The sequence below is a fragment of the Bos indicus x Bos taurus genome, chromosome 4, assembly GCF_003369695.1.
Source record: "Bos indicus x Bos taurus breed Angus x Brahman F1 hybrid chromosome 4, Bos_hybrid_MaternalHap_v2.0, whole genome shotgun sequence".
Classification (NCBI taxonomy): Eukaryota; Metazoa; Chordata; class Mammalia; order Artiodactyla; family Bovidae; genus Bos; species Bos indicus x Bos taurus.
In genome coordinates this window covers 17,308,725-17,885,440 of record NC_040079.1, presented here as the reverse complement: position 1 = coordinate 17,885,440, position 576,716 = coordinate 17,308,725, and the positions used below count along the sequence as shown (strand labels likewise).

At 40.7% G+C, this 576,716-nt stretch overlaps 5 protein-coding genes and 1 long non-coding RNA gene across 13 annotated transcripts; 3 read left to right on the top strand and 3 right to left on the bottom strand.

The window, feature by feature from the left end:
- The first annotated feature begins 264,653 nt into the window (after window positions 1–264,653).
- TRIM24 (tripartite motif containing 24) lies at window positions 264,654–380,863 on the top strand. 2 transcript variants are annotated; one of them, XM_027538885.1, is made up of 19 exons: window positions 264,654–265,343; window positions 314,661–314,779; window positions 318,839–318,986; window positions 325,637–325,769; window positions 330,175–330,291; window positions 333,193–333,307; window positions 337,373–337,519; window positions 347,203–347,320; window positions 349,883–350,151; window positions 356,074–356,247; window positions 359,742–359,915; window positions 362,587–362,722; window positions 364,776–364,848; window positions 366,612–366,780; window positions 369,839–370,167; window positions 370,930–371,062; window positions 372,064–372,138; window positions 376,140–376,289; window positions 377,017–380,863. In XM_027538885.1, the coding sequence occupies exons 1-19, from the start codon at window positions 264,980–264,982 to the stop codon at window positions 377,224–377,226; spliced, it is 3,153 nt and encodes a 1,050-aa protein (XP_027394686.1). In that variant the 5' UTR covers window positions 264,654–264,979; the 3' UTR covers window positions 377,227–380,863. The 2 variants fall into 2 exon arrangements, with proteins under 2 accessions (XP_027394686.1, XP_027394687.1); XM_027538886.1 differs by having other exon boundaries at window positions 264,786–265,343; window positions 349,883–350,049; window positions 377,017–377,751.
- Window positions 350,333–485,188, bottom strand: SVOPL (SVOP like). Of its 3 annotated transcripts, none has more exons than XM_027538888.1 (16): window positions 484,160–485,171; window positions 475,330–475,445; window positions 475,061–475,152; window positions 473,233–473,331; window positions 471,239–471,310; window positions 469,339–469,463; window positions 454,244–454,307; window positions 449,511–449,636; window positions 448,324–448,452; window positions 439,904–439,977; window positions 434,293–434,498; window positions 433,391–433,502; window positions 432,519–432,600; window positions 430,278–430,367; window positions 390,828–390,941; window positions 350,333–350,550 (listed from the first exon to the last, which is right to left on the bottom strand). In XM_027538888.1, exons 2-16 carry the CDS (start codon window positions 475,409–475,411, stop codon window positions 350,494–350,496), a joined length of 1,524 nt encoding a protein of 507 aa, XP_027394689.1. In that variant the 5' UTR covers window positions 475,412–475,445; window positions 484,160–485,171; the 3' UTR covers window positions 350,333–350,493. The 3 variants fall into 3 exon arrangements, with proteins under 3 accessions (XP_027394689.1, XP_027394690.1, XP_027394691.1); XM_027538889.1 differs by lacking the exon at window positions 350,333–350,550 and adding an exon at window positions 387,792–388,386 and having other exon boundaries at window positions 484,160–485,137; XM_027538890.1 differs by lacking the exons at window positions 350,333–350,550; window positions 432,519–432,600 and having other exon boundaries at window positions 390,849–390,941; window positions 484,160–485,188.
- LOC113891160 (NADH dehydrogenase [ubiquinone] flavoprotein 3, mitochondrial) lies at window positions 421,791–422,588 on the bottom strand. The gene has a single exon (XM_027538891.1). It carries the CDS (start codon window positions 422,535–422,537, stop codon window positions 422,208–422,210), a length of 330 nt encoding a protein of 109 aa, XP_027394692.1. The 5' UTR covers window positions 422,538–422,588; the 3' UTR covers window positions 421,791–422,207.
- LOC113891161 lies at window positions 435,587–437,214 on the top strand. Its single transcript, XR_003510680.1, has 2 exons — window positions 435,587–435,842; window positions 436,454–437,214. It is a non-coding gene; the product is annotated as an uncharacterized LOC113891161 (long non-coding RNA).
- Window positions 485,189–485,728: 540 nt separating the features above from the next.
- On the bottom strand, window positions 485,729–557,190 carry ATP6V0A4 (ATPase H+ transporting V0 subunit a4). 4 transcript variants are annotated; one of them, XM_027538879.1, is made up of 22 exons: window positions 557,101–557,190; window positions 543,841–543,918; window positions 532,303–532,436; window positions 530,404–530,482; window positions 530,023–530,117; window positions 525,440–525,565; window positions 524,450–524,544; window positions 523,155–523,281; window positions 520,430–520,512; window positions 519,450–519,543; window positions 516,670–516,882; window positions 515,722–515,872; window positions 514,068–514,207; window positions 512,617–512,774; window positions 509,371–509,464; window positions 505,454–505,572; window positions 502,765–502,981; window positions 500,435–500,536; window positions 492,192–492,302; window positions 489,679–489,796; window positions 487,702–487,873; window positions 485,729–486,468 (listed from the first exon to the last, which is right to left on the bottom strand). In XM_027538879.1, exons 3-22 carry the CDS (start codon window positions 532,417–532,419, stop codon window positions 486,375–486,377), a joined length of 2,505 nt encoding a protein of 834 aa, XP_027394680.1. In that variant the 5' UTR covers window positions 532,420–532,436; window positions 543,841–543,918; window positions 557,101–557,190; the 3' UTR covers window positions 485,729–486,374. The 4 variants fall into 4 exon arrangements, with proteins under 4 accessions (XP_027394680.1, XP_027394683.1, XP_027394682.1 ...); XM_027538881.1 differs by lacking the exons at window positions 543,841–543,918; window positions 557,101–557,190 and adding an exon at window positions 536,055–536,125 and having other exon boundaries at window positions 485,739–486,468; XM_027538880.1 differs by lacking the exons at window positions 543,841–543,918; window positions 557,101–557,190 and adding an exon at window positions 534,051–534,250 and having other exon boundaries at window positions 485,739–486,468.
- TMEM213 (transmembrane protein 213) lies at window positions 557,001–563,346 on the top strand. Of its 2 annotated transcripts, none has more exons than XM_027538883.1 (3): window positions 557,001–557,297; window positions 561,102–561,176; window positions 562,045–563,346. In XM_027538883.1, exons 1-3 carry the CDS (start codon window positions 557,153–557,155, stop codon window positions 562,212–562,214), a joined length of 390 nt encoding a protein of 129 aa, XP_027394684.1. In that variant the 5' UTR covers window positions 557,001–557,152; the 3' UTR covers window positions 562,215–563,346. The 2 variants fall into 2 exon arrangements, with proteins under 2 accessions (XP_027394684.1, XP_027394685.1); XM_027538884.1 differs by having other exon boundaries at window positions 557,128–557,297; window positions 561,105–561,176; window positions 562,045–563,345.
- The last annotated feature ends 13,370 nt before the right edge of the window (window positions 563,347–576,716 follow it).

Sequence of the window (576,716 nt, the reverse complement as noted above, 5' to 3'; positions counted from 1 at the left end):
CTCAGATCCTGGAAAGGGCAGTAATTAACTTCTGTTCCATATGCTAGAGGGAAAAACAACTAGTAATCATTAATCTTTATTTCATACATCTGGTCCATTGTAAAATGGCCAGGGGGCATGAAAAAGGGTGGTGACTTAATCTGAGGATCAAGTTCAGTTCAGTGCAGTTCAGTCACTCAGTTGTGTCTGACTCTTTGCGACCCCATGAATCGCAGCACACCAGGCCTCCCTGTCCATCACCAACTCCAGGAGTTCACTCAGACTCACGTCCATCGAGTCAGTGATGCCATCCAGCCATCTCATCCTCTGTCGTCCCCTTCTCCTCCTGCCCCCAATCCCTCCCAGCATCAGGGTATTTTGCAATGAGTCAACTCTTCGCATGAGGTGGCCAAAGTACTGGAGTTTCAGCTTTAGCATCATTCCTTCCAAAGAAATCCCAGGGCTGATCTCCTTCAGAATGGACTGGTTGGATCTCCTTGCAGTCCAAGGGACTCTCAAGAGTCTTCTCCAACACCACAGTTCAAAAGCATCAATTCTTCGGTGCTCAGCTTTCTTCACAGTCCAACTCTCACATCCATACATGACCACAGGAAAAACCATAGCCTTGATTAGATGGACCTTTGTTGGCAAAGTAATGTCTCTGCTTTTGAATAGGCTATCTAGGTTGGTCATAACTTTTCTTCCAAGGAGTAAGCGTCTTTTAATTTCATGGCTGCAGTCACCATCTGCAGTGATTTTGGGGCCCCCCAAAATAAAGTGTGACACTGTTTCCACTGTTTCCCCATCTATTTCCCATGAAGTGATGGGACCAGATGCCATGATCTTACTTTTCTGAATGTTAAGCTTTAAGTCAACTTTTTCACTCTCCTCTTTCACCTTCATCAAGAAGCTTTTTAGTTCCTCTTCACTTACTGCCATAAGGGTGGTGTCATCTACATAGCTGAGGTTATTGATATTTCTCCTGGCAATCTTGATTCCGGCTTGTGATTCTTCCAGCCCAGCATTTCTCATGATGTACTCTGCATAGAAGTTAAATAAGCAGGGTGACAATATACAGCCTTGACGTACTCCTTTTCCTATTTGGAACCAGTCTGTTGGTCCATGTCCAGTTCTAACTGTTGCTTCCTGACCTGCATACAGATTTCTCAAGAGGCAGATCAGGTGGTCTGATATTCCCATCTCTTTCAGAATTTTCCACAGTTCATTGTGATCCACACAGTCAAAGGCTTTGGCATAGTCAATAAAGCAGAAATAGATGTTTTTCTGGAACTCTCTTGCTTTTTCCATGACCCAGCAGATGTTGGCAATTTGATGTCTGGTTCCTCTGCCTTTTCTAAAACCAGCTTGAACATCAGGAAGTTCACGGTTCACATATTGCTGAAGCCTGGCTTGGAGAACTTTGAGCATTACTTTACTAGCATGTGAGATGAGTGCAATTGTGCAGTAGTTTGAGCATTCTTTGGCATTGCCTTTCTTTGGGACTGGAATGAAAACTGACCTTTTCCAGTCCTGTGGCCATGGCTGAGTTTTCCAAATTTGCTGGCGTATTGAGTGCAGCACTTTCACAGCATCATCTTTCAGGATTTGAAATAGCTCAACTGGAATTCCCTCACCTCCAGTAGCTTTGTTCGTAGTGATGCTTTCTAAAGCCCACTTGACTTCACATTCCAGGATATCTGGCTCAGGGTGAGTGATCACACCATCGTGATTATCTGGGTCATGAAGATCTTTTTTGTTCTTATGTGTATTCTTGCCACCTCTTCTTAATATCTTCTGCTTCTATTAGGTCCATCCCATTTCTGTCCTTTATCAAGCCCATCTTTGCATGAAATGTTCCCTTAGTATCTCTAATTTTCTTGAAGAGATCTCTAGTCTTTCCCATTCTGTTGTTTTCCTCTATTTCTTTGCATTGGTCGCTGAGGAAGGCTTTCTTATCTCTTCTTGCTATTCTTTGGAACTCTGCATTCAGATGCTTATATCTTTCCTTTTCTCCTTTGCTTTTCGCCTCTCTTCTTTTCACAGCTATTTGTAAGGCCTCCCCAGACAGCCATCAAGAGGAGCCATAAAGATGTTAAATTAAACATTGTGACCTTTAAACTGATTGGTTAGAAATGACGTATTTTAAGGACAGAAGCCTACCAAAAATGTACGGATCAATACTAGTAAGGATAAAAACTGCTAAAGTCCTGCCTTCTGGGAGACACTTTACACCCTTTCAGTGTCTATGCTAAGAGCCTGTGTACTTTTCTCTCAAATCCTATTCACTTCTATTGTGACTGTTTGTGCATTCACGAAGCTCATTCTTTGGCTCCAAGAATATGAACTTGGATTCCCATTTTACTGTATCTGTACTAATTCCAGGTTATTAGTATCTGGACTGAAATGAATTGTAGAACACCCATCTGGTATCGCAAAATTCATCTTGGAAAATGATACACAGCGTTATCTGATCTGTCCTCATGATAAATTCAGGTTAAGATTTTTGTTAAGAAAACCACAGAAGTTGATCTCATGGGGCCTACAGAGTGCCGCAACTTGAAAAGGATCTTAGTTCCCTGACCTGGAATTGAACCCAGGTTGCAGTGATAACAGCATCAAAACCCAGCCACTAGAACACGAGGCCCAGAAGACTTGAATCAGGATCTCAAACCTTGCCTTCTTTGAGGAAAGAATTCAGCAAAGAAATGGAGATAGTGAAGTGCATAAAGCACTTATCAGAAGCAAAGTAGCCATGGAAGAAGACATGAGCAGGCTTGGAGTGAGCCATATGCTTTTGGATTGACTTAAATTGTTTATACGGAGCCAGTTTTTTGGGTTCTTATTCATCTTGCTGGTTGCCCACATTTTGCCTGACCTAGGGTCCTTCCTGATGTGCACACACATCTTTTAGCCAAGATGGATTTCAGTATAAGGTTTTCTGGGAGGCTGGCAGGACCTATTATAGGCTGGTTCTCCCTTCCTTCCTTGACCCCTAAGGAATATTTCTTTGCATGTGTGGTTTGGGAGGCCTCCTGGATTCCCTCCCCCCCACCCCCCCACCCCCAAAAAATGTGTTCTTCTTATCTTTTACTCAAGCAGAGTTCTGCTCCTGCCATTATCTTTATTTCAAGATAAAACAGGAGACAAGTTCCAGCTGCTCACCCTGGGGCCAAGATATCTCCTGTCTCCAAGTGATACTGACTCCTTCTCAGTTCATGATGTCAGCAGGCACATGATGATGTCATGTCTCATCTCAGGGAGGAAGAAATTTACTATTCTAGGTTCTTCTGGCTGATCTAAGAATTAAATTGACAGGAGGTAGACTAACAGGAGAAAATCAAACAAGAGTTTAACAACCTGTATACATGGGAGAGGAACCAGAGATCAAATTACCAATATCTGTTCGATCATCCAAAAATCAAGAGAGTTCCAGAAAAATATCTACTTCTGCTTTATTGACTATGCCAAAGCCTTTGACTGTGTGGATCACAACAAACTGTAGAAAATTCTTCAAGGGATACGAATACCAGACCACCTGACCTGCCTCCTGATAAATCTGTATGCAGGTCAAGAAGAAACAGTTAGAACTGGACATGGAACAATAGACTAGTTCTAAATAGGGAAAGGAGTATGTCAAGGTGGTATATTGTCACCCTGCTTATTTAACTTATATGCAGAGTACGTCATGAGAAATTCTGGACTGGATGAAGCATAAGCTGGAATCAAGATTGCCAGGAGAAATATCAATAACCTCAGATATGCAGATGACACCACCCTTATGGCAGAAAGGGAAGAAGAACTAAAGAGCCACTTGATGAAAGTGAAAGTGGAGAGTGAAAAAGCTGGCTTAAAACTCAACATTCAGAAAAGTAAGATCATGGCATCTGGTCCCATCACTTCATGGCAAATGGATGGGAAAACAATGGAAACAGTGACAGACTTTATTTTTCTGGGCTCCAAAATCACTGCAGATGGTGACTGCAGCCATGAAATTAAAAGATGCTTACTCCTTGGAGGAAAAGTTATGACCAACCTAGATAACATATTGAAAAGCAGAGACATTACTTTGCCAACAAACATCCATCTAGTCAAAGCTATGGTTTTTCCAGTACTCATGTATGGATGTGAGAGTTGGACTATAAAGAAAGTTGAGTGCCGAAGAATTGCTGCTTTTGAACTGTGGTGTTGGAGAAGACTCTTGAGAGTCCCTTGGACAGAAAGGAGTTCCAACCAGTTCATCCTAAAGGAAATCAGTCCTGAATATTCATTGGAAGGACTGATGCTGAAGGTGGCCAGTACTTTGGCCACCTGATGCAAAGAACTGACTCATTTGAAAAGCCCCTGACGCTAGGAAATATTGAAGGCGGGAGAAGGGGACAACAGAGGATGAGACAGTTGGATGGCATCACTGTCTCAGTGGACATGAGTTTGAGTAAATTCTGGGAGTTTGTAATGGACAGGGAGGCCTGGTGTGCTACAGTCCCTGGGGTCTTAAAGAGTTGCACACAACTGAGCGACTGAACTGAACTGAACTGATAAGTGGGAGAGACCCAGGAGAACTGAATAATTTACCAGTATGGCAGAAGCCCTCACCTTAAATACCACTTTCAGCTAAAGACAAAAATGGATGTTGTGGGTAGAGGTTTGGGGCTTCAAATAGGAGGAAGGCAACTCACAGGGATATGGTAAAGCAAACATTGGGTCAACAGAGACAATAAAACATGGAGAGGAATTTTGATAGACTTTGCAAGGTTCCTCCCTGTCTACCATACTTAGTTTGTACTGTCATTATCTATGGTGATAGTTCCTTTCATAGAATAAGTTTTCTATCTACATTCTTTTAGACAGTTAGGGAGAAGGTCAAAGTTTCTTCTGGAGTCTTTTGGTTTTTGATCATTTATATCTCTAAATAATCCAAATGCCAAACAGGCAATTTGGGATAGGTGAATTTTGTTCCTTTACACTCATTGCTGGAATGTTAACTTTGATCACTTAGTTAAGGTATTATCTGCCAGGTTTCTATACTGTATAGCTATGTTTTTCCCAAACCTATTATTTTTAAATGTTTCAAATTATAAGATATTAAGTTATTTATAACTTCTTTCCAGATGTCAAAAGAGAATTTTTAAAAAGTTATCAGTATAAGAAAATAGAGCTCCATTAGAGAAAATGAAAGAAATATTTTTGTATAATTGCACAAATTTTTGGAGGAAGTAAGTGAAATGCAGGAGGAAAAAGGAGGAGAACTTAAAGTTACCAGTTTCAAAACAAGGTATTTCTGAGATGTCACTGATTAGACACCATATGCATTTTCTGTCTTTCTCTATATCAATAACAACTGATAAATTTTCATTTAAATTGGAAGAGAAAAAACCCAAAGACTCTATTAAACCCAATGTGAATGCAGGTACATACAAATCCATATAACATGAATATCCAAAGGAAGCTCCGGTTGATAATTATCCACCTCAAGTTACAAATAATAAATTTTAGGGACCATTACAAAAAAATTCTTCCAAATAACACACACACACAAAATTACTAGAACTTTCAGCTTCCAAGATGTCTGTGTTTTATCTCTATATCATATCAAAGTCATTGAGAATGGGGAAAAACTGACAAGATTGATAACAGTACAAAGTTCGTGTGCTTAGTCATTCAGTCATGTCCGACTCTTTGCCATTCCACCAGGCTCCTCTGTCCATGGGACTTTCCAGGCAAGAATACTGGAGTGGGTTGACATTTCCTTCTCCAGGAATCTTCCTGATTCAGGGATGGAACCCACGTCTTCTGCATTGGCAGATGAATTCTTCACCACTGCACCACATCAGAAGCCCCAACACAATTGAATTTTTGCATATTGATTTTGTACCATGCAACCCTGCTGTGTTCGTTTCTTAGTTTTAACAGTTTGTGTATGCATGGGTATATATGGATTCCTTGTGTGCATGCTTCAGTTGTGTCCAGCTGTTTGTGACCCTATGAACTGAAGCCCGTCAGACTCCTCTGTCCATGTCATTCTCCAGGTAAGGATACTGGAATGGGTTGCTATTCTCTTCTCCAGGGGACCTTCCCAACCAGGGATCAAGCCCACGTCTCTTACATCTCCTGCATTGGCAGGCAAGTTCTTTACCACTAGGGCCACCTGGAAAGTTTGACAGCATTTATTACATGCTGTAAATAAACATGAACAAAATTAAATGCATATGAACAACAGAGTTATACCTTTGAAACTGAACTGTGATTTTAAAATATAGATATAATTATTAATGCTATAAAATAGAAACTATGTAGAAATAAGATAAAATATCTCACAAAATTGTTAAAAACATATAGATGATACAGTTTTAGTTGACAGTACTAATATTCAGGTTATCCAAGAACTTAATAAGCATAATTTAAGTCTGAACTTGGCAATAAGGAGTTCATGATCTGAGCCACAATCAGCTTCCAGTCTTGACTTTGCTGACTGTATAGAGCTTCTCCATCTTTGGCTGCAAAGAATATAATCAATCTGATTTTGGTGTTGACTATCTGGTGATGTCCATGTATAGAGTCTTCTCTTGTGTTGTTGGAAGAGGGTGTTTGCTATGACCAGTGCATTCTCTTGGCAAAACTCTATTAGCCTTTGCCCTGCTTCATTCCATACTCCAAGGCCAAATTTGCCTGTTATTCCAGGTGTTTCTTGACTTCCTACTTTTGCATTCCAATCCGCTATAATGAAAAGGACATCTTTTTTGGGTGTTAGTTCTAAAAGGTCTTGTAGGTCTTCATAGAACCGTTCAACTTCAGCTTCTTCAGTGTTACTGGTTGGGGCATAGGCTTGGATTACCATGATATTGAATGGTTTGCCTTGGAAATGAACAGAGATCATTCTGTCATTTTTGAGACTGCATCCAAGTACTGCATTTCGGAGTCTTTTGTTGACCATGATGGCTACTCCATTTCTTCAGAGGGATTCCTGCCCAAAGTAGTAGATATAATGGTCATCTGAGTTAAATTCACCCATTCCAGTCCATTAGAGTTCGCTGATTCCTAGAATGTCAATGTTCACTTTTGCCATCTCTTGTTTGACCACTTCCAATTTGCCTTGATTCACGGACCTGACATTCCAGGTTCCTATGCAATATTGCTCTTTACACATCGGACCTTGCTTCTATCACCAGTCACACCCACAACTGGGTATTGTTTTTGCTTTGACTCCATCCCTTCATTCTTTCTGGAGTTATTTCTCCACTGATCTCCAGTAGCATATTGGGCACTTACCGACCTGGGGAGTTCCTCTTTCAGTATCCTGTCATTTTGCCTTTTCATACTGTTCATGGGGTTCTCAAGGCAAGAATACTGAAGTGATTTGTCATTCCCTTCTCCAGTGGACCACATTCTGTCAGCTGACTGTGGCTGACTGGAGTCACATTCTCGAGCTGACTGTGGCTCAGATCATGAACTCCTTATTGCCAAATTCAGACTTAAATTGAAGAAAGTAGGGAAAACCACTAGACCATTCATGTATGACCTAAATCAAATCCCTTATGATTATACAGTGGAGGTGAGAAATAGATTTAAAGGACTAGATCTGATAGATAGAGTGCCTGATGAACTATGGACTGAGGTTCGTGACATTGTACAGGAGACAGGGATCAAGACCATCCCCATGGAAAAGAAATGCAAAAAAGCAAAACGGCTGTCTGGGGAGGCCTTCCAAACAGCTGTGAAAAGAAGAGAAGTGAAAAGCAGAGGAGAAAAGGAAAGATATAAGTATCTGAATGCAGAGTTCCAAAGAATAGCAAGAAGAGATAAGAAAGCCTTCTTCAGTGATCAATGAAAGAAATAGAGGAAAACAACAAAATGGGAAAGACTAGAGATCTCTTCAAGAAAATTAGAGATACTAAGGGAACATTTCATGCAAAGATGGGCTCGATAAAGGACAGAAATGGTATGGACCTAATAGAAGCAGAATATATTAAGAAGAGGTGGTAAGAATACACAGAACTGTACAAAATCAGGATATATCACAAAACCAGATAATCATGATGGTGTGATCACTCATCTAGAGCCAGACATCCTGAAATGCGAAGTCAAGTGGGCCTTAGAAAGCATCACTATGAACAAAGCTAGTGGAGATGAGGGAATTCCAGTTGAGCTATTTCAAATCCTAAAAGATGATGCTGTTAAAGTGCTGTACTCAATATGCCAGCAAATTTGGAAAACTCAGCCATGGCCGCAGGACTGGAAAAGGTCAGTCTTCATCCCAATCCCAAAGAAAGGCATTGCCAAAGAATGCTCAAACTACCGCACAATTGCACTCATCTCACATGCTAGTAAAGTAATGCTCAAAATTCTCCAAGCCAGGCTTCAGCAATATGTGAACCATGAACTTCCAGATGTTCAAGCTGGTTTTAGAAAATGCAGAGGAACCAGAGATCAAATTGCCAACATCTGCTGGATCATGGAAAAAGCAAGAGAGTTCCAGAAAAACATCTATTTCTGCTTTATTGACTATGCCAAAGCCTTTGACTGTGTGGATCACAATAAACTGTGGAAAATTCTGAAAGAGGTGGGAATACCAGATCACCTGACCTGCCTCTTGAGAAACCTGTATGCAGGTCAGGAAGAAATAGTTAGAACTGGACATGGACCAACAGACTGGTTCCAAATAGGAAAAGGACTTTGTCAAGGCTGTATACTGTCACCCTGCTTATTTAACTTCTATGCAGAGTACATCATGAGAAACGCTGGGTTGGAAGAAGCACAAGCTGGAATCAAGATTGCAGGGAGAAATATCGGTAACCTCACATATGCAGATGACACCACCCTTATGGCAGAAAGTGAAGAGAAACTAAAAAGCCTCTTGATGAAAGTGAAAGAGGAGAGTGAAAAAGTTGACTTAAAGCTCAACACTCAGAAAAGTAAGATCATGGCATCTGGTCCCATCACTTCATGGGAAATAGATGCGGAAACAGTGAAAACAGTGGCAGACTATTTTTGGGGGCTCCAAAATCACTGCAGATGGGGATTGCAGCCATGAAATTAAAAGACACTTACTCCTTGGAAGGAAAGTTAGGACCAATCTAGATAGCATATTAAAAGGCAGAGTCATTACTTTGCCAACAAATGTCCGTCTGGTCAAGTCTGTGGTTTTTCCAGTGGTCATGTATAGATATGAGAGTTGGACTGTGAAGAAAGCTGAGCGCCGAAGAATTGATGCTTTTGAACTGTGGTGTTGGAGAAGACTCTTGAGAGTCCCTTGGACTGCAAAGAGATCCAACCAGTCTATCCTAAAGGAGATCAGTCCTGGATGTTCATTGGAAGGACTGATGTTGAAGCTGAAACTCCAATACTTTGGCCACCTCATGTGAAGAGTTGACTCATTGGAAAAAACTCTGATGCTGGGAGGGATTGGGGGCAGGAGGAGAAGGGGACGACAGAGGATGAGATGGCTGGATGGCATCACCAACTCAATGGACATGAGTTTGGGTGAACTCCTGGAGTTGATGATGGACAGGGAGGCCTGGCGTGCTGTGATTCTTGGGGTCACAGAGTCGGACACAACTGACCAACTGAACTGAACTGAATAAGCACGATAAATGAGAATTTTCTTCAACTGTAAGAAACCACAAGAAGTGATAACATTAAATGTAGAACTTTTTCTTAAAATACAAACATCAGAGCAAATCAAACATTTGAGTAAAGTAAAAGTAAAGCAATTGGCAAAGTGAAAGTTGCTCAGTCGTGTCTGACTCTTTGTGAACTATACAGTCTATGGAATTCTCCAGGCCAGAATACTGGAGTGGGTAGCCTTTCTCTGCTCCACAGGATCTTCCCAATCCTGGGACTGAACCCAGGTCTCCCACATTGCAGGTGGATTCTTTACCAGCTGAACCACAAGGGAAGCACTTGAGTAAAATGACTAAAGTGAGAAGTGCTAAATATCACTTATTTTATTTATTTGGCTGTATCGGCTCTTAGTTGTTGCACTCAAGATCTTCACCAGTTCATGTGGATCCTTTGTTGCAGCACACACTGTCTAGTTGTGGCGCATGGGCTCAGTAGTTGTGGTACACAGGCTTGCTCCATGCATGTAGGATCTTAGTTCCCCACCCAGGGATCAAACTTACATCCCCTGCATTGCAAGGCAGATTCTTAACCACTAGACCACCAGGGAAGTCCCTCACCTATTTTAGATACAACCCCTGATACACACTATGTAGAATAGATTATATAAATTTTTTTCTATTTCAAAAAGGCACACACGTATGTAAAATTTTATAGGAATGTGTTCAGCACATTATATGACTAAAAAAAGAGTATATGTATTTTTAATAATGTTGACTGTTTGTCAGGACCAGTCCAACAACAAACCGACCTGAGGGAGTGGTGCCACAAAGAATAAGGAAAAATAAGACTCAGAAATAAAGTGGGCATCAGGGGGCTGATGCCATTTGCAGGCAAAAGCCCAGATCCTAATCCTTGTATGCCTTTTATTGTTAACTTCTACTTCCTTATTCGTGCTCTAGAGATATCTGTTCTTTACAATCTCAGATCAGGGATATAGATATACAATGCACAGTCCTCAGTGTCAAACCTTCAGGCCTTTCATGACTTTGTTTAACACTTTGGCTAGTGACACCCTTTCTCAGCAACTCCCTCAAGGCCCTGGTTTTCCAGGAACAGTCACTAATGGTTTCCCATCAGTCATATCAGTACTTCAACATCTTGTTTTCAAGATGTCTTTCCAGGATGTACTTTTTACTGCTCCCAGCCCTTCACCTGGATGTGATGAGAAAGTCATTCTTATTTTTCAAAGAAGTCCCATTAATTATTGTACAGGCCTGTGCATAGCATATTCCCTACACTGTTGACTCCTTCCATAAGAATTATCAGAAAAACCTGTTGGTCAGGGGAAACCAAGTGTATTGGACTTACAACATCAAGTGAGAGCACCATCTTGACAGAATGTTAGTGTCTCAACAGTCTGTGTTCAGGTAACTTAAGGCAAGCTCTTCCAAATAGGGAATTGGTAAGAATTAGACAAAGTTTGTGATTTCCCTTGTGGCTCAGATGGTAAAGCGTCTGCCTACAATGCAGGAGACCTGGGTTCGATCCCTGGGTCAGGAAGGTCCTCTGGAGAAGGAAATGGTAATCCACTCCAGTACTCTTGCCTGGAAAATCCCATGGATGGAGGAGCGTGGTAGGCTACAGTCCATGGGGTCGCAAAGAGTCGGACATGACTGAGTGACTTCGCTCGATCACTTGGTCTAGACAAAGTTTGTAACCTAATAGTTTAGGATTAGTGGGCAAATTAAGTCTTGAATCAAGTCTGTAAACCAAACTCTTGTTCTGATAAGCAAGCTGTTTGCCCAGGTGAGCTCACTGTTCTTTTCACTATGAAAAGAACTATAGTTACCACTATGAGGTAACTGTTTGCCTTGATAAACTGGTGTGCAGAAATTTCCTGAAGCAAATGATGAAGTTAGTTATTTACTGTTTAGCAGTCTTGTCTCCTTGGGCTAGAAATTCCTGGGGAAAAACAGTTAAGCTCTATTGACACAGACACCATCAATTCTCAGTAGAATGCCTACAAAAATAATCTAGACAAATCTATAAGTAATAAACAAAATAATCTAGACAAAATAATTTGAATGGCAAGGAGTATGACAGTGTCATAACTACACATGGAAAACATAAGGGATCATAGCAACAAATCTCTGAAAAAAAAGAGAAAACATCCTATATTGTTTGTTTTGTTTAAAATTGATAGAAAACATACAACTTGCTTGACATCAATATTGGAGTTTATTGAAAACAATTTTAGAAAAGAAATTTGAAGCCATTTTTTGGGGGAAAAAAGAACACACGAGAAAGTGAAGTTGTCATGACACTAGAAACTTACTTAAAGGAAAAATGCAATGTTCTGTCAAAAACCATTGTGGTGGTGCATTTTCTGCAACACAAGTCAAAGGTATGCTTTTGAAAATAATTATTTTAACATTTATTTGGTTACTACTAACTTGTAATAGCTTTGGTAAAGCCAACATTAAATTAAAAATGATGCCAGAACAAAAATTCCAAGTACACAATGCACTTAGAAGCATCAAGGGAATTAATACTTTTTTGAAAGACAAATGAAGCAATAATGTTTATGAAAAATATGTTGATACTACACAAATTGCAGAATCTCTTGACATTGATAACTTTCCCAATATCAGCAGTACCAAAAAGGAGTGTTGTGCTTAGTCACTCAGTTGTGTCCAACTCTGCGACCACATGGACTGAAGTCTGCCAAACTCCTCTGTCCTTGGGGATTCTCCAGGCAAGAATACTGGAGTGGGTAGCCTTTCCCTTCTCCAGGACCAAAAAGAGTAAGAAGTTTCAATTCAACTGAGAATCCCATTTATGATTCAAAACTAAAACTCAAATTCAAACTTCTTTTCTGTATATTACATACAACAACATTATTTTTAAAGAAGAGTTTTAAATTACTGAAAGAATATACCTTTCAGTGTCATAGATGGCAAATGTAACATAAAGAATAAACTGCTGCAACTATGTAAATTCTAATAGTTGAAATTGGTGAACAAAGTAAGGACAATGATACTGATGGAAATTTAATGTATAAGGAGTAGAATCTTAAACTGATTTCTAAAATCTATACTTATACTACTCCAGTTTAAGAACTGCAGTATATTTGCAGTAATAATTTGCAGGACACATTTCCAATAACTTTTTGTAGCTCTTGGGATAAATGTTACCTTACAGTTATAATTGCCAATGAAGTTTTATAGCTTCACAAAAATAAAACTTATTAAAGTATACAGTCACCAAAAAAAAAAAAGAAAAAAAAACAACTGCATTTCTATAGGATATAAAACAAAGGGAAGTATGCATTGAAATTGCTATAAAACAAATTTTGTCTCTGTGAAAGCAAAATGTATAAATATTTCGTAGCAAGTTATTAAGTCATAATACCTTGAGTATTTTAGAAATAATTATGATTAAAAATTGTGCTTTATTGTATGTTCAGGAATTTAATTTGTAGATTTTCAGAATTATTATGTAAGTTTCAGATGTAGTGTTATAAGTCAACAACTGTATACACTGCAGAGTGATTACCACAAGTCTAATTATCATCCATCACCATACAGTTGACCCCCTTCACACATTTCACCCACCCCCAAAATCCCCCTTCCCCTCTGTTAGCCTCTGATCTGTTCTCCATATCTATAAGTTCACTTTTCTTTTGTTTGGTTTGTTTTACAGATTCCACATATGAATGAAATCACACAGTATTTGTCTTTCTCTGTCTGACTTATGTTACTTGGCATGACATGTTCAAGGCCTACCCATGTTGTCACAAGTGGCAGAATTTCATTCCTTTTTACGACTTAGTGGTATCAAATATATATGATATATATGTTTATATCTATATATATCTCACATCTTTTTCCATTCATTCATCAATGGACATTTGGAATGTTCCATATCTTGGCTATTATAAATGATGCCACAATGAATATAAGGGTGCTAATTTGTAGAATTTATATAGGATGACCTCAGGCTTACTATAATTTTGTTATTAAAAATAAATAATATACTACCTTCTATAAATTGTACTTGAAGAAAATAGGTTTTTCCATTAGCCATGTATAGATATGAGAGTTGGACCATAAAGAAAGCTGAGTGCCAAAGAATTGATGCTTTTGAACTGTGGTGTTGGAGAAGACTCTTGAGAGACCCTTGGACTACAAGGAGATCCAACCAGTCCCTCCTAAAGGAAATAAGTCCTGAATATTCATTGCAAGGACTGATGTGAAGCTGAAACTCCAATGCTTTGGCCATCTCATGTGAAGAACTGCCCCCTTGGAACACACCCTGATGCTGGGAAAGATTGAACGCAGGAGGAAAAGGGGACGACAGAGGATGAAATGGTTGGATGGCATCACTTACTTGATGGACAAAAGTTTGAGCAACTTCGGGAGTCGGTGATAGACAGGAGGCCTGGCATGTTCCAGTCCATGAGATCACAAAGAGTTGGACATGACTGAGTGACTGAACTGAACTGAAGGAAGGGACAAATTTCCTAACACACGAAGTCAGTATGTGGGTGCCAAAGTATAGTCTCAAAATGTTAAAAAGCATAACTCTTAATCCGCACATGTCAGATATTTATCAAACTTATAAAGGAACTAGCAGAATAAAACCAAAGGAGAATTTAAGAAACTGAGACTTTTACAATAAATGGGAAGTTAATGCTGAAATAAAATTGCTAAGTTAGATAAAATCTTTGATTGTGTGGATCACAATAAACTGTGGAAAATTCTTAAAGAGATGGGAATACCAGACCACCTTACCTGCCTGCTGAGAAACCTGCATGCAGGTAAAGAAGCAACAGTTAAAACCAGACATGGAACAACAGACTGGTTCCAAATTGGGAAAGGATTACATCAAGGCTGTATATTGTCACCCTGCTTATTTAACTTATATGCAGAGTACATCATGCAAAATGTCGGGCCGGATGAAGCTTAAGCTGGAATCAAGATTGCAGGGAGAAATATCAGTAACCTCAGATATGTAGATGACGCCACCCTAATGGCAGAAAGCAAAGAGAAACTAAAGAGCCTCTTGATGAAGGTTAAAGAGGAGAGAGGAAAAAAACTGGCTTAAACCTCAACATTCAGAAAAGTAAGATCATGGCATCTAGTTCCATCATTTCATGGCAAATAGATGGGAAAACATGGAAATAGTGACAGGCTTTATTTTCCTGGGGTCTGAAATCACTGCAGATGGTGACTGCAGCCATGAAATTAAAAGACACTTGCTGCTTGGAAGGAAAGCTATGACAAACCTAGGCAGAGTATTAAGAAGCAGAGACATCACTTTGCTGACAAAGGTTTGTATAGTCAAAGCTATGGGTTTTCCAATAGTCCTGCATGGATGTGAGAGTTGGACAATAAGAAACGCTGAGCGCTAAAGAATTGATGCTTTCAAACTGTGGAGCTGGAGAAGACTTGAGAGTCCCTTGGACTGCAAGGAGATCAAAGCAGTCAATCCTAAAGGAACTCAATCCTGGATATTCATTTGAGGGAGTGATGCTGGAGTGGAAGCTCCAATCATTTGGCCACCTGATGGGAAGAGCAGACTCACTGGAAAGGACACTGATGCTGGGAAAGATTGAGGGCAGGAGAAGGGGGCGACAGAGGATGAGATGGTTGGATGGCATCATCCACTCAATGGACATGAGTTTGAACAAACTCCAGGAGATAGTGAAGGACAGGGAAGCCTGGCGTGCTACAGTCCATGGGGTTGTAAAGAGTTGAACACCACTGAGGGACTGAACAACAACAACAAATTTAGATAAAGATATGCAATGGTTAAAATCCTATAGGGTAATAAAGCCATCACCTTCAGGTTTGTCTTTCCTATAAAGCAAAAAAGAAAATAATTGCCAGAGATTAGCTTTAAGAATTATAAATTATTAAATCTCTGGGCTCTAATTAATTGTACCAACAAGCTTATGTTCTCAGTGTAAGATTCATTACCACTGAGCCACCAGGGTAGCCCATGACATTAATTACTTTTTGATTTATATCCAAGTTTGGGATAATTTTTTTTTTTTTTTTTTAACGTGGACTAGTGTCAGTCCTTTGTATTCACTCTGGAGCAGGATGCTGCACTTCATTGTATCAAAAACAAAACAAAAAGAATTAATACCCACAATTCACAGAGGAGTGAGTAACATTTTACTAAAGGTTGTTCAGTGTTATAAAAGAGAGGGTTACCTTGCCCGCATGGATGCTTGCGTGCTAAGTCGCTTCAGTCGTGTCCGACTCTTGTGACTCAATGGACCGTAGCCCTCCAGGCTCCTCTCTACATTGCCTGTCTCACAGCAAAACCTTGTTTTTGAAATTCCATCAGATACCTGCATGCCATACTTCCTATCCATCTTTCCTAAGGTACACTCCTCCACATTGCCTCTCCCCTAACACCTTTCCTAGCTCTTCTTTTTTCTAAAGTAAAGTGTTAGATAGAGGGAATATTGAGGAACATCCTCCAAACTGAGAAGGAAATTTGAGGCAGAAAAACAAAGCAGGCAACTCCATGAAGTGCAATTATGACGTTTATTGTGGGTAACTCATATGCAGGCAGAATCAGGCTGACGAAGATCCAGAGGCATTTGAAGCTGCACTCTGTGCGGGAAGAGTTATGAAGGATTTAAGGGGCCTAACCTAAAAACTTAATCTGACTACTAAGGGAGGAACACGTCCATAGGACCTGGGGTTTTTTCCTCCCCTTCCCCCTAGGGAGGGTCTCATGACCATCATGCCCTGCAGGGCATTAACTACCTACATCAGCAGAAGCCATTCCTGCACTTTTCATATCAGATGAAGGCAAAGCTAAATGTTGATAGAGAACTGATCTGGCTCCTTTTTGCCTTCCTAGTGAGTAGGCTAGAGCTCAGTCATGCAGAAAGAGGAGGGGCTGGACTGTGGGCCTGAGATTGAGCTGACAAAATGGAGTCATTGTGTTGTAGCCTCTGACTACAAGCCTTCTGCTGTGTTGTAGCCTCACATCCAGCAGGCTTTAAGCAAAAAAACACTTCTTACTAATGTTCAGTTGCTTGTGTCTGATGCTTCACAACCCCACGGACTGCAGCACACCAGGCTTCCCTGTCCTTCACTATCTCCCTGAGATGGCTCAAACTCATGTCCACTGAGTCAGTGATGCCATCCAGCCATCTCATTCTCTGTCATACTAGTGGGATTCAAGATATGGGACCCCATGGGACTTCCCTGATGGTCCAGTGGGTAAGACTCCATGCTCCCACTGCAATGAGAGCAGCTTTGATCCCTAGTGGGGGAATTAAGATCCCACATATCACCTACATAGCCAGAAAAAAAGAAAAGACATGTGACCCCAAAATATGGCACTTTGGTGTATTGAATATCTTAAACAGGAGTATGAGGGAAAAAAAAACAGCAGAAAGAGGAAAGTCATTCTGACCTCCTGTGTCTTACTCTTCTCTGAAATAGGTCAGCAATCCCCCACATGAATGTACCCTCCCTGTACCAGGAGGAAGAAAGGCACCCTTATTACCATAGATAGGGAAATGGAGGCTGAGAAATATGTATAAATAAGCCTTGTAAACTAACTCTTACCTTCCTAATTTCTCCTTTATCATTGACTACTCATAGTGCAAGTATCTCTGTCTTCTCAATTCATCACAAATTTATTGTTTCTTTATCTACAAAGTATAGAAGCTCCTACTCTAGTCCTTTTCTTTTGGTCTTCATTCTCTACAGGAGGAGCCCATGTATTTGTAACAATTCAGTAGAATGTGTATGTGTTTTTCCTGTTAATCTGTCTTAGATGATTTTAATTTTCAGATCTAGCCAGGGACCCTAAGAGGGTTGAAGAAAACTTTCCTCCTCTGTAGTATGTCAAGAGCCAAAATGAATAATCAATTTTCAGCATTTTTTTTTCTTTTTATTGTCACTGTTGGCCAAAACTGACCAGCCTTGCCTAAAAAAAAAAAAAAAAAAAAAAACATAAAAGATAAGCTGGCTGGTCTGTTTCCAATCATTATTTCCTAGGTACTAACACTGTGTTCCATCTTTTTGTATCTGTTATCTCTCTCAATCCTTGCTATAATTACTGATATTACTATCAACATTTAACAAATTAAACAACTAGGTTCAAAGAGGCTTGACAAGTCATAGGTAAAAATAAATAGCAAGGCTCCAGTTGAGATTCAGGTCTTCAGATTCCAAGCTCAGAGCTGATTCCTATTGCCTAGTTTAGAATTTATGTACATCCATGATTTTGTGCTTACTCTAAGGTGCTGCTTAGAATCTATTAACTATTTCTTCTTCTGCAGGATTTCTCAACCTCAGCACTGTCAACATTTTTCTTTTCCTCAAGAGGCTGTCCTGTGCACTGTAGGATGTTTAGCAGCATCCCTGGCTTCTACCCACCAGAATTCAGTAGCACCCACTCCCAGCCTTCCCTAACCCTAATCATGCAAAATCAACCTGAATGGAGAATCACTTTTCTACTTTGTGCTGAGTTCCTTTGGGATTTGCATGTTCTGTTCCCTTCAGTCTGTGAGAACTTGGAGTCTCAAATATGGTATGTTGATGTGGAAAACCTCTCTCCCTGTACCCTGTACTGGTACAGGGGTACAGGGTACCTCACCTGCAGTAACTGACATCCTCACTGTGAACTTCTATCTTTTCTTGGAGAGCATCCAAAACCTACTTACATTGTCTTGATTCTGTGCAAGCTTATCCAATCTACTTGATGCAGTGACTATTCAAGACCAGGCTTAAAATTGAATTGGCTGCCCCAAAATGATTTACTGGAGGCTTCTGGAAAGATCCCCCACAACTGGATTAACTATTTTGATTAATTTGGCTTGTCAGTTTGTTGGGAAGGAAGGGGAATAGCCATTTAATTTATTTATTCACTTAATTTATTCAACTTAACAATTTATTTAGATTCATTGCTTTATTTAACTGATACTAGGACTGAGAAGGCTTTTTAAATTTTTTTTACTGAACTTAAAAGCTAAATTTATCAGATCAGTTGTGCATTTAGACTCAATCTGGATGCAGCATCTATCTCAGCACAAATTATTTCATATCCTTTATTTCCCAGAGAATGTAGTTCAGTTAATAAATAATCAATTTTCAGAGGCTATTTCTAACCACTCTTTTCTTTTCACAGCAGAGAGGATAGGATGATTTTTTCCTTAAATTTCAGAAACTATTTTAAAAAATAAATGTTTGAAGAGCACTTGTGCTTGTTTGATCATGCGTTTCAGGCAAGAGAGAGTATTGTTAGTGTGTACATAGAACTCAGAACAATCAATGTGTGTCATTGTAGTCCATGGTGGATTTCCTGTGCGATGGAGGGAAGAATAAGAGGAGACAGACCAGAGGGTGCACGTCACACTAGATTTCTTAGGAAGCTCGTAAAAAGGATTTACTGTATTTTGATTAATCCATCCTTCATCCACCTTGAGTGTCTCCATGGCAACCAGATATTTGTTTCCCAAAGATGGTCTTTCAGACTGTGGAAGGTTCATTCAGCTCCATACAAAACCCCCTGTATTCCTGAAGCCCACATCTTTGAAATTCTGCGTGCATAGACAACCACTCCCAAGCCCTTGTCTGTGTTACTGATCCCAATGCTAGTATCATTTTATCAATGCCAAGGCATGATCAGTTGTTTAAAGCATTTTCTCAGAGCCAACAGAAACATCTGTTTCATCTCTATTCCACAAAAACAAAATTTAAGTGTTTTAATCTCAGCCTAAAGGAAGCTAGCTAAATGGTCATTATGGGGCTTGAAAACATATATACAGTGTCACATATTGGCTGGAGTATTTCAGAGCATCCACCAGTTAAATGGTCCCATAAATTTAAAAATTACCTTTTATTAAAAGTTAATGATCCCTTTTTCAAAACAAAGTTATAAAGCAGAATCTAATTCAAAGTATACTAACATGCAAAGAACATATATTTTATAAATGAGGATGGGATGATTTGCCCATTGACTCTCATTAGTCAGAAACTGACCTGAAATGAGGGCATGGAGACCCAAACTCCCAGCACTTAGCTCTCCCTACCCTACAGCAGGTCTGCCTGCCTTTGTCCTCAGGGGAGCCTGAACAGTGCCCTGGTGATATGTTTTGTGAGTCTTCTACTTCCTAGGAACAGGAAACTCCTCTGTCCTGCCTCAACTCTACCTCTCTACTTCTCAATATGAAAAGATGGCATGGATGGATGGATGGACAGATAGAAGGAAGGAAAGAAAGCTCTGTATTAGAAGTCTGAAAAAATACATAATTTTTTTTTAACACATATCCCCAAAAGGTGTTATATGAGGGAAATTCTCTTTAAATGTCTTATATTTTTTTTCATGACCATGAATGACTTAAAGTCAACAAAAACAAAAGAAAAGCATTTCCATTTTGGAAAAAAAAAAGTTATTTTTCAGGTTTCAAATAATATCCAAAATAAATTTATCTCTAATGTAAAAACAAACCAAAAAACTGACCATTTGTGAAACTGTAATGCAGTAATTTGGATTTGCACAATTTCTCTCATTATTTCATTAAAAAAAAAAATCATCACCTGATTTGTAATGCTGTTATTAATGATTAGGGTAATAAAATCATGTTCTTTTACCCATATTATGGGGCCAATAATTTCAACCTTTATTTATTTATTTAGCCTAAAAGTAATATTGAATTAGTCTGACACACAGTTTAGGAATCATAACTTGAATTATTGGAATTCATTCAGGAAGCCCAGCCTCACTTAAAATTGCTGCTGTCTGCAGTATAATAAATGTGATCGATGGCCTTCTGCAGCGACATAGCTCAGCTGCTCCTCCATTGCTGAGAGAGGTCTCTTTATGTGTGTGCCTGTACAGATTTCTTCAACATTCTGCAACTGCTTCCAACAGGAGCTAGTTTTGAACCTCCTGTTCACAGTTATTTAAGAATAGACTATTATTTTCCATTCACCATGGATCAATTTAGATTGCCTATAACAAAAAGAAGCTTACTGAAGATCAATGACTTGTAAAAAAGTAAAAATATACTCAGAGAGAGCCTTTATCAGTTCTGCTTTCCTTGGTTCTTTTTCAAGCTAGAGGAAGAAAATTGGTCTCTACTAGTAACTATAAATTTCCCATGATCATCAAATTAGGCAGATTAACAAAAGAAGACTTAAGTTAGTCTATTGTTGCTTTTTAAGAAATAAATGTATAAATAAACTTCCAAAGTAAAAACAGATTGTATCAATGCACCCCCAACATTTTTCCAACAATTCTGATCTTCCTCTTCTGGATTTCCTCCTTCCTTCCATTGTATTTACCACTCAAATTAGTCATTTTAGAACTAAATTATTTGATACACCTCTTGTAATTGGTTATGACATAACTGTGTTCGAGGATAAGGCAGATTACTTAAGAAATGCCCTATGGTAACTTGTGAAATATTTAACTCATAAATCAATTCTTTCATTTTGTAAGTTTATAAATCTAATTAAATATTTGCAAAGAAAAACAACTGCCCAGAAGCCTTATCAGGCTTTTATCCTAAATATAGTTGCAGAATCTTAAATCATAAACTTTTTTATTTGAAAGAAATCTTAAAGACTATTTCATACACAGTTAGACTAAGGTACACTGAGGCTGAGTTATTTACCAGTTTTGGAGCATGAGTTACTTAAGGAATCCAAATGCTCCCTGAAATCTCTCCATCCTACTATTGTTTTCCATGGGGGGAGAGGAAAGAAAGTCACATACATAACCTTCCTCATTCAACCCAACAGTCTTGTGAGATACATATTATTCTAATGGAAAAGATGAAGCAGAGTCTTCTGAGACTCTGCGAAGTTACATAATTTGTCCAAGGTCACACAGATACTATGAAAAGAGAAATTTGAATCTCAAATTGTAACCTAAGTGGATTCCATGAGCAGCCTCAATCCTTAGCCATATCCAAGTTCAGACTACTGATGAAAGGCATTGATAAGAAGAGAATGTTTTGGCCCTTCTCTGGCAGTCCAGCAGTTAGGAGCTCTTGCTTCTAATGCAGAGAGTGCAGGTTCAATCCCTGGTCAGATACTAAGATCCTACATGCCAAGCAACCAAAAAGAGAGCAAAACAAAACATAACATTTTACTGACGATTGAAAGTATACATTGAGGAAAATCCATATCACATATAACATTAGGCAAAACCTTAGTAAAATTCTTCTTTAAGTATTTGTTATCTCCCTGCAAAAGTTTCCTATCCTCAGAGATTTCTATTCTATGATGTTACAAGTAGCAATGGAAATAATCAATGTGCACTCCATGATAAAGGAGAGAAGAGAATTTTATTCAAGCTGAGGGCTATAGCCTGGGAGAGACAAATTCATGAAACACTTGAATTGTGTTTTGATTGTTTACAAAATGAAGGAGGCTTAATAGGCAAAAACTGCCAAATTACATATGTTGTTCATCAAGAATTAGTATTGGAAAGAATCCCCAAGAGGGCCAGTGGTTAAGACTCCAAGTTCCCACAACAAGAGGCACAACTTCAACCCCTGGTTGGGGAATTAAAACCCTGTATGCCATGCGGTGTGGGGGGAAAAACATTAGAAGTATAGGTGATAAGAAGTAAGGGTACTTGTTTAGTAAGGATTCCTTGGGGTCTGAAATTGTTGCATAGTTACAAGGGGAGAACTTGAGTCCATAAGACTGTAACTGGCTAGCAGCTATTGTTTTGAAAAATGGCTTGTGGTATCCTTGAGATTGATACAGTTCAGAAAATTCAGGAATTGATGCAGGAAAGTGTTAGAAACCACACCCACAAGGGCCACTCAGCTGCATTTTGGATGCCTGAAACATAGTCCTTCCATTGCTATTATCAAATGATCTTAAACATGTCATCACAAGGGAAAGGAATTATAACTGCTTGGTTAATACAGAAGACAAGGTTAGTAAAAAGATGGCCTATTGCCAAGGCTGCATACTAGAAATGTTGCAAACGTTTTACTTTAAAAATGAGGGGTGGATCACCCTAATACCAAAACCTGACAAAGATGCCACAAAAAAAGAAAACTACAGGCCAATATCACTGATGAACATAGATGCAGAAATCCTTAACAAAATTCTAGCAATCAGAATCCAACAACACATTAAAAAGATCATACACCATGACCAAGTGGGCTTTATCCCAGGGATGCAAGGATTCTTCAATATCCGCAAATCAATCAATGTAATACACCACATTAATAAATTGAAAAATAAAAACCATATGATTATCTCAACAGATGCAGAGAAAGCCTTTGACAAAATTCAACATCCATTTATGATAAAAAAAAAACTCTCCAGAAAGCAGGAATAGAAGGAACATACCTCAACATAATAAAAGCTATATATGACAAACCCACAGCAAACATTATCCTCAATGGTGAAAAATTGAAAGCATTTCCTCTAAAGTCAGGAACAAGACAAGGGTGCCCACTTTCACCATTACTATTCAACATAGTTTTGGAAGTTTTGGCCACAGCAATCAGAGCAGAAAAAGAAATAAAAGGAATCCAAATTGGAAAAGAAGAAGTAAAACTCTCACTGTTTGCAGACAACATGAGCCTCTACATAGAAAACCCTAGAGACTCCACCAGAAAATTACTAGAACTAATCAATGATTATAGTAAAGTTGCAGGATATAAAATCAACACACAGAAATCCCTTGCATTCCTATACACTAATAATGAGAAAATAGAAAGAGAAATTAAGGAAACAATTCCATTCACCATTGCAATGAAAAGAATAAAATACTTAGGAATATGTCTACCTAAAAAAACTAAAGACCTATATATAGAAAACTATAAAACACTGGTGAAAGAAATCAAAGAGGACACTAATAGATGGAGAAATACACCATGTTCATGGATTGGAAGAATCAATATAGTGAAAATGAGTATACTACCCAAAGCAATTTATAGATTCAATGTAATCCTTATCAAGCTACCAACAGTATTCTTCACAGAGCTAGAACAAATAATTTCACAATTTGTATGGAAATACAAAAAACCTCGATTAGCCAAAGCAATCTTGAGAAAGAAGAATGGAACTGGAGGAATCAGCCTGCCTGACTTCAGGCTCTACTACAAAGCCACAGTCATCAAGACAGTATGGTACTGGCACAATGACAGAAATATAGATCAATAGAACAAAATAGAAAGCCCAGAGATAAATCCATGCACCTATGGACACCTTATCTTTGACAAAGGAGGCAAGAATATACAATGGAGAAAAGATAATCTCTTTAACAAGTGGTGCTGGGAAAACTGGTCAACCACTTGTAAAAGAATGAAACTAGAACACTTTCTAACACCATACACAAAAATAAACTCAAAATGGATTAAAGATCTAAACGTAAGACCAGAAACTATAAAACTCCTAGAGGAGAACATAGGCAAAACACTCTCTGACATACATCACAGCAGGATCCTCTATGATCCACCTCCCAGAATATTGGAAATAAAAGCAAAAATAAACAAATGGGATCTAATTAAACTTAAAAGCTTCTGCCAAACAAAGGAAACTATAAGCAAGGTGAAAAGACAGCCTTCAGAATGGGAGAAAATAATAGCAAATGAAGCAACTGACAAACAACTAATCTCAAAAATATACAAGCAACTCCTACAGCTCAATTCCAGAAAAATAAACAACCCAGTCAAAAAATGGGCCAAAGAAGACATACAGATGGCTAACAAACACATGAAAAGATGCTCAACATCACTCATTATCAGAGAAATGCAAATCAAAACCACTATGAGGTACCATTTCACACCAGTCAGAATGGCTGCGATCCAAAAGTCTATAAGCAATAAATGCTGGAGAGGGTGTGGAGAAAAGGGAACCCTCTTACACTGTTGGTGGGAATGCAAACTAGTACAGCCACTATGGAGAACACTGTGGAGATTCCTTTAAAAACTGGAAATAGAACTGCCTTATGATCCAACAATCCCACTGCTGGGCATACACACTGAGGAAACCAGAATTGAAAGAGACACGTGTACCCCAATGTTCATCGCAGAACTGTTTATAATAGCCAGGACATGGAAACAACCTAGATGTCCATCAGCAGATGAATGGATAAGAAAGCTATGGTACATATACACAATGGAGTATTACTCAGCCATTAAAAAGAATTCATTTGAATCAGTTCTAATGAGGTGGATGAAACTGGAGCCTATTATAGAGAGTGAAGTAAGCCGGAAAGAAAAACACCAATAGAGTAAAGTAACGCATATATATGGAATTTAGAAAGATGGTAACAATAAACCCTGTATACGAGACAGCAAAAGAGACACTGATGTATAGAACAGTCTTTTGGACTCTGTGGGAGAGGGAGAGGGTGGGTGGATTTGGGAGAATGGCATTGAAATATATGTAATATCATATATGAAACGAGTCGCCAGTCCAGGTTCAATGCACAATACTGGATGCTTGGGGCTGGTGCAATAGGATGACCCAGAGGGATGGTATGGGGAAGGAGGAGGGAGGAGGGTTCAGGATGGGGAACACATGTATTCCTGTGGCGGATTCATTTCTACTATATGGCAAAACCAATACAATATTGTAAAGTTTAAAAATAAAATAAAATTTTAAAAATATATAAAAATTAAAAAAATAAAAATCAGGGGTGGGGGTGGGGTACACAGTCAAGCTATAAACAAAACCCAAGATGCCAAAAAGAGAGTGAACAGAAAGTCTAAGCAGCATGAGGAAGCTGAAGTCAAAATGGCTCACAGAGTTCTTGGAGTTGGATGGCTCCCTAAACGTTGTGGGCTAGTCCAGTTCAGTTCACTCACTCAGTCCTGTCCGACTCTGTGACCCCATGGACTACAGCATGCCAGGCTTCCCCATCAATCACCAACTCCTTGAGCTTACTCAAACTCATGTCCATTGAGTCGGTGATGCCATCCAACCATCTTATCCTCTGTCATCCCCTTCTCCTCCCACCTTCAATCTTTCCCAGCATCAGAGTCTTTTCAAATGAGTCAGTTCTTCTCATCAGGTGGCCAAAGTGTTGGAGTTTCAGCTTCAACATCAGTCCTTCCAATGAATATTCAGGACTGATTTCCTTTAGGATGGACTGGTGGGATCTCCTTGCTGTCCAAGAGACTCTCAAGAGTCTTCTCCAACACCACAGTTCAAAAGCATCAATCCTTTGGCACTCAGCTTTCTTCACAGCCCAACTCTCACATCCATACATGACTACTGGAAAAACCATAACTTTGACTAGATGGTCCTTTGTTGGCAAAGTAATGTCTCTGCTTTTTAATATGCTGTCTAGTTTGCTCATAACTTTTTTTCCAAGGAGCAATCATCTTTTGATTTCATGGCTGCAGTCACCATATGTAGTGAATTTGGAGCCCCCAAAAATAAAGTCTGACACTGTTTCCACTGTTTCCCCATCTATTTGCCATGAAGTTATGGGACCAGATGCCATAATCTTCATTTTCTGAATGTTGAGTTTTAAGTGAGGACAAAATCTCAGGAAAGATCCTTCAGCCTATGCCCTATGCACAGAGAATTGGACCAGGGACATGTGCATGAAGCTAAGAGTTTTGGAGGGTTGTCCCAGCTCTGATATTATTTAGAAAACACTACCCAATGAACAAAGCTAGTGGAAGTGATGGAATTCCAGTTGAGCTATTCCAAATCCTAAAAGATGATGCTGTAAAAGTGCTGCATTCAATATGCCAGCAAATTTGGAAAACTCAGCAGTGGCCACAGGACTGGAAAAGGTCAGTTTTCATCCCAATCCCAAAGAAAGGCAATACCAAAGAATGTTCAAACTACTGCACAATTGCACTCATCTCACATGCTAGTAAAGTAGTGCTCAAAATTCTCCAATTAAGGCTTCAACAGTACGTGAACCATGAACTTCCAGATGTTCAAGCTGGTTTCAGAAAAGGCAGAGGATACAGAGATCAAATTGCCAGCATCCATTGGATCATCGAAAAAGCAAGAGAGTTCCAGAAAAACATCTATTTCTGCTTTATTGACTATGCCAAAGCCTTTGACTGTGTGGATCACAATAAACTGTGGAAAATTCTGAAAGAAATGGGAATACTAGACCACCTGACCTGCCTCTTGAGAAACCTATATGCAGGTCAGGAAGCAATAGTTAGAACTGGACAAAGAACAACAGACTGGTTCCAAACAGGAAAAGGAGTATGTCAAGGCTGTATATTTTCACCTTGCTTATTTAACTTATATGCAGAGTACATCATGCAAAATGCCAGGCTGGATGAAGCTCAAGCTGGAATCAAGGTTACTGGGAGAAATATCAATAACCTCAGATATGCAGATAATACCACCCTTATGGAAGAAAGTGAAGAAGAACTAAAGAACCTCTTGATGAAAGTGAAAGAGGAGAGTGAAAATGTTGGTTTAAAGCTCAACATTCAGAAAACTAAGATCATCACTTCATGTCAAATAGATGGGGAAACAGTGGAAACAGTAGCTGACTTTATTTTTTTAGGCCCCCAAATCACTGCAGATGGTGATTGCAGCTATGAAATTAAAAGACACTTACTCCTTGGAAGGAAAGTTATGACCAACTTAGACAGCATATTAAAAAGCAGAGACATTACTTTGTCAACCAAGGTCCGTCTAGTCAAGGCTATGGTTTTTCCAGTGGTCATATATGGATGTGAGAGTTGGACTATAAAGAAAGCTGAGTGCCAAAGAATTGATGCTTTTGAACTGTGGTGTTCGAGAAGATTCTTGAGAGTCCCTTGGAGTGCAAGGAGATCCAACCAGTCCATCCTAAAGGAAATCAGTCAGGAATATTCATTGTAAGTACTGATGTTGAAGCTGAAACTCCAATACTTTGGCCACCTGATTTGAAGAGCTGACTCATTGGAAAAGACCCTGATTCTGGGAAAGATTGAGGGCAGGAGGAGAAGGGGACGACAGAGGGTGAGATGGTTGGATGGCATCACCAACTCAATGGACATGTGTTTGAGTAAACTCTGGGAGTCGGCGATGGACAGGGAAGCCTGGCATTGCTGCAGTTCATGGGGTCACAAAGAGTCAGACACAACTGAGGGACTTAACTGAACTGAACCGAACCCAATATAGTTCCTAGAAGGAGATAAAGCAGAATATCTTTGTGACCTGAGGTCGGAAGCAATTTCATAAACATAATTTTCAAAAGTAGAAACTTCAAAACAAATTATTGATAAACACTCTTATATCTAGACCAAGAATTTCTATTTAATGAAGAACACCAGGGTGAAAACTGAATAGAAGAGAATACATGAATATATTTGTGATGTCTGTGAAGGAAGGGCTTCCCAGGCGGCACTAGTGGTTAAGAACCTGCCTGCCATTGCAGGAGATGTAAGAGACGTGGGTTCTATCCCGGGATTGGAAAAATCCCCTGGAGAAGGAAATGGTATTCTTGAGTAGAGAATCCCATGGACAGAGGAGCCTGGCAGGCTACGACTGAACCTACTTAGCACAAATGGGAAAGAAAGGGTTAAGTGATAAGCCTGCAGTCTCTCCTCTTTTCTGATTGAGGGGAAAGAGGGTGAGGGCAGAAATCAGGCAGATGACTAGACCACATATCCTTGTAAACATGCTAATGATTACCTCCTAACAAAAGAGCTGAAGGAAAAAAAAAAAAAAGAGCTAAAGGGGTTTGCTAGCAAGACAGTCCTTATCTATGGAATGCTTCTAACAGGAAGAAGCTGGTTGGTTCAGATTGCTTCTGATAAACAAGCCAGGAATCCATGGCTCAAGGGAAAATGTTATGTAATGGATAAAACCATCTGATTATAAATTGCAGATGTTCATGACCTAGTTGACAAAATATTGATTTATCCCATTTTTCTTTCTTCCTTTCTTTCTTTCTTTCCTTTTTTTTTTTTTTTTTGTCTCACTCTGCCACACATGGAACCTTAGTTCCCCAACTAGGGACTGAACCCATGCCCCTGCACAGAAAGGATCGAATTTTAACCACTGAACCACCAGGGAAGTTCCTCCCTCCCCACCCCTACCTGCCCTGTACCATTTCTAATGAACTTAACTTGATCACTTGGTTAAGATAGTCTGTGTATGTGCTCAGTCGTGTCTGACTCTGTGACCTCATAGACTGTAGCCCACTGGGCTCTTCTGTCCATGGGATTTCCCTGGCAAGAATATTGGAGTGGGTTGCCATTGCTTCCTCCATGGGCTCTTCCATGGTTAAGACAGTATCTGCCAAATTTCTCCACTTGTTATTGTTTTCCCTTTTTTAACTGTAAACAAAGAACAAAAGAGCATTTTTTGCTTACTACCTAATTCTACATAGATTCATCCACTGCAGTCTCTAATGAACAGTGTACATTGGGCTTCTGAAGGAAAATTAAGGTGAAACAAGATGAAGATTTTCACTCCAGAAGATGGTAAATACAGGATGCTATGTGCTTTGGATAAGCAGTTCCCCTAGATAGTTAGATATATAATCTCAGAAGGAATTTTATTGAGCCTAGATTCTTGCATATTTTCATTCATAGAAAAGCATTAAAATGATTAAGTTGAGATATTTGTTCTTTGAGACTAGTAGAAATCTTTTACCAAAATGGATCCTTGACTGCTGGGGAAGGAAATGGCAACCCACTCCAGTACTCTTGCCTGGAAAATTCCATGGACAGAGGAACCTGGTAGGCTACAGTCCATGGGGTTACAAAGAGTTGGACAAGACTGAGCAACTTCACTATATATATCCTTGACTGCTTGTATTCCCCAGCCAAAAATCACAGTTAGATTGGCTTCTTTCTCTATCTCTTCAGAGCAGTTTTCCCTGAGGTACTGAACAGCTGTCTCCCAGGCTATATTCCTCAGTAAAACCCTTAAAAAACTTAAACCAACAGCTTTTATGCTGTGTGTTTTTCTTTCAGTTGACACAATGTATACCTTTTAGAGACATATTTTGGACTTCCCAGGTGGCGCTAGTGGTAAAGAACCTGCCTGCCAATGCAGGAGATATAAGAGATGTGGGTTTGATCCCTGGGTCAGGAAGATCCCCTGGAGGAGAACATGGCAACCCACTCCAGTACCCTTGACAGAGAAATCCCATGGACAGAGGAGTCTGGTGGACTAGGACTACAGTCCATGGGGTCCCAAAGAGCCAGACACTACTGAAGTGATTTAGCACTCCCAGAGAGAGATTTTGACACTATGTGAGAATCCTGTTTGTCATCACATTTCACCCATTCATTTTAGGCTCCCTTGATGACTCTCCTCTAAGGTAATTATTCTATGTTCATTGTCAAATGGCAATTTTCTAACTGAATCAGTTGTTCTGCATTTATTAGCTGGAATTTTGGTGTAAAGAAGACCTTTCCCTATCCCACCCCACCCCCCATTTCTTTTTAAATTTTTATTGAAGTATAGTTGATTTACAATGTTGTGTTAACTTCTCCTGTACATGAAAGTGAATTAGTTATACATATACATATGTATATATTTTTTAGATTCTTTTTTGGATTATTTCCCCATATAGAACATTACAGAGCATTAATAAGAGTTCCCTGTGCTATTCATTAGATCTTTATTAGTTAACTATTTTATATATAGTAGTAAGCATATGTCAATCCCTATCTCCCAATTTACAACCCCCCATCTTTCCCTTCTGGTAACTATAAGTTTTATTTTCATATCTATGTGTCTATTTCTATTTTGTAAGTAAGTTCATGCCGGAGTCCAGCTCTGGCAGCCAAGGAATCAGCCTGAAGGGGTGAGCGGTGTCGGTGGATGATGATGTAGCCTCCGACTCGTAGTACGGAAAGTGAAAGTGAAGTCGCTCAGTCGTGTCTGACTCTTTGCGACTCATGGACTGTAGCCTACCAGGCTCCTCTGTCCATGGGATTTTCCAGGCAAGAGTACTGGAGTGGATTGCCATTTCCTTCTCCAGCGGATCTTCCTGACCCAGGGGTGGAACCCAGGTCTCCCGCATTGTAGACAGAAGCTTTACTGTCTGAGCCATCAGGGAAGTCCAGAACTACATGTTTATTTCAAGCTTCAGGTTTTCTTTTATATTTGACAAAAGCATTAGGTCAGAGGTTTGACATTTTTAGTTTCCCCCACCCAGATTTACTGTCTCCAGAAATCATTGTTGTCCTTCAAACAGAGTTCCTGCTTCAGTGATTTTCTCAGAATCAGCTTCACTATATATTATCTACATTCTCTTATGTGTCCTATACTTAACTTGTGATTCATTGTAACTCATGCTACATTCCTCAGTTTATTTCTTATCTTTATAAATCCTGTTTGCCCCTAGCATCTTAAGATCACTATCCTAAAAGCCTTCTAGCTATCCTTAACTATTCCTAAACCCTAAACTCAACAAACTTCTTTTGCTATAAATATTTCCCTCACAAATAGGTCTCAGACAACAATCCTTCCCATGGCCTCAAGCTGCAGCCTATGTGCTCATCCTGGGACATTCTTTGTAAAGATCCTTGAATAAATGTCAATGGTTATTTTATAGATTATTTTCTTGGCACAACTGCAGAAGGCTTTGTGCTTTCTCATGCTTCTCTCAAGCACCTTAACATGCTTTGCAGCCAACTCAACTGAAGAAAGGAAAGAACAAGTCAGAATCACAAGGCCTAACTCCTTCATCCCAGGGCCATGCCTGCAAGATGAGGAGAGGGGGTTGGGGGCCGTGCAATGCAGTACTTGGATGCAGTCTCAAAAATGACAGTTAAGCTCTGTTCGTTTCCAAGGCAAACCATTCAATATCACAGTAATCCAAGTCTATGCCCCAACCAGTAATGCTGAAGAAGCTGAAGTTGAACGGTTCTATGAAGACCTACAAGACCTTTTAGAACTAACACCCAAAAAAGATGTCCTTTTCATTATAGGGGACTGGAATGCAAAGTAGAAAGTCAAGAAACACCTGGAGTAACAGGCAAATTTGGCCTTGGAATACAGAATGAAGCAGGGCAAAGACTAATAGAGTTTTGCCAAGAAAATGCACTGGTCATAACGAACACCCTTTTCCAACAACACAAGAGAAGACTCTACACATGAACACCACCAGATGGTCAACACCGAAATCAGATTGATTATATTCTTTGCAGCCAAAGATGGAGAAGCTCTATACAGTCAGCAAAAACAAGACCAGGAGCTGACTGTGGCTCAGACCATGAACTCCTTATTGCCAAATTCAGACTTAAATTGAAGAAAGTAGGGAAAACCACTGGACCATTCAGGTATGACCTAAATCAAATCCCTTATGATTATACAGTGGAAGTGAGAAATAGATTTAAGGGCCTAGAACTGATAGATTGTCTGATGAACTATGGACAGAGGTTCATGACACTGTACAGGAGACAGGGATCAAGACCATCCCCATGGAAAAGAAATGCAAAAAAGCAAAATGGCTGTCTGGGGAGGCCTTACAAATAGCTGTGAAAAGAAGAGAAGCGAAAAGCAAAGGAGAAAAGGAAAGATATACCCATTTGAAAGCACAGTTCCAAAGAATAGCAAGGAGGGATAAGAAAGCCTTCTTCAGTGATCAATGCAAAGAAATAGAGGAAAACAACAGAATGGGAAAGACTAGGGATCTCTTCAAGAAAAGCAGAGATACCAAAGGAATATTTCATGCAAAGATGGGCTTGATAAAGGACAGAAATGGGATGGACCTAACAGAAGCAGAAGATATTAAGCAGAGATGGCAAAAATACACAGAAGAACTGTACAAAAAAGATCTTCGAGACCCAGATAATCACAATGGTGTGATCACTCACCTAGAGCCAGATATCTTGGAATGTGAAGTCAAGTGGGCCTTAGGAAGCATCACTATGAACAAAGCTAGTGGAGGTGAGGGAATTCCAGTTGAGCTATTTCAAATCCTGAAAGATGATGCTGTGAAAGTGCTTCACACAATATGCCGGCAAATTTGGAAAACTCAGCAGTGGCCACAGGACTGGAAAAGGTCAATGTTCATTCCAATCCCTAAGAACGGCAATGCCAAAGAATGCTCAAACTACCACACAATTGCACTCATCTCACACGCTAGTAAAGTAATGCTCAAAATTCTCCAAGCCACGCTTCAGCAATATGGAACCATGAACTTCCTGATGTTCAAGCTGGTTTTAGAAAAGGCAGATGAACCAGACATCAAATTGCCAACATCTGCTGGATCATGGAAAAAGCAAGAGAGTTCCAGAAAAACATCTATTTCTTCTCTATAGACTATGCCAAAGCCTTTGACTGTGTGGATCACAATAAACTGGAAAATTCTGAAAGAGATGGGAATACCAGAACACCTGATCTGCCTCTTGAGAAATTTGTATGCAGGTCAGGAAGCAATAGTTAGAACTGGACATGGAACAACAGACTGGTTCCAAATTGGAAAAGGAGTTCATCAAGGCTGTATATTGTCACCCTGTTTATTTAACTTATATGCAGAGTACATCATGAGAAACGCTGGACTGGAAGAAACACAAGCTGGAATCAAGATTGCCGGGAGAAATATCAATAACCTTAGATATGCAGATGACACCACCCTAAGGCAGAAGGTGAAGAGGAACTAAAAAGCCTCTTGATGAAAGTGAAAGTGGAGAGTGAAAAAATTGGCTTAAAGCTCAACATTCAGAAAACGAAGATCATGGCATCCAGTCTCACCACTTCATGAGAAATAGATAGGGAAACAGTGGAAACATTGGCTGACTTTATTTTTCTGGGCTCCAAAATCACTACAGATGGTGACTGCAGCCGTGAAATTAAAAGACGCTTACTCCTTGGAAGGAAAGTTATGACCAACCTAGATAGCATATTCAAAAGCAGAGACATTACTTTGCCAACAAAGGTTCGTCTAGTCAAGGCTATGGTTTTTCCAGTGGTCATGTATGGATGTGAGAATTGGACTGTGAAGAAAGCTGAGCACCGAAGAACTGATGCTTTTGAACTGTGGTGTTGGAGAAGATTCTTGAGAGTCCCTTGGACTGCAAGGAGATCCAACCAGTCCATTCTAAAGGAGATCAGTCCTGGGTGTTCATTGGAAGGAATGATGCTAAAGCTGAAACTCCAGTACTTTGGCCACCTCATGCGAAGAGTTGACTCACTGGAAAAGACTCTGATGCTGGGAGGTATTGGGGGCAGGAGGAGAAGGGGACAACAGAGGATGAGATGGCTGGATGGCATCACTAACTCGATATAGGTGATTTTGAGTGAACTCTGGGAGTTGGTGATGGACAAGGAATCCTGGTGTGCTGCAGTTCATGGGGTTGCAAAGAGTCAGACATGACTGAGTGACTGAACTGAACTGAATTAGTGATGTTGAGCATCTTTTCATATGTTTGTTAACCATCTATATGTCTTCTTTGGATAAATGCCTATTTACATCTTCTGCCCATTTTTTGATTTGGCTCTTTGTGGTTTTCTTTTTTAAACAATATTGAGCTGCATGAGCTGTTTGTATATTTTAAAGATTAATCCCTTGTCAGTTGCTTCATTTGCAAATATGTTCTCCCATTCTGATGGTTGTCTTTTCATCTTGTTTGTGGTTTCCTTTGCTGTGCCAAAGCTTTTAAGTTTAATTAGATCCCATTTGTTTATTTTTGTTTTTATTTTCATTACTCTAGGGAATGGGTCAAACAAGATATTGATGTAATTTATGTCAAAGAGTGTTCTGCCTATGTTTTTCGCTAAAAATTTTATAGTGTGTGGTCTCGCATTTAGGTTTTAATCTATTTTGAGTTATTTTGGTGTATGTGTTAGGGAGAGTTCCAATTTAAAAAGAGATAATTGCATATATTTTTTGGGAAAAAACATGATTTGGAAAGAAAACCAAAGTGACAGTATTTAATACTGAAAAAAAAAAAAAAAACTGAAAAACCTACATTTCAAATTTGTGAAATATGCCATGATTACTGCTCTGAGGAATATCTGTAGCCTTGAATGCTCTAATTTGAAGACATAAATTAAGATTTCCACTCAATATAGTAAGAATAACAATAAGGAAGCAAACTAAAATAAAATGTGGAAAGTGACAGAATAAAAACATGCAAGAAAACTAATGAAATAGATAACAATAAAGGAGAGCTAGTCAATATAACCCAAAAGGATATGTAGTATAATATGGTGTGTGTGACCACAAAACAATATATCATGATCAAGCAAACTTTCTCTTGTCAGTTCAAGGATGGTTAACACAAAACTATCAATATATATATATTTAAAAACCACCAATATAATTTACCATGTTAGATTTAACAAAGAGAAGTTCAGTTCAGTTCAGTCGCTCAGTCGTGTCTGACTCTTTGCAACCCCATAAATCGCAGCACGCCAGGCCTCCCTGTCCATCACCAACTCCGGGAGTTCACTCAGACTCATGTCCATCGAGTCAGCGATGCCATCCAGCCATCTCATCCTCTGTCGTCCCCTTCTCCTCCTGTCCCCAATCCCTCCCAGCATCAGAGTCTTTTCCAATGAGTCAGCTCTTCGCATGAGGTGGCCAAAGTACTGGAGTTTCAGCTTTAGCATCATTCCTTCCAAAGAAATCCCAGGGCTGATCTCCTTCAGAATGGACTGGTTGGATCTCCTTGCAGTCCAAGGGACTCTCAAGAGTCTTCTCCAACACCACAGCTCAAAAACATCAGTTCTTCAGCACTCAGCCTTCTTCACAGTCCAACTCTCACATCCATACATGACCACAAGAAAAACCATAGTCTTGACTAGACAGATCTTTGTTGGCAAAGTAATGTCTCTGCTTTTGAATATGCTATCTAGGTTGGTCATAACTTTCCTTCCAAGGAGGAAGCGTCTTTTAATTTCATGGCTGCAGTCACCACCTGCAGTGATTTTGGAGCCCCAAAAAATAAAGTCTGACACTGTTTCCCCATCTATTTCCCATGAAGTGATGGGACCGGATGCCATGATCTTCGTTTTCTGAATGTTGAGCTTTAAGCCAATTTTTTCACCCTCCTCTTTCACTTTCATCAAGAGGTTCTTTAGTTCCTCTTCACTTTCTGCCATAAGGGTGGTGTCATCTGCGTATCTGAGGTTATTGATATTTCTCCCGGCCATCTTCATTCCAGCTTGTGCTTCTGCCAGCCCAGCATTTCTCATGAGCTAATCTGCATATAAGTTAAATAAACAGGGTGACAATATACAGCCTTGACATACTCCTTTTCCTATTTGGAACCAGTCTGTTGTTCCATGTCCAGTTCTAACTATTGCTTTCTGACCTGCATACAGATTTCTCAAGAGGCAGGTCAGGTGGTCTGGTATTCCCATCTCTTTCAGAACTTTCCAGAGTTTGTTGTGATCCACACAAAGGCTTTGGCATAGTCAGTAAAGCAGAAATAGATGTTTTTCTGGAACTCTCTTGCTTTTTCCATGATCCAGCAGATGTTGGCAATTTGATCTCTGGTTCCTCTGCCTTTTCTAAAATCAGCTTGAACATCAGGAAGTTCATGGTTCACATATTGCTGAAGCATGGCTTGGAGAATTTTGAGCATTACTTTACTAGCATGTGAGATGAGTGCAATTGTGCAGTAGTTTGAGCATTCTTTGGCATTGCCTTTCTAGTCTTTGTTAAATATTTTCAATAGATTTAGATGAAAACACATAAAGAAAATTCAATATTCATTTATGATAAAAGCTCTTAGCAAAGTAGGAATAGAAGACAACATCTTTAAACTCCTCAATGGTTTTGTAAAACATTAATCAACAGAAAGCTGAATTACATAGAATTAGAAGACCAGAAGGGGAGCTCTCATGCCCTATGATGGTAACAGAGGCCTACAGGAAAAAGAGACTCCTTTTCTGGCAAGGACTCAGCCAATCGAAAGCCATGGGTTCTTTGGTTACTATAGCCCTCCCATCTTCCTTTTCCTGCTTATAAAAAGCATGCTCCTATCTTTATCCTTCACGAACTTGCATGTGACTCACCATAATTACAGAGCCTGAATTGCAATTCTCTGCTATCCAGGATAAACAAATATTTACTGGAGAAATATTTGGTTGTCTATTTGTTTCAGGTCAACAGTTTGGTAAACTCATGTAAAAGAATAAAAGTCTAAAATAATACTGCAAAGTAAAAGAGGGGATACTTAAATTTACTATAAAACCATATAAATGAAGACAGTATTATATAGGGACTGATTCACTCAGTCGTGTTCAACTCTTTATAATCCCATGGACTGAAGCCCACCAAGTTCCTCTCTCTGTGGACTTCTCCAGGCAAGAATACTGGAGTGGGTTGCCATTTCCTTCTCCAGGGGATCTTCCCGGCTTAGGGATCAAATCCAGGTCTCCTATATTGTAGGCAGATTCTTTACCACTCAGCCACCAGGGAAGCCCAGCAAATATATAAAAGGCCCCAGAAACACAATCAATCATATGAGGCTCTAATGTGTTAGATGTTAAAGCAAATTGCTAGGAAAATAATGGATAACTCAGTAAATGACCCTGAGTCAACTGGATTACCATATGGGAAAAAAGTTAGATTTCATTTCATGAGAAAACTCCAAAAGTATATCAAACTTAATTGTAAAAATAATTATTTAAAAATTTCAGGGAGGGCTAAATTAGAAGTTTGAGATTAATATATACATAAACATTACTATATATAAAACAGATAACCAACAGGACCTACTGTGTAACACAGGAAACTCTGGTCAATATTTTATAATAACTTGTAAAGTTATTTTATAATAACTTATTGTATTTTATAATAACTTGTATATATATATATCTGAATCACTTCTCTGTACACCTAAAACCAACACAACACTATAAATCAACTACACTTTCATAAAAACAATAGAAATTAAAATTCAGTAGAAAATGTAGAATATTTTTATAACTTTGGAGCAATGATGGATTTCTTAAAAACAAAATCAAAAAATTTTAAGACAGAAATCATAAAGAAAAAAATGTAAATTTTGGTACTTCAATATTAAAACTTCCAAACAAAATCATTGTCATAAGCTTTTATTCAAAGACAAACCACAAAAGATTATGTCAACAAAGAAATTAGTTGATCTGAAAAAATGGAAAATTTTACTCGAGCCAAATTGAGAATTATAACCTCAGAATTATAATCTCAGAAAGTTCTGAGAACTGTTCTGCCCAATAGAAGTCAAGGCACAGTTATTGTATAAGTTTTTGAGACAAGGGGCTATGTAATAAATGATGTATTATTTACAATTTATGCAATCCAGACCTGGCCCTTTACAAGATTAAGGAGGAATGTTATCTTTTAAGGAGTTGTCTTGTTAATGCCAGAAAAATGTTGCTGTTTATGTTTGAGCAGGTATTTCTGCTGATGGGAGAGGTCTGGTCAATATATAATGCAGATACACAATGCACAGCAGAGGGGAAAGAGAAGGCAAAAGGGCAGAGAAAATTTTTTATGTTTAAATCTTCGTTTTGCCATAAAATATAAATTTTCTTTCACAGTTAGTATTCAGAATATAAAGAGAACAAATCAATGAAAAGAGGCAAAGAGAACATCGAAGTTACATTAAAAAAAATAACATTTGCTTTATTTTGGCTGTGCTGGGTCTTAGCTGTGGCCTGCAGGATCTTTGATCTTTGTTCTGGCATGTAGAATTTTCAGCTGTGGTATGTGGAATCTATTTCCGTGACCAAGGATGGAACCTAGGCCCTCTGCATTGGGAGTGCAGAGTCTAAGCCACTGGACCACCAAGAAAGTCCTGGTTTGTGTTTCTTTTTAAGATAAAGAATTGAGTTTGCAATTCACAAATCAAGAATAACCAAAGAACATGTAGAAAAGTTTTCAATGTTTTCAGTATTCAGGAAAGTACACAAAATGTAATTAGATATCTTATAATTATCAGACTGACAAAAATTTAAAAGTCATATAATATCAAGTATTCACAAGGATGTGAGCAAACAGAAACATATAAGTTGCTAGAACTTGTCTGAAAAATTATTGGAGTAATAGCTATTACCTTGAAATTAGCATACCTTACAACACAGAAATTTTTTCACTCTTTATTATCTCTAACATATGTATACAAGGAGACTTAAACAAATATGCTAAATTGCAACAAGAAAATTTCTTTTTAAAACAGCTCATCAGCCACTTGGGAGATGGATAAACAAACGCTGGCATGTTCACAGGGTAGAATGAGCTTCCCTGGTGGCTCAGTGGTAAAGAATTCACCTGCCTAGCAGAAAACTCGGATTTCAATTCCTGGGTTGGGAAGATCCCCTGGAGAAGGAAACAGCAACCCACTCCAGTATTCTTGCCTGGGAAATCCCATGGGCAGAGGAGCCTGGTCGGGGTACAGTCTATGGGGTTGCAGAAGAGTCCCAACATGACTTAGCATCTAAACAACAACAGAATGGAATATGGATTACCATTTCTATGGAAAGAATCAATCTCTATGGATCAAAAGATCTCAAAAGACAATGCTGACAATAGATACAAGTTGCAGAATCATATGCATTTATTCCATTATGTAGTTTTTAAAATGCATAAAATATAATCTCTGTCTACAGAAAGTAAAAAAATAAATAAAATCGACTCCACTCATAAGGTTTGTAATGCAGAAATGCAGGGAGATATAAAGCAGAATTCAGCTACATCGGTAATGCCCCAATTATTTATTAAAATTTTCAGAGAAAAATGATGAAACATTAGAATTAGTTAATTCTGAGTTATGAATACAAAGATATTGGTTCTGTTATTCTCTATACTATTCTATTTTTTAAAAAAATTAATAAAAGGGTGAAAATTAAAGTCATAAATGTTTAATTGAAGTTAGATGTAATAAATGTGTACCATCATCAAACTCTAAAGCCCTTAACAGTTGCACAGAAATTCCCCTTATGTTAAAATATCTAAAGTAGGCCCAGGATGGAGTCACTCACGATAAACTAAAATTTAACTTTCTATGCTCTGCTCCCAGAGAAGGACGGTCCAGACTGACGAATCAGTGCTTGCCTCCTCAGCACAGTTTATCCAACCTGCTCTGAAACTTACCTTGGCTACAAATAAGGAAGTAACCCTACTCTAACCAATCAGCACATGCCCAGGATACAGTGCTTGTTCCTGCTCACATTAGACTATTAAATTCTCTTGTGTTGTACAGCTCTTTGGAGCCCCTTCCTATCTGCCCAGCTATGAATCACTGAGTAAAAGCTAGCAGATCAGTAAATTGTCTATAGAGATTTTTCTTTTCACACCTTATAACTTGATTTTTTTTAAAAATGAGACATCTATATGATAAATTATGTCAGTACTCAAAAACACTTTGATGGAATTATTAGTAATGAAATTTGCCAATGATTTGTGAAACAGTATTCACTGAAATAATGCAAAAATTAAAAATGTATATTTAGCAAGTTCTAATTTAGTGAAAATGCATGGGTACAGATAAGAGATTGGAAGAAAATACAATTCAACCAAGAGTTATTTGTCTCATCTCTGGGAGATGTGATTCTTAAACAGATTTTTTCCATTGTAGTTTCTTTTCCAGTTTTTCTAAAGAGAAGACATTTTAGAATCAGAAAATATTATCTTTGAAATGAAATGAAATGAAAAAATGGCTTTTCATTAAAAAAAAAAACTTTCAAGATATTTTTATTAACAAGTTTTTTTTTTTTTTTTTTCTATTTCTCTCATGACTAGCACTGAAATAGCATTTTTCCTGTTACATGTAAGTGATTTAAGAATTTAAACCAACTGCTACATAATGCATAATATTTTGGATCAGCCCTCACTTGTGGTGTGGGAACATTTAAAGTTTTCAAAATAGGAATTCATTCCAGAGGCAATGACAGAACATCAGCCATGGCAAATATCTGTCTGGTCTTGGGACCTTGAACCTGTGTACTGGTTTATAGAGTGGTGGGCAGAACCAGAGCCCAGCAATAATCCTGCCATTCACTTGCTATGAGTAATGACCATCTGCTGGGGACTGGGGAGGACCCAGCTCAGCCAATTTGACTGCCTTGGTTTGCATGATAAAGGAAGGTCACAGAAAGTCAATACAATTGAAAGAAACTCCCCAGGTGGCAGAAAAGATCTGCAAGCAACTGGCAGAAATGGCTTGCATTTGAGGACTGCAACTCTGAAAAGAATTTTCTTTCTTTGGAGATTGCATTTCTCCAAAAGAATGCGACTTACAAAATAAAAGTGAAATTCAAAAACTACATTTCTTTAGAAGGGCTTAGATCTTTTGTTTGTCTCCTCTATTACTGCATGGAAAGAAATATATACTGTAGAATATTTTTTTCTTTTTGAATCTCAGGTGCAAAATAATTTATCATATTCTTCAATTCATGGTTCACTATCACCATAAATCCATGTGTGGCTTTCTTCTATTTAATTATAAAAATATTTCATCCTTTAGGCCCAAACTCAATTTCCATTATCCCTCTTCCTTCCTGTTTTAATGTGCTAGATAAATGTTACTAAATATGCGTTTTGTGAATGAACAGTGAACCAAGTCCTCCACTTTCTCATGTGTTATTTTCCTCTAACATTATTTTGAGAATGTTTATAAATTAAAGATCTCCTACACTTGGATAAATTAAATTATCAATTGAAAATTTGTCCAAATAACAATAGCATTACTGAGACACCTGGAAGTAAGTAGGTGTGGGAAAACTCTGCTTACTCTAAGAAATAGCTGGCTTTTTGTCAAGCCTGTCAACAGAATGGCCAATCAGACAAGAACAAACACAAGAACATCATTCACTCATTTAACAAATATTTATTGAGTGCTTTCTTTGTTGGGCTGAGATGGGGCCTAGAAATGAATCACTAATCATGGTTGCAGTGCCTGCTCTGCCACTTATTAGTGCCATGAATTTGTGCCGTCATCTAAATTCTCTATACCTTAAGTTTTCTCATTTGTAAAGTGGGAAAAATAAACCCCACCTCTATCTCTTTTGTAAGATTGTCTTGAGGAGAAAATAAATGGGTACTGAAGGGTAACAGAGTATGCAATCCCAAAATATGCCTTTGGGCATATGGATTATTTTCAGCTGATTATTTTTGAGGGAAAGCAGACACAGGAGAACCTATAAAAACTTTTTTTAAATTTTGGCCATGCCGTGAGGCTTGCAGGATCTAAGTTCTCCCCTATCAGGACTGAACCCAGGCCACAGCAGAGAATGCTCTAAATCCTAAACACTAGACCACCAGGAAACTTCCTAAAAGCATGTTCTTTATATGGAAATTTATATTTATAAAGGAAATCTCTATTTGTGTCTCCTTCACTGTTCTAGAGAAGGAAATGGCAACACATTTCAGTACTCTTGCCTGGAAAATCCCATGGACAGAGGAGCCTGGTAGGCTATGAGGTGGCAAAGATTCGGACACGACTGAGCAACTTCACTTTCTTTCTTTCTTTCTTTTCTTTCTCTGTCCCAGGGGGAAAGGTTGGCTCTAAATAGCAGGAGAACCTTGTCAATGGAGAAGGCACCCAGTTAAATCTGCATAGCAAATCTTACCTTTCTTTCCTGCTAACCTCCCACATCTAGACTGCCACCCTCCCCTACATCTTTCTTTTCTCTTTAGCTGAAAATGTTGTTCAAGTTTGTGTCTTGGACCATTTCAGGGAGTCTTACTCAGTTTTCCTAGATATCTCGCATGTATACATGAAGTGTACTTGTTTGTTAAACTTTTGTTTTTCTCTCATTAATCTGTCCTTTATAATCTGAAGTGGTGTTTGAGCCAAGAATTTGTGTAGCTTCCCCTGCTGTTGCTGCTGCTAAGTCACTTCAGTTGTGTCCAACTCTGTGCGACACCATAGATGGCAGCCCACCAGGCTCCCCCATCCCTGAGAGTCTCCAGGCAAGAACACTGGAGTGGGTTGCCATTTCCTTCTCCAATGCATGAAAGTGAAAAGTGAAAGTGAAGTCTCTCAGTCGTGTCAGACTCTTAGCGACCCCATGGACTGCAGCCTACCAGGCTCCTCCATCCATGGGATTTTCCAGGCAAGAGTACTGGAGTGGGGTGCCATTGCCTTCTCCAGTAGTTTCCCCTATACAACTATAAAACTGTTAGGGTTCAGAACCAGTCTCCACCAAATGTGCCACTTTTGTATGAGGATTATTTTTTTAGCTAAAGGTAATCAAGACCCTGAGGATTCAAGAGAAACAGCTACCCCTCCCTTAACTGCCCAAAAGAATTTAAATTCCCCCCCCCCACCCCCCAGGGAAGAATTATTATCAGAGATAACTATTATCTAAGTGGCCCCATCAGTATGGCAGGGCACATAGCTAATCACCAAATATCTGGTGATCTTCTTTATCATCCTGTGAGTGATCTTGGAATGTCCCTGGAAGCCTCAGGCTCCTGTCCTATTGCTTAATTTTCAGAATGACATATATGCCTCATTTTATCTTTCTGCCTTTAAACCTCTCAAGTATATGGTTCTCTGATCTGCTCATGTATGTGGAGCTTCAGTCTGTATGAAATTCGATTTGATTTTTTCCTGGCATTTTAATTCTTAGACCAGCCAAAAGAACCTAGAAGAGTATCGTTTTCTTTCACCTCAACAATACTATTATTTTGTTGATGTTCCCAAAAGAGATAAAGGGAGCAGAGGCCAGGGTAAGCCAGCTGAGAAGGAGCCATGGAGGAACCTTAGCCATTGCTGGGCCATGCTTATGAAAAGTTATAGAAAACATTTTTAAAAAACCGAGGAACTTGAAGTGAAAGTCACCCAGTCATGTCCAACTCTTTGTGACACCATAGACTATACAGTTTGTGGAATTCTCCAGGACAGAATAGCTTATTCTGTCCTATTCCTTCTCCAGCAGATAGCCTATTCCTTCTCCAGTAGCTTCCCCTATATAACTATAAAACTGTTAGGGTTCAGAACCAGTCTCCACCAAATGTGCCACTTTTGTATGAGGATTATTTTTTTAGCTAAATGTAATCAAGACCCTGAGGATTCAAGAGAAGTAGGTATGGGTAGCCTATTCCTTCTCCAGCAGATCTTCCCAATCCAGGAATCAAACTGGAGTCTCCCGCATTGCAGGTGGATTCTTTACCAACTGAGCTATCAGGGAACTTGAAGGAATAGTCACAATCTTGCCTATGACCACTGAGAGAAAAATGATGACTGAATGTGAAATAAAACTAGAAGGAAGTGAACAGCAGGCAATCCAAAATATTTTCTTACCCCAGTGTTGAGGTCCTTTAATGGACCAGAACCTGGTGGTCCGGAGTCGACCGATAAGAAAGTAAAGGAGAGAGAAAGAGGCTGATATTCCTTGGTTTATGCAGAAAGCCAATAATTCCCCTGTACAGGGTTTGCTCTGTTCACGAAGGCCTCAGGCGCCCTCTCGATGGGGTGAAGGCGCAGAGTGCCTTCATGAGAGGGTCTTAGAAGCCCGGGCAGGAAAGTGAACTCAGAGAGCCCCTGGGCTCCAGGGGATCAGCCTGAAAAAGAGAGAGAGAGGGAGAGAGAGAGAGAGAAAGAAAGACACAGGGACCAGACCTCTGATGGAGCAAAGGTGTTTTATTCAACATTGTGTAGGTATTTATACTGTCTTACAAGATAGCTATTTTCAGCAGAGATAAAATCAAAACTTATAAGGAAACATGAGGTCATCCATATGAAAGAGAGAGAGTTGTAAATAATCACTTTTACCATATGGTTCATAAAAAGGAAGAGGGTACTTATCACCATATAGAAAAACTAATGAAGGAAATGCCTGGATTCCTCAGCCCCCAGGAGAGGCCTGCCTCTCCTCTTAATTCCTGAATATTCAGGAATTAATAAAGAACAGAGAATTCCTGACAGATCCAAAACAGCACACAGGAAGCCTCCTGTTAAATGCTTCCTGACAATTCCCCCTATTTTATTATATTTGTAAAACAAAGGATCCTGACCAAATGAGTTTGGTTAGTATTAACTAACCTTATAGAAAGGCAATGGTATACAATAAATATAATCATCAAGAAAATGACCAAAGTTACAGTTTTAGACCCCATGCTGTGGGTAATACTTTGAAACCATCTTCATGGGTCTAGCCCTGATAATTTGTTCAGCTAAAGTTTCTAAATTAGTGGAAGAGGGCAGACATTTAGAAAAAGTCTTCAGGATTTCCTTTTGCAGTAATTGTACATTCAGAGAGGCATTATCATGTATATTTTATAAATGAAATTTGATTTGTTCCCAGTTGTAAGCACTATGATTGAATTGAACAGGAGTAACACAAAATTGAGTAGCTTAACGAAATAGAGGAGTTAAGACAAGTATATAGTGTGTAATTAATACAAGTTACAGAACAAGTACAATACAAGTCTTATTAAATTGTAAATTTTCTATGGCTATAACAAAAGGAAGTGGGACACAGGCCTGTATAAAATATGACCGATTATAGCGAAAAAAATAGTTACCATGACCATGACAAGTCTCTGTGAAATGTCCGGTCCAAGTTCCAAATTTTTCAGTGTTTGCAGCAAGTTTCCAAATGTCCCATTTTTCAGGCCCAATTTGTTTATCCAGGACGATTCCAGGAGGAGGAGGGGCTAATCCACCGTCAAGCCACCCAAGAAGTCCTTTGTCATAGTAATGTTCCTTCGTAGTGTTGGTGCCCTTCCATATCACACATAGTGTTAATATCACCTGAGCAGTCAGATAACCACATACCATGGGGTCCCCAATCAACAATTGCATGATTAGCCACAAACATTAATTTTCTTAATTTGGTTTGACATTTGTCCCAACGAACAGGAGTATAAGTAAAGTTTTTATAAGTAAACCCTTTGCATAATGTTCTTTGTTCTTTCCCTAACTCTTTCCCTAACTCTTTCCCTAAAGTCTCAGTAGTCTAGACATGGTTTACAGACAAAGAAAGGGCAGTAAACAGTCTAAAAAACGTCCAAAAATCCTTTTTGGGAGGCAGGGCGAAAGCCCAAGTTTGTCGGCTGATGTTTATGCACAATTTTGCTGGGCCCATGTACAAGGGAAGGACTTCATGACCTAAAGAAAGGTTAATTAGTTTTCTTTCCTCCCCAGGGTGTGAGGGCCCTTTCACATTCCAGGGAGGGGGTATATGGGTGGAGTCACTGGTTGATACCATTGGTCTTTTCTCTGTCCATTCTATGACCTGTAATAGAGGGGGGTTGTGTAAGTCAGAACTCGACCAGGGGGAGGTGACACGCGGTGGCTGGGCATTGCCAGGAAAATGTATTCAGGACTCCAAGGCATTTCCTGTTGAAAGACCAAATTTTCAGCTCAGTTAGTAAGGGTTTTTATTTGTCCGCAAGTGGGGAGATCATAGAGGTGATGCCGCTGAGGGCAGTGCTTTCTGGAGATCTTTAGAGCGGACATAGCCCGTATTGGAATTTCTTCTTCCTGGGGTTCTAGTTGTTTCATCTCCATTTTGAATGCCAGGGGCCCCCTTGGGTCAAATCTTAGGAAGAGGTTTAAAAATTTAAAACAAATAAAGCTGTATAACTCCAATACTTTGGCCACCTCGTGCGAAGAGTTGACTCATTGGAAAAGACTCTGATGCTGGGAGGGATTGGGGGCAAGAGGAGAAGGGGACGACAGAGGATGAGATGGCTGGATGGCATCACTGACTCGATGGACGTGAGTCTGAGTGAATTCTGGGAGTTGGTGATGGACAGGGGGGCCTGGTGTGCTGCAATTCATGGGGTCACAAAGAGTTGGACACGACTGAGCGACTGAACTGAACTGAACAGTAGTTATAGGTTTAGAAAATATCTTATGTTGGAATCTAGTAAAGTCTGCTTTAGCTAAGGAAGACAGTAGTGTACCTATGTATTCCCCCTTTTTAAATTTTTTTATTTGTAACTTTAGTCTGTGATGTGTTCTTTTGACTATGTCTTGGGCCTGTGGGTTATAAGGAATACCTGTAATATGTTTAGTAGAAAAATATTTTAAAAATTGTTTAAAGTGTCTAGAAATATAGGCAGGGCCATTGTCTGTTTTTATAGAACTAGGAGTTCCCATTACTGTAAAACAAGCTAATAAGTGAGCTATAACGTTTTGTGTAGCCTCACCTCGAAGAGGTGTGGCCCAAATAAAAGTATTGGGTTGTAAACCACAAGGCTTAATACCTTGTGTGATGGGTAGAGGTCTGTTAGGAGACACCATTTGTTAGATTTTTTTTTTTTTAATAACAAAAATAGGAGAGTTCCAAGGAGAACAAGATTCCTCAATATGCTTTAATTCTAGTTGTGTATCTATAAGTTCCTTGAAGTGAAGTGAAGTGAAGTTGCTCAGTTGTGTCCGACTCTTTGCGACCCCATGGGCTGTAGCCTACCAGGCTCCTCCATCCCTGGGATTCTCCAGGCAAGAGTACTGGAGTGGGTTGCCATTTTCTTCTCCAGGAGATCGTCCCAACCCAGGGATCGAACCCAGATCTCCCACATTGCAGGCAGATGCTTTACCATCTGAGTCACCAGGGAAGCTCCTTAGCCACCTGTAATTTCTCTTTCATGAGGGGCCACTGTTCTGTCCAAATAGGCTCGTCATTCTTCCAAGTTATTTTAATAATTGTATTGTTTGTTAAATGAGCAGTGGCCCCCAGGAAAAATGTGGAATGTATATCTGAGTTTGTCATATCTTATATCCTTTTATTAAAAGCATATATCTTACCTTTTTTGGCAACTATGAAGTGTCTTGTATATTAGCATTTTATAGATTGGTGAATATATTTATTATATCATATTGTAATATATATTCATTATATATAAATATATTCTCTATTATATAATATATTTATTACTAGTTTAAAATCTCTTTAGTTTTTCTGTAAGAAAAACTTTTTGTAAGAGGAAGTTAATGTTTAATAATAAATGTTTTAAAATCTTATTTTATTTAGAAATGACCTAGTTATTTAATAAACTTTTATTATTTAGTTTAGTACAACTCTAGAAATTTAAGTTATCCCAATCCTAAGAGATTATTTTAGATTATAATAATAGATTATAATAATAGATCATTCTATTAAAAATATAATTATATTTAATAGAGTGTATCTAAAAGTTTTTATTTCATTTGTATATATATATATATATATAGTTACCTTTTTGTTGACAAATTTAGTTTACCTTAAACCTAGGCATAATAAAAGTATTATATAATGTTGATGACTTAAGACATGCCTTAATTAGATTAGCAAACAATTATATTTAAATCATATTTATATTTAATAAACATTATATTTAATATTGAAAAAATATATATTATTTTTAGTTCACGTGAATTTGATAGAGCTCATTAACTTCATATTATCTAAAAACAAAGCTGGTATATCAATGGCAGCACTGCCAGATGTTGAGGGTTTCAGGTAAAAGATGGAATTTACCCCAGGTTTTTGTTGAAGGGGATCTGGGAGATGCTCTGCTTGGAGTTTCTCGGAATAGGTTTCCCTTCAATGTCAAATTTAGGTTTACAATCTTTGGCCCAATGCATTCCTCTATGGCAGAGACGGCAGATTTTTGGAGGATACACACACACACACACACATATATATATGTATAAGCTTTCTTAGGGGAGTCCCTTTTTAAATGGTTCTTATTTCCACATGTAAAGTATCTTTCATTTCCCTTTCTTAAGGCAGCAGCCATTGTTTTAGCTAGCATTTGTATCTTTTAAGTGTCTGATCCTAGATTGTGACAAGCCTTCAAATAATCAATAATAGTCCCTGTCTCACGAATTGGAGCTATAGCTTTTTGACATTTCTGATTTGTATTTTCATAAGCAAGTAATTTCTCTAGTTGCCTTTTGGCTTTTTCTCCAATTACAGTATGGGAAATAGCAGTTTCTAATCTAGCTAAAAAATCAGCATACATTTCATTAGGTCCCTGAATTTTAAATGAGTGATGAAGTAAAGTAGAAAAGTGATGGGGTTTTCCAGTCGTTTTACCCATGTCTTAATACTTACCAGCCTCAATAGGCTCTGGGGTCGCTCCGTCCGACTGCCTATGTGTATCAAGCTCCTGTTCTGGGCGCCACTTGTTGAGGTTCTTTTATGGACCAGAACCTGGTGGTCTGGAGTCGACCGATAAGAAAGTAAAGGAGACAGAAAGAGGCTGATATTCCTTGGTTTATGTAGAAAGCAAATAAAGCCCTTATACAGGGCTTGTTCTGTTCATGAAGGTCTCAGGTGCCCTCTCAATGGGGTGAAGGTGCAGATAGCCTTCTTGAGAGGGTCTTAGAAGCCTGGGCAGGAAAGTGAACACAGAGAGCCCCTGCGCTCCAGGGGATCAGCCTGAAAAAGAGAGAGGGAGAGAGAGAGAGAGAAAGAAAGAAAGACACGGGGACCAATCTCTGATGGAGCAAAGGTGTTTTATTCAACATTGTGTAGGTATTTATACTGTCTTACAAGATAGCTATTTTCAGCAGAGATAAAATCAAAACTTACAAGGAAACATGAGGTCATCCATATGAAAGAGAGAGGGTTATAAATAATCACTTTTACCATATGGTTCATAAAAAGGAAGAGGGTACTTATCACCATATAGAAAAACTAATGAAGGAAATGCCTGGATTCCTCAGCCCCCAGGAGAGGCCTGCCTCTCCTCTTAATTCCTGAATATTCAGGAATTAATAAAGAACAGAGAATTCCTGACAGATCCAAAACAGCACACAGGAAGCTTCCTGTTAAATGCTTCCTGACACCCCAGCTTCAAGATATTCCCATTCCAGATTTGGGGAGAAAGAACAGGATATCCAAGGACTAATGTCATCTGCTTCACCAGATGCAAGGTCAAGAGCTTTTCTTACTCTGGTAAGTATATGCAAACATCTCAGAGGCAGGGGAAACTGCAGGGTGGTATGGAAGATAGAATAAAGTGCCTGTAGAAACTGCATGAGCCAAAACCAAAGGAAGGAGAAAACACAAATAGGATTTTTAAGCATTTACTCCATGTTATAAAAGATGCTCCAAGCAAAAACAAAAATAAAAAACATCATCGCACTGATTTATTTCTAAGTGGGTAGTAGACCAAACATTTCCCCTCATATTAAAAAAAAAATCAAAAAAGAAATAAACATGAAAATAAAAAGACTCATTGTAACCTTGAAAACATGTCAACTGAAATAAACCAGATATCCAAGGATAAATACTGTCTGATTCCACAAGTGAAATATGTACAATAGACAAATTCATAGAGACAGAAAGTAGATCAGAAGTTGCATGTGCGTGTGCTCAGTCATGTTCAATTCCTTGTGACCATATGGACTGTAGCCCACCAGGCTCCTCTGCCTATAGATTCTCCAGGCAAGGATACTGGCATGGGCTGCTATTTCCTCCTCCAGGGATCTTCCTGACCTAGGGATCTAACCCATGTCTCTAGTGTCTCCTGCATTGACAAGTGCATTCTTTACCGCTGAGCCACCTAGGAAGCTCAGATTTTACCAGGGGCTAAAAAGAGGGGTTTGGGGGTGCTACTGCTTAATGGGCACAGTTTCTGTTTGGGGTGATGAAAAAGTTCTGGAAATTGATAGTGATGATGATTGCACAATATGGTAAATATAATTAATCCCACTGAATTGTACACTTAAAATGGCTAAATGGTTAATTTTATCTTGTATATATCAGATCAGATCAGTCGCTCAGTTGTGTCTGACTCTTTGCGACTCTATGAACCGCAGCACGCCAGGCCTCCCTGTCCATCACCAACTCCCGGAGTTCATTCAGACTCATGTCTATCGAGTCAGTGATGCCATCCAGCCATCTCATCCTCTGTCGTCCCCTTCTCCTCCTGCCCCCAATCCCTCCCAGCATCAGAGTCTTTTCCAATGAGTCAGCTCTTCGCATGAAGTGGCCAAAGTACTGGAGTTTCAGCTTTAGCATCATTCCTTCCAAAGAAATCCCAGGGCTGATCTCCTTCAGAATGGACTGGTTGGATCTCCTTGCAGTCCAAGGGACTCTCAAGAGTCTTCTCCAACACCAGAGTTTAAAAGCATCAGTTCTTTGGCGCTCAGCCTTCTTCACAGTCCAACTCTCACATCCATACATGACCACAAGGAAAACCATAGCCTTGACTAGATGAACCTTTGTTGGCAAAGTAATGTCTTTGCTTTTGAATATGGTATCTAGGTTGGTCATAACTTTCCTTCCAAGGAGTGAGCATCTTTTAATTTCATGGCTGCAGTCACCATCTGCAGTGATTTTGGAGCCCAGAAAAATAAAGTTTGACACTGTTTCCACTGTTTCCGCATCTATTTCCCATGAAGTGATGGGACCGGATGCCATGATCTTCGTTTTCTGAATGTTGAGCTTTAAGCCAACTTTTTCACTCTCCACTGTCACCTTCATCAAAAGGCTTTTTAGTTCCTCTTCACTTACTGCCATAAGGTGTCATCTGCATATCTGAGGTTATTGATATTTCTCCCAGCAATCTTGATTCCAGTTTGTGTTTCTTCCAGTCCAGTATTTCTCATGATGTACTCTGCATATAAGTTAAATAAACAGGGTGACAATATACAGCCTTGATGTACTCCTTTTCCTATTTGGAACCAGTCTGTTGTTCCATGTCCAGTTCAAACTGTTGCTTCCTGACCTGCATACAAATTTCTCAAGAGGCAGATCAGGTGGTCTGGTATTCCCATCTCTTTCAGAATTTTCCACAGCTTATTGTGATCCACACAGTCAAAGGCTTTGGCCTAGTCAATAAAGCAGAAATAGATGTTTTTCTGGAACTCTCTTGCTTTTTCCATGATCCAGCAGATGTTGGCAATTTGATCTCTGGTTCCTCTGCCTTTTCTAAAACCAGCTTGAACATCAGGAAGTTCACGGTTCACATATTGCTGAAACCTGGCTTGGAGAATTTTGAGCATTACTTTACTAGCGTGTGAGATGAGTGCATTGTGCAGTAGTTTGAGCATTCTTTGGCATTGCCTTTCTTTGGGATTGGAATGAAAACTGACCTTTTCCAGTCCTGTGGCCACTGCTGAGTTTTCCAAATTTGCTGGCATATTGAGTGCAGCACTTTCACAGCATCATCTTTCAGGATTTGGAATAGCTCAACTGGAATTCTATCACCTCCACTAGCTTTGTTCGTAGTGATGCTTTCTAAGGCCCATTTGACTTCACATTCCAGGATGTCTGGCCCTAGGTCAGTGATCACACCATCGTGATTATCTGGGTCATGAAGATCTTTTTTGTACAGTTCTTCTGTGTATTCTTGCCATCTCTTCTTAATATCTTCTGCTTCTGTTAGGTCCATCCCATTTCTGTCCTTTTTTGAGCCCATCTTTGCATGAAATGTTCCTTTGGTATCTCTAATTTTCTTGAAGAGATCTCTAGTCTTTCCCATTCTGTTGTTTTCCTCTATTTCTTTGCATTGATCGCTGAGGAAGGCTTTCTTCTCTCTTCTTGCTATTCTTTGGAACTCTGCATTCAAATGCATATATCTTTCCTTTTCTCCTTTGCTTTTCACTTGGCTTCTTTTCACAGCTATTTGTAAGGCCTCCTCAGATAGCCATTTTGCACTTTTGCGTTTCTTTTGCTTGGTGATCGTCTTGATCCCTGTCTCCTGTACAATGTCACGAACCTCATTCCATAGTTCATCAGGCACTCTATCTATCAGATCTAGGCCCTTAAATCTATTTCTCACTTCCACTGTATAATTATAAGGGATTTGATTTAGGTCCTACCTGAATGGTCTAGTGGTTTTCCCTACTTTCTTCAATTTAAGTCTGAATTTGGCAATAAGAAGTTCACAGTCTGAGCCACAGTCAGCTCCTGGTCTTGTATATATATTTTACCATAATTTTTTAAATGGAAGGGGAAATCGTCATCATGTTGCAGGAAAGAACCAATTCTGACTCCATGTTGGAACTCTTTCTTTGACTTGCTTTTTGTTGCTGTTGTTATATAATCATACATACTGGCCTGCCTCAAAGGACTCTGCCCCTCTGCCTGACTGTTAAACTAAAATGCCTCTGTCTAGTACATAGGGAGATAATCCGACCCTGCCCACCTGTGGTTGTTCAGACACAGTTGTGTCTGACTCTTTGCAACCCCATGGACTGCAGCATTCCAGGCTTTCCTGCCCTTCAATATCTCTTGATTCCAGCTTGTGCTTAATCCAACCAGGCATTTCACATGATGTACTCTGCGTATAAGTTAAATAAGCAGGATGATAATATACAGCCTTGAAGGACTCCTTTCCCAATTTTGAACCAGTCCACAGCTCAACGTCCAGTTCTAACTGTTGCTTCTTGACTTGCATAGGGGTTCTCAGGCAGGTAAGGTGGTATGATATTCCCATCTCTTGAAGAATTTTCCACGGTTTGTTCTGATCCACAAAGTCAAAGGCTTTAGCATAATCAATGAAGCAGAAGTAGATGCTTTTCTGGAATTCCCTTGCTTTTTCTATGATACAACAGATGTTGGCAATTTGATCTCTGGTTCCTCTGCCTTTCCTAAATCCAGCTTGTATATCTGGAAGTTCTTGTTTTATGTTCTGTTGAAGCCTACTTAGAAGCAATTTTGAGCATTACCTTGCTACCATGTGAAATGAGTGCATTTGTATGGTAGTTTGAACATTCTTTGGCATTGCCCTTCTTTGGCATTGGAATGAAAACTGACCTTTTCCAATACTGTGGCCACTGCTGAAAAGAGATCTCTAGTCTTTCCTACTCTATTGTTTTCCTCTGTTTCTTTGTATTGTTCACTTGAAAAAGCTTTCTTATTTCTCCTTAATATTCTCTGGAACTCTGCATTCAGATGAGTATATCTTTCCCTTCTCCTTTGTCCTTTGCTTCTCTTCTTTTCTCAGCCCACATATGAAAGGCTACAAAAATTTTAAAAAAGTTTTTTTTTTTTTAAAAGAGTGAGAGAAAGAGATTAACAAACCCTTCTAAAGGCTTAGCCCTTCCCAGAGATGTTTTGCAAGACTGATGGCCCTTTACTTCCTCACAGCCTCTCCCTCTCTTTTCTGCCTTTTGACTTTACTTCTTAATTGCTTCTCTCTCTCTGGCTCTGTAAAAGAACCTGGCATTCATACACTGACAAGATGGTTACTTTGAGACATTAGTCTGCTATCTTCTTGGTCAGCCAGTTTTCTGAATAAGTTGTTTTCCTTGCCTCAACACCTCATCTCCTGGATTCATTGGCCTGTTTTGTGCTGAGGAGAGCAACCTGTGTCAGCAAAGTGCTTTTTAATACATTGTCTAGGTTTGTCATTGGAGAAGGCAATGGTACCCCACTCCAGTACTCTTGCCTGGAAAATCCCATGGACGGAGGAGCCTGGTGGGCTGCAGTCCATGGGGTCGCTAAGAGGCGGACACGACTGAGCGACTTCACTTTACTTTTCACTTTCCTGCATTGGAGAAGGAAATGGCAACCCATTCCAGTGTTCTTGCCTGGAGAATCCCAGGGACGGGGGAGCCTGGTGGGCTGCCGTCTATGGGGTCATACAGAATCGGACACGACTGAAGTGACTTAGCAGCAGGTTTGTCATATCTTTCTTTCAAGGAGCAAGAATCTTTTAATTTCATGGCTAAGTCACCATCCACAGTGATTCTGGAGCCCAAGAAAATAAAGTCTGTCACAGTTTCCATTCTGCTCCCCACCCCCCCACCCCCCCATTATACAGTGGAAGTGGGAAATAGATTTAAGGGCCTAGATCTGATACACAGAGTGCCTGATGAACTATGGACTGAGATTCATGACATTGTACAGGAAACAGGGATCAAGACGATCACCAAGTAAAAGAAATGCAAAAGCACAAAATGGCTATCTGAGGAGGCCTTACAAATAGCTGTGAAAAGAAGCAAAGTGAAAAGCAAAGGAGAAAAGGAAAGATATATGCATTTGAATGCAGAGTTCCAAAGAATAGCAAGGAGAGATAAGAAAGCCTTCCTCAGTGACCACTGCAAAGAAATAGAGGAAAACAACAAAATGGGAAAGACTAGAGATCTCTTCAAGAGAATACCAAGGGAGATACCAAGGGAACTTTTTATGCAAAAATGGGCACAATAAAGACAGAAATGGTATGGAACTAACTGAAGCAGAACATACTAAGAAGAGGTGGCAAGAATACAAAGAACTATATAAAAAGATCTTCACGACTTAGATAATCATGATGGTGTGATCACTCACCTAGAGCCAGACATCCTGGAATGTGAAGTCAAGTGGGCCCTAGGAAGTATCACTATGAACAAAGCTAGTGGAGGTGATGGAATTCCAGTTGAACTATTTCATACCCTAAAAGATGATGCTGTGAAAGTATTGCACTCAATATGCCAGCAAATTTGGAAGACTCAGCAGTGGCCACAGGACTGGAAAAGGTCAGTTTTCATTCCAATCCGTAAGAAAGGCAATGCCAAAGAATGCTCAAACTACTGCACAATTGCACTCATCTCACACACTAGTAAGGTAATGCTCAAAATTCTCCAATCAAGGCTTCAACAATACATGAATGGTGAACTTCCAGATGTTCAAGCTCGTTTTAGAAAAGGCAGAGGAACCAGAGATCAAATTGCCAACATCTGCTGGATCATTGAAAAAGCAAGAGAGTTCCAAAAAAACATTTATTTCTGCTTTATTGACTATGCCAAAGCCTTTGACCATGTGGATCACAATAAATTGCGGACAATTCTGAAAGAGATGGAAATATCAGATCACTTGACCTGCATCTTGAGAAATCTGTATGCAAGTCAGGAAGCAACAGTTTGAACTGGACATGGAACAACAGACTGGTTCCAAATAGGAAAAGGAGTACGTCAAGGCTGTATACTGTCACCCTGCTTATTTAACTTATATGCAGAGTACATCATGAGAAACGCTGGGCTGGAGGAAGCACAAGCTGGAACCAAGACTGCAGGGAGAAATATCAATAACCTCAGATATGCAGATGACATCACCCTTATGGCAGAAAGTGAAGAAGAACTAAAGAGCCTGTTGATGAAAGTGAAAGTAGAAAGTGAAAAAGTTGGCTTAAAGCTCAACATTCAGAAAACAAAGATCATGGCATCTGGTCCCATCACATCATGGCAAATAGATGGAGAAACAGTGGAAACAGTAGCTGACTTAATTTTGGGGGGCTCCAAAATCACTGCAGATAGTGATTGCAGTCATGAAATTAAAAGATGCTTACTCCTTGGGATTAAAGTTATGACCAACCTATATTAAATAGACAACATATTAAAAAGCTGAGACATTATTTTGTCCACAAAGGTCCATCTAGTCAAGGCTATGGTTTTTCCAGTAGTCATGTATGGATATGAGAGTTGGGCTATAAAGAAAGCTGAGTGCCAAAGAATTGATGCTTTTGAGCTGTGGTGTTGGAGAAGACTCTTGAGAGTCCCTTGGACTGCAAGGAGATCCAACCAGTCCATCCTAAAGGAAATCAGTACTGAATATTCATTGAAAGGACTAATGTTGAAGCTGAAACTCCAAGACTTTGGCCACCTGATGCGAAGAACTGACTTATTTGAAAAGACCCTGATGTTGGGATAGATTGAAGGCGGGAGGAGAAGGGGATGACAGAGGGTGAGATGGTTCGATGGCATCACTGACTCAATGGACAGGAGTTTGGGTAAACTCCAGGAGTTGGTGAGGGACAGGGAGGCCTGGTGTGCTGCATAGAGTCGCAAAGAGTCAGACATGACTGAGCGACTGAACTGAAACTGATTTACCGTGAAGTGATGGGACCAGATGCCATGATCTTAGTTTTGTGAATGTTGAGTTTTAACCCAGCTTTTTAGTTCTCCTCTTTTACATTCATCGAGAGGACTCTTTATTTCCTCTTCACTTAGGGTTAGACTGGTTGTAAATATCTAACCTGGAGCCCACCTAACTCCTGTATCAGGAAATGAAAACAGGAGGTTAGTTTTAAGTGTCCAGCCTGGAGCCCATCTATCTCTTGCCTCACATCCAAGGCTAGAATGGAGTCTTCCTTGGGGAGGAAAGGAAGAAGAAAGGACGTCTTACCCTCAACGTCTATACCTGAGAACTAGTTCACCAACAGAAACCACTCCACCTAGACACAGAGGCTTTGCCCCACTTCCCTCTGCAGTCTTGTGACTCTATGGTTCCCATAAGCCTAGGGGATTCCTGACCTGTGCCAACTAAAAATTGTCACTCTCCCTCTGTTTCTATAAGAATGTAGTCACTAGCCACTGCAGTGGCTGATCTCCAACACATCTTGAAAGGAGTTCAGGGCAGAAACCAGGTATGAGTCACTCTGTGCTCCAGGAAGCACTGGCAGAACAGGCCTTGAGATACCGTAGTTATTATTTTCAGGAGAAGGTTTTATAAACCTAATTTCTTGCATCTTCTCCTATCTAGAAAAACACTAAAATCATTAATGAAAACATCTGCTCCATGTGACTAGCAGCAACCTTCTTATGACTAGTGGCAACTTTCTGCCACAACGTGTGTTTAATTATATGTATCCTTTCCTTGACTAAAATTATGCATATACTTGACCCCACTGCCTCTTTTGTGCAATCTCTCAGAACTATCTGAGAGGCTGTTTCCTGGGCTATAGTCCTCATTTGGCCTCTAATAAATCACAAGTCTCACATTGTGAATTTTGTTTTCAGTTAACAATGATAATGAAACAAAAAAAAATTTTGAGAAACAACAAAAAAAGACAATTTCATATTTTTCTGCAAAGCAATAATAAAATGCTTTATATAACCAAAGAAAAGATTTTATAGCTGAAGCTGTGTTTGCTTCTTAGTTGCTCAGTCATGTCCGACTCTTTGCAACCCTTTGGACTATAGCTCACCAGGCTCCTCTGTCCGTGAGATTTTCCAAGCAAGAGTTCTGGAGTGGGTTGCCTTTCCCTTCTCCAGGGGATCCTCACAAACTAGGGATCAGACCTGGGTCTCCTGCATTGCAGGCAGATTCTTTACCAACTGAGCCACCAGATGAAGCTGTATTATACCTTATTACTGATAAATTTGAATAAGAGTTAAACCTTTCATGTGAAGCAAGAAAATGCAAGCATCCAAACTTGCTGAATTGGAATATTCAGGAGACAACTGAATTCAGGAGCACAGTTCTAATGAATGTTACATCACCACTGCCTGTGGAAAAACACAGACATTTACACTGCATTGGAAAGTTTAGTAGATCTAACGTTTGACTATAAAGAGGATTCAGAAATTCCTTAACCAATTGCTTTCACTTATATTTCCCTTTTGTGTCTGATCCAGAGGGATATAAAATAAAAAAAACTACGCCTAAATAAGTCTAAGAAAAGCCTTTGACTTCTAACAGAAATCTAACAAAAAATAAAAATTATGTGATTAGAAAAAATGTTATAAACACACTTCTTATATAAATGAAGTGAAGTTGCTCAGTCATGTCCAACTCTTTGCGACCTCATGGACTGTAGCCTACCAGGCTTCTCAGACCATGGGATTTTCCAGGCAAGAGTACTGGAGTGGGTTGCCATTTCCTGCTCCAAGGGATCTTCCCGGCCCAGGGACTGAACCCAGGTCTCTCACATTGTAGGCAGACGCTTTACCCTCTGAGCCCTAAATAGCCCACATAAAACTTTTAATCAGTTCTTTAACGACAGAACCAGCTGGGTGGCAATGTCAGTTCTCAGGGAACAGGAGAAAATGGATTAAGTGAAAGAAGGAATGCTAAAAATAATATTGTTATATAAGATATAAAACTGATTAATGAGCTACAAAGAAATGAACCCAAACCTTTGAAGAACCTCACCTTATTTGGCGTTTTCTATAAATTAATCTGCAATTTGACAGAATTGTAAAAGACTGGTTCTAAATCAACATGCATTGTAATCCCAGAGCCTAAAGATCCTTCAGTGGGATTTTTGGACACTGAAAAAAATCATGCAAGTGGCTTTCTGCCTGATTTCTAAGTTTTAAAGTTTTCCTGATCATTGATGAGGCATTGCAACAGAAATATTTTGTCCAGTTTTCTTCTTGAAAGATTTTGACAGAGGGTTGTGTAATAGGGTACTTGGTAAGAAAATTTTTTTCCTCTGGCTAGATTATTTTTCCTTTTTTGACTAGCTTCTTTCCTTTAGTATAATGTCTTCAGAGTTCATTCATGTTGCAGCACATGTTAGAATTTCCTTCCTTTTTAAGGTTGCATACTGTTCTATTACATGTGTATCACATATTTTGTTTATCCATACATCTGTTGATGAATACTTGGCTACTTCTACCTCTTCACTTTTGTGAATAATCCTACTATGAACATGGGAGTACAGATATTTGTTTGGATCTCTGCCTTCAATTCTTTGGCATATACACCCAAAAGTGGAATTTCTGAGTCAGTGAGTACTTAGTCATGTCCGGTTCTTTGTGACACCATGGACTGCAGCCTGCCAGGCTCCTCTGTCCCTGGGACTTTCCAGGCAAGAATACTGGAGTAGGATACAGTTTCCTTCTCCAAGGGATCTTCCTGATTCAGGGATCAGTTGAGCCCATATCTTTGGTGCCTCCTGCATTGGCAGGCAGATTCTTTACCATTAAGCCACCTGGCTAGCCCTTTCTAAATCAGAGGAATGGTATGTTTTAAGTATTTATTTTAATTAATTAATTTGGCTGTACATGTTCTTGTTTGCAACAGTGGGATCTTTCAGTTATGGCTTGTGAACTCCTAGTTGTGAGATCTAGTTCCCTGACTATGGGTTGAACCCAGGCCCTCTGCATTGGGAGCATGGAGTCTTAGTCACTGGATCACTAGGAATATCCCCTGAGGAATGGTACTTTAAAAATTAGATTTTATGGTGAATTCCCTGGTGGTCCAGTGGTTAGGACTTCACACTTTTACAGTGAAGGCTCCAGGTTCAATCTTTGGTCAGAGAATTAAGGTCCTACAGAATGCACACAGCCAAAAATTTTTTTAAAAAATTAGATTTTATTAAGTGTGAAGGAATGCCATGAAAGAGTTTTTAGCAAGGCAGTGACAGGATCTGGATGTGTTTTCAAAGAACCACTCTGACTTTGTGGGGCTTGATTTACTTCTGAGGTGGAAACAAATAGATTTTGCTGATGTACTTTCTGTACTTACACAAGTATTAGGCAAATATCCCTCCTTTGTTCTTTGGTCGCAGATATTAAATGCTGTTTCCTTGGAGTATTCATGTCCCTGAAGCTTGGAGACAAGAGGGTCAAGATTCCAATGGAGGAAGGTCCAGCACAATTTGCAGTCTAAGGGACCATCCAGCCTATAGGTGACAACCTCCAATAGACCTGACCAACTGAATCTTAACTTCCTACTTCGCTGCTAATTCTTAGCTTCTGGATGGTCCTTCCTTTTATTAACTGGTTCTCAGTTGTCATAGGCTCTACTTTCCTGACCAACTTCCCATCCAGGCAGTAATCATACAACAGTTGGGTCTCCATAAGCTCCCAATCCAGACACCAGGAGTCCATATCTCTTTCTATTTACTGGTGCTGGACATTGGAAGACAGTAGCCATATCACATTACCAGGAGCCTAAATCATCTAAAATGTTACATGCTGCTGCTGCTGCAGCTGCTGTTAAGTCGCTTCAGTCATGTCTGACTCTGTGCGACCCCACAGATGGCAGCCCACCAGGCTCCACCTTCCCTGGGGTTCTCCAGGCAAGAACACTGGAGTGGGTTGCCATTTCCTTCTCCAATGCATGAAAGTTAAAAGTGAAAGTGAAGTCGCATAGTAAGTGTCAGACTCTTCATGACCCCATGGACTACAGCCTACCAGGCTCCTCCGTCCATGGGATTTTCCAGGCAAGAGTACTGGAGTGGGGTGCCATTGCCTTCTCCGTCATACAAGCAACTTAAACTGTGTGACTTGGTAGCAAATATTATACAACATTACCATGTCACTCAAATTTAATGTTACTGTAATAGCTGGAGGAGATTCTATACATGTTCAAGAGTGAATGTCAGTCAAAGTGCCAGGACATCTATTCCTACAGACTGACCTCAATACTAGCTGCCATTCCAGCCATGTTTTTTCAGTTACTTCCAGCTATAAGACCATTTCAATAATTACGTTCACTTTCAGATCTTAAAAAATCTAGTGCAGTCTAAAGTACATATTTAGGGACTTCCCTGGTTATCCAGTGGCTAAGACTCTGAGCTCCCAATGCAGGCGGCCTGGGTTCAATCCCTGGCCTGGGAACTAAGATTCCAACATGCCAAAACTACGACCCAGCACAGAATAAATAAATATTAAAAAAAATAAATTACACATTTAGTCACATGTCCTGTTCAAAGCCTTTCTCCTCTTCCACGTTTAGCTTTGTAGTAACTATACCTCCCTTCAGTAATTCTCACCTCCTGGTGTTCAATAAACTTGTGCAATCCCCTCCCACATAAATTTCAAGGATGATATTTTGGCTTCTGACTGGTTCTTTTTTGAAGTGGCAACCCACTCCAGTATTCTTGCCTGGAGAATCCCATAGGCAGAGAAGCCTGGTAGGCTACAGTCTGTGGGGTTGCAAGAGTCGGACATGACTTAGCAACCAAACTACTACTGCTACTAGCTCTGGGAATACCAGCAACCCTGTCTTGAATACACTCAAGCAACCTTATGAAGAGTTCCATGTGGCAAAGAACCGAGGTCTCCTGCTATCAACCAGCCTCAGCTCACCAGACACATGAGTGAGACACCTTGGAAGTAGATTCTCCAGACCCAATCAAGCCTTCAGATAACTGCAGCCTCTGCCAACATCTAGACTATAATATCTTAAGAGACCCTGAGCCAGTAACACACAAATAAGCCACTCTCTGAGAACTGGACCATAAAGAATATTGAGCACTGAAAAACTGATGCTTTCAAACTGTGGTGCTAGAGAAGACTCTTGAGAGTCCTTTAGACAGCAAGGAGATCAAACCAGTAAATCTTAAGGGAAATCAACCCTGAATATTCATTGGAAAGACATGCTGAATCTAAAGCTCCAGTACTTTGGCCACCTGATACAAAGAGATGACTCATTTAAAAAGACCCTGATGCTGGGAAAGATTGAGGGCAAGAGGAGAAGGGGATGACAGACGATGAGATGGTTGAATGGCATCACTGACTCAATAGACATGCGTTTGAGCAAGGGAAGTCTGGTATGCTGCAATACATGGGGTTGCAAAGAGTCAGCTTAGCAACTGAGCAACAACAAAGCCGCTCTCAGATCCCTGATCCACAGAAACTTGTGAGGTAAGACATTTATTTTTTGCTTGGGCTTCCTTGGTGGCTCAGATGGTAAAGAATCTGCCTACAGTGCAGGAGGCCCAGGTTTGATCCCTGGATTAGGTAGATTCCCCTGGGGAAGAGAATGGCAACCCAATCCAGTATTCTTGCCTGGAGAATTCCATGGCCAGAGGAGCCTGGTGAGCTACAGTCCACAGGGTCACAAAGAGTCAGACATGACTGAGTGAATAACACACACACACATTTTTGATTTAGGCTGCAAGTTTTAGAATAATTTGTTAGGCAGTGATAGATAACTAATACATCTATTTATTCCTTTTGCAGCCTCTGGCTTCTTCTTCCTTCTCCAAGGAGGGAGAATTAGAAAATAGGGGACTAATAACTTACCTAATTGGTGCTGTGTAATCTGGTGCAACCCAAACACTGGCTTTCTTGCTAGGATTCAGGCTATGAACTGCACCTTAAAGATAAAAGACTCTGCTTGGATCCTAACACCAGCCACATACTGTCTGCCTGTGGTCTTGTAAAGCCCCTACCCCTAAGCAAGTGCCTGTGGTGGTGGAAATCACAGTCTCCTATTGCTATGGTCCCTTCACTCTGGCAGGCTTCCCGCTGGGACAGAATAATTAGATGGTCACCCAGAATTCTGTCACCATTCTTTGAGGTCAATTTAACCTAAGGGAAACACATGCAAACTTGCAGTGCAAGATGGTGGATATGTAGTTCACCACCCTCTTACCTTCTGTCTGTTCTCCAGTGGAGGAGGCGCAAGTTTCTAGGCTCATGGATGCTCCCAGATTTCAGGGCACACATATCAAGCTCTCCAAGGAAACTTCTCACCATTTTATACACCAATGACTTCACCGGGATGAGTTCATGAGCTTTTGGCAGCATGGCATCTGGTCCCATCACTTCATGGGAAATAGACGGGGAAACAGTGGAAACAGTGTCAGACTTTATTTTTTTGAGCTCCAAAATCACTGCAGATGGTGATTGCAGCCATGAAATTAAAAGACACTTACTCCTTGGAAGGAAAGTTATGACCAACCTAGATAGCATATTCAAAAGCAGAGACATTACTTTGCCAACAAATCTAGTCAAGGCTATGGTTTTTCCAATAGTCATGTATGGATGTGAGAGTTGGACTGTGAAGAAGGCTGAGCGCCAAAGAGTTGACGGTTTTGAACTGTGGTGTTGGAGAAGACTCTTGAGAGTCCCTTGGTCTGCAAGGAGATCCAACCAGTCCATTCTAAAGGAGATCAGTCCTGGGTGTTCTTTGGAAGGAATGATGCTAAAGCTGAAACTCCAGTGCTTTGGCCACCTCATGCGAAGAGTTGACCCATTGGCAAAGACTCTGATGCTGGGAGGGATTGGGGGCAGGAGGAGAAGGGGACGACAGAGGATGAGATGGGTGGATGGCATCACCAACTCGATGGGCGTGAGTTTGGGTGAACTCCGGGAGTTGGTGATAGACAGGGAACCCTGGCGTGCTGCAATTCATGGGGTCGCAAAGAGTCAGACATGACTGAGCGACTGAACTGAACTGAAGCACTGAGCAGAAGAGGGAAATGTCCTTTCCCCCTTCTTGTAGGTACCTCTAATCTTTCCCAGCAATCTTGTTGAAGTCTTGTTCTGTTAGCCTAATGTGGGGTAAGTAATCCTCCCCTCTTCTGGCTTGATGTAGAGACAAAATTCTCAAAGGCTGTCTGTGGTGAAGTTCACGTGGCAAAACTTAGAACTATAGTCTGCTTTGTCTTCAGAAGAGGTTTTGTACTTCTACAATAATACTCTTAGTTCGTTGCCCTTGGTTGGTACCTAAATGCAAATATAAATGGAGCGGAGGAAAGTACACTCTGAACTTGGCATTTTTCAAGTAATGCACGGATATCACTCAGTGTTTTGTATCAGGATCCAGAGTGCCTATTGGGTACATTTTAGAGAAATTATTAAATCAGTTTCAAAATATAATAAAATATATTAAAATGCAAGTTACTCTTATAGTCATGCTACTTTTATGTGAAAACTAGATTCTTAATGTTTGTGGTTTATTTTGTTTGTTTGTTTGCTTTCCTTTCCAAGGTTGGAATGGCAGTTTTGGAGAAAGGAAAATGCATAGGATTTTAAGTCAGATAAATCCAAATTAAACAATATGTTCTTCTACTCATTTATTAAATTAACCTTGGCTCTCTGAGCCTCTCATTTGTTATTCGGAGACAATCATGTTTATTTTGAAAGATTTTTATGGGAATGAAAGATTAGATGAGGTGATTAGCATAGCTTCAGGGAAGAGACAGTCAACAAACTGTAGTTCAGTTCTGTTCAGTTCAGTCGCTCAGTTGTGTCCAACTCTTTGCAACCCCATGAATCACAGCACCCAGGCATCCTATCCATTACCAACTCCAGGAGTTCACCCAAACTCATGTCCATCAAGTCAGTGATGCCATCCAGCCATTTCATCCTCTGTTGTCCCCTTCTCCTCCTGTCCCCAATCCCTCCCAGCATCAGGGTCTTTTCCAATGAGTCAATTCTTCGCATGAGGAGCCCAAAGTACTGGAGTTTCAGCTTCAACATCAGTCCTTCCAATAAACACCCAGGACTAATCTCCTTTAGGATGGACTGGTTGATCTCCTTGCAGTCCAAGGGACTCTCAAGGGTCTTCTCCAACACCACAGTTCAAAAGTATCAATTCTTTGGTGTTCAGCTTTCTTCAGAGTCCAACTCTCACATCCATACATGACCACTGGAAAAACCATAGCCTTGACTAGACGGACCTTTGTTGGCAAAGTAACGTCTCTGCTTTTGAATATGCTATCTAGGTTGAACATAACTTTCCTTCCAAGGAGCAAGTGTCTTTTAATTTCATGGCTGCAGTCACCATCTGCAGTGATTTTGGAGCCCAAAAAATAAAACCTGACACTGTTTCCACTGTTTCCCCATCTACTTCCCATGAAGTGATGGGACCAGATGCCATAATCTTCGTTTTCTAATGTTGAGCTTTAAGCCAACTTTTTCTCTCTCCTTTTTCACTTTCATCAAGAGGCTTTTTAGTTCCTCTTCACTTTCTGTCATAAGGGTGGTGTCGTCTGCATATCTGAGGTTATTGATAATTCTCCTGGCAATCTTGATTCCAGCTTGTTCTTCCTCCAGCCCGGCGTTTCTCATGATGTACTCTGCATAGAAGTTAAATAAGCATGGTGACAACATACAGCCTTGATGTACTCCTTTTCCTATTTGGAACCATTTCTAACTATTGCTTCCTGACCTGCATATAGGTTTCTCAAGAAGCAGGTCAGGTGGTCTGGTGTTCCCATCTCTTTAAGAATTTTCCACAGTTTATTGTGATCCACACAGTCAAAGGCTTTAGCATAGTCAATAAAGCAGAAATAGATGCTTTTCTGGAACTCTCTTGCTTTTTCCATGATCCAGCGGATTTTGGCAATTTGATCTCTGTTTCCTCTGCCTTTTCTAAAAGCAGCTTGAACATCTGGAAGTTCACGGTTCACGTATTGCTGAAGCCTGGCTTGGAGAATTTTGAGCATTACTTTACTAGTGTGTGAGATGAATGCAATTTTGTGGTAATTTGAGCATTCTTTGGCATTGCCTTTCTTTGGGATTGGAGTGAAAACTGACCTTTTCCAGTCCTGTGGCCACTGCTGAGTTTTCCAAATTTGCTGGCAGATTGAGTGCAGCACTTTCACAGCATCATCTTTCAGGATTTGAAATAGCTCAACTGGAATTCCCTCACCTCCACTAGCTTTGTTCATAGTGATGCTTTCTAAGGCCCACTTGACTTCACATTCCAGGATGTCTGGCTGTAGCTGAGTAATCACACCATCGTGATTATCTTGGTCGTGAAGCTCTTCTTTGTACAGTTCTTCTGTGTATTCTTGCCATCTCTTCTTAATATCTTCTGCTTCTGTTAGGTCCATCCCATTTCTGTCCTTTATCAAGCCCATCTTTGCATCAAATGTTCCCTTGGTATCTCTAACTTTCTTGAAGAGATCTCTAGCCTTTCCCATTCTGTTGTTTTCCTCTATTTCTTTGCATTGATCACTGAGGAACACTTTCTTATCTCTTCTTGCTATTCTTTGGAACTCTGCATTCAGATGCTTATATCTTTCCTTTTCTCCTTTGCTTTTCACTTGGCTTCTTTTCACAGCTATTTGTAAGCCTCCTCAGACAGCCATTTTCCTTTTTGCATTTCTTTTCCATGGGAATGGTCTTGATCCCTGTCTCCTATACAATGTCATGAACCTCTGTCCATAGTTCATCAGGCACTCTATCAGATCTAGTCCCTTAAATCTATTTCTCACTGCCACTGTATAATCATAAGGGATTTGATTTAGGTCATACCTGAATGGTCTAGTGGTTTTCCCCACTTTCTTCAATTTAAGTCTGAATTTGGCAATAAGGAGTTCTTGATCTGAGCCACAGTCAGCTCCTGGTCTTGTTTTTGTTGACTGTATAGAGCTTTTCCATCTTTGGCTGCAAAGAATATAGTCAATCTGATTTCATTGTTGACCATCTGGTGATGTCCATGTGTAGAGTCTTCTCTTGTGTTGTTGGAAGAGGGTGTTTGCTATGACCAGTGCGTTCTCTTGACAAAACTCTATTAGTCTTTGCCCTGCTTCATTCTGTATTCCAAGGCCAAATTTCCCTGTTACTCCAGGTGTTTCTTGACTTCCTACTTTTGCATTGCAGTCCCTTATAATGAAAAAGGACATTTGGTGGGGGGTGGGGGGGGATGTTAGTTCTAAAAGGAGAAGGCAATGGCACCCCACTCCAGTACTCTTGCCTGGAAAATCCCATTGATGGAGGACCCTGGTAGGCTGAAGTCCATGGGGTCACTAAGAGTCGGACACGACTGAGCGATTTCACTTTCACTTTTCACTTTCATGCATTGGAGAAGGAAATGGCAACCCACTCCAGTGTTCTTGCCTGGAGAATCCCAGGGACGGGGGAGCCTGGTGGGCTGCCATCTATGGGGTCGCACAGAGTCAGACACGACTGAAGCGACTTAGCAGCAGTAGCAGCAGCAGTTCTAAAAGGTCTTGTAGGTCTTCACAGAAGCATTCAACTTCAGCTTCTTCAGTGTTACTGGTTGGGGCATAGACTTCGTGATATTAAATGGTTTGCCTTGGAAACGAACAGAAATCATTCTGTCGTTTTTGAGATTGCATCCAAGTACTACATTTCGGACCCTTTGTTGACCATGATGGCCACTCTATTTCTTCTAAGGGATTCCTGCCCACAGTAGTAGATATAATGGTCATCTGAGTTCAATTCACCCATTCCAGTCCATCTTAGTTCGCTGATTTCCAGAATGTCGATGTTCACTCTTGCCATCTCCTGTTTGACCACTTCCAATTTGCCTTGATTCATGGACCTGACATTCCAGGTTCCTATGCAATATTGCTCTTTACAGCATCGGACCTTGCTTCTATCACCAGTCACATCCACAACTGGGTATTGTTTTTGGTTTGGCTCCATCTTTTCATTCTTTCTGGAGTTATTTCTCCACTGATCTTCAGTAGTATATTGGGCACCTACCGACCCTGGGAGTTCCCCTTTCAGTATCCTATCATTTTGCCTTTTCCTACTGTTCATGGGGTTCTCAAGGCAAGAATACTGAAGTGGTTTGCCATTCCCTTCTCCAGTGGACCACATTCTCTCAGACCTCTCCACCATGACCCAGCCATCTTGAGTGGCCCCACACAGAATGGCTTAGTTTCATTGAGTTAGACAAGGCTGTGGTCCGTGTGATCAGATTGGCTACTTTTCTGTGATTATGGTTTGTGTGTCTGTCCTCTGATGCCCTCTCACAACACCTACCGTCTTACTTGGGTTTCTCTTACTTTGGATGTTGGGTATCTCTTCACAGCTGCTCCAGCAAAGCGCAGCCACTGCTCCTTACCTTGGATGAAGGGTATCTCCTCATGGCCACCCCTCCTGACCCTGAATGTGGAGTAGCACCTTTGGCCCTCCTGCGCCCGTGCAGCCGCTGCTCCTTGGACATGTGGTTGCTGCTCTCGGCCGCTGCCAAAGTGCAGCTAGTACCAATTATCACTATGAAAGTATACAGAGTTTTTACTTAGTTGAAATATAATGTAAGCTATGCTTTCATTTCTAATTTTATTATTTATCTAGATTTGTTTCAAAAATGTTTTCATGTGTTGTACAATATTCATACTTTTTATTTCAGTGACTCTAAAATGTTCCAACGTATTGGTACTTTATCATTTATAAGCATTCTCTTCCCTGGTGACTCAAACAGTAAAGAATCTGCCTACAACTCAGGAAACCCAATTTCACTTCCTGATTCAGGAAGGTCCCCTGGAGAAAGAAGTGGCTACCTACTCCAGTACTCTTTCCTGGAGAATTCCAGGGACAGAGGAGCCTGGCAGGCTACATACAGTTCTTGGGGTTGCAAAGAGTCAGACACAACTGAGCAACTAACACTTGAAGGGAATATGCTATGCACAGGCCTGTACTATAATTCATGGAGCTTCTTTGAAAAATAAGAATGACTTTCTCATCACCACCAGGCAAAGGGCTGGGAGCAGTAAAAAGTACATGTTGGAAAGACATCTTGAAAACAAGATGTTGAAGTACTCATGTGACTGATGGGAAACCATTAGTGACTGTTCCATAACCAGAGCCTTGAGGGAGTTGCTGAGAAAGGACGTCACTAGCCACGACCCAAATAATCACGATGGTGTGATCACTCATCTAGTGCCAGACATCCTGGAATGTGAAGTCAAGTGGGCCTTAGAAAGCATCACTATGAACAAAGCTAGTGGAGGTGATAGAATTCCAGTTGAGCTATTTCAAATCCTGAAAGATGATGCTGTGGAAGCACTGCACTCAATCTGCCAGCAAATTTGGAAAACTCAGCAGTGGCCACGGGACTGCAAAAGGTCAGTTTTCATTCCAATCCCTAACAAAAGCAATAGTGAAAGCAAAGTCACTCATTTCTGTCCAACTCTTTGCCACCCCATGGACTGTAGCCTACCAGGCTCCTCTGTCCATGAGATTTTCCAAGCAAGAGTACTGGAGTGGGTTTCCATAAGAAAGGCAAAGCCAAAGAATGATCAAACTACCACACAATTGCACTCATCTCACAGGCTAGTAAAATAATGCTCAAAATTCTCCACTCCAGGCTTCAACAATACATGAAAGGTAAACTTCCAGATGTTCAAGCTGGTTTTAGAAAAGGCAGAGGAACCAGAACTCAAATTGCCAACATCTGCTGGATCATTGAAAAGGCAAGAGAGTTTCAGAAAAGCATATATTTCTGCTTTATTGACTATGCCAAAGCCTTTGACTGTGTGGATCCCAATAAACTGTGGAAAATTCTGAAAGAGATAAGAATACCAGACCACCTAACTTGCCTCTTAAGTAATCTGTATGCAGGTCAGGAAGCAACAGTTAGAACTGGACATGGAACAACAGATAGTTCCAAATAGGAAAAGGAGTACGTCAAGGCTGTATATTGTCACCCTGCTTATTTAACTTCTATGCATATTATATCATGAGAAACGCTGGGCTGGAAGAAGCACAAGCTGGAATCAAGATTGCTGGGAGAAATATCAATAACCTCAGATATGCAGATGACACCACCCTTATGGCAGAAAGTGAAGAAGAACTAAAGAAACTCTTGATGAAAGTGAAAGAGGAGAGTGAAAAAGTTGGCTTAAAGCTCAACATTCAGAAAACAAAGATCATGGCATCTGGTCCCATCACTTCATGGCAAATAGATAGGGAAACAGTGGAAACAGTGGCTGACTTTATTTTGGGGGGCTCCAAAATCACTGCAGATGGTGAGTGCAGCCATGAAATTAAAAGACACTTACACCTTGGAAGAAAAGTTATGACCAACCTAAATAGCATATTAAAAGCAGAAACATTACTTTGCCAACAAAGATTGGCCTAGTCAAAGCTATGGTTTTTCCAGTAGTCATGTATGGATGTAAGAGTTGGACTATAAAGAAAACTGAGCATGAAAGAACTGATGCTTTCGAACTATGGTATTGGAGAAGACTCTTGAGAGTCCCTTGGAGTGCAAGGAGATCCAACCAGTCCATCCTAAAGGAAATCAGTCAGGAATATTCATTGTAAGGACTGATGTTGAAGCTGAAACTCCAATACTTTGGCCACCCAATGTGAAGAGCTGACTCATTTGAAAAGATTCTGATGCTGGGAAAGATTGAAGGCAAGAGGAAAAGGGGCTGACAGAGGATGAGATTGTTGGATGGCATCACAGAGTCAATGGACATGTGTTTGAGTAAACTCTGGGAGTTGGTGATGGACAGGGTGGCCTGTTGTGCTGCAGTCTATAGGATCACAAAGAGTTGGACATGACTGAGCGATTGAACAACAACAAGCCTCTTTGAAGTAACATTGGGTGAGAGTTACTAGAGACCTGGAGATGCAAAAAAGAACTAGGTCATATAAGGCTTCCAGGTTTCTGGGCTTGGTTTTTTTTTTTTTCTGCTAGTGCTATGGACTGGTTTCTGCCCACCAACCTCTCCCTACCCACCACCACTCATGTGTTAAAACCCTCTCATGTGCCTATATTTGGAGATTGGGTCACTAGGAGGCAAGAAAAGCTAAATTTGGTCATAAGGTACGTGTGCTATATCACTTTTCATTCATGTCCAAATCTTTAGCCACCCTATGGGCTGTAGCCCGCCAGTCTCCTCTGTCCTTGGGATTCTCTGGGCAGGAATAATGGAGTGGATTGTCATTTTCTCCTCCAGAGGACCTTCCTGACCCGGGAATTGAACCCAAGTCTCCAGCATCTACTGCACTGGCAGGCAGGTTCTTTACCACTAGCGCCACCCTAATTCTCTAGGACTGGGGTCTTATAAGAAGAGGAAAGACCTCACTGTCTGTGTGTGTGCACTACACAGGAAAACCCATGTGATGACTTACTTGGCAAAAAAGGCAGATGCTGCAAGCCAGGAAGAGAGCTCTTATCAGGAATCAGGTTAGTCAGCACTTTGATTTGGGAATTCTAGCCTCCAGAACTGTGAAAATATTAACTCCTATTGTGTATACTAGCTAGTCTATGGTATATTGTTATGGCAGCCCAAGCTGACTAACACAGCATGTCATACAAGTCACCACTGAAAGCTGCATGTGAGGAAATGACGGGATCTGAGATCAGCCGGCAAGTTGCTATAACAGAAGCAAAGGAGTCAAAATGGAGAGCCCAGAAGATACAACAGAAAGGTAAGGGAGTTGCAAATTTATCCAAGACCAAGGGAACCATTATAAGGAGGGGTTGGGGCCGAGAAATAACAAGACTTAATTCAATGGTTGAAAAAAATTACTCTAGCTGGGCTGAGGGTGGAGGATGGAGGGAGGAGTGGGTGGAGTGACAAGAGGGGAAGGAGAGGAAATAGTAAAAAAAAGGCAAGAAATGATAGGATTTGGACCAGAGTAGTAGCAGTGGGTCATGAAAAGTAATCAGACTTTAGATACACTGCAAAGGAAAAATAAGCAGGATTTATGAATGAGTTATATGTGAAGTCTGATAGAATGTAAGAACAGGAGAATAACTCCAAGTGTTTGGTTTGAGCAACTGAAACAATGACATAGGAAATGGAGAATATGAAGAAGGCTAAAGAGAAATGGGGGACTTTTTTCAGGGAGGTTGGGGAGAGTAGTAGTTGAGTCTTGGACATGTTGGATTAGGATGTCTATTACATCCACGTGAGATGTTGAAGTTGAATATGAGTCTGGAGTTTGAAAGAGAGATCAGAGCCTTAGTTATAAACATGGAAACTGTCAGTCCACTGATGATATTTAATACCATTTAGAGGCATGAGCATCACCAAGAGAGTTACTATAAAAGAGATCTGTGAACTGAGCTTGAGATACTATTACCTTCTTTTCCCATTCTCCTCCCCGCCCCCACCCTCTCCAAGCTCCACTGAGAGCAGTAGATTCCTGGCAGTCATTTGGTTCAATATAAATCATCCTAGTCCTGCCTACTGCCTGCCAGTTGGGGCAATGGTAAGCATCTTATCTAAAGTGGATAGATTCCCTATGACAGGACATTTTAAATGGTACTGAAAAAAAAAGTCTTTCCTATTGCTTAACTACAACACTTAACTTTGAAGTTTAGTCAACAGTTTATACTCTCCTTATGCACTGGAGGAGAAAAAGGAAAAAAAAAGAGATATGTATAAAGTACTGAAACCAGACTTCCCTGGTGGTCCAGTGGTTAAGATTCTGCACTTCCAATGCAGGGGGCATAGATTCAATCCTTGGTTGGGTAACTAAGATTTCATACGGTGTGTGGTGTGGGAAAAAAGTACCCAAACCTTTTTCTCTGTATCCTTGTATCCCCTTTTTGTAGCTAGCTTAACTAAACTGTATTCAGAGTAAAAACAACTTCCTTAATTCTCAAGAGTTATCTTCAGTACTCCCTGAGGTGCCCAAGATCCCCTCTGCTAGCCCTACAAAACAAGATCCTATCTTATAGGATCTCCCAATTAAGCTGACACTTCTGAAGAAGAAAGGCAGTTCCAGAGATCTCAGGTATTAGAGTCATAGGTACTATGATTAGGTTCTACCCACTGTTAAATTATTGACCAAATGCATACACAACAGGTTTATTATTTTTTTTTAATGCTATCATCACTGTTTTCAAAATAACCACATTCACTGATGGAAGTTGATTCATCAACATTTTAGATTTGGCACACCTATTCCATCCTGTGTGTGTGTTAGTCACTCAGTCATGTTCGACTATGTGGCCCCATGGACTGTACCCCACCAGTCTTCTCTGTCTTCCCCAGGCTTCTCTGTCCCTGGGGTTCTCCAGGCAAGCATACTGGAGTGGATTGCCATACCCTCCTCCAGGGGATCTTCCCAACCCAGGGATTGAATTAGGGTCTCCTACATTGCAGGTGGACCCTTTACCATCTAAGCCACAAGGGAAGCCTCTATTCCATCCTCATAGGGTTCAAATCCAGCATGGCCCTTTTTGCTGAGTGTTAACTCCCACAGTTGCACAAAATGAAAAGCAAGGCCCAAGAATAGATACTTGATGCTTCAGTCACTACAGTATATCCAGTTGTTTTTCAGTCCCTAAGTCATGTCCAGCTCTTTGTGACCCCATGGACTGTATATCCAGTGCCTGGTGCCTAACATGGGCTTCCCTCATAGCTCAGTTGGTAAAGAATCCACCTGCAATGCAGGAGACCCCGCTTTGATTCCTGGGTGGGGAAGATCCACTGGAGAAGGAATAGGCTACCAATCCCAGTATTCTCAGGCTTCCTTGTGGCTCATTTGGTAAAGAATCCACCTGCAATGCAGGAGACCTGGGTTTGATCCCTGGGTTGGAAAGATCCCCTGGAGAAGGGAAAGGCTACCCACTCCAGTATTCTGGCCTGGAGAATTCCATGGACTATAGAGTCCATGGGGTCGCAAAAAGTCGGACACGACTGAGCAACTTTCACTTTCACTTCAGTGTCTAATATACAGAACACATTCAACAAATATTTGTTGGATGAGTAAGCCAGGGAAAACTAAAGGGAGCTATGTAAATAGCTAGAATACCATCGCTGAAGAAAAGGCTTTGTGTCTAAGTTGTCATATGACCCCTGATATTTTTAAAAATTCTTCTGGCTACATGTCTGATATTGACTTCAGATTCATGTTAATGCCTCTAGCTTCTCCTTCTAACCAGTATTCTCTTGTGCCTAGAGCTTTGGCATTGCAACCTTGATTTTGATCCTAATTTCTTCCCTGCATTCTCCTCCAGCTTCTTAGTGCCAGCTAGCCAGCAGAATTAAACAGATCCCCAAATGGACCATGCTCTTCTTACCTCATTGACTTGTCACAAGTTCTTCCTTTGCCTGAAATACTTTCTTTCCTACTTAGTCTTCTTAGTTAACCCACATGTATGTGAATGCTCAGTCGCTCAGCTGTATCCTATTCTTTGGAACTCCATGGACTATTGCCCACCAGGCTACTCTGTCCATGGAATTTTCCAGACAAGAATACTAGAGCGTGTTGCCATCTCCTATTTCAGGGGATCTCCCCGACCCAGGGATTGAAATCGAGTCTCTTGTGTCTTCTGCATTGGCAGGTGGATTCTTTACTACTGAGCCCACCGGGTCAGGCCCACACTGACTCTTTAATTCCATTTGTCACCTATAGGAAGCCTGCCTTAATCTCTCAGGTAACATTAGATTCTCTTTCCTCTGTGTTCCTGTAGAGTCTTACTCAAAGGGAAACTTTCACATGACCATTTATCCATTCTTAAATCTTTTTCTATGACTCAAGAGTTCCCATGAGGAAAAGACTATGGTCTATTTGTCTCTGTATCCAAGAGTCGAGCAGGATCCCTGGAACAGAGAGGATACTAAAAGGAAGAATGAATGAACCTTAACTACTCAAGCCAACCATTCTGCAAACTAAGCAGTTAGCAAAATGGAGTCTGTTTAAATAGAAAAAAGGCTGCAATCACAAGGGCCAGTGAAAACACTATTCAAAGATGTAGGAGTAGGACCATTCCAGGCTACATTCAGCTAGATGGTGGCATCAACCCTATATGTGCTAAAATGTTGGCCAGAGGGTTTACAGCATAAGAACCACTGAGCAGTCAGTGGATAGCTGAATAGCCTACTTGGATAAACTGATGGCCTTTACTCTTCTTTAGCACTTCTAGGAGCATAAGAGTAATAATGCCTGGGCTTTCCAAAGCTCTGCTAGGAAGCATTCTCAAGATTTTTAGCATCTAAGATCATCTTTTCTTTTTGTTTTTTAAAAAAGAACTTTATCTCTAACCTGTGAAAGTAGAAAACTTTTCTCCCCTTTAATTGTGATATATAACCCATAAGCACAAAAGACCACACAATATAAGTGTATAAAGTACACAATGTAATTAGAAAACAAAGTTCCAAGTAACTACAACCCAGATGAGGAAAGACAAGACCCTGCCAACACCCACCACCCTTACAAGGACCGTTTCCTGTTCACACTGCCTTTTCAACCCCTTCTCAGTGGTGATCTCCATTGTGACTTATGGCAATCACTTCCTTACTTTTATTTATAATTTTATTTTATTATTTTTTGTGTGTGTGTGTCCTTTTATTTTTAGCCAGAACTTCATACACTGCAATCCCACTGTATTGCTGCTGTAGCAAATGACCACATACTTGGAGGTTTAAAACAGTACAAATTTATCATTTTAGAGTTCTGTAAGTTACAAGTCCAATGCAAATCTTGCTGAGTAAAGTCAAGGTATCAGCAGGGCTGTGTTGTTTCCCAGAAGCTCTCAGGGAAAATCTCCTTGACTCCCCAGCTTCTAGCAGCTGTCCAAATTCTTTGACTGCAGCTCCCTTCCTCCTTCTTCAAATGATCAGTGTACCATCTCTCTGTCCTCCTTCCAAAGAGATTCCATATATCTCTTTCTCTGGCTCTCAATTCTCACTTCAAAAGACTTTTGATTACATCCAGTCTACCTAGATAACCCAGGATAATCTGCCTCATCTCAAGACAGCTACCTCTGAGAATGACTGGAAGGTCCCTTTTGACACATAAAGTAACATATTTACAAATTCTGGGAAAACAGGTGGACATCTCCGGGACTGGGGAAGAATTATTATGCCTACCACAGAAACCATCCCCAAATCCATGGTTTAGTGTTACCTGTTTTTTACTTTACAAAAATGGAAACAGTCTCTTTGTATTCAGTCATATCTAAATATTTTTCTCAACATTACAGTTGTAAGATTCATCCACATTCCCTGTACCTGTAGTTCATTTTCATTGTATGAATATACAATTAATAGGCATCTGTGTTATTTCTAGTCTGAAAGCCATTATAAAAGATACAACAAGCATCTTCAACTTGACAAGGTAATGAAAAATGGTTTCCCAAAGTAGTTATTTGTCACGGTCTTCATAGACCGGGACCTGGAGACTGGAGTCAATGAGAAGGATGCAGGGGACCCAAGTCTCAAGTGAAACAAGGGTACCTTATTTGCAGAAATGCATGCTTATATATCCTCAATAAAATGATTACTCAGCCATTAAAAAGAATTAAATTCCACTAGTTGCAACAAAATGGATAGTCCTAAAAGGTCACTGAAGGGAGTCCAAGCAGGTGCCCTTTCCCATGATCTCAGTCCTGAGAACTGTGTGCAGCTCTGCTCATTCCTGTTTTCCAGAACTGATAAGAGAGAGTCCTTGAGAAACGGCACACAAAGAAAGAAAAAACATATTGGATCCCTTAAAGCTGAACATCCACTGACAGTTATTCAAATTTATATTCTAGTCAATAGTGTACAAAAGTTCTCACTGCTCTATACTCCTCTCTCAACATGTTATTGTCAGATTTTCAATCTTCGTCAATTGAGTGGGTACACAATAGTATGTCTTTGTGGTTTTCATTTGCATTTTTGTGATTAATAGTGACAGAGCGTGTTTTCATATGTCCCTTGGTCATTTGAGTTTCTCCTTCAGGAAGAAACTGTCTGCACATTTAGTCCCCTCCTCCCGCCCCCCGCCCCACCTTTTTTTTTTTTTTTTCCAGTTAAGAACCTCTCTTCTGGATCTTCTGGAGCCTTTTTTTTTTTTTTTTTAATTTCTTGGCTGCATTGGGTCTTTATTCCTGTGCAAGGGGTTTCTCTAGTTGCAATGAGTGGGGCTACTTTTCATTGCAGTGTGTGGGCATCTCATTGTGGTGGCTTCTCCTGTTGAGGAGCACAGGCTCTAGGGTATGCAGGTTTCAGGCGTTCTGGTGCACAGGCTTAGCTGCCCCATGGCATCTGGGATCTTCCTGGACCAGGGATTGAACTGGTATTCCATGGATTGCAAAGTGGATTCTTAACCACTGGATCACCAGAAGCCCTAACCCACTTTTTCTTAACTGGGTTTTCTTTCCTTATTAATTTACAGAAAGCCATGTCTTTTAGATACACCTGTTTGTCATTTTTAAGTCTTTAAATATTTTATCAAATTTTGTGTCTTTTCAAATCAAATTTAACATTTATGGTGACTGTTTTCCGTTGCTTTTTTTTTTTTTAAGAAAACTTTCTCAATGCGGAGGTCATAAAGATTTACTTTTATATCACTTCTAAAAGCTTTCCAGTTTTGCTTGTCATGGTTGGGTCAATACTCCACCTAGAATTGAGTTTTGGTATGATGCCATGTAGGGGTTCAATTTTATTTCATTTTTTTATGGCTATGCAATTGACCCAGTACTATTTATTAAAAAGACCAATTCTGCAGTGCCAACTATCTCACAAATCAAGTGCCCATATATATAGGAGTCTATGCCTAAATTTTCTATTCTATATCATTGTTCCCATTCTCTACATAGCAGTAACACCACACTATTATAATAACCATAGTTTTATAATAAATAATGATACCTAATGACAGAAGAAAAAAATGCAAAAATGCAAAATGGTTCTCTGATGAGGCCTTACAAATACCTAAGAAAAGAAGAGAAGCTAAAGGCAAAGAACAAAAGGAAAGATATACCCATTTGAATGCACAGTTCCAAAGAATAGCAAGGAGAGATAAGAAAGCTTTCCTTAGCAGTCAATGAAAAGAAATAGAGGAAAACAATAGAACGGGAAAGACTAGAGATCTCAAGACAATTAGAGTTACCAAGGGAATATTTCCTGCAAAGATGGGCACAATAAAGGACAGAAATATTATGGACCTAACAGAAGCAGAAGATATTAAGAAGAGGTGGCAACAATTCACAGAACTATACAAAAAAGATCTTTATGACCCAGATAACTGCAAAGGTGTGATCACTCACTTAGAAGCCAGACATTTTGAAATGTGAAGTCAAGAGGGTCTTAGGAAGCATCACTATGAACAAAGCTAGTGGAGGTGATGGAATTCCAGTTGAGCTATTTCAAATCCTAAAAGATAATGGTGTGAAAGTCCTGCACTCAATATGCCAGCAAATTTGGAAAACTCAGCAGTGGCCACAGGGCTGGAAAAGGTCAGTTTTCATTCCAATCCCAAAGAAAGGCAATGCCAAAGAATTGAAGAACTGAAATCACAGAACTGCATAATTGCATTCATCTCACACACTAGCAAAGTAATGCTCAAAATTCTCCAAGTCAGACTTCAACAGTATGTGAACCGTGAACTTCCAGATGTTCAAGCTGGATTTAGAAAAGGCAAAGGCATGGAGATCAAATTGCCAACATCTGCTGGATCATCAAAAAAGTTTCAGAAAAACATCTACTTTTGCTTTATTGACTATGCCAAAGCCTGTGTGTGAATCACAACAAACTGGAAAATTCTTAAAGAGCTGGGAATATCAGACCACCTGACCTGCCTCCTGAGAAATCTGTATGCAGGTCAAGAAGCAACAGTTAGAACTGGACATGGAACAACAGACTGGTCCCAAATTAGGAAAGGAGTACGTCAAGGCTGTATATTGTTACCCTGCTTATTTAACTTATATGAAGAGGACATCATGCAAAATGCTAGGCTGGATGATGCATAAGCTGGAATCAAGGTTGCCAGGAGAAATAGCAATAATCTCAGATACTCAGATACTGCCACCCTTATGGCAGAAAAAGTGAAAAAGTTGGCTTAAAACTCAACATTCAGAAAAGGAAGATCATGGCTTCTGATCCCATCACCTCATGGCAAATAGATGGGGAAACAATGGAAACAGTGAGAGGTTTTATTTGGGGGGCGGCTCCAAAATCAATGCAGATGGTGACTGCAGCCATGAAATTAAAAGACGCTTGCTCCTTGGAAGAAAAGCTATGACCAACCTAGATAGCATATTAAAAAGCAGAGATATCACTTTGTCAACAAAAGTCAGTCTAGTCAAGACTATGGTTTTTCCAGTGGCCATGTACGGTAGTGAGAGTAGGACTATGAAGAAAACTGAGTGCTGAAGAATTGATGCTTTTGACTGTGATGTTGGAGAAGACTCTTAAGAATCCCTTGGACTGCAAGGAGATCCAACCAATCCATCCTAAAGGAGATCAGTCCTGGGTGTTCATTGGAAGGATTGATGTTGAAGCAGAAACTCCAGTACTCTGGACACTTGGTTCAAAATAGGAAAAGGAGTACATCAAGGCTGTACATTGTCACCCTGCTTATTTAACTTATATGCAGAGTACATCATGAGAAATGCTGGGCTGGAAGAAGCACAAGCTGGAATCAAGATTGCCAGGAGAAATATCAATAACCTCAGATATGCAGACGACACCACCCTTATGGCAGAAAGTGAAGAGGAACTAAAAAGCCTCTTGATGAAAGTGAAAGAGGAAAGTGAAAACACTGGCTTAAAGCTCAACATTCAAAAAACTAAGATCACGACATCTGGTCCCATCACTTCATGGGAAGTAGATGGGGAAACAGTGGAAACAGTATCAGGCTTTATTTTGGGGGGCTCCAAAATCACTGCAGATGGTGATTGCAGCCATGAAATTAAAAGACGCTTACTCCTTGGAAGGAAAGTTATGATCAACCTATATAGCATATTGAAAAGCAGAGACATTACTTTGCCAACAAAGTTCCATCTAGTCAAGGCTATGGTTTTTCCAGTAGTCATGTATGGATGTGAGTTGGACTGTAAAGAAAGCTGAGAGCCGAAGAATTGATGCTTTTGAACTGTGGTGTTGGAGAAGACTCTTGAGAGTCCCTTGGACTGCAAGGAGATCAACCAGTCCATCCTAAAGGAGATCAGTCCTGGGTGTTCATTGGAAGGACTGATGCTGAAGCTGAAACTCCAATACTTTGGCCACCTCATGCAAAGAGTTGACTCATTGGAAAAGACCCTGATGCCGGGAGGGATTGGGTGCAGGAGGAGAAGGGGACGACCGAGGATGAGATGGCTGGATGGCATCACCGACTCTATGGACATGAGTTTGGGTGAACTCCGGGAAATGGTGATGGACAGGGAGGCCTGGCGTGCTGCAATTCTTGGGGTAGCAAAGAGTCAGACACGACTTAGCAACTGAACTGAACTGAACTGAACTGGACACCTGATGTGAAGAGCTGGCTCATTTGCAAAGACCCTGATGCTGGGAAAGATTGAGGGCTGGAGGAGAAGGAGATGACAGAGGATGAAATGGTTGGATGGCGTCATCAACTCAATGAACATGAGTTTGGGTAAACTCCGGGAGTTGGTGATGGACAGGGAGGCCTGGCATGCTGCGGTTCATGGGATTGCAAAGAGTCAGACGCAACTGAGTGACTGAACTGAACTGAACTAGACTGGTCATACTTTTCTTTCAAGGAGCAAGCGTCTTTTAATTTCATGGCTGCAGTCACTATCTGCAGTGTTTTTGAAACCCAAGAAAATAAAGTCTGTCGCTGTTTCCATTGTTTCCCCATCCATTTGCCATGAAGTGATCGAACCGGATGCCATGATCTTAGTTTTTTGAATGTTGAGTTTTAAGCCAGCTTTTTCACTCCCCTCCTTCACCTTCATCAAGAGACTGTTTGATTCCTCTTTGCTTTCTTCCATAAGGGTGGTGTCATCTGCATATCTGAGGTTATTGATATTTCCTCCCTCAATCTTGATTCATGTCACACATGTGACATGTAATACATTTTACATGATGTATTCTGCATATAAATTAAATAAGCAGGGTGACAACATCAAGGATGACAGACTTAATGTACTCCTTTCCCAATTTGGGACCAGTCCATTGTTCCATGTCCAGTTCTAATTGTTGCCTCTTGACCTGCATACAGATTTCTCAGGAGGCAGGTCAGGTGGTCTGGTATTCCCATCTCTTGAAGAATTTTCCACAGTTTGTTCTGTGGAAAACAGAACAAGTCCAAGGCTTTAGTGTAATCCATGAAGCAGAAGTAGATGTTCTCTGGAATTTTCTGGCTTTTTCTATGATCGAACAGATGTTGGCAATTTGATCTCTGGTTCCTCTGCCTTTTCTAAATCCAGCTTGTACATATGGAAATTCTCGGTTCACATACTGCAAACAAGAAATGGTGACTAGGAAAAGGTTTGTACCTGGGAGGGCCCCACAATGACCTGGTCTGTTTCACTATGTCAGCTAGTTTCCTTCTGTGTGTTAGTCACTCAATCGAGTCTGACTCTTTGGGACCCCATGGTCTGTAGCCCTCCAGGCTCCTCTGTCCACGGGATTCTCCAGGCAAGATTACTGGAGTGGGTTGTCATTTCCTTCTCCTGGAGATTTTCCTGATTCAGGGTTTGTACCTGGGTTTCCCACATTGCAGGCAGACTCTTTACAGGCTGAGCCACCATGGAAGCCTAGTTTCCTTCTGGATTCAGCCAATGGGAATTACTGGCAGGTGATGGGAAGTCTGGAAACAGAGGAGCAAAGGAGAAGTCTGAGTAGTTCTTTCACCCTCTGTGACACACCAGGATGTGCTGCTGCAAAATATGCCTCTTCAGTATGTGGATTATGTTGTGCTAAAGGCCATTGAAAACCAGCAGACACAAGGAAAGCTCTAAAAACAAGGCACAGATTTTTCTTTTGTAAAGGAAATTTACATTTATAGAGTAAATTTCCATTTGTAAGGAACTCTCTCTCTCCCTTAGCAGGAAAAGGACTCATAACAAGTTTTATCAATGGAGAAGGCACTGACTTAAATCTGCATAACAAATCTTACTAAACAATTCTTGCTTACCATACTTTCCTTGGTCACCTTCATATAACTTGCTTCCCCTGCCCAGAAACCCAAATCTCTCCCACTTTTTATTAGTATTTATATCCAAATTCTAAAGTAATTCTTTGAATTACTCACCTCTGGGCACTTCCCTATGTAAGGGAAACCTTTCCAGGGTGTTATCCAACATTCTCACATTGAGAAATGAATTGTCCAAGGAGACACATGTACTGACAAAGGAAGAGACTTTACTGGAGAGGGCCACCCAGACAGAGAGCAGCAGTATAAGGGAACCCAGAAGAGCTACTCTGCCATGTGGTTGTCAGATAATGGGGTTAGTTTCCAGGCTGTGTCTGGCTAATTGTTCTGATTCAGGGTCCTTCCTGGTGGCACGCACATGGCTCAGCCAGGATAGAGTGCAGTGAGAAGGATTCTGGCGGGGGGTAGGCAGTGAAAATGTGCAACTCAAAATGGGACTTGAACCATGTGCCAGGACTCAAATCCGACCAAAACCCAGACTGGGACTTGAACCCATGACCTTTAAATTGAGATCACACACCTGGTCTCAAGACTTAATGAAATTCAGGTTTTTGATGTCTTATTGCAGAATGAATTCCGTGAGAAACAGTGGTATGTGAGAAGTGGATTTATTTAGAAAGACATACACTCCACAGAGTCGGGGCCATGTCAGAGGCAAGAGGCCCTGGAATATGGGGTGGTTACCTTTCATGCGGTGGGTAATTTCATAGCCTAATTAGTGGGAGTATTTTGGGAAAGGGGTGGAGATTTCCAGAAATTGAGCCACTGTTCACTTTTTGATCTTTGTTGGTCCATCTCTGAACTGTCTGGGCACTGATGGGTATGTCACTTAGCTTATGCTAATGTATTACAATGAGTGTATAATGAGGAGCAAAGTCCACTGAAAGTCAAATCTTCCACTATCTTGGAGCTAGCTGGTTCTATCCAATCTTTGTCATGTCCTGTGGCTATGTCTTTTAAAGGTTGTGCCATGCCCCCTTCCCTCCCATTTCAGGAGGACATGTAGAGTGGCATCTCTTCTCTCCTTTTGATCTTTCCCAAATTCTTCCAGTTGGTGGTAGCTTGTTAGTTCCCTGTTTCTTACCAAGACCTCCTTTTGTAAGATAACTCTTGCAAGTGGTTACTATCTTGTCTGCCCAGGGTGGGCAGTTTCAGTAAGTGGTTGCCCTAACGTAAGAACCATGCACATTCTCATAAACTTACGTTTGTTTTTCTTTATTGATCTGTTTTTGGCCAGTCTGATTTACAGGGTCACTGCTAGAGAATCTAAGAGAGTTAGAAGAAAAATACTTTTTTTCCTCTCTCCCACCTGCAGTAGCTCTGGCTTTGGCTTCATTTCCTCTGGGTCTCCAAATCTGGCTGCTATAGTTTCAGCTTCTGCAGCCTGACCCTAGTACATAGGAAAATTAGAAAAGATGTCCACCAGATGCTTGTTAAAAATGGTAAGGCAGATTTTATTCAAACTACTGCAGTAGGAATAGAGAGACCTTGATATAGAACTGAGTTCAACTCTAAATACAGCAAAGACAACTAAGGATTTATAACCAAAAAGCAGAATGAAAGAATAGAGAATGGAAAAGTACTAAAAGGATAAGGATGGGGGAATTCTTACTCAACTGGCAGGGGGAATTCTTGCTTAACTGGCCTCATAGAATTTTTGTTAAAGGCAGACCAAGGACTTAGCTAACAAGATGAGGACTGGAGAATTTGATCAGCTGTGAAGGATTATCACTAGACTAATTTAACAGGATTCTTGCTAAAACTGGGCTTAGCAGGCCAAAGACATAGAAGACCAAGTGGAGAACTAGTCAAAAATAAGTTCAAAGGAAATCATAACTAGACTCTAGTAACACTGCCTTTGTTCCTCCAGCTGTGGAGGTGTTGTTGCTTCATGCTGCTGCTAGTCTCTGAGTTACCTCACCAGTAACCCATTGAGAAACCATTCTATCACGTGTGTGATCAAATTCCTGCATTACATTCCTTGTATTTTGTTGTTATACTTGTTTATAAAGTTTAACATACCTACAGAAAAGTACAAAATCCTAGGCTTGATGAATTTTCACCAAGTGCAAACACCTCCATGTAACCATCATCCAGATCAAGAATCACAAACATGATCAACATCACGGAAAACCCTCACCGGTCCTTTTGCAGTCACAGTTCTGCTAAGGTTATCCTTCTAAGGCCATAAATTAACATCACCCATCTTTTTATTTGATTTAAATTGAAGATTACATTATGTACTTTTCTTGTGTCTGACTTCCTGGCCCAGAAAAATACCTGTAAGATTTATCATTGTGTCTATTTGTAGTTTGTTCAGTCCAGTTGCTATATAGTATAGAATTGTGTGAATACATCAATTATCCATCCTCTGGGTCATGAATATTTGAGTAGTTTCCAGGTTTGGGCTTGAATAGTGCTGCTATAAACATTCTTGTGCATTTATTTTGGTGACCATACTGTGCATTTCTCTTGAGAATGTATATCTAGGAGTGCAGCTGCTGAAATCATAGATATGCTTATGTGCAATTTAGCGTATTCTGCTGGTTTTACTAAAGTGGCTATACCAATTTACATTTCCATCAGCAGTGATGAAAGTTCCAATTGCTCCACATCCTCACCAATACTTGGTATTGCCTCCCTTTTTCATTTTAACCATTTTTATGTGTATGTAGTAGCACTGCATCGTGATTTAAATTTGCATTTGTCTCATAACTAGTGAAGTTGACCACCTACTTAAATGATCTCATTTCAAATTCTTATCTCATTTCTTCAGTTTTAAATATACATTAAAAAATACATAGAAAAAGTTCCTCTTTTTTACTTGATTCATACACCTAAGATGTGGGATAATAAATTTGTTGTTGTGTTTTCCTTCTTTTCTCCCATTCCATTTCTACTGCTGATATTAGTCAATTTTACCTTTCCTAGCATATCTGCTATTTTAATGCTTACAATTTTCTTACTTGATTTGTCATCTTTATATTGTGTGCATGACTGCTAGTGAACATGGATACGGTGGTCACTCAGCTTACACTACCTCAGAATTTCTATCCCCTCTTCCCCTCCAGTATTCTCGGGGTTCCCTTGTGGCTCAGCTGGTAAAGAATCGCCACGCAGGAGACCTGAGTTCTATCCTTGGGTTGGGAAGAGTCTCTGGAGAAGGGAAAGGCTATCCACTCCAGGATTCTGGCCTGGAGAATTCCGTGCACGATCCGTGGGGTCGCAAAGAGTCAGACACAACTGAGCGAATTTCACTTTCATTTTTCACTTCCCCTCCTAAGTTTAGGTAGTTATATTATTTTCAGAATTTTAGAGTATCTTAGGGTATGCCCAATTATATATGTCTCATGAAGTGAAAGTGTTAGTAGTTCAGTTGTGTCCGACTCTTTGCAACCCCACGGTCTGTAGCCCACCAGGCTTCTCTGTCCGTGGGATTCTCCAGGCAAGAACACTGGAGTGGGTTGCCATTCCCTCCTCCAGGGGATCTTTCTGACCCAGAGACAGAACCCACGTCTCTTAAGTCTCCTGCATTGGCAGGCGGGTTGTTTACTGTCTGAGCCATAGTTTCACTGAAAATGGAATTTATAGGGCTTGTTTTATTTTCCTGTTGTGTTTCTTATTATTCTCAGAAATAGAAGGGCAAGTATGTGACTTACATAGCCATGTTTATATTGAAAGTCCAGAAATAGAGATTTTGAAGGAAACTGAAGGTCAAGTTTCAAAATAAAGGAATGAGGGAAAAGGAAATTTTAAGTTTTATCTTTCTGACAATATGTTAGGCCTGACAATGTATTCTATGAAAAGATGAGATTAATATCTCCAATAAAGTCAATGTGAGTTTTCTGGTGCCCTTGAGGGTAGCTTTTGTGAAAAGATTACTTCAGAGGTCACTTCTGTTTTCAAATTCAATATTTATTTTTTAAAGCTAAAAATTCAAAAAATGAGTTGTTTCTTAGACCTAAATTTGTAAATCTTATCATGCTATTTACCTGTGGTGGATTCATGTTGATATATGGCAAAACGAATATAATATTGTAAAGTTAAAAAATAAAATTAAAAAAAAGAAAGAAAAAAAAACATAAATTTTCAGCTAATTAAAAAATAACTCAAAATAAAATTTATTTTTATCTTGAAAAAAAAAATCCACAAATTTAAGCAATTACTGAAGGATTTTTTTAAAACAATATTGTAATCATTTTAACTGCCCTTTTACAATCAGTATATTTCACTTTTTAAAAAAGGATTTCAACTGTCTGATAAAAACAAACTTTCTAAGCACCCCTATAATTTATAAATCTAATATTGTAAATTTTTACATATTTGGAATGTACTCTTAAATCCTATCAAATATACTAAGAAAGTACTCAATCACATATTTTAAATTGTAATCCCAAAGCTGATATGCCAAATTACTCTCTAAAATGCCAAATAAGTTATTAAAACACTGCATATGCATATATAATTTCCAAACTTAAGACAAAAATATTCACCGTACTGGATTTGGTCTACTTCATCCTCTCTATATTTAACTCTGTGTCTTCATGGAGTAAGTTAGTACACACTGAGGAGACACATTTGGTGTTATCTTCAAGGCTGGCTGAGATTTTATATCAACAAGATGTTTAACTGGAACATGAGATCAGTTCAGTTCAGTTGCTCAGTCGTCTCTTAGTCTTTGCGACCTCATGGACTGCAGCATGCCAGGCCTTCCTGTCCATCACCAACTCCCAGAGCTTACTCAAACTCAAATCCATTGAGTTGGTGAAGCCATCCAACCATCTCATCCTCTGTCGTCCACTTCTCCTCCTGCCCTCAATCTTTCCCAGCATCAGGGTCTTTTCAAATGAGTCAGTTCTTCACATCAGGTGGCCAAAGTATTGGAGTTTCAGTTTCAGCATCAGCCCTTCCAATGAATATTCAGGACTGATCTCCTTTAGGATGGACTGGTTGGATCTCCTTGCAGTCCAAGGGACTCTCAAGAGTCTTCTCCAACACCACAGTTCAAAAGCATCAATTCTTCGGCACTCGGCCTTATTTATAGTCCAACTCTCACATCCACACATGACTACTGAAAAAACCATAGCTTTGACTAGACAGACGTTTGTTGGCAAAGTAATGTCTCTGCTTTTTAATAAGCTGTCTAGGTTGGTCATAACTTTTCTTCCAAGGAGCAAGTATTTTTTTATTTCACGGCCACAGTCACCATCTGCAGTGATTTTGGAGCCCCCAAAAATAAAGTCTGTCACTGTTTCCACTGTTTTCCCATCCATTTGCCATGAAGTGATGGGACCAGATGCCATGGTCTTAGTTTTCTGAATGTTGAGCTTTAAGCCAACTTTTTCACTCTCCTCTTCCACGTTCATGGAGAGGCTCTTGAGTTCTACTTTGCTTTCTACCATAAGATGCATGAGATGCAGAGTTTCAAATACCTGGGAGAAAGTTTTCCCACTTTTTGCACTGCCATTTTGAGTCTTTCTCTGTTGTCTCTAAGTCAATAGGGACCCTTAAAAGTATGCCATTTGGATGGGTAAACTTACAGCCCTGGCTCCCAGTCTCACTTACTTACATTACCTAATTACCAGGTCAGATTTGTCTATAGTTTCCACCAAAATTGATAATTTAAGCTTGTTTGGATTCAGCTAACCTAGTTTACTATTTTATTCTACTCTGAATGATTTCCATGTCCTTTCTGGTAAGACAACATTTTTAGATTCATAATACATTGAAATGAATGATGTGAATTTCTTATGTCTATGCCTGACTTTGTTTTCACAAACCTAATGATTTCACAAATTCTAATGACATGGATTAAAAGCAATGATAAGACTGTTCTTAGGGGCTTCCCTGGTGGGCTCAGTGATAAAGAATCTGCCTGCCAATGCAGAAGATACAGGTTCAATCCCTGGTCCCAGAAGGTCCCACATGCCACGGAGCAAGTGAGACTGTGTGTCACAACTACTGAGCCTGTGCTCTAGAGCCCGGGAGCCACAACTACTGAGCCCACGTGCTGAAACTACTGAAGCCCATGTGCCCTAGCACCTGTCCTCTGCAACAGGAGAAGCCACTGCAATGAGAAGCCCATGGACTGCAACTAGACAGTAGCTCCCTTTTGCCACAACTAGAGAAAAACCCACACAGCAATGAAGACCCAGGACAGTCAAAAATAAATAAATAATATTGCCTTAAAAAACAAAAAAGACTGTGCTTGGTCATCGATTATAATTGTATGAGGGAGAGGAAAATAGTTGAAGTTAAAGGGCAAATTTCATTTTTCTTTATTATTATTAACTTGAAAATACTCAAGTTAAAGAACAAATCTGTAGCATAAGCTCTTGCTGTCCATGCTATGATTCCTAAGAGGTCCTTCTGGGAAACTTCAAGAGAGGAGACAAGTTATCATTGGCCATTTCTGAGACCAATAATATGATATGAGAACAGAAAGTTGGGAGTTTTATTTCTCAGGATATGATGACCTATGTACCTAATAATAGAAGAAATATAAGAAAGCTGTCATCTTACTGACAGAAAATGAGGATCTTCCAAATAAGTCAGTGAAAATGGATCCTCAACGTGGTTTGCTGCAGTTAGGACCTGAACTTCTACTCTGTCTCCAAGATTAGCCCTCTCCCTGGCAATCTCTCATTACTTAGAGCTGCCAACCTCATGCAGCTGCAGCTCTAACACTCTGATCCATTTGGAACTGCCCTTAATAGCCCACAACACTATTAAAAGGAGATGGAAGACTTTATGCAACACTAAAGGCTATAACCAAATGGAATTTCAGATGGAGTCACATATACCTGATTATACTTAATTTCTGGGAGTTGCAGGACCCTGCCTCACCTCCAGTCTATGGACCTGACTTCCTTGGATAATTGCAGAGGAAATTCTACCCAGGCAGGGGAGGAAAATGTTGCCCACAATACAGTCTATCTTATAAGCCATTTCAGGATATCAGCTGTATAATACAATAACCCTGATACTTAATCTAGAAATACATATCTATAGTATATGATGATGAGGGTGGAGATTTGAAAATTTCCTAAAGAAAATCAGTCCTGAATATTCACTGGAAGGACTGATGCTGAAGCTGAAGCTCCAATACTTTGGCCACCTGATGCAAAGAACTGACTCCTTGGAAAAGACCCTGATGCTGGGAAAGATTGAAGGTGGAGAAGGGGATGACAGAGGATGAGATGGTGGGATGGCATCACCGACTCAATGGACATGAGTTTGAGTAACTTCCATGAGTTGGTGAAGACAGGGAAGCCTGGAGTGCTGCAGTCCATGGGGTCACAAAGAGTCGGACACGACTGAGCTGCTGAACTGAATTGAACTGACTGCCTCCAAAATACTGGTATATAGGTGGGGTGGGGGTGGGCGGAGAAATACAGAGGTGGGGGGACTTCCCTGGTGGTTCAGTGGCTAAGACTTTGCACTCCTGATGCCGGGAGTTGGATCCCTATTCAGGGACTTAGATCCCACAAGCCACAACTAAGACTGGGTGCAGCCAAACGAATGATAAATAAATAAAAGATTTTTTAAAGGAGGGGGAAAGTGAAAGTGTTAGTTGTTCAGTCTTGTCTGATTCTTTGCAACCCCATGGACTGTAGCCCGCCAGGCTCCTGTGTCCATGGCATTCTCCAGGCAAGAATACTGGAGTGGGTAGCCATTTCCTTCTCCAGGGAATTTTCCTGACCCAGGGACTGAACCCAGGTCGCTTGCATTGCAGGCAGTTTCTTATCATCTGAACACCAATGAAGCACAAGTAGGGGGAAGTCCTCTGAAAAAGTAGTTGAAACTGGGGTATTTTTCCTGAAGAAAAAAGTGTCAGAACAGACAAAACCTCTCTCAATATATTGTATTTATTTTTTTTTTTTTAAGTGGGAGGAATACAGGCTTTTAGGTAGATAAATGAAGCCTAGAATACTCTTCTAATTCCTACCCATTATATCCTTAAATAAGGGAATTAAGCATGTAAGCCTCAGTTTTCTCACAGATGAAACAAGATACACATTTCATAGGGTTTCTGTGAAAATTAAACAAGATGACAAAGCATCTAGAAGAGTCTGACACATAAAAATTATTCAACACGTGTTGGTCAATTTTATGTGTTAATTTGCAGAGTGTTTGGAATGAGGTTAAATCAGTGAATTCTGAGTAAGCAGCTTGCCTTCCATAATATAAATGGGCCTCATCCAATCAGATGAAGGCCTAAATAGAGTAAAAAGACCAGCCTCCCCAAGGAAGAGGAAACTCTTCGGTAGACTGCCTCCAGACTGGAACAGCAGCATCAGCTCTCCTGGGTGATGAGACTGCAGGCCCGCGCTGCAGACCTGGACATGTCAGCCTCTGCAACCACATGAGCAATTCCTTCTTTCACTGTGTACACACATCCTGTTGATTCTGTTTTTCTGAAAGATGCTGACTAACACACAACAGTTACTAGTTTCCTCTTAGTCTTCAGATTTTAAAAGAATTATTTTGTGGTGCCAACTGCATAGGAAGACTTGAAAAGATCGAGCAATGTGGTAGTGACAGACTTTTAAACAGGTGTGTCCAATGGTAGCCAGTGACTGAGAATTAACCGCAGTTACTCTGCCAAGCACAGCAAACTATTCCAGCTCCCCAAGCAAGAGCGTGACCACACAATGTCCAGATGCACAGGTTGGCAAGGGGCAGGGGAAACGGGCCACCACCTCTGCAAACTCTTCACTGCCTCTTTCCACCTCACAGAGTCATCTGCCTGGACCCTGAGCTTCACTCTGGGGATTAGTCAGCTCTTAGATGTGCCTGTAGGCCAGGCTGCCCCAGCTGCTGCAGACAACCTGAAGACTATTCCATGGCTGATTTTGTAACAGAGATTATAGCTCATGTGTGGATAAACCTGCCTTTCATGCTTCAGCAGTTCAGCTAATGAACAGCCTTGGCATATGCACAATGCAGCTTTTGTATATGCTTTCCTGATATATCCTTGCTAAGTAATAGGCTGTGTAACCTGAGCTACATGTGCAGTTTTCTTCCACAGACTCCATAAATAACCTCCGCCTAGCCTCCGTTGTTACCTCCTGGGCTGCACTGCAAAGCACCTCTCAGAAAAATAGAGGTAAAAAAGACATCATCCTTGCCCTCAAGAAGCTCCTATTTAGTCACTGGTTGAGAACAGAACTGAGCAGCTAAAACCAGGTGGTATGTGCTATAATAGTGTTACCAAACTGAACTTGGTCCCAATTGCCAGCACACAATAAAGCCTGTCTGCTGCTGACACTGGGTGTGGTGAAAGAAAGTAGAATATTTATTTAAGGCACCACACAAGGAGTCTAGGTCAGCTCATGCTCAAAGAGCCCAAACTCCTCAATGGGTTTCAGGGAGGCAGGATCCAAGGCAGACAACTGTGTGAGGTGGAAAGAGGTCGTCAAGAGTTTGCAGAGGTGGTGGCCCGTACCCCTGCCCCTCGCCAAACTATGCATCTGGGAGATTGCGAGTGTGGTCACTCCCTTGCTGGGTAATCTTTAGTTGTGGCATGTGGGATTAGTTCCCTGACTAGGGATTGAACCTGGGCCCCCTGCATTGAGATCCTGAAGTCTTAACCACTGTACCACCAGGGAAGTCCCCAGTACTTTTATTTTGGCAAAAGTATTCAGGTAGTAACAGATTCAATTTCGCTTATGCTGTACAACTTCATTCAACAGAAAGTTCCTGTTACTAAAATGAAAGCGTATAAAGAGATCTAAGAAGAAAAAAAGAGAGAGATCTAAGAATGTTATGAGACAAACATGTTAATCATTTTTTCAGTGAGATAGAGTGTAGCAAGAATTTGCAATGATACATTACTATTGTCTACCAGATATCTAATAAATGCTTCCAATATATCAGGTACTTTATATGTTAAATATTCATTTAACCCTCAAAAGTAACTCATGTTGTATGTATGATCAGCTACATATTTACGATTGATGAAACTGAGATTCAGAGAGCTGACATCACTTGCTCACATTCACATAACTATAATAGTTAGTGGTGGAAGTGGTATTTGAATGACACATATCAGTCTCTCAGAGCACTTGCTCTTACCCACTATTACAGACTGCTTTCTTGGTTTCATCCTAAATGTTTAATTTAGAAGCCAAATTTTATAATTTCTTGGCAGGATTAACATGCTATTTCAAGATATTTCAACAGTTTAATGAGGCCAGTAATTTGGAGGCAAATGAATAATTTCTCATCTTAAAAATGACATAAGCAATTAGAGTATAAGGTATAATATTAATCAAGTATTTTTTAAGTGGAAAGAGTTCAGCTTCTCTGAAATGATGCTATAATTAATTTTATTATGAAAAATGTATGTGTGTTAAAGTGAATGAAACAATTGGATTTTAGGAAAGAAACACTATTAATAGGAAACACATTCAGCAAATTGATGGGTTATTTGTCTATGAAGAAACCACCTAGGTGAAGCTGTGGATATTTTTTTCTATCAGTGAACGTTGTACAAAAATATACAATGAAAGGAGGTGATAGTTCATAGAACTTCATGTGATGCTATCTGTCTTAAGAATGGCAACTCATATGCCTCCCTTTTAGAAGAAACATCAACCTAATAACTAGGCAGACCTGTTGTAGTCCCACTAAACATATGCAGCTGCCTCACTCCAGAGCTAGTCTTTAGAGGAGGATATATGCTGTTGAGGATACAATAAGCTTCTCTGAAGCTCTTCTGAATCTTCAGTTTCCATAGGTACTACTTCCTACACGGATTCATGATGAGAAAGTACCCACAGACAAGGTGATTCTGCTTTCGTTTTCACAACCTTCCTTCTCCAGCTTTAGAAAGGAGAGGCATACCTGAATCTTACCCTGCCGTGTGAAACCCATGGGACATCTAAGAAAGGCACAAGTTATAATGTTGGCCTTGGTGAAACCTCCTTAAACAAAAGTACGATGAACCCATAGTAGGGCATCATGTCTTTTCTTGACTTATATTAGGCAAGAAAGAAAAATGGTGTGAGAAATGGGGTATGCTGGACAGCATGGGCATTGAATTTATGCTCCACACTGAGAAGGAACTTTGAGACTGAAAAACAAAACAGGCAACTCCATGAAGTGTACTTTATTTGGGGTAATTTACATATAGGCAGGATCAGGAGAAGGATAATCTAGAGGCATTCGCAGCTGCACTCTGCAACCCTAAAAGCCACACAAAGTGGGTACAGGGGAATTTAAAGGGGTCAAAGCTAAAGATAGAATCTGACTACTGGGGAGAGCATGTTCACACCCATGGGAACTGAGCTTTCTTCTTCCCCCTCAGGGATCTCATGACCATCATGCCTCCATTAGCCATCAGCATCAGCAGAGGGCATTCTCCTAGTTTTCGCATCAAGTGAAGGCGAGGGTAGAGGTTGATAAGGGGCTTATCAGGCTTGGGTGCATTCCTTTTGAGTAGGCTAAAGCTCAGTCATGCAGAAAGCGGAGAGGGTAGGACTATGGGCCTGAAACAAAGCTGACAAAATGGTCCCAGAGTGGTTCAGCCACACAGGGTATTTTGGCCCATTCTGGGATGCTCTTGAAGGAAACCAGAATGTCACCTGTCAACTGAAAGAAGAATTCACAACATAAGAAGAGTGAGTTTAAGTCTTTCCAAGCGTCTTACTGAGAACTATAGCCCAGGAGATGGCTTGTTTAGGAGCTCTGAGGAAGCTGTTCTGAAGAGGTAGGAGACAGACCAGTTTACACATGATTTCTGGCTAGGGAATCATGTAGTCAGGTATGCATCTTTGTATGGGAATTACCTGGCAGCCCAGTGATTAAGACTCTGCGCTTCCACTGTAGGGGGTTTGATGTTTGATCTCTGATCAGGAAATCAAGATCCCGCATACCAGGTGGCATGACCAAAATAATAATAACAATAAAGTATATTATTCCTTTAATTAAGTATATTAATAGCCGAGAGGAGCTACCACACGCCCGAGGTCAGGTGAGGCGGCCCAGAGGAGTAACCCCATATCAAAGGAGTGGTGGCTGCGTGGGCGCAGGAGGGCCAAGAGGAGCTACTCCATGTTCAAGGTCAGGAGGGGCGGCCGTGAGGAGATGCCCCTTGTCCAAGGTAAGGAACAGTGGCTGCGTTTCACTGGAGCAGCCATGAAGAGATATCCCACGTCCAAGGTAAGAGAAACCCAAGTAAGATGGTAGGTGTTGTGAGAGGGCATCAGAGGGCAGACACACTGAAACCATAATCACAGAAAACTAGCCAAACTGATCACACGGACCACAGCCTTGTCTAACTCAATGAAACTAAGCCATGCCATGTGGGGCCACCCAAGATGGGAGGGTCATGGTAGAAAGGTCTGACAGAATGTGATCCACTGGAGAAGGGAATGGCAAATCACTCAGTATTCTTGCCTTGAGAACCCCATGAACAGTAGGAAAAGGCAAAATGATAGGATAATGAAAGGGGAACACCCTGGGTCAGTAGATGCCCAATATGCTACTGGAGATCAGTGGAGAAATAACTCCAGAAAGAACTAAGGGATGGAGCCAAAGCAAAAACAATACCCAGCTGTGGATGTGACTGCTGATAGAAGCAAGGTCCGATGCTGTAAAGAGCAATATTGCATAGGAACCTGGAATGTCAGGTCCATGAATCAAGGCAAATTGGAAGTGGTCAAACAGGAGATGGCAAGAGTGAACATCGACATTCTAGAAATCAGCGAACTAAGATGGACTGGAATGGGTGAATTGAACTCAGATGACCATTATATCTACTACTTTGGGCAGGAATCCCTTAGAAGAAATGGAGTAGCCATCATGATAAACAAAAGAGTCCTAAATGTAATACCTGGATGCAATCTCAAAATTTGATTACCATTCAATATCATGGTAATCCAAGCCTATGCTCCAACCAGTAATGCTGAAGAAGCTGAAGTTGTACAGTTCTATGAGGACCTACAAGACCCTTTAGAACTAACACCCAAAAAAGATGTCTTTTTCATTATAGGGGACTGGAATGCAAAAGTAGGAAGTCAAGAAACACCTGGAGTAACAGGGAAATTTGTCCTTGGAGTACAGAATGAAGCAGGGCAAAGGCTAATAGCGTTTTGTCAAGAGAACGCACTGGTCATAGCAAACACCCTCTTCCAACAGCACAAGAGAAGACTCTACACATGGACATCACCAGATGGTCAACACCGAAATCAGATTGATTATATTCTTTGCAGCCAAAGATGGAGAAGCTCTATACAGTCAGCAAAAACAAGACCAGGAGCTGACTGTGGCTCAGACCATGAACTCCTTATTGCCAAATTCAGACTTAAATTGAAGAAAGTGGGGAAAACCACTAGACCATTCAGGTATGACCTAAATCAAATCCCTTATGATTATACAGTGGAAGTGAGAAATAGATTTAAGGGCCTAGATCTGATAGAGTGCCTGATGAACTATGGATGGAGGTTTGTGACACTGTATAGGAGACAGGGATCAAGACCATCCCCATGGAAAAGAAATGCAAAAAAGCAAAAGGGCTGTCTGAGGAGGCCTTACAAATAGCTGTGAAAAGAAGAGAAGTGAAAAGCAAAGGAGAAAAGGAAAGATATAAGCATCTGAATGCAGAGTTCCAAAGAATAGCAAGGAGAGAGAAGAAAGCCTTCCTCAGCGATCAATGCAAAGAAATAGAGGAAAACAACAGAATGGGAAAGACTAGAGATCTCTTCAAGAAAATTAGAGATACCAAGGGAACATTTCATGCAAAGATGGGCTCGATAAAGGACAGAAATGGTATGGACCTAACAGAAGCAGAAGATATTAAGAAGAAGTGGCAAGACTACACAGAAGAACTCTACAAAAAAGATCTTCATGACCCAGATAATCATGTTGGTGTGATCACTCAGCTAGAGCCACACACCCCGGAATGTGAAGTCAAGTGGGCCTTAGAAAGCATCACTACAAACAATGTTAGTGGAGGTGATGGAATTCCAGTTGAGCTATTTCAAATCCTGAAAGATGATGCTGTGAAAAGTGCTGCACTGAATATGCCAGCAAATTTGGAACACTCAGCAGTGGCCACAGGACTGGAAAAGGTCAGTTTTCATTTCAGTCCCAAAGAAAGGCAATGCCAAAGAATGCTCAATCTATCGCACAATTGCACTCATCTAATACACTAGTAAAGTAATGCTTAAAATTCTCCAAGCCAGGCTTCAGCAATATGTGAACCATGAACCTCCAGATGTTCAAGCTGGTTTTAGAAAAGGCAAAGAAACCAGAGATCAAATTGCCAACATCCACTGGATCATCAAAAAAGCAAGAGAGTTCCAGAAAAACATCTATTTCTGCTTTATTGACTATGCCAAAGCCTTTGACTGAGTGTATCACAATAAACTGTTGAAAATTCTTAAAGAGATGGGCGTACCAGACCATCTGACCTGCCTCTTGATAAACCTATATGCAGGTCAGGAAGCAACAGTTAGAACTGGACATGGAGCAACAGACTGGTTCCAAATAGGAAAAGGAGTTCGTCAAGGCTGTATATTGTCACCCTGCTTATTTAACTTATACTCAGAGTACATCATGAGAAACACTGGGCTGGAAGAAGCACAAGCTGGAATCAAGATTGCCAGGAGAAATATCAATAACCTCAGATATGCAGATGACACCACCCTTATGGCAGAAAGTGCAGAGGAACTAAAAAGCCTCTTGATGAAAGTGAAGGAGGAGAGTGAAAAAGTTGGCTTAAAGTTCAACATTCAGAACATGAAGATCATGGCATCTGGTCCCATCACTTCATGGGAAATAGATGGGGAAACAGTGTCAGATTTTATTTTGGGGGGCTCCAAAATCACTGCAGATGGTGATTGCCGCCATGAAATTAAAAGACACTTACTCCTTGGAAGTAAAGTTATGACCAACCTAGATAGTATATCCGTTTGACTAACCAAGTGTCAAATGCTCAATAGCCTGTTGTGACTAGTGGCCCTGCTATTCCAGTGGACAGCGCATTTCTAGCCAGTCCCTGCCACACTTGGTCTCCAATCAGGAACTAGGAAAGTTCATGTAAGTTTTATCAGTCTAGTGTACACATCTGAGATCCTACTGAGGAGGAAGACAGACTGGGGTACATTAGACAGCATTATTGGATTAGGGTTTTTTGTTTTGTTTTGTTTTTCATTACTGCCCTAACTGCAGTGTGGAGGATACTTATGGAGGATGTCACTTTGGCATCTTATTCCTCTGCAGCAGGAAGAAAGGAAATCCTTAGAAATGCACGTTGCCTTTCTCTAAACAGATTGCTTTATTGCTTTTAGTTAGCCGCCATCGTGGTCACAAATTTGAACTTGATTGAGTGCTTGTAACTCCGCTGGCAAAGAAGGTATTAAGGAACCTTAGGCAACAAAACCCTAGGGGCTTGGTTTTGTTCTAAATTCTCTTCAGGGAAGTATCCTGCTGAGCGGCCATTTCAGTGTGTGAATGTACCATTAAAACAACTGGAGAGATGCAGGGGGCTCAAGCATTGGAGAAGGAAATGGCAACCCACTCCAGTATTCTTGCCTGGAGAATCCCAGGGACAGAGGAGCCTGTTGGGCTGCCATATATGGGGTCGCACAGAGTCGGACACGACTGCCGTGACTTAGCAGCAGCAGTAGCAGATAGCATATTAAAAAGCAGAGACATTACTTTGTCAACAAGGTCTGCCTAGTCAAGGCTATGGTTTTTCCAGTGGTCATGTATGGATGTGAGAGTTGGACTGTGAAGAAGGCTGAGCGCTGAAGAATTGATGCTTTTTAACTGTGGTGTTGGAGAAGACTCTTTGAGAGTCTCTTGGACTGCAAGGAGATCCAACCAATGCATCCTAAAGGAGATCAGTCCTAGGTGTTCATTGGAAGGACTGATGCTAAAGCTGAAACTCCAATACTTTGGCTACCTCGTGCGAAGAGCTGACTCATTGGAAAAGACCCTGATGCTGGGAGGGATTGGGGGCAGGAGGAGAAGAGGACAACCGAGGATGAGATGGCTGGATGGCATCACCAACTAGATGAACGTGAGTTTGAGTGAACTCTGGGACTTGGTGATGGACAGAGAGGCCTGGCATGCCACGATTCATGGGGTCGCAAAGAGTCAGACACAACTGAGCAACTGAACTGAACTGAATAATAAAGTATATATCTTGGTAAAGATTACTGCTAGTTACAAAGCACAGATATCTCTAGTTGATGATTTCAGTGTTTTTCTATGCATGGGATAATGCAGGTATCTGGGTTCATTAAAAATTCTTCCTGAGGAACTTCCCTAGTGGCCCAGTGGTTAAGAGTCTACCTTGCAATGCAGGGGTCAAGGGTTCAATCCCTGGTTGGGGAACTAAGATTCACACATGCCGTAGAGTAACTAGGCCTGCACACCACAACTACTGAGCCTGCATGCTCTGAAACCCATGTCCTACAACTAGAGAGGCCACGTGCTATGATGAAGGATCCCAACGACTCAACCAAGACCCAGTGCAGCCAAATAAATAAAGCAGTATTAAAAAAAAAAAAAAAAAAAAAACAGAAAACACCTTTTCCTGAAATACACATCTAACTATCTAGGGGGCCTGCTTGTCCAAAGGACAAAGCACCCTGTTCTCACCACTTCCTCTGTCTGAGGCACAGACTACTGTTGTTGGTCAGAGACTGTAACAGGTTAATCCTTGTAGAACTGGGCAAAAAGCAAAAACGTTCTTTTTTTATCTAGCTTTATGCACCCTTAAATATTCCTCTCTTTTTTTTTCTTTTAATGTATTTTTGGCTGTGCTGGGTCTGCATCGCTTCAAGCAGTCTTCCTCTAGTTGTGGTGCCAGGCTTCTCACTGTGGTGGCTTCTCTTGCTGCAGAGTACCTGCTCTAGGGGCATGGACTCAGTAGCTGTGGCACATTGGCTTTCTTGCTCTGCAGCATGTGGGGTCTTCTTGGACCAGGAATTGAACCCATGTCCCCTGCATTGAAAGGTGGATTCTTAACCACTGGACAACCATGGAAGTCTAATATTCCTCTGTGATGTAAGAATTATTTTAGATAAACTCATTTAAGAAGCAGCAAATACAGGAAAAATTCTCTGCCTTCCTCTTATTTGTGTTAGAGGAAGACATAAATTTATAAAGGTATCCCTCCTCCACTTCTACCAGGAAGGACAAAATTTGTCACCGGATACAACTTAGAACTTTGTCAGCTGGAGATGGCACCAGAGGAGTTTACTTAATCTATTAACTAGCCTTGATCTAACCTTAGTCTCCCACATATTTGCCTTCATAATCTTCCCTTAGAAACTCAAGGTCCTTTTCCTTTGTCTTGCCACTTCTCTAAGAATTTATTGTCCCTTTGCTAAGAAGCTAAGAAGCTGAATAAGTTCAACTTCAAATTTTTTGAGTTACTGATCTCTGAAAACTCCCATGTGTTACATGTATGACACATGTTTATAAACTTGTTTGTTTTTCTCTCGTTCATCTATCATGTGTCAGTTCAATGTATAGTGTCCTGGCACTGGATGGAGACAGGAAGAGATTTTTTTCTCATTTATGCTCTGAAATCATGTATATTTTATTTGTTTATTTATTTTTGGCTGTGCTGGGTCTTCGTTGCTCTGCGGGCTTTTCTCTGTTACAGCAATTGGGGGCTACTCTTGTTGCAGAGCACAGGCCGTAGGGCATACAGGTTTCAGTAGCTGTGGCACGTAGGCTCAGTCATGGCTCCCAGGTTCTAGAGCACAGTCTCAATAGTCGTGTTTTAGTTGCTTTGCAGCCTATGGCATATGGGATCTTCCTGGATCAGGGATCAACTCCTGCATTGGCAGGTGGTCTCTTCACCACTGAGTGACCATGGAAGCCCTGAAATTAGGTGTATTTTAAAAGAAGATGCTAGAAATAGCTCTGATCTTTGTATAATGACCATGCCTTTTCCTTTTACCAAAGAATGTGTCACTTCCCAGGGAGAAAACTTTTGCGAACAAAGACAGTGCAGTAAGAGATAGTGAAGGCAATGCATTATTGAGGCATCAAAGGTTGGCCTGATTCCATACACTATCTGTCCATCTATCTTTTTATCTTAGAATTACAATAGCTAACATTTATGAATTTTAAAATATAAAGGGAAATAATAATATGCTACCGGCACATCTTTATATTTTCAGTGACAAGAAAGACCTTGGTGAATATCCTCATACATTTCCTGCTATCTGTTTTGCATGATACAGACAACGTCTTTGGTGCTGGGAAAGCTGGAAAGCTCCATGTAGAAGAACATCCTCAAAATGGATTAAAGACCTAATGTAAGACCAGAAGCTATGAAACTCTTAGAGGAAAACATAGGCAGAACACTCAATGACATAAATCAAAACAAGATCTTCTATGACCCACCTCCTAGAATAACGGAAATAAAAACAAAAGTAAACAAATGGGACCTGAGTAAACTTAAAAGCTTTTGCACAGCAAAGGAAACTATAAGCAAGGTGAAAAGACAACCCTCAGAATGGGAGAAAATAATAGCAAATGAAACAACTGACAAAGGATTAATTTCCAAAATATACAAGCAGCTCATACAACTCAATATCAGAAAAACAAATAACCAAATCAAAAAGTGGGGAAAAGACTTAAACAGACATTTCTCCAAAGAAGACATACAGATAGCTAACAAACACATGAAAAGATGCTCAACATCCCTCATTATTAGAGAAATGCAAATCAAAACTACAATGAGGTCACCTCACATTAGTCAGAATGGCTAGTCAAAAAGTCTACAAACAATAAATGCTGGAGAGGGTGTGGAGAAAAGGGCTCTTGCACTGTTGGTAGGAATGTAAATTGATACAGCCACTATGGAAGACAGTATGGCGATTCCTTAGAAAACTAGGAATAAAACCACCATATGACCCAGCAATCTCACTCCTAGGCATATACCCTGAGGAAACCAAAATTGAAAAAGACGCATGTATCCCATTGTTCATTGCAGCACTATTTACAATAGCTAGAACATGGAAGCAACCTAGATGTCCATTGACAGATGAATGGATGAAGAAGTTGTGGTATATATACACAGTGGAATATTACTCAGCCATAGAAAGGAATTTGAGTCAGTTCTAATGAGGTGGAAGAACCTAGAACCTATTATGCAGAGTGAAGTAAGTCAGAAAGAGAAAGATAAATATCGATTCTAATGCATCTATACGGAATCTAGAAAAATAGTACTAAAGAATTTATTTACAGGGCAGCAACAGAGAAACAGACATAGAGAATAGACTTATGGACATGGGGAGAGGGGAGGAGAGGGTGAGATGTATGGAAAGAGTAACATGGAAACTTACATTACCGTATATAAAATAGATAGCCAACAGGAATTTGCTGTATGGCTCAGGAAACTCAAACGGGGGTTCTGTATCAACCTAGAGGGGTGGGATGGGGAGGAAGATGGGCGGGAGGTTCAAAAGGGAGGGGATATATGTGTACCTATGGTTGACTCATGTTGAGGTTTGACAGAAAACAACAAAAATCTATAAAGCAATTATTCTTCAATTAAAAATAAATAAAAAAATTTTTAAAGAGCATGAATCAGAATATTCTCTAACACCATACACAGAAATAAACTCAAAATGGATTAAAAACCTAAATGCAAGTCCAGAATCCATAAAATTCCTAGAGGAAGACATAGGCAGAACACTCTTTGACATAAATCGCAGCAAGATCCTCTTTTACCCACCTCCTAGAGTCATAGAAATAAAAACAAAAATAAACAAATGGGACCTAAATAAATGTAAAAGCTTTTGCGCAGGCAAGGAACCTATAAATAAAATGAAAAGACAATGCTCAGAATGAGAGAAAATAATTGCAAATGAAGCAACTGACAAAGGATTAAGCTCCAAAATATACAAGCAATTCATGCAGCTCAATATCAGAAAAACAAACACCCAATCAAAAAGTTGGTGTAAGACCTAAACAAGCATTTCTCCAAAGAAGACTTACAGATGACCAATAAACAAAGATGCTCAACATCCCTCATTGTTAGAGAAACACAAATTAAAACTACCATGAGGTATCACTGCACTCTAGTCAGAAAGGCCATCATCAAAAAATCTACAGATTATAAATTCTGGCAAGGATATGGAGAAAAAGGAACTCTCTCAACTACTGGTGGGAATACAAATTGATATAGCCACTAAGGAGAACAGTATGAGATTCTTTAAAAACTAGGACTAAAACTACCATATGATCCAGCAATCCCACTACTGTGCTTGCTGTTGTCCAGTAGGTAAGTCATCTGACTCTTTGAGACCCCATGGACTGTAGTATGCCAGGCCCCTCTGTGCTTCCCTATCTCCCAGAGTTTGCTCAGATTCACGTCCATTGAGTCAGTGATGCCATCTCACCATCTCATCCTCTTCCACTCCCTTCTCCTTTTTGCCATCAATCTTTCCCAGCATCAGAGTCTTTTCCAGTGAGTCAGGTCTTCACATCAGGTGGCCAAGGTATTGCAGCTTCAGCTTCAGTCCTTCCAATAAATATTCAGGGCTGATTTCCTTTAGGATTGACTGGTTTCATATGCTTGCTGTCCAAGGGATTCTTCCGAGTCTTTTCAAGCACCATAGTTCAAAAACATCAATTTTTTTAGTGGTCAGCCATCTTTATGGTCTGACTCTCACATCTGTACATGACTACTGGATGCAGATGAATTTGGGTGATCTCCAGGAGTTGGTGATGGACAGGGAGGCCTGGCGTGCTGCAATTCATGGGGTCGCAAAGAGTCGGACACGACTGAGAGACTGAACTGAACTGAACTGAACTGGAAAAAGCATAGCTTTGACTATGTGCCTTTGTTGGAAAAGTGATGTCTCCGTTTTTAAATATGCTGTCTAGGTATGTCTAGCTTTAATTTCATGGCTGAAGTCACTGTCTGCAGTGATTTTGGAGCCCTAGAAAATAAAATATGTCACTGTTTCCATTTCTTCCCCTTCTATTTGCCATGGAATGATAGAAAAATCAAGAGAATTCCAGAAAAACATCTACTTCTGCTTCATTAACTATGCCAAAGCCTTTGACTGTGTATGTCACAACAAACTGGAAAATTCTTAAAGAGATGGGAATACCAGACCATCTTACCTGCCTCCTGAGAAATCTGTGGGCAGGTCAAGGAGCAACAGTTAGAACCAGATATGGAACAATGGACTGGTTCCAAATTGGGAAAGGAGTACCTCAAGGTTATATATTGTTATCCTGCTTTTTAACTTATATGCAGAGTACATCATGTGAAATGCCAGACTGGATGATGCACAAGCTGGAATCAGATTGCCAGGAGAAATATATCTATAACCTCAGACATGCAGATAACACCACCCTTATGGTAGAAAGCAAAGATGAACTAAAGAGCCTCTTGATGAAAGTGAAAGAGGAGAGTGAAAAAGCTGGCTTAAAACTCAACATTCAAAAAAACAAAAATCATGGCATCTGGTCCCACCACTTCATGGCAAATAGGGGAAAAATGGAAACAGTGTAGATTTTATTTTCTTGGGCTCCAAAATCACTGCAGATGGTGGCTGCAGCCATGAAATTAAAAAGATGCTTGCTACTTGGAAGAAAAGTTATGACAAACCTAGACAGTGTATTAAAAAGCAGAGATATTACTTTGCTGACAAAGGTCCATCTAGTCAAAGCTATAGTTTTTCCAGTAGTCACGTATGGATGTGAGAGTTGGACCATAAAGAAAGCTGAGCACTGAGGAATTGCTGCTTTTGAAATGTGGTGTTGGAGAAGACTCTTGAAAGCCTCTTGGGCAGCAAGGAGATCAAGCCAGTCAAACCTGAAGGAAATTAGTCCTAAATATTCATTGGAAGGACTGATGCTGAAGCTGAAGCTCCAATACTTTGACCACCTGATGTGAAGAGCTGACTCATTGGAAAAGACTCTGATGCTGAGAAAGATTGAAGGTAGGAGGAGAAGGGGATGACAGGATGAGATGGTTGGATGCCATCACAGACTCGATGGACATGAATTTGAGCAAGTTCTGGGAGTTGATGATGGACAGGGAAGCTGGTATGCTGCAGTCCATGGGGTTGCAGAGTCAGACATGACTGAGTGACTGAACTGAACTGATCATATCAGTGGCATGATCTTGGTTTTTTGAATGTTGCATTTCAAGCCAGATTTTTCACTCCCCTCTTTCACCTTCATCAAGAAGCTCTTTAGTTCCTTTTCACTTTCTACCATTAGAATGGATGTTGTTGTTAAGTTGCTCAGTCATGTCCGACTCTTTCATGACCCCATGGACTGTAACCCGCCAGGCTCCTCTGTCCATGGGATTTTCCAGGCAAGAATACTGGAGTGGGTCGCCATTTCCTTCTCCAGGATATCCTCCTGACCCAGAGATCAAATTGTAGTCTCCTGGTTGGCAAGCAGATTCTTTACCACCGAGCCACCTGGGAAGCCCCATTAGAGTGATATTATCAGCATATCTGCAGTTGTTGATGTTTCTCTTGACAATCTCAATTATAGCTGTAATTTATCCAACCTCAGCATTTCTCATAATATATTCTGCATAGAATTTAAATAAGCAGAGTGACAATATACAGCCTTGTTGTATCCTTTTCCCAATTTTGAACCACTCAGTTGTTCCATGGCTGATTCTAACTGTTGCTTCTTGACTCGAATACATATGTCTCAGGTTACAGGTAAGGTGATCGGGTATTCCCATCTCTGAAGAATTTTCCACAGTTTGTTGTGATCCACACAGTGAAAGGCTTTAGCATAGTCAATGAAGCAGAAATGGATGCATTTCTGGATTCCCTTGTTTTCTCTATGTTCCAATGGATGTTGCCAATTTGATCTCTGATTCCTCTCTTTCTTTGAAATCCAGCTTGTACATCTGGAATTTTTTGGTTCACATACTGCTAAAGCCACGTCCAAGGAGCAGTGGCTGCACAGGCACAGGAGGGCCGAGAGGAGCTACTCTACGTTCAAGGTCAGGAGGGGTGGTGGTGAGAAGATACCACTCATCAAAGGTAAGGAGCAGTGGCTGCGCTTTGCTGGAGCAGCCGTGAAGAGATATGCCACGTCCAAGGTAAGACAAACCCAAGTAAGATGGTAGGTGTTGTGAGAGGGCATAAGAGGGCAGACACGCTGAAACCATAATCACAGAAAACTAGCCAATCTGATCACACGGACCACAGCCTTGTCTAACTAATTGAAACTAAGCCACGTCGTGTGGGGGTACCCAGGATGGCCGGGTCATGGTGAAGAGGTCTGAGAGAATGTGGTCCACTGGAGAAGTGAATGGCAAACCACTTCAGTATTCTTGCCTTGAGAACCCCATGAACAGTATGAAAAGGCAAAAAGATAGGATACTGTAGGTGCCCAATATCCTACTGGAGATCAGTGGAGAAATAACTCCAGAAAGAATGAAGGGATGGAGCCAAAACAAAAACAATACCCAGTTGTGGATGTGACTGGTGACAGAAGCAAGGTCCAATGCTGTAAAGAGCAATATTGCATAGGAACCTGGAATGTTAGGTCCATGAATCAAGGCAAATTGAAAGTGATCAAACAGGAGATGGCAAGAGTGAACATCGACATTCTAGAAATCAGCGAACTAAGATGGACTGGAATGGGTGAATTTAACTCAGATGACCATTATATATACTACTGTGGGCAGGAATCCCTTAGAAGAAATGGAGTGGCCATCATGGTCAACAAAAGACTCCAAAATGCAGTACTTGGATGCAGTCTCAAAATGACAGAATGATCTCTGTTCGTTTCCAAGGCAAACCATTCAATATCATGGTAATCCAAGCCTATGCCCCAACCAGTAATGCTGAAGAAGCTGAAGTTGAATGGTTTAATGAAGACCTACAAGACCTTTTAGAACTAACATCCAAAAAAAGATACCCTTTTCATTATAGGGGACTGGAATGAAAAGTAGGTAGTCAAGAAACACCTGGAGTAACAGGGAAATTTGTCCTTGGAGTACAGAATGAAGCAGGGCAAAGACTAATAGAGTTTTGTCAAGAGAACGCACTGGTCATAGCAAACACCCTCTTCCAACAACACAAGAGAAGACTCTACACATGGACATCACCAGATGGTCAACACTGAAATCAGATTGATTATATTTTTGCAGCCAAAGATGGAGAAGCTCTGCAGTCAGCAAAAACAAGACTGGGGGCTGACTGTGGCTCAGATCATGAACTCCTTATTGCCAAATTCAGACTTAAATTGAAGAAAGTAGGGAAAACCACTAGACCATTCAGGTATGACCTAAATCAAATCCCTTATGATTATACAGTGGAAGTGAGAAATAGATTTAAGGGCCAAGATATGATAGAGTGCCTGATGAACTATGGACAGAGGTTTGTGACACTGTACAGGAGACAGGGATCAAGAACATCCCCATGGAAAAGAAATGCAAAAAAGCAAAATGGCTGTCTGAGGAGTCCTTACAAATAGCTGTGAAAAGAAGAGAAGTGAAAAGCAAAGGAGAAAAGGAAAGATATAAGCATCTGAATGCAGAGTTCCAAAGAATAGCAAGGAGAGAGAAGAAAGCCTTCCCCAGTGACCACTGCAAAAAAATAGAGGAAAACAACAGAATGGGAAAGACTAGAGATCTCTTCAAGAAAATTAGAGATACCAAGGGAACATTTCATGCAAAGATGGGCTCGATAAAGGACAGAAATGGTATGGACCTAACAGAAGCAGAAGATATTAAGAAGAGGTGGCAAGACTACACAGAAGAACTCTACAAAAAAGATCTTCATGACCCAGATAATCACAAAGGTGTGATCACTCAGCTAGGGCCAGACATCCTGGAATGTGAAGTCAGGTGGGCCTTATCACTACGAACAAAGCTAGTGGAGGTGATGGAATTCCAGTTGAGCTGTTTCAAATCCTGGAAGATGATGCTGTGAAAGTGCTGCACTCAATATGCCAGCAAATTTGGAACACTCAGCAGTGGCCACAGGACTGGAAAAGGTCAATTTTCATTCCAATCCCAAAGAAAGGCAATGCCAAAGAATGCTCATACTACTGCACAATTGCACTCATCTCACATGCTAATAAAGTAATGCTCAAAATTCTCCAAGCCAGACTTCAGCAATATGTGAACCATGAACTTCTAGATGTTCAAGCTGGTTTTAAAAAGGCAGAGGAACCAGAGATCAAATTGCCAACATCTGCTGGATCATGGAAAAAGCAAGAGAGTTCCAGAAAAACAACTACTTCTGCTTTATTGACTATGCCAAAGCCTTTGACTATTTGGATCACAATAAACTGTGGAAAATTCTTCAAGAGATGGGACTACCAAGCTACCTGACCTGCCTCTTGAGAAACCTATATGCAGGTCAGGAAGCAACAGTTAGAACTGAACATGGAACAACAGACTGGTTCCAAATAGGAAAAGAAGTACGTCAAGGCTGTATATTGTCACTCTGTTTATTTAACTTATATGCAGAGTACATCATGAGAAACGCTGGGTTGGAGGAAGCACAAGCTAGAATCAAGATTGCCGGGAAAAATATCAATAACCTCAGCTATGCAGATGACACCACCCTTATGGCAGAAAGTGAAGAGGAACTCAAAAGCCTCTTGATGAAAGTGAAAGAGGAGAGTTAAAAAGTTGGCTTAGAGCTCATCATTCAGAAAACGAAGATCATGGCATCTGGTCCCATCACTTCATGGGAAATAGATGGGAAAACAGTGGAAACAGTGTCAGACTTTATTTTGGGGGGGCTCCAAAATCACTGCAGATGGTGAGTGCAGCCATGAAATTAAAAAACGCTTAGTTTGGAAAGAAAGCTATGACCAACCTAGATAGCATATTGAAAAGCAGACAGTACTTTGCCAACAAAGGTCCGTCTAGTTAAGGCTATGATTTTTCCAGTGGTCATGTATGGATGTGAGAGTTGGACTGTGAATAAAGCTGAGTGCCAAAGAATTGATGCTTTTGAACTGTGGTGTTGGAGAAGACTCTTGAGAGTCCCTTGGACTGCAAGGAGATCAACCAGTCCATTCTAAAGGAGATCAGTCCTGGGTGTTTTTTGGAAGGACTGATGTTGAAGCTGAAAATCCAGTACTTTGGCCACCTCATGCGAAGAGTTGACTCATTGGAAAAGACCCTGATGCTGGGAGGAATTGGGGGCAGGAGGAGAAGGGGACAACAGAGTATAAGATGTTGGATGGCATCACCGACTCGATGGACATAAGTTTCAGTGAACTCCGGGAGTTGGTGATGGACAGGGAGGCCTGGTGTGCTGCAATTCATGGGGTCACAAAGAATCAGACATGACTGAGTTACTGAACTCAGATCAGATCAGTTGCTCAGTCGTGTCCGACTCTTTTTGACCTCTATTTCTTTGCATTGATCGCTGAAGAAGGCTTTCTTATCTCTTCTTGCTATTCTTTGGAACTCTGCATTCAGATGTTTATATCTTTCCTTTTCTCCTTTGCTTTTCGCTTCTCTTCTTTTCACAGCTATTTGTAAGGCCTCCCCAGACAGCCATTTTGCTTTTTTGCATTTCTTTTCCATAGGGATGGTCTTGATCCCTGTCTCCTGTACAATGTCACAAACCTCATTCCATTGTTCATCAGGCAATCTATCAGATCTAGTCCCTTAAATCTATTTCTCACTTCCACTGTATAATCATAAGGGATTTGATTTAGGTCATACCTGAATGGTCTAGTGGTTTTCCCTACTTTTTTCAATGTAAGTCTGAATTTGGCAAAAAGGAGTTCATGGTCTGAGCCACAGTCAGCTCCTGATCTTGTTTTTGTTGACTGTATAGAGCTTCTCCATCTTTGGCTGCAAAGAATATAATCAATCTGATTTCAGTGTTGACCATCTGGTGATGTCCATGTGTAGAGTCTTCTCTTGTGTTGTTGGAAGAGGGTGTTTGTTATGACCAGTGCATTTTCTTGGCAAAACTCTATTAATCTTTGCCCTGCTTCATTCTGTATTCCAAGGCCAAATTTCCCTGTTACTCCAGGTGTTTCTTGACTTCCTACTTTTGCATTCCAGTCCCCAATAATGAAAAGGACATCTTTTTTGGGTGTTAGTTCTAAAAGGTCTTGTGGGTCTTCATTGAACCATTCAACTTCAGCTTCTTCAGCGTTACTGGTGGGGGCATAGACTTGGATTACTGTGATATTGAATGGTTTGCCTTGGAAACGAACAGAAATCATTATGTTGTTTTTGAGATTGCATCCAAGTACTGCATTTCCAACTCTTTTGTTGACCATGATGGCCACTCCATTTCTTCTACGGGATTCCTGCCCACAGTAGTAGATATAATGGTCATCTGAGTTAAATTCACCCATTCCAGTCCATTTCAGTTTGCTGATTCCTAGAATGTCGACATTCACACTTGCCATCTCTTGTTTGACCACTTCCAATTTGCCTTGATTCACGGACATGACATTCCAGGTTCCTATGCAATATTGCTCTTTACAGCATTGGATCTTGCTTCTATCACCAGTCACATCCACAGCTGGGTATTCTTTTTGCTTTGGTTCACCAACCCCACGTCCAAGGAGTCCTGGCTGCACAAGCACAGGAGGGCCTAGAGGAGCTATCCCATGTTGAAGGTCAGGAAGGGCGGTGGTGAGGAGATACCCCTTGTCCAAGGTAAGGAGCAATGGCTGCGCTTTGCTGGAGCAGCCGTGAAGAGATACCCCACACCCAAGGTAAGAGAAACCCAAGTAAGACGGTAGGTGTTGCAAGAGGGCATCAGAGGGCAAACACACTGAAACATACTCACAGAAAACTAATCAATCTAATCACACTAGGACCACAGCCTTGTCTAACTCAATGAAACTAAGCCATGCCCGTGGGTCAACCCATGATGGGCGGGTCATGGTGGAGAGATCTGACAGAATGTGGTCCACTGGAGAAGGGAATGGCAAGCCACTTCAGTATTCTTGCCTTGAGAACCCCATGAACAGTATGAAAAGGCAAAATGATAGGATACTGAAAGAGAAACTCCCCAGGTCAGTAGGTGCCCAATATGCTACTGGAAATCAGCGGAGAAATAACTCCAGATTGAACTCAACTGAACTGCTAAAGCCTAGCTTGAAGCATTTTGAGCATTACTTTGCTAACATGAGAAATGAGTACAAGTGTATGGTAGTTTGAACATTCTTTGGCATTGTTCTTCTTTAGGATTGAATAAAAACTGATCATTTCTAGTCCTGTGGCCACTGGTGAGTTTTTCAAATTTGTTAACATATTGAGTGTAGCACTTGAACAGCATCATCTTTTAGGGTTTGAAATAGCTCAGCTGGAAATCCGTCACTTCCACTAGCTTTGTTTGTAGTGTTTGTGTTAGTTACGCGGTCATGTCCAACTCTTTGTGACTCCATGGACTGTTGCCTGCCAGGATCCTCCGTGGAATTCTCCAGGCAAGAATATTGCAGTGGGTTGCCATTTCCTTCTCTGGGAAATCTTCCTGACCCAGGGATCAAAACCACGTCTCCTGCATTATAGACAGATTCTTTACTGTCTGAGCCACCAGGGAAGCCCCAGTAATGCTTCCTAATCCCTACTTGACTTCACACTCCAAGATGTCCGGCTCTATATGAGTGACCACACCAGCATTATCCGGGTCATTAAGACTTTTTTTGTACAGTTCTTCTGTGCATTCTTGCCACTTCTTAATCTCTTCTGCTTCTGTTAGGTCCCCACCATTTCTATCCTTTTCGTGCCCACCCTTGCATGAAATGTTCCCCTGATATCTCCAATTTTCTTGAAGAGATATCCTGACATATTCTTATTGGATTTAATGGCTCTTAAGAGGAATAGGTTGACTATTTTGTGGTAAATAATGCACTTTACAGTTATGGTGTTCAAAACACACTATCTCCAAACATGGCACCTTGGCATATTGAATATAAATAGCTGAGGAATTTTGAGAAAATAGCAGAAGCAGGAAGGTCACACTGGCCTCTACTACCCAGCTAGCCCTTCTTTCCTGAAACAAGTCATAAATCTCCCATGTGAGAGGCACCTTCTTTCTACCAGGAGGCAGAAAGACATTCTTATCATAAGAGACAGGGAATTTGAGGCCAAGGAACAAATCGTGTTAAACCATTATCTTCCTAGTTACTTCTTCACCATTGACTGCCTCTAGCCTAAACCTTTGTGTCTTGTCAAATCATCACAAATGAGTTTCTTCTTTGTATAGAACATATAAAAGCTCATACTCTGGTCATTCCTTTGGGTCATCATTCTCTTGGGAAGACTCCCATGTATGTATAAAAATTTCATAGAATTTTTATGCTATTCTCTGTTAATTTATTTTATCAGTTTAATTTTTAGACCCACGCAGGGTATCTAAGAGGGTCAAGGAAAAAACTTTTTCTTCCCCTATGTCAGCAATAATTAACACACTTTTCTTCACGACCCAGATAATCACAATGGTGTGATCACTGACCTAGAGCCAGACATCCTGGAATGTGAAGTCAAATGGGCCTTAGAAAGCATCACTACAAACAAAGCTAGTGGAGGTGATAGAATTCCAGTTGAGCTATTCCAAATCCTGAAAGATGATGCTGTGAAAAGTGTTGCACTCAATATGCCAGCAAATTTGGAAAACTCAGCAGTGGCCACAGGACTGGAAAAGGTCAGTTTTCATTCCAGTCCCAAAGAAAGGCAATGCCAAAGAATGCTCAAACTACTGCACAATTGCACTCATCTCACAGGCTAGTAAAGTAATGCTCAAAATTCTCCAAGCCAGGTTTCAGCAATATATGAACCGTGAACTTCCTGATGCTCAAGCTGGTTTTAGAACAGGCAGAGGAACCAGAGATCAAATTGCCAACATCTGCTGGATCATGGAAAAAGCAAGAGAGTTCCAGAAAAACATCTATTTCTGCTTTATTGACTATGCCAAAGCCTTTGACTGTGTGGATCACAATAAACTGTGGAAAATTCTTCAAGAGATGGGAATACCAGACCACCTGATCTGCCTCTTGAGAAATTTGTATGAAGGTCAGGAAGCAACAGTTAGAACTGGACATGGAACAACAGACTGGTTCCAAATAGGAAAAGGAGTACATCAAGGCTGTATATTGTCACCCTGTTTATTTAACTTATATGCAGAGTACATCATGAGAAATGCTGGGCTGGAAGAAGCACAAGCTGGAATCAAGATTGCCGGGAGAAATATCAATAACTTCAGATATGCAGATGACACCACCCTTATGGCAGAAAGTGAAGAGGAACTAAAAAGCCTCTTGATGAAAGTGAAAGAGTAGAGTGAAAAAGTTGGCTTAAAGCTCATTCAGAAAACTAACATCATGGCATCTGATCCCATCACTTCATGGGAAATAGATGGGAAAACAGTGAAAACAGTGTCAGACTTTATTTTCTGGGCTCCAAAATCACTGCAGATGGTGACTGCAACCATGAAATTAAAAGACGCTTACTCCTTGGAAGGAAAGTTATGACCAAACTAGAGAGCATATTCAAAAGCAGAGACATTACTTTGCCAACAAAGGTTCGTCTAGTCAAGGCTATGATTTTTCCAGTAGTCATGTATGGATGTGAGAGTTGGACTGTGAAGAAGGCTGAGCGCCGAAGAATTGATGCTTTTGAACTGTGGTGTTGGAGAAGACTCTTGAGAGTCCCTTGGACTGCAGGGAGATCCAAGCAGTCCATTCTGAAGGAGATCAGCCCTGGGATTTCTTTGGAAAGAATGATGCTAAAGCTGAAACTCCAGTACTTTGGCCACCTCATGTGAAGAGTTGACTCACTGGAAAAGACTCTGATGCTGGGAGGGATTGGGGGCAAGAGGAGAAAGGGACCACAGAGGATGAGATGGCTGGATGGCATCACTGACTCGATGGACGTGAGTCTCAGTGAACTCCGGGAGTTGGTGATGGACAGGGAGGCCTGGCGTGCTGCGATTCATGGGGTCAAAAAGAGTCGGACACGACTGAGCGACTGATCTGATCTTATCTGACACTTTTCCACTACTTACTAATGATCCAATAATTTTATTTTTGCTGGTAAGTGCTATGAAGTAATTTAAAGTTTTCTCTTAAAAGCATACTTAAGTATGGGGATAAGCTATAAAGTTCCCCAAGTACATTCTAGGAGGCTCTGTTCTGACTTTCTGTAAACTACCTTTATGAAGAGGATCACTATGTACAATGGAGAATAAAAAGCCCTAGGATATAGTGAATGAAAAAAGCAAGGGCTGCAAACTTGCTGTATCATCTGACTTTTTTATTTTAAAAGGAGAAGAAGTCAAGATATGCAAATACATTTGGTAGTATTTGTGAAAAGAATCATAACAAAGATAAATCAGAAACTGATCTTAAAAATGTTTGTGGTGGAGGGATAGGGTGAAGAAGATAGCAATGATGTGGTCAGTGGTCTCTAAACATGGTCACCTACAATTCCTCTTTTCTCTGTACAGTGAGGTTGTTACTCCCAGCAAGAGGTGGGATGGCCTCTGACCTACTTTGACAAGTGGAATGTGACAGAAGTGACACTGTGTCAGTTCCAGGTCCAGAACTTAAAAGATTTGACAAGATTCTGCTTTCCTGGAATTCTTTTGCCATGTTATAAAGAAATCCAGACTATACTGAAGAGAGCCACGTGGGAAAACTTGTGAGAGGTGACATCATCTTAGGGAGAAAGTAGCTACTTGGAGAAAAATTTGAAGTACTTAAGCCTCCATTTATTTCCAAGGCCACAGAATGTGGAAAATTCTTAAACTGATGGGAATACCAGACCACCTTACCTGCCTCCTGAGGAATCTGTATGCAGGTCAAGAAGCAACAGTTAGAACCAGACATGGAACAATGGACTAGGTTCAAATTGGGAAAGGAGAAAATCAAGGTTGTATATTGTCACCCTGCTTATTTAACTTATATGCAGAGTACATCATCCAAAATGCCTAGCTGGATGAAGCACAAGCTGGAATCAAGACTGCCAGGAGAAATATCAATAACCTCAGATATGCAGATGACACCATCCTTATGGCAGAAAGTGAAGAGGAACTAAAGAGCCTCTTGATGAAAGTGAAAGAGGAGAGTGAGAAAGCTGGCTTAAAACTCAACATTCAAAAAACAAAGATCATGGCATCCAGTACCATCACTTCATGACAAATAGATGGGGAAACGATGGAAACAGTGACAGACTTTATTTTGTTGGACTCCAAAATCACTGCAAATGGTGATTGCACTCATGAAATTAAAAGATGCTTGCTCCTTGGAAGAAAAGCTATGACCAACCTAGACAGCATATTAAAAAGCAGAGACATTACTTTGCCAACAAAGGTCTGTCTAGTCAAAGCTAAGATTTTTCCTGTAGTCATGTATGGATGTGAGAATTGAACTGTGAAGAAAGCTGAGTGCCAAAGAATGGATGCTTTTGAACTGTGGTTTTGGAGAAGACTCTTGAGAGTCCCTTGGACTGCAAGGAGATCCAACCTGTCCATCCTAAAGGAAATCAATCTTGAATATTCATTGGTAGGACTGATTTCAGTTTTAGCTGAAGCTGAAACTCCAATACTTTGGCCACCTGATGTGAAGAGCCAACTCATTGGAAAAGACTCTGATGCTAGGAAAGACTGAAGGCAGGAAGAGAAGAGGACAACAGAGGATGAGATGGTTGGATGGCATCACTGACTGGATGAACATGAATTTAAGCAAGATCTGGGAGCTGATGATGGACAGGGAAGCCTGGCATGCTGCAGTCCATGAGGTCGCAAAGGGTCAGACACGACTGAGCGACTGATCAGAGACATGTAAGAGAGAACTTCTTATAGATTCCAGCCCAACTCAGTGCTAGCTTAGTGCTATCATATGAGTGACCCAAACCCAAACCAAGTACAATAGAACTGTCAAAGAAACACAAAATGGCAAGAAGCAATATAATTGCTGTCTTAAACCTCAGGTACTCAATTATGCAGCAAAAGATAGCTAATACATATGAAAATAAGTCTTCTTTGACTAAATCTTTTTTATATTATCTTAACCTTTGGAACGCTTAAATGCTTCAAAAATCCAAAAATAGGGAATTCCCTGATGTTCCAGTGGTTAGGGCTCTGGGCTCTCACTGCCAAGGGCCTGGGTTCAATCCCTGATTGAGGAACTAAAATCCCACAAGCCACAAAGTATGGCCAAAAAAAAAAAAAAAAATCCAAAATCAAATTAAACCAGGAACACAAAAGGCAATTCTTAAAACTGAAAACAAATTAAAATAAATTGTCCTAACTCCCAATCAAATGCTAATATAACTCTGATGTGAAAATGATTATGATTATCTTAAAATATCTTAACACTCAGTGCTTTGAATGTATATTCAGAGTAGGCAGATAAAAAGGATTGCAAAGAAATTTTAAATTTTACTTGGTAGTTTAATTTCCAGTAGGTGTCCTCCTACTACTATTACTATTATTATTATTCATATTATTATGTATAATAATATAAATATGCATAAAATAGTTTTATGCATATTATAAGAAAAAGCAAATGTTAATTTTATTCAGAAGCAAGTAAAATAAAACCAAATTTTATTTTCAGTGTAAGAGGTAAAAGATATATTCATTGGTTCATTTTCATTGCACTACTATACATTTATAATATATTTTTTTTTTTTCCTGATTTGTCCAATTAAAAGTCCAAGAAACAATAATACTCTTGTAGCACTGGGCATTTCCAGGATCCAGAGTTTGTTGTCTAAATACAGGTTTACATTAAAGGGAACCAGTATTCCTTAGGGAAATGACTGATTCTAGGAAATATTACTAACTGATGCCAAAGACCTTTTGTTGATATAAAAAACAAGGAAGAGTTCAAGGACTGGGCTTCCCTGGTGGCTCAGACAGTAAAGAATCTGCTTACAATGTGGGAGACCCAGGTTCTATCCCTGGGTCGGAAAGATCCCCCGGAGAAGGGAACTACCCACTCCAGTACCCTTGTATGGAGAATTCCACGGACAGAGGAGCCTGGCAAGCTACAGTCCATGAGGTCATAAAAAGTCAGACACGATTGAGAGACTAACACTTTCACTTCAGGACTGAGGTGATACCAAAAGTTTACGAAAACCTGATTAATAGCTACCTCTGGTTAAGATTGGGACAATTTTTCCCTGATTCTTTTAAGGGCTTTCCAGGTGGCACTAGTTATAAACACCTGTGTGTCAATTCAGAAGACATAAGAGAAGCAGGTTTCATCCCTGGGTCAGGAAGGTCCCCTGGAGGAGGGCATGGCAACTTTCTCTAGTATTCTTGCCTGGAGAATCCCATGGACAGAGGTGCCTGGTGGACTCTAGTCCATAGGGTCACACAGAGTCAGACACAGCAGAAGCAATTTAGCACACATGCATACTTGATTTAAATGTTTTTGAATATGTGAAAATCTACTGAATTGATCAAAATACTCAAAAGGAAAAAACCAAAAGGCAAATTTAAAAACAAAACAAAGCTAAAGGCACATTAAAACCTTGTCACCATTGGAGAGAGCTGTTGTATCATCTCCTTATCCTAATGAAAGGAAACATGGCAAGCATTTTTCTTCTATTTTTATTAGGATTTTATTTTTAAGAATAAGCAAAGAGGCCCAGAAAAGGAAGCAATTGACTCAAGAAGGAATCATCAATGATGTTCAATAGAATGAAAGGATAATTCCATAATTCCAAAGCAACATTCCACCATTTACTAGCTAGTTTCAAGGAAAAGACAGCTCACAATGAAGGACTGAGAAGTCATCACCTTAATCCATGATTAACACTGGCATAATAGAGTGTGACCACCTAACATTATGGGCCTCTTGATGTGATGCAATGTGAAAGGCATGGCATCTCTCATGAACTATTCTCACCAAGTATATTTCACCTAAAAACAGTCAACTTCACAACTTTCAGATCTAAATGGAGGTCAGGGTAACAACAGTTTAAATGACATGAGGAAGCAGTCAGATAAATCAAATAGATGGAATAGTCTACAGGACAGTAGTTTAGATGCACTCAACAAATACAAATAGATAAATCTTTTAGCAAGTCGGATGATTTCCAATTACTTGCCTAACAAAATTAGAACGCTTAATTGAGTTGCCAACTGGTAACTCATCAAAAACAATTTTGAACAAAGAGACCTGTATGACTTTTTCAAAAATAACTCAGAAAGCATCCAAAGAATTGATTGGCATCGCTGTAAAAAAAAAAAAAAAAAAACCTTCCATTTTCATCTACATATTCATGCAATCACATTTTCTCAATGCTTATTTCTATAAAGATAAAAAATAGGCATAGGATTGATGCTGAGCCCTCACTCATTTTAGCAATAAGTAGCAATTTAGACACAGATAAATGAAGTAATTGGGGAAGGAGCACCATCCATCTTATTAAGAGATTCCTTCCCATTAATTTTTTACTTTTTATATTTGATAATTATTCATCAAAATGTAAAATATTTATGTTGCTCTGATTAATTGTGAATTTATAGATGTTGTAATGATAACCCAATCAAGAAGAGTTTTTTCACATTAAGAGCTAAATCATCAGAATCTTTAAAAATTATTTATATATATGCATATACAGTCAATCCTTTGTTCCTGCAGGTTCTGCATCCATGGATTCAGCCAACCACAAATTAAAAACATTGAGAAAAAAAATTCCAGAAAGTTTCCAAAAGCAAAACTTGAATTTATCATTCCAAAACTATTTACATAGCATTTACATTGTATTTACAACTATTTACATAGATTTACATTGTATTATGTATTATAAGTAATCTAGAAATGAGTTAAAGTGTATGGAAAGATGTGTGTAGGTTATATGCAAATACTATACCATTTTATTTAAGGGGCTTGAGCATCCTCAGATTTTGGTAGCTATGGAGGTGTTGGGGGGTAGTCCTGGTACCAATCCCCTTTCAATACCAAGGGATGGCTGTGCATACATATACAGATATACATATGTATTATAATCAATAAAAGGCCTTTAAACATAAAATATATTACAATAGTATAAATTCTGTGTATATTCTTTCTATTCTGACATAGAATGACAATGAGTCAATGGGGAAAAAAGGAACGGTTTAAAAGATCTGCCAAAGAATTGTTTGGTCCCATATTTCAAAAGTGATTGATATTGTGTATCAATTGTTAGATATCATTGGATATGCAATTTTTTAAGGTAATATAAGTATTTCCTCTCAAAATACCAACATATACAACATGTTGGAATTGTATCTTTGTCACAGGAAAGCCAGCACAGGAGAGCTCTGGTTTCTGCCATGAATCAACTGCTGACCACAATACAAGGAAATCAAGAGAGAAGAGAGAGCATCATACACCCAGTTAGATACACTGCCCTTCCTCCTTTTCTCTAAATCTTTTTCCTGACCCCAGTAATGGAGAAGAAAGAACTGAAACAGGAGAGGCAAAAGAGTGAAAGAGAGAACCCCTCTTCCTGTACTCTACAAATTCTCAAGTCAAAGCCAGACAGAAAAAGATATTGCCTTAGAAGAAAAATGAAATGGAAGTTGATGTAATAACTGAAGTTGAAAAGAAAACTGCAGCGTCTTTCAAGGTCTTATTAAGTCAGGGATGGGAAAAAAATAACGTAGCATGGGCAGGATTTGACTCTCCCAGATTCACACTGTTCAATAAATAGTAATAAGATAAAAATATTTATGTACACAATAAAAATAAAAGAATACAGGACTTACCTGGTGCTCCAGAGGTTGAGAATCTGCCTGCCAATGCAGAGGGACACAGTTCATTCCTGGTCCGGGAGGATTCCATGTGCCACGGGACAACTAGGCCGGTGCGCCACGACTACGGAAGCCTGAGCCCTAGAGCCCTCAAGCCGCAACAGAAGAAACCGCCGCAATGAGAAGCGCAAGCACCGCGACTACAGAGTAGCTCCCACTCATCACAACTAGCAAAAGCCTGAGCCTCGTGACGAAGATCCAGCACAGCCAGATAATTTTAAAAAGTAAAAGAAAACTAGGAAATATTCTGTAAAAACACTCTGTATGGTGATGATTATTTTCTGCAGTGGGCAGTTTCATAGTTTTCATTTTGAAGCAACAAACATACTACTTTTATCTATTTATTTACTCATTTACGTATTATTCGTATATTAAACTGGTCTCAGTTGTGGCACGCGGGATCTTCATCACTGTTTCAACATGTGGGATCTTTTTTTAGTTATCGTGATCTCGGGTGTCCTCAGCCTCCAGCGACTTGAAGTGGGGCTTCGGTTCCCCAGCCAGTGATTAGAGGCCAGGTCACGATGATGAGAGCACCAAGTGATGGGTGACACGGGCCCAGGCCCTTCAGCTTTGCAGGAAAGGATCCCCACAAAGTGGAGAGTCGTAAAACAAGAAAAGTGTTTACTAGGAGGAAACAGGGTACAGTACGTGTGGATAGACACACAGGCAGCCTCAGAGAGAGTGGCCCTGAGTCAAGCCTCCGTGACAGTTCGAAAAGTGAAAGTCCCTTAATCACGTCCTCTTTGCGACCCCATGGACTATAGCCCACAAGATTCCTTTGTCCATGGAATTCTCCAAGCCAGAATACTGGAGTGGATAGACGGTCCCTTCTCCAGGGGATCTTCCCAACCCAGGGATTGAACCCAGGACTCCGACATTGCAAGCAGATTTTTTACCATTTGAGCCACCAGGGAAGCCCATGGCAGTTTAAATCACTTACATGGGACATTTCTTCTGGGTTTCCTTTAACCAATCATTTTGATTTGCCAGGTTCACAGTCCATATTTGGTATATCTCAGGATATGTCCATGTGTGTGCACACATCTCTTAGCCAAGACGGGTTCTACCGCAAAGACGTATGGGTAATGAGCATATCTTGGCATCACTCCCCTTTGACCTGCATGGAGCTTTTCTGCACAAGTGTAGTCCGGGAGGTCTCCTGACTTCAAGAATGACATATATGTGGTCTGGGCAGAGCCCAGCCACCTCTCTCTCTCTTTTTGTTTTTAACACCAAAAACATTTTGTGTTGGGGTGCAGCTGGTTAACAATGTTGTGATGGTTTCAGGTGAACAGTGAAGGGAATCAGCCATCCATGTACATGCTGCCATTCTCTGCCCCCCACCCCCACCCCCAGTCTCCTCTCTTAATTGTCCTGCAGTTCTCCTCTTGGAGCTTTGGTCCACAGGGAATCAATCTCCTATCACTTTACCCTGGGGGGCGGGCCATCTGCCTTCTGCCTCAGCTACATGTGGGACTTGATTTTTTTTACTTGTGACCTGGATCATCTTTTAGCTGTGGCATGTGAACTCTTAGTTGAAGTGTGCAAAATCCAGTTCCCTGACCAGGGTTGAACCTGGGCCCACTGGATTGGGAGCTTAGAGTCTTACACACTGGACCACCAAGGAAGTCCCCTTACTACCTTTAGAAAGAGAAAGATAATTAAGTATTTATATATTTCATTCCTAAGAAACTCCAATTTTATTTTTAATATCAAAGGAGTACATCAAGGCTGTATATTGTCACCTTGCTTATTTAACTTCTATGCAGAGTACATCATGAGAAACGCTGGGCTGGAAGAAGCACAAGCTGGAATCAAGATTGCCGGGAGAAATATCAATAACCTCAGATATGCAGATGACACCACCCTTATGGCAGAAAGTGAAGAGGAACTTAAAAACCTCTTGATGAAGGTGAAAGCGGAGAGTGAAAAAGTTGGCTTAAAGCTCATTCAGAAAACTAACATCATGGCATCTGGTCCCATCACTTCATGGGAAATAGATGTGGAAACAGTGTCAGACTTTATTTTTTTGTGCTTCAAAATCATTGCAGATGGTGATTGCAGCCATGACATTAAAAGATGCTTACTCCTTGGAAGAAAAGTTATGACCAACCTAGACAGCATATTCAAAGGCAGAGACATTACTTTGCCAACAAAGGTCTGTCTAGTCAAGGCTATGGTTTTTCCAGTGGTCATGTATGGATGTGAGAGTTGGACTGTGAAGAAAGCTGAGAGCTGAAGAATTGATGCTTTTGAACTGTGGTGTTGGAGAAGACTCTTGAGAGTCCCTTGGACTGCAAGGAGATCCAACCAGTCCATTCTGAAGGAGATCAGCCCTGGGATTTCTTTGGAGGGAATGATGCTAAAGCTGAAACTCCAGTACTTTGGCCACCTCATGCGAAGAGCTGACTCATTAGAAAAGACTCTGATGCTGGGAGGGATTGGGGGCAGGAGGAGAAGGGGACGACAGAGGATGAGATGGCTGGATGGCATCACCGACTCGATGGACGTGAGTTTGAGTGAACTCTGGGAGTTGGTGATGGACAGGGAGGCCTGGCGTGCTATGATTCATGGGGTTGCAAAGAGTCGGACACAACTGAGTGACTGAACTGAACTGAACAAGGGCCCAAGCTAAAGACTTTTTACATTTATAAAAGTATCACATGAGTGATTTTAAAATTCATATAGTACCAAAAAGCTTATAGGACTCAGCATTTCTTTTTTCTCCTCTGCCTTTCTCCCTCATTCCCTTCTACAGAACAAACTATTTTCAACTTAACTGTTTCTTCTAGTATTTAAGTCCCTATTTCTAAATAAAACACATATAGCCTCTTGAGTCATGTATTTTTTTTCTAAATGTTATTTTTTTTTTTTTTTTTTGGCTGTACTGGGTCTTCATTGCTGTGAGGGCTTTTCTCTAGTTGCAATGAGGCGGGGGGCTAATCTTTGGTTTCAGTACATGGACTTCTCATTGTGATGGCTTCTCTTGTTGCGGAGCACTGGCTCAGTAGTTGCGGCTCCGGAAACTAGAGCACAGGCTCAATAGTTGTGCACAGGCTTAGTTGCTCCAAGGCATGTGGCTTCTTCCTGGATCAGGGATCAAGCCTGTGTCTCCTGCATTGGCAAGTGGATTCTCTAACACTGAGCCACCAGGGAAATCCTGAGTCATCTATTTTAAACAATATCCACAACTCTATTATAATAGACAAAGATTTAACTGATTTCCAATTTTTGCTTTCTTTCCCCACCTCCACTCTTTATGATTTTTGTCCCCATTTTTACTTTTTTCCCTCTTATGACTGTGACAATGTAAATATTGTTCCCTGGTGAGTCAGAGGGTATATTAAGACTACACTTTTTTCTTATATAATTTTTTTCTTTTATCTGGTGTGAATTTGCTAATTCTCTTTGAGTGACTGACTAATTCTTCCTATAGTTTCCAATAGTTCTGTAAGATACCTCCAATACATTTTTTAATGTGGTTAAACCACCTCCCTCCCCAATACAGACATGTTTTTTTTTTTAAACCTGAACTGGAGGAGGAGAAGGGGACATCAGAGGATGAGACGGTCGGATAGCATCACCGACTCAATGGACATGAGTTTGAGTAAACTCTGGGAGTTGGCGATGGACAGAGAGGCCTGGAATGCTGCAGTCCACGGGGTTGCAAAGGGTCGGACATGACGGATTGACAACTGAACTGAACTGAACTGTAACTTAGATCTAGACTGTTTCTCTTAGAAGCCGCACAGCTAGCATCTTAAGACTTTCCTTTACCTCTTCTCCTTTGAATCTCTCATTTTTTGCACCCTATCTTTTTCTTTGTTTTTATAGAGTATCTTTCAGTACTTTCTTGAAAAAATTTGCATCACAATTTTTTTCTGATTCTTCTATTTTGAAACTTTTTATTCTACTTTTGTACTTGACCGATAGTGAAACTGAGCAGGACCCTCCAGGGCCCTCCAGAGTCCAAAAGCCTTTCCCTGTCCCTGTCTCTTATTTGCAGGATAAAGACTTGAGCCTCTTCAGTTCAGTTCACTCCTTGCAAACCCATGGACTGCAGCATGCCAGGCTTCCCTGTATATCACCAACTCTTGGAGCTTGCTCAAGCTCATGTCTACTGAGTTGGTGATGCCATCCAACCATCTCATCCTCTGTCATCCCCTTCTCTTCCTGCCTTCAATCTTTCCCAGCATCAGAGTCTTTTCCAATGAGTCAGTTCTTTTCATCAGGTGGCCAAAGTATTGAAGCTTCAGCTTCAGCATCAGTCCTTCAAATGAATGTTCAGGATTGACTTCCTTTAGGATTGACTGATTTGCTGTCCTTGCAGTCCAAGAGTCTTCTCCAACATCACAGTTCTAAAGCATCCATTCTTTGGCACTCAGCTTTCTTTATAGTCCAACTCTCACATCCATACGTGACTACTAGAAAAACCATAGCCTTGACTAGATGGACCTTTGTTGGCAAAGTAATGTCTCTGCTTTTTAATACGCTGTCTAGGTTGGTCAAAACTTTTTTCCAAGGAGCAAGTGTCTTTTAATTTCATGGCTGCGGTCACCATCTGCAGTGACTTTGGAGCCCAGGAAAAAAAGTCTGTCACTGTTTCCATTTTTTCCCCATCTATTTGCCATGAAGTGATGGGACAGGATGCCATGATATTTGTTTGTTGAATGTTGAGTTTTAAGCCAGCTTTTTCACTCTCCTCTTTCACTTTCATCAAAAGGCTCTTTAGTTCCTCTTCACTTTCTTCCATAAGGGTGGTATCATCTGCATATCTGAGGTTATTGATATTTCTCCCAGCAATCTTGATTCCAGCTTGTGCTTCATCCAGCCCAGCATTTCACTTGATGTACTCTGCATATATAAATAAGCAAGGTGACAATATACAACCTTGATGTACTCCTTTCCCTATTTGGAACCAGTCCGTTGTTCCAAGTCTGGTTCTAACTGTTGCTTCCTGACCTGCATACAGATTTCTCAGGAGGCAGGTAAGATGGTCTGGTATTCCCATCTCTCGAAAATTTTCCCCAGTTTGTTGTGATCCACACAGTCAAAGCCTTTAGCATAGTCAGTGAAGCGAAAGTAGATGTCCTTCTGGAATTCTCTTGCTTTTTTCTATGATTTAATGGATATTGGCAATTTGATCTCTGGTTCCTCTGCCTTTTCTAAATCCAGCTTGAACTTCTGTACATTCTCAGTTCATGTACTGTTGAAGCCTGGCTTGGAGAATTTTGAGCATTACTTTGCTAGTTTGTGAGATGAGTGCAATTATGTGGTAGTTTAAACATTCATTGGTATTGCCTTTCTTTGGGACTGGAATGAAAACTGTGGCCACTGCTGTGTTTTCCAATCCTGTGGCCACTGCTGAGTTTTCCAAATGTGCTGGCATATTGAATGCAACACTTTAATAGAAATAGCTCGGCTGGAATGCCTTCACCCCCTACTAGCTTTGCTCCTTGTGGTGCTTCCTAAGACCCATTTGAGTCCTAAGCCTCTTAGACCTCCCTTAGTTGCAAGGAACAGATTCAAAAAGTTGCTAATTGGGGAAGTAAGGGAATGCATAAACAAAGGAGGAACAATCAGGAAACTATAGTGCAGGGATTAAAGTAGGATCCTGGTTCTTCCTCAAGGGATATACAGAACAATATTTTTGAGTTCTTCTGCAGGAACTAAGGCCCCCACCCAAGTGAAGGAAATTCTAAGTTGAGAACTATTTTCACTCAGCATTTTATGGGCATTGTTCTATTACCTTCAAGCTTACGGCAATATTGTTGAAAAGTCTGGTGACATTCTAATTCCCATTTCTTCATGACTTGTTTTTTACTCTCTAGAATTTGTGTTTCTGATTCTCCTTGTTTTGGAGGGTAATTTTCTAGTTGAACAATTTTGAATAAAACCGGATGTGTGCCACTCATATCTTCTGTAACCAGTTTCTCTCGGCCCCCAGCCCAGGGACCCGTGCCAGAGGTCAGAGGACAGCTGTTTCCCTTAAAACCTCTGAAGAGCAATGAGAGTGCAGGGAGCCAGCTCCTAGCCTGGTTAACATCAGACAGCATGAGTGGAGGTAAGAGAACGTTCTCCCTGATCAGTCATCTTTTGCTGTGTAGCTGCTGTACAGTGAACGTTTGTGTCCCCCTAAGATTCACATGTTGAAGTCCTACCCCCAAGATGATGGTATTAGGTAGCGGGAGCTTTAGGGGAGTGCTTAAATCCTGAGCACTTAGTGCCCTCATGAGTGGGATTGATCTCGGGTGGACTTAGGCCCGCAGAGGCTTTAAGCAGGCTTTTGGTTCCCAACCAGAAATTGAGGTCAGGTCGTGGCAGTGAGAGAGCTGAATCCTAGCCACTAGATCAGTGGTCAGTGACAAGTCCCTGACACTGTTTTGCAGAAAAGAATGCCCACAAAGGCAGAAAATAATTAAACAAGGGTTTATTAGGAGGAAAAAGAGTACAGTATTTATGGATAGACACACAAGTGGACTCAGAGAGAGAAATTCGCACCCTCGTGGTAGTTTAAATCACTTATATTGGGGCATTTCCTCTGGGTTTCCTTTAGCCAATCATTTTGATTGGCCTGATTCTGAGTCTGTATTTGGTATATCTCAGGATCACCCCATGTGCATGCGCATCTCTCAGCCAACATGAATTCCAGCAAAGAGCTTTGACATCACTCCTCTTTTGACCTCCAATGAGCTTTCTAGTCAAGAAGGAGTTTTCTTGTCATCCTTAACTACAAGAATGAGAAATATGTGGTCTCTTCTCTTTCATCTGGGCAGGGCCCAGCCTCCTCCTCCGATTGTCCTGCTATCCATATTTTGGAGTTTCTGTCCACAGGAAATGAACTCCAGCTGCTTACCCTTGGATGGCTTGTCTGTCGCCTGCCTCAAGATTAGTCCCTTTGTAAAAGAGGCCTAATAGAGGTCTCTTGCCCCTTTCTACTATGTAAGGTTACAGGGGAAAATGCCAGGCAGCTGGCTCTTACCAGACACCAAAGGTGTTAGTGCCATGATCTTGAACTTCCAAGCTTTCAAAATTGTGAGAAAGAAATTTCTAATTTTCATAAATCCATCCATCCACCCATCCTTTGGCATTTTGTGAGAACAGTCTGAATGGACTAAGACACAAGTAAACCACTCCAAAACTTAGAGGTGTAAATTAACAATCTTTTCTTTTTTTCTTTTTTAATCTTTATGCTTATGATTTTTTAGATCAGGAATTTGACCAGATCAAGTGGGAATATCTCACTTCTGTTGCATAATGACTGGGACTTTAGATTGCTAAAATGCCCAGGGAGAATTGGGGTGGGGTCATATTTCTGGGCTTCCAGTTTTGACTGTCAGGTAGTTCCTCAGTTTTTCTCCATGTTGAGCCTGATAGAGCTGAATGGCCAGCATAGCTTCTTCATGCCTGTCTGGTGACTGGGCTGGGTTGGAAACAGTAGAGGTATAGAAATACCTCTCTTCACACAGCATTGCCACATGACTGCCTTGGGTAATCACACAGCACAGTGGTTATATGTAGGATAGACTTTTGTGGTAGCTGGCTTACCTCAGAGCAATCATTCCAAGATGCCCACTTGGAAGATGCAAGGCTTCTTATGATCCAGTCTCAGAAATCCTGTTGCTGAGTCCAAGCACGTTCTGCTCCCCCTATGACAGGCCAGTTAACTGAGAGATGAGCTGTTGAGGCGAGGAATACAACTTTATTCAGAAAGCCAGCTCACTGAGTAGATGGCAGGCTAATGTCTCGAAATAATCATCTCCCTCTAGGTCTGGATGCCAGGTTCTTTTATAGAACAGAGAAGGACTGAAGTTGAGGAAGTAAAGTAAAAAGGCCATTATCATGCAGATATATCCTGGAATGGCCAGCTGTTGCAGAGAAGAAGCCAATTTTGACTTTACTCCAGAGAAGAAGCCAATTCTGACTCCATGCTGGAAACTTTCTTTGACTTGTTTTTGCGGCTTTTGTTATTATAATCACACATAATAGCCTGCCTCAGAGGATCCTGCCCCTCTGCCTGACTATAAACGGAAGTACTTTTGTTCAGCTCATAGAAAATCTGACCATGCCCATGTCTGGATAGAAGAGATTCACACACCCCTTCCAAATGCTGACCCTTCCCAAAGATGGTTTGCAAGATTTAAGACCCTTTTTACTTTACTTCCTCACTGCCTCTCCCTCTCTGTTGCTTGGTTGCTCATGCTCTTTGTGACCCCATGGACTGCAGGGTGCCAGGATTCCCTGTCCTTCACTATCTCTCAGAGTTTGCCCAAACTCATGTCCTTTGAGTTGATGATGCCATCCTAACATCTCATCCTCTGTCGCTCGCTTCTCCTCCTGCCCTCAATCTTACCCAGCATCAGGGTCTTTTCCAATGAGTTGACTAGATATCATCCATCTTTGCTTCAGTACACCTCAATGAAGAGGCTGGGTGGGTGGCTTTTTTGACTAAAAAAGATACACAAGTTGAGAGTTGCAAGTTAAGTTTTATTTGGAGTGAAACGAGGACTGCAGCCCAGGAGGTAACACTTCAGATAGCTCTGAGAGACTGTTCCAAAGAGGCAGTGGGGGAAAGTCAGTATATAAGGTTTTGGTGAAGGGGGAGTTCAATACAATTAAGCAACCATTTTACAAAAGTTTTTTGCTAGTCAGGAGGATCTGATATCATCATGAAGGAATTTGCTGTTGTTCAGTCAGTCATATCTGACTCTGCAAACCCATGGACTGCAGCACACCAGGCCTCCCTATCCTTCATCATCTCCCAGAATTTGCTCAAACTCATATCCATTGAGTCAGTGATACCATCCAAATATTTTGTCCTCTGTCATCCCCTTCTTTCCCTGCCTTCAATCTTTCCCAGCATCAGGGTCTTCTCCAATGAGTTAGCTCTTCACATCAGGTGGCCAAAGTATTGGAGCTTTAGCTTCAAATCAGCTCTTCCAATGAATACTCAGGGTTGATTTCAATTAGGATTGATTGGTTTGATCTCCCTGTAGTCCATGGGACTCTCAAGACTCTTCACCAACACCATGGTTAGAAAGCATCAATTCTTCAGTTCAGCCTTCCGTATGGTCCAACTCTCACATTCTCACATGACTACTGGAAAAACAATAGCTTTGACTATGTGGACCTTTGTCAGCAAAGTAATGTCTTTGCTGTTTAATACTCTATCTAGGTTTGTCACAGGTTTCCTTCCAAGGAGCAAATGTCTTTTAATTTCATGGCTGCAGTCACCATCTGCAGTGATTTTGGAGCCCAAGAAAATAAAGGCTGCTACTGTTTCCGTTTTCCCCCATCTATTTGCTATGAAGTGATGGGACCAGATGCCATGATCTTCATTTTTTAAATGTTGAGTTTTAAGCCAGCTTTTTTACTCTCCTCTTTCACTTTCATCAAGAGGCTCTTCAGTTCCTCTTCACTTTCTGCCATAAGGGTGGTATCATCTGCATATCTGAGGTTATTTATATTTCTCTCAGCAACCTTGATTCCAGCCTGTGCTTCTTCCAGCCCAGCATTTCACATGATGTACTCTGCATATAAGTTACATAAGCAGAGTGACAATATACAGCCTTGACATACTCCTTTCTCAACTTGGAACCAGTCCGTTGTTCCAAGTCCAGTTCTACCGTTGCTTCTTGACCTTCATGCAGATTTCTCAGGAGGCAGGTAAGGTGGTCTGGTATTCCCATTTCTTGAAGAATTTTCCACAGTTTGCTGTGATCCACACAGTGAACATCTTTAGCATGGTTAATGAAGCACAAGTAGATGTTTTCTGGAACTCTCTTGCTTTGTCTATGATCCAGCAGATGTTGGCAACTTGGTCTCCGGTTCCTCTACATTTTCTAAATCTAGCTTGTTCATCTGGAAGTTCTCTGTTCACACACTGTTGAAGCCTAGTTTTAAGGATTTTGACCATTGCCTTGGTAGCGTATGAAATGAGTGCAATTACGGGGTAGTGAGTTAGAAATTGTTAGGCAGTTAGTGTAGGAACTCTGAGACTTTGTCCTGTTTCGATAAACATCCCACTCCACTAACCTGAAATTATACACTTTGTCCTGATTGCCTGGCTCTCAGAGGAATGTGTCCTTGGTGTGATAAATTATCAGCATTCAGAGCCAGGAAAGGGTAGTAATTAACTTTTGCTCCATATGCCTGAGGGAAACGCAACTGGTGATCATTAATTTTTAGCCTGTATATCTGGTCCATTGTAAAATGGCCCAGGGTCATGAGAAATGGTTGCGGGATAGTGACTTAATGCCTAAGAAAACTGAGAATATGAGGATCAAAAGAAGACATAAAGATGTCAAGTTAAACATTGTGTTTGCACTTGCTCCTTGGAAGAAAAGCTAGAACAAACCTAAACAGTATGTTGAAAAGTAGAGACATTATTTTGCTGACAATGGTCTGTATAATCAAAAGTATGGTTTTCATGTATGGATGTGAGAGTTGGACCATAAAGAAGGCTGAGTGCCAAATAATTGATGCTTTTGAGCTGTGGTGTTGGAGAAGACTCTTGAGAGTCCCTTGGACTGCAAGGAGATCAAACCAGTCAATCCTAAAGGAAATAAGTCCTGAATATTCATTGGAAGGACTGATGCTAAAGCTGAAAATCCAATACTTCGGCCACCTGAAGCAAAGAACTGATTTATTGGAAAAGGCCCTGATTCTGGGAAAGATGGAAGGCTGGAAAAGAAGGGGATGACAGAGGACAAGATGGTTGGATGGCATCACCAACTCGGTGGACATGAGTTTGAGCAAATTCTGGGAGATAGTGAAGGACAAGGAGGCCTGGTGTGCCACAGTCCGTGGGTTTGCAAAGAGTCGGACACGACTGAGCCACTGAACAACAATGGAAATTTTGAAGAAGGCACAAACTAAGCCTTTAAACTACTTAGTTTCCCAAAATAAATCAGGAAGAAAAGGAAAGTCCTTAAACTTTTCTGGAAAAGGCTCAGGGAGACATTGAAGAAACATACTCCAATGGACCCGAAATCTATGTAGGGCCAAATTATTTTCAAGGATAAACTTATTACTCAATCAGCCCCATTCATTAAGATGAAGTTCCAAAACTTTCCAAACAAGATCTAGAGAGCCTCCTAAAGACTGCCACACCTGTGTTCTATAAAAGAGATCAGGAGGAATGTAAGGAGAAAGAGAGGAGAGATAAGAAAAAGGCTGAAACTCTCATTATGTCACTACAGGGAGTTAACTTTAGAGCTCCCAAAACAGGAGCTAAAACAGACAAAAAGCTAAAGCCTGGAGCCTGTTTCCTCTGTGGCAAGGATGGAAAATGCCCCCAGGCTAAGATACTGCCACCTAAGTCATGCCCCCTTTGTTGAGGTGATCATTGGAAGAGGAATTGCCCTCAGAGACGTAGGTCTCTGAAATCAGTTCCTCAGACCCAAAATCAAGACTGATGGGGTCCAGGGCTTCCCACTTTGGCTCCCGTCCTCATCACAGCACGAAGCTTCAGGTTATTCTGACCGTAGGAGACTGCGCTGTTAACTTTCCTCTTGATATAAGAGCCACTTTTTCAGCCCCCCTTTCTAATCCAGGACCTCCCTCAACTAAATCACCCACTATATGTGGCATTTCTGGGAAGTCAATTACAAAATTCTTTACACAACCATTGAGTCGTAACTGAGAGTCCATTCTCTTTTCCCATGCCTTCCTGATAATACCACAAAGCCCAACTCCAAACCTGGGAAGAGATATACTATCTAATATGCAAGCTTCAAGCCATATGAAATGAAACCCACAGAAAACTTATGTCTACCCCTAACAGAAACAAATATTAACCCTGAGCTTTGGGCAATTGGAGGAAAGATAGGAAGAGCAGTCTCTGCTCAGTCAACACAGATCCTAATCAATTTCCCCATCAAAAACAATATCCCCTAAAACTGGAGGCATGACAGGGATTCATTCCCCTAATTAAAAATCTCAAAGAACAAGACTTTTTCTTAATTGAATGCAACAGCCCTTGTAACACATCTGTTCTAGGAGTACAAAAACAAAATGGAGAATGGAGCATAGTACAAGACCTTTGTCTCATTAATGAAGCTGTAATTCCATTACATCCTGTGGTGCCTAAGCCCTATGCTTTACTTTCCCAGATCCCAGAAATGGCAGACTGGTTTACTGTGCTAGACTTAAAGGATGCCTTCTTTTGTATTCCTCTAGCCCAAAGTTCACAATTTTTGTTTGCTTTTGAGGATCCATCTGATTCTGCTACCCAATTAACTTGGACAGTGTTGCCTCAAGGATTTAGAGATACTCCTCACTTGTTTGGGCAGGCTTTGGCTAAAGACCTAACTGCCTTTTGGCACCAGAGCTTATAAAAATTATCCAAAATGTAGATGGCATTCTCCTTTGGTGACTCAAAAGAACAGTGTGACCAAGCTACCTGTGATTTTCTTATTATGTAGCCCAGTGTGGTTACAAAATATCAAAATCTAAAGCTCAGATATGTAGCAGGAAGTGAAATGTCAAGGACTCAAATTTTCACATGGAACTCAAGCCTTAGGGAAGGAAAGAATAAAGCCCATTTTATAACATCCTCTCCCTAGTGCTATTAGACAACTCCATGGTTTCCTTGGTATAACTGACTACTGCTGAATTTGCATTCCTGGATATGGAGAGCTAGTTCAACCTCTACATAAGTTATTAAAAGAGACTAAACAATTAGGACAAAAGGTATTACAATGGGAACCTGGAGAAATACATGCATTTAAGCCTTTACAACAGGCTCTTTTCAGGCCTGCTCTCAACCTGCCTACAGGAAACCAATTTAACATTTTTATAACAGTTAGATCAGGAATAGCACTGGGAGTCCTAACACAACCCAAAAGAAACTCACAACAACCTATTGCTTATCTGAGGAAAGAACTCGATTCTGTAGCTCAAGGATGGCCTCATTGTCTGCAAATAGTGGCCTCAGTAGCTCTATTCTTTCCTGAAACTACTAAATTATTTATAGACTGAGATCTGGTGGTCTTTACTTCACATGATATCTCTGGAATTTTAAACTCTAAGGGAGGATTGTGGTTATCAGACAATCAGCTTCTCAGATACCAATCCCTGCTCTTAGAAGGACCCATAACTCAGCTAAAAACTTGCTCAACTTTAAACCCAGCTACATTCCTTCCTGAGTCATTAGATAAAAAATCAGAGCATGACTGTCATCAAGTCCTAGCTTTAAGTTACTCAGCAAGGGAGGACTTCAAAGACACGCCATTAGAAAATCCAGATGTAAGTGTGTTTACCGATGGCAGTTCCTTTATAGAGAAAGGAGAACGTAAAGTAGGCTATGACGTGATAACTTTATTTGGAACCTTAGAAAGTTGCTCCCTACCTCCTGGGACTAGTGCTCAATTGGCTGAATTAATTGCTTTAACCACAGCTTTAGAACTGGGGACTAATAAAAGAGTAAACATATATACTGACTCCAAATATGCTTACCTATTTCTTCATGCTCATGCTGCCGTTTGGAAAAAGAGGACCTTTAAAACTTCAGATGGCAGTCCCATCAAATACTATCAAGAAATTCTGTGCCTCCTAGATGCAAGGTTATCCAAGGAGGTGGCAGTAATACGTTGTCAAGGTCATCAGAAGGATGATTCTGGAAAACAGCAGAGGGAAATAGGATGATAGACCAACAAGCATAAATGGAAACATAGACTTTTAATTCTCAGGCTCCCCACCTCTGGAACAGAATTCCCACTGACATGCTGCTGCTGCTGCTAAGTCTCTTCAGTCATGTCCGACTCTGTGCAACCCCACAGACGGCAGCCCACCAGGCTCCCCCGTCCCTGGGATTCTCCAGGCAAGAACACTGGAGTGGGTTCCCACTGACATAAAACCCCACTATTCTCCTGAGGAACTTCAACATTCCCTTTCTCAAGGAGATATTTTACTCCCATCAGGTTGGCTTCAAACAGAAGATCAAAAGCTTTTATTACTCTCCAATGGCCAATGGAAGGTTCTTAAAACATTACATCAAACATTCTGTCTGGGAATTGAAAATACTTACCAACTTGCTAAAAGTCTCTTTAAAGGAAAGGGATTGATAAAAACTGTAGTTCAAATTGTTAAGGGATGTGAGATATGTCAGGAAAATAATCCCCATAACAGCTAATCAGTTCCTCCAGGTTTACAATGTATAGGAAAATATGCTGGAGAAGACTGGCAGATAGATTTGACCCATATATTTTAGGCAAAGGAACATTGATACAGCGTTAAAAAATAAATATTTGCATTTCTCCTAATTGTATATAAATTATTCCTTTTTTCTTTTTTTATATCAACATCCTATCTACTATCTGCTATCCAGGCCTGTTCTCACCTTCTCTTTCAGACAAAACCACTTTGGAGGAATTAGGTTGTTCCATAGCCATCCCATCTTCCCCTCACAATTTCATTCCTAAAGAAGATTGTAGAAACTGCTGATATCCTACAGACTGTTTAACTCTGATGAACCAGAACCATTTAATTATGTTGATATTACCCAAGTAGCATATGATCACTTGATCAGTAGAGTAACATTTTTCCAGTTTGAAATTCCCCTTCTGGAAACCTGACAGGATGGGTTTCTAAATAAAAAGATCTCATCCTCATGAGCCATAATAATATCTGCCTTTATGCCTTTATGGATCTATATTTTTAGAATATCAATTCACTCATTCTAAATCTCTCATCCTTTTATTTTCCAACAGCATGGAGAAAAACTATTGTTTGAAAGCAAGAATCAGACATGTTTATCTTTCTTAATTCAGGGGACTCTTTTTAAAATTTTCCATGATTCATCTGTAAGACCTGGTTTCTTTTCATCCTTATTTGGTTCCTTGGGAAAGAATTTGGTATATCTTATTGAATAAACACTTCCTGCCAAGCAGTGCACTATTTATTATGATCTTTTTCTTTATTTATAGGTGTTCTAAGCTCTGATGACTAATATTTCTGGAGATCTCAACCCTTAGATAAGTAATGACATTACTTAGTCTCTATTCTTAATAATTTTAGAAGGTATACTGCTTGTCCAAGGGCCATTCTTCTACAGAATTAATTCTTAAATTGTATTCAGAAGAATATTGTTGAGTGTGACTTGAAGAAAAAGATATCCATGGTCAAATAAGTTTAGGAAACACTAAGTGAAGCAGTTAAAAGGTACATCAGGACTTCTTAAAACTTTAATATGGAAAATTAGAGAAGATTTGTGAATCTTAAAATGACGAGTGTCCTATATAGCCTTTCCATAATTTACTGATTTTTATTGCAAGCAGCATAAATGCTTTATATTTGCATTATTCTGAATACATTTTGAGAAATGCTACTTTAGAAATAGCTAGGACTTCCCTGAAGGTCCAGGGGTTAGGAAGCCCAGCTTCCAATGCAGAGGATGAGGTTTTATCCCGGGTCAAGAAACTGGGGTCCCATGTGCCAAAAGAAAAAAATAAAAGAAAGAAAGAAGGAAAAAAAGAAATAGCTAAATAAGTCAAAATGGAAACTTTTTAAAAATCCACTTATCCACAAACATAACTTACTGGAAATACTGTTGAACAATGACTTCAGAACAAGTTTACTGAAAGCCTTATATTTTCTAGCTAAAGACCAGCATTGTTTAATGGCTATTTTTTTCTCACTCTCATAATTTAAGTGGGTATCTGAGATCCTAACAGAGAATGACCGCTTAAAACTTCATTGTTACTCTGAATTTAATTTAAACCACTAAACAGACTGAGTTGACAGAAGGGACTCTCTAAATTTACGAATAACCTTTTCAATCTCCTAAAGAACTTCTGATGCTTTGTTTTAAGGAAGTTAAAAGAAACTTTCCCCATGACTCTTGCCAGCAGAGTATTGACAGGCCATTTCTGACTATTTTATGTTACAGCAAATAAGATAAACTTCTAGGTCTTAATTTTAAAAACAAACACCCAGAAACAAAAGAAAGAAGGAGGGCAAGGGAGACGAGAAAAGAAGGAAAAGGAAAAGGAGGAAAATAGCTAGGCAGATTGTTTACAAAATGGCAATATTTGCACAATGCTTTACAAAATAGCCAAAGGTTACCAGATCTCTGTTTTTACTCTCTTTGTAATGACTTTGAGCTTCCTCCCATCAAAAAGTAGAGTCTGTTTCTCCATCCTTTGAACCTAGGCTTGACCTTGCCATTTGCTTTGGGCAATAGGCCATTGTGAATGTGATGCTGGCGAACACCGCCCTGGGGCTTGCCCCTTCCTGCAACTCTTTGGAACCCCAGGTACATCATGTGAAGAAGCCCATGTGGACTAGATTTTTGGAAGATGAAGCCCATGTGGAGCAGAGAAGAGTCAATTTTCTAACTTTATTTTTAATTGTAACATTTATTTCCTGCAATAATAGATGATTAGCTTAGTCATACCACCCTCATCCTAGTCATCTTCCTCATCAAACTTGAAAACACCAGAGGAAGGTGAAACTGAGATTTCAAAGAAGGGATGTGAGTATTCAACATAGAGGGAGCAGAGATGTAGGAGCACCATGATGCAGGAAAGAGGTGGTCCCTTGGAAAATTAAAAGATGTCAGTGGAGGAACTTCCCTGATGGTCCAAACATTTAGACTTCAAACTTCCACTGCAAAGGTGCAGGTTTGATACTTTGTGGGAGAACTCCAATCCTACATGCCTTGTGGTGCAGCCAAAATCCAAATAAACTAAAAAGCAGAAACAAAAACATAAAAGAAGTCAGTGTAGCTGGAACAAGAGTGAGTAGGGTAGCAAAGAGTATAAGATGAAATAGAAGAGATAAACAGAGACAGGCAGAACTTGGACCTTGGGTGATATAGAACATGCAAGACTATATAACTTTACAAGAACTGGATTTTATTTTCAGTGATTATTTTTTTGCATCAAATTAAAAGAAAGTTTTTTTAACTGTAATATGTGGCACCATTGACACGTGGAGGTATCAATGGGGGAGGGCAAATGATGAAACCAAGTTGGATGGCCATTTAGCTATACAAATTAAAGGCCTTAAATATTTCTCTTTGATCCCCAAATGCAACATTATTCTAAGAAACTATCATGACTGTGCAAAAATGTTCCTTTTCAAATAAGTTCATCTCATTATTTTTGATAATAGTGAAAACTGGAGGTAATCAAAAAAGTCTGATAATAGTTTATTAGTGAAATAAATTGACATATATCATAACAGATTATTATTAAGCCACTGAAATTATCAAAGTGTATATGTATATATAAGACATAGAAAAGGGCAGGCTACAAAATAGTATACTCAGTATAATCTCAATTATGTTAAAAAGAAAATTGCAGAGAAAAAAAATGAGTGGAAAAATATAGAACCAAATGTTAACATGTTTCTATTTGTAGCTGGAGTTAGGAGTATTTTAATAGAAAAATATTTAGGGAAAACCCTGAAGGCACCAAATTTCCTACCTCCAATATTCTTCAATGACTGCATCTCTGGGTCAGAAATACCAGTGTACAAAGACTGTTTATATAGGTTGTTATATGTAAAAATGTTACTGATATATTGTGACAGTCAAAATATAGAGATTATATATAATACAAATTTAGCCCTGTAACAGACTGTACTAAAATGATGATTAAAAAAATATGCTTGCCAAATAATTTAAGTCTGAGTTTGCAATACTGGAGAGGGAATAGCAATCCACTCCAGGACTATTGCCTGGAAAATCCTATGGACAGAGGAGCCTGGTAGGCTACAGTCCATTGGGTCTCAAAGAATCGGACACAACTGAACAACTTCACTTTCACTTCAGTTTACAATACTAACAGAAATCAGTCCTGAATGTTCATTGGAAGGACTGATGCTGAAGCTGAAACTCCAATACTTTGGCCACCTGAAGAAAAGATCTGACTCCTTGGGAAAGACCCTGATGCTGGGGAAGATTGAAAGTAGGAGGAGAAGGGGACGACAGAGGATGAGATGGTTGGATGGCATCACTGACTCGATGGATGTGAGTCTCAGTGAACTCCGGGAGTTGGTGATGGACAGGGAGGCCTGGTGCGCTAGTTTGGCAATGCCAAAGAATGTTCAAACTAGCGCACAATTGCACTCATCTCACATGCTAGTAAAGAAATGCTTAAAATTCTCCAAGCCAGGTTTCAGCAATACTCGAACCATGAACTTCCAGATGTTCAAGCTGGTTTTAGAAAAGGCAGAGGAACCAGAGATCAAATTGCCAACATTCGCTGGATCATCAAAAAAGCAAGAGAGTTCCAGAAAAATATCAACTTCTGCTTTATTGACTATGCCAAAGCCTTTGACTGTGTGGACCACAACAAACTCTGGAAAATTCTTCAAGAGATGAGAATATCAGACCACCTAACCTGCCTCTTGAGAAACCTGTATGCAGGTCAGGAAGCAATAGTTAGAACTGGACATGGAACAACAGACTGGTTCCAAATAGGAAAAGGAATATGTCAAGGCTGTATATTGTCACCCTGCTTATTTAACTTATTTGCAGAGTACATCATGAGAAACGCTGGGCTGGAGGAAGCACAAGCTGGAATCAAGATTGCCGGGAGAAATATCAATAACCTCAGATATGCAGATGACACCACCCTATGGCAGAAAGTGAAGAAGAACTAAAGAACCTCTTGATGAAAGTGAAAGTGGAGAGTGAAAAAGTTGGCCTAAAGCTCAACATTCAGAAAACTAAGATCATGGCATCCAGTCCCATCACTTCATGGCAAATAGATGGGGAAACAGTGGAAACAGTGTCAGAGTTTATTTTTGTGGGCTCCAAAATCACTGTAGATGTTTTTTGCAGCCATGAAATTAAAAGAAGCCTCCTCCTTGGAAGGAAAGTTATGACCAATCTAGATGGCATATTAAAAAGTCCATCTAGTCAAGGCTATGGTTTTTCCAGTAGTTATATATGGATGTGAGATTTGGACTATAAAGAAAGCTGAACACCGAAGAATTGATGCTTTTGAACTGTGGTGTTGGAGAAGACTCTTGAGAGTCCCTTGGCCTGCAAGGAGATCCAACCAGTCCATCCTAAAGGAGATCAGTCCTGGGTGTTCATTGAAGGACTGATGCTGAGGCTGAAACTGCAATACTTTGGCCACTTGATGTGAAGGGCTGACTCATTGGAAAAGATTCTGATGCTGGGAAAGATTGAGGGCAGGAGGAGAAGGGGATGACAGAGGATGAGATGGTTGGATACATCACCGACTCAATGGACATGGATTTGGGTGGACTCTTGGAGCTGGTGATGGACAGGGAGGCCCGCCCTGCTGCAGTTCATGGGGTCGCAGAGTTTCACATGACTGAGCCACTGAACTGAAGTGAATTGAACTGACTCTAGATTGAAGCAGTCCAGGAGGAGGAAACTAACTCTAGTGCCAAGTTAACACTCTGATACAGGGAGCACAGAGTATGACACAGACAGATGGAGATAGGGAAGGCTCAGATCTCCATCCCACATGAGGGTCCAACAGCTGCACCTCAGAGCCCAGGCTTCTGTCCATCATATCACATGTAGTGTGCTCAGTCATGTCCAAGTCTTTGTGGTCCTGTGGACTGTAGCCTGCCAGGCTCCTCTGTCCATGGAATTTTCCAGGCAAGCATATTGGACTGGGGTGTCATTTCCTACTACAGGGGATCTTCCTAACCCTGGGATCCACCCATGTCTCTTGGGTCCTCCTACACTGGCAGGCAGATGCTTTATCACTAGTGCCACCTGGGAAGCCCATCATATGTAGATTACATCCAACTAAGCAGGAAGCTGTTTAAGCATCTCATCATCCTGATCCCTGTAAAATGAACTGGCTTCACAGCTACTTTTCCCTCAAGATCCATGAGAACACTCTTCCAGGTAAGCTCATCTGCTTAGGAGTCTCCCAAAGTTGCTCAGACTTGGACCTAGGGTTTTATCTGTGTGGAGGTGACTATCTTTATCTGCTTTTGTTGGCACTTCCTGAATAATTAAAGATAGGAGTAAGTATGAATTTTGAAAATCTTTGGAGGACTTCCCTGATGGCCCAAGGGTTAAGAATCCTTGGTACATGGGATAAATACTACAAGGTACATGGGATAGATCCCTGATCAGGGAACTCCCACGTGCAGCAGTGTGGCCAAAAATAATAATAATAAATAAAAATCATCAGGGGGCAAAAAAAGCACTTTTTGCTTATTATTGTATTTTCCTAGATAGCTTAACAGGAGAAAATCAAACAAAATCCCAAAACCCTGCCTCTTATCAGCGATTGTTGAGATTAGAGTTTTTTTTGAAGTTCAAACTCCACATGGCTGGTTTTATTTTCTCCATTTTTACTTATCTTTATTTTTCCACTTTGTTCGGTGAGCATGTAATTACTTTCAAGGATAGAAAGATCAGTGTTATTAATTTTTATATCTCACTACCAATTTTTATTGTTTTGTTTTTAAAGTGAAAGTGAAGTGAAGTCGCTCAGTCGTGTCCGACTCTTTACGACCCCATGGACTGTGTAGCCTACCAGGCTCCTCTGTCCATGGGATTTTCTAGGCAATAGTACTGGAGTGGATTGCCATTTCCTTCTCCAGCGGATCTTCCCGATCCAGGGATAGAACCCAGGTCTCCCGCATTGTAGACAGACACTCTACCATCTGAGCCACCAGGGAAGTTTTGTTTTTAAATGGCAACCCAAAAAAATAATCATAAGAGATTGAAATCCCTGAGTTTGAATGCCAGCACTAATAATGAAGGTGGTTTGGCAGTCACAGTTGCCCAGAGCATGAATTGGGTAAGAAAAGTCTCCAAAGCACAGATTTCTAACAGTGTTTATAAGGCCTATTTCTCCTAGTTGAGAGGCCTTGTATGAATGTCTACAATTTTGCAACTCTCATAAATCCAGAAGAAAATCTAAAGTTCCAATAGAAAATAAAGGGACAAAATTATTTTTCTATTTATGGACATAGAAGACTATAGCATATTCAATCTGAATGCTTTAAATGTAGATAATTGTGGAAAACTGTTTTTCCCCAAAATGGCCCCATTCCTTGGCTTTATCTGCAATGTGACTTTGACCCTCTTTTCATGAAATGGGGTCTGCTTTTTAACTTTTCCTCCCCCTTACCCCATGCGATTTGACTCCCATGGAACATTTGTAACATTCTATTAACATTTAGAATGCCTGGAATAGATGCTGAATTTCAAGACTAGATCAGAAAAAGCATGGTATCTTCTGCCTCTACTCACTGGAATAGTAGCCCCTGAATGTCTGTAGCTGGCATGTAAGTCAACCAGCTGTCCTGAGGCCCAGATCAGTCCATGCAGAGAGCTCATTCAGCCAGACCCAGAGACCACAGAAAGTGAGTGAGTTGCCCAGCTAGCCCCAGCCCCCAGCTGCTCTTTGTTGTTCAGTTGCTCATTTATGTCTGCTTCTGTGCAACCCCATGGACTGCAGCACACCAGGCTTCCCTGTCCTTCACTATCTCCTGGAATTTGCTCAAACTCCTGTCCATTGAGTCGATGATGCCATCCAAACATCTGATCCAGCTGCTCTAGCCCCGAGCTGTTCCAGTTTTAGCCTCTGTCTGCCAGCATTTCATGAGAGACTCCAGCCAGACCCAACCAGCAAGCCCTCCAGGATTCTTCAGCCCTGCGCCCCAGCCCCCAAAACATGTGGTGTGCTAAAGGAGGCATGCTAAAGATTTTAAGGAATGTGATTAGACCATCCCTGTCTGCTAAGACCCTAACCTTCTGGATTATTACACTGCAAAAGAAGTCCTCCAGAAAGACAGTCCTGGATTGTAGAAGAGACATATACATCTCAAAGGAACAAAGAAAGGACTTAAAATTGCAAAGTGCAAGTTTTCTAAAACAAACGATTTAAGAAAAATGAAGAAGGTTTTGACTGGAAGAAAAAACCTATTCTTCTGGCAGCCTTGAGCTTTTCAAGGCTGGAACTTAAGGCGTGTAGAGTTGTCCCAAAGACGTGGCTTTACGCTGCTGGAAGCCAGGTAGAGTTTGGTCAGATCTCTGAGTCTGGAGGTGGGAGTGGAGTGGGGAGGGAGTAGGCATGGAGTTGCTTTTGCAGTCTGCAGTTCTCAGTTGTTACACAGCATTGGATAAACAGAGCAAACTTTTTACCTAAAAGTTAAGTGCTCCTGTAACAAAACCCAAAAACACACTGCATTGACTTAAAGACTGGGCAGCAGGAGGAAGGTAGAAGGACCTTGTTGTTGTTCTTCAGTTGCTAAGTTATGTCTAACTCTTTGCGACCCCATGGACTGCAGCATGTTAGGCTTCCTTGTCCGTCACCATTTCCCTGAGTTTGCCCAAACTCATGTCCGTTGAGCCACTGATGCCATCCAACCATCCAACCAGCAACAGGGTCTTTTTCAATGAGTCGGCCCTTTGAATTAGGTGGCCAAAGTTTTGGAGCTTCAGTTTTAGCATCAGTCCTTCCTGAATATTCAGGGTTGATTGCCTTTGGGATTGACTGGTTTGATCTCCTTGAAGGACATTGAGTAGACTATAACGTGAGAGATGAGAGCCTGGAGGAAGCTGTCAGTGCCTGCCTATGACAGGTAGAAAGAGGGCAATTTAAAAGGGAACTCTCCAGTTTTTAAGAAAACTGAGATGAAATATAAAAAATTCAGGACTTGGTAGATTCAAAATTAAAATGATTTCTCAGTCCCAGATTTTCCAGACAGCAGCATATCCTCAAAATACATGGCTATATATGTTTCGATTGCCTCTTCATATTTTATAATATTTTTATAAAGAGAAGAGGTAAACAATTTGATCTTTTCTGCATAATTGATCAAAAATTGTTTTTTTAATTATTCGTAGCTTTGGCTAGGTATTAATGAGAACTATCTCAGTTCAGTTCTGTCGCTCAGTCATGTCCAACTCTTTATGATGCCATGAATCACAGCATGCCAGGCCTCCCTGTCCATCTCCAACTCCTGGAATTTACTCAAACTCATCCCCATTGAGTTGGTGATGCCATCCAACCATCTCATCCTCTGTCATCCCCTTCTCCTCCTGCCTTCAATCTTTCCCAGCATCAGGGTCTTTTCCAATGAGTCAGCTCTTCGCATCACGTGGCCAAAGTATTGGAGTTTCCGCTTCAACATCAGTCCTTCCAATGAATACTCAGGACTGATCTCCTTTAGGATGAACTAGTTGGATCTCCTTGCAGTCCAAGAGACTCTCAAGAGTCTTCTCCAACACCCCATTTCGAAAGCATCAATTCTTCGGCGCTAAGCTTTCTTTATAGTCCAACTCTCACATCCATACATGACTACTGGAAAAACCATAGCTTTGACTAGACTGACCTTTGTTGGCAAAGTACTGTCTCTGCTTTTTAATATGCTGTCTAGGTTGATCATAGCTTTTCTTCCAAGGAGTAAGCATCTTTTAATTTCATTGCTGCAGTCACCATCTGCAGTGATTTTGGAGCCCCAAAAAATAAAATCTGATACTGTTTCCACATCTATTTTCCATGAAGTGATGGGACTGGATGCCATGATCCTAGTTTTCTGAATGTTGAGCTTTAAGCCAAATTTTTCACTCTCCTCTTTCACTTTCATCAAGAGGCTCTTTAGTTCTTCTTCACTTTTTGCCATAAGGGTGGCATCATCTGCATATCTGAGGTTATTGATATTTCTCCCTGCAGTCTTGGTTCCAGCTTGTGCTTCTTCCAGCCCAGCATTTCTCATGATGTACTCTGCATATAAAGTTAAATAAGCAGGGTGACAATATACAGCCTTGACGGCCTCCTTTTCCTATTTGGAACCAGTCTGTTGTTCCATGTCCAGTTCTAACTGTTGCTTCCTGACCTGCATACAGATTTCTCAGGAGGCAGGTTAGGTGGTCTGATATTCCCATCTCTTGAAGAATTTTCCAGAGTTTGTTGTGGTTCACACAGTCAAAGGCTTTGGCATAGTCAATAAAGCAGAAGTAGACATTTTTCTGGAACTTTCTTGCTTTTTCGATGATCCAGCGGATGTTGGCAATTTGATCTCTGGTTCCTCTACCTTTTCTAAAACCAGCTTGAACATCTGGAAGTTCACGGTTCACGTATTCTTGAAGCCTGGCTTGGAGAATTTGGGGCATTACTTTACTAGTGTGTGAGATGAGTGCAATTGTGCGGTAGTTTCAGCATTCTTTCGCATTGTCTTTCTTTGGGATTGGAATGAAAACTGACCTTTTCCAGTCCTGTGGCCACTGCTGAGTTTTCCAAATTTGCTGGCATATTGAGTGCAGCACTTTCACAGCATCATCTTTTAGGATTTGAAATAGTTCAACTGGGATTCCATCACCTCCATTAGCTTTGTCATGCACCTAATTTTACATGTTGACTATTTGGAGTAATTCCCAGAGACTCATTTTTGCCTCCATTTGTCAGGAAGGAAAATTTTCCCTTTTCTGGACTGGTCTAAAAGTTAAATTGCTGTGAGACAGATTAACAGGAGAAAACAATATATATATATGGGAGAGACCCAGGAAAACTGAGTAACTTACCAAAATAGTTGAAACCTTCACATAAACTCCACCTTTAACTGAAGACAAAAGAGGTTGTTGGAGGTAGTAGTTTGGGACTTCCCAAGGGGAGGAAGGCAGTTCATAGAGAGATGTGAAAGCAAAGGTTGGATCAACAAATGTTTCCTGAGCCTTCCAGAAACAGAGGGACTCTGCTAGGATCCTTCCTGTCTCCACACTTAGCTCATGCTGTTTGAGTATGGTGATGCTCCCTTCCTGCAACACATCCTGTCTACATTCTGTTAGGCAGTTAAGGGGAAAGTCAAAGGTTCTTCCTAAGTCCCTGGGACCTTAAAAATAACCAGTCTAAATTAACCTGGATGGCAGATTTTTTTCCCTCTACACACATTTCTCTGCTCCTCTCCTCTATGTGTGCATGTGTTCTCAGTCACTTTGGTTGTTTCTGACTCTTTGTGACCCCATGAATCCTAGCCAACCAGGCTCCTCTGTCCAAGATTCCTCAGGCAAGAATACTGGAGTGAGTTGCCATGCCCTCCTCCAGGGGATCTTCCCAGCCTAGGAATGAAACCTAAGTCTCCCCCACCTCCTACTTTGCAGGTGGGTTCTTGACTGCTGAGCTACTGGGGAAGCTCTTCTCGTCTCCTCTAAACACAACCATAAAAATAAACCGTAATAGGACTCTGATGGAAAAGAGAAGGCAAACTGGCTAAGGACCTCAGGAATTGAGGAACAACAAGCCATGAGTTCCCTGGGTTCAACTTTTTTTCTCCCTAGTATCTTAAACTGGATGTGGGAAAGCGGGACAGACCAAAATGAAATCCTGAGAAAAGCTGCCTCTGACCCAAGGACCAGGAAGGGGAAGCCCAGCAGACACCTAACAGAGAGCCCCACCCATGACTCCAAACTCACTGGCAACAGGTGGGTTGTCAGGGGAGACAGGACAGAGGAGGCCTGGCATTTCCCAGCCCCTACTTTCCCAGCCCCCACTTCCTGCATAAGGCAATCCAGTCCTGGTGTTTCCCAACTTTTTCCACCTGAAAGAAACCAGAAAAAAAAAAAATGAAAGAAACCAGAATGTCACCCCCAAATATGCCTCATTGTCATAAATATTGTTTGAAGTTGTGAAAGAAAAACCACAGGTCCAAAATGGCATCACTTGTGCTAAAGCCAATGATACCAAACCTACATTTAGGACCTGACCTAATTGCAGTTTCGACCTTCATTAGAAATGGCATCTTAATCAACCAGTATGAAATTTTCTTGTCAGCCCCAGCAAGGTCAACTGTCACGTGGCCCTCTCCATCTTGGAAGGAGAAGAAGAAGCAGTCTGCATCCCACCAAAAGAAGACATCTCGGGCAAAAATAATCTTCTCTTCCTTGCTAATAGCTCCCCACCCCACCCTTCTGCCTATCAAAGCCTCCAATTTTGTACCTTTCTAGTTGCTGCACGGCATGCTGCCCAGTTCATGAACTGCTTAATACAACCAACTGGAGCTTCAAATTTACTCAGCTGAATTTTGTTTTTTAAAATGAAGGCAACTAAGAATCAAGAAAGGCAGAAAACGTTTCCCCTTGTCTGACTAAATGCAAAATTTAAATTTTCCTCTTCTTAAAGACAGACTCTAATCAGCCCAGAGATGGCAACAGAGGAATCCTCAAACAACCTTTGCTCCATTAGTTCCTGCCCATATATTTACTTTCCCAGTCTGTAGCCCTTGGAAGCCTGAACTGCTTTCCTTTGTCCTGTCATTTCCCTTTAAATCTGCTATTATTTAAGTACTATTTATTCATTGATTTTGGCAGTACTGGGTCTTCGTTGCTGTGAGCCAGTTTTCTCTACCTAGTTGCTGTGAGCGGAGGTTACTCTCTATTTGTGGTCCAAGGGCTTCTCATTGCAGTGGCGTCTCTTGCTGCAGATCACAGCCTCTAGGCACTCGGGCTTCAATAGTTGTGGCTCGCAGGCTCCAGAATGTGGGCTCATTAGTTGTGGCACACGGGCTCAGTTGCCCCATGGCATGTGGTATCTTTCTGGACCAGGATCTAAGCAGTGTCCTTTGCATTGAAAGCTGAATTCTTACCCACTGGACCACCAGGGAAGCCCTGTTATTATTTTTTATTGTTGTTGTTCCTTGTTGAGGATACTGTATAAACTGAAATTCTAAACTTCTACTTTCAGTTACTTTTTTCTCTTGATGTATATATTTTATTGAAGTATAGTCTACTTACAGTGTTTCAGGTACGTAGTAAAGTGATTCAGTTATACATATACATATATATTATTTCTCAGATTATTTTTCATTATGGGTTATTATAAAATATTGACTACAGTTCCCTGTGCTATACAGTAAACCTTTGTTGCTTGTTGCATATCTATTTTTTTAATTAGAAATCTAGCATTCTATTCATACTAAGTCAAACAAATGGAATCAAGGATCCTGCCAATGTTGGGCAGCCCAGGGACTGCCTGAGGTTCTGTTGTGCCTCCCCCACCCACCTGGTAATACCAGGACCAGAGAAGGGTAAGGTGGCCCCAAGTGAACTTAGGAGAATATAACAGCACTTCAAGAGCTAGAAAAAATTAAATTGTTCTTGGAACCACAGACCATGAAAATAAGCCAAGAGCTACATCTTAATTGCCTACTAAAATATGATTAAATAGGGTTCAGAGTCTCCTAACAATATCCAAAATGCCTAGGATACAATAGAAAATCATCCATCATACTAAGAATCAGGAAAAATCACAAATTGGATGAGAAAAGACGTTCAACAGCCAATTCTGAGATGAAACAGATACTGGAATTATCTGACAAAGATTTTAAAGCAGCTATCACCAAAAATTGCTTTTATGTGCAATTATAAAGTTTCCTGGGACAAATAAAAATTAGAGCCTGTGGACTTGTGGGAAAGTAACAAAAGATCTAATCACTGGATTCTCGAAAGAAGAGAAAGAATGGGGGTGGGGTGGGTGGGGGGAATGGTTGAAAAATTCAAAGAAATAATAGTGGCTGAAAACTTCAGAAATTGAGAAAAGATATACATCTACAGATGAAAGAAACTGAAAGAATTCCCAAAAAAGGAAATCCACACCAAGATATATGTGAACTTCCGAAAGCTAAAGACAACGGTAGAGTGGCTAAGATGGTTTTATTGTTGTTTAGTCACTAAATCATGACCAACTCTTTTGCAAACCCATGGACCGAAGCTTGCCAGGCGCTTCTGTCCCTGGGATTTCCCAGGCAAGAATACTGGAGTGGGTTGCCATTTCCTTCTCCAGGGGATCTTCCTGACCCAGGGATCAAATCCACATCCCCTGCATTGCCAGACAGATTCTTTACCATTGCGCTACCTGGGAAGCCCAAGATGATATTATAGAAGCCTGAAAATATATAATTATATTGTGGCAATGTAATTGCAGACTCATACATATGAGTGTATATACTGAGTGTATAAATGAATATATACATATACATGCATATACAACTTATGTGTGTATACATATAAGTGAGTATGTACATGTACTCATGTATGTAATTAAGGGTAAAAATGATCATAGACATATAAATATACTTTATATATATACACATGTATATGTTTTATTGTATTTCTAAGATACTGTGCTTTTTATAAATTGAAGGTTTGTGGCAACTCTGCCTTGGAGCAAGTCTATAAGCACCATTCTCCCAATAGTATTATTTTTAAATTAGGATATGTACATTGATTAGACATAATGCTGTTGACTATTGCACACGTAAGAGAGTATAGGAATCTGCACGCCAAAGCAGGGGACACGGGTTCAAGCCCTGGTCTGGGAAGATTCCACACGCTGCGGAGCAACAAAGCCCATGTGCCACAATTACTGAGCCTGAGCGCCCAGAGCCAGCGCTCCACGACGAGAGAAACAACCGCAAAGAGAAGCCAGTGCACCACAGTGAAGAGAAAGCCCCGCTTTCTGCAGCTAGAGAAAGCCCTCACAAAGCAGCAAAGACCCAGCACAGCCGACAAATACATAAATTAGTAACAATAATAATAAAACAGACAAATGTCTGTTAGAGTTTGGGGATGTTTTAAGCTTTAGTTTTAAAAAAAAGAAAGAAATTTTATTTCATTCTCCATCGGACAGAAAATGAGTGGCAAGAACAGAGTGTTTCTTGAAATGTTTTTTAGCTCTGATGCTGAAAGCTCAGCTTCTCTGTACACCAGTACTGAATCAAGTCTCAGAGACAGAGTTATAGGTGAAGTAAAAAAAGATAACTTTATTACTTTGCCAGGCAATGGGGGCCACAGTGGGCTAATGCCCTCAAAACCAGGTGTGCCAACTTGGAGAAGATAGTGGGAAGTTTTAAAGTAATTGTTCAAAGAGGGCATAATCAACTTGTGGACACTCTTCTGAAGGGTTGATGATGAGGTAAGTAGGAGTCAACATCATCAGCCCTCTGGTCCAACTGGTCTGGGGTCTACATGCTTGTGGGCAGAATACCCTCGTTAACTTCTCCCACCTGGAAGGGGTTTCAGTATCTGCAAAATAGCTCAAAGATATTGCTGTGTGTATCCTTTGATGAGGAAATCGGATCATGCCCCAAGGCTGCTCTTGACTGTTTTCCCTTGGTCTTGCATCCTCTCTCATCCCGAATTAACAACTGCTTGAACCTGCCTGCTGGAACTCAGGGAAGGTCATGGATGCTGAGTGAAGGCTGTTTACTATAATCAAAGAAATGAGGTGCACAGAAAGGCTTTGTGCCCAGGAGCCCCAAGGCATCCTGCTCAGCATCAGCTCTGTGAATTCTCTTAATGTTTACCTTCAATAATTCAAAGAGAATATTATCACCTACAGCCTGTGAGTAGGGTTTCATATTTAAATCTTCAAATAAAATATAGTGACACTTTGTTTTTATTCTCATAGGACCTCATCTCCTGTGAATATCAGTTAAAAAAATCTTTTTTGAAAAAGGTCATTGAATTATGTAGAGAAGAAGCCAATTTGTTACCAAGTCCAAGCTTGCTCTGCTTTCTGCATGACAGGCCAATGAACCTGAGAGATGAAGTGGTGAGGCAAGGAATACAACTTTATTTGGAAAGCTGGCTGATTGAGAAGATGGCAGACTAATGTCTCAAAATAACCATCTTGTCAGGGTCTGGATGCCAGGTTCTTTTATAGAGTCAGAGAAAGAGAAGCAATGAGGAACTAAAGTCAAAAGGGAGAGGCAGTGAGGAAGTAAAAGAGTCTTCAGTCTCGCAAAACATCTCTAGGAATGGCCAGCCTTTGGAAAGGTTATACTAATCTCCTTTTTTTTTCCCTAAAGCCATTCATCTGTGGACAGTGAGCTTCCCAGGTGGCGTGAGTGGTAAAGAACCAATGCAAGGGACATAGAGACATGGGCTTGATCCTTAGGTCAGGAAGATCCCATTGAGAAAGAAATGAGAACTCACTCCAGTATTCTTAATATTCTTGCCTGGAGAATCCAATGGACAGAAGAGCCTGGCTGGCTACAGTTCATAGGGTTGCACAGTCAGACATGACTGAAGTGATTTAGCACACAGGCAGGGTCAGATTATCTCTTTATGAGCTAAACAAAGGCTCTTTAGTTTAACAGTCAGGCAGAGGGGCAGGGTCCTCTGAGGCAGGCCATTAAGTATGATTGTAAAAAAACAAAACAAAACAAAACAAAACAAAAAAAAGCCATGAAAAGCAACTCAAAGAAATAGTTTCCAACAGGGAGTCAGAATTGGCTTCTCCCTACAACAAGTTTACTACTGGACTGTATTCTTTAAATTATTGCTTCATTTCATATGTTATTAGACTTTATCATCTACCATTCTTGGTTGCACATTTTTTGTTCTTATTGTTGTTGTTCAGTGGCTAAGTTGTGTCAGACTCTTTGCGATGATGTGCCCTGCAGCCCATCAGGCTCCTCTGTCCTCCACTATCTTCTGGAATTTTCTCAAATTCATGTCCTTGAATCAGCGATGCTATCTAACCATCTCATCCTCTGCTGCCCCCTTCTCTTTTTGCCTTCAGTCCTTCCAAGCATCAGGATCTTTTCCAATAAGCTGCCTCTTTGCAACAGGTGGCCAAAGTATTGGAGCTTCAGCTTCAGCATTGGTCCTTCCAATGAGTATTCAAGGTTGATTTCCTTTAGGATTGGCTGGTTTGATCTCCTTGCAGTTGGCAGCACATTATAGAACAGTGAACTGGGCTTCTCAAATGGCTCAGTGGTAAGGAATCCAGCTGCCAATGCAGGAAACAGGGTTTCAATCCCTAGGTCAGAAAGAACTCCTAGAGATGGAAATGGCAACCCATTTCAGTATTCTTGCCTGGGAAATCCCATGGACAGGGGATCCTGGCAGGCTACAGTCTATGCAGTTGCAAAAGAGTCAGGTACGAGTTATCGACTTAAAAACAGCATGGACTCACAAAAGGGTTTTTGTTTCATCACAGCAAGAAATCTGGAGATAAGGAGTACTGGCATCTAAGTTCAGGGGTAAGGCTCTGAGACTTTCTTGTAATATAACTCATGGTTAAAATATAGTTTTCAGATCTCTGGACATCAAGGCAGCTTTCAAGAGAAAAAGAGGGGAGAAAAGATGGTGTCAACCACATCTGTTCTCTCTTAGTCTGCTCAGCCTGATGTAATAAAAATACCATACATTGAGTGACTTTAACCACAGATATTTATTTCTCACTGTTCTAGAGACTGGGAAGTCCAAGGTTATGGCACTGGCAGATTCAGTGTCTGAGTACCCACTTGCTGGTTCATATATGACTGTCTGTTCACTGTATCCTCACAAGATAGAAGGGACAAGGGTACTCTTTGGGTCCTTTTTATAAGGGCACTAATGCCATTCATGAGGGCTCCATCCTCATGACCTAATCACCTCACAAAAGCCCCATCTTCTCATATCACCACATTGGGGATTAGATTTAAGCATATAAATGCTGGGAAAGATTGCTTCTTGGAAGAAAAGCTATGACCAACCTAGACAGTGTATTAAAAAGTAAAGACATTACTTTTCCAACAAACATCTATCTAGTCAAAGCTATGGCTTTTCTAGTAGTCATGCATTGATGTGAGAGTTGGACCATAAAGAAGGCCGAGTGAGAAAGAACTGATGCTTTTGAACTGTGGTGTTGGAGAAGACTCTTGAGAGTCCCTTGGGCAGCAAGGAGATCCAACCAGTCAATCCTAAAGGAAATCAGTTCTGAATATTCACTGGAAGGACCGATGCTGAAGCTGAAGCTCCAATACTTTGGCACCTGATGTGAAGAGACGACTTATTGGAAAAGACCCTGATGCTGGGGAAGATTAAAAGCAGGAGGAGAAGGGGACAACAGAGGATGAGATGGTTGGATGGCATCACAGACTCAATGGACATGAGTTTGAGCAAGCTCTGGGAGATAGTGAAGGACAGGAAAGCCTGGTGTGCTGCAGTCCATGGGGTCACAAAGAGTCGGACACAACAGAGCAACTGAACAGCAACAATATGAAAGTTGGTAGGCACAAACTTTGGATCTGTAGCTGTCTCTTCCATAGAAAAAAAAAATTTCCAGTATTCACCAACAGTCAATGTGTCACATCAACAACAGCTGGCTACAAGTAAGATTAAGGAAGGCAGTATTTGGTTTTTCAAGTCTCTGTGGTAGAAGCTGTCATGAACTGTGTCTGCCACAAAATTGTAGCTAAAATCCACCCTAAATCGTTATGTTCCTTGTGAAATTAAGCTCTATTTCTGGGAGATACATACAGGAGGAGGTGACCTAGTGTCATTTTCTTTTGTAGTTTTGCTTTTAAACTCCATCAGTGTTTAAAACTTCTGTATTATTTAGAGATGTGGCTCACTTTGTATTTCACCAAAAGGAAGCGAATGCTTATAATTATAGGCAAGTCTAATCTATTGCAGGAAAATGCTGGGCTCTGCTCCAGACATTTGTCACATCATGGTACTGCTCCTCTCTGGAGTCCTGTGGCAAAATTCAAACATATTATTTTGTATTTAAATCTTTAAAAAAGAATGGTAAAAACAGGAAAGAAAAAAGTATAAAGGGAGAAGGGTAGGGAAGTGTAATAACAGAATAGGGCCTTCCATAATTTATTCAGATAGCAAAATTTAATGATTTCAAAGAACTACAGGGACAGAAAATAATGATCAAAAGGGTCATATATTAACAACATTTATCTATTATACTTTAATAATATTAAATATAATAACATATTTTTAGTAATAAAATGATAAAAGTACCATAGTTGTAAGCTATCCTTTCTTTTTCCACATTTCATGAAATAATTATCCATAAAGCTATGAGAGACCTTATACCTACCATCTCCGTTTTCTTCAATTTCTGTTTTCTGTCTATAGAGCAACTTTATTTGACATTTACATTCTCATATAACATCATATACCAAAATCAATTGCACATGGAATAAAAATTAATGTATAGAATATCATATAAAGTATAGTAATTTAAGAGATTTGGCCCTGATGCATGAATAAACAAACAGATCATTAGAACAAAGTATAAACTATAGAACTAAATTTAAAAGTAAATGGGAATTTAATATAAGATAAAGATAGCATACCAAAATAGTAAAGAAAAAAACTGATTTGTAATAAATGATGTTGGGCCACTGAGAAGCTATCTGGAAAAAAATTAACTTGGCTCCCTAGCTCATTCTTTTTGCCAAATTCAACTTCATATAAATTAAAATTTTTAATATAAAATTAAACCTTAAAAGTAGTAAAAAAGAAACACAATTAACCTTGGTATATGTCTAAACAAAATACAGAAACCATAAAGGGAAAGGTTGACAAATTGGGCAACATAAACATTTACATTTTCTGTATGGTCTCAACAAAAACTTAAATCACAAACTGAGAAAAAATAGTTACAAAATATTTGACAAAATACTAATTTTCTTAATATATAGAAACTTCTTAATAAACAATTACCTTGACCCAACAATTCAAATTCTGAAAACTTAACCATTGAAACTTTTGCATATATGCACAGAAACATATTGTTCATTGCAACATTATATGTAACACAGTAAATAGGAGGTGGAGTTTTTTATCCTAAGATCCTCAGTGGAAAATTCTGTAGCTGTTTTTTTAAATGGGCTACAAATACACACACTAATCTGAAAGTTCTGATATATATCTTTAAGGAAAAGGAAGAAGGGACAGTTTGTAAAGTTACAAGTTACAAGAAGACAGTTTGTAAAGGCTATATGTGGGTATGTGAGTAAAAAATTCTGAAAGAACGTAGATCCATGGATTGTGGAGGTTTGTTTTGGAGAGATCTACTTTTCATTCTATATTCTTTTGCACTATTGACATTTTTTTCATGGGCATGTAACACATGTGCATGTATTTCTTTAAAAAAAATTATATGCAAAAATAAAGTCACCAAATTTCTGACAGGGAAGAATTCTAAAAGTAAAACTAACAACAAAAAAAATCAGAATGAAAAAGAGTGAGATGAGATGGTTGAATGGCATCACCAACTCAATGGACATGAGTTTGAGCAAACTCCAAGAGATAGTGAAGAACAGAGAGGCCTGGCATGCTATAGTCCATGGGGTCAAAAAGAGTCAGACACGACTGAGTGACTGAACAACAACAGTTATAATATTATCATGTGACTATTTGTTTAATGTCTGTCTCTCTCAAAAAACTGTAAGCTTGGTGAGGGCGGAGTAATTCTGTTTTGTTCACTCTGGTGGCCTCACCAACTGACATACTGCTTTACTCTTTGCAGGCATATATTTATCTAATTTCTTTAATCACCGACCTCCTCTTCTGGTTGGTGAAGAAGGGATTCCTGCCTTAGGATTAACAGGTTGGCTGAAGACACCACACTCGACACTGGACAGATGAGATCAACAACAGTTTACTAGTATGTATAATCACAGCCTGGGAAGGAGGACATCCCAGGCAAGGCCACACAAGGCTGGTACTTGGGAACAGGTTGAACAACCAGTGCTCTGCAAAGCAGGCTTGTAGGATCATGAGGGTGGAGTGCCCACAATTCCCGTGGAAGGATGCAACTGGTTTGTTTGAATAATTCCAATTATATGCAGGGAACTAAAGCCCCACTACTCAGGGATAAGCAGCAACTGTCCCCAGTCCTTTTGAAAAGGAAGGTTGTTTGGCAAAGACACCTAGTTCTGAGAACAGAGCCAGGTGGGGAACTTGTAGATAGGCCATTGAAAGCCCTCTCAATTTCACTAGATTTCAAAGCAGTACATTATACTGTGCCTTAATTTTAGGGCTTACTCGACATATGTTGGGCTTCCCTGGTGGCTCAGCAGTAAAGAATCTGCCTGCCAATGCAGGAGACAGGGGTTCAGTCCCTGGGTCAGGAATATCTCCTGGAGAAGGAAATGGTAATCCATTCCAGTATACTTGCCTGGAAAATCCCATGGATGGAGGAGACTGGCAGGCTACAGTTTGTGGGGTCTCAAAGAGTCAGACACAACTTAATGGCTAAAACAACAAGTACAACCACATGCATTACTTAATAGAAGGAATACTTAAAACTTGAAATACGTTCAAACTTAGGAGTAATCTAAGTTCAAAATGAAAACAATACTACTCCCTTCACCCCCACCTCAAATAAGCAAAGATTTCCTAACTCGATATTAATTATTGCTAGCAATGATAAAGGGCTATTATCACCCTTGTGCATGTACATGAAGCTTCACATTTAAGAAAGCAATGTTCAGAGTTGAGTCTTTTAAAAAGACCTCCTGACAAAATGTGGTCCACTGGAGAAGGGAATGGCAAACCACTTCAATATTCTAGCCTTGAGAACCCCATGAACAGTATGAAAAGGCAGAAAGATAAGACACTGAAAGATGAGCCTTCCAGGTCAGTAGGTGCCCAATATTGTACTGGAGAACAGCAGAGAAGTAGCTCAGGAAAGAATGAAGAGGCTGAGCCAAAGCAAAAACAGCACCCAGTTGTGGATGTGACTGGTGATGGAAGCAAAGTCTGATGCTGTAAAGAACAATATTGCATAGGAATCTGGAATGTTAGGTCCATGAATCAAGATAAACTCAGTCAGTTCAGTGGCTCAGTTGTGTCTTTGTGACCCCATGGACTGCACCACGCCGGGCTTCCCTGTCCATCATTATATCCAGGAGCATGTTCAAACTCATGTTCATAAAGGTGGTTATGCCATCCAACCATCTCATCCTCTGTCATATCCTTCTCCTCCTGTCTTCAATCTTTCCTGGCATCAGGGTCTTTTCCAGTGACTCAGTTCTTTGCATCAGGTGGCCAAAGTATTGGAGCTTCAGCTTCAGCATCAGTCCTTCTAATGAACATTCAGGACTGATTTCCTTTAGGATTGACTGGTTGGATCTCCATACAGTCCAAGGGACTCTCAAGAGTCTTCTCCAACACCACAAGCCAAAAGCATCAGTTCTTCGGAGCTCAGCTTTCTTTATGATCCAACTCTCACATCCATACATGACTACTGGAAAAACCATAGCTTTGGCTAGATGGACCTTTGTCAGCAAAGTAATGTCTCTGCTTTTTAATATGCTGTCTAGGTTTGTCATAGCTTTTCTTCCAAGGAGCAAGCGTCTTCTAATTTCATGGCTGCAGTCACCATCTGCAGTGATTTTGGAGCCCAAGAAAATTAAGTCTGTAACCGTTTCCATTGTTTCCCCATGTATTTGGCAGACTGGTAAATTGGAAGTGGTCAAACAGGATATCACAAGAGTGAACATCGACATTTTAGGAATCAGTGAATGAAAATGGACCGGAACGGGCAAATTAAATGCAGATGACTATTACATTTACTACTGAGGGAAAGAATCCCCTAGAAGAAACGGAGTAGCCCTCATAGTCAAAAAGAGTCGAAAATTCAGTACTTGTGTGCAATCTCAAAAGTGACAGAATTATCTCTGTTCATTTCCAAGGTAAACCATTCAATATCACAGTAATCCAAATCTATGCCGCAACCACTAATGCCAAAAAACCTGAAGTTAAATGATTCTATGATGACTTACAAGACCTTCTAGAACTAACACCCAAAAAAAGATGTTCTTTTCATCATAGGGGACTGGAATGCAAAAGTAAGTAGTCAAGAGATTCCAGGAATAACAGGCAAGTTTGAACTTGGAGTACAAAATGAAGCAGGGCAAAGCTTAACAGGTTAACAAGAGAACACACTGGTCAAGGCAAACACCCTATTCCAACAACACAAGAGATGACTCTACACATGGACATCACCAGATAGTCAGCACCAATTTCAGATTAATTATATTCTTTGCAGCTGAAGGTGGAGAAACTCTAGACAGTCAGCAAAAAATAAGACTAGGAGCTGACCATGGCTCAGATCATGAACTCCTTATTGCAAAATTCAGACTTAAGTCAAAGAAAATAGGGAAAATCACTAGGCCATTCAGATATGACCTAAATCAAATCCCTTACGATTATACAGTGGAAGTGAGAAATAGATTCAAGGGACTAGATCTGATGGAGTGCCTGAAGAACTATGGATGGAGATTTGTAACATTGTACAGGAGGCAGTGATCAAAACCATCTCCAAGAAAAAGAAATGCAAAAAAGCAAAAATGGTTGTCTGAGGAGACCTTACAAATATCTGAGAAAAGAAGAGACATGAAAGGCAAAGGAGAAAAGGAAAGATATAGCCATCCGAATGCAGAGTTCCAAAGAATATCAAGGAGAGATAAGAAAGCCTTCTTCAGTGACCAATGCAAAGAAATAGAGGAAAACAATAGAATGGGAAAGACTAGAGATCTCTTCAAGAAGATTAGAGATACCAAGGGAATATTTCATGGAAAGATGGGCACAATAAAAGACAGTAATGGTACGGACCTAACAGAAGCAGAAGATATTAAGAGGTGGCAAGAATACACAGAAAAACTAAACAAAAAAATTTTAATGATGCAGATAACCAGGTTGGTGTGATCACTCACCTAGAGCCAGACATCCTGGAATGTGAAGTCAAGTGGGCCTTAGGAAGCATCACTACGAACAAAGCTAGTGGAGGTGGTGGAATTCCAGTTGAGCTATTTGAAATCCTAAAAGACAATGCTGTGAAAGTGCTGCACTCAATATGCCAGCAAATTTGGAAAACTCAGCAGTAGCCACAGGACTGGAAAAGCTCAGTTTTCATTACAATCTCAAAGAAAGCCAAAGCCAAAGAATGTTCAGATTACCACACAATTGCACTCATCTCACACGCTAGCAAAGTAATGCTCAAAATTCTCCAAGCTAGGTTTCAACAGTACGTGAATCAAGAACTTCCAGATGTTTAAGCTGGTTTTAGAAAAGGCAGAGGAAGTAGAGATCAAATTGCCAACGTGTGTTGGATCATCGAAAAAGCAAGAGAGTTCCAGAAACACATCTATTTCTGCTTTACTGACTATACCAAAACCTTTGACTATGTGGATCACAACAAACTGTGGAAAATTCTGAAAGAGATGGGAATACCAGACCACCTTACCTGCCTCCTGAGAAATCTGTATGCAGGTCAGGAAGTAACAGTTAGAACTGGACATGAAACAATGGTCTGGTTTCAAATTGGGAAAGGAGGATGTCAAGACTGTATATTTTCACATTATTTATTTAACTTACATGCAGAGTACATGATGCAAAATGCCACGCTGGATTAAGCACAAGCTGGAATCAAGATTGCCAGGAGAAATATCCATAGCTTCAGATATGAAGATGACACCACCCTTATGGCAGAAAGGGAAGATGACACCACCCTTATGGCAGAAAGGGAAGAAGAACTAAAGAGCCTCTTGATGAAAGAGAAGACTGAAAAAGTTGGCTTAAAACTCAGCATTCAAAAAACCAAGATCATGGCATCTGGTCCCATCACTTCATGGCAAACAGATGGGGAAACAATGGAAACAGTGATTGACTCTATTTTGGGGGTCTACAAAATCACTACAGATGGCTGCAAAATCACTTGCAGCCATGAAATTAAAAGATGCTTGCTCCTTGGAAGAAAAGCTATGGTCAACCTAGACAGCATATTAAAAAGCAGAGACATTACTTTGCCAACAAAGATCTGTCTAGTCAAAGCTATGGTTTTTCCGGTGGTCATGTATGGATGTGAGATTTGGACCATAAAGAAAGCCTTCTGCTGCTACTGCTAAGTCGCTTCAGTCGTGTCCGACTCTGTGCGACCCCATAAATGGCAACCCACCAGGCTCCGCCGTCCCTGGGATTCTCCAGGCAAGAACACTGGAGTGGGTTGCCATTTCCTTCTCCAATGCATGAAAGTGAAGTCACTCAGTCGTGTCTGACTCCTAGCGACCCCATGGACTGAAGCCCACCAGGCCCCTCTGTCCATGGGATTTTCCAGGCAAGAGTACTGGAGTGGGGTGCCATCGCCTTCTCCGAAAGAAATGCTAGCACCAAAGAACTGATGCTTTTGCACTGTGGTGTTGGAGAAGACTCTTGAGAGTCCCTTGGAATGCATGGAGATCAAATCAGTTAATCCTAAAGGAAATCAACCCTGAATATTCATTGGAAGGACTGATGCTGAAGTTGAAGCTCTAATATTTTGGCCACCTGAAGTGAAGAGCTGACTCATTTCCCAGCACTGATGTTGGAAAAGATTGAAGGCAGGTGGAGAAGGGGATGACACAGGATGAGATGGTTAGATGGCATCACTGACTAGATGGACATGAGTTTGAGCAGCTCAGGGAGTTGGCGGTGGACACTGACGCCTAGTATGCTGCAGTCCATGGGGTGGCAAAGAGTCGGACATGACTGACTGACTGAACTGAACTGATTTTTATTTTATTTTTTTTATTTTTGGGGGGGGGGGTTCTTTATTTATTTGAATAAATATTTTTTATTTATTTATTATATATAGAAATTATTCTATATTTATTTATTTGCTTATTTATTTTATTTTTATTTTTAAACTTTACAATATTGTATTAGTTTTGCCAAATATCGAAATGAATCCACCATACGTATACCCGCGTTCCCCATCCTGAACCCTCCTCCCTCCTCCCTCCCCTACCCTCCCTCTGGGTCGTCCCAGTGCACCAGCCGCAAGCATCCCGTACCGTGCATCGAACCTGGACTGGCGACTCATTTCATACATGATATTATACATGTTTCAATGCTATTCTCCCAAATCTCCCCACCCTCTCCCTCTCCCAGAGTCCATAAGACTGATCTATACATCGGTGTCTCTTTTGCTGTCTCATACACAAGGTTATTGTTACCATCTTTCTAAATTCCATATATATGCGTTAATATACTGTACTGGTGTTTTTCTTTCTGGCTTACTTCACTCTGTATAATAGGTTCCAGTTTCATCCATCTCATTAGAACTGATTCAAGTGTATTCTTTTTAATGGCTGAGTAATACTCCATTGTGTATATGTACCACAGCTTTCTTATCCATTCATCTGCTGATGGACATCTAGGTTGCTTCCATGTCCTGGCTATTATAAACAGTGCTGCAATGAACATTGGGGTACACGTGTCTCTTTCCCTTCTTGTTTCCTCAGTGTGTATGCCCAGCAGTGGGATTGCTGGATCATAAGGCAGTTCTATTTCCAGTTTTTTAAGGAATCTCCACACTGTTCTCCATAGTGGCTGTACTAGTTTGCATTCCCACCAACAGTGTAAGAGAGTTCCCTTTTCTCCACATCCTCTCCAGCATTTATTGCTTGTAGACTTATGGATTGCAGCCATTCTGACTGGCATGAAATGGTACCTCATAGTGGTTTTGATTTGCATTTCTCTGATAATGAGTGATGTTGAGCATCTTTTCATGTGTTTGTTAGCCATCTGTATGTCTTCTTTAGAGAAATGTCTATTTAGTTCTTTGGCCCATTTTTTGATTGGGTCATTTATTTTTCTGGAGTTGAGCTGTAGGAGTTGCTTGTATATTTTTGAGATTAGTTGTTTGTCCGTTGCTTCATTTGCTATTATTTTCTCCAATTCTGAAGGCTGCCTTTTCACCTTGCTAGTAGTTTCCTTTGTTGTGCAGAAGCTTTTAAGTTTAATTAGGTCCCATTTGTTTATTTTTGCTTTTATTTCCAATATTCTGGGAGGTGGGTCATAGAGGGTCCTGCTGTGATGTATGTCGGAGAGTGTTTTGCCTATGTTCTCCTCTAGGAGTTTTATAGTTTCTGGTCTTACGTTTAGATCTTTAATCCATTTTGAGTTTATTTTTGTGTATGGTGTTAGAAAGTGTTCTAGTTTCATTCTTTTACAAGTGGTTGACCAGTTTTCCCAGCACCACTTGTTAAAGAGATTGTCTTTAATCCATTGTATATTCTTGCCTCCTTTGTCAAAGATAAGGTGTCCATATGTGCGTGGATTTATCTCTGGGCTTTCTATTTTGTTCCATTGATCAGTATTTCTGTCTTTGTGCCAGTACCATACTGTCTTGATAACTGTGGCTTTGTAATAGAGCCTGAAGTCAGGTAGGTTGATTCCTCCAGTTCCATTCTTCTTTCTCAAGATCGCTTTGGCTATTCGAGGTTTTTTGTATTTCCATACAAATTGTGAAATCATTTGTTCTAGCTCTGTGAAGAATACCGTTGGTAGCTTGATAGGGATTGCATTGAATCTATAAATTGCTTTGGGTAGTATACTCATTTTCACTATATTGATTCTTCCAATCCATGAACATGGTATATTTCTCCATCTATTAGTGTCCTCTTTGATTTCTTTCACCAGTGTTTTATAGTTTTCTATATATAGGTCTTTAGTTTCTTTAGGTAGATATATTCCTAGGTATCTTATTCTTTCCGTTGCAATGGTGAATGGAATTGTTTCCTTAATTTCTCTTTCAGTTTTCTCATTATTAGTGTATAGGAATGCAAGGGATTTCTGTGTGTTGATTTTATATCCTGCAACTTTACTATAATCATTGATTAGTTCTAGTAATTTTCTGGTGGAGTCTTTAGGGTTTTCTATGTAAAGGATCATGTCATCTGCAAACAGTGAGAGTTTTACTTCTTCTTTTCCAATTTGGATTCCTTTTATTTCTTTTTCTGCTCTGATTGCTGTGGCTAAAACTTCCAAAACTATGTTGAATAGTAATGGTGAAAGTGGGCACCCTTGTCTTGTTCCTGACTTTAGAGGAAATGCTTTCAGTTTTTCACCATTGAGGATAATTTTTGCTGTGGGTTTGTCATATATACCTTTTATTATGTTGAGGTATGTTCCTTCTATTCCTGCTTTCTGGAGAGTTCTTATCATAAATGGATGTTGAATTTTGTCAAAGGCTTTCTCTGCATCTATTGAGATAATCATATGGTTTTTGTTTTTCAATTTGTTAATGTGGTGTATAACATTGATTGATTTGCGGATATTGAAGAATCCTTGCATCCCTGGGATAAAGCCCACTTGGTCATGGTGTATGATCTTTTTAATGTGTTGTTGGATTCTGATTGCTAGAATTTTGTTAAGGATTTTTGCATCTATGTTCATCAGTGATATTGGCCTGTAGTTTTCTTTTTTTGTGGGATCTTTGTCAGGTTTTGGTATTAGGGTTATGGTGGCCTCATAGAATGAGTTTGGAAGTTTACCTTCCTCTGCAATGTTCTGGAAGAGTTTGAGCAGGATAGGTGTTAGCTCTTCTCTAAATTTTTGGTAGAATTCAGCTGTGAAGCCGTCTGGACCTGGGCTTTTGTTTGCTGGAAGATTTTTGATTACAGTTTCAATTTCCGTGCTTGTGATGGGTCTGTTAAGATTTTCTATTTCTTCCTGGTCCAGTTTTGGAAAGTTGTACTTTTCTAAGAATTTGTCCATTTCTTCCACGTTGTCCATTTTATTGGCATATAATTGCTGATAGTAGTCTCTTATGATCCTTTGTATTTCTGTGTTGTCTGTTGTGATCTCTCCATTTTCATTTCTAATTTTATTGATTTGATTTTTCTCCCTTTGTTTCTTGAGGACTCTGGCTAATGGTTTGTCAATTTTATTTATCCTTTCAAAGAACCAGCTTTTGGCTTTGTTGATTTTTGCTATGGTCTCTTTTGTTTCTTTTGCATTTATTTCTGCCCTAATTTTTAAGATTTCCTTCCGTCTACTAACCTTGGGGTTCTTCATTTCTTCCTTTTCTAGTTGCTTTAGGTGTAGGGTTAGGTTATTTATTTGACTTTTTTCTTGTTTCTTGAGATATGCCTGTATTGCTATGAACTTTCCCCTTAGGACTGCTTTTAAAGTGTCCCACAGGTTTTGGGTTGTTGTGTTTTCATTTTCATTAGTTTATATGCAAATTTTGATTTCTTTTTTGATTTCTTCTGTGATTTGTTGGTTATTCAGCAGCGTGTTGTTCAGCCTCCATATGTTGGAATTTTTAATAGTTTTTCTCCTGTAATTGAGATCTAATCTTACTGCATTGTGGTCAGAAAAGATGCTTGGAATGATTTCTATTTTTTTTTAATTTACCAAGGCTAGCTTTATGGCCCAGGATGTAATCTATCCTGGAGAAGGTTCCATGTGCGCTTGAGAAAAAGGTGAAATTCATTGTTTTGGGATGAAATGTCCTATAGATATCAATTAGGTCTAACTGGTCTATTGTATCATTTAACGTTTGTGTTTCCTTGTTAATTTTCTGTTTAGTTGATCTATCTATAGGTGTGAGTGGGGTATTGAAGTCTCCCACTATTATTGTGTTATTGTTAATTTCTCCTTTCATACTTGTTAGCATTTGTCTTACATATTGCGGCGCTCCCATGTTGGGTGCATATATATTTATAATTGTTATATCTTCTTCTTGGATTGATACTTTGATCATTATGTAGTGACCATCTTTGTCTCTTTTCACAGCCTTTGTTTTAAAGTCTATTTTATCTGATATAAGTATTGCTACTCCTGCTTTCTTTTGGTCCCTATTTGCATGGAAAATCTTTTTCCAGCCCTTCACTTTCAGTCTGTATGTGTCCCCTGTTTTGAGGTGGGTCTCTTGTAGACAACATGTGTAGGGGTCTTGTTTTTGTATCCATTCAGCCAGTCTTTGTCTTTTGGTTGGGGCATTCAACCCATTTACATTTAAGGTAATTACTGATAAGTATGATCCCGTTGCCATTTACTTTATTGTTTTGGGTTCGAGTTTATACACTGTTTTTGTGTTTCCTGTCTAGAGAATATCCTTTAGTATTTGTTGGAGAGCTGGTTTGGTGATCCTGAATTCTCTCAGCTTTTGCTTGTCTGAGAAGCTTTTGATTTCTCCTTCATATTTGAATGAGATCCTTGCTGGGTACAATAATCTGGGCTGTAGGTTATTTTCTTTCATCACTTTAAGTATGTCTTGCCATTCCCTCCTGGCTTGAAGAGTTTCTATTGAAAGATCAGCTGTTATCCTTATGGGAATTCCCTTGTGTGTTATTTGTTGTTTTTCCCTTGCTGCTTTTTATATTTGTTCTTTGTGTTTGATCTTTGTTAATTTGATTAATATGTGTCTTGGGGTGTTTCACCTTGGGTTTATCCTGTTTGGGACTCTCTGGGTTTCTTGGACTTGGGTGATTATTTCCTTCCCCATTTTAAGGAAGTTTTCAACTATTATCTCCTTAAGTATTTTCTCATGATCTTTCTTTTGTCTTCTTCTTCTGGGACCCCTATGATTCGAATGTTGTAGCGTTTAATATTGTCCTGGAGGTCTCTGAGATTGTCCTCATTTCTTTTAATTCGTTTTTCTTTTATCCTCTCTGATTCATTTATTTCTACCATTCTATCTTCTAATTCACTAATCCTATCTTCTGCCTCTGTTATTCTACTATTTGTTGCCTCAAGAGTGTTTTTAATTTCATTTATTGCATTATTCATTTTATATTGACTCTCTTTTATTTCTTCTAGGTCCTTGTTAAACCTTTCTTGCATCTTCTCAATCTTTGTCTCCAAGCTATTTATCTGTGATTCCATTTTGATTTCAAGATTTTGGATCAATTTCACTATCATTATTTGGAATTCTTTATCAGGTAGATTCCCTATCTCTTCCTCTTTTGTTTGGTTTGGTGGGCATTTATCCTGTTCCTTTATCTGCTGGGTATTCCTCTGTCTCTTCATCTTGTTTAAATTGCTGAGTTTGGGGTGTCCTTTCTGTATTCTGGCAGTTTGTGGAGTTCTCTTTATTGTGGCATTTCCTTGCTCTGTGTGGGTTTGTACAGGTGGCTTGTCAAGGTTTCTTGGTTAGGGAAGCTTGTGTCGGTGTTCTTGTGGGTGGAGCTGTATTTCTTCTCTCTGGAGTGCAATGAAATGTCCAGTAATGAGTTATGGGATGTCTATGGTTTTGGGGTGACTTTGGGTTGCCTGTATCTTGGAGCTCAGGGCTGTGTTCCTTGCTGCTGGAGAATTTTCTTGGTATGTCTTGCCCTGAAACTTGTTTCGCCCAGAGAGGTTTACAGCGTTATATGGAGAAGAGAAGAGTGAGGAGGGAGTTAGAGGTGACCCAAATGAGATGAGGTAGAATCAATAGAGGAGAGAGTGGGCTATTCAGTAATCTCTTCCTTATGTGCACTCCACAACTGGACCGCTCAGAGTTGTTCACAGAGTTATACAGAGAAGAGAAGAAGGAAGAAGGTGGCAGAGGTGGCCAGGAGGATAAATGGGGGGAATGAAAAGGAGGGAGACAGATCCAGCCAGTAATCAGTTCCCTAAGTGTTCTCCACTGTCTGGAACACACAGAAATTCACAGAGTTGGGTAGAGCAGAGAGGGGTTAGGGAGGAGACACAGGCGACCTAGTGGAGAAAAAGGAGAGTCCAAAGGGAGAGAGAGCAGTTAAGCCAGTAATCTCGCTCCCTAGTGAAAAATGGGTACTGAAGATTGGGTTCTTAAAGGTACAAAATTGGTAACAAACACATAAAAGCAAAAATTTTAAATCTAGAGTAGAGTTTGGAATTTCAAAAATACGATGTTAAAGAAAAGAAGAAGGAAAAGAAAGAGAGAAAAAATGAACAAACAAAAACAAACAAGATCACAAAAATTATAAAGAAAATATAGGTACAAAATTGATAACTAATACCAAAAAGCAAAAGTTAAAAATCTAGAGTAGAGTTTGGAATTTCAAAAATACAATGTTAAAAAAAGAAGAAAAAGAAAGAGAGAGAAAAAACAAACAAACAAGAACAAACAAGGTCGCATAAACTATAAAAAAAAAAAAATACAGGTACAAAATTGATAACATATACCAAAAAGCATAAATTAAAAATCTAGAATAGAGTTTGGAATTTCAGATATACAATGTTATTTAAAAGAAGAATAGAAAGAAACAGAGAAAAAGGAAAAGAAAAAAGAAAAAAGGGTCACAGAAATTATATAAAAACAAAAACAAAAAAAAAACTATAGGTACAAAATTGATAACAAATGCTAAAAAGCTAAAATTAAAAATCTAGAGTAGAGTTTGGAATTTCAAAAATACAGTATTAAAGAAAAGAAGGAAAAAGGAAAAAAAAGGTCAAAAAATTATTTTAAAAATATATACATATGAAGTTTGCTTTAAAAAAATAGGGTCTTTTTTTTTTTTTTTTTTGCAAAGTAATCGGTTATAAAAGTGGAAATTAAAGGAATAATAGAGGACTTAATTTTTTTTTTTTTTTTTTTAATAGGCTCACTTGTTCAGTCGCACTGAGGGGAGGTAGGGAGGGATGCTGCAAACAAATAACACTGGCGTATGCTCGCAGTGCCTCAGCCACACTGGATCTGCCCCTGGTTCACGGTGCGTGTAGCCTCTCTGCCCACGCTGCTCAGGCTCTAGGTTGCTCCGCCGCGAACCATCCGCGGCCGGCCCTGGGCTGCCTGTACTTCGCAGGTCCAAGCCGCTCAGGTTCAGGCACTCAGAGGCGCAGACTCTCGGTTGGGCCTGCGTTTTGTGCACTTCCCAGATCCGAGCGGCTCAGGTGATGAGGTGTTTTGCGCGCGCGATTGCTGCGACTTATCGCCTCCCCGCCGCTCGGTTATCTAGTTGTGCACCGGCGCACCTTCTCAAGTAGATGTTGACCGTCCAGACCCCCAAGAAGTTTTAGTTAGCAAAGAAGCCTGCTTACAGTTTTATAGATAATGTCTCTCTGGGGCTGCGATTGTCCCCTTCCGGCTCTGGCTGCCTATCACCGGAGGGGGATGGTCTGCCGCCGGCTATCTCTGTTCAGTTCTTTGTTCCGTGCACGGGCCTGGCGGTGTCATAGGTTAGGGCTGGCTTTTCGCATGGTAGATATCCCACAGTCTGGTTTGCTAGCCCAAATTATTTCGCTCAGATAGTGCTCGGGGTATTCAGGCCAGATTCTTGTGATGTAGCCCGCGCCGCGCCTCCCTGCCCAGCCCCCGCTTGCTAATGGCGTATGCAGGCGTCTGCGCTGCTTCTCCGCTGGGGGAGTTACCGCTGGGCTCGCAATGTGCGGATTTTAATTATTTATTTTTCCTCCCTGTTATGTTGCCCTCTGTGTTTCCAAGGCTCAGCACAGATTCGGCAGTGAGAAGGTTTCCTGGTGTTTGGAAACTTCTCTTTTTTTAAGACTCCCTTCCGGGGACGGAACTCCATCCCTCCCGCTTTTGTCCCTTTTTTTGTCTTTTATATTTTTTCCTACCTCCTTTCAAAGACTTGGGTTGCTTTTCTGGGTGCCTGATGTCCTCTGCCGGCATTCAGAAGTTGTTTTGTGGAATTTACTCGGCGTTTAAATGTTCTTTTGATGAATTTGTGGGGGAGAAAGTGTTCTCCCCGTCCTACTCCTCCGCCATCTTAGCTCCTCTGAACTGTTTTTTAGAGTTTTAGTCTCGGAGACTTTTAAAGCAGATCTTACAAGGTGAGGAATTGTTGAGGACTGGGCATCGTTTGTCACAAAGTAACTGTGGATTGGTGGGCACAGTGAGGCAAGTGAGTCTTGACTTGTATACTTTAGTCTTAATAAATGAACATGAGTTGACTCATAAGGCATTTCCTGGTTCAGGCAAATATTTACCTTACTTAGTACCATGACAGGAGCTTCCCTGGTGGCTCAATGGTAAAGAATCTGCCTGCAATGCAGGAGCTGCAGGAGGTGCTGGTACGATCCCTGGGTTGGGAAGATCCCCTGGAGAAGGAAATGGCAACCCATTCTAGTATTCTTGCCTGGGAAATCCTATGGACAGAGGAGCCTGGTGGGCTGTAGTCCATAGTGTCGCAAAGAGTAAGACACAACTGAAGCGATCTGGCATGCTTGCACAGTACAATGATAATGTAAGATAATATGCTTTCTTTGGGGAGTCTATACCAGTGATGTAATCTAAGAATTAAAATTTTTATGAATAAATAAATATTCTCCATAATCAAAATGTTTATTGCAACATTATACTATGCATTTTCCATTATTTTTGGCCAGCCAAGGGGATGGTATTCAATTTTTTTTTTTTTTTTTTTTTTTGGCCATGCAGTGCAGCTTGCAGGATCTTAATTCCCAAGCAGGGATTGAACCCCAGGCTACTTCAGTGAAAGCACTGAGTCTTAACCTCTGAACCATTAGGGAATTCTCTCAAATTGTTTAATAACTAGCAGAACAAGGGCATTGAACAAGTCGAATGTGAATGGGCAGTACAAAAATTCACTATGAATGCTAAGAAAATATCAGTCCAGCTATTCCACATCCAGACAGCAAATCCAAATCCAAAAATAGATGGGAAAGATCTTACCTCCCACTACAGCACCCTTGTGAGCTTAACACAGCAAAGACTAATATTTCTTACTAACGCTACACTTATGTTGAGTGTTTTTGGGGCTCTGGTTTACGTCATCTATGTTCTTAGGCCCCGGGCTGACAGAGCATCCATAATCTAGAATACCAATCACTGTGCAAAGATGAAAAGAAAGCCTGAAAGCCCTGGAGGTTTTCATATTAGCAAATGCATGTCACTCTGGTCACAACTCATTTATCAGAACTAGTTATTTGATCCTTCAAAATCACAAGGGGTCAGGAAATACAATTCTACTATGTGCCTGCAAGTGGGGGCAGGGGGTCCAGACAACTGCTATACACCTTATGGTCATTAACTATTTAATTCACTCTTCTTCCTAAACCCCAAGTGCATTCACAACCTCCCCAAGTTAACAGTCTGAAAGTCTCCACTAGTTAGAGTATCAAGCTCAAGTCAGGATAGACTCTACATATGGCATGATATGTGGTCTCTCAACATCATTGTTGTTCAGTCGCTAAGTTGTGTCCAACTTTTTGCAACCCCATGGACTGCAGCACGTCAGGCCTTCTTGTCCCTCACCATCTCCCAGAATTCCCCCAAGATAATATTCACTGAATCAGCGATGCCATTCAACCATCTCGTCCCCTGCCACCTCCTTCTCCTGTCCTCAATCTTTCCCAGAATCAAGATCTTTTCCAATGAGTCAGCTCTTCACACCAGGTGCCAAAGTATTGGCGCTTCAACTTCAACATCAGTTTTTCCAATGAATATTTAGGGTTGATTTCCTTTAGGATTGACTGGTTGGATCTCCTTGCAGTCCAAGGGACTCTCAAGAGTCCTCTCCAACATCACAGTGCAAAAGCATCAGTTCTTTGGCACTCAGCTTTCTTTACACCCAACTCGCACATCCATACATGACTACTGGAAAAACCATAGCTTTGACTAGACAGACCTTTGTTTTCTAAGTAATGTCTGCTTTTCAATACACTGTCTAGATTTATCATAGCTTTTCTTCCAAGAGCAACCGTCTTTTAATTTCATGGCTGCAGTCACCATCTGCTGTGATTTTGGAGCCCAAGAAAAGAAAACCTGTCACTGCTTCCACTTTTCCCCCATTTATTTGCCAGGAAGCGATGGGACTGGATGCCATGATCTTAGTTTTTTAATGCTGAGTTTTAAGCCAGCTTTTTCACTGTCCTCTTTCACCCTTATCAAGAGGCTCTTTAGTTCCTCTTTGCTGTCTGCCATTAGAATGGTATCATCTGCATATCTGAGATTGTCACTATTTCTTTACTTCATATCCAGATATAGCTTCTCTTCATTCAAAGAATGAATGTGTTAGTCAACTCTTAATACAATAGTGATGTGTAATACACCACTCCTAAATTCAATAGTTTAAAATAAACATTTCTGGCTTTGCTTGGATTTGGTTCACTTCTTCTCCAGGTGTCTTCATGTATTCTTCATTGAAGGAATATGCTCAATTAGTGGCAGTTTTTAAGCACAGGAGAGCACAAACCAAATAAACACTCAATATTTGAAGCCTTTATATACATTTGCATTCCATTAGCCAAAGCAAGTTAGAGGTTTACAAGTCGCAAAGTAGGGTCATGTTTAAAGTGTTAAGAATGGAAATACACTGCCACACAAAGAAGAGTGGAGAGGAGTGAATATTTGATGAACAAAAATCTGAGACATCATGCCTATGAATTAAAAGTACAAAATATTTATCCCTTATACAACCAAGCGACCATTAGGAAACAGATGCAGTATACACACAAAATACTCTCATTTGAAAAGGGAATGAATAGGAGATACACTGCAGAGACAGGTCCATATTAGCTCCTGTTTACTCCTTGGTAAGGTTCCACCGTCCATGACTTTCTGCAGTTCCACCCACTGGAATTTCCTTCCTTTTCTATTTTGCTCCTCAGCTATATTTGAAAAGAGAGTTGGAGAATATGTCCTCCTTGGGGACTGAGTAACTTTTTTAACCTGCTTCCTGCTGATAGAAGGTTGGGGGCTAAGTATGATTTTATATCTTCAACAATTGTATCTTTTTAGTCCATGATGGCAGTTCTTCTGGCACCTACTCCAGTCAGCTTCTTTTCTGATTACAGTTAACTGAAAACACCAATAATGCCAAACACAGTTTACTTCTAGCTATACTTTTTTGGAGGGGTGGGACTCTATATTTTTTGGTTTTCTCACCACATATTTCTGTCTGGCTTAACTATCAAGCTCCAGTGAGAGAACCATACCTTTAATATCCCTACTTCACCCACTACCATCCCCAAGCCATTTGGTCTAACTAAAAAGATTTGCTTGGCTTCACCTTAATATGGTAAAGAGTTTTGTTAATGGTGTGATGGTCACATCTCTGATTTAATCCTTGCAAAGAGGATCGCTATCAGCCTTTATATCTAAATTTTATGTCATCAGGCTGAAAAGCAATCTGTTTTCCAAACCTATAAATCCCAAAATTTCTAGATTTTCTAGTCCCTTTCATTTTGGCAGAAACATTTGAATACCGCAAATGGGTATCACTGTCAAAAATTTAGGCCTGGGAAATCCCTGGTTGTCCAGTGGTTAAAACTCCATGCTTCCTCTGTAGGGGGCATGGGTTTGATCCCTGGTTGAGGAACTAAGATCCCTGCATGTTGTGTGGCACAGTCAAAAACAAAACAAAATTTTAAATAGGAGAAAAAAAATTAGATCAGAAAAGGAAGTTAGAGTATTCAATTCCTTGGTTGTATAATTTGACTATGGAGGACTCTCGAGCTCCCTCTCCTTAGATGGGAGAAGGAGAACTTGGGGTGGAGGAGAGGCGAAGAGGGTTGTCCTCACTATTAGAACTTTCAAATTAAAAAAGCCACCATCACCAAGAAGGGTTGAGGAGAAGTACAGATAACTTCTGATGATGGCTTACTATTAGGTTAGAAGATATTCCTTTGAAAAATCCTCTGACTCATGTCTACCTCCTTGAATTTTGAATCTTTTCTGCTTTATCCTAAAAAAATGGGCAAATTAATTTCACATTCGACAAAGGGAGTGGAATTTATCTGTTCTTCACCCAATTATTCCTCTACAGAAAACAAGGAAGATACATGAGGCTGGAGAAATCAGTATTCAGTACCAAAGTGGCAATAAATGGAATTGAAATAATAACCACACTGATCTGATTATAGAACCCTATAGAAAATAAAAGAGAGAAGAGTAGTTGAGACCAGTCACTAAAGATCATCACCAGCACCTTCCTTTCTCTGTGTACAAATACTTCCCACACAACATGTGGGATCTTAGTTCCCTGAGCAGGGATTGGATCTGCACCCCTTGTAGGGAAAGGCCGGAGTCTTAAACACTGGACTTCAAGGCAAGTCCCCTAAATGCCTTTTTATACTCCGGGCTCTGTCCATCTCCTGCTGGGATTATGATAAATTACTTGTAGTACTGTGTTTGCCTCCAGTCTCTGCTTATTTCAATTTCTCCTAATATCATTAGGGCAACGTATTTCTCAAATACTTCTCAAATACATCTTACCCCACGTCCAAGGAAAGAAACCCAAGTAAGACAGTAGGAACTAAGAGAGGGCATCAGAGGGCAGACAGACTGAAACCACATGGCAAAAAACTAGCCAATCTGATCACACGGACCACAGGCTTGTCTAACTCAATGAAACAGCCATGCTGTGTGGGGCCACCTGAGATGGACAGTCATGGCATAGAGGTCTGACACAATGTGATCCACTGGACAAGAAATGGCAAACCACTTCAATATTCTTGCCTTGAGAACCCCATGAACAATATGAACAGGCCAAAAGATAGGACACTGAAAGATGAACCCCCAGGTCAGTAGGTGCCCAATATGCTACTGGAGATCAGTGGAGAAATAACTCCAGAAAGAATGAAGGGATGCAGCCAAAGCAAAAACAACACCGAGTTGTGGATGTGACTGGTGATAGAAGCAAGGTCTGACGCTGTAAACAGCAATATTGCATAGGAACCTGGAATGTCAGGTCCATGAATCAAGGCAAATTGGAAGTGGTCAAACAGGAGATGGCAAGAGTGAACGTCAACATTCTAGGAATCAGCAGACTAAAATGGACTGGAATGGGTGAATTGAACTCAGATGACCATTATATCTACTATTGTGGGCAGGAATCCCTTAGAAGAAATGGAGTAGCCATCATAGTCAACAAAAGAGTCCGAAATGCAGTACTTGGATGCAATCTCAAAAACGACAGAATGATCTCTGTTCGTTTCCAAGGCAAACCATTCAATATCATGGTAATCCAAGCATATGCCCTGACCAGTAACACTGAAGAAGCTGAGGCTGAACGGTTCTATGAAGACCTACAAGACCTTTTAGAACTAACACCCAAAAAAAGATGTCCTTTTTCATTATAGGGGACTGCAATGCAAAAGTAGAAAGTCAAGAAACACCTGGAGTAACAGGCAAATTTGACCTTGGAGTACAGAATGAAGCAGGGCAAATGTTCATAGAGTTTTCCCAAGAAATCACACTAGTCATAGCAAACACCTTCAAATAACACAAAAGAAGACTCTGCACACGGACATCACCAGATGGTCAACACCAAAATCAGATTGATTATATTCCTTGCAGCCAAAGATGGAGAAGCTCTATACAATCAGCAAAAACAAGACTGGGAGCTGACTGTGGCTCAGATCATGAACTCCTTATTGCCAAATTCAGACTTACATTGAAGAAAGTGGGGAAAACCACTAGACCATTCATGTATGATCTAAATCAAATCCCTTATGACTACACAGTGGAAGTGAGAAATAGATTTAAGGGACTAGATCTGATAGACAGAGTGCCTGATGAACTATGAATGGAGGTTCGTGACATTGTACAGGAGACAGGAATTACGACCATCCCTAAGAAAAAGAAATGCAAAAACGCAAAATCGCTGTCAGAGGAGGCCTTACAAATAGCTGTGAAAAGAAGAGAAGCAAAAAGCAAAGGAGAAAAGGAAAGATACACCCATTTGAATACAGAGTTCCAAAGAATATCAAGGAGAGATAAGAAAGCCTTCCTCAGTGATCAATGCAAAGAAATAGATGAAAACAACAGAATGGGAAAGACTAGAGATCTCTTCAGGGAAATTAGAGATACCAAGGGAATATCTCATGCAAAGATGGGCTCAATAAAGGACAGAAATGGTATGGACCTAACAGAAGCAGAAGATATTAAGAAGAAGTGGCAAGAATACACAGAACAACTGTAGGAAAAAGATCTTCATGATCCAGATAATCAAGATGGTGTGATCACTCAGCTAGAGCCACACATCCTGGAATGTGAAGTCAAGTGGGGCTTAGAAAGCATCACTACGAACAAAGCAAGTGGAGGTGATGGAATTCCAGTTGAGCTATTTCAAATCCTGAAAGATGATGCTGTGAAAGTGCTGCACTCAATATGCCAGCAAATTTGGAAAACTCAGCAGTGGCCACAGGACTGGAAAAGGTCAGTTTTCATTCCAATCCCAAAGAAAGGCAATACCAAAGAATGCTCAAACTACCGCACAATTGCACTCATCTCACACGCTAGTAAAGTAATGCTCAAAATTTTCCAAGCCAGGCTTCAGCAGTATGTGAACCGTGAACTTCCAGATGTTTAAGCTGGTTTTAGAAAAGGCAGAGAAACCAGAGATCAAATTGCCAACATCTGCTGGATCATGGAAAAAGCAGGAGAGTTCCAGAAAAACATCTATTTCTGCTTTATTGACTATGCCAAAGCCTTTGACTGTGTGGATCACAATAAACTGTGGAAAATTCTTCAAGAGATGGGAATACCAGACCACCTGATCTACCTCTTGAGAAATTTGTATGCAGGTCAGGAAGCAACAGTTAGAACTGGACATGGAACAACAGACTGGTTCCAAATAGGAAAAGGAGTCTGTCAAGGCTGTATATTGTCACCTTGCTCATTTAACTTATACTCAGAGTACATCATGAGACATGCTGGGCTGGAAGAAGCACAAGCTGGAATCACGATTGCCATGAGAAATATCAATAACCTCAGGTATGCAGATGACACCACCCTTATGGCAGAAAGTGAAGAAGAACTAAAGAGCCTCTTGATGAAAGTGAAAGTGGAGAGTGAAAAAGTTGGCTTAAAGCTCAGCATTCAGGAAACTAAGATCATGGCATCTGGTCCCATCACTTCATGGCAAATAGATGCAGAAACAGTGGAAACAGTGGGTGACTTTATTTTGGGGGCTCCAAAATCACTGCAGATGGTGATTTCAGCCATGAAATTAAAAGACACTTATTCCTTGGAAGGAAAGTTATGACCAACCTAGACAGCATATTCAAAAGCCAAGACATTACTTTGTCAACAAAGGTCCATCTAGTCAAGGCTATGGTTTTTCCAGCAGTCATGTATGGATGTTAGAGTTGGAGTATAAAGAAAGCTGAGCACCAAAGAATTGATGCTTTTGACTTGTGGTGTTGGAGAAGACTCTTGAGAGTCCCTTGGACTGCAAGGAGATCCAACCAATGCATCCTAAAGGAGATCAGTCCTAGGTGTTCATTGGAAGGATTGATTTTGAAGCTGAAACTCCAAATCTTTGGCCACCTGATGCAAGAGCTGACTCATTTGAAAAGACCCTGATGCTGGGAAAGATTGAGGGCAGGAGGAGAAGGGGACGACAGAGGATGAGATGGTTGGATGGCATCACCTACTCAATGGGCATGGGTTTGGGTGGACTCCGGGAGTTGGTGATGGACAGGGAGGCCTGGTGTGCTGTGGTTCATGGAGCCGCAAAGAGTCGGACACAACTGAGCTACTGAACTGAACTGATTTCTCAAATGTCACTTTCACTATATAAATATACGGTTGTAGCCTATTGTTAATATCAGATCCTGTAAGGCCCTACGAATTTACCATCATGGTACAAATTTGAATTTTACAGCTTAGTTAAGGTTATTATGAGAAATAATACAAGTATCTCCTAAAGTGGAAAGCACAATATAAAAATTATCCCTAGTTCTATTGTTCCTATAGAAACAGTTCTTAGACAAATCACTTAATCTCTCTTAATTTCAATTTTTTTTTAAAAAATCAGTAAATTGTAGATAAAAAAGAAAACATTTTTTCTGGAAATTAATAAATGGAAAGCCTTCAGCTGAATACCAGGCATATAATAATTGCCCAACAAAAGTTCACTATTTAGAATTTATTTAAAAACTTAAATATTAATTATCAGCTAATACCTTTATAAATGTCAATGATAAATTGAGAATAAGACTTAAGAAAATAAAATCACTTTAGTTCCCAATAATTATTTTTTTAATAATTTTAAACTGCTTGATCTAATGATATTCTAAAGTGAAAATGTTAGTTCTTCAGTCAGTTGGAGACCCCATGGATGGTAGCCCACCAGGCTCCTCTGTCAATGGGATTCTCCAGGCAAGAATACTGTAGTGGGTAGCCATTCACTTCTCCAGGGCAGCTTCCCTAACCAGGGATCAAACCCAGATCTCTTGCATTGCAAGCAGATTCTTTACCTTCTGTGCCACTAGAGAAGCCCCAGGAAAAACTGACCTTGTTCCCTATCCTTGATTCCCATAAATGGAGTGTCCCAGCAACTGGGAGATGTTCTTCTTGAACTGCATATTCCAGTAATTTAATAGGAACCCTTGTGATTATGCTTCACTTCAGGTGGCCCTTTTCCAATCAACTTTCGGTCCTTTCTCCTTCTCTTTGCACTTAAAACCTTTTAGTGCCACACAGCCCTGTGGCTCCAAATTGCACTTTTAAATAGCCATTTTAAAACTGTTCTTCCTTCGAGCCAGGCAAAAGGAGAGTATAGTACAAAAGGAGAGATCACAGCCATACCAACCCCAGTCTACAGTGTCCGAGTCTCCTCTTTCAATCCTAAGAAGGTTGTCCTAGCAACAGTCTTCGCTAACTGGCTCTATTTCTCCTCTTAAAGCCTTTAAAATGAGTTCCTCCTCCCTCATGCCTTTGAAGTTACTCTTAATAGAATTCTAAATACCACCTATTAACTGTCCTAGCAGATTTCTGAACATCCCAGAAATTTCTGTGCCTCCCCCACAAAAAAACCCTGGGGCTCTTTCCCTGCCACAATAACAGCCATTGGCACATAGTTTCATGTGATTATAGCTCAGACTGTTACTGTGACTAACCAACCAACCGACCAATATTTTTTGAACATTTTCTGTATTCTAGGCACTTTGCTAAGCTCTACAAATATAAGAATGAAATGTAGTTTCTGACCTCCATAGTTTCAATCTAGTGCTGTCTAATCCTTGAAAACTGCCCTGTCCAGTGTAAAAGCCATTGCCTCACATGGTGGTGGCGCATTTGAAAGGTGGCAGGTCCCAATGAGGTGTATCCTAAGTATAAAATACACAGGCCAGGTATTGAGGACTTAGTAGAAAAAAATGTAAAATATTTCATTAATAATTTTTTAGGTGGATTACATGTCTACATGATAATGTTTTAGATATATTGTGTTACATAAGATATTGGAGAAGGAAATGGCAACCCACTTCAGTATTCTTGCCTGGAGAAACCCCATGGGCAGAGGAGCCTGGCAGGCTACAGTCCATGGGGTCACAAGAGTCGACACGATTTAGCAACTAAACCGCCACATAAGATATATCATTCAAATTAATTTAGCAATTTCTCCTTTTTTTTTAAAAGTGATTACTAGGAAATTTAAAATGACATATGGCTCACAATATATTTCTGATAGTGCTCCTCTAGGTATATGTGTTAAAATTATCTGAAAAACTTGTTTAAATGTAGATTGCAAGTCCTACCCCATATCTGACATTGCATCAGAATATCTGGGTAATGGGGTCCATTACTAAGAATTTTCAACAAATATACTAGGTAATTCTTATATACCTGTAAATATAAGACTCACTGGTCTCTTGACTACTAAACTAGGAGCCAAGAGTTATTTCTAGTCCAAGTAAAATTATTTACATTTTTTAAGACAGATGATGAAAAAGAGTGTCCGAACCATTAAGAGAGGTTCCATCAATGAGTCCAAAGTCATTTCTGGCACCATCTCAATAAAGAAGAGTAAAAAAACCAATACACTTGGTCTTTAACTGGGCAGTCCACTGCACAATCACTCTCATGTCCATTATCTGGTATTATTACTACACCAGAGACAGGTACTTTAACAAGAGAAGAAATTTCAGACTTGGTCTTGCACTATCTTGCCACCTGGTTTTCCAACTTTATGGGTCAAACTGAAAATGGAACTTGAGGACATAACTCCAACCTAACTTCAACTTTCTCATTTTCTTTTCTCATTTATTCACCTAATAAAAACCATTGACATTTCTCCCACAAAGAAGAAATGTTGACTGTGTTTCAGGAAGTGTGTGCAGGGCTGGCTGTGGCTGAGACTAACTGCTGGTTGCTTCTCAATATCTTCTTTCACCGTTTTTCTTAGTCATAGATTTTCAGCCAGCCAGAACGTGAAAAAGAATTCTATATTTTATGTGATGTAGACATGGAAATATGAACGTTCTAGACCCAGGAATATAAGCAAAAGTATTGTAGGGCAACTCCCAAGAGCTTCCCTTCCCTTCTGCTTTATCCGTTCGTCCCCTCTTCCTCCTCTTTGCTGACCACAGTATGAACAAGTCCATGGCTCTATCTTTAACCATGAGCTAAAAGCCACCTTTTATACACAGTGAGGCAGAAATGTGAAAGTAGCTTGCGTTCCTGAGGATTTTGTGTAGAGCCACCATACCAACCTTAGACTGCCTTCCTCTGGTCATTGAACTATATCCTGTTTAAGTCTATGTGATTTGGGGACTTCCTGCTAATCTCAGCTGAATTGAATCCTAATTGATAAACATCTCTTTTTAAAGCTGTAATACTACAAATTCTCTAGACCAGTGCTTGGATCTTAGCTTGTAACTCTGGCCACATCTTTGTTGCATCTATTCTATAGAGATCTCCAGCTCCTGTTCTATGGTATGTCTTCCAGTTTTGCAGTCTAATCATAGCTAGAAAAGTATCTTGGGTTTTTTTATTAATATTGTATAATGCCTCTCACTGCTGAAAAAAAAAAATTAGCCACTGGTCAATCTAGGGAAGAAATAGAAAATTTTATTCAAGGTAACATTAGGATTATAACCCAAGAGACAGTCTTCCCAAAAAGCTCTGAGGACTGTTCCACCCATCAGAGGTTAAAGCACAGTTAAACCCCTTTTTGAAACAAAGGATTATATGCCAAAGGACATGTTGACGGCTTATACACACACCAAAAAAAGTTATAGGAGGTTACCAGGAAAAGCACAGTTGTAAAGTGAGTAGTGGGTCATTGTGACCCCACACAAGCTTGAGAAAGAAGTTATCTTCTAAGGAAGTCTGATTAATGCAGATGCACAATACACACTAGAGAGGAGGAAAAGGCCCAATGGGCAGAGAAAAAATTTTGTTTAAAGTTTCCTTGTCTTGCAAAAAATGTGTCTGAACATCACTATATTCCATCTGTTGATTTCTCCGTAGATTTCTTACAGCTAAGTTTTTTTCATATTTTTGTAGGTATGCTATTAGGTGCAAAAAAAAAAAAAAAAAGAAAAGTGTCCATGAAGGTGGTGTGGGGCTTTTTGTTGAGTTACTTTATTTTATTTGTTACTTTTTTCCTTGTATTCAACTTTGATATGAATATAATGACCCCTCTCTTCCTTGTGTTATTTTGATACTCTTTTACTTGGCATACAGTTAGCCACTTGTGATGGAGATACTTTGCTCACTCCTCTCATTTTACTCTCCCCATTTCTACACCCACTCCAGGAAGCTGATCAACATTTGCTGGCCAGAGGGGAAAACCAATAACACGTCAGTACATAGAGGGATTCCCTGATGGCTCAGACAGTAAAAGAGTCTGCCTGCAATGCGGGAGACTGGGTTCAATCCCTTGGTCAGGAAGATCCCCTGGAGAAGGAAATGGCAACCCACTCCAGTATTCTTGCCTGGAAAATCCCACAGATGGAGGAGCCTGGCAGGCTATAGTCCCTGGGGTCCCAAGGAGTCCGACATGACTGAGCAACTTTACTTTCATTTTCACATAGAGGGAGAGGTCTGGGCATTCACTCCCTTGGCTCCCTCCCTGCAAGGTCACTAAGAAATTGATCAGAGCTTAAGAACTTGTCAGGTACCCTCTGGGCTCTTGTTCTCTGTCTCTGGTAACCTCTCTGTCCCTCCCTTTACCCATTTAGATCTCCATGCTAATAGGTCCATGCAGTCATTGTTCTGAAGGTAGTGGTTTCTCTAAACTTTGCCCTCACATTTGCAAATAGTCCTTCTCAAGTCATTCTAATTCTAGTTTAACATCTGTTCCCTCCTAGGACTCTGGCTAATAGTGAAATCGGGCAACCCAGATTGAGACTTGAGCCCATGTTCTTTTAATTGAGATCGCACACCTGGTCTCAGGACTTATTGAAGTTCAGGTTCTTAATGTCTCATCACAGAAATAATTCAGTGAGAGACAAAATGATAGATTAGAAGTGAATTTATTTAAACAGTGGGTCATTTCATAGGCTAATGAGTGGGAAGAGTATTCCAATTATTTGGGGGAAGGAGTGGGAATTTCCAGAAAATGGGCCGCCATCCAGTTTTTGATCTTTATGGTCAGCCTTAAAACTTCCATAGTGCCTGTGGGTGTGTCATTTAGCTTGATGATATGTTACAATGTATGTATCAGTTCAGTTCAGTTCAGTCACTCAGTCGTGTCCGACTCTTTGCGACACCATGAATTGCAGCACGCCAGGCCTCCCTGTCCATCACCAACTCCCAGAGTTTACTCAAACTCATGTCCATCAAGTCGGTGATGCCATCCAGGCATCTCATCCCCTTCTCCTCCTGCCCCCAATCCCTCCCAGCATCAGAGTCTTTTCCAATGAGTCAACTCTTTGCATCAGGTGGCCAAAGTATTGGAGTTTCAGCTTTAGCATCAGTCCTTCCAATGAACACCCAGGACTGATCTCCTTTAGGATGCACTGGTTGGATCTCCTTGCAGTCCAAGGGACTCTCAAGAGTCTTCTCCAACATCACAGTTCAAAAGCATAAATTCTTCAGTGCTCAGCTTTCTTCACAGTCCAACTCTTACATCCATACATGACCACAAGAAAAACCACAGCCTTGACAAGATGGACCTTTGTTGGCAAAGTAATGTCTCTGCTTTTTAATATGCTATCTAGGTTGGTCATAACTTTCCTTCCAAGGAGTAAGCATCTTTTAATTTCATGGCTGCAATCACCATCTGATTGGGGCCAAAAAAATAAAGTCTGACAGTTTCCCCATCTATTTCCCATGAAGTGATGGGACCAGATGCCATGATCTTAGTATTCTGAACGTTGAGCTTTAAGGCAACTTTTTTACTCTCCTCTTTCACTTTCATCAAGAGGCTTTTTAGTTCCTCTTCACTTTCTGCCATAAGGGTGGTGTCATCTGCATATCTGAGGTTATTGATATTTCTCCCGGCAATCTTGATTCCAGCCTGTGCTTCCTCCAGCCCAGCGTGTCTCATGATGTACTCCGCATATAAGTTAAATAAGCAGGGTGACCATATACAGCCTTGACATACTCCTTTTCCTATTTGGAACCAGTCTGTTGGTCCATGTCCAGTTCTAACTGTTGCTTCCTGACCTGCATACAGATTTCTCAAGAGGCAGGTCAGGTGGTCTGGTATTCCCATCTCTTCCAGAATTTTCCACAGTTAATGTGATCCACACAGTCAAAGGCTTTGGCATAGTCAATAAAGCAGAAATAGATGTTTTTCTGGAACTCGCTTGTTTTTTCCATTATCCAGCAGATGTTGGCAATTTGATCTCTGGTTCCTCTGCCTTTTCTAAAGCCAGCTTGAATATCAGGAAGTTCACGGTTCACATATTGCTGAAGCCTGGCTTGGAGAATTTTGAGCATTACTTTACTAGCGTGTGAGATGAGTGCAATTGTGCGGTAGTTTGAGCATTCTTTGGCATGTATAGGAAAGAAAGGAAAGTGAAGTCGTTCAGTCATGTCCAACTCTTTGCGACCCCATGGACTGTAGTCTACCGGGCTCCTCCGTCAATGGGATTTTCCGGGCAAAGGTTCTGGAGTGGGTTGCCATTTCCTTCTCCAGAGGATCTTCCTGACCCAGGTATCAAACCCAGGTCAACCTGCATTGCAGGCAGATGCTTTACCCTCTGAGCCACTAGGGAAGCTTTGGCATGTATACTGAGGCTCAAATTCTAGTAGAAGCCAACTCATGAACCATCTTGAAACTGTTTTTTTTCTAATCAGTTTATGTCATGTCCTTGGACTATGTCATTCTTTGAAAGGTTGTGCCTTGCCCACTTCCTCCTGTTTCAGTGGAATTAATTGGTGCCAGGAGTGACCTCAGAAAATACACCCTCAAAATAGACATCTAGATTAGGTTGCTCATATATTTGAGGAACGTCAGAATAACTTTCTTCACTCTCAGGGTCAGACCAACAGTAAATGCACCCAGTCTGATCCCTGATGTGGAGAAGAGTGGCAGATGAAGGCATGGAACCTTAGTAATTCATTGCATGGTACCGTATAAAAGTGACTCAAGTTATCATCAGCATTAGCTTAGGGTTGTGAAATTCACTAAACAAGGAAGCAATTAGATTGAGGTGGTTTTAATGCCATGATAGCTACTGGAAAATTTTTTTCCTTTGTTCATGAAATATTAATCAGTCAATCTAAGAAAGAAATGGAAAATTTTATTCAAGCCAAATTGAGTATTATAATTTGGAAAGAGCATCTCAGAAAGCTTTAAGAACTGCCTGTTAGAAGTCAAGGCACGGTTATGTAAGTTTTTTGAGACAAAGGGCTCTATATTAAATAACATATTATTGAAACTAGTGGACTGAGAGCTCCTGGGGACAAGCCTTTTTTGACACCTTGTTCCTTGTAGGCAAGACTTCAACCTCCATGACAATCCCTGAGTCCCAAAGGGCAGATTCCAAAGGTTTGACTTATCAAGGGAGGAGCAACCAAGAAACCACCTGAGGCAAGATTCAAGGAACTAGGGAAACTCATCAAAATTTGGAAACTAACCATCCCCAAGAAAAAGAAATGCAAGAAGGCAAAATGGTTGTCTGAGGAGGCCTTACAAATACCTGAGAAAAGAAGACAAGCAAAAGGCAAAGGAGAAAAGGAAAAATATATCCATCTGAATGCAGAGTTCCAAAGAACAGCAAGGAGGGATAAGAAAGCCTTCCTAAGTGATCAAAACAAAGAAATAGAGGAAAACAATAGAATTGAAAAGATTAGAGATTTCTTCAAGAAAATTAGAGATACCAAGGGAACGTTTCATGCAAAGATGGGCACAATAAAAGACAGAAACAGTAGGGACCTAACAGAAGCAGAAGATATTAAGAAGAGGTGGCAAGAATACGCAGAAAAGATCTTAACGACCCAGATAACCACGATAGTGTCATCACTCACCTAGAGCCAGACATCCTGGAATACGAGGTCAAATGGCCCTTAGGAATTAGAAGCATCACTGATAAACAAAGCTGGTGGACATGATGGAATTCCAGCTGAGCTATTTCAAATCCTAAAAGACGATACTGTGAAAGTGCTACACTCAATATCCTCAATAAATTTGGAAGGCTCAGCGCTGGCACAGGACTGGGAAAGGTCAGTTTTCATTCCAATCCCAAGGAAAGGCAATACCAAAGAATGTTCAAACTACTGCACAGTTGCACTCATTTCACATGGTAGCAAAGTAATGCTCAAAATTCTTCAAGCTAGGCTTCAATAATACATGAACCAAGAATGTCCAGATGTTCAAGATGGATTTAGAAAAGGCAGAAGAACCAAAGATCAAATTACCAACATCCATTGGATCATAGAAAAAGCAAGAGAACTAAAAAAAAAAAAAAACAACTACTTATGCTTCATTGACTGGACTAAGGCCTTTGACTCTGTGGATCACAATAAACTGTGGAAAATTCTTAAACAGATGTGAATACCAAACCACCTTACCTGCCTCCTAAGAAATCTATATGCAGGTCAACAAGCAAAAGTTAGAACCAGACATGGAACAATGGTTCCAAATTCAGAAAGGAGTACATCAAGGCTGCATATTGTCACCTTGCTTATCTAACTTATAAGCAGAGTATGTCATGCAAAATGCTGGGCTGGTTGAAGCACAAGCTGGAATCAAGATTGCTGGGAGAAAAATCAATAACCTCAGATATGCTGATGACACCACCCTTATGGCAGAAAGCAAAGAGGAGCTAAAGAGTCTCTTCATGAAAGTTAGTGAGGAGAGTGAAAAAGCTGGCTTAAAACTAAACATTCAAAACACAAAGATCTTGGTATCCTGTCCCATCACTCCATGGCAAATAGATGGGGAAACAATAGTAACAGTGAGAGACTATTTTCTTGGGCTTCAAAAATCACTGCAGATGGTGGCTGTAGCCATGAAATTAAAAAATGCTTGCTCCTTGGAAGAAAAGCTATTGACAAACCTAGACAGCATAGACATTGCTAGGCAGCAGAGACATTACTTTGCCAACAAAGGTACATATAGTCCAAGCTAAGGTTTTTCCAGTAGTCATGTATGGATGTGAGAGTTGGACCATAAAAAGAACTGAGTGCCAAAGAACTGATGCTTTTGCACTGTGGTGTTGGAGAAGACTCTTGAGAGTCCATTTAAGTGAAAGGAGATCAAACCTAAAGGAAATCAACCATGGACATTCTTTAGAAGGACTGATGCTAAAGCTGAAGCTCCAATACTTTGGCCACCTGATGCGAAGAGCTGGCTCATTAGAAAAGACCCTGACTGGGAAAGATTGAAGGCAGGTGGAGAAGGGATCGACAGAGGATGAGACAGTTGGATGGCATCACTGACCCAATGGGCATGATTTTGAGTAAGCTCCAGGAGATAGTGCTAGACAGGGAAGCCTGGTATGCTACAGTCCAGGGGTTCTCAAACAGTCAGACAGGACTGAGAAACTGACCTGAACTGAAACCACCTGAGACACTGCACACACCCTAATCTTTTCAGCAACCCCACCCTTGAAGTATTATTATGAAAAGTGAATGAAGTGACTTTGTGACCCCATGGACTGTAGCCTAATATGCTCCTCCATCCATGGGATTTTCCAGGCAAGAGTGCTGGAGTGGATTGCCATTTCCTTCTCCAGGGGATCTTCCCAACCCAGGAATCAAACCCAGGTCTCCTGCATTGCAGGCAGACACTTTACCATCTGAGCCACCAGGGAAGCTCCTCATCAAATCCTTCTGAGTTGAGATACATAGTTTTTCTGAGGCAGGAGTCTGCTGTGGCCCCCTTTACCTGGCAAGCAATAAAGCTATCCTTTTCTACTTCACCCAAGTTCTGTCTCAAAGATTCAATTCAGCACCAGTGCAGAGAAGCCAAGCTTTCAACATCATTATTGACACCTTGTACAATCCAGATCTGCAAGTACAGAGTAGTGCATCATCGTGACTCCTTACAAGATGAAAAGGAATGTTATCTTTTAAGGCGTTGTCTTGTTGACGCTAAAAGAATGTTTCTCTATATGGTTGAGCAGGTGTTTCTGCCCATGGGGAGGTTTGATCAATGTGTGATACAGATACACATTGCACAGTAGAAGAGAAAAAGGGGGCCAAAGGGCAGAAAAAATTTTTATGTTTAAGTGTGTCTCATCTTGCCATGAAATCTGAATTTTATATCACACCTACTACTCTTCCAGGTTCTTTGGTTGACCTAATAAAAAATCAAATTTCTATGAGACAGATTAACAGGAGAAAAACAACAAAGTTTAATAATGTATATACCTCCTATGTACATGGGAGAGATTCAGGAAAACTAACTCCCCCAAATGCGGAAAACCACTGAAACCATTCACCTCAGATTGGGACTCCAAACCCAGACAAAATCCAGTGTGGGACTCTAACCCACATGATCAAGACTCAAACTCTGCCAAAACCCATAGTCTTCCAACTGAGATCACACACCTGGTTTCAGAACCTAATGAAGCTCAGATTCTTAATGTCTTAATGTTTTGCTGAAAGAATTCAGTGAAAGACAAAATGATAGGTAGGAAGTGGATTTATTTAGAGAGAAACACACTCCATAGACAGGGTGTGGGCCATCACAGAGGGCTGAGTGTGGCCTTGAAAAGTGGTATGGTTAGCTTCTATGGACTGGATAATTTCATAGGTTAATGAGTGATAGGATTATTCCAACTATTTTGGAAAAAGAGCAGAGATTTCCAGGAATTGGCCACCACCCACTTTTTGGTCTTTGATGTTTGGCCTTGGAACTTGTCTGCAATGTAGGAGACCTGGGTTTGATTCCTGGGTTGGAAAGATCCGCTGGAAAAGGAAATGGCAACTCACTCCAGTATTCTTGCCTGGAGAATCCCATGGACAGAGGAGCCTGACAGGCTACAGTCCATGGGGTCACAAAAGTCGGACTCGATTTAGTGACTAAACCACTTAGAAATTGTCATGGCGTCTCTTGGTGCTGATATGTTCCTATGAGTGTTACTGATTATCAAGGTCTAGTCAAGTAGACTTGGCTGCCATCTTGGATCCATTTGATTCTACTCAGTATATTTTGTGTCCTCAGGCTGTGTCAGTCTTTCAAAGGTTGTGCCCAGCTCCCTTCCTTCCTGTTCCACAATCACTTTAATCACTTTTTTGCTGTCTAACATACAGGGTTATCATTACCATCTTTCTAAATTCCATATATATGTGTTTGTATACTGTATTGGTGTTTTTCTTTCTGGCTTACTTCAGCGAGACAGCAAAAGAGACACAGATATATAGAACAGTCTTTTGGACTCTGTGGGAGAGGGAGAGGGTGGGATGATTTGGGGGAATGGCATGGAAACATGTATAATACCATATAAGAAACAAATCGCCAGTCCAGGTTCAATACAGGATCCTTGGGGCTGGTGCACTGGGATGACCCAGAGGGATGGTAAAGGGAGGGAGGTGGGAGGGGGTTCGGGATGGGGAACACGTGTACGCCCATGGCAGATTCATGTTGATGTGTGGCAGAACCAACGCAATATTGTAAAGTAATTAGCCTCCAATTAAAATAAATAAATTTAAATTTAAAAAAACAAAACACTTTTTTGCTAAAAACAAGAAAGGATATTAGGGGTGGGTGGAGTCAGTTATGGGAGGCTGCCAGGAAAAGTGCAGTAAACTTAATTCTTTGTCTTCTGCATTGAAAAGAGTTTCTAGAAATACTGTCATCTTCTTTCTCTTAAAGCAAGAGACACACTTTTAGAAATGGATATTGCCCTTACAGGTGTAAATGTATCTAACAAAAGAGAAACTTCTACTACTCAGCTTTCAGTTTTTCCTGTATCTGTAGTTTCTTAAAAATAACCAGCTTTAAAATAATCCTCATGGCAGAGACATATTTTGGGGTGGCAAGCCCAAAACCTAAAAAGATGATGCTGTGAAAGTGCTGCACTCAATGTGCTCAACAAATTTGGTAAGCTCAGCAGTGGTCACAGGACTGGAAAAGGTCAGGTTTCATTCCAATCACAAAGAAAGGCAATGCCAAAGAATGTTCAACCTACTGCACAGTTGCATCCATTTCACACGTTAGCAAAGTAATGCTCAAAATTCTGCAAGCTAGACTTCAATTGGAGAAGGAAATGGCAACCCACTCCAGTGTTCTTGCCTGGAGAATCCCAGGGACAGGGAAGCCTCGTGGGCTGCCGTCTATGGGGTCACACAGAGTCGGATATGACTAAAGCAACTTAGCAGCAGCATCAGACTTCAATAGTACGTGAACCAAGAATGTCCAAATGTTCAAGCTAGATTTAGAAGAGGCAGAGGAACGAGAGATCAAATTGCTAATATCCGTTAGATCATCGAAAAAGCAAGAGAGTTTCAGAAAAATATGTACTTCTGCTTTATTGACTATGCCAAAGCCTTTGACCATGTGGATCACAACAAACTGTGGAAAATTCTTCAAGATATAGGAATACCAGACCACTTTCCTTCTGAGAAATCGGTATGCAGGTCAAGAAGAAACAGTTAGAACCAGACATGGAAGAATGGGGGGGCGGGGGGGGGGGCGGGGCGGCGGGGGTCCAAATTGGGAAAGGAGTATGTCAAGGCTACATATTGTCACCCTACTTATTTAACTTATATGAGAATGCATCATGTGAAATGCTAGGCTGGATGAAACACAAGCTGGAATCAACATTGCCAGGAAAAATATCAATAACTTCAGATATGCTGATGACACCACCCTTATGGCAGAAAGCAAAGAGGAACTACAGAGCCTCATGAGGAAAGTGAAAGAGGAGAATGAAAAGCCGACTTAAAACTCAACATTCAAAAAACAGAGATCATGGCATCCAGTCCCATCATTTCATGGAAAATAGATGGGGAAACAATGGAAACAGTGAGAGACTTTATTGGGCTCCAAAATCACTGCAGATGGTGGCTGTAGCCATGAAATTAAAAGATGCTTGCTCCTTTGAAGAAAAGCTATGACAATCCTAGACAGCATATGAAAAAGCAGAGATATTACTTTGCCAAAAAAGGTCCATATTGTCCAAGCTATGGTTTTTCCAGTAGTCATGTATGGATGTGAGATATGGACCATAAAGAAAGCCGAGTGCCAAAGAATTGATGCTTTAGAACTGTGGTGTGGGGGAGAAGACTCCTGAGAGTCCTTTGGACTGCAAGAAGATGAAGCCAGTCAATCCTAAATGAAATCAACCCTGAATATTCAATGGAAAAACTGATGCTGAAGCTGAAGCTCCAATATTTTGGCCACCTGATGCAAAGAACTGACTCATTGGAAAAGACCCTGATGCTGAGAAAGATTGAAGCCAGGAAGAGAAGGGGACGACAGAGGATGAGACGGTTGGATGGCATCACTGACTCAATGGACATGAGTTTGAGCAAGCTCCGGGAGATAGTGCCGGACAGGGAATCCTGGTGTGCTGCAGTCCATGGGGTCGCAGAGAGTCAGACAGGACTGAACAACTGAACTGAACTGACTGACACAGCCTACAAAATCTAGGCCTAAAGATGCCTCAAGTTTTCTAAATCAAAGCACTAATTTCAACCAGTCACAAACAGACAACCATTCAGCTAATTGCCCCATTTCCTTCTTTTTGTTGTTGTTCAATTGCTAAGTCATGTCCCACTCCTTGCAACCTCTGAAGCACAGCAGGCCTCCTGGTCCCTCACCATCTCCTGGAGTTTTCCCAAGTTCATGTCAATTGAGTCAATGATGCCATCCAACCATCTCATCCTCTGTCACCTCCTTTTCCTCCTGCCCTCAATCTTTCCCAATATCAGTCTTTTCTTAATGAGTCAGTTCTTCACGTCAGGTAGCCAAAGTATTGGAGCTTCAGCTTCAGCATCAGTCCTTCTATTGAATAATCAAGATTGATTTCCCTTAGGATTGACTGGTTTGATCTCCTTGCTGTCCAAGGAAATCTCAACAGTCTTCTCCAGCACCACAATTCAAAAGCATCAATTCTGCAGCACTGTCTTCTTTATGGTCCAATTCTTACATCCTTAGGGCTTCCCTGTAGCTCAGAGGTTAAAGCATATGCCTCCAATGCAGGAGACCCGGCTTCTATCCCTGGGTCAGGAAGATGTCCTGGAGAAGGAAATGGTAACCCACTCCAGTATTCTTGCCTGGAGAATCCCATGGATGGAGAAGCCTGGTAGGCTACAGTCCACGGAGTCGCAAAGAGTCGGACAGGACTGAGCGACTTCACTTTCACTTTCTCACATCCTTACATGACTACTAGAAAAACCATAGATTTGACTGTACAGATCTTTGCTGGCAAAGTGATGTCTCTGCTTTTTAACATGCAACCTAGGCCTTCTTTCCAAAAAGCAAGTATCTTCTAATTTCATGGCTGCAGTCACCATCTGCAGAGATTTTGCAGCCCAAGAAAATAAAGTCTGTTACCACTTCCAGTTTTTCCCCTTCTATTTGCCATGAAGTGATGGGACTGGATGCCATGATCTTAGTTTTTTGAGTGCTGATTTCTAAGTCATCTTTTTCACTCTCCTCCTTCACCCTCATCAAGAGGCTCTTTGCTTTCTGCCATTAGAGTGGTATCATCTGCATATCTGAGGTTGTTGATACTTCTCCCAGAAAACTTAATTCCAGTGTGTAACTCATCCAGCCTGGTATGTTGTGTGATGTACTCTTCCTATAAGTTAAATAAGCAGGATAACAATATACAGCCTTGATGTACTCCTTTCTCAATTTTGAAAAATCCATTGTTCATGTCTTACTATTTTCCCAACTTTGAACAGTTAGTTGTTCTATGTAAGGTTCTAACCATTGCTTCTTGACGACAAAGAAGAAAGAGGTGAGATGAAGAAAGAGGTGTCTGAAGAAAGAGGTGAGATGGTCTGGTATTCTCATCTCTTTAAGAATTTTCCACAGTTTGTTGTGATCCACAGTGTCAAACAGAGAAGGCAATGGCAACCCACTCTAGTGTTCTTGCCTGGAAAATCCCATGGACGCAGGAGCCTGGTAGGCTACAGTCTATGGGGTCATGAAGAGTCGGACACGACTGAGCAACTTCACTTTCACTTTTCACTTTCATGCATTGGAGAAGGAAATGGCAACCCACTCCAGTGTTCTTGCCTGGAGAATTCCAGGGAAGGCAGAGCCTAATGGGCTGCCGTCTATGCGGTCACACAGAGTCGGACACAACTGAAGCGGCTTAGCAGCAGCAGCAGCAACAATGTCAAAGGCTTTTGCTTAGTCAGTGAATCAGAGGCAGATATTTTTTCTGGAATTCCCTTGCTTTCTCCATGATCCAAAGAATGCTGGCAATTTGATGTCTGGTTCCTCTGTCTTTTCTAAACCCATCTTGTTCATCTGGCAGTTCTCAATTCAAATACTGCTGAAGCCTAGCTTGAAGGATTTTGAGCATAACCTTAGAATTTCACTGACAGAAGAGCCTGGCTGACTACAGTCCATGGGGTCACAAAGAGTCAGACAGGACTGAGCGACTTTCACTTCACTTTACTAGCATGGGAAGTGAGCACAATTGTCTGGTAGTCTGAATATTCTTTATCCCTGCCCTTCTTTGGAATTGGGGGAAAAAACTGATCTTTTCTAGTCCTATGGCCACTGGATTTTCCAAATATGCTGACATATGGAGTGCAGCACTTTAACACCATCATCTTTTAGTATTTTAAATAGCTCAGCTGGAATTTAAATCATTACTTACACTAGCTTTATTGGTGATAAGGCTTTTTTGACCCACTTGACTTCACACTCCAGGATGTCTGGCTCTAGGTGAGTGACCACACCATGGTGGTATCCGGGTCGTTAAAACCCTTTTTGTATAGTTCTTCTGGGTATTCTTGCCACCTCTTCTTAATCTCTTTTGCCTCTCGTAAGTCTTTACTATTTCTGTCCTTTAACATCCCCATCCTTGCATGAAATATTCCCTTGATGTCTTCAATTTTCTTGAAGAGATCTCTAGTTTTCCCATTCTATTTTTTCCCTCTCTTTCTTTGCATTTTTCATTGAAGAAGCTCTTTTTAGCTCTCCTTGCTATTCTCTGGAGCTCTGCATTCAGCTGGATACATTTTTCCCTTGCTCCCTTGTTTTTGCTTTTCTTCTTTCCTCAGCTATTTGTAATGCCTCCTCAGACAGCCACTTTGTTTTCTTGCCTTTCTTTTTCTTTGCGATTATTTTCATCACTGCCTCTCCATTAATAGTTCTTCAGGCACTACGTCTACCAGACCTAATCCTTTGAGTCTATTCATCATGTCCACTGCATAATCATAAGGAATTTGATTTAGGGTATATCCGAATTGCCTAGTGGTTTCCCCCATTTACTTTAGTTTAAGCCTGAATTTTGCTATAAGCAGCTGATGATCTGAGCCATAGTCAGCTCCAGGTCTTATTTTTTCTGACTGTATAGAGCTTCTCCATCTTCTGCTGCAAAGAATATAATCAATCTGATTTCGGTATTGACCATCTGGTGATGTCCATTTCATCACAATAGTCATCTCTTGTGTTGTAGGAAAAGGGTGTTTGTTATGACCAGTGCATTCTCTTGGCAAAATTCTGTTAGCCTTTTCCCTGCTTCATTTTGTACTCCAATGCCAAACTTGCCTATTACTCCAGGTATCTATTGATACCCTACTTTTGCATTCCAATCTCCTATAATGAAAAAAGGACTTTTTTATTTTTTTGATGTTATTTCTAGAAGGTCTTGTAAGTCTTCATGGTGGTGGTGGTGGTTTAGCTGCTAAGTCGTGTCCGACCCTTGCGACCCCATGGACTGTAGCCCCCCAGATTCCTCTATCCATGGGATTCTCCAGACAAGTATACTGGAGTGGGTTGCCATTTCCTTCTCCAGGGGATCTTTCCAACCCAGGAATCGAACCTGGGTCTCCTGCACTGCAGGCAGATTCCTTACCAACTGAGCTAGGAGGTAAGTCTTCATAAAACTAGTCAAATTCAGCTTCTTTGGCACCAGTGGTTGGGGTATAGACTTGGATTACTGTGATGTTGAATGGTTTGCCTCGGAAGCAAACTGAGATCATTCTGTCATTTTTAAGATTGTACCCACATACTGCATTTTGGATTCTTTTGTTGATTATAAGGGCTACTCCATTTCTCCTGTGGGATTCTTACCCACATAGTAGATACAATGGTCATCTGAATTAAATTTTCCTATTCCAGTCCATTTTAGTTTGTGATTCATAAAATGTCGATGTTCATTCTTGCCATTTCCTGCTTGACCACGTCCAGCTTACCTTGATTCATGGACCTAACATTCCAGGTTCCTACTTGGTAACTTGGTATTATTCTTTACAGTATCGGATTTTACTTTCATCACCAGACACATCCATGATGAGTGTTGTTTCTGTTTTGGCCCAGCAGATTCTTTCTTTCTGGGGCTATTAGTAATTGTCCTCTGCTCTTTCGCAGTGTCATATTGGACCCCTTCCACCCCTGGAGCTCTTCTGGTGTCATATCTTTTTGCCTTTTTATACTGTTTCTGAGGTTCTCAGGGCAAGAATACTGAGTGGTTTGCCATTTCCTCTTCCAATGAACTTCCTTTCTTTGCTTCCCCATTTTCTCTGTATAAGTCTCTTTTCCTGGTTCCTGTGGGCAGAGGACTTGTAACCCCCTCTGGTTTGGTGCTGTCTGATTTCAACTGATTTTAAACTCTTAAAAACTTAGTGTATCTTACTTTATGTTTTAGATGTTTGAATTCAAGTGAAAGGGAAGGCACTGGGTAGTCAGTCATTATGACAATAATAATGATGTTAAAGAGTAAAGTCACTTGGCATCTTTTGATGCCAGAGGATAAAGATATATTGAAAGCCATGCATATGCAACTAAGAACACAAAGAGAACTAGAGAGCTTCCAAGACTGCTGTGAGGAGTCCCTCACATCCTTCACTGGTCACTGTCAAGGACTAATGCCATGACCAGACTGTAAGGGTTGCAGAGTTGCAGTGCTGGACATTTCCATTAAAGCAAGGGCATTGATGGGGAAGGGAAAGTATCCTGAGATATTGAAATAGAGAAGGGCCCTATGGTCCTTCCCTCTCATGTCTTCCACCTGCTTTTTGTCTATAGAAAAGTTTAAGCCAAAGAACAAGCTTAATCAGAAAAGTGAGAAAATGTTGAAGCAAAATAAAGCAGTCAAACAAGATGAAATAGTAATAGTTTATTCATTAAACAAAGTCAAGGACCTTTACTTCATCCACAAGGGCTATAATATTTTGAGCCATATCCCTTGAGCTGTCTTATGGATACTTAAACCCCTACCAAGAGGAAGAAGTTAACTGCATAATAATCAGACTGTAGCTATGACATAAGCTGCCACAATTCTGAGAGCTGGCCTTAAAGAAATGGGAACAAACCAACTTTGGAACTGAAGACCAACTGTACTTAAAACAATCAAGATGACTCTGATCAGTGCACCATCAATTCAAGATGACTGTCAGAGCTGACTGTGCTGTTTCTGCATATAGCCCTTCCCTCTGCCTGCACCCCTGAAACTCCCTTTTAAAGGAATTTGCCCATTGATTGTTTTACCATGTTTTTAAGACACAGCAGTAAACAAAATCTATAATAACCCCTGCTCTCATTCATCTTTCATTTCTTTCAAAAATCATAACATACACATTTCCTTTTAGTCTAAATATCCATTTAAACTAAGTTCAATGGATAAGTGCATCAATTACACACAACCCCTTTTTTCTCATAATTTTCTCCCATTCTTGTCTTTTCTATGTTCTTTGCATCTTCTCCTTGTTGGGTTATGTCATTTAGTTGGTTGTGCTGAAGAGTGGAAGAATGTGCTACCTCCAAAATGTACCTCTTTGGCATAAGGATTATTTTGAGAAACTGCAGACACAGGACAAGCTCTGAAAAAAAGAGCTGAAGTTACCCTTTTGTGAGAGAAATGTGCATTTATAAAGGAAATCTCCATTTGTAAGTGTCTCCCTCTCTCCCACTGAGGTAGAAATTACTAGACAATCAGTGTAGAGTTCCCACCCTCAGTCTTATTTTCAGTAAACATCCTACTCCATTGTCCTGAATTCTTGGAATGCTCTTTATTCTGATAAATTATCAGCCCTCAGATTTAGGGAAGGGCAGTAATTAAATTCTATTCCATATACTTGAGGGAAAAACAACTGGTGATCCTTAATCTTAAGACCATACATCTGGTCCCTGGTAAAATGGCCAGGCATGAAAAAGGCTGGTGACTTAATCCAAGGATCAAGAGAAGCCATAAAGATGTTAAGTATCTTGACCTTTAAATTGATTGGTTAGAAATAATAATGTGATTTAAGAAAGGATGTAAAAACTGCTCTAAGTCCCACCTTGAAGGACTCTTTACCTCTCTGAGTGTCTATGCTGAGAGCTTTGTACTTTGTTCCTGTAATAAATCCTATTTGCTTGCTACCATGAGTGTTTGGGTGTTTGTGGATTCCATTCTTTGGCTCCACAGACAAGAACTCCAATTCCTGTCTCACTAGGAAGAGAAGGTTGACTCTAAACCATAAGAGAATTTGGTCAATAGAGAGGACACCTACTTAAATCTGCAGAACAAATCTTACCCTCCTCTACAGAACTTTTCCTCATAACTTCCCAGAACTATTTCCCTACACACACCCTACCCCACCAATATTTTCTTTTGTCTTTTGCTGAGGGTGGTATTTAAGATGGTGACTTGGGCCATCTCAGGGAGTTAGTTTTCCTGGCTACGAACTATGTGTGCAGTAGGTGTACATGTTAATAAACTTGCATTTCTTTTTCATTTGTTAATGTCTTTTATTACAAAGATTCTAGCCAAGAACTCAGAATAGCAGAGGGAAAATTATTTTAAATAATTTATCATGTAAATTTTTTAAATGTATTTCCCTACAGTGTGGTTGGGTTTTTGTTGTTTGTTTCCTTAGGAAAAGTCCTGAGGGCATTTTTAGAGGATTTGCACATAAAAGAACATCTTTCTCTTGCTTTTAACTACTGAGCAGGAAAACTCCTTTTTGGAATTTGTAATGTGTTCAAATATTATTTAAGAAATTTAGTCCAGGCTGATGGATTCCCTATCAGATGACCTCTTCTGTCTGGCTGTATGTAGAATTGTTTGTTTGTTCTGAGTAAGTTTGGGGAGATAGGAATAACAACAATAGATTTTTTAAAAAAGAAATCCCAAAGCAAGTCTAGAGCAAAATTTCTACTCCTTCATAGTCTTCTCCTAGGAAGAAATTAGCAGTCCTGATAAAAGGTTTGGGTAATTCTAATAAACCGTAATGAAATTAAAGACCTCTGAGAAAGTATGTATTCATCCAATCAATGAATATTCTAATGATCTTTATCTAGGCATTCTTTTTTCTCTTTTCTAAAGATGATTCAGAAAACTAAAATCATGGCATCTGGTCCCATCACTTCATGGCAAATAGATGCAGAAACAGTGGAAACAGTAACAGACTTTATTTTGGGGGGCTCCAAAATCACTGCAGATGATGATTACACCCATGAAATTAAAAGACGCTTACTTCTTGGAAGAAAAGTTATGAATAACCTAGACAGCATTTTAAAAAGCAGAGACATTACTTTGCCAACAAAGGTCCATCTAGTCAAGGCTATGGTTTTTCCAGTAGTCATGTATGGATGTGAAAGTTGGACTATAAAGAAAGCTGAGCACTGAAGAATTGATCCTTTTGAACTGTAGTGTTGACTCTTGAGAAGACTCTTGAGAGTCCCTTGGACTGCAAGAAGATCCAACCAGTCCATCCTAAAGGAGATCAGTCCTGAATATTCATTGGAAGGACTAATGCTGAAACTGAAACTCCAATACTTTGGCCACCTTATGCAAAGAACTGGCTCATTAGAAAAGACCCTGATGCTGGGAAAGATTGATAGTGGGAGGAAAAGGGGATGACAGAGGATGAGATGGTTGGATGGCATCACCGACTTGATGGACATGAGTTTGAGTAAACTCCAAGAGTCGGTGATAGACAGGGAAACCTGGCTTTCTACAGTCCATGGGGTTGCAAAGAGTCGGACACAACTGAGCAACTGAAATGAACTGATAAAACTTTTACTTACATTTGTCACAAAGAAAGTGAGCTAAATATATGGTGGGTTAATTGTGGTAATGAGATTCTAGAAGAAAAGAGAAAGATTAAACAATTACCTAATCATCTTTCAGTTCAGTTCAGTCACTCAGTCGTGTCCAACTCTTTGCCACCCCATGGACGGCAGCACGCCAGGCCTCCCCATCCATCACCAACTCCCAGAGCTTACTCAAACTCATGTCCATCGAGTTGGTGACGCCATCCAACCATCTCATCCTCTGTCATCCCCTTCTCCTCCCGCTGTCAATCTTTCCCAGCATCAGGGTCTTTTCCAATGAGCCAGTTCTTCACATCAGGTGGCCAAAGTATTGGAGCTTCGGCATCAGTCCTTCCAATGAATATTCAGGGTTGATTTCATTTAGGATTGAGTGGTTGGATCTCCTTGCACTCCAAGGCACTCTCAAGAGTCTTCTCCAGCACCATAGTTCAAAAGCATCAATTCTTGTGTGCTCAGCTTTCTTGATAGTCCAACTCTCACATCCATCCATGACTACTGGGAAAACCATAGCCTTGACTAGATGGACCTTTGTTGGCAAAGTTGTGTCTCTGCTTTTTAATATGCTGTCTAGGTTGATCATAACTTTTCTTCCAAGGAGCAAGCTTCTTTTAATTTCATGGCTGCAGTCACCATATGCAGTGATTTTGGAGCCCAAAAAAATAAAGTCTCACTGTTTCCACTGTTTCCCCATCTATTTGCCATGAAGTGATGGGACCAGATGCCATGATCTTGATTTTCTTAATGAGTTTTAAGCCAATTTTTTCACTCTCCTCTTTCACTTTCATCAAGAAGCTCTTTAGTTCTTCATAAGTACTCATAAAAAATCCGAAAAAGTTAACAAAAGCAAACCTAGAAAAGATCAAAAGTAAGAAGCAGAGATAAAACAAATTTTCATTTGTTGAAAATAAAAACTTTTTAAGTTTTTATAAAATATTGGCAATATTTCCTGTGTTTTACAGTATACCCTTGTAGCTTATTTATTTTATACATAGCAGTTTGAAGCTCTTAATCCCCTACCTCTATCTTGCCCCTCCCCCTTTCTCTCCCCACTGGTAGCAACAATGTCTATGTGTCTGCTTCTGTTTTGCTGTATTTATTCATTTTTTTTATTTTTTAGATTTTACATATAAGTAATAACATGTAGTTTTTGTCTTTCTCTGTTTGACTTATTTCACTAAGCATAATACCCTCTAGGGCCTTCCCAGATGGCACTAGTGGTTAAGAACCCACCTGCCAATGCAGGAGAACTTTCATCCCTGGTTAGGGAAGATCCCCTGGAGGTGGGCATGGCAACCCACTCCAGTATTCTTGCCTGGAGAATCCCATGGACAGAGGAGCCTGATAGATTACAGTCCATAGGGTTGCAAAGAGTCAGATATGACTGAAATGACAGCACGCACATGTGCAAATTCCCTCCAGGTCCAATCACGTTGCTGCAAATGGCAGCTTTCATTTTTATGACTAATATTCCATTGTGTATATATACCACATTTTCTTTATCCATTCGTATGTTGACAGACACTTAGGTTGCTTCCATATCTTAGCTGTCATAAATAATGCTGATATGAACATCAGGATGCAGGTATCTTTTTGAATTAGTGTTTTTGTGTCTTTTGGGTATGCACCCTGGAGTAGAACCGCTAGATCATGTGGTAGTTCTATTTTTTGTTTTTTGTGAAGTCTCCATACTATTTTCCATAATGTCTGCATCAATTTACCTTCCAACCAGCAAACAGTGTGCAAGCGTTCTCTTCTCTCCATACACTTACTGACATTTGTTACTTGTGGTCCTTTTGATGATGCTGTTTGACAGGTGTGATCTAAAAGACATTTTTTCAGAGGACGTGTGCAAATGGCCAAAAAGTGCATGAAAAGATACACAACATCATTGTCTATCTGGGAAGTGCAGAATCAAAACCACATACCCCCACTAGGATGGCTATAATCAAACAGATAATAAAAATTTTGGCAAAGTTGTGAAGAAATTGGATCCCTTACACATTGTGTGGGAATGTAAAATGGCCCAATTCCCTCATAAAATAGTCTGGCTGTCCCTCAAAATGTTAAATATTGAGTTACCACATGACCTAGTAATTTCACTCTTAGGTATCTATCAAGATAAATGAAAACATATGTCTATACAAAAACATATGCACAAATATTGATGCCAGGATTACTATTTTAAAAAATATTTATTTGGCTGTGTCAGGTCTCAGTTGCAGCACTCGAGCACTTCAATTTTCATTGCAACATGCAAGATCTTTAAGTTGCAGCATGCTAACTCTTAATTAAGATGTGTGAGATATAGTTCCCTGACCAGAGGTTGAACCTGGGACCCTGCTTTGGAAGTTCAGAGTCTTAGAACTAGACCACCAGGGAAATCCTGGCAGCATTACTCCTAATGGCAAAAAAGTGGAAACCAGCCAAATGTGTATCGATTGATGAATGGATAAATAAAATGTGGTATATCCATACAATGGAAAATTGTTAATGAGAAAAAATGAAGTACAGATATATGCTACAATGTGAGTGAATCTTACACACCATGCCAAGTATAAGAGGCCTGTCACAAAAAACTATGTAATGCACAATACCATTCCTGTGAAATGTACAGAATAGGCTGGAAGGATTGGGGCAAATAGAGAGAATGGTTCTTACTCGGGTACTGGGTTTCTTTGGGGGCTGAGGTAAAATGTTCTATGTTTAGAACATAGATGGTTGCACAGTGCAAACACACTAAAAACCATTGAACTGCGTATTTTTAGAGTGTCAATTGTATAGTATGTGAATTATATTTGAATAAAGCTCTTTAAAATATAATCAAGAAGTTTCTAACAAGGAATAAGAATCAATTGACCTCTCCCCTTGGCAAGCATTTAAGACAAGGATTTGATAAGCAGTCTATGGGGTGCAAAAAGTCAGACACAACTTAGTGACTGAACAACAACAAGATGCATTTTTCGACATGAAAAAGCATAGACTGGACTGAGCTTTCTCGGTGGTAGCTGTGAAGGAGTACGTCAAGGCTGTATATTGTCACCCTGCTTATTTAACTTATATGCAGAGTACACCATGAGAAATGCTGGGCTGGAGGAAGCACAAGCTGGAATCAAGATTGCCGGGAGAAATATCAATAACCTCAGATATGCAGATGACACCACCCTTATGGCAGAAAGTGAAGAGGAACTAAAGAGCCTCTTGATGAAAGTGAAAGAGGAGAGTGAAAAAGTTGGCTTAAAGCTCAACATTCAGAAAACAAAGATCATGGCATCTGGTCCCATCACTTCATGGCAAATAGATGGGGAAACAGTGGCTGACTTTTTTTTCTGGGCTCCAAAATTACTGCAGATGGGGATTGCGGCAATGAAATTAAAAGACGCTTACTCCTTGGAAGGAAAGTTATGACCAACCTAGATAGCATATTAAAAAGCAAAGACTTTACTTTGCCAACAAAGGTCCGTCTAGTCAAGACTATGGTTTTTCCAGTGGTCATGTACGGATGTGAGAGTTGGACTATAAAGAAAGCTGAGCACCAAAGAATTGATGCTTTTGAACTGTGGTGTTAGAGAAGACTCTTGAGAGTCCCTTGGACTGCAAGGAGATCCAACCAGTCCATCCTAAAGGAGATCAGTCCTGAGTGTTCATTGTAAGGACTGATGTTGAAGCTGAAACTCCAGTGCTTTGGCCACCTGATTTGAAGAGCTGACTCATTTGAAAAGACCCTGATGCTGGGAAAGATTGAGGGCAGGAGGAGAAGGGGACAACAGAGGATGAGATCATTGAATGGCATCACCAACTCAATGAACATGGGTTTGGGTGGACTCTGGGAGTTGGTGATGGACAGGGAGGCCTGGTGTGCTGCAGTTAATGGGGTCACAAAGAGTTGGACACGACTGAGTGACTGAACTGAACTGAACTGGACTGAGCTTTAGTTGCTTTCTCCATTCCATGCTACAGATCAGTGCATACTAATTAGACTTGGCATTCAAGAGGGATTTTTCTGCCATCCCAGCTACATGTTCTTACATATATAAAATATAACAATTAAAACTGGTTAAAAATTAATGTGGAAAAAAATGTCACAATGATGGTATCTCTGGATGATGGAGTTATTTTTCTCTGAACTTTCTTAATTTTCCATTTTGAGCAACATGTAATACTTTATAATCAGTAAAAAAAAAACTTTTATAAAGTTGTTTCAAAATTTCATAATAGGAAATAGCAAATTTGTCATCGCTTCCTTAGGAAAAGTTTCCTGTGTCCATGAAGCCCAAAGAGTAATCTTTCTTCTCAATATTCCTATCACAAATATTTAACCTGGCCATCTGGGTGAACTGCCTTAATCTGCAAGAGCAACCTCATAATAAACCACTTTGGCATGAGGATTAATTTGAGCTGAAGGCAATTAAGAATCAACAGATTTAGGGGAATTCCATGGCAGTCCAGTAGTTATGACTTGGTGCTTTCACTGCTGGGGCCCCGGTTCAATCCCTGGTCAAGGTACTAAGATCCCACAAGCCATGCAGTGTGGCCAAAATAACAACAATAATAATAGTAATAATAAAGAATAAACAGATTAGGGAAGAGTTTTCTGCCTTCTCTTTATTTGCTTCAAAGAAAGGCATAAGATTTCCTTTAAGGAAGGTAGCCCCCCAACATCATCAGAGAGAGAGAAGTACAATTCTTATCACTGAAGACAAGGAGTCAACACCAAGATGACTTTGCATAAATAGACCTCACTAAAACAGCCCTTATCTTCTATCAGTTCCCTCATATATTTCCTAGTCATTTTCTCACAATTTATCATCCCTTGAAGCCCAAACCCTCCCTGCCTTTTTATTGTTAACTTGATTTATAAGCCCTGAGTCTAACTTCTTGAGTTTTGCTTCTTTCCTGTAAATCCCATGTGTCTAAATATAAATAAAAATTGTGTGCCTTTTCTCCTGTTATTCTTTTTGTTATTTTAACTCACATGACCCCAAAGGTGAAAAGTTAAACAAGAGTTTTTCCTCTCCAATAGTCTTGTGTGATTTTTTTAATTAAAAAAAAATTGTTCTATTTGCATAAAAATGCTTAAGGGCTAAATTTTTATCAGTATTGATTTTTATGATTTTACTTGTCCAGTATTGCATAAAATTCATTTGGTTTTTTTTTTTGAGTGCCCTTTCTCCCTCAACTTAGATTCCAAGGTTGAGGGAAAGATTGCATCATAATACAATATATTCTAATTTCCCTACAATAGTTCCTTTACAAAATGTAGGTAGTCAATTAGCAGTTTTTGAACCTTTGTAAAGCTTCTTTTTAGTAACAAAAAAGCATGCATTGTAGGTTGCTTTATATAAAGTCTTCAACAACTGTTTGGTTCTTAGATACTAATCCAGATATTTATAGCACATTTTATTCTTTGCCATGTCACCAGTGTTTATAAATTACCCTTTGGTTTTTGTAACTTACTTTTAAATAACCTTTAACTTTTTATTTTTGTGAAAGTCATCCTATGTTTTTTAAAAAATGACATACTTAAGTTGAAAATGTGTTTTCATTTACGATGTCTTTCTTGTATCTTACTTTTCCATATCTCATTTATGCAAGCTTGGATTTGAGTAAATTCTTCTGCTTTCTTTCTTTAACAGAATTTCACAGCTATTAGAATCAAAAGCAAACTTCCTTTTTTAAATTAAACATTAATCTTATGGAATGTATTTAATAGTAATCAAATATCTTTAACCAAACATTCCTCATAATTAAAGTATGCTGTTCTAAATCTTAGCTGTCCTTGGGCAAACCCACCACATATGAAAAAGATTACCTTTCATCCTGTCTTCACACTGATCATTTGGTGAGATGAAGGGTACATGTGAGGTAATTCTACACTCTCTATTACTAGGCTGAGTAGAAAGGCTAACTCTTAGAGATTTCATGTAAACTATCAGACCCAAACATGTTGGAATATTTTTGATCCCCAACCCCTTCTCACTTCCCTCCTTACTTTCCTTTCTCACTCTACCCCACCAATCTATCTCTATCCATTTCTTCTTTCAAACTATCACTAGATCTGGAGTCAACCCTATAACTACCCTGCATAAAAGTTTCTAATGGATTAGCATTGCCTGGATAAAACCTACCATGAAAACTAAAAGAAGGCATATGGTGAAGAAGATGGCTTCCCAAGATGGCATCTGCCTTGCTGAAGTCATCACTTCTGTGTAGGGTCTTCGTTTCAATTAATTTTGTCAATTTGCCAAGAGCCCAGGCTCACTGAAGTATCAGATTGATATGTAAATAGCAGTACCAATGTATTTAACTACAATGAGAAATTTAACTGGCAAAAGGATTGGCTATTCTGACCAATTCAATATTAAATTCTTGGAGAGACATATATGAGAAACCATATTATAATTGAAATTATAGTACTTGGACACAAGGCAAGAAGTGGTCTGTTTTAGGAACCTATTGACTTTAGCCTTGACATTTCAGCGATAGATTCTTACTGTACATTGAATCTTTTTTTCTTCTTTTTTTTTTCCTTTTTATTTTTTTATTGAAGTATAGTTGACATTCAATGTTATTTTAGTTTCAGGTATGTAACTTAGTGATTTGACATTTAGATACATTATGGATTGGTCACCATAATAAGTCTAGTACCCATCTGTCTCCATACAAAGTTATTGCAATATCATTGAGTATATTCATATGCAGTACATTATAGCTCCTCTAGAGTAGTACTAGAGTACTTTTTATTTTTTAAATATAGTTTTTAAAATTTATTTTTCATTGGAGGATAATTGCTTTACAATGTTGTGTTGGTTTCTGTTGTACAACAATGTGAATCAGCTGTATATATATATATATATATATATATATATATGCTCTCCCTCTTAAGCCTCCCTCTCACCCAGCCCCCTAGGTTATCACAGAGCACCAAACTGAGCTCACTGTGTTATACAGTGGCTTCCCAATAGCTATCTATTTTACACAGAGTAGTGTATATATACATAATTGCTCCTCTCTCACTTTGTCCCGCCCTCTCTTCCCCCTCTGTGTCCAAAAGTTCATTCTTTGTATCTGTGTCTTTATTCCTGCCCTACAAATGGGTTCATCAGTACCATTTTTCTAGATTCCATATATATGTGTTAATATACTATATTTGTTTTTCTCTTTCTGACTTACTTCACTCTGTGTAACAGGCTCTAGGTTCATCCACCTCACTACAAGTGACTCCAACTCATTCCTTTTCATGGCTGAGTAATATTCCATTGTATATATGTACCACATCTTCTTTATTCATTCATTCATTAATAGATATGCATGTCCTGGCTATTGTAAATAGCTACAATGAACATTGGGGTATGTGTGTCTTCTTGGATTTTTATTTTCTCAGGGTATATGCCCAGTAGTGGGATTGCTGGGTCCTATGGTAGTTTTATTCTGTTTTTTTAAGGAATCTCCACACTGTTCTCCATAGTGGCTCTATCAATTTACACTTCCACCAACACTGCAAAATCATTCTCTTTTCTCCACATCCTCGCCAGCATTTATTGTTTGTAGATTTTTTTGATGATGGCCATTTTGACAAGTGTGAGGTCATATCTCATTGTAGTTTTGATTTGCATTTCTCTAATAATGAGGGATGTTGAACATCATTTCATGTGTTTGTTGGCCATCTGTATGTCTTCTTTGGTGAAATGTCTGCTTAGGTCTTCCACCCACTTTTTGATTGGGTTGTTTGTTTTTCTGATATTGAGCTGCACAAGCTGCTTGTATATTTTGGAGCTTAATCCTTTGTCGGTTGCTTCATTTGCAATTATTTTCTCTCATTCTCAGAGTTGTCTTTTCATCTTGTTTATAGTTTCCTTGACTGTGGAAAAGCTTTGACGTTTAATTAGATCCTGTTTGTTTATTTTTGTTTTTATTTCCATGACTAGGAGATGGGTCAAAGAGGATCCTGCTGTGATTTATGTCAAAGAGTGTTCTGCGTATATTTTCCTCTAAGAGTTTTATAGTATCTGGACTTACATTTAAGTCTTTAATCCATTTTGAGTTTATTTTTGTGTATGGTGTTAGGAAGTGTTCTGATTCCATGCACATAGAATACTTCATCACAGCAGTCTGGAATATTGCCTACTAGACCACTAGATAGCCATTCTTCAGACAGACACATTTCTTCTTTATATATGCCAGTATTATTATGATAAAAGGTAGGTTCTTAATTTTCTTGTTGCTAAACCAGGAAACATTTTATCTCTAAGGCTTCTCTGGTACATAACTAATATCATACATCTGACCTTATCTCATAATTATACTCTCTATATCTCAGATCAGTTTGGTTTTCTTCAGGCCTACAGAGATATGATAGCAAAAAGATTGTATATAACCAGCGACCAGCTACATAGGATATAGGCAAATATAGAGATCCTCATTTGAAAAGTACTGGGAATTTTAAGAGAGTGAAAGCAGAGCATCAAACCAGAAGGATTACTGAGGTCATACACTGTGGAAGTCAGCCTACAGAGAGCAATCTCCAAGTGCAATAGTCAGCAAACTACCACCCACAGTGTAAATTCAGCTGCTTCCTATTTCTGTAAGTTATATTGGAATGTAGCTCATGGTTGCTTTTGCCCTATAATAGCAGAGCTGTATACATGCTACAGAGATGGACTGGCCCACACAGACTAAACTGTTTACTATCTGGCCCTTAAAATGTTTGCCGACTCCTGCTCTAGTGTCTGATATCGGTCTTTGTCCCATACTTGCTATTCAAAATGGGCATTCAGCAGATTCATCTTGATCCTCTCTTCCTTTAAGAAATCTTGTGGGGCACATGTAGAGCGTACAGCTACAAATGAGAAGAACTTGGAAATTATCAACCCACTAATGTCCACAGACTGAAGTGTCAAGAACTTCTATGGCACTATATTGCATCAATGAAATTAAAAGATGCTTACTCCTTGGAAGGAAAGTTATGACCAACCTAGATAGCATATTAAAAAACAGAGACATTACTTTGTCAACAAAGGTCTGTCTAGTCAAGGCTATGGTTTTTCCAGTAGTCATGTATGGATGTGGAAGTTGGACTATAAATAAAGCTGAGCACTGAAGAATTGATGCTTTTGAACTGTGGTGTTGGAGAAGACTCTTGAGAGTCCCTTGGACTGCAAGGAAATCCAACCAGTCCATCCTAAAGGAGATCAGTCTTGGGTGTTCATTGGAAGGACTGATATTGAGGCTGAAACTCCAATAATTTGGCCACCTGATGCAAAGAGCTGACTCATTGGAAAAGACCCTGATACTGGGAAAGATTGAGGGCAGGAGGAAAGGGGGACGACAGAGGATGAGATGGTTGGATGGCATCATCCACTCGATGGACATGGATTTGGGTAGACTCTGGGACTTGGTGATGGACAGGGAGGCCTGGCGTGCTGTGGTTCATGGGGTCACAAAGAGTCAGACACAACTGAGGGGCTGAACTAAACTGAACTTATAGGACACCCATGAATCATGGGGAAGTCTGCAGAGCTATCTGAACTCTTCTACCCAGACTTCTTGGATACCTGGGGTTACTAACCATCAGATCAGATCAGATCAGATCAGTTGGTCAGTCGTGTCTGACTCTTTGCGACCCCATGAATCGCAGCATGCCAGGCCTCCCTGTCCATCACCAACTCCCAGAGTTCACTCAAACTCACGTCCATCAAGTCAGTGATGCCATCCAGCCATCTCATCCTCTGTCGTCCCCTTCTCCTCTTGCCCCCAGTGCCTCCCAGCATCAGAGTCTTTTCCAATTAGTCAACTCTTCGCATGAGGTGGCCAAAGTACTGGATTTCAGCTTTAGCATCATTCCTTCCAAAGAAATCCCAGGGCTGATCTCCTTCAGAATGGACTGGTTGGATCTCCTTGCAGTCCAAGGGACTCTCAAGAGTCTTCTCCAACACCACAGTTCAAAAGCATCAATTCTTTGGCACTCAGCCTTCTTCACAGTCCAACTCTCACATCCAGACATGACCACTGGAAAAACCATAGCCTTGACTAGATGAACTTTTGTTGGTAAAGTAATGTCTCTGCTTTTGAATATGCTATCTAGGTTGGTCATAACTTTCCTTCCAAGGAGTAAGCGTCTTTTAATTTCATGGCTGCAGTCACCATCTGTAGTGATTTTGGAGCCCAGAAAAATAAAGTCTTGACACTGTTTCCACTGTTTCCCCATCTATTTCGCATGAAGTGATGGGACCGGATGCCATGATCTTCGTTTTCTGAATGTTGAGCTTTAAGCCAACTTTTTCACTCTCCACTTTCACTTTCATCAAGAGGCTTTTTAGTTCCTCTTCACCTTCTGCCATAAGGGTGGTGTCATCTGCATATCTGAGGTGATTGATATTTCTCCCAGCAATCTTGATTCCAGCCTGTGTTTCTTCCAGTCCGGCATTTCTCATGATGTACTCTGCATATAAGTTAAATAAACAGGGTGACAATATACAGCCTTGGCACACTCCTTTTCCTATTTGGAACCAGTCTGTTGTTCCATGTCCAGTTCTAACTGTTGCTTCCTGGCCTAGATCTGATAGGTAGAGTGCCTGATAAACTATGGAATGAGGTTCGTGACATTGTACAGGAGACAGGGATCAAGACCATCCCCATGGAAAAGAAATGCAAAAAAGCAAAATGGCTGTCTGGGGAGGCCTAACAGATAGCTGTGAAAAGAAGAGAAGCGAAAAGCAAAGGAGAAAAGGAAAGATATAATCATCTGAATGCAGAGTTCCAAAAAATAGCAAGAAGACATAAGAAAGCCTTCTTCAGTGATCAATGCAAAGAAATAGAGGGAAACAACAGAATTGGAAAGACTAGAGATCTCTTCAAGAAAATGAGAGACATCAAGGGAACATTTCATGCAAAGATGGGCTCGATAAAGGACAGAAATGGTATGGACCTAACAGAAGCAGAAGATATTAAGAAGAGATGGCAAGAATACACAAAAGAACTGTACAAAAAAGATCTTCATGATCCAGATAATCACAATGGTGTGATCACTGACCTAGAGCCAGACATCCTGGAATGTGAAGTCAAGTGGGCCTTAGAAAGCATCACTACGAACAAAGCTAGTGGAGGTGATGGAATTCCAGTTGAGCTATTCCAAATCCTGAAAGATGATGCTGTGAAAGTGCTGCACTCAATATGCCAGCAAATTTGGAAAACTCAGCAGTGGGCCACAGGACTGGAAAAGGTCAGTTTTCATTCCAATCCCAAAGAAAGGCAATGCCAAAGATTGCTCAAACTACCGCACAATTGTACTCATCTCACACGCTAGTAAAGTAATGCTCAAAATTCTCCAAGCCAGGCTTCAGTAATATGTGAACTGTGAACTTCCTGATGCTCAAGCTGGTTTTAGAAAAGGCAGAGGAACCAGAGATCAAATTGCCAACATCTGCTGGATCATGGAAAAAGCAAGACAGTTCCAGAAAAACATCTGTTTCTGCTTTATTGACTATGCCAAAGCCTATGACTGTGTGGATCACAATAAACTGTGGAAAAATTTCTAACCATGGCTACCACCAAACCACTGCCAACTCCAGGTAAGAGAACTGGCACTGGTCTGGTATCTTGTGTGTCCATTTCATGAGGAAATAGGGCTCAAGAACTGTTCCTCTTTGACTGACTTGGGAGCTGAATTCCCTGGCTCCATGTCTCATCTCCTACTTTGATTCCCCTGGATCAGGTGCTCATATAATCCTAAAATCTGAACTTCGGCCCCTATCAAGAACTTGAGAGGATCTGAGATTTTCCTGTATGAGTTAGTTATCTAGTTAGGCTTTTGCAATTTCATGGATGCTTATAGAAGACAGGAGACTCCTGTGTAGAGAATGCAGGTAGTTTATTACTTGCAGCAAAAGCAGTAGCCAAAGTGAGGCATTTTTGCACCATTTGCCCAAATCCCAGTGTTCACAGGGTGACATGAGGGCCAGTTTATACCCGTGCATACAATGGGTTCGTTTATAGGAAAGGCATCTTGGGCTTAGGGAACAGGAATTTCTTTTAAAATGCACTATAAAACTATAAGCACACATGACCTTCTAGAAGAAAACATTACTTTTACTACAGTGGAAAATAAGCCAACTTATCCTTTGCTCTGAAGGGAAACACTATCTCTATCTTCCAAGGCAGTTTGTTAAACAAATATCCTTGGAAACATAGTTTAGAACAAAGGCCAGTCAGTGCCCTGTTTGCAAGTCGTGCAGAAATGCAAGAAACCCTTGGAGAATAGCCTGTCTCAGTCCCTCAGTCTTTTACAGTGACTCCTTCCTCCCATCTCCATAGCTATAACCGAGTTCCCCTTGTCCTGGCAGCAAGTTGGACTTTCAGCTTTTGATACCTTCTCTTTTAGTTCACAGCTTATTAGCTGGACTTCAGAGTGATGTATATCCTTTCCACCCTATTGTCCCAACACTAAAACAGAGTTAAATACCATCTCTTGTTTTGTGACTTTTCAAGTAGAATTTTATCGACTATTGTTGTCTATATGTAGCTATACAACTTAGATACCACAATACTTTTAAAGCATTTAGCCACTCCCCCATCTACCCTGTTCTCAATTTTCCAAGATTGTGTGTATATATGTAGTGATGTAAAAGATTATTATATTAAAGTCAAAACCCAGAGTATTCCAGCCATTGTGCCTAAATTTGGATGGTTGTTGGAATCGTGCTTAGAATGTTCTGTGTAAGGAGCCTACAGTGCAAATGAGAGGTCAAACAAAAGTGGATAAAAGGGAACAGGAAGAGGAATCAGGAACTGACTACAAACAAAAACACCATCCGGAGGAAACAGGATAAGCCTGTCCAGACACTGGAAACGATAATGAGGAAGGAAAAGCAATTACCAAAACAGATGGACGGAAATGGAGCAACTAACAGAGGTGGAAGCATGTTTATTTGAGAAAGTGTGTCTGGAGATTTGGGGGGCTGAGCAGAATTAGGGCCTGTTCCCCTTAGCTATATGTAAATACTTAACAGGCAGGCATGCACTCCTGTAAACAATCAAGATGTTTCCTAAACCTGTTATTCCATGTCCCTTGTGACTTCCTGTGGGTTTTCTTTTTTGACAGAGGTATGTTTTCATTTTAATGGATACTAACTTGATTTATTCATTTCCCACTTGCCAAAATATTTAAAATATTTGCATTCCTAGAGAATTGTACAAGTTTATGGAGATGATCAGAAAGGATATTACAACAGATCTGTCCTAGGAAATATGTGACAGATGGTTGTGGAGCATTAAAAAAGAGAACTGTTAAGCCTACAATGCAGTATCTCATTGTCTGCTGTATTTTTGTGAAAGCTTGCAGAGCGAAGCATATGTTATTGTTTCATCTCTTTTGATATAACTAAATTCCTTCAAACACATACAATTAAAAAATAATCTACTCTAGAGTAAATTGCACGCACATGAATAAAAATGCAATCTCCTAGATGAGTTTTGTGTTTCCCAGCTGTCCATGAGATTATTATGTATATTAAATTATATACTCTCTAGTCTGCATTTCATGAGAGCTACAAATGAAAAGATTTAGCCATTTTTAAATTTCTTATTAAAGTAAAACACTCACTAATTATTCATCAACTATAAAAACTTTATAACTGTTCAATATTTTGAGGCATTTGTGTGCATAAACGAACTCTAATTTTAGTAGTTTATTCATCTAGTTGCTTTAACAAAAATAGAGCACCTCTTTATTTTATAACTAAGTTAAACATCAAATATATTATTTTTTAAATGACTAGAATTATTGAAATTTAGAGTGGGAAGCTATTTAATTTTCTCAAGATAAAGAAAATTGCAACTCAGTGATTGCTCACAAATTATATTGCCATAAGATCTACCCAGCTAAACGTGCATTAAAACCACTGTTTCAGGCATATAAGGGTCCATGTTCTTTCCATAACATGTAGACTTTTCTGTTTGTCATTACTATAGGGAGTTGAATCTAAATTTATTCAGTTAAGTAGTGCCTGGACAGATTTTTGTATATCACTTGTTATCTGACCAGTGGGCATTTCTTTTAATTCTTTTTTATCCTTCAATAAAAAATAAATTAATTTTTAAAAAAAAGAAAAAAAATTTTAATTCAACATTTGTATATTTTACCAAATGATCACCACAAGTTTAGTTAACATCTGTCACCATAGATAGTTACAATTTTTTTCTTGTGATGAGAACTTTTAAGATCTATTGTTTCAATATACAATACAGTATTATTAACTATGGCCAGCATGTGGTATATTACATCCCCATGATTTATTTATTTTTTAACTGGAAGTTTGTACCTTTTGATCCCCTTCATCCACCTTGCCAACCCTTCACCCCCTACCTCTGGCAATCACCAATCTGTTATCTGTATCTGTGACCTTTGCTTTTTATGTTTGTTTTGTTTTTGTTTGTTTGCCTGTTCTCTTATAGTCCACGTATAGATGATATCATACGATGTTTGTCTTTCTCTGCCTGACTGATTTCACTTATGACAATGCTCACAGTTTCCATCCATGTAGTCACAAATAGCAAGATTTCCTCCTTTTTTCATGTCTGAATAATATCTACTATGAAAGTGAAGTCACTTAGTCGTGTCCAACTCTTGTGACCCTGTGGACTGTAGCCTACCACACTTCTCCATCCATGGGATTTTCCAGGCAAGAGTACTGGAGTGGACTGCCATTTCCTTCTCCAGATGATCTTTCCGACCCAGGGATCGAACCCAGGTCCCCCACATTGTAGGCAGATACTATACCGTCTGAGCTGCCAGGGAAGTCCTAATATCTACTATGCTGCTGCTGCTAAGTCACTTCAGTCGTGTCTGACTCTGTGGGACCCCAGAGACGGCTGCCCACCAGGCTCCCCCGTCCCTGGGATTCTCCAGGCAAGAACACTGGAGTGGGTTGACATTTCCTTCTCCAATGCATGGAAGTGAAAAGTGAAAGTGAAGTCGCTCAGTCATGTCCGACTCTTAGCGACCCCATGGACTGCAGCCTACCAGGCCCCTTCGTCCACAGGATTTGCCAGGCAAGAGTACTGGAGTGGGTTGCCATTGCCTTCTCTGAATATCTACTATATATATACACAATTAGTTACTATATGCTCTTACTCTGTATCACTTTCCAGATGAATAGTTTAAATCCTTCAATCATTCTTATAACAAAAGGTAGACTTTTTTTTGGGGGGGGGGTCAAGTCTGTTTTTCAAGTCAAACTACAGAAAACTGAAGCTCTAACCTGAATAAAACCTAAATTTTATCATATTAGGAGACCAATAAACCTGAAGGTTTTTCAAAGTCTTTATAGAGGTTGGTGAAAAAGGCCAATAATGAATCAATTTTATTACTTAGGGTGATAGTGTCTCTACTTAGGGTATTTGTGGAATGATTATGACCCTAAAATACTTAGAAATGTCTATCTGCCTACATTTTATTATATTTTTCTCTTTTCATTCTTCTTCTTCTTCTTCTTCTTTTTTTTTTTTTTTTTTTGGCTTATAGAATCTCAGTTCCCTATCAGGGACTGAACCCAGGCCACGGAGGTGAAAGCCCTGAATCCGAACCACCGGGCCACCAGGGAGCTCCCTGTTTCCGTTAAACTAAGTGCCCTAGATACTTTAATCATTTTTAGAACCACACCACAAATCCTTCTTTGGAATCTTTTGCAAATGAAACTTCTCCTTTATGTAGAGGGAACTCATGGTGGAAAGTCTTTGCTCATTAGTGTGGGTAAAAAATTACCAGGCTTTTTGCCACCTTCCATATGTAGACTTTTCCCTAAAAATTCTGCTATATGTGCCAGGTCCTCACACTACCATTATAAGGTTCAAATGTGTCTGTCTTCTATCAGCATTTTTTTTTTTTTTTTTTTTTTTTGAGGACGCTTCATCCTGATTTCCATAGTGACTACTAAGGGTAGTCATCAGTAGTTAGATCCATTAAACTATAACTTGCTGAAGAAAGAATGAACTATAATCTGCCTTTGCTGATCAAGCTCTCTTTAATTATTTTAACAAAAACTTGCATGTTCTCCAAGCTTTAACAATAAGGTATTTGCCCAAGTTGTTTTTCAGGAACTTGGAGTCAGCTGTGTCTAGTTTGGGCTTGGGCTAGTTAAGACTTGTTGAGACCATCAACCTTTCAACTGGGCATGCATGAGTGTCTGATTGGTGACCTTCTGATGTCAAAGAACCGAAAACTCCACCCTCAGAACATGCTAACACCACATTTTCATCCTATGAAGAAGCTTGTAACCTAGGTGCATCTGTTGCCCTGTGAAAAGAAAAGTGAAAATGAAGTTGCTCAGTCATGTCCAACTCTTTGCTACCCTGTGGACTGTAGCCCACCAGGCTCCTCCACCCATGGGATTCTCCAGGCAAGAATACTGGAGTGAGTTGCCATTTCCTTCTCCAGGGTATCTTCTTGACCCAGGGATCAAACCCAGGTGTCCCACATTGCAGGCAGATGTTTTAACTTCTGAGCCACCCGAGAAGCAGGAGGACTGCTGATTATCTCACCTTTTTCTTATCTTCAATCACCTTTTCCCATAACCTCCACACCTTAGCTTTCTCTCATACATACCCTGAGCCCCAGCCTTGAAAGAGGTGGGTTTGAGATTTGGTCTTTTGTCTTCTGGCTCAGTTGCCTTGTGGATAAACCTTTCCTCTGCTGCAAATCTTGGAAGATTCTGCATTTAGCTTGCTGCACATCCAACAGATGAATCTGGTTTGGTAAGAGCTATATAAATTTATATTCCTACCAACAGTACATAAGGATTCCTTTTTATTTACAACCTCCACAGCACTTGTTATTTTTTGTCTTTTATGATAATAGCTATCCCAACAGGTGTGAGGTGGTATCTCACTGCAGTTTTGATTTGCATTTTTCTGATGATTAGTGACGTTGGGTACCTTTCATAAATCTGTTGGCCATTTGTATGTCTTCTTTTTGGAAAAACATCCGTTCAGTTCCTTTGTCCATTTTAAAATCAGGTATTTGACTTCAGTGTGTTTTTTGTTGTTGTTTTGGTTTTCTGTGGGGTTTTTCTTTGTTTCTTTGTTTTGCTATTGAATTGTAAGAGTTCCTTACATATTTTGTACATTAATTTTTATCAGATATATGATATGCAGATATTTTTGCCCTTTCTATAGGTTGCCTTTTCATTTGGTTAATCGTTTCCCTTGTTGTGCAGAATCTTTTTGATTTAATATAGTCTCACTTACCTAATGTTGTCTGTGCTTTTGGTGTTATATCAAGAAATCACTACAAAAGCCAGTGTCAAGAAGTGGTTTGCTTGTTTCCTTCTAGGAGCTCTATAGTTTCAGGTCTTATGTTTAAGTCTTTGATCCATTTTGAGTCAATTTTTGTGTATGATGTAAGGGTTCAATTATCTTCTATTAGCATTTTGTTTGTGGTCCATAGACCAAATACTCTTGTTATAATAGGCCTGAAGCTATGGTATTTTATAATTATATTTTTTGTTATTTGTAAACTATCTTTTGCTCCAAATCCATTTACTACCTATAAGACTTTTTATACTAGTTAACAGTTTGTGTCAATCAGATCATATTAAATGTTTATACAACATTCTTCCTTTTATCTTCCAAATATTTCTTATAGTCTTCCAAACTCGGTTAGATTTTTTTCTTTTTAAACCATGGTTTACTTATTTATTTATATGCTACATCATATGGCATATGGGATCTTAGTCCCCTAACCAGGGATTGCACCTGTGCCCCCTATTTTGAAACTGTAGAGTCTTAACAACTGGATCACCAGGCAAGTCCATGGCTTTCTTTTTGGAAGTCCAACCTAAATTCATAAAGTCTTTGATAAAATTTTGAAATAATCTTGATCAGTTGCCCAGAAAATTATAATAAAATACATGTAAGGATAATCATTTTATTCATTTTTAAGTATGCAATTCAGTGACAATAAATATATTCACATGTGCATATATGTGCAATCATCATTGATTAACTTAAAAATAACAGTAGCAATAGTAATACCATTCCACTTTTAAGACCTACTCTCTAAACAACATTCAAACATGCCATGCAGTATTAACTACAGTAGCCATGCAGTACACTACATTCCCAGGACTTATTCAATTTATAAGTAGAGTTTATACTTTTTGACTCCTTTCACTCACTTTGCCACCCCTACCCGATTAATACTTAAAATAGGTTGGCTGCTAGTATTTTCGTTATACTGTTATTTTTGTCATTAATTAGTTTTAGATGTACTGACTTCAGCAGTGTTAAATACAAATTTAAAGCATTTATATTACCTCTCCCCTCTCTTATCCTCTCAATTGCTTCTTTTTAAGTACAGTTTAGAGTTCCAAGTTGTTATAATCCTTCCATCGCTTCTGCTTCAAACTTACCAGTATCTAATCGATTACTATCAGAATCATTGCAGGAAGGAATTCCTGGTGGTACAGTGATTATTACTCCACACTCTCACTGCTGAGGACCTTGGTTCAATCCCTGGTCAGGGAACTAAGATTCCACAAGCCATGTGGCAGGGAAAAAAAAAATTATATATATAATAGTAAAATTTGGAAGAGAATCTGGTTGCCTTGATTGTGGAGAACTGGTTTTTCATTTCTTGCTGAAGTTCACCCTTTCTTTTCTTTTGTAAACTGAAGTAAGTTATTACTGTGCTTCTATTCCATTTCCCTCCAGCTTATACAGATCTAGTGCCAGAGTGCTGACCTAAGTGGTACTGTCAACAATCAATATTTGTTAATAGACTGAAAGCTCTGTTATTATCTTTATACTTAGAGCATGTTTTAGTCTTTCCACATTAAAAACAGTTCCCTGAGAAAGCCTACTCACAGCCCATACATGTCATTTTGTAATGGAAAGTGGGGTCTGGCTGCATGCTTCTCAAACGCCAATAAATAGGCAATGTTAGGAGAAGGAAATGGCAACCTACTCCAGTATCCTTGCCTGGAGAATCCCATTGACAGAGGAGCCTGGCAGGCTACAGTCCATGGGGTCACAGAGTCGGACATGACTGAGTAACTAACACACACACACATGTGCAAGGTAGATGAAAAAGCTTGCTTTATTTTGGATGCTGGAAACTGGCAGAAGGGAGGAGGAACTTCTGTCCAAAGGCCACCTCCCTCTGACTGACAATCAGTGGACCAGAGCTTTCATAGGCTGAGGGAGGGGGATACAGCACAGTCAGCTCTGAACTTGGTCATTGGTGGTCTGACCAGCATCATCTTGATTGTTCTGCTGCTGCTGCCGCTAAGTCACATCAGTCATGTCCGACTCTGTGCGACCCCATAGACGGCAGCCTACCAGGGTCCGCCATCCCTGGGATTCTCCAGGCAAGAACATTGGAGTGGGTTGCCATTTCCTTCTCCAATTCATGAAAGTGAAAAGTGAAAGTGAAGTCAGTCATGTCTGACTCAGCGACCACATGGACTGAAGCCTACTAGGCTCCTCCATCCATGGGATTTTCCAGGCAAGAGTACTGGAGTGGGGTGCCATTGCCTTCTCCGCTTGATTGTTCTAAGTGCCATTAATCTTCAGTTCCAAGGCTAGTTTATTTCCATTTCTGAGGTCAGTTCTTGGAATTGTGGCAGCTTATGTCATGACCACAGTCTGGTCATGATGTAGTTAACTTCTCACCTGGTGGAGGTTTCAGTATCTATGACAGGTCATAGGATATGGCTCAGAATATCATCTATTGCCCTTGAGAAGGAACTAAAGGTCCTTGATTATGCTTAATAACTAAACTATTATTATTTGGGCTTCCCTGGGGGCTCAGTGGCAAAGAATGCACCTGCCAATGCAGGAGACATAGGTTCAATCCCTGAGTTGGGAAGTTCTCACAGAGAAGGAAATGGCAACCCACTCCAGTATTCTTCCCTGGGAAATCCCATGGACAGAGCCTGGTGGGCTACAGTCCATAGGGTTGCAAAAGAGTCAGACAAGACCAAACAGTTAAACAACAACATTATTATTTGGTCTCCTTTGACTGTTTTCCTTTGTTTCTACATGTTCTCACTTCTCTGATTAAGCTTATTCTTTGGCTAAAGCTTTTCCACAGACAAAAGGCAGCCAAAGGACATGGTGGACAAGGACCATAGAGTTCTGCTCCATTTCAATTTCATTCTCCTATGTGCTACTTAATTAATTTAGTGTCGCCAAATTAAATGGTGTGCTAGCTTCCTTTTGGGTTATACTTTTACTTATGTCTAAAAAACTGTAAACAAAAAACAAAAGGTGTTGTTTACCACCCAGTTACATAAAGATTAACCCCTTCAGTCTCTGACCAACAGTACATTCTATGTTCCAGACAGAGAAAATGAAGATGAGAACAGAGTTCTCTGTGCTTGGGACAGGCAGGCCCCTTAGAGAGTTAGATGTATATCTCAGGAAGAATTTTAATGAATCCAGTTGCTTGCATCTTTCCATACATCAGTTCAGTTCAGTCACTCAGTCATGTCCGACTCTGCGACCCCATGAATTGCAGCACACCAGGCCTCCTTGTCCATCACCAACTCCCAGAGTTCACTCAAACTCACGTCCATCAAGTCAGTGATGCCATCCAACCATCTCATCCTCTGTCGTCCCCTTCTCCTCCTGCCCCCAATCCCTCCCAGCATCAGAGTCTTTGCCAATGAGTCAACTCTTCACATGAGGTGGCCAAAGTACTGGAGTTTCAGCTTTAGCATCATTCCTTCCAAAGAACACCCAGGACTGATCTCCTTTAGAATGGACTGGTTGGATCTCCTTGCAGTCCATGGGACTCTCAAGAGTCTTCTCCAACACCACATTTCCATACATAGAAAAGCAGTAAAATCATTAACTTGAGATATTTGTTCTTTGTGACTAGCAGCATCTTTTGCCAAGAGGTATCCCTGACTGCACACATTCCCCAGCCAAAACTCACATATAAACTGGCTGCTCTGTCCACCTCTTTGGAACAGCTTCCTCAGAGCTACTGAGTGGCTGTCTCCTGGGTTATAGTCCTCAGTTAGGTCCCTGAATAAAACTGAAATTCACAACCCTTGTGCTGTGTGGTGTTTTGTGTTTTTTTAAGTTGACATGACTTTAGTTACAACTACCATCATCCTCACCCAGAAGGCTACTCTGCTTTCACATTAATTTTCTGGAACAAGAATGGACAAAAGCCTTTTTTTATTTATTTCAGATAGAGTTGAAATAGACTAAAATATTTTAGATGACTTACAAAACGAAAATGAGCATAGAATATGAGGAATACCAGTGGTCTGACTGACAAAGAGACATCATATTTTGCAAGCCAAGTCTTATATTCCTTTCACATCCAGTCTGAGAAATGTACTGTATTTTCCTCTAAATGAATAGCATTAAGTAGCCTTAAAATAACCTCTCCTACATGAAGCAATCTTCTTATAGTAAGGTTCTTGTTGTGCTTAGTCACTCAGTTGTGTCCAACCCTTTTCGACCCCATGGACTGTAGCCTGCCAGGCTCCTCTGTCCAAGGGGATTCTCCAGGCAAGAATACTGGAGTGGGTTACCATGCCCTCCTCCAGGAAATCTTCCCAACCCAGGGATTGAACTGAGGTCTCCCACATTGCAGGTGGATTCTTTACTACCTGAACCACCAGGAAGCCCAAGAATACTAGAGTAGGTAGCTTATCCCTTCTCCAGGGGAACTTCCTGACCCAGGAATTGAACCAGGGTCTCCTGCATTGCAGGTGGACTCTTTACCAGCTGAGCTATCAGGGAAGCCCATAGTAAAGCTCTAGTACTATGATATTATAGTGATCATATGTCAGAATGATCCACAAAGAAAGGAGGATGGTTCTTTCATTGTGCACATCTAAACTCAAATCAATAGTGTCAAGATAAAAAAGAGGATGTCTAATACTCAGCAGCGCAGACAGCTTGGTTTCTGTGGGGTCAAAATAATTGACATCTCCCTCCATTTTTCAAGGAAGTGGAGGGCAGTGGAGAAGCAGTTGGAGCAGAAGATATACCACCCAACTAAGTATCACATGAAAAAATAAAATAATTATTAAAAATAATTCTTCCAATTATTCAGGTAGAACTCTCTGACCTTGGGAAAGTCCACTTTTCTGAATTTCAGAATTCCTTATGTAAAGAATGGGCATGCTAATATTTACACTACCTATCTCTCAGGGTTGTTCAAATAATTGTCAAGGCAACAATTTATTGCAAGCATAGTCAAAGTTTCTTTCAATCTCAAGGGAACTTGAAGAAAGTCAGTTCATAGATTTCTTTCATAGAAATTTTTTCTAACAAGAATACATAGCTAGACATTTTTAGACTAAATACAAGGAAAAACATCTGGGCACAGCTTTTCAGGCTCCTTGTGTGCAAGTTACTTCTCACAAAACTGGGTGGGGAAATCTAATATTACCTAGACTCTTTGTTTTAAAATATCTTATTGTGGTCCAAATATGCAGTTGATTCTTGAACAGCGCAGGGTTAAGGGCACATACCCTCCATGTAGTTGAAAATTTGAGTATAAATTTATATTTGCAATTCCACATCTTCAGATTTAACCAACTGCAAATCTCACAGTACGCATGTACTAAGTCTCTTCAGTCATGTCCTACTCTGTGCGACCCTATGGACTATAGCTCCCCAGGCTCCTCTGTCCATGGGGATTCTCCAGGCAAGAATACTGGAATGTGTTGCCATGCCCTCCTCCAGGGAATCTTCCCAACCAAGGGATTGAATCCACCTCTCTTATGTCTCCTGTGTTGGCAAGCGGGTTCTTTACCACTGAATCCCAAATTTCGCAGTACAGAACATATTTATTGAAAAAAAATCATGTATAAGTGGACCCATGCAGTTCAAGCTTGTGTCGTTCAAGACAACAACATACAAAATTGAAGCTAATAGACAAATCATCTTTCAGTTCAGTTCAGTTGAGTCGCTCAGTCATGTCTGACTCTTTGCGACCCTATGAATCACAGCACGCCAGGCCTCCCTGTCCATCTTACTTTAGTGGGTATCAATACACAATCTTATTCACGTACATTCCTGTCTACCCCCTCCCAAACTGGATAATTTTAATGTGAATTCCAGATTTAGTCTACAGATGTATAGAAGATCAGAATATATCACCCCATAATATGTCCCTCTGACATGAGGATGATTTTGAGATAAAGGCAAACAGGATGAGCTCTCAAGCATCCTCCTCTCTTCCTGAAAAAAATGCAATAGAAAATGTATAGTACCACCAATAAACTATTTGGGGAAAGAAAAGTCAGACTTGAATCTGATCAAGCCCCTGGATCTAACTACCAGTCTACAGGAAATTCAGAGAATTGGAGAACATCTTAGGGGAAAAACATGAAGATTCTGTTGGCCAAATCCAGAGTATGGGAAATTCTATACAAATACAAACAACCTGGGTTCTTCAACATTAACAAGAAATGGAGAGACAGAGACAAAGAAAGACTTCCCATACAAGGAAGAAAATAAAAACCTTATCACCCAAGATGAGATGGAGCTGAAAAAAACTCTCTACAATAAATAAATCTTATTGCTACTGCTAAGTCACTTCAGTCGTGTCCGACTCTGTGTGACCCCGTAGATGGGAGCCCACCAGACTCCCCCATCCCTGGGATTCTCCAGGCAAGAACACTGGAGTGGGTTGCCATTTCCTTCTCCAATGCATGAAAGTGAAAAGTGAAAGTGAAGTCGCTCAGTCGTGTCCGACCCTCAGCAACCCCATGGACTGCAGCCTTCCAGGCTCCTCCATCCATGGGATTTTCCAGGCAAGAGTACTGGAGTGGGGTGCCATTGCCTTCTCCGATAAATCTTATTAACTAGCCTTTATCCCGGAGAAGGCAATGGCACCCCACTCCAGTACTCTTGCCTGGAAAATCCCATGGATGGAGGAGCCTGATAGGCTGCAGTCCATGGGGTCACTAAGAGTCAGACACAACTAAGCGTCTTCACTTTCACTTTTCACTTTCCACTTTCATACATTGGAGAAGGAAATGGCAACCCACTCCAGTGTTCTTGCCTGGAGAATCCCGGGGACGGGGGAGCCTGGTGCCATCTATGGGGTCGCACAGAGTCGGACACGACTGAAGCGACTTAGCAGCAACAGCAGTGTCCTCATATATTTGCCTACCTACAACTTGCCACCTCTTGAAGCTCAAAGTCCCTTTCCTTTGTCTTGTCATATCTCTTTTAATGTGATCTCTTTTGGAGAATTGTATAAATGTTTACAAGCCTCGCTGCTGCTTGTAAGGGTTTTCTCTTGTCTTTATGAAGTCTCTTCAAGCCACATAAAACTTCTAACATCAAATAAATGTGTATGCCCTTTCTCCTGTTAATCTGTTGTTAGATTAACCAGAAAATTTTGTAAAGCCTGCTAGAGAAGCTGTGAGGAATGAGGAAAAGTTTCCTCCCCAACAGAAATGTGTTTGATGTCCTAAGATAGCCTCTCTCTTTTTCCTTCTCTTTTTCTCTTTCTTTCTCTGTCTCTCTCTCCTCTTATCTCTCTCTTTCTGTCTCTTCATTTTTGTTAATGTTGAAGAACCCAGGTTGTTTGTATTTCTATAGAATTTCCCATACTCTGGATTTGGCCAACAGAATCTCCATGTTTTTCCCCTAAGATGTTCTCCAATTCTCTGAATTTCCTGTAGACTGGTAGTTAGATCCAGGGTTTGATCAGCTTCAAGTCTGATTTTGCCTGCCCCAAATAGTTTATTGGTGGCACTATACATTCTCTATTGCATTACATCAAAAGGCATGTAATAATGTTCTCTCTTTTTGTGATGTTAAGATTGATTTGGGTTTCTGATGCTATTGACCTAATCCATTCATTATAGTTTCCCATCAACTTTCCACCCAATGGCTTTAGCAGCTATTGACAATCATTTCCTAGATTCATTCATTAAGGAACATGTGGTAATACCATGATTTTATCAATTATTCTGTATTATAATCTAGAATTCTTCTATAAAGAAGATTTTTCCCACATAAATTTCCTGAGAGGCAGGATATACTTATATTAGTTTTATAGAATGTAAGTGTATTATAATTATGCCTATTTCCAATAATTTAAAGAAGATGTAATTAAGAAGAAGGAAGAAGAAGGATAGAGGTGATTCACAAAATCTGGAGATGAGTTGCTGAATCTATTACCTTGCCATCTATTACTAATGCTATGACTTCCCCTTGTCGTCTTTCCTATTTATTCATTTCTATTTATTTTAACAGACTTTCATTTTTAGAGCAGTTTTACTTTCACAGCAAAATTGAGCATAAGGTATGGAGAGTTTCCATATGTACCAAACTCTCTACAGATGCATGTTAATAACCCCCGTTACTAACATCCCCCAATGAACCTACATAGACACATCATTAAGATGTAGCATTAAGTTCTAACAGTAGAATTTTTAGGTCAAATGTATAAATGTACATATTTCAAATAGAACTGATTTATACTTCCACCAGTAAATTAATACTTTTAAAAATAATATTAAGCTTTTATAAAAAGAAATAGGAAATAGAAACTACCAATCTTGCAGCTGATGGCTTCCAGAGGAGCTAAATAGATACTGTTTTCCATTTCCAGTGAATGGATGGTCACCAGTGTAAGGGACAAACTGGATTCATTCATTTTACAATTTAGAAAAAATGTATACTTGAAGCTCTAAGAAGTTCTGAAATCAAGTAGTCCAACAGAAAGTGAGACTTAAAATTGCATTTTTTATTACCAAATCTCATCTGGAGTGATTCAACTCAAATATTTATGAGTAATGAATAATGAATTGAGTGTAATAAATAGTTATTTCTCTTGATAATGATTGATACTTATGTGAAAGAAGGAAAATATTCTCAGGGGATGATGTATGATTGGACCTCATGATTTCAACATGATTTTTTTTCTATGCAACTAATTATAGGAAATTGTGATTTTGCAAGGACTTTTTCTCTTTTTACTTTGAAGTAGGAATGTTGTTGGAGAGGGAGTCTGAAATAATGGAAAAGTTTTTAGAAAGATTTCCAAAGATATAAGCTTACTCAAGGTGCAGAAACATTTAACACAAAGCTATTCAACACTTATCAGGTTCAAGGTCCTGTGCTGGCAAGTGAGTGTAGCAAGGCAATTAAACTGAGTTTCTGACCCTCATAAGACAATGAGGAGACATAATACAAAATAAGTAACATTGGAGTTCTGGAAAGGAGAATAAACTCTTCTTGGGAGACAGGTATGAGAAGGGGTGGGGCTGCTCAAGAAAGGCCATAACTTTCTAGGGCATCTAGTCATTCAAGCCCTAACAGGCAACACTATGATTATCATGTTAGAAATAGGACAGAGACCTTGATCCCATGAGAATACTTTTCAGCGTGGAAGGTGATTAAGAATACACATAATCATAAAACTATGAACTGATGTTATCTTTTTAAAAATCAAGTAAATAATATAAAAAATGTTTAAGGATTGGTAATCATGGCATCTGGTCCCATCACTTCATGGGAAATAGATGGGGAAACAGTGTCAGACTTTATTTTGGGGGGCTCCAAAATCACTGCAGATGGTGATTGCAGCCATGAAATTAAAAGACGCTTACTCCTTGGAAGGAAAGTTATGACCAACCTAGACAGCATATTAAAAAGCAGAGACATTACTTTGCCAATAAAGGTCCATCTAGTCAAGGCTATGTTTTTTCCAGTGGTCATGTATGGATGTGAGAGTTGGACTGTGAAGAAAGCTGAGCACCGAAAAACTGATGCTTTTGAACTGTGGTGTTGGAGAAGTCTCCTGAGAGTCCCTTGGACTGCAAGGAGATCCAACCAGTCCATCCTAAAGGAGATCAGTCCTGGGTGTTCATTGGAAGGACTGATGCTAAAGCTGAAACTCCAATACTTTGGCCACCTCATGTGAAGAGTTGACTCGTTGGAAAAGACCCTGATGCTGGGAAGGATTGGGGGCAGCAGGAGAAGGGGACGACAGAGGATGAGATGGCTAGATGGCATCACCAACTCAATGGACAAGAGTTTGAGTGAACTCCGGGAGTTGGTGACGGACAGGGAGGCCTGGCGTGCTGTGATTCATGGGGTCGCAAAGAGTCAGACACGACTGAGCGACTGAACTGAATAATTTTTCATCATAGTTCTAAAGGCTTCCCCCCATTGCCTTAGAACTTCTCGTGCAGCTATTGAAAAGTGTGATTTTTTTCCTCTTTAGAACACCTTAGGGTTCTATAGAGTCCCCGCCCCCACCTTGATCCCATGAATGGGCATGCATCCCTTCCTTCTGTTTCCAGTGGTGAAAGCTAAGATGTGTCTGGCACATTTAACAAGTCTTTACTAAATACTGAAAGATTTCAAAATGGAATGGCAATGTATCATGCTATTATTGTATACAGGCTAAATTTTTTGTATTTATCATTCTTAACCTGTAGAGGCTATTCAGTTTATAACATTTCATCACAGTAACCATAATGTCTGACAATTCATTCTCCAGTATAATGTTTTTTCACTCAAAAAATGTCCAATTTCTGACAACTCATTCTCCAGTATAATGTTTTTTCACTCAAAAACATCCTAAAGAGGTACTTCCCTGGTGGTGCAATGGATAAGAATTGGCCTGCCAATGCAGGGGATATGGGTTCAATCTCTGATCAGGAAGATTCCTCATGTCCTGGAGCAACTAAGCCCATGAGCCACAACTACTGAAGCCTGCACCCTCTAGGGCCAGCAAGTCACAACTACCAAGCCCACATGCTGCCACTACTGAAGCCCATGTGCCTAGATCCCCTGCTCTACAAGAAGAGAAGCCACTGCAATGAGAAGCCTGAGCACTGCAGCTAGAGAGTAGCCCCCATTCTCTGCCACAAGAGAAAGCCCACATGCAGCAACAAAGACCCAGTGAAGCCAAAACTAAATAAATACTAAACAAATACAGCAGTGTGTAGATGTTAAAAGAAAAATCCTAAAGAAACATTCTATAAGCAGCAATATTTTGACATTATGATTTCAGACAAAGACCCACTCACTAATACATGTGACACAACAGTTTCTAGTTAAAGAATATCATATGGAACAAATCTGAATTGTATGCTATATTTGACTTTTGTATTGCATATGATTTCATGTGCTTTCTGGGAGAGGGATTCTTCAGTCTGTTTTGAAGGACATTTCTCTTTAGCTTTTATTTTGTCCTAGGGGTTTTTTGTGTCATAACTTTATTTTTAAGAACATATCGAGTCCAAAGTAGTATGAACCTCCAAATGGTTCAAATACTGGTGGGGGGGAAAATGGTGCAGAAAGAAGGGGGAAAGAACATTAGCCATTGAACAAAGAGCTGTGCAGTAAACAGAATGAAAAAGTAAAAAAAAAAAAAAAATGCTGACAATGTTTTTAGGGAGAGCTAGATGGGCTTCCCAGATGGTGCTAGTGGTAAAGAACCTGCCCGCTAATGCAGGAGACATAAGAGACAAAGGTTCGATACCTGGCTTAGGAAGATCCCCTGGAGAAGTGCATGGGAACCCACTCCAGTATTCTTGCCTGGAGAATCCCATGAACAGAGGACCCTGGTGGATTACAGTCCATAGGGTTGCCAAGAGTCAGACAGTAATGGCCAGCCTTTGGAAGGGGTGTGTAATTCTCTTCTACTCACAGTTAAGTAGAGACAAATTATTTCTGTATGAGCTGAACAAAGGCACTTTAGTTTACAGTGAAACAGAGGGGCAGGGTCCTCTGAGGGAAGCTATTAAGTGTGATTATAATAACAAAAGCAATGAAAAGAAATCAAAGAAACAGTTCCAACATGGAGTCAGAATTGGCTTCCTCCCTGCAACATGATCTTGAATATTTTAACATCCATTAGCCCCTCTTCACTCCCTTCCCAGAAATGCTTCCCTGCTTCCTCCTCTGCCATCCACCACCAGATCCTTAATTCATCTTTGGGCAAGTACAACAACCTTTCATTACATGTCACTTTATATACAACTCATGTGTCTATAGTTTCAAATTGTTGTTTATTACTTATTTACATTTATTTGTATTACTTTTTTTTCATTTATTTGTATTACTTAGTTATTATAGTTAGTGTTAGTCATTCAGTCGTGTCTAATTCTTTGTGACCCTGTGGACTATAGCACACCAGGCTTCTCTGTCCATGGGATTTCCCAGGCAAAAATACAGGAGTGGGCTGCCATTTCCTTCTCCAGGGAGTCTTCCTGACTCAGGGGTGGAATCCTGGTTATTATAGTTTTCTGCAAAAATTATATGGGATCTTGGGTTGAAATTTCAGGCATTGCAATTTTTCCCTTTAAAATGAATGAAACAAGGTTTTTTGAAAACGCATTTTTGATTAGCACTAGCATTTGAAGGAATGAATTAAAAGATGTTAAACCAAAGGATAGTGGTAGATAGTGTTTCTCAGACTCTGCACTTCCAAGTCCCAATTTGGGCCTTGAACTAGGAGTCCCTAAACCTGGCCATGGAGAAGGATATGGCAACCCACTCCAGTGTTCTTGCCTGGAGAATCCCAGGGATGGGGGAACCTGGTGGGCTGCTGTCTATGGGGTCGCACAGAGTCGGACACGACTGAAGTGACTTAGCAGCAGCAGTAGCAGCAAATCTGGTCATCTGCCAGACTACAGGGCCATCATACTGCTCCTTAAGGGACAGCCCTTTAGCTAGAATAAACAAATATTTACTGTCCAAACTAGATACTTTCAACAGTGGAAGGGGAGCTATTAATAATGACACCAGGGAAATTGGTGTCCACTGAGACTGCCCCAAGCAGATGAGGAATGTCTAGAATGTCACCATACTGTGAGTCTGTCTCCTTTACCTGGAGTAAGAGATGTGCTAGTACAGGTCTAACTGGCTTGGGGGTTGGGGAAATCAGGAGTGTGTCCATTTATGTGTCTGCTGATTTCCATGGTGTAAATACTCTGACCATGTCCAGTTTTAAGCTACTGACAATTTAACAATCAACTCACAAGATTTCTGAAAATTTAGCATTTGGTTGTTTTAAAAAAAATTTTTTTAATGTATATTCATATTTATTTATTTTGCTGCACTGAGTCTTAGTTGTGGCATGAGGGATCTTTAATGGCCACTGCGAACTCTTAGTTACAACATGTGGTGTCTAGTTCCCTGACCAGGGATCTAACCCAGGCCCCTTGCAGTGGAAATGCAGTCTTAGCCACTGGACCGCCAGGTAAGTCCCCTAGCAATTGGTTCTTGCTAGCCAGAAAGCTCTAACACACTAATGCCTGCAGTCCAGACATCAAATTCTTTGAAGCTCAGAGTAGAATTCAATCTTTTTTTTTTTTCCCTTCAGCCACATCGTGAGGCATGTGGGATCTTAGATCCCCAGCCAGGGATAGAACCACATCCCTTGTGTTGGAAGAATGAAGTCTTAACCATTGGGCCTCCAAGAAAGTCCCCTCAGAGTAGAATTCAGTTTCCCTTCACCCATATCCTATATTCTTGTTTTCTTTCCCAGGATATATGTCATTCCAAGAGACTACAGATTCTGTGACCACCAGAATCTGTCACCACCATCCCTATTCTCAGATATAGATGTGGTCTTGCTTCTTCATTTCTCTAAACGTAGTTTATTTAATCTAGTTGAGAAATATTTAACATGTTTTCTGAGTGTTAAATATTATAGTACATAAGAATACAATAATTCAATATTAGCAAAGCTATCAAAGTCTAGGATATTCAGTCTTGAATAAAAACATGCGCTATCAACAGTCTCAGTTCAGTTCAGTCACTCAGTCGTGTCCGACTCTTTGCAACCCCATGAATTGCAGCATTCCAGGCCTCCCTGTCCATCACCAACTCCTGGAGTTTACCCAGGAGTTGTCCATCGAGTTGGTGATGCCATTGAATGATCTCATCCTCTGTCGTGCCCTTCTCCTCCTGCCCCCAATCCCTCCCAGCATCAGGGTCTTTTCCAATGAGTCAACTCTTCTCATGAGGTGGCCAAAGTACTGGAGTTTCAGCTTCAGCATCAGTACTTCCAATGAATACTCAGGACTGATCTCTTCTAGGATGGACTGGTTGGATCTCCTTGCAGTCCAAGGGACTCTCAAGAGTCTTCTCCAACACCACAGTTCAAAAGCATCAATTCTTCAGTGCTCAGCCTTTTTCACAGTCCAACTCTCACATCCATACATGACCACTGGAAAAACCATAGCCTTGACTAGATGGACTTTTGTTGGCAAAGTAATGTCTCTGCTTTTGAATATGCTATCTAGGTTGTTCATAACTTTTCTTCCAAGGAGTAAGCATCTTTTAATTTCATGGCTGCAGTCACCATCTGCAGTGATTTTGGAGCCCAAAAAAATAAAGCCTGACACTGTTTCCACTGTTTCCCCATCTTTTTCCCATGAAGTGATGGGACCAGATGCCATGATCTTAGTTTTCTGAATGTTGAGCTTTAAGCCAACTTTTTCACTCTCCTCTTTCACTTTCATCAAGAGGCTTTTGAGTTCTTCTTCACTTTCTGCCATAAGGGTGGTGTCATCTGCATACCTGAGGTTATTGATATTTCTCCTGGCAATCTGGATTCCAGTTTGTGCTTCTTCCAGCCCAGCGTTTCTCATGATGTACTCTGCATATAAGTTAAATAAGCAGGGTGACAATATACAGCCTTGATGTACTCCTTTTCCTATTTGGAACCAGTCTGTTGCTCCATGTCCAGGTCTAACTGTTGCTTCCTGACCTGCATATAGGTTTCTCAAGAGAAACACAGGTCAGGTGGTCTGGTATTCCCATCTCTTCCAGAATTTTCCACAGTTTATTGTGATCCACACAGTCAAAGGCTTTGGCATAGAAATAGATAGTCTAGAAATAGACAGTCTAGCTTACGTCAAATAGCATCAAAATCAGAGCAGTTCCTTGGACAGTTTCTCCTCTAGCATGAAAGGATGACCAAGTCTGAATATTGTTTCAACAGTCTTTGGGGTCTCTGTGATTTCCTATGGGCAAATAAGAGCATAAATTATAAAACTACAGGCAAGGCCAAGAATACACAGAAGTGATTACATGGGACAACTGGAATCCAGGAAACAAACATTTCTCTAAATAAGAGTCTAAAGGAAACATAATACCAGTTCTGCCGGGCATTAAGTCAAGTGTTATAAAATTACAAGGGGTATTTTAGCTCCTAGACCACAGCTCCATTCCAAACACTTTGCATTTGCACAAGTAAAGCAATGTTAGAAAGGTTTGCCTGGAACTCAGGGATGATTACCTTGATATAAATCAAGTCCCTCCCTCTAGGAGGCAGATGATTGTTTATGTATTTCAAATGACAATAGTTTTCAGTTTTCAGTGTCTACTCTTGCTGTGCCCAGTCTTAACACACCTCACCTTCCTACACATGAAAACCAATCTTTTTTCTCTCTCTTTAATGCCATCACAAGGATCTGGGCTATATACTTGGCACTAGACTACAAAGAGAAGTCAACACAAATGCTGCCCATAGGAAGCCCATACTTCTTTTGGGAAGAGATACAATTATATATACAATTAATTGCAATACAAATAAGACTGAGAAAAAAAACAGGTGCAAACCAAAGCCAGAATAATGGTCATGTCACAGACTAAGGATATGACAGTCATAAATCAATTTTCTACTAGCCATTAACATCCACATACTATCTGCTATGACTGCTTTCCAATATGCACAAATACACTTTGAATCAGGCCCATGCATTTCCTGTTCAAAAATAGATAATTTTTAAAGTCCCAATTAGATTTTTTTATACAACTTGATAATCCATGTATAAAATGTATATGGATAGTGATATGATATCCTTTTTTCTTTTTTATATGATTGTTGCTGTTCTTCAGTCACTCAGCCATGTCCATTTCTTTGTGACCCCACAGACCACAGCACACCAGGCTTCCCTGTCCTTCACCATCTCCTGGAGCTTGCTCAAACTCATGTCCAATGAGTCAGTGATGCCATCCAACCATCTCATTCTCTGCCATCCCCTTCTCCTCCTGCCCTCAATGTTTCCCAGCATCAGGGCCTTTTCTTTCTTTATTATTATTATTTTTTAGGGGCGTTTTCTAATGAGTCAGCTCTTGGCATCAGGTGGCCAAAATATTGGAGCTTCAACTTCAGCATCAGTCCTTTCAATGAATAATCAGAATTGATATCCTTAAAAACTGCTTCCTGATTGCTTAAAGTTTACACAATAGGTCTTGAAAAGTGAAAGTCAGTCGTGTCTGACTCTTTGTGACCCCATATTGAAAAGCAGAGACATTACTTTGCCAACAAAGGTCTGTCTAGTCAAGGCTATGGTTTTTCCAGTAGTCATGTATGGATGTGAGAGTTGGACTATAAAGAAAGCTGAGTGCCAACGAATTAATGCTTTTGAACTGTTGTGTTGGAGAAGACTCTTGTGAGTCCCTTGGACTGCAGGGAGATCCAACCAGTCCATCTTAAAGGAGATCAGTCCTGATTATTCATTGGAAGGACTGCGCTGAAGTTGAAGCTCCAATACTTTGGCCATCTGATGCCAAGAGCTGACTCATTAGAAAATGCCCTTAAAAAAAAGAAAGAAAAGGTCTTGATAGTGAGAAAGATTGAAGGCAGGAGGAGAAGGGGAAAACAGGATGAGATGGTTGGATGGCATCACCAACTCAATGGACATGGGTTTGGGTGGACTCTGGGAGTCGGTGATGGACAGGGAGGCCTGGCGTGCTGTAGTCCATGGGGTTGCAAAGAGTCAGACATGACTGAGTGACTGAACTGTACTGAACTATACAGTCCATGGAATTCTCCAGGCCAGAATACTGGAATGGGTAGTATTCTACCCCCTGGAGTGGGTTCTCTTCCCCAGGGGATCTTCCCAACCCAGGGATCAAACCCAGGTCTCCTGCATGGCAGGTGGATTCTTTACCAGTTGAGCCACCAGGGAAGCCCAAGAATACTGCAGTGGATAGCCTATCCCCTCTCCAGTGGGTCTTCCCAACCCAGGAATCAAACCAGGGTCTCCTACATTGCAAGCAGATTCTTTACCAACTGAACTATTAGAGAAGCCCAATAGGTCTTAACTAGAATATATATGAGAGCTTCCCTGGTGGCTCAGACGGTGAAGCATCTGCCTGGGATGCAGGAGACCCAGGTTCAATTCCTGTGGGGAAAAAAAAAATGTATTTGTATTCATACTCAAATTGCTTTTAAGAGCAATACTCCTTAAATACATTGTGGAAGATAATAAAGGTACTTCATTTCCTTGTGAAAAAAATATATATGGGATAGTAAACATAGAATAGTATAAACAAGGTGGGTGGGAGTGGGGACAAAAAGGGTGAGGGGAATTAAGAGATACAACCCTCCAGTTATAAATAGGTCACAGCCATATAATATATGGCATAAGGAATATGATCAGTAACATTACAATAACTTCATATAGGGACAGATGGTTGCTAGACTTACTGAAGTGATCATTTCTGAATATATACAAATATCAAATCACTATGTAATACCCCTGAAACTACCATAATATTGTACACTAGCTATATTTAAAATTTTTTTAAATTAAAAGAAACTATGACTATATGAATCCGCCTGCAATGCAGAAGACTCTGGTTCAATTCCTTGATCAAGAAGATCTGCTGGAGAAGGGATATCCACTCCAGTATTCTTGGGCTTCCCTGGTGGCTCAGCTGGTAAAGAATCTGCCTGCAATGCAGGAGACCTGGGTTCAATCCCTGGGTTGAGAAGATCCCTTGGAGAAGGGAAAGGCTACCCACTCCAGTATTCTGGCCTGGAGAATTCCATGGACTGTATAGGCCATGGGGTCACAAAGAGTCAGAAGCAACTCAGCAACTTTCACTTTCATTACTATATCTGCTCAATAAATTATAGTCATATAAAAGAAAAATGAATAAACAAGTTGAAAAGAGACTGAAAGGGAAAGTGGATTAAATTATTCATTTAATCTAAATGATTGTGATTGGTAACGTTGGTCATCCATATGGAAACAAGAATGAGTTTGGTTTTCCCTCCTCTCCTCCCCACAACTAATAAAATGTCCCTGTCACAGAGTTGTTACTATATTGTGTTTATTTTTTTTTAATGAAGAACATTTATGTGTAACAATATGAAAAGATCTCCAGACTGTAAAGTAAAAAGGACAAGTTACAGGAAAAAAATCTATACAACACAATCCTATTTATGTGTGTTTGGGAAGGGGCCTCCCCCCTGAAACCTGAAGCCCCAATACACACATATATATGAATACTCATTTATAGAAAAAGGATCTAGAAGTATATACAACAAATTGCTACCACTGTTACCATGAAGAGAAGTAGTATACACATGGGAGCCATTACTCTTTATTCCGAACTTTCATAATTGCTTAAGTTAAAAATAAATAATACTACAAGACAGTTATTTAGAAAGGTTGTAAAAATTATAAATCACTGAAAAAGGTGCGTAATTATATAGTGAATTAATCTGTTACCCACTCCAGTATTCTTGCCTGGAGAAGACCATGGACAGAGCAGCCTGGTGGGCTACAGTCCATGGTGTTGCAAAGAGTCAGACACGACTGAAGCAACTTAGCATACACACACATCAGGCTGGCACTGCTAAGTCACTTCAGTCATGTCCGACTCTGTGCGACCCCAGAGATGGCAGCCCACCAGGCTCCCCTGTCCCTGGGACTCTGCAGGCAAGAACACTGGAGTGGGTTGCCATTTCCTTCTCCAAAGCATGAAAGTGAAAAGCGAAAGGGAAGTCACTCAGTTGTGTCCAACTCTTAGCGACCCCATGGACTGCAGCCTACCAGGCTCCTCCATCCATGGGATTTTCCAGGCAAGAGTACTGGAGTGGGGTGCCATTGCCTTCTCCAGTGGTTCTAAAAACATAGTCTGACTCTGAAAGGTCTCTGATGCCTTTTCAACGGAGCCATGAGGTCAAAACAATTTTTAAAATATACTAATATGTTAGGGCTTCCCTGGTGGCTCAGTGATAAAGAATCTGCCTGCCAGTGCAGGAAACACAGGTTTGATGCCTGGTCCAGGAAGACCCCACTTGCTTCGGAGCAACTAAGCCTGTGCACAACTATTGAGCCTATGCTCCAGAGCCTGGGAGCCACAGCTTCTGAGCTCACAGTCACAACTACTGAAGCCCGCATGCCCTAGAACTTGTGCTCTGAAACACTGTAAGAGAAGCCACCGCAATGAGAAGTCCACTCACGCTAGAGAGTAACCCCTGCTTGCTGCAACTAGAGAAAAGCCCGAGCAACAATGAAGACCCGGCACAGCCAGAAACAAATAAATAAATGAAATTAAAAAAAAAAAATCTAATATGTTACTTGCCTTTTTTGTTCTCATTCTATCATAAGTTTACACTGAAGGAGGAGGAGGGTTATGAAGTTGATGAGACAGAAGAGATTAGAAGTAATTTTTGTACTATGAGGATTTATTTTTTTAGCTGTATGAATATGTACCTATTAAAATTATACCTTCAGTTCAGTTCAGTTCAGTCACTCACTCGTGTCCAACTCTTTGAGACCCCATGAACCGCAGCACACCAGGCCTCCCTGTCCATCACCAACTCCCGGAGTTCACCCAAATCTGTCACATCGGTGATGCGATCTAACCATCTCATCCTCTGTCGTCCCCTTCTCCTCCTGACCTCAATCTTTCCCAGCACCAGGGTCTTTTCCAATGAGTCAGCTCTTCGCATCAGGTGGCCAAAGTATTGCAGTTTCCACTTCAACATCAGTCCTTCCAATGAATACCCAGGACTGATCTCCTTTAGGATGGAAGAAGGTAATACAGATGAATACTTGTATAATCTTGAGATGGAAGGCATTTCTGAATATGACAAAATCAAATCATAAAAAAATGATAAATTTGACCATAAAAAGTTTACAATTTTGTCTAGAAGGAAAAAAAATCCATAAGATTAAAACCCAAACGGCACTTTGGAAAAAAATTTGCAACATATGGTGCGTGATAAACAGTGGTTCCTTTCAAAACAATAGGAAAAAAGATGAGCATGCCATAGGAAAAAAAGAGGCCAAGACCATGATCAGGCAATCTGAAATGAAAAAGATGCAAATGACCCCTAAATATATGAAGATAAGTTCTGTCTCAGCACTAATAAAAGAAACGAAGATAAAATTAATAATGACTTACCTTTTTTAGACATTCAGACTGGAAAGATTAACTCAAAAAATGGCAAAGATGTCAGAAATTCAGTATTCACATAATGTCAGTGGGAATATAATATAAATTATTTCTGAAGGGCAGTGTGATAGTACATATATAAAGAAACTAATTGTGCAATGCTTGATCTGAAAATTTCACTTCTAGAAATTTAACCTAAGGTCACAGAGATAAATGAAATGCAACAAACAACTGTATGTCAGATTACTAATTTCTGCCCCACCCAACCTTTCCTTATCCTTTTACTAATAGGATCTCCACTCCCCTGAGGAGATACATAACTACTCCACTGCAGAAGACATTTCCCAGCTGACCCTGAAGCTTCATGCGGCCCTGTAACATAATATCAGTAGAAGTAAGTGTTTAACTTCTGTATCACCTGATGGCACTTGCCAGTTCTTCTCTTCTCCCATGGAGAAGGAAATGGCAACCCACTCCAGTATTTCTTGCCTGAAAAATCCCATGGACAGAGAAGCCTGGTGCACTACAATCCTTGGGGTCTCAAAGAATTGAACATGACTGAGTGACTAAGCACACTTTTCTCCCAAGTGAAAACATGATGCTTGGGTCAGCTCTAGCCATGTAGACAAGAACAACATTTTAAGAGAAGGCAGAATAACAAGCTAGAAAGAATCTGCTGTCTTGTATGACTGAGCAGCAGAGTTGTGGGATTTGTTACATGAAAGAAAAATAACTTGTTTGAGCCACAAAACTTTTAATACAACTTAACCCATAACAACTAATACAAGTTTAAATGTCTGTCAACATAGTTCTTTTCCCATTATTTTTTTATAATGGAATCATGGGCAGTCCTTAAAAGTGGCTTTATAAATCTGTAGATGTCTACATGTAATTGTTGAGTTTCTTAGTCTGCTTGAGTTGCTATAACAAAATCCTCTAGACTGAATGGTTTATATAACAAAAATTTATTTCTCACAGTTCAAGAGACTAAAAAGTCCAAGATCAAATGTGTGCATTAGTCGCTCAGCTATGCCCAACTCTTTGCAACCCTGTGGACTGTAGCCCGCCAGGCTCCTCTGTCCGTGGAAGTCTCGAGGCAAAATTATACTAGAGTGGGTAGCCATTCCCTTCTCCAGGGATCTTCCTGGATTGAAGGAATTGAGGTGTTGAGCCTTTTTATTCTGTTTGTCTTCTTTCATGTGTCCCCTTATCGTCTTCTTTATTCTCACTGTCTTTTCTTTTTCTTGGTCCTCTTATTAACTTACTCCTGATCTATGAAATTGTTAATTGCTTTTTTTCTTTTTTTTCCCCTTTGCAATCCCTAACCTAATAATAAAACTCAGTACAGAAAAATAGACACAAAGATCAATAGCATAGAAATAAACCTATGTACTTACAGTCAATTAATCTGCAATAAAGGAAGCAATTATATACAATGGAGAAAAGAAAGTGTCCTCAATAAGTGGTGCTGGAAAAACTGGACAGTTACAAGTAAAAGAATGAAATTATAACATTCTCTAACTTCGTATACAAAAACAAATGCAAAATGGATTAAAGACTTAAATATAAGACCAGATACTATAAAACTCCTAAAGGAAAACAAAGGCAGAACAGCCTTTGACATACATTGCAGCAATATTTTTTGGCTCCATCTTCTAAAGTAATGGAAATAAAAGCAAAAATAAACAAATGGGACCTAATTAAACTTAAAAGCTTTTGCACAGCAAAGGAATCCATAAACAAAATGAAAAGACAACCTACCTAGTGGGAGAAAATATTTGCAAATGGTGCAACTGACAAGGGATTAATTTCCAAAATACACAAACAGCTCATACAGTTCAATATCAAAAAACAACAAACAGCCCAATCAAAAAATGGGCAGAAGACCTAAATAGAAATATCTTCAGAGATGACATCCAGATGGCCAGCAGGCACATGAAAAGATACTCAACATTGGTAATTATTAGAGAACTGCAAATCAAAACCACAATGAGGTATCACTTCACACTGGTCAGAATGACCATCATAAAAGAATCTAGAAATAATAAATTCTGGAGAGGATGTGGTAAAAACAGAATGCTCTTGCACTGCTGGTGGGAATGTAAATTGCCAACAGTGTGGAGTTTTCTTAAGAAAACTAAAAATGTAGTTATCATATGATCTAGCAATCCCACTCCTGGGCATATATCCTGAAAAGACACAAACTCTAATTTGAAAAAAAAAAAAAAACACATGCACCCTAGTGTTCATAGCAGCATTATTTACAATAGCCAAGACTTAGAAGCAACCTAAGTGTCCATTGACAGATGACTGGATAAAGAAGATCTGGATGTACATACAATGAAATATTACTCAAGTATCAAAAAGAATGAATAATCCCATTTGCAGTACATGGATGGACCAAGAGATTATCATACTAAGTGAAGAAAGTCAAAGAAAAATATCATGTGATATCATTTACATGTGAAATCTAAAAAAAATGATACAGATGAACTTATTTACAAAACATAAATAGACTCACAGACATAGAAAACAAACTTATGGTTACCAGTGGGGAAAGTGGTAGGGGAGGGATTCATTAGGATTTAGGGATTAACAGATACATAGTACTATATATAAAATAGGTAAACAGCAAGGTCTAGATTTTTGGCCTCCATGAAATACGTGAGATAGTAAAGGAATACAGAAGAGAAGTGGTTCTTAACCTCAAGGAATTATAATCTAGTAGGAGAAATAGCAGCAGCAGGAGAAATAGCATGCCTTTTGCATTGAGTATCCCCAGACCACCCTCAGTTTCAGTGATTTGCTGGAAACACTCCCAAGAGTCAGAAAGTTTTTGTACTCCCAGTTATAGTTGATTATGCAAAAGGACACAGCATAGACTCAGCAAAAGGGAAAGGTGCAAAGTCCAGGAGAAACCAGCCGCAAGATTCCAGCTGTCCTCTCACACTGGCATCCCACAAACAGCCTTAATTCTCCTAGCCAACTATGAAATAACACCTGCAAAATGTTGCCAATAATAATAGTAGTAGTTGCTCAGTCATGTCCGACTCTTTGCGACCCCACGGGCTATAGCCTGCCAGGCTCCTCTGTCCATGGGATTCTCCGAGCAAGAATACTAGAGTGGATTGTCATTCGTTTCTCCGGAGGATCTTCCCGACCCAGAAATCAAACCCAGGTTTCCTGCATTGCAGGCAGATTCGTTACCATCTGAGCTACAAGAAAGCTAATACAGCAAAATTCACTCAAGCCCTGATAGCCAGGATTTTAATTGGGGGTTAGTTGTAATGACATGCAGCCCCTATGTGACTGACTTTAGCTACTTAGTCTCCAGCCCTTTAGAGGTCAAACTGACACAGCACGGCCCAGGGCCTCGGGTATGCAAAAACTGGTGTTCCCATTGTTAGCAAGAACTATCTGATCAAACTCACAGAGTGTGACCCAAAACTTCAAGTGTACAAAACTACTCTTATTGGGTAAGATAACAGTTCAGAGATCATCTCCCAGAAGTTACTCAAGGGCCAGTGCTTTTTCTGGAATGTACAGGATTATGTAACCCATGAACACTGAGTTAACCCTTTACTGCATCCCCAAGTAGTATGTAGACCATAAATATATTTTTTAACTTTTTTAATTAAAATAATATTTGTTTATTTATTTTTATTTTGGCCTTGCCTCTCAGATTGCAGGATCTTAGTTCTTCAAGCAGGGATTGTACCAGAGAAGAGCCAATTCTGACTCCACGATGGACCTGTTTCTTTGACTTTAACCTTTGCTTGTCATTGCTTTTGTTATGTTGTTTTTGCTGTTCAGTTGCTAAGTCTTCTCTGATTATTTGGGACCCCATGAACTGCAGCACAACAGGCTCCCTTGTCCTTCGCTATCTCTGGGAGTTTGCTCAAACTCATGTCCATTGAGTTGGTGATGCCATCCAACCATCTCGTCTTCTGTCATCCCCTTCTTCTGCCCTAGTCTCTTCCAGCATCAGGGTCTTTTCCAATGAGTCAGCTTTTTGCATCAGGTGACCAAAATATTGGAGCTTCAGCTTCAGCATCAGTCCTTCCAATGAATATTCAGGGTTGATTTCCCTTAGGATTGACTGGTATTATCTTCTTGCAATCCAAGAGACTCTCAAGAGTCTTCTCCAACACCCCAATTTGAAAGCATCAATTTTTTTTTTTTTTTTGGCATTCAGCCTTTTTTGTGGTCCAGCTCTCACATCTGCACCTGACTACTGGAAAAACCATAGCTTTGACTCTACAGATCTTTGTCAGCCAAGTGATGTCCCTTCTTTTTAGGTCTAGATTTGTCATAACTTTCCTTTCAAGGAACAAGAATCTTTTAATTTCATGGCCGCAGTTGCCATCCTTGATGATTTTGGAGCACGACAAGATAAAATTTGTCACTGCTTCCACTTTTTCCCTTTCTGTTTGTCATGAAGTGATGGGATTATATGCCATGATCTTAGATTTTTTTTAAGTTTAATTTTTAAAATTTATTTTTTAATTGAAGGATAATTAACAGAATTTTGTTGTTTTCTGTCAAACCTCAACATGAATCAGCCATAGGTATACATATATCCCCTCCCTTTTGAACCTCCCTCCCATCTCCCTTGCCATCCCACCCCTCTAGGTTGATACATAGTTCCTGTTTGAGTTTCCTGAGACATACAGCAAATTCCCATTGGCTATCTATTTTATATATAGTAATGTAAGTTTCTATGTTACTCTCTCCATACATCTCATACTTTCCTCCCCTCTTCCCATGTCCATAAGTCTATTCTCTATGTCTGTTTCACCATTGCTGTCCTGCAAATAAATTCTTCAGTAGCATTTTTCTAGATTCCATATATATGCTTAATATATGATATTTATCTTTCTCTTTCTGACTTACTTCACTCTGTATAATAGGCTCTAGGTTCATCCACCTCATTAGAACTGACTCAAATGCATTCCTTTTTATGGCTGAGTAATATTCCATTGTGTATGTGTACCACAACTTCTTTATCCATTCATCTGTCGATGGACACCTAGGTTTCTTCCGTGTTCTAGCTATTGTAAATAGTGCTTCAATGAACAATGGGATACATGTGTCTTTTTCAATTTTGGTTTCTTCAGGGTATTTGTCTAGGAGGGGGATTGCTGGGTGGTTTTATTCCTAGTTTTTAAGGAATCTCCATACTGTCTTCCATAATGGCTATATCAATTTACATTCCCACCAACAGTGCAAGAGTGTTTTCTCCACACCCTCACCCACATTTATTGTTTGTAGATTTTTTGATGATTGTCATTCTGACTGGTGTGAGGTGATATCTCATTTTGTTTTGATTTGCATTTCTCTAATAATGAGCAATGTTGGGCATCTTTTCATGTGTTCGCTAGCCATCTGTATGTCTTCTTTGGAGAAATGTATGTTTAGTCTTTTTCCCACTTTTTTGGGTTGTTTGTTTTTCTGGCATTGAGTTGTATGAACTGCTTGTATATTTTGGAAATTAATCCTTTGTCAGTTGTTTCATTTGCTATTATTTTCTCCCATTCTAAGGGATTGGGGGCAGGAGGAGAAGAGGACTACAGAGGATGAGATGGCTGGATGGCATCACCGACTCGATGGACGTGAGTTTGAGTGAACTCCAGGACTTGGTGATGGACAGGGAGGCCTGGCATGCTGCGATCCATGGGGTTGCAGAGAGTCAGACACAACTGAGCGACTGAACTGAACTGAACGAAGGGTTTTATTTTCACATTGCTTATAGTTTCTGTTGCTGTGTAAAAGCTTTTAAGTTTAATCATGTTCCACTTGTTTACTTTCGCTGTTATTTCCATTACTCTAGGAGGTAGGTCATAGAGGATCTTGCTTTGATTTATGTCACTGAGTGTTCTGCCTATATTTCCTCTAAGAGTTTAATAGTTCTGGTCTTACATTTAGGTCTTTAACCCATGAGTTTATCTTTGTGTATGGTGTTAGGAAGTGATCTAATTTCATTATTTTACTTGTAGCTCTCCAGTTTTCCCAGCACCATTTATTGAAGAGGCTGTCTTTGCCCCATTGTATATTCTTGCCTCCTTTGTCAAAAATAAGGTACCCATAGGTGCATGGGTTTATTTCTGGGCTTTCTATCTTGTTCCATTGGTCTATATTTCTGTTTTTGTGTCAGTACCATACTGTCTTGATGACTGTAGCTTTGTAGATAATCTGAAATCAGGAAGGTTGATTCCTCCAGCTCCATTCTTCTTTCTCAAGACTGCTTTGGCTATTTGGGGTCTTTTGTGTTTCCATATGAATTGTGAAATTTTTCGTTCTAGTTCTGTGAAAACTGCCATTGGTAATTTGATAGGGATCTCATTGAATCTGTAGATTGCATTTGGTAATATAGTCATTTTCACAATATTGATTCTTCCTACCCAGAAACATGAAATATCTCTCCATCTGTTTATGTCATCTTTGATTTCTTTCATTAGTATCTTATAATTTTCTGTGTATAGGTCTTTTGTCTCCTTAGATAAGTTTATTCCTAGATATCTTATTCTTTTTGTTGCAATGATGAATGGAATTGATTCCTTAATTTCTCTTTCTGATTTTTCATTGTTAGTATTTAGAAATGAAAGTGATTTCTGGGTACTGATTTTGTATCCTGCAACTTTCCTAAATTCACTGATTAGCTCTAGTAATTTTCTGGTAGTATCTTTAGGGTTTTCTTTGAATAGTATCACGTCATCTGTAAACAGTGAGAGCTTTACTTCTTCTTTTCTGATCTGGATTCCTTTGATTTATTTTTCTTCTCTGATTGCTGTAACTAGGACTTCCAAAACTATGCTGAGTATGCGGTGAAAGTGGACATCCTTGTCTTGTTCCTGATCATAGGGGGAATGCTTTCAGTTTTTCACCATTGAGAATAATGTTTGCCATAGGTTTATCATATATGGCCTTTACTATATTAAGGTAGGTTCCTTCTATGCCCATTTATTGAAGCGTTTTAATCATAAATAGGTGCTGAATTTTGTCAAAGGCTATTTCTGCATCTACTGAGATGATCACATGGTTTTTATCTTTCAATTTGTTAATATGATGTATCACATTGTTTGACTTGCATATATTGAAGAATCCTTGCATCCCTGTAATAAACCCAACTTGATCATAATGTATGAGCTTTTTAATGTGTTGTTGAATTCTGTTTGCTAAAATTTTGTTGAGGATTTTTGTATCTATGTTCATCAGTGATATTGGCCTATAGTTTTCTTTTTATGTGTTGCCTTTGTCTGGTTTTGGTATCAGGGTTATGGTGGCCTCGTAGAAAGAGTTTGGAAGTGTTCTTTCCTCTGCAATTTTTTGAAAGAGTTTTAGAAGGATAGGCATTAGCTCATCTCTAAATGTTTGGTAGAATTCTCCTGTGAAGCCAGCTGGTCCTGGGCTTTTGTTTTGGGGGAAATTTTTGATCACAGCTTCAATTTCAGTTCTTATAAATTGTGTTGTTCATAATTTCTATTTCTTCCTGGTTCAGTCTTGGAAGATTGAAATTTTCTGAAAATCTGTCCATTTCTTCCAGGTTAACCATTTTATTGCCATATAGTTGTTCATAATAGTCTCTTATAATCCTTTGTATTTCTGCATTGTCTGTTGTAACCTGCCGAGGTCCAGCCCCAGCTGTAACCTCTCCTTTTTCATTTCTAATTTTGTTGATTTGATTCTTCTCTCTTTTTTTCTTGATGAGTCTGGCTAAGGGTTTGTCAATTTTGTTTATCTTCTCAAAGAACCAGCTTTTAGTTTTATTAATCTTTACTATTGTTTCTTTCATTTATTTTTCATTTATTTCTACTCACATCTTTATGATTTCTTCCCTTCTGTTACTTTTGGGGAGTTTTTGTTCTTCTTTTTCCAGTGTTTTAAGTGTAAAGGTTGTCTATTCAATGTTTTTCTTGCTTCTTGAGGTAGGAATGTATTGCTATAAACTTCCCTCTTAGAACTTGTTTTGCTGCATCCCATAGGTTTTGAGTTGCCATGTTTTCATTGTCATTTGTTTCTAGAAATTTTTTTATTTCCCTTTTGATTTCTTCAGTAACCTGTTGTTATTTAGAAACATAGTTTAATCTCCATGTTTTTGTGTTTTTCAGTTTTTTCTTGTAATTGATATCTAGTCTCATAGACTTGTGGTCAGAAGAGATGCTTGATATGGTTTCAATTTTCTTAAATTTACTGAGGTTTGATTTGTGACCCAAGATGTGGCCTATCCTGGAGAATGCTCCATGTGCACTTGAGAAGAAGGTGTATTCTTCTGCATTTGGATGGAATGTCCTGAAGATTGAGATCTATCTCATCTAATGTATAATTTAAGACTTGTGTTTCCTTGTTAATTTTCTTTTGATGATATATCCATTGGTGTGAATGGGGTGTTAAAGTCTCCTACTTTTATTGTGTTACTGTCAATTTCTCCTTTTATGTCTGTTAGAGTTTGTCTTATGTGTTGAGGTACTTCTATGTTGGGTGCATAGATATTTATAATTGTTATATCTTCCCTTTGGATTGATCCCTTGATCATTATATAGTGTCCTTCCTTATTTCTTATAATATTTTTTATTTTAAGGTCTATTTTGTCTGATATGAGGATTGCTACTCCAGCTTTCCTTTGTTTTCCATTTGCATGGAATATATTTTTCCATCCTCTCACTTTCTTTCTTTTTTTTCATCCTCTCACTTTCAATCTATATGTGTCTTTAGGTCAGAAGTGGGTTTCTTGTAGACAGCATATATATGGGTCTTGTTTTTTTTATTCATTCAGTCTGTGTCTTTGGTTGGAGCATTTAATTTGTTTACATTTAAAGTAATTATTAATATATATGTTCCTATTTCCAACCAACCAGAATATCCTAAAGGAAATCAGTCCTGAATATTCATTGGAAGGACTGATGCTGAAGCTGAAACTCTAATACTTTGGCCACCTGATGTGAAGAACTGACTCATTGGAAAAGACGGTGATGCTGGGAAAGATTGAAGGCGGGAGGAGAAGGGGATAACAGAGGATGAGATGGTTGGATGGCATCACTGACTCAATGGACATGAATTTGAGTGAGCTTCAGGAGTTGGTGATGGACAGGGAAGCCTGGCATGCTGCAGTCCATGGGGTTGCAAAGAGTCAAACACAACTGAGTGACTGAACTGATGTTTCTATTGCCTTTTTCTTAATTGTTTGGGGCTTGATTTTGTAGATCTTTTTCTTCTCATATTTCTCAACTATGTAAGTCCTGTTAATATTTGTTGTAAAGCTAGTTTGGTGGTACTGAATTCTCTTAACTTTTGCTTGTCTACAAAGCTTTTGATTTCTCCATCAATTTTGAATGAGATCCTTCCTGGGTAGAGTAATGGTTGTAGATTTTTCCCTTTCAGTACTTTAAATATATCCTGCCATTCCCTTCTGGCCTGCAGAGTTTCTGCTGAAAGATCAGCTGTTAAATGTATGGAGATTCCCTTGTGTGTTACTTGTTGCTTTTCCCTTGCTGCCTTTAATATTCTTTCTTTGTGTTTAATCTTTGTTAGTTTGATTAGTATGTGTCTTGGTGTGTTTCTCCTTGGGTTTATCCTGTATGGGACTCTGCACCTCTTGGACTTGATTGACTATTTCCTTTTCCTTTGGGGAAATATTTCGACTATAATCTCTTAAAAACTTTTCTCATAACCTTTTTTCTCATCTTCGTCTGGGACCCCTATAGTTTGAATGTTGGTGTATTTGATTTTGTCCCAGAGGTCTCTGAGACTATCAGTTCTTTTTACTTCTGCTCTTCAGAAGTTATTTCCACCATTTTATCTGCCAGTTCACTGATTCATTCTTCTGCTTTAGATATTCTGCTATTGATTCCTTCTAGAGTATTTTTAATTTCAGTAATTGTGTTGTTTGTGTGTGTATTCTTTAATTCTTCTAGGTCTTTGCTAATTGATTCTTGCATTTTCTCCATTCTCTTACTATCATTACTCTGAATTCTTTTTCAGGCAGTTTGCGTATTTCCTCTTCATTTATTTGGACTTCTGTTTTTCTAGTTTGTTCCTTCATTTTTGCAGTATCTCTCTGCATTTTCATTATTTTTTTTTTAACTTATTGTGTTTGAGGTCTCCTTTTCCCAGGCTTCAAGGTTGAATTCTTTCTTCCTTTTGGTTTCTGCCCTCCTAAGGTTGATCCAGTGCTTTGTGTAAGCTTCTTATAGGGTGAGATTTGTGCTGAGTTTTTTGTTTGTTTGTTTGTTTGTTTCCTTTGACGGGCAAGGTTGAGTGAGGTGGTAATCCTGTATACTAATGATTGGGTTTGTATTTTTGTTTTGTTTGTTGTTTGGTTGGGGCATCCTGCACAGGGTGCTACTAGTGGTTGGGTGATGCCGGGTCTTATATTCAAGTGGTTTCCTTTGTGGGAGTTCTCACTGTTTGATGCTCCCTAGGGTTAGTTCCATGGACAGAGGAGCCTGGAAGGCTGCAGTCCATGGGGTCGCTAAGAGTCAGACACGAATAAGTGACTTCACGTTCACTTTTCACTTTCCTGCATTGGAGAAGGAAATGGCAACCCACTCCAGTGTTCTTGCCTGGAGAATCCCAGGGACAGGGGAGCCTGGTGGGCTGCTGTCTATGGGGTCGCACAGAGTTGGAGACGACTGAAGTAACTTAGCAGCAGTAGCAGCAGCAGGGTTAGTTCTCTGGTCTAGGGTCTTAGAGTCAGTGATCCCACTCCAAAGGCTCAGGGCTTGATCTCTTCTCAGAAATTTATTATGTTACTTGACTCATCCCTTCTTTCAGCTTCCTTCCATGGGAGGAAAGGTGTAGAGAGGTGGAGATCATGCCAATAATGCTCAGGTTCTCAGATAGGTAAGTAGTTTCAGGATATGTAAAGAGACTGGAGCCTGTTACTGTTTCGTGGATGCCAGCAGAAAACAGAATATGCTGAGTTTCTGTCCATGGCACCTCAGGCCTGGAACCTCAAGGCCAGGAAACCTGGGCAATGAAAAGGAAGTGGGGAGAAAGTGCAGCAGAACTTGGGCTCCTGGTGCCCCAGAACCTCTCAGGGCCTCACCTTCAGTAATACAAAAGTTGAATTTTAAACCAGTTTTTTCACTCTACTCTTTCACCTTCATCAAAAGGCTCTTTAGTTCCTCTTCCCTTTCTGTCATTAGAGTGGTATCATCTGCATATCTGATGTTGTTATTTCTACCGGCAATCTTTATTCTAGCTTATGATTCATTCATTTCACATAATGTACTCTGCATGTAAGTTAAATAATCAGGGTGACAATATACAGCCTTGATGTACTCCTTTCCCAATTTTGAACCAGTCAGTTGTTCCATGTATAATTCGAACTGTTGCTTCTTGACCTGCATACAGGTTTCTCAAGGTGATCAGTATTCCCATCTCTTTAAGAATTTTCCATAGTTTGTTGTGATCCACACAATCAAATTCTTCAGTGTAGTCAATGAAGCAGAAGTAGATGTGTTTCTGGAATGAAGTTGGTCAATCCAGGAGATATTTGCAAGATAATGGTCTTTATTTCCTCAGCTTCTCAGCCTCTGTGTTCTCTAAAAGAACCTGACCTCCAAACCCCAACAAGATGGTTATTTTGAGACATTAATAAACCATCTCCTCAGTCAGCCAGCTTTTCCAAATAAAGTTGTATTTTATGACTCAACACCTCGTCTCTTGGTTAAGTGGACTGTTGCATGGTAAGCAGAATGAGCTTGGACTCAGTAACAAGATCAAACATAGTCCCTTGGCAGTGAGAGCAAAGAGTCCTAAGCATTGAACTGTGCTGAATTTGAAGTTTTTCTGGGAGGCGGCCCCAAGATGGCAGAGGAATAGGACAGGGAGACCACTTTCTCCCCCAACAAATTCATCAGAAGATCATTTGAATGTTGAGCAACTTCCACAAAACAACTTTTGAATGCTGGTGGAGGACACCAGGCACCCAGAAAGGCAGCCCAATCTCTTTAAAAGGAGGTAGGACAAAATATAAAAGACAAAAATAGAGACAAAGGATTTAGGGACAGAGACCTGTCCTGGGGAGGGAGTCATGAAGCAGGAGAAGTTTCCACACAATAGGAAACCCACTCACAGGCATATCAGTGGGGAGCTTTTGAATTTTAGAGGGCAACCTAACCACACACACACACACACACACACATACAGAATATATACCTAACTCCAACTACCAGTGGAAAAGCAGCTCAGACACTTGCATATGCCAGCAGCAAGTGGGGGCTGGGCAGGGAGGCGCAGGTTGCATCATAGGTCTGTAGGGTAAGGACTGGGCCTGAATGCCCTGAGGACAATCTGAGGAAGCTAATATGAGGTAGCAACCCAAACACTGCAATCACCAGAGAGATTAAAAAAAAAAAGACCTTTCTCACAAAAGGCTCTAACACCACATGGTGACCCCCTAGTGTACTCACAGAACTAAGGATTGTGCCCTAGCAAGTATCAAAGGAGAGCAAGCCAGCTGCCATTTAGGGCCCTCCCTCCCCAACAGCAAAGAGGCAGGTGTGCAACAGCCAGAGTTAGAGGCAAGGGGCCACTGCAATCAGACCCAGAGAACACATCTTCCACCAAACTGTGAGCAGGCTGCCTGTTGCTCACCACATCTTCCTGGGATCCTGGATGGTTCACAGCCACCAGGAGTGTCACAGCCTGAGATCACTCCCCGGAGGAGACACATGGTACACCTGGGACTGTGCCCTCACGGTTCACCCGGGAAACTGAGCAGCTGGGACCAGGGAGGTGCATAAAACACGCCACCTAGGACAGTGCATTTGCCAAGCACCTGGTTGCCTGAATGGCTTGGACCTGGGAAGAGCGCAAAATGCCCAGCCCATCAGGGTCTGTGCTCTTGCAGAGCAGCTGAGAACCTGAGTAGCTTAGCCCTGGGAAATGCATGATACACAGGGCTCACTTGGGACAATGCCCTTGCGATCCCCCTGGACCCTGAGCAGTGTGGACCCAGGAAATACATGCTGCCTTGGGCTGTTGCAAACAGTGTGGCCCATCCACTGCAAGCACTCCCCACACCTGCCAGCAGTATTCCCAGTGTCACTCCCTCTCCACAGCACAACTCAACAAGTGAGCCTAAATAAGTGGCCACCTTCACCCCCTCGTGTCAGTGGAAATTAGACACTGAAGAGACTTGCAAAGAGAGAAAGCCAAAATAAACAAAGAAGGGGGAACTGCCCTGGAAGTGACAGGTGCAACAGACTAAAACCCTGCAGTTAATGCTGAGACTGTGCATTTGAGGGGCAATTATAGACCTTGAGAACAAGTACAAGCCAGAACAAGGGACTATCTGACACTGAACTAACCCCACACTGACCACAGCAGCTCCAGAGAAATTCCTAGATATATTTTTACTATTATCACTTTTTAATTTTTAAAAAGTTTTAGTTCTTTATTGCTCCTTTAACTTTCATTTTTATAGCTTACTATTTTATTACATTTCTTAAAAACCCTATTTTTAAAAAAAAACAAATTCTATATATTTTTTTAAATTTTTGTGATTGATTTTGCTTTGTATTTTATATATATATATATATATATATATTTTTTTTTTTTTGTACTTTGTATATTGTATCTTTGAGAGTCTAACCTCAATTTTAGGTGTTTAATCTTTGCTTTTTAATATTTGTTATCAATTGTGTACCTTTAAGAAGCTAATCTTCAGTATCCATTTTCACTTAGGGATTTGATTACTGTCTTGATTACTCTCTCCCCTTTTGACTCTACCTTTTCTCTTCCTGGTCACCTCTATCTCCCTCTTCCCTCCTCTCTTCTCTATATAACTCTGTGAATCTCTCTGGGTGTTCCTGGCTGTGGAGAATTGTTTCACCATTAACCTCGGGGGTTTATCTTCTGTGCTGTATGGATGGAGAAGTCTTAAGAGGACTGAAACCCAGAGGCAGGAGGCTCAACTCCAGAACTTTAGAAAATCAGAGTATTCCTGACTCCAGGGAACATTAATAGGCAAGAGTGCACCCAAAATTCTCCATACCTACCCTGAACCAAGCTCCACCCAAGAGCCAACAAGTTCCAGTGCAAGACACACCATGCTAATTCTCCAGCAAAACATGAACACAACCCTAAACATTAAAAAAAAAAAAAAAAACAGCCTACATAAAGCCGTACCAAACCCATGTGCTGTGTGCTCAGCCATGTCTGACTCTGTGATCCCACAGACCATAGCCCACCAGGCTCCCCTGTCCTTGGAATTCTCCAGGCAAGAATACTGGAGTGGGTTGCCATTTCCTTCTCCTACCAAACCCATAGACACCCCTAAAATCACTACTGGACGCTTCATTCTACTCCAGAGAGAATAGATCCAGCTATACCTACCAGAACACAGACACAAGTTCTCACAGCCAGGAAACCTTGAGAAGCCACTGGTCCAACCCCACCCACAGGGAGCACACTTCACAATTAAAAGGAACCACAACATTTCAGCCTACAGAAAGGGAACCCCAAACACAGCAATCTAAACAAAATGAAAAGGCAGAGAAATATTCCCCAGGTAAAGGAACCTGATAAAAACCCAAAAAATCAAACAAAAGAGAAGGAGATAGGGAGTCTACCTGAAAAAGAATTCAGAATAACGATTGTAAAGATGATCCAAAATCTTGAAAACAAAATGGAGTTACAGATAAATAGACTATAGACAAGGATTAAGAAGAAGAAAGAAATGTTTAACAAGGACCTAGAAGAAATAAAGAATAGCCAATCAATAATGAACAATGCAATAACTGAGATTTAAAACACTCTGGAGGGAACCAATAGTAGAATAACTGAGGCAGAAGGGAGGATTAGTGAGATGGAAGATAGAACAGTGGAAATAAATGATGCAGAGAGAAAAAAGAGAAGAGAATAAAAAGAAGTGAGGACATCCTCAGAGACCTCTGGGACAATGTTAAGTGCCCCAACATTCAAATCATAGGTGTTCCAGGAGAAGAAGACAAAAATAAAGGCATGAGAAAATGCTTGAGATAATAGTTGAAAACTTCCCTAAAATGGGGAAGGAAATAGCCACCCAAGTCCAAAAAATGCAGAGTCCCAAACAGGATAAACCCAAGGTGAAACACCCCAAGACACATATCAATCAAACTAAGAAAAATTAAGCACAAAGAGCAAATATTAAAAACAGCAAGGGAAAAGCAACAAATAACACACAAAGGGATCCCCATAAGGATAGCAGCTGATCTTTCAATAGAAACTCTTCAGTCCAGAAAGGAATGGCAGGACATACCACAGTAATGAAACAGAAAAACCTACAACAAAGATTACTCTACCCAGCAAGTATCTCATTCAGATATGAAAGAGAAATCAAAAGCTTTACAGACAAGCTAAGCTGAGAGAATTCAGTACCACCAAACCAGCTCTTCAACAAATGCTAAAGGATCTTCTCTAGACAGGAAACACAGAAAAGGTTTATAAAAATGAACCCCAAACAACAAAGTAAATGGTAATGGGATCATACTTATCAATAACTACTTTAAATTTAAATGGGTTAAATGCTCCAACCAAAAGACAAAGACTGGCCGAATGGATACAAAAACAAAACCCCTGTATATGCTGTCTACAAGAAACCCACCTCAAACCTAGGGACACATACAGACTGAAAGTGAGGGGCTGGAAAAAGATATTTCATGCAAAAGAAGGCCAAAAGATAACAGGAGTAGCAATACTCATATCAGATAAAATAGACTTTGAAATATAGGCCATGATAAGAGACAAAGGACAGACACTACATAATGTTCAAGGGATCAATCCAAGAAGGAGATATAACAACTATATATGCACCCAACATAGGAGCACCTCAATATGTAAGACAAATGCTAACGAGTATGAAAGGAGAAATTAACAGTAACACAATAATGGTGGGGGACTTTAATACCCTACTCATACCTATGGAGAGATCAACCAAACAGAAAATTAGCAAGGAAACACAAGCTTTAAATAATTCAATGGACCAGTTAGACCTAATTGATATCTACAGAGCATTTCAGCCAAAAACAATGGATTTAAACTTTTCCTCAAGTGCACAAGGAACTTTCTGCAGGATAGAGCACATCCTGGGCCACAAATCTAACTTTGGTCAATTTTTTAAAAATTGAAATCATTCAAGCATCTTTTCTGATCACAATGCAGGTAAGATTAGATATCAACTACAGGAAAAAAAAAAAAAACTATAAAAAACACAAACATATACAGGCTAAAAACACACTTCTGAATAGCCAACAGATCATAGAAGAAACAAAAAGGAAATTAAAATATGCATAGAAACAAATGAAAATGGAAACACAACAACCCCAAACCTATGTGATTCAGTAATAGCAGTGCTAAGAGGGAGGTTCATAGCAATACAAGCCTACCTCAAGAAACAAGAGAAATATCAAATAAACAACCTAACTTTACACTTAAAGCAACTAGAAAAAGAAGAACAGAAAACCCCCAAAGTTAGTAAAAGGAAAGAAATCAAGAAAATCAGAGCAGAAATAAAAGAAACAGAAACAAAGGAGCCTATAGCAAAGATCAATGAAACTAAAAGCTAATTCTTTGAGAAGATAAATAGGGAAACCATTAACTAGACTCATCCAAAAAAAAAAGGGGAGAAGAATAAAATCAATAAAATTAGAAATGAAAATGGAGAAATCACAACAGACAACACAGAAATACAAAAGATCATAAGAGACTACTGTGAACAACTATATGCCAATAAAATAGACAACTTGGAAGAAATGGACAAATTCTTAGAAAAGTTTAGCCTTCCAAAACTGAAACAGGAAGAAATAGAAAATCTGAGCAGACCCATCACAAGCACAGAAATCAAAACTGTAATCAAAAATCTTCCAACAAAAAAAAGCCCAGGACCAGATGGCTTCATAGTTGAGCCTACCAAAAATTTAAAGAAGAGATAACACCTATCCTACTCAAACTCTTCCAGAAAATTGCAGAGGAAAGCAAACTCCCAAATTCATTCTATGTGGCCACCATTACCCTGATACCAAAACCAAAGATGCCGCAAAAGAAGAAAACTATAGGCCAATATCACTGATGAACATAGATGCAAAAATCCTTAACAAAATTCTAGCAAACAGAATTTAACATATTAAAAAGATTATACATCATGATCAAGTAGGCTTTATTCCAGGGATACAAGGATTCTTCAATATTTGCAAATCAATCAATGTGATACACCATATTAATAAATTGAAAAATAAAGCCATATGATTATCTCAACAGATGCAGAGAAAGCCTTTGACAAAATTTAACACCCACTTATGATCAAAACTCTCCAGAAAGCAGTCATACAAGGAAAAATACCTCAACGTAATAAAAGCCATATATGATAAATCCACAGCAAACATTATCCTCAATGGTGAAAAATCTAAAGCATTTCCTCTAAAACCAGGAACAATATAAGTGTGCCCACTCTCACCACTAGTATTCAACATAGTTTTGGAAGTCCTAGCCACAGCAATCAGAGAAGAAAAAGAAATAAAAGGAATCCAGATTGGAAAAGAAGAAGTAAAACTCTCACTGTTTGCAGATGACATGATCCTCTACATCAGATCAGATCAGATCAGTCGCTTAGTCATGTCTGACTCTTTGCAACCCCATGCATCACAGCACGCCAGGCCTCCCTGTCCATCACCAACTCCCGGAGTTCACCCAGACTCACGTCCATCGAGTCAGTGATGCCATCCAGCCATCTCATCCTCTGTCGTCCCCTTCTCCTCTTGCCTCCAATCCCTTCCAGCATCAGAGTCTTTTCCAGTGAGTCAACTCTTCGCATGAGGTGGCCAAAGTACTGGAGTTTCAGCTTTAGCATCATTCCTTCCAAAGAAATCCCAGGGCTGATCTCCTTCAGAATGGACTGGTTGGATCTCCTTGCAATCCAAGGGACTCTCAGGAGTCTTCTCCAACACCACAGTTCAAAAGCATCAATTCTTTGGCGCTCAGCCTTCTTTACAGTCCAACTCTCACACCCATACATGACCACAGGAAAAACATAGAAAACCCTAAAGATATCACCAGAAAATTACTAGAGCTAATCAATATAGTAAAGTTGCAGGATACAAAATTAATACACAAAAAATCTCTTGTGTTCCTATACACTAACAATGAAAAAAACAGAAAGAAATTAAGGAAACAATCCCATTCGCCATTGCAATGGAAAGAATAAAATATTTAGGAATAAAATTTAGCTAAAGTAACAAAAGACCTATATACAGAAAACTATAAAACACTGGTGAAAGAAATCAAAGACGACACAAATAGATGGAGAAATATACCATGTTCGTGGATTGGAAGAATCAATATAGTGAAAATGAGTACACCATCCATAGCAATCTATAGATTCAATGCAATCCCTATCAAGCTATCAACAATATTTTTCACAAAACCAAAAGAAATATTTCACAATTTGTATGGAAACACAAAAAACCTCAAATAGCTAAAGCAATCTTCAGAAAGAAGAGTGGAACTGGAAGAATCAACCTTCCTGACTTCAGACTATGCTACAAAGCTACATTCATCAAGACAGTATGTACTGGCACAAAGACAGAAATATAGGTAAATGAAACAATAACCCACAGATAAATCCACACACCTGTGGATACCTTATCTTAGACAATGGAGGCAAAAATATACAATGGAGAAAAGATAATCTCTTTAACAAGTGGTGCTGGGAAAACTGGTCAACCACTTGTAAAAGAATGAAACTAGAACACTTTCTAACACCATACACAAAAATAAACTCAAAATGGATTAAAGATCTAAACGTAAGACCAGAAACTATAAAACTCCTAGAGGAGAACATAGGCAAAACACTCTCTGACATACATCACAGCAGGATCCTCTATGACCCACCTCCCAGAATATTGGAAATAAAGCAAAAATAAACAATGGGACCTAATTAAACTTAAAAGCTTCTGCACAACAAAGGAAACTATAAGCAAGGTGAAAAGACAGCCTTCAGAATGGGAGAAAATAATAGCTAATGAAGCAACTGACAAACAACTAATCTCAAAAATATACAAGCAACTCCTACAGCTTAATTCCAGAAAAATAAATGACCCAATTAAAAAATGGGCCAAAGAACTAAATAGACATTTATCCAAAGAAGACATACAGATGGCTAACAAACACATGAAAAGATGCTCAACATCACTCATCAGAGAAATGCAAATCAAAACCACTATGAGGTACCATTTCATGCCAGTCAGAATGGCTGTGAACCAAAGGTGTACAAGCAATAAATGCTGGAGAGGGTGTAGAGAAAAGGGAATCCTCTTACACTGTTGGTGGGAATGCAAACTAGTACAGCCACTATGGAGAAGAGTGTGGAGATTCCTTAAAAAACTGGAAATAGAACTGCCATATGACCCAGCAATCCCACTGCTGGGCATACACACTGAGGAAACCAGAATTGAAAGAGACACGTGTACCCCATTGTCCATCACAGCACTATTTATAATAGCCAGGACATGGAAGCAACCTAGATGTCCATCAGCAGATGAATGGATAAGAAAGCTGTAGTACATATACACAATGGAGTATTACTCAGCCATTAAAAAGAATACATTTGAATCAGTTCTAATGAGGTGGATGAAACTGGAGCCTATTATACAGAGTGAAGTAAGCCAGAAAGAAAAACACCAATACAGTATACCAATGCATATATATGGAATTTAGAAAGATGGTAACAATAACCCTGTGTACGAGACAGGAAAAGAGACACTGTTGTATAGAACAGTCTTTTGGACTCTGTGGGAGAGGGAGAGGGTGGGATGGCTTGGGAGAATGGCATTGAAACATGTATAATGTCATATATGAAATGAGTCGCCAGTCCAGGTTTGATGTACAATACTGGATGCTTGGGGCTGGTGCACTGGGACGACCCAGAGGGATGGTACAGGGAAGGAGGAGGGAGGAGGGTTCAGGATGGGGGACACATGTATACCTGTGGAGGATTCATGTTGATATATGGCAAAACCAATACAATATTGTAAAGTTAAAAAATAAAATCAAAAGAAAATGAAGGGGAAAAAAAGACAGTATGTACTGGCACAAAGCCAGAAATATAGGTCAATGAAACAATAAACCAGAGATAAATCCACACACCTATGGACACCTTATCTTAGACAATGAAGGCAAAAATTTACAATGGAGAAAAGATAATCTCTTTAACAAGTGGTGCTGGGAAAACTGGTCAACCACGTGTAAAAGAATGAAACTAGAACACTTTCTAACACCATATACAAAAATAAACTCAAAATGGATTAAAGATCTAAATGTAAGACCAGAAACTATAAAACTCTTAGAGGAAAATATAGGCAGAACACTCTATGACCCATCTCCCAGAGTAATGGAAATAAAAACAAAAATAAACAAATGGGATCTAATTAAACTTAAAACTCTTGCACAGCAAAGGAAACTATCAAGGTGAAAAGGCAGCCTTCAGAATGTGAGAAAATAATATCAAATGAAAAACTGACAAAGGATTAATCTCCAAAATATGCGTGTAGCCTATGCAGCTCAATGCCAGAAAAAGGAACAACCCAATCAAAGAGTGGGACAAAGAACTAAACAGACATTTCTTCAAAGAAGACATATGTATGGCTAATAAACACATGAAAAGATGGTCAACATCACTCATTATTAGAGAAATGCAAACCAATATGAGGTATCATCTCATGCTGGTTACAATGGCTGCCATCAAAAAGTCTACAGACAATAAATGCTGGAAAGGGTGTGGAGAAAAAGGAACCCTCTTAAACAGCTGGTGGGAATGCAAACTGGTACAGCCACTATGGAGAAGAGTGTGGAGATTGCTTTAAAAACTGGAAATATAACTGCCATATGACCCAGCAACCCCACTGCTGGGCATGCACACCAAGAAAACCAGAATTGAAAGAGACGCATGTACCCCAATGTTCATTGTAGCACTGTTTACAATAGCTAGGACATGGAAGCAACCTAGATGTCCATCAGGAGAATGGATAAGGAAGTTGTAGTACATATACACAATGGAATATTACTTAGCTATAAAAAATGAATGCACTTGATGCATTCATAATGAGGTGGATGAAACTGTAGCCTATTATACAGAGTGACATAAGTCAGAAAGAGAAACACCAATACAGTATATTAATGTATATATATATATAATTTAGAAACATGGTAACGATAATCCTATATGCAAGGCACCAAAAGAGACAGATATAAAGAACAGACTTTTGGAGTCTGTGGGAGAAAGTGAGGGTGGGATGATTTGAGAGAATAGCATTGAAATATGTATATTACCATATGTAAAATGACCATATGTAGATGACCAGTGCAAGCTTGAAGCACGAAGCACAGCACTCAAAGCTGGTGCTCTGGGCCAACCCAGAGGGATGATGTAGGGAGGGAGTTGGGATTGGGGTTCAGGACTAGGGGACACATGTGCACCCACGACTGACTCATGTCAATGTATGGTAAAAACCACCACAATATTGTAAAGTAATTATCCTCCAATTAGAATTAATTAATCAATTTAAAAATAAAATTTTTCTGAACAGAAAACTTAATATAGTCAAATTCTCAGTTACTTTAGGTTTTTGTTTCTATTTTTGTTTTGGTCATCATTTCTGATTTAAGTTGATCAGTATAATATTCATTCTTCCTTCTATCCAGGGCCAGTTGGAAGAGCCACAGGTATAATAGGGTCATGGTATAAGTGGGAGAGACACTGGTCCTTGGGCATCCTTGGTTTATATCGGCATACACAGAATGTGCCTTGCCTCCTTTGGCTCTCAACTGCTGGCATCTCTCTGGAAGCCACTGAAATAATCCCTGCACACTGCATCCTACTTGTCCTAACAATGAAGGCTCAAGTTATCCAAGCCTTTGGGCTATTAATGAAGATACAGTAATCTTTTCTTTATTCCTTTAAAGCTATAGGGGATTGAGTGAAGGGGTTATCTGAACCTCTCCTTGTCCAAATTTGTGTCACAAACTCTGAGAGTTCTATTCAAAATAATTTTGTTAAATTTCTTGTAAGTTCAAGAATTTCTGTCCATTGCTACCTTTTAAGATGTGGTCATGAGAAATCTTCACCAGCATGTAATGCTCTTGCTCTCCTTGGAGACTCCCTTTCCTTCCAGCACAGGCAACCCATATTTCCTCTCTCAGAGGTGGTGGTAGAGGTGATCCTGGTGCTATGTAGAAAATGACAAGCCATCCAGTTAGGCCGAACCTTAGAATGGGCATGAGAAAGCAGTGAGGATCAATCAGGAAGATTAGATAAGGATATCAGACAGGCATGAAGTTGTGGAGAGCCTTGGATGCAGCGGTGAGCCACAGAAATTATAGAAAAACAGAGGGCAATAGAGACAGCTGTAATTAATGAAGAATAAGAGTGTGAATTTCTGTAAATATACATATTTTAATACCCACATTTTTTTAATATTTATTGTTTGGGATAAACAAGTACATACTATTTATTTTTGGTATGATGTACATATTGGGATCAATATGTACACACTACTTTTATTATTTATTATTCTCTCCAAACAAGGGGCTCCCCAGGTGGCTCAGTGGTAAAGAACCCACCTGTCAACACAGGAGACTCAGGAGACATGGGTTTGATCCCTGGGTCAAGAAGATCCCCTGGAGTATGAAATGGCAACCCATTCCAGTATTCTTGCCTGGAAAATCCCATGGACAGAGGAGCCTGGTGGGCTACAATCCATGAGAGCAAAATAAGTCAGACGTGACTGAGCAACTGAGCACACACACACACTCTATAAACAAGACTTCCCTATTTACCTCTTTTTTCTTCTAAACCACCATCATCTGAGGGAATAAAAGGCACCTGTCTTTCAGTCTGCTTAAATCTTGTATGTATATGTGTGTGTGCCAGGCACTCAGTTGTGTCTGACTCTGCGACCCTATGGACTGTAGACTCCCCAGGAGCCTCTGTCCATGGGATTTTTCAGGCAAGAATACTGGAGTGAGTTGCCATGCCTGCCTCCAGTGAACCTTCTATACCACCTCTATAATGAATTATTAGCATATTAAAAGCATTAGTTTATAATACAGATTTTGCATTCCTACTATATGAGTATTTTCATGGTACAGTTTCAAAAACATAGTGTAAAAAGGGAAGGGCGTCCCAAAACAAAGGAAAAAGCATGTGCAAAGCAGGGAAGAGTTAAAATTGCTGAGGATAACGTAGTGGGAGCTTCAGCCTGAGAAGTCTATGGAGATGAAACCATGGAGAGGTGACAGATGGGTTAAGAAATTTGTTTCTCTAAAGGTGAAAGTGAAAGTTGCAGAGTCATGTTTGATTCTTTGTGAACCCATGGACTGTAGCCTGCCAGGCTCCTATTTCCATGGAATTCTCCAGGCAAGAATACTGGAGTAGGTACCCATTCCCTTCTCCAGGGGATCTTCCCAACCCAAGGATGGAAACCAGGTCTCCCACATTGCAGGTAGATTCTTTACTGTCTGAGACACCAAGGAAGCCTGAACATAGGGAAATTCAGTCCATTTTTCTATCCTATGTCAATAAAGATCTAATATTTTTAGGCCATTTTTCTTGTCATTGGATCATAGCTATAGATTGACCAATCATTAAAAAAAATTTTCCAAGGGGTTCCCAGGTGGGGTGTGGAAACTTAGAGGGAGCAATTCTTGTTTTAACTCGAGCAGTTTGTACTAGATCTCTGCATGCTCAAACTAAACCAACAAAACCAGAAGGTAAAGGTATTCCTGGGCCATCCACATCACAATCAGGAGATGCTACTAAAATTGAATTTGTGAAGGGGTCTAAGGATCAGCTTCTAAGTAAATTTGCCAGATGATTCTTATGCAAATTAATATCTAAGAAACTACTACTATACAAAATAAATAGCCTTTGAGAGTCATTAAAAAGGAAACTTCACTCTGGAAGCCTATTGGTGTTATTTTGTCCCTAAGTCATGTCCGATTCTTTTGGACCCCATGGACTGTAGCCTGCCAGGCTCCTCTGTCCATGGAATTTTCCAGACAAGAATACTGGAATGGGTTGCCATTTCCTTCCTCAGGGGATCATCCTGACCCAGGGATTGAACCCATGTCTCCTGCATTGCAGGCAGATTCTTTACCACTGAACAACCAGGGAGGCCAATGGAGATTGGATTTAAGGATCTGTTTGGAAAAGAGGCTGCTCAGAGGGGAATAATTTAGGAAAGGAAACATCTTGGGGGAAAGCTAGGATAGCTCTCCAAGATTAGTTTGCCCTCCCCAAATGTCATCTCTTCTTCCAGGATCATTTCTATTTTAAAAAGGATTTTCTGACCCAATCCCTCTCTCTTCAAAGGTCCAGCATTACTTCAGTTCAACTCTGCTCAGTCACTCAGTCGTGTCCAACTCTTCACGACCCCATGGACCACAGCACGCAAGGCCTCCCTGTCCATCACCAACTCCTGGAGTCTGCTCAAACTCATCGCCATTGAGTCGGTGATGCCATCCAACCATCTCATCCTCTGTCATCCCCTCTTCCTCCTGCCTTCAATCTTTCCCAGCATCAGGGTCTTTTCAAATGAGTCAATTCTACACATCAGGTTGCCAAAATATTGGAGTTTCGGCTTCAGCATCAGTCCTTCCAATGAACACTCAGGACTGATCTCCTTTAGGATGGACTGGTTGGATCTCCTTGCAGTCCAAGGGACTCTCAAGAATCTTCTCCAACACCACAGTTCAAAAGCATTAATTCTTCAGTGCTCAGCTTTCTTTATAGGACATGGAACAGCAGACTGCTTCCAAATAGGAAAAGGAGTACATCAAGGCTGCATATTGTCACCCTGCTTATTTAACTTATACACACTGTTCATCATGAGAAACACTGGGCTGGAGGAAGTACAAGCTGGAATGAAAATTGCCGGGAGAAATATCAATAACCTCAGATATGCAGATGACACCACCCTTATGGCAGAAAGTGAAGAAGAACTAAAGAGCCTCTTGATGAAAGTGAAAAAGGAGAGTGAAAATGTTGGCTTAAAGCTCAACATTCAGAAAACTAAGATCATGGCATCCAGTCCCATCACTTCATGGCAAATAGATGGAGAAACAGTGGAAACAGTGGCTGACTTTATTTTGGGGGGACTCTAAATTCACTGCAGATGGTGACTGCAGCCATGAAATTAAAAGATGCTTGCTCCTTGGGAGGAACGTTATGACCAACCTAGACAGTATATTAAAAAGCAGAGACATTACTTTGCCAACAAAGGTCCGTCTAGTCAAGGCTATGGTTTTTCCAGTAGTCATGTATGGATATGAGAGTCAGACTATAAAGAAATCTGAGCGCCGAAGAATTGATGCTTTTGAGGACCCCTAAAGGAGTCCTGAGTGTTCATTGGAAGGACTGATGCTGAAGCTGAAACTCCAATATTTCGGCCACCTGATGTGAAGAATTGACTCATTTGAAAAGACCCTGATGCTGGGAAAGATTGAAGGCAGGAGGAGAAGGGGACGACAGAGGATGAGATGGTTGGATGGCATCACCGACTCAATGGAGATGAGTTTGAGCAGACTCTGGGAGTTGGTGATGGACAGGGAGGACTTGCATGCTGTGGTCCATGGGGTTGTGAAGAGTCGGACACGACTGAGGAACTGAACTGAACTGAACTGAACTGAACTGAACAGCTGAAATTCCATCACCTGAACTACCTTTGTTCGTAGTGAAGCTTTCTAAGGCCCACTTGACTTCGCATTCCAGGATATCTGGCTCTAGGTGAGTGATCACACCATCATGATTATCTGGGTCATGAAAATCTTTTTTGTATAGTTCTTCTGTGTATTCTTGCCACTTCTTCTTAATATCTTCTGCTTCTGTTAGGTCCATACCATTTCTGTCCTTTATTGTACCCAACTTTGCATGAAATGTTCCCTTGGTATCTCTTAATTTTCTGAAGAGATCTCTAGTCTTTCTCATTCTATTGTTTTCCTCTATTTCTTTGCATTGATCGCTGAGAAAGGCTTTCTTATCTCTTCTTGCTATTCTTTGGAACTCTGCATTCAAATAGGTATATCTTTCCTTTTCTCCTTTGCCTTTTGCTTCTCTTCTTTTCACAGCTATTTTTAAGGCCTCCTGAGACAACCATTTTGCCTTTTTGCATTTCTTTTTCTTAGGGACGATCTTGATCACTGCCTCCTGTACAATGTCATGAACCTGCATCCATAGTTCATCAGGCACTCTATCAGATCTAATTCCTTCAACCTATTTGTCACTTCCACTGTATAATAATAAAGGATTTGATTTAGGTCATACCTGAATGGTCTAGTGGTTTTCCCTACTTTCTTCAATTTAAGTCTGAATTTGGCAATAAGGAGTTCATGATCTGAGCCACAGTCAGCTCCTGGTCTTCCAACAACACAAGAGAAAACTCTACACATGGACATAACCATCATCACTTCACTTATTTGTAAAAATGGCACTTCTATACAATTCTTTTTTCACAATTGTCTTGTTGATCACTGAACTCAGGATAGGCAAGGCATGAGTGAGGAAGCAGGAAGAAAATGTGAGGAACTGCAGGAACTGCAGACATACTTTATTTGCAGTGGCTAATGCAGCAAAAAGGGATATTTCAGGTTGACTTAATATAGGTATATATAAACAAAGGAGGCGCTTTGCCAAGTTATCACATCATGATGCAAGTGCACATTGCTATGAATGATTGAAGCCCTTAGTTACATAGCCATGCAAAGTCATTGTTTATAGGAAGTGGACTGAGAGAGCCTGACCATTGCCATCTTGGCTAACTGCTATTTCTCTACATTCCAGCCCTTCAGGGTTTCTTGCTGTACTAACTATACAATTTCCATCCTCTGCAGCATCCTCTTAGCACATAATGCGGCCACAGGAACCCACATCCCACAACAGCAGTAGAGGCTACAACAACCACCTACCAGGCCTCAAACTACATCCCCAATACATAGCAAAACCGATACTGGACAGGTACTGGACAGGTTGGCCCACCATTCCTGAAGTGCGTCTCCAGTAAGTTGTTGTACGTGATGAATTTCCTGTGTCATGTGCTATAATGCTGTTGTAACATTTTTATGATAATCTGGAATATACACACAACATCCTGTACATAGTAATGCACACACTCTGCCCTGTGTAGCAGTTAATAAGTCTAGGGCCATTCTGTTCAGTAAGACTGTTTTCCTCATGTGGTATACCTCTTCATCTAACAGAGTTAAGGCCTGGTGTGTGTAATTCAGAGCATGGGTAGCATGCAAGGCAAGGGCAGTCACTTGTGCTTCAGTAACTATAGCTCCCCCTTGGGGCAAAAACAGGGCCTGCAGGTAGTACCACCATGACGTCCATTTCACATGGTACCATGCACAGCCCTATTATTAGCAGGACAGTGTGGGAGTGTAACATACACTGAGGTGAGTAGGAACGGTCAGCCCCGAGAATATGTCCAGTCCAATACCCAGGCAAGTATGCCACCCATATGGCCCACATAACCCACATACCCAAGGTTCCATGAGGGACAGGAATTACACTATAGGCCTCTTGATAATCCTGATCGAGGCTAAAATTAGCACAGAGGGATGCGGGAGAGGGGGGAAATTCTTTAAGCTTTTTCCACAGTTTGTTGACAAACTGACAAAATGTAGTCCGCTGGAGAAGGGAATGGCAAACCACTTCAGTAGTCTTGCCTTGAGAACCCCATGAACAGCATGAAAAGGCAAAAAGACAGGACACTGAATGATGAAATGGTCTTCAGTCTTGCAAAACGTCTCCAAGGGGATGGCCAGCCTTTGGAAAGGATGTGTTCTTTTTGTTGTAGCTCTTCTTTTTGTTGTAGCTATTCACAGGTGCTAGGAACGATTGAGGGCAGGAGGAGAAGGGAACAATACAGATGAGGTGGTTGGATGGCATCAGTGACTCAATGGACATGAGTTTTAACAAGCTCCAGGAGATGGTAGGACTGGGAAGCCTGGCATGCTGCAATCCATGGGGTCGCAGAGTCAGATACAACTGAGTGACTGAAGAACAACATTCACAGATAGGCAGGGTCAGATTATCTATGTGCTGAACAAATGCACTTCAGTTTACAGTCAGGCAGAGGGACAGAGTCCTCTGAGGCAGGTCATTATGTCTGATTGTAAAAACAAAAGCAACAAAAAGCAGGTCAATGAAACAGTTCCAACATGGAGTCAGAATTGGCTTCTCCTTTGCAACAGTATGGGACTTGAAATATCCATTGTATTCCCAGTCTACGTGCCCATTCCCAAACCTTCTTTCTGGTGAAATGGGTACCTTGATCACTCTCTATGATTAGAGGATGGCTTTAAGCTCCTTGAATCTACAGAGTTGATCTGTGGCCTTACATGGTCAGGCAAAAAGCAAACTTGTGGCTGGGTCTGCAGCTGTTAGTGCAAAGCTGGCATTGTCTGATGCTGGCAGAGGCCCTATCAAGTCCACTTGCCACTGAGTCAAGGGGACCCTTCTCCTTACCACTTGTCCATTGGTCTATGGGGATAGAGGTCTCCTCCTGGTCACATGTGGGGCAATCATGGGAGGCATCTGCTATCTCTTTCCATGAAATGAGAAGATCCCATCTTTTAGGGACTGCCCACATGGTTTTTGTCCCTGTATGGTGCAGGCACTGGTGTACCCAAGCTGCTACCTCATTGGGCGGAGCCTGTTCCACCCACCAGACATGCACAAACCTGTCTGCTTATCACTCCTCTGGCTCACCATAGGCAAATACCCAGTCACATGTATTATTGTTATGTCCTTCTCATGCCCTAAGTCCCTCTGATCTTGTCACATGGCTTACTCCCACAGGGGTCTATGGCCTACCAGCCAGTGCTGTGCCTTCCATGTGGTGATCCATAACATTAGACCTTTATAAGCCATGCAACTATCTGTACAGATAGTGAGGGGGCACTGCTTCATTCTTGGCCACTATCCAGACAGCATGTAATTCAGCCATTGCTTACTTTGACCAACTCTGGAATCAAACCATATGGTATCCCTGGCCAGCTGGATATCAGTGGCAGCCCAGGAGGAGGCCTGGCCTCTACTGAACCCATCAGTGTACCTGGCTTGAACATGTATTGGTGGTTTACATTCTTTAAATGGTAAGGGTCCTGGTTCCATCATTGTCGGGGTGTCTCCCAACGTTTCTACTGTAAATGTAATAGGCTCTAGAATATGCTGCAGCTTCTGTGACAAAGGACTGGCAGACAGGGAGCTCATTTGTTCCAGATATGCTCCCTATTTAGCCAAGGTTGGGGTCTTGCCACTCTCTGGTCTTGGGAGATGACACCCAAGATCATAGCTAGCCCTCTATTGGGTAGGTTGTTTTAATATGTACCAGAGCCTTCCCTGTGATCACTTCTGTGGATAATAAAGTGGCATACACAGCTGCTAGCTGCTTCTCCATCAAGGAGTACCTCATTTCTGCCCCTTTCCATAATTGAGACCAAAACCCCATAGGGGCATGTAGCTACTCTTGCTGTTCCCACAGACCCATCCAAACCTTTCAAGGGTGATGTGTGTATCTAACTCAGAGGGCTTAATGGGATCTATAACCTGAAATGCTTCAGCCTGCTGCAGTGTCCACTTAGTAGCTCAGAATGCTTGTTCTATGGTATCCAACCATTCGGGGCCACCCACTTTCTTGTAAGTGAGTATATAAGGGGCACACCATGCCCTCCAGTATCCTAAAAGTCCCTCATAGGTCTGCAATTGAGCCACAGTAGTAGGTTGCAGGAACATTTGTATTTTAATCAATTACTGCTTCCAATATTTGGAGAAGGCAATGGCAACCCACTCCAGTACTCTTGCCTAGAAAATCCCATGGACAGAGGAGCCTGGTAGGCTGCAGTCCATAGGGTCACGAAGAGTCAGACACAACTGAGCGCCTTCACTTTCACTTTTCACTTTCATGCATTGGAGAAGGAAATGGCAACCCACTCCAGTATTCTTGCCTGGAGAATCCCAGGCACGGCGGAGCCTTGTGGGCTGCCATCTATGGGGTCGCACAGAGTCGGATACAACTGAAGTGACTTAGCAGCAGCAGCAGCTTCCGATATCACCTTTGTCTTCCCAAGAACTTGACAGACAATCCAGGCCCTTGGATTTTTGTGGCATTCTCAGCCAACCCACATGATTCCAAATGTGCTCTAGTGCACACTGTTCTAAATCTTCAAGAGAATTGGGGGTTAATAACATATCATCAATATAATGAAACAGGTTCACTGATGTTGGGTGCTTACATTTCACTAAGACTTCCACAACCAGCCAGTGACATAGTTAGGCTATGCACGTGTCCCTGGGGAAGGACCTGAAACATCCTCTGTCTTCCCTCCCAAGTAAATGCAAGTTGACCTTGACTCTCATCAGCTATAGCTATAGAGAAAAAAGCATTAGCTAAGTCCACCACATAGTGATAAGTGCCCAACACTGTGGTCAACTGGTCCATCAAGTCACAGATCAGTGGTTTGGAGGCATGCAAGGGCGGCATGATTTTATTGAGTTCTCTGTAGTCCACCATCAACCGCCATGAACCATCAGGCTTCTGAAAAGACCACAGCGGGGAGTTAAAGGGACTATGAGTGGGCTGTACAATGCCCACTTTCACCAGCTCAGTGACAGTAATGCCTATTTCTTCAGGCCACCTGGTAGACAATACTGTCTCACAGCTGTTCCCCTCCAAGGTGCTGGCAATAACTGTAAGGGATGCTTCACGTATCCCCTCACAATGATCTTCACCATACACACTCAGGGACAAAATTCCCACACAGAGGTTTGCAACATTAGGCCTTGTGGAACATGTGTCCCCAAAACATATTGCGTGATCGGGGATACACACAGTATACATCCACACAAGGAGCCGTCCAATTTCCAGAGGTAAGGTCACAACCTTTGCCTTAACTGTTTGGCTACCATAGCCATCAATTTGTGCACCAGGACCAGGGAACTGCTCCAGCTTGCCATAAAGAAGGCTGCCTTCAGCATTGTTGTCTACCAGAGCCATTACTCTCTGTACTAATGAATTGACCAGTGAATTGCAAGTTCTTCATGGGGCCTCTGGTCTCCACTTGGGCTCTTCAAGAGGGCACCTTGGCCTGAGCCCTATTCAAAGTGGAAAAGGGTATCTGAAGGAACATCCTTGGGCGCCATGTAATCTCTAACTGAACTGTATCTCTTGCTGTGAGTGTTTCCCACACTTGGTAAGCTGCCGCTCCAGTCTCAGTTGCCTCCGTAACTCTAGGAGTGTAGCATTGGGCTATTTACCAATTTTATTTCTGTTAATTTCCACTGCCAGAAAATCAGCCTACATCTGTAACCATGTGGCCTGGATGGGGACTTTACCAGCTTGGCCTTCCTTCAGGGTCTTCACATTCCTGAGGCCTTTTGCCTGGTGTTGCCCATGTCTCAAGTCCTCCCTCATAGATGGGGTGTTCCACGTAGGTCCCAAGAATAGCATTCAGGGATTCAAAAGAGTAGATAGGGCATTGTTCACTATGTCCCCATTGGGGCACATTTTTCAAAATGCCATCTTGCATGTTTCCTGTAAAACGCTCATCAGCTAGACCTCGAGTATTTAGGTTAAACATAGACTGTTTCATGCCCAGCTGTCTCACAACTTGGGTTAACTCAGCAAAAATATGCCACTTACAGGGTCTAGGAGTTCTGCCGCTTTTGTCTACACAGTGCAGATGGCAGCATTAATCCATTCCACCAGGGCGTTTGGCTAGGTGTCCCCTGCATGAGTCGCCTAGCATTCTATAATCTTTGTCTTAATGAGGGGTGAGTGGTTATAGATGCCAATCATTCTATGTCATCCCCCAGAACAAATAATACCATCCACCCCTGTGTCCCAGAATCACAAAAGCCACATTGCCAAGGGTTCCCCTTGCTTTCCGAAATTGCTTACCCAAGTTAACCAACTCCATCTGGGTATATGGTGGACAAGTCATGAACTCAGTCACATTGGGGACCCCTTGAGGATGTCCGCCCCCTGCCCCCGCCCCACTGGGGGCCACAGGTTGTTCATATTTCACCTTCTGCTGTACAATGGGCCTAGCTAACAAGCAAGGACCCAAGGTCTCATAACGTTCATCATCACTGTCCCTTAACTCTTCATTGTCCTAGGCACTGGGTTCATCAAGGCCACACATCTCTTGCTCCAGTGTACATATACTCTGCTCTAGTTCTTCCTCCTGTCTCGTCTCTGTAATTCGGACACTTGGACAGCTTGCCTGTGGGCACTATCCACATTAGACTTCAGAGCAGTCAGGAAAATCCACCCCATAGTGCCAGCAGCAGTACATGCCACTTTGGCAAATGGGAACTCACCGTCTGTAACACCTCTTTAAGGCTATCCAGTGACCTGTCTGCCACCTCCTGGTCTTCCACCAGGGCCCACACCGAAAGGACCACGGTGACCAAGTACCACATGCTATGCCATGGCCACTGGCTTCCCTTCCTGCTAGGTATCCTTCCCACTATGCCAATTGTCTCGCTGATCACTGAATCCAAGGTAGGCAAGGTGCAAGCAACAAAGCTGGAAGAAAATGCGAGGAGCCATAGGAATTGCAGACATGCTTTATTTGCAGTGGCTGACTCAGCAGCAAGGGATGTTTCAGGGGGGCTTAATACTAGTATACAGAAATAAAGGTGGCAATTTGACAAGCTATTGCATCACAATGCACGTGTGCATTGCTATATAGATGATCTCAGCTGTTACATAACCATGCAAAGTTGTTTTTCACACGAAGTAGGGCAAGGGAGCCTGACCATTGCCATCTTGGCTACTTACTATTTCTCTAACACAGGATCATTTCCATTTTAACAAAGCCTATTCTGACCCCATCCTACTCTCTGCAAAGGTGCAGCATCACTTCATGTATTCTTTAAAATGGCACTTCCACAGTCATCTGTGTACAGAGGCTTGTTTCTCCTACCCTATTTCTATACTTTTGTAAAGCTTGGCCATTTTTAAAGTGAAAATATTGTAACTTCTGATCAAAGTTTGTGTGTGTGAGGGGGGTGGTGAGGGTTTGGAGAAATGAAAAAGAATATTTTAGAATTATTTGGATATCAGTATTGACATTTATTTCCATTTCTTGTAATGATGTCATATTTATGCAATAAAACACTCAGTCTTCGTTAATCCCTTGAAGAATAAATCAGTTTTATTCACCTAAAAAGCAAATCACTGACTTGATTTAAAAATTAATTTCACCTTTTTCATGGGGAAATCCTTTAAAATTTTCGGACTTTCAAAAGAACCTCCCCTCTTATCACAGAGATTAGTAAATCCAGGTGGCAAAATCCATGCTACTTCCACAATATCTTTTCTATACATTTTCCCTTTTTGAAAAATTCTTCCCTTTGCTCCCTCACTCGACTTCGTTATGCTTCGACCCTCCTCACCATATTTACTCCTCCTACTGGACCTCCGTCCGCAGTAGTAAATAGAGAGTTTTTCGAAGTAGTTAATTAACAGCTTCGGGTAGACACTGTGAAGCCCCGCCCCATAGGAGGAGCTAACACAGTTGGACCGAATTATGTGGTCGGTCGTTAACAAATAAACACTTAATCTTTTTAGAGGAGCTAAACACACACAAAGGGCCAATCAGAGGCCGTGGTTCCCGGAGCTCGGGGGGCGGGGCTGGGCAAGCGCCCTCCCACCTCCCAGCCTCCCGCCACCGCTGTCTGATCCTCGCGGGCTTCGGGCAGGCCCCGCCCTCCGATCAGACGCGGCTGGATAGAACGGCTCTCTCCCTGCCTTCGCTTCGGTTGCTGGGAGAGGGAGGGCGGCGGCGGGGGCGTGGCCTGAGGTGGGGCTCGCGGGCCCCAGAGAAAGGCAGAGAGGCGAGGGCGGGCTGGGCGGATTCGACGAGCGCCGCGGCGGTTGGCGAAGCGAGCCGGGCGCAGCCTCCCCGATGCGAAGAGCAGTCCCCGCTGACAGATCCTCTTCTTCCGGCCGCGCCACCCGGGAGGCGGATCCCCGGGGCCTGAGGAGGCTTCCTCGGCCCGAGCCTCCGTCCCTCCCTCTCCTGCGGGTCACCGGAGCGGCCTAGGAGAAGGAGAAGGAGGTCTACCGGGGGCGGCGGCGGGCAGAGAACGCGCTCCCCCTTTCCCAGCGGCGGCGGCGGGGGCAGGACAATGGAGGTGGCTGTGGAGAAGGCGGCGACGGCGGCCGCGGCCGCTTCGGCGGCGGCCGCCGGGGGGCCCTCGGCGGCGCCGAGCGGGGAGAACGAGGCCGAGAGTCGTCAGGGCCCTGACTCGGAGCGCGGAGGGGAGGCGGCCCGGCTCAACCTGTTGGACACTTGCGCCGTGTGCCACCAGAACATCCAGAGCCGGGCCCCCAAGCTGCTGCCTTGCCTGCACTCCTTCTGCCAGCGCTGCCTGCCCGCGCCCCAGCGCTACCTCATGCTGCCTGCGCCCATGCTGGGCTCTGCCGAAACCCCGCCGCCCGTCCCCGCCCCCGGCTCGCCGGTCAGCGGCTCCTCGCCGTTCGCTACCCAAGGTGAGAGGCGGGAGGGTGGGGTGGGGTGAGGAGGCCGGCGCCCCGGGGCGGCGCGGCGACCCGCTGTCACGTCGTCGCCGCCCGGGGTGCTCGGCGGGGGAGGGGCGAGGAGGGTCTATGCTGGCGACGGTGACATGCAGGGCTCGCGCGCTCTGCGGCGTCCGCGCGCCCCGCGAGCAACTTCCCCCGGCGCTGTGGACTTGGCCGAGCTGCTGCTCCCGCCCCCCCAGCCTCCTCCTCCGGGCTGCGTGGCCCGTGCAACCCGTACTTTTGAAAACCTCTGCGGGAGTGCGCTGTTGTCTATCTCCGGCCCTTTGCCGGCTGCATCTAGTTAACCGCTACCCTCTGCCTCCCCGCAGCTTTGTCCAGGTGATACTAATCATTTCGTCTGTACCCACGTTATTTGAGCTGGCGAGGGGAAGGGAGGGATGAAGATGAGGTGGTGGGGACTTTTATTTGGTTACATATCGGATTCTGGTTTTTTGTTTTGTCTTGCATGTTTTGGGTTATTTACCTTAATGAGCCATCAGTTCTCTCCGATGGGGACAAAGGAACTAAGAGACGGTGTTTTGTGGTGCTTCTCTTTGGGAGATTTTGTTTTGAGTCGGTAAATGGTAAAGACAAATAGAAAAAAGTGATTCGGAGTGCAGCATTTTCTTGGATTTTGTGGACAGCAGCTGGAAATGTTGAAGTTACTGTTCTTTGTGCTGTTTATTACCGTATAATGAGACTTTTGACAGGTAGGTCCCATTGCTAATGTTAACAGGTTTTGAAACACAAAGTTGAAGTAAGCACACTAAATTGTTTGTGGTAGAATAATTGAGGTTTTAAACGTTTACATGGCGAATATTTGAGCAACTCTGTTTAAAAAAGACCAAGTAACCGGAAATAATTCTGTTTTACATACACTGCCTTTTAAAAAGGGACTAGTTGATGTAGTTAGAGAAAAATTGCTAATTAAATAATTGAGCGAGGTCAAAGAACACATGAAATTGATGCTTTTAAATAGGTTGCAGTGTTAGACTCTTGATTTATTTATGTGTTAGGAACAGTGTCTAGTTGAGAGAGTTTTCCATGGGTCTGGCTGTTTGTGCAGAGCTTGCCAGGGGAGGTACTGACTGCCTGCTCTTTGTTTCTGTTTTTAAAGGATGTTTGTATAAGGAAAAACCTTGGATGGTAGAGACAGTGTCTACCATCAGAGCAAAGAGGAACCATGCATATGGTACAATAGTAACAGATCAGTGTCTCCCGGGGTAGAAGGCAGGCCTGCTTATTGCCCATCATAAAAGGTTAGGGTTCCCTAAACTTGGGCTTCCTCTCCTGCAACACAGCCCATTGCTTGCGTTGCTTAAGCAAGTGTCAACTGACCCTCTTCACCTTGCCAGGTGAAAACCGGGGCTCTGGGAACCAGTGCTAAAGTGCTGATGCTTTGGCTTATGTTATTACTGGAAGTAATAATAAATTGCCCTTTGTCTCTGATTCACCAGTCTCATGCCTTCTCCCAGCTTCCATGGTAAGCTAATACTTTGTTAGTTTGCAAGTACGGTAAAAATCTCAGATCCTTCACCCTAATTTGCTCTTGACATGGCCCACCTGTTGGAAAGTTAATTTTACTTCTTAATTTTTAGACACATTTAAGGGTTTCTTTTATTTATATTTTAAATGTTTAAAATGGACAGTAGCCAATTAGGATCTGAATTCTGCATAATTCTAGAATTAAAGATGTATTGTGTTCCAGGGCATGACATTTAGATCTGAATGAATGAGAACATGAGTAATAAAAGCTCTGATCCTCAATTCTGAGGCAAGTTTGCAATTATAAAGTTCTCAAACTGTTGCAGTCTCCAGATATTTTTTATCTTTGTGTTTGTATTGTAAGCCAGAGTTCAGAAAAGCTTTTAAATTGGAAGGTAATGTTTTCATTTTTTTTATACTGAGGAAGATGTTTTTTTACCAACGATACTTCTGCATATATCTCTAAAGAAAAAAAGTTAGGATTATCTTCAATAAATTAAAAATACGATGTTGAGTCTTAATAACTTGAATATTTTCTCCCTTCCTCTGTCCTTGCAGACTTATTCTAATATTAGCTGTAACAAAAGTTAATAGTTTATTTCAGAACCACAGTTAACCCTTAAGCAGCACAGTTTGAACTGCAAGCGTGCACTAATACACAGATTTTTTTCAATAGAAATACTAGAGTAGTACATGATTTGTCATGGGTTGAATCCAAGGATGCAGAACTGGGAGGGGGAAGGTCAACAGTAAGTTATATTCGAATTTTCAACTGCACAAGTGTCAGCACCCCTAACCCCCCAGCTTGTTCAAGGATCAACTGTAAATAAGGTTCATTATCTCTGTTCTTCTTCTCCTAATGAACTTGTGGGGACAGGCATCAAAGGTCAAACTACAGTCCTGTCAGGAGCTAACCCAGTAACAGATGGGGAACTAGAAGGCTTGGGTAAAATAATAGGAAATGGTGGGAGAGAAGGGAAGGGAGCAAACTCTACTTAGCTCCAGCAGGTTGTCTTGTGATAGAGCAGGGCCAGGCTTGGAGGATCTTTAATTTTTAATGAGAAGTCTGAGGTCTGGAGGAATGTAACATTTCTCTAGTATTAGATATTGGCAAGTAATTAACACATACTCAGTGTGGACCCTTTCTGTAGGCCAAACAAAACTAGTTTTGTTGAGGCCATATGTGTTACAGTTACACTCAGATTTAGATCTAGTCAAAGCTATGGTTTTTCCAGTAGTCATGTGTGGATGTGAGAGTTGGACTATAAAGAAAGCATAAAGATTTAGATAGGGGTTTTCAAATTTTCACTTTACTAGAATCACCTGATATGCTTGTTGCAAATAAGTTTTCTAGACCTCTTACCCCAGAGAGCTCAGTATGTCATAGCTTTATTTCAGAGTTCTAGATAATCATAAACCCAAGTGGTTGGGTTTTATTTTGTTTTTGTGTGGTGTGTGTGTGTGTGTGTGTGTGTGTGTGTGTGTGTGTTTTAGTTCAAGCTGTATTATTCTAAAGTACAGTTGCTCAAAGAGGATTCGTTAGAAAATGAAGACCAAATTCAAAAGTGTAGTGTTCTCAACACCATCAAACCTAGTTTCTCTTTCTGTTAAGTGCTTTTTGGTGCTCCTTTTGTTATCCTAAATGAACTTTATAGAAAGTGTTTTCTAACTTTTTTTTTTTTTTTTACAAAAATCGACATAATGGTTTGATTGTTGTAAAGAAGAAACAAAGCTAATTTGTAACAACAAAGATACAGTTTTTGTAAATGCTTAGACACATTTCATGTTTGGTCAGCAAGCCCATATTGAGAACATTGTTTCAATTTTGTATGGCTACCAGTTAGAAAATGAGTGACCACAAGACTTTTATTTTCTTAGTATGCAGTAATGTCCAGGAAAGGGGGAAGAGCTTGGAAAATATTTTCTTTAGATACATTATGGTACATGAAGTCAGGAGACAAACTGATCTTAAATGTTATAATGTTGTGAAATGTTACAATGTTATGCAATATTTTATAGTGTGGATATTACTGTTCAGCCAAAGAGTAGCAGGCTCTAAGAGCTATTTTTAAAGAAGACTGAGCACACTTTTGAAAGGGGTCACTTTAGTTGTCAAAGGGAGAGTAAAATATGAGTCCATCAGTTCTCTTTATTAACTGGCAGTCTGTAACACTTAACCATCAATTCTGGGAGCTGATTTTTTTGTGAAATTTGCTCTGAAATATGATAATGTTCTTTAACAATATTGAAAGTGGCATTTAAAATTTTTCATTTCCAATTGTTGCTTACACATTGAAATACAATTGACTTTTGTATGTTGATAATATCCCATTCTCTTGCTAAATTCAATTAAATCTAGTAGTTTTTTGTAGATTCCTTAGGACAACATAGACTATCACGTTGGTTGCAGGTAGTTTTACTTATTTCTTTTCATTTTTTTATAATTTATGACATTTTCTTCTCTTACACTAGCTAGGACTTCCAGTACCATATTGAAGAGAAGTTTAGTTCATTTCAGTATTAAATGAGAGATGACATTCTTTTTCTTATTCCTGATCTTAGGGATAAAACATTAAATTGGCCACTGTAACAGCGGGGGATGGAGAGGGTTGGATGAATTGAAACATATGCAGTAGCATTGAAATATACAATCTACCATACATAAAACAGCTGGTGGGAAGTTGCTGTATAACACAGGGAGCTCAACCCCATGCTCTTTGACAATCTAGAGAAGTGGAATGGAGGTTCAAGAGGGAGTGGGCATATATATACTTATGGCTGATTCACATTATTGTATGGCAGAATCTAACACAACATTGTAAAGCAATTATCCTCCAATTTAAAAAAAAATTAAGTTGCTCACCATTAATATGTTAGCTTCTTTGTTTTTTATAATTGCCCATTATAAAAAACATTAATAGGTTTCCTTCTATTTCAAATGTCTTCAGGGTTTTTACCATGAATGAATGATTAATTTGGTCAAATGCATTTTCTATATTTATTAAAATGGTTATGTGGTGGATTTTGTTTTGTTTTTTTTCCTGTTCTGTGGTGACTTACATTGATTTTCATATGTTAAACCAGTCTTGAATTCTTGGTCACAGTGTGTTGTTCTTTCTGTGCATTTCTAGATTTGACTTGCTGATACTTTAAAGATTTTTTTTTTTTCTTATATTCATGAGGAACATATGATTATCTTCTGTTCTTACCTAATTTTGGCATCAAGGTAATACCTCAAAATATAGTATAAGGTGTTGCCTCCATCTCTGTTTTCTGAAAGAGTTTTTGTATTACTGTTAATGCCTTCTTGAATATTTGACAGAATTCACTAGTGAATCCACATGGGCTTGGAGTTTTCTTTATGGGGATGATTTTGATTAGGAATTCAGTGTCTTTAATAGAAATAGGGCTATCAGATTTTTTCTATTTCTTCTTGAATCCATTTCAGTAAATTGTGTGAATAAAAGTATATGATTTTGCTAATTGGTACATTTATTGGCATGAGTTTGTTCGTAACATTCTTTTATCCTTTCAGTGTGTTCAGGAGCTGAATGATGTTTCAGCTTTTGACCAGTGGGTTGCCTAGAAGTGTGTTAAATTTGTAGATGTATGGGGGACTTTCTAGATAGCTTATTTCATTAGAATGGAAAAAAAAAAAAATGCTCTGTAGGATTTAAATCTTTTGAAGTTTACAGTCAGCAAAAACAAGACCGGGAGCTGAGTGTGGCTCAGATCATGAACTCCTTATTACCAAATTCAGACTTAAATTGAAGAAAGTGGGGAAAACCACTAGACCATTCAGGTATGACCTAAATCAAATGCCTTATGATTATACAGTGGAAGTGAGAAATAGATTTAAGGGACTAGATCTGATAGAGTGCCTGATGAACTATGGATGGAGGTTCATGACATTGTATAGGAGACAGGGATCAAGACCATCCCCAAGGAAAAGAAAAGCAAAAAATCAAAATGGCTGTCTGAGGAGGCCTTACAAATAGCTGTGAAAAGAAGAGAAGCAAAAAGCAAAGGAGAAAAGGAAAGATATAAGCATCTGAATGCAGAGTTCCAAAGAATAGCAAGGAGAGAGAAGAAAGCCTTCCTCAGCGATCAATACAAAGAAATAGAGGAAAACAATAGAATGGGAAAGACTAGAGATCTCTTCAAGAAAATTAGAGATACCAAGGGACCATTTCATGCAAAGATGGGCTCATCCAGTAAAGGACAGAAATGGTATGGACCTAACAGAAGCAGAAGATATTAAGAAGAGATGGCAAGAATACACAGAAGAACTGTACAAAAAAGATCTTCACGACCCAGATAATCATGATGGTGTGATCTCTCGCCTAGAGCCAGACATCCTGGAATGTGAAGTGAACTAGGCCTTAGAAAGGATCACTATGAACAAAGCTAGTGGAGGTGATGGAATTCCAGTTGAGCTATTTCAAATCCTGGAAGATGATGCTGTGAGAGTGCCGCACTCAATATGCCAGCAAATTTGGAAAACTCAGCAGTGGCCACAGGACTGGAAAAGGTCAGTTTTCATTCCAATCCCAAAGAAAGGCAATGCCAAAGAATTTCAAACTATACTGCACAATTGCACTCATCTCACATGCTAGTAAAGTAATGCTTAAAATTCTGCAAGCCAGGCTTCAGCAGTACATGAACCATGAACTTCCAGATGTTTAAGCTGGTTTTAGAAAAGGCAGAGGAACCAGAGATCAAATTGCCAACATCTGCTGGATCATGGAAAAAGCAAGAGAGTTCCAGAAAGACATCCATTTCTGCTTTATTGACTGTGCCAAAGCCTTTGACTGTGTGGATCACAATAAACTGGAAAATTCTGAAAGAGATGGGAATACCAGACCACCTGACCTGCCTTTTGAGAAACCTATATGCAGATCAGGAAGCAACAGTTAGAACTAGACATAGAACAACAGACTGGTTCCAAATAGGAAAAGGAGGCCGTCAAGGCTTTTTTTTTTTGTCACCCTGCTTATTTAACTTATATGCAGAGTACATCATGAGAAACACTGGGCTGGAGGAAGCACAAGCTGGAATCAAGATTGCCTGGAGAAATATCAATAACCTCAGATATGCAGATGATACCACTCTTATGGCAGAAAGGAACTAAAAAGCCTGTTGATGAAAGTGAAAAAGGAGAGTTAAAAAGTTGGCTTAAAGGTCAACATTCAGAACACTAAAACCATGGCATCTGGTCCCATCACTTCATGGGAAATAGACGGGGAAACAGTGGAAACAGTTAGACTTTATTTTGGGGGGCCCCAAAATCACTGCAGATGGTGATTGCAGCCATGAAATTAAAAGGCACTTAGTCCTTGGAAGCAAAGTTATGACCAACCTTGATAGCATATTGAAAAGCAGAGATATTACTTTCCCAACAATGGTCCGTCTAGTCAAGGCTATGGTTTTTCCAGTGGTCCTGTATGTATGTGAGTGTTGGACTGTGAAAAAAGCTGAGCGCCGAAGAATTGATGCTTTTCAACTGTGGTGTTGGAGAAGACTCTTGAGAGTCCCTTGGACTGCAAGGAGATCCAACCAGTCCATTCTAAAGGAGATCAGTCCTCCAGTACTTTGGCCAGAAACTCCAGTACTTTGGCCACCTCATGCAAAGTTGACTCATTGGAAAAGACCCTGATGCTGGGAGGGATTGGGGGCAGGAGGAGAAGGGGACGACAGAGGATGAGATGGCTGGATGGCATCACCAACTCGATGGACATGAGTTTGAGTGAACTCTGGGAGTTGGTGATGGACAGGGAGGCCTGGCGTGCTGTGATTTATGGGGTTGCAAAGAGTCGGATACGACTGAGCAACTGAACTGAGACATTTTATGTCCTAGTGTATCATCTGTTTTGATGAATGTGCAGTTAAAGAATTAAATTCTCCATTTGCTGAGAGTAGTGTTCTGTAAATGTTAATTAGGTCAAATTGGTTGATAGTGTAAAAATATGTTATTTTTTTTTGTTTTTTTGTCAGGTTTTTGTTTTTGTTTTTCTGCTTGTTCTATCAGTTATGGAAAAATGTTAAAATCTTCAATCATGATTGCTGATTTATCACTTAATTCCTTTTTTCTAGTTAGTTTCTGTTACAGGTATTTAGAAGTGTTGTCTTACTGATGGATTCCCTGCCCTAACAATACGAAATGCTCTTCTTTATTTTTCATACTCTTTCATGATGCCTGTTGTTGTTTAGTTGCTCAGTCATGTCATTCTTTGTGACTGCACGGACTGCACACACCAGGCTTCCTTGTCCGTCCCATCTCCCAGAACTTGCTCAAAGTCATATCCATCGAGTTGGTGATGCCATCCAACCATCTCATCCTCTGTCGTCTCCTTCTCCTCCTGCCCTCAATCTTTCCCAGCATCAGGGCCTTTTCTAATGAGTCAGCTCTTCATTTCAGGTGGCCAAAATACTGGAGCTTCAGCTTCAGCATCAGTCGTCCTTCCAATGAAAATTCAGGGTTGATTTCCCTTAGGATTGACTAGTTTGACCTCTTTGCAGTACATGGAACTCTCAAGAGTCTTCTCCAACAGTACAGTTGAAAAGCATCAGTTCTTCAGTGCTCAGCTTTCTTTACCGACAATTCTCACATCCATACATGAATACTGGAAAAGCCATAGTTTTGACTAAATGGACCTTTGTCGGCAAAGTGATGTCTCTGCTTTTTAATACGCTGTCTAGGTTTGTCATAGCTTTTCTTCCAAGGAGCAAGCATTCTTTTAATTTCATGACTGCAGTCACCATCTGCAGTGATTTTGGAGTCCAAGAAAATCAAGTCTATTACTGTTTCCACTGTTTCCCCATCTATTTGCCATGAAGTGATGGGACCGGATGCCATGATCTTAGTTTTCTGAATGTTGAGCTTTAAGCCAACATTTTCACTCTCCTCTTTCACTTTCCTCAAGAGGCTCTTTAGTTCTTCTTCACTTTCTGCCATAAGGGTGGTGTCATCTGCATATCTGAGGTTATTGATATTTCTCCCTGCAATCTTGATTCCATCTTGTGCTTCATCCAGTCCAGCATTTCACATGATGTACTCTGCATAGAAGTTAAATAAGCAAGGTGACAATATACAGCCTTGATGTACTCCTGTTATCTTATTATAGCTATCAGTTTTCTTATCTTTGTGTTTAAATTGTGTATTTTTTTCATCCTTTTTAACATTTATATTCTCTTATAAATGATTGTGTCTTGCTTTTAATCCAAGTTGTAAAATTTTACTTTTAATTGTTTAATGTATTTACATTTTAAGTTGTTATTATTATGATCCAGTTTAAGATGGCCATCTTTCTCTTCATTTTCTCTATTCCCTGTGAGCCTCTAGTATATATTCTCCTCTCTCAATCCCTTAGGAGCTGCTCTCTGGTAAACTTCTGTAAGTCTCACCCTGCACATGCATGGTAGCCTTCAGCCAAAGATTCAGAGAAACCCTTCATAGACTGCCGGTACCCTTCCTCTGTGCAGTTGCCTTCTCTCGAGTGCTTACCTATTTCACCACCCAAATTTTCCTCAGGATTCTAATCTGTGTCCTCCTTAGGCTCTAGTTCCCTGCACCACAGCCAGAATATAGTTCCCAGGTGGTAGAGAATCAAGATATTATAGGGGCTCACTTCCTGAGTTTTCCCTTTTTCAGGCATCACTGGCATCCATTTCTGTTGTTCAGTGCCAGAAAACAGTGAACTTCGTATGTATTCTTCCCAGTTACACATAGTTGTTCATGTCAGACAAGCTTGTCCTGCTATTAGTTACTCTGTCCCGATTAAAAGTGGATGTCAGAAGACCATTTTTTAATCACATTGCTTTTTTCCCCCTCTACTCAAATGTGGTAATCAGCAAACTTTGGTCCTTAGATCGCCAGACTTTTCCCTTTAATTCGAAGACTGCACCAGTTTAAACTGTCACATAGATGCACACATCTCTTGTATCTTCCTATAACCTTGATCCCTTTCTCAAATTTTACTTGTGTGTTTTCAAGTATATACTAGACCAGTAGTCTCTAAAATGGAATGTGTGCCATATTACGAAATAAAATACCTACTGAGGAGAGAGAAAACATTAGAACTTATTTGCATAAATTTAATTTGGAAGTACTTGGTTGTATAGATTGTTGTGGTCTCATGAATAAGCATGCCATGGTTGGCTTATTGGTACTTGGCTGCGTTGCACATACCATATCCTGCAAAGAAGTCAGGGTTGCTGCAAGCCCAAAAGGTACCTTTGTGTGAGTTAGCAATAAGGCTTTTCTAGGCATATGTTGCACCTGGGGGATACATGGCTTAGCAAGTGGTATGTCTATAATCGTCATTTGCCCTTTTAAATTAGGCAGTCCCTGGTGCTGTATCTGAATCTTCCCTTGTCTACCCACCAAATTTAGTTCTGCTTAGAGCCCTGCAAGATTGAGACTTAGATTGAGACCTGGGAATCTTTCATAAAAGCAAAAGACAAAAACAAAACTATACACAGCTGTCTTAGAGGTGATGAGATTTCTCTACTGCAGACCCTATTGTGTTTTTTTTTTTTCTCCTGCAAATTGTAACACAATTTACATGTGCTCGGATAAGTTTATGGACTTAAACTGTCAAAGATTGAAGGTCATGGTAGGCCATTACCAGGATCCTGGTGTACAACCCTCTAATCTCCATTCCTAGGGAAGTTCCATATGGATATGGAACTACTCAAAGTCCCGTGGTCTCCAGAGTCTTAAAAGTCCCTAAATTTTAAGATGTAGGGCACATGTGCCATAGCTATAAAAAGTGATTCTAAGGTCAATTCATCTTTGAAAAATGAGGCAAGAATATACAGTGGAGAAGTCTCCTCAATAGGTAATGCTGGAAAAACTGGACAACTACATGTAAATGAATCAGATTAGAACATTCTCTGACTCCGTATACAAAAATAAACACAAAATGGATTGAAGACCTACATATAAGGCTGGATACTGTAAAACTCCTAAAGGAAAACATTAGGAAGAACACTATTTGACATAAGTCATAGCAGTATTTTTTGCATGTCTTCTAGAGTAATGGGAATAAAACAAAAATAAGCAAATGGGACCTAATTAAACTTAAAATATTTTGCACAGTAAAGGAAACCATAAACAAGCAAACTAGTAACCTAAGGAATGGGGTAAAATATTTGCAAACAATGTGATTGACAAGGGATTAATTTCTAGAATACATAAGCAGCTCATATAGCTCAATAAAAAAAAATAAAAAACTCAAAAATGGGCAGAAGACCTAAAGACATTTCTCCAAAGAAGACATCCAGGTGGCCAACAAGTACATGGAAAGATGCTCAACATGGCTAAATATCAGAGAAATGCAAATAACAATCACAATGAGGTATCACTTAATGCTGAATGGCCATCATCAAAGAGTCTACAAATAATAAATGCTGGAGAGGATATAGTAAAAAGGGAACCCTCTTTCTCTGGTGGGGAGAATGTAAATTGGTGTAGCCACTGTGGAGAAGAATATGGAGGTTCCATAAACTAAAAATAGAAATACCATATAATCCTACACCTATATTTGGAAAAGGTGAAAACTCTGTAATTTGAAAAGATACATGCACTCCAGTGTTCATGGCAGCACTGTTTACGTTAGCCAAGACATGGGAGCAACCTAAGTGTCCATTGACAGAGGACTGGATAAAGAAGATGTGAATGGAATGGAATATTAGTTCAGTTCAGTCACTCAGTCATGTCCGACTCTTTGTGACCCCATGGACTGCAGCAGGCCAGACTTCCCTGTCCTTCACCAACTCCTGGAGCTTACTCAAGCTCATGTCCATCAAGTCAGTGATGCCATCCAACCATCTCATCCTCTGTCGTCCCCTTCTCCTCCCACTTTCGATCTTTCCCAGCTTATTACTCACCACAAAAAAACAATGAAATAATGTCATTTGTAGCAACACGGATGGACCTTGAGGTTATACAAAGTAAGTCAGTCGGAGAAAGACAAATGCCATATATAATTTTTATGTGTAATCTTAAAAAAAAAAGGTAGATGAACTTATTTATAAAACAGAAATAGATTCACAGATATAGAACAAACTTACTGTTACCAAAGAGGTGAGAATGAGGGGGGATAAATCAGGAGTTTGGGATTTAACAGATACACACTACTATTTCTAAAATAGATAAACAACAAGGTTTTACGGTATAGAACAAGAACTATTCTTAATTTCTTATAATGATGATGATGGAAAGGAATCTGAAAAGGAATATATATATTTTTTTATATATATACACTCCAGTATTCTTGTCTGGGAAATCCCATGGACAGAGGAGTCTAGCAGGCTCTAGTCCATGGGGTCACAAAGAGTCGGACATGACTGAACAACTAACACTTTCATATATATATATATGTATATAAAAAACACTGAATCACTTTGGTGTATTCCTGAAACTAACACAATGTTGTAAATCAACTATACTTCGTTCAATTACAAGATGATAAATTCTTTAAAAAAAAAAAAAGTGATCCCCAATTCCAATTAAAATTGTAGAGTTAGTTCCAGTTCAATCTATAATCAAGATTGGGTACTGTTGACTTGCTTCTTCCCCAGTGACAGAAAGCTGAGCTCTGAGAAATCAGGACTGCTCATATTTGATGTTATCTTCACTGTTTTGTAGCGGGATAGATACTTGTTGTTCTTGACACCTGAATATGCAATCAGTGGTGAGTTAGCTGGCGAGGAGATCCACGTTGTGTACAAAGCTATAACCGTTACTGCCTGGTTGCTGCCTTATTTTGTGTTTAATTTTATCAGGTGTGTGGAGTTGATGGCATCGTGAGTTTTCCCACCATGCTTAAATTGTTTGAAATCTCATTTTTAGCTCTCTTAAAGATAACATTAATTTTGCAAGTATAACATTAGAATAGCCGAACTGACACATTTTAGGTTCTTCATCAGTCTTATTAGGAAGTTAACAGTAGTGACTATCTAGGTCTAACAAGAAGGGAACCTGAAAGTTTGAAAATTAATAAAAAGATTCTTTGAAATTGACGTTTATTATTTTAATGATGAACTACGCCTTAAGTGTATATTACATCTTGGACCATTAGTCCATAACGGTATGAAGCTTCCGTGATTAGCAATATATTTAAGAGTATTTCATTCTTTAAAAATATCTTATATTTTTGTGATTTATTATGTACAAGGTATAGTAGTTTTTGGAGAAGGCAATGGCACACCACTCCAGTACTCTTGCCTGGAAAATCCATGGACGGAGGAGCCTGGTAGTCTGCAGTACATGGGGTCGCAAAGAGTCGGACGTGACTGAGCGACTTCACTTTCACTTTTCTCTTTCATGCATTGGAGAAGGAGATGGCAATCCACTCCAGTATTCTTGCCTGGAGAATCCCAGGGACAGCAGAGCCTGGTGGGCTGCCGTCTATGGGATCACACAGAGTCGGACACGACTGAAGTGACTTAGCAGCAGCAGCAGCATAGTAGTTTTTAGCATATATACATAATAAATATGTAGGGTGCTTATTCAAATATTTGTGTTTAAAACAATGCACGAACATGACTATTAGCTGAATTATCTCAATGTTTTTGCATGTTTATCTAGTCTTTAAAAACATTTTTCACATTCTCTTTAAAGTTGCAGAACAATCCTATCCCTCAAAGAATTTGTTTTGATTTCCTTTAATAAAAATAGTTCATAGGTATTCATATTATGGTACAACAAAATTTAAAAGAAGTTCTTAAATAGTATTCAATCAGTTAGTTCAGTTGATCAGTCGTGTCCAACTCTTTGCGACCCCATGAAATGCAGCATGCCAGCCCTCCCTGTCCATCACCAACTCCCAGAGTTCACCCAGACTCACGTCCATCGGGTCAGTGATGCCGTCCAGCCATCTCGTCCTCTGTCGTCCCCTTCTCCTCCTGCCCCCAATCCCTCCCAGCATCAGAGTCTTTGCCAGTGAGTCAGCTCTTCGCATGAGGTGGCCAAAGTACTGGAGTTTCAGCTTTAGCATCATTCCTTCCAAAGAAATCCCAGGGCTGATCTCCTTCAGAATGGACTGGTTGGATCTCCTTGCAGTCCAAGAGTCTTCTCCAATACCACAGTTCAAAAGCATCAATTCTTCGGCACTCAGCTCTCTTCACAGTCCAACTCTCACATCCATACATGACCACAGGGAAAACCATAGCCTTGACTAGACGGACCTTTGTTGGCAAAGTAATGTCTCTGCTTTTGAATATGCTATCTAGGTTGGTCGTAACTTTCCTTCCAAGGAGTAAGCGTCTTTTAATTTCATGGCTGCAGTCACCATCTGCAGTGATTTTGGAGCCCCCCAAAATAAAGTCTGACACTGTTTCCACTATTTCCCCATCTATTTGCCATGAAGTGATGGGACTGCGTGCCATAATGTTAGTTTTCTGAATGTTGAGCTTTAAGCCAGCTTTTTCACTCCACTTTCACTTTCATCAAGAGGCTTTTTGGTTCCTCTGCACTTTCTGCCATAAGGGTGGTGTCATCTGCATATCTGAGGTTATTGATATTTCTCCTGGCAATCTTGATTCCAGCTTGTGTTTCTTCCAGTCCAGCATTTCTCATGATGTACTCTGCATATAAGTTAAATAAGCAGGGTGACAATATACAGCCTTGACGTACTCCTTTTTAATACTTAATTCTTAATAGGAGTTCTTAATAGAAATTCTTAAATACAAGTCATAATTACCAGAATATTTATTTTGATATTGAATGGATAAGCTCCCTGTGATCTCTTAACTATATATCCTCATCACTAAGCTTAGCCAGGAAGAGAGCCTAAAGCACTTGATATTTTTAGTGTCTGTCTCTATACTGATGTATGTTGATTTATATTTCTTCCTCTCATCAAACTTCTAGAATGGTCCTGTCGTTCAAGTTCTCGTCCCACTTCCCTGACCCTTCCTTGTTGATCTGCTTGCTGTCTTCTGTTTCTTCTTCTGCTCTTAGAAAATAGAGTGTGGAGTACACCTAGGATCAGCCTTTAGGAATTCTTATGGCTAACAACTACTGGGCTTCCCTTGTGGCTCCGCTGGTAAACAGTCTGCCTGCAATGCGGGAGACCTGGGTTCCATCCCTGGGTTGGAAAGATCCCCTGAAGAAGGGAAAGGCTATCCACTCCAATATCTGGCTCAGATCATAAACTCCTTATTCCCAAATTCAGATTTAAATTGAAGAAAGTAGGGACAACCACTGGACCATTCAGGTATGACCTAAATCAAATCCCTTATGATTATACAGGTGAAGTGAGAAATAGATTTAAGGGACTAGATCTGATAGAGTGCCTGAAGAACTATGGACAGAGGTTCGTGACATTGCACAGGACACCGGGATCAAGAACATCCCCAAGGAAAAGCAAAGCAAAAAATCAAAATGGCTGTCTGAGGAGGCCTTACAAATAGCTGTGAAAAGAAGAGAAAAGGAAAGATACACCCATTTGAATGCAGAGTTCCAAATAATAATAAGGAGAGAGAAGAAAGCCTTCCTCAGTGATCACTGCAAAGAAATAGAGGAAAACAATAGAATGGGAAAGACTAGATCTCTTCAAGAAAATTAGAGATACCAAGGGACCATTTCATGCAAAGATGGGCCCAATAAAGGACAGAGATGGTATGGACCTAACAGAAGCAGAAGATACTAAGAAGAGGTGGCAAGAATACACAGAAGAACTGTACAAAAAAGATCTTCATGACCAAGATAATCACAATGGTGTGATCACTCAGCTAGGGCCAGACATCCTGGAATGCGAACTCAAGTGGGCCTTAGAAAGCATCACTACGGACAAAGCTACTGGAGGTGATGGAATTCCAATTGAGCTATTTCAAGTCCTAAAAGATGATGCTGTGAAAGTGCTGCACTCAATATGCCAGCAAATTTGGAAAACTCAGCAGTGGCCACAGGACTGGAAAAGGTCAGGTTTCATTCCAATCCCAAAGAAAGGCAATGCCAAAGAATGCTCAAACTACCTCACAATTGTACTCATCTCACACGCTAGTAAAGTAATGCTCAAAATTTTCCAAGCCAGGCTTCAGCAATACATGAACCGTGAACTTCCAGATGTTCAGGCTGGTTTTAGAAAAGGCAAAGGAACCAGAGATCAAACTGCCAACATTTGCTGGATCATCAAAAAAGCAAGAGAGTTCCAGAAACACATCTATTTCTGCTTTATTGACTATGCCAAAGCCTTTGACTGTGTGGATCACAATAAACTGTAGACAATTCTGAAAGAGATGGGACTACCAGACCACCTGACCTGCCTCTTGAGAACCTGTATGCATGTCAGGAAGCAACAGTTAGAACTGGACATGGAACAACAGACTGGTTCCACATAGGAAAAGGAGGCCGTCAAGGATGTATATTGTCACCCTGCTTATTTAACTTATATGCAGAGTACATCATGAGAAATGCTGGGCTAGAAGAAGCACAAGCTGGAATCAAGATGGCTGGGAGAAATATCAATAACCTCATATATGCAGATGATACCACCCTTATGGCAGAAAGTGAAGAACTAAAGAGCCTCTTGATAAAAGTGAAAGAGGAGAGTGAAAAAGTTGGCTTAAAGCTCAACATTCAGAAAAGATCACGGCATCCAGTCCTATCACTTAATGGCAAATAGATGGTGAAACAGTGGCTGACTTTATTTTGGGGGGCTCCAAAATCACTGCAGATGGTGACTGAAGCCATGAAATTAAAAGATGCTTGCTCCTTGGAAGAAAAGTTATGACCAATCTAGACAGCATATTAAAAAGCAGAGACATTCTTTGCCAAAAAAGATCCATCTAGTCACAGCAATGGTTTTTCCAGTAATCATTTATGGATGTGAGAGTTGGACAGTAAAGAAAGCTGAGTACCAAAGAGTTGGTGCTTTTGAATTGTGGTGTTAGAGCAAACTCTTGAGAGTCCCTTGGACTGCAAGCAGATCCAACCATTTCATCCTAAAGGAGATCAGTCCAGAGTATTCACTGGAAAGACTGATGTTGAAGCTGAAACTCCAATACTTTGGCCACCAGGTGGCCAATACTTCGGCCACCTGACTCATTTGAAAAGACTGATGCTGGGAAAGACTGAGGGCAGGAAGAGAAGGGGATGACAGAGGATGAGATGGTTGGATGGCATCACTGACTCAATGGACATTAGTTTGGGTAAATTCCCATAGTTGGTGATGGACAGGGAGGCCTGGCGTGCTGCGGTCCATGGAGTCGTAAAGAGTTGGTAATGACCAAGCGACTGAACTGAACAACTACTAGATAAGGATGAACCTGCAAAGGAGACAGACAAGAAGTAGGAGAAAACCAGAAAAATGTAGCATCATCAAAGTGAAAGAAAGAAAGCATTAACAAAGGCAGCAGTGGTTCATATTGGCAAGCTGCTGCAAGGGCTAGTAAGACAGGCCAAGAGGATTTTAGGGTTAGAAATGTGGAGGTCTTGCAAAAGTATGTTTTGGTAGAGAGGTAAAGGGAAAACCATGTTAGAGTGAGTAGGAGGTAAAGAGACATAGATGGAAAATTTACCAACTTTGTAAAAAGAACAAAGTTTACTTCTGGGTGAGAGAGGAAAGGGATAAGGCAATTCCTGGGAAGAAAAAAGGAATTGAGGAATATTTTTTCTTTTTGTAAGTCGGAAAGACTTAAACATGTTTGTTTATTGTTTATACAATATTTAAAGGTTACTCTCCATTTTACAGTTATTACAAAATACTAGCTATAGTTCCTGTGTTGTGCAATACTATCTTATACCCAGCATTTGTACCTCCTCCCCCTTATCCTTATATTGACACACACACACACACACACACACTGGTAACCCTAGTTTGTTCTTTGTATCTGTACTGGCTATAGTTCCTGTTTTGTGCAATACTATCTTATACCCAGCAGTTTGTACCTCCTCCCCCTTATCCTTATATTGACACCTACACACACACACACACACACACACACACACACGTAACCCTAGTTTGTTCTTTGTGAACCTGCTTCTTTTTTGTTTTCTGCACTAGTTTATTGTATTTTTTTAGATTCCACATAGGTAAGTGATATCATGCAGTATTTGTCTTTCTCTGACTTACTTCACTTAGCCTAACGCCTTCCAAGTCCATCCATGGTGGTGCAAATGACAGAATTTTGTTTTTTTTTATGGCTGAGTAGTTTTCCTGTGTGTGTGTGTACACACATACATCGTCTTTATCCAGCTATCTGTTGATGGACACTTAGGTTGCTTCTGTATCTTGGCAATTATAAATAATGCTTCTGTGAACATTGGAGTGCATATATCTTTTTTGAATTAGCATTTTTGTTCTTTTCAGATACATACTAGGAGTGGGATTGCTGGGTCATATTGTAGATCTATTTTGGGATCCACTCAAGTGAGCTACTGAACATACAAAAGAAGAGATCTGTGACTGTGTGAGGCATCTGAGAAGGTAGAGTAGAATTGATCCAAGGCATAGGTGGAGACATTGGTGACTAGATAGGAGAAGATACATTTTCTTTATCGTGAACAGGAGAGAAGGCAAGAAAAGGCATAAATATAGAAGGTTTCTCTGTGTGTCCTCAAAGTGGATGGTGTTTCCTAGTAAAATGTATTATGATTACAGATCATGTTTGCTGCTAAAGATCAAAATTATAGGGATACTGAAACTGGTTCTCATGTGATGTAGCCACAGAGTGTAGTCCGTACCTGAGTTCACAGCTCTTGTAAGGAAAAAAAATTCCTTTACTGAGTTGAGGAGATAATAGAGACCACTTGAGACTTGCAGCAAGGAAGTTTTTTGAAAAGGAGCAGAGACTTCTGACATAGATATCAGAAGCGGGTAGAGAGAGTACCCACTTTGTTAATTTGAGCAGAACATTATATACTCTTCAGTTGGCTGCTGAAAATAAAAAGAATACCTCAAGGTTGTAAAAGTTCCACCAGACCCTTTCCCAAGGCATACATCCTGAGATAACTTCAGTACAAAAGATTAGCCTGTTTACAACTCATACATAGGAAACTTCTCTTATAAATATAGGAAAACAACATAATATGAGTTATGGAATCTACTGTGGTTTTACACCTTTCTAAGATGTTATATAAGAAAAAAAGACAACAACTCTCTGAATAACAGATCTAAAGAAATGGAGATAGCATTGTACCTTAGTCTTAAAGTAGAGACATAATGAAACCTATTTCTACAAATAAAACAGAATGTTATGTAAAAAAACCAGAATTACAAAATTTAGAAATGAGATGTCTGTGATACAGAAGTCATGAAAAGAAAAACTGGGAGTTAAGGAATAAAATTAGAAGTATTTCAGAAATTAAAACAGAAAGTTCTTGAATAGACACTCTTGTCCTTGTGCTCAGTCCCACAATTGAGTCTGACTCTTTGTGAATACATGGACTGTAGCGCACCAGGCTCCTCTGTCCGTGGAATTCTCCAGGCAAGAATACTGGAGTGGGTTGCCATTTCCTCCCCAGGGGATCCTCCCTACCCAGGGATCAAACCCACGTCTCCTGCATCTCCTTCATGGGCAGATGAATTCTTTACCAGTGAGCCACTTGGGAAGCCAAGACACTCTAGAAACTACCATAAAAGAAGTAAAGGGTAGAAAAAGATGAAAACAAATCAAACAAGTAGAGAATGAAATCAAAGAAATTCATAGAGAAAAAGACAAGAAGATCTTCTATTCTCATACCAATAAATATATGAACATTTATAATTGTTCAGTTGCTGAGTCATATCCAGCTCTTTGCAACCCCATGGACCACAGGTTTCCCTGTACCTGAAGAGTACTAAAATAAAGGAACAGGAAAAAAAAAAATTACATTCCAAGAAAATGTCATTGAAAGTATGATAAACATCTACATTGAAAGGGCTTACCATGTACCCACAGCCACCACTGAAACATGTTCCAGGGTTTTAAAGAAAACATTTTGGACATCTATACAAAAAGACTACATCACTTAATAAATGCAAAGAGTGTCAGATTATCATTGGACTCCAACATCAACATTAGAGTCCAGAAGACTGTAAAGATTTTGAGATTTTCACAGGAAGAAAAGGTGAGAAAAACGATATCCAAGATGACTCAGAGTTAAAGAAATCTGCCTGCCAATGTAGAGACTATATCCAACCAACTGATTTTCAAGCATAAAGGCTACGTGTAAGAACTTAGCGAGTATTGTCCTTACATCCCTTTACTAAAGATACCAGATTTTGCTGTGTTTTCTTTATTTCTCATGTCAGTATCAGTTCAGTCCAGTTGGTCAGTCATGTCCAACTCTTTGCAACCCCATGGACTGCAGCACACCAGGCTTCCCTGTCCATCACCAACTCCCGGAGCTTGCTCAAACTCATGCCCATTGAGTCAGTGATGCCATCCAATCATCTCATCCTCTGTCGTCCCCTTCTCCTCCTGCCTTCAATCTTTCCCGGCACCAGGGTCTTTTCAAAGGAGTCAGTTCTGACTCGGAAGCATTGGAGTTTGAGCTTCACCATCAGTCCTTCCAATGAACACCTAGGACTTATCTCCTTTAGGATGGACTGATTGGATCTCCTTGCAGTCCAAGGGACTCTCAAGAGTCTTCTCCAACACCACAGTTCAAAAGCATCAATTCTTCGGTGCTCAGCTTTCTCTATAGTCCAATTCTCGTACCCATACATGACTACTGGAAAAACCATAGCTTTGACTAGACAGAACTTTGTCAGCAAAGTAATGTCTCTGCTTTTAAATAGGCTGTCTAGGATGATCATAGCTTTTCTTCCAAGGAGCAAGCATCTTTTAATTTCATGGCTGCAGTCACCATCTGCAATGATTTTGGAGCCCACCAAAATAAAGTCTCTCACCATGTCCGGTTCTAACTATTGCTTCTTGACCTGCATCCAGATTTCTCAGGAGACAGGTCATGTGGTCTGGTATTCCCATCTCTTTCAGAATTTTCCACAGTTTGTTGTGATCCACACAGTCTAAGGCTTTGGTGTAGTAAATAAACCAGAAGTAGATGTTTTTTGGAATTCTCTTGCTTTTTCTGTGATCCAACAGATGTTGGCAATTTGATCTCTGGTTCCTCTGCCTTTTCTAAATCCAACTTGAACATCTGGAAGTTCACGGTTCACGTATTGTTGAAGTCTGGCTTGGAGAATTTTGAGCATTACTTTACTAGCGTGTGAGATGAGTGCAATGGTACAGTAGTTTGAGCATTCTTTGGCATTGCCTTCTTTGGAATTGGAATGAAACCTGACCTTTTCCAGTCCTGTGGCCACTGCTGAGTTTTCCAAATTTGCTGGCATGTTGAGCACGGCACTCTCACAGCATCGTCTTTTAGGATTTGAAATAGCTCAATTGGAATTCCATCACCTCCAGTAGCTTTGTTCATAGTGATGCTTCCTAAGGCCCACTTGACTTCACATTCCAGGATGTCTGGCTCTAGGTGAGTGATCACACCATCGTGGTTGTCTGGGTCACAAAGATCTTTTTTGTACAGCTCTTCTGTGTATTCTTGTCACCTCTTCTTAATATCTTCTGCTTCTGTTAGGTCCATACCATCTCTGTCCTTTATTGGGCCCATCTTTGCATGAAATGTTCCCTTGGTATCTAATTTTCTTAAAGAGATCTCCAGTCTTTCCCTTTTCTATTTCAGTGATCACTGAGGAAGGCTTTCCTTGCTATTCTTTGGAACTCTGCATTCAAATGGTTATATCTTTCCTTTTTTCCTTTGCCTTTAGTTTCTCTTCTGATTATTATTAGTTTTGGTCAAACAAGTTTACTCATTTGTTTAAGGTGAATGCTTTTCTTCACCCAAAAGATTTTGTTTTTTCTCCCTTTTGTAGTTAATACTTCCTTTGAGTTTGGGGATCTGTGAATACTCAGTTCCCCAAATCCTTAGATGGACATGCACTGCTAACTCATGCTTTTATCAGTTGTTAATGTGATGTTGCAAAATGGTAGTTTTTTTATATCATTCCATGCTTATTTGTTAATAATTTACTACTTCAGTGACATTTTACTGCTTCAGTGACATTTTCCTTTCTCATTTATTTATCATTATTAGGGGCTTCTCTAATTTTTTATTTAATATGTTAAAATCCATTTCTTTTTTTTTTAATTTTAATAATCATATTGTTCCCATTTGGGTAGTACAGACCCCTTCAAGTTGACTTGTTGTTTGACACAGCCTTGTTGATTTTTGAGCTTTACTTTCTGACAAAGAGTTTCTAGATTTGTCTCATACTTTTTCTATATCAGCCTTAGTTATTTCCCCAAGGATCCTTGATTCCTTATTTTGATGAAGTCCAATTTATCTTATTTTCTTTTGTGCTGTATCTAAGATATGTTTACTTACCACCAATGTTTTCTCCTTGAAGTTTCTTTTATGTTTTACATTCAGGTCAATGATCTATTTTCAGTTAATGTTGATATGTGGTATAAAGCATAGATCCAAGTTCATCTTACATATGGATATTTTAAATTTTCCACCACTGCTGTTGAAAAGGCTGTTCTTTTGTGCTGCTCTGCCTTTGTCAAGTGTCAGTGATCCATGCATGTCTGGGTTTATTTCTGGCCTCTCTGTTCTATTCCATTGATCTATTTGTCTGTTTTTATGCCAGTACTATGCTGTTGAGTGTGCATATTACTTTCAAAAGATCTTATGCCAAAAAGCAACAGGGAAGATATTCTGCAGGAAATTCTTATGTCTAACTGTAGAACTGAATTTAATATTAATAACAGGGAGAAGTGGTGACAAAGTAGTATGTACTTGTTTGTTACATGCTTTAACAAGGTAGACATAATACAATTATTCAAGAACTTAAAGAATATAGTTCATGTAAATCTGTCCTGAGGAAGTTATTAGAGAATAAATTTCAAGCAACCAAGAAATGATTTTATAGGCTCATTGATTGCCTTATAGAAATTCAGCAGGGCATCAAAGAATATTACTTTAAATAAATACTGGGGGATTCAGTGCAGAGATTATATGAGAGGGAAAAAGAGCTAATTTCTATATTATACTAGGGAATCAATAGACAGTATTTATGAAAGGACTAAGGTTATATAAAGGTATTTATATAAAAAGGACCATTAGGACAAAAACCCAAACTGTTCCTTAGATACTAAAAGAAATATACTAGGTCACTTCAGTCGTGTCTGACTCTGTGCGACCCCATAGACGGCAGCCCACCAGGCTCCCATTCCTGGGATTCTCTAGGCAAGAGTATGGAGTGAGTTGCCATTTCCTTCTCCAGTGCATGAAAGTGAAAAGTGAAAAGTGAAAGTGAAGTTGCACAGTCGTGTCCGATTCTTTGCGACCCCATGGACTGTAGCCTACCAAGCTCCTCCGTCCATGGGATTTCCCAGGCAAGAGTACTGGAGTGGGTTGCCATTGCCTTCTCTGAAGGCTTCTAGCTATTCTTAATTAACCCTAAGCTCAGCAAACTTCTTTTTCCATAAACATTCCCCTCACAAACAGGTCTCAGATAATAATCCTTCCCATGGCCTCAAGCTGTGGCCTATGTGCTCATCCTGGAACATTCTTTGTAAAGATCCTTGAACAAATGTCAGTGGTTAACTTTGTGGATTATTTTCTGGGCACAACTGCAGAAGGCTTTGTGCTTTCTCATGCTCCTCTCAAGAAAAATAAGCACCTTGACATTATTTCCAGCCAACTCAACTGAAGAAAGGAAGAAACAAGTCAGAATCACAAGAGCTAACCCCTTCATCCCGGGACTGTGCCTGCGGGATGAGGAGAGGGAGTTGGGGCCATGCCTCCACTTTGTCAGTAATGCCTAACTCGGCTCCCAACAAGTAAGAATTAGAGCATATTAATAAAAGAAGACTTAAAAATCTCAGTTGAAGATGGGTCAAGTGACCAGAAATGTTATTAGGTTACTGGGAACTAAAAAGCCTCTTGATGAAAGTGTAAGAGGAGAGTGAAAAAGTTGGCTTAAAGCTCAGCATTCAGAAAACTAACATCATGGTCCCATCACTTCATGGGAAATAGATGGGGAAACAGTGTCAGACTTTATTTTTGGGGGCTCCAAAATCACTGCAGATGGTGACTGCAGCCATGAAATTAAAAGACGCTTACTCCTTAGAAGGAAAGTTATGACCAACCCAGATAGCATATTCAAAAGCAGAGACATTACTTTGCCAAAAAAGGTCCATCTAGTCAAGGCTATGGTTTTTCCATTGGTCATGTATGGATGTGCGAGTTGGACTGTGAAGAAAGCTGAGTGCTGAAGAATTGATGCTTTTGAATGTGGTGTTGGAGAAGACTCTTGAGAGTCCCTTGGACTGCAAGGAAATACAACCAGTCCATCCTAAAGGAGATCAGTCCTAGGTGTTCACTGGAAGGACTGATGCTAAAGCTTAAACTCCAGTACTTTGGCCACCTCATGTGAAGAGTTGCCTCATTGGAAAAGACTCTAATGCTGGGAGGGGTTGGGGGCAGGAGGAGAAGGGGACCACAGAGGATGAGATGGCTGGATGGCATCACTGACTCGATGGACATGAGTTTGAGTAAACTCCGGAAGTTGGTAATGGACAGGGAGGCCTGGTGTGCTGCAATTCATGGGGTTCCAAAGAGTCAGACACAACTGAGCGACTAAACTAAACTGAACTGAAGACCTAAATAACACAACCAAGAGGCAGATCTCATATCTGTATATTACATATGGGAGAATGCATCATCTTGGAAATGCAAGTGGAGCATTGGTGAAAAAAATGATTTTTCGTTGATGTATAAACAAAACAAGCCAAAACGTCCCCGAAATAGATACCACGTTTTTGGACTAAAAATCAGTACAGAAAATTGGAAAAGACCCTTCTACCTGGAAACTAATAAACATACTGCCAAACAACTCTTGGCTTAAAAAGAAAATTCAAATAAAATTGTTGAGTTTCCTGACATAACACATCAGAATCAAGGCATTATAGTGGGGATCGGTAAACTTTAAAAAAAAATTTAAAAAAGGATAGTAAATATTTTAAAGTTTGTGGATCATATGGTGTCTTTTGCAACTTTCAGACTTTTCCATTGTAATATGAAAGTAGTCATAAGATGATATATAAATAAGTTAAGTTGGCTGTTCCAACAAAACTTTACTTATAAAAAGAGGTGACAGACTGGATATGGCTCATGAACGTCTGGGTTCAGTTCACTTCAGTCGCTCAGTCATGTCCGACTCTTTGCAACCCCATGAATTGCAGCATGCCAGGCCTCCCTGTCCATCACCAACTCCCGGAGTTCACTCAGACTCACGTCCATCGAGTCAGTGATGCCATCCAGCCATCTCAGCCTCTGTCATCCCCTTCTCCTCCTGCCCCCAATCCCTCCCAGCATCAGAGTCTTTTCCAATGAGGCAACTCTTCACATGAGGTGGCCAAAGTACTGGAGTTTCAGCTTTAGCATCAGTCCTTCCAAAGAAATCCCAGGGCTGATCTCCTTCAGAATGGACTGGTTGGATCTCCTTGCAGTCCAAGGGACTCTCAAGAATCTTCTCCAACACCACATTCAAAAGCATCAATTCTTCAGCACTCAGCTTTCTTCACAGTCCAACTCTCACATCCATACATGACCACTGGAAAAACCATAGCCGTGACTAGATGGACCTTTGTTGGCAAAGTAATGTCTCTGCTTTTGAATATGCTATTTAGGTTGGGCATAACTTTCCTTCCAAGGAGTAAGCGTCTTTTAATTTCATGGCTGCAATCACCATCTGCAGTGATTTTGGAGCCCCCAAAAATAAAGTCTAACACTGTTTCCCCATCTATTACCCATGAAGTGATGGGACCATGATGTTAGTTTTCTGAATGCTGAGCTTTAAGCCAACTTTTTCTCTCTCCTCTTTCACTTTCATCAATAGGCTTTTTAGTTCCTCTTCACTTTCTGCTGTAAGGGTGGTGTCATCTGCATATCTGAGGTTATTGATATTTCTCCTGGCAATCTTGATTCCAGCTTGTGTTTCTTCCAGCCCAGCATTTCTCATAATGTACTCTGCATATAAGTTAAATAATGTCTGGGTTATAGCTATATTATTAGTAGAAAATTCTTAGCATAAAATGTTTACATCAGTGAAAATGACAGTGAACACTCAAAAGGTAGAAAGACACCAAAAGAAAAGAATGCAGAAGGAAAGATTTAATAAAGAGTGGGTTTTAAGTAACAAAAACATAGAACTAATACATGTAAGCATGACTATATGCTCATAATAGTGAAGTCGCTCAGTTGTGTCCGACTCTTTGCGACCCCATGGGCTGTAGCCTACCAGGCTCCTCTGTCCATGAGATTTTCCAGGCAGTAGTCCTGGAGTGGATTGTCATTTCCTTCTCCAGGGGATCTTATCAACCCAGGGATCGAACCCGGGTCTCTGGCATTGTAGACAGAGGCTTTATCGTCTGAGCCACCAGGGAAGTCGCTCATAATAGTAGCAATACAAATTAAAACTATAGTGAAACACATGTTTTCACTGAATAAAATGGGCAAAAGAAAAAAAAAAAACACTATACTTTTTAGATGAAACTGGAGAAAGTAAGACACTCAGCAGTATTGCTGATGGGAATGTGAAAATGGTTGAACTCCTGTAGTGTGGACTTTGACAACATCTAGCAAAATGGGAAATGCATTTTGTCATTGACCTAGCAATATTCACTTTTAGGAATATATCCCAAAGGTAGAATTGCAAAAGTATGAAATTAGGTATGTGCAGAGTTGTTGCAGTAGTGTTTGCAATAGTGAAAAATTGGAGTGACTAGCAACAGCAGCAGTAGATAACTAGTGGAATACTCTATCATTGTGCAGATGTAGAAAAGGAGTGAGAAAGTTTCCTGTGGAGCGAATTCCAGGGTGTATTGTTGAGTGGAAAGTGGCAAGATGCTAAAGAATGTGTCATGCTGACATCCAAGAAGTAGAGTGAGATGTGTTAGTGTGTGTTTCTTACCTCTGTCCACTGTGGTGGCCTAAAAGCAGTATCTCAGTAACAATAAGAAATAAGCAAGAGAGGGACTTCTCTGGTAGTCCAGTAACTAAGACTCCACACTCCTGATGCAGGGGCCCAGGTTCTATCCCTGGTCAGGGAATTAGATCCCACATGCTGCAGGTTGTGTGCTGTAACTGAGGCACACTTTTTTTTTTTTTAATAAATAATGTTTTTTAAAAGAAATAAGTGGGGGAGTGGGAAAGATAAATAAGTGAGAAGAAAAAAGAGAAAATATATGCTTATATTTTTAAAAGAAATAATAAAAAACAAAAAATGGCTCCTGATGGAAGCAAGAGGATATAGGGAAGAGATAGGGATGAAACCAGACCCATGTCAATGTAACTTATATTGCAGTATTGATTTTTGAAACAATATAAATGTGTTATATAATAAAAACTGAAGTATTAGCTACCCCCCCCCAAAAAAAAATCCCACCCCTGAACAAATGAATATAATCAACCAGGTGTCTTAATCTGGTTGATAATAGTAAACAATTTTTTCAGCTGATTTTAAATCACAACATTAACTGTATTATTATATCCTAAACAGAAAAATAAAATTTATATTTCATTCTGTGGCTTATTTTTAGTTATTTTTCTGGCATAAATACTTTGAAACTCCCTGTTTCATTTGGCATAAAGCAAATAGATAATTATGTTAATGGAATCAGGCCAAGGAATTTCCAGGATGATAGTGAAGGAAAGTCCAGGATGGTAGCTTGCAGCAGACTTGAGGGAAGATTGTGTCTGTTTATATATGTATGTGTTCAGTTGCTCAGTCGTGTCCAACTCTTTGTAAACCCTATGGACCGTAGCCACCAGGCTCCTCTGTCCATGGGATTCTCCAGGCAAGAACTCTGAAATGGGTTGGCGTTTCCTCCTCCAGCGGATCTTCCCAACCCAGGGATTGAGTTCTCTGCATTGCAGATGGATTTTTTTCCACTGAGCCACCCAGGACCAGCTGGAGAAAGACTTCAGAGAAGGATACATCTGAGTAAAAAAAAAAAGTGAAATTCATAGACTACGTGATATACTTGAACATGTTGAAAGGGATTTGTTGGAAAGTTTGGGGCTGATTTAGTGATGAATACCTAAAAACTAAGCAAATTATAAAATGTAGAAACTGTTGATTACATCCAGAAAAACTGAGAAATATAAATGTAATATGTTCTGTGACTCAGTTGTGAATATTAATAACTGCTCATATTTTGATTTAATGGAAAACTAATAGAAATGCTAGGGTGATAAAGAGGGAAAGAATTTTGGGGGGTTATCCATCATCTTCCATTGTGCAGTTGGGCAGGGGCCTCCTGTTTTTTTATAATAACCCTATATAACTTAAAAATACTTGGTGTCATATATTAGCAGAATTAAAGGAAAAAACTGGAAAACATGATGATTAATAAGTCATGGCAAATTAAATTATTTTAAAAGTAGAGCAAGTCTCTTAAAAATCATACCTGTGGCACTATTTAGTTAGTAAAAGTCAACTTGTTTAAATATTTAAGTTGATTGTAAAACAATCCATTATTTTTGTGTTCTTTTTTCCTATATATTCAATATGCATTTAAAAAGTATTAAGCTAAAAGTTAAAGCTTCTTCCTTGACTTTATGTCAGCTTTCTTTTCATATCTATCAGAAATCTGTTCCCTTTTTTTTTTTAATCCTCTTAGATCAGGCCTTCTCTATTTCTTAGGATTATTTCAGCTACTTCCTAACCGTTCTTACTTCTCAGTTTTGTTGAATAGGTTCCCCCTCTCCCCCAAAATTAGGACATTTAAACTTTTTAAACTTGTGAAGAAAACACACATGCAATTAACAGTTTAAGTAAACAGTCATTAACTACCACCTAGATCAAGAAATGAACATTGCCAGTACCCCATAAGTTGCCTGTGTCTCCCTTTCCCATTATTCCTTCCCATCCCATAGATAGTTACTTTTCTCATTTCAGTTCAGTCACTCAGTCGTGTCCGACTCTTTGCGACCCACGAACTGCAGCATGCCAGGCCTTCCTGTCCATCACGAAGTCCCGTGAGTTCACTCAGACTCAAGTCCACCGAGTCAGTGATGCCATCCAGGCATCTCATCCTCTGTCGTCCCCTTCTCCTCCTGCCCCCAATCCCTCCCAGCATCAGAGTCTTTTCCAATGAGTCAACTCTTCACATCAGGTGGCCAAAGTATTGGAGTTTCAGCTTTAGCATCAGTCCTTCCAATGAACACCCAGGACTGATCTCCTTCAGAATGGACTGGCTGGATCTCCTTGTAGTCCAAGGGACTCTCAAGAGTCTTCTCCAGCACCACAGTTCAAAAGCATCAATTCTTCGGCTCTCAGCTTTCTTCACAGTCCAACTCTCACATCCATACATGACCACTGGAAAAACCATAGCCTTGACTAGACGGACCTTTGTTGGCAAAGTAATGTCTTTGCTTTTGAATATGCTATCTAGGTTGGTCATAACTTTCCTTCCAAGGAGTAAGCGTATTTTAATTTCATGGCTGCAGTCACCATCTGCAGTGATTTTGGAGCCCAAAAAAATAAAGCCTGACACTGTTTCCACTGTTAACCCATCTATTTCCCATGAAGTGATGGGACCAGATGCCGTGATCTTCGTTTTCTAAATGTTGAGCTTTAAGCCAACTTTTTCACTCTCCTCTTTCACTTTCATCAAGAGGCTTTTTAGTTCCTCTTCACTTTCTGCCATAAGGATGGTGTCATGTGCATATCTGAGGTTATTGATATTTCTCCTGGAAATCTTGATTCCAGCTTGTGTTTCTTCCAGCCCCGCGTTTCTCATGATGTCCTCTGCATATAAGTTAAATAAGCAGGGTGACAATATATAATCTTGACTTACTCCTTTTCCTATGTGAAACCAGTCTGTTGTTCCATGTCCAGTTCTGTTGCTTCCTGACCTGCATATAGGTTTCTCAAGAGGCAGGTCAAGTGGTCTGGTATTCCCATCTCTTGTAGAGAATTAATACAATAGTTAATGAATTTCCACCACATGCCACCACATGCCATGCAAGGCCACATAAGGACAGAGTCAGCTACCAGATATTGTAGGAGGCAGGCTTTGTATGTACTGTTTTGAAAGTAGGATGTCCCCTGGTTCCCACAGGAGGATGTGATTGACATGTTTGAATAATTCTATAAGCTGACAAGGAACTGAAACCCACTGTTCAAAGATAAGCAGAAACTGTCTGGTCCCTTTGATTAGGAGGGAATGGTTTGTTAGGGGATCTTATCAGTGGGAGTAGAATGCGGAGGGAAACTTGAAGTTAAGCTGTCTGTGAAGTGGCTCAGTTGTGTCGGACTCTTTGTGACCCCATGGACCATAGCCTGCCAGGCCCCTCCATCCATGGGATTTTCCAGGCAAGAATACTGTGGGTTGCCATTTTCTTCTCCACGATGTCATACTGACCCAGGGATTGAACTCACGTCTCCTGCATTGCATGCAGGCTCTTTACTATCTGAGCCATTCTGAGGAAGTTAAGCTATCTGAGGCACTTCCAATTTTACCAGAATTGAGGCAGCATAATATATTAAGCCTTGCATTTAGGCCTTAAAACACCTCACTACTATTATGTACAAAAGGTTTTGAGTTTTGTTTTCTTCTGTAATTGTGAGTAGATTTTTTAAATCAAACACTTTTTTTGCATCTAGTGAGAATAATTTTTTTCTTTAATCTGTTATGTGATGAATTCAAAGATTTAATTTTCTAATGGTAGAATAGCTTGCAATCCCAGGCCAAAGTCTACTTGATGATGTTAAATTATCCTCCTGACACATTGCGGAATTTGACTTGCTACTGTTATGATTTTTGCTTCTATGTTTAGGAGATAGGTGGCCTGTGATTTTTCTTTTTTATGTTACTTGTATGAAATTTCCTTTAGAGTTATGCACACTTCAGGATTCTCTAGGGGTCAGTCCCTCCACTGAAACAATTTTTTTAAAAAAGCTAAAAATAAAATTATTAGAATCAGCAATTTCAGACTCTGGACCTTGATCAAACACTCAAAAGAACCAGGGGAGTGCTTGATAAAGGGAGAGGCTGCTGCAGAACGGTAAGAAGGCTCCAAAACTTGGAGGTTGTGTGTCTTGATCAGTCTCATGGATCCTTTAGGACTAGAGGGCTGGACTCTGGTATTGCTGAGATTTAGAGGTGGTACCCCTCTCCTTTTGGGTTCAGGCATTTAAGGAAATTTTTGTCAGTTTACTGGCTGGCCACTAGATAGTATGAAACAGACCACACTTCATAAGAAATTCATACATACTTTGCAAAATGGTTTGGAAAAGTCACAAATGGACTGCTCCAGCAATCAGTGAGTAAAATTTAGTAATCCCTGACGAATAGAAAAATTAGAGAGATCTGGAGTTACCATTGTTATGTTTATTAACAAGATCTTTTTAAGTTTATCTTGCTTGGAGTTTGTTGAGGTTCTTAAAGATATAGATTCATGTCTTTCATCAAATTTAGGAAGTTTTCAGTCATTATTTCTGCACATTTTTTCCCCTGTCCTTTTCTCTCTCTCTCCTCCTCTGGGAGTGCCATGATGTTTACATTGGTATGTTTGATGGTATCTAACAGGTCCCTCAAATTTTGTTCACTTTATTCGTTTTTCCTTTCTTTTTTTAAAAAAATTATTATTGGAGTATAGCTGATTTACATTGTTGTGTTAGTTGCTGCTGTACAGAGGAGTGAATCAGTTATACATAACACATGTATCCACTCTTTTTAAAGATTGTTTTTCCATATGGATCATTAGAGTATTGAGTAGAGTTTCCTGTGCTCTAAGTAGGTTCTTATTAAATATCTATTTTATATGATGCTGCTGCTGCTAAGTCACTTCAGTCGTGTCCAACTCTGTGCGACCCCAGAGACGGCAGCCCACCAGGCTCCCCTGTCCCTGGGATTCTCCAGGCAAGAACACTGGAGTGGGTTTCCATTTCCTTCTCCTGTGCATGAAAGTGAAAAGTGAAAATGAAGTCGCTCAGTCATGTCTGACTCTTAGCAACCCCATAGACTGCAGCCTACCAGGCTCCTCCGTCCATGGGATTTTCCAGGCAAGAGTACTGGAGTGGGGTGCCATTGCCTTCTCTGCTATTTTATATATAGTACTGTATATTTGTCAATCCCAATCTCCCAATTTATCCTTCCCTCCCTTTCCCCCCTGGGCAACCATAAGTTGGTTTTCTATATGCGTGACTCTATTTCTGTTTTGTAAATAAGTTAATTTGTACCATACATTTTAGATTCCACATATAAGCAGCATCATATGATATGTCTTTCTACATCTGACTTCACTCAATATGACAGTCTCTAAGTCCATCCACATGACTGCAAATGTCATTATTTCATTCTTTCTTATGGCTGAGTAATATTCCATTGTGTATATGTACCACATCTTTATCCATCCATCCATCTGTTGATAGTTTGCTTCCACATCTTGGCTATTGTAAATAGTGCTGCAATGAGCATTTCTTCATTCTTTTTTCATTGTTACTCCTCAGACTGGAAGATAATAACCATATCTTCAGCTTTGCTGATGTTTGTTTCTTCTGCCTATTCAACTCTACCATTTCTGTCAAATTCTTTTTTCCTATGAATGAACCCGTATTTCCTGATTTCTTTGTAATATTTTGTTGAGAACTGGACATTTTGAGTATTGTGGTAACTCTGGAAATCAGGTTCTTCTCCTTAGGGATTGATTTTGTTGCTTGTTGAGGTCTTCAGTTATCTATCTGTATAGCAACTTTTCCAAACTATGCAAAGCCTTACTTGTATGTAAGCCTTACTTGTATGTGTTACTGACCTGTTATCTCAGTCTGTGACCTCTCAGAGGTTTCTTAAATGTGTAGATTTAAAAGTGTGTATTCCTTTTTAAATGTTCTGATGTGCTGCCAGAGAAGCTGCTGCAGGGGAGCTGAATAAAGTCAAGCATCTCAGCTGACCATCAGGGAACCCCCATAACTAAATCACATAGCCCCCAAATCTTAGAGTACAAGATCCTTACTGACCATCCACACCAGCCAGCCACCCCAGGGATGTGGGCTGCTGTCCCTACTCTGCAGCAGAATTTAAGATATGTGAGCATGGTAGCTAGTTCATGCAAGCAGCTCTCCTACCTAAGCAGCCCCTTCCTTCATTAAGTCTTCCTTGATTGCTGTAAATGTCTGAACCAGTTTCATAGTTCTGGGATAGTTAATTTTGATCATTTTTTCCAGCTTAATACTTGTTTTGGTAGAGAAACCAATCCCGATGGCTGCCTTTTTTTTTTTTTTTTTTAATGACATTCTTTGCTGCTTTTTTTGCTACTTTATGTTTTTCCTTTTGTAAATCTGTATTGAGAAAAACAGGGCTTATATATGTGACAATATCTGTTGCTGTTGTTGCTCTGAGGGTGCTATATTGTGCTGGATTTTATAATGGGTTTAGTATTATAAAATCCAAAGGGCAGGAGAGAGGAATTTTACAATGTAGATAAAGTAGGTCCTTTGAAGATGCAGACCAAAACTGATGGTGTGTTTATTTCATCTCTTAGGACTCTCCTGGGGGAGTTCAGTTTTTATCATGTTCTATGTTGTATGCCTTTTTCTTTTGTGTGTGCATGCTCAATTATGTTCGACTCTTGTGACCCTGTGAACCACAGCCCACCAGGCTCCTCTGTCCCTGGGATTTTGCCAGCAAGAATACTGGAATGGGTTGCCAGTTCCTTCTCCAGGGGATCTCCTGGACCCAGGGATTGAACCCATGTCTCCTGCAGCTCCTGCATTGGCAGGTAGATTCTTTACCACCTGGTAGTGACCTGAGTCACCCCTTTTCTGTTGTAACTAGATCCAGTTTTTTTTTTTTAATTAAGAAAAAGCATGCATAAAGCCTTAAAAATTGGCAACATATTTTTCCTGCTTTTAATACTAATTTTTTTAATTTATTTTAGCTACTCTGAAGTAAATCACAGATTTGGCATTTCATCCTTAAAATAGTTTAACTTGCATCCCCAAAAAAAAGTAACCTTGATAATCCCAAGATAATTTCCATGGACAACTAAAATAGCTATTATTCCCTTGTGTTCTTTCTAGTACAAGTCTGTCTTCACATTTACCCCCCAGAAATGTGCTTTAAGCTATTTGTGCTTTTTTAAAAAAAAATAATTACTTTTTGGGCTGCGCTGAGTCTTTGTTGCTGTGTGGACTTCCCTCTAGTTGCGACAAGTGGGGCTACTCTGCAGTTGTGTTGCATGCGCTTCTCACTGTTGTGGCTTCTCTTGTTGTTGAGCACAGGCTCAATAGTTCTGGCGCATGGGCTTAGTTGTTCCACGGCCTGTGGGATCTTCCTGGATCAGGGATCAAACCTGCATTGGCAGGTGGATTCTTTACCACTGAACCACCCAGGAAGCCCTGCTTTAAGCTGTTTTTAAACCAGAAAGCAGTTAAGGATTAGCCATCATGTTTGGATGTCATACTTCTTAAGTCTTTCTTAATCTAGAATAGTTCCCTCTCCCATCTTTTATTTTCTCCTGTCTTCATTTTGTACACATTGGAGAGAAACAGTCAGTTGGATTGTAAAGTATTTTGCATTCTGGGTTTTTGTGGTGTTCCCTCATAGGCTCTTCAAGTAATTCCCCTCAACTAGAAGTTTAACTGATTAAAATCAGGTTAAATTTTGTTAGGCAACAATACTCCATAGAAGATGCTATACACTATGTATATAGTAGTTTGCTAGTTTTTTGGTTTTTTTCAAAAAGAATTTTTGCAAAAAGAACTTTTATGGAGTAAAAAAGTTACTTAAAAGGATAAACCACAAACATGGTTTAATAAAAATGGTGACCTATAGGGAAGTGGAGCAGATAGAATGCAATGGATAGAGGGATGGAGACAAAAGTGAAACTTGGTATACTTTCTAATATTTTTTTTTTTTTTTTTTACTTTTGATGAGTAAATGTTGTACATATTCAAAAATAATTTTATACTAAAAGTAAACTTTAAAAACAAAAAATATTATCTTTATCTAAAGAAACTAAAACAGCTTGGAATAGAACTTGTGAGAGTGGACACCCTTACCTCCTTCTTCCACGTCACACCAGAAAGCAGTATTTCAGTATTTCATCATTAAATATGCTAGGTGCAGAATTTTAATACATGGTCATTATCATGTTGAGGAAGTTTCATTCTGTTTCTGGGTTGATGAGAGGTTTTGTTTTTTATCTTGGGTGGGTATTGAATTTTTCAAAGATATGGTTTTTCTCCTTTATTCTATTAATATAGTGAATTGCTTTAATTGATTTGGATGCTTAACCAACTCTTCATTTCTGTAATAAACCCTACTTAAATGATGTATTATTATTTATATGTATTTCTGCATTTGATTTTCTGATATTTCATTAATGAGATTTTGGTCTGTGTACTTTTCTTTCCTTGATTTTAGTATCAAGGTAATATTGGGCTTATAAGATGAGATGGGCAGTGCCCCTCCTCTGTTTTTTAAAAGAATTGTTTAGAGTTAGAATTATCTTTAAATGTTTGGAATCCAGTGGTCTCTTCTAGGTCTAAATTTTGTTTATGGGAAAAATTTAAATTATGAATTCAATTTTTTAAATTAATATAGAACTATTCAGGTTTTCTGATTCTTTTTGAGAAGATTCTGATAATTATGTTTTTTAAAGAATCAACCTATTTAATTGGGTTGATAATGTCATGGCCCCGGTGACTCAGAGGTTAAAGCGTCTGCCTCCAGTGCAGGAGACCCGGGTTGGATCCCTGGGTTGGGAAGATCCCCTGGAGAAGGAAATGGTAACCCACTCCAGTATTCTTGCTTGGAGAATCCCGTGGATGGAGAAGCCTGGTAGGCTCCAGTCCACGGCGTCGCAAAGAGTTGGACATGACTGAGCGACTTCACACACACACACAATGTCATGGTCCGGGCATGGGTTGGAAAAGAACTTCCAGACATGAGACAGAATGAGAGGGAAATAGAGCTTATTACAGTGGGAGATGCTATTAGAACAGTGGGCTAGCTCAAGAGAGAAACGACGTTGAACAGGGCTCCTTGGTCCACTTTTATTTTATTTTATTAACATTCTAATTTGAATTTATTACAGCTTAATTTCAATAAGATACAAAAAGTCTGCTCCTTTATATCGCCATCCCCACCCCTTTTGTGTTTTGCTTAGTCCACTTTTATACCCAGCATACAAGGAGTGGGATAGGTTCTAGTAGGTCATTTGCTGATTGGATGAGAGACGCATAAGAGTAGGGCAATTACCTTCTCCCTGTGGGGTAGGAGGGGGAGACAGGTTGGTTATACTGCTCAGGAGGACCTGAAATCCATTAATAGTTACAATATGGAGGGAAGAACAATAAGGGCCTGGTTTTTCCTTCCTGCATTCCAAGACCCTCCTTCGTTTTATCTGCTCTTTCATCCTTGGGTCACCACAGATAATATTCCTATACTTTTTAAAGCTCCATGGACTCTGTAGAAATGGCCTATTTTACTTTGCATTTTGGTCATTTTTCTTGGTTAGTTATTAATTTTATCCCACCCCAAAATCTGTCTTTGGTTTCATTGATTTTTTTTTTTTTTTTTTTGCTCTTTATTCCCATTTTCCTGTTCATTGTATTCAGCTCCTTATTATTTCCTTCCTTCTGCTTTTTTGGGGGGATTAATTTGCTCTTCTTTTTCTAGCTTCTGGAAGAGAATTCTTAGATCAGTGGGTTTTAGACCTTTTCCAATTAACACATGGGTTGGTGCAAAATTGTTCAGTTTACAAATATTTGGGAGTTTTGCAGTTTTCTGTTAGTGATTTCTAAGTTTATTCCATTGTATTCATGTGATAGCTTACAGTGAATGATGTTGGATTCGTGATCTCTGAAGAAGATGATTCAGGATCAGAGACCAGGCTTGATCACTCAGAGCTTTTATGTGGCAGAAATTTTATTACAGTGAAAAAGGCCAGAGAAAGCTTCTGCCATAGACATCAGAAGGGGAAGGGAGAGTGCCCCGTCACTTATCTTAGCAAGGGAGCTATATACTTTTGTAATTGGTTATTAACAATAAATCAAAAGACTGACTCAAGGTTGTAAAGGTCTTACCAGACCCACTCCCACAATTTACATTTTAAGATAATGGGATTAGAACTAACAATAGAAAGATCTTACCAGACCCACTCTCATAACATACACTTTAAGATGATGGTGGTCCAGTGGTTAAAACTCCACAATCCCAATGCATGGGGCCCAGGTTCATTCCCTGGTCAGGGAACTAGATCCCACATGCCACATCTAAGACCCCATAGCAGTCTCCCCCCGCCCCCCCCCCCCCCCCGCCCCCCGCACACACACACACACAAAAATGTGTATGTGTGTGTATATATGTGTGTTTTATATATATATATATATATTTTTTAAGATGACAGGATTAGTCAAGGTTCTTAAGAAAGATACACTGTTGTCATACAATAATTGGTACAGAGTTTAAGGAAAAACATACCCTTAAGCATGATGAGCTGTTTTGTTATGCAATCAATAGCTCTGGCTTAAACAAAAAAAGTCTTATGTAACTAAGATGCAGGAATGTAGAAAAAAAAAGTTTGTCCTTTTCTCTTCCTACAGAGCCCCAGACACCTTTCTCCTCCTTGGGGACACCAGACTTCTTATCAACCTACCTAAGAATTAGCTGTCTCACATGGAACATATTTTGTGTGTGTTTATTTTTTATACTTGTTTTGTTGTCCAGCATATATTATATCTTGGTGAATATTCCATTCACACTTTAAGAATATGTATTCTACTAACATTGGTTATTCTTTAAACATCAATTGGATCAAGTTATTTGATTCTTTTGTTCAAATCTTTCTTTATTGATTTTCTGTCTGCTGCTCTATTGATTATTAAGAGGAGAGTTGAAATCTCCAACCATCGTGTGGACTTGTTTTCTTTCACTTTACAGTATCAGTATTTACACTACGTGTTCTGACACTGTTAATTAGGTACTTGAGCATTCAGGATTATGTGTCTTCATATGGAACCAAGCTCTTTATCATTATACACTGTCCTAACTTTATATCTGATAATAGTTCTAGTTCTGTAGTCTACTCTGTCATAAAATTATACAGTCCTCCAGGTTTCATTTGCTTTTTATTTGAATATGTTTCTATTTCCATACTTTGATTTTTTTAAACCTGTATGTATATTTAGATTGGGTTTCTTGTAGGTTGCATTTTAATTGGGTCTTTTGTTATATATACATTAATACACTTAAGTAGCAAGCCATCAATGGTATTGACAGGACCTTGGACAGAGCACCATTTTCCATTACATAGATCTCTCCTTTTCTCCCATGCATGCCTGACTGTTGCGATCCATCTCATGGTCCTAACCTTCAGCTTACTTATGTCTGTGATCCAGTGTGCAGTAAGAGGCTTTGAATCCACATTCATCTCTTTCATGGAGTTTATGTCTTCAAACTGTAAACGTTTATTCTGTAGAAAAGAATAAAACCAGATACTAAAGCTTAAATCCAGCTGCTTTATAAATGTTCTTTATGATCTGTCATTAATCTCTTATATCAGCCATGTTCTTTTGTGACCTTTGTTGTTGTTGTTTGATAACCTCAGTCGTGTCTGACTCTGTGACCCCATGGACTGCAGCATACCAGGCTTCCCTGTCCTTCACCATCTCCTGGAGCTTGCTGAAACTCATGTCCATTGAGTGGGTGATGACATCCAACCATCTCATCCTCTCTCGTCCCCTTCTCCTGCCTTCAGTCTTTCCCAGCAACAGGGTCTTTTCTAATGGGTTGGCTCTTCGCATCAGGCGGCCAAAGTATTGGAGCTTCAGCATCAGTCCTTCCAATGAATATTTAGGATTTATTTCCTTTAGGATTGATTTCCTTTAGGATTGACTGGTTTGATCTCCTTGCAGTCTAAACATCTTTCATGATTTTTTTTAGCAAACACAAAAATTTACGTAATAACTTCAACAGTCCTTTTCCTTTAAAACACAGATAAATAAAGAAGTGTTAGTTGTTTCAACTTGATTAATAAATAGGTGATTTCCTTATTTAGCTTGTACCTAGCCCATATTCTGGTAGCAGCAAAGAGAAGCAATTTGTACTTGTCTGTTTGCTTTCTATTTCTCTTGAATTAAAGTTGGCTCCCTGCTTGCCTTTCAGATTTCAAATTTTCCCTTTTCAAAAATGGGAGTTGTATTATGTTTCTGCAGTATTCCCACCCTTTCTGGAATAGTGTGTCATAACCTAAGTGTTCAGGTATTTACTGTATAATACAAAATGCCTGTTTTGTTTTGTTTTTTTCTTATACTGACAAGGTACATATTGAGCTTGGGAATGAAGTATGGGTAAAGACGCAAATTTGAGATTCACCAGCATTTGGCCTCATTGTTTCTTGTAGGTTGAGGTACCTCTGTGACTGAGGGAATGAGGTAGGTGATGTTGTGCTGGGCCTTTCAGAAGGATTCAACTATTAATCTGATTTTACTTAGGAGCACAGAGTGTGATGCACAGGTTTACCAGGTACCAGCCCAACATCATTAGGCCCTTTTTGTACATTTATTAATATAATGTTCATAACAGTTCTGCCTCAGATTTGTTCTATTGAGCGTGGAATATTTAGCACAATAACAAGCACAAATTGTCAGTATGGTAACCATTGTCATGATTATCATACTGCTGTTACTTTATAGAAGAGGAAATAGAGGCTCATAAAGATTGCTTCAGGGATATAAAACAGTCAATAAAGAGGAATAATATGTAGGGCATATAGCTTTATAGTCTGTGCTATATCCCCTGGGCTTCCCAGGCGGTGCTAGTGGTAAAGAACCTGCCTGCCTGTGCAGGAGACATAAGAGACACGGGTTCGATCCCTGGGTTGGGAAGATCCCCTGGAGGAGGACATGGCAACCCACTCCAGTATTCTTATCTGGAGCCTAGAAAATCCCATGGACAAAGGAGCATGGTTGGCTACAGTCCAGTGAGTCACAAAGAGTTGTACATTACTGAAGTGATTTAGCATGCATGCATATCCTTTTCATTTAAATATTTTCTGTGTACAATGTATGCAAGATGTATCCTTAGGCAGATTTCAAATTCCGCAGTTGGCACTTACTTAGTAGTCGAATGACCACAGGCAAGTCATGATGCTCAGTTTCCTGATCTGTACAGTGGGGATGATACTTAATACACTAGAGCTGGGTAGCTGTGAGGGTTACTAGTCCTCAGGCTCTCTTATCCCTAGAAATGGGCATGAAGTTTCATTAGCTTGCACACGTTTATTTCCATGTGCTCTTAGGCCTTCAAAGTGGTTTGGTTCATGAAAGATAGATGGGATAAAATTAGTATTGCAGGGGAGCTGCTTATTCTTTCCTCCTTCCTTGGCATAGCCATTATCCACAATTTTGTGTTAATCATTCTCTTGTTTTTATTTATAATTTATCAGCTATACTTGCTTTCCTAAATAGTATTTTTGAACTTTGATGTAGAGTATAATTGGAGAAGGAAATGGCAACCTACTCCAGTATTCTTGCCTAGAGAATCTCTTGGACAGAGGAGCCTGGTGGGCTGCTGTCCATAGGGTTGCAGAGAGTTGGACACGACTAAAGTGACTTAACATGCATGCATGCATTAGAGAAGGAAATGACAACCCACTCCAGTATTCTTGCCTAAAGAATCCCAGGGGCAGAGGAGCCTGTTCAGCTGCCTTCTATGGGGTCACACAGAGTTGGGCACGACTGAAGCGACTTAGCAGCAGCATAGAGTATAATATACATTCTTCTGGGACTTTCTTCACTCAACATACTTTTGGGAACTCAGCCATCTGTAGTTTACATACATTGACTTCATTGTTATATCAGTTCAGTTCAGTTCACTCAGTCATGTCCGTCTCTTTGTGACCTCATAGACTGCATCACGCCAGGCTTCCTTATCCATCACCAATTCCCAGAGGTTACTCAAACTCATGTCCATTGAGTCAGTGATGCCATCCAACCATCTCATCCTCTGTTGTCCCCTTCTCCTGCCTTCAGTCTTTCCCAGCATCAAGGCATTTTCCAATGAGTCAGTTCTTCACATCAAGTGGCCAGAGTATTGGAGTTTCAGCTTCAGCATCAGTCCTTCCAATGAATATTCAGGACTGGATCTCCTTGCAGTCCAAGGGACTCTCAAGAGTCTTCTCCAATACCACAGTTCAAAAGCACCAATTCTAAGGTGATCAGCTTGCTTTTATAGTCCAGCTCTCAAATCCATACATGACTACTGGAAAAACCATAGCCTTGACTAGACGGACCTTTGTTGGCAAAGTAATATCTGCTTTTTAGTACACTGTCTAGATTGGTCATAGCTTTTCTTCCAAGGAGCAAGCATGTTTTAATTTCATGGCTACCGGCACCATCTGCAGTGATTTTGGAGTCCAAGAAAATAAAGTCTGTCACTGTTTCCATTGTTTCCCCATGTATTTGCCATGAAGTGATGGGACCAAATGCCATGATCTTAGTTTTCTGAAGGTTGAGTTTTAAGCCAACTTTTTCACTCTCCTCTTTCACTTTCATCAAGAGGCTTTTTAGTTCCGCTTCACTTTCTGCCATAAGGGTGGTGTCATCTGCATATCTGAGGTTATTGATATTTCTCCCAGCAATCTTGATTCCAGCTTGTATAATGTTCTATTATTTGTATATACTATAGTATTTTTGTTCTATTGTTGATGGACATTTAGATTGTGTCTTGAACTTTTATGTTGTGGACTTTTATGAAAAATAGTGCTGTGAACATTTTTGAGCATGTTTCCCAGTGCTGAAGAGTTTCTCCATGGTGAAAGTGTGAATCACAAGGCGTGTGCATCACTATGGGAGTTCATTCACTCATCCACTAAATATTATCAAGTACTGCTATGTGTCAAGTACATGTTTAGGTGCTTAGAATATCAGTGAACTAAGCAGATGATTTACATTTTACTTGCGATACTGCTAAGTCACTTCAGTCGTGTCCAACTCTGTGTGACCCCATAGACAGCAGCCCACCAGGCTCCGCCATCCTTGGGATTCTCTAGGCAAGAACACTGGAGTGGGTTGCCATTTCCTTCTCCAATGCATGAAAGTGAAAAGTGAAAGTGAAGTCACCCAGTCGTGTCCAACTCTTAGCGACCCCATGGTCTGAAGCCTACCAGGCTCCTCCGTCCATGGGATTTTCCAGGCAAGAGTACTGGAGTGGGGCCAATAGCCAGATGATAAAAATAAATATAAATGAAACAGAAGGATAGCTGCCCGAGAGAGAAGAATCAGAGCAGGATTAGGGGAATTTCTTGTGCAGGAATGTGCGGGGAGTGGTGGGGGGTGGGGCGTGCAGGCGTCATCAAAGGTAATATTTGAAAACAGACTTACAGGAATCTATGCACCATGTACAACCTTATAAATACCAGAAAGAAACAACTATGGCCATTGAGCACACAGTGATGAATGATTAAAGAAAATATCTCCATACTTCTCACAGAATTATTTTTCTTTAGTTAATCAGATTTTAATCACTCTAATTTCTGGAAGGATATATTCCAGATCCTGATCTCTGTCAGTCTGTATAAAGGAACTTTATTTTATTTTTAGTTGGAGGATAATTGCTTTACAGTGTTGTTAGTTTTTGGTATACAACAACTTGAATCAGCTGTTAGTATACATACATCCCCTCCTTCTTGAGCCTCTCGCTCACCCCACCCATCTAGGTCATCACAAAGCACCAAGCTGAGCTCCCTGTGTTATGCAGTAGCTTCCCACTGGCTCTCGTCAGTGTATAATGTCAGTGCTGCTCTCTCAATTTGTCCCTCCCTCTCCTTCCTCCAGTGTGTCCACAAGTCCATTCTTTGCATCTGTGTCTGTACAGAGGAACTTTAAGTGTGCTCAGACTTGAATAGAAATTATGTTTACCCGCTAACTTTTTATGGGTAACAAAGTATTGTTGAGGTAGCAAGAAGGCAATGGCACCCCACTCCAGTACTCTTGCCTGGAAAATCCATGGACAGAGGAGCCTGGTGGGCTGCAGTCCATGGGGTTGCTAAGAGTTGGGCACGACTGAACAACTTCACTTTCACTTTTCACTGTCATGCATTGGAGAAGGAAATGGCAACCCACTCCAGTGTTCTTGCCTTGAGAATCCCAGGGACGGGGGAGCCTAGTGGGCTGCCGTCTATGGGGTCTCACAGAGTCGGACACGACTGAAGTGACAGCAGCAGTAACAGGTTAAATTCACCACCATACACAACTGCGGTTCTTAATTCATCTGTCACAGTGATGCAGTCTGTGACCCCATAGCTTTCTATGACATTTTTGTAACGTGTGGCAGTACAGAGCCTGCATTCTGTGGTCCCTTGGCCATGGGTTCAGATCACAACCCCACTACTGTGTGACCGAGGTCAACTTAATCCAAGGCTCTAATCTTCATTCCTCCTCTGTATGAGGATAAAACACTACATACAAGAAGAGCACTAAATAAAGGTTAGTTATTTTGCTTTGTTTTTTTAACTTTTTATTTTGAAATAATAATATATTGATGGAAGTTAGAGAGAGGTCCTTTGCACCCAGTTTTTCCCCAGTGATTACTTCTTATATAACTACAGTGCAATATCAATCCAGGAAATGAACATCGTTACAATAGTGAGTATAGTTTTAATGCAACTTTATCACGTGTTCAATTCAGTTCAGTCGCTCAGTCGTGTTCGACTCTGCGACCCCGTGGACTGCAGCATGCCAGACCTCCCTGTCCATCACCAACTCCTGGAGTTTACTCAAACTCATGTCCATCAAGTTGGTGATGCCATCCAATGATCTCATCCTCTGTCATCCCCTTCTCCTCCTGCCCTCAGTCTTTCACGGCATCACGGTCTCTTCAAATGAATCCGCTCTTTGCATCAGGTGGCCAAAGTATTGGAGTTTTAGCTTCCGCATCAGTCCTTGCAATGAATATTCAGGACTGATCTCCTTTAGGATGGACTGGTTGGATCTCCTTGCAGTCCAGGGGGCTCTCAAGAGTCTTCTCCAACACCACAGTTCAAAAGCATCAGTTCTTCGACGCTCAGCTTTCTTTACAGTCCAACTCTCATGACCACTAGAAAAACCATAGCCTTGACTAAATGGACCTTTGTTGACAAAGTAATGATTACAAAGTAATCACATGTTTAGATTCATATAACCTCACAGTCAAGATGCACAACAGTTCCAAACAATCCCATCACCAAAGCTCTCCCTCTTGTTACCTCTTTATAGTCAAACATACCCTCTTTCCCCAGGCCACATTGTCCCTAATTTCAGGCAAAGTACTAATCTGTTTCGTATGTCTATATTCTTGTCATTTGGGGAATGTTATGTAAGATCATTCATAAGACCTTTCAAAATTGACTCTTTAAAAAACTCACACTAATGCCTTTAGGATCCATCCAGTTTGCTGTGTCTATCAATAATTAGTTCCCTTTGATTGCAACTGTTATCCCATGGTATGGATGTACCACAGTTTATTTAACCATTAGCTTATTAAAGGAGATTTGGGTCCTTTCAAGTAACAATTAAGATTGTGAAGTCCACGAGGTCGAAAAAGAGTCGGACACAACTTAGTGACTAAATAGCAGCAGTGGCAGTTCAGATTTCTGTGTGAACTTAAATTTATTTCTGCTCAGGAGTGAGATTGCTGATTCATATGATAAATGTTATGTTTAGTGTTTTTTTAAGAAACTGCCAGACTGTTTTCCAGAATGGCTCTGTTATTTCACACTCTCCGTGGGAATGTGTAAGAGATCTAATATCTCAACATTTTTTAATAGCTCTGTGCTGATAACCCATCATGATCTTAATTTGTATTTAGTACCTGATGGCTATTGATGTGGAGCATTTTATCACGTGCGTATTTGCCATGTCCATACCTTATTGGTATTGCATATCCTCTGTGTATTTTGTCCATTTTTTAATTGGGTTGTTTTTGTTTTGAGAGTTCTTTATACATTGTAGATGTGAATCCTTTGTCAGATCAGTGGTTTGCAGATATTTTATCCCAGCATGTAGCTTGTTTTTTCATCTTCTTTATAGGTCTTTTGCAGAACAAAAGTCTTAAATTTTGATGAAATCAAATTCATCCATATTTTTCTTTTATGGATTGGGTTTTTGATATATCTAAGACCTTCAACAAGCCTTATGTTCTCAAGATTTCTCCTGTTTTCTTCCAAAGATTTTAGTTTTATGTTTAATATTTAAAACTGATCCACTTTGAGTTAATTTTATATAAAATGTGAAGGTTAAGTTGAAGTCCAGTTTTTCCTATGTGTACCCAGTTGTTTCAACCTTTTGTTGAAAAGTCTTCCCTTTTCCACTGAATTGTTCTCACATTTCTGTCACAATGAGTTGCACTTGTGTGGGTGTACTTCTTGCTGCTGTATTCTATTCCATTCATCTATGCATATACCCTGCCAATACCATCCTGTCTAAGTTACTGCATGTAAGTCTTAAAATTGGATAGTGATTCTTTTCACTGTATTTTCCTTTTTCCAGAATTGTTTTACCTATTCTAGTTCCTTTCCTTTTCCACATAAATCTTGGAATAATCTTATCTATATTTACAAAAAGATCTTGCTATGATTCTGATAGGAATACACTTAGCCCAACAGACCAGTGTTGCGAGAAGTGACGTCTTTACTGTGATGCATTTCAATCCAAGAAAATAAAGTCTGACAGATTTTATTCTTTGGGGCTCCAAAATCACTGCAGATGGTGACTGTAGCCATGAAATTAAAAGATGTTTGCTCCTTGGAAAAAGATTTATGACAAACCTAGACAGCATATTAAAAAGCAGAGACATTACCTTGCCACCAAAGGTCCATCTAGTAAAAGCTATGGTTTTTCCAGTAGTCGTGTATGGATGTGAGAGTTGGACTATAAAGGAAGCTGAGCGCCGAAGAATTCATGCTTCTGAACTGTGGTATTGGAGATGACTCTTGAGAGTCCCTTGGACTGCAAGAATATCCAACCAGTCCATCCTAAATGAACTCAGTCCTGAATATTCATCGGAAGGGCTGATGCTGAAGCTCCAATACTTGGGCCACCTGATGTGAAGAGCCGACACCTTAGAAAAAACCCTGATGCTGGGAAAGATTGAAGGCAAGAAGAGAAGGATACAAGAGAGGACTAGATGGTTGGATAGCATCACCACCTCAATGGACATGAGTTTGAGCAAGCTCCAAGAGTTGGTGAGGGACAGGGAAGCCTGGTGTCCACGGGGTCGCAAAGAGTTAGACATGACTGAGCAACTGAACAAGAACAACAACAATCTTTCAATCCATGAACAGTATCTCTTATCAACATTTTGTAGTTAATCAGCATAAAGGTGCAAAAATCCTACCTGTGTAGATCTGTTTCAAGTCTCTATGCTTTCTCATTTACCTGTGTGTCTATCCTATGTTCGATAACGGACATTCCTGATTACTGCTGCTATGTAAGTCTTGAAATTGGATAGTGATTCTTTATTATTCTCCTTTCCATTATCCATTCAGCTATTATCGTGCATTTGCCTTTTAATATAAATATTAAAACAATCTTGACTATATCTGCAAAAGGAAATGTTGTTAGGATTTTATTAGGAATTCTGTTTAACTGGTAGATCACATTACTTTTTACTACATTGATTATCTCTATCCATGAACATTGTCTCTCCATATATTTAGATCTCTTTTGATTTCCAAAATTTTGTAGTTTTCAGCATACTAGTACTATACATGTTTGTTAGTATTTAATTTTGTTTAGAGCTGATTTCCATATAATTAAATGGCTGTTCAAATTATTTTATAGTAGTTTGTCCCTTTTGAGAAATTGGTCCATTTCATTTATATTGTCATTTTGTGTGAGTAGTGTTCTTAGTATTTCCCTGTCATCCTTTTGCTGTCTTATGGTCTGTAGTGATATCCCCATTTTTATTCCTTATGTTTGGTAAGTTGTGTCTTCTCCTTTGTCTTTATCAGTCTTGCTGGAGGTCTGTTAATTTTATTGACCTTTTTAAATAACAAACTTTTTGTTGAATTGACTTTCAGTTTTTCAATTTCATTGATTTCTGCTCTTACATTTATTATTTCTTGCTTCTGTGAGGTGGAGGTTGAAGTCTTAAGTTTCTTGCGCTGCATCCCTTGCTGTCCTGGTGAGAGATCTTCCTCCTCACTGGTTGATGGTGTGGAAGTTGATGCTCCCACTGGGCACTGCTAATACCTCCCCGGATGGTAGGGGTATGGGTGCCTATTTAGTGTTTCTCATCTGTTCTTCATTGACACATCAAAGGAGAAGGGATATAGGGGTGAGGGAGGTTACTGATAAATAGCAATGGAAGTCTGGACTTAACACCAGGCCTTCAGCCTGGAGGCAGGGGAGTACCTGATTACTGTTCTGGACATAAACGCTTAGGCTCCTCACGTCATCTCCATGGACACTGCTGGGGGCCTCGTTACCACCCAGTGAGGACCAAAGCCCTAGCTCCCCACCAGGCTTCTCTGACACAGGCAGCAGGGAATGGTGGGGGCAGCTGGTTTCTGCTTGGCCAGGGTAGAAGCTGAAGCTTCCCACTGGACCTTTGCTGGTAGAAGAGGAAATACTTTTTTTCTGTGGTGGTTAGGCCTCAGTTTTCTGTCTTGCCAGACTGCCCTGTTCCTGGTCCTTTGAGTAGAGGGAGCACCCTTTTGTGGATTTTTTTTTTTTTTAACTACCTTTTGGTGTTTCTGAGACTACAGCTTCATGAGCTCCCACTTTAGCATATATGAGGCTAAAAGAAAACCCAGCGAACTCACCATTGTCATTCCTCAGGTCCTGAGGTCTCTAGACAGTCTGCCTCCTCTCTGCCTTTCTCAGTTTTGTATAGAATGTGTAGAGTCTTTAGCTGTGCTTATCTGGAATAAGGAAAAGTATGTTTATTCAATCTTTCTATTCTGTGAAGTGCATTGCCACATTTTTACAGATTTGAATTACTGATTTCTTGTCAGTTCTATGTTCTATCTATACCTTCTCCCAATTGAGGGCTTATTTTCTCATTTTCTTCGTGGTAATCTCTTGCCTAACTGTAGTTCTTAACTTTACTGAAGTTGAATTCATTCATTTCTCCTTTGTGCTCTTGCTTTTTGTTTTCTTGATTAAGAAACTTATTCCAGCTCTAAGGTTACACAGATACTTTCCTCTATTTCCTCATGAAAGTTTTAAATTTCTTCATCTGTCCTATCCAAAATTTTGAATTAAGTCAAGTAGGGATCTGATTCTGGAGAAGGCAATGGCACCCCACTCCAGTACTTTTGCCTAGAAAATCCTGTGGATGGAGGAGCCTGGTAGGCTGCAGTCCATGGGGTCGCTAGAGTTGGACACAACTGAGTGACTTCACTTTAACTTTTCACTTTCATGCACTGGAGAAGGAAATGGCAACCCACTCCAGTGTTCTTGCCTGGAGAATCCCAGGGACGGGAAGCCTGGTGGGCTGCTGTCAATGGGGTCGCACAGAGTCGGACTCGACTAAAGCAACATAGCAGCAGCAGCAGCAGGGATCTAATTTCATCCCTCTCCCACTGTAGAGAGCTGTAGCAGCATGAAAAGTTTTCCTCCCCTTTCCCACCAATTTCTAGCGCCACATCTGTCATGTGTATAACTGTATTGAATCTATAGATACATTTGGAGAGACTTGGCACCTTTACCATCAAGAACATGGTATTTTCATTACTTAGGTATTTTTTGTTAATGATTCTAAATATAGCTTAACATTTTTCTACACAGGGGCCTTACACATTTTCAAAACTTTACTCCTAAGTACTTAATATATTTTTTTTATTATTGTGAAATAGTTTTAGTTTTTTTAATTAAGATTTTTAAAATTTAGATTTTAATTCATTCATTTATTGTTTCACAACTCCCACAAAGGGACACAGGACAAGCACTGTGAAAGATCTCCCCTCTCCCAAAGGAACACTGTTTGCACTTAAAGGAAGCAAATGTAGTGTTTTCTGAATTCCCATGGACATTTTAAACAAAATAAGTGTGTCTGTGTTCCACTTTTAGCAATCCCGATCTTGTAGGTCCAGAGACAACCAGAACTCTAATTCCTTTAGGAGGGTCCATATGATTCTGCATATCTCTCTGAGAGAAGTTGCTAAACAATAAAAAGAATAGCCTGAGGGGATGTTTATTTAGAAGAGCATCTCATTTAAAGTTATGAGCATTTTTTCATCATTTAATATACTAGTGTGGGACATACACATAAACACACACACTATATGTATACACACATGGTGCACCTGCGTGTAAAATTCATATATGTACATAAAAGTGAATTGCTTTATGTTAAGTAACAACAGGTATAAATTTGAAGATAGTAGACCTGTAAAAGAACCCATTCGCAGTTTGGATGAGATGTGTTGGGTTAGGACTCCATATTTTGTTTTAAAACTTAGAATGTGAGCTTATGGATATCAACAGGATTGGTGGTTGCATGAGGTAGCTGTTGGGGGTGGGCAAAATGGGTGAAAAGGGTCAAAAGTTACAAATTTCCAGTTATAAAATAAGTCCTAGGGATGTAATGTACAGTATGGACTATAGTTCATAAAACTATCACATATATGAAAGGAGCTAGGGGAGTGGATCTTAAGTTCTCACCACCAAAATAACACCAAACTTGTAATTGTGTACAATGACAGATTTCAACTGGATTTTTTGTGGTGATCGTTTTGCAATATATACAGACATCGATTTCTTTCGTTGTGCAGCCTAAACTTACTGTGTTATGTCAATTATGTGTCAATGAAAAAAAAAGTTAAAAATACAATTTTGTCTTTCCCAGTTGGAGTCATTCGGTGTCCCGTTTGCAGCCAAGAGTGTGCAGAGAGACACATCATAGATAACTTTTTTGTGAAGGACACTACTGAGGTTCCCAGCAGTACAGTAGAAAAGTCTAATCAGGTAAGTGTATTAAGTCTTGAGTCTCTTGCTTCCTCTTAATGTGGCAGCCTAGAATACTGGAGAACTTATCATGCATTTTGTTGGTTTGTCTCAAGCATATCTTTAATTAATTTCAAATTATCCCTTCTCCCTGCTTGGCTTTCTTTTCCTCCCTTTTAATATATTTGCTGGGTAAACTGGGTTGTTAGTCCAGTAAAATTAGCCTTATTCTGAATTTTGTGCACCTCTTAAGTCATTTGACATGCTTCCCTCTCTGCTGTATTTTGTGTAAACTGGTGATAAAAATGTAGAGGCTGGTTTATATTTGAGTCCCACTGGGTAAGAGGATATAAGAATATGTCCATCCATATGTCTGTGTGTCTTTCAAGCAGAAAGATTGTGATGCTTGGTTGTCTTTTTTCTGATGTTAATGGCCATCAATGATCACTGCCAGGATTCCATATTTCACTCAGACTTTGAAAAAGGATGACATTTTCATTCTGTCATTCTCCTTTATTTATCAACTGGAATAGGAAGAGAAAAGCATCCTTCATTGATTCTTAGGTTTACAGGAAAAGTAGATAAATGCTCAATTCTTTCCCTTGAGTTGCTAAATTTTAGAGTAGTGATTTATTTTCTTAGCATTCTTCAGAGGTGACTAACGAGTGGTGTGTGTGCTTATTGTTATGAACTAACTCATGGAGTATTAACATGAAATGTGTTGTAGTTATTCTTATTGGTGCTCAAATTTGTGCCATCTTGGCAGTGAGGATTCCTGAGTCCTTCCAACACAATCCCAGTAGTCACTGCTATCTTCCTTGCTTTCTGTTTTGACAAGATCTTGTTCATTTTCTGCTCTATACCTGCAACCTGCAGGAGTTGGTTCTTCTGAGAGCCTTGGTTCCTTTTAGTCTGAAATGGTATTTAGAGAACACAATATGGATGCTCCTGAGCACTTTGTTGGCCAATTTTTCTATGATTTTCAAGAGAATGATTCAGCAAATGCTTTTTTATTTTTAGAAGAGGAAGGAAAAAGGAAAAATATATCAAGGATATATTGACATTTTTAAGTCAAATCTAGAATTGTAGATGAAAAGTTGAGCAAATAGGAAGCCAACTAAGATGATCTTTTCCTCTGGCATTGCAGTCTTCCTCCAGTACCACCTATTACTAGAATCTAATGTGGAAGCAGCTCGTTAAGCATAAATGAGACTTGCAGAGTAAGAGTGAAGACAGAGTTGGTACTGAAAGTAGAAATTATAGAATTGTCTCTGTCAAAATAGAAAACAAGGTAACAATTACTAAATGTATGTACTGGAGATATTCAACCAAATCATCATGTTTTAAGGTTACTTAAGTAATTCTTCTCTATATGGTTAAGTCACCCACTTGATAGGCAGGTTCATTTGTTTCATTTTGCTTTTGTTTATGGTTTTGTTTAGGGCTTTAGTTTTTTTTTAGGGCTATGAGCCATGCCATGTAGGGCCACCCAAGATGGACAGGTCATGGTGGAGAGTTCTGACAAAACGTGGTCCACTGGAAAAGGAAATGGCAAACCACTTCAGTATTCTTGCCTTGAGAACCCCATGAACAGGATGAAAAGGCAAAAAGATAGGACAGTGAAAGATGAACTCAGGTTGGTAGGTTCCCAATATGCTACTAGACAACAGTAGAGAAATAACTCCAAGAAGAATGAAGAGATGGAGCCAAAGCAAAAACAACCCCCAGTTGTGGATGTGACTGGTGATGGAAGTAAAATCTGATGCTGTAAAGAGCAATATCACATAGGAACCTGGAATGTTAGGTCCATGAAACAAGGTAAATTGGAAGTGGTCAAACAGGAGATGGCAAGAGTGAACGTTGACATTTTAGGAATCAATGAACTAAAATGGACTGCTGCTGCTGCTAAGTTGCTTCAGTTGTGTCAGACTCTGTGCGACCCCAGAGACAGCAGCCCACCAGGCACCCCTGTCCCATTAGATCTACTACTGTGGGAAAGAATCCCTTAGAAGAAATGGAGTAGCCCTCATAGTCAACAAAAAAGTCCGAAATGCAGTATTTAGATGCATTCTCAAAACAACAGATGATCTCTGTTCGTTGCCAATGCAAACCATTCAATATCACAGTAACCCAAGTCTATGCCCCAACCACTAATGCTGAAGCAGCTAAAGATCACCAGTTCTATGAAAACCTACACTACCTTCTATAACTAACACCCAAAAAAGATGTCCTTTTCATTATAGGGGATTGGAATGCAAAAGTAGGAAGTCAGAAGATACCTGGAGTAACAGGCAAATTTGGCTTTGGAGTACAGAATGAAGCAGGGCAAAGGCTAGCAATTTTGCCAAGAGAATGCACTGGTCATAGCAAACACCCTCTTCCGACAACACAAGAGACGACTCTACACATGGACATCACCAGATGGTCAATACTGAAATCAGATTGATTATATTATTTGCAGCCAAAGATGGAGAAGGTCTATACAGTCAGGAAAAATGAGTCCAGGAGCGGACTGTGGCTGAGATGATTGGATGGCATCACCAACTTGATGGACATGAGTTTGAATAAGCTCCAGGAGTTGGTGATGGACAGGGAAGCCTGGCATGCTGCAGTCCTTGGGGTCGCAAAGAGTCAGACACAACTAAGCGATTGAATTGAACTGAACTTTTTTTTTTTTTTTAATTTGAAATTTGTGAAACTACATATAAAATATTCATATACTGGTTCCAAAGAAAAATCTATGAAACAGAATGTTTTCAGGGAACTCAAACTTCTATCTCCATCTTCACCTACCCTATATTTTCTCTTATCTTACAGCTAACCGTTTGATTTCTTTTATGGTTTATCCTTGCATTTTTAATATTGTTTTATAATATAAGTAATTTTATGTTATTTTAAAGATTTAAGCAAATAAGTCATTCCAGCTCATCTGCGTCTTTCTTAGATAAGCAGTAATATGGTATGCTTTAACACTTTGCTTTTTTGGTTTTACTTTTTATAGTGGACATCCTTCCCTAAAAGTATGTATAGAAATCCCTTACTCCTTTTTGCTGCAGAATGTAGAGATTAAGTTTTGGGTGACATCCTTATAGAGGTGATAGTTGAAGCTGAGGGAATGGATGAGACCAGTCTTTAAACCTAGCAAAAATTTACAGAATCCAGAGGAGAAAGAGTAGTGGTGGGATCCAGAGAGGCAATCCAGGAGATAAGAGGATGTGGAAGTGTCAAGGAATCAAAATTATTTCTAGGACATAAGAGTGGCATCAAATGATGTTAGAAAGGTTAAAAGCAAGAACTGAGAAAGAGAAAGTTTGGGTTTGTGGAAGTATTATCCAGATATTTGGGATTTGACTAATGTAAACCACTGACTGAGGGGAAAACATTTTTTCCCAATCATAAATGGTGTTATGAGGACTGTTTATGTATTGTGTAACTTTAATATCTGTTCTTAGAAAATAGGGCTAACATCTACACAGTTATACAAGCTGGGGGGAAAGGTACTATCTCTTGCTGTCTCTTCATCTCGCATATCCAGTGTATCCTCCAAACCAGTCAGTTTTACTTCCAAATCTCCTTCATTCATCTCCACTTGTAGCACTGCAAAGGGCTCCTACTTCCCTCTGTGCAGAAATACCTGCCCTTTTGCTGATCTGGCATGCTGTTCTCTCTGTCTAGAAGACCATCACCAGTAATTGATGACTCAGCTTTCTTATCTTTATCTTTAGAGAAAGCCTTGTCTGGGTGATCTCTCTTCACTTTTCCCAACACTTGAACCCTACTCAAAGATGACTTTTCCCCATCATATGTTTTTATAGTTTCTCATACCTTTCCTTTATGGCACTTTTCAATTTGTAGTTTTGTATTAGTGTGATTATTCCAATAATGTTTGACTTCCCCCATGTTATTCTTCATAACCACTTAGTAAAGTTCATGTTATTGCCATTATTTTAAGATGAACCTTCTAAGTAAACTGCCTAAGACTACTCAACTAGTAAGTATGGGTTCATTTATGTGTGGTTAGTTGTGAGACCACCTTTTCTTTATTCTTAAAAATTGATGGGACATGTTTCTTTTTATTAGGTATGTACAAGCTGTGAGGACAATGCAGAAGCTAATGGGTTTTGCGTAGAGTGTGTTGAATGGCTCTGCAAGACATGCATCAGAGCTCATCAAAGGGTGAAATTCACAAAAGACCACACTGTGAGACAGAAAGAGGAAGTATCTCCAGGTAATAAATTAGTTTTTAAAACTCATTTTTTCTCTGTCCTTCCCAGGTCATTCTTTCCTTCCCATATTAACTTGTTTTGATACAGTTGTAAACATTAAATATACTCTTGTCTTTTAATATGAGAAAGTCTATTGTAGTTGAATTTGAATACTTGTAAATGTTGGTAAGTAACTGTTGAGTAGATTTAGTATTATTCTGCATTATTTTTACTCACAACCCTCCTCCTATAAATGCCTTGATTTGGTATGAATGTACAACTAAAAAAAAGTTGCTTTTTATTTCTTTCTTTTTAAGATGACAAGGGGTGAGTTAAAAGAAGTTTTACAATTCTTTTTCTCACTGATATTCTCGTAGTAAACCTGTTTCATGATATTTATTATATAGGTAACTAAAGCTTTGCTCTTTATGTAATGATGGTTTCTGCATTTTTGTTGTGTTGCTTATAATGTAAACTTGACTAATACATTTTTATTATAGTAAAATATGTATGTAACTTAAAAATAGACATTCTAACCATTTTTAAGTGTACAAATTGGTGGCATTAATTATATCCAAAGTGTTATGCAACCATCACCACTATTTAGAAAACTTTCCTAGCACCCCCAAGATAAATTGTACCCAATAAATAATAATTGCCCATTCCCCTCTCCTCTCCAGCCCCTTTTAACCTCTAATCTATGATTTATCTCTATGAATTTGCTTACTCTAGATATCTCATACAAGTGAAATCATATGGTGTTTGTCCTTCAATGTCTGGCTTATTTCACTTACCTCAGTGTTTTCAGGTTTTATCCGTGTTGTAATATTTATCAGCTCTTTGTTCATCTTTATGGCTCATTAATATATTTTTGTTTAAAAATTAATTCACTGCTTTTTTATTCACTGAGTCAACAAAGGGTTTGAATGTCTATTCTATATTCCAGGAACTTTGCTAGATTAAAGAGATGAACGAGTAAGACAGGTACTTCCTACCCTCCAGGAAGTATCAGTATGATGAAGACTATGAACAGATTAGCAATCATAGTTTAACCTCATAAATTCTGTAGGAGCACATGAAAGGAGTACCAAACGCAGACTTGGGGGTTTACATTGAAAGCCACATTTGGGACTTCAAGGGTAAATAGAAGTTCATCACATAAATGAGAAGGGTGGAGAAAACCGAAGCACATGCACAAATTTCCAGAGGGAGAACATTGATTGTACCTGAGAGTAAGATGCAAGAAGAGTAGTAAGAGATGGGGCTAAGAGTGCTGAGACACAGGAAAAGGGATATAATGTCCAAGAACACCAATGAAGAAAAAAGAGAAAAGGCCAGGTATAGTCTCAGATAAATTTAGTAGATTAGTACTAGAAAGACTCGTTTTCCTGTGAAGTCCAATGTCTACTGAAAAAGAGATTAGAAGAATTAAGGACTTAAAAGGTAAGGGACATGGAGGATACTTGAAATAACGTCTGTTGAAAGAGAGCTCTAGCTTTGGAAATAAAATTACTTGGTAGCATCGAGGTTGCATTTGATATAGCACTTAAAACTTCCTCTGTCAGTCCTCCAGAGTCTGATGGTTATAGAGAAGAATTGAACTATTTATGGTTGGGGTTCAGTTGGATTTCCACTGGGTAAATGATACAGATAATGGCATGTGTTGACATGAAGAATTTGGGGTTTTAACTGTAGAGAGAAAGTAAAGTTGTTAGGATAGAAGAAGCAGTTAGGGACTAGAGATCTCGGTGAGGTATAATGAGAGTAGTTGAAGAATTGGAAAGTTAGAAAGTAGAAGTTATTAAAAGTGGAATATTTGAATTTATGATTACAGAAATGAAATAGTTAACAAACGATAGAAAATCTAGGGTGAGACCATGATGTATATGAAATGGAATAAGCAGCTAAAATGAAGTATAGGTCTCTAGAGATGAAAAAGTCTGAGAGGCTTGTCTTTATGTGGTGCTTTCTGTGGACTTCTCAATCATCCAGGCCGATCATGATGAGACTTAGTGCTAGGAGGATGACTGTGGGTCAGAATCGAAATTCCTCATACATAAAAGAAGTCTATAAATGGGTGACATGTTAATTATCTACATCAGGTATTATAATAATATAATTATTCCTGAAGAGCAGGCACAAACCAGGATGTCCCAAGCCAAGCAAGGATATCTGACTACCCATCATCTACTGTGATGCCCAGATGACTTGAACCTCAAGGAGATGGGAGCGGGGAAGCTATGACAGTATTGAGCCATCTTTGCTTTGCTAGGATTCATTCCATTTGGTCTTGTTGTGTTGTTTTAAAATTCTTTTATTTCTTTTTCTGCTCTGATTGCTGTGGCTAAAACTTCCAAAACTATGTTAAATAGTAATGGTGAAAATGGGCACCCTTGTCTTATTCCTGACTCTAGGGGAAATGCTTTCAATTTTTCACCATTGAGGATAATATTTGCTGTGGGTTTGTCATATATAGCTTTTATTATGTTGAGGTATGTTCCTTCTATTCCTGCTTTCTGGAGAGTTCTTATCATAAATGGATGTTGAATTTTGTCAAAGGCTTTCTCTGCATCTATTGAGATAATCATATGGTTTTTACTTTTCAATTTGTTAATGTGGTGTATTACATTGATTTATTTGCGGATATTGAAGAATCCTTGCATCCCTGGGATAAAGCACACTTGGTCATGGTGTATGATCTTTTTAATGTGTTTTTGGATTCTGATTGCTAGAATTTTGTTAAGGATTTTTGCATCTATGTTCATCAGTGATATTGGCCTGTAGTTTTCTTTTTTTGTGGCATCTTTGTCAGGTTTTGGTATTAGGGTGATGGTGGCCTCATAGAATGAGTTTGGAAGTGTACCTTCCTCTGCAATTTTATGGAAGAGTTTGAGTAGGATAGGTGTGAACTCTTCTCTAAATTTTTGGTAGAATTCAGCTGTGAAGCTGTCTGGACCTTGGCTTTTGTTTGCTGGAAGATTTCTGATTAGAGTTTCAATTTCTGTGCTTGTGATGGGTCTGTTAAGATTTTCTATTTCTTCCTGGTCCAGTTTTGGAAAGTTGTACTTTTCTAAGAATTTGTCCATTTCTTCCATGTTGTCCATTTTATTGGCATATAATTGCTGATAGTAGTCTCTTATGATCCTTTGTATTTCTGTGTTGTCTGTTGTGATCTCTCCATTTTCATTTCTAATTTTATTGATTTTTCTCCCTTTGTTTCTTGATGAGTCTGGCTAATGGTTTGTCAATTTTATTTATCCTTTCAAAGAAGCAGCTTTTGGCTTTGTTGATTTTTGCTAAGGTCTCTTTTCTTTTGCATGTATTTCTGCCCTAAATTTTAAGATTTCTTTCCTTCTACTATATAAAATCAACACACAGAAATCCCTTGCATTCCTATACACTAATAATGAGAAAATAGAGAAATTAAGCAAACAATTCCATTCACCATTGCAACGAAAAGATTAACATACTTAGGAATATATCTACCTAAAGAAACTAAAGACCTATATATAGAAAACTATAAAACACTGGTGAAAGAAATCAAAGAGGACACTAATAGATGGAGAAATATACCATGTTCATGGATTGGAAGAATCAATATAGTGAAAATGAGTATACCACCCAAAGCAATTTATAGATTCAATGCAATCCCTATCAAGCTACCAATGGTATTCTTCACAGAGCTAGAACAAATAATTTCACAGTTTGTATGGAAATACAAAAAACCTCGAATAGCCAAAGCAATCTTGAGAAAGAAGAATGGAACTGGAGGAATCAACCTGCCTGACTTCAGGCTCTACTACAAAGCCACAGTCATCAAGACAGTATGGTACTGGCACAAAGACAGAAATATAGATCAGTGGAACAAAATAGAAAGCCCAGAGATAAACCCACACACCTATGGACACCTTATATTTGACAAAGGAGGCAAGACTATACAACGGAGAAAAGACAATCTCTTTAACAAGTGGTGCTGGGAAAACTGGTCAACCACTTGTGAAAGAATGAAACTAGAACACCTTCTAACACCATACACAAAAATAAACTCAAAATGGATTAAAGGTCTAAACGTAAGACCAGAAACTATAAAACTCCTAGAGGAGAACATAGGCAAAACACTCTCCGACATACATCACAGCAGGATCCTCTATGACCCACCTCCCAGAATATTGGAAGTAAAAGCAAAAATAAACAATGGGACCTAATTAAACATAAAAGCTTCTGCACAACAAAGGAAACTATAAGCAAGATGAAAAGACAGCCTTCAAAATGGGAGAAAATAATAGCAAATGAAGCAACTGACAAACAACTAATCTCAAAAATATACAGGCAACTCCTACAGCTCAATTCCAGAAAAATAAATGACCCAATCAAAAAATGGGCTAAAGAACTAAATAGACATTTCTCTAAAGAAGACATACAGATGGCTAACAAACACATGAAAAGATGCTCAACATCACTCATTATCAGAGAAATGCAAATCAAAACCACTATGAGGTACCATTTCACACCAGTCAGAATGGCTGCTATCCAAAAGTCTACAAGCAATAAATGCTGGAGAGGGTGTGGAGAAAAGGGAACCCTCTTACACTGTTGGTGAGAATGCAAACTAGTACAGCCACTATGGAGAAGAGTGTGGAGATTCCTTAAAAAACTGGAAATAGAACTGCCATATGACCCAGCAATCCCACTGTTGTGCATACACGATGAGGAAATCAGAATTGAAAGAGACACATGTACCCCAATGTTCATCGCAGCACTGTTTATAATAGCCAGGACATGGAAGCAACCTAGATGTCCATCAGCAGATGAATGGATAAGAAAGCTGTGGTACATATACACAATGGAGTATTACTCAGCCATTAAAAAGAATACATTTGAATCAGTTCTAATGAGGTGGATGAAACTGGAGCCTATTATACAGAGTGAAGTAAACCAGAAAGAAAAACACCAATACAGTATACTAACGAGATGGTAACAATAACCCTGTATACGAGACAGCAAAAGAGACAATGATGTATAGAACAGTCTTTTGGACTCTGTGGGAGATGGAGAGGGTGGGATGATTTGGGAGAATGGCATTGAAACATACATAATATCATATATGAAATGAGTTGCCAGTCCAGGTTCGATGCACGATACTGGATGCTTGGGGCTGGTGCACTGGGATGACCCAGAGGGATGGTACAGGGAGGGAGGAGGGTTCAGGATGGGGAACACGTGTATACCTGTGGAGGATTCATGTTGATATATGGCAAAACCAATACAATATTGTAAAGTTAAAAAATAAAATAAAAAAATAAAATTTAAAAATAAAATTTTTTAATACATTGCTAACTTTCTCGGTCTGGTTATTTTCCTTTTTTTTTTTTTTTCCCCTAGAATTTTGTTTTCCCTTCTTTTTGATAAACTATACAGTAGTTTACCTTTTTGTGTTTATCCGTAAATTTATCTAATTGTCCTATACATATTTTTAGTTTATTAATTTTATTTTTAATTCCACTCAGCTTACCTTAGTATTGTTTAATCAGTCATTCTATTTATTTGTATTCTGTGTTTCCATTTAATGTTGTAACATAAGCATTACCTGGTCTTATCTCCACAGTAGATAACTAATTAAGAAGTTATGTGGATGACTGCAATGTAATAATATGCATTTTATGATTATCTCTATGTCAATGGGTATCCTCTGTTAGGAGTTTTGCAAAAGTGGGGAAATAAAATTTTTCCATCACCTCTTTTATACATTTTTATTACATTTTTCTGCATCGCACATAAAAAAAAAAAAAACTACATTTGGAATAAGGAGAATTCCAGTTGGTTTCACTCACTTATCTGGGCTATTTTCTTAAGATTTTTTTTCTTTTATTTCATCAGTTCAGTTCAATTTAGTTGCTCAGTCATGTCCGACTCTTTGCAACCCCACGGATTGCAGCATACCAGGCCTCCCTGTCCATCACCAACTCCCGGAGTTTACTCAAACTCATGTCCATTGAGTCAGTGATGCCATCCATCCATCTCATCCTCTGTTGTCCCCTTCTCCTCCTGCCTTCAATCTTTCCCAGCATCAGGGTCTTTTCAAATGAGTCAGTTTTTAACATCAGATGGCCAAAATATTGGAGTTTCAGCTTCAGCATCAGTCCTTCCAATGAATATTCAGTACTGATTTCCTTTAGAATGGTCTGGTTGGATCTCCTTGCAGTCCAAGGGACTCTCAAGAGTCTTCTCCAACACCACAGTTCAAAAGCATCAATTCTTTGGCACTCAGCTTTCTTTATAGTCCCAACTCTCACATCCATACTTGACTACTGGAAAAACCATAGCTTTGAATAGACCTTTGTTGGGAAAGTAATGTGTCTGCTTTTTAATATACTGTCTAGGTTGGTCATAACTTTTCATAAAGCATCTTTTAAGCTACACACTTTCTTTTTCTCATGAATCAATTTTAATGTTAACATTCTAAAGTGAAAAGTTCATTTATCTTTTCCTCCAGAAATGAAAAAAGTACTTGATATTTTACTATCTGTAAAACCTAGTGGTAACGGTGATGTGGATGAAGCTGTACCTCCTTTACATCTCAGTGGATTTGAATTTAAATGAACACTCAAATAATTATTTGCTGTTTAATTATGTTAATTTTCTACTTTTTGCTCCCTCCCCCATGTCTCTACAGAGGCAGTTGGTGTGACCAGTCAACGACCAGTATTTTGTCCTTTTCATAAGAAGGAGCAGCTGAAGCTTTACTGTGAAACATGTGACAAACTGACGTGTCGGGACTGCCAGTTACTAGAACATAAAGAACATAGGTACTTGCATCTTTGATTATATACATAGATTTATAATATAGCTTTAGGAGGACTAGACGACTGCTGGCATCACAGCAAAATGGCAGTGTGTAAATGTTTTGTTCGGCTAGCAGTATGTTGACCTATTAAAGGATTTTTCAACTTTGATGTTATTGACTTTGGAGCCAACTGATTCTTTGTTGTAGGGCCTATCTGGTGCATTGTATGGTGTTTTACCTCTATTTACTAGATTCCAGTAGCATTCTCCCAATTTGACAATTAAAAATGTCTCCAGACACTGCCAAATGCCCTGGGGAGGAAAATCACCCCAGTTGAAAACAACTGGCCTGCACACTTTAAAAATATAGAGAATTAGTTGCCAGCATTGTAGATGAGATTTTACATATAAAAAATCAGCAGGTCTTTCATTTTGGTTTTCTGTTTTGTTTTTAAAGAAAATTGAATCTGTTGTAGCCCTCAATTCAGTTCAGTTCAGTCGCTCAGTCATGTCCGACTCTGCAACCCCATGAATCGCACCACGCCAGACCTCCCTGTCCATCACCAACTCCCAGAGTTTACTCAAACTCATGTCCATTGAGTCGGTGATGCCATCCAGCCATCTCATCCTCTGTCGTCCCCTTCTCCTCCTGCCCCCAATCCCTCCCAGCATCAGAGTCTTTTCCAATGAGTTAGCTCTTCACATGAGGTGGCCAAAGTACTGGAGTTTCAGCTTCAGCATCATTCCCTCCAAAGAAATCCCAGGGCTCATCTCCTTTAGAATGGACTGGTTGGATCTCCTTGCAGTCCAAGGGACTCTCAAGAGTCTTCTCCAACACCACAGTTCAGAAGCATCAATTCTTCGGCGCTTAGCTTTCTTCACAGTCCAACTCTCACATCCATACATGACCACTGGAAAAACCATAGCCTTGACTAGACGGACCTTTGCTGGCAAAGTAATGTCTCTGCTTTTCAATATGCTATCTAGATTGGTCATAACTTTGCTTCTAAGGAGTAAGCATCTTTTAATTTCGTGGCTGCAATCACCATCTGCAGTGATTTTTGGAGCCCCAAAAAATAAAGTCTGACACTGTTTCCACATCTATTTCCCATGAAGTGATGGGACCGGATGCCGTGATCTTCATTTTCTGAATGTTGAGCTTTAAGCCAACTTTTTCACTCTCCTCTTTCACTTTCATCAAAAGGCCTTTTAGTTCTTCTTCACTTTCTGCCATAAGGGTGGTGTCATGTGCATATCTGAGGTTATTGATATTTCTCCTGGCAATCTTGATTCCAGCTGTGTTTCTTCCAGTCCAGCGTTTCTCATGATGTACTCTGCATATAAGTTAAATAAGCAGGGTGACAATATACAGCCTTGACGTACTCCTTTTCCTATTTGGAACCAGTCTGTTGTTCCATGTCCAGTTCTAACTGTTGCTTCCTGACCTGCATACGGGTTTCTCAAGAGGCAGGTCAGGTGAACAGTTGTAGCCCTAGGTGCCATATATTTTCATGTCAGCGTTTGACTGGAATTGACTTTAGTCCTCTTTAAAATGGTCATACTTGTCTAATTCATCATAGTTCCTACTACAGGTAACTTTTACATCTGTCCTCCATTGGCATTTGAGTTAGCAACAACTGAATTAAACAGTAAGATTATGATACACTGATACAAATACAATTGGTGTAAAAAAATCTAGTCTTCCAGTAGTGCCAGACCAGGTAATTTGGACCAACCATACCAGTGAGCTCATACCAGTGTAGCTCAGGGGCTTCCCTGGTAGTTCAGCAGGTAAAGAATCTGCCTGCAGTTTGGGAGACCTGGGTTCGATCCCTGGGTTGGGAAGATCCCCTGGAGAAGGCAAAGGCTACCCACTGCAGTATCTGGCCTGGAGAATTCCATGGACTGCATCGTCCATGGGGTCTCAGAGTTGGACATGACTAAGTGACTTTCACTTTCACTATACCAGTGAAAATAACTAGAAAACATGGACAAAATATAGAAACCATGGACATTTTAGAGTTGATAATAAAGAATTATTAACGCACTCCAGTACTCTTGCCTGGAAGTCCCATGGACAGGAGAAGCCTGGCAGGCTATTGTTCGTGGGGTCACAAAGAGTCAGTCCCAACTTAGCGACTAAACAACAACAATAATTACTAGACCAGGATTGGGTTGCAGTGGGGACAGAGAATGGTACAGGCTTTTTTCCCCTTTGAAGCATTTACCTAGAGGTTGAAAGGTGCTTTTAATAAGTTCTCAAAGCTAAAAGACAGGAATTGGAGTTCTGGGGTCACAAGGGTTAAAGGCTTCTCCTTGCCTTGCACTGGGATCCTGAAAGTCAACACTATTATGATAAAGATCAACTAGTTGGTAAATAGTTCCTCACCAGAACTAAAATGCAAAATCAAATCTTCCCAGTACCTAAAGTTGGATTAAATTGAAATAATACTGCTTGTGCCTCAAGATACCTGGTAGAATAAAATATGAATCCTCCCTGGAAGAAGACATCACCCTAACCTCAAATCTATTTAATAATGAGTTTTGCAAAATGGGTTCAGCATACAATTAGAAATAACCAAATATGTTAGGCAATATGATACAAGGCAATGTGAACAATGTCTAGAACTTAACATTAAAATAACTGATTAACTCAGTAAAGGGTTTAAGAGTTGATTTGACATACCAGTAAATGAGAATTCATGAACTGGAAGAAAGTTAAGAGAACATCAAAATTAGCATGATAAACAGAAAGATGTAAAATGGATCAAAAAGATGTAACACAGTGTGTAATTAGGCTCCAAGAAGGAGAGAGAGAATGGGAAGGAAGCAGCATTTGAGAGCAGAGTATAATGGCTTAGCACTTTGTAATGCACAGATATCGAGCTCATATTCAAGAAGCCTCATAACTCCTCAGCAGGATAATTAAAAAATAAAGTAATATTTTGAAGTGTAACAAGAAAATAACTATAAAACTAAAATTCTATACCCAGTAAACATATTCTTCAGAAATGAGAGTTAGTGAGAAAGACATATTCAGACAAAATAAACTGAGAGAATATATCCCTAATAAACACTCACAAAAGAAGAAAAACAGTAGGTGATGAGTGATGGAAAGAGTAGTAGTTAAAATAAGTATGAGTAAATCAGAATAATTGTTGACTTAACAGTAATGTCTTGGTGTGTCGGGTGTGTGTTATATTATCATACAGCAGATGTATTAGAGGAGGATATGGAGTTCATGTCCTTAGCATTGTTTAGGAAGATGGTAGTAAATATAAATTAATCTTAGATGATAAGTCAAAATATGCATTTTCTAATGCAGAAAGTAGTCAGTAAAAGAGTAGTAAAAATCAATATGATTATCAGGATAACAGAGGAAGTGGAGAAATTAATAATTAGTCTAAACTCAGACCAAGAAGAAAAAAGGAACAAAGAGCAAGTGGGATTTAATAATACTTTGATAGGTTGGTAGATCTCTAAATATATTTGTAGTTATAATAAACATGAGTGGATAAAAGGTTCCAAATTAAAACATTCCAGGCTTAATAAGGAAACAGAGAATCTAGAGTTCTCCAGGCCAGAATACTGGAGTGGGTGGCCTTTCCCTTCTCCAAGAGATCTTCCTGACCCAGGAATCGAACCAGGGTCTCCTGAATTGCAGGCAGATTCTTTACCAGCTGAGTTACGAGGGAAGCCCAAGTAGTTAGAAATCAATTTAAATAATGCATCAAGGAAGTTCCAATAGATATTAGAAAATATTTTTATCTGAATGATAATGAAAATATTATCCTTGAGGTATACTGCTAAAGCCATAATTAGAGGAAATTATCATTAAATGCATATATTCTATGTTAAGGATAAAAATAAATGTATTAAACATTTATCTCAAGTTAGAAAAAACAGTAAATTAAACCCAAAGTAAGTAGCAAAAAGGATATGATAGATACAATGCAGAAATTAATGAAATAGTCATAGTGAAAAGTTGGATCAAAATAGTCCTTTAATTTAGTAATATCTATAAAGACTCCCTCCTTCTTAAGGGATAATGAAGGGAAAAGCTACCTTCTATGGATATATTTGGTTTTTTTTTTTTTAAGTTATTGTTTACATCCTTTATCCAAGTGGGCTTCCCTGGTGGCTCAGATGGCAAAGAATCTGCCTGCAATGTGGGAGACCCAGGTTCGATCCCTGGGTCAGGAAGATCCTCTGGAGAAGGAAATGGAAACCCACTCCATTATTCTTACCTGGAGAATCCCATGGACAGAGGAGCCTGGCAGGCTGCAGTCCATGGGGTTTCAAAGAGTCAGACACGACTGAGCAGCTAAGCATACCCATTATCTTAGTCTTCTATTATTTGTTTGGGGCTTTTCCTCATTTTAGACAGACATATTTGTGTGAAATAATTTGCTTATTTTTTTTTTTCAGATACCAATTTATAGAAGAAGCTTTTCAGAATCAGAAAGTGATCATAGATACACTAATCACCAAACTGATGGAAAAAACAAAATATATAAAATTCACAGGAAATCAGATCCAAAACAGGTAAATTTATATTTGTGTTATTATTTAAATCATCTTTATATACAATGTATTAAGTATATTAATTTTAAGAACAGACAGTTTGCTCAACTCATGGTGAAGTACATCCAAGTGAGTTGTCAGATGGGTCTAATAACAGAGTTGATAAGACTTGTCCAGAAACTGAATTTCTGGAAAGTTTGAGAGTATTCTTCTCAGCCATGACATTTCAAAACTGTTATTATTATTAACCGCTCATTTATCAGGTAAGTATTAATAATAATTTTTAATTATTTGCTGTTTTCCAATTTCCCAAGAAATACAAGGATATAAAAACTGTAAAATATTTTAACAATTAGATAAATGCTTGCTATTTTAAGGAAGAACATATCATAGAACATCAGGAGACAGGGCTTGTTAAACTGTTTCACATACCTTTTACTCTTTAACAAGTAGAATACTTAAAACAGTTTCTACATATTACCTGTTATACTTTTGTCCTCCAAGGGATCAAATCATCAGCTGTCCATGTCTTACAGTTCAGTGACTGGGGGAGCAAACCACTGACCTCTGTGGGGAAGAGGGAATTTGCCTGGTACCCCTTTTTATCCCATTTGGGACCCACACTGACATTTTACAATACCTGTGAATCTCCATGTCTCCTTTCCTTTGTTGTTGTGCACACAGAAGTAACATGTCACTGCTTAAATAGATCAAGAAAGAGAGAGCCTGAATAAGAGAGGCCTTGCAGCAGTTTTCAGTGCTGTTCACAGGGAAAAGATATATCAGCCTCTTGTAGTTCATCTTCCTTAAGATCAGTTGTCACAATCTGTTACTCTGATCATTTTGCAACATGGCTAGGATGGGGCATTTGTACTTTTTTCCAAGAAATTCCTTGGTTTACCTGGTTTTCTTAAAGGAGATTTTAAGTATGATTTAACCTTTTCTTGATAACCTGGTAGTGTTATTATTATATCTATTTATTATTATACATTGTGATAATAAAAGTTATCAGCTCTCATTTCATTTTACTTTTCTCTTTCATATAAAAACTGTAGTTGACCAAATACTGTTTTCTTTGCCATATTCCAATCAAGTACTGTATTTGGCAAAATTGACATAACTGGTGGGTTTAAAATTTTTGCATTTGAATAATGGAAAATATGTAATGAATATTTATGGAATGATAAGGATAGTTTTTCCCATCTAATGACAAAGAGTAGCAATTGTAAAATAACTAATTTTATATAAACTATCCACCCTTGATGAAATTCACCCTTTTGACTTTTTTCTTTCACTGTGTATATGGTATGAGTTCTGAGCCAAAGTTTACTTTAAAAAAAAAAAAAAAGATATACATTTATTCCAACACTTGTTCCAGTTGTTAAAAAGACTATCCTGTTGCTGTTAAACTGTGTTGGCACCTTGGTAGAAAATCATTTGGCCATATATGTATGAGATTATTTTGGACTTTCCATTTCATTCCATTTTCTTTCTTGCTAATACCACACTTGCTTCATGAGTAGAGCTTTTTATAGTAAATATAGTAAATCTTTATACTATAAAGATTTTTATAGTAAATCTTAAAATCAGATAGTGTGAATTTTCCAAATTTGTTTTACTTTTTTAAAAAGTTGTTTATGCTATTTTTAAAAAATAATACATTATGATATGGAAGGATTTTATTTTTTGAATGGTAAGAATTTAAAATCTTTGAATTAGCTGCTAATTATTAATATCTTTATAGCCTACCTGATTATAAAAAGGTTAAATTTACTGGACTGACTTCACTATTAATTCATTTTTATTCATGTGCAAACATGGCATTACTTGTCCCTTTTTTCATTCTGTTCTACCATCATGAGATTTTTGTTTATTTTTTGAGGTTGTTTACTTCCTTGATCCGACAGCCAATGTTGATGTTCAATAATTATCTTGAAGAATTTCCAACATGGCAGGGAATAAATAGCCAACATGGCAGGGAATAAATAGCCCAGGGAACTTATACTCAGTATTTTGTAATAATGTATAAGGGAAACTAATCTGGATGATAATAATAATATATATATATGTATGCATAACTGAATCCCTTTACCATGCACCTGAAACTGATACAATGTTGTAAATCAGCTATAATTAAAAAAAAAAAAAAAGAAGAATTTCCAACAGAGAAAATCCCTGCCCCTTTGATCTTAAGTTTTGGAAGATAACTATGGGAGAAGCAGACAGAAGAAACGAAGCCTTTTATTTACCTCATAATGTTTGATGGTGGATGCCTCATTTTTATCTGCTTCTATAAGGTATTCTGGTTTGATGCTGTGTATTTTTTTTCTCATCCATCTTGATCTCCAAGAAAACATTTTCTCTGATCAAAGGAAAAAATATACATTGTGGTCTGTAAAGACATAAAGTAGTTATTTGGCTGCTTATTTCAAGACAAATGGGTTATTAAAAGTAGTTAACTATTATTATCGTCTTTTGGTTTTTATTCAGATATAATGAATGGGCAGCAGTTCAGATGACTAAGATAATTGTGACACATTTAAGGTTTTCTACTTCTTAGTTGCAGTGAATACAGTAAAACTCAGAGTCATGATTTTCCTTATCTTGTTTATAAGTCATTCTTTTTTTGTCCATCCTTATAGGCTGAGAATTTTTCTAGGTGTCATCATAATTTTTCTGAATATTATTTCCTTAAAATGTGTTCATTCTTTTATAGTTTAATACATTTTTAAGATTGAACTAAAGTGACTGTCTTTTGGAAGAATTATATTTTTGCTCTCTCATCTTTAAGAAAGTCAATTTAAACTGAAGGACCCTTAGGAATAGGCAAGCTTTTAAGAGCTGAAAACTTCCTGGTCTAATTTAGACATTAAAAAATCAATGCCTTAGATTTTAGATTTTCGCCTTTTGTTTAATTTTCAGGATAATTGAAGTAAATCAGAATCAGAAGCAGGTGGAACAGGATATAAAAGTTGCCATATTTACATTGATGGTAGAAATAAATAAAAAAGGTAAAGCTTTACTGCATCAGCTTGAGGTAAGTTACTGTTAATGGGACAGAATGTGGTGATTATGTTAAGTGTTTTCTTATGTATTTGTGAATTTGGAATCACAGCCTTTTTCATATAATTGTTTTCATTTATGATTCAGTAATATTTTAGGCTCTACCTTGTAGCTGACAATTTATGACTTTAAAATACACTAGGAATGTCTTAATCCTTCTTGTTTACTTCAGAGCACAAAGCATAATGCTTTGCTTGAAGGAGGAGCTTAGTAAATGTTAAAACAAGTTGAACTGTTTTAGAGATTCATTGAACTGACAGCTTTGGGTCCCCAAAGCAGTGCAGAAAACTTTTTCAGTAAGTTACCCTAAGCTATATTTAAATCTCAAATATATACATTTAACCTTAGGAGAAATTAGATAAAAGGATGTGTCTCCTCCCCTTAACGGTCTTAATTGTGAAAGCAATACTCAGGGAGCGATGCTCAAGGCACTTAGGATAGTTTTTTCTCACTGCAGGTAAGAAAAATATTACTGTCTTAATCAGCTTTTTTACACACATAAAAGGTCAAGATCCAGAGTTAATGTTTGACTCAAATAATATGAAGCTACAACTTCTACATGGTATCTTAATGTAATAATAATTGCATGATATTTTGGTATTCTTTTAATATATTGGTACAAAAGGAATTTAAGAGTAGAGAAGCAAATTGAGAATAAAAGAATTCTAATGTTTGAAGATTTAAGGGGAAGAAAGCTCATAGAAATAAGTTAGTTCAACCTCTTTATCTATAGTTGACAAAATTATAAGGTCTTTGTCAGCAAGATCTCTTCCTCTTGGAAAAGCATGATCATTCCCGTGGTTTTTCAAACATACGGGAAGCTGAGACCAAAATGATTCTCTCTCCTTTTAGAAACAAATACGTAGTGAAAAAGTTTTCTAGCTGAGAGGAATCAAACCCCATTTGTAGTAACTGTCTTTTCAAGGTTCTAGGGTGCATTGGGGGGTTGTTGGTTTGTTTAGCTAGAAGCATTTAAACTATTTTAAAAGATGTCAGAGCTCTACTTAAAATCAGATGTCACATCGATTTGCTTTCTCAGAGTGAATAGTGCACATATTGACATAGCTGTTTCCAAATTTCACTGTAAATCAGGGTTGCTTGTTTTTTTAAAAATCCAGGAAAGAACACAAGATGACCACATCTTCAAATCTCTAAAAGTGAACCTGGTCATCAGTATTATTTTAAATCAACTTTATATGTTGACTTATAATTTTTACAACCACTTTTAAGTATTCTTGTCAGTCTTCATACCCTTTCTCCTGCTTCATAGGATCCTCCTCTAAGGCAAAGTAATGTAATCAGTGTTTTCTAATAACTTGAAAAATTCAGCCAAATAGTTATTACTATAGAAAACAAAGACATTTGGGCTTCTGATTCTCAATTTGCAACATCTCTAAAAGTCAACAGAATTTCTATTCTTTCTAGAATGTCTCCAAAGAAACACTGGGTTTTGTGTGGTCAGAAAGAGCCTAGCAAATCATCTCTGAACTTAAGATTAGACACAACAAAGCCATCAATAGTCACTGCAGTGACTTAATTCAGTTTGGAGTCACTCAGTTGTGTCTAACTCTTTGCAACCCTATGGACTGTGTAGCCCACCAGGCTCCTCCATCCATGGAATTTTCCAGGCAAGAATACTGGAGTGGGTTGCCATTTCCTTCTCCAGGGGATCTTCCTGACCCAGGGATCAAACCCAGGTCCTCCACATTGCAGGCAAATTCTTTACCATCTGAGCCACCAGGGAAGCCTCTTAATTCAGTTTAGCATGTATGTATTTTCCAAATTTGAAACCAACTAGGGCCAAGATGTAGGTTCACTTTTTCTATTGAGAATATAATTCCATATTGGAGTATAGCAATTTTACTTAACATTTCTTAGAGCCAGTGGAAGGTCCTGTTTTCTCCTCCTTTCTGTACCAGGTAAAGGAGACCTTGGGGATAGAGACCTTTAAAATAGCCCACATTTAGTGGGGTTTTCTTCTACTCTGGACTGACCTATGTTCTTGCTTATGTACTTCCCTTGGAGAAATTCTGTAGTCTGCTTTTCTGTGACTTTTCTGAGAGTGCATTCGTTCCATTAGTCACTGTATCAGTTGGTTCATGGCAGTTTTCAATAGACAAAAATTACATGCTTCCCCCTTTTTTTCCTTACTACATACAAACCATAAATGTTGTCTACCATGTGGCATGACTTGGCACAAAGTAGCTGCAATCAGGATAAGAGTGCCTGAAAGGAGAAATCATGTCTTTGAGTAAATCATGTGATCTGGTAGCTTTACTCGATTGCTGGGTGGTACACCTATTTTATTTTTTAGTATTGAATTTAATAGTCACTTGCTTTGTTAAAGGGCTTCCCAGGTGGCGCTAGTGGTAAAGAACCCGCCTGCCAATGCAGGAGACATAAGAGACATGGGTTTGATCCCTGAGTCAAGGCCATCACCTGGAGGAGGGCATAGTAGCCCAACTCCAGTATTCCTGCCTGGAGAATCCCATGGCAGAGGAGCCTGGTGGGCTGTAGTCCATACGGTCACAAAGATAGCTAATCCATGGTTTTGTACCTTTATGGATACTGGAAGATGGATGAACAGAAACCTAAATCCCAGAATATGTAAAACCCAACCCAAGACCTTGGGCAGCACAGATGAGGTAGCATCAGGGGGCTGACTCTGACACTGGAGACATGATTTTTACTTCAATGAAAGTGATCTTTTGTACCTAGGGATAAGTGATAAGTTACTGTCACCTGGTTCTTAGAGGTGGTGGTTATTTTAATTTGGTAATCTGAAAATGACCATTAAAATGTGTTCAGTCGCTCAGTCGTGTCCAACTCTTTGCGACCCCATGAATCGCAGCACACCAGGCCTCCCTGTCCATCACCAGCTCCCTGAGTTCACTCAGACTCACGTCCATCGAGTCAGTGATGCCATCCAGCCATCTCATCCTCTGTTGTCCCCTTCCCCTCCTGCCCCCAATCCCTCCCAGCATCAGAGTCTTTTCCAATGAGTCAACTCTTCGCATGAGGTGGCCAAAGTACTGGAGTTTCAGCTTTAGCATCATTCCTTCCAAAGAAATCCCAGGGCTGATCTCCTTCAGAATGGACTGGTTGGATCTCCTTGCAGTCCAAGGGACTCTCAAGAGTCTTCTCCAACACCACAGTTCAAAGGCATCAATTCTTCGGCGCTCAGCCTTCTTCACAGTCCAACTCTCACATCCATACATGACCACTGGAAAAACCATAGCCTTGACTAGACGGACCTTTGTTGGCAAAGTAATGTCTCTGCTTTTGAATATGCTATCTAGGTTGGTTATAACTTTCCTTCCAAGGAGTAAGCGTATTTTAATTTCACGGCTGCAGTCACCATCTGCAGTGATTTTGGAGCCCAAAAAAATAAAGTCTGACACTGTTTCCACTGTTTCCCCATCTATTTCCCATGAAGTGATGGGACCAGATGCCATGATCTTCGTTTTCTGAATGTTGAGCTTTAAGCCAATTTTTTCACTCTCCACTTTCACTTTCATCAAGAGGCTTTTTAATTCCTCTTTACTTTCTGCCATAAGGGTGGTGTCATCTGCATATCTGAGGTTATTGGTATTTCTCCCGGCAATCTTGATTCCAGCTTGTGCTTCTTCCAGTCCAGTGTTTCTCATGATGTACTCTGCATATAAGCTAAATAAGCAGGGTGACAATATACAGCCTTGACATACTCCTTTTCCTATTTGGAACCAGTCTGTTGTTCCATGTCCAGTTCTAACTGTTGCCTCCTGACCTGCATACATATTTCTCAAGAGGCAGGTCAGGTGGTCTGGTATTCCCATCTCTTGAAGAATTTTCCACAGTTTATTGTGATCCACACAGTCAAAGGCTTTGGCATAGTCAGTAAAGCAGAAATAGATACTTTTCTGGAACTCTCTTGCTTTTTCCATGATCCAGCGGATGTTGGCAATTTGATCTCTGGTTCCTCTGCCTTTTCTAAAACCAGCTTGAACATCAGGAAGTAAAATGTGTTACATGCAGACCTAATTTTGAAACTTTTTTTCAGAGTCTTGCAAAAGATCATCGAATGAAACTTATGCAACAGCAGCAGGAAGTGGCTGGACTTTCTAAACAGTTGGAACATGTCATGCATTTTTCTAAATGGGCAGTTTCCAGTGGCAGCAGCACAGCATTACTTTATAGCAAGCGACTGGTAAGATCAACTGTGTGGTTTAATATAGAGAGATACAGTGGAGTTACTAGAATGCTCAAAATTTAGAAATGTTCATTAATCTATACTTAAATGCTTTTTACCTTTTTCTAATTTTTATCAATCAAAATATTTTGCTTTTAAAAAATCTTTAAACTCCCATGATTTAAGTGCATCTTCAATTCATTCTGCCACTGTCACTTCAATTTTGTTCTTTTCCAAATTTCCCTTAGTGACAACTGAACTTAATACTAACAATAATGATAATGGTAAACATTTCCTGATAACCTGTAGTGTGCCAGGCACTTAATTCTAAGCACTTCATGAAATATTTTATTTAAACATTTACATCATTTTTATGAGATGGGTGTACCTATCCACCCCCATTGTATGAGTGATGAAACCAAAGCACGAATTAACACGCATAAGACCACTCAAAATTCTAACTTGGACATCCGAACCCAGAGGCTTTGTTCCTCTTGTCAACACTACATTGTTTACCCTGTCAGTGATGTGTGGTGCTGGATATTTCAACCCCATTGCTACAGAAAAGTGGCTGTCATTTGTCCAACTATTTTCAGAATAGTCTAGAACCTTGCTACTGAAAATGTATTTACTGCATTACTAATTACCTGAAGATTCTGGTCCAGTAGATGTGATCTGTAGTTCTAACAAGCTCCCAGGTGATGCTAATGCTGCTGGTCTGTAGACCACATCTTTAGTAGCAAGGACGTAGAAGACATTTAGCCATGGGAGTCACACTATATAAGCATTCTTAAAAACTCCTGCTCTACTCATTTTAAAGATTCCACAGAGATTTATATTTTGAAATAAAATTATGACATCCAAATCTGTTTTCTGTTCACCTACTCTGTTTTGTGGAAGAAATTTTGTATGACTATATTGAAATAAGGAAATGCATTTCAGGATAAACTTGTGTAAACTAGGTTCAAATATTGAGTGACTTACTAGAAAACTGATTTTAACTATTTCTAAAACTGTTTCTAATCATGAATTATATTCAACTCTTAAAGATTTTTTTTCTTTTATAATTATCAATGATATGTTCTCTCAATCTTGAGCTGTTTTTTCTTTTTCTTTTTTACCGCTTCATTAGTCTAATGAAAAACAGCTTTTATACAGTTCATACTTTTTCTGTTACTTATATTTTCCTATAAGTCAAACAAAACACAGATAAAGAAGAAAGTGAGAGACTTGTCCTCTTCTCTACTAGACCCATAATGAATATTTTTATTTGTACATAAGAAAACATATTTGCACAGATAGTCTCCTTATCAGTTTAATAATGTTTCTCTAATTTTATTCTATGATTTTGTTTGTGATTATAATAAAACAGTAAAGTTAGAGGATAGGATTACTTAATCTGCACAATGAGCTCTTGAAATAGAGAGGGAAACTGTTTTCTGTATTATACACAAGAGAAAATAGACACAAGGAAACATAAGGAACCAGTATTACCAGCTTCCTGACTCACTGAATTGTGGTGGGCCTTGCTGCATCACTGGCAGCAGATACAGCTAGTAAAATAATTTACCTGTGATGAATGTAGAGCTAAAGCTTGTGATTACTTGTAAACATTTAGAAGGATTTTTATCCTAAGAAAATTTGAAAGTCACTATATTATGCAACTCTGTCCTTTAGAGCTTCCATGCTTCGTAAATATAGACATGTTTTCTCAGGTTACTCCCCCCCCTCCAGGTTATTTTTTAAATAATGTCTTTTATATGCTTAAACATTACAAAGAAATGTCTTACTGGCCTGAAATTTCAAGCTTAGCTTGAGATTCTTAGTTCATTTTCTTTTTTTTTTTGCAATAGGAGTTATACTCAGTAAAAGGCCAAACCCATTGGAATAGGAGAATCCTTTCAGAAGTCCAGTTTTAAATATATTTGAAAACATTTTCACAGTATTTCCCTAGGGTTCTTCTCTCATCTGTTAAACATTCAGTTTATCCTAACATTATTTAGAAGAAAGGTAAGAAATACTGACAGAAGAGACCAAGAGAGTGTACTAGCAATAGGTATTTTTGTAATACTAGTGTCTAAGAAACTGTTAGAGTATATAAGTAGTAAAGTAGTTAGAGTATATACATAGTAAAAGGAGATTCCACAAGCTTTTTTACTCCCTTTCCCTTGTCCGCCCATATAATTAACCTTCAAAGACCTTCTTTATGTTTCTTGAATATCTCATTGCAGTTCCTTACTTTTAGTCCTCAGTGCTCAGAATAGATCATGTTCTTTCCCTGGATTACTGTTACCCTTCCTCAGGATGCTGTTTCTTTTTAGAGCCTACCGGGTTTAGTTTAGATTTGTCTTCCATTCCTTTTGGCAGCCTTCCATGATCAACAATGGGTTGGATTAACCTTCCCTGTGTTTACAAAGCCCTTATGCATATATCCATCATACTGTTACTTATTTTTATCTACTGTTGTTACATTTGCATATTTTTCTTTGAATTCGATTGTTTTCCCTTTTTTTAGATTGCACTGGGTTTCCAGTGCTCTGGGCTTGCTCTAGATGCAGTGAGCAGGGGCTCTTCTTTGTTGCAGTGTGTGGGCTTCTCCAGGCACGCAGGCTTCAGTAGTGTGGCACACAGGCTTAGTTGCTCCATGGCATTTGGGATCTTTCTGGACCAGGGATCAAACCCATGTCTGCCGCATTGGCAGGCAGATTTTTATCCACTGGATCACCAGAGAAGTCTGACTTTTTACTTCTTTAAGGGTAGAAATTTTATGTTACCCAGTGCTTGATATATAGGAGTTCAGTGAAAGATTGATAGTAAATAAATAAGGTATTAGATAATATCAACTGTCAGAAGCTATAAATAAATATATATAAAACTTTGTTATATTTTACAGGATTAGAAACTCAAATACTAAATTTCTTTATTTTAACTTCAGTAGAAAGGCAGTATACAGTATTGCCATCTCAAAAGCTATTCTGACATCTTTCATATTTTTTTTAATTTTGTCTTTTGCTTTTTGAACAGTAGCTAAGTTTTCAGTGTGAAACCTGAGTTTACTTAGGTTCAGATACATCTGAAGACATCAACAAATACATTTAATGACCCATTATTTATCTTTTACACTAGTCAAGGTTTATGACTCCTCAGAATTATCTCAAACGTGCATCAAGGGGTTCAATAAGTGTAATGGTTTATATTCGAGATGGGTAATATAATTTGACAAGAGGTTTTATATATTTACATTGAATGTCAGTAAAATACAGCAGAAATTGTTATTTAAAGAACAGAGTTTGGCCAAATTTAGTATTACTTTTAGACCATGCCACAACTTAATTAGCAAATAGGTACTAGTTATCTGAGTTAAAAATAAATTCCATGTCTTCTAGTTTCTCATCAGCAAAAGAAGGAATTTACAGCATAGTACCTCAAAGGAAAAATATAGTGTTTCCAAGTGATCTGCCTCATAGTTCCTCTAATTAAAGCTGATTACCATCTAAGGAAGTGCTTACGTTTCTGACTTAATTTGGGGGGGCAAAAAAGCTTTATTTTTCAAGTTCCAAACTAAAACTCATATATTTGAAGTGCTAAATTACTGTAGTATGCCAAAAAGGATTGTTAAAATAAGAATGATCAACTCTACTTCCTGGCATGGAGCCTTTAGCGTGGTGACTATGAGGACACAGGGTAGTGAAGAGGGTTGGGGGACCACATAGAGGCAGCCCTAGCCAAAGGCATCAAGTGGTGAGTGGGGAACACAGAGGTAGTAAGCAGAGTGTCATTTGGATTTTGGTTACATTAAGCAACAGAGTATCAGTAAATGGACTGAGCAAGTAAGTAAATATATTGAGGGCAATGGCAGCCAAGTTTTGGTTTGTTTGTTTGCTTTTTCCTACTAGAGAAGATACTTAGAAATGTAGAAAAAAGAATAAAGCTATAAAGATCCCTAAGATAGAGGTATAATTATGAACTCAGTTTAGTAAAGGTCCTTATAGTCAAAGCTATGGTTTTTCCAGTAGTCATGTATGGATGTGGGAGTTGGACCATAAAGAAGACTGAGTGCCAAAGGATTGAAGCTTTTGAACTGTGATGTTGGAAAAGACTCTTCAGAGTTCCTTGGACTGCAAGAAGATGAAACCAGTCAATTCTAAAGGAAATCAACCTTGAATATTCATTGGAAAGACTGAGGCTGAAGCTGAAACTCCAGTACTTTGGCCTGGATGTGAAGATCTGACTCATTAGAAAAGACTCTGATGCTGGGAAAGACTGAAGGCAGGAGGAGAAGGGGACGACAGAGGATGAGATGGTTGGATAGCATCAGTGACTGAATGGCTGTGAGTTTGAACAAGCTCTGGCAGATGGTGAAGGACAGTGAAGCCCAGCATGCTGCAATCAATGGGGTCACAAAGAGTCAGACTCAACTGAGTGACTGAACAACAGAGTTTTATGCATATACACAGATCTGGAAGTAATTATAGATGTATAAGTATGTATGTGTATGTATGTATGTTTGCTATACTCAGTAGCAATGAACCCACTGTCCTTCAGATGTGGGTTTCTAAATATCAAACAAAATGAGGGAAAGTGCAAGTTGTACCCAGAACATCTTGAACTGATGAAATGAGGAAGACTTGTCAAAAAGACCAGGATCCAGCCTAAGTGGGTCACCTTGGGCACACCCACAAATTTGAGGCTGAAGCTAAATAAACAGTGAGTTACAACACATTGGATTAAGTAGGAATAAATGAGCCCATGATAAGAAAAATAGGCAAATGACAAGGGAAGAATTTATGGTGAGAATATAAATAAGTAGAGAAAGAATAGTGAAAATAAAGAAGCACATTTGGTCACTGTCTTAGTGAAAGCGTTGGCTGCTTAGTTGTGTCCAGCTCTTTGACGCCATGGACTGTAGCCCGCCAGGCTCCTCTGCCTATCCTTGGGATTTCCCAGGCAAGAATATTGGAGTGGGTTACCACTCCCTTCTCCAGGCTAGCTTCCCAACTTAGGGGTTGAACCTTGGTCTCCCTCATTGCAGGCAGATTCTTTACTAGCTGAGCCACCCACTCACTGTCTTAGAGGAAATTCAAAAGGAGTTATCGCTGGGTACTAACGTAGTGAATTAGAGCATTGGTGAGGAATAGGGTTTTAGTATAACCCTAAAATACCTCTCTGCAAATATTGATCAGTTATAAACAGAGTGGTGAATTTACAGTAGAGAAACTGGGCAGCAGAATGACTAGGTGATGAAGATTAGTATCAGCAATGGTTGGACAGTTTATATCCTGCCTGAGCTTCTAAATATGATGCCCTGAGAAGTGCACATTATCACTTGTGTGGCTTTCCTGACAAGAATACTTTACCTATACTGGAGGAAATACACTCAAACCCAGGTTGAAAGTCATCCTACTGAGTGTAAAGCCTGAAATCATCAAAGACATACATGTCAGGGAAAGACTGAAGAGACATGGCAACTGAATACAACCTATATTCCTAGTGAGCATCCTGGAAAGAGTCACTGTGGAAACAGTTGGCATTAGAATGAAGTCTCTGGGTTGAGTGGTCGTGTTGCAACAGAGTTGCTTTCTGAATTTGTACTTTGTTGCTTATGCTAAAGGATCTTTGATTTAGAATATAGACACTGGAGTGTTCAGAGGAGACAGAACCTGATGTCTTCAGCTTGCTCTCAGAAGGTTTGTAAAAATACTGGTAATAGCAGTGTCTGTGCACAGGAACCCCTGAGTGAGCCCTGAAATAAATGTGCTTATTAACAGTTGGGAAATCTGAGTGAAGAGTTATTTTTACTTTTCTCCAATTTTAAAATTACTTCAAAATAAATTATTCAATTTTAGAAAATGATAAAACATAAGGACTTTATAAAGGAAAAATTGGGGGCATCATTCTTTTGATTAGCATCTTATTGAGAATCTTCTATAGTGAGAATTGCTAAGATGCAAAGAATTAAGGAAGCAAGAAAAACTTAGGGAAAAGAGCATTGTGTTAAGTGCTGTTTGCCAGACACTGTGCCATGTACTCTACATTGTCCCAGAATAAATGTTTTTTTACTCAGAATTTAGTATAGCTATTCAACATTTATTGAATGCCTGTTTTATTTTTAAGGCAGTATTCTAAATACTAAGGGAACAGAAAACAAAGCAAAATATCTGCCCTTAAAAAGCTGCATTTTAGTAAAGAGAGATAGACAGTACCAAAACAAGTAAAATATATAGACCATTGCATGATGTTGAGTGCTGTAGGGAAAACAGTAAATTAAGGGAAGAATCTGGGCACATTGGGGTAGGATTGTGGTTTCAGGTAGGGAATTCTACCTAAAGAGGGTGATATTTGAGCAAACACCTGAAGAAGGTGACAAAGCAAGCCAGGCACGTACTCGCAGAGAATATTCAGGTAGAGAACAGGTACAGACGGCAAGTGAGAGACTGAGATGGGAGTTACTTGTGACATGGACAAGGAGGCCTAAGAGGAGCACAGTGAATGAACACGCAGTAGGAAGAGTAAGTACTGAGATACAAATTTGAGTTGTATAAATGATGAGAGTGGATGAGATCTCTAAAAGTATGTGGGTGTAGGAGAAGAGAGAGCAGTTGCAAGACCCCCTGGTGTGGGAGAGGAGGAGGAACCAACACGGGAGACTGAGATGTGACACTGGGACTCACACCTATACTCAGTGACCTTAAAAAGTAGCAGCCGGTGAAATAAGGGGAAAACCATGAGACTGTAGTTTGCTAGAAGCCAAATGAAGAAAATGATTTACTTCCATGAGGGCCAAGTGATCACCTGTGTGAAAAGCTACTGAAAGCCTGAGGGGAGAAAATTGCTGAGTAGTGTCTTTGAATCGGCAAGGGTGTTGGGCCCTATTGCGCAAGTGTAATGGCTTCCCTGGTGGCTCAGATGGTAATGAATCTGCCTGCCTGCAATGTAGGAAACCCAGGTTTGATCCCTGGGCCGGAAACCCCCTGGAGAAGGAAATGGCGACCCACTCCAGTTTTCTTGCCTGGGAAATTCCACAGACAGAGGAGCCTGGTGGGCTGTAGTCCATGGGGTTGCAGAGAGTTGGACATGAATGAGCAACTAACACTTGCACTTGCATGAGTGCGTGATTCGCTTTAGCTGGAAGCCTGGCCCGTTAATCCACTGTGATAGGAGGGACCACCAGTACTGGTAGGTGGTGGAAGTTTGTGGAAGGTCTCTGATCGTTCCTGTTTTTTTTTTTAAGATGCTGGAGGTTTGGTAAGAGTCATTTGAAATAGTCCTTTAGGAGAGTACGGACATGAAGGATCAGAGGAATGTCATATGATAGCCTGTCAACCTTAGTAAATAGGCTGTGTTTTTGAAGTCCGATCAGTCCCTTTACCAGTCCAATTACAGTCATTAGAAAAGATTTAACCAGTGTTGTTTATTGGTCGTTGTTTCAGAGAAAGATTGAGGAGAAAGAAGTGTGTGTAATTTGACATGTGAGAGAAAGGTGTTGAGGATATATGCAAGGAAATGATTATGAGGATTACTCCTGGGATTTAAGCTGGATAAGGAGAAATTGATGGATAGTGTTGGACATGACTGAGCGACTAACACTTCACTTCAGAGGGATATTGTAAGATTGGAAAGTAACATAAAGTCAAAGGACAGGAAAAATTTTAAAGAGCAAAAGTTCATAGGACCTTTAGGGTTTGTAGGATTATTGGGATCTGGGCACTAGAGGGAACAATCTGGAAAGAAAGGTCATCTAATTGTATATTAAAATCATCCAGAATTTGTTGTTCAGTTGCTAGGTCATGTCTGACTATTTGTGACCCCATGGACTGCAGCACACCAGGTTTCTGTGACCTTCACTCTCTCTCACAGTTTGCTCTAACTCTTGTCCATTGATCGTGATACCATGCAAGTATCTCATCCTCTGTTGCCCCCTTCTCTTCCTGCCCTCAGTCTTTCCCAGCATCAGGGTCTGTTCCAATGAGTTGGCTCTTCATTTCAGGTGGCCAAAGTATTGGAGCTTCAGCATCAGTACTTCCAGTGAATATTCAGGGTTGATTTCCTTTAGGATTGACTGGTTTTAATCTTCTTGCAGTCTAAGTGACTCTCAAGAGTCTTCTCCAGCACCGTTGTTCAAAAGTATCAGTTCTTCAGTGCTCAGCCTTCTTTATGGTCCAATTCTCACATCCATACTTGACTGCTGGAAAAACCATAACTTTGACTATGTGGACCTTTGTTGGCAAAGTGATGTCTCTGTTTTTTAATATGTGATCTAGGTTTGTCATAGCTTTTCTTCCAAGGAGCAAGTGTCTTTTAATTTCGTGGCTGCAGTCACTGTCCGCAGTGATTTTGGAGACAAGAAAATAAAGCCTTCCACCATTTCCAGTTTTTCATCTTCTATTTGCCATGAAGTAATGGGACCAAATGCCATGATCATAGTTTTTTGAATGTTGAGTTTTAAGCCAGCTTTTTCACTCTTTCACCTTCATCAAGAGGCTTTTTAGATCCTCTTCACGTTCTGCCCTTAGAGTGGTATTATCTGCATATCTGAGGTTGTTGATATTTTTCCTAGCAGTCTTGATTCAAACTTGTGATTCCTTCAGTCTGGCATTTCACATGATGTATTCTGCATAGAAGTTAAATAAGCAGGGTGACAATATACAGCCTTGATGTACTCCTTTCCCAATTATGAACCAGTCGGTTGCTCCATGACTGGTTGGAACTATTGCTGCTTATCCTGCATACAGGTTTCTCAGGAGAAACGTAAGGTGGTCTGGTATTCCCATCTCCTTAAGAATTTTCCACAGTTCAAAGACTTTAGCAGAGTCAGTGAAGCAGCAATAGATGTTATTTTTGGAATTCCCTTGCTTTTTTTATGATCCAGCAGATGTTGGCAATTTGACCTCTGTTTCCTCTGCCTTTTCTAAATGCAGCTTGTACATCTGGAAGTTCTCGGTTCATGTACTGTTGAAGTCTAGCTTGAAGGATTTTGAGCATTGCCTTGCTAGCATGTGAAATGAGCACAGTTGTCTGGTAGTTTGAACATTCTTTGGCATTGCCTTTCTTTGTGATTGGAACAAAAACAGCTTTTCCAGTCCTGTGGCCCATCTAGCATTATGGCAGAAATAATATTGGAGATGGTGATCATGAGCCAAGAGCTGAACTCTTCAAAGACTGAGAGAGAATGACTGAGCATTCACTGAGGACTGCAGTGTGGAGGAGGGTGGGAGGTGGTGTGATGACTGAGATTCACAGCACAGGAGCAAGGAGAGCCATCCTACTAGCAGGCCTGGTTAAGGCTGTACTTCATGTCCTGAGCAGATTCATTTGTATTTTCTGTAATCCATTAGCCCCCTAATCTCTACTCTGAATCCTTCTTTGAGAGAGTAAGTAAAATAAAAGCAGAATGTGATTTTACTTTACAAATATATGGTTGGTACATCTGTGAAACTTCTGTAATTCAGTGAACTAACTTTAACCTGTCACTTTAGGATAGGTTTGTTTTGTGTTCAACAGTATAACTAATTGTACTTCTAATGCATTTTTGAAGGAAAACCGTGTTGTTTGTCTACTTTTTATAACTTACATATGAACACTTGTTTTGTGTTGGCATATATGTGATACAGAGAGCATTTTTTATGTATTTGTTGGGAACTTGATAAATTATTTGCCTAATAAAGACTTGGATGCTTAGTTGTCTCTCTGCTTTCTTCTAGATTACGTACCGGTTACGGCACCTCCTTCGAGCAAGGTGTGATGCTTCCCCAGTGACCAACAATACCATCCAGTTTCACTGTGATCCTAGTTTCTGGGCTCAAAATATAATCAATTTAGGTAGGCTGTTATGTAGATTTTCTCAAAGTGCCATTTGTTTCTGGAACTCTTAATGATTATGAGATTGTTGAAAATGTATTCCCTTCCACCCCCTAAATATGTTTATTATCTTATTTTAAAGACATGAATTTTTCCTGGTATTTCATTAGTGTGTGTATATGTGTGACGCATGCATGAATATAAACACACATATAAATATGTGGGTGATATGAAACATCCTTTTATTGACTCAGTGTCTAGACTTCTGAATTTAGGAGTTGTTTTTCTTCCTCAAGCAAGTAGAATCTTGCTTGTGCTGTTAGTGACATATTTATCAGAATAGCTATTAAAACTCTTGACATGTGTCTGCCATTAATATAGTACTTTTTAGAATGTTTTCTGTTAAAACAGTATTTCTCATACAATTCTTGGCTTACTCAGTCTTGAGACCCAGTTGTCAGGTACTAATGTTTCATTTATTTGCTTTTTCTTGCTAGGGAGGAATTCTCTCTCTCTGTTTTTGTTTTTTTTTTTTTTTTTTTCTTTTATGTAATAATTAAATAATTTTTAACCTCCTAATTGAAGTGTATCATGCATATAGATAACTGCCCAAATTTGAAGTACTAGAGTTATCAAAAAGGGGGACTTTCGGTATCATTTGGTAACATCACATATCCTTGCAGGCAGTCCTTGTTACATTATGTACTAGTAAAAAAAAATCTTCAATTTTTGCCTCCTTTCTTAATTTCTCACAGGGAAATTATAGAAACAAAAATAAGAATTTCATATACATTCTTCATTAACCACCTTTTGGCAGTTTTTGGGCTCATTGACTTTGTTTCAAAATCATCAAATAGGGTTGCTCTCTCATTCTCTAAGCTAGATTCTAGGTAAAAAAGAACTGGCTGGAAAGAGAGCCAGAGCTCTCAGAACACTCCAAGAAAGAAAGAAATAGGCTTACATAAATCTCATCCATACGTGAGAACAGAAAGAATGGTAATAAGGTGACCCTTTGAAGAAATGATAAGGTGACTCCTCAGCACAGTTCAGAAGTACATATTTATTGATTGATAAACATAGCCAGCAGCTAGAATCATACATATTCTCATCTATATAACTAAAAAGAAGCATCTTAATACAAAGCATGTATATAACTATCTCTTACCCTACTCTACCCTCTACCACATACGTAGCTATACAGAGAATCTATCACAGTTTTATATCCACAGAAACAGTCATGTCAACTTATATGTACTTATAAGCATATCACTTAAAACATAGTCCACATGATGTAGACATAGGTAAAATTAAGAAAATATGTAACTGTACGCACATGAGTGAATATAGTTTAGGTAAATCTGAATCAGCAAAAACAAAAACACCTCTTATTTGTGAGGAATTTGTAAGACAGTATCCTTTACTGTAGGACTTTCTAGAGCTGTCATATATAGCTCTATAAATTGTCATTTAAAGTGAGATTGACATTTTAAATCTTCTAAGAAGGATACAACTTTCCCAAACTTGTTTATTTATGGCTTCTGAGAAACATCTTATAGACGAGTACAAGGGAAAAGTAATGTCTTGGACGCGTATTCAGTTTAGTGTCTTTGTGACTTTGGATAAGTTGTTTGGTCTCTCTGAACCTTAGATCCCTTATCTGTATGAAGGATTTTAACAATACACATAGATCTCCTGTCATGGTACCTAATATGGAGTAAGTATTTAATGAATGATAACCATATCTTTAAGGATGCCTATGCTTAGTAAATCAGAAATCAGACTTTTAACTGAGTCTCTGCTATTGAAGAAATCAAGCTTTGCCCTACTCTTGGACCAGACCTGTAAGAGGTACCCTTAATCTCTTTTTTAACAGTGTAGTTATAAAGCATGGTGTTCGCCATCAGAGAACTAACATAGTTTGCACCGTGAAGGTGTAAAGAACCAGCTGTTGTTGTCATTCAATTGCTAAGTCACAGAGAGATAACTGAATCAGAAATACTCTGTGGTATTGTTCTCACATCCAGTGTCAGGTTTGCGTGTTTTGTTTTGATTATACAACAGCAGTTCTCACAGTGTAGTCTGAAGCTCCTTCAGGTGATAATAGGTCTCCCTTTTCCAAGTACATACCCATATATGGCTGGGTTTTCTGCGTGTATTTCTATTTAAACAATATATTAGATAATGCAGAAACAGTTATGAGAGTTCAGCTATTAAGCCAGACATTTAAAGAGATGTTTGAAAATATAAAATAGTGCCATTCATCACTAAACTTTTTTGAAAATAAAAATAAGGTGTTTTTTTTTCCATAAAAATATGTTACTTTGGGTTGTCACTTTTAAATGAATTAGTATGGAAAAATGTTTTTTTAATTCTCATTTCTAGTTTTGAATATGGTAGATTTTGTTTGATAGACCCTACATAAACAGAAACTCTTAGGAGTTTCTATCGTTAACCATGTAAAGGGTTCCTAAGACAAAAAGAAGTTCCTTGGAAATCCTGAAAATGAGCAAAGATAGCCTTTTACAAAATATGGTATGTTACTATCAGAAAATCTTTAGAACTTAACTTTTTCTCTTTGATTAGGTTCTTTAGTAATTGAAGATAAAGAGAGTCAACCACAAATGCCTAAGCAGAATCCTGTCGTGGAACAGAATTCACAGCCACCAGGTGGTTTATCTTCAAACCAGTTATCCAAGTTTCCAACCCAGATCAGCCTAGCTCAGTTACGACTCCAGCATATGCAGCAACAGGTAATGGCTCAGAGGCAACAGGTGCAACGGAGGCCAGCACCTGTGGGTTTACCAAACCCTAGAATGCAGGGGCCCATCCAGCAACCTTCCATCTCTCACCAGGTAAATTTGGAAGCAGGCCTGTCCTAACTTAGATAACTATAGTACAGTTATATTCAGCAGCTCCTAAAATAACCAAGGTGTCCTTCCTCCATGATTTAAATGTATGAATTTATAAAAATTTGTCACATCAAGGGTCCCTAATTTAACTCTAGTTCTTAGCCCTTCTGAAAAAGAAATTAATGGTTTATTCAGCTGGGACATCTATTCTTATCTGCTCTTTGTCGTCTTTATAACAGAGGATAAGTGATTGCATTCCTGAATAACCCATGCATATGATTGATGGGAAAGTTGTGTACCTGTAACTCATAATCGTTACATTAGTGCTTCAGGATGACTGATGCTTCAGGTATCTGTCCTCTGTGAAGATGCAGCGTTTAGAAAACCCACTGCATCTGGAAACTAGGACAGAATGAAATAGAAAAGGGTAAGGGGGTGGTTTGTTAGAAGTCTGCCTTTTTCAAAGTTTATTTCTGAGCAAATGTTCCAGGCACCATTCTTTTTTTTTTTTTTTTCAGTTTTGTCATCTTTTTATTTGTATTATTTCTTAATTCATAACAAAGATTTCAGTCACTGGTGGAGAAATGGGAAAAGCATGTGTTTATTTTCTACTTGTCCCTCTAAAGGGTTTGAAGAACATATGCATGTAAATTCTACTTGTGATGTAGAGTGGGTGGAAGAGTCTACACATGTGTTCATATAGTCATAAACTCAACAGTACTAACAATACAGTAACAAGTTCACAGCATGACTCATGATCCTGTGGATTAATTACCGTACATTAGTTAAGAACAGTTGCAATATTAGTATACATTTCTGCTGTTGTTATAGAAGCTTCTATCCACTCCATTTAAGAGCAAGTCGTTTTTTTTCCCTCATGCACCATTCTTACTTTAATGCACAAAAATTGTCTCGTTATTTTCAGTTCCTTTTATTTATTAATTTATACTCCCTGTTTCTCAGAATTTGAACTGATTTACAGTAAGTGACTCAAATGAAATGGCACAGGGATTAATAAGTATTAGTAATGTTCAAAGCATGCAGAACTAGACTAAGAATTCTCATTATGCTTAAGAACAGGACTTAGCTCAGTTTTTGATCAACCAAACAAAAAAAGAACCAGGAATAATATCTATTACTTGATTAAAAGGAAACATCATTAGAGGAGAAATTTTTTACCAGTGTTTTTTTTTTTAGCACTAAGAGGAATGTATACATAATGCAGTTCTTTTATGAAAAAGCAATTAAATGGCATAATAGCGTGTTTTGGTAGCAGTTATTCAAGACAGATGATCTTCACAGGAGACTTGCTTCAACCCTGAATAAGACTTATGGGCCTATGAATCCTGATTTTGTTAAATTGCTTCTGTGTAGGCCTGAGGTGATTTTATTTGTGATTTATGGCTGTCTGGTAATTTGATTAACAAGATATGTCAAATCCAAGAGAATATTAATTAGTATGACCAGTTGATTATTGCTCTCGAACTTTGTTTTAACCCAGGTTTTTAAAGGAAGTAAATAGCAAGCAATTTAAGAGGTCTTTGTTTGGTGAGTGTTCTGTGGGAAAAAAATGTATACACTTTCGATCCCAGGAGTGCCACTGGCAGAGTTGAAATTTTGTTAAGAAAATGGAGAAATTCTTTTGTCACTCCCCTCCCAGACTGCAGAGTAACATATTGCAGATAGACTGCAGAGCACCCAAATTGTTTTAGACATATATTTGACGAGGAAAAGAGAGAAAATATTTACTTACTGAGTGACTAGTGCTAAGCATTTACATGGTTGATATTTATCTTAAGTATCTGAAAGATGGTAAAGTGATTTTTATTACTTTATTAACCTGAAACAGGATAAATCCATCATTTGCATTAATTCCCTTTTCATTAAAAAGTGAAGAACTGAGGCAGTTACTAGATTCTGTGTGACTCAGTCACATTCTCAGAAACAGCTATTTATAGAAGCAGTAACCAAACAGAGGTGACCTTGATAGAGCCTTTAGCCTGCTTATCTCAGAAATTTATGTTTGATCTTATTATTTCTTTCTGTGGTATACTGCTGTATGATTGTATATAATGTACAATCTTTATTATACAGCCTAATTTTCCCACATATCAACACATTTGACCCTTGAACAATTAATTCAGGGGTTTGAAGCACTGACCCTCCATATAGTTGAAAATTCACATATGACTTATAGTCAGCCACCCCCCGCCACTCGCCATGGTTCCTCCACATCCACTGCTCTGCGTCTGAGGATTCAACTAAACACAGATTGTGCACTACTGAAGTATTCACTATTGAAAAAAATCCTTGTCTAAGTGGACCTGCACAGTCTAAACCTGTGTTGTTAGGATATCAGCTGTAATTTTCTCATCTTTATGTCATTACTTTGCACACTGCTCTTTTTCTGTCTCCTCTCAGTGACCCCTGAGCCCTCTTCTAGTACTCTCATCTCTCATTTTTATCTTCTCTCTACCAAATATCTGCTCCTACATTTTTCACTCATCAGTTTTTTCCCTCTTCTTTAAACTTTTACACTGCCCTGCTTACCTGCTTTCTTAGTTCTCTAGCAGTTTATTTGCATGTACATCTGGTAAAATAAATGTTTGTAGACAGGTGTATATGTGTGCCTCTTTGTCATACTCTACCTCTAGCCTGAAGACACAGGTCAATTTAAAGGCCTGCTCTAAAAATCGCTTACACAGGAGTTCCCTGTTTCTTCTTTGTCTGAAAGTAGCCATGTAATCTGAATGATTAAAGAGCTGGGTGATACAGAGATAGACTACATAGTTATATGACTGTGTGGTACAAACTAATAAACACTCTGCATCTCTTTATTGAGTGGTGTACAGTATACTCTGTCGTACTGCAGTGGACAGCTCGAAGTTTGTTAAATCTGAGTCTGTTATTGTATACCTTATGGTTCTCACTCCTGGGCCAGATTTACTATTCTGCAGAGATACTCTCATTTATATGTATATACTAATTTTCCTAAACAGTGAGTGGATTTTAGAAGGACATCTGCTATCCTTCATGGTTATACTGACCTAGAGTAAAATTACCACCTATAATAATGAGAGTATTTACAGTGAGGGTGAGGATAATGATGAATATATGTCACTTTACTTAAGCTCTCAATTATTTCTCTATTCTCTCCCTTTTTTCCTTCTTGCAAGTTAATTCCATTTAATTAAAATAGCACTGGTTTTGCTATTTCTTTTATGTTCATAACCAGTTTCTAGTCCTGTTCTTTCAAGTTACTTTTCCTGTCATGGGGTTCTTAGAAATTAACTCAGTCAACGATAACAGTTTAGGGAGGAGATAAAAATCAATCACCTTAGATCTTTCTACACTGGGCTTCCTTGATGGGAGAGTGGACATCCAGTTCCATACTGATTTCTCACAGGAGTATAGTACTCTGGCATCAAATGTCACTTTTTTTTACCCCCCCAGAATGTCATTTCTTGACTGAATCAATATATAAATCCCAGTCAGGGCAGGAGTAGGCAAAAGTTTTAACTGCTTTTGTTCTCCCTTAAAGATATTTTGAGTGCTTTTCCACTTTTTAAAAAATAGTCTTTTGGATGAATTTAGAAGTTTTCCACTATACTTCCCAAATTATTTTTTGTTTGTTTCTGTGATATAAAACCCTTCCAGTGAAAAACTTTAATAGAAGAATCAAAAAGAATTGCTATGGCTTCAGCCTTCTGTAAAATTTTGGCATTTTCTCTTTTTCTCATATTTTTCTATTCTTCATCCACAGAATTTCCTTTGATCTTGAAATAGTGTCGAAGTCTACTTTTCATTAGGTCTGTAATTGCTGGTCACTCTTGTAAGTTACTAAGTGTGAACCCAGTGCCAGCTAATTTGCAGGAGAGGAGTAACAGAAGACCTTTACCCAGAAAAGGAGATAAATTCCAAAAATGAGAGAAAAGAAAAGAACAAAAAGAGGGCAGGGCTACACTTTATAGCTGTCCACCTTAAGATGTTGCTACTTCAGCTTTATAAATTCATTTATTTGTCCCCCCTTTGAATATGGGGGTTAATAGTTCCCTTTCTGAGAAGTTCTGGTCATACAGTTAAGATAGCCTGAAAATAAGTATTTACTTTGCAATAATTTGCCAACCTTTTGTGGAACCTTGGTAACCAAGGTTACCTTTTTTGTGGAACACTGGTGTCAGTTTCTAAGGATAGCATTTGTGAGCAAACTAAGCTTGTCCTTACCCTGACCTGTAATCAACCAACGCTGTCCTTGAAGGGTTTCCTTTCAAAATCTGTTTTCTTTTAGAGAAACTCATCCTCTAAACTGTAATTAGTACCTCAACCCCCAGTTAAACACCAGAACATGTTTGACTAATGAAATGGCAGACTAGTGTTGGATTAAAACCATAGTGCTGCCTTTAATGAGTTGCGTGACCTTTTTTCTGGTTATCCCAGCTTTTTAATGTTTACTGTCCTGATTTGTAAAATGGTGGGGGTAGGGGAGTAATAAAGAGCCTCTTGATGAAAGTGAAAGAGGAGAGTGAAAAAGTTGGCTTAAAGCTCAACATTCAGAAAACTGAGATCATGGCATCTGGTCCCATCACTTCATGGCAAATGGATGGGGAAACAGTGGAAACAGTGACAGACTTTATTTTTTTGGGCTCCAAAATCACTGCAGATGGTGACTGCAGCCATGAAATTAAAAGACGCATACTCCTTGGAAGGAAAGTTATGACCAACCTAGACAACATATTAAAAAGCAGAGACATTACTTTGCCAACAAAGGTCCATCTATTCAAAGCTATGGTTTTTCCAATAGTCATGTATGGATGTGAGAGTTGAACTATAAAGAAAGCTGAGTGCTGAAGAATTGATGCTTTTGAACTGTGGTGTTGGAGAAGACTCTTGAGAGTCCCTTGGACTACAAGGAGATCCAGCCAGTCCATCCTAAAGGAAATCAGTCCTGAATATTATTCATTGGAAGGACTGATGCTGATGCTCAAACTCCAATACTTTGGCCACTTGATGCAAAGAACTGACTTATTTGAAAAGACCCTGATGCTGGGAAAGATTGAAGGCGGGAGAAGGGGATGACAGAGGATGAGATGGTTGGATGGTCACTGACTCAATGGACATGGGTGTGGGTGGATTCCGGGAGTTGGTGATGGACAGGGAGGACTGGTGTGCTGCAGTTCATGGGGTTGCAAAGAGTCGGACATGACTGAGCAACTGAACTGACTGAGGGAAGTAATAATAAGATAACATATAAAACGCCATTCGCAATGCCTGGCATGTAGTTTGATCTCAGTAAGATCTAAAATTCACTCATTTTTAAATGTTGTTAATATCGTGTGTTTTCATTATTAATATCTGCATAGAGTACAGACCTTAGAGGTCTGCACAGACCTTAGAGCCAGAGAACTTGAGTTCAAATCTTAGCTCCATTCCTTCCTATCTTTGCTAATCTTGGACAAGTTTCCTTTTCTGTAAAACAGAGATAATCCCTGCCTCAGAGGAGGATCTTTGTGAAAATTAAATGAGTTAACACATGTAAAGCATTTTAACTAGTACTGGACATGTGATAACTACTCAGTAACTATCAGTAATTATTATTCTATCATTTTAGATTTTAAGAGGGCAATTCTTTGCAGAAGATAGTCATCGGGGACTTAGGGAATCCCTATTTCCCAATGTGGTCTAGATTTAACTCGGATTGGAAAATCCTCTCCCAAGGGTCTTTTCCTAGTAAAACTTCCTTACTTTAAATGCTTGTTCACATTCTGGGCAGCTGTCCCCTCCCCCCATACCCTTATTGTAATATTAATAAATGATTCATCTGTGGCAGAATTGTTTTCTTTCTATAAAAGTTATAAAATAGAGTTCTCTGTAATTCGTCTTTCAGGAGCTGACTGCCACTGAATTGATACAATGTCTTTTTTCCAGCAACCTCCTCCACGTTTGATAAATTTTCAGAATCATAGCCCCAAGCCCAATGGACCAGTTCTCCCTCCTCATCATCAACAGCTAAGATACCCATCAAACCAGAATACGCCACGACAAGCAATGAAGCCCAACCCCTTGCAGATGGCTTTCTTGGCTCAACAAGCCATAAAACAGGTATGTGTGTTTACTTCTCCACAGGTGCTTGTATTTCTCTCTGCTTCCAAATCATATTGAATTTATGGATAGAGCCAATAGTGATGAAGAACAAGAGTAAGCTGTTTTCTTTTTTTTAGTAAATGTGAATTACAAAGTTTTTTACATACAGACCTAAAGAGAGAAAGCTAGGAGAAAGGATCTTGATGCTTTGTAATTAACAAGAAAAAAATCAAGCTACTTATACAGAAGTAAAGGCCCAGAATAATCAGTGAGTCATGGGTATGAATTTTTCAGTATTAATGTGTGTAGCTTTTAGGTGAGTATGAAAGTATTCTAACAAATACAGATGGCATACCTCAAAAGAGACCAATCAATGAATCTTCATAGTGTTTCAAGGAGACTTCTTGGAAACAAACTTAGTATCACACAGTTTTAATATGAAGTATTAAACAGTATTTATACATATATATACCTGTATATAAGACTATATTGTATTCAGTATTAAACAGGATACAGTATATATACACTTGATAAAGCTTAATATTTAAGGTTATACATTAAATTTTAGAAAGTTTAATATTTATATTCGTAATGTTTTCAGGTAATATGTTTTTTTTAGGAATTACTGTTTTAAAAAGCTAAAGTTCTCCCAGCACTTTGTCTTCTCCAAGTACTTGTGTCAGGTCTTTCCAGCTTACAACCAGCAGTTTGATTTTAGTTTAATTTTTTTTGCCAAGACCAAAATAAAGAATATGATCTTATTCCCCATAATTCTGTAACATTCATTTTAATCAAATGATTTTAAAGTAATATTCTAAAAGTACACATGCTGTGTCTTTGTGTTTTTATAATTACTTTGATATAAATTTTCTAAAATGACATTTTAATTATTTTCAATAAAATTTATACCTATCTCTCTTTCATCATTAGAGATGAGGTGAAGAGAGACCAAGCTACAGTTAGATCTTAAATTCTGATTATTTTCCTAATACTTTTGTGGCCTTGTACAAGTTTACTCTCTTAAATCTCATTTGCCCCTACTATAAAATGAGTTCGTAACTTGCAGAGTTGTGCTGAGACTTAGATGGTAGTGTGTATAACAGCACCTAGCACATTCTGGGTACTCATATTTATCTACCTCATAGCTATGTAATATGGGTTTGATCCCTGATTTGGACGATCTCACATGCGCTGGAGCAACTAGGCCTGCACACCACAACTGTTAAGCCTGTGCCCTAGAGCCCAGGAGCCACAACTACTGAGCCTCTGTATATGTAGAATTTCACTTGTTTATTTTTGGCTGTGCTGAGTCTTCATTGCTGCTCGGGCTTTTCTCTCAGTGTGGACAGAGGGCTACTATCTAACTGCAGGGCATGGGCTTCTCGTTTCAGTGGCTTCTCTTGTTGTGGAGCACAGGCTCCAGGGCAGGTGGGCTCAGTAGTTGTGGCTCCTGGGCTCTGGAGCACAGGCTTAATAGTTGTGGTGCACAGGCTTAGTTGCTCCACGGCATGTGAGATCTTCCCAAATCAGGGATCAAACCCGTGTCTCCTGCACTGGCAGGCAGATTCTTTACCACTGAGACACTAAGGAAGCCCTCTGTTTATTATTTTTAATGGATAGACACACACTCTAAGAATGTTTTTAAAAATGTTTTCTAGTCAAAAGTCTAAACATGAATAAATGAACAAACTAGGAGGAAAATATAGTGGAGAGTTTGTTTTAATAGAATCGCTTAAATTATACTGGTACAATGGAAATGCTTTCTGGTTATTAAGAAAAGGCAGTAATCTATATATGATCTTCTAAGTATATATGGGGAGAAACATCGAATTTTTGTGTGTGTGTGTTTTTTTTTTAATTTCATATACATAGAAGAAACCTGGAAAGATACACATGAACTGTAACCGTGCTTGTTCTGGGTGGGAAGAAAGGAGAGAGACAGATGGACTGATAGGTGTGAGGGGTGGTTCAGTTGGCATTCATATTCACAGAGTTTTTTACTTAGTTTTTTCAGTGGAGAATATAAATTAGGTTTTTCAAAGTTAGAATATTTCTGTCACTGTCACTCTGTATTGTGTCATCCCTATATAAATGATACGGTGTTTGGGAGGTTTTTCCTTTGCATAGTCTTAAGATACCTCTTAGTTGCTTTTTTTCTCCCCAACTATTTTATCATAAAATTTTCAAACTTAGTTGAGAGAGTTGTATAGGGGACAGATTGCTCTATTTGCTGTCTCCTTTGTTATCTGTATCCATTTATCCATTCATCCATCAGTCAAACCTTATTATTTTTGATAGGTTTTAAAATAAATTTTAGACAGCAGGTATACATACAGTTCATCTCTGTATACTATAGCATTCCTAGTTTTAATGGGTTTATCTCAGCCTGACTTCCCTGGTGGCTCAGGTAAAGCGTCTGCCTACCATGCTGGAGACCTGGGTTCTATCCCTGGGTCAGGGAGATCCTCTGGAGAAGGAAATGGCACCCCACTCCAGTACCCTTGTCTGGAAAATCCCATGGATGGAGGAGTGTGGTAGACTCCAGTCCACAGGGTCGTGAAGAGTCGGACACGACTGAGCGACTTCACTTTCACTTTGTTTATCTCAGCTTGTAACAGTTTTCTCAGATGTTGATGCTTAGTTGCCTGTTTGTATATAAGGAATGGGTGTTTTTAAAAAAACTGAAAGCTGGGATGTGGGGCTAATGTTTAATGCTGAATTTTGCTCTTGTGTGAGGGCTCCTTGGCATGTTTGTTAGATTTACTGATGTCACTATCTTTAGGTAATGGCTCAGTTCCCAAAAGATCTCTTTGTTTCATGCCTGAAATGCAGGGCCTGATGCTCGTTGAAGCTCAGCATTCAGTGTGTGTATGGTTTCTTAATTTTCATTTTCAGTGTAATACTTCTGCCTTCAACTGAGCCTGGTGCCCATGAGTCCAAAGACACTGTTTTACCTATTCTGGAAACTTAATTTCCAGTCTTCTTCTGTAGAGGTGAAAGAAGTCCTTATTATTTGGGGGTAGCTAGAGTAGGAAAGCTTAAACAGACTCTCAACGATCATCCTGTTTTTAGTTTGTCTTTAGGGTCAATGTGTTGTTTTAAAAAAAAAAAAAAAAAGTTCCCTGAACTGTCATTTTAGTCTCAGGTCTATCAGGTGGGGACAGAAGGAAAGGTGTGTTTTCAGTCCTCCGTCTTTGTTTGTAGTTGCTATGTACATGTTTAGATTTCTTTTCCGATATATATAAGCTTTCCAAGATCGGGTGCTGTGGTTTTCTGGTGTATACTGTTGTCTTCTGGGAGAAATCAGTGCTTTTTATTATTTATGTTTGGAGAGAATTACTGAAAATTATATATACCAGTGTCCTCTCTCCGTTCCATGAAAATTACAGTTGAATTCAAATAGTAGAATGTGTCTTTTACTTTGTCTTGTACCTGGAACAGGGATTAGATGGACATTTTATGTAACAGGCTTGCTGATAGGCAACCTTTCTTCTTCCTTCTTGCTACCACAGTGGCAGATCAGCAGTGGGCATGCGGCCCCCTCGACTGCCAACAGCACGTCCTCCACTCCCTCCAGCCCCACCATTACTAGTGCAGCAGGGTATGATGCAAAGGCTTTCGGCTCACCTGTGATTGATTTGAGCTCACCGGTGGGAGGTCCCTACAATCTTCCTTCTCTTCCAGATGTAAGTAAACACAAAACTTCCACTAAAGAATCTGTTTCATAAATTTTAAGTGAACTTGAATCTGGTGAAAGGCCATGGTTATGTTGGATTATAGGCTGTGTGTTTGTGTTTGGAAGTTGTTTTTATCCTTTAGAAATATTGTGACAGCAGGAATCATAAAAAGATTAGTATTAACACTTAAACATACTACAGAATGTCTTTCAGGGCACTGGAGTTAATGTGTTAGTAAATGAATGATTATGGTGATTAATTATGGAATGTAAGCTAGGGAAGGAGGGAAGTGAAAATATGGGAGAATTGCTGGAATGTGATTCATTAGAATAGGGTTAGAGAGCAAGGCTAACATTTAAGACGTCAGAAGAGTTGGAGACAGGTTTAATGAAAAATGATAACATTTTACTGACAAGTGCAGTATTACCTCTGATTTCTTTTTTATTTAAATTAAATACATTTACCTCTAAACTGGTTGTCAGTATGACTTTTTAATCAATCTGTTTTGGGACTTCCCTGCCAGTCCAGTGGTTAAGACTCTGCGATTCCAATGCAGGGGATGTGGGTTTGATCCATGGTCTGGGAACTAAGATACCACATGCCCTGTGGCATGGCTCAAAAATAAATTTTTTTTTTCAAGACAGAAAATACATCATTGAAGAAACAAATCAATTACACAAGAGTTGATATTTGTTTTACCTTTTTTCATCCTACAAGCTTAGGTAATCACTTATGCAAACATGAAGAACTTTTAAGAAATCTTGTAGGATTGTGAAGGAAATCTAAAATGTTATATTATTTACTTTTTCAAATTACTGAGATGAATTCATATTTCCTAAAAGTTGAATCATTAACCTTACTGGAGTTACTTCATTTTTTAAGTAATTGTATATAATTTAGACAGGTAGAGTATATGTATTTTATTTTCATGCATAGATGATAGGAAAACTTTTGTTCATTCCTATAATTTTATTTTAGCTTTTAGGATTCCTCCACAGTGTAAATAACTTTTATTATATTAAGATCTAACAAATCTAGTCAATCCAGTACTTATTGCCACAACTATTGTATTGTACTTGTATAAGTACTTGTACTTGTATAAGTACTCTGGCCACAAGCATTGTATTGGCCAAGGTAGTGCCCAAAGAATATTAAAGGAAAATAACCCCATTTACTTCCCTCCTCCCCCAACTGAAAGAGGACCCACAGAAAGTAAAATTTCCTCTACAGCCTTCAAATACAGATGACCCTTTGTGTACCAGCCTTTCTCAACTGAGATTCCTCATCTGAACCACAAAAGAAAGAAACTGCTTTGAAGGACTGTTTGCTCAGTCCTTCCAAGGTTTGTTCATAACTAGTACCATTCTGGGAGAAGACAATGGCACCCCACTCCAGTACTCTTGCCTGGAAAATCCCATGGGCGGAGGAGCCTGGTGGGCTGCAGTCCATGGGGTCATTAAGAGTCGGACACGACTGAGCGACTTAGCTGCAGCAGCAGTAGCAGTACCATTCTAGATGCAGAGGCAAGAAGTAAATTCATTATATACAGCCTATGCCCTTGGAATGTAGGACTTAATTTTCTTGAAGAATCTTGATTGAGAAAGGCTGGAACTATTAAGCTGGATTTTAATCACAAAGACATTCTTAGGAAACAAATGGTATATTTAAGCATTAAAAATATTTGCATCCAAAGAGATTTAGGAGAGGGTTGGATTGGGAGTTTGAGATTAGTTCACGCAAACTGGTGTATATAGAATACACAAGCAACAAGGATTAGCAACAAAGAACTGTAGCACAGGGAACTATATTCAGTATCCTGTGATAAACCATAATCAAAAAGAATATGAATAATAATGTATATAACTGAATCACTTTTTTGTACAGCAGAAATTAGCAAAACATTGTAATTCAATTATACTTCAATAAAAAATAAAATTTAGAAAATTTTAATCTAAAGTATTAAAGTCTTGGTAGAAATTTATCAGTAGTTTGGCTTAGCAGTTAATTACTTATAAACATATAAAGCAAGAATCTACAGGGGATCAGATTTTTCCTACCAAACATTAATAATGTAGTTAAATGACATTAATGTTCTCGAAATGTGTGATGTGTGGACGTGTTTCATCTATCTAGTGCATAACAGAGCATGAGTTCTTGAAGTGTGGGCCAGGAACATGAGGGTCTGTACAACCTTTTCAGAGGCTCTACAAGGTCTTCCCTGTGTAAGACCAGATTTTCTTCATATTCTTTAGCCACAATCACACATCTGAGCAGATCGAGAAAATATATCAGATTCCAGTTGGCTGTTATAAAGCCAGACACTAAAGAAATTTTTTAAATGTGAAATGGTGCTATTTGTCTCACCAGGTTTTTTTTTAATTGGTACTTCTATTATCTTTAAATAAAATTTTAAAAATAATTTTGTTTTCACTTTTAAGGAGGTAACACACAGTATTCCTTTCTCCTGGCTCATGAATTGTGAAATAGTGTGACCTCGGTATATTTACTACGATGAAGTATTAAGAAGTATGAGAGCTTTTTTCCAAGATTGTTTATGGGGAAAATATACATCAGAACTTCTCAAAAGGATATTTGCATCTACAAAAGTTTTCTTATAAATTTAAAATAGCTTTTAACTTGCCGAGTCAGAATGCCATGAAGTAATTTCTTTTCTTACCAGATTGACTGTTCAAGTACTATTATGCTGGACAACATTGTGAGGAAAGATACTAGTACCGATCATGGCCAGCCACGACCACCCTCAAACAGAACTGTCCAGTCACCGAATTCATCAGTGCCATCTCCAGGCCTTGCAGGTAAAGTGGACTTGTAAAAATTTTTATAGTTTTTTTTTTCAGTTTTTACTTATTAATAATAAAAGGATCGGCCTCCACCTTCCCTTTGTCTCTTGGGTGATTAAAATGGATCTGTGTTTTAAGTAGTCTTTGAAATTAGTGTACTTTCAAAGTGGAAAGCAAAGATTACGCCTCTCTACATTTTCAGTTTCAACAGAACTTAGAGGCACCATAGCACACACTCCTAGGAGGAAATTGCTATTTTACTTTCTCTTTTAGACAAGTTGCCTATAGTATTGTCCCTTTTTGTGTAGAATTTGCCTAGACTTAAAATGTCTCAGTAACACTCTTTTTGTTGATTGCTCCTACCCTGGTTTGGTGTTTGTGTTTTAAGAATTTGGGACAGAACTACTTATTTCCTCCAAAAGAGAAGCCCTCTGACTAATGCTGCTACTCCCAGCTGCTAAGTCACTTCAGTCGTGTCCAACTCTGTGCGACCCCAAAGACGGCAGCCCACTGGCAGCCTGGTGGCTCCCCCATCCCTGGGATTCTCCAGGCAAGAACACTGGAGTGGGTTGCCATTTCCTTCTCCAACGCATGAAAATGAAAAGTGAAAAGCTACTCCCAGAGACCTTGGCAAATTAGATGCCTTAGACCAAATAAGGAAAGAGGAGACTCTCTTATGCCATTAACTAGTCCCACATAATAAAGCAGTTTTAGAATTTTAAGAGGTACTTATTTAAAACGTAAACAAACTGAAAGGAAATTGTTGACAAAAGATGGCAGAAAAACTATTTAATTATGTAGCTGCTGCTAAGTCACGTCAGTTGTGTCAGACTCTGTGTGACCCCATAGATGGCAGCCCACCAGGCTCCGGTCCCTGGGATTCTCCAAGCAACAATACTGGAGTGGGTTGCTATTTTCTTCTCCAGTGCATGAAAGTGAAAAGTGAAAGTGAAGTTGCTCAGTCGAGTCTGACCCTTCATGACTCCATGGACTGCAGCCTACCAGGCTCCTCTGTCCATGGGATTTCCCAGGCAAGAGTACTGGAGTGAGTTGCCATTGCCTTCTCCTAATTATGTAGCAAGTTCATACAAATGAATAAGGACAGCACACAGTATTACCAGAGGACCCTGCAGCGTGTGTGCTCAGTCGTGTCCGACTCTTGTGACCCCAGGGACTGTAGCCCACCAGGTTCCTCTGTCCATGGGATTTTCCCAGCAAGAATACTGAAGTGGATTGCCATTTCCTTCTCCATGAGTAGATAACTCCCTAAAGAGGAAATAACTCTCTAAAGTGAGGGGGCGGGAGGAAGAAAGATGGGTGGTTCCATCTCGCTAGTAGTCATTATGAAATCAAAAGACATGATTTCTAACTATTGAGTAAGCAAGATTTCAACAGTGAAAATACTCATTGATAAGGATGTAATGGAAGGAATGCTCTGATACATTGCTGGTGGTAATATAACTTGACACATTTCTGGAAGCCATTTTAGCACCATTACTAAAGCTAACTTTATTCAGTACTGACTCTGTGTCCAGCACAGGGCAAAGTACCTTCTACACATTGCTCCATTGTCTTCCATTAATTAGTCTCTGTGTTGATTTCTTTCTTGGACTGCTTTTATATGAGCCCTACCAACTTTTTATTGTGCTCTGCAGCTTTTGCTGGCATTAGTGTCCTCACGAAGCTCCTACCCTGGTTACTCTCATGTGGAACACTGAACAGTGTTTGGAGACATTTCTGATTATTACACCCCTAGATGCTGTGTATGTAGAGATGCTACTGGCATCTAATAACTGGTCGAGGCCAAGGGGGCTGCTTGGCATCCTTACAATGCACATACAGCCCCCACATCAAAGAATTACCTGGCCCAAAATGTCAATAGTGCTGAGATTGAACAGCCCTGCTACTTCAGGGCACTCCAGCTCTGCTGGGAGTTCAGCAACTACTTTTTGTTTTATATAATTTCATTATGTGTTTCCAGTTTCAGTGTACTACGAAGTGAGAACATTCAATAGGAATTAAATACAGATATTCATTCTATGAATGTGTCTGATCTCTTCCTCCTCAGGACCTGTTACTATGACAAGTGTACACCCGCCAATACGTTCACCTAGTGCCTCCAGCGTCGGCAGCCGAGGAAGGTAAACGGGCTCAACTTACTGTCCAGTGTATAATAATTATATATTACATGTTAACGAAATCAGTTAATGGGTTAATCAATTTTGTATCTTTATCTTTAAAGATACAAAAAGATTTGTGCATGTGTTGAAAATTAGAAAATACATTTGAGTTTAGCATAATAGCAAAGAAAAAGCAGAAATGATGGATGTATAACACTGCACTGTATAGGGACATGCACAAATAAAAACTTAGAGAAAACAAATAATTTTATACTAAAATTGGTGTTCTGACTTTTCTAAATACCTTGCATTGAATTTGCTTTAAAACAAATTAATTTACAGTTGTTGAAATTGTATTTTAACTTCAGTTACACACCACTCATACTGCTTGTAAATTTCTCATCAATAGTGAGCCCAATTCTTACTTTCCTAATCCTATGGAGGAAACATACTCTGAAGGGGAGACAATCAAAAGACTGACTCAAGGTTGTAAAAGTCTTACCAGACCCACTCCCACAATTTACATTTTAAGATAATGGGATTAGAACTAACAATAGAAAGATCTTACCAGACCCATTCCCACAACATACACTTCAAGATGACAGGATTAATCAGAAGGTTCTTAAGGAGAAACATGTCCTCCAGTAGGATACACTGTTGTTATATAATTATTGGTACAGTAAAAGTGAAGTCGCTCAGTCGTGTCTGACTCTTTGTGACCCCGTGGACTGTAGCCCACCAGGCTCCTCTGTCCATGGGATCTCCAGGCAAGAATACTGGAGTGGGTTGCCATTTCCTTCTCCAGGGGATCTTCCCAACCCAGGGATCGAACCCAGGTCTCCCACATTGCAGGCAGACGCTTTAAACATGCCCTTGAGCAAGATGAGTTGTTTTGTTGTGTAGTCATTAGCTCTGGGCTTAAAGAAAAAAAATAGTTCTAGGTGAGTGATCACACCATCTTGGTTATCTGGGTTATTAAGATCTTTTTTGTATAGTATTCTGTTCTAGTTCTGTCATCTTAAAATGTAAATTGTGGGAGTGGTTCTGGTAAGATCTTTACAACCTTGACTGAATTGAAAAAGTATACAGCTCCCTTGCTAAGACTAGTGAGGAGGCACTGTCCTTCACCCTTCTGATGTCTGTATCAGAAGCTTTCTCTATCCCTTTTTATACTGTAATAAAACTCTGCCACACACAATAAAGTTTTCTGTGACTAAGATGCAAGAATGTAGAAAAAAAAACTTTGTCTTTTTCTTTTCCTCAGGACCCCAGACTTCTTATCAACCTACCTAAGAATTAACTCTCTCATACAAATGAATTATGTCCCTAGTTAATTCTCTTCACTCTTTGTGACAGTAAATCATTAATATGAGCCTAGAGTTCTCTTTGTCACTGACTAGAGAAGGAAATGGGAAAGACTAAAAAAAAATATGCTACTTCTAAGATAGTTCTAAGATCTGGCTGCCTAATTTTAGAACCTTAGAATATTGAAGTCAGTTTTAATTCAGGATTTATTTAAATGTATTTAGGTATCTTTCCAGGTATATAATGTAACTATTTAGGTAGGTTAACACATAGAACATTTTTTATACATAAATGAAACTATTTTGCATACAACAGATGCATTTCAGTTATGTATCATTTTTGCTGATATAACATAGCAAATCTTCACTGCCATGAAGATACAGCATTATTCCCATAAAGCTATTGTTGTACCTCTTTTTAAGATACTTAAGATAGCTTTCTTAGATTTTGTTTTCTTTCCTTTTTTCTTATATTTCTAGCTCTGGCTCTTCTAGCAAACCAGCAGGAGCTGATTCTACACACAAAGTCCCAGTGGTCATGTTGGAGCCAATTCGAATAAAACAAGAAAACAGTGGACCACCTGAAAATTATGATTTTCCTGTTGTAATAGTGAAACAAGAATCAGATGAAGAATCCAGGGCTCAAAATGTAATTATGATTGCAGTACTACTCCTACTTGAGGGATAAGATGAAAGGAACTTTTAAATAAATTGTAGGAAATAAAAGCTATTGTATTTAAAGGCAGGAAAATAGTCAACTTAGAGGTTGAAAACTTTGAGGAAATCTCTCAGTATATCAAAACAAGAGGCTTATTAAATGAGGAGGTTGGGTATTTTAAAGAGAGAATGGAGTAAACTACATGGAAGGTAATTGTCAAAGCCATACTACATGGAGACTTCTATAACTGAAGGGCAGTACTAGTGAGTGGTGAAAGTCACTCAGTCGTGTCCAACTGTTTGTGAAAGCTGCTCAGTCGTGTCCGACTCTTTGCTACCTGAGATTCTCCAGGCCAGAATACTGGAGTGGGTAGCCGTTCCCTTCTCCAGGGGATCTTCCCAACCCAGGGATTGAACCAGGGTCTCCTGCCTTGCAGGCGGATTCTTTACCAACTGAGCTATCAGGGAAGCCCAACTGAAGGGCATGAGCATCTGAGTTGAAAGGGCCTAGCAAGTACCAGAACAAGTAAATGAAAAAAAATGCAAGTCATATATACCATCATCAATTTTAGAATGCCAGTATTCTAAACAGATTCTAAAAGCCTCCAGAGGAGAAAAACACCTTACATAATGAATCAGACATTTTAAATCACCAAGTTCTCCACAGACTCTCAAAGCTGGAAACCAATAGAGAAATATCAAAATTGTGAAGAAAGATATTTTGTAGGGAGAATTCTGTACCCATTCAAATGATTATGTATAAAGATGAAATAAACATTTTTAGACATGCATGCGGAGTCTCAAAAATTTAATTCCATATACTCATTCTGAGGGAGATATTTGAAAATATGCTTCATCGAAAATGAAGTAAACCCAGAAAGAGGAAGACATAGAATTCCAGAAATAGAATCTAACACAGAAGAGAAGCAAAGAAAAGAATAGTTAGTCCCCAGTTCAACAGCTCCTCTTGTATACCCTGTAGGGGGACAGAAGACTCCATCAGGGATGTGTGAAGAGGGAGAAAAAAATTTTGACAGTATTGAGAAGCATTTTATAACCCTGTTGGAGATTGTGAGAATAACTTAGAGATAGATATCTAGAAAAAGAAGCAAATGGATTAAATTTTAGAGTAAGGTAATTGACAGTGACAGATTTTATTTTCTTAGGCTCCAAAATGACTGCAGACGGTGACTGCAACCACAAAATTAAAAGACAGTTGCTCCTTGAAACTAAAGCTATAACAAACCTAGACAGTGTATTAAAAAGCAGAGACATCACTTCACTGACAAAAGGTCTGTGTAGTCAAAGCTATGGTTTTTCCAGTAGTTATGTATGGATGTGAGAGTTGGACCACAAAGAAGGCTGAGTGCCAAAGAATTGATGCTTTTGTACTGTGGTGTTGGAGAAGATTCTTGAGAGTCCCTTGGACACAAGGAGATCAAACCAGTCAATCCTAAAGGAAATCAACCCTGAATATTCATTGGAAGGACTGATGCTAAAGCTGAAGCTCCAGTACTTTGGCCACTTGATGCAAAGAGTTGACTCATTGAAAAAGACCCTGATGCTGGGAAAGATTAAGGGCAGGAAGAGAAGCGGATGACAGAGGATGGCATCACCAACTCAATGGAAATGAGTTTGAGCAAGCTCTGGGAGATAGTGAAGGTCAGGGAACCCTGGTGTGCTGCCATTCATAGAGTTGGACATGACTTAACTGACCAACAACAATTATTGACTCATAGTAAAAAACAAAAAGTTAGACAAAAGAGGAAGTGATCATAGTACATACTGTGGTTATGCAATGAACAGTATATAGTCGTAATGATATAAATAAATACCGAAATAAAAAATTTAAATAAGAACTAAATATAATCAAAATATGACCTGAACATGCATTTGACCAAAAATTGATTTTTCAGGATATTAGTACAGCAGTGATACTGACCAGTTAGAATAAATGCTGCTTATAACAGTTGTACTTGCCCCTGCCAACTAAAAAGAAATCAGTGCTTAATAAAACTATGTTAAGAAGATGGCATAAATGGTGTGTTAAGTATAAGGAGGATATGGAGAGTCAGGAAGGAAAAATCTAATCTTGCATAGTATAAAAAATATATACATGTGTAATAAAATAGAAAATGTTTAAAATTTAAATCTGGAAAATTACAGTATAAGCGTACTCTTTAGAAATATAGAACTAACTAGCATAGAAAAAAGCTAAATAATTTGAAAATAATTACCTCCAAAGAATATTAGAATAACCACGCCCTTAACTGAATCTGCATTTTATTACTTAAGAATTTATTTTAACATTTAAAGGAAATAATAGATTTAGTTCATAATTTTAAATTTTCACCATTCTAGGCTCCAGCATAGAATTTAGGTTCACTTTAATGTTATTAATGGCACTTGGAGAGGTGAAATTACCGATAAGAATTAAAGCAGTATACCTTTCTATGAATGATAAAAAAAAAAATCTACAGTAGGAATGTTTTGTGTTTGCGTATAATTTGAATTAACGTCTCCAGTAAAATGTATTTACAGTTCACATGGTTGACTTCTACATTAACCACCTATTCTGCCACTTCTGAAGCCGTCAAAAAGATTTTTCCTTTTCCTTTTATCCACACCCCCTTACTGCTGCTGATCTTCTGTTTGGAAGATGTTTTTCAGTTGAGGTCCATGTTCTTTACCATTAGGGCCAGTTAGCAGTAAACAGTCTGCTCTCCTGCAGTTTCATGGACTCATTTGAAATAACCAGGTGCTCACTCCATGGGGTCGCTGAGGGTCCGACACGACTGAGCGACTTCACTTTCACTTTTCACTTTCATGCATCGGAGAAGGAAATGGCAACCCACTCCAGTGTTCTTGCCTGGAAATCCCAGGGACGGGGGAGCCTGGTAGGCTGCCGTCTATGGGGTTGCACAGAGTCGGACACAACTGAAGTGACTTAGCAGCATGAGTAAGCAAATTGCAATCCAAAATTGCAGTAGTGCTGATAAAGAATGGCAGTTTAAGAAATCCATATACATAGTTAACTCTTTCCATTGCAGACCAACTATCCAAGAAGCATACTCACCTCCCTGCTCCTAAATAGCAGTCAGAGCTCTGCATCCGAGGAGTCTGTGTTGAGATCAGATGCCCCTGACAGCACAGGAGATCAACCTGGACTTCACCAGGAAAACTCCTCAAATGGAAAGTCTGAGTGGCTAGATGCCTCCCAGAAGTCACCCCTTCATGCTGGGGAGACGAGGAAAGAGGATGACCCCAATGAGGACTGGTGTGCAGTTTGTCAGAATGGAGGGGAACTCCTGTGCTGTGAGAAGTGTCCCAAAGTATTCCATCTCTCTTGTCACGTGCCCACTCTGGCAAATTTTCCAAGGTAAGATGGCACTTGCTTCCCTTGCTTACCATTTTTCACTATAAATAATAACAGCAATGATATTAGATCCTGTAACACAAAACCTTTTTTTTTTTAAACACAAAACCTTTATAAAAATTTAAATAGAAATCCACTTGGCATAAATTTATACGCCAAAATGTTCAGCATAGGGTTTTCCATACCCTGTCTCACATTTCCTTTGCTTCTCTCATCTCTCAAAAACCTAGTCTGTTATGTCAAGGAAAAAAACATCTGGCCCTTTAAATTATTACAAGGGAATTACCATGAAGAACAATGATTCTTATGCACAACTGTCATAATTTAGTGCATCTTATTTGCCAGGCATTTGAGTTTTATTATTTATAAATATCTTCAGTAAATTCTTAGACCTTATGAGATGATAATAATAGAGAACAACCATTGTATAATTTCAAACTTAATCATTTGGGGGGAAATGCCATTTGTGCCTCACATCAGGCATAGATTAATGTGTGTGTTTTATTTGTTTTCTTTTGTGTGTATATTTCATGCCCCCTTCACTGGACTAACACACCCCTTAGGGCCATGAACTGTATTCCTGTGGGTAAGCTCTCAGCATGGTGCCATGTACATAGGAGATAGGTGGTAAATCCTCAGTGATTAACAGTTACACCAAATAAATAATTCTGCATTACAGATGGCACGGAGCAGGGTGGGAAAGGGAGGTAGTGAGGAGAGGAGTGATGCAGCAGGAACTCAGTCAGATACTTCCTCCCCCAACAGTGGAGAGTGGATCTGCACTTTCTGCCGAGACTTATCTAAACCCGAAGTTGAATATGATTGTGATGTTCCCGTTCACAACTCAGAAAAAAGGAAAACTGAAGGCTTTGTCAAACTAACACCAATAGATAAAAGGGTAAGTTTCCAGCCTAGATTGTTAAACTTAGTTGTTTTGGTTAGACGTCCCATCATTGTAATGCAGCTGTGCCGTCATCAAAGAAGTGTATCGTCAACTTAGTACTTCCACAGAATACAAGAATCTTAAATAATGGCAGACTATAACTTTTTTAATGAAGTAAAATAGCGATGCTATATATACATTTCCTAGAAGCTTAAAATACGGTAATTGAACACGGTAGACTGTATATCCTTTATGTGGTCTGGACTTTTCAATTTAGCCTACCTTTAATAAATTTCAGTTTTATTTTCTACTACAAATATGTTTTCTTCCTTGGAATTTGTTCAGAATTGGCAGCAAAAAGATGGGTTTTTCTATTTACTCTTCCTGGAAATAACTCATTCTTTCACCCAGTGGTACTGGATTTATACCTTAAAGCCAGCTAATGTATTTAACCTTATTTATTACTAAAGAAGCTCCTTTGCTAATTTATTAAGTAGAACAATCAGTATGAAAGTTGTTGTGCAAGAGAGGGCTGAAATATGCACTACCACTGAGACACGGTGGTTACTGGGGTAGACTTGTAAGCAGAGAAATAGCAGAGTGCATGACAAAAACATCTGCATTCAGAGAGGGGCCTTAGGACCCAACAGCCCATGGATAGAGATCCACCTGGATCGCTTAACACCTGGGTGTTTTTTATTGATTATGAGTCATTTTATTGACTGTGAGTAATTCAGTATAAAAATTGCAGATAAGTGGAAATAAAAACTTCAGATAGTTTTCTAGTGATACTGTTTTTATTTCTGTAAAGACTGCTCTCATATGTTACATGCATCCCAAAATGTCAAACAGTACACTGTAGCAAATGATTGGAAAGGACATCAAAGCTCTAAGTATCACTGTTTTTTGTATTCATCTGGTTTTAATTTCCATTCTGGTACTTTTAGATCTATTAATATTGCTACTAAAAATTTAGTTGTGACTTCATTATTTTTTATTTATTTATTTATGCTTAGAAGTGTGAACGCCTACTTTTATTTCTTTACTGCCATGAAATGAGCCTGGCTTTTCAAGACCCAGTTCCTCTGACCGTAAGTATTAATGGTGCTTTAAAGTATTAAAATGCATTTTTGTACAGTGGGATGGTTTTTCTGAAACTTGATTTATGAGAATCTAGTTTCTGTACCATTTTTCAACAGTAAATTTCTTACATTAATCAAAATCTTAAAACTTACTGCATTGTTGTTGTTTAGTCACTCCCCTTGCTCTTTTGCCCATGGGATTCCTCCAACAAGAATACTGGAGTGGCTTGCCATTTCCTTCTCCAGGAGATCGTCCCAACCGAGGGATCAAGCACGCATCCCCTGTATTGGCAGGCAGATGCTTTACCACTGAGCCACCTTGGAAGCCCTGTTAATACATACTGAATGCTTTAATCTTGACTACATTGTATGTTAACTGCTCAAAAACTTCTGTTCTTTTTTCATGTATTCTTTCTTTCATGCATTTTACTTACTATTCTCTGGGATGATTTAAATCAATTGTTTCTCTCAGGAGTTTTAGGTATATATATCCTAAAGCTATTGGGAAAGAAACTTTTCATTTCAGGTAAAGACACCCCATGCCCACCCCCCATCTCTGTACACATTTTGATTTATAGGTGCAGACTTCAAGTAATAAGTTCAGTTCAGTCGCTAGGTCATGTCTGACTCTTTGCAGCCCCACAGACCGCAGCAACGCCAAGCCACCCTGTCCATAACCAACTGCCGGAGTCTACCCAAACCCATGTCCATTGAGTCGGTGATGCCATCCAACCATCTCATGCTCTGTCGTCCCTTCTCCTCCTGCCCTCAATCTTTCACAGCATCAGGGTCTTTTCAAATGAGCCAGCTCTTCGTATCAGGTGGCCAAAGTGTTGGAGTTTCAGCTTTAGCATTAGTCCTTCCAATAAACACCCAGGACTGATCTCCTTTAGGATGGACTGGTTGGATCTCCTTGCAGTCCAAGGGACTCTCAAGAGTCTTCTCCAACACCACAGTTCAAAAGCATCAATTCTTCAGCGCTCAGCTTTTCTTATAGTCCAACTCTCACATCCATACATAACTACTGGAAAAACCATAACCTTGACTAGACGGACCATTGTTGGCAAAGTAATGTCTCTGCTTTATTATGCTGTCTAGTTTGGTCATAACTTTCCTTCCAAGGAATAAGCGTCTTTTAATTTCATGGCTGCAAAAAACATCTGCAGTGATTTTGGAGCCCCCAAAAACAAAGGCAGCCACTATTTCAACTGTTTCTCCATCTATTTGCCATGAAGTGACGGGACCGGATACCATGATCTTCGTTTTCTGAATGTTGAGCTTTAAGCCAACTTTTTCACTCTCCTCTTTCACTTTCATCAAGAGGCTCTTTAGTTCTTCTTCACTTTCTGCCATAAGGGTGGTGTCATCTGCATATCTGAGGTGACTGATATTTCTCCCCATCTTGATTCCAGCCTGTGCTTCCTTCAGCCCAGCATTTCCCATGATGTACTCTGCAGGGTGACAATATACAGCTCTGACTTACTTCTTTTCGTATTTGGAACCAGTCTGTTGTTCCATGTCCAGTTCTAACTGTTGCTTCCTGACCTGCATACAGGTTTCTCAAGAGGCAGGTCAGGTGGTCTGGTATTCCCATCTCTTTCAGAATTTTCCACAGTTTATTGTGATCCACACAGTCAAAGGCTTTGGCATAGTCAATAAAGCAGAAATAGATGTGTTTCTGGAATTCTCTTGCTTTTTCGATGATCCAGCAGATGTCAGCAATTTCATCTCTGGTTCCTCTGCCTTTTCTAAATCCAGCTTGAACATCTGGAAGTTCACAGTTCACGTATTGCTGAAGCCTGACTTGGAGAATTTTGAGCGTTACTTTACTGGCATATGAGATAAGTACAATTGTGCGATTAGTTTGAGCATTCTTTGGCATTGCCTTTCTTAGGGATTAGAATGAAAACTGACCTCTTCTAGTCCTGTGGCCACTGCTGAGTTTTCCAAATTTGCTGACATATGAGTGCAGCACTTTCACAGCATCATCTTTCAGGATTTGAAATAGCTCAACTGGAATTCCATCACCTGCACTACCTTTGTTCATAGTGATGCTTCCTAAGGCCCATTTGACTTCACATTCCAGGATGTCTGGCTCTAGGTGAGTGATCACACCATCGTGATTATCTGGGTCATGAAGATCTTTTTTGTACAGTTCTTCTGTGTATTCTTGCCACCTCTTCTTAATATCTTCTGCTTCTGTTAGGTCCATACTATTTCTGTCCTTTATCGAGCCCATCTTTGCATGAAATGTTCCCTTGGTCTCTCATTTTCTTGAAGAGATCTCTAGTCTTTCCCATTCTATTGTTTTCCTCTATTTCTTTGCATTGATCACTGAGGAAGGCTTTCTTATCTCTCCTTGCTATTCTTTGGAACTCTGCATTCAAATGGGTATATCTTAAGAAGTAGACATTAACAATAGAGGAGGAGGTGTGTGTATGCTTACCATTGACTTCAAAAGCTTCATATTTCAAGTTTGATGTGACTTTAGTGCATTATGGGCTTCCCTAGTGGCTCAGCTGGTAAAGAATCCACCTGCATTGTGCGTGATCTGGGTTCAGTCCCTGAGTTGGGAAGATCCCCTGGAGAAGAGAAAGGCTACCCACTCCAGTATTCTGGCTGGAGAATCCCATGGACTGTATAGTCCACGGGGTTGCAAAGAGTCAGATAGGACTGTGCAACCTTCAGTTTCACTTTCACTTAGTTCGTTATTGTAAGGTGTTGGACCTGCTACTCAAAATGTGTTCTATTCTCTGATGTCTGAATTTCCTTTAAAAAGCTAATAGATTTGTTAAAAATTTTTTTAAATGAATGCAACATTAGAAAAGAAAACTAGCCAAGTAACACTGAGCAGAGAAGCAATGAACTTCTTTCCTTGTAAACAAGTTTTGAGAAGTTAAGATCGGAAAAAGAAATGCAGTTGACTCTTAGAACAACACAGAGGTTGAGGGCACCAACTTTCTGCACAGTGGAGTCTTTATGTGACTTTACAGTCAGCCTTCTGTATCTACAGCATCAATCAATCACCGATTTTGTCGTATTGCTGTATGAATTTCATGGAAAAAAAATCTGTGTATAAGTGTACCTGCACAGTTCGGGGGTCCACTATAGTCTTTGGGGTGGAAAGCCCTTTGTGCCCAAAAGAAGCAGGGCAAAAATATGCCAATAAAAAGTTAATTCACTTAAAAATGTGACCTAGAATTTGGTGCTTTTTCTACTGTTGGCCTACTGTTACATTTGGCATGAATAACAGCAACAGCAAAATAGGCCCCCTTAATATATATTTTGCATGTTATTTTGCATGCCTGTTTTGCATGTTATTCATTTACGACAGAAGATGAGATGGCTGGATGGCATCACTGACTCGATGGACGTGAGTCTGAGTGAACTCCAGGAGTTGGTGATGGACAGGGAGGCCTGGTGTGCTGCAATTCATGGGGTCGCAAAGAGTTGGACACAACTGAGCGACTGAACTGAACTGAACTGAATATATATTATCTTATTTCGTCTTTACAAAATCCTATGAGAATGGTAGAATTATTTCTGTTTGAAACTTGAAGAAACAGGTTCGGTGAAATGACTGAACCCAGTATCTTACCCAGGAGAGTGTTATTGAGTAGCAGAACTGCGGTTCAAACCCAGATTCAGAGCCCACTTGCTATAACATATGCAGCAAAAAACATGTCAAATCTTACTAGAAGTAATACTTCTTCTAATGATTGCCTTTTTGTTTAATAATGAAAAAAGGAGAATAGTAAGAGGGGAAATGTAGTAGGTTTTTTTCATTAAAAATAACTGATGAAAATTTTTGATAAAAGTGACACAAAACATTTACTGATGTCTGGAAACATGTAGGTGCTTGCAAATTTTGCTGAATATATTTCCTTATCAGTGACAAAATAGAACTGAGAAAAGCAGTAAGGATGATCTGAATTATGTACTACTTCTTATAGAATTTATATGGGACCAGGTAGAATTTATTTATTATAGCATCACATTTCTTTTGAAAGGTGCCTGATTATTACAAAATAATTAAAAATCCAATGGACTTGTCAACCATCAAGAAAAGACTACAAGAAGATTATTGCATGTATACAAAGCCTGAAGATTTTGTAGCTGATTTTAGATTGATCTTTCAAAACTGTGCTGAATTCAATGAGGTGAGAAGGGGGTGGAAATAGCAATGTGAAAGTAATGTTAAACCAAACACCTTACCAACAAAGGAGGAGATGAAGATATCTATCTCTGGTAGCATAAATTTTCAAAAGTTCGAGTCTATGTCAAGGAATGAAGAGAGGTCATTAGGAAAACGTTATCCACATGTATAGTCAAAGGTTTATTATATGGTGAGTGGAAATGCAAATTACTGTTGACAACTTAAAAACAGTTTAGAAAATATTTTTTATCTAACCTAGAAGCATTCTTTGTCATTCTCACCTTTATTTCTTGAAATATAGCATTTCCAGACTTTAGTCTTTGTGATATTGAAATATTAAGAATGTGGTTTAAATATTTCTTAAGAGTTTTCTCAAAAACTTTATCATCTAAACATCTATCAAACTTAAAGCTTTTTGATGATAGTTTGTCCTTTGGATCAGTTACTCATGTTTGTTCTAAAAAACACCTGTTACTGGATTCTGATTACAGCATCTCTTTCATATCTTTCTGGTAATCTAGATGAGTCAATGCCTTTATTTACTTCTTATCTGCTCTTCTCTAGACTTTTTCTTGCCCTGGGCTATTATTTACTTTACATCAAAGCTTTAAGTAAACATTTCTTTTGAAACAATCCACTGATATTCATAATCTTGAGGTAAAAGGGAGCAAAATATAAGAAATCTACTTTTATTGACTAAACATTTCTTTAATTCATATTTTTTTCAACAGCCTGATTCAGAAGTAGCCAATGCTGGTATAAAACTTGAAAGCTATTTTGAAGAACTTCTGAAGAATCTTTATCCAGAAAAAAGGTTTCCTAAACTAGAATTCAGGAATGACTCAGAAGATAATAAATTTAGTGATGACTCAGATGATGACTTTGTACAGCCCCGGAAGAAACGCCTCAAGAGCATAGAGGAACGCCAGTTGCTTAAATAAGCACACTTGCCTGTGCTGGTTTTTAGATTTTTGTTTGTTTTCTAAATACATTTTGCCATTAATTTAACATCATTACCAAGAAGAGTTTGTGACCATCTTAAGTTTTCAATGTTTACTAGACTCTAATTTCCTTAATAACCCATTTCTTTTAACCTTATTAAGAAAGAAAGGAAAAGAGGGAGGAAGGAAGGAGAAAGGAAGAAAGAAGCATCAACAACAAAATAAAAAGACATTCTTCCCACTTCCTGGATTTCAAACTGCAGTCCCGAGTGACAGCTACTATAGAAAGGACTTTGTATGAACTCTAAGTTGAAAATTTAATGTGGTCTGGATGTGTGCATTAATCCATTTTTAGAATATACCACTACTCAATTATGGACCAACATGAGTTAGGTGTACTGCATGTAAGTACAGTACTCCATGAATGTCAGTGGTAATGAGTTCTATCCTAGAATGCCCACTGGTGCACCAAGAAAGTAGACTAGATGCTGTTTAAGAAGGTGCCTAATAGCATATCATGTAAAATGGCAACTGTATTAAAGAAAAGAAAACAAATGTTTGATTTTTTTTTTTTTTTCTTATCTATAGAGGTGTTTGATATAGCAGGTTTTCAAGACCATTTTTCATACGTTTCTAAAACCTCTCCTTCTTCCACCAGGGAAGGAAGTAAGTGTACTTGTTTGGTTTTGCTGTGTGTCTGTGTGTGGACTGGTGTTTGCATTTTAACTGTGCAGATGACCCTTTTATAACAAGACTCATTGTCTGCAGTATGGCTTTTAGTGGAGCCATCCAGAATATGAAATACAGCAGTGTGTGCCATATTTGATGTAAAGATTCTTCAACTTATACCCTTTGGGGCATTAAATACAAATTCCCCTGAAAGGGACCAGTTTTTGTGGTTTTCTTCTGTCTTTATAAATTGGAATGAAAGTCTTTTGTGGAATTTAGAAGCAGACAGTTAGAGGGAATTATAGTGAAATTTAAATTTTTTCTAAAGCATCTATTTTTCAGAATCAGAACCTCAAATTGATTCTTTCTGACTTAATCTGGGCTTCATTTTCATTCTCTTGATGGAGAGATATAGAAAACCTACCTTCTGAGGGCAAGCATATTCTTCCTGGGTCAGCCTTGGCTAGTTTAATTGACTTTCATGTATTCCTTTTACTTGTTGTTCAGTATCAAGGAAGGTAACTAGATTAAGATAGAAGAAAATTGTTGTGCCATTTCCTAATCTAACGTTTGACAGAATACATGAAATTTTTTAGTTTGCCGAAGTAAACCTTTATTTATTAAACATCAGTTGGCTGAGGATATTTTCCTCTTAGGCCAGAAGAATAAAAATACATCTGACTTGACAGAATTTTATCCTTTGGATGGTGTCAGGTCCCATGAATTAAACCTAGAGGACTTACTTTTATCCACATGGCATTATTTCTTCAAATGGATAATTTGAAAATGCCTTGTGGCTAAGTCATTGGGTTTTCAGGTACTGCTGAAGATAAAATGAGAAAATACTGATTATTTATTGGCAAGAGCATCTCACTTTGTGTAGACTTCAGTTTAGTCCATAAGTCAATTATGTATTAAAGGTTAAGAAACCGTAATTCACTTTTCCAAACACGTGTTTCAGGGAAGTTGTTGTTGTTGTATGGTTTTGAGTATGTATTTGGCATTTATTCTCCAAAGACGAACAGATTTTGGTAATAGTGCATTTACCACTTGATTGTCTTCTTTTGCTCCAGCGTCTTTAACACAGCAGCCATGGAGCTTTTGCTAATCTGTTTATTGTTTTTATGTTAGAATACTTAGGACATTTTCTTCTTCCACATTTGTCTCCTTAGTTAAAAGGGAGGCACTGCAGATAAATTTTAAGGATGATCAAAAAGGGAAGTAGCACTTAAGAGTGAAAATTTATAATTTCCTAAATGCATCTGAGCCAGAATGTCTACTAATGTACCCAGAATTTTCACTGTTATATTCAGTGCCATATGAATCTTTTAAAACTATATTTTTCTTTCACCTTTATATATACACACACATACATAGTTGAATGAGAGGCACTTGACAACCACATATATTAGAAGAGTTTCTCTCTCCAAATAGCATTTTCTTAATAGTCTTTAAAGTCCTCTGACGTATGTGTCCAGGAGGATCCCAGCAGATCCCAGCAAAGTAGTCCTTAAATTATAATAGAAATAAGCTATCAGAAGAGCCTGACTATACCTCATGCCCACTTGGAGAGCATTCCTTTCAAAAGGTCAGTGCAACTCAAGCAACCTTGACCTAAACTTTGAAAACTCCAGTTTTTACCTCTGGTCAAAAACTCCTGGAGATTGCCCTCTAGATTTAGAACCAAGAGCCTCATGTCATATCTGCAGGACTCCCAATGCTGAAGGGGGATCGTACGATGAACAGGCCATGTGGCACTTAAAACTGACTCAGTCCAGCTCATCAAAAGTTTTCCCAGGTGCCAAGCATCTGTTCTTTCCCATCAATAAGAAAACCCAATACACAGTCAGTGACTTACAAGGATAATGCATACCATGATAGTGAAAGTGAAGTCCTGTCTGACTCTTGGCGACCCCGTGGACTGTAGCCCACCAGGCTCCTCTGTCCATGGGATTCTCCAGGCAAGAATACTAGAATGGGCTGCCATTTCCTTCTCCAGTATTAAATTCCAAATACTATCTGGCAATACAGTTATCTTGCCCTTTGAATTAACAGGCCCTGCTTTTCTTTTCTGAATTGAAGGGTAGGAAATTGGAAGGTCCTAGAAGGAAAATGTCCTCTTTTGGTAGCTTTACTTTCTTTTCCAAGCTAAAGAATTGGCTCCACATTTTAGTACTACACAGTAGTGTAGACATAACACAATTTAGGACTGCTTCCAAAAAGAATTCACAAAGGGTGAGTATATGAATTTGCATTTCAGTTTTCTCTTGCTGTTAACACTGCTTAAACTTTTAAATTTAGTTTACATGGAGAGACTAGTTAGACAATGAAAGGAGGAGCTAACTCCTTTTGATCTACAGATGAACGTGAATCCCAGCAGTAGGTTGCTTCACGGGAGCAAAAGGTTTTTAAATTTAAATAGAAGATGTACTTATTTTCTTTTCATCTGTATCTGTTATGAATGAGAGAAATTGAGTGATCTGATTGGCCATTAAAATTATGGACATAACCATGAGTTCAACCATCTAATTGCTTGTTGAAATAGAAAGTGAAAGTCGCTCAATCGTGTCCAACTCTTTGCAACCCCATGGATTATACAGTCCATGGAATTCTCCAGGCCAGAATACTGGAGTGGGTAGCCTTTCCCTTCTCCAGGGAATCTTTAGAAACCCTCCTTTAAAATAACCATGCACATATTTTTAAAAATTTTTTATAATATCATGTAAGTTAAGAATTCATGTCTATGTGTATATTATCCCTTCATCTTGGATGTGAATTAACTAAAATTCACATCCTGATGGCTCATATTCTTGAAAGAGAATAATGCTAACCAATCAGATCACAGTTTCTCTCCCCATGAAGGTTTTGCTTATTGTGAAGGATATCTGAGGCAGTAGTCTTTGTTGTTGTTTTTAATTTGGGAGAGTCAACTGGTGCTTTGATTTGAATAAAAATCAGCTTTGATGAATTTTTACTGTGAGTATTTTACCACAACAAGGACTTTTTAATGGAAAAATCACTGTTTGTCATTCAGTAGAACATTAACTAGTGTGGGTCTCCTTTGTGTCCCTTGTATATTCCTCTATAAAATCAGTCCATTTAGGGACAAGCTGTGCATGCTAAGTCACTTCAGTCATATCCAACTCTTTGCAGCCCTGTGGACCATAGCTGCTAGTCCATAAATAATAGGAAGACTTTTAAACAAACAAAAACAAAACTCTAACACAGGGATTTCACCAACCTTAAAAGATAAGCAAAAAATTAATTTGGCAAATAGGAAGGAAGAGGAGGGTGTCAGTGAGCCATTAAGGGCCATGCTTTGGCAATGATGCTGGTTCTCTAGTCATTGAAAGCATTTACTGCTGAGGGTGTATGTTAAGAAAGCTCAAGATATAATAAGTCCCAAATAAAGGCATTGACATTCATATTACAGGAGGATTTTTTGGCCACTGTAAACTGTGCTTTGAAGAGATTTTAAAAAATCAAATTCTCTTCTATACATAAAACTATAGATCCAGACATTCAACCTTTTATTGCATAAAGCAAAATATGCTTGTACAGAGACTAGAGTTATGTTACTATTGTTAATACCTCAACTAATACTGTCTTAATGGACTGTGAAACCAATCCAAAAAAGTTTTTACAAATAAATGACTTGACGTTTGTTGACTTCCATTTCTACTAGTGCCTGAAACAATTAAGGTAAGCAATATTTATCAGTTTATAAAAGATTTCTGAAATTCAGTATTTGAATTAAAATTATGTTGATAGGGTTTGCTATAGACTAATGTCTTCTAGGAAGCTTGAGTATTAGACAGTTCTAGACAACATTGTGAAGTATCTTAAGCTTGGATACTGCCACATTGAAAGTTCCTGAAAGCCTTAGGAAGGTGCTTAAGTATCAGTTTTGTCAGTGGTTTTCAGTCACTGCTATTCTTTAAGTAGTATTTACTGCTAAGGTCAGAGTTAGGGTTTTGAGTTACGGTTTGTCATGGGTTGTTTTTCTTTTTTTTTTTGGTTGCCTCAGGTCTTAGTCATGATGCACAGGCTCTCAAATTGTGGCGTGCGGGCTTAATTGCCCTAGTTGTGGAATCTTCCCCAACCAGGGATCAAACCCACGTTCCCTGCATTGGCAGGTGGAGTCTTAACCACTGAACCACTAAGGGTTATTTGGCTAACCCTACATGTGTAGCCAAGACATATTTGCATCAAAAATATTTTGGCCTAAAATTTTCTGGTAACTAGACTAAGGTCTACAAACTATTTAAAAGTATTAAAGATGACAATTTAGGTAATCCAAACAAACTTTTATTCAACACTTCATGAAGAAGGCAGTGGTTCCGAGAACAACAAAATGGGATGGAAGGCAGGAAGTTTTATGGGGTAAAGAACCAGAAAACTAGTACAGAGTCCAGAAATTGCTTGGCATTTGGTGATTGGCTGACTGGATATATGGCATGTCTGGTCAAGTAGAGCATGTACTGGGAAATGAAAGTTATTAAGTTTTGGTTTGTGTACGTAGCACCCTCACCAGAAGTGGCTTGATGTTGGGCCTAGAATAGGCCTGGTACCACCTTTGGATCATTCTCTTGACCAGTTGAGAGTTTCAATTAAAAATATCAGTCCTAGTATGATTTTCAGTTACTGTTTCCACTTTGGGTCTTAGTGTAATGTTCAGAAGAGCTATCAGGCTTGTATTCTTGGAACTGGTTCTGTTCTGTTCTCTTTGGTCGTTTTGGTCAGAGAGTCGTTAGCTGGTCAGTGGCTACCCCACACGCTGTGTACCCACTTTAGTGAGTACACAGCCTAGTAGGGAGGCAAAGATTATTAGCATCAAAATAATACCCATGGTTTGGAAAGTACTCCTGAACCAGGGTTTCCATGTCCAAAACTAACTAGAATCAAATAAGTCAAGAAATATGGATGTGAGGGATACTTCTTAAAGCCAGTTGGTCTATTTATTTGTTTCATATAATTGGTCTATACTTCTCCAGAAGTATTTATCCAGTGAGCTTGTTCCAAAGACACTGAGGCATTGGAAAACAGGGGGGAAGTTTATCATGGGCAAAAATAACTAACTACAGGATCACCAGCATCACCACAGATCTAATGGTTGGAAGTTGGATTATGTTCAATTTGAAATGGCCTGAGGTATATGAGTAATAGCACTCTTGGGAGAAAGCAGTCTGCCTTGATGTGGGCTACTTCTCCTCCTCCTCAGTTTTTGAGGTCTTCCATGTTTACACAGTTGTAAAATAAGGACAAAAACTTTGACACTTTAACAGCAGTGTCGGTGGTCAAGAGTACTTGATAGGGTACTTTGCATGAATCTCATTTTTGTAAAAGAATCAGTAAAATAACAACTGTCTATATAAATGACAAGACTTTAAAATACTAAAGAGAGCTGACGAGTTCAGTTATGGAACTGACAAGAAAATGTGGTTATTTCTATGAGCTACAAATAGATATCTAACATTTTAAGATAATAACTGGAATTATGACTGATACCATTGTACTAGAATGTCAGATTATCGGAAATTTAATATAATTTCTTGATAACATATTAATAACATGCCTGCACAAATAACCTAACAGAATTAAATATCACTTCTTATCTGATAATGCTTTTGCAATAATTTCTGGAAGTATATTCTTCCTCGCAGGAAATTTTTCAGCATGACACAAAACATGTTCCAAATATCTTTTGGTTTTTCTGTAAAAGTAAGTCTATGCTCAGTAATTAATATTTCAGAATTTTCTCTTACTTGGAAATGATTCAATAAATATCCATCATTTAATCTTAGTATGACTTTAAGGTTTCAAGTACCAAAAATATTTTGGAAACAATTTTTAAGTAGATATACCATAAAACATGATTATTTTTGAAAAGCTCCTTTATAAACTTATTCATGTTTGTTAACAATTATGTTTGGATTACTCATGAAAATTTCATGAGACTTTAAACTGCTATTATCTTCATCTAATTTCTGACAAATTCTGTAAAAGAAATAACATGAACTTATTTGACTTTTAGTAAGCCTGGTAGTTAGTCACTAAGTCATGTCTGACTCTTGCATGTCCACTAACTGTAGCCTGCCAGGCTCCTCTGTGCATGGGAATCTCCAGGCAAGAATACTGGAGTGGGTTGCCATTTCCTTCTCCAGGGGATCTTCCCAACCCAGGAAATAGAACCCAGGTCTTATGCATTGCAGGCAGATTCTTTACCAACTGAGCTACGAGGGAAGCCATTTAAAGACGTGTCTATTTTAATTAAACTGACAAGACTTAAACTACTTTTTTTTAACCAAAGATTATCCTAGATCACATGAACTTGAAAAATATTTGGCTTAGTTTCTATATTTCTGAGCGTTTACTTGATTTATATAAACTTCTATTTGTCTTTAAGTCAGTTTAATGGAGCTCTTCACAAATTTTGGCCACACCATCCAGAAGAACAAAGTCAAACATCTGTGACATACTGATCTTACAGCTTGTTTTACAATTTTAGCCACGAGATGGGTATGATCATTCAAAACTCACTAGTTCATAAAAACAGTTGGATCCAAATTGTGTTTCTGGCAGATGGAATGAATTAAGGTTACTTGCACAGATAGTTTAAACTTTTTTACTAGTATTTGTGAAGAAGACTTAAGATTTTTTTCATTTGCCTAGTTTCCAAATACTGCCCACCCCCCTTTTTTTTTTTTGTAAAAAATTTCCTCCCTGAAGTTTGCATTCCAAAGAGACAAACCTCAGTTCCTAGCAAAGACACTCAAACATCTCACAGGCATCAACAAAGAATGCAGCTTCCTCCAAGAAAGATGTTACCTGGAGCCTGCATTTTTACAGTACCTACAAGTCTTGGGGCGTCCCTAGAGGCTCAGCTGGTAAAGAATCCGTCTGCAATGCGGGAGACCTGGGTTCAATCCTGGGTGGGGAAGATCCCCTGGAGAAGAGAAAGGCTACCCACTCCAGTATTCTGGCCTGGAGAATTCCATGGACTAAGGATCAGACATGACTGAGCGATTTTCACTTTTCACTTTCACAAACCTTGTGAGATAGGGGAGAGGTTCTGATTAGTAAAAAGGATAGGTGAACTCTTTCTGGTCTTAGAGACTCAATTTGTGAAACAGGAAATAGGATTGGATTACAGGATTACAACCTGAAAGATACCAAGGGGACCGTCCACCCAACACCAAATTTCAGACTGGACAGTGACTGTTCCTGGCTGTACTGAACAAACACCAAGAGCTACTACCCTCCCTAGATACAGAGTCACTCCCAAAGAGAGCCAAAAGAAAGAAGTACTTGGACAGTTTCTGGAGAAGCTGGCAACAGCTGGTAAGCTGCAAATGGGATGCAACCCACATTTCTGTCCAACCATATTTTGTGGCCTGATAGTTGAACTGCCTCCATACACAAGAACAAACAACCCCCAGGTGTCAGCAGGCAGAAAGGCCAGCCAGTTCTCAGGACACAAGAAGGCAATAGCTATTCCTGGGAGAGAAAGGATCAATAACCAATGAGTTCCCCAAACCAGAGTCTTCATTTGGAAAGGGAAGGACGTGAAATTTCTCTCTGGACCAGAAACTCCAGGGACCAGCAAGAGCTGACCTTGGTAAGAATTCTCACTTTTGGCTAGCTTATGTGGGTTTTCCCAGGATCCCGATCTACAGATTCCAGTGAGCAGAAGTTACAGTAAAGAGTGTAAATTCTGGCCTACTAGGATTTTACAAGGTTTTCCATTTGTTTTAGTTTCCCCTTGGCTGTTTAAGGGAATAACTGTTAAGAGTTTATCAGAAAATCCCTCAGAGTCCCATTCACCCTGGAAGGCTCCGCCTTTGAGAACAGATAAGGGGGTATTCAAGTTCAGGAGGAGGGGGTTTTATTATCTTAGTTATCTGGCCTTGGAGCTGTTGCAGTTTTAAAACCAACTTGATCAATGTTTTTGGTCTTGTCTCTTCAAAGTGGAAAGGCAGTTCAGTTAGGATTAGGAGACAGTATTCAGGTAAAGAAAAATAGTTGTTGGAGCCACATTTGTCTTGTTTTCTCAGATTTTTCAATAGCCTTTAGCGTTGAATCTTTCAATGAAGCTGTTGTGGAATTTTGCAGCATTTTGGAGTCTTCTGCATAGCAATTAAAATATATCCCATGCTGGTTGATTTGGGAACATTTTCACAGGTGGTTCTTAAATAAATAGTGTGTCTAACTGGAATGTCCCTGATGATGGCCATTGCAATGCTAGGTTGTCTTAGATTTTTGCCATTTCTGTAGATGTCTGCAGTTTCCAGGACCACAATTATTATGACAGAATAAGTAGGTGTGCCAGAAGGCGGACTGCTCAGTTTTTTGAAACTCAAGGATCTCAAGGAGTCTTAGGTAATAAGCCTTGGGTCTTTGGGAACCAAATTACTCCTTAAGAGGGATGTACTCTGCTAGGCTGGGGATCTGGTGGTATTTTACAGTGTACTTTGTTGCACAGAATTTTTCTTGAGGTTGTCAGGTGGCCCAGTGTCAATCTAACCCAGTCCATGACCATCTTAGCACATGAGTCTTAGGTTTAGGTGGAAGCACTCTAAAATCTTTCAAGTGTTTGATCCACGCTTACCAGTTTTACATCTTTGGATTCAAGATTCCCCTTAGCAATTGATCTATTTAATCTTTAAATGAGAAGATTTCTTTATAAAAGCAGCAGTCGCCCTAATGACTTTTAATAGTATGACTTGTGCTACTTAGATGATGATGTGCCATTAGTTCAAACAGTTGTAATTTCTTATTTTCCAAGTCTCCCCACACTTTTTGCTGTGGCGTTCTCTTTATGTATTCCCTAACTGCTGCCACCCATTGTGGGTTCCCAATATAAGCTGTCTTGGAACTTTTCTGGGAAATAAGTATACACACACACATTTCTTTTTCCCCTTACATAAAGTTTGTTTGGATCAGAACTGTGTACAAGGGGTCAGAGCTCAAATCCCTAAGTGGCTTGCCCTTGGTTATGATGAGAAAAACAATGTCAAGGGTTCAGTGGGCTCTTTGCCTATGCATCTTGTCCCACAGGCCATTGGAAGTCAGCTTGGGATTCCATCCTCCCCGTCAAAAGACGATTTAGGCAATCCAAACAAACTTTGACACTTGAAGCAGGCACTCTCCACTTGCAGGGGCCCAAAATACTGCAAAGGGAAGCTGAAGACAGGAGGATAATGAATAAGGAGGTGAGTAGAGAGCCACATTTGGCTTGGTGTCTGGCCAACTGGCTGTACTGTGTTTCTGGTCAAGCAGACCATTTACAGGGACATGCAGCTTATTTAAGTTTTGGTTTGCTGACATGGCACCTGGGCAGGAGTGGCTCCATCTTGAGCCTTCAAACTTCAAAAAAACCACTATGGCCTGTTAGCCAAATTCAGCCTATGACCTCCTTTTATTACAGCCTGAGAGCTAATAATGTTGTTAACATTTTTAAAGGCTGGCGAGGGCTGTTGACAGAGACCATATGTAGCTCAGAGTCTGAAATGTTTATTCTCTGGCCCTTTATAGACATTTTCCTGACTTCAAGCCATTTGTGCCTGTAGTTCAAATAGGAATGATTTGCATACACATAGTTCGCCAGTCCAGGGACACTTCATCATTGTAGCAACAAATTCTATTTTTTTTCCCATTGCAAAATGGGGGTGGAAGGAGTAGGGGAGTCAAGTCATTGGGTATGGATTCCTCTTTTAAGAAGTCTACCGTAAATCCAAAGGGCAACAAAAGACTAAATGTAAAAACGCGGGTGTTTTTCTTCCACAGCATACCTGTGTGCACAGGTATGATATGCATGCACATGGTTGTTCTCCAAAGGGCATATAATTACATCACGTAGAAAAGCTTGCTATACTGTAATGAAATTAGAGTCAAAATAGAATGGGAAAAAGTTTATTCCCAGCTACTTTGGTTATTTTATACACAAGATTGCAATGAATTTAAGTACATTCTTTTATGAATAAGTAATTTTCATTATGAAGTATGGAGGTCACAATTTAAGTATGCTAAATTATAATTGAATTTGATGACTTCTATTTTGAAAGGCTTAATGATACCACCTCAAACTCATGTCTTAGCTACAAAATTTTAATACAGCTTTTGCTGTATACCTCATGGGAGAATATCAAGTATAGGTTTTGTCTGATACTTATTATTCATATAAACATGAACAGACTTGATGCCAAGCAATGAAAGCCAGCTTCTCCCTCCCCATCTCTCCTAGATATCCCTCACCAACCTTAATGTATATTTTATGAAACTTCTGTATTGATCTCTTCCCTAAGAGACTATATATACAGATAACTTATTTCATCCTCGTGTTTTTCAAACATACATGATCAATTTCTTAACTACCAAGTAGTATACCAAAATTAAACCAGGTGTTTTTAAATGTGCCACAGCTCTTTGTGAAGGTGAAAATACATTTTTCTTCTTTGGTAGACATAGATTTGCAGATCTTCATTTAATTTGCTGGAGAAAGAATAGATAATACATTTAATTTTTTGAAGTCTTCACATTCAGCTATCTGGCAGTGAAAACTAGTAACAGGAGGTTCTTTAATAAAGAATTAAAGGTCTAACATTTTTACCTGTGTACCTGACAATGCAATAGTACTTTTATAATTCAATTACAGATATCATTTAGGGGAAAAAAATCACATTATACTTACCTTTTCTTTTTTTAATTGTTTACTAGGCCCATCAAAAAAATTTTTTAAGTAATTCTAAAGTGGAATTACTACTATTAACTATTGGCCAGGTTGGTTCATTAAAATTATTTGGGATCCTGTTGAAAGGTAAAATTTAGGGCATGTTTTAAACATTTTTAGAAGTTTTACTGTATCAGTTACTAGATAGTTTCATATGTTAAGTGCTCACAACACTGAGATACAGACATACACCTTTTGAGATTTGCCTGAAGACATACAGCCATTGAGTAGCAGAGCCATCAAGGGCTATATTCCCACACAAATATATTTATTGGATCTGCATATGAAAGTTGTAGGAACTGATATTAAGTCTTATAAACAGACATGTAAAATAATTTCATTTCAATCAACAGAAAAGGGAATGGTTTTTGTCAGTGGCTCATATGACTTGACCCCACTCCAGTACTCTTGCCTGGAAAATCCCATGGACGGAGGAGTCTGGTGGGCTGCAGTCCATGGGGTCGCTAAGAGTCCGGCACGACTGAGCAACTTCACTTTCACTTTCACTTTTCACTTTCATGCACTGGAGAAGGAAATGGCAACCCACTCCAGTGTTCTTGCCTGGAGAATCCCAGGGACAGAGGAGCCTAATGGGCTGCCGTCTGTGGGGTCGCACAGAGTCGGACACGACTGAAGCGACTTAGCAGCAGCAGCATATGACTTGAATCGGAAATCCATAAAGCACGTTGGATGATGAGCCAGATTTCATTTTATACATATTATTGCTACTTTAAAAAACCACCACCATAGAAAATTAGCATAAGATGTAGCACCACTTAATTTTGCAATCTAGTTTAAATTCCAGTCCCTCTGTATTTAGCATGTTCCTTTATACAAGTTACTTAACTTTCCCTTACCTTACTTTCCTCAACTGTGTGAAGAGTGTGATAATCCTATTATTTAAGATTAAAAGGAATCATCTGAATCACCTAATACAATCCCTGGTTTTAAGAATTCAGTGATTAGGTCACCTTTCCAAGTAAGGAACCTAAACAAAGCCGTAAATTTCTAATTACTTAGCAAGTTATCTAATCTGTGATTAAAAGATTAAAAGTTAAAGGGAAAACAATAACACATCTTGAATCTAGGACAAGAAAAAATTGACACTAGCGTGTTGTGCTTTCCCCCTCTTTACTCAGTAGTGTTTTCCAACTACTCAGACAACAAAACACATCTGTACCAGGACAAATAATTAACATGTGCCCACGATTCACTATAAATAGCATACGGGAGAAAGGGCAGGCTGCATTCAGCCAAACAAGCACGATGATTTCACAGTCCCATTTAGATGGGGCAGCTCAGATCTACCAAACTATAGTTAACTCTCAAACAGCATGGGATTGAATTGTGCAGGTCCACTTTTACATGGATTTTTTTCCAACTGTAAATATTCTAGTACTGTATGATCTGTAGTTCATGGTTGGTTGAATCTGCAGATGTGAGGAACTGTGGACACTGAAGACTAAGTTTTTAATACTGCAGGCTTTGACAGCCTGGAAGGTTGGTGTCCTGACCCCTGTTCAGGAGTCAACTGTATATACTAACCTCAGCTGTTCTCCCCATTTCCCATGTGTGCGTGTACACACATGCCCTTGCCTGCCAGCAATAAGCTTTGTATTTAAGGCAGGGAAACAGCCAACCCTAAGGGCAGAGGGCTAGGAGAAGCTGTCCCTGATACAACTTTGCCCCCAGGAGCACACATTATACTTCTTTTTATGTACTTTGTGTCTGACTGTCAGTATTGGATGGCAGCTGGTGCAGTGTGGAAGTTTTTGCCTCCACTCTTACCATGGGCAGTTGAAAAAACTGGGGGGAAGATAGCGGGACCAAAAGGAAAGATTCTGTGATCCTACAGGCAATGCAAACAGCTGTTTCTGACCCTATGGCCACATTTAGCTCTGCAGCACTGCTTCTATACAGAAGAAAAGTGGAAAGGGTAGAATGCTGAAGTATCAGTAATACTCATTTAGTCCCAGTTCAAGCTTTACAGGAAGCAAAGGTTTGAAGTGAATAATCAGTATACTGCTCAAAGTTACATGGAAGAGCACTGGATACCCAGTTTTTCTACTGGAACCTGCTAAACAAATGTACCCTTGTGTGAGCATAGGCTTGGGCATTATCACCTCTACTTAAAAGAATTTTCCTACTCCAAGCACATTTCCTTTTGTCAAAAGGAGACTACTTAGATTCCCACATCACTTACCTGTAGGGCCCGTCCTTTGGTCTCAATGGGGAGAGTAAATGCAGAAATGGCACACACCACACAGACAGACGCGAAGAGACACAAGGCCCCCAGGAACGATGCACTCATAAGAACCTGCAAAGCACAAGGAATGACTCATACTGCACCCCAGTCACGTTTCCACTGATCTTCATGCCAAAGGGAAAATAAGGATTCATCCCACCAAATACATAAATGAAAGGCTTTGCAGCCATTCTACAAATTGTGCAATTCTGACATCCTAGATCTAGTATTTATTTGGGCCAAGCTTTTGTAGACATTGTGTGCAACTCTTCCAGAAGCTGGGAGTGATGTTAACATGCACCGGCCACGTCAGACTTCTCCCTGCACCCACCCCTTGGGTATCACTGGGCAAACCAATACCTGGGGAAGATGAGAGCTGCCTGTTTTCCTACCCCTTCTCATACTAATTCAGCTTGCTTAACCAGTAACCATCTCCTTTCCTGCAATACCTCCCTCTGCTAAAAGTCAACTTGCCTTCTTCAGTTCTGACAGGATGAACCAGGAGGAAGTCTTTTGGGACTAGATGTAGTGTCTAGGTCCTGCCTTTTGATTTCTTCTGTGATTTCTTGGTTATTCAGCAGCGTGTTGTTCAGCCTCCATGTGTTTTATAGAAGAATCCCAACCAATAAATGTAGAAGAAATGACAGAAAGTCATTATATAACCACCACACTAAGAATTGATTCAGGTAAAAATCATCAATGGGTGCTAAAAGTAGAGAGTAAAAATATGAAAAGATGAGGGTCTAATGTTGAGCAGTAAGAATTCTCAATAATAAATTGCAGAGGTGGGGGAACCGTTGATTCAGAAAGAGCAGCAAAGATGCAGGAGAAAGACTGCAAGGTGATGGGTGCCATGGGAAGGTGAGAGCACGAGGACATGGCCATCAGAATCCATGAGAGGGAGCCATCCCGCAAGATGGACGGTTAAAAGGACAATTGTATTTGGAGATGTGGAACCAGAGAGACCGTAGCAAGAAGCATTTTGGTGGAGTCAGGATGGTTGCAGCCAGGTTGGGACAGGAGGACTGAGTAGGGGAAAGAAATGAATACAGTGAAGAGAAAGAACTCTTTTAAGTAGTGTGGCTGGAGAGAAGAGGAAATGGAGTTTTACAGTCTGCAAGCTATGGAATCTTAACATGCTGACCAAAAGATTCAATATGCAGGGATAGATTGGAATCATGACATGTATAATGATAAACCTGAAAAACTCATGAGAATCAAATGGAAACCCACTGGAAGGGGTTCAGTAAGCTGTTTGAAAATCCATAGACAAAAAACTTAACTGCCTCTCTACAATTAACTAATTAAAATGTTAGACTAGAAGTTATAATGAAAAAATCATTATTTGCAATAATAATGAAAAGCCTTAAAATGCCTAAGAATAAACATAAGATGTACAAGATCTATTTGAAGAAAACAATAAAATCCCAGCAAGGAACATGGAATAAATGGAGAGAAAAACCTTGTTTTTACATGGGAAGGCAACATTAAGAGAAAAAAGTCAAATTTTCCTAAATGAACTGATACATTTAATGAATTAACAATTAGAATCTTAATAGGATTTGGGCTGACAAGGGAGGCACATTGCAAATAAATGATTCTAAAGGTTATTTGAGAAAGAATAGCAGTGAGGTGGGGCATACACATCCAGATTTGAAAATATACTATAAACCCCATCTGACTAATGAAAAGAATATGACAGTGATGAAACCAGACAGATCAATGGACTAAAATAGCAAAGCTAGAAATAGACCAAGTAATTGTGGGAATATAAGCAGACAGTTCTAATCCATGAGTAAAAAACAGGGTATTCAATAAATAGTGTAGGGACAACTGGGCTGCCATTCAGGAAATCATAAAGTTGTTTCCTGCATTGACCTCACACTTTGATACTATAATGGCCTGAAAGAGGGCATATCAGAGCAGGGATTTCTGGGTTAGAATCTGGGATGCATATCACTTTGTGAAAATGAAGTTGTAGACTTAATGATTTGAACACTTTTACATGCATGTTATGGGGGCTTCAAAGATGGCTCAGTGGTAAAGAATCTGCCTGCCAATGCAGGAGACACAGGTTCCATCCCTGGGTCAGGAAGATCCCCTGGAGGAGGGCATGGCAACCCACTGCAGTATTCTTGCCTGGAGAATCCCATGGACAGAGGAGCCGGGCAACCTACAGTCCACGGGGTCGCAGAGAGTCAGACACGACTGAGCACACATAAGTGTGCACACATAAGTATGTTCAGTTCAGTCGCTCAGTGTCTGACTCTTTGCAACCCCAGGGACTGCAGCATGCCAGGCCTTCCTGTCCATCACCAACTCCTGGAGTTTACTCAAACTCATGCCCATTGAGGTGGTGATGCCATCCAACCATCTCATTCTCTGTCATCCCCTTCTCCTCCTGCCTTCAGTCTTTCCCAGCATCAGGGTCTTTTCCAATGAGTCAACTCTTCACATGAGGTGGCCAAACTATTGGAGTTTCAGCTTCAGCATCAGTCCTTCCAATGAATATTCAGGACTGATTTCTTTAGGATGGACTTGTTGGGTCTCTGTGCAGTCCAACGGACTCTCAAGAGTCTTTTCCGACGCCACAGTTCAAAAGCATCAATTCTTCAGCGCTCAGATTTCTTTATAGTCCAACTCTCACATCCATACATGACTATGGGATAAACCATAGCCTTGACTAGATGGACCTTTGTTGACAAAGTAATGTCTCTGGTTTTTAATATGCTGTCTAGGATGGTCATAACTTTCCTTCCAAGGAGTAAGTGCCTTTTAATTTCATGGCTGCAATCACCATCTGCAGTGATTTTGGAGCCCCCAAAAATAAAGGCAGCCACTGTTTCCAGTGTTTCTCCATCTATTTGCCATGAAGTGATGGGACCAGATGCCATGATCTTCATTTTCTGAATGTTGAGCTTTAAGCCAACTTTTTCTCTCCTCTTTCATTTTCATCAAGAGGCTCTTTAGTTCTTCTTCACTTTCTGCCATAAGGGTGGTGTCATCTGCATATCTGAGGTTATTGATATTTCTCCCGGCAATCTTGATTCCAGCTTGTGCTTCTTCCAGCCCAGCGTTTCTCATGATGTACTCTGCATATAAGTGAAATAAGCAGGGTGACAATATACAGCCTTGACATACTCCTTTTCCTATTTGGAACCAGTCTGTTGTTCCATGTCCAGTTCTAACTGTTGCTTCCTGACCTGCATAGAGATTTCTCAAGAGGCAGGTCAGGTGGTCTGGTATTCCCATCTCTTTCAGAATTTTCCACAATTTGTTGTGATCCACATAGTCAAAGGCTTTGACATAATCAATAAACCAGAAATAGATGTTTTTTCTGAAATCCTCTTGCTTTTTCAATGATCCAGCAGATCTTGGCAATCTGATCTCTGGTTCCTCTGCTTTTTCTAAAACCAGCTTGAACATCTAGAAGTTCACGTTTCACGTATTGTTATACTTCAATAAAAAGGTTAGAGACTTTCCTGGCAGTACAGAGGTTAAGACTCATGCTTTGACTGCAGGGGGCATAGGTTTGATCCCTGGTGGGGGAACTAAGATCCCATATGCCATGCAGTACAGCAAAAAAAAAAAAAAAAAATTTTAAGCTTACACACCCTTTCTCCCAAAAAAACACAAGGCCAAAGAAAGACTGGAAGTAAAGAGATATGTATCCTTATCATTCTAATCACAGAACGCAGACACTGTAAATAAACATATTGATATATTTGACTGCCTATGAACTTTAAGTTCCTGTACAAAGAAAGGGGAACATAAATAGGAGTGAAAGACAAACAAAAAATTGGAGGGAATATCTGCAGTATGTTAGCAAAGTAACAAATACTTTATAGGTATGAAGGATGGTCACAAATCAATGTTTTAAAACTGAATTTAAGACAAGGAGTGGGCAAGCTAAAGTAGACACCCAATTAAAATATGAAAGGGACATTCAGTTTCATTCCTAATTGAAGAAATATGAATTATAATAACAAAGGGATATCATTTATTGTCGGTAAGGTTGGCAAAGATGAAAAAGGTGAACAAAACCAGTTGGCAAGTATGTGAAACAGTGGGGCCTACCACTTTGGCACAATCTTCCTAAAGAGAATTTTAGCACAGTATATCAAAATGGAAAATGAGCAGACCCCCTGACCTACCAATCCAATTTCTAAGAATTATCCTAAAGAGATAATTGCATACTTGGATAAAAATGTAAGCACAAGGGTGCTTATAACTGTTGTTTATAATCGACAGATATCAAATAGTCTAGACATTTACACAGAACTGATAAAGTGATTTAAAGTAACATTTGGAGTACACATAAAATGACATTTTTCAGCATGAAAAAGGGCTTGACTTTTATTTTCATTGGCATGAAAAATGACTGTAACATATTGTTGCATGCCAAAAGTAGGCTATAAAAAGTTCATAAAGGTTTGGGTTCAAGATGAACTCGCCTCCTCTCATGGACACACTGAATCTACAACTCATACAAAGCAATATCCTCTGAAAGAAACCCCAAAAGTAGCTTAATGACTCCTACACATCAAGCAAAGAAAAAAACCCACATCAAGATGGGTGGGACAGGCTGAGACACAATCTTACCATGAACCCTCCCCCAGTTCATGCTTAGGTGCTCAGTCATGTCTGACTCTTTGCAACCCTTTGAACTGTAGCCTACCAGGCTCCTCTGTCCATAGGATTTCCCAGGCAAGATAAGAGGAGAACTCACAAGTTTGAGCTTCTCCATGAGGAGTGATGGGTTTTAACCCCACATCTGGCAGCACAGCTTTTAAGACCAGCACCTGAGAGATGAGCCCCCAAAACATCTAGTTTTGAAAGCCAACAGGGCTTGCATCCATGAGGCACACGAGACCGGGCTATCATAAACTGAGCATTGTTCTTAGAGTGCTCCCAAGGACTACCTAGCTATCTACCCTAGCTCACACAGAGGTAATTTAACAACATCCATCTAGGAACATATTCTGCAAAGATAGTCTGTAAACATGGAGGCTGGCAGGTGCCATCTCTGTGCTTTCTGTCTTGCTCCAGATCGCTGGTTTCTCCCAGAAAGGAGCTTCTGTACATGTACCATGTCCCAATTTTGTGGCTACTGCCCAGGGGACACCCCTTGATTGCCTGGCTCTGGTGGCCAGCAGAGTTTGTTTCTATGTCCCACAAGATTATAATAAGCAAAGAAAGAATTCTTAACTACCTACACCCCAGCGCACAGCAGCAGAGACTCAGCAGACTGAAACATCTTTCTGGAAAGAGGCCTGGTAGCTTATCTTCATAGCTGCAACCTGAGCAGCAGGCTTCCAATTAAACACACATCTAGGGACCAACTATAATCCTCTCCAGAGACCTAGAGGCTGGCTGGCACATCTTCCTGCTCTCCCTCTGCCCACTCCAAAAGTAATAAAAAGTAACTACAATAATGTGTTAATGGACACACAAGACATAAATAGATACACTGTCATATCAAAACCAAAGTGTGGGTGGGAGTAAAAATGTAGTGCTTTGGAAAGCACTATACTTAAATCACTATCAAAGATAAATTGTTGTATCTCTCAGATGTCTTATGTAAGCCTCATGGTAGCACAAAACAAAAACGGTATTCCATGCTAATGGAAAAACCAAAGTTAAGACAGCTATACTCTTACCAGACAAAAAAGAAGTCACAAAGAAGGTCATTACATAGTAATAAAGGTGTCAGTCCTGTGAGAGGATACAACAAATACTTATGTACCCGATACAGGAATACCTAAATATACAAAGCAAATGCTAACAGATCTAAAGGGAGAAATAGATGGCAATACAGAAATAGTAGGGGACTTTAATACCCCATATCCAGTGAATGAATAATAATATCCAAAATATGAAAAGAACTCATACAACTCAAGAAAATAATTCAATTTACAAATGGGCAGAGGATCTGATAGACATTTTTCCAAAGATGACGTACAGATGGCCAGCAAGTATATGAAAATATACCCAACATTACTAATCACAAAAGAAATGCAAATTAAAACCACAGTGAGATATCACCCCATACATGTTAGAATGGCTAGTATCAAAAAGGCAAGAGATCACAGGCGTTGGTAAGGATGTGGAGAAAAGGGAATACTTTTGAACTTTTACACCCTATATTCATCAATGGTGGGGCTACAAATTGATGCAGCCACTATGGAAAACAGTATAGTAATTCCTAAAAAAAATTAAAAATAGAACTACCATATGATCCAGCAATTCCAGTTCTATTTATCCAAAAGAAGCAAAAACACTTAAAGAAATATCTACACTCCCATGTTCATTGCAGTGTTATTTGCAATAGCCAAAATACAGAAACAACCTAAGAATCCGCGGGTGGGTGAGCATATAAAGTAAATGTAGTATGGATATATACAGTGGAATATTATTGAGCTATAAAAAAACAAGGAACCTGGGCCCTCCTTGGTGATTCAGTGGTTAAGAATCCACCTACAAATGCAGGGGACACAAGTTCAATCCCCAGTCCGGGAATATCCCACATGTTTCAGGGCAACAAAGCCCATGAACCAAAACTACTGAGCCCACGTGCTACATCTACCAATGCCCACGCACCTAGAGCCAGTGCTCTGCAACGAGAGAAGCCACAGCAATGAGAAGCCTCCACACCATAGCGAAGAGTAGCCTGCCACTTGCTGCAACCAGAAAAAGCCTGTGTGCAGCAACAAAGACCCAGCATGGCCAAAAACATAAATAAAGGCGGGAAGGAAGGAATTCCTGGGACTTAGAAAAGCATGTATAGACCTGAAGGGCACAATGCTCAGTGAAATAAGCCAAATAAAGACAAACACTGTATGATCTCCCTTATGTGAAATCAAAAACAAACACTCTCACAGATATGGAGAACACACTGGTAGTTGCCAGTGGCAGGAGGTAAAAGTGAAATGGGTTGTTGTTCAGTCGCTCAGTCATGACTCTCTGTGACCCCATGGACTACAGCACGCCAGGCTTCCCTGCCCTTCACTATCCCCTGGAGTTTGTTCAAACTCATGTTCATTGAGTCCGTGATACCATCCAACCATCTCATCCTCTGCCGTCCCCTTATCCTCCTGCCTTCAATCTTTCCCAGCATCAGGGTCTTTTCCAATGAATTGGCTCTTCACGTCATTTGGCCAAAGCATGGGAGCTTCAGCATCAATCCATCCAAGAATATTCAGGGTTGATTTCCTATAGGAATGACTGGTTTGAATCCCTGCCATCCAAGGGACTCTCAAGAGACTTCTCCAGCATCACAGTTCAAAAGCATCAGTTTTTCAGTGCTCAGCCTTCTTTATGGTCCAAAACGCACATTCCATACATGACTACTGAACAAACAATAGCTTTGACCATATGGACCTTTGTCGGCAAAGTGATATCTCTGCTTTTAATGTCTAGGTTTGTCATAGCTTTTCTTCCAGGGAGCAAGCGTCTTTTAATTGCATGGCTGCAGTCACCATCTGCAATGATTTTGGAGCCCAAGAAAATAAAGTCTCTCACTGTTTCCATTTTTTCCCCACCTATTTGCCATGAAATGATAGGGCTAGATGCCATGATCTTTGTTTTCTGAATGTTGAGCTTTAAGCCAACTTTTTCACTCTCCTCTTTGACTTTCATCAAGAGGCTCTTTAGTTCTTCTTCACTTTCTGCCATAAGGGTGGTGTCATCTGCATATCTGAGGTTATTGATATTTCTCCCAGCAATCTTGATTCCACCTTGTGCTTCTTCCAGCCCAGCGTTTCTCATGATGTACTCTGCATAGAAGTTAAATAAGCAGGGTGACAATATGCAGCCTTGACATACTCCTTTTCCTATTTGGAACAAGTCTGTTGTTCCATGTCCAGTTCTAACTGTTGCTTCCTGACCTGCATATAGGTTTCTCAAGAGGCAGGTCAGGTGGTCTGGTATTCCCATCTCTTGAAGAATTTTCCAGTTTATTGTGATCCACACAGTCAAAGGCTTTGGCCTAGTCAATAAAGCAGAAATAGATGTTTCTGGAACTCTCTTGCTTTTTCCATGATCCAGCAGATGTTGGCAATTTGATCTCTGGTTCCTCTGCCTTTTCTAAAACCAGCTTGAACATCAGGAAGTTCATGGTTCACGTATTGCTGAAGCCTGGCTTGGAGAATTTTGAGCATTACTTTACTAGCGTGTGAGATGAGTGCAATTGTACGGTAGTTTGAGCATTCTTTGGCATTGCCTTTCTTTGGGATTGGAATGAAAACTGACCTTTTCCGGTCCTGTGGCCACTGCTGAGTTTTCCAAATTTGCTGGCATATTGAGTGCAGCACTTTCACAGCATCATCTTTCAGGATGTGAAATAGCTCAACTGGGATTCCATCACCTCCACTAGCTTTGTTCATAGTGATGCTTTCTAAGGCCCACTTGACTTCACAATCCAGGATGTCTGGCTCTAGGTGAGTGATCACACCATTGTGATTATCTGGGTCATGAAGACCTTTTTTGTACAGTTCTTCTGTGTATTCTTGCCACCTCTTCTTAATATCTTCTGCCTCTGATAGGTCCATACCATTTCTGTCCTTTATCGACAGATAAACAGAAGAATACAATAACTGCAATGAAAAAATACACTGAAGAATGGAAGGAATACAATGAAAAGTAGAAGGCTAGCACAATAGCACAATAAATGAGGGAGAAAAACAAATAAGTGAGCTGGAAGACACAGTGGTGGAAATCACTTCCAAGGAATAAAGAAAAAAACAATAAAAAGAAATGAGGATACTCTCAGAGACCTCTGGGACAATATTAAATGCACCAACATTCACATCCTTCACCCTATTATGTGAAGGAAACAGAGAAAGAGCTTGAGACAATATTGAGATTTGAAAAGATTATAGCTGAAAACTTCCCTAACATTAGAAAGGTATGTGGTACGTGCATGATCAGTCCTGTCCGACTCTTTGCAACCCCATGGACTGTAGCTTGCCAGGCTCCTCTGTCCATGGATATTCTCCAGGCAAGAATACTGGAGTGGGTTTCCATTTCCTCCTCCAGGGGATCTTCCCCACCCAGGGATTGAACCTGTGTCTCCTGCATTGGCAGGCTGATTCTTTACCACTGAGCTACCTGGGAATCCCAACATAAGAAAGGAAACACTCAAGTCTGGGAAGAACAGAAAGTCTCATTCAAGATAAACCCAAGGAGGAACATGCTGAGACACCTATTAATCAAAGTAACAAAAATTAAAGACAAAAAATATTAAAAGCAACAAGAAAAAAACAATAAATAAGATACAAGGGAATCTCCAAAATTTTATCAGCTTATCTTACAAAAGAAACTCTACAGACCAGAATGGAAGAGCATGATATATTTAAAGTAATGAAAGGGAAAAACCCCCAAGCAAGACTACTCTACCCAGCAAGGCTGTCATTTAGATTTGACAAAGAAATCAAAAGCTTAACAAACAAGCAAAAGTTAAAAGAATTCAACGCCACCAAACCAGCTTTACAACAAACCCTGAAGGAACTTCTCTGGGTGGAAAAGAAAAGTCCACAACTTGAAATAAGAAAATTACAAACAAGAAAGCTCACCAGTAAAGTCAAACCTAAAGTAAAGGTAGGAAATCATCCACACACAAATATGATATCAAAACCAACAACTATGAGAAGAGGAGAATACAAATGCAGAATATTGGAAATGCATGGAAATTAAGAGACCAGCAACTTAAAACAATCTTGTATATCATATATATATATATATACTATATATGTGTGTGTGTGTGTGTGTGTGTGTGTGTGTGTGTGTGTATAGAGAGAGAGAGTGCTATATCAAAAACCTCATGGGAGCCATAAACCAAAAATGTATAATAGATATCCATACACAAAAGAGCAATCCAAACACAACATTAAAGATGGATATCAAATCACAAGAGAAGAGAACAAAAGAGGAAGGGAAGAAAAAAGACCTACAAAAACAGATTCAAATCAACCAACAAAATGGCTCTAAGAACACACATAATTACCTTAAATGTAAATGGATTACATGCTTCAACCAAAAGATATAGACTGGTTGAATGGATACAGAAACAAGACCTGTATATATGCTGCCTATAAGACATCCACTTCAGATCTAGGGACACATACAGACTGAAAGTGAGGGGATGGAAAAAGGTATTCCATGCAAAGGGATATTAAAAGAAAGCTGGAGTAGCAATTCTCATATAAGACAAACTAGACTTTAAAATAAAGACTTTTAAGAGGCAAATAAAGATACTACATAATGATGAAGTGATCAATCCAAGAAGTTATTACAATTCTAAATATATATGCACCTAGCAAAGAAGCACCTCAATATATAAGACAAATGCTAAGAGCCATAAAAGGGGAAACTGTCAGTAACACAAAAATAGTGGTGGACTTTAACACCCCACTTACACCAATGGACAGATCATCCAGACAAAAAAATCTATATGGAAACACAGGCTTTAAATGACACATTAGACCAGACAGACTTAATATTTATAGAACATTCCATCTGAAAACAGCAGAAAACACGTTCTTCTCAAGTGCACATGGAACATTCTTCAGGATAGATTACATGTTGGGCCACAAATCAAGCCTCAGTAAACTTAATAAAATTGAAAATCATAGAAGCGTCTTTTCTAACCAAAATCTATAAGATTAGAAATCAATTACAGGGGGGGAAAAAACTGTAAAAATAAAAAATGTATGGAGGCTAAACTATATGTTATGAAACAATCAATGGATCACTGAAGAAATTAAAGAGGAAAAATAAAAAGTATCTAGAGACAAATGACAATGAAAATTAAATGATCCAAAACCTATGGAATGCAGAAAAAGCAGTTCTAAGGGAGGAGTTTATAGCAATACAATCTTACCTCAAGAAGCAAGAAAAATCCCAAATAAACACCCTAATCTTACACCTAAAACAACTAGAGAAAGAAGAACAAAAAAAATCTTAAAATTTTTGAGGAATGGAAAGAAAGCAATATTAGAGCAGAAATAAATGAAATAGCAATGAAGGAAACAGAAAAGATCAATGAAACTAAAATCTGGTTCTTTGAAAAGATAAGCAAAATTGATAAATCTTTAGCCAGATTCACCCAAAAAAGAGAGGACTCAAACCCATAAAATCAAAAATGGACACAAAAGAGTTACAATGGACACCACAGAAACACAAAGGATCATAAGAAACTACTGCAAATAACTACATGCCAATAAAATGAACAACCTAGAAGAGATGAATAAATTCTTTGAAAAGTACAACCTTCCAAGACTGAACCAGAAAGAAACAGAAAATATGAACAGACCAATCAGAGATACTGAAATTAAAACTGATTTTAAAACTTCCAGCAAAATTCCAGGATCAGATGGCTTCACAGGAGATTTCTATCCAATATTTAGAGATAAATTAATACCTATCCTTCTGAAATTCTTCCTAAAACATTCCAGAGGAAAAAGGAACACTCCCAAGCACATTCTATGACAGCACCATCATCTCCATACCAAAACCAGACAGAGATAGAGAAAAAAACAAAGAAAATTAGGTATCAATATCACTGATGAACACAGACACAAAAATACCCAACAAAATACTAGCAAACTGAATCCGACAATACATTAAAAGGATCACAAACCATGATCAAGTGGGATTTATTCCAAGGATTCTTCAATATCCACAAATTAGTGTGATACATAATATTAAAAAACTGAAGCATAAAAACCATCTGATCATCTCAATAGATGCAGAAAAAGCTTTTGACAAAATTCAACACCTGTTTAGGATTAAAACTCTCCAGAAAGTGGGCACAGAGGGAAATTACTTTACCTTAAAGAAGGCCATATATGACAAACCGACAACTAACATCATTCCCAACAGTGGAAAGCTGAAAGCATTCTAAGATCAGGAACAGGGCATTGATGTCCACTTTCATGACTTTTATTCAATATAGTTTTGGGAGTCTTGGCCACAGCAATCAAAAGAAAAAGAAATAAAAGGAATTCAAATTAGGAAAGAAGAAGTAAAATTATCAATGTTTAGAGAAGACACAATACATCAGTTCAGTTCCGTTCAGTTCAGTTGCTCAGTCGTGTCTGACTCTTTGCGACCCCATGAATTGCAGCACACCAGGCCTCCCTGTCCATCACCATCTCCCGGTGTTTCCTCAAACTCACGTCTCCATCGAGTCGGTGATGCCATCCAGCCATCTCATCCTCTGTCATCCCCTTCTCCTCCTGCCCCCAATCCCTCCCAACATCAGAGTCTTTTCCAGTGAGTCAACTCTTCACATGAGGTGGCCAAAGTACTGGAGTTTGAGCTTTAGCATCATTCCTTCCAAAGAAATCCCAGGGCTGATCTCCTTTAGAATGGACTGGTTGGATCTCCTTGCAGTCCAAGGGACTCTCAAGAATCTTCTCCAACACCACAGTTCAAAAGTATCAATTCTTTGGCCCTCAGCTTTCTTCACAGTCCAACTCTCAAATCCATACATGACCACTGGAAAAACCATAGCCTTGACTAAACGGACCTTTGTCAGCAAAGGAATGTCTCTGCTTTTGAATATGCTATCTAGGTTGGTCATAACTTTCCTTCCAAGGAGTAAGCGTCTTTTAATTTCATGGCTGCAGTCACCATCTGCAGTGATTTTGGAGCCCAAAAAGATAAAGTCTGACACTGTTTCCACTGTTTCCCCATCTATTTCCCATGAAATGATGGGACCAGATGCTATGATCTTTGTTTTCTGAATGTTAAGCTTTAAGCCAACTTTTTCACTCTCCACTTTCACTTTCATCAAGAGGCTTTTTAGTTCCTCTTCACTTTCTGCCATAAGGGTGGTGTCATCTGCATATCTGAGGTTATTGATATTTCTCCCAGCAATCTTGATTCCAGCTTATGCTTCTTCCAACCCAGTATTTCTCATGATGTAATCTGCATATAAGTGAAATAAGCAGGGTGACAATATACAGCCTTGACATACTCCTTTTCCTATTTGGAACAAGTCTGTTGTTCCATGTCCAGTTCTAACTGTTGCATCCTGACATGCGTACAGGTTCTCAAGAGGCAGGTCAGGTGGTCTGGTATTCCCATCTCTTGAAGAATTTTCCACAGTTTTTTGTGATCCACACAGTCAAAGGCTTTGGCATAGTCAATAAAGCAGAAATAGTTGTTTTTCTGGAACTCTCTTGCTTTTTTGATGATCCAGCGGATATTGGCAGTTTGATATCTGGTTCTTCTGCCTTTTCTAAAACCAGCTTGAACATTTGGAGGTTCACGGTTCACGTATTGCTGACGCCTGGCTTGGAGAATTTTGAGCATTACTTTACTAGCATGTGAGATGAGTGCAATTGTGCGGTAGTTTGAGCATTCTTTGGCATTGCCTTTCTTTGGGATTGGAATGAAAACTGACCTTTTCCAGTCCTGTGGCCACTGCTGAGTTTTCCAAATTTGCTGGCAGATTGAGTGCAGCACTTTCACAGCATCATCTTTCAGGATTTGAAATAGCTCAACTGGAATTCCATCACCTCCACTAGCTTTGTTCGTAGTGATGCTTTCTAAGGCCCACTTGACTTCACAATCCAGGATGTCTGGCTCTAGGTCAGTGATCACACCATTGTGATTATCTTGGTCATGAAGATCTTTTTTGTACAGTTCTTCTGTGTATTCTTGCCACCTCTTAATATCTTCTGCTTCTCTTGGGTCCATACCATTTCTGTCCTTTATCGAGCCCATCTTTGCATGAAATGTTCCCTTGGTATCTCTAATTTTCTTGAAGAGATCTCTAGTCTTTCCCATTCTGTTGTTTTCCTCTATTTCTTTGCATTGATCGCTGAAGAAGGCTTTCTTATCTCTTCTTGCTATTCTTTGGAACTCTGCATTCAGATGTCTATATATTTCCTTTTCTCCTTTGCTTTTCGCTTCTCTTCTTTTCACAGCTATTTGTAAGGCCTCCTCAGACAGCCGTTTTGCTTTTTTGCATTTCTTTTTTATGGAGATGGTCTTGATCCCTGTCTCCTGTATAATGTCATGAACCTCAGTCCACAGTTCATCAGGCACTCTATCTCTCAGATCTAGTCCCTTAAATCTATTTCTCACTTCCACTGTATAATCATAAGGGATTTGATTTAGGTCATACCTGAATGGTCTAGTGGTTTTCCCTACTTTCTTCAATGTTAAGTCTGAATTTGGCAATAAGGAGCTCATGATCTGAGCCACAGTCATCTCCCGGTCTTGTTTTTGCTGACTGTATAGAGCTTCTCCATCTTTGGCTGAAAAGAATATAATCAATCTGATTTTGGTGTTGACCATCTGGTGATGGCCATGTGTAGAGTCTTCTCTTGTGTTGTTGGAAGAGGGTGTCTGCTATGACCAGTGTATTCTCTTGACAAAATTCTATAATTAGAAAAACCTAAAGATACTACCAGAAAACTACTAGAACTCAATTAATTCAGTAAACTTGCAGAATACAAAATTAAAAACAAACCAAAAAAAAAATCTCTTGCATTCCTATACAGATAATCACGATGGTGTGATCATTCATCTAGAAACAGACATCCTGGAATGTGAAGTCAAGTGGGCCTTAGAAAGCATCACTACGAACAAAGCTAGTGGAGGTGATGGAATTCCAGTTGAGCTATTCCAAATCATGAAAGATGATGCTGTGAAAGTGCTGCACTCAATATGCCAGCAAATTTGGAAAACTCAGCAGTGGCCACAGGACTGGAAAAGGTCAGTTTTCATTCCAATCCCAAAGAAAGGCAATGCCAAAGAATGCTCAAACTACCACACAGTTACACTCATCTCACATGCTAGTAAAGTAATGCTCAAAATTCTCCAAGCCAGGTGTCAGCAATACATGAACCATGAACTTCCAGATGTTCAAGCTGGTTTTAGAAAAGGCAGAAGAACCAGAGATCAAACTGCCAACATCCGCTGGATCATCAAAAAAGCAAGAGAGTTCCAGAAAAACAACTATTTCTGCTTTATTGACTATGCCAAAGCCTTTGACTGTGTGGATCACAAAAAACTGTGGAAAATTCTTCAAGAGATGGGAATACCAGACCACCTGACCTGCCTCTTGAGAAACCTATATGCAGGTCAGGATGCAACAGTTAGAACTGGACATGGAACAACAGACTTGTTCCAAATAGGAAAAGGAGTACGTCAAGGCTGTATATTGTCACCCTGTTTATTTAACTTATATGCAGAGTACATCATGAGAAACACTGGGCTGGCAGAAACACAAGCTGGAATCAAGATTGCCAGGAGAAATATCAATAACCTCAGATATGCAGATGACACCACCCTTATGGCAGAAAGTGAAGAGGAACTAAAAAGCCTCTTGATGAAAGTGAAAGTGGAGACCAAAAAGGTTGGCTTAAAGCTCAACATTCAGAAAACGAAGATCATAGCATCTGGTTCCATCATTTCATGGTAAATAGATGGGGAAACAGTGGAAACAGTGTCAGACTTTATCTTTTTGGGCTCCAAAATCACTGCAGATGGTGACCACAGCCATGAAATTGAAAGACGCTTACTCCTTGGAAGGAAAGTTATGACCAACCTAGATAGCATATTCAAAAGCAGAGACATTACTTTGCCAACAAAGGTCCATCTAGTCAAGGCTATGGTTTTTCCTGTGGTCATGTATGGATGTGAGAGTTGGACTCTGAAGAAAGCTGAGCACCAAAGAATTGATGTTTCTGAACTGTGGTGTTGGAGAAGACTCTTGAGAGTCCCTTGGACTGCAAGGAGATCCAACCAGTCCATTCTAAAGGAGATCAGCCCTGGGATTTCTTTGGAAGGAATGATGCTAAAGCTCAAACTCCAGTACTTTGGCCACCTCATGTGAAGAGTTGACTCACTGGAAAAGACTCTGATGTTGGGAGGGATTGGGGGCAGGAGGAGAAGGGGATGACAGAGGATGAGATGGCTGGATGGCATCACTGACTCGATGGACGTGAGTCTGAGTGAACTCTGGAGAGTTGGTGGTGGACAGAGAGGCCTGGCATGCTGCGATTCATAGGGTCGCAAAAGTTGGACACGACTGAGTGACTGAACTGAATAACAAAAGAGTGGAATTGGAAATTAAGGAAGCAATCCCATTTAACATCGCATCAAAAAGAATAAAATGTCTAACAATAAACCTACCTCAGGAGGCCAAAAAAACTGAAAACTATTAATATAAGACACTGATGTAAGAAATCAAAGATGACACAAACAGATGGAAAGATATACTATGTTCTTGGCTTGGAACAATCAATAGTCAAAATGACTGTACTACCTCAGACAATCTACAGATTCAATCAAATTGAATTCAGTCAAATCTATAGATTCTATCAAATTACCAACGGCATTTTTCAGAGAACAGGAAAATTTTACATTTGTATGGAAACACAGAAGGTCTTGAATAGCCAAAGCAATCTTGAGAAAGAAAATTACAACGGGAAGAATCAGGCTCTCTGATTCAGATTACACTACAAAGCCACAAATATCACAACAGATGGTACTGGTGCAAAAACAAATGTAGACCAGTGGAAACAGGATAGAAATCCTAGAAATAAGCCCACACACGTTTGGTCAACTAATCTATGAAAAAGGAGGTAAGATTATCCAATAGATGGGGCTTCCCTGGTGGTTCAAAGGCTAAAACTCCACGCTCCCAATATAGGAGACCAGGCTTGATCCCTGGCCAGGGAACCAGATCCCACATGCCCCAAGTAAAAGTTCACACACTACAACTAAAGATTACCCATACCTCAACTAAAAATTCCACGTGCCTCAACAAAGACCAAAGATCCTACATGCCACCACGACGACTTGGCACAGCCAAAAAAGAAATAAACAAATAAAAGAAAATACAATAGAGAAAGGACAGTTTCTTCAATAAATGGTATTAGGAAAACTGGACAGCTATATGTAAAACAATGAAATTAGAACATTTTCTAACATCATACACAAAAATAAACTCAAAATGGATCAAAGACCTACATGTAAGACTGGATACTATAAAAACTCCTAGAGGAAAACATAGGCAGAATGCTCTTTGACATAATGACAGCAATAACTTTTTGATCCACCTCCAAGAGTAATGGAAATAAAAACAAAAAATAAACAAATGTGACCTAATTAAACTTAAAAGCTTTTTCATGGCAAAAGAAACCATAAACAAAATGAAAAAGACAACCCACAGAATGGGAGAAAATATTTGCAAGTGAAGTGACAGACAGGGGATTAATCTCCAAAACATACAAACAGCTCACACAATCTATGTCAAAAAACAAACAACTGAATCCAAAATTTAAAAAATGGGCAGAATATCTAAGTAGACCTTTCTCCAAAGAAAATATACAGATAGCCAAAATCACATGAAAAGATGCTCAACATCACATTATTCAGTTCAGTTCAGTCACTCAGTCGTGTCCGACTCTTTGCGACCCTATGAATGGCAGCACACCAGGCCTCCCTGTCCATCACCAACTCCCAGAGTTCACCCAGACTCACGTCCATCGGGTCAGTGATGCCATCCAGCCATCTCATCCTCTGTTGTCCCCTTCTCCTCCTGCCTCCAATCCTTCCCAGCATCAGAGTCTTTTCCAATGAGTCAACTCTTCGCATGAGGTGGCCAAAGTACTGGAGTTTCACCCTTAGCATCATTCCTTCCAAAGAAATCCCAGGGCTGATCTCCTTCAGAATGGACTGGTTGGATCTCCTTGCAGTCCAAGGGACTCTCAAGAGTCTTCTCCAATATTAGAGAAATGCAAATCAAAACTACAATGAGGTACCACCCCATACCAGTCAGAATGGTCATCACCAGAAAGTCTACAAGAATAAAGGCTGGAGAGGGTGTGGAGAAAACAAAACTGTTTTACACTGTTGTGATAAGTCACTTCAGTCATGTCTGACTCTTTGTGACCCGATGGACTAGCACAACAGGCTTCTTTGTCCATGGGATTCTCCAGGCAAGAATACTGGAGTGGGTTGCCATGCCCTTCTCCCAGGAATCTTCCTGACCCAGGGTGAAAAATGGTGCAGCCACTAAGGAAAACAGTATGGAGATTCCTCAGAAAACTAAAAATATAATTACCATATGATCCAGCAATCCCAGTCTTAGTATACAGACTTAGTCTTATATACAGACAAAACTGTAATTCAAAAAGATACAGGTACTTCTATGTTCATAGCAGCACTAGTCACAGTAAACAAGGTATGGAAACAACCTAAATGTCCATCTACAGATGAATGGATAAAGACAACATGGTGCATATAGACAATGGAATACTACTCAGCCATGCAAAGAACAAAATGCCATTTGAAGCAATAGGGATGAAGCTAGAGATTTTCATACTAGTGAAAGCAGAGAATGATAAATATCGTATATGGAACCTAATTTTTAAAAATGATATAAACGAAGTTATTATTACAAAACAGAAACAGACTCACAGATCTTGAAAACAACCTTTTGGTTACCAAAGAGGAAATATGGAGGGGAGAGACAAAGTAGGAGCTTGGGATTAACATACACACATATACTACTATATATGAGATAGATAACCAATAAAGACCTACTGTGTAGCACAGGGAGGTCTACTCAATAATCTGTAATAAACTATATAGATTAAGTTATTATGAAAAGAATCTGAAAAAGAATGAATATATGTGTATATATAACCAAATCACTTTGCTGTACACCTGAAACTAAGAATAGTGTAATTCAACTACACTTCAATAAGATTTAAAAATAAATATAGATTTCACAATGTACAATCATCGTATGAATAATGCCATCATAAATATCAAGCTAACAACTGAAAAATTATTCCAATAAAGTATTTTAAATATATTAAGATATGAAAAGCATACAAACTATGATCATATTTGAGTATATTGTACATGCATATTTATATATATATGCTTATACATATAGCGAGGGCTTCATTAACATATTTATATTTGTTATTGCTACTAAAATATTAGGTAGTAATATTTTATTTCTTCTTTGTAGTTTCTGTGTTTTCAAAGCAGAAGGAAAAAAATCACATATGGTCAAAACTACTGTTGAAATCTCTTAAATCACTGAAAATACAGTAAGTTCAGTTCAATCGCTCAGTCATGACTGACTCTTTGTGACCCCATGGACTACAGCACATCAGGCCTCCCTGTTCAACACCAACTCCCAGAGTCTCCTCAAACTCATGTCCATTGAGTCGGTGATGCCATCCAACCATCTCATCCTCTGTCATCCCCTTCTCCTCCCACCTTCAATCTTTCCCAGCATCAGGGTCTTTTCCAATGAGTTAGTTCTTCACATCAGGTGGCCAAAGTATTGGAGTTTCACCTTAAGCATCAGTCCTTCCAATGAATATTCAGGACTGGTTTCCCCTAGGATGGACTGCTTGGATCTCTTTGCTGTCCAAGGGACTCTCAAGAGTCTTCTCCAACACCACAGTTCAAAAGCATCAATTCTTCAGCGCTCAGCTTTCTTTATAGTCCAACTCTCACATCCACACATGGCTACTGGAAAAAACAGCTTTGACTAGACAGGCCTTTGTTGGCAAAGTAATGTCTCTGATTTTTAATATTCTGTCTGTGTTGGTCATAACTTTTCTTCCAAGGAGCTAACGTCTCTTAATTTCATGACTGCAGTCACTATCTGCAGTGATTTTGGAGCCCCCCAAAATAAAGTCTGTCACTGTTTCCCCATCTATTTGCCATGAAATGATGGGACCAAATACAATAAACACAAACGTATTTATGAACCAGGCTTCCCTGGATGTTCAGTGGTAAAGAAACTGCCTGCAATGCAGGAGTCTGCCTGCAATGTAACAGACCTAGGTTCAATCCCTGGGTTGGGAAGATCCTCTGGGGAAGGAAATGGCAACCCACTCCAGTATTCTTGCCTGGAGAATCCCATGCACAGAGGAGCCCGGCAGGCTACAGTCCATGGGGTTGCTAAGAGTCGGACACAACTGAGCAACACTTGCACTTGCATGAATGCATGATTCGCTTTTGTATCTTTGACAACATAGTTTCTCAGTAAGTTTATTGCTTACTAGAAATCACTTAAAGATTTGATTAAATTGTGTTCCCTCCCTGTTATTTGGCCTGAGGCCAAACTATGGTGGAGGTAATGAAGATAATGGCAACCTCCTTCAAAAGATCCCATGCACGCACTGCTACACTCAATGCAGCAGGCCATGGCTGACCCATGCCTTCACCAGAGGCTCCTGTACACTCACGGGCAAGTCTGGGTCAGTCTCTTGTGGGGTCACTGCTTTCTCCTGGGTCGTGCTGTGCACAAGGTTCTGTTTGTGCCCTCCAAGAGTCTGTTTCCCCAGTCCTGTGTAAGCTCTGGTGGTTCTGTGGTGGGGATAATGGTGACCTCCTCCAAGGGGGCTTATGCCATACCCCAGTCTACTGCACCCAGAGCACCTGCCACTGCAGCAGTCCACTGCTGACCTGTACCTCCTCAGGAGACACACAAACACAGGTCTGTATGTCTCAGTCTCTGTAGGGTCCCTGGGTCCTGGTGCACACAAGGTATGTTTCAGCCCTCCCAGTATCTCTGGCAGGTATGGGATTTGATTTTAAACCTAATTTAATAAAATCTTTAAATTGGATTAAATATTTATGAGCATGGCCCCACTCATCAGAACAAGACTCAGTTTCCCCCTCAGGCAGTCTCCCCCACCAGGAGGCTTCCATAAGCCTCTTCTCCTTCTCCATAAGGGGGCAGACAGACTGAAAACCACAATCACAGAAAACTAACCAATCTGGTCACATGGACCACAACCTTGTCTAACTCAATGAAAATATGACCCATGCCATGTAGGGCTACCCAAGACGGATAGGTCATGGTGAAGAGTTCTGACAAAACATGGTCCACTGGAGAAGGAAATGGCAAACCACTTCAGTATTCCTGTCCTGAGAATCCCACGAACAATATGAAAAGGCAAAAAGAGAGGTCACTGAAAGATGAACTCCCCAGGTTGGTAGGTGCCCAATATGCTACTAGAGATCAGTGGAGAAATAACTCCAGAAAGAATGAAGAGACAGAGCCAAAGCAAAAACAACACCCAGTTGTGGATGTGACTGGAGATCGATAATGTCTGATGCTGTAAAGAGCAATATTGCATAGGAACCTGGAATGTTAGGTCCATGAATCAAGGCAAATTGGAAGTGGTCAAACAGGAGATGGCAAGAGTGAACATTGATATTTTAGGAATCAGCAAACTAAAATGGACTGGAATGGGTGGATTTAACTCAGATGACCATTATAGCTACTACTGTGGGCAAGAATCCCTTAGAATAAATGGAGTAGCCATCATAGTCAACAAGAGAGTCTGAAATGCAGTACTTGGATGCATTCTCAAAAATGACAGAATGATCTCTGTTCGTTTCCAAGGCAAACCATTCAAAATCATGGTAATCGAAGTCTATGCCCCAACCAGTAATGCTGAAGAAGCTGAAGTTGAATGGTCCTATGAAGACCTACAAGACCTTCTACAACTAACACCCAAAAAAGATGTCCTTTTCATTATAGGGGTCTGGAATGCAAAAGAGGAAGTCAAGAAATAACTGGAGTAACAGGCAAATTTGGCCTTGGAGTACAGAATGAAGCAGGGCAAAGGCTAATAGAGTTTTGCCAAGAAAATGCATTGGTCATGGCAAACACCCTCTTCCAACAACAAAAGACAAGACTCTATACATGGACGTCACCAGATGGTCAATACCAAAATCAGATTGATTATATTCTTTGCAATCAAAGATGGAGAAGCTCTATACAGTCAGCAAAAACAAAACCAGGAGCTGACTGTGGCTCAGATCATGAACTCCTTATTGCTAAATTCAGACTTAAATAGAAGAAAGTAGGGGAAACCACTAGACCATTCAGGTATGACCTAAATCAAATCCCTTACAATTATACAGTGGAAGTGACAAACAGATTCAAGGGATTAGATCTGATAGAAAGAGTGCCTGAAGAACTATGGACGAAGGTTTGTGACATTGTAGAAAAGGCACTGATCAAGACCATCCCCAAGAAAAAGAAATGCAAAAAGGCAAAATGGTTGTCTGAGGAGGCCTTACAAATAGCTCTGAAAAGGAGAGAAGCCAAAGGCAAAGGAGAAAAGGAAAGATAAGCCCATTTGAATGCAGAGTCCCAAAGAATAGCAAGGAGAGGTAAGAAAGCCTTCCTGAATGTTCAGTGCAAAGAAATAGAGGAAAACAATAGAATGGGAAAGACTAAAGATCTCTTCAAGAAAATTAGAGATACCAAGGGAAATTTTCATGCAAAGATGGGAACAATAAAGGACAGAAAATGTATGGACCTAACAAAGCAGAAGATGTTAAGAAGAGGTGGCAAGAATACACAGAAGAACTGTACAAAAAAGATCTTCATGACTCAGATAATCACGATGGTGTGATCACTCACCTAGAGCCAGACATCTTGGAATGCAAAGTCAAGTGGGCCTTAAGAAGCATCACTATGAGCAAAGCTAGTGAAGGTGATGATATTCCAGTTGAGCTATTTCAAATCCTAAAATATATGCTGTGAAAGTACAGCACTCAATATGCCAGCAAATTTGGAAAACTCAGCAGTGGCCATAGGACTAGAAAAGGTCAGTTTCATTCCAATCCCAAAGAAAGGCAATGCCAAAGAATGCTCAAACTACCACATAATTGCACTCATCTCACACAACAGCAAAGTAATCCTCAAAATTCCCCAAGCCAGCCTTCAACAGTACACGAACCATGAACTTCCAGATGTTCAAGCTGGATTTAGAAAAGACAGAGGAACCAGAGATCAAATTGTCAACATCCATTGGATCATAGAAAAATTAAGAGAGTTTCAGAAAAATGTCTACCTCTGCTTTATTGACTATGCCAAAGCCTTTGTGTGGATCACAACAAACTGTGCAAAATTATTCAAGAGATGGGAATACCAGACCACCTTACCTGCCTCCTGAGAAATCTGTACGCAGGTCAAGAAGCTACTGTTAGAACTGGACATGGAATAACAGACTGGTTCCAAATTGGGAAAGGAGTATGTCAAGGCTATATATTGTCACCCTGCTTATTTAACTTATAAGCAGACTACATCATGCGAAATGCTGGGCTGGATGAAGCACAAGATGGAATCAGGATTGCTGGGAGAAATATCAATAACCTCAGATATGCAGATGACACCACCCTTATGGCAGAAAGTGAAGACGAACTAAAGAGCCTCTTGAAGATAGTGAAAGTGAAAAAGTTGGCTTAGAACTCAACATTCAGAAAACGAAGATCATGGCATCTGGTTCCATCACTTCATGGCAAATAGATGGGGACCCAGTGGAAACAGTGGCAGACTATTTTGGGGGGCTCCAAAATCACTGCAGATGGTGACTGCAGCTATGAAATTAAAAGATGCTTGTTCCTTGGAAGAACAATTATGACCAACATAGACAGCATATTAAAAAGCAGAGACATTTTCCAGTAGTCATGTATGGATGTGAGAGTTGGACTATAAAGAAAGCTGAGCACTGAAGAATTGATGCTTTTGAACTGCAGTGTTGGAGAAGACTCTTGAGAGTCCCTTGGACTGCAAGGAGATCCAACCTAAAGAAAATCAATCCTGAATATTCACTGGAAGGACTGATGCTTAAGGTGAAACTCCACTACTTTGACCACCTGATGTGAAGAACTGACTCATTTGAAAAGACCCTGATGCTGGAAAAGATTGAAGGCGAGAGGAGAAGGAGATGGCAGAGGATGAGATGGTTGGATGGCATCACTGACTTAATGGGCATGAGTTTGAGTAAACTCTGGGAGTTGGGGATGGACAGGGAGGCCTGGCGTGCTGTAATTCATGGGCTCGCAAAGAGTCTGACATGAGTGAGCCACTGAACTGAACTGAGGAATCACTCATGAACTTGGAAAATTGATAGATTTTTCATCCCCATTAACTGGTGAAGTTCCATTATCATCTGACGTGTTGATTCAATGTGTATTCACGCCTCTGGAGGGTCAGCTATTCAACAGGCCAACAAAAATCATTGCTCAGGTGTGGCGATTCAATTAGGGTTTTTTTGAAACCCTTAAAAAGTAAAGGCTTTTTTTCATCCTTATCTTGGTTTGTTTGTTTTTTTCTTGGGCAGAACTTTTAAATTTGTACATAGTCTTTCTACACTATCAGAAAAAGGGTGTTCCAGAATTATGTAATCTATTTCAGATGAGTACGTTTTGAAAAGCCTGCTCCCCTCTTGTCAATCCCTTGTCAATTAACCCTTTAGCAACCAGAGTGCTCTTTTTAAAATACAAAAGCTGGTCACATTGCTGCTTAAAACCTTTCAATTACTTCCCACTTCTACAAAAACAAATCCAAAGTCTTCAGTATGCCTGGGAGACAGGTGCTAAGTCTTTTCAGTCATACCTGACTCTGCAATTCTATGGACTGTAGCCTGCTAGGCTCCTCTGTCCATGAATTCTCCAGGCAAGAATACTGGAGTGGGTTGCCATTTCCTCCTCCAGGGGATCTTCCTGACCCAGAAATCAAGCCTGCATCTCTTGCATCTCCTGCACTGGCAGGCGGGTTCTTTACCACTCACTCCAACAGGGAAGGCCTGACTCTCCCATATCACAGCATTTTGTTCACCATAGCTATCTTCTATTCCAGGAACACACTGAGCTCTTCCTGCTCCAGGACCTTGGACCAGCTTTTATCTCACTTGACTGCTGTTACCCTTTACAAGTTGTGAGCTTCTCACACTTCAGGTCTCAACTCCCATGTCATCTCCCCAGAGAGGCCTTGTCTCTTCCTGTAATTTTGTCTTATTGAAGTATAGTTGATGGACAACACTATTTAAGGTACGGGTGCACAATATAGTGATTCACAATTTTTAAAGGCTACACTTATACATACTATATAATATTGGCTATATGAAGCCTTGACTTTTCTTTCTTTCTTTTTTTTTTTCTCTTTATTAGGTTGGTACTAGTTCTTCTTTTTTTTTTTTAATTTAATATATTCCTTACAAATTTAAGAACCCATCCTGAACCCTCCTCCCTCCTCCCTCCCCATACCATCCCTCTGGGTCGTCCCAGTGCACCAGCCCCAAGCATCCAGCATCGTGCATTGAACCTGGACTGGCATCTCGTTTCATACATGACATTTCACATGTTTCAATGCCATTCTCCCAAATCTTCCCACCCTCTCCCTCTCCCACAGAGTCCATAAGCCTGTTCTATACATCAGTGTCTCTTTTGCTGTCTCGTATACAGGGTTATCGTTACCATCTTTCTAAATTCCATATATATGCGTTAGTATACTGTATTGGTGTTTTTCCTTCTGGCTTACTTCACTTTGTATAATAGGCTCCAGTAACAAACACATGAAAAGATGCTCAACATCACTCATTATCAGAGAAATGCAAATCAAAACCACTATGAGATACCATTTCACACCAGTCAGAATGGCTGCGATCCAAAAGTCTACAAATAATAAATGCTGGAGAGGGTGTGGAGAAAAGGGAACCCTCTTACACTGTTGGTGGGAATGCAAACTAGTACAGCCACTATGGAGAACAGTGTGGAGATTCCTTAAAAAACTGGAAATAGAACTGCCTTATGATCCAGCAATCCCACTGCTGGGCATACACACTGAGGAAACCAGAAGGGAAAGAGACACGTGTACCCCAATGTTCATCGCAGCACTGTTTATAATAGCCAGGACATGGAAGCAACCTAGATGTCCATCAGCAGATGAATGGATAAGAAAGCGGTGGTACATATACACAATGGAGTATTACTCAGCCATTAAAAAGAATACACTTGAATCAGTTCTAATGAAGCCTTGACTTTTATAAAGGACTGTCCCTAATGGAATGTATGGATTTTAATTCAATTTATCTTTTGGGAAAGTAATTTTGAGCCAAAGGACAGGGTGTGTGTGGGGGAAGGGAAGTCCTATCATTCCTTATCATTGCCTCCAACTTACTTTTCAGTTGAGTGCTTTCAGATCAGATCAGATCAGATGCTCAGTCGTGTCCGACTCTTTGCAACCCCATGAATTGCAGCATGCCAGGCCTCCCTGTCCATCACCAACTCCCAGAGTTCACTGAGATTCACGTCCATCGACTCACTGATGCCATCCAGCCATCTCATCCTCTGTCATCCCCTTCTCCTCCTGCCCCCAATCCCTCCCAGCATCAGAGTCTTTTCCAATGAGTCAACTCTTCACATGAGGTGGCCAAAGTACTGGAGTTTCAGCTTTAGCATCAGTCCTTCCAAAGAAATCCCAGGGCTGATCTCCTTCAGAATGGACTGGTTGGATCTCCTTGCAGTCCAAGGGACTCTCAGGAGTCTTCTCCAACACCACAGTTCAAAAGCATCAATTCTTCAGCGCTCAGCCTTCTTCACAGTCCAACTCTCACATCCATACATGACCACAGGAAAAACCATAGCCTTGACTAGACAGACCTTTGTTGGCAAAGTAATGTCTCTGCTTTTGAATATGCTATCTAGGTTGGTCATAACTTTCCTTCCAAGGAGTAAGCGTCTTTTAATTTCATGGCTGCAGTCACCATCTGTAGTGATTTTGGAGCCCAGAAAAATAAAGTCTGACACTGTTTCCACTGTTTTCCCATCTATTTCCCATGAAGTGGTGGGACTGGATGCCATGATCTTCGTTTTCTGAATGCTGAGTTTTAAGCCAACTTTTTCAGTCTCCACTTTCACTTTCATCAAGAGGCTTTTGAGTTCCTCTTCACTTTCTGCCATAAGGGTGGTATCATCTGCATATCTGAGGTTATTGATATTTCTCCTGGCAATCTTGATTCCAGTTTGTGTTTCTTCTACTCCACAGATATGCAAATAATTAAGATATACCAATAATTTATTTGACTCATTTTGATTTTTTTCATATATGTAAAGTGTGTGTGCACTACTCACTCTGTTGTGTCCAGCTCTTTTCACTTCCATGGGTTGTAGCCTGCCAGGCTCCTTTGTCCATGGAATTCTCCAGCAAGAATACTGGAGGAGGTCGCCATTCCCTTCTCCAGGGGATCTTCCCGACCCAGGGATCAAACCCAGTTCTTCTGCATTGTAGGTATATTCTTTACAATCTGAGCCACCTAGGAACCCCAGTTATAAAGACCCTCTTGAAATTATGCCTCTTGAGATCAAGAATCTTGTGGTGGCATGCTGCCAAATGTTTAACAGGCTTTCCAAAAACAGTCCTAATATAGTATTTGCCTGTGGCCATGGGATAAATACCACCACCATGCTAATTTCAAACTGCAATGTGACATCAACTAGCTTGCAAAATTACTCCCTAAAAATTTAACAGTTTTCACAAGCCAGGGCAGGCCAGTTCTGGCACACCACTGGAACCTGGTCTGGCTTATTTACTGCTGTAAATAGAACAATGCCAGGCATACAGTAAGCATGCAACAAATGTTGGTTGAATATTAAATTGGAATAAATTATTATTTTTTTTTTTGGCTGAGCCTCATGGCATTCAGGATCTTAGTACCCAGACTAGGGATCAAACCTATGCTCCCTGAAGTAGAAGTACAGAAGTCCCTTATAAATCCTTTCTTCTATTCTATCAATTATAAATTATAGCTTATGGAGTCCTTTTTACATTCTAACTGCCAAACTGTGAAGTGAGTACCTAGAGTTTGTAGAGAATTACTCTGAAAATAACTTGTCAAATGAGTCACCAAAGTAAATGAAAGACAAAAGACAGAGGAGGATAGAGGGCAGGGGAGTTGGAAGCGAAGGAAGAGGAGATAGGAATAGAAACAAAAATGAAAGTAAAGCCAAACTCCTCGTTGACTGCCACACCTCTCACTGGTCCACAGACTAATGACACTGGATTCCCTCTGTTAAAACTATAGGTGATGAATCTCATATTAAGAATCAGAATTTCTGGGTGAAGTCCAGGAATCTTCATGTTATCAAGTTACCCTAGTAATTCTGATATGCACCAAAGTCTGACAACCACATCCAAGGGTAAACTAATGAACTTATGAGTGACACCAAGCTCTGCTGTCTCCTTGGAACAGTCCACCCCAGCCCAAACCCAAGGCAAATACTCTACAAGCAATCAAATCTTCCTAGATTCTAACGTCCCATTCTAAACCTGGTAAGGAAAGAAAAACATTCCAATTTCATTGTGATCAAAATAATTCAACTAGACCTAGAAAGTATTTTTGTTGTTGAGAAATACTTGTTTGAATATTTAGTATCTTGCATTGTCAGGGGACATTCAACTTTAAGGGATCCACTATGTTATTTTCTTCTTTTATGTGCCGTTTCTCACGGACTCTCTATTCCTTATCAGTTCCTGGAAAACAGGAATGAGCAGAGCTGCATGCAGTTCTCAGGACTGAGATCATGAGAAAGGGCACCTGCTTGGATTCCCTTCAGTGACTCCCTTCAGTGACCTTTTATTTAAAGGTAACCTATTCAGTTATACCCCTCTTATTCAGGATACGGAATGTTTTCTGGCCCTTTGAAGATTTGTTATTTGCTTGGCTTTGTTTTTGCTCAATTTTTTTACTGCCTAAAGCTGCCTTGTATGAAGATATATGAACATGCATTTCTGCAAATAAAGCATCCTTGTTTCACTCGCAACTTGGGTCCCCTGCATCCTTCTTCTCATCAACTCCAGTCCCCAGGTCCCAGTCTACAAAGATAGTGACAAGTGGCACCCGAACAGGGACCTGGTGAAAGCCCTTGGCAAGTAGGTGGAGTGACTGTTAGGACCTACGGAGGTCGGTAAGTGTGGGGATATAGTACCAATGGCTGGAAAGCCCCATCGCTTGTCTACTTTACTTCATTTATATAAGGTTCAAGGACTTTCGGTTTCACATCAATGGATAGAGGCTTGTCTCCAAACAGTGGTTAAATATAATCCCTGGTTCCCTGATGAAGGCAGTTTTGATTTAGAAATTTGGAATTGGGTTAAAGAAAATGTTGAACAAGTCGCAAGACAGGGAGAAAATATTCCAATAAATTTCTGGCCCTTGTGGGCCCTCATTAAGCTGCAATCTTGCCATTTCAAGGCAATTCTAGTCCCCCTGATATTCATCAACAAGCAGAACACTCATTATACAAATGTAAATTAGATGATGACTTTACAGAAGGCCCAGTTAGAGCAACATAAAATGTTTCAAAACTTTCCCACCATCCCTGCTCCGGCTATCCCAAGCGCTCCTCCTCCTCCTCTTTTAATGGTCACGAAACCGAAGGTCCCCTCAATTAGAGGACAAAATGAATCTGATGATGATTCTTCTGATGCTCTCTTTGACACTAAAGCCAACAATACTTTTTTTGATGACAACGATAAGCTCCTAACACACACTCATATTTATGAAAACAGACAATCCACTAATTTTCCTTCACAACGAAGGCTTTCTGATTTACTGGCTTTGCAATCTCAAGTCTCTGAGGCCGGTGATCTTTCTGCCTTTCCTGTGTTAGGAAATGTTTATGCTCAAGGGCAACTAATACCTCAATATGAAGGCATTGATTTTTCTCACATGCAAAAGATGAAAAACGCTGTAACTATATACGGCCCTCATTCACCTTTTACTAAAGAACTTCTAAATGCTATGGCATCTTCTATTGGAAATTTTATTCCTTATGATTGGCAAATTTTGATAAAAGCTCTTCTTAAACCAGAAAAATATCTTCAATGAATAATGAGGTTTCATGATGTGACCCAAGATCATGCCAATTCTAATGCTCAAGCTGGCACTCCCCAAAACCAAATTACTTTTAAAATGTTAACTGGTATGGAGCAATTTGATTTGGTGAAAGCTCAGATACAATGCCCTCCTTTGTTGCATGAACAATTGAAAGAAGGTGCTAAGAGTCAGACACGACTGAGCAACTTCACTTTCACTTTTCACTTTCATGCACTGGAGAAGGAAATGGCAACCCACTCCAGTGTTCTTGTCTGGAGAATCCCAGGGACGGGGGAGCCTGGTGGGCTGCCGTCTATGGGGTCGCACAGAGTTGGACACGACTGAAGTGACTTAGCAGCAGCAGCAGCAGCCCTTGAAGCTTGGGATTGAATTAATCCTCAAAGGGAACCTAAAAGTAACTACACAAAGATATTACAAGGGCCTAATGAAGCCTATGCTGATTTTTTAACTAGACTGGGAGTTGCTATCTCCCATAATGTCAGAGAAGAGACAAGAGTACAATTAGAAAAACTGCTTGCATATGAGAATGAGAATCAGGAGTGTCAAAGAGCCATCGCTCCAATTCGTGAGACTGGGAATGTTAGTGATTATTTGAAGGCTTGTCGCAACTTAGGATCAGAAACTCAGAAAATGCAAATGTTAGCTGAAGCAATGGCTGCTGCCTTTAAAAGGGGGAATGAAGGATGTTTTGTTTGTGGAGATAAAAGCCATTTAAAAAAGGATTGCCCTAAAAAACACACAGAAAATATTAAAACTACTAAAAAACCTCCAGGAGTCTGCCCTCAATATCATAAAGGGGTACATTGGGCTAAAAAATGTCGATCTAAGTATGATGTTGAAGGGAACCCTATTTGGGGAAATTCAAAGATGGGGACTCTCTGGGTCCCCATCAACAAAAACCAGGGGCAAACTCCATCTTTTTCCTCAAACCTTCAACATCCAGCAATGCTGCCATGGAAATACCAGCCCTAAATGATTTTCTTATTTTTCCTCAAGCAGTCCCTTCTAGAATACCTACCAGACCTTATGGACCCCTACCCCCACAAACCTTCGGCCTTATACTTGGCCAGTCTAGTCTGACTTCTAAAGAAATTACTATTCACCCTGAAATAATTGATTCAGATTATAAGGAAAAAATTCAAATTATTATGTCATCTCAGATACTATAACAATTCAAAAAGGGGGACAAAATTGCCCAATTACTTCTTTTTTTTTTTTTTTTTGATCATAAAATGCCATAATTTATTATAATTTCTCTGCAGTGCAGTAGTTAGTTACAATGTAGACAATTCCTATATCTGATTCATCAAGAACTAGGTCTTATCAGAAGGCCCGCTACACTCATCGACTCCACACTGGTGAACCAGAGAACACCAAGCTGACCGGGCCTCAGCACAGTGGAACCACACAGACGGAAGGCACCTCCGATTCTCTAATTGCATGGATCTGTCCACTGAGCCATACTCTATCGTTAGAGAGAAATCCCCGCAGCAGATGTCTCTAAACACATGGAGACTGAACCATCAGAGGGGTGCTGCTAATTCACTACTCGCTAGGATTCTACACGCTGGGTCTTGTGACCGCCGAGAGGACTGCAGGCAAGAATGCAGACAGACACAGCAAGGGTAATCTTTAAACTGGGCTCTCAGTGGCGGGGGGACTCCCGTCCTGAAGAGGGCTGGGGCATCCTGAACTTGGAGAGGTCCAGGTTTAGGTCTAAGAAGGTGTATGTGCTGTAGTCATGATGCTGAAGGTTCTTGTAGGTGGTGTTGTCAAACGGCTCTGTGGGAGCGGCCGACACAGGCTTCTTTGGTGGGCTCTGCTTCTTGGGGTTCGGTGGTAATCCCTTTTCATTCTTTCCTGATTCTGCAGAGAGAGAAACTGCAGGAGCAACTCCTCGAAACACGCCTGCTTCCAGAAGCACAGTCTTCAGCGCCCCGGCTCGTCCTTGCCGCAGCAGAAGCGAGGCCGCCATGGCTGTGACTCGGGCGCAGACAGGACGACCCTCCCGGCGGGCAGAGGTCACACCCCCAATTACTTCTTTTACCTTACATTTATATTAACTCCTCTAATGGTATACAGACAGGTGGATTTGGTAATACAGATCAAAAGCAATCCTTATGGACATCAATAGTATCTGAATATGCATGACCAAATATAAATATCAAAATTAATGGCAAAAGATTTTCTGGTCTTCTTGATACTAGATCCGACATTACCATTATTTCCAAACATTTATGGCCCAAATCTTGGCCTATACAGAGAATTTCTTGCCAAATTGCAGGAATTTCTCAAACCAAAATACAAGAGGTTTATCAAAATGTCCAAATATATCCATATGAGGGACCAGAAGGCCAGCCTGCAACCTTACAACCTTATGTGATAGATGCACCCCTTAATTTAATAGGAAGAGATTTACTTATGCAATGGAAAACTCAAATATATATTCCACATTTTTCCTAGGGGCCACTGCTCATTTAACAAACAATACAATTATTAAAATAACTTAGAAAAATAACGAGCCTATTTGGACAGAGCAATGGCCCCTTACAAAAGGGAAATTAGAGGCTGCTAAGGAACTTATACACAATTGAAATTAAAACATATTGAGGAATCTTGTTCCCCTTGGAATTCTCCCATTTTTGTAATAAAAAAGAAATCTGGCAAATGGTGTCTTTTAACAGATCTTCAAAAAGTTAATACATCTATGAAACCTATGGGTGTATTACAACCAGGAATTCCATCACCTACCGCTATTCCTCAAAACTGGCATATTATTGTTATAGATATACAGGATTCCTTTTTTTTACTATACCTTTACACCCTCTAGACAAAGAGAGATTTGCTTTCTCTTTTCCTTATCATAATCATATCAGGCCTCATAAACGGTGTCAATGGACTATGTTGCCTCAAGGAATGATGAATTCTCCCACCATGTGCCAATATTATGTAGCCAAAGCCCTTGAACCTGTGAGAAAACAATTTCCTGACTTTCTTTTTATTCATTATATGGATGATATATTGTTTTCAGCTCCATCTATTTTAGAAACTCAACAGACATTTGACACAGCTCAACAATGCTTAAAAGCTTCTAAATTAATCATTGCCCCTGAAAAGATTCAAACATCTACACCTTACTATTACTTAAGATTTGTTGTTAATAGACAACGTATTACTCCCCAACTAACACAGATTTATGTTAATAAATTATCAACCTTGAATGATTTTCAAAAACTTTTAGGTGATATAAATTGGATTAGACCCTCTTTAGACATTACAAATTATCAACTAATTTATTTAACACTTGAAAAAGAGACCCTGATTTAAATAACCCTCATTCACTTTCACAATAGGCACGAGAAAAACTCTAATACAAAATAAATTGCAAGAACAATTTCTTACTCGTATTAGACTTGATTTACCTCTAGAATTATTTATACTCCCCTCTCTCCATTCTCCCGCAGGACTTCTTACCCAACAATAATACCCAGTAGAATGGCTCTATACCCATTTTAGAGGGACAGTCACTTACACCCTATCTTGATTTGATCACTCTAATCATTATCAATGAAGAAATAGAGCTAAGACTCTAACTGGCTCTGATCCTCATAAAATTGTAGTCAGTCAGTCAGTCCAGTCACTCAGTCATGTCCAACTCTCTACGACCCCATGAATCGCAACACACCAGGCCTCCCTGTCCATCACCAACTCCCAGAGTTCACTCAGACTCACGTCCATCGAGTCAGTGATGCCATCCTGCCATCTCATCTTCTGTCGTCCCCTTTTCCTCTTGCCCCCAATCTCTCCCAGCATCAGAGTCTTTTCCAATGAGTCAACTCTTCGCATGAGGTGGCCAAAGTACTGGAGTTTCAGCTTTAGCATCATTCCTTCCAGAGAAATCCCAGGGCTGATCTCCTTTAGAATGGACTGGTTGGATCTCCTTGCAGTCCAAGGGACTCTCAAGAGTCTTCTCCAACACCACAGTTCAAAAGCATCAATTCTTCATATTAATAAATCTCAATTCGAGAATGCATTACAAACTTCTACCGATTTCCAAATAGCCCTTCTGGAATATTTTGGAGAAATTTCATTTTATTATCCTTCTAACAAACTCTGGAATTTCTTCAAAAATACTGAATTTATTATCTCTCACATTGTCACATCACAACCTATACCTCAAACTGATGTTTTCTATATAGATGGGACTAAAAACGCCAAAGCCTCATTCTGGTCTCTAAAAGAATATAAAGTCTTTTATACTAAATTTCACTCTGCTCAACGAAACAAATTATATGCTCTCATTCAGGTTATTCACCTACATTCTTATCCTATTAATATAGTTTCTGACTCCTTATACTCAGTTTATTAAGAAATATAGAAATTTCTACCATAAATTCTAACCAATCTATTATCCAACAACTTTTTCTTGAACTACAATCTATTGTTAAGAACCGCACTTCCCCCATTTATATTACCAAAATTTAAACACATTCTTTCTTCCTGGCCTTATGGCTCATGGCAATGAACAAGCTGATAAACTTGTCTCTTTTCTACTCCTGAAGAGCAACATGCTCTATTACACAATAATGCTGGCTTGTTACATCAAATTTGGAAAATCCCATACCGACATGCTAAAGAAATCATTAATAATTGCTCTACTTGTAGGCCTCTACATCTTCGACCCATTGCACAAAGTATCAGTCCTTGAGGATTACAACCCAATGAACTATGGCAAATTGATGTAACTCATTGCCCTGAATTTTCTTCCTCTTCCTTCTTCCATGTCTCAATCGATACAAATTCTTCTTTTATATGGGCCACACCTCCCTGAGGTGAAACCACACAACAGGTTATAACTCACCTATTAACTTGCTGTACAATAATGGGAACACCTAGTTCTATAAAAACAGACAATAGCTCTACCTATATTTCTAGGCGATTCAAACAATTTTTGCAATCATTTTCTATTAAACATATTACAGGTATTCCTTATAATCCACAAGCACAGGGCATAGTTGAATGAGCACATCACACACTCAAACTACAAATAAAAAAATTTAAAAAGAGGGAATTCACAGGAACACTTCTATCTTCCTTATCCAGAGCAGACTTTACTAGACTCTTGCCTGGGAAATCCCATGGACAGAGGAGCCTGGCAGTCCATGGGGTCTCGAAGAGTCAGACACGACTGAACAACTTCCCTTTAACTTTTCACTTTCATGCACTGGAGAAGGAAATGGCAACCCACTCCAGTGTTCTTGCCTGGAGAATCCCAGGGACGGGGGAGCCTGGTGGGCTGCCGTCTATGGGGTCGCACAGAGTCGGACACGACTGAAGCGACTTAGCAGCAGCAGCAGTGCAATATATTCTTTAATCCTATAACTATTGTTAATAGAGCTTTATTTGTTTTTAACTTTTTAAACTTACTGCAAGGTGATAGTTTGACAAAAGTGGAAAAACATTTCGAGGCATTGAAGGATACCTCCCTTCCTCTGCCCATTTGGGTTGACTAAACAATGGAAATCTGGAGAATTAATATTACAGGGAAAGGGGTATGCTTGTATTTCTCCAGATGGAGCCAACGAAATCAACAAAAACAGCAAAATCCCCAGGAGGAGAAGTTTCCAGTACAAGCCATGGTGGCTTAAAAAATTTCCAAGAAATGCCACACTTGACGTCATCAACCTTATGATCTCCGTACTTGGGGACAGATAACCTTTACTAATCAAGCTGAAAATCTGGTTTCTCAATAGGGAATGCCTCTGAATCCTGAAAATATTTTTGTTGCTATGCTTGCTTTTGCTTCCTCCACTCAGGATAACTTGATTAATCACACTTACTGGGCTTATATATCTAACCGCCGTTTATTGCAGGTTGTAGAACGGACAGATATAGGACCGATCGTATCCACTAATGACTCAGTACATATGCCCTCTCCTTGGAGCTTGGAGGGGCCCTCTCATCCTGAGGAAGAAGGAAGACTAATTAACATTTCTCTAGGCTATGAAATCCTTCCTTTACACATGAGCCCAGCAGAATTATGTATTCATGTTAGTCGACAAACATGGGCTTTCGTCCTGCCTCCAAAAAAGAACTTCCGTACATTGTTTAGACTGTTTACTGCCCTGTCCTCTTATGAGGACCATGTCAATACTACCAAAACTCTAGGAAAAGGACAAAAGTTGGAATGTAAGGGGTTTACTTATAAGAATTTTAAATATACTCCTGTTTATTGAGATACACGTCAAGCTAAATGTTTGTGGCCAATTACACCACTGTTGATTGGGGACCCTATGGTATGTGGTTATCTGACTGCTCAGATGATATTAATAGTACCATGTGTGATTATGTTACTCAAGTAACATGGAAAATTACCAACAGTTCAGTGGAACACTTTCATGACAAAGGACTCCTTGGCTGCCTTGACGGCAGAATGGCACCTCCTCGCCCTCAAATCATCCTCCATAAACGAATTGGGCCTGAACAATAAAACATCTGGAAGTGTGCTACAAGTACTGAAAAACTTGGAACTTGGACTGGATATTTCACAGGAACCAGTCATAGTCATAGTAACTATTCCTTCCACTATAATCATTCATATTTTATACAAGCTTGTGTTCCCCTTTTGTTATAGCCATAGGAAACTTATAATTTAATAAGACTTTATGTTCTGTGACTTGTACAGATTGCAAATTGTTTACTTGTCTTAATTCCTCTATCTCTCTAAAAAATGAATCCCTTTTGATTCTTCGATCTCAGCGTAGTCTGTGGTTGCCAGTAGATCTCCAACAACCCTGGAAAGAGGGTCCCACGGCAAGACTTGCCTCCCAGTTACTCACTAAATTACTCCAACGATCTAAGCGATTCATTGGATGGTTGATTCTTGTTTTGGGGGGTTAACAGCCATTTGCACCACTGCTGCTGTTGCAGATGTTGCTTTACAAACTTCAATTCAAACACATAATTTTATTCAAAATTGGACTAAAGATGCTCATACTATATGGGTCACTCAGGTTCAGATAGATGAAAAAGTTCAAGATAAAATTCAGGAATTAAAAACAGCCATCCAATGGGTTTGAGATCAATTAATAGATTTACAAAAACAAGTATTATTAAATTGGAATTGGAATTCTACTCAATTTTGTATCACTCCTTTTTGGTTCAACCATAGTGCTTACAAAGGGATCAGATCAAATTTCATTTGCAAGATATACATAATAATGCTTCCTTAAATGTACAATTCTTGCAAAAGGAAATCCTTGAAACCTTCTCTAAGAGTCTACCCTTTTCCAAAAATTTGGAAACCTTAGCTGAACAGCTGGCTGATCAAGTATCTGGGCTAGACCTTCGAAGATGGTTTCAAAGCATTACACATAGTATTGGATCTGGAACTACAACACTGGTAATTATCCTGGTGATTATATTTGTAATATATCGATGCCTTTCAACTAAAATTGTTCAAACTAAACAAACTCAATTCGTCAGAGCCTTTTTCACAAAGTATCTACAGTCACCCCCAATTATGAAAAAATAAAAAAGGGGGAACTGTCAGGGGACGTTCAACTTTAATTGATCCAATGTTATTTTCTTCTTTTGTGGGCCGTTTCTCAAGGACTCTCTATTCCTGTTTTCCAGGAACGAGCAGAGCTGCATGCAGTTCTCAGGACTGAGATCATGAGAAAGGGCACCTGCTTGGATTCCCTTCAGTGACTCCTTTCAGCGGTTCCCTTCAGTGACCTTTTACTTAAAGGTAATCTATTCAGCTATGCCCCTCTTACTCAGGATATGGAATGCTTTCTGGCCCTTTGAAGATTGTTATTTGCCTGGCTTTGTTTTTGCTCAATTTTTTAAGTGCCTGAAGCCGCCTTGTATGAAGATATATGAACATGCGGTTTCTGCAAATAAAGCATCCTTGTTTCACTCGAGACTTGGGTCCCCTGCGTCCTTCTTCTTGTCGACTCCAGTCCCCAGGTCCCGGTCTACCAAGACCGTGACATTGCATTGATTGTTATTGATCATTGTTACTGTTATTAGCTAACACTTACTGAGGCCTTGAGTAAGTGTTAGTCGCTCAGCTGTGTCTGACTGTTTGCGACCGGTTGGACTGTAGCCCGCCAGACTATTCTATCCATGGAATTCTCCAGGCAAGAATACTGGAGTAGGTAGCCATTCCCTTCTCCAGGAGATCTTCCCAACCCAGGGATCAAACCCAGGTCTCCCTCATTACAGGCGGATTCTTTACCCATTAAGTCACCAGGGAAGCCCAAGAGACTCTATTTCTGGAGTCTGGAAAACCAACTATACCTCAGTCTGATCAATAGGATCAATATTTTACTGCTGCTGTTCACCATTTTGTTCTTTTCTGAAATGGTAAAGTAATAAGTACAAAAGAACTCTGAAAAGCAAAATTGCAAGACCAAATCTGCCCTCATTTTAAATTAAGACGAGGGGGGGACTTCCCTGAGGGTCCAGCGACTAAAACTCCACCTTCTAAAACAGGGAACTTGAGCTCAACTCCTGGTCAGGGAACTAAGATCCCACATGCCGAGGGGCTAGTGAGCCTGTGCTCTAAAGCTAGAAAGAAGCCCTCACGCCACAATGAAAGACTCCAAGTGCTGCAACTAAGACCCAACGCAGCCAAAAATAACAAAACTTTTAAACAAATAAAGATGAGAGGGCAAAACATGCCCAAGATAGTCTTAAGAAAAATGGTAGCAAAATCCTCTGTTAAATTGTAGGAAATACACATTACAGTCTACTCAGCCCATGTCAACCCAAAACTTTCTCCAAAAACTGCCCCCCCCCCCACAACCCACCACCCAGCTGCTTCTGTGCATAAGCCTGACTTTGGCTGCAACTGATGTAACTCAAGTATGAACACCTGACCAGGCATGGCCAGTGGGATGCAGGGAGAGCATCTTTCTGGGTTGTAGAGAGCACATTGGTATCTTCTGGTAGCTAGATCTAAGGAGAGATGTCTGGGATTTGTAAGGAGCAAGGTCCATGGGCAAGCACAGCACACTGGTCTTGAGGGCACACAGTCTGAATGCTCAGTGACCACAGACCCTAGACAAATGTGAGGAGGCAGAGCCTGGGTCCCCAACAATGTTCACAGCCTGGATCAGGCCCACCCAGCACCCAACCTCACTCTTGTTTTTGGCTGCAGCCAGAGCAGGTGGATTTTCATTTCTTGTGGCGAAAACAGAATGACCAGCGCAGAGGGGCAAGCCATTTGGTCCCTCTGAGGAACCATGACCACGTGGGTTACCATAGCTGCCTCTGATTCCCTCCTGAAACAAGGTTCCCCTACCATGGTCCCGATCACCTCTGGATTTTCTCCCAGCCTGCAACTGGTTTGCCTGAGTGCTGGACTTGCCCTTCCCGGGGCCGCCTCCCTGCATGTTTGTGTTCTGTTTCTCAATTGCGCCCTTGACAGCAGAGTTGGAGCCCACTGTCACTCAACGGCTCCAACTCCCCATGTCATCTGTGTCCTTTGCATCTTTCACCAACAATGTCCGGCACAATACATGCTGTTGACTGGAAGCATTGATTTAGCCTCTTTTCCCACCAAACTCACCAGACAATGAGAAAACAGCACCGCAAGGAAACTCAAGTAGACAAATATTTGGTTAAACCCTTAACCTGAAGGGACTCAGGCCACTCTTTCCCCACCTCCCTTAGACATATCCTCCCTACCGAGACTGCTGGGCTGTACCTGGGATATAAATGGTGCCACCATTGCTCCAATGCGACACAGGGAGCCGCTGGTCCCCATCCCCAAAGCACGCATCGCCGTGGGGTAGACCTGGATGGTGCCAGTGTAGAAAGCATCAGTTAGTTTAGACTCCTTCTTTCCCAAGTCCTCTGTTCTTCCCTCCCCAGGTCAGGCTTTGCTAATATATAAAAGGCCAAATAGTCTATATAGACAGGATAAGAATAGAAGATGTTCATTTTCTCAGGTACACAACTTTGAATTTTAACAGTATCAGACAATGAACATTTAGAAATTATCCTTTCAGTGAGCAAATTCCAAAATGTGTTTAATATTCCAAATTTTATTTTAGAAAGCTAAACTTTGGAATCAGATAGAGTTCCACCTTAGAGCTATAAACATATAAAGGTGGTTCTACTGAATGGAAAGAAAATACACCCCAAATAACAACAATCCAAGCAAATCTTTAATATAGATACAGGGAACTGACTGAAGTGTCAGATACATACTACACCATCCCCCATGTTTGCATTTCAAAACCATATGGCACAGTCTGCTTTCTTTCATTTATAGCAAGACCTCATTAATCTGCAATTCAGGAGACCCAAGTTCTATCCCTGGGTAAGAAAGATCCCCTCGAGAAGGAAATGGCAACCCACTCCAGTATTCTTGCCTGGAAAATTCCATTGACAGAGAAGCCTGACAGGCTATAGTCCATGGGGTCGTAACCCTCGTACATGATTTATTGATTAAACCACCACCAAAAATCTGTACTTCATTGATTCAGAATTCTTGATAGGCAAATATTTAATAAAGAGGATTATAGGGAGAATATATGAAAGAATGCTTAATTTTGGAAATTTTTCTCTGAGTGCTATGTAATACTGATCAGTTTTTATCAATTCAGCAAAGTAAAGCATGTGACCTCTCTAGACACCATCTGTCAGATGCAACCAGATGCTATCCTGCCCCAGGGGAAACCGCTGTATTTATAAAGACGACCTGGAGGCTGAGTGCCTTTTCATGGAGTTCTTTTCTTTTTGTGGAAAATGAGGTTACTGGCTATTGAAAACAATGGATTCAGATACACAGAGACGATCTTTGCTCTAATATCAATATTTTTGTTTTTTGACAATTCTAGGAGATGAAATAATTCAAGACAATCATCTTTTGGTACACATCTTTGATTTTTTTTTTAAGCCATAAGCATCAGGGGAAAAAATACTTAGAAGTAACCCTTTAAATGAACATGTTCCAAAATATGTTAAATTGAATATTCCAAATATAACCTTAGAGGTATACCACAATACATATAGACCTTTAAGTTCACAAATTCACAATAATTCTAGATTTTTTCAATGGAACTAAATGAAGAATTATGTATTGATATATGTCAAATATGTTATAATATCCTATTTTTAATCTACATGAGAGGACAAGAATTTTTTTTCCTGTGGCTTTAATGATTTTGATATGTAATATCTGTATTCTGAACAGACTTTTACCTTTCCTGACATGAAAATGAATGAAGCCTTAGCAGTCCCTACAGCACCACTTTCTTTAGCTCAATGAAAGACAAAGTCAGTTAAAATACTGTTTTCCTATTCAGACATTGCTTATTTCTAGGAATGTTTGCTTTTTATTTTTTTTTCTAGTTTTATTTTATTTTTAAACTTTACATAATTGTATTAGTTTTGCCAAATATCAAAATGAATCCGCCACAGGTTTTTAAACTGGGGCTTTCTGAGGAGCCCCCTCAGAAGTAGATGTATTAAGTATATGGAATAATTCAATAAATTAAAGATAAATTACTCTTATATTTGAATTTAAGCCACACACAACAAACAGCAGAGTGGGATGTGATCTTTCAAAAGAAAAAAGTTGAAAAATACATTCTAATTTCAAAAAGAGAGAAATAGGGTGCTTTACATTATATCAGCAACATGCAGGTATGGGCCCTATTTCTTCAGGAAGCAGGGTAAGCGGGCAATGAGGTGGTTTTTTTGTTTGTTTGTTTTGGTTAACATGAATGATTTACTGAGAAAGGGAGAAGGTCCTATCTTTCTTCTCAGAGACTGACTTTCACTAGACCCCATGGGGCGAGAGAAAGACCACATCAAATATACCTTCTGATGTCATTTTAATAGGATATTTTTAGAAACTCATCAAAAGTCAGCAGAAGCCAGGGATGCATTATCTACAGACAAACACCTTGATGTAAGCAACCCCTTCCCCAAAACTAACCTCAGCAGTGTAAATGTAGATGGTGTTGAAGTTGGCTGCCACGAGAGCCCTCAGCATGAAAAGGAAGCCGATGAGGCCGGCGCTAGGGAGCCGGAAGGGAGACATTACAAAGGCAGAATGGGAGGGCCTTCCGGGGCCCCCATCCCGGTGCATTATAGCGGCCAACACACACACACCCGTGGAGACCAGGTCCCCAGGGTGCGGCTCATCAGCTGGCCAGGCCGTGGGGTCCTAAAGCAAAAGCCTGACTCAGACCTTCAATCCCGTTCCCCCAAACTGTGCCGTTCCAGCCTGTCCTCCCCCCACTATGAGCACACCTCTGTGACCACTCCTGGAAAATGGTAGAGTGTGCAGAATAAGTCATACATATTATGAATGAGGCCACCCTAGAGTCACAAATTGCGTGCAATGAATTTTCCCACCACAGGTACGCTGTCTACATCACTGTCTTGACAACGATGCAGCTCATTTGGTCAGCGACTACAGTCCCCATTCTCAAGGAAGCTTTGTATAAAGATCCTAAGTGTCTTGGTGAGCGTACTCAATACCCGCAGGCTAGTTCTGTTCAGGGGCAAAAAGGGAGTAGGACGGGCAGAGGCAGCTTGTACTCTACTTTCCTAGGGAAAGGGACTTGTTCCTGACGTGCACTGAAGGCCGTGGGTCAGGAGACCTCGTTTTATTTATTTTACATTTTTTTTTCTGGCTATGGGGCATGTGGGATCTTAGTTCCCCAACCAGGGATCGAACATGCACTCTCTGCAGTGGAAGCATGGAGTCTTAACCACTGGACTGCCAGAGAAGTCCCCAGGAGACCTCATTTTAAAACCGCCACTCAAAACTAGGTTGTTCCAAAGCAAACAGAGAGCAAATACCTTGAGGTGCAAATATTGAGGAGCAGGAAGAATAAAGCCGTGCATCCCATGGTAATAGAAAGGCTCAGCCGTCTCCCCAGGAAATTAATGCCCAGGATGTTTAAAGGATTCACTGGAAAAAAACAAAGACAATTTTCAGAACTTTGACAGCAAATGGCATTTATCAACACTGGCATGGTTTCCTCCTTGTCATTTCATAAAGAAACAACTTAATCCAAACCTCATGGGTATTGCAGCCAAGACACAGTCACACTGTCATCAGCATCATGCTCTTTCCACATCCTTTTCCCATGTGGGTCTGAGAAAAACAAGTATTGGTGTATGCGAAGTACATTTTATGCCCAGGATGTGTATTACTGCATATAGGTCTAAACTGCCCACTTGTTCCATCTATAAATATTTTATGCTGTTTTTCAAATTCAAAATGCCATGAATTTTTTTTGGGGGGGGGGGTGGTATATACACAGCATGTGGAACTTCCCCAACCAGGAATGAAACCCACACCCCCTGCAGTGGAGGCATGGAGTCTTACCCACTAGACCACCAGGGAAGTCCAAGGTGCCAATGATTAAGTACCATTATTTTATGCCTATTAAAGCAGAAACAGTGCTTCCAAAGGGAAACCTAATAAGTCACTGTAAGACATATCCCAGTGGCAGAGATATTACAATGTGGGGGAATGCATCTTAGAATTGATTCGATAAAGTAATTCAAACCTCTGTGCCTCCAGACTTGTCCTCCCTACATTCATCCACACTGGAGACATGTCAGCATGATCTGGGGACTGTCTAGTCCTACCAGGCAGGAACCAAGTGTATGACAGGCCACTCTTCTCCATGAGGCTCTGAGTTGCCTGTCCCCCACCCAAAACAGAGAGCCACCCAACAGAGAGAGACATTTACGAGCAATTTCGCCAATGGTGCTGATAATCATGGTCCTGTAGTCGGAGGGGGCGAACATGTGGCAGTAACAGGGACTCTGGCTCTCCTCCAAGACCCCCACGGTCACGGCCACCTCGGACTCAGACCGCGAGCCACAGACTAGGTCCCGCTCCAGCAGCTCGGCACTGGCCAGGATGACCCCGTAGTAGGCAAAAGAGATGCCCAGCCTGGAAGCAAGAAAAGATGGGCATCAGGAAAGAGTGCCTCCAGGCCTGAAGAAGGAGTAGCCCCGTGAGAGGTGGGGAGAAGCAGGAAGAGCTTTTCAGGTGGAAGGTACGGTGTGTGGGAGGGGAAAGTGGGGTCACATTTCGGGGGGAGACTGGAGGGTGGCCTTCACCAGACACTGCACGGTGAGAAACGGATTTGCAATAAAAAGCAGAAAGGGCCCAGAGGACCCCCTCAGGCCAGGAGAGAGTTTTGTCACAGAGTCAGAACAGAACTAACACCAGGTTGAAACTGCCCCCCTCATTCTTTAGCTCATGTACTCTGTTACTTTAGACCTGAATACACAGAGTTAACTATCAGAGGACTGTTGCTTGTGCCCAAAAAGCTTATTAAGTTCCCATCCCAGGTGGTCCTGTCTTAGTTTTGGCTACTACTTGTAAGTAAGTTCATTTTCAGCCTAGAAACCTTGCAAATAAGCAGAGATAGGGGCGGTAGAGTAAAAATAACCAATATCGATTTGAAGTTTTGTAGAAACCTTGTGAGCAAACAGAAGAACAAAGAAATGTTAAGCTTCCATTGAAGGCCAGTGGCTCCAAGAAGTCTGCAACCTGTCATGACCCTTTCATCTCGAACCCTCCCACCTCCATCTTTCCCTCAGCTAAAGCACAGCCTGAGGGCTACTCTAAGATGGTTCTTTAAAACTTTAGTCCACCATCTTCTCAGTCTGCTGGCATTCTGGATAAAGTCGCTGTAATTTGCCTCAACACCTTGACTTCTACTTGCCTGTCATGCAGCAAGCAGTGCAAGCTCAGACTGGGTAGCAGTTTCCTTTTCTGCAGCTACTCCAACATGTGAGCACAAACAGTGCTTTCAACAGTTCACAGGTATCATCTCACAGTCCTGGAGCTCAGCACTTCAGTGGGTCTGGCTGACTTCTCTGCTCGGTGTCTTCAGGAGGCAGAAACGCCAGTGTAGGCGGGGCTGCTCCACTTTTTATGGGAGAATCCATCTTCAAGCTGATCCAGACGGTTGGCACAACCCAGCTGCACAGGCTGAAGGACTCTTGTCCACGACCTCGCTGGCTGCCGACCAGTGGTTTTCAGCTTCTGCAGGCTCCGCTTGTTCCTTGTCTGCGGAATCAGCAACAGCAGTCGTGTCCTTCTCATGAGCCTGCCTTATCTCACACTTCTCTTCTGCTGCAGCTCTGATTCCAGCTGGAGAGACTTCTCTACTTTTAAAGACTCGGGTGATTAGATTGAGCCCACCTGCCTAATCCAGGTTACCTGTTTTAAGTCTGATAACCATACTTAACTACATCCATGCGCTGCCTTCACACCGACAGTCAAGTGAGTGTTTGATTAAATCACCAGGTGTTGGAAATCTTGGGAATCATCTTTAGAATTCTGCCTTTCGGAGGTCAGGAAGCCATGCGAGGTTTTTTGCTTTTGCTTTATATTTCCTTCATCTCTCTCTCTTTTTTTTTTGGTCTAGTCTTAAGTATTTTTATATATTTAAAATAAATATAAATTTTTATATATTTAAAATAAAATTTATTTAAATGTAAACATAACATACAGAAAAGTTCATATATCAAACTGAAGAAAAAGAATAAAGTCAGCCTCCTAGAAGCCCCCCTCATGCCTATTTTATGGAAATGGTTATTAAAGCCACAGGTAAAAGACATACGGGGATAATTAGGGGACATTACATATATTCTGCACACTGCATGATACTAGTGATGATTGTTAATATTTTTTCATATTTTATTTATTTGGCTGCACCGGATCTTAGTTGTGGCAAATGATATCTTTAGTTGTGGCTCTTTAATTGCGACACATGGGATCTAGTTCCCTGACCAGGGATCAAACCCAGGCCTCCTGCATTAGGAGTGCAGAGTCTTAGCCAGTGAACCACCAGGTGAGTCTCACAATTGTTAACCTTGTTGGTGTGATTATAGGCTTGGAATCACCTAAGAAAATGTCCTCAGGTAGTTGAGACTCCTAATGAAGTACCCGGGGATGAAATGGCATGAAGTGTTGGGCCTACTTGGAAATACTTCAGAACAGGAAAAAAAACAGCCAACGCAAGTGGGTGAATATCTGTGATTGTCAGATCTGAGTGGCAAGTAAATCCTCTGTGCTCTCTTGTGAGCTTGGAAACTCTCATCATGAAATATTGAAATATTTAAAAAGAAGACAATAATCATCTTGTTATTAAGGTAGCTTTAAATTTTGCTTAATTTCCAAATACTGAGGGTATTTTAAAAATTAAAAAGTCTCAAAAGGAGACACATCAACGTATTTTTAGTGATTATATCTGGGAAAGGCGGACAACCAATTTCCTGAATTCAAACACTATCGTTAAGTTTCAACTATTCTGAATCTTTCTGTAAGTGGAAGCATGTATTATGCATTCTGTGTCTGACTCGCTTTGCTCATTATTACATTTGTAAGATTCAGCCATGTTGAGGGCAGAGCACGAGTTTTCTCATTTTTATTATTGTATGGTATTCTATTTCACAAATATAACACAACTTATCCATTACACTGTTGATGGGCATATGGGTTGTTTTTAGTTTGGGGCTGTTACAAATAAAATAATGCTATTTTATTTTACTTGGCATTTCTGTTGAATATAAATCTAGGAGTGAAACTGCTGAGCTATAGGTTATGCATACTTTCAACTGCCGTAGAAATCATTAAACAGTTTTTCAAAGTGGTCATGCTAACTTGAAATCCAATCATCAGTGTATAAAATTTCTAGTTACTTTACATCCTTCCCAATGCTTGATTGGGAAGATCTCCTGGAGAAGGAAATGGCAACCCACTCCAGTACTCTTGCCTGGAATATCCCATGGACAGAGGAGCCCGGTAGGCTACAGTCTGCTGCTGCTGCTGCCAAGTCACTTCGGTATGTCTGACTCTGTGTGACCCCATAGACGACAGCCCACCAGGTTCCCCCATCCCTGGGATTCTCCAGGCGAGAACACTGGAGTGGGTTGCCATTTCCTTCTCCAACGCATGAAAGTGAAAGTGAAAGGTGCTGGGAGCCACCACGGGAGATCCCACCCATGACAAAGGTCATGCGGAAGAGAACCTGACAGGCAAAGGTGGGTCAGGCCTCGAGGGACCCCCTGAATCTGCTCGAGCATCTACCCCAAAACCAGAATCTTAGTATTTTGTGCCTTTCACCAACTCTTCTGTCATTAATAGGGGGCTATCCCCGACCACCTTTCTCTGGAAAAAGTCAACTTAGGGCTTTAGTTAATAAGTCTCCTGGGCATGAAAGGAATATTTCTATTTTAACCCCTCTGATGGCATTCTAGCTTGCCTGACAGGTTTATCCATACTCTTGCAATTAACACACATGACTGTTCACAACTCCCCAATCTTGAAAGGCACGGGAAGCCAAAACATTCTAAAAGTCCTAATGAGCATAGAGTCCTTTAAGGGATGAAAAATGATTAGAATAGATAGTACTGGTAAAGGGCTTCATCATTGGGCCAATGCTTGCTGCCAAGTGCCCATATCCCTTATCCAGTGTGTACCTGGGAGTGCGTTAGTTAACATAGTTGGAATGTAAGAAAAACAAGTAGCAGCCTTGGAATTAACCACATCAGACCTTTGAGCTAATTGGTTCCTTCTTTGTTGTGATCCACTGCACCTTTGCTCCGTGAGAATGTAACTCTGTTTAGTACTTTCTGAGGCTGGGAAAAATAAAGAAGAAACACTTTAAGGGAAAACAAGTTTTCTGGCTGATCAGCCTTTATCAAAAAAGGGTCATAAAATGTCCACAGGCCTCCAAGGCCAGAAGATATGGTACACAACATTGTTTATGGGAAAGGTATGCAGAAAAAATCCTGGTTTTGATAAAGACAAAACAGATGTAATGTTTGGGCTGACTCTGTATGACTTTGCATCTTTCATTTCCCTCTACGTACAAATCAAGGTATAAAAGTTCCTTTTGAAAATAAAGTTATGGGCCTCGCTCACCGGAGCTTGGTCTCCCCGTGTCGTTCTTTTTTTTTCTTTTTCCTCCTTTTCTCTCTCTGTTCTTCTTTCAGGATGACTCCTTGGGGCACAGGGGCTCTCTGAGTTCACTTTTTTGCCTGGGCTTCTAATACCCAATCGGGAAGGCGCCCTGTGTCTTCACCAGGGAGGGGGCGTCCTGCGTCCTCACCCCACCGAGAGGGCGCCTGTGGCCTCCATGAACAGAGCAAGTTCTGTGCCAGGAGCTTTATTGGCTTTCTGTGTTAATCAAGGAAGATCAAGCCCTGCTCTCTGCTTTGCTATCCTTTTGCCTAGGCCGTCATTCTGAGGGTACTCCTGGATCCTGCTGGGGCTGGACCCCGGCAGAAAGGGAAGTCATTCAGTCATGTCTGACTCTTCGCGACCCCATGGACTGCAGCCTACCAGGCTCCTCTGTCCATGGGATTTTCCAGGCAAGAGTACTGGAGTGGGGTGCCATCACCTTCTCTGGCTACAGTCTATGGGGTCGCAAAGAGCTGGACATGACTGAGCGACTTCACTTTCTTTCTTTCAAAGCTTGATACAGTCTTTTTAACTTAGCCATTCAGGTGGATTTGTAATGGTTTCTCATTTGGTTTTAATTTGTATTTCCCTGGAGACTTTAAGGTTGACCATGCTTTCATGTATTTATCTGATACACATTTCTGTCAAGTGGCTGTTCAAGTCTCTGGCCTATTTCTCTACCAGGTCAGGTATGATTTTCTTGTTGAAATAAGTTATATCACAGTAACATATATTAATAATATATATAACATGTATATATAATTTGTTGGACATAATATACTATAAATTTCTTTTCTCAGTTGGTGGCATACTTTTCAGGCTCTTAATTTAATGTAGGCAAACTCATCAATCTTTTCTTTTAGCATTGGTACCTTTTGTGTCCTATTTAGAAAATCTTTGCACAGAGAGAGCCACTGAATCTATTCCTTTGAATATGACTCTCAGTGACCTCAGAGGATCAGTTCCTGGACTGTGATGAGGGAAGAGACCAGGCTGCAAAAGCTTAGTACAGAACTCAAATGAAAAAATTTTAAAAACTGGTTATAGATGATTTGGATTTTTTTCTCTCTTTTCATATTGTTATTTTATACCTATTTTTTTGGTCTGTGGTGTTAAGCAAAAAAATAAGGCATTCCTGGTGTCTGCCTTGTGTTTTCTCCCCAGAGCACTCAGGAAGAGTTTACTTCAGTGGACTTTCTCCCACTGAAAATGTTTGTTTATTTGAACCTAGTTTTTTTTTTTTAATTAGAGTATAATTGCTTCACAATGCTGTATCAGTTTCTGCTGTACAACAATGTGAATCAGCTGTAAGTATACATATATCCCGTCCCTCTTGAACCTCCCTAAACCTAATTTTGAAATAATACCATTCTTACCATATGACCCAGATCTGTAATGTGGTCCGTAAATATTTAGCATCCAATAAGTCTGCAAATCTTCCTCTCTTTTCCTGGGGTAGTGAAAGGGGGAGACAGAACAGATTAAGTGGGTTAAGAATGGACAAAGGTGACTGTAATATTTTAGGTCAGAGAAAGCAAGAACAATGTGGGAATGTTGTGCAGAGAGACGGTCACTCCGCTCCCTGAATACCCTTCATCCAAACCCATAAATACTGGCTTTAACACATTTGTCTAAGTCAATCAGCCTCTGCATACTTTTTTATCACTGGCAAGTACCAAGACCCACTGAATTTAAGGTTCTAATGCTTTCACTCTTCTCCTTCTCACCAGTACTGGTGAGAGGTAGAATAGAGTACAGAAAGTAGGAGGATATAAAAACAAATATGAAACTGATCGAGATTCTTTAAACATTAAGATGAAAAAACCCTAATATTAAAAAAGTGTGAGATTCATGTAAAAAACAAGTGGCCTAAATTTGGAAACAGGATACAGTGTCCAATTTCTTTGTGTGTCTTTAGTAAAAGTTCTTGTCCATAGCCAGTGCCTATGAACTATGTTTGGATCAAAATAAGGCTGAGTTATACAGGATTAGGCAGTAATGGATTTTTATGTAAAACTAGGAATATTTCAGGTGGAGGGTGTTCAGCTGAAAACCAACTACTCTTTTCTCACAAATCCACCTGGGATTACAGCATCCCACCCTTGGCACCCCGACCAGGGAGACCAGAAGTGTGGTCTGGGGGTCCTGGATTTTGTTGTCACAGGAAGAGCTCCCAGAGAACTCAGAGGTCCTCTGCCTCCGTGACTTTCAGGCTCAGCTCCTAGATTTCACTGGGGGTGAACTCTAGCAACTGACACTCCATTTTCATCTGCTCTATATCTCGGGACTCTGGTCACTCATCTTTGGAAAACCTCTGATCCAGCCCTATCCTCATATTTTCCAACACAGAATACATGGCCCAGAGAGGGTAAGTGACTTGCCCAAGATCACACAGCTGTTTGAAGACAGAGCCAGTCTGGGTCTTTCCCACCTGCCTCTCTGCCATGTCCCCTGGGTTTAGACACAACTATGTCCCCTCACCTCCCCAAGTGTCACTGGAGATTCAGAAAGCTGAGTTATATATAAACATATAAATTTTATCCTAATAAGTCATTTGGTTCTGAACCTTTGGCTATACAACCCAAATGGGTGGACTTATTCAGCTTCTTCACGGAATGGCCCCCCCTCAGACAGCCCGCAAAGCATCTCAGGAGTGAAGCTGCAGAGGCTCCACTGCTCACAGCATCTTGCCTGGCCTCCTCCACACAGCATCCTAATAACCACCTATGTGACCGAATTCACTGCTCATCCCTACCTTTGGTCTCAGCTCACACCATTCCTCTTTCCTGGCCTTTTTCCTCCCCAAGGCTGCCTCTCCTCTCAGTGTGCAATGTCTGCCCCACTTCTCCCTGCAGGTGGCTCTGCCAACCTGGCTCACAGTCACCTCTCTGCTCTGATCCTCCACACCCTGCTTCCCAGGCCACTCGCCTGGTTCTAGGCATCTGGGTTCTGTTATGTTATTGATACTTTCCTATGTGAGTCTTACCTCTCTAACCAGATTTAGGAGACTTGAAGGCAGGGTCCCTCGCTTACAACTCTGTATTCACAAGGCCTTGCTCAATAGACCACCGTGAAGAAGAACAAGATCATTTAATGGGCATGAGGGATGGAGGCAGCAAGCTGAAGTCAAGAGCAATGAAGGGGGAGAAAGAAAGAAGGGGGAGAGAAGAGAAGGATATAAGAGGAAGGAGGGTAGGGGGCGGTTGTAGAGATGACTGAGAATGGAGATGTGGTCTTTAAAGAGTTAAATGAGCTAAAATGAGGTCATTAGGGTGGATTGTAATCCAATATGACTGATGTCCTTATAAAATGAGGTCAGAATACACACATAGGGAAGATGACATGGAGACACAGGGAGAAGACGGACATCTAAAAGCCAGGGAAAGGAGCCTCAGAAGAAACCAGCTCTGCAACACCTTGACATTGGACATCTAGCCTCCAGAATTGTGAGAAAATAATATTTGTTGTTTAAGACACCCAGTCTATGCTATTTTATTATGGCAGCCCAAGTGAACTAATACTCAGTGGGATAGGAGATGGAGGAGGAGGGGTGGAAGAGCGAGGAGGGAAAAAGGAAAGAGGAGAGAAGTGGACCTCAGTGCTCCTCAGTCCTGGAGCAACTACTGGGTTAAAAAAAAATAAAATAAAATACACATCAGAGACTCCCTGATGGTCCAGTGATTAAGACTTCACCTTTCATTGCAGAAGGTGCAGGTTTGATCCCTGGTCGGGGAGCTAAGATCCCACATGGCCTCTTGGCCAAAAAAAAAACAAAACACAAAACAAAAGCAATACTGTAACAAATTCAATAAAGACTTTCAAAAAATGGTCCACAGCAAAAAACTCTACAGTCAGACCCTCATGATCATTCAGCTGTCCATGGTTTTGTCTCTAAATTTTTTTCTCTCTCTGAACCCAATTTTATTTTTTATGCTATTGACAATCAAAATTTCACAGCCAGAGATTATATGCCAGTTTCCACAAAGCATAATAACTTCTTTCATTTAATCCTTGTTGCCTAGCAACTAGTCTTCCCACCATGCTTTGCATGATAAAATGTAATTGTCAGTATCTTGGTAGAAAGGTAGGAGAGAGCTGATACTGCCTAATAGTAGGGTCCTGACCTCTGAACCACAAACTTTTATTTCCAAAATCCAGAAAAAAAAAAATTAGAATAACAGAAGCATCCTTAATTCTTCAGAAGAAAGTTCAAGGTTCTTGTTTCACAACTGGGTTTTGAGGCATGTGTAATAATTAGGGGAAACACTCCACAAAGCAAAGTAAGAACACCTTACCAAATGAAAACTGAACGTGGGGAAGTTTGGGGCATTGAATTCTCATTTTTGCATTTTTATCAAGCACATTCTATCTCACAACACATCCAGCACCAGGTCAGGTGGCAGTGGGATTACAATGCTTTTGTCATCAGTGATGTCCTGGGAAAGTCAGGAACACCCAGAAAAGCCCACCTCTGACTTGTGTGCAGGACACAGAAGACCTGTACCCTTGACATCACCCTCCTGTTGTGGTTATACAATGCCTGAGGGAGTAAGATGTGAGGAGGTGAGTGGGGAGAGCTGTTGCTGCCCTGGACCCATCTGAAGCATGGAGGAACAGCTGGGTCAAGATCAGGCTCTGCCATAGATTGGTGCAGCCACTGTGGAAAGTGGTATGGACAGTCCTCAGAAGATTAAAAACAGAACTTCCATCAGATCAGATCAGATCAGTTGCTCAGTCATGTCCGACTCTTTGGGACCCCATGAATCGCAGCACGCCAGGCCTCCCTGTCCATCACCAACTCCCGGAGTTCACTCAGACTCACGTCCATCGAGTCAGTGATGCCATCCAGCCATCTCATCCTCTGTTGTCCCCTTCCCCTCCTGCCCCCAATCCCTCCCAGCATCAGAGTCTTTTCCAATGAGTCAACTCTTCGCATGAGGTGGTCAAAGTACTGTAGTTTCAGCTTTATTATCAGTCCTTCCAAAGAAATCCCAGGGCTGATCTCCTTCAGAATGGACTGGTTGGATCTCCTTGCAGTCCAAGGGACTCTCAAGAGTCTTCTCCAACACCACAGTTCAAAAGCATCAATTCTTTGGTGCTCAGCCTTCTTCACAGTCCAACTCTCACATCCATACATGACCACAGGAAAAACCATAGCCTTGACTAGACGAACCTTTGTTGGCCAAGTAATGTCTCTGCTTTTGAATCTAGCAACCCCACCTCTGGGTATATATCCAAAGGAAATGAAAATAGGGGCTTAAAGAGATCTTCACTCCCACTTCACTTTAAAGTTCTTCTAAAAAAAAAAATCATTCAATTTTGGTTGGTTCACTTGGTTCATTTCCAAGGCAAATCATTCAACATCACAGTAATCCAAGTCTATGCCCCAACCACTAATGCAGAAGAAGCCAAAGTTGAATGGTTCTATGAAGACTTACAAGACCTTCCAGCACTAACACCAAAAAAATAACAAATTAACAGCATAGGGGATTGGAATGCAAAAGCAGGAAGTCAAGAGATACCTTGAGTAACAGGCAAATTTGGCCTTGGTGTACAAAATGAAGCAAGGCAAAGGCTAACAGAATTTTGTCAAGAAAACATACGTCACAGCAAACACCCTTTTCCAACAACACAAGGGATGACTATACACATGGACGTCATCATATAGCCAATACTGAAATCAGATTGATGATATTCTCTGCAGCTGAAGATGGAAAAGCTTTATACAGTCAGCAAAGACAAGACCAGGAGCTGACTGTGGCTCAGATCACGAACTGCTTATTGCAAAATTCAGGCTTAAATTAAAGAAAGTAGGGAAAACTGCTAGGCCTTTTAGATATGACCTAAAGCAAATCCTTTATGATTACACAGTGGACAGGATGAATAGATTCAAAGGATTAGATCTGGTAGACAGTGCCTATGGATGGAGGTTTGTAACACTGTACAGGAGGCGGTAACCAAAACCATCCCAAAGAAAAAGAAATGCAGGAAGGCAAAGTGGTTGTCTGAGGTGGCTTTACAAATAGCTGAGACAAGAAGAGAAGTGAAATGCAAGGGAGAAAGGGAAAGATACACCCAAATGAATGCAGAGTTCCCGAAAATAGCAAGGAGAGATAAGAAAGCCTTCTTCAACAAACAATGCAAAGAAATAGAGGGAAACAACAAAATGGGAAAGGCTAGACATCTCTTCAAGAAAATTGGAGATATCAAGGGAGTATTTCATGCAAGGATGGGCATGCTAAAGGACAGGAATGGTAAGGACCTAACAAAAGCAGAAGAGATTAAGAAAAGGTGGCAAGAATACAAAGAACTATACAAAAAATATCTTAATGACTCAGATAACCACAATGATGTGGCCACTCACCTAGAATCAGACATCCTAGAGTATGCAGTCAAGTGGGCTAGGAAGCATCACTATAAACAAAGCTAGTGGGGGTGATGGAACACCAGCTGAGCTATTTAAAATCCTAAAAGATGATGCTGTGAAAGTGCTGCACTCAATATGTCAGCAAATTTGGAAAACTCAGCAGTGGCCACAGAACTGAAAAAGGTCAGTTCTTATTCCAATTCCAAAAACAGGCAATGCCAAAGAATGTTCAAACTACTGTGTAGCTGTGCTCATTTTACATGCTAGCAAGGTTATATTCAAAATCCTTCAAGCTAGGCTTCAGCAGAATATGAACTGAGAAATTACAGATGTACAAGCTGGGTTTAGAAAGCCAGAGTTCAAATTGCCAACATTTGTTGGATCATAGAGAAAGCAGGAAATTCCAGAAAAACATCTACTTCTGCTTCATTAAAGCAGACTACATTGCTTACTAATTACTTACTACAGACTACATTCCTACATTACTAATTACAGCATACTTCATTGACTACATTAAAGCCTCTTACTGTGTAGATCACAAAAAACTGTAGAAAATTCTTCAAAAGATGGGACTACCAGACCAGCTTACCTGTCTCCTAAGAAATCTGTATGTAAGTGAAGAAGCAACAGTTAAGAACCAGACATGGAACAACTGACTGGTTCAGAATTGGGGAAGGAGTACATTGAGGCAGTACATTGTCACCCAACTTATTTAATTTATATACACAGAACATCACATGAAATATTGAGCTGGTTAAATCACAAGCTGGAATCAAGACTGCCAGGAGACATAGCAACAACCTCAGATATGCAGATGATACCACTCTAATGGAAGAAAGTGAAGAGGAACTAAAGACCCTCTTGATGAAGGTGAAAGAGGAAAGTGAAAAAGATGACTTAAAACTCAATATTCAAAAACATAACACCATGGCATCTGGTCCTATCACTTCACAGCAAACAGAACCGGAAAAAGTGGAAGCAGTGACAGTTATTTTCTTGGGCTCCCAAATCACTGCAGATGATGACTGCAGCCATGAAATTAAAAGACGCTGGCTCCTTGGAAGGAAAGCTATGACAAACCTAGACAGCATATCAAAAAACAGAGACATCACTTTGCCAGCAAAGGTCTGTACTGTCAAGCTATGGTTTTCCAGTAGTCAAGTATGGTAGAGAATTGGACCATAAGCCTTGGACCATCAAGGACCAATAACTGATGTTTTCAAAGTGGGGTGCTGGAGAAGACTCTTGAGAATCCCTTGGACTGCAAGATCAAATCAGTCGATTGTAAAGGTAATCAACCCTGAATATTCATTGGAAGGACTGATGCTGAAATGCCAATATTTTGGCCACCTGATGCGAAGAACTTACTCACTGGAAAAGACCCTGATGCTGGGAAAGACTGAAGGCAAAAGGAGAAGGGGGCTGCAGAGGATGAGATACTTAGATAGCATCCCTGACTCAATGGACCTGAGTCTGAGCAAACTCCAGGAGACAGTGAAGGACAGGGGAGCCTGGTGTGCAGCAATCCATGGGATCACAAAGAGTCGGACACAACTTAGTGACTGAACAACAGCAGCAACAGCAATGAAAAATAGGCCTGAGAAAATAGCTTGGAAAATTCTGAAAAAGAACTTTGATAATGAGTACGTACTTTATAAGTAAGAAAACTTATTATAAAATACTATAATTGTTACATTAGACCAACAACTAATGTTCTAGTATATAATAAATCCCATATATATTTGAACAAACCTAATATTTAGAACATGCCTGCTAAGTTGCTTCAGTCGTGTCCAACTCTTTGTGACTCTATGGCCCACAGCCCACTAGGCTCTTCTGTTCTGGGATTCTCGAGGCAAGAATATTGGAGCAGGTTGCCATTTCCTTCTCCAGGTGATCTTCCTGACCCAGGGATCAAACCCACATCTCTTGAGTCTCCTGCATTGGCAGGTGGGTTCTTTCCCACTAGCACCACATGGGAAGCTTGTTTAGAACATAATATTCAGCAATAAATTTAAATACATAGGGGATGGATTAGTCAATAAAAATACATCAGTGTTAGTTATTTGGATATGGCAAAGCTAGATCTGTTCCATGCTTCTTATATCCAATTAAACACACACAGATCCAGCATTTACATATTAAATAAGAAACCAAATTAACCCAACACAAAGGGGAGGGAGACAAAAAAGGAACTGTAAAAATTGACTTTGACAACAATAAAAAAGTAAAAAACGTCAATAACTCTCGATAATGACCCTAAAAATAGAATTTAAATGCCAAATTTTGCTTTGAAAAAATCATTTATGAGGTTTATACAGTTGGTATCAGTAAGACGAGGCCAGTACAAGGAAAACAAAATTATAAAACAATCTCTCGGCTATAAACAGTGTGGCAATAACATGTGACTAGCTCTGTAAGACAGATGCTGTTATTTCCATTTTGTTGATGAGGAAAGTGATGGCAGGCAGGCAGAACAGCCATCAATAAAAAGTCTACAAGTAATAAATGCCAGAAAGGATGTGGAGAAAAGAGAATCCTCTTACACTGTTGGTGGGAATGTAAACTGGTGTGGCCACTAAGGAAATTACTATGGAGGTTCCTTAAAATACTTTAAAAATAGAATTGCCATATGACCCAGCAATCCCATTCCTGGGCATATAGCCAGACAAAATTATAAATCAAAAAGATACATGCACCCTAGTATTTATTGCAACACTAATTACAATTGCCAAGATATGGAAACAACCCAAATGTCCACTGATACATGAGTGGATAAAGAAGATGTGGTGTAATGTGTGTGTGTGTGTGTGTGTGTGTGTATACACACATATACACACACAGTGGGTTACTACTCAGCCATTAAAAAGAATGAAATAATGCCATCTGCAGCAGCAGGCATGGACCTGGAGATTACCATGCTAAGTGAAGTTTGAGTCAAAGACAAATGTATCACTTCCATGTGGAATCTAAAATATGACACAAATGAACTCATCTATGAAACAAAACAGACCCGCAAATATAAAGAAGAGACTTGTGGTTGTTGAGGGGGGCGGGGGGCAAGGAGGATTGGAAATCCAGGATTGGCAGATGTTGACTGCCTCATCTGTATAGCACATGGAATTACATTCAATAGCCTATGATAAACCATAATGGAAAAGAATTATGAAAAAACATGTAACTGAGTCACTTTGCTGTACAGCAGAAATTAAACACAACATTGTAAACCAACTAGACTTCAATAAAATTTGGGGGGAAAAAAGTGATATTGCGTTACTTGGCTCCACCAGGCTCAAGGCGGAGCTGGATTTAGGCTCATTTTCCTCCATTCTTTTCCTAGTCCTGCCCCTGGAGGGCTCAGGTCCCCTTCCCTCTCACCTTCCACCACTAAGGGGATTTCTGGTGACCCCTGGTTGGAGAACGACTCACCAGGATGGGCTCCACCAGCTTCCCCTCCGGCATGACTGAGCGGTTCATCTTGGCAATGCGTTCCAGTGTAGCCAGGGCAGCCTGAGTGTTCCCGGTGGAGACATTGAACCGAGCAGATTCAGGGATAAACTGGGCATAGGTGACAAAGAACATCAGAATTGCAACTGCTGTGGACCCCAGAGATACGACCATCACAGTTTCATACACTACACCATCCCAGTTTCCAGAGAAGTAAGGATGCAGCGAGCTTTGTGGCAAGAATACAGCAGGTGCACTCGTGCAGTCCTGTGAGAACGAGAAGTGGTCGTCTCCTTGCCATCGTCCCGTCTAGGGTGACAGTGGATTGAGACTAAGCTGCACGCCAGTTTGGCCCAACCAACCTAATACAATGAAATTCTTACACCCAATCTGTAAAGACCTGCCTCCTAGGGCTCTTTCTACTGCTTTACTTTTTACTGATTTTCTACTCCTCCATCACCTAGGCCCTCCCCAGGAACCCAAGAACTCTCCACAGTGCAGGAACCATCCCAATCACAGAGGGCTTCGACCCACTGATGGTGGCATACTCTGAACACCACACTCAGAAAACAGCACAGCCTTCCACTGACACGAGGACCTTGAGAATCAACTTGAAGGGCCCCCTGCTCTTGGTGCCTCCCCCGATGAAGACCAGTGGCTTCTTCCTCAGCAAAGCATCTCCCCCAGCAGTATCCTCTTCCCCATTCCCCAGCCAGAGTGCAGTTCAGGTCATCCTTATCACCCACCAGGATTAATCTGATTGTTTCTAACTGCTTTTCTGACCTTTTCCATCTTCCCTCCCACCAGCCTCCACAAAACCCAGTACCTGTTTCCCAGCATGCAACCCTTGCCACGTCGCCAGGGCCCCTGGTCCTCCAGGCTCTTTGTAACCTGGACACAGGCCTGTCTTTCCAGCTGGCCTCCCCCCAGCACCCCTCACTCTACAATTCACTGCCTGCCTGATCTCCCCCAAACATATCCTGCATTCACAGCTTCATGACTGGGCTTGTGCATTAAATCTGCCAAAACACCCTTTTCTCATAAACCGACAGAGACAGATACTTAAATAAAGGAGAAAGATCCTGGGCGTGAGAAAGATATCTGTAGGCCAAGAAGGCCACTGGGCCAACCAGAGGGGAGGTCAAGAGGGAGCCCACAAGCTTCATCACCTTGAAGGCCATGATGAGGATGATGCCAGGGATGGAGGCAATACGGATAAGCCAGCGCCACCCGATGGTGGGGACGACCACAGAGGCCAGGCCGATGATGAGCAGGGAGCCAGCCAGCCAGAAAACCTAGGGGAGAGAAGGAAGGTTAAAGCCCTCCTTTTTTCCAATAGTCACATGTGGATGTGAGAGTTGGACTATAAAGAAACCTGAGCACCAAAGAATAGATGCTTTTGAACTGTGGTGTTGGAGAAGACTCGAGAGTCCCTTGGACTGCAAGGAGAGCCAACCAGTCCATCCTAAAGGAAGTCAGTCCTGAATATTCACTGGAAGGACTGATGCTGAAGATGAAACTCCAATACTTTGGCCACCTGATGTGAAGAACTGACGCGTTGGAAAAGACCCTGATGCTGGGAAAGATTGAAGGCAGGAGGAGAAGGGGATGACAGAGGATGAGATTGTTGGATGGCATCACCAGCTTGATGGACATGAGTTTGAGTAAGCTCAGGGAGTTGGTAACGGACAGGGAAGCCTGGCGTGCTGCAGTCCGTGGAGTCATAAAGAGTCAGACACAACTGAGCAACTGAACTGGATTACATGCACTCCATACCCCCACTCCAGGAGCGCCTCAACCTGCATTGTAAGAGGATGAGATGGGACAGAGGCTTTGCTTGAGGAGCAGCCCCACCTCCAGGACTGGATGAATTGGTGAAGTTATTCACTTCTCCATGACTCCGTTTGCTTGTCTACAGGTAGGAGGCTCAGCAAGACAGGGGGACAGCAATGCCATCAAAGTTTAAAAACACCTCAGGCCCAAGACATGGACTTTCTTTTCTTGAATAAATGCAGTCACTGGTTCATAACTCAAGGTACAAAGGAGAGCACTGCAAATGGATTCCTCTTTTCTCCCAGTTTCCTTCCATCCAGTTCCTCTTCTCAGAAGAAACCAGTATCACCAGTTTCTTCCATCCTTCTGAAGCTGTTCTCAGTTCAGTTCAGACACTCAGTCGTGTCCAACTCTTTGCGACCCAATGAATAGCAGCACACCAGGCCTCCCTGTCCATCACCATCTCCCAGAGTTCACTCAAACTCACGCCCATCGAGTCGGTGATGCCATCCAGACATCTCATCCTCTGGCGTCCCCTTCTCCTCCTGCCCCCAATCCCTCCCAGAATCAGGGTCTTTTAAAATGAGTCAACTCTTTGCATGAGGTGGCCAAAGTACTGGAGTTTCAGCTTCAGCATCAGTCCTTCCAATGAACACCCAGGACTAATTTCCTTTAGGATGAACTGGGTGGATCTCCTTGAAGTCCAAGGGACTCTCAAGAGTCTTCTCCAACACCACAGTTCAAAAGCATCAATTCTTCAGCACTCAGCTTTCTTCACAGTCCAACTCTCACATCCATACATGACCACAGGAAAAACCATAGCCTTGACTGGACGGACCTTTGTTAGCAAAGTGATGTCTCTGCTTTTCAATATGCTATCTAGGTTGGTCATAACTTGCCTTCCAAAGAGTAAGCGTCTTTTAATTTCATGGCTGCAGTCACCATCTGCAGTGATTTTGGAGCCCAGAAAAATAAATCTGCCACTGTTTGCACTGTTTTCCCATCTATTTGCCATGAAGTGATGGGACCGGATACCATGATCTTCATTTTCTGAATGTTGAGCTTTAAGCCAACTTTTTCACTCTCCTCTTTCACTTTCATGAAAAGGCTCTTTAGTTCTTCTTTACTTTCTGCCATAAGGGTGGTGTCATCTGCATATCTGAGGTTATTGATATTTCTCCCGGCAATCTTGATTCCAGCTTGTGCTTCTTCCAGCCCAGCATTTCTCATGATGTACTCTGCATATAAGTTAAATAAGCAGGGTGACAATATACAGCCTTGACATACTCCTTTTCCTATTTGGAACAAGTCTGTTGTTCCATGTCCAGTTCTAACTGTTGCTTCCTGACCTGCATATAGGTTTCTCAAGAGGCAGGTCAGGTGATCTGGTATTCCCATCTCTTTCAGAATTTTCCAGTTTATTGTGATCCACAGAGTCAAAGGCTTTGGCATAGTCAATAAAGCAGAAATAGATGTTTTTCTGGAACTCTCTTGCTTTTTCCATGATCCAGCAGATGTTGGCAATTTGATCTCTGGTTCCTCTGCCTTTTCTAAAACCAGCTTGAACATCTGGAAGTTCACGGTTCACGTATTGTTGAAGTCTGGCTTGGAGAATTTTGAGCATTACTTTACTAGCATGTGAGATGAGTGTAATTGTGCGGTAGTTTGAGCATTCTTTGGTATTACCTTTCTTTGGGATTGGAATGAAAACTGACCTTTTCCAGTCCTGTGGCCACTGCTGAGTTTTCCACATTTGCTGGCATATTGAGTGCAGCACTTTCATAGCATCAGCCTTCAGGATTTGAAATAGTTTCACTGGAATTTCATCACCTCCACTAGCTTTGTTCATAGTGATGCTTTCTAAGGCCCACTTGACCTTAGACCTATTCCAGGATGTCTGGCTCTAGGTGAGTGATCACACCATCGTGATTATCTGGGTCGTGAAGATCTTTTTTATACAGTTCTTCTGTGTATTCTTGCCACCTCTTCTTAATATCTTCTGCTTCTGTTAGGTCCATACCATTCCTGTCCTTTATCGAGCCCATCTTTGCATGAAATGGTCCCTTGGTATCTCTAATTTTCTTGAAGAGATCTCTAGTCTTTCCCATTCTGTTGTTTTCCTCTATTTCTTTTGCACTGATCCCTGAGGAAGGCTTTTCTTATCTCTCCTTGCTATTCTTTGGAACTCTGCATTCAGATGCTTATATCTTTCCTTTTCTCCTCTGCTTTTTGCTTCTCTTCATTTCACAGCTATTTGTAAGCCCTCCCCAGACAGCCATTTTGGTTTTTTGCTTTTCTTTTCCCTGGGGATGGTCTTGATCCCTGTCTCCTGTACAATGTCAAGAACCTCCCCTGTTCTAAACATATACAAGCTAATGAGGATACATTTTGTTCTTTGCTTAAAATGGTAACATAGTATAAATATTTCTCAATTCTGCTTTCTGTCCTGAAAAATTTATCTTGAGATTATTTTATATCAACAAAGAGCATGGCAGCCACCCTCATGAGTTGGGAATTAAAACAGGTCCGAGTGTTATCGTGAACATTATTTTCCTAGTGGAAGATGAAGAATAGATGGTAACTCCATTCCACCTCACAGAGATGGAGAGAAGATAATACTTTAAAAGACCCTTTGGGGGGCCACTTACAGGGTAACTATTTCATCACCAAGGAAGTCTATTTTTAAAACAGCAAGAATATTTCAGAAAGTGGTAAGAGCTATAAAAGAAAAAAGTAATGTGAGAATGACTTGTGTGATCAGGGATGATCTTTCCGAAAAAGCAATGTGTAAGAAGGCCAGTAAGAAAAAAAAAGAAGGCCAGTAAGAAGCCACTGTAGCAGACCAGGTAACAGCATATGTGGCACTGAAAAAGATTTTAGTAGTGAAATGATAAGAAAAAAAAATTTTTTTTTCCTGTTTGATGGATTTGGCACATGTTTTGGAGGTAAAGGCAACAGGATTTGCTGTTAGGCACTGCACCAGGACTTCTGTGGTAGCTCAGTAGTAAGAATATGCTCTTCATTGTAGGTAAATATTTTGGGGCGGGGAGGGGCGGGTGGTGCAAAGAAACATCAAAAAGTTTGTTCGGTTTTTCCCTTGCAATGTTATGGGAAACCCAAAAGAACTTTTCGGCCAACCCATTAGCCACCTAAAACCATTGGATTCATCAATTAGATGACCCCAAAAGACCCGGAAAATAAAACCAGCAATGAGAAGATAAGACAATGTCATGACACGGGATCATGACAAAAGCAATGGAAGTAGATGGAAGAGAAAATGTCCACAGGTGAGCCTGAACCAGATCATATCTATTAAATAACATTCAGTGTAAAACCCAACCCCTAACTATTGAAAGTGTGGGCATTTATCTTGACAAAAATAAGCAGAAAGCTGGGAGGGATATAAAGTGTTAGCATTTGTTTGCCTACATTTTTTATTGTTGTTGTCTAAATTTAGTGTCAGAAAAATCAAAAATAAAATTTTAAATATTCTCCTACTGCTTTATTCATCGCCAAATATATTAATATATTTTTCAGTGGGAAGGGTCATCACCTTCCTGGGTCCTTTGAAAGTCAGGGCTTTAGGATAAGGATGACATCAAAGATGGTACAAGGGCACCTAGACTGATGGAGCTTCTGGATGCAAAACCTCTAGTCAGTAGCCAGCAGGGGTCTGAGGAGCGGTGGGAGACATCCTCATCTTCTCACCTGGGGAAACAGCTCAGCTGGGAGGAGGAGATTACAAAAGCGCTCACAGGCACGGGCCAGTTATACACACTACTGTCCACAAGGGAGACTCCAGAAGGGGTGCTGAGAGTGTGCCTCCACTGAAGACTCAATGGGGAGAGAAAGTTCATACCAGATGCATTCCTGAGCGGCTGTCATTCTAGTGAAACCAGCCAGTGGACTGTTTCCTGGGGAAGGGGTTACTGTGCTCTAAATGCTGCTGCTGGATTAATGGATGATAGAAGTCCTGGCTCAGAAAGCCTTGGAAATGGCCTTTGTGGTCAAGCATCCCTAATGCTTTCTGGCTGGTACCAAGTACCAGGAGTGTGCTGATCAAAGGACCATCAACCGACCAGGAGAAAAACTGGGATCTGAAGACTGGGTAGAATTTGGCTTCACTCACCTGAGACAAGGGGAGCATGTAGCCTCGATATTTTGTAGGCAAGAATTCCGTCTTTATGATTAGCCTAAACAGGAAGGGGGAAAACACAATTATGCTTTCATAAAGCCAAATAACTCATCTTATAAAACAGTCATTGGACTTCCCTGGTGGCACAGTGGAGAAGAATCCACCTGCCAGTGCAGGGGACACAGGTTCAATCCCTGGTCCAGGAAGATTCCACATTCTGCAGGGCAACTATGCCCACGTGCCACAACTACTGCGTGCCTAGAGTCCATGCTCTGCAACTCAAGAAGCCACCACAGTGAGAATCCTGAGCACCACAACAGTGATGCCTGCTCACAACTAGAGAAAGCCTGCACAAAGCAATGAAGACCCAGCACAGCGAAAATTAAACAAACATTTCTTTAACAAAAAAAAAAATCATAATTTTTCTTGTTTCTTTGATAAACAATTCAGAAAAAAATTTCATCACTGTAAAATGATAGAAATACATATGTTGGTCTCTGTCCCTGAAAGTGAAAGATGCTCACTCATGTCCAACTCTTTGCAACCCCACAGACCACAGCCTGCCAGGCTCCTCTGTCCATGGGATTCTCCAGGCAAGAATATTGGAGTGGGATGCCATTCCCTTCTCCAGGAGATCTTCCTGACCCAGGGATCAAACCCAGGCCTTCTGAGATGCAGGCAGATTCTTTACCATCTGAGCCACTAGGGAAGCCCTGGTGGTGGTTTAGTCGCTAAGTTGTGTCCAACTCTTGCATCCCCATGGACTGTAGCCCACCAGGCTCCTCTGTCCATGGGATTCTCCAGGCAAGAATACTGGAGTGGGTTGCCATTTCCTCCTCCAGGGGATCTTCCAGATTCAGCAATGGAACCCAGGTCTCCTGCAATGCAGGCAGATTCTTTAGCAACTGAATTATAAGGTAAGCCCCTGAGAAGCCCTGGTTCCTGCTAATATTTGGTCTTTGAAGCCAGTCCCTGACACAGAGTTCCTGAAAACCTTGGGATTTCCTGGATAATAGGAGCATCATTTATTCTAAGGAGGTGATGCTTGATGCATCCTAGATGGTGGCTGGTCTTCAAATACTAAGGCATGATTAGAATCTTGGAATTTTCAGCCCTATCCCCCCTCCTCTGAAGAGAAGAGAGGGGCTGGAAAACTAATTAATAATCAATTATGCCTACATGAGGAAACCTCCATAAAAATCCCTAACAAACAGGATTCAGAGAGCTTCCAGGCTGGTGAACACAGCTATGTCCTAGGAGCATCATTCAGTTGCTAAGTTGTATTCGACTCTGCGACCCCACAAAATGTAGCATGCCAGACTCCCATTTCCTTCACTGTCTCATGGAATTTTCTCAGATTCATGTCCATTGATTTGATGATGCTATCTAACCATCACAAAAGAAGACTCTATACATGGACATCACCATGTGGTCAACACCAAAATAAGATTGATTATATTCTTTGCAGCCAAAGTTGGAGAAGTTCTATACAGACGGCAAAAACAAGACCAGGAGCTGACTGTGGTTCAGACCATGAACTCCTTATTGCCAAATTCAGACTTAAATTGAAGAAAGTAGGAAAAACCACTAGACCATTCAGGTATGACCTAAATCAAATCCCTTATGATTATACAGTGGAAATAAGAAATAAATTTAAGGGACTAGATAGATCTGATAGACAGAGTACCTGATAAACTATCAGGATACCTGATAAATTATCAGGAAGTTCGTGACATTATACAGGAGATAGGGATCAAGACTATCCCTAAGAAAAAGAAATGCAAAAGAGCAAAATGGCTGTCTGAGGAGGCCTTACAAACATCTGTGAAAAGAAGAGAAGCAAAAAGCAAAGGAGAAAAGGAAAGATATATCCATGTGAATGCAGAGTTCCAAAGCATAGCAAGGAGAGATAAGAAAGCCTTCCTCAGTCATCAATGCAAAGAAATAGAGGAAAACAATAGAATGGGAAAGACTAGAGATCTCTTCAAGAAAATTAGAGATACCTAGGGAACATTTCATGCAAAGATGGGCTCAATAAAGGACAGAAATGGTATGGAGCTAACAGAAGCAAATGTTAAGAAGAGGCGGCAAGAATACACAAAAGAACTATACAAAAAAGATCTTCATGACCCAGATAATCACAATGGTATGATCACTCACTTAAAGCCAGACATCCTGGAATCTGAAGTCAAGTGGGCCTTAGGAAGCATCAATACAAACAAAGCTAGTAGAGGTGATGGAATTTCAGTTGAGCTATTTCAAATCCTAAAAGATGATGCTATGAAAGTGCTGCACTCAAATTAGAAAACTCAGCAGTGGCCACAGGACTGGAAAAGGTCAGTTTTCATTCCAATCCCAAAGAAAGGTAATGCCAAAGAATGTTCTAACTACTGCACAATTGCACTCTACTCACACGCCAGCAAAGTAACGCTCAAAATTCTCCAAGCCAGGCTTCAACAATACATGAGTCATGAACTTCCAGATGTTCAACCTGGTTTTAGAAAAGGTAGAGGAACGAGAGATCAAATTGCCAACATCCATTGGATCATCAAAAAAGCAAGAGAGTTCCAGAAAAACATCTATTTCTGCTTTATTGACAATGCCAAAGCCTTAGACTGTGTGGATCACAATAAACTGTGGAAAATTCTGAAAGAAATGGGAATACCAGAAGATGGCGGAGGAATAGGGGAGGGAGACCACTTTCTCCCCCACAAATTGATCAAAAGAACATTTGAACACTCAGAAAAACCCACAAAACAACTTCTGAATGCCAGCAGAGGACATCAGGCACCCAGAAAAGCAGCCCATTGTCTTAGAAAGGAGGTAGGAAAAACTATAAAAGATAAAAAGAGAGACAAAAGTGGTAGGGATGGAGCTCCGTCCTGGGAAGGGAGTCCAAAAAAGAGAGGTTTCCAAACACAGGAAACACTCTTACTGCCAAGTCTGTGGCGAGCCTTGGAACCACAGAGAGCAACATAACCGGGAGGAAAAATAAATAAATAATTTAAACCCACAGATTACGAGCCTAATGGTAACTCCCCCAGCAGAGAAACAGTACAGACGCCCGCATCCACCACTAGCACGCGGGGGGCTGGGCAGGGAGGCACGGACTGCATTGCTTAGAGTAAGGACCAGGCCTGAATGCCCCGAGGGCAATCTGAGGGAACTAACTCCAGACAGCAAACCAGACTGTGGGATAGCTACCTCGCAAAAAGCCCTAACCTAAGACACCGCAAGGCTCACTCACAGAACAAAGGACTGAGCAGAGCTACCCACCTGCAGACTGGCCCATCCCCTTCTGGTAACAGGCAGGTGAGGGCAGCCAGAGCCGGAAGAGGGCAATCACGGCCCCAGAGAGGCATTATCTACCAAACTGCAAGCAGGCTTCATTCCTAACCAAGACTCCTTGGGATTCTGGATGGTCAACATCCGCCTGAGAAGGTGCGCAGGTTGTACACCCAGAAAACCAAGTGGCAGGGATGGGGAAGACGATAAGTCACAGCGACCGCACTCACCAAACACCTCGTCACCTGAGCTGCTTGGACCTCGGAAGGGCACAAAACGCAGGCCCAACCGAGTCTGCACCTCTGAGGACTACCCAAGTACCTGAACCTGAGTGGCTTAGACTTGGGAAGTGCGTAAAACCGAGGGCAGGCCTCAGACAGTTCCCAGCAGAGTAACCTAGAGCCTAAGCAGTGTAGACAGGGAAAGCACACACACCGTGAGCGGGGGCAAACCCAGTGTGGCCGAGACACTGTGAGCACACACCAGTATTTGTTTGCAGCGTCCCTCCCTCCCCACAGCACGACTGAACAAGTGACCCTAAAAAAGCGTCCACCACCAGCCCCTTGCAAGAGGGCAGAAATTAGACACTGAAGAGACCAGCAAACAGAAGAAGCTAAAACTGAGGGAACATCTTGGAAGTGACAGGTGCAATAGATTAAAACCCTGTAGATAGCACCAACTACATAGGAAGGGGCCTATAGATCTTGAGAAATATAAGCCGCATCAAGGAACTATCTGAAAATGAACTGACCCCACACTGCCCACAACAACACCAGAGAAAGTCCTAGATATATTTTTACTATACTTACTATCATTCTTTAATTTTTTTAATTTTTTTTTTATTTTTAAGCGCTCTATTACTCCTTTAATTTTCATTTTTATAACCTACTATTAGCTGGAATCAAGATTGCCAGGAGAAATATCAATAACCTCAGATATGCAGATGACACCACCCTTATGGCAGAAAGTGAAGAGGAACTAAAAAGCCTCTTGATGAAAGTGAAAGTGGAGACTGAAAAAGTTGTCTTAAAGCTCAATATTCAGAAAATGAAGATCATGGCATCTGGTCCCATCACTTCATGGGAAATAGATGGGGAAACAGTGGAAACAGTGTCAGACTTTATTTTTGGGGGCTCAAAAATCACTGCAGACGGTGACTGCAGCCATGAAATTAAAAGATGCTTACTCCTTGGAAGGAAAGTTATGACCAACCTAGATAGCATATTCAAAAGCAAAGACATTACTTTGCCAACAAAGGTCCATCTAGTCAAGGCTATGGTTTTTCCAGTGGTCATGTATGTGTATGAGAGTTGGACTGTGGAGAAAGCTGAGCACTGAAAAATTGATGCTTTTGAACTGTGGTGTTGGAGAAGACTCTTGAGAGTCCCTTGGACTGCAAGGAGATCCAACCAGTCCATTCTGAAGGAGATCAGCCCTGGGATTTCTTTGAAGGGAATGATGCTAAAGCTGAAACTCCAGTACTTTGGCCACCTCATGCAAAGAGTTGACTCATTGGAAAAGATTCCAGTGCTGGGATTGGGGGCAGGAGAAGAAGGGGATGACAGAGGATGAGATGGCTGGATGGCATCACAGAGTCGATGGACGTGAGTATGAGTGAACTCTGGGAGTTGGTGATGGACAGGGAGGCCTGGCATGCTGCAATTCATGGGGTCACAAAGAGTCAGACACAACTGAGCTACTGAACTGAACTGAACTGATTACTTTGCAAAAAATAAAAAAAAGAGAGAGAGAGACCCTAATTTTTAAAGCAAACTTCATATATATATATATATATATATATATATATATATATATATATATAAAATAATTTTTGTAACTTTTTTTTCTATAATATTGAATTTTTGAAAATACAACCTCTACTCTAGATTTTTAATCTTTGCTTTTTGGTATTTGTTATCAATTTTGTACCTTTAAGAACCCAATCTTCAGTACCCATTTTTCCTTGGGAGTGAGATTACTGGCTTGACTGCTCTCTACCCCTTTGGACTCTCCTTTTTCTCAACCAGGTCGCCTCTATCTCCTCCCTCCCCCTTCTCTTGTCTACCCAACTCTGTGAATCTCTTTGTATGTTCCAGACAGTGGAGAACACTTAGGGAACTGATTACTGGCTAGATCTGTCTCTCCCCTTTTGATTCTCCCCTTTATCCTCCTATTGTAGAAGGCAATGGCAACCCACTCCAGTACTCTTGCCTGGAGAATCCCATGGACACAGGAGCCTGGTAGGCTGCAGTCCGTAGGGTCGCTAAGAGTCAGACACGACTGAGTGACTTCACTTCACTTCACTTTATCCTCCTGGCCACCTCTGTCTCCTTCCTTCCTCTTCTCTTCTCTGTATAACTCCGTGAACATCTCTGAGGGGTCCAGACTGTGGAGCACACATAAGGAAGTGATTACTGGCTAGCTTGCTCTCTCCTCTTTTGATTCTACCTCATCTCATCCTGGTCACTTCTATCTCCCTCCTCCTTCTTCTCGTCTCCATGTAACTCTGCAAATCTCTCTGGGTGTCCCTCACTGTGGAGAAACTTTTCATCTTTAACCTAGATGTTTTATCAACGGTGCTGTATAGATGGAGAAGTCTTGAGGCTACTGTAAAAATAAGACTGAAAACCAGAAGCAGGAAGCTTAAGTCCAAATCCTGAGAACACCAGAGAACTCCTGACTCCAGGGAACATTAATCGACAGGAGCTCATCAAACTCCTCCATACCTACACTGAAACCAAGTACCACCCAAGGGCCAACAAGTTTCAGAGCAAGACATACCACACAAATTCTCCAGCAACACAGGAACATAGCCCTGAGCTTCAATATACAGGCTGCCCAAAGTCACTTCAAACCCATTGACATCTCATAACTCATTACTGGACACTTTATTGCACTCCAGAGAGGAGAAATCCAGCTCCACCCACCAGAACACTGACACAAGCTTCCCTAACCAGGAAACCTTGACAAGCCACCCGTACTACAACCCCACCCACAGCGAGGAAACTCCACAACAAAGAGAACTCCACAAACTGCCAGAATACAAAAAAGCCACCCCAAACACAGAAATATAAACAAGATGAAGAGATAGAGGAATACCCAGCAGGAAAAGGAACAGGATAAGTGTAGCCAAACCAAACAAAAGAGGAAGAGATAGGGAATCTACCTGATAAAGAATTCCAAATAATGATAGTGAAAATGATCCAAAATCTTGAAAACAAAGTGGAATCACAGATAAATAGCCTGGAGACAAGGATTAAGAAGATGCAAGAAAGGTTTAACAAAGACCTAGAAGAAATAAAAAAGTCAATATGTAATGAATAATGCAATAAATTACATCAAAAACACTCTGGAGGGAACAAATAGTAGAATAACAGAGGCAGAAGACAGGATTAGTGAGGTAGAAGATAGAATGGTAGAAATAAATAGAGAGGGAAAAAAAATGAATTAAAAGAAATGAGGACAATCTCAGAGACCTCTGGGACAATGTTAAATGCCCCAACATTCGAATCATAGGAGTCCCAGAAGAAGAAGACAAAAAGAAAGACAATGAGAAAATACTTGAGGAGATAATAGTTGAAAATTTCCCTAAAATGGGGAAGGAAATAATCACCCAATAATCACACAAGTCCAAGAAACCCAGAAAGTCCCAAACAGGATCAACCCAAGGCAAAACACCCAAGACACATATTAATCAAATTAACAAAGATCAAGCACAAAGAACAAATATTAAAAGCAGCAAGGGAAAAACAACAAATTACACACAAGGGGATTCCCATAAGGATAACAGCTGATCTTTCAATAGAAACTCTTCAGGCCAGGAAGGAATGGCAAGATATACTTAAAGTGATGAACGAAAATAACCTACAGCCCAGATTACTTTACCCAGCAAGGATCTCATTCAAATATGAAGGAGAAATCAAAAGCTTTACAGACAAGCAAAAGCTGAGAGAATTCAGCACCACCAAACCAGCTCTCAAACAAATGCTAAAGGATCTTCTCTAGACAGGAAACACAGAAAGGGTGTATAAACTCAAACCCAAAACAACAAAGTAAATGGCAACGGGATCATACTTATCAATAATTATCTTAAATGTAAGTGGGTTGATTGCCCCAACCAAAAGACAAAGACTGGCTGAATGGATACAAAAACAAGACCCCTACATATGTTGTCTACAAGAGGCCCACCTCAAAACAAGGGACACATACAGACTGAAAGTGAAGGGCTGGAAAAAGATATTCCATGCAAACAGAGACCAAAAGAAAGCAGGAGTAGCAATACTCATATCAGATAAAATAGACTTTAAAACAAAGGCTGTGAAAAGAGACAAAGGACACTACATAATGATCAAAGGATCAATCCAATAAGAATATATAACAATTATAAATATATATGCACCCAAGATAGGAGCACCACAATATGTAAGACAAATGCTAACAAGTATGAAAGGGGAAATTAACAGTAACACAATAATAGTGGGAGACTTTAATACCCCACTCACACCTATGGATAGATCAACTAAACAGAAAATTAACAAGAAAACACAAACTTTAAATGATACAATAGACCAGTTAGACCTAATTGATATCTATAGGACATGTCACCCCAAAACAATGAATTTCACCTTTTTCTCAAGCGCACATGGAACCTTCTCCAGGATAGATCACATCCTGGGCCATAAAGCTAGCCTTGGTAAATTCAAAAAAATTGAAATCATCCCAAGCAATTTTTCTGACCACAATGCAGTAAGATTAGATCTCAATTACAGGAGAGAAATTATTAAAAATTCCAACATATGGAGGCTGCACAACACGCTGCTGAATAACCAACAAATCACAGAAGAAATCAAAACAGAAATCAAAATTTGCATAGAAACAAATGAAAATGAAAACACAACAACACAAAACCTGTGGGACACTGTAAAAGCAGTGCTAAGGGGAAGCTTCACAGCAATACAGGCATACCTCAAGAAACAAGAAAAAAGTCAAATAGATAACCTAACTCTACACCTAAAGCAACTAGAAAAGGAAGAAATGAAGAACCCCAGGGTTAGTAGAAGAAAAGAAATCTTAAAAATTAGGGCAGAAATAAATGCAAAAGAAATAAAAGAGACCATAGCAAAAAGCCAAAAGCTGGTTCTTTGAGAGGATAAATAAAATTAACAAACCATTAGCCAGACTCATCAAGAAACAAAGGGAGAAAAATCAAATCAATAACATTAGAAATGAAAATAGAGATCACAACAGACAACACAGAAATACAAATGATCATAAGAGACTACTATCAGCAATTATATGCCAATAAAATGGACAACGTGGAAGAAATGGACAAATTCTTAGAAAAGTACAACTTTCCAAAACTGAACCTGGAAGAAATAGAAAATCTTAACAGACCCATCACAAGCACGGAAATTGAAACTCTAATCAGAAATCGTCCAGCAAACAAAAGCCCAGGTCCAGACAGCTTCACAGCTGAATTCTACAAAAAAATTTAGAGAAGAGTTAACACCTATCCTACTCAAACTCTTCCAGAAAATTGCAGAGGAAGGTAAACTTCCAAACTCATTCTATGAGGCCACCATCACCCTAATACCAAAACCTGACAAGTCAAGTCAAGTCAAAGTCACTCAGTCGTGTCCAACTCTTGTGACCCCATGGATTGCAGCCCGCAAGGTTCCTGTCCATGGGATTCTCCAGGCAAGAATACTGGAGTGGGTTGCCATTTCCTGACAAAGATGCTACAAATAAAAAGAATACAGGCCAATATCACTGATGAACATAGATGCAAAAATCCTCAACAAAATTCTATCAATCAGAATCCAACAACACATTTAAAAGATCATACACCATGACCAAGTGGGCTTTATCCCAGGGATGCAAGGATTCTTCAATATCTGCAAATCAATCAATGTAACACACCACATTAACAAACTGAAAAATAAAAGCCATATGATTATCTCAATAGATGCAGAGAAAGCCTTTGACAAAATTCAGCATCCATTTATGATAAAAACTCTCCAGAAAGCAGGAACAGAAGGAACATACCTCAACATAATAAAAGCTATATTTATCCGTGGCTCAGAGGTTAAAGCGTCTGCTTGCAATGTGGGAGACCTGGGTTCGATCCCTGGGTCGGGAAGATCCCCTGGAGAAGGAAATGGCAACCCACTCCAGTATTCTTGCGTGGAGAATCCCACGGACTGAGGAGGAGCCTGGCGGGCTACAGTCTATGGGGTCGCTAAGAGTCGGACACAACTGAGCAACTTCACTTCCACTTTCACTTTAAAGTCAGGAACAAGACAAGGGTGCCCACTTTCACCACTACTATTCAACATAGTTTTGGAAGTTTTGGCCACAGCAATCAGAGCAGATAAAGAAATAAAAGGAATCCAAATTGGAAAAGAAGTAAAACTCTCACTGTTTGCAGATGACATGATCCTCTACATAGAAAACCCTAAAGACACCACCAGAAAATTACTAGAACTAATCAATGAATATAGTAAAGTTGCAGGATATAAAATCAACACACAGAAATCCCTTGCATTCCTATACACTAATAATGAGAAAACTGAAAGAGAAATTAAGGAAACAATTCCATTCACCATTACAACGAAAAGAATAAAATACTAAGAATATATCTACCTAAAGAAACAAGACCTATATCTATAAAACTATAAAACACTGGTGAAAGAAATCAAAGAGGACACTAATAGATGGAGAAATATACCATGTTCATGGATCAGAAGAATCAATATAGCGAAAATAAGTATATTACCCAAAGCAATCTATAGATTCAATGCAATCCCTATCAAGCTACCAACAGTATTTTTCACAGAGCTAGAACAAGTAATTTCACAATTTGTATGGAAATACAAAAAACCTCAAAGAGCCAAAGCAATCTTGAGAAAGAAGAATGGAACTGGAGGAATCAACCTGCCTGACTTCCGGCTATACTACAAAGCCACAGTCATCAAGACAGTATGGTACTGGCACAAAGACAGAAATATAGATCAATGGAACAAAATAGAAAGCCCAGAGATAAACCCACACACCTATGGACACCTTATCTTTGACAAAGGAGGCAAGACTATACAATGGAGAAAAGACAATCTCTTTAACAAGTGGTGCTAGGAAAACTGGTCAACCACTTGTAAAAGAATTAAACTAGAACACTTTCTAACACCATACACAAAAACAAACTCAAAATGGATTAAATATCTAAATATAAGACCAGAAACTATAAAACTCCTAGGAGAACATAGGCAAAACCCTCTCCAACATACATCACAGCAGGATCCTCTATGACCCACCTCCCAGAATATTGGAAGTAAAAGCAAAAATAAACAATGGGACCTAATTAAAACTAAAAGCTTCTGCACAACAAAAGAAACTATAAGCAAGATGAAAAGACAGCCTTCAGAATGGGAGAAAATAATAGCAAATGAAGCAATTGACAAAGAATTAATCTCAAAAATATACAAGCAACTCCTACAGCTCAATTCCAGAAAAATAAACGACCCAATCAAAAAATGGGCCAAAGAACTAAACAGACATTTCTCCAAAGACATACAGGTGCTAAAAAAGCACATGAAAAGATGCTCAACATCACTCATTATCAGAGAAATGCAAATCAAAACCACAATGAGGTACCATTTCATGCCAGTCAGAATGGCTACTATCCAAAAGTCTACAAGCAATAAATGCTGGAGAGAGAGTGTGGAGAAAAGGGAACCCTCTTACACTGTTGGTGGGAATGCAAACTAGTACAGCCACTATGGAGAACAGTGGAGATTCCTTAAAAAACTGGAATAGAACTGCCCATACAATCCATACATGACCACAGGAAAAACCATAGCCAATACAGTATACTAAAGCATATATATGGAATTTAGAAAGATGGTAATAATGTGAGAGTTGAACTGTGAAGAAAGCTGAGAGCCGAAGAATTGATGCTTTTGAACTGTGGTGTTGGAGAAGACTCTTGAGAGTCCCTTGGACTACAAGGAGATCCAACCAGTCTATTCTGAAGGAGATCAGCCCTGGGATTTCTTTGGAAGGAATGATGCTGAAGCTGAAACTCCAGTACTTTGGCCACCTCAGGTGAAGAGCTGACTCATTGGAAAAGACTCTGATGCTGGGAGGGATTGGGGGCAGGAGGAGAAGGGGATGACAGAGGATGAGATGGCTGGATGGCATCACTGACTCGATGGATGTGAGTCTCAGTGAACTCCAGGAGTTGGTGATGGACAGGGAGGCCCGGCGTGCTTCGATTCATGGGGTCGCAAAGAGTCGGACACAACTGAGTGACTGAACTGAACTGAACTGAATAGTAACCCTGTATGTGAGACAGCAAAAGAGATACAGATCTATAAAACAGTCTTTTGGACTCTGTGGGAGAGGGAGAGGGTGGGATGATTTGAGAGAATGGCATTGAAACATGTATAATATCATATGTGAAACAGATCGCCAGTCCAGGTTCAATGCATGGCACAGGATGCTCAGGGCTGGTGCACTGGGATGACCCAGAGGGATGGTATGGGGAGGGAGGTGGGAGGGAGGTTCAGGATGGGGAACATGTGTACACCCATGGTGGATTCATGTTGATGTATTGCAAAACCAAAACAATATTGTAAAGTAATTAGCTTCCAATTAAAATAAATAAATTTATATTTAAAAAAAAGAAGAAATGGGAATACCAGACCACCTGACCTGCCTCTTGAGAAATCTGTATGTGGGTCAGGAAGCAACAGTTAGAACTGGACATGGAACAACAGACTGGTTCTAAATACGAAAAGGAGTATGTCAAGGCTATATATTGTCACCCTGCTTATTTAACTTATATGCAGAGTACATCATGAGAAACGCTGGGCTGGAAGAAGCACAAGCTGGAATCAAGATTGCTGAGAGAAATATCAATAACCTCAGATATGCAGATGACACCACCCTTATGGCAGAAAGTGAAGAACTAAAGAGCCTCTTGATGAAAATTAAAGAGGAGAGTGAAAAAGTTGGCTTAAAGCTCAACACTCAGAAAACGAAGATCACGGCATCTGGTCCCATCACTTCATGGCAAAAAGATGGGGAAACAGCGCAAACAGTTGCAGACTTTTGGGAGGCTCCAAAATCGCAGCAGATGGTGACTTCAGCCATGAAATTAAAAGACGCTTACTCCTTGGAAGGAAAATTATGACCAACCTAGACAGCATATTATAAAGCAGAGACATTACTTTGCCAACAAAAGCCTGTCTAGTCAAAGCTATGGTTTTTCCAGTAGTCATGTATGGATGTGAGAGTTGGACTATAAAGAAAGTTAAGAAAATAAAGTCTGTCACTGTTTGCATTGTTTCCCCATCTATTTGCCATTAAGTGATGGGACCAGATGCCATGATCTTCATTTCTTGAATACTGAGTTTTAAGCCAGCTTTTTTACTCTCCTCTCTCACCTTCATCAAGTGGCTCTTTAGTTCCTCTTCACTTTCTGCCATTAGGGTGGTGTCATCTGCCTATCTGAGGTTATCACTATTTCTTCTGGCAATTTTGATTCCAACTTGAGCTTCATCCAGCCCAGCATTTCACATGATGTACTCGCATATAAGTCAAATAAGGAGTGTTTTGGGCCTGAGCCCTAAACCTGTCAGGTCCACACTAACCCTAGTGAGGATCAGAACTAAATGTTGATGTTCTGATGTTGGAGGACACCCAGCTGATGTTGTAGGATTTGTTGGTGTGTAAAAATAACTCCACACATTTGGTGTCAGCAGTATTGTATTTAAGTGAGTATGTAAAGAGAAACAGAATCTTTCCCTATGCATTGATACACCAAAATATAATCATTAACCCATAAAAGAAAACATAAAAAATAAACTTCTAAGTGCTCTTCTGTTTACATTTTTTATTCCCAAAGTTATTTGAAGCCTTCTACCATCTAAGAGATATTAGCCCTATTTCTTTCACCAAGAGAAAGAAGCACCGGCAAAATGTTTTGTCAGGCCTGATTCCCTTTTCTAAAACATATGTGGGAAATTAAAATACACCCAAGAGAAGGTAAATAGTTTTTCCAACCAATGACGACAGTCAAAGCACAAGTTTCTAATTAAGTCCATATTAATTTTTTGAACAGCAGAATAAACGGACTTCCAACCCATCCATTTTCTAATTGTTCTTCTCTGTTGATGTTATTAACCAGGGTTTGGAGTTTCAACGTATTTATTGAGCTGCTTCCTTAGGGATGTTTTCAAATTCTACTTCAACTCCATTAGGGTGCCAGAGTGATGTTTAATTTATGCTCCAGGGAAGAACAATTCTTTCTCTAAACCATTAGGGTAATAATTAGGTGCTTTGACTTCTCCTAAGTGAAAAGAAACTAAAAAGCCTCTTGATGAAAGTGAAAGAGGAGAGTGAAAAAGTTGGCTTAAAGCTCAACATTCAGAAAACGAAGATCATGGTATCTGGTCCCATCACTTCATGGGAAATAGATGGGGAAACAGAGGAAACAGTGTCAGACTTTATCTTTTTGGGCTCCAAAATCACTGCAGATGGTGATTGCAGCCATGAAATTAAAAGACGCTTACTCCTTGGAAGGAAAGTAATGACCAGCCTAGATAGCATATTCAAAAGCAGAGATATTACTTTGCCAACAAAGGTCCGTCTAGTCAAGGCTATGGTTTTTCCTGTGGTCATGTATGGATGTGAGAGTTGGACTGTGAAGAAAGCTGAGCACCAAAGAATTGATGCTTTTGAACTGTGGTGTTGGAGAAGACTCTTGAGAGTCCCTTGGACTGCAAGGAGATCCAACCAGTCCATTCTTAAAAAGATCAGTCCTGGGTCTTCTTTGGAAGGAATGGTGCTAAAGCTGAAACTCCAGTACTTTGGCCACCTCATGCGAAGAGTTGACTCATTGGAAAAGACTCTGATGCTGGGAGGGATTGGGGGCAAGAGGAGAAGGGGACGACAGAGGATGAGATGGCTGGATGGCATCACCAACTCGATGGATGTGAGTTTGAATGAACTCCAGGAGTTGGTGATGGACAGGGAGGCCTGGCGTGTGGCAATTCATGGGGTCGCAGAGTCATACATGACTGAGCGACTGAACTGAACTGAACTGAATATATTCTAAGGGCAACTTTCTGCAAGGCACCCAAGAGAGGAGGAGGAGCCTTGTTAGTTAAAGGGAGGCTTCCAAGTTGTTGAACATTTTGTATAACAACTTTCACACCCTGTATGATGAGACATTACACAACTAACTGAGGGCAGAGAAAAAGCCAGCAGCAGTCCAGCTGTTTCAATATGTCTTACATGCTTTGCAAATTCACTTTGCAATGGTCTTCAGTTACAGGGCCATTGCCCTTTAAAATGGTTATTCCTGAGTGTTATAGCAGCCTATGGTCAAACTAAAGTCTCCCAGAAAGTCTCAAGAAATTGTGTTTGGGTTGAAAGGAAGTAAAACTATGTTTGGGTTGACATTTTTGTTACCTACTTTGTATGGCACTTTTTGTTAGCAGTTAGTCTCACAAAATATTATTTATCTTAAAAAAAATGCTTATCAGCCTTAGGAACAAGGAAATTAACACATCCTCAATCTAAAACCCTGCTAGCCTCCCTATCAAACATCATTTTCATGGGCAAAGAACTTCCAGTGGGATAAGCAGCCATCACCAGAGGGAAAAAAAAGCTCAAAAAAGATTAGTACAAGTGAAGTCTATACATTTGCAACTTACTGATGCTCTTAGTCTCTTAACCACAGTGAATGTGACTATGGGTGTTCATAATATCTCCCTCAGGGGGCCTCTAGGTAAAATCTTTACCCTTGTGAATGGCCAGACACGCCACAGCCCACCATGGTCCTCAGGAAGACAAACCAGATGTACGATGGAGAGAATGAAGTCAGCAAGGAGAAGTAAGCTCCCCACAGGAACGAGATGAACAAAATCTGAAGCAACAAAAGGAGACGTTAATTGGATCTGCCCCCATGGAAGGGCAGAAAGAAACTTAACTTCTGAAGGTGATTTTTAATTTTATCCAGATGTTTGCTTCTCTGTGGAGCTAAACTTTAGAGAACTCACTAATCTCTTATAATCATCAGAAAATATAATCCATATCATTTTATTGTCTGAAAGCCCCAACATTCTAAGTTTAGACCATTCATCAAAACTCGTTCAAGGTGTCTACCCTCATAGGTGGCAGGAAAGTGAACGTGTAAATCAGGATGCAAAGCTCACCCTCCCGGCAAACAGGGATGGCAGGACCACAACAAAACATGAGTATGAGAATATAAGGAGAATGAGTCTAAGGAGAAATTTTAAGGGATTTTCTTTTTGTGACTATAAGAATAATAACAGTTTATAGCAGAAGATATGGAAAAAAGAAAAGATATAAAAATCACTTTTGCTTCTCCAACCCAGAGAAAATACTATTAACACAGTTTTACCCTATTTTCACTGATTCTAAGGGAAAATATATCCTTAATATTTGCAAAATATTCCAGTGAAAAGACATACCATAACACACATAATATAATGAAATGCACAAACCTTTCCCCTATATTGACTGTTGAGATGGTTTTATATTTTCCATTAAAATCAGCTGAGACACTGTGCATAAATCTTTGGGGTTCTCTGATGATCTAAATAGAATAGATTTCTGGAAGGCAAACTGTCAGGGAAAATGAGTATTCTCAAGATTCTTGGTTTATGCTGCCAAATTGATGTCAGAAAAATTATATCAATTGTACATGAGGGTGTTTGGACACTTGCAGTGTTCTTCAAGAAAAAGAAAAATTCCTTATGGATCTGACGTTTGATATGGCTTTGACAATGAAAAAAATTGTATATACATATATCTCGCTATGTAATTTTGTTTCTGATAACTCCTGTGATTGAACACTTCTCAAGGTTTCTTGACAATTTGTATGTCTCCTTTTGTAAAATGCCTTTTGTGCTCTCTACATTTTTTTTTTTTTGCAAAACTTGTGTTTTCATATTCACTTGTCAAAATCTATGATATTTTGTGCACTTTGAAACACACATCCAAGACTATGACTGTCCTCCTTTGTATTTACACCTAGAGAGGTCTTCCCCACCAAAAATCAGACAAGATAGATAGGTCTGGGTTTATCATCAGAAAACATAGTTCTGTGTCTTGATGTTGAATTTCAGTATGTATGACATCAAGCAAGTAGGTTAGTTTCAAAGCTATACCCAAGTTAACCAATGTGAAACTGCTTATGTTTATACACGCAGTCCCCACATTTTATCTGCTGTGTTCTAACTACGCACATCCATCCACGGCACAGCTGGACTACAGGGATCAGCTGTGGGGACAAAAATCTTGGGGAAAGATGACAAAGCAAAAAAGACAAGGTGTCAGAGAAGGACATTTCCATACTCTCTCACTTGGGTATTTATAGAAAAACGTCCGTGAAAGAAGAGCAGCAGTAGGACTTCCCTGGAGGTCAGGTGGCTAAGACTCCAACCTCCCAATGCAGGGGGCCCTGGTTTCATTCCAGGTCAGGGAACTAGATCCCGTACAATGCAACTAAGAGTTCACACACCACAGCTAAAGACCCTACACACCTCAACAAAGATCAAAGATCCTGTGTGCCCCAACCAAGACCTGCTGCAGCCAAATAAATAAATACCAAGAAAAGAAAAGCAGTGGTCACGTCACCACAAAGAAAATTCCAGATCACCATTAAAGCCAGCCTACCTTCCAGCGGCCGTATCTGTCAGCCAAGAGGCCAAAGAGGACGCTGAACACCATGTAGCCAAAAAACACCATCTGGAGGTGGGGTGAGAAGAAGTTATCCTCTAAGCGGCATTTTTACAATATGCTAATTTACCGCATTAAGCATTCATCCGTCTAAACAAAGAAGATTGGAAATGTGGGTGGGGTTGGAAGTTGAAAAATAGGCTTTCACAAAACTCTCCCTGGACTCCTTTTGAAAATGTCAGAGGCTGATGATTCCCACACCTGAAACCATTGACACCAGGTAGAAGCAGGGGTCCTAGAAAAAAAAAAAGCATCTCTTCCACAGGGAACTAATAAAAAAAATTCATATTTATACTTGAAAAACAAAAGCCATCCTTTTCTTCTGTGCGCTGTTCTCTCTAGGACATGACTGAAGGAGGGAAAAGCCAATGTTTTCAACACCACGCCTGGGACAAATGCCATACCATAACAAAATCTAATCCTCAGCAACATGACAGAAATGAGCACAATGTGACACAGTCTGCATAAATCCAAATTCATTAACTACGAAGAGCTCTTGCTCTGGAGTAATTTTCTTTCTGATAATTGGTATTCACATGGCCTTTTTGTTTTTTGAAAGATGATGATCGTTGATGGCAAGATTTTCTGCCTCTTGTTGGGGTGTTAAAATTTTCCCTCCACCCTTCTATACTCTTTGGCTGGTCTAATAATTAAATTGATTTAAGATAAACTGACACATTGAGGGGCTCCCCAGGTGGTGCTAGTGGTAAAGAACCCACTTGCCAATGCAGGAGATGTAAGAGACACAGGTTTGGTCCCTGAGTCGGAAAGATCCCCTGGAGGAGGGCATGGCAACCCATTCCAGGACTTTTTTTTCTTTTTTCCACTGCAGTATTCTTGTCTAGAGAATCCCATGGACAGAGGAGCCTGGTGGGCTATAGTCCATATGGTGGCAAAGAGCTGGACACAACTGAAGCAACTTAGCATGCAAGACAGATTGAGAGGAGAAAAGCAAGTTTAATTTTGTTCATACAAGAATCCCATAAAATATAAGACCCAAGGGCACATTGGACAGTTGAGACTTATATGCCACTTTGAGCTGAGGAACAGGAAGGCCCCTGGGACTTCAAAGGAGAGGAGGGTCATTCATAGGACAATGAGAAGAACAGATGTCTGGTAATTAGATGTCTGTGCTGCCACATGGATAGGTCACTCAGATGAAAGTTATCTCTGGCAATAACTCTCTCTCTCTCTGAGCCAGGCTCCCTATCTAAATTCTTTTATGTAGTTAAGGGAAATGTAAAAGTTTCTCTTGAGTCTGCTTGGTCTCAAGTGTCTTCAGTTCAAAATAATCCACAGGCCAAAGCAGTATACTTTGGGGTCACATATTGTGCTCCCTTTTGGTTGTTGTTATTCAGTTGTGATGTCATGTCCACTCTTTTGCAACTTTATGGGCTGTAGCCTGCCAGGCTCCTCTGTCCTACAATTTTCCCAGACAAAAATACTCAGGTAGGTAGACATTCCCTTCTCCAGGTACTCTTCCCAACCCAGGGATCAAGCTCATGTCTTCTTCATGGGCAGGCAGATTCTATACCATCTGAGCCACTAGGGAAGCCCCCCCGCTCCCTTTTACTCTTCTTCTAATGGCCTTCCTTGTCAAATATATATCTCTTTTAATGTCAACTCTAGGTCAGCCACTTGATTTTTTTTTTTTAACTCATATCAGTTTGTGAATCCCCAAATTTGGCTAAGGCTCACTTTCTCTGATTTGTGTCTCTTCCGGGCTCCTGCTAGGGTCTGGAAAATGAGCAGTTCAAGGTTATCTCCCTAGAGGAAAAGAGAAAAGGGAGAAAGGCCTCAAATGCTAGATTGGGAACCAAAACAGCAGGTGGAGAGGGATTCCGTGGCCCTCCGCCAGGGGGATGAGGAAGGGGAGCGGAAACCCCAGGTCCTCAGTTGCCTCATTCTCAGTACAGGAAGTGGGCACTCACCGTGGTCACTAGTGCCACCTGCCAGTTCTCCAGCTGCCATTCACAGCGGATGGCAGGAGACACAACCGCTATTAACATGATCTCCATGGCCTCGGCAACCTCAAAAAGAAGGAAGGAAAACACTGTGTCAAAGTGCTAGCCTGTTGTCACTGCCTCCCATGTCTGCCTGTCATCCTTCTAGTCCTAACCTCCTCCTTCCTACCTATTATATACCCACTCAGCCCTGCTAGTTGGATAAAGAAGCACAGAACAACTTTGGCTTTCATGGATGTAACATTCATGGTTTGAACAATTTTGAGAGGATCCCTCAAGATGTATGACATGTATTCCCTTGTGATATTTCATGTTTTTGCATTTAACACAATGAGGGTGTTGTGTGGGGGCCATTTAGTTGGCAGATGACCCAAGTTATTCAGCAGCATCCACGTCAACCCAACATTGCTGTCCTATACTTGCCATCCTCGAGATCTCAGGGCATATCCTTTGCAAATGGATTGTTGAAATAGTCCCTGATTTCAAGAGGCTGCAATGGGGAGGCAAGATTCATGAAAGTTAGAAAATAAGCAATGAATACAAAACAGTAAGAGCTCATCATCGGGAAAGAATGACTGCTTAGTAAAATTAGTGTAAGATGTGTTACTAAATATTTATATTTTTATTGAAAGAAATATCTTCCTCTGTCCATATCTTGTAATTCATTCCAGGATGAGCTGATGTCCCAGGGAAAGGAAGAAGTAGATGTTAGATTATAGAAATTCAATGCAATAATGAACAAGGAAGATTCCAAAATCATTCTGAGGTTTTCTGCCTGGAGGAAGAGATGAATAATGATATGATTGACAGGGACCAAAGGACATTAAGGGAAAAAAGGGAAATTATAGGGAGGGAAAGATGCATTTGCTGGAGATACATTCTATGAATAATAACAGGATATTTGTATCGGGTGTTTATTATGGTACTTCTTGTATTTGTGTAACTCGAAGGTCTGGGATGAAACAGGCATGGCTAATGTTAGCTAATATGCGGGAATTTGAAATATATCATAATGGCTCATCTCTCTCCTTGGAGAGTATTATAGTCATGTTTAGAATTCAAATAGTTGGTATGTTTTAGTCCAAAAAGTATGTGTAAGAGGTGGCTTGATGATCTCAGAAGAAAACTTAGGTATTAAACTTACCTCCTTTGCTAATAGAGAGCAGTTGGGTAAGTATTAACCTGGACTCCACTCCTCTCAGGAGTCTTAGAAGGAAATAAGTCAATAAGGGATAAAGCTCTGTCCCACTCTGATTTAATAGCCGTATGGGAGAAGGATCAGCCAGAAGCTAGGGGCAGTCATGAAGGAGACGCACTGCAAAAGAAGATCTCAGAAGACCTTAGAGACGCCTGAGACCTAGGAGTCCTTGTCATGGACTGAGACTGTCGTGCTGCTGTTACACACACATCCCAGACACGTGGGGCCCTGAACTCCAGCTACCTTCAGTGGCACCAACAAACCTTCAGGGGTGCCAGTTACAGGGTCGGTGAATCTATAATTACAGCAGGTATCGAGGTGACAGTTATGCATAAAATGTTGAGAACCATGCATCTAATTTGACTTAGAATGATACCATAGGTTTCTCCTCTCTTTTCAGTGTTTCAATTTAAACCTTTTTAAAAAAAAATGAGTATTGACAAATGAACTTATTTACAAGACAGAAATAGACTCATGACATAGAAAATAAACTTATGGTTACCAGAAGGGAAAGGGCAGGAAAGGGATAAATTAGAAGTCTGGGATTAACAGATACACACTCCTATATCCAACTATAAATCAGCTCTAAGCACTCACCCCTGTGCTGCCCATGATCAGAAACAGGGCAATGTGGAAACGTCCAAATCCGATGGTCTCCACGGCTTCTTCCACGGTGAATGTCTTGGACTCTAACAAGGAAAAACAGAGTGAAAGGAACAGCCCCTGTGGGGAGGCAATGTGTATGGATTATCACTCACTCTGGAGGATGTTGGAAAACCAATTTGTTGCTATAAAAATAGTAAATACAGAGAAGAGAGGGAATTCAACAGTAACTTGAGGACCAGAGACTTCTATGGTCCCCTTACCTCTCGGCTGTGGCTCTGGGGTCCCTAGGTTCAGCTCCCGAAGGCTAACGATAGTGACTGGCTCTGTCTGCTTGGCTGTCATCTTTCAAACGGTTTGGATTCCCCACACAGCTGTCCTACAGGAGACAGGAGAGGGAAGATGCAGGAAACTGGGGAAGGAAGAAGGAAAGAAAGAAAATCGAGTGCATATTCTCCTCTACTCTTCACAGAAAATCAGTACAGTAGGTATTGTAATTTATCACCATTTTACAAGTGGAAAACCTGCAACATGGAGAAGTTAAATCATGGAGAAGGTTGAATGGCCAAATGGAAGAATTGAGTTCTAATGGCTAGTAATCAACCCGGAGTTGGGGCCAGGTGAGCTCTTGACAGTTTAACCAATAGTGTTCTCTGACTGGGAATGAGGGTGGGCTGTGCTAGAGAGAGATAATCACAATAGCCAATGCTTTACTGCTCCATAAATGCTATGGTTTACAGTATAATCAGGTATTACAGAGTGCTTTCTCACCTTATTTTCATTTAATTCTGACAGAAACCCATAAAGTTTCTTTTTATCCCTTCCACCTGGGGTATTTAATCCTTAAAAAAAAAAAAAAATTAACCCTAAACATTAAAACAAGAATAAAACAAGGAAAGCTGAAATTAGTGGGGAAAAATTTTAAATAGGTTTATAATAGTAATTTCATTCTATAGCCCTGGTAGGATAAACAGACACCCTAATCTATTCTCACTAATTATACTGTTAGCAATAATGTTGGTATCATTATTTTGACACAAGTACATATTGTAGCTTAAAGCAATTATGTTACTATTATTAGGAACCAAGATTTCAGTGTAAGAGAAAGAATATACAAAAATCAAAAGTTATGTGAACACTTTACTTTCTAATTTTGAATTGGAAATATCCATGAATTCATTATGTATTATAAACACACACACATATATATATACACATATACACACATATATATACATATAAAGAAGAAAAATTGCTGCAAAGAATTAAAGCCCAAAGATATAAAAATCCATTGTTCATAGGATTACTAAAATTGTAATCTCACTGATCATCTTTGGAGAACACTAAGAAAACAACTCATTCTGAAAACTAGTAAGTATCTTGCCTTTCTTGTACAAATTGTCTGTATTTTAGAGTAACCAAACAGTCTGTGAAAGAAAAGTATTCTTTCATTTCAGCTAAAACATACAGAAAGAAGGATGGAATTAAAGTTCATGATTTTGCAACTCCTAACAAAATAAAGGATCCAGGTAATGATCATCAATGGCTGATAAACTAGGTAAAAAGCTGATAGAGAACTTTATTCAAATAGATAAGACTGATAACACCCCTGACCCCACTGACATTGGCCCTTCATGCCGCTGAAGATGATCAGAGGCAACGTGGCTCCTGATGAGAGGCACAAGGGAGGATACACAACATCAGCTGTGATGTAGTCTCCTAAGAAGAAACTGAACGTGAGTCTGATTGAACTCCTAGCTCTACCTACCATTTTATACTTCCTGTAGCTCAGAAGTACAGGACTTCCTTGCAGCTCAAATGGTAAAGAATCTGCCTGCGATACAGGAGAGCAAAGTTTGATCCCTGGCTCGGGAAGATCCCCTGGAGAAGAGTATGGCAATCCACTCCAGGATTCTTGCCTGGAGAAGTTCATGGACAGAGGAGCCTGGCAGGCTACAGTCAATGGGGTCGCAAGGAGTCGGACACGACTGAGCGACTAACACCCACACACCATTTTATACAGAGAATGAAGAAACGATGCTAAACTACACAACGTGGATGCAAAAAGAAAAATCCAAAATGCCAGAAGTTCTACAGGTTAATGACCCAACTTCTTCAGTAAATAAATGGAAAGAAAAAAAGAGGAGAGGAGAACCTACAGACTAACAGAAAAGAGACAAACCAACCAAATAAATGAGTTAATTTGCCTGGATCTTCAGTCAAACAAATCAATTATAAAACAACAACAAGAGAATGAGATGACAAAGATGACAGAAAATCAGGGAAATTTAAGTTTGGAAGTTTGATGATATTAAAGAATTACTGAGGACATCATTAGCTGGGACAATGACATTATGGCTATGGTAGAAAAAATCCTTATATTTTAGAGACAGATGCTGAAATATTTAGATACAACAATGTTTGGGATTCGTTTTAAAATAATTCAATGGTGGGTTAGGAATAGAGTGCAGAAGGGGATGGACGTGCAGATGAAAAAAGAATGGCCTTATAGTAACAGTTATTTAAGGAGGGTAGTGGGTACACTGGGGTTTGACTGTCCTCTGCTTTTGCAGATGTGTAACATTTTTCAAAATAAATAGTTTCAAAAAGGAGGTTCCGAGATTTGTATGTAACTTTTCCAATATCAGACCACTAGTAAGTAGCAAAAGCAGAACTCAAAGATCCCCTTTTCCCAGAACATAAATAGCTGCAGAGCAGTTGCAGAGAAGCAAGTCAAGGTCATCAGTGTTTGCCAAGTGCCACCTCTGTATCTTTGCGTGGGCTCCTGTGGAGGGTTTGTAGGAGCATGGGACACATTCCCTGCCCTAAGGAGCTTTTAATCTAGCTGGAGACACCAAAGATACACATAAAAACCATACTATAAAGTAGATATTATTTGTTTCCTTAAAACTCTGTCACAGACACACAAATATTCCAGATGGAAGAGAAATCAATAATGCTCAGAAATGAGTTCACGAAATCCTCTCTCCCAAAGGAGATCGTGAAAAGTACAAAAGGCTGTTATTTTCACAGAGTGGAAAACGTAAAAATAATTGGTCTCTTGGACCGTCTGAGAGGCTGAAATTCACAAAGGTGGAATGTTCCAGAAATTCCTAATGCTCTCTTTCCAAATGTTGTCCAAATACCTTTTGGAGAGGTGTTCTTTACCTGGTAACTTTTAAAAAACTTTTGAGAAAAAGTCGCCTTTGGTTAATTATCAAAAGGACTTCAGTACACATTAAAAATTAGCTATGACTGAATATCATGTTTCCAGATGAAATGAAGTACTAACTTAACCAAAATATGACAATGAGATTATTCAGTGAGAATTAGATGGTGGTGATGGCTTTACAAACGTGTGCCTATACTAAAAATCACTGCATTATATATACTCTAAAATGGTGAATTTTATTATATGTCAATTATATCCAATTTTTTTCCTCTAAAGAACAGCCATGCATATCATGACAGCGGACTTAAAAACTGAAAGTGAGTATGGCCACTAACAGTGTTAGAGTGGATCAGACAGTAAAGAATCTACCTGCAATGTGGGAGACCTGGGTTCAATCCCTGGGTTGGGATGATCCCCTGGAGGAGGGCATGGCAACCCACTCCAGTATTCTTGCCTGGAGAATCCCCATGGACAGAGGAGTCTGGCAGGCTACAATACATAGGGTTGCAAAGAGTCGGATGTGACTGAGAGACTAAGCACAGCACAGTGTTAGAGAATAAAACAATTTGGGGAAAAAATTTTTAAAAATCCCAGTAAGTTCATCTTAAGTTCAGTTACAACTAAAATGCTTAACAGTAAATTCAATCTTCAACCAACACTTAATCTCTGCCAGTCAAGTTTTATGACTTCTCATAACAATCTAAACATGTTTCACAATTTCAACAATCATAAAGGTTTACTTTTTAGAAGAGTAATAAAGCAGTCTTCCAGCGAGTCTGCTCACTAAAATACTGAGTGGCAGGAGGAGAAACCCAGGAAATCTACCACTTACTACCAAGTAGATGAGTTTTAATTTAACGTGTTTGTTTTAACCGATTAGGTAGCTCCATGGGTCATAAACACCCTACAAACTTCCCTTCTCTTATCAGCAAAGTGATTCATCACAGCCTGGCAAAAGCTGTCAGGTCCATGATAATTGCTTCAGAGTATCTCTTGAATTAAAGCTGATCGCGGGAAAGGAGATTCACATTTTTTATTTCATGTTTCTTTTCTTTAATGTATTCAGCTGCACCAAGTCTTAGTTGCAGCACTGGATCGTCAACCTTCACTGCGGCACACGGGATCTTTCATTGTGGCATGTAGGATCTAGTTCCCTGACCAGGGATCAAACCCGAACCCCCTGCATTGGGAGCACAGAGCCTTGGCCACTGGATGGCCAGCAAAGTCCTCATCTATTTCTTGACTGAAGAAGAGAATCATAATATTTGCTTTCCATGATATGACAAGAACCATGCCCTCAAATTAAAACAAGTTACCATTTTCCTCTATTGAATTTGAAAAAATACAAAAGATCAATTATACCCAGTGTAGGAACTCCCCTGGTGGTCCACTGGTTACGACTCTCTGCTTCCAATGGAGGGTGCGCAGGGTCCATCTCTGGTTGGGAACTAAGATCCCACATGCTGTGCGGTGCAACCAGAATAAACAAAAAACAACACTACCCAGGGTAAGTGAAACAGGCACTGACACTGATAGGAGAGTACACGGCTACAACCTTCCCAGAAGGCAGGTGGGCAAAGATGAAAGAATGTTGACTAAGCAGTTTCACTTCTCGGGTTCATCCTAATGAGGTAATCAAAAAGGTAGATGAAGATAACGTGTATGAAAACGCAGCACACTGTTATTTTAACGCCGATTGTCGAGGAGTGACCAAACAAATTATACTACAAAACACTCTTATAACAGAATGCCATTTAAAAGCTCTTAGGTGAAAGTCTATTTGGTGCTAAAAAGTATTTCCCAAAATATATGTACCTAAAGCACATATTCAATGATCCCAGTTCATAAAATTTCATTTAAATATGTACTTACATAGAAATTTCAGGAGATATGTCTGAAACTGTGTTTTGTCTTTCAACAAATATTTATTGAACACCACCATGTATCAGACAATAAAATATAGTGAAAAGGGTTCCTGTCCCCAAAGTACTTACAAACGGGGGATAAAGTCAAGTATTCACGTGGGAGCCACGTGGCCCAGGGGTGGTAGGCAGAGGTTGCTCTGGCAACGTAAGGGAGGCCCTGCTCTGCCCAGTCCTGGGACCTAGGGCAGCCAGTCCTGAAGGACTGAGATCAGAAGGACGAGGATTTGGCCAAGAGGAAAAAGTGAGGAAAGAATTACCTGGCTGGTAGAACTTAGGGTGGCTTTTTCTTACTTCCTTTTATACTTTTCTGAATTATTTAATTTTTAGAAAGGCTATGTCTGTTACCATGAAAACTCTGGAAGAAATGAACCAATGAAGATGCACAGTTGACGTGTCATAGGGCTCCCTAAGTCACTGACCCCTGCGCCATGAGCCCCACCTGCCCTCCATCACTGGCCTTGACCTCTTGGGTCAGGATAGGCTCTCGACCTGGAAACAATCAAGTCATTGACTGGCCACAAGTCTACAAGGTGGCCTGGCACAGAAAGCCCCCACTGCTAGTGCTGGTGGTTGCACAATATTGTGTAACCAAATTATAAAACTAAATGCCACTGAACTGTTCGCTTTATAATTGCTGCAAAGGTAAATTTTATGTGTATTTTTTAGCATAATTTCAAAAATTAAAAGAACAAGAAGAGCCATTATATAGGTAATAGGTGTCTGTAGTTGATATAAACCATAAATTCAAGAAAAAGAATGTTAAGGTCCTAGTGGAATAACGAGCACATTATATAACCAGGCAATTCCCAACAGAAATTGCAAATAAAACTGGAAAATTGTTCACTTCTGTAGTAACTAACCAAGTTATAGAAATTAAAATCTTTAGGTATCCTCTGTGTGTGTGTGTGTGTGTGTGTATGTGTGTGTGCTTAGTCGCTCAGCCAGGTCTGACTCTTTGTGACTCCATGGACTGTAGCCCACCAGGCTCCTCTACCCATGGGGATTATCTGGGCAAGAATATTGTAGTGAGTTGCCATGCCCTCCTCCAGGGATCTTTCAAACCCAGGGATCGAACCCACATCTCCCACATTACAGGTGAATTCTTTACCATCTAAGCCATAAATTAAACATAGGAAGATGGAAGAAAGGAAGAAGAGAAGAGGGAGAGAGGGAAGAAGGAGAGAAGGGGAAGGAGGAAAGAAAAGGCAGGATAAAGGAGGGAAGGAAAGGGAAGGGGAAAGGGATGGAGAGAAGGAAGAAAAGGGGAGAAGAGGAATTAGAGGTGACAAGGAGGGAAGAAGGGAGAAGGAAGGGTGAGAGGAAGCAGGGAGGGAGAAAAGTAAGTCAGTAGCCATGGTGACATAGCGGCTGAAACTCTTCTGTTCCCTCGTCTGAAAATAAAAATAATACCCTCTACCTTCAGAAGCAGCCTGCTGCCCTCCCAGTGACAAGTCTTCCCTGAACCTTGCTTGTGGGCTGGCCACTGAGATACAGGTTGATGTTGCTGGGGAAGGCTTCTGAGAAAGTCCTCTTTTGCCCCTGTCTCCTCCCTGGGTCACAGAGACATGATGGTTGGTGCTTCAGCAGCCATTATGGGTGGTGATACAAATATGAAGTTGGAAAGATGGAAACTCTCAGCTAAGTCTGAGCATAAGCTAGAAAAGAGCCTGGGACCTGACGACCATGACGCGGAGCTCTTCTACAGCTTTGAACTGTTCACCTCCAGACGTGTTTTCCCTGGGGATAAAAGAAAGCTCTCTTTTTTGTTTGTATGTCTGTGTGTTTTCTTTAGGCTAGTCAAGTGAAGCAGTGGAGTAGAGAAGGAATAAAGAAGTCTGTAATTAGCTATGATTAATTGTAAACACCAGTATACTCAGACTAGCCAGGTATGTGTGATTTTCAGCTGATAAAGTTTCTTAAGTGCATTATGAGGATTAAATGAAATGATGCTTGTGTAATATGACACAGTGCCCACCGCAACACAAGCACTCATGTTGGCACTGTTTCTCATCAAAGTACCAACAAAATTTCTAAAATTTCACCACAGTCACAAGTCAGATACACTCAGGGTAAGTTAAGCATCTACAGAGTTATCAAATATGTATTTCTCCAAAGGCAATTATTTCTAATATTCAGCCAACAAGAGAACACCTAGGACTCAAATGAAAGACTATCCAAACTGGAAGGGAGGGGTAGCTTGCTTCCTAAAATAGATTGATTGCACTTCAGGAGTCAACGTAAGTGGTGTTAGGAAGACCTCACATGTGCCATATGCCTATTGGAAAATAAGACCCAAAAAACTCCAATCAGATATTTAACACAACATCCACCCCTTTCAATCACCTTATGCTTACGAAGAGCAAAACAAAATGGATTAATTTTCACTAAAAATGATCTTGTTGTACATTGCTTTCAGTTGTAAAATCAGTGTATTTTACAGAAAGAAAGATCTTTTGAATACGGAAGAAACTAGGTGCTGCAGGGGTGAGATGCTGGACAAAAAAGTGGGCAGTCATGTGTGACTCACTCAAAGGAGTGAACCTGTTCAGTTTCACCAACTGTAATATCAGTCTGTCTTGAAGACATCTTGGCTCAAATGCAAGACCAGCCCTTGAAGATGGTCAAGACTCAGATGCATTCTCTACGTCAGTGGAGGTTGCTAAAGGGTGGGGGGAAAAAAAAAAAATATATATATATATACCAACTACCTGCAACAGAAAAAGTCCTCATTCCTGCCCTGGTAAGTTATACAAGGCCTTCAACAGCAAGATTCCTTTGGTGGGGACATGCTGGTGGGGGGCGGGGGGCGCAGGGGTGTTGATAGGATATTTTTAGGATTTTGGTATTCACATTTGTGAATTATAAAGGGGCTTACACTCCAAGTCATTAAGAGGACACTCAAATATTAACTTGAAGTTAACAGATAAGGAAAGTATTCTCTGTTTTCTTGAGTTTCTGCCACAGTTTCATAAAATAAGCTTTCATAAACAGGACAAAATGCTTCAGAGATGGATATGAGTGAGAAATGTTACTGAGAGATAGAGCTTGTAATCTTAATGCTGAAATGGAACTTTGGAAGAGCTGAGTTGGCATTTTCTGTTCTTCGGCTCCCTAAGTCATTCTAAATCCCTTCTAGCCTAGAAAGAGGTTGGACAGATGGATGGATAGAGGGAGAGATGGAGTGATGGATGGAGGGACTGGTGGATGCATGGTGGATGGGCAACCTGTCAGACCAATTCAAAAGAATATGGATTAACGTGGGGGAAGACGCTCCACATCCTTCACTATCACTCCTGAAAATTTTCAGTGGAAAGTAATCATTGCCCGCCTTCAAAGAACTGACACATTAGGGATTCACTGTGAAACTCCAGGACTCAGAAGGAGTTCAGGTTTCATTAATGGACATTTTATTCTATTGCATTTTGCTGTGCTTAATTTTTTAGCCAGAGATGATTGGGCCATGTAGAGCTTTTAAAAACTGAACTTGTAACCCTGTGTATGAGACAGCAAAAGAGACACTGGTGTATAGATCAGTCTTATGGACTCTGTGGGAGAGGGAGAGGGAGAGGGTGGGGAGATTTGGGAGAATGGCATTGAAACATGTATAATATTATGTATGAAACGAGTCACCAGTCCAGGTCCGATGCAAGATACTGGATGCTTGGGGCTGGTGCACTGGGACGACCCAGAGGGAGGGTATGGGGAGGGAGGAGGGAGGAGGGTTCAGGATGGGGAGCACGAGTATACCTGTGGCAGATTCATTTTGATATTTGGCAAAACTAATACAATACTGTAAAGTTTAAAAATAAAATTAAAAAAAGAAAAAAAAACTGAATTTGTGTGTGTGTGATGTAATTTGTTTGGCAATATCATCAGTAAGAAGAGCAAAATTGTTATACTTCATCTGTATTCAGCCAAGCACTAATGGTCAAATACCCTAAGCCCCCCCAGAGCAGGAAAAAACCCAGAACTATGTTGCCCGTCAGAGTTTCTTACCTCTGTATACTTCCTGGAAAACTTTCCTGTTTCGAGCTCTTTTTCTCTACCTTACTGCACCCAAGTCTTACACAGAAGCTGGGGCCTCTTGCGGGCTTCTGGACTTCCCTTTCCAAGAAGCCCGGCTCTCAGATCTTCTCTCCTCCTTTCGGCTCAGTTCCGTGAACAGATTCTTTGAAGAACAACCCTGCATCCTGGGCTAATGAGTGACATTCAGGTCACACCCTCTTCTCAGCAGCCCTTCACCCAATCCCTTTTTAAAGAGGAAATTACATCTCTCATTGAGAAAGAGACTGCCAATCCTTGGAGGAAACTGTTATATCGATCCCAGAGAGACTGTGAATTTCTGAAAGAGCAGGGGTCCAGGCAAGGGGCAGAAGAGACAGTTTTGCTCCTTCACACCTGTTCTCACAGTCATCACTGTTTAGAATACAGGGCAAAAGACTGTGATTCACCTACGCATCACAGATTTTTAGATAGCCATTGAGAAGAGTGATGAACTGAGAACCTTGAAGCCATCTGGTGACCTTGGCAGCATGGGGACTTATGGACTTACAACTGCCACTTACACACAGCTTCAGTCTGTCCTCTCCTTCCACCGGTGCCATTGGCCGAACACCTCGTCCGTACCTGCTGCTCCATGACCGCACCTCCCTCCCCAACCCCGGGGTGGAGAGTGCTATTTACAGTTTGGCAATGAGAGGAACAACTCCATTTCCTGCCCAAGCACACACCTGATGAAGTACCAAAGTGGGAACTCAGATACACATCTTCTGACTCCAACTATTATGCCTGGGCTCAGCCTGTTTTAATCACTAAAGTAATCCTTGTTGAGCACCTAACTGTGCCTTAAATTGTGCTGGACAAGTCGTGACACTTGACGTGGAAGGTGACATGGACACGTCCATGAGCACCAGTCAACCCCACAGTGCAGAGAGGCCAATGGGAGCTTAAAAAAAAAGATCTGTCCAAAAGATGATTTTGCGTTTGGTCAGATCCTCTGAAATCTGATTATGAGTTAGAGGCTATGTAAAAGTGCTCTGTAAACTATAAAGCATGACACCATTGTTAATGACACTTAACTCACCCATAGAGTTACCATGTGCTCGGTCGTGTCTGACTGTTTGTGACCCCGTGGACGGTAGCCCTCAAGGCTCCTCTGTCCATGGGATTCTCTAAGCAAGAATACTGGAGCAGGTTGGCATTTTCTCCAGTAGATCTTCCCAACCCAGGGGTCACATCTCCTGCATCTGCTGCATTCACAGGTGGATTCTTTACCACTGAGTTACCTGAGAGCCCCATAGTTACCATAAAGACGGTAATGAATCTGGATAAAGGCCCTTCAGACTAGTTGACAGAACACATGTTATTCTACACCTGGCTCTCGGAAGTTTGCCAATGTGGGTGCCTAAGAAATGACTCTGGGGCCAACTGACCCAGAAAGCATCAGGACAGGCTCTCCGGCCATCTCCTTCCCTGCAAGCCATTTTCCAGAACCCGCTGAAGCCTGTGGATCCCTTTCCCCAGTTACCCCGGCATAATGCGCATTGAGAATAAACAAAATCACTGTTGAAGGTTGTCAAACTTAATTCCACAGGATTTAATGATTCAGAGAGCCACACCGGGGCCAGCCCTCCCTCTCAGCAGAGAATATTATCTGTTCTTCCTCACCTGGAGTGAAAATTCATGAGAAAGTTCCTAATCCTGTAAAGTTTAGCCCCAGCAAGGAAAAGAAGGTGTTTGAGGAAGGAGGAAATGAGGAATTAAAAAAAAAAAACATAATCCTTCCCTAGGATTTGTTTGTATAACTCTATTGTTTAGCTTTGGCCTATCATTATCAGTACTCAATTTTACAGAATAGTTTTCTTTAAAAAAAATCTTAAAGAAAGAGTGAATGCCCCAAAAGTTTAATTACATGAAAACATGAGTTTGGCACTCCCACTCCCCTCATTGCAATCATTTTAGTATTTGACAACAGGCTCCAAGTTGAAATGACTTGCCCGTGTAGTTTCTCTATGACATGGTGAAGTCATATCAAATCCCAGGGCTTACAGATAAATAATACAGGGCTTCCTGCCTCCAGTTAGTGAGAACAATCATTTCATTGATGGCCTTGCGCAGGCTGACTTTAAAGACAAGACGAAACTTCTTTCATTGGCACAGAGACTGGAACAGGAGGTGGCCAGACAGGTGGCCACAGCCTCCAGACGTGCAGCTACTCCTCAGCTGTCCCATCCAGGATTTGTTTGAAGGAGAATGGAGAGAACTTGTAACCAGCCCCGGTGTAGAATTTGTTTTGGAACTCCACCCTGTTGTTGGGGGCAAGGAGAAGGGGAATTGAACACAGAAATGAGAGGCTGGCAGCCGGAAGGGAGAAGCGGAAAGAGTGTAAAATCAAGCCCCAGGCGAGGAAGGCACCCCTGGCAGCCACCATAGGAATCCTGGGGTTTCGGGGCTTTATTTTCAAACCCTTCTCTTGCCTCCCCCTGACACCTTCTCTGCCCCCCATTTTCTCCAGGCCTTTACTAGTGACCTCAGGGACCACAGCACAACCTCTCCCAGATCCCCAACCACCAGGGAAGTCCTTTCTGGGCAGCACTGTCTGAAGAGATGGTCATGGGACAATGTACCACCATGTGGTACAGGCGGTTTGCTTCTATCCTAATATTAAACTGTGGGGCTTACCTAACTGCAGAACCACCAGAGCCTTGACTTACACTTTTATAACTTACATAACAGATACCACAAATGGTCACTTCTGTGTTATTATGTTGCAGAGTTCATTTCTTTAATGACATGGGTAAATATAATGTTATAGCCTCAGGCAGCGAAGGCTATGATTCTCTCAAATCAACAGGTGAGATGGAAAACCTTTTCTTTATGAACAGTGGCCACAGATGGAGGGAGGAAGCCTCAGTGAAGCTGAGAGTCTGGCCAGGACGTATGGGAAACCTGATGCTTCAGTAGAGAAGACATACCCAAAATTCTTGGCTGAAAAGTGACCCGGGAGAGAAACAGAAGCCTAAGCAAATGTTTGCATATTCATCAGTCCAGTGATGGCCAATTGCCTCTGGACACATCTATGCATGTCAAGGGCCTCCAGTGAGAGCCCTCCTCCTGGGGGGTACCCTCCTTGAGTTTCCCTTTTCCAAGAACTATTTGCCTGTTCTGTTGGTATAATTCCCACACTCAGCAACAAGGGCCAGAGAGCCCAGAATTGCTCAGCATCTCCCTCTGTGAGCCTTTCCAATCCGTCATCTTACCAACAGTTGGGGTGTCCCTTATGAAGCCAATTATAATAACAAATGAACATTTAAAAGGAGTGAATGGGAACTAACGTGTCTTCTAGAGCAGTCACTGTGTGTGTGTATATATAAGACATCATTTGGTATTACACCAAGAAGGGACTAAATTAAGGTTCCGAAAAGGCGCAGGAGTTGCTAATGTCACACAACAGGTCAGGATTTGAACCCAGTCAGCTAGCCCTCCCTCCCATCCACCCTCTTTCCCGAGTGAGCGTCTACTCTACAAGCAGGTCATACCAGTGCAGCCTCAGGGCATGCAGGAAAGCAGAGAGGCCCTCCATGATCAGAAGGATGGCTACCGTCAGAACAGCGAACACGGCAAAAATGATGAAGACCCCAACGAGTCCTCCCCAGCCTCGCGTGCGAAGGCCAATGTGCATCACCATTGTCCAGAGCACTTCAGACAGTTCTGCCAGACACAAGAGAAACACTCTCAACCACGTGGTTTACTGGGCAAATGCAGATTACTCTCATACAGTAATCCTGGATCTGTACACCCTACAATTCGGCAACTCCGCTCCCAAGTGGAGAACGTGGGCATCTACACCCTAGGTTACCTGCCTACGGTCATCTACAGCAGTTTTGGAGGAGTTTCCATCAAGAGGACAAGTGTATGATGGCACATTATTCACCAGTGAAGGTGAGCAAACCATAGCTACTGGCAGCAACATGAAGGAACATCTTATGCCAAAGAAGCGAAACACAAAAGAATACGTGTAATACGATTTAATATGTACTGAATTCAAATTCATATATTAAAGCCCTAACCCCCAAGGGATGGTACTTGGGAGATGGGGCCTTTAAGAAGTGAATTGGGGGACTTCTCTGGTTGTCCAGTGGTTAAGACTTTGCCTTCCAAAACCAGGGCCAAAGGTTCGATCCCTGATTGAGGAACCAAGATCCCACATGCCTTGCAGCCAAAATACCAAAACATAAAACAAGCAATATTGTAACAAATTCAATAAAGACTTTAAAAATGGTTAACATCAAAAAAACCTTTAAAAAAAAAAAGAAATTATTAGAGTTAGATGGGGTCATAACGGTAGAGTCCTCATGATGGCATTAGTGCCCCTTATAAGAAGAGACACCAAAGAGTCCTCTCACTCCCCCTTCCAGGGAGATACTATAATTACAGGAGTTTGTACAAGAAAACAAGCAGCCAAAGCAGTCAAGACCACACTAACTCTGAGCACCTGCTTTTCTGCTGTAAATCAATAACCAGGCTCATTTTCACTGCTTTGGTTTCTATTTATTTAGCACACATTCTGGCCTGGGTTCTCTGTTCTTGGCATGATGCCCAGGGCTGGGAATGCAGAGTTAAAAGCCAGGGTCCTTACCTTTCAGGAGCTCAGAATCTAGTAGGGAGACAGGCTAACAAGACACGGTTACAATCTGTACTAGGTCAGAGCACCTCCAGAACCTAGGGAAGGGCACCTTCCAGACTGGGAGCCAGGGAGGAAGACCAGCAGCAAAGGAGCCAACCACGCTGAGTTCTGAAGGAGGAATGAGACATCAGGCTGCAGAGAGGGTTCAAGAAGGGAAGAATATTACAGGTGAGGGCAGACGCACGGAGGGCCGAGATGGCGTGGCATCTTCAGGAGCCTCAGGGCCGTTCCTCGTGGCCACTGCACAAGAAATGGGGAGGGGGTGGGGGGTAACAGAGAGCCAGTGGGGCACGGAGGGAAACACCAAGAGTCGAGACTGGAGAAGCAGGCAGAAATCAAGAGAAATTTTACAAAGTAAGTCCATGAGTCAAGATTCCAGATTTAAGTCATTCTTGGGGCTTAAATCTTTACCAATAAATACAAGAGGCCTGTAGAAACTAGGAAAGGCAAAGAAATAGATTCTCCCCAAGAGCTTCCAGAAAAAAAGAGAGTTGCCAACACCTTGTTTTTAAGCCTTCTGCCCTCCAGAACTGTAAGATAGTCAATTTCACAGTGTTCTAAGCTGCTGTGTGCTGCACTCAGTCACCTCTGCTACATTTGTGATAATTTGTTACAGCAGCAACAGGAACCTGATACAGAGGGTAATCATTTCAGCAATACAAAGCCAGACCTCCTGAAAAAAAGTCACTTCTACTAACACTTTGAAAGAGCCACTCTTCTGGCAAACACACCAGAAACAACCCAGAAGGCACTTTCTCCTCCAAGTACATTACATCTGTTTCCAAAGGGACGTGTGATGGTCACCCTGCCAGGCGGCCCACTCACTCACGTGCGTGTGCCAGACTGAGGGCCCAAAGCCGGAGGTAGGAGGCTGTGTTGGAAATGCAGCCCAGACAATACTCGATCGTGTGAATGGCCTGATGCACAAAGATGTCTCCAAAGTTGAACTGAAAGAGAGAATTTCTGATGTTACTCCATCAAGTACTTTCTATGCGAACATGTTACAAATGATATATGGAGAAGACCTGGGCTCTGCTGTGAAGACATTTTTAGTTAAATGACAGGGAAATAGGTGGAGAGAGTCACAGTAACATAGGAATATCTGAAGAATGAACCTTAGCCAAAGAGAGGTCTGGCTTAGTCCTGGCTCCTGGGAGGCAGTCTCGAAACCCTTGAGATTTCCCAAGTGAAAGAAAAGTCTATATTCAAGCTCCACTGGTCCCTGGGACCACACCGCATCATCTTTGCTAAGGAGGTATCCAAACAGAGGCACTTGGTAGTTTAAGTGGGAGCCGGCCTCACCTGAAAGACCTACCATGTGGTCAGAGACTTGAGACTTTCAGCCACATGTTATCAACCCAAATCCAACTCCAGGGAGGGAGATAAGATTGGGTGCAAACACCTGGACTGCACTCGGGTCAGTCACGCCTACATAATGACACCCCAATAAAACAGGAAACCAGAAGGTGTGTGAGCTTCCTGAGAAAGCAACACAATAACACAGCTGCATGTCAATGTCAATGCAGGAGAGCCATGCGTCCCTAAGGACACGGGAGCTCTGCCTTCAGAACCTCCCAGTGTCGGATTCTGCTGACGTGCCTCTTAGGAGGATTGCTAATGTGCAGACTTTGGCTGTAAATAATCCTGCAATTGAAAGTAGAGCCTTCTCCTGAGTCCTGTGAACTGTCTACAAATGACTCAACCAAGGGAATCTGAGGGCTCCCCACCCCCGACTTGTGACTGATATCAAAAGTGTTGGGTAGACTTGGAAGTCTGGAGATGTGTGCTGTTAACCTGGAGCTGGGCTGAATGTGGGTGAGGAGAGAAGTGGGAGGAGACCTGGAGAGGGGTCACAGTAACATAGGAGTGTCTGGTGAAGAATGAACCTCAAAGAGTCTGGCTGAGTCGAGTCAAGCCTGGATGTGCTTTGTCCTGGGAGACCCAGGTATGACCGTACTGGGGGAAAGAGCTGTCCAGCAGAGCCTGGAGTTGCCCCCACAAGGGCGGCGGGTTCATGGAAGAGCTGGCAGGGGTACACTGACTGGATATATCCTGAGGTGAATGAGGAAGATGGATGAGGGAGGTTGTACAAGACAGGCTGGGGCTTGATGAGTCAGATGTGTGGGTTGGATTCTAAAACATTCCAGCAGGTCTCAAAGACCTACTAATATCAATCACCACTAACAAGGGTTACTCTCTATATCTGGAATCTGTTCGGAAAACTTTCCATGATCCAATTTTTCAGTAATTCTGACTATCCATTGGTACAAATGAATAATTTTTTAAAAAGTAATTAATACCACAAATGGAGCTACTTATATGCCTTATGCCTCACTTCCTGTGAGGCATCTCTGAGGCCTCACAGGAAACCTCTTTCCACTCCAGAATTAGAAGACAGCTCCAGTTAAAACCCCCATCCTGGGGTTCAGGACTGTGGGTGACTTCAGTCATGGGATTAAAAAGTCAGCTGCCTTGTCTGAGGAAACATGGCACATTCCCAAGGAGGGGAGTGGCTGCCCTTGGACAGAAAGGGACAGGGAGGGAGGAGAGAAGAACACAGTTTGGGAATTCACGTGCAAGGCAACGTCACAAAGATAAGTGAACAAAGTCAAGAAAGAGCCAGCGTTGAGGCAGGAGCAGGCAATGGCAGCTGCTCATGCTTACATTGGGGCAGAGGACTGGCAATTAATAACCCATCTCTTGCTTCAAGATAAGGGACCCGATTTGGGCTCTGTGATTGTAAATGAGGGCACTGATGGGGAAAATAAACCAGCAGACTCCCAGGGGCATGGTTCTGAGCCAAGGGGTCCTTGGTAACATTTAGGAGCTTCTGTGTTACAAAACTTGAAACTGATATGCACCTCATACTCAGAGCAGTACCTGGGCAAAATTTTAAAATGCCCCCTGATTGGATGGTAGGTAGCTGGAAACTCAGGTGCTCCCCCTTCCGTGAGATCTCCCCAACTTCCCATGACTTAGGGATGACAAGGCCACCCTCAGCAGGGTCCTCCCGACTCTCCCAGCTCTCCCGCTTAAGTCCAATCAGATGGGCTGGTGCCCACACACTGCTAAGTCACTTCAGTCGTGCCCACACACTACTGGCTATTAAATACATGAGCATCCTCCCTGGCTAGAACTGACCTCTAGAATCTGTACAAACAGCAAGCCTTCATAGGGTGTCAAGTCCCAAATACCTCTTCTTTAAATAAGCCATTTTTTCTCTAATATTTTGACTGTGCAGCTTGTGGGCTCTCAGTTCCCTGACAAGGGATCAAACCCAGGTCACGGAAGAGACGGCGCCAAACCTTAACCACTAGGCCGTCAGGGGACTCCCTTAAATACCTCTTGATCGTGGTCATCCTGAGCCCCATGGGCACCTACAGAAGCACTGTGACCAGAGTTGTCACCCTCGGTGTTCTCGGTGGTGTCTTCTGGGATTCTGGAGGCCTGCAGCTGTCAGCAAACAAGAACATGAAATGGCAGATTCACTTTTAGGATTATAAAAATTCTCTATAAAATAAAGGCTCTCATTAACTATTAGCTATGTTCCATATTAGCCATGTTCCAGAGAAGGCAATGGCACCCCACTCCAGTACTCTTGCCTGGAAAATCCCATGGACGGAGGAGTCTGGTAGGCTGCAGTCCATGGGGTCGCTAAGAGTCGGACACGACATATTAGCCATGTTCCAGAGAAGGCAATGGCACCCCACTCCAGTACTCTTGCCTGGAAAATCCCATGGACGGAGGAGTCTGGTAGGCTGCAGTCCATGGGGTCGCTAAGAGTCGGACACGACTGAGCGACTTCACTTTCACTTTTCACGTTCATGCATTGGAGAAGGAAATGGCAACCCACTCCAGTGTTCTTGCCTGGAGAATCCCAGGGACCGGGGGGAGCCTGGTGGGCTGCCATCTATGGGGTCGCACAGAGTCTGACATGACTGAAGCAGCTTAGCAGCAGCAGCATGTTCCAAATACTGTTCTAAATTCTCGATTATCTCATTTAGCCTTTGTAACAATGTTTTTTATGTAAACACAATTATCCCCCCATTGTACAGAAAAGTAAACTAAGGTACAGAAAGGTTAAGAAATGAACCCACAGGATTGCACAGCTAGTTAAGGCTAGTTAGTGACAGAGTAGCATCAGTAAGCAGTCTGATCCTGGGCATGTACTTTTCTCTCCATGGTGTTCCAGAAGGTGCCGGATTAATCATGCTCTTTACAATAAACCAACAGTCTTGTGACCCAAACAGCCAGATTTCTACTAGCAAATCCAACCAGGAGGGATTAATGAGTGCTACTGTCTGAATGCTTGTGACCCCCCCAAAGTTAATGTTAAAATCCTAACCTCCAAAGATGAAAGTATTAGAAAGTGGAACCTTTGGAAGGCACTTAGGTCATGAAGGTGGAAGCCCTGTGAATGGAATTAGTGCCCGTATAAAAGAGGCTTCAGAGAGCCCCCTAGCTCCATCTGGTAAGGACACACAGAGACGATGCCAGCAGTGAACCAGGAAAGTGGTCTCACAAGAAGGTGATGATACTGACACCCTGGTCGTGGACATACAGCCCTCAGAACTGTGAGCAATAGATATCTATTGTTTTAGCCACCCAGGATGCGGTACTTTGTTACACAGCCCAAGTGGACTAGACAAAGACTTTTCCAGCACAAACACACTTTTTAAAATAAAAGCATTACTTTATAAAAATAGCTAAGAGGCTTCCCTGGCGACTCAGTGGTAAAGAATCCATCTGCCAATGCAGGAAATATGGGTTCGATCCCTGATTTGGGAAGATCCTGCCGGGGAGCAACTAAGCGCATGTGCTCCAACTACTGAGCCTGTGCTCTGGAGCCCAGGAGCTACAGCTGAGGCCATGAGTTGCAACCACTGAAGCCCGCATGCCCAGAGCCTGGTCTCCACGAGAGAAGCCACCATAATGAGAAGCCCGAGCACTGCAGCTACAGAGTAGCCCCTGCTCTCAACTAGAGTAAAGCCCGTGCAGCAATGAACGCCCAGTACAGCCCAAAATAAAGAAAAATAAAAACTTTTAATAATTTTTTTTAAATAGCTAAGAAAAGAATTCAAGGGGAAAAAAATCTAGGTCTAGTTGCCATTCAATTTGGCCTGATTTTTATCCTTGAGTCAGAAAAGAATATTTAACTCAAGTCACCCTGAAACTTAAATGTCCCAAGGCCAAAGTTGTTCCTAGAATGATTTCACAGGTAAGGTATTGCAAATTAGGCATGAAAGTATCTTTAGTTTTCTTTCTTCAGCACATCTGCACCTAATATTTGCAGACCTTTGGGCAAAGGTACAAACGAAAGTCCACATGCCACATGTCTAAATATTTTAAAGGTACAAATCAAGCCAACAAAGTCCCAAACAAAGTATATTCTGGCCTCTGTCTTGGCAAATAAATTCTCACCAGAGCTTGGAAGTTCAGTTCAGTTCAGTCACTCAGTCGTGTCCAACTCTTTGCGACCCCATGAATCGCAGCACACCAGGCCTCCCTGTCCATCACCAACTCCCGGAGTTCACTCAGACTCACATCCATTGACTCAGTGATGGCATCCAGCCATCTCATCCTCTGTTGTCCCCTTCCCCTCCTGCCCCCAATCTCTTCCAGCATCAGAGTCTTTTCCAATGAGTCAACTCTTCGCATGAGGTGGCCAAAGTATTGGAGTTTCAGCGTTAGCATGATCCCTTCCAAGAAATCCCAGGGCTGATCTCCTTCAGAATGGACTGGTTGGATCTCCTTGCAGTCCAAGGGACTCTCAAGAGTCTTCTCCAACACCACAGTTCAAAAGCATCAATTCTTCAGCACTCAGCCTTCTTCACAGTCCAACTCTCACATCCATACATGACTACGGGAAAAAGCATAGCCTTGACTAGACGAACTTTTGTTGGCAGAGTAATGCCTCTGCTTTTGAATATGCTATATAGGTTGGTCATAACTTTCCTTCCAAGGAGTAAGCGTCTTTTAATTTCATGGCTGCAGTCACCATCTGCAGTGATTTTGGAGCCCCAAGAAATAAAATCTGACACTGTTTCCCCATCTATTTCCCATGAAGTGATGGGACCGGATGCCATGATCTTCGTTTTCTGAATGTTGAGCTTTAAGCCAACTTTTTCACTCTCCACTTTCACTTTCATCAAGAGGCTTTTTAGTTCCTCTTCACTTTCTGCCATAAGGGTGGTGTCATCTGCATACCTGAGGTTATTGATATTTCTCCCTGCAATCTTGATTCCAGCTTGTGCTTCTTCCAGTCCAGCGTTTCTCATGATGTACTCTGCATATAAGTTAAATAAGCCAGGAGACAATATACAGCCTTGACATACTCCTTTTCCTATTTGGAACCAGTCTGTTGTTCCATGTCCAGTTCTAACTGTTGCTTCCTGACCTGCAAACAAATTTCTCAAGAGGCAGATCAGGTGGTCTAGTATTCCCATCTCTTTCAGCATTTTCAACAGTTTATTGTGATCCACACAGTCAAAGGCTTTGGCATACTCAATAAAGCAGAAATAGATGTTTTTCTGGAACTCTGTTGCTTTTTCCATGATCCAGCAGATGTTGGCAATTTGATCTCTGTTTCCTCTGCCTTTTCTAAAACCAGCTTGAACATCTGGAAGTTCACGGTTCACATATTGCTGAAGCCTGGCTTGGAGAATTTTGAGCATTACTTTACTAGCATGTGAGATGAGTGCAATTGTGTGGTAGTTTGAGCATTCTTTGGCATTGCCTTCTTTGGGATTGGAATGAAAACTGACATTTTCCAGTCCTGTGGCCACTGCTGAGTTGTCCAAATTTGCTTGCATATTGAGTGCAGCACTTTCACAGCATCACCTTTCAGGATTTGCTATAGCTCAACTGGAATTCCATGACCTCCACTAGCTTTGTTAGTAGTGATGCTTTCTAAGGCCCACTTGACTTCACATTCCAGGATGTCTGGCTCTAGGTCAGTGATCACACCATCGTGATTATCTGGGTCATGAAGATCTTTTTTGGAAAGCCAGGTGCAAATTCAGCATCCCACACCAGGACAGGGGCGCACAGGAGAGTTGGCCCTGCACTGGCAGGTCACCCTTCCCCTCTCACCTCTGATTTCATCTCACAGCACAGGGACTGTGGCCTTGTGGCTCATGTGTGGGCACTCCCACCCAAGAGCTCTATGTCCCACCCACACTCCCCCACAAAGTGCTGCCCCTTGACCACACCAGGGTCAGCGGTACCCAGTGGTCTGGTTGGCCCTTTGTATGACCCAAAGTGGGCTTGAGTCCCTCTGGACAGGAATTCCAGGGTGCCGGGTATCAAGAGGGGGCTCTGGGTCAGCCTCTTCCCTTGGCCTGTGGTTCCTTGCCCCAACGTGAGGAAAGGGACTCAAGTTAACATTACTTTGTCTTCTTGAAATCCTATTTTCTCTCCCTGTCAACTTAAAGAAGAAAATATTTAAAAAGACATGGAAGACAGTTTTTCCATTTCCATCCCCTAAATGCTAGACTTCTCTGGACATATCCTGAAATTGGTTCAAGTAAGCATAAACAATTGTGTAGAATGTGATCCGGGGGACTTGGAAAATCTCACTCTTTTCCTATTCAAAATATACTTTTCTACCCCCCTAATAATCTTCTCACAATGTCTGAGCTGGATGCTGTCTGAAATAAAATAGTAATCAACTGGAAATTAGCTACTTGCAACTTTCTAAAAACACATAAAATGCATGCAAAAAGACAGACATAGATTGTATAGAGCAGCACTATCTATAATTACTAACACTGGAAAAAAGCCAGATAACTATCAATACTTTGATGCTTTCAAATTGTGGTGCTGGAGGAGACTCTTGAGAGTCCCTTGAACAGCAAGGAGATCAAACCAGTCAATCCTAAAGGAAATCAACCCTGAATATTCATTGGAAGGACTAATGTTAAAGCGGAAGCTCCAATACTTTGGCCACCTGATGCGAAGAGCCGACTCATTGGAAAAGACCCTGATGCTGGGAAAGATTGAAGGCAGGAGAAGAAGAGGGTGACAGAGGATGAGATGGTTGGATGGCATCACCAACTCGATGGACATGAGTTTGAGCAAGCTCAGGGAGACAGTGAAGGACAGGGAAGCCTAGCAGGCTTCAGCCCACAGGGTGGCAAAGAGTTGACATGACTGAGCAACTGAAAACCAACTATCAATACATGAATAGATAACTAAATTGTGGTACATCCATGCAAGGGAATACTATATGCCAATCATATACATACAATCTCTCAAATATAATATCAAAGGAAGGAAGCCAGATCCAAAAGAAGGCACAGTGCAGGATTCCATTTACATAAAGTTCAAAAACAGGGAAAACTAACCTACAGTGTTAGAAATCAGGGTAATGGTCAACCTTGGGCCAAGGGTGACAGGAAGCAGGCACAAAGGGACTCCGGGGCCTGATGATGTTCTGAGTCTCCACCTGAGTGCTGGTCACCCTAGTGTGTTCATGTTGTGATACGTCACTAACATGCGCCCTTATCAGTTGCGTACTTGTAGTCAGTCAGTTCAGTCGCTCAGTCGTGTCCGACTCTTTGCAACCCCATGGACTGCAGCACATCAGGCCTCCCTGTCTATCACCAACTCCCAGAGTTTATACAAACTCATGTCCATTGAGTCAGTGATGCCATCCAACCATCTCATCCTGTCACCCTCTTCTCCTCCTGCCTTTAATCTTTCCCAGCATCAGGGTCTCTTCAAATGAGTCAGTTCTTCACATCAGGTGGCCAAAGTATTGGAGTTTCAGCTTCAGCATCACTCCCTCCAATGAATATTCAGGACTGATTTCCTTTAGGATGGACTGGTTGGATCTCCTTGCAGTCCAAGGGACTCTCAAGAGTCTTCTCCTACACCACAGTTCAAAAGCATCAATTCTTCAGCGCTCAACTTTCTTCATAGTCCAACTCACATCCATACATGACTACTGGAAAAACCACAGCTTTGACTAGATGGACATTTGTTGGCAAAGTAATGTCTCTGCTTTTTAATATGCTGTCTAGGTTGGTCATAACTTTTCTTCCAAGGAACAAACGTCTTTTAATTTCATGGCTGCAGTCACCATCTGCAGTCATCTTGGAGCCCAAAAAAATAAAATAAAGTCTGTTACTGTTTTCACTGTTTCACCATCTATTTGCCATGAAGTGATGGGACCAGATGCCATGATCTCAATTTTCTGAATGTTGAGTTTTAAGCCAACTTTTTCACTCTCCTCTTTCACTTTCAAGAGGCTCTTTAGTTCTTCTTCGCTTTCTGCCATAGTTTCTTCTTCACTTTCTGTGGGGACTCAGCGTTATAGTATTACAGAGGAGCCTGAGGAAATGGGACCTCTGTTCACATCCCCTGAGGCCCATCAGAACAAATCTGTTTAAATCTCTTATGTACTGGGCCTCCTTAAGGTTTCATAGAGGGAACTGGGAAGAGGCCAAATAATTCCACTATGGAATCATCTCATGAATGGAGGTGGGAGGAAATGTTTCAAACATGAGAAAGGACCATCTAATCAGCCTAAGGAATCAGCCAACAGCCCTACACTCCAAGGGCCAAGGAGACAAACCTCCAAGCAGTCTTTGGGAGCTCCTGTTCTCCTGAGCCAGTCTAGGAGGTACCATCCAACATGGCAGACCACAGAAACACCTATACTTTCTTCCCCATTGTACATATCCTCCATGGGGAGAAGGGAGAAATCCATCACTTTGAGTTCCACCACTATTTAAATAGTTTTGCTGAGCAAAGAGTAAGACAAGCTATGGTTTGAGAGTCCTGGGACTCCAGACAGCCAGCAGGAACCCAGCCCTCAGATAACGGGCAGGTGGAGCTTCTAGGGAAAAAAAACTGCATCTATGTCTGCAGAAAAGGTATCTGTCACCTTCCTTTCAAACACCCATCACCTTATTTGGACAATGGTCCACCTCAGCTATCCTTCACCATCTTGGTCTCTCACCAGTTAACCAAACAATAAACAAGTATTCTTTGCTTTGCCTTCCTATGTGTTTATATCCCACAAAAATTATATTTCAGACAGGCTTTAGATCTAGTCAAGGCTGGCAGGAAAGAGTGGAAGGGGCAGGTGATTTAGAAAGACGGCGCCACGTAGGGAAGAACCTCCTGAACTTCAGCCTCATCCAATCGATCCCTGACTCAAACATCAGCCAGGTCAGAGTTTAGGGGAAAAAAAAGGTTTATCTAAATATATTCACAACCACTTAAAATACACGTGATCTCAGAACAGCCTATTTAATCTTTTGCACTAAAAGAGGGAAGCAGAGACTGATCATTTCAAACAGCACCTGTGTGTCATTTCTAGACTCAAAAGCTCCCTGGACAGTTGATCTTCCTTATTCCTACTTGATTTAGGCAAACAGTAAATTCTTTATCAACCCCTGAGTAAACCTGAGGCTTGGGAGAAATTTAGACAAAAGGAAGAAGTGGGCTGAAACTGGTGTTTGAAAACAGAGTGAAAAATCACAAATAAACAAGAATGGACTTATTTGAATTTGTTTACTCCTCTAGTTTCCTCACACGATCTGTAACACGATAGAGTGCAAGCGTGCTAAGTCGATTCAGTTGTGTCCGAATTTTGCGACAGTATCAACTGCAGCCCACCAGGCTCCTCTGTCCATGGGATTCTCCAGGCAAAAATACTGGAGGAGGTTGCCATGCCCTCCTCCATGGGATCTTCCCAACCCAGAGATCGAATCCCTGTCACATTTTGTTTCCTGCATTGACAGCTGGATTCTTTACCACCAGCACCACCTGTGAAGCCGAACTAACATAGTAAAAGCCCACAGCTTTGCGAAAAGCAGTGTTCAGCACACACTAAACCTGTACTATAAGACTTAGTTTTAACTCAAAAAAAACCACGATCAGACACCTAGAGATCATCAACCAACCCTAGACTCAGTACACACACCCCAAGCACAGTTCGCAACACATAAGCCTTAAATGTGACCATTAGGCTGGACCATAAGGAAGGCAGAGTGCCTAAGAATTGATGCTTTCAAACTATGGTACTGGAGAAGACTCTTGAGAGTTCCAGGGACAGCAAGGAGATCAAACCAGACAATCCTAAGGGAAATCAACCCTGAATATTCATTAGAAGGACTGATGCTGAAACTCTCAATACTTTAGCCATGTGATGCGAAGAGCCAACTCATTGGAAAAGACCCTGATGCTGGGAAAGACTGAAGGCAGAAAGAGAAGAGGCTGGCAGAGGATGAGACGCTTGGATGGCATCACCAACTCAATGAACATGAGTGTGAGCAAACTCTGGGAGACGGTGAGGGACAGGGAAGCCTGACATGCTGTAGTCCACGGGATCACAAAGTCAGACAGTACTTAGTGACTGAACAATGATTATGCTGGAAACAAGATGACCCCAAAGAAAAGCTGAGCTCTATAGAAGGAAGCATACCTGGAGTAGGCCATTTCCTCACCTCACCACTCACCTCAGCAGGCTCTTCAGGCCCTGGTAAACCCAGCATTCTCTCTAAACCCCTGACTTATATTTCCAGAGAACCCACAATCGTAACCACAGTGAGGGAACTGAAGTGGATGGTGCTTACCTGGGATTTCCGATGGTTGGCTCTAAGGATAAACGGCTTAATCAGAAGCATCCACGGAACAGAGATCAAAGCCATGATAACAAAGAAACTCTGGACTTTTTGCTGTAAGACCAAAATGGGACGGTCTTAGCATTTCAAGGTGACTGCACAGCATACTTTATATGACACAAATGATCAATATGGATCAACTACACATGATCAATACACATGATCAACCGCATTTCATTTGGAGAGATCAGAAGCATTTCAATAAACCCATTCGCCTTCCCATCATGGGCTATTCCCACTGCAGAGTGAGACCTGTCAGTCCAGTGGTGTGGGGTGTCCACTCATGGCAGGCACAGGGGACTCCCTCTCTTTATTACTTCCTTTCCATGAAGCCCCTGATTGTGCACCCACACCGTATGGAGCCAGTCACTGGACAGGAGTGTTCACGAGCCACATCATAAGGGCACTTTATTTGTCTCATGTCTCCTTGACTCTATTCTGGGGACAGTTAGCACTGGTCCTGGAAAAAGATCAGGCCTGGCACTTTACCAGTCACTCTGGAGTGACCAAAAGTCCTTGTATCACTTTAAGTCACAGACATTGTCTCCATCAGTAATCCTGGTTTTATTTTTTTTTTTTAATATTTATTTACTTGACTGAATATTACTTTATTTAATTGTGGTATGTGGGATCTAGTTCCCTCACCAGCGATCAAACCTAGGCCTTGCATTAGGAGCATGGCATCTTAGCCACTAGACCACAAGCAAAGTCCCTCTATAAGTAATCTTATATTTCCAGTATTACTGAGCCCTGTTGCTCTCACATCCAAAAAAAAAATACTCACGATGGCCACCTGACTTCCACAGTCTCATTGTGGGTGAGTTATCTAATGGGTTCAGGGACATCGGGCTGAACTCTTTCCCTGTGTGTGTGTGTGTGTGTGTGTGCCACAATTCACTTCATTTTGGAATGAGGCATCCATGGTCTTTGTGCCTCGTTGAAACCCAGGAGTCATCCCAGTTTATTATCCTCTTAGGTATTTCCTTTCACATCCTCGACCCCACCTCTTCTTCTTACCCTCCTGAGTCACCAGCTTTGAGGAGTGACCCATGGCTCCTAAAGGACCAGGATGCCGGGGAAGGTTTTCTCAGAGCCACTGTGTTCAGAGTAAAAGGGAAAATGTTTCTTGAGCCTTCACATTTCTCTCTCTGCCCATGCTCCCAGTGAGACGATTTATCATCATCCCAACTGTAGTAAGATTTACCCCAATAACAGTGATTTACCCCCACTAACAGTGATAACATCTTACTTGCTCCATCTCCGACCCTCCTCCACCCTTAATTACTCATAAGGAGAACAGGAGGTGGGGTGGGAACCACATGCACGGCACTCACCAGTCCCAGGCCCCTGCCCTTGAAGCTACCTCACTGCCTTTTGCCTGATTTTATATCATGCTTTTCCCCTTCACAATGTCTAAAGCAACCAGACGTGTCTCCTGAGCTGTTGCTCTTCTCTTTGATACTGAAACACAGCACAAAGCAGCCAGGGCGGTGTTGGGAGCACGTGTGCTCAGTCACTCAGTCCCGTCCAACTCTTTGCCACCTCATGGACTATAGCCCACCAGGCTCCTCTGTCCTTGGGATTCTCCAGGCAAGAATACTAGAGTGGGTTGCCATTTCTTCCTCCAGGGGATCTTCCCAACCCAGGGATCAAACGCATGTCTCCTGCACTGGCAGGAGGATTTTGTATCACTGAACCACCTGGGAAACCCACCAAATATTTATTTATTTGACTGTGGCATGTGAGATCCAGCTCCCTGACCAGGGATTGAACCCGGGCCCTCCTGCACCAGGAGTACAAAGACCCATCCTTTGGACCACCAGGGAAATCCCATGGACAGAGAAGGTTGGCATGCTATGGTCCATGGGGTCTCAAAGAATTGAACATGACTTAGCAACTAAACAACAACAACTAGAGTTTGCTTTTATAATAAAAGATTACTCCATTTTAAGATACAATTTAGAGCACTTACAGTTTCAAGCCAATCAATTTGAAGGCTTATTTTTCTCTTTCTTCACAGACAACGTACAAGCCAATTTTCAACCCACGGCTATAACACCTCAGGTGCATTACCCAAACAAAAACCACCGGAGCTGCCTCAAAGCACTGCCCTCAGCACGCGGAGAAGTTATTCAATCAGGGCCTTCTGAAATCTGAAGAACCGAACACATCGGGTGCTAAGGTGGCTCAGTCTTACAGACAATTACTCTCTGCAAAACCCAAGAGCAGGAGAGATTTGACATAATAGAAATGCATAAAAGAAAAAGAAAGCCCAGAAGTACCTGATGTTGGTACAGAGGTACATTCGAAGAGTCCTTGTAGTTAAATAGGAACATGTTAATGAAGTGGATAAGGATGCTTGGGGCTCGCCGGGACACAGAGACGTCGAAGGAGCACCATTTGAAGATGATCATGAAGACCAGGTATCCAAAAAGACTCAGGATAAAAATCATCTCAGGGATGAACTGCAGAATGATGTTCAGAGTGTTTCTGAAGAACCTGGGGGTGGAAAACACACACACAAGAGAGAACAGTGAAGGAATGCCAGTCACTCACCACTCTCTCCAAAAAGCCAAGTGTTCTTTTTTTTTGTTTTATGAATCCTGCATCCTCTCTCCAGGTAAGTAGTAATCATGCATGGATGGAAAAATGAGAAAGAAAGGTGCTTTTGCACAAACAGTTCAGAGAGAGCCAGGGTCCAGAAGGTAAAGTCATGAGGCAAAGGACAGGCCCACACAGACAGCTGGCGACCCAGCCACAGCTTCCCGTGCAGACCCAATTCATACTACACAGCCAAGGGCATAGGATACAGACACAGGGCTTGACAGCTATTCTCAAAAGGATGCTCTGAAACAGTTGCTGGCCAACAACAGCCCACGAGCCAAACTGAGCCCATTACCTAGTTTGTGCAGCCTGGTTTTTACATTTTTTAATGGTTTGGGGAAAATCAAAAGAATATTTTATGACCCAAGAAAAGTATAGGAAATCCAAATTTCAGTTTTAATTTGACTGGAATAGTCACACTCATTTGTTTACGCATTGCCTGTGGCAGTGTTCGTTCACGCTACAACACTGGAACTGAGCAGCAGTGACAGAGACCACCTGCCTGCAAAGCCTAGAATAGTTACTACCTGGCCCTTTACACAGAAAGTTTGTCAACTCCTGCTCTAAGACACAGGGAGAGTCCCACGAGACTAAGCTGGGGGACCCCTAGGTAAAACGTCAGAAAGAGCCTGTTAAGTATAAGAACTATTGCAGGGAAAATGGAGATCCCGTGATAAAGCAGGATTGAGAGAGATTGTTAAGGCTGGCCTGACATGCGATGCTAACCACAGTCCACCCAGAAAGTCCTTTCTGGTTTTATCCTGGTTTTACCTCTTGGGTAACTCTCACAGCACTTTCAGGCAGGCAGTAGTACCAGGGCGTTGTCATTCACTCACTCGCTAAATAGTTCTTATTTTTCAAGTAGAAGCATATGTCTATTGGTTTTCCAATAGACACGGGGCACCACAAGGCTGGTTCTGGCCAATGAAACGGGAACAGAGGTGGCATGTGTCCCTCTGGGTGGAAGCTTAAGAGTCAGTGTGTAACTGACTGCCCTTTCCTGCCGCAGCAACTGGCAACTTCTAGGTGGCAGCCGCCCATCAGCCCTGGTCCTAGTGTGAGGATAAGATGAGCAGCACCCCCAGTGGCCCACCATGACATGTATCATGGCCTTGAGACACTGAGATTTGAGACTTGTTTGTTACTACACAATAACTGACCCATTCTGACTCCTCTATTCCCACTCTGTGGAAGAAAACGATCACAGACACGTTCAGCAACACATCTATGATCACACAGCTACAAGTGTGTCAAATCTCTGATTCTAAACCCTGCATCATTTCTGAAGTACGGTACTGAACTCCTGGAAGGTGGGTTTTGGTGGATGACAGACACGTTCAGCAACATACCTATGATCACCCAGCTACCTGTGCTGTGTGTGGGCTATGCTCAGTCGCTTCAGTCATGTCCAACTCTTTGCAGCCTAAGAATGTGGCCTGCCAGGCTCCTCTGTCCATGGGATTCTCCAGGCCAGAACACTGGAGTGGGTTGCCGTGCTGGGTGTCAAATCTCTGATTCTAAACTCTGCATCATTTCTGCAGTACGGTACTGACCTCCTGGCAGGTGGGTTTTGGTGATAACTACAAGCTTCCATGTCCACAAAGGGTCTCTAAATAGGCTGTTTTCAAGCATTTACAACTTTAGCACAAATATACAAGTTTAAGAAGCTTTGGTAGAGATAGAGCATAACAGGAAGGACAGATGGAGAAATTAACCACCAAAGAAGTGAAAGAGAGGCTGCTGCCAGTATGAAGAAATGAATACCAAGTGGAATTCAGAATCTGAGGGCACTCTGGCCCAAATGCAGTGGGGCTAAACCCAGACATAGCAGCAACTGAGGCCTGGCAGGTTGGGAGGAGACCGAGCACCGTAGCTGCAGCCCATGGGGTTGTGAAGAGTCAGATACAACCATGAGGCTAAACAGCAACAATAGCACTGTGGGCTTGCAGTCTCTTACTGAACTCTCAAATATTTCTGAGGTGAAAGGCGCACTCAGCTCAGGAGAAACAGAGGTATCATTTCTGGCAAATCAGCTTGTCCAAGCTCAAGCCAAGAGACCCAGGATGGTAAAGAATCTGCCTGCAATGCAGGAGACCCAGGTTCTATCCCTAGGTCAGGAAGATCCCCTGGAGGAGGAAATGGCTTCCCCACTCCAGTATTCTTGTCTGGGAAATCCCATGGACAGAGAAGCCTAGTGGGCTACAGGCCATAAGGTCACAAAGAGCTGGACACGACTGAGCAACTAACACTCTCAGACACTTTAGGAAGGAAACTTACAGATGGACACAGGACTGAACTGGTGGCTCTGTCACCACTCACCACCGACGTGGTCAGACCAACAGGCAGAAAGTTCATCACAAAACCTACCTGTAATTGAAAAGGCTGAGAATAACACCAAAAACCATCTGGACAATTCCCAGGATAACTGACATCTTCATCTTATAGGAGTTCAAAAATGTTAGCTTGTTTGAAGCCAAGTTCCAAATCTGGAAGGAAAACAAGACAGGAAACACATGAGCCCAAATGGAGAAAGCAGCCCTGACATGCACACCCTACCATGTGCAAAACAGATAGCTGCTGAGAAGCTGCTATATCACACAGGAAGCCCAGCCTGGCTTCCCACTTCCATAGGGGTGTGATGGGGAATGGGAGGGAGGCAGTGTATGTATGATTACGGCTGATTTGCACTGTGGTATGGCAGAAACCAACACGGACTGTAAAGTAATCTTCCCTGAAAGTAAAGAAAGAAATACATGAGACCAGAGTCTAGAAGTTCTATCATCAAAGTCAGGCACCAGAGCCATGTCTGCTCTGAGAAAGTCACTCGGGGAAGCACCTCCACTACCCTGATCAACCACTTTGGCATTGAAGCTGCACCAGGCTTGTCCTGCACCCTCTGCTTATCCCTTTGCTGGCTGGCCAATACCCACAGGATCACTCAACACGGTGAGGGCAGGGTTACCTGTACACTTTAGACCCAGCCTGGAAAAGCTAAAAACGTTCATGGGTAAGTACCAGGCACATACTAAGCCCTTTAAGTGTATTTATCTCATTTAATTCTAATAAAAACCTTATGAGATAGTTAAAAGTATTTCCATTTGACAGATAAGTACAATTACAAAATCTCAGGGAGACTAAGTTATTTACACACTCAGGGAGAAATAATATAATAGCAAATGGGGCATTTATTCCATATGCACCAGATTCTTCTGGGTGTTTTACCTATAAAATCCATTTACTCTTCTGAGCAACTCTATAAAGACTACTATTACACCCAATTTACAGACGAGGAAACAGAGACACAGAGATAACGATTTGCTCAAAATCACATAGCAAGTAAACAGAAAAGCCAAGATTTAAACACAGGCTGTCTGATCCTAAATCACCGGCTTTTGGCAACCCACTCCAATACTCTTGCCTGGAAAGTCCCATGGACAGAGGAGCCTGGTGGGCTGCAGTCCATGGGGTCGCCAAGAGTCGGACATGACTGAGCGACTTCACTTTCACTTTTCACTTTCATGCACTGGAGAAGGAAATGGCAACCCACTCCAGTGTTCTTGCCTGGAGAATCTCAGGGACGGGGGAGCCTGGTGGGCTGCCGTCTATGGGGTCGCACAGAGTAGGACATGACTGAAGCGACTTAGCAGCAGCAGCAGCAGTGTTCATTTATTATAAAATACTTACAAACACTTTTAGAAAGTCGCCTCAGCTCTGATGCTCAAATATTTTGCAATTTGATTCACAAATAGATGAATAACACAGTTAATAAATGCAGCTGTAGAAATTTACATTATGTAAAAATCAAACCCTTCATTAATATATATAAGTGCCATTAATAATATAAGCACAGAAATAATTCTATTAAAGAGATTATCTCTGGGGAATCAGATTGTAGGAACAGGAAAGGCAAGAAAGCCAACTCATTTTTTTAAACAATTTTTGCATTATATGGAGTTTTAATCATGTATATTGTTGTTGTTGTTCAGTCGCTAAGTCACATCCTACTCTTTGCAATCCAATGGACTGCAGCATAGCAGGCTTCCCTGTCCTTTACTATCTCCCAGAGTTTGCTCAAATTCATGTCCATTGTGTCGATGATGTATTATTATTTTATAGGAAAGAGACTAAAATATTTTAAAAATCTAAATGTTCCTAGGAAAAAATGTATTATTTTCAACATCCCACCTTGCCTTTCACCCTCACATTTTTCTAACTAGTAGGCTGATGACAAAATTGAATGCAGACTAGAGACTAGACCATTTCCCAGATAGCTAAGTGGTACAGAATCTGCCTGCCAATGCAGGAGACACAAGAGATGTGGGTTCGATCCCTGGTTTGGAAAGATCCCCAGGAGGAAGAAATGGCAACCCACTCCAGTATTCCTGCCTGGAAAAGCCCATGGACAGAGAAGCCTGACAGGCTAGAGGCCATAGGGTCGCAGAGGAGCTGTACATGACTGAGCACGCACGCAGAGACTGGATTACTCAGTTTTGAAAGGCTAAATACGCTATTCTCCCTTTGTCTATGAGGAGCTAAACTGGGCAGATAGGATTTGCTGATGCATCAGATGGGGGCTGTGAAGGGAACAGACAAGACGGTAGGAGCAATGATATTCAAAGGAAAGAAAGGTCAACCAGACCTTAAAAATCACACCCATCTATACCCCTCCTCTGCCTGCCTGCTACTCGTGAAACTCCTAGGACCAAAGATAAAGCCTTCCAGTCTACAAAAATAACAACTTGTGTTTATTTTTAGCACCTTGCAGCTTACAAACCAGCCTTCATGGACTTAACCTCTTTTGATAAAACTTAAAATCCAAGTGCCAAGTAAAACCCAATCCTGGGTGATGCTCGCTGTTTTTATAAGAGAGGGGAGGCAGGCAGAAAGTGGGACGACTCAAAACTGAAGAGGGGGCGAACCCCAAGAGAGGAGAAACCAGAGAACCAATTTTAGTGCAGTATTATCCCTCAATTAAAAGACACTTGTTATTGGAAGGAAAACTGTGACAAACTTAGCATATTAAAAAGCAGATATCACTTTGCCGGCAAAAGTCTGTATAGTCAAAGCTTTGGTTTTTCCAGGAGTCATGTATGCATGTGAAAACTGGACCATAAAGAAGGATGAATGTCGAAGAATTGATGCTTTTGAACTATGGTGTTGGAGAAGACTCCTGCAAGTCTCTTGGACTTCAAGGAGATCAAACCACTCAATCCTAAAAGAAATCAACCCTGAATATTCATTGGAAGGACTGATGCTAAAGCTGAAGCTCCAATCCTTTGGCCACCTGATGCAAAGAGCCAACTCACTGGAAAAACCCTGATGCTAGGAAAGATTGAGAGCAGAAGGAGAAGGGGGCGGCAGAGGATGAGATGGTTGGATGGCATCACCGACTCAATGGACAGGAGTTTGAGCAAACTCCAGGAGACAGTGAAGGACAGGGAAGCCTGGCATGCTGCAGTGCATGGGGTTGCAAAGAGTCAGACATGACTTAGTGACTGAACAACAGCAACATTTTTCCTCTCAACTGTCAGCAAGTAAAACTGTGGTCTCAGATTCTCTTCCAACAAAAAGAGCATAGAGGAAACATTTATGAACCCTATCTACCAAGTTCAGGTCCAGATGCTTGTGCTCATTTGGAGCACAAGCCTGCCATCTGCTGGTGCTATGTACTAAGGCCACGGTACCAGTGGCTTTGCACGAACAGGCGCGCGTGACTTCTCGAAATTGCTTTGCACCTGAAGTTTGGGCAAAGGAACACCTTTGTCTGGCTCAAATCCAACTGAGGTAGATATAACAAACCAATTAGAGTTAACACATTTTTTTAAACTCTAATTCTATGCAGTAAAATAAAGCAAATATAAAAGCAAATCCATACTTCTCTAGGAAAAAGTTAAGATGTTTATCATTGGAAGAAAATGTCAAAGTTGGGAACCTGGCTAGGATGCTAAATTGCTTATCTAATAAGCATATTTTCCAGGCAAACAAGGGCCTTTTAAAGAAGCAATTGTTAACCACCAAGGGTCTGATTGAGAAGAAAGAGGCAGACGTTTGGGAAACTTCAGGGAAAATGACCCAGTGGCTGGATATAGGGTACATGCAGGACGTGCACTCGAATCTGGAGCAGTGTGTCACAAACACCTCCAAGACCTGCTCTTCTATCTCAACACATGTTTGTGGATTTCATAGGTTCTAGCACTTTCTTCCCCTCACACAGAGGAGGGGAAGAAATCTCCTGAGCAAGACATTTTACATAATAAATATTTAACCTCAGAAGACATTATTACCGGATCAATTCCGAACGGGTATGGATTTCCAGAGTATACTCCCGGAACGGCTGGGTCGAGCTGCAACAGTGGATTCGTTTTCAATACCTGCATACTATTGAGAGTGAAAGGAAAAACAAAAACAAAACCAACAATCAACCAGAGGTAGGAAAGATACTACAGGAACATCAGTCATCCACTTGCAAGCAGCCAATCAAAGCCTAACTGTGGGTGTGACTCACCAACTGGCTCATTCAATTAACAAATAACCATGCTTCCCTGGTGACTCAAGGAGTAAAGACTCTGCCTGCAATGCTAGGAGACCAGGGTTCGATCCTTGGGTTGGGAAGATTCCCTGAAGGAGGAAATGGCAACCCACTCCAGTATTCTTGCCTAGAAAATCCCATGAACACAGAAGCCTGGCCGCTACAATCCATGAGGTCGCAAAGAGACTGAGTGACGTGTACTCACTGAATAACCACTATGTGCTAAGCTACAGAAATTACCCTCTGGCTCCCAAGGAGGTCACAGTCTGAGTTTCGCGAGGGCTATCAGCCTGATGAGGTAAAGAAAAAACTATCCTATATCAAAAAAGAGGCAGGGGGAAGGGGTGACAGGAGCATATGTACATGCACACTCAGCCGTGTCTGACTCTTTGCGACCCTACGGAGTGTAGCCTACAGGCTCCTCTGTCCGTGGGATTTCCCAGGCAAGAATGCTAGAGTGGGTTGCCATTTCCTTCTCCAGGGGATCTTCCTGACACAGGAATTGAACCCACGTCTCCAGTGTCTCCTGCATTGACAGGCAGGTTCTTCCAGCTGAGCAACCGGGGAAGCATAGAAGAAATAAAATCCAGCCTTGGGACCAGCCTGGGAAATCTCCCCTGGGGGCACAAGAGCTGATCCCAGAGGAGTGAACTGGCTTCCACACGTGGCCTCTGACCTCTGGGAACCTCAGCCCCTGAAAGTTATGGTCCACTGACTGTTTTTAAACCTGTGTCCCTTTCTCACTTAGAAGTACAAATGTCAATGAGCGGAAGCTTCTTACTGTCTGTGCAAACGTGACAGAACATTAGGGTTTAATTTTTTTTTTTTTTTTTAAGAGCACATGTCTATGGAGGGACCCAAGACTGAGTAGTTGAAAGGATGAAGAACGGGACGTTGGTAACTTAGGCTGCCTAGAAATACATTCCCTCCCTCCTGCAGCTAGTGTGGTGGGGGTATTTGTAGCCCAGTGAGGGGAGTTCAGGAAGCCTGATTATGCTGACCAGGCCCTCAGTGACAGTGGAAGCAGCTGGGCCTGACTGGCCATCTCAGACCCAGAGCCCTGTCCAAAAGGCACACCTCAGCGCAAATGCTTGGATTTCACTATCAGAGATGTGTTTGTGTGACAAAACAAAAAGAGGAAATTGGCCTGGTGCCCACAGCCAAGCCATAGTATCTGCTGTTGAACATAGCAATTTCAGGGAACATCAGATAAGGCCACAGGGTGACCGTGGTGGATCAAGACAAAAACAAGACCATTCCACAATCATATCTAATGTCAAAACATGGACATTTCAAGATAAGGACACTGTCCAAACCACAAAAATGACCTATCCTTCCCCTTATCCTCCCTGAGGCCAAATCCTCGAAGCCCTTCTCATAGCCTCTTACTGAGAGTGGTGCACGGTCCGCAGTGAGGGAGGCTGTGACAGTGTCTCCAGCCCACTGTCAGGGTAAGCAGGCCCAAGACTCAGCTTGCAGCCAGTGGCCACAACCCCCCGCTGTGTCCTCTGCCACTCTTATGGATGTCTGTGGCTTCCCTTCACCGCCCTGCTCAAGCAAGTCTGCTTCATACCATCCATGTGTGGGCGTGGGACCCAGCCTGGGGCCTCAGTCTGGCATGGCCTCAAAGGCCTGGAACTGGGGGCAGGGGTCATTTGCCTGCACACAAAAGAACAATATTCTGACCCACATTTGCAGAGTGACAGCCAACCATCAGACTCAGACCTTTCCCAGGCACACTCCAGGGCAAATGAAAATGTGTGTGCATGGTTTGATAAAGTTTTGCCAATTTAATACATTTCCAAGCCCATCACTACGCTTATGAGTGCAAACCTGAAGAGCAGCACTAAGCAAGCTGTCTTCAAATGGATAACAGTTTTGTTCTTCGAGGCATCTCTTCAGGATACTAATTGCAAAGAAAAAAAAAAACAACCCATAGATATGGCCATCTGTAATTGGAATCCTGCAAAATGCTTTCTTCTTCATTTTTATTTATTTATTAACATTCCTGTCCTCTACTACAGGGCACTTGGACCCAGCAGAGGGACTAAAAGGAGATTCACGGAGCCTCAGTGACACACACCCCTGCACTACTATAGCCCTCCTGAGCCCCGCTTCAGTCAGCACCAAGCCCTCACACGCTCGTGGGATGCTCCACGTCAAAAGGAACCCTGTGTTGAATCTTTCCTAAGAAATCCTGGGATGAGATGGATGGTGTTTTCTCTCTCCCCACTTACAATATGCAGTTGGCAAGCAGGTAAGACCCTTGACATGCCTTTAATAGAAAGTCCTACTGTGCTTGAGAGAGAAAACACGGGCGAAGGGCTGTGCACCCGGTCAGGCGTCTGTCTCTCCTTTCTCGAAGTGCTCTCCTGTCACTTCCCCTGGACGCTCCAGGGCAAGACAGAGAAACCTGAGACTGAACTGAAGCATCTGTGGGGAAGACGTGAGGAACATCACCTGAGGCTTTTCAGCCTCAGTATGAAGCCCCTATTCCCTGGTGGCTCAGTGGTAAAGACCTGCCTGTCAGTGCAGGAGATGCAGGTTCAATCCCTGGGTCGGGAAGACTCCCTGGAAAAGGAAATGGCAACCCACTCCAGTATTCTTGCCTGTATTCTTACTCTCTTTCCGATTCCAGGCCAAGCAAGAAAATGCCATCTTCTTCTCCCAAAGTCTTCTTGCTTCCACGACTACTACTCTGATGCCCAGTTTATACCTGATCCACGCTTGTTTTCACAACAGTGCCTGGGAGTGGGATGCACTCCAGGATACCTACTTAATACGGCTGAAGTTTTGAAAAAACTTTCCAGGCATTACAGTGACCAGCACAGTTAACTGAGGAAGTGATACAAGGTCTCACACTCAACAGATAATACTGAATTATTTGTTCAATTGGTGGGCGCACCTCTGAACAGAACCAGGCACAGAAGCCCCCGGCATGAGAACGATCACTGAGTCCACCTGGATGACCAGTGAGTGACCCACCTCTGTCCCAACTTACCTCCACGTGCCATTTCTGAACATGGGTTGGACACTCCAGGAAGAGCCAAAGATGTTCAAAGACTTGGCGAAGCAGTCGTTATAGATCAAGCCCGTGTAGATGGAGAAGATGCCCATGAGGAGGATGAGGTAGCGCCCATGGAAGAAGGTGTTCCAAATCTGGCCCCAGGAAGACAGAGGACAATCGTCAGTGGGCTTTGAACCAGACCCCAGGGACGTGTTTACAGGAGGCCCCCAGCACCACTGGACACCTGCAACCAAGACACGGGCATCCTACACAGAGGGGCCGTGTCGGTCACCAGGCAGGCGTCAAAGTGATCCAAACAGAAAGGGCACACCCACCCTGATCTTCCTGAGCTTCTAGAGCTGATCCAGAAAAGTCCTGAAATGGCAGTTATTGCAGAAACAAACCACACAGCCTCCCAGCCTTTAATTCAGCCTTGGTTAGAAAATGTAACTGAAGAAAAGTGTCAGCTGTAAAGGACGCACTTGAAAGTGAGTGACTGCTGCCTTACTCCTTCCAGGAGACAAGAACAGAGCTGCCACTTACGCTGCTGAGGTGTACGGCAAGTCAAATCTATACTCGTGACCTTGAGGGGGCTTCTCTGGTGGCTCAGACAGTAAAGAATCTGCTTGCAGTACAGGATACCTCACTTCGATCCCTGAGTCAGGAAGATCCCCTGGAAAAGGGAATGGCAACCCACTCCAGTATTCTTGCCCAGAGAATCCCATGGACAGAGGAGCCTGGCGAGCTATAGTCCATGGGGTCGCAAAGAGTCAGACGTGACTCAACTGAATTGATTAAGTTGAAACAATGCAGGCTTGAGTTGTCTCAATCTTCACAATACTGTGAAGGGACTTCATGGAAAATGTGGAAATTTCAAGTGTGAACTGATGTGAAGACATGATATTCAGGATTCCTCAGTGTTACATAAGGACATGGAGAACGGGCTGATTGTAGAAGGGCTCTGCCATGAAAAAATAGTTGTGATATTTTGAGTGAAAAAAAAAGGAAGCTACAAACTAACATGGACTATTTCATCTCAATTTTAGAAAATTATATACTTGTGTATAAGCACAGAAAAAAGCATTAATTGTAATTTTCTCTAGGTAGTTAGATTATTGTATTTTCCCAATTTTTACAAGAAACATATATTGCTTTTCTAATCAAAGGGGGGAAAAGATCAATGTTGGGAAAAAAAAGTAAAGGAAAAGATCAATACTTTCTTGAAAAACATACAATAAACAAAGATGGTACTGTACCAAACCATCCAAAGGCTTTACCTTTGGCCAGGAATTTTTATGCTGAATTCTGGTCCCTTTTTTAACTCTCCAACTTTCCCTTACTTTTTAAAACAACACTTTATTTCCATGGTGAAAACAACAGACACATTTTTCATGTTCTATTTATAACCTCCAAGAAAACAGGTGAGACAGTTGATGGGCACCCACCTCATTGGTCGACTTCTGAGCGAGCAAGTGTTTCTCATTAAGGACCATCCAAAGGGCTGCCAGGAACATCACAGTTCCATGACCACAGTCTCCAAACATCACGGCGAACAGGAAGGGGAAAGTGATGATGGTGTAGGGAGCTGTAGAGGTGAGACCACAATGGCCTGAGTCCTCCCAACATTCTTTCAGCCCCACATCAAAGATTTCCCTACCAGGCTCCATGACATAAAAGCTGGTCCCTTGCATCTTTCTGTGTCTGTCTTCTCTCACCATCCCCACCTCTGACACTCAGCCCTCACATACATTAACTCCTCAGTAGGTAAATATTTGGCAACCCACTCCAGTATTCTTGCCTGGGGAATCCCAGGGACGGGGGAGCCTGGTGGGCTGCCGTCTGTGGGGTCGCACAGAGTCGGACACAACTGAAGCGACGTAGCAGCAGCAGATAAATATTACTGCTGCTGCTGCTGCTGCTGCTAAGTCGCTTCAGTCGTGTCCGACTCTGTGCGACCCCACAGACGGCAGCCCACCAGGCTCCCCCGTCCCCGGGATTCCCCAGGCAAGAATACTGGAGTGGGTTGCCATTTCCTTCTCCAATGCATAAAAGTGAAAAGTGAAAGTGAAGTCACTCAGTCGTGTTCGACTCTTCGAAACCCCATTGACTGCATCCTACCAGGCTCCTTTGCCCATGGGATTTTCCAGGCAAGAATACTGGAGTGGGTTGCCATTGCCTTCTCCGAGGTAAATATTACTACTCCCCACTTTACAGATGAGCTGCGTTTTGGAGTAGCTAAGTGACCTTCTGAAGCTCCAATACTTTGGCCACCTGATGAGAAGAGTCGACTTATTGGAAAAAACTCTGACATTGGAAAATATTGAGGGCAGGAGGAGAAGGGGCAACAGAGGATGAGATGGTTGGATAGCATCACCAAACTTTGAGCAAACTCCAGGAAATAGTGGAGGACAGGGAAGCCTGGCATGCTGCGGTCCATGGGGTCGCAAAGAGTTGGACGTGATTTAGCAACTGAACACCACCAACAAAAATGACTTTCCCCAAGATCACAAAGTTTAATGGGATTTAAAACCAGTTTTCTCTCTCTAAGTGCTTTCTATACCCTGTCCACTACCACCTTGTTTGTTTTTCAACCACTCACATGCACCACACACCTCCAGCAATTACTCACAGGACCCTACAATACAGGTCACAAATTAGATTCAAACTCAGGCTGGAGAACAGCAGCACCATGAACTGCTTGGCTAAAGGACATCTGGTCTACCCTCTTACTTTACAAATCAGACTCAGTGATACAGTATCACTGAGAATCCAGTCTTCCGACTAAAAGTCCTATCTGTGCCCATTGCCATCTCTCCCACACAACACTATGTGACTGTGAAGATGCCTAAGATGACCCTCATTGAATCAGTAAGAAAATGAAAACTGAATTTGTCTGCCTGAGAACAGGTGAAATCCTGTCAAGGAGTATATCTAGCTAATCACCATTTTAAAAGACAATTAGGGGCATCAGAAAACCAAGTAAGATTTTAGGAATGTCACAATTCAAAGCAATGAATTGCCAAGGCCACCGCTGTGATAAATCCTGTTCAATTTTCATTTACAAGCTGCCTGATTGAGAAACACATCAGATTCCTTTACCTGGGTTCATCTCCCGGTAACTGCCTATGCCATATGCATCTACAATATTCTGGAAGCCAGCTGTGAATTTATTTGTCCTGTTAAACGTGGGAGGAGCTGTTTTAGACTGCACTGCTGTCAAGATGGGGACCATGGAGGAGCCACTTAGTTCCTGCAAAAAGAACATATGAGAAGATGTTAGGAAGAATGCCATTGGCTGGGCATAAGCACATGGCTCACAGCCCAACTCCTGTCACTTACTCGGTGAACTTGGGACAATTTCTTGATCTGAGACTCATGATTTCATCTGAAGTTAGTACTTATGTAATGTATCTTAAAGGAAGTTGTCAAAGAAAGTAGAGTTCCTCCTGATTCTCAGGCAATCTCCATCCTCAAGCTCCTGCAAATGTTATGCACAGTTCTGAGCCCTCTACTCTTCCTTCTGACTTACTCTCTCAAGAGTTTATTCACTTTCCAAATTTTGTTCCTGTATTCCTAATGGCCTTGACCCTCTCCCAAATTTCCATGGGGCAAATAGGTGATGAGACAGACCCCCCACTGGGCAGAGAGAGGACTCAAGAGCACGGTGAGAGTTACACAAGGTGCCTGAGTGCTCAGCACAACGGCAGGCATGGGGAGCCATCCACTCCCTGCCTTCTGGCTATTGTTGCAGGTGTCTGGCTATCTGTCTTTCCAGCCCGACAAAGCTAGCAGAGGGACAGCAGCACATCAGCACCCAGTACACTCTTGCTAAGATCAAAGAAATGTCACCTGTGGGTAAGACACTGAGAAGAATAGGCCTTTCTGACATGTGCCCACACACTGGGTAAGGACCAAAGGCGTAAAGATAGAGACAATCCTACCAGGTAAGGGTCACGTGACTTAGGAAGCTAGCAATCTGAACACCTGGCAGAGGGCCCACTCAACTGGACATGACCCTCCCCGCCCCCTGCCCCCTCCCGCACGCACCACGCCTTGCTCCAGTGCCCTCCTGATGCGCACGGTGTCAGCCACTGGGAACCAGATCTCAGCGATGACACACTGCTGGGTGATGTCAATGTTGCACAGGTTCAGGATATGATAGATGGCCTTCATCTTCTGCACTTTGATGACCCAGGAGTGCCAGTTGGCAGCTGCTTCTTGCAGGAGGCTCTGACGGTGAGACTCTGTCTGTGTTAACACCTGGCCAAAAAAACAGCACCCAGCAAAACAAAGGACACTCAGGGAGATGACAGATAACATGGCAAAAATGCAGGACAGCCAGACCTGGAGGTGTCCTCGGCTCCTGCCCGCTCCTCTGCCTCGCAGTTCTCACCTGGCCTTGAACTCCTGCACTAGAGGTTAAAGCCCTGAGGCCAGGACTGTATATTCCTTTTCTTCTAAACCCCTTATAGTACTATTGTGATAGGTTGAATGGTGTCCCCGCAAAAGACATGCTGAAGTCCTAAGACTGGTAGCTGGGAACATGATCTTGGAAATATGGTCTTTGCAGATGTGATCAAGTTAAAATGAGGTCATGCTGGAGTAGGGTGCGCACTACTCTGGTATGATCAATGTTTTTATAAGAAATCTGGACACTGAGACCCACAGGGAAGATGTGTGTGATGGAGACAGAGACCGGAGTGATGCATCAACGAAGCAAGGACCAGCAAGGATGGCTGACAGCCACCAGCAGCTGGGAAGATGCCTTAGTCCACTCGAGCGGCTATGATAAAACATCATAGACCGGTGCTTTGTAACAAAGTTTTCCCAGTTCTGGAAGGTAGAAGTCTGAGATTAGCATGGTTGAAGGCCCTTGTCTCGGCTGCAGACTTCAAATTCTAACCCAACATGGCAGAAGGGCAAGCCAGCTCTCTAAGGTTCTTTTTAAAGGGGCATTAATCCCATGCAGGAGAACCCCAATCTCATGAACTAATCACCTCCCAAAGGCCCCATCTCCCAATACCATCATCCAGGGCATTAGGTTTTTGTGGGGTTTTGTTGCCTTTTTTTCTTTTTTGCTGCACTGGGCCTTCGTTGTAGCACACAGGCTTTTTATTGCTGCACTCGGGCTCTCTCTAGTTGTGGCAAGCAGGGGCTACTCTCTTGTTAGGGAGCACAGGCTGTAGGGAGCACGGGCTGTAGGGTGCACGGGCTCAGTAGTTGTGGTGCATGGGCTTGCTTGCCCCCAGCATGTGGTATCTCAGTTCCTGGACCAGGGATTCAACCCATGTCCCCTGCATTGGAAGGCAGATTCTTAACCACTGAGCCACCAGGAAAGTCCCAGTCATTAGGTTTTTAACATTCAAATTTTGGGGTGATATATACATGCGAACTATAGCAAAACAGGCAAGCAAGGATCCTTTCCTAGTGCCTTCAGAGGAAGCCTGGCTCTGCTGGCACCTTGATCTCAGACTTCTCAAGACAGAACTGTGGGAGAATAAATGTGGTTATTTTAAGCCACCCAGTTTGCCGTAATTTGTTACATCAGCCAAAGGAAACATACATCTGTTGAAATGCCTTACATACTAAACCTCTCCAATAAATGACAAGTGAATTAATGAATGAAGGAATGATAGGTGATCTGGCCCACACAGGATTTGTTTAAATGGAACCAGTTTTTGTTCTGATGATACAACCCAGTAACACTTTCAGTAACCATTACACAGGGCTACCCAAGACATCTGAAACCTAAGTGTAAGTCTAGCCTAACTTTCATCCTCCTCATGAGACTTTTGTTTTGTTTTGGCCATTCCATCGGGCATGCAGGATCTTGTTCCCTAACCAGGGATCGAACCCGAGTTCCCTGCAGAGGAAGCACAGAGTCCCAACCCCTGAACCACCAGAGAAGTCCCTCCTCATGCAGTTTTCATAAAACCTGGCAAAGTATTCGGGGGAAAGGACTTCAAGGGTAATTGCTTCAGGGAAAGAGTCTCCCTGACGTGACAAAGAGGGAAGAGAGAGGATTAGAAAATCAAACACTGCTTTTTCTGGGAAGATGAACACACACACATCAAATTTCTAAAGATACTCATCAAGTATCTAGATTTGTGCTGATCAGACAGCAGCCACATTAAATACAAATAAAAATCCACTCCCCCAGCCACATTTCAAATGCTCAGGGGTGACACGTGGCTCACGGCTATGACACTGGACTCACATGCTATATAACAATTCTGCCACCACCTACTGGACAGAGCTGATCTGGAATATACCATTTGATATAGGCCAGCAGCTTTCAGGGATCACTCACAAAGCTTATTACTATTATTGAAGAAAAGTCCTATGTTTTGAGAGCCATCCTACGTGACAACAGATTCAGTATGAGGATATGAACTAGGGGCGTGTTCATATGTGAAACTTGACTCGCTGCCTTGACAGAATTAATTGCTTGGCTCACACAACCGGGCAATTCCGTGCAGAAAAAAAATCAGCAAGACTGGCTGTTCGCCTTCATTGGCTAGTGAGTTATATCATAGAGGCGGCCTAGGCCAGTCTGGCAATAAAAGGTTCCTTCTATCAGCCTGGGGTGGGGAACTGAAGGCTGACCAGGGCCGTGGTTAACTCTAAGCCCCGGCAAAGCATCCCTGACAAGCAGAATCATCATGAGCTTAGTGAATGCCATCCATCTACTAATTAAGAAGCCTTCTGCAGCAACAGCGAGTCGAGCATAGCAGACATTCCAGCCAACCTTGGAGCAAGCGCCCTGGGAGACAGGACTCATAGGAAATGGCAGGTGTTTATGTCACACGCCTGAATGCCTCACTCACGGTGAGTAAATCTTCCAGCCTCATGTTGACGCCCTGCAGCATCTCTCTGCGCTCCAACGCCAGCTCTGGGCAGGGGTATACAGTGGCTCGATACCTGTGTTTCAAATATTCCATAGGACACACATGGGTGATTGCCAAGAAGCATAGGCACATCCTTTTCTACTAACCCATCCCTTGTCCACTTTGGTTAGATGACCACTTTCCCCCACAGTAACCATCTAGCGAGCAGCCAGACACTGGATCTCGGCCTACGGTTCCCAACACATGGCTCACACCATCTGAATTAAACCTGTGGTTCTATTATATGAATGGGCTCCACTCAAACCACAAAACCCACCAGCTGGTGTATAAAAACGACTGCAAGCTTGACTAGTCTTGTCTTCTCCCCAGAACTTACTGTTTTGGTGTCTTTTCTCTACTGAATTTCTGCTTCTAAGGGGCTGCACATAAGATGATTCAGTAACCTCAGAAACGACTAAGCATGCAGTTTGCTTGTTGTTTAGCAGCTGATAAAGGGGTGAGAAGGAATCAACTGAAACGTCTTTTTCGACCTTTTAAATTTTACACATCAAGATCTCTCTGTTTCTATCCCCACAGTTACTAAAAAGCAGTTGCCTTTTTAGCACTATTATCAAACGTGGGAAAGTTATTCAAAAACCTTAAGCAACCTCAAAGAAGCCCTACTCGAGCCTTGCTGTTGTTCAATTGCTAAGTTATGTCCAACTCTCTGTGACCCCCTGGACTACAGCCTGCCAGGCTTCTCTGTCCATGGGAATTCCCAGACAAGAATACCAGAGAGGGTTGCCATTCCCTTCTCCAGGGGATCTTCCCCATCCAGGAAATGAACCCATGTCTCCTGCACTGGCAGGAGAATTCATTACCACTGAGCAACCAGGAAAGCTTATTTGGATTTATTGCATAGACCCTGAACTAATCCTGATCCAAATAGCTGATGAAAAGAACCTTTAATAGTCGCTTACCCATCACAGACCTTCTTGATTTTCTCCCTGAGCTGTTCTCCTTGATAAAATATGATGAATATATTCTTTTTAATTTCTTCTCTCTGGAAAATCAGAACAGTAAAATGCATGTGTTTAGAATTTATTTTTTCTAAATTTAAAATTGGAAAACTTCAACTTCTCCCAGTTGATTCAAGTTTGTAATATTATGATTGAGGGCAAGGCCACGGAGGCAGGCTGGGTGGAGCCCTCAGGCAGGCTGATACAGCCTCAGAGGGACAACATCGCTGTCTGCTACATGAGAGGGATCACAGCCGAACCTTGTATTCAGCTCTGAGCCCTGTGTTTAAGAGATGTGTTAATAAACAACACAACACACAGAAGAGAAGGAACCAGGATATGCAAGCCTTAAAGTAAAAGTAGCTGACCTAGCTCACCAAAGGTAACTCATAAACAACATTTATACTTTAGGGACGAATGGTATTTGACATTTAACAAAGACAGAGCCAGCAGTCATGCAGGGATATGAGAGCTGGACCAGAAAGAAGGCTGAGCACCAAAGAATTGATGCTTTTGAACTGTGGTGTTGGAGAAGACTCTTAAGGGTCCCTCGGACAACAAGACCAAATCAGTCAATCCTAAGGGAAATCAACCCTGAATATTCATTGGAAGGACTGATGCTGAAGCTCCAATACTTTGGCCACCTGATGTGAAGAGCCGACTCATTGGAAAAGACCCTGATGCTGGGAAAGATTGAAAGCAAAAGGAGGAGGCAGCAGAGGATGATGGTTGGATGGCATCACTGACTCAAGAGACCTGAGTTTGAGCAAACTCCGGGAGACAGTGAAGGACAGGGAGGCCTGCTGTGTGGCAGCTCATGGGGTCTCAAAGAGTCGGAGATGACTAAGCAACCGAACAATAACAATGAAGAGCGGGTCTAATGTTTGACTTACATACTCACTGTATGCCCAAAGGAACACTAATTAAATGCATTTTTAAAGTCCAAGTCTAACATTTCATAAGAAAAGGAAAATAGGTATTTCACAAGCATATATGGAAATGTTCAACCTTAACTGTAAGCAAAGAAATGCATTTTTTTACTCTTATTTAGTTTGGGGTGGGGAGTGAAGGTAAAATTATGAAACCCGTTGTTGGGAAAGTGATAACAAATCCTACACACTCATTACACATGACTTACGTCTCAGGTATCTTTGGAATCAGGTATGACTCCACTGAAAAGCTTCTTGTCAGGACATATCAAGGGGTCATGAAAATGCCCACACCCTTTAAGCCAGCAATCCTATTTCCTTGAATTCATACCATGGAACTAGTTCAGAAGTAAACAAAAATTCACATGCATGACGATGCTTATCATAGTGTCTATATTCTGGAGAAAAATTGGAAATTAAGTGTCTAAAATCAGATAATGAATGTCACATCAACTCAATGGAGACATTAGATACCAACTGAAAATATCAAAATGAATTGTCTCTTTGGTAGCTGCTCATGGGAGCAGGAAAGGGATATTTTAGGATTCGGGGAGCTGCCTGCTTTACATTATTTCCAAAGGTTCCCTCACCCATGGAGCACCACTCCCACCCACGGTCCTTTGCTGACTCTCTTAAGATCTTCTTGTCTCTGGATTCACCAGACCCAGGAATCTATTCTGACCACACACCATCTGCTCAGTGACCTTCAAAGTCATCAGGCTAAAGTCATCTTACTTTATAAATACTCTCTTTACTACCACCGGGACTACAGAATGTCAAAATATGATTATGAAAAGTAATGATTCAATGTCACATTTTAAAATATTAATATTTATAGGACACACTGTAATACAGGAGGGCATTTATATTATATAAAATCAACAGAAGGCAAAAAAAAAGATTTCCATGTTTTAACTACAACAATATTAAATCATACCTGCCTATAGCTATGGATTACAGAAAAAGAGCACAAGAAAAAAATAAAAATAAAGACATGAAAATGCTGAATTTTTGTATTTTTTAAAAACAAACTTTTTTCTTATTTTCTATGAAGTTGTTTTCCATGAAATAAAGCTTAAAATTGCATTTTTAGCCTTTATTTTTTACACTAGATTATGATTTTTTTTTAGAAATAAAGCAAGCTTCTTGGAATTAAAAAGTGGATTTAAATACTAACCAGAAGGGTGGAAGAAGCAAATCCTACAAAACTAGTAGCAGTAACATGTGGCACTCAGTGAAGGAGACCCTCAAAATCTTCATTCCAAACGTATAGTCTGCTGACGACCAGGAACCAACTGCAAGCTGGTTAACAATGCGGGCTCCTGGGCACCACCACAGACGCAATGAATCAGAATCCACACTGAACAACATCTTCTGCTCAAGAGCACCCTGGAGCTTGGAGCACACTGACCTACATTAGTTATCAGGGCTTTGTGATGAAGACACAGCTGCCGACCTATGCAGCACCAGTACAGCAAAGTTTCCAGGAACTTGTCCAGTTAAGTCATTTGGAGGAATGACCACTTATGAGGTGCTAACAAGACTCAGTCCTAGAACTGACCTTTCATAGGTATTATTGAAAAAGGAGGGATGGGGAAGAAAAAAGAAAAGAAAGGAGAAAAAAAGGAAGTAGATATTAACTTCATAGAGCTAAAGACTCAGGATTTGAGAGAACAAAAGCCCCCTGGCAGGGAAAACCCCTCTGGTGGGGCTACAGGAAACTTATGAGAATGTTTTCCGCAGCCTGAGATACCCACTGTAACGGGATCTTCCAGAACTGTGTCCATCTCACTGAACTTTACGTAGATGTTTCCTCGGCAAATTCGCCACAGCAGCCTCTCAAAGGAAGCCATCCTCTCCCGGTTGACCACACCGGCTGTGAACCTGGGCAGTCAGAAGAAGAGATATTACTGAGGCACAGGGAGTGGGTACAGGCAGAAGACCCCATGGGATGTGAAGATAAGCAGACAGAAGGTAGAAGCCCACTGCCCTCTAAGCAGGAAGGAAGGACATGGCCCTGCTTAGCACTCTGGATCCCAGTCCCAATGAACCCCAACTCCCCTCTGACCTCCTGTTTCCTTTGACATGTCCACGTGTCCTTAATCATCCCAATACTATACGTTCACTTATTTGCAATTAACAATATGACAGACCATTCATTATATCATTGCAGCTAAAAGAAGCAAGTATTCAATCTGCTCAACAATGGTCTCTATGCATTTATACAAATAATGTACTAAGACTGAAATGTATGTATTGCTGTCTATACGTCTCTACTTATACAATCATCTAGGTATCTGGATAAGTTTCTAACTCAAACTTTTCACATTAACTTAAAATGGTTACTTTCATTGGCCCATTATTGTAAATATATGTTACCCAGTATTACCTTCTGATTAAATATTTTCAATGCATAGTTTCCTTTCCTTTCCAAATTCAATGTCTAGTGCTCAAATAGCAGTATCTGCTGAATAAAGAACTAGAATTCCAAAACTCACTCTCAATTTTACTTCAACAGTAAATGAAATCCCACCATTTTGAATCATCACACATTTTGGTGGGTATTATCATACTCTGTTACTTCTACTTGTGGAAGACGTGACTGCCCAACTACCACATTGCTAATTACACTTCAAACTTCACACTCCAAATCTATTATCAAAACAGTATTTTAGAGACAAGGCAAAAAAAAAAAAACAAACATGTATCCCATAGCCCTCCAGGGACAGTCGAGAAACCCTACCTAAACAATTTTCACTATATCCTTCCCACGTGGAGACAATACAAACGTCGCACTCTTCAGACTCAAGAATGTCAGTCTCACCATTAAAAAGATAACACTACCTACACCTCCACCAACCAGATCAGGTTAAACTTGGGTTTTTTACTGGATGGAGGCCTATAATCGTGTGAAACTGTCCTCTTGTCAGTCATGATTTGTCCATTCATTCATTCACTCAAACAGTCAGGGAAATCTACCACATGCCAGGCACTGAGCATGCAGACCAGGGACCCAACTACATATAACTTTCAGAGCAGGAATTTCACTGACCCCAGCTTTCCACTGATGTACGCAGGCGTAGGTCTCAACTCCAGGAGACCGGAAGTGTCTTCTACAAAGAAATCATCTGCTAAGTTGGCTTCTGTCTGAAAGTCAAAGAATCACTATTTTCATTTAAATGTACTTAGACTATCTTAAAAGCACCCACATTGCATGATTTCATCTGCTTTTACATAATTACTCAATTTTCTACAAATAGAATTCAGAAGACCTGATGCTTAAACCTAATTTAGTTTTCTGTTTCAAATAAAGATGTAACTGTGTATTTTTTTTTTTTAACTGTGTATTTAAAACAAGGTCTCTTCGTACCCAAATCCCAAATCTGCTCAAACTAATTGTTGTGCTTTTTTCTGACTTCCATTTCTCTCTGGGCCATTTGGGCCACGTACTTTATTAGTGAGCTCCTTAAGGCTGAGCACCGAAGAATCGATGCTTTTGAACTGTGGTGTTGGAGAAGACTCTTGAGAGTCCCTTGGACTGCAAGGAGATCCAACCAGTCCATTCTGAAGGAGATCAGCCCTGGGATTTCTTTGGAGGGAATGATGCTGAAGCTGAAACTCCAGTACTTTGGCCACCTCATGCAAAGAGTTGACTCATTGGAAAAGACTCTGATGCTGGGAGGGATAGGGGGCAAGAGGAGAAAGGGACGACAGAGGATGAGATGGCTGGATGGCATCACTGACTCGATGGACATGAGTCTGGGTGAACTCCGGGTGTTGGTGATGGACAGGGAGGCCTAGAATGCTGCGATTCATAGGGTCGCAAAGAGTCAGACACGACTGAGCGACTGATTTGATCTGATAATATTTTTGCATTCATTTCAACCAACGCCACATGCCACCCTAACCCTCGCCACCCACAGCCCAGCCAGACAACAGAAACATCACAATTTACTCATATTCCAAACCAACCAGTTGTCAAAATAGAAATTTGAGGTTCTAGAGAAAAGGGCCCTTGAATACACAGTCCCCAAATTACAACCTCAAAGAAGTCCTGGGTTTTCTTCAGGAGATGTTTGAATTCCGTCAGTTCTAGGAAGTTTTTCTTCAAAGCCTGATAGTTCTGATTGGCTTCCTGAAGCTCTCCTTCCAGTTTTTCTAGAGCAGTCTTTGCAGGAGGGAAAAAGAAAGTAAGCCAGGCAGAAAGCACTATGACATTTACTGTACATTAACCACAACAAATAATATCAAGTATGCAGAGCATCACAACGTAGCTTGAAGTTGAGAGGCCTGTTCAGTCAAACTCAACAAGACTGTAGAGCTGAAAGTACAGACATCACTTTGCTGACAAAGACCTGTATAGTCAAAGCTATGGCTTTTTCAATGGTCATGTATGGATGTGAGAGATGGACCATAAAGAAGGCTGAGCACCGAAGAATTGATGCTTTCAAATTGCGGTGCTGGAGAAGCCTCTTGAGAGTTCCTTGGACTGCAAGGAGATCAGACCAGTCAATCCTAAAGAAAATCAACCCTGAATATTCATTGGAAGGACTGAGGCTGAAGCTGAAGCTCAGTACTTCAGCCACCTGAAGAGAAGAGCTGACTCATTGGAAAAGACTCTGATACTGAGAAAGACAAGGCAGGAGGAGAAGGGGACAACAGAGGATGAAATGGTTGGATGGCATCACCAATTCAATGGATGTTGGGTTTGAGCAAACTCTGGGAAATGGTGAAGGACAGGGAAGCCTGGCATGCTGCAGTCCATGGGGTTGCAAATAGTCAGACATAACTCAGTAACTGAACAACAAGTCCAGCCATGGTCATACACTCTCAGGAGTTCCCTTATCAAATGGGGAAGACCAGAAAACACTCTGGGGAAGGAAAATGAGCTACATGAGAAGTCAAGAGATTCTGGCAAGTCACATATCAGAAAGGGGATTTTTGCTTTTGTTAAACAGGTAATAAGTATATTTGTTTTCAAATTAACAGTGGTTATTTTAGTGCTCAGACATTCAGTCACGTCCAACTCGTTGCCACCCCGTGGACTGTAGCTCACTAGGCTCCTCTGTCCATGGGATTCTCCAAGCAAAAACACTAGAATGGGTTGCCATTTCCTCTTCCAGGGGATCTTCCCAACCCAGAGACTGAACCTGCATCTCTTATGTAAACTTGGAAACAAAAATACTTGTTACCTGTTTAACAAAAGCAAAAGTCCCTATGCTTGTCAAAGTTTAATGTAATATCAAAGAATATCCACAATTATTTGAAAAGACTATTAAAACACTCCTCCCTTTCCCAACTACCTATTTTTCAAGACTAAATTCTCTTCATATACTTCAATGAGAACATATCACAACAGATTCAAAGCACACGAAGTCAATCTTCTATTAAGTCCAACATATAAATTTGCTAACAACATCACTCTTCACTAAAGTTTTTTCTTTGAAAATACAATTATTTTTAATTAAAAATGTTAACATGTAATGAGATATTATTTTTAATGAATTAATAAATATTTTACTTTTTTCAGTTTTAGTTCCTAATACAGTTGTTGTTGTTCGGTTGCTCAGTTTTGTCCAACTCTTTGCAACCCCGTGGACTGCAGCACACCAGGCTTCCCTATCCTTCACTATTTCCCAGAGTTCACTCAAACTCATGTCCATTGAATCATCCCCTTCTGCCTTCAATCTTTCCTAGCATCAGGGTCTTTTCCAATGAGTCAGCTTTTCGCATCAGGTGGCCAAAGTATTGGAGCTTCAGCACCAGTCCTTCCAGTGAATATTCAGGGTGGATTTCCCTTAGGATTGACTAGTTTGATCTCCTTGCAATCCAAGGGACTCTCAAGAGTCTTCTCCAGCAGTAAGTATCAATAAACATGAAGTGAAGTGAAGTCGCTCAGTCATGTCCGACTCTTTGCGACCCTGTGGACTGTAGCCTACCAGGCTCCTCCGTCCATGGGATTCTCCAGGCAAGAGTACTGAAGTGGGTTGCCATTTCCTTCTCCAATAAACATAACCCTCCTAAATAAAGCTCTTTGGGATCCTCAACAAGGTGTTAAGAGTAGTATACAATCAAGGAACCAGCCCAAGGAGCCTGTAGGACTTGAGAGGTAGGACAGGGCCAAGGAGAGCAGATTCTGCTGGTCAGGATGGACCTGACTCAGGCAAGAAGGACATCATCAACACTCTCAAGCAGGGAAGTGACATAGTAGAGCAATACAGTCCAAGGGGTCACAGAGTCGGACACAACTGAGCGACTGAGCATGCACACAATAACCTAGAAGGGAAAAGAATCTGGAAAAGAATCTATAAAAAGATTATGATGAGAACATGAGCCATTAAGCTAGCTCACAGTTCACAAGAACAGGTGTAGGTGTTTAGGAAGGTGAGGGGGATGGAGGCAGGAGTGGAGCTGGTAACTAACAAGGCTGGTGCTAGAACACCAGGGGTAAGACTGAAACTGGAGATGATCTTATGGAAATCCTATTTGTATGGATTAAAACCTTCTCCTCAAATATCCAGATTTTAATATGACCAGATCCAAAATATATTCAAGCAGAGTTGCCAGTCTTGTCAGTCTCATGACTCCGTTAGAGAATCTAGACTTATGCTACTGGTGGCTCCAACAATTTCAAGAATTTTAAATTATCTTAAAAGAAAACAAAAAAATCACATGAGAAAACCCAGCCAGAGATAAGGCTCAATAAATGAAGTGCTTCCATACCTGTTCACCTCTCTTAGTGAGCTCTTTCTCTTTTGAGGATAAAAAGTCCTTTTTTTTTTTTTTTTAACGAAGATCAATAGGGCCTTCCAGGATTTGGATCTGCCCACTTTTTGACAACATGTGAAATGCCTGGCTGGATAAATCACAAGCTGAAATCAAGATTGCCCAGATTGTGGAAAACTGAAGTGGAGGCTTCGAATAGTCCCACTGACCAGTCCCAGTGCAATGAGTTTGTCTGAAAATGCTGGAAAGTCTGGTGCTTGGAGAGGGTGCCACTGTCTCTTGTACATAAGGTCATGATGTGTCTATGTCAAAAGTTCTTATATATTTCTTTTATAAGCTGAAAGAAGGTCTATTTTTATGTTTTTAGGTCTATGAATGGAACGTTGTAAATGCCTGTCAAACAATAAATAAACATTGAAAAGTGAAAAAAAAAAAAAAAGATTGCCTAGAGAAATATCAAGAACCTCAGATATGCAGATAATACCACACTAATGGCAGAATGTGAAGAGAAACTAAGGAGCCTCCTGATGAAAGTGAAGAGGAAGAGAGTGAAAAACCTGGCATAAAATTCAGCATTCAAAAAATTAAGATCATGGCATCTGGTCCCATCAGGCAAGGTCCATTCAAGGCAAACAGAGCGGGGAAAAATGGAAGCGGTAAATGATTTTCTTTTCTTGGGCTCCAAAATCTGTGTGGATGGTGACTACAGCCAAGAAATTAAAAGATGCTGCTTCTTGGAAGGCAAACTGTGACAAACCTAGACAGCATATTAAAAAGCAGAGACGTCACTTTGCCAACAAAGGGCCATACAGTCAAAAGCTATGGTTTTCCCAATAGTCATGTACAGATATGAGAGCTGGACCATAAAGAAGGCTGAGCACCAAAGAATTGATGCTTTTGAACTGTGGTGCTGGAGAAGACTTTTGAGAGTCCCTTGGACTGCAAGGAGATCCAACCAGTCAATCCTAAAGGACTGAAGAACCCTAAAGAATATTCATTGGAAGGGCTGATGCTGAAGCTAAAGCCTCAATACTTTGGCTACCTGAAGCCAAGAGCCAGTTCATTGGAAAAGACCCTGGATGCCAGGAAAGACTGAAGGCAAAAGAAGAGGGTGACAGAGGATGAGATAATTGGATTGGCATCGCCAACTCAGTGGACATGAGTCTGAGCAAATTCTGGGAGACAGTAAAGGACAGGGAAGCCTGGCATGCTGCAGTTCATGGGGTCGCAAAGAGTCAGACACAACTTAGCAACTGAACAACAGTAATCTTTTGACATCCTCTCCCCCTGGCTCACCCTCTCCCCTCGCCCCACAGCCTGCTCTCAAAGCTCCCAGAGGCAAGGCCATGTTTCACCAAGGTGCCTTGTGCACAGCAGATACTCAGTGTTTTACAAAAGCAAATTGACAGAGAAGGGAGAGAAAGAGGGAGGGGTCCTCCAGCCACAAAGGCCTTAGCCAAAGAAAACTGCTACCTTCTCCCACTTGACCTCAGAATCCAATCTGAGGGGATGCCTCAATCCAGAGTGGACCCAATGCATGAGACAGACAATTCAGAAGCAAACCACTGGATCCCACAACTGTACTTCTGGGTATATTTATCCAAAGGAAAGGAAATCATAACTGGAAAAGAAACGGGCATCCCCCTGCTCATCGCAGAATTGTTTACAATAGCCAAGACATGGAAACAACACACATGGCCACCAAAAGGTGCAAGAGTGACTAAAAACTGCACTTTAAAAACTGGGGGGCTTTTCCTGGGGGAGTAACACTGAAAAGTGGACCAACACATAAACCCACCCCCATGCCTTCAGCAATGGGGTAGAGGACCATGAGAGGCTTGCAGCGTTCACAGGAGACAGGCTTCGACACCGTACTCTGTTAATTCAGAAAGAACCTACCTCCAGGATGATCATTTCCCGTGGGAGAGGGGTCAGCGGGGACTTCTCAGGCACCTGAATCTCAATCTCATCTTGCATCTGATCTTCCAGAAAACCTGAAGGATGAAACCCCACCAGAGAGCGCAAGGTGAGAGTGTTTTATCACACCTAAGCAATGGGGCCAAGTGGGACTGATGCATTTCCCAGCTCAGCTGCCTGAATTGCCCTGGCACCTGCCACAGAACCTGGCCCCCATCTCTAGCCTCCTCTGCCCCCAACCAGGTCTGTCTCAACCTAGAGTAGCAGTATCACACATAGAGGCAGATTGCAGGACATCACCCCTGCAAACCATCTCCCTCCCTACCAGTGCACATTCAAACTGCAAGCAGAAAACTGGCTTACGCAGGATTCTCTCCAATGATTCACACCTTCTGACTTCATTCACAAATTTCCTCTGGAAGCGGCTCTCTTTCACATTTAACTAGAGGGAGAGGAAAGCCACAAGGCACACATTAATAGCAACCGCTGGCAACATATTCTCTTTGGCTATTATTAATTATTAATGCTGCAGAATGTTGCTGGAATCATCTTAGGACTAGATACTTCCATGAACAAGACAGGAGAGTTCCAGTCAAAATATACCTTGATATTCTTACCCTCAGTTCCCCAAATGCCACAAGCTCTGGCCCCTGTAAACTTTTCTTAAGTTTTAGCTGCACTTACTATCCAAATTGCTTTGAATTCCTCAATGGAGTCATGAATACAATAGGACCTTGAATATAGCACAGCTCCAAGCAGTGGATCCTGGTCTTCAAGAAAAAGACAGCATCCTTTTGTGCTGGTGACCCCTCAGCTCAGCCCAATAAGTGTTATTAAGGAGCTACCCCATGTCAGGTCCTGAGTTGGAACTAGGGCTGCAAAGACATGATCCTTCTCTGAAGGTCTTAGTTTTGACCGGACCTTAGTGGGAAAATGAGTGGAATTAGTGAGTCCCATTTTCTAAATTGAATTCAAAAGCTTTTGGCGAGGACCTCAACTGCCTCTGGGAAATGATACCCCGATTTACTTAAGACAGTCCTATAGTGACAGACCGGAGAAGGCGATGGCACCCCACTCCAGTACTCTTGCCTGGAAAATCCCATGGACAGAGGAGCCTGGTGGGCTGCAGTCCATGGGGTCATAAAGAGTCGGACACGACTGAACGACTTCCCTTTTACTTTTCACTTTCATGCATTGGAGGAGGAAATGGCAACCCACTCCAGTGTTCTTGCCTGGAGAATCCCAGGGACGAGAGGCCTGGTGGGCTGCCGTCTATGGGGTCGCACAGAGTCGGACACGACTGAATCGACTTAGCAGCAGCAGCAGCAGCAGCAGCAGCAGCATGGTGACAGACGGTAAACAGACTTATTATGGTGATCATTTGAAATGTATAGAAATACTGATATCCTGGTACTGTGGTGTGCTAGGAACTACCAGTGTTGTAGGTCAATCATACTTCAAAATCAAACAAACTCATAGAAAAAAAGATCAGATTTGTGATTACCAGAGGTGGGAGTTGAGGTAACAGAGAAATTGGATGAAGACCGTCAAAAGGTACAAACTTCCTTTTATTAGATAAATAAATTATTATTAGCTAATTACAGAAATAATTTTATCTAGTTATGAGATAAATTATTAGATAATTAGATAAATTAGTAGATAAATACGTACTAGGGATATAATGTACATGATAAATATGATGAACACTGTTGTACATTATATGTGAAAGTTGTTAAGACAGTAAATTGTAAGAGTCTTATGATGTAAGTCAAGTCATTATGCCATACACCTTAAACCTATACAGTGTTATAGGTCAATTATCTCAATAAAAATGGGGGTGGGGGGGTGGGAAATACAGTCTAGCTGGAGAATATCACCCTCAAGAGACTGTGGACTCCCAAGATACTTTTTCCTCAAACTCACTGGTCTGGAAGCACTGTTCTTTGCCCTCATAATAAGATTGGCAATCCATGTGCCCACTGGTTATATCAAATGTCTTGAAGAGGTACATAGGAAATAAAGTACAATGTCATCTTTTTTATTATATTACAGTTTCAAAACATCCCTATAGAGGTGACACATAAGGAGGAAGGGAGAAATGTTTGCAAGTCAGTTGACCAATGTTATCACAAATTCTAGCCAGAAGAACAAGAACCACTGAATTCCATTACTCCAGCCCAGGGCGCTTCTCCCTGACCTTTATTCACCACCAAGAAGTGGAAACTCCACCTTCTTTTGGTCTCCTATGAATGAAGTACTTACATCTTTGAACTGAACCAATCCAAGCTCTCCAAGCTCAGCTACACAGCAGTATGCAGCCTCCACCTGGAGAAAGAGCTGTGACAAACACATTTCCTCACTTCGGAATATGGACGCCATGTTGGCCCAACCTTGGTCTGCGGGACACAAAGATATTTGAGGTAAAAAATGTGTCACTGAGTTATATTAAAATCCAACAGAAGAAAAAAGTGCAACAGGAATCTTTCCTAAATTTAAAAACATAAACAATAAACAACAAGGTACTACTTTTCACCACCTATCAGATTGGCAAAAGATTTAAAAATATGATTAATTAACTCACATTTGGAGAAGGTGTGAGGAAGCAGGCATTTTCAGACACTTGATACTTGAAGTGTACATTTGTAGAGCATTTTTTTGGTATAGCTTTTTTTAGAGAGCAATTTGTCAGTATCCGCCAAACTTTATGTTATTCATACCCATGACACAAGATTTCCACTGCTCTTCACCCAGATAAACTCGGAAATGTAAGGGAAAATGGACTCACAAGGATGTTTCTGACAACACTGTATTTACTAATTATAATAAATGGACCTAACCTAGATATCCATCAACAGGGGAATGATTAAACTGATACAACAGACAGAACTCTGTGCAGTTAGCAGGAATGAAATAAATCTGTATGTCCTCTATAAGGAAAAAGGATACTCACCTAGAACCCACTCTGACCCAAGACTCTCCAGATTGCCCTACTGCTGCCAAATCAAACTGTCTTCCTCAGATCCTAACGTTTTGGAAGAACCATCACATATCCCAGAAGGAGTCCCCTTTCCTTATAATTTTATAATGTATAATCTACTATTTGCAAACACTGGGTTTATCCCCCCTGTTTTAATCCTTCCATTGTCCCATTTTCCCACAGATTAAATTCTAAAACCCTTGATGTAGCCAAGGAAGGGCTGTGTGCATCATCTGGCCTCGGCCCTCCCTTCCCGTTTCCCCGAATTTCTCTGAGAACCTTTGTTCAGGCTTTCCCAAGATTTAGAACCTAAACCCCTTCCTCCCCACCCTGCATCCCCCATACCCCACATACACCTGTCATTTCTCCCTCTTGGGTAAGAATCCTCTTCTTCCATACACCTCTCCCGATCCCCAACACTCAGAGCGAACTAAGCCCCCTTCTTTGTGCTCCTAGAATATGTTGCTTAGTGGCTAAGTCAGGTCTGACTCTTTGCCACGCCACAAACTGTAGCCCACCAGGTTCCTCTGTCCATGCGGTTTCCCAGACAAGAATACTGGAGTGGGTTGCCATTTCCTTCTCCGGGGGATCTTCCCAACCTAGGGATCAAACCTGTGTCTCCAGCACAGGCAGGTAGATTCTTTACCACTGAGGCATCTGGGAAGCCCTCCCAGAATATAATCGAATACTGCAATTAATCATCTGCAATTACTTGCTTCCTGTCTGTTCTGCCCACTAGCCAGAAAAGCCCATGAGATCAGAACTGTTTTTCACTCCATCACCCGTCTAGCTCAATCCCAAAGAAGAGGCTCAAAAAACATTTCCGGATTTACTGACTAGAAGCAAAAATCTCCTCCGACCCTCCCGAATGGAGAATCTGGTATTCCATTTGTGCCTGCTGACACCCAGATGAATGAATTTTTCACACGGCCGGTTCTAGCAAGCAAGGCAAAGTTTTCATAGAAAAGACACAGAAGAAGACATGAGCTTCCTGCAGACCCAAGAGGACAAGACAGAGACCCTCCCTTCCTACCCCAGCCTTGTCCGAGCCGGTCCTGGGCGCGGGACTCCCGCGGCTTCCTTGGCGGGGCCGGGAGGGTAGGGCTAGCGAGCGGCGGGCGGATGGGACCAGCCCGGGCCGCGGACTCCGCAGGCGACTCCCCCAGCGACCGCCGAGCCCCTCCCGCGGCTTCTCCTCCTCCGGCGCTCGCAGAGCCGGAGGCGGGCTGTGTTGTATCAACACCGGCCTGTTCGAGGCGAGAACGAACCTGCCCCGCCGGCCGGCCCTGCTCACACACCCCCTCCCTCCCCCGCCCAACCTGTGCCCTCGGCCACGACCTTGGGGCCCCACCGGGGTCAGAGCCTTACTTCTCTAAGGAAGACACTTAACCCCTAGTGAGGGGAGGGATTGGGAAGAGCCGACTTGAGGCCTCAGAAGAGCCCTAGAGATAACCTTCCTGTGTTTTAATATCTGTTGAAGTGAAGTGAAAGTCGCTCAGTCGTATCCGACTCTTTGCGACCCCATGGACTATCCATGGGGTTCTCTAGGCCAGAATACTGGAGTGGGTAGCCTTTCCCTTCTCCAGGTCATCTTCCCAACCCAGGGCATCTTCCCAACCCAGGGATCGAGCCCAAGTCTCCCGCATTGCAGGCGGATTCTTTATCAGCTGAGCCAAATATCTATTGCCGCTGCTGCTAAGTCACTTTAGTCGTGTCCGACTCTGTGCGACCCCACAGACGGCAGCCCATCAGGCACCCCCGTCCCTGGGAGTCTCCAGGCAAGAACACTTGAGTGGGTTGCCATTTCCTTCTCCAATGCATGAAAGTGAAAAGTGGAAGGGAAGTCACTCAGTCGTGTCCGACTTTTCGCGACCCCATGGACTGCAGCCTACCAGACTCCTCCATCCATGGGATTTTTCCAGGCAAGAGTACTGGAGTGGTTTGCCATTGCCTTCTCCGAAAATCTATTACACCGTATTAAAACACTTCTTATCGCTGGAGAGATAACATTAAAAAATAGTTTTGGAAAACCAAAGGGAAAAAAAGAAAAAACACATCACACTCACTACCCTACCAACAATTAATTTACAAAATACTTCAAAAGGAGACTATACAAACCCATCTAAATATATACACTACAGCTAAAATTCAGCTTTATTGTGGCCCAGGTGAGTTGACACAGGCCAGCTGAGTGATGCACCCTTTCCTCACTGAGGACTGCTCTTTCCCGTTTATCTGGGAGAGCCATGAGGGGTGATTCAATGAGGTTTCTCTGCAGGAGCCACCTGAGTTCCCTTTGTAGAGTCTTTTCTCCAGGTGAGGTGAGTAGATCCCCCCACAGCCATGCTGGATGCCTGTAAAATGTACCCTGGAATAAGGAGGGTACCGTTTGGATTTTTTACACTTTATTATGGAAAAATTAAAGCATCTTCACAAATAAAGAAATAGTATAAAGAACCACCGCCCCATGTACACACCACTCAGCAGCAACAGTTGTTGAATTTTGTATCCTCTAATACCTACCCATTTCTCCTACCCACTCTGGGCTATTTTGAAGCTAATCGTATACATCATATTTTTCTTTCAAAATATGTGAATACCAAAATATTCAAAAGATACAAAAGATAAGGATTCTTCTCTGTATATGTTATACACACACACACAATACAATGGTCACATGCAAAAATTCAGTAATAATTTCTTAATATCAAATATCCAGTCAGTGTTCAATTTCCCAGATTGTCCGAAATTTGCCTTTTTAGTAAGCCTTTTAGATGATTTTTGTGTATGACCAAATAAGAACCATTGCCTTTGAGAACACAGGGTGAAAATCTAGCTTTCATTGGGAGGAAACAGAGAAGGGTGAATGCAATTTGCAAACAATCAGCTAAGAAGCAGCTGTTTTGCACCCAGGACAGTAGAGTCAGGGCCTCTGAGAGCCCTGGAGGAAAGGTACCGCTTGGGCTTCTTAAGAAGCAGAGCTTGGCTACACCCATCCATCTTAACCCGGCAGACCCATTCAAGAGTCCAGACTCACCTGGGCAAAGCTAGCTTCCAAGGCTGAAAACAGGATTGGCAAACCAAGGCAGGAAGCTCAGAACTGAAAACTAACAAAGGCATTACCAGTGTTGACTCTGCCTCTGCCATCAGATAAGCTCCAGACCAAGGCGAGAGAAGCCCCCGCCCCAGTCGGTGCCTCCCTCTTCTTTCTCACTTCTCCTCCCCACTTCCTTTCTGCTCTTCACCCCAACTCTGAGTGCTATATCTTTTGGTCAGTGGGTGGAACAGTAGCTCTCAAAGGTCCTGGTGCTCAGGAATTACAGAGAAGCAAACACAGAAAAAAGTACATCTTGATGGTTAAGAGCAGAGTTGAGATCCAAACTGCCTGGGTCAGGACCCCATCTCTGCCTTTGACCACATGTGACCTTGGGGAAGCTATTTAATCCCAGGGTCTCAGCGTCCTAGGTGGCACTGGTGGTAAAGAACCCACCTGCCTACTTAAGAGAGATAAGAAACATGAGTTCTGATCCGTGGGTAGGGAAAATCCCCTGGAGGAAGGCATGGCAACCCTCTCCAGTATTCTTGTCTGGAGAAGCCCTTGGACAGAGGAGCCTGGCAAGTTACAGCCCATCAGGTCACAAAGAGTCAGACATGACTGAATGACTATCACTTTCACTTCACTCTCAGTGTCCTAATCTATAAAATAAAATAGGATCTTAGATGTTTATTTAGCGTGTGGAAATATAGGAAGGAGAGATTATTTTCAGGTTTGCTATTTTTTTCTCCTAGAGCCCCAAATCAAAGGTGCAGAAGGCCAGCATGCCTGTATGACATTAGCAGGACTCTAAATTGGCGCAATCGTCTGAATGGGAGTATGCTTGTCCTTTGACCCAGGAATCTCAGAACTCTCAGAAGTTCATCCTAAAAAAATAATCTAAGGATACAAATCAGAATTTAATTACAATCATGTCTATTGTAGCATTGTTTGTAGTAAGTACCTACTTGTAAAAGACCCAAATTCTTTCATCCATTCAGTATTTTTGAGAGTCTGTTATGTGTTGACAAAGGTCCGTCTAGTCAAAGCTGTGGTTTTTCCAGTAGTCAATTACAGATGTGAGAGTTGGACCATAAAGAAAGCTGAGTGCCGAAGAATGGATACTTTTGAACTGTGGTGTTGAAGAAGACTCTTAAGAGTCCCTCAAGACTGCAAGGAGATCCAACCAGTCTATCCTAAAGGAAATCAGTCCTGAATAGTCACTGGAAGGGCTGATGCTGCAGCTTAAACTCCAATACTTTGGCTGCCTGATATGAAGAAGTGACTCAATGGAAAAGACCCTGATGCTGAGAAAGACTGAAGGCAGGAGAAGGGGCCAACAGAAGATGAGATGGTTGGATGGCATCGCCGACTTGATGGACATGAGATTGAGCAGGCTCCAGAAGTTGGTGATGGACAGGGAAGCCTGGCATGCTGCAGTCCATGGGGTTGCAAAGAGTCAGACATGACTGAGCAACAGAACAGAACGGATTATGCGCCCTCCTGTTCTGGGCTCAAGGATAGAGCAGTAGATGAGAGACAAGGCCCTGCCCTCATGAAGCTTATGTCCAGATGCAAGGAGATAAACAGTAAATAAGTAATAAGTTAGCAAGATATTGCAGATTACAAAGACTGTAATTATAGAAAGTAGGCTTTAGAGAAATGAAGAGAGATTATTTTAGATAGATGGTCAGGGAAGATCTCTCTCATTTAAGAGGAGATAGCATTTGAGCTGAGGTGTGAAAGATTTTTTAATGGGCTGGTTTTGCAAAAAGAAGCTGCTGGAAGGGTATTCTAGGCAGCAGGAACCTGGATGTGAGAGCAGGGGTGTGACATTGGAGATCGACTTCATCACAATAGCTAGTATATCTACTGAGTTCTTGCCATTGTTTTCATGGCTGTAGAACACAATTAGATACTTTACCTGTATTAGCCCATTCAATTTTCTTAGTAACCCTACGGCAGTGTTCTTATTCTCATGTTACACATAAGGAAATGGAGGCACAAAGAAGCTAAGTCATTTGCCCAAGGTCACACAGTCGCTCGTGACAGGTCATTTGACACAGTGGTTTACATCCACTGCATGATATTGTCTTATGGTCTAAAAAGGCTCACCATATTCAAGAACAGAAAGGAGGCCAGTGTGGCTGGAACATGGGAGGAGTGGGGAGAGGTCATATGAGGTGTGTCAGGTGGAGGCAAGGGCCAAGCCACGTGAGAGCTGATGGGCCAATAAGAAAGTTGGATTTTATTCTAAACACACCAGGAAGCCCTTTGGGAAATTTGAAGCAGGGGAGTGACATTACTTGATTCATTTTTTTTCTTTTTTTTTGGCCTTGCCATGTGGCATGCGGCAACTTAGTTCCCCAACCAGGGATCGAACCTATATCCTCTGCATTAAGAGTGAGGAGTCTTAACCACTGGACCTCTAGGGAAATTCCTAGATTAACAGTTTTAAAATATTACTTTGACTAATGCTTCTGGAAGGATAGAGTAGAAGTAGTTTTACTATCACGAAGAAAAAGTAAAAACCCTGAACATTATATATACAATAAATATTAGAAGGCTCTAAAAGGTACAGAAAAGACAGACTATCTAAGGACCTCCTGGTCTGAGGAACAAGGCTGGGGTGTGTCCTCTGGGTTTTCTTCTGCCTCGTATATTCTAGATGCAGTGCTGCGGAATCCAGCAAGATATGCAGACAAAAAAAGAAAAAATTTCCAAAGTCTGCTCTCTCTAGCCAAAGGAACAGGAAGGGGGCAGGATAGCCAGAAAGACTTTGAGATAGGATCACTCTAACCCAGCCAAACATCCCAGAAAAAAACTGTGGCTGCAGGCCACCATGCCTAGACTTCTTCCCTTACGCAGTTACACCAAAGCCACACCCCCAGGGTAGTGTCGGAGAAGACTAAGTGGGGCGCCGGGACTCCCCGCCCACCTGTAGTAACAAGGCATTCCTGTTAACCTGTGTTGGGATACTGTCAGATGAGACAATCAGAACATTCACCTCTGCCAATTGGTAATGATGCCACCCCTCCACTGGGACGTGGAGGTCACCTGATTGGCCAAGCACTTCTCTGCTCCTCCCAGCCAGGGTGCAGCTGGGGCCCAGGGTAGGTCACCCCAAGTTGTACCTCAATAGCATGTTGGTGGTTCAGACAGTAAAGAACCCGCCTGCAACACAGGAGACCTGGGTTCAATCCTTGGGTCAGGAAGATCCCCTGGAGAATGGAATGGCAAGCCACTCCAGTATTCTTGCCTGGAGAATTCCATGGACAGGGGAGCCTGGCAGACTACAGTCCTCAGGGTCGAAAAGAGTCAAACATGACTGAGCAACTGGCACTCTGTTGAATTAAAGTTACTTAAGAAAGTCAACTCAAGTGGGGCACTTTGACACACACCCCCAGCCAGTCTCCCTGCAAGCAGGAAATAAGTCTCTTATGTGAAAGGTACTCTCTCTCCCTGCCTCTGGAGAAGGACACCCTTATCATCAAAGCCAGGGAACTCAGAAAGCTCAGGTGAACAAACCTTGTGACTTCTTTAATTTACTGCCCCAAGCCCAAACGCTGTCTAGAGTTGTCCCTAGTTGGACACCCCAAATCTTTGTCCTGTCCATTCCTCACAAATACTGTTTCCTCGTCTATAACCACCCACTGGGAGGAACTTTCCAGGATCACTACTCTTGTGCTTTGCGGCCATGACTCGGTAAAATAAGGGTTTCAAGAACATAAGCACTCTGATACCCTGACAGCCAATCTGATAACCAACTAAGTGGGCTACCAAGTGACAGGCTGGGCAAAGGAAAGATTCATATCCTAGAAGGATGAAGGCAGGATGGCACAAGATTTTATGACACGACTCAGAACAGTGCACAACTGAAAACCTAGGGACTATTTATTTTTTCAAATCACGGTTGACTGAGGGCAACTGAAACCACAGAAAGTGAAACCTGGGATTAAGAGGGACAACTGCATACAAGTCAATAGCTGATGTCTAACACAGATAAATCAAGAATAGCAATACGAGCATATTGTTTGAACATTCTGAAGGTAAAACACAAGAAGAAAAAAGTCAAAAGTAGCTCTTAGGGTGACTTCCCAGCTGGTCCAGTGGTTAAGATTCCACCTTCCAATGTAGGAGGTGTGGGTTTGATCCCTGGTCAAGGAAGATCCCACATGTCTCTCAGTCAAAAAACCAAAACATAAAGCAGAAGCAAAAGTGTTACAAATTTGATAAAGACTTTAAAAATGGTCCACATTAAAAAAAAAAAAAAAAATCTTTAAAAAAGAAGTCGTTCCTATAGAACAAACTGTAGATGGAGTAGGAGACTTTAGCATTTTTTTTAAATAAATCCTTCCTATTACTTGATTTTTAAAATTTGCATCCATTTATTAATATGAAGACAGTTAAACAATTAAAATCAAAGTTTTAATGGCAATAAAAGAAAATGTGCCAGGGAAGGTACTAGATGCTTAGAATAAAGCAGGCGAAACAATTCTGCTCCTGCGGAGCCCGGGAGAGTCGGACACAGCAATCCTAATTAATGTCAATGGCTAACACACAGATGGTGCTTCCCATGGGCTAATTTAAGACAGAACCCTAAGAAATAGGTAAGATTAGGATCCCTATTTCTTGATTGTTTGTTCTACAGATTCAGAAACTGAGGCAGAGAGAGGGGATCTATTCAAGGTCACTCAGCTAGTAAGTGGTAAAGAAAGGACTTGAACCAAACGATGGCTCCAGAGCTGAGACACTCTCACCTCAGTCATCAAGTCATCTAATAACTACAGGGACCAACATGTCATATACTGGGATGAACACCCTGAAGGAGGGTACACGCGGTCTGAGCTGCATAACCAGACCCAGCCTCGACTCAGGGAAGGCATTCTTGGGGAGAGAAGGCAGAATAAACAGTGTAGAGAGAAAGAAGGAGGCCTGTGAGATGAGGCTGGGGAACTGGGAAGGACAAGGAAATTCAGGATCCGTGTTAAAGAAGGTGTCTTTGGGACTTCCCTGGTAGTCCAGGGGCCAAGACTCCAAGTGCAGGGGCCCAGGTTTGATCCCTGGTCAGGGAACTAGATCCCACACGCTCTAACGAAGAACAAAGACCCTGCATACCTGGTGCAGCCAAAGAAATAAATAATAATTTAAAAACAGATGGTGTCTTTGTCCCGAGAGCAACAAGAAGGCCTAGATAGGTGTGAAGCTTTGAAAGTATATTTCTAATGACAGGGTGGATTGAAGAGGAGGAAAAAATATGAGACTGGAGCAGTGGTCCAGGCCAAAGAGGAAATTTTTTTATTTTTAATATCCTGTGTGACAGAATGGAAAGCAGACATAAAACACTTCTACAGCATAAAGAAGAAAAGCAATTATTTGACGTGCAGGCTGAATTAGCTGCTATTTTCACTGAACAGCATTTTTTACTTGAAAGAGCAGCTGACAGATTTTGGCATTTGGCAGGCATTTTCTCAAAAGAGGATCCAAATGATTCTGTCACTTCAAAGGAAAACAACTGACAGCATTTGTTGCTGATGATAAAGATACAATTTTAGAAAACTTTTAGCTGCCACCAAGACTTGACAGCTTCCTAAGACTAAAAACTTTTCTGATGGGGCTATTTCTGTTAGGATATTAATAAACATGGTCTTCTCTTAGTGTATCATATTATGAAATATGACAACACTGGAAGATCTTCATAACTGAATGTACCAATATTTTCCAAATGACTAAAGGATGATGTTATAAAATCATGTGCAGGCAAATGATTCATCGAAAGTGAATGATTAGCCAGTAGGTTTTAATGAAAAAGTCACTGATTTGGTTTCAGATCCCACATTGCAACTAAGCTTTTAAAAATTACTACTTGTTAAGTTTTGGTGTAGTATCAAAGAAAAATATCCACAGCTCTCTGAAAAAGCTGGTAAAACATTTCTTCCCTTTTTAAAACCACAAAATCTAAGTTAGGCCAGACTTTCTTAATATACGCAAAAATAACAAATAGCAACAGATAGAATGAAAAAAACAGATGCAAAAGACAAAAACTGTCTTCTATCATCAGGCCTTAAAGAGATTTGTAAAAATAAAACAATGCCTCTCTTCTCCATAAATTGTTTGCTTTGGAAAATATATTTTCCTTAAAATATATATTTATATCAACATAGAACAGGTTAATATTATTTCAGATGACTTAATATACTTTTAAAGTATATTAAATTAATATACTTAAATTTAATATACTTAATTTCTCAGTTTTAATTTCTAGTGTGGTAAGTATCAAGTGGGTAGAATCCTCATAAGTCAGATCTCCTTGGGGTTCTCAGTAATTTTTAAGAGTATAAAGGGCTAGGAGTTCCATGGGACTGAAGGTTCAAGAGGGAAGAAATATATATATATATATGCTGATTCACGTTTTTGTACAGGAGAAACCAAGACAACATTGTAAAGCATTTATCCTCCAATTTTAAAAAATCCTATGATAAACTATTATGGAAAAGAATATAACTGAATCACTTTGCTATACAACAGGAATTAACAATATTGTAAATCAACTATACTACAATAAAAAATAAATGAGAAAAAAGAAACAAAAGAATTTAATATTTTAAATATATATATTTAAAATCCCAAATAACAGTTAAATTTGGCATTAGGTCTTGAGAGAAACTACCTTATTAAGTAGTTACTTACTGATGCTGAAGCTGAAACTCCAATACTTTGGCCACCTGATACAAAGAACTGACTCATTGTAAAAGACCATGATGATGGGAAAAATTGAGGGCAGGAGGAGAAGGGGACAACAGAGGATGAGATGGTTGGATGGCATCACTGACTCAATGGACATGAGTTTGAGTAAACTCCAGGAGTTGGTGATGGACAGGGAGGCCTGGCATGCTGCAGTCCATGGGGTCGCAAAGAGTCGGACACGACTGAGTGACTGAACTGAACTGAACTGAACCTTATTAAGGGCAAAGGAGTGAGTGAACAGTCGTGTCCAACTCTTTGTGACTGCATGGACTCTTGCCCACCACGCTCTTCAGTGCATGGGATTTACCAGACAAGAATACTGGAGTGGGTTGCCATTTCCTATGAGGGGATCTTCCTGACCCAGGAGTCAAACCCACATCTCTTGTGTTTCCTGCATTGGCAGGTAGATCTTTTACCACTTAGAGCAAATAATCCCCTACATTATCCAAATGAACATTGTTTCTGACATTGAGTGTTTAATACCACTGTCCTCTATAGAAAGTCTGGGACACAATGCCAGCTGCAGCCACTACATACTTGTCCATGCAGGCTTCTAGCAAGACACTTTCATGCCCTACAGACTGTCTATAAACTGGCTCCTGAGAAGCTGAAGGGGGAAGCATTCACCTTACACACCTTCAAGGCAGACCTAAAACAAAGGGCCTCCTTTGTTCTCATAGCCCTGGACCTGGGATTAGGATGACGCTGGGCACAACCACATGTTCAGCTCTACTAGATCAATTTACAGGATATCAGAATTTAAAAAATGAAAACGGTGTTGATGTATGGCAGAAACCGAAGCAATTATCCCTTAATTAAAAATAAATAATTTTTTAAAATGTTAATCACATCTTAAAAAAAATGAAAAGGGGTTAAGTGGAGAAAAGCCAAAATGCCTGCAAGAAATTTATGCCAGAAATTCCAAAAATAGGTAAGCTGCAACAGTAGCAACCTGATTTTTCTAAAACAATATCAGATCTCTCTGAACTGAAACCTTGCCTGATCACCTTCATTCAAAGAATTGATTTTACCATCCACTTACCTAGCACTTGTCCACCTCAGGCCAGGCACTGAGCCCACCAGCCAGGAGCCTTCACAACAGGCTCTAACAGAGAACGTGCTGGAGATGGAAAGAGAATGATTTGAAGTTGTTCAAACAAGAGGAAATGACATTCAGCTTCACACACATAACAACATGTACAGTCTGTTGACAGCAACATTCATGAGTCCAGGTTATCAGCACACCAATAACCGTATTATGTATGCTGGCTGGAGGCAGGACGGTCCCCTGCCGTGAGCGTTCCCGCTCCCACTGGGCCTTGGACCTGCTCCAGTGATGGGTCTCAGGATGTAGTGGTGCCACCCAGTGTCCGCTGGGCCCTCACTGTTGTTCTATACCTTTCCATCCTCTAGATCATGCCCTGAGTAAGAGCCTTCCCAGTTCTCTCAGGGACAGCAACGTTTTTCTTTCCCCTCCCTCCCATCTCACCACCTTTCCCACCCTCAGCCCATGACCACCTTCTTCCCAAGGTGCCTCCATCATGGCACCCTCTGGTTCCTCTTTTCTCCACCTCAGCGTGCCTCAGTCTTGACTCTGCTTCCCTTCATTCTTTCCTTCTTCACTTGAAGTCACAGTCTGACTGGGAGTGAGATTTAGGAAAATAAAATTTCATCACAAAGAGCATATTGCCTCTAGGTTTGTCATGGACAGACTTTACCTGCTGCATCTCTAGATTTTTCACTGGAGAGCATTTCCCCAGTGACTCACCTTTTCTGTAATAATATTTACTCTAAGTTCTAGTAGGGCGTTTCCCTGGTGGTCTAGTGGTTAAGAATCCATCTGCCAGTGCAGGGGGCATGGGTTCAATCCCTGGTCTGAGATGATCCCACATGCCGTGGAGCAGCCAAATTCATGCACCACAGCTACTAAGCCTGAGCTCCAGAGTCCAAGAATCGCAACAAGAGAAGCCACCACAATGAGAATCCCTTGAAACATCATGAAAAGTAGCCTTTGCTCACTGTAGCTAGAGAAAGTCTGCATGCAGCAAGGAAGTGGGTCTTCCTTTTGCAGCCAAAAATAAAATAAAAGTCAACAGGGAGATGACATACGTATACCTATGGCTAATTCATGTTGCTATATGGCGGAAACTGACACAATATTGTAAAGCAATGATCCTCCAATTAAAAATAAAGTTTTTTTAAAAGAAAAATATTTTTTTACAAATAAATTCTCTGAGGGAGCTTCTTCCCAGCATAATTTCTACTTCTACTTTCTTTAAAAAAAAAAAAAAATCTTACTAGCTCATTTCTCTTTCTCCATTTAATATGCAATATTGAGCACAGAGTCACAGAATCATGCTGCTGGAAGAAAACTTAAAGATCTAATCCAATCCCTTTACTTTAAAGGTAAGCAAACAAGCCCAGGGAGGTGAGGGATTTGCTTAAGGTCACAGAGCTATTTAGGGACACAGTTGGGTGCAGAGGCCAGGGCTCCTGACACAAGGTTTTCCCTTCAGCCCCACAACTTCCAGTTTGTTTCTATATCCCTTTGTATAGGCACCATATGGAGCAAAATCCCTCTATCCCCTCTGGGGAGTCCTGAGGACCCCAGACAAAGGTCTTCCCACATTGGATTGAAGGCAGCATTTCCTTGGACTTTCCCCCATGCTTGAATTCTCCATTTCCATGGATTTCCCTCCCAGAGGGACACCCACACCCACTATCTCTCTCGGGTAACATCATCAGCAAGGGGATGTGACTCCCCCAAGGTCCCATAGGAAGTGACAACATGAAAACTGGAATCCAGGACTCCTGACTCAGGGTTAGTTTTGCTGACCCTAAGAGGTTCTGGGAAGCCTGGGCAGGAGAGATGAGAAAATGAGAGAGAAAGAGAGCGATGGAACATGACAGAAGAGGCTGCAAGGCCATGGAGGAGAGAAGTCAGATATTGGAAATGAGATGGCCAACAACCTCTCACTCAGCTGAATACTACCTGGTCCTTTTTAGTTTCATGTAGACAAAACTGGAAAAAAAAATTGTCTGTTTATTACAAACACGCAGCTTATTTCCCAAAAACCTTAGCTTAAAATTACTTTTTGGGAACACACATCTCTGTTTATCAAACAAAGGATGAAGCCGACCACAAGCTCTGTTTTGCCAACAGAAGCGTTTTGCACAAATGGTCAGACTGGAAACTGAAGGGAGCCAGAGACTGCCAATCAGAGAGGCTGGGAGTCAAACAGGCTCTCCCTCCATTGCTGATTAACCTCACCTTAGTACGCCCTTCTGGGCTCCAGGCTAGTGACTCACTAACTTTGTTCCAGCTGGAGCTACCCCACCTTGGAAATGGCTGCCTTCAAAGTTAGTAATAAACCTGTCACTTGACACATTTTAGCGAAGTCCAAGTAATAACCTTGAGAGGTCAAACACTGCATTACCAAACTGTAAGCCACTACTTTTTTTGTAGGAGAGAATTCTTATGGGTGAAGGATTGGGCCAGGCAGCCTGTAGGTGCCTTTCCAACACTGAGATTCCATGTTGTTACTGGCGTTCTTTTCTGAGTCTTATTTCCAGTCTTCTTGGGTGTGTCTGCACTTTTGTTATATATCTTGGGCACCTCAAGCACAGAGACTGTCAATAAGCAGTTCTCTGTAGCATATGCAACTTGAAACTTCAGTAAGATTATTTTTAAAATGGGAACGATTTCCTGACATTGAAATTTTCCCCAGGCAATCAGACAGATGTTGCAAACTATAGTCTATCTATTCCATTGTGACTGCATTGCACTCCTGTGAACTACTGTCTTTAAAAATGTAATAACTTGATTTTATTTCCTGATTTAAGAATAATACACATTCCTTATAGAGGATTTGAAAGACATACAAAAATGTGAATAAGAAAATGAAAATTTTCTTTTAATTTTAGATATGACTACTGCTAACACCTTCTTGGGCTTTCCTGGTGGCTCAGCTGGTAAAGAATCCGCCTGCAAAGCAGAAGACCTGGGTTCAATCCCTGGGTTGGGAAGACCCCCTGGAGAAGGGAAAGGCTATCCACTCCTGAATTCTGGCCTGGAGAATTTCATAAACTGTATAGACCATGGAGTCACAAAGAGTCAGACATGACTGAGCGACTTTCACTTCACTGCTAACATCTTGGTAGGGTACTTTTCGAACTTTTTTCTTTGTATATGTAGGTCCTACAAAACTGGAGTGATACTGGAATGTACAGTTTTATATCCTGCTTCTTCTGCTCTGTATTATATAGCAAGTGTTTTCCCAAATAATAAATGTTATTCAAAAATATCATCTTAATTTAAAAAAGTGTTTAACATTTTATTCCATTATAAGCCACTTCTAAGCTTTTGTCTTCATAAATATTGTAATGTTGAGATGGAGAATCCTGGGCATACATTTTGTGCACGTGTGTGTACACTCACCTCTGACTATTTCCTTTAGGAAAAAAATTTCTAAAGAGCTGCCCCATTGAAGGAAAGGTGACCAAAATAAGCTGACCTAAACGAAGTCTACAAGTCAGCTATAGTAAGTGAAGTCGCTCAGTCGTGTCTAATTCTTTGCAACCCCATGGACTGTAGCCTATCAGGCTCCTCCATCACAAGTCAGCTATAAATCATCTCAATTACTAAGCATGGACTGACGTAAGGGCATAGTGTTGTAACCACAAGCACCTGATTAAAGCAACCAAAAAAATTAAAAAATCATGTGTCATCCTAGGTCATCCCAGGTCTCAAGTTATTTCTACAAACAATCGTATGCAATTACAATTTTTCATATAATAAAAAATACACAAGGAAACACAACAACACGAATGAAAACCAGCAGAAATAATAGACAGTAGAAACAGACCAATGAGAGTGGGCAGATGCTGAGGCTGTCTGACACAGATTTTTTTAAATTATATTCACTTCAAGACAAATATCATATGATATGGCTTATACGTGAAATCTAAAAAAAAAGTGACACGAATGAACTTATTTACAAATTTACAAAACAGAAACGGATTCACGGACTTAGAGAAAGAACGTACCATTACAGGGTAGGGAAGCGGTAGATTGGCAGTTTGAAACTGACATGGACACACCGCTATATTTAAAATAGAAGACGTGAGCTATTCACAATTAGCACTCTTTTTTTTTCTATTAGCATTCTTAATCTAACCAACTTAAGGCAGAATCCTGAAACCCTCCACAACTACACAAAACAGACTTTTCAAGTAGCATCAAACATTCATAAAAGTTGGCCATATAATGGTGGTTGGTTTAGTCGATAAGTAGTGTCCAACTTGTGCGACCCCATGGACTGTAGCCTGCCAGGCTCCTCTGTCCATGGGATTCTCCAGGCAAGAATACTGGAGTGGGTTGCCATTTCCTTCTCCATGGCCATATGAAAGTTCTTAACAAATAAAAAAAATAATGTCATCCAAGTATGTTCGCAGATTACAATTGAATTAAGCTAGAAATCAAAAACAAAATGATAACTGGAAAACTTCCATATGGTTGAAAATTCAGAAATATTCTCTGAGAAGATGGGAAATAATGAAATTCAGGGCTGAGGAGGCAAATGGCCTTTGCCAAGCAGAAGTCACATTCTTTTTTGTTAAACCCACCTCAGTCCTGGCCACGGTATCCCCAACCTCTAGTGCGACTGTGGAGTAAGAGCAAGCTGAATGGGTCACCCCAGGGACTGCTTGGAAATCTTCCAGTGGACTGGAACTTTGGTCACTTTGTTCCTTTTATCAGCTCTACAGTATGATCTCAAATTGGACTCAATGTAGTTCTCCATTTTTCTTACTAGGGTACTCCAAACCTTACACCCATAACTGAATGACTTGGGTGAACTTAAGCTCCTCCACCTAAACAGCATATTAAAAGCAGACATTACTTTGCCGACAAAGGTCCGTATAGTCAAGGTTATGGTTTTTCCAGTAGTCATGTACGGATGTGAGGGTTGGACCATAAAGAAAGCTGAGCGCTGAAGAACTGATGCTTTTGAACTGTGGTGTAGGAGAAGACACTTAAGAGTCCCTTGAGCTGCCAGGAGATCCAACCAGTCCATCCTAAAGGAAATCAGTCCTGAATATTCATTTGGAAGGACTGATGCTGAAGCCAAAGTTCCAATACCAGGGCCATCTGATGTGAAGAACTGACTCATTGGAAAAGACTCTGATGCTGAGAAAGACTGAAGGCAGGAGAAGGGGACAATAGAGAATGAGATGGTTGGATGGCATCACTGACTCAATGGATATGAGTTTGAGCAAGCTCCAGGGGTTGGTCATGGACAGGGAAGCCTGGCGTGCTGCAGTCCATGGGGTCACAAAGAATCAGACACAACTGAGCAACTAAACTGAACTGAACTGAAGCTCCTGCACAAACCAAGTGTTGCTCAGGGGAAGGTCTAGGTGTTCTAGTCCCATAAGCAACTAGCAACTGACATTGTTTTATGAAAAGGGATACTGACAAAGCTACACATAGGAAGAGCCAAAGACCTCATCTCTGCTGGGAAGTTAGGAGACGGCAGACACAAATGTTGGTAGGACCATGATTCTCAGAGTGGGTGAAGCAGAAATGAAAGCCCCAAGTTCAAAGTCAGTGGTCTCTTCCCAGAGATGGAGGGGCAGTTAGAGGGGCCAATCAGAATCACAAAGGGGGCTAGGGAGGGATGGATTTGGAGTTTGGGATTAGCACAGGCAAACTTACATATAAAATATATAGACAAGGTCCTACCGTATAGCACAGGGAACTATATTCAAAATCCTGTGATAAACCATAGTAAAAAAGAATAAGAAAAAGAATGTATATGTGTGCAACTGAGTCATTTTGCTGTACAGCAGAAATGAACTATACTTCAATAAAATAAATTTTATATATACATATAAAATCACAAAGGAAGTTCTCTCAACATAAAATATCCTTCCCAAATGCAGAGACCATTCCAGGCCACAGAATCCTGGTTTTTAATCATTTAGTACAGGAAACACTTTGTCCCCCTTCGTCTCTTTTTCAAATGAAATTGTATCAAGGAAAACAGATAAAACTGGAGGCAGTAAGGGTCCTGGAACCCGATCCTCTAGGTCACCCAAACCCCAACTTGGAGCTTGGTCACAAGTACGTTAGCCTGGACTTTCAAGTGTGTGTAACCAAACACCCATCTCAACCACCGGAGAAAAAAACAAATCTTGAGGAAGTTCCTGTAGAATGTCTAGCTTTGAGCAATGCAACTTCCTGGTATAGTTTCCAAAGCAAACCTGATGTAAAATGAAAGATGAGGCAAGGTAACCAACTGCATGGATTTACTATTTATAGACGTGTTAAATGAAAGACAGCTAATAATGTGACTCTTATAAAACAGTGACCACACAGCCCTTCTTTGGAGAATTAATGAGCTATCAGAGACCAGTCAAGTCCATCCTATTTTAGGATAATAAAATCCTTTCATCAATTGATAAGGGAATGTTTGATGTTAAAATTGACTTGTAAGCACCTATTCTAAGACAGGCCCAAATGAACTAAAAACATGTTTAAAAAAAGGGGGGGGGGTCATTGCCATCCCCTTTATTTAATTACTTTCTGTTGTATGACTTGATATGATGCTGTCTAAGTTGATGCATCTAATACAATGCATCTAAGTTGACGGGTTGTGCTTTTCAAACTTTCATCACAACAGTCCCATCCAGGGCTGATTCAAATCTATGTCCCAGGCTCTGACCATTTTGGATGGACATGTTCTGCTCACTTCAAACATATTAGAATGCACACAACATCCTACATTAAACTATTTCCACTTAAATGTTTGAAATAAATTATATAACTTTGCTTTTGAAATATTTTTTTTTTCTTTTTTTTGGACTTGCCACAGCACTCAGGATCTTAGCTGCCCCCTACAGTGGAAGCCCTGAGTCCTAACCACTGATCACCAGGAATTCCTGAAATAAAATGTTTTTGCTGGAAAAGATTTGGTTGTTGCTGCTGTTGTTCATATTTTGGATCAGAGAACATTTTTCAGGTCTCAAACATTTTCGGGACCCTTGAGAATCCTGTAAAGACCCCACATACTGCTGTTGTCTTCAGTGCCTATTGGATAAACCAGCCCTAATCTGTGAAGCTCACTGCAGGGTGTACTGTGAGGGAAGTGTCAAGAACAGAGATAAAAGATGAGAGAAAAAAAAAATCTAAGAAAGTACTCAGTCTATTAAGTGATGTCATCTCTGTGGGGACCCAAGGGGAGAACGGTATCAAGAGCATCTCTCTGGTTCCTTTGCCTTTTCTAAACCCAGCTTGTACATCTGGAAGTCCTCGGTTCACATACTGCTATGTGAAGCCTAACTTCAAGGATCTGGAGCATAATCTTGCTAGCATGTGAAATGAGTACAATTGTGTGGTAGTTTGAACATTCTTTGGCATTGCCCTTCTTTGGGACTGGAAGTGAAAACTGACCTTTTCCAGTTCTGAAGCCACTGCTGAGTTTTCCAAATTTGCTGGCATATTGAGTGCAGCACTTTAAAAGCATCATCTTTTACAGTTTGAAATAGCTCAGATGGAATTCCATCACCTCCACTAGCTTTGTTGGTAGTGATGCTTCCTAAGGCCCACTTGACTTCACACTCCAGGATATCTGGCTCTAGGTGAATGACCACACCATTGTGGTTATCTGGGTCTTTTAGACATTTTTTGTACAGTTCTGTGTATTCTTGCCACCTCTTCTTAATCTCTTCTGCCTCTGTTAGCTCCTTGCTGTTTCTGTTCTTTATCGTGCCCATCCTTGCATGAAATGTTCTCTTGATATCTCCAATTTTCTTGACGAGATCTCTAGTCTTTACCATTCAAGTGTTTTCCTCTAATTCGTTATACTGGTCACTTAAGAAGGCTTTCTTATCTCTCCTTGCTATTCTCTGGAACTCTGCATTCAGTTGGATATATCGTTCCCTTTTTCTTTTGCCTTTAGCTTCTCTTTTCTCAGCTATTTGTGAGGCCTCCTCAGACAACCATTTTTCCCTTTTGCATTTCTTTTTCCTGGGTATGGTCTTGATCAACGCCTCCTGTACAATGTCATGAACCTCCATCCATAGTTCTTCAGCCACTCTTTCTATCAGATCTAATCCCTTGAATCTGTTTGTCACTTCCACTGTATAATCATAAGGGATTTTATTTAGGTCATACCTGAATGGTCTAGTGGTTTTCCCTACTTTCTTCAATTTAAGTCTGAATTTTGCAATGAGGATTTCATGATCTGAGCCACAGTTGCCTCCAAGTCTTGTTTTTGCTGGCTGTATAGAGCTTCTTCATCTTCGGCCACAAAGAATATAATCAATCTGATTTTGGTACTGACCATTTGGTGATGTCCATGTGTAGAGACATCTCTTGTGTTGTTGGAAGAGGATATTCACTATGACCAGTGCATTCTCTTGAAAAAACTCTGTTAGCCTTTGTTCTGTTTCATTTTGTATTTCAAGGCCAAACTTACCTGTTACTCCAGGTATCTTTTGAGTACTTTGCATTCCAGCCCCCCATGATGAAAAGGACCCCTTTTTCTGGTGTTAGTTCTAGAAGGTCTTGTAGGTCTTCATAGAACTGGTCAACTTCAGCTGCTTCAGCATTAGTGCTTGGGGCACAGACTTGGATTGCTGTGATATTGAATGGTTTGCCCTGGAAATGAACTGAGATCATTCTGTTGGTTTGAGATTGTACCCAAGTACTTCATTTCAGACTCTTTTGTTGACTATGCAGGCTACTCCATTTTTCTAAGGGATTCTTCCCCACAGTAGTAGATATAATGGTCATCTGAGTTAAATTCACCCATTCCTGTCCATTTTACTTCACTGATTCCTAAAATGTTGATGTTCACTCTTGCCATCTCCTGCTTGACCACGTCCAACTTAACCTTGATTCACGGACCTACTATTCCAGGTTCCTATGCAATATTGTTCTTTACAGCATCAGACTTTACTTTCACCACCAGACACATCCACAACTGAGCATTGTTTCCGCTTTGGCCCAGCCACTTCATTCTTTTTGAAACTATTAATAATTGCCCTCTGTTCTTCCCTAATAAGCATATTGGACAACTTCCAGCCTGAGGGGTTCATCTTGTGGTGCCATCTTTTTGCCATTTCATGCTGTTCATGGGGTTCTCGTGGCAAGAATACTGGAGTGACTTGCCATTCCCTCCTCCAGTGAACCACGTTTTGTCAGAACTCTGCACTGTGACCGGTCCCTCTTGGGTGGCCCTGCAGGGCATGGCTCATAGCTTCATTGAGTTATATAAGTCTCTTTGCCACGACAAGCCTGTTATTCATAAAGGGGATATACAAACACACACACACACACACACACACGTGTGTGTGTGTGTATGTGTCTTTTGATGTCTGTCTGGGATTTCTGCAACAGCTTCTTGGATAATCTCTCTGAACCCAGCCCCGCCCTTTATCCTGTATTTTTTCTGAAATACAAAGCTGACCACATTTACAAGTTCCTTATAGGTACCCCAAATATACAATAGACAATTTCCCAGTCTGGCACGTAGGCCCACTTACAATCTGTTCTCAGTCTAACCAGATACGCAGTGACCCAGCCCATACTCCGAGGACAATAATTACTCCCCACACAAGAGGCACACAGTCATGCCTCAGAGGCCAAGCACACACTGGTCCCTTCTCCTGTGCCTGGCACACTACACATCTCTTAAGTTTCAGGTCAAAGTGCCACTTCCATTGTAAAATGTTTTCTGAATCCTCGAGGCCCCAGCCCTCCTCACCACGCTTACTTCATTGTGTTGTCACTATTCATCCATCTTCCTCATTGGACCCTGAGCTTCTTGAGGACAGGGGCTATGTGGCCTTACCCACATCAGACCCCCACCCCCTAATCCCCACTCCCAAGGGCCCGGATACATCAGCTGCTTGGGAATTGCTGAGTAGTCAAGTGAGTGGTAGGTCTAAACTGGACTTTGGTACACTGCCTGAAGATAAACATTCCTAAGGCACTTCTGCTCCCAGCTCCCAAACCCAAGAGTAGAGGACCACCATTAATTTGTACCTTTGGGTAGATTAGAAAAAAGTGTCTCCTCCAGGCTCATGTATAACAATGTGCTGTGCTTAGTCACTCAGTTGTGTCCAACTCTTTGGGACCCCATGGAGCCCACCAGGCTCCTCTGTCTGTGGGGATTCTCCAGGCAAGTGGGTTGCCATGCCCTTCTCCAGGGGATCTTCTCAACCTGGGAATCGAACTCAGGTCTCTGCACTGCAGGCAGATTCTTTACCATCTGAGCCACCAGGGAAGCCCAAGAACACTGGAGTGGGTAGCCTATCCCTTCTCCAGGGGATCTTCCTGACCCAGGAATCTAACCAGAGTCTCCTGCATTGCAGGTGGATTCTTTACCAGCTGAGCTACCAGGGAAGCCCAATATATAACAATTAGACATCCTTATTCTGGGCTTACCCATGGCTTACAAGTCCTCCTGGTAGGGAGCCATTGATTAAAACCAGCTGCCCTGGCCAGGCACAATGATAACCACTTGCATGGTTATCTCACAACAGGAGGTCTCATAAGGAACATGAGGCAGGTGCTGAAACCAACTGGGAGAATTCGGGGGCGGGGGGAGGCAAAAGGAGGAGGGAGGAGAGGATGTGCCCTGCCAACCTCCCAGAAGCCCTAGCACTGGCATCCATCTTGGTTGAGAGTTGCTTGAGCCCCCAGAAAGGACCCAGAGTCAACTACAGGCCAAGCACAATGATTGGCCAGAGTCAGCCCTGAAACTAACCCCATCACCATAAAACCCGAGACTGTGAACCACGTGGCAGAGCCATTCTCCTAGGTTTCCCTTACCTTTCTGCTCTCTACCTGGGCACCCCTCTCCAATAAAGTCTCTTGCTTTGTCAGGACTTGTGTCTCCTCAAACAATTCATTTCTGAGTGTTAGACAAGAGCCCACTCTAGAGCCCTGGGAGGGGTCCCCTTTCCTGTAATGCTGCCACAGAGCTTTGAATGAGCTACACTTCATCCCTCACTCTTTCAACCAGACCCAAGCTTGCATAGAAACATAATGCCCACATCAAAACCATGGCGGCCAGCAGCACACACAGACAGTTCTCCCACCTTTGTAGGTGTCATTCCTTTCACTCAAGAGGTCCACCTACTCTCACCTGCACATGCGAACTTCAATACCCAGCCCAAAGCTCAGTTCCTCTGTGAATCTCTCCCTGCTCCTCTCAGGCAGACTTGCTGCTCCCTCTTAGATCCCCATCACCCAGGAAGATACCCACATTGAGTCCTGCCATATTGCCTCCCAGTTCTTTCCTCCCCACCTGGCCTCATGGCTGCACTGTGAGTGGGCATCAAGAGGAGAGGTTGAATCTTAATCATCTTTGGGTCTCGAAAGCCTTGGATCATGCCTTTCAAATATATGGTGGGCCTTCAATGAATGCCTTGGACTGAAGGTGGTGCTTCAATCCAACAACTGCGTGTGCATGCCTTCTAAGTCGCTTCAGTCGTGTCCAGCTCTTTGCGACCCTACGGACCATAGCCGACCAGGCTCCTCTAACCCACCAGGCTTCTCTGTCCATGGGATTCTCCAGGCAAGAATACTGGAGTGGGTTGCTATGCCCTCCTCTAGGGGAATCTTCTCGACCCAGGGACAGAACCCAGATCTCTTTTTGTTTTTTATTTTTTAATTAATTAGTTTATTTTAATTGGAGGCTAATTACTTTATAATATTGTAGTGGTTTTGCCATACATTTACATGAATCAGCCATGGGTGTACATGTGTTCCCCATCCTGAACCCCCCTCCCACCTCCCTCCCCATCCCATCCCTCAGGGTTATCCCAGTGCAACAGTCCTGAGCGCCCTGTCTCATGCATTGAACCTGGACTGGCAATCTATTTCACATATGGTAATATACATGTTTCAATGCTATTCTTTCAAATCATCCCACCCTCGCCTTCTCCCACAGAATCCAAAAGTCTGTTCTTTACATCTGTGTCTCTTTTGCTGTCTCACATATAGGGTTATCATTACCATCTTTCTAAATTCCATATATATGCATTAATATACTGTACTGGTGTTTTTCTTTCTGACTTACTTCACTCTGTATAATAGGCTCCAGTTTCATCCACCTCATTAGAACTGATTCAAATGCATTCTTTTTAATAGCTGAGTACTATTCCATTGTGTATATGCACCACCGCTTTCTTATCCATTCATCAGCCAATGGACATCTAGGTCGCTTCCATGTCCTAGCTATTGCAAACAGTGCTGTGATGAACATTGGGTTATACATGTCTCTTTCAATTCTGAGAACCAGATCTCTTATGTCTCTCCTGCACTGGCAGATGGGTTCTTTACCACTAGTACCACCTGGGAAGCCCCCTCAATCAAATGACTACTCAGTTCAAAATCTTCACAAAACTTCCTTTTGGTCTCTTGACAATTCAGCCCCCGAGCCTGACACACGGGACACTCAGCCTCTTGGCCACAGTGGACTTCTGAGTACCTCTTACCTCTGGGCCTTTGCTTGCCCATCCCTTCTGCCTATGATGCCCGCTTCTCCTCTTTGCCTGTCAAAACCCTAACCGTCCATCAAGACCCAACCCAAATGCTATCTTCCTTATGTGGCAGCAGGTGATGCCCACTGCTGCTGAGAAGCAAAGTGCTTTGTCTTTCTCAGGTCCTTTCTAAAACACTGCTCTGTATTTTAATGATGCATATTTGTAAAAAGGTACTTTGAGGACAGGTATTTCTAGACTTTAGCAAGAGAGAGTGTGTGTGTATGTGTGTTATAGTTGCTCAGTCATGTCCGACCCTTTGTGATCCCATGGACTATAACCTGCCCGGATTCTCTGTCCATGGGGATTCTCCAGGCAAGAACACTGGAGTGGGTTGCCATTCCCTTCTCCAGGGGATCTTCCCGACCCAGGGATCAAACCCGGGTCTCCTGCATTGCAGGCAGATTTTTTACCATCTGAGCCACCAGGGAAGCCCCTAGCGAGAGGGCAGGGGCTCACAAAATATTGGACAGGATGGACTAGGGAATATAGCAGTTAAGCCTGCAAGTGAAAGAGACAGAAAACTTATCTTCAAGGAACCAGCAGGGCCCAGATTGCCTCCCCTGTCCTCTTTTTTCTCAGCAGGGACAAAATGAAAGCTAAGTAAGAACCGCAAAAGTCACCATCTCTTCCTCCCACAGCCAACACAGCTCAGCTTCCCTCCTGGAGAGGTGAAAGCCAGGTGTGACAGCCCAAGCTCGCTTTGCTCCACCCCTCCCTCTCCCCCAAACACAGAGCAGAAATTCACCTCTGCCAGCGTTGTTTCCAAGCTCCCGCAGGACGAGACACACACGGGGTGCATGGCAGGTGGCCCTCAGCTCGCCTCTGCAGGGGCAGTGCACACAGAAGCCTCTCTCCTCAGCATGAAGCGCCTCCACCTGGCACCCTGGACCTCCCTGGTCCTTGGCCTGGCCTTCCTCTCCTTCCACCCGGTTTACTTGGCAGGTAGAACCGTGAGCTTTATTCTCGCCGCACTGGGAAGAGGGAGGGAGGGTGGGAGAGAGAAGGAGGCAGGAGGAGGATTCCTTGGCTCAGGTTGGTCCTGCTCAAAGGAAAGAGGAAATAGGGCTTTCTCATCTGAAGGATTAGGCTGGAGAGTGTAGGGTGGAATGGGGGTTTACCTAAGACCAGAGTCAGCCAAGATGGGAGCCACCACGAGTCCCTCCCGTCAGAGACGGGAGATGCACCTAAAACGGCATCTTTGGACTGCTGTTTCTCAGCGGCGGCTGCTCAGGGTAATTGTGTTGCAATTCCTTATTTTGTGGCTATCATCCTTCCTTTGCATACCCTCCTCTCACCTAAGGACATCCGTCCGTCCCTTGACCCTGGGCATCCTTTGCAACTTTCACTAAACCTCAACACAAGCCGCTGTATGCTGTTAAATCTTCCTCCATCTCACCCGGCTCAGGAGATGTTGGATTATCACCCCCACTTTCTCAGGGAGGCCGAGGTGGGTGTTAGGAAGCGCCCTCCCAGGCTGGGCTCTGCACATCAGGGACCTCGCTCCCATTCTCATGCTCCTGGACTTTTGCCTTTGGCTTTGACCTGGCTCTTCAGAACAGTCTGCCCTGCTCCCTGGCAGATTCTCCCTCTCTCAAAGCCAACCCTCACAGTCCCCCACGCCAGGCAGTATCCATCTCTCTCCTCAGTCTCTCCTCGGGAGGTTCAGAGGGTGGGCTCTCAAGCCTCTGAGCCTCAACTCAACTTCGGCTTCCACAACTGACTAGTAGTGTGATCTCAAGCAAATTCTTTACCCTCCCTGAGCTTCAGTTTCCTCATATCTAATGTGGAGATAATCATAGTGCTTACATATAGGGTTGTTGTAAAGATGAAATAGGGTAACTGCACATAAAGGACTTTGAATGAAATAGCACGTGGTAAACACCCCAATGGGGCTTCCCTGGTGGCTCTCTCAGTAAAGAATCTGCCTGCAATGCAGGAGACCCAGGTTCGATTCCTGGTTCGGGAAGGTCCCCTGGAGGAGAGAATGCCAACCCACTCCAGTATTCTTGCCTGAAGAATTCCACAGACAGAGGAGCCTGGTGGGCTACAGTCCACGGGGTCAAAAAGAGTCAGACTCAACTGAATGACTAACACTTTCACTTCATTTCAAACACTCAGCAAAGGTTAGCATGCTCCTTTTACTTCTTCCAATATCGCCCCTCTCCAAGTAAGAGTGTTTTCTGTTTACCCTGGAGGTGCCTTGCTTATGAGAAGGCCTCAAACGCTTGACCCATTTCACTGCACTGAACGGGTTGGATCCTTCCAGTAGCCTTTACTTTGGAAGTGACTCCAAATAGGACCAGTCCCTGGCTGGCTTTGCTTATGAGGGAGGTGGGTGATGTTTCAGTTCTTCAGAATTTACACTAGGTTATTCGATTTGAACCATATAAAATGTCTGATATTGAATAATTCTGGACCTATAGAAATGGTGATTTCATATGGGTTAACAGTACTCTTGCTTGGAAAATCCCATGGACGGAGGAGCCTGTTAGGCTGCAATCAATGGGGTTGCTAAGAGTCGGACACGACTGAGCGACTTCACTTTCACTTTTCACTTTCCTGCATTGGAGAAGGAAATGGCAACCCACTCCAGTGTTCTTGCCTGGAGAATCCCAGGGACGGGGGAGCCTGGTGGGCTGCCGTCTATGGGGTCACACAGAGTCGGACACGACTGAAGTGACTTAGCATAGCATAACCTACTACTAGTGTTTCATTAACTTGATTTTTTTCCACACACCAGTTCTAGACCAGGACCACTTCCCTACTAGGGTAGAGGGGAGATGAAAGTCAGGGTCAAGGAAGTGATTCGGGTAACAAGGGAAATTAAAACATGGAGGAATCAATTTTTCCAAAGCAAATAAAAACCAAGCTCTGAGGCATTTAGCTGTAAATAATTTACAGTAGCAATCAGATTGCATCAAGGTAGTTACTATATTTCAGCAGGACACTGGAATGGCTAGGGAGGGGATGGTGTAAAATTAGCCTGAGCAGAAATTTCATGGCTTTAGCTAATCAAGAAGTTTCCTCCCAAGTTACTCTGCTATGTGACAGCAAGCACCTTTGAAGGACATGCTAACCTAGAGTCAGTGGGGCCTGGACAGTTTCCAAACTTTTTTTCTGTCATTTCCAAAGAAGCAGATTGAGCAGCCATACAATTTCCAGAAAGATTCTTTCAAAGGCTCTCTTGCTCTTGCTCTAGCTCTACCTAGGTCAGCATTGTCTAACAGAACTTTTTTTAAACTTTTTATTTTATATTGGAGTATAGCTGATTAATAATGCTGTAATAGTTTCAGGGGCACAGCATAGGAACTAGGCCATATGTATACATGTATCCATTCTCCCCCAAACTCCCCTTCCATCCAGGCTGCCACAGGACATTGAGCAGAGTTCCCTGTGCTACACAGAAGGTCCTTGTTGGTTGTCCATTTTAAATATAGCAGTGTGTAGGTGTAGATCCCAAACTCCCTAACTATCCCTTCCCCCACATCCTTGCCCCCTAGAAACCATGAGTTTGTTCTCTAAGTCTGTGAGTTTGTTTCCAACAGAACTTTTTTGATTGTGGAAAGGTTCCATGTCTGTGCTATCTTTCTAACATGGTAGCCACCAGCCACATGACTGAGCATTTTGCAAGTGGCTAGTATGACCAAGTAGCTGAAGTTTTCATTTAATTTCATTTTAATAAACTTAAACAGCCACTCTGGTTTGTGGCCACTATATTGGACACAGTGGACCCAGACTGCCTACCTTCTTATTCTCAGTGATGAGAGGGAACACAGCCCATGATTTCTCTCCCTTGGGGATCCTTATGTTCATCTCTGTAATCCCTCCTCACTCCCCAAACTCTGATATTTTCTGCTAGAGTGCCTTTTTATCATTGTGTGCCTTGTTTATTAATCAAGGACTATCTAATTCTAAGTGCTGTATACGCTGGAAACCTCTCAACTTGCTTGTAGAGTGTTTAGTTTTTCACACCCTTTTTCTGAATACTAACATCATAATCATCAGAAATAAAGAATCAAGGTCAGACTTTGATGTTTTTTAGTTCAAGTTTTTGAAGGAAACTGAAGCTCGTTATGAAATGACATGGCAGATTTTTAAGTGTCTGTGTTGGTATATGCTAGGAAAAAAAAAAAAAAAAAAACACTTCTTAGATGTACTTATCTGCATAGAAAGCAGCTTAAACAGAGGCCCTTGGTGACAGAAGGGTGATGAGATATAAAGATAAAGCATCTCAATGGGAATAGGAAGTGGTTGGAAAAGGGGAGTGTGTGAGTTTGCTGCCCAACAAAATACCACAGCCTGGGTGGCTGAAACCACAGAAGCCTCTTTTCTCACAGATCTGGAGGCTCTGGGTGTCACCAGCTGTGTTTAATCCTGAGACCTCTCTCCTCAGCTTGCAGTTTGCCCCACTCTGCACTGGGTCCTCATATCATCTTTTCCCTCTGAGTTGCCATCCCCGGTGCCTCTTCCTCTTCTCACAAGGACACCAGTCACACTGGACTAATTTAACCATTTAACCTTAATTTCCTCTTTAAAGCCCTATTTCCATAACAAAGCACTACCAAATCTGGGGCCATAGTTCAGGCTATAACAGAACTTTGCTGCATGAAATCTCAACATACCTCTACTGGAACTTCTATAATACTGTCATAATACTCACTACTGATTCACAACAAAAACTGCTAACTCCATGCCTGAGAATGGCTCTTCCTACTGCCTGAGACTATCATTTGTCTTTTCTTCCAGAAGCAAGCAGCGGCAGCAACTCAACCTCGACCGTCCACCATCCAGAGAATCTTGAGACCCTGGAGCAGTGCCCCAGTAAGCTTCTCCTGGCAATTGCCCTAGCTCAGGGCTCATCTCGGAACAGGGAGGGACACTGAAGCCTCCTCACTTTCTGTTCATTGGCACTGAGTGGCTGAGCGCCTGCCTGGCCCTCTCGCACCCCTGTGGTTTGTTCACAGCCCCAGAACCGTCTGCAGGGCACGTCTACAAAGCTCTCTTGGCCATGATCCCCATGTAAGCTCACACTCTGGTGCAGTTTGGCTTTAATGGCTCATCCTCAGGACAGCAGTCAAAGACCCCCTGACTTTGAATGCTTATAGAAGTTTGGGAGTGGAAACATCCTAAACATGAGCCAGTCCAATTCCTGCCCAATGCGGGAGCTTCATTCTCGTACCTGTTGCATTTTTCTGTTCATCTTCCACTTGAAGACTTGCAGTACTAAGGAGCCTAGTGCTTCATAAACAACCACTGTGGTGCATGTCTAATTTATAGGAAGTTTGCTTTATTCTAAGTTTGGCTCCTTGATTCTGCCCCCACTGAATGACCACATGTGCTTACTTCTGGACACTAACAAGGGAGAGTAACAGGCAACAATATGTAGAGGCTACAAATGTGGCTTTGGACTCCTACAAACATGGGTTTGCGTTCTAGTTCTGCCATCTCGTGACCCTGGGCAGGTGACAGCTTCAGTTCCTGCATGTCAAACAGGAGGAATAACTGCCTATCCACTTGGTGAGGAATAAATAAGGGAAGTGTGTAGAGCTCTTAGCACAGTGCAGGGCGTGCCTTAGTAAATGGTGCTATCCTGTTATTACTGGTCTTGATGGTATGAATATCAGAGAATAGCCTTGGGGGAAGGGAGGCTGGGGTGACACTGTCCTTCTTGCCCTCTCTTCCCCGCCAGACGTCGACTTCTGCCCACAAGCGGCCCGGTGTTGCCACACGGGAGTAGATGAATACGGCTGGATCGCGGCGGCTGTTGGTTGGAGTCTCTTGTTTCTCACCCTCATCCTGCTCTGTGTGGACAAACTGATGAAGCTCACTCCAGATGAGTCTAAGGACTTGCAAGCCTGAGACTTAGAACACTAGTCCCAAGAATGTCAATCACCAAGTTGTGGGTAATAGCAGGAGGGGAGAGCGCTGATGTGGTTTCCGATATTTCAAAGTCCGTTCACCCCTTTTTGTTTGTTTGGAGTTTTGTGGTTTTGTTTTGTTTTTTTGGCCATACGAGGCGGCTGGTGGAATCTTAGTTCCCTGACCACGGATCAAACCCGGGCCTTGGCAGTGGAAGCTCAGCATCCTAACCACTGACGACCATGGAAGTCCCAAAACCTTGTTATCCTCATACTCTTTAGTTACTTTTAATAAGGAAAGGAGACAGGGATCCAAGGAAGACAAGACCAGTGCTCCCAACACACCTAATTTCAAAATGTACTTGGGTCCTTTATAATCTGACATTTCCCTGATTGACTCCTTTGATTGTATTTTTGTGTGGGGAGGGGGAATTGCTTGTATTTTGACCATCGCTTTCTTCTGCGTTCCAAGTATGTGGTACACAAGAAACATGAACTTCAGTCTTAAAGTCACCCCATTCAAAACAAAACTCAGAACCTTCTTACCAAAAACAAGTGGTTGTGTTTTGTCCCTTATTTCAGTCAAGGGCATCACTGTCATTTCAAAATGTGAGAGCCACCTTGGCTGCTTCCTTAGTCCCACGTGCAATGCTTCCTGGGCTCTTGTTCTTCCTTTGACACGTCCTCATATCGAGCCTGCCCATTCTCCTTGCCGGCACCCTAGGTCTGGCCCTCGTTACCCCATCCCACCACCATGTCAGGAATCCTTCACTTTGTTCTCACTGCCTTCAGGATCTGCCCTCCACCCCCTAGCTTGTCCCTCCCCTCATCCCAACATCTTCCACTTCTTTGCTGCCATTCCCTCTGCAGGGGTGGCTGCCTTCCACCTCCACCCCCAGAATGAAGGCCATTCCTCAAAGTCCAGCTCTAATGCTTGCTCTGCCTTCAAACTTCTAGGCTTGTCTTCTGGGGACCAGGAGTTGGTGGTCTTTGGGTACTTGTGTGGTGCCCTGAGCACAGTCACTGTGAACAACAGGCCTCTTCACAATCAGCTTGTACTGCCTCATGCTCCAGTGTATAAAAAGCTCTTAATGTTTGTCCAATGAATGAATGAATAAACAAACAAATGAGTTCCTGGCCTAAACAAATTTTCTGATCGTCGCTCTGCATCCAGAACCTCCATTTTTTTGGAGCTGGTTGACCAAACTGACCTCTGGAGGAGCCATTTGGCTCTGGCCAGCTTAGGGACAATCACTTAGGGCCCAGATGTCAGCATCACTGTGAACTCTTTCAGTGGGAGTCAGGAAGAGAGATGGGTGGGGTCATCAGAAGAAAGAAAGTGACTCTTGAAGAAAACATATTTGCCCTTCGACAGCAAATATGTGGACAAACTCTAAATAATCATAATACACAAAGGAAAAGTGAGAGGCCTCTGAAATGGGAAGAAATATTTTCTAGAGGTGGCAAATGATTCAAAGCCACCCTACTGCTCTTTCAGAAAGTCTGAATAAATTTCCCTGAACTGAAGGGATTGCACAGCACAGTTTGCTCTCTTCTGAGGATCCAGATCGTATCAGAATCTTAGTTGTTTAATCAGTGAAACAGGATGGACTTATTTCAGAGTGTTGATCATATGGGCACAAGTATCTATAAAAGCCTGAGCTACATCACGGATGTACACATGGGTGGTGCTTCACTTTTTTAGAAATTCAAGGAGTCTCCACCATACATGATGGTTTAATTCTTTCAAGATGAAAAGATTCAGTGTGAAACCAACTTTGCTTTAATATCTGCAAATATTTTTTAAGTAAATCAGTGTGCAATAGTGAAAGAGCACTGTCTCAAAACGAAAAAAGAAAGAAGGAAGATTAAGATTTATTTCTGGTGAACATGAACAGAATTGACACGCTGTCTTGCTGAGGATCAACCTTCTAATTGGAAAACGTAAGAACTGGACCAAACATGTGTATGCAAACCAGATTACAAAAGCTCAGGAAGCTATGTGAGGCTCTGCATGTAAGTGGGTGGGTGTGAGGCTCTTCCTTGCAACCAGAGCAGCGGGGCTCTCATCTCTTTTATGCATGTGTGAACCTCGGTGGCCAGACTGCATTTGCTGCTTTAAAGGGGGGAGAGTCAGAGCACCAGTTGGCATCTGAGATGAGTAGACTCTTAGACTACACTGAAAAGAATTACATGTAGTTGCTGCCATTGTCACAGTGAAATTCAGGCACTCTGTGTCTTGCTTTTCTTTCACAAAAGGAAGGCTAGATCAGATCCAAACAATCACTCTTTCCTTTGAGACTGGAAAGAAAGATGGTTATACCATCTGATGGTTATGTGACCCAGATGCTAACTCTCAGATCTACCTTCAACATGGAACGTCTTTGTTCTAGAAAAGCAAAGACTTGTCAGGAAATTTAAAAGGAACACCTGAGAGGGAAAACCAGGGACTGATGTCCATCTAAGAGTTTCCTGTGACAAGCAGCAGGACCTGTCTCATAGTAGATGTACTTTTCATTTAAAAAACTTTGTCCTCAAGGATCAGTGTGGTCCTCAGCACCGCTACAGACTGTGTAACACAGGGCATATCCAGTTTGAGGCATTTCTGTATCAGTGTCCTATGCAAAAATAGAATCTTTAAACATTAAGGTGTGGCATAATTATCCGACTTTTAAAATCTATTCCTTTTTAGGTGCATGATACCCAAGGACAAATAAACCAAATATATGATTTTTCTATTTAAAATGAAACACTATGCCATGCAAGATTAATAAAAAACAAGTCTTAGGGTGACTTGGGCCTCTTTTCCACAAAAATATATGAAAGCATATTTTTAAACCTAAAGAACAGTCTAAAAATGTTTTTGATGAAGAATGTTTCTTTCCGTCAGAGCCCTGACGTCTGTGTTGAAGTCACATATGGACATACAGTGACATTCCTGGGTCTTCGTCAGTGTTTGGCAGGAGGGCCGTGCAGACGACCCCTCCCTGGGTCTACAGCCAGCCTCACCTGACTCCATCCATACTCTGTACTTCTTTCCAGAGTGATCTGTCTAATCCATGAATAAGAAATTGAGTCACTCTCACCTGCCTAAAATCCCCCAGTGACTACCCATACCATATTTCTACCTGACCCATAGGATCTTCTCTAGCTTTTTCTCTTCTGTATCCTTCACACACACCCAGTTATGAATTATTTCAGCTCTCTCTCTATCCTCCAAGCCTTCACTCTTGTTCACACAGTCTGAAACATACCCTTCCCAAGAGGCAGATTTGCCATGAACCAAGAGAACCTTTGTCACCCTGCTAATTTAACTCATATGTAGAGTGCATCATGTGAAATGCCAGGCTGTAATCAAGATTCCCAGGAGAAATATCAGCAACCTCAGATATGCACATAACACCACTCTAATGGCAGAAAGCAGAGAGGAACTAAAGAGCCTCTTGATGGGAGTGAAAGAGGACAGTGAAAAAGCTGGCTTAAAACTCAACATTCAAAAAATTAAGATCATGGCATCTGGTCCCATCACTTCAAGGGAAATAGATGGGGAAAAAGTGGAAACAGTGACAGGTTTTCTTTTCTTGGGCTCCAAAATCAGTGTGGACAGTGACTGCAGCCACAAAATTAAAAGATGCTTGCTCCTTGGAAGAAAAACTATGACAAGCCTAGACAGCCTATTAAAAAGCAGAGATATCGTTTTGCTGACAAAGGTCCGTCTAGTTAAAGCTATGGTTTTTCCAGTAGTCATGGGTAGATGTGAGAGTTGGACCATTATGGAGGCTGAGCACCAAAGAACTGATGCTTTTGAACTATGGTGCTGGAGAAGACTTTTGAGAGTCCCTTGGACAGCAAGGAGATCAAACCAGTCCATCCTAAAGGAAATCAAACTTGATGCTGAAGCTGAAGCTCCAATACTTTGGCTACCTGATGTGAAGAGCCGACTCATTGGAAAAGACCCTGATGCTGGGAAAGATGGAGGGCAAGAGGAGAAGGGGGCGGCAGAGGATGAGATGGTTGGATGGCATCACCAACTCAATGAGCATGAGTTTGAGCAAACTGCAGGAGAGAGTGAAGGACAGGAAAGCCTGGTGTGCTGCAGTCCATGGGGTCGCAAAGAGTTGGACACAACTTAGCAACTGAACAACAACAAAAGAAGCTTTAATTTTGGTCCTCTTTCTTGTTTGCCCCTCTCCAAGACTGTCTATCTAGTTTTGTATTTCTTATTTTGTATCTTTTTTTTAGAAGAGAACACTCTAATTATGTACGTTTTAGGTCCCATAAACCGGGACCTGCCCTTGCTCTTCCCTCCCTTCCCCTCCGCTGATCGGATTCATTGGGTTTGTTGGGATTGGTCTTTCAAGTCAAGTTATCCTCTCCTCTCTTGACACACACACATATACACACACATATACATGCACACGTATATGCACATGTATACCCTCCCTCGGTGGCCTGTGCTCACCTCCAGGGCAAAGACTTTCTCTCCCCTTAAGGGAGAAAAGGGAACCTTCCCACACTGTTGGTGGGAATGTAAATTGGTACAGCCACTATGAAGAACACTATGGAGATTTCTTTAAAAACTAGGACTAAAACTGCCATATGACACAGCAGTCCCACTACTGGGCACATACCCTGAGAAAACCACAATTTTAAAAGACACATATAACCCAGTGTTCACTGCAGCACTATTTATAATAGCCAGGACATGGAAGCAACCTAGATGTCCATCAACAGATGAATGGATAAAGAAGTTGTGGTACACATACACAATGGAATATTACTCAGCCACAAAAAGGAACGAATGTGAGTCAACTCTAGTGAGGTGAATGAACCTAGAGCCCATCATAAAGAAAGCTGAGTCACAAAGAGAAAAACAAATACATATATTAATGCATATATATGGAATCTAGAAAAATGGTACTGGTTAATCTATTTGTAGGGCAGCAAAAGAGAGACAAAAAGACATAGAGAACAGACTTGTGGAGACACTGGGGGTGTCAGACAAATTGAGAGTAGCATTGAAACATACACACCACAATATGTAAAACAGATAGCCAGTGGGAATTCGCTGTATGATGCAGGGAGCTCAACCTGGTTCTCTGTGGCAACCTAGAGGGGTGGGATGGAGGTTCAAGACGGAGGGGACATACGTATGCCTGTGGCTGATTCATGTTGATGTATAGTGGAAACCAGCACAACAATGTAAAGGAAATATCCTCCAATTAAAAATAAATAAATTATACATAGATAAAGAGAATCCACCTGCCGGTGCAGGGGACACAGGTTCGATGCCTGCTCCAGTAAGATTCCACATGACTCGGGGCAACAAAGCCCTCGAACTGAACTACTGAGCTCACGCGCACCCCAAAGCCTGTGCTCTGCAACAAGAGAAACCACTGCAAGGAAAAGCCCATGCACTGCAATGAAGAGTGGCTCTCCACAATTAGACAAAACCTGCATGCAGCAACGAAGACCCAGCACAGTCAAAAATGAAATAAAACTTAAAAACACACACACACACTCTTCCCTTGACCCAACTTCTTTGAGCCTTCTTCTCAACTAGGCCTCAACTTGGTCTATACAAACTACAGACTCTCAACATAAATAACTTCATCCAACCCATCTCCACATATTAAAGACTCGAACAAACACTAACCTAGTTTCTAACAGCTCAAGACTGCATCCCTAGGATGGCCCTAGCCCCCTTTAAAGTGCCTGTCTGAGAAAGCTCAAGGCTGCCAGAAGAACTTGCTGGTTCTCCCAGCCAGTGCCTGACAAGAGGCCCTGACCATACTTAGAGCATTTATTAAAAAGGGCTTAGGTTGTGAATTCTTCCTCTGTCCCTTCGAGATGTCTCTATCTAGATCAATATCTCTATCAAGATGTCTCTATATCGATGCTGTCTATCCATCCAGACTTTATTTTTGGGGGCTCCAAAATCACTGCAGATGGTGACTGCAGCCATGAGATTAAAAGACACTTACTCCTTGGGAGAAAAGTTATGACCAACCTAGATAGCATACTGAAAAGCAGAGACATTACTTTGCCAACAAAGGCCTGTCTAGTCAAGGCTATGGTTTTTCCAGTAGTCATGTATGGATGTGAGAGTTGGACTGTGAAGAAAGCTGAGCACTGAAGAATTGATGCTTTTGAACTGTCGTGTTGGAGAAGACTCTTGAGAGTCCCTTGGACTGCAAGGAGATCCAACCAGTCCATTCTGAAGGAGACCAGCCCTGGGATTTCTTTGGAAGGAATGATGCTAAAGCTGAAACTCCAGTACTTTGGCCACCTCATGTGAAGAGTTGACTCATTGGAAAAGACTCTGATGCTGGGAGGGATTGGGGGCAGGAGAAGGGGGGAGGAGAAGGGGACAACAGAGGATGAGATGGCTGGATGGCATCACTGACTCGATGGACGTGAACTCCGGGAGTTGGTGATGGACAGGGAGGCCTGGCGTGCTGCGATTCATGGGGTCGCAAAGAGTCGGACATGACTGAGCGACTGAACTGAACTGATCCATCCATCCATTCATCCATCTGTATCTCCTACACCTCAAAACCTGAAAGTCATTCCTTTAAAACTTAATCATCAAGAAGGATAGGGCTTCTTTCCCCCTCATCCCTGGTCTCTGTTGGGGGACAGAACCCTGGCTTCAATGACTGCCAGAGAGCAAGCAGAGCTGACCTGATCAGCATTCACACTCACCAACTCTTTAATTTCTCAATTCCCCAACTCTACTGAGATCCCTCACCCACCCCTGCTCCCTTATTTCCCTATAAAACACCCAGTCACTTCTGCACAGTTTTATCCTAGACTCTCTAATCTGTTGCAGTAGTTATTAAAATCTGTCTTCACCACGTTAGTGTCTGGCTCTGTTTAACTTGGACAACTGAACACTGTGGAGGACAGTATCTCCCTGCCTGCCTCTCTCACTGATCTCTCTGAAGGCAGAAACTACATCTTTCACCTCTGATTCCTTCCACTGGCCCAGAGCCGGGTGCACAGCAAAACTCAATAAACATCTGATGAGTTAGTGCATCAGAGGAGACCCAGGAGCGTGGCCTGTGCAAACCACCACAGTGAAGCGAGAGAGCTATGAAGACAAAGAGGAGGCTCTTGGGGAAATTTGAGGTTTGAAGGTCGGGAAAATTTTAAATTACTGTTTTCATAAGTTTATAACTATACATAATTAAGTCATTTGTGGAAACAAGTACCTAGCAGACCTACCCCAAAAGCTGATTCTGTGATAAGAGATTCAACATACAAATGGTCAAGGGCCAGATCATATATAAAAACAGAACTTCAACCCACAATCTGCAGCAACCAGTCCAGGAAGCCAACCCACCAGCCTCAGCAACTAATCCAGGAAATCAAACCACCTCCACAGCAATTGGCTCAGACAGCCAGGGTTTGGTTAATAATGGACAGCTTCAGATAGTTTAGGATCAAGCACAGGAAGCCAAATATCTGCCCCCTGACCAGTCATACAGAATGCCCCACTTCTCCTCAGTCCATCGACAGTCATCCCAGGCCTACAGCCTCTTGTGGAGCACAGCTGAATATCTGAAGCCTCCCTCCTTTCACCATCAAGCCTTCCCAGGCCTCTGCCCGCATCTGAGTCTCTGCCAAACATAAATGATGGTGGCTGACTCCTAGAATAAATAGTATTTTCTTGTTCTTAGTTGGGTGGTCTTTGTGTATTTCCACAGCGATGATTTATTGACCTCTTTGTTGAAATATTTGTCTTGTTCTTTGCATCTTGAAAGAGATCTATTTATCTGGGAGATTCCTATTACCAGGTCAAAATGAAGCAAGCTATTGAGAGAGAGTATTATGGGCTGAGTATTCCATGTGTCCCCCAAAACTCATGTTGGAATTGTAACCCCCAGGACTTTGGAATGTGAATTTATTCGGAAATAGGGTCATTGCAATTGTAATGAATTAAGATGAGGCTACCCTGGAACAGACTTCAGTTGGATCTCTAATTTGATGTGTCCTTATGTAAAAAGGAGATTTTCTATACAGACACACACACACCACACACGGGGAGGATGCATGTAATGAAGGCAGAGGTCAGGGTGATGTATTCACAAGCCAAGGATTTCTAAAGGTCATCAGCAACTGCCAGAGGCAGGGGGAGAGGTGGGAAGAGCCCCGGAACAGATTCCCTCCACGCCCCTCAGAAGGAACCACCACCTTGCTCTCAGGTGTTCAGCCTCTGGAACAGCAAGGCAGTACATCCCTGTCGGTCTCAGCCACCCCATTTGCACTACTTTCTTAGAGCAACCACAGCAACTAATACAAAGAGTATGGCTTTTTGAAAACTGAGCAGCTTCCACTTGAAATCAAGGGGAGTCTGGTGCCCAGGGTTTGCAATGAAGCATTGAATGTGAACAGATAGGCAGGATGCTTTCCTATGGAGCTTCAAGCCGTGGGCACTTGGAGTGAGTCACCCGTGGTGACAATTTTGCAGTGAACCTAAAGAAGGAATAAGGAAGGCCCAGGCCACCTTTCTGCATCTCTTCATGGCCCAGGATGGCTCTCCTCTCCACACCACACACTACCTGTTCAAGAACAGGTCAAGAGGGTGGAGATGCTGCCTCGGAAGATGCGACACCTGGAAGCGAGAGATGCCAGCCCCAGGGTCACACACAAACTGTGCATAGCATGAGAGCACCATGCAGCCAGACTTCCTGTGTGAGAGCTGGGGGAGCCAGAGGTGGGGAACGCAGGACTTGAGGGCTCTCATGTCAGTCCTGGGGTGGCAGGAGGCCCCCTTCTAGAAAACCCCTCTAATAAACCCACACTACACGCAAGGCTTTGCACACACTCAGGAGAGCACACACACAGTGCTGCCTTGTTCTGGCCACAACTAGGGTCCTTGAGCCCACTCCCCTCACTGGTCCACTCCCTATTGCCTGACACTGCCACGTGAGGTCCTCCCCGCTCCCCACCTGGCTCTGAATGGTCCTAGGGAGAGGAACACAGAGTGTTTGGGAACCTAAGGCAGGGTGCCTGGGGCCTGGAGTGCGCATGAGTGCCAGAGCGAGTATGGGGCGGAGGGTGCTGCCCACTGGGATCTAGAAAGCTCTTCGAGTGTAGTTCAAATTATTCACATCCTCTTACCCAGGTTTCTTTGAGAAATAGGCACCTTTTAAAATTTGCATTTTTCATTGCAATGAAAAATGCAGTTTTCATTCCAATCCCAAAGAAAGGCAATGCCAAAGAATTCTCAAACTACCACACAATTGCACTCATCTCACACGCTAGTAAAGTAATGCTCAAAATTCTCCAAGCCAGGCTTCAGCAATACGTGAACCATGAACTTCCAGATGTTCAAGCTGGTTTTAGAAAAGGCAGAGGAACCAGAGATCAAATTGCCAACATCCGCTGGATCATAGAAAAATCAAGAGAGTTCCAGAAAAACATCTATTTCTGCTTTATTGACTATGCCAAAGCCTTTGACTGTGTGGATCACAATAAACTGTGGGAAATTCTGAAAGAGATGGGAATACCAGACCACCTGACCTGCCTCTTGAGAAACCTATACGCAGGTCAGGAAGCAACAGTTAGAACTGGACATGGAACAACAGATTGGTTCCAAATAGGAAAAGGAGTTCGTCAATGCTGTATATTGTCACTCTGCTTATTTAACTTATATGCAGAGTACATCATGAGAAACACTGGGCTGGAAGAAGCACAAGCTGGAATCAAGATTGCCAGGAGAAATATCAATAACCTCAGATATGCAGATGACACCACCCTTATGGCAGAAAGTGAAGAGGAACTAAAAAGCCTCTTGATAAAGGTGAAAGAGGAGAGTAAAAGAGTTGGCTTAAAGCTCAACATTCAGAAAACTAAGATCATGGCATCCGGTCCCATCACTTCATGGGAAATAGATGGGGAAACAGTGGAAACAGTGTCAGACTTTATGTTTTTGGGCTCCAAAATCACTGCAGATGGTGATTGCAGCCACGAAAATAAAAGACGCTTACTCCTTGGAAGGAAAGTTATGACCAACCTAGATAGCATATTCAAAAGCAGAGACATTCCTTTGCCAACAAAGGCCTGTCTAGTCAAGGCTATGGTTTTTCCAGTGGTCATGTATGGATGTGAGAGTTGGACTATGAAGAAAGCTGAGTGCCGAAGAATTGATGCTTTTGAACTATGGTGTTGGAGAAGACTCTTGAGAGTCCCTTGGACTGCAAGGAGATCCAACCAGTCCATTCTAAAAAAGATCAGTCCTGGGTGCTCTTTGGAAGGAATGATGCTAAAGCTGAAACTCCAGTACTTAGGCCACCTCATGCAAAGAGTTGACTCACTGGAAAAGACTCTGATGCTGGGAGGGATTGGGGGCAGGAGGAGAAGGGGACGACAGAGGATGAGATGGCTGGATGGTATCACTGACTCGATGGACATGAGTCTGAGTGAACTCTGGGAGTTGGTGATGGACAGGGAGGCCTGGCAGGCTGCGATTCATGGGGTCACAAAGAGTCGGACACGACTGAGCTACTAAACTGAACTGAACTAAAAATTTGCAAAGAGGTGTCCTAAACCTCTATGCTGAAACCTGAGAAAAAAGAAATGACACATAAGGTGCAATACTTGGCTTCAGTTACATGCTTGTCTGGCTACAAAACACACTTGCTTTATAGCATATTTGGAAATGCATTCTTTGAACTGTACTGAAATGGGAATTCCCTGGGAGTCTAGTTGTTAGGACTTTGAGCTTCCACTGCAGGGGCCGTGGGTTCAATTCCTGGTTGGAGAACTAAGATTCTGCGTGCCACCTAGCGTGGCAAAAGAAACAAAACAAAAACAAACTACTGAAAAGGCTAAAGTTTAAAAAAAAAAAAATGAATTTTTTTGTTTGGCCAGACTGATACAGTGCCAGTGATGAAAAAAGCCACCACACAGATGGCGACACTGTCTGGTGGACTACAAACATGCAGTCATGCACTTTCCACAGTCAAAGAAGCCATTCTTCCTCCCCGCTTAAAGCAGACAGGCCCACAAATGCATTCATCACATTTCTTCTGTGACATGTTCATTCCTACCAAGAAGGAGTAAGATCTAAACTGATTCTGGAAGAGTAAGCAAATATTTCTGTTTTCACTGGTTGAGCAACTAGCTTTTTTCTCAAATTTTGTACTGTTATAAGCAATATATGCAATATAGGGAATAAATATACTTTGGAGATGATGAAATCAAATATTCTTTTAAAAACTGACAAGTTATCAAGTCATGCAAAGACATAGAGGAACCTTAAATGCACATTAGCAAGTGAAGGAATTCAATCTGAAAAGGCTACATACTAAATGATTACAACCATGTGACATTCTGGAAAAGGCAAAACTATAGAGACAGTAAAATTAAAAAAGACCAGTGGTTGGAGATGGGAAGGGATGAAGGGGCCGCTCATGGGGATTTTTAGGGCAGTAAAACTATTCTGTATGAAGCAACAGTGGAGGATACATGTCATTATACATTTGTCCAAAACCATAGAATGTATACCAGGAGTGAACACTCATATAAACCATGGACTTCAGGTGATAATGCTGTGTCAGTGTAGGCTCTGTCACAAATGTAGCACTCTGGAGGGAGATGCTGAGAGCCAGGGAGGCTCTTCGTTGTGGAGGCAGGGATCTATGGGAAATCTCTGTACCTTCTGCTCAGGTTTGCTCCAAACCTAAAGACCCAAAAAGCAAAAGTCTATTTTTAAAAGCAGATTTACAAGTATCTGGGAGAATCTTAGTACTCACTCCAGAGAAGGGTGGTTTTTTTTATGCATCAAATTAAATATCCTTGAATTTAAAATCTTGAACAGAAAACTACTTAGAGGAAGGTAACTTCTGTGTCTTATGCACTAGCACCAAACTTTAATGCCTAAATTAGTTTATCAAGTCCATTCTTAGGATCACTGAATAAATCAAAATTGTAAGTATTTGTTTTCTCTTAAGAGAACTGTACTCACTTATATATTTGGGGGGAAATGTATGATACACAGTCAATGGTCAGTCCAGCCTGTCTTCATTTTACTCTGTATTCACTTTTACCCTCTTCTGTCTCATATTCTCCTGTTTCAAGACCCTGATGCTGGGAGGGACTGGGGCAGGAGGAGAAGGGGACGACAGAGGATGAGATGGTTGGATGGCATCACTGACTCGATGGACATGAGTTTGAGTGAATTCTGGGAGTTGGTGATGGACAGGGAGGCCTGGTGTGCTATGATTCATGGGGTCGCATAGGTGTGCTGTGATTCATGGGGTCACATAGGGGTTCAGACTGAGCGACTGAACTGAACTGAAGGCAACCCTATAGCGCCTATACAGGCTCCTGTAAAATATAAAGTTCTATTATAAGTGTAGGTATTTTGAATTCACATAAGCTAGATCTCATCCTGCCTCTTACTTTGTTCACACACTGGTGATTTTTTTAAGACCTATTTGCTCTTCTATGTCAGTAAGACCAGAGAGTCTTGCTGCTACACAGGGTTATACCAATGAGCAATCTCAGCTCACTTCCGCATTCCCAGGATGGACCCCTAGACTGGCTCCAGAGCCCACCTCCACACCACACTGCCACCGACATCCTCAGAAGTTCCCTTTATGGGTTTGTGAATGTATTTCCCTGGGCAAATACTGCCAGCTACAGTAACGCTGTGTCACAGAAGAAGCACATTTTTAATTAAAGTATTACAGGATAACTTGCTTTTTAAATCAGCATACAGTTATTTCATTCAGTTGTCTCAGAAACTGAAATTGACTTTTCATTGTTTCTATCTATCTCCCTGTTCCAAGGATAGACAACCATCATTTCCACGCCTCATTCAAGAACATTACACATAACATTCCCATTGTTAGGTGCTGAATTCAATTTATTCAATTCAATTTTATCTTGAATCTGAAGATAGCATTGCTATTGATTTCCATCAGCATTTTTCTTTTCAATGTGATTTTTTTTTAAAGGTTATCTATAAGTGAAATTCTGGCTTCCCAGATGGCTCAGGGGTGAAGTATCTGCCTGCCAATGCAGGGGATGTGGGTTGATCCCTGGGTCATGAAGATCCCCTGGAGCAGGCATGGCAAACCCACTCCAGTATTCATGTCTGGAGAATTCCATGGACAGAGGAGCCTGGCAGGCTACAGTCCACAGGGTCATAAAAGAATCAGACACAACTGAGCATACACACTATAAATGAAATTCTGGGCAAGTGTGCATTTTTAGCTGAATTGAAAAATAAAAATTTCTGCCCGATTATTCCTGGCTCCAGGGCAGATTTCTCACCTTCAGATATGCCAGGGTTGTGCCAGGTTTCAGGAAATGCAGAGAAGCTGTCTTATTAAGAGAGCAACTCTGATAGATCGTTTTGGAACTATGATGATATCTCAGTGTGTTCTTCCCAGAAAGGAACCAAAAAGCAGCTTCTACTGGTCAGTTCTGAAAGTCCATCCCAGCAGTGAGAAGAAACAACAGAGTGGGCCACGAGGCTGGATGACAGCTGTGTTCCATGCTAAGATAAGGAGAAAACCTCAGACATAGTAACCTACAGGGCTTATACCAGGGATATTTCAGATTCTATAGAACACTTAAATGTAAATGTCAGGGAGGCAGGGGGTTTTCATAATTTTAAGAATTATTTTTTAAATTTTAAAATAATTCCATAGATGATACACCACTGCAAGAGTTAAATGTTCCAGGGGGTAAAAGGAACCTTCCAGAGTACCAAAACATCTCCAGTTTGCATTCAGAGATCTCAGCCTTCCAGCCCATCTCTGGATGAAGTCACGTGGAAGGCTGCCAACTCAAAAGAACCAAACCTTACCTCCAGCTTTCCAAGGGCAATCCCCTTTGAAGAACCCCAAGAGTGGGGCTGGAGGTGGGGTGGGAGGTGGCAGGGAGTCTGGTGGATAAGACCTGTGTGATGGGAGCAATTTGCATGTAGAGCAAATCAGACTTCCACAACAGTCTGAGGATGAGAACATTTTTTGCCTTTTTCAGCTTTGTGAGTGAAAGTGTTAGTTGCTCAGTCATGTCCAACTCTTTGTGATCCCATGGACTGTAGCCCGCCAGGCTTCTCTGTCCATTATAATTCACAAAAATTTTATATATTTAAGGTATACAACATGCTAATATTTTAAATTTTTTTGTTCAGAGATGTTTAGCTTAACATTCAATGGTATTTACATACATTACTTTTACAGGCATCTGAGGGATTTCAATGAAATCCAGGGAGATAATGTGAGTTGACCAAAGTCATATCAGTCTAAGCAGCTCAGCTTGGATTAAAAATATTCATAAATCTAGGGACCTCCCCAGAGGTCCACGGTTAAGACTCTGCACTTCCAATGCACGGGGTGTGAGTTCAATCTTTAGTCAGAAAACTAAGATCCCACATGCTGTGTGGCATGGCCAAAAAAAAAAAAAATAATAATAATAATAATAATAATAAATCTGATCCCCTCCAGGCTTGGAATTCTGTGCTTTAAATCTTCATCAGCAA

Coding starts and splice junctions, on each gene's coding strand:
- LOC113891160 (XM_027538891.1), bottom strand. CDS start 422,537: ATGGCGGCCTCGCTTCTGCTGCGGCAAGGACGAGCCGGGGCGCTGAAG.
- TMEM213 (XM_027538883.1), top strand. CDS start 557,153: ATGGCAGGTGGCCCTCAGCTCGCCTCTGCAGGGGCAGTGCACACAGAA. Junction 557,298..561,101: donor CCACCCGGTTTACTTGGCAG/GTAGAACCGTGA, acceptor CTTTTCTTCCAG/AAGCAAGCAGCGGCAGCAAC. Junction 561,177..562,044: donor GACCCTGGAGCAGTGCCCCA/GTAAGCTTCTCC, acceptor CTTCCCCGCCAG/ACGTCGACTTCTGCCCACAA.
- ATP6V0A4 (XM_027538879.1), bottom strand. CDS start 532,419: ATGGCGTCCATATTCCGAAGTGAGGAAATGTGTTTGTCACAGCTCTTT. Junction 509,465..512,616: donor TTCAGAAATGGCACGTGGAG/GTAAGTTGGGAC, acceptor CACTCTCAATAG/TATGCAGGTATTGAAAACGA. Junction 500,537..502,764: donor TACCTCTGTACCAACATCAG/GTACTTCTGGGC, acceptor TTGGTCTTACAG/CAAAAAGTCCAGAGTTTCTT.
- TRIM24 (XM_027538885.1), top strand. CDS start 264,980: ATGGAGGTGGCTGTGGAGAAGGCGGCGACGGCGGCCGCGGCCGCTTCG. Junction 366,781..369,838: donor AAGAATCCAGGGCTCAAAAT/GTAATTATGATT, acceptor TTTCCATTGCAG/ACCAACTATCCAAGAAGCAT. Junction 370,168..370,929: donor ACTCTGGCAAATTTTCCAAG/GTAAGATGGCAC, acceptor CTCCCCCAACAG/TGGAGAGTGGATCTGCACTT.
- SVOPL (XM_027538888.1), bottom strand. CDS start 475,411: ATGACAGCCAAGCAGACAGAGCCAGTCACTATCGTTAGCCTTCGGGAG. Junction 454,308..469,338: donor GTGTCTGGCCATTCACAAGG/GTAAAGATTTTA, acceptor CTTCCTGTTTAG/GCTAATCATAAAGACGGAAT. Junction 390,942..430,277: donor TGGCACCATTTATATCCCAG/GTACAGCCCAGC, acceptor TGTGCTTTGCAG/GTTCTTATGAGTGCATCGTT.